Below are 495,151 nucleotides of genomic sequence, written 5' to 3' on the forward strand. Positions count from 1 at the left end.
GGGGATCTCAGATGATACGAAGGAGAGGTTGAACAGGCTGGTAATAGGGGGTGCGACAATGGCGGCGGACAGTTTCAGAAATAGGGGGTCCAGATTGTCAAGCCCAGCTGATTTGTATGGGTCCAGGTTTTCCAGCTCTTTCAGAACATCTGCTATCTGGATATGGGTAAAGGAGAAGCTGGGGAGGCTTGGGCGAGTAGCAGCGGGGGGGGCGGGGCTGTTGGCCAAGGTTGGAGTCGCCAGGAGGAAGGCATGGCCAGCCATTGAGAAATGTTTGTTGAAGTTTTCGATTATCACGGACTTATCAGTGGTGACCGTGTTACCTAGCCTCAGTGCAGTGGGCAGCTGGGAGGAGGTGCTCTTGTTTTCCATGGACTTTACAGTATCCCAGAACTTTTTGGAGTTAGAGCTACAGGATGCAAATTTCTGCTTGAAAAAGCTGGCCTTTGCTTTCCTGACTGACTGCGCGTATTGGTTCCTGACTTCCCTGAACAGTTGCATATCGCGGGGGCTCTTCGATGCTATTGCAGTTCGCCACAGGATGTTTTTGTGCTGGTCGAGGGCAGTCAGGTCTGGAGTGAACCAAGGGCTATATCTGTTCTTGGTTCTGCATTTTTTGAACGGAGCATGCTTGTCTAATATGGTGAGGAAGTAACTTTTAAAGAATGACCAGGCATCCTCAACTGACGGGATGAGGTCAATATCCTTCCAGGGTACCCGGGCCAGGTCGATTAGAAAGGCCTGCTCGCAGAAGTGTTTTAGGGAGCGTTTGACAGTGATGAGGGGTGGTCGTTTGACCGCGGACCCGTGGCGGATACAGGCAATGAGGCAGTGATCGCTGAGATCTTGATTGAAGACAGCAGAGGTGTATTTGGAGGGCAGGTTGGTCAGGATAATGTCTATTAGGGTGCCCATGTTTACGGATTTAGGGTTGTACCTGGTGGGTTCCTTGATGATTTGTGTGAGATTGAGGGCATCAAGCTTGGATTGTAGGACTGCCGGGGTGTTAAGCATATCCCAGTTTAGGTCACCTAACAGAACAAACTCTGAAGCTAGATGGGGAGCGATCAATTCACAGATGGTGTCCAGGGCACAGCTGGGAGCTGAGGGGGGTCGGTAGCAGGCGGCAACAGTGAGAGACTTATTTCTGGAGAGATTAATTTTTAAAATTAGAAGTTCGAACTGTTTGGGCATAGACCTGGAAAGTATGACAGAACTTTGCAGGCTATCTCTGCAGTAGATTGCAACTCCTCCCCCTTTGGCAGTTCTATCTTGACGGAAAGTGTTATAGTTGGGTATGGAAATCCCAGAATTTTTGGTGGCCTTCCTAAGCCAGGATTCGGACACGGCAAGGACATCAGGGTTGGCAGAGTGTGCTAAAGCGGTGAGTAAGGCAAACTTAGGGAGGAGGCTTCTGATGTTGACATGCATGAGGCCAAGGCTTTTTCGATCACAGAAGTCAACAAATGAGGGTGACTGGGGACATGCAGGGCCTGGGTTTACCTCCACATCACCCGAGGAACAGAGGAGTAGTAGGATGAGGGTGCGGCTAAAGGCTATCAAAACTGGTCGCCTAGAGCGTTGGGGACAAAGAATAAAAGGAGCAGATTTATGGGCGTGGTAGAATAGATTCTGGGCATAATGTGCAGACAGGGGTATGGTGGGGCACGGGTACAGCGGAGGCAAGCCCAGGCACTGGGTGATGATAAGAGAGGTTGTATCTCTGGACATGCTGGTCTCAATGGGTGAGGTCACCGCATGTGTGGGGGGTGGGACAAAGGAGGTATCAGAGGTACGGAGAGTGGAACTACGGGGTCCATTGCAAACCAAAACAATGATAATGATAACTAGCCTGAACAACAGTATGCAAGGCATATTGATATTTGAGAGAGACATACAATAAGGCATAAAGTGATTGCAGGTCTTGATTGGGAGAGCTAGCTAAAACAACAGGTAAGATAACAGCAGCTAGTCCACTAACACAGCAACAACAGGTAAAAATGGCGACGACTAGGCAGAGAGGGTCGGATTAACTACACACAGATCCTGAGTTAAAGCACAGAGCCGACAGATAAAACACAAATAAACAGAATGGAGTACCGTGAATTAATGGACAGTCAAGCAGGCATCAGCTATGTAGCCAAGTGATCATAGTGTCCAGGGGGCAGCCGTAGATGGAGCAGGGAGGCCTCCACTAAGCTAGAATTGTGTTTGCTAACTGGTGCTAGCTTCGTGGCAGTGGCGCTAGCTGCGCTAGCTGCAAGCTAGCTGTGAGGATCAGAAGTAGTGGCTCAGGGATTACGGCAGGAATCCGGCGTTGTTGTCGAGAGACAGTCCGATGCTGGTAAATTGGTGAGTAATATCCAGGCTAATAACAGGGCTGGTGTCTGTGCAGAAGGTAAAAGCTGCTAGCAGCGGCAAAACATGGCTAAATTAGCTTGTAGCTGATTAGCTGGTTAGCTACTGGGGGTTCTTGAAAGTGTTCCAAAGTTAAAAAATAATAGCGATTCCGTATCACATTGGGTGAGGTAGGTTACCGGAAGGTATAATCGAATTAAAAATCGAAAAGAGATATAATTTTTTTTTTTTTATATATACAAGAAATACGAAAAAATACGAACGTACACGAGAGGACTAAAGAAACACGTCTACACTGCTACGCCATCTTGGATTCAAGACGTGCCAGAGGGAAAATAACTCTGGACCACCTATACTGCACACACAGAGACGCATACAAAGCTCTCTCTCGCCCTCCATTTGGCAAATCTGACCATAATTCCATCCTTCTGATTCCTGCTTACAAGCAAAAAATTAAAGCAGGAAGCACCAGTGACTAGATCAATAAAAAAGTGGTCAGATGAAGCAGATGCTAAGCTACAGGACTGTTTTGCTAGCACAGACTGGAATATGTTCCATGACTCCATCACTGGCATTGAGGAGTACACCACATCTGTCATTGGCTTCATCAATAAGTGCATCGATGATGTCGTCCCCACAGTGACCGTACGTACATACCTCAACCAGAAGCCATGGATTACAGGCAGCATCGGCACTGAGCTAAAGGCTAGAGCTGCCGCTTTCAAGGAGCGGGACTCTAACCCGGAAGCTTCTAAGAAATCCCGCTATGCTCTCTGACGAACCATTAAACCTGCAAAGCGTCAATACAGGATTAAGATCGAGTCATACTACACCGGCTCTGACGCTCATCGGATGTGGCAGGGCTAGCAAGCCATTACGGACTACAAAGGGAAGCACAGCCGAGAGTTGCCCAGTGACACGAGTCTACCAGATGAGCGAAACTACCTTTATGCTCGCTTTGAGGCAAATAACACTGAAACATGCATGAGAGCACCAGCTGTACCGGAAGACTGTGTGATCACGTAAGACCTTTAGACAGGTCAACATTCACAAGGCCGCAGGGCCAGACGGATTACCAGAACGTGTACTGCGAGCATGTGCTGACCAACTAGCAAGTGTCTTCACTGACATTTTCAACCTCTCCCTGTCCTAGTCTGTAATACCAACATGTTTTAATCAGACCACCATAGTGCCTGTGCCCAAGAGCACTAAGGTAACCTGCCAAAATGATTACTGACCCATAGCACTCACGTCTGTAGCCATGAAGTGCTTTGAAAGGCTGGTCATGGCTCACATCAACACCATCATCCCAGAAACCCTAGACCCACTCCAATGTGCATACATCTCCAACAGGTCCACAGATGACGCAATCTTTATTGCACTCCACACTGTCCTTTCCCACCTGGACAAAAGGAACACCTACGTGAGAATGCTATTCATTGACTACAGCTCAGCGTTCAACACCATTGTGCCCTCAAAGCTCATTGCTAAGCTAAGGACCCTGGGACTAAACACCTCCCTCTGCAACTGGATCCTGGACTTCCTGACAGGCCGCCCCCAGGTGTTGAGTAACAACACATCCGCCAAGCTGATCCTCAACACAGGGGCCACTCAGGGGTGCGTGCTCGGCCCTCTCTTGTACTCCCTGTTCACTCATGACTGCATGGCCAGGTACGACTCCAACACCATCATTAAATTTGCCAATGACACAACAGCCTGATCACCGACAACAACGAGACAGCCTATAGGGAGGAGGTCAGAGACCTGGCCATGTGCTGCCAGGACAGCAACCTCTCCCTCAATGTGATCCTGACTGTGGACTACAGGAAAAAGAGGACCGAGCACGCCCCCATTCTCATCGATTGGGCTGCAGTGGAGCAGGTTGAGAGCTTCAAGTTTCTTGGTGTCCACATCACCAACAAACTAACATGGTCCAAGCACACCAAGACAATCGTGAAGAGGGCACGACAAAATGTATTCCCCCTCAGGAAACTGAAAAGATTTGCCATGGGTCCTCAAATTCTCAAAAGGTTCTACAGCTGCACCATCGAGAGCATCCTGACTGGTTGCATCACTTCCTGGTATGGCAACTGCTTAGCCTCCGACCGCAAGGCACTACAGAGGGTAGTGCGAACGGCCCAGTACATCACTGGGGCCACGCTTCCTGCCATCCAGGACCTCTATACCAGGCGGTGTCAGAGGAAGGCCCTAAAAATTGTCAAAGACTCCAGCCGTCCTGGAGTGCCAAGTCTTGGTCCAAGAGGCTTCTAAACAGCTTCTACCCCCAAACCATAAGACTCCTGAACATCTAGTCAAATGGCTACCCAGACTATTTGCATTGCCCCCCCCCCCCTCTCCCCTCCACACCACTGCCACTCTCTGTTGTCATCTATGCTTAGTCACTTTAATATGCATAGTCACTTTACCTACATGTTCATACTCCCTCAACTAACCGGTGCCCCCGCACATTGACTGTACATTTATCTCTTATCCTTATTTTTTTTTAACTCCACTGTTGGTTAGGGGCTCGTAAGTAAGCATTTCATTGTAAGGTCTACACCTGTTGTATTCGGCGCATGTGACTAATACGATTTGATTGATTAATAGTAAACTTACATTGTCAAACGTCTGACAGCCAACTTTCTAACTCCGCCCATTACTTTTATGACTTTATAGCACTCCCAGAAGTCATGAATTATTGATTTGTTTTACACTTAAGACCTGACTCTGCTGTTGTACTATAAAATGTGTGAATTTTGTCTCTTGTTATAATAAATTCTATACAAGAGTTTATACTGGATTAAGAGTAATTTCCCTCCATCTTGTGCCTATCAGTTGTTTTTTCTAAGAGATAGGCTATCTAATTGACAATCTGCAAGGCTTTGTATATCAAATAGGATTCAAGTCAAATAGGATTCCCTCAACATTGCTCTGATGTCCAAAAGCTTTCAGGTTGAAATTTTGTGATATTACACTTTTAAGTTGAATATATTTGAACATGTCTACATTGGTCAGTCCAAAATTGCTTTTTTTTGTTTTGGGAAATTGTTGCATTATGAGCTGAACTGAACAATTCCATGTTGACTTATAGTATGTCAGAAAAAGTATAGGAAACTGACAGACTGTCTTTTTATACAGATGGAAATGTTCCTGATGAATGCTGTTTCCAGTATTACCAAAGAAGGATCCCCCAAACAATTAATTGTGGCATATGAATGACCAGATCTGACTGCACTCATAAGGGGGTCATGTATGTCTAAAATAAGTTTCCTTGTCATACATATTTTACATACACACACACACCTACAGTAGTGATATTTATTTAGATATTGTCTCTTTTCCAGGTTGATCACGAAAAAACCTACCCCATTTGTGCCAATCCAGATGAGCCTTTGATTGACAGGATCATGAAGGCCATCGATGAGAGTAACCACTTCACTGGAAGAAGGCTCAAATCTGAGCGTCTATAAACTCCGGCTCCTACTTCATTGTCAGCTCTGCTTAGAATAACTGTTTTACTTTGACATGTATTGACAAAAAGTTTTAAATGATATGCTAGCAATCATGATACTCACTTAGATGTATAACACATGTAATGAACATGTTATGAACCTGAAATACGTTGTATAACTCAAAAGGGCTTACCAAGAGAAACTTCAAAAAGGACTAATTCGAGGCAGAAAATAGTTGCCGCTCTGAACAAAAAAGTCAGGATGAGTACATTGTTCAGGATGAGTACATTGTTCAGGATGAGTACAGGTGACTGACGTTTTGACATCAAGCTGACATCGTCCTCAAGGCAACCTCACAATTGCACTTAGCTCATATTTATAGCCTAGTGGCCTTCTGAGACACAACAATGTAAAAATACAAATATCATGACTCAAGGTAAATAAATTGCAATTTAGCACAGAATGAGAAGATGACATCAGGTGTCTAGTTGATTTAAAAATATATATATTTCACCTTTATTTAACCAGATAGGCTAGTTGAGAACAAGTTCTTATTTGCAACTGCGACCTGGCCAAGATAAAGCAAAGCAGTTCGACACATACAACCACACAGAGTTACACATGGAATAAACAAACATACAATCAATAATACAGTAGAAGAATCTATATACAGCATGTGCAAATGAGGTAGGAGAAGAGAGGTAAGGCAATAAATAGGCTATGGTGGCAATATATTACAATATATCAATTAAACACTGGAATGGTAGGATGTGCAGAAGATGAATGTGCAAGTTGAGATACTGGGGTGTAAAGGACCAAGATAAATAACTAAATACAGTATGGGGATGGGCTGTTTACAGATGAGCTATGTACAGGTGCAGTGATCTGTGAGCTGGTGCTTAAAGCTAGTGAGGGAGGTAAGAGTCTCCAGCTTCAGAGATTTTTGCAGTTCGTTCCAGTCATTGGCAGCAGAGAACTGGAAGGAGAGGCGGCCAAAGGAAGAATTGGCTTTGGGGGTGACCAGTGAGACATACCCGCTGGAGCGCGTGCTACGGATGGGTGCTGCTATGGTGACCAGTGAGCTGAGATAAGGTGGGGCTTTACCTAGCAACGACTTATAGATGACCTGGAGCCAGTGGGTTTGGCGACGAGTATGAAGCGAGGGCCAGCCAACGAGAGCATACAGGTCGCAGTGGTGGGTAGTATATGGGGCTTTGGTGACAAAACGGATGGCACTGTGATCGACTGTATCCAATTTGTTGAGTAGAGTGTTGGAGGCAATTTTATAGATGACATCAGCGATGTTGAGGATCGGTAGGATGGTCAGTTGTACGAGGGTATGTTTGGCAGCATGAGTGAAGGATGCTTTGTTGCGAAATAGGAAGCCAATTCTAGATTTAATTTTGGATTGGAGATGCTTAATGTGAGTCTGGAAGGAGAGTTTACAGTCTAACCAGACACCTAGGTATTTGTAGTTGTCCACATATTCTAAGTCAGAACCGTCCAGAGTAGTGATGCTGGACGGGCGGGCAGGTGCGGGCAGCGATCGGTTGAAGAGCATGCATTTAGTTTTACTTGCATTTAAGAGCAGTTGGAGGCCACGGAAGGAGAGTTGTATGGCATTGAAGCTCAGCTGGAGGTTAGTTAACACAGTGTCCAAAGAAGGGCCATAGGTATACAGAATGGTGTCGTCTGCGTAGAGGTGGATCAAAGAATCACCAGCAGCGAGAGCGACATCATTGATGTATACAGAGAAGAGAGTCGGCCCAAAACTTTAACCCTGTGGCACCCCCATAGAGGCTGCCAGAGGTCCGGACAACAGGCTCCCCCGATTTGACATACTGAACTCTATCGGAGAAGTAGTTGGTGAACCAAGCGAGGCAATCATTTGAGAAACCAAGGCTGTTGAGTCTGCCAATAAGAATGTTGTGATTGACAGAGTCGAAAGCCTTAGCCAGGTCGATGAATACGGCTGCACAGTAATGTCTCTTATCGATGGCGGTTATGATATTGTTTAGGACCTTGAGCGTGGAATGGGGAAATGGGGGAGGCTTGGGCGAGTTGCTGTGGGGGGTACAGGGTTGTTGGCCGGGGTAGGAGTAGCCAGGTGGAAAGCATGGCCAGCCATAGAAAAATGCTTAATGAAATTCTCAATTATAGTGGATTTATCGGTAGTGACAGTGTTTCCTAGCCTCAGTGCAGTGGGCAGCTGGGAGGAGGTGCTCTTATTCTCCATGGACTTTACAGTGTCCCAGAATTTTTTTGAGTTTGTACTACAGATTGCAAATTTCTGTTTGAAAGAGCTAGCCTTAGCTTTCCTAACTGCCTGTGTATATTGGTTCCTAACTTCCCTGAAAACTTGCATATCACGGGGGCTATTCGATGCTAATGCAGAACGCCAGGATGTTTTTGTGCTGGTCCAGGGTCGATTAGAAAGGCCTGTTCGCTGAAGTGTTTTAGGGAGCAGTGATGAGGGGTGACAGTGATTTGACAGTGATGAGGGGTGGTCGTTTGACATCAGACCCATTACGGATGCAGGCAATGAGGCAGTGATCGCTGAGATCTTGGTTGAAAACAGCAGAGGTGTATTTGGAGGGTGAGTTAGTTAGGATGATATCTATGAGGGTGCCCATGTTCACGGATTTGGGGTTGTACCTGATAGGTTCATCGATAATTTGTGTGAGATTGAGGGCATCAAGCTTAGATTGTAGGATGGCCGGGGTGTTAAGCATGTCCCAGTTTAGGTCACCTAGCAGCACGAGCTCAGAAGATAGATGGGGGGCAATCAATTCACATATGTTGTCCAGGGCACAGCTGGGGGCAGAGGGTGGTCTATAGCAAGCGGCAACGGTGAGAGACTTGTTTCTGGAAAGGTGAATTTTTAGAAGTAGAAGCTCGAATTGTTTTGGTACCGACCTGGATAGTTTGACAGAACTCTGCAGGCTATCTCTGCAGTAGATTGCAACACCGCCCCCTTTGGCAGTTCTATCCTTGTGGAAAACTTCTGAGTTTTTGGTGGTTTTCCTAAGCCAGGATTCAGACACGGCTAAGACATCCGGGTTGGCAGAATGTGCTAAAGCAGTGAATAAAGCAAACTTAGGGAGTAGGCTTCTAATGTTAACATGCATGAAACCAAGGCTTTCACGGTTACAGAAGTCAACAAATGAGAGCACCTGGGGAGTAGGAGTGGAGCTAGGCATTGCAGGTCCTGGATTAACCTCTACATTACCAGAGGAGAAGTAGGATAAGGGTACGGCTAAAGGCTATTAGAACTGGCCGTCTAGCACGTAAATGGAGCAGGTTTCTGGGCACGATAGCATAGATTCAAGGCATAATGTACAGACAAAGGTAATGTAGGATGTGAGTACATTGGAGGTAAACCTAGGCATGAGAGAGATATAGTCTCGAGAGACGTTTAAACCAGGTGATGTCATCGCATATGTGGGAGGTGGAACAACATGGTTGGTTAAGGCATATTGAGCAGGGCTAGAGGCTCTACAGTGAAATAAGACAGTAATCATTAACCAGGACACTAATGGACAAGGCATATTGATATTAGGGAGAGGCATGCGTAGCCAAGTGATCGTATGGGTCCAGTGAGTGGTTGGGTGGTTGAGTGGCTGACAGTTAGCAGGCTGGGGATAGCAAGCTAGCAGTTAGCAGGCCCGGGCTAGCAAGCTAGCATAAGGGCCTTAGAGGGACGTCGCGATGAGGGAAAGTCTGTTTTTGCCTCCTCGTGCGGTGACGTCGATAGACCAGTTATGGAATTAGTAGGGTTCCAAGTAGCAGAGGGGTCCAAGTCCAATTGTCAAAATGGGTATAGTGGTCCAAGAAACTGGCCGATGGATCAGCTAACAGTCCAGTTAGCAGGCCGCGGTTAGCAGAATGGGCCTGAGGGGCCTGTTGGGATCCTCGGGCAGATTGTCGGTATTCCAGTCGTGAAGGATCGGCAGGTTTCCGGATATTGTAGCCGAGGAGTGGGCTTCAGGAGTAGCCCTTTTGTTTGATTTTCATAATTGAACTCTTATCTATACATTGTATCACTTTTCTTTATAAGCTTTGACTTTTTCTTCTCTCACAAACATTTAGCATGTATGAACAATACTGAGCCAACAGGCCATCTCTTAATCAATCTTACCATTTGGCTTGTTGGCTTGTTTTTCAGACAGTACGTTGGGTGTTATTTTAGTTTATTATATTTTTCCATTTATATCCATCATAGTATGTAACCTCATATCTATGAAATCCTGCAATGTTTATTTAGGGTGAAGCCCACATTTGTGGGCACAGGGCTGACAATGGCATAGCCATATAAGCTGGTTTCTATTCTTATTAACTCAAATAGATCTTCGATCATCAGTGTCATTTTAGCTATAGAGTCAGAGAGACTAAACGATGGGTCTGTCTTTACTGGCCACAGGGACCCTGATAATATCTCTTGCCTCAGCCTTCAACAGGTCAAAGTAAGTCTACCTGATCTATCCTAAATAGTCTTGGTATTAGTTTGATTGCAGTTTCTTTCAATCACTTTGTTGCAATTTTCACCACTGTTGTGCTGCGCCATTATTTGCCTGTTTGTGGCCCGCCTGCTAGCTTGCACAATTCTTGTTGTTCTCCTTTCGACATCTCAACAACGAGCTGTTTTCCCCCACAAAACTGCCACTGACTGGATGTTTTTCTGTTTGTCGCACCATTCTCGGTAAATCCTACTGTTGTGCGTGAAAAGCTCAGAAGGTCGGCCGTTTCTGAGATAGGTCACTGGTTAAACCCATTCTAACATTCAATCGAACAGTAACTGAATGCCTCGATACCTGTCTGCCTGCCTTACTCACTCTGTAGGAGCTAACCATTTTTGTGAACAGGGTGGTGTATCTAATTAACTGGCCAAAGAGTGTATAGTTTGATAACTGCCACAATAAAACCTATATCTGATGATATTTTCTACGTACAGTATGCACTGTATAAGGATACTGAAATTGTAAGACATTTTTTCAACATGCTCCAAACTTTTTTTATTTTTTAAATATTATTTTACCTCCTTTTTTCTCCCCAATGTCGTGGTATCCAATTGGTAGTTACAGTCTTGTCTCATCGCTGCAACTCCCATACTGACTCGGGAGAGGCGAAGGTCGAGAGCCATGCGTCCTCCGAAACACAACCCAACCTAGCCGCACTGCTTCTTGACACAACGCACATCCAACCCGGAAGCCAGCCGCACCAACGTGTCGGAGGAAACACTGGCTACCTGGTCAGCGTGCACTGCGCCCGGCCCGCCACAGGAGTTGCTAGTGCGTGATGAGACAAGGATATCCCTGCCGGCCAAACCCTCCCTAACCCAGACGACACTGGGCCAATTGTGCGTCGCCCCATGGACCTCCCGGTCGCGGCCGGCTGCGACAGAGCCTGGTGGCACACTCAGAATCTCTGGTGGCACAGCTAGCACTGCGATGCTGTGCCTTAGACCACTGCGCCACCCGGGAGGCCCCATGCTCCAAACTATACATTGGATACAAAACATACAATTGGTTTACAGTAAACTTGAAAAAATGTGTTATTTTTCAAGTTTTTTAAATTACATTTATAGCAGTCAATACAAACTGAAAACCATTAGCATATAAAATATTCATGGATAAGAGTAACAAAATACAAAAAATAAGAGTACAAGTCTTTAAATCGATAATGTCCTGCTGTCCTAAAGGAACTCATGGGATTGGTGACCTAATGTACCGTTCAGTTCTAGACTTAGTCGAGTCATTTTGTTATGGCTGCGGGTGTTCCTGCCTGTCACTGTGAATTGGGCAGGGGGTAGCTAGTCTGAATTTAGATTTTAGTAGGGGCGAAGTCAGTGCAGAGTTGTGTCCGTCTTGCAGACGTGTTAGGGACAGGGTCTTAAGTGCCTCAGTATAACTGAAGTATCCTCCTAGGATGATTGGGGTAGATTTCCTGTGAAGGTCACTGATAGGACCTTGCACTTGTCTAGGTTCAGTGTCGTGCTGTGGTGTGCTGATGTTTGCTGTTGTACTAGTGTGGAACAGATTTAGTTCTTCAACATATTTCCACCTACTGTCAACATCCCGAGAGCGCCCAGAAGACTTCCTTGAGCCACACCCCCATCAGCTCCTGCCAGTCTGAGGAGCTGTCTTGGTAGAGTTCATACTGGTACATAGAGGGTAAATACCATTTTCATAGTATTTAGCTATTATTCCTTCTATCAGCACTTCAAAAAGATCAGTTTTGAGTAGTATATCATATATTTTTTTGCTATTGGATTAAGTGTTAGTTAAAGTTACTAAATGGTGAGCCTATCATAATCTGATGTATTGGTGACTAAATTAAATGTTCTCATTGTATTTTGCAAAACACTTTTGTATGAATGACGCAGGGGTTAAAGATGTGTTCTACCCCAATGAATGCTCAATCAAAGGTCCTAAACATAAGACAGAGGGCATTACAAGTGTTATCAGTTTAGACTTTGGTACTAAGTTTTAGAAAATACACCACTTACACCTGAAACGTGCCAAAGTGATATTTGGCAAACCGTAGTCTGGTATTTTTATGGCGGTTTTGGAGAAGTGGCTTCTTCCTTGCTGAGCTGCCTTTGGACTCGTTTTACTGTGGACATAGATACTTTTGTACCTGTTTCCTCCAGCATCTTCACAAGGTCCTTTGCGGGGATTGATTTGCAATTTTCACACCAAAGTACGTTCATCTCTAGGAGACAGAACGCGTCTCCTTCCTGAGCGGTATGACGGTTGCGTGGTCCCATGGTGTTTATACTTGCGTACTATTGTTTGTACAGATGAACATGGTACCTTCAGGTGTTTGGAAATTGCTCCCAAGGATGAACCAGATTTGTGGAGGTCTACGATTTTTTTCTCAGGTCTTGGCTAATTTCTTTTGATTTTCCCATGATGTCAAGCAAAGAGGCACTGAGTTTGAAGGTAGGCCTTGAAATACACTGCTCAAAGAAATAAAGGGAACACTTAAACAACACAATGTAACTCCAAGTCAATCACACTTCTGTGAAATCAAACTGTCCACTTAGGAAGCAACACTGATTGACAATAAATTTCACATGCTGTTGTGCAAATGGAATAGACAACAGGTGGAAATTAGAGGCAATTATCAAGACACCCCCAATAAAGGAGTGGTTCTGCAGGTGGTGACCACAGACCACTTCTCAGTTCCTATGCTTCCTGGCTGATGTTTTGGTCACTTTTGAATGCTGGCGGTGCTTTCACTCTAGTGGTAGCATGAGACGGAGTCTACAACCCACACAAGGGGCTCAGGTAGTTAGTGCAGCTTATCCAGGATGGCACATCAATGCAAGCTGTGGCAAGAAGGTTTGCTGTGTCTGTCAGCGTAGTGTCCAGAGCATGGAGGCGCTACCAGGAGACAGGCCAGTACATCAGGAGACGTGGAGGAGGCCGTAGGAGGGCAACAACCCAGCAGCAGGACCGCTACCTCCGCCTTTGAGCAGGAGGAGCACTGCCAGAGCCCTGCAAAATGACCTCCAGCAGGCCACAAATGTGCATGTGTCTGCTCAAACGGTCAGAAACAGACTCCATGAGGGTGGTATGAGGGCCCGACGTCCACAGGTGGGGGTTGTGCTTACAGCCCAACACCGTGCAGGACGTTTGGCATTTGCCAGAGAACACCAAGATTGGCAAATTCGCCACTGGCGCCCTGTGCTCCTCACAGATGAAAGCAGGTTCACACTGAGCACATGTGACGTGACAGAGTCTGGAGACGCTGTGGAGAACGTTCTGCTGCCTGCAACATCCTCCAGCATGACCGGTTTGGCGGTGGGTCAGTCATGGTGTGGGGTGGCATTTCTTTGTGGGGCCGCACAGCCCTCCATGTGCTCGCCAGAGGTAGCCTGACTGCCATTAGGTACCGAGATGAGATCCTCAGACCCCTTGTGAGACCATATGCTGGTGCGGCTGGCCCTGGGTTCCTCCTAATGCAAGACAATGCTAGACCTCATGTGGCTGGAGTGTGTCAGCAGTTCCTGCAAGAGGAAGGCATTGATGCTATGTACTGGCCCGCCCGTTCCCCAGACCTGAATCCAATTGAGCACATCTGGGACATCATGTCTCGCTCCATCCACCAACGCCACGTTGCACCACAGACTGTCCAGGAGTTGGCGGATGCTTTAGTCCAGGTCTGGGAGGAGATCCCTCAGGAGACCATCCGCCACCTCATCAGGAGCATGCCCAGGCGTTGTAGGGAGGTCATACAGGCACGTGGAGGCCACACACACTACTGAGCCTAATTTTGACTTGTTTTAAGGACATTACATCAAAGTTGGATCAGCCTGTAGTGTGGTTTTCCACTTTAATTTTGAGTGTGACTCCAAATCCAGACCTCCATGGGTTGATAAATTTGATTTCCATTGATAATTTTTGTGTGATTTTGTTGTCAGCACATTCAACTATGTAAAGAAAAAAGTATTTAAGAATATTTCATTCATTCAGATCTAGGATGTGTTATTTTAGTGTTCCCTTTATTTTTTTGAGCAGTGTACATCCACAGGTACACCTCTAATTGACTCAAATTATGTCAATTAGCCTATCAGAAGCTTCTAAATCCCTGACATCATTTTCTGGAATTTTCAGAGCTGTTTAAAGGCACAGTCAACGTAGTGTAAACTTCTGACCCACTGGAATTGTGATACAGTGAATTATAAGTGAAATAATCTGTCTGTAAACAATTGTTGGAAAAATGACTTGTGTCATGCACTAAGTAGATGTCCTAACCGACTTGCCAAAACTATAGTTTGTTAACAAGACATTTGTGGAGTGGTTGAAAAACAAGTTTCAATGACTCCAACCTAAGTGTATGTAAACTGTAGCTGTTACCCAAACAAGCCATTCTACACCTACCTACACTACTGATAACATGGACTAAACTAAATATTTATCCTTGTTTTCATGCTAGAATAGCTAAGTTACCTAATGCCAATCTAAATGTATAAATGGACATTTTATCAATTGTATCTCTTTGTTTCTGTCTCATGCAGGGATTGTCTGCGCTGCATGTGTGTCAAGAATGAGTAGGGAAGAATAGCTAAATTAATGTCTGTTGTTGTAGTGTACACATCTCCAACCTGCAGCTTCCTGGAGGTTATGTACGTTTCATTGATGTGCTTAATTACTGTATTGTTGTGAATAATTTACCCACCACGCACTTTGTTTTACAGCACCGTTACAGGAGTTTTGTTTTACACATTCTTCCTTTTGTGAATGTTTGACTTTAACATAACTGTTTCTTATTACTCTCCAATGTGGTCCTGTGCACAGCGCAACTCTGAAGACGACGGGTCAGACGATTTGTGCGGACCCCACCCAACCCTGGGCCAAAAGAACTAAAGAGATTGCAGTTATCGTCAGACTCCACTTGAGTAAACGTATGTTCAATGCATCCTCCTCAATGATGCTATGCTGAAAGAGTTGTACTTTATGACAGTATTTACACAGCAGACAGTTGTAAGTAAAGGGTGCTGCTTATCAAAGAGCTAAATGTGTCAGCCTTTTGACATTTCATGACTGATTCTTTCCACCCTAGATTTTTTTTTTTTGGTATCTGATTTCTGCTAACTGGCAACTAAACCACTGATTGAAATCAAAAATGTTCCATTTTGATGACAGCTTAAAATGATGCAAATAAACTGCTCAGTGCGCTCTCAACCACCAATCTTGAGTGTGGTAGTTTCCTTCATGACAACTGTAATATAACCTGGTGTTGTAAATACAACTAAAAACGCATGCCAGCAAAGAAAGTAACAGATTACTTATTATAATACATATGGTTTTCCTCTGTGGACAGTTAGTGATTTATGACTGATCAGAGACCTTTGCAGAATGCTCACTCATAGGATGAGAATAGTTTCCTTTACAATGTCGCCATCTACTGAACATCAGAGAGGATAGTTGATTCTCTTATAATAAAATAAAAAAGTTTCTCACAAGTGTAGCATAGGTTGTGAGTTTTGCAAAACACATGTCCAAGCCGACAATGAGAACAGTAAATAACTAATAATAATAATATTTTGAATGCATTCACCAAACAAACTCTGGTGTAACGTGTACGCTGGGAGTTGGGAATCAAGTACAGGACTGCAAATGAAATCAATAGAACAAAACAAGAAAAGCGTACAGACATGAAACAGAGTCAATAACACCTGAGGAAAGAAGCAAAGGGAGTGACAGATATAGGGGAGGTAAGAACCTGTCGAGCCAGCTGAGGCATCGCCGAGAGCTTAGGCAATGGAAGACTGACGAGCCGACTGAGGCTTGAGAACCTGTCGAGCCAGCTGAGGCATCCTCGGTTGCTTTGGCAGCCGCTCTTGGACCCCGACGTCACCAGTAAAAATAAATCCCTGTTGCTTCCCTTTGGTGAGGCATTATTCTGTAACATGTACACTGGGAGTCAGGAAGTACGGCGCCATGAACCACAAAACACATACAGACATGATACAGAAACTGAGTTATTAACACCTGGGGAAAGAACCAAAGGGAGTGACAGATATAAGGGAGGTGATGGAGTCCAGGTGAGTGTCATGAGGCGCAGGTGTGCGTAACGATGGTGGCAGCTGTGCGTAATGATGGTGGCAGGTGTGCGTAATGATGAGACAACTGGCGACAACGAGCACCAGAGAGGAGGAGCGGAAGTAGACATGACAATTGGAGATTAGAAATGATAGGAATTACAGACAAATGTAGGCTACTACTGGTGATATATGTAATGGGGAATTGATAGACACAGGAAAAAATACACACAATAAAGGGAAACAATGAATACCCACGAAATGGCGGGAGGGAACGCATTCTGGAGAGAAAAGTGCCTTGTGCATCTGAGCCACAATCCCCATATTCTTGGATCATGCCATGACAGTGGCCTCCTCAATGGATTAGTCCACTGAGACAGGTGCAAATCAGACAGGTGTCTCATGTGCCATTAATGTTTTTTAATCTATTTGCGACCGCTGAACTAAAAAAATCTCATGTTTTCAATACATACAGTGTTCCATATAAGGCACTCAGACCCTATACCCTTAATCTTGTAATAAATCAAATCTAGTGATATGTAACTTGACATTTCTGCTATCCATTGTGACATTGTGGGAAGATAACCAACGTTCCAATTAACGGCAACGCATTTATTAGCCGTTATGAATACTAGGTTACATAGTTTCTTCTGACAACATTCTCCAGTATCAACATTTCCAAGCAAAACAAAAACAGGGAAAAGGGAGAATCTGTAGACATGCTGAGATAAAAGAAGACACTGACAGAATTCAGCCCGCCTTCACAAGATCATAACATGCAAATATGTCCCCTTTCGTGTTTTACATGATATTCAGTTTCACTGGCATAATAGTATGCTCTATGGATGGTCTTAAACTGCAGTAATTTACGTCTGAGATTATATGAACATGACTGGGTCTTCAAACATATCTGTATCCATTCATCATCATCATCAATACTGTCTCCCAGGTCTTCCTCACATTTTTGTTTTGTGTCATTAGGAAAAGCCTATATCAACTTTTGATACAGTTTGGAAATCAACTTGAGGTTTGTCAAACTGCCTTAAAATAGTTTAAATATTTGAAGCTTCTGGCTTGTCCAGTGATTACTGCACAGAGAGAATAAGGTGTTGTATCTGCAAAAGTTCACCGCAGCAATGTCACAGACTTGACTTCCATGCTTGCCTGACCCTGCTGAGACCCCTGTCACAATCTGATCCTGCTCAGATGAGGCATGACAAAGACTTACCTTGGTGTACATTTACAGTGCATTCGGAAAGAATTCAGACCCCTTGACGTTTTCCATATTTTGTTACGTTACAGTCTTATTCTAAAATGTATTACATTTCTTTTTTCCCTCATCAATCTACACACAATACCCCATAACGACAAAGCAAACTTTAATTTTTAATGTATAAGAACAATAACAAAAAAAAATATTTACATAAGTATTCAGACCCTTTGCTATGACACTCAAAATTGAGCTCAGGTGTGTCCTGTTTAGGGTTGCACATTTTGGGGAATATTCAGAGGAGGAAACTTTCTGTGGGAATTAACAGGAATATATGATAATTAACAGGAGTATATGGGAATTAACGGAAATATATGCAAATTAATATTCATACCATTTAAATGTAGATGTTTTTTGCATTGGATATATTTACCATATCATATGGAGACAGAAACATAAACATTTTACCTTATCATAAGTAGACATAATTGCAAATGATTAAATCCTTCCAATAGAAATGTTTATTAACTAAACAATTTAGTTACGACTTGCATTTTAATTAAATTAGTTGACTCTTCACATGGGATGATTTCACTGAACAACAAAATAAAGGGAATATTGAATGATCCCCAATGATCTATCGCATCTCCCAAAAACATTTTCAACATATATCTGTAAACTGATAGTCTAGAAACTAAAGCTTTGGTTGTCTTCCTCTCAGGCTTCCATGTCTTCTCCCTGGATCCTCTGTGTCCACCTCTTGAACATCAGACTCTGAGGCCTCATCTTCACTGTCACTTTCCAGCCTTGTTGAGAATGGCTCATTGTCAGGCTCAAAATGCCTGAAATTTTCCCGGATGGCCACCAATTCTTCAACCCGTGTATTGGTTAGCCTGTTGTGTGCTTTGGTGTGTGTGTTTCAAAACAAGGACCAGTTGTGCTCTGAGGTGACTGATGTTGGTGAGATTTGGAGGATGATGGAGGCCACAGGGGAAAGAGCCTCAGATCCACAAAGTCCCTTCGAGCAGGTGGCTGATGAGATATGTTGGCACGACTGCCATATTGCATCTCCATCCCAGATCCCTTGCTTGGTAGTGTACTTTGCCAGACTGCCAAGAACCTTGCCCTCATCCAGGCCAAGGTGGCGAGACACGGTAGTGATGACACCATAGGCCTTGTTGATCTCTGCACCAGACAGGATGCTCTTGCCAGCATACTTGGGGTCCAACATGTACGCTGCGGCGTGTATGGGCTTCAGGCAGAAGTCTTCATGTTTTTTGATGTATTTCAAAACTGCAGTTTCCTCTGCTTGGAGCAACAGTGAAGTGGGCAGGGCAGTACGGATTTCTTCTCTTACATCTGCAAGCAGAGTCTGAACATCAGACAGGATGGCATTGTCTCAATCCGTGCAATGGCTACTGCTATAGGTTTCAGGCTGCTTACCACTCTCTCCCAAAATTCATAATCCAGGAGGATCCTCTTGATGGAGCTGTCCATATCGGCACACTGTGATATGGCCATTTCTTGGAGTGAATCCTTCTCCTCTAGGAGAATGTCAAACATGATGACAACACCACCCCAACGTGTGTTGCTGGGCAGCTTCAATGTGGTGCTCTTATTCTTCTCACTTTGCTTGGTGAGGTAGATTGCTGCTATAACTTCATGACCCTTCACATACATAACCATTTCTTTGGCTCTCTTGTAGAGTGTATCCATTGTTTTCAGTGCCATGATGTCCTTGAGGAGCAGATTTAATGCATGAGCAGCCCAGCCAAGGGGTGTGATGTGAGGGTAGGACTCCTCCACTTTAGACCAAGCAGCCTTCATGTTCGCAACATTGTCTGTCACAGTGCAAATACCTTCTGTGGTCCAAGGTCATTGATGACTGCCTTCAGCTCATCTGCAATGCGGTGTGCCTGTTGTCCCTTCTGTCTGTGCTCTTGTAGAATACTGGTTGAGGGGTGGAGAGGATGTAGTTAATTATTCTTTGCCCACGAACATTCGACCACCCACCAGAGATGATTGCAATACAGTCTGGTTTCTCTATGATCTGCTTGACCTTCACTTGAACACTGTTGAACTCTGCATCCAGCAAATTAGTAGATAAAGCATGTCTGGTTGGAGGGGTGTACGTTGGGCGAAGAACATTCAGAAATCTCTTCCAATACACATTGCCTGTGAGCATCAGAGGTGAACCAGTTGCATACACAACTCGAGCAAGACATTCATCAGCATTTCTCTGACTACGTTCCTCCATTGAGTCAATAAAACTTCTGATTCCAGGAGGACCAAGAGCTGTTTCTATCGATAAGGTGTCTGATTCATAATTTTCACCTCGAATAGAAGTAGAGGGACTTTTGAGAGAGGTTGCTTGTTGTCAGCGCTGAAGGAACTTTATGCACTTGGCCAGATGATTCTGTATCTTTGTTGCATTCTTTACATATGATTTGGCACAGTATTTGAAAATGTACACAGCTTTTCCTTCTACATTAGCTGCAGTGAAATGTCTCCACACATCAGATAGTGTCCATGGCATTGTCCTGTAAAGATTAGGATTTTTTTTTTTTAAACAACAAATACAATTCCATGTATAGATAAATAGTTAAGCAGTTAGCTTAAACAACTCCTTTGTAAGATAAATGTTTTAAAATGAAACATGTATGGAAACAGGTGAATTAACACTCCTCAGTTAGCAGGCACAAGCAAGCTAAAACCCACATGGTAGCAAAAACTAACTAGCAGAAATTGTTAACAAGTTAGAAATGATTTAAACACACTTTGCTGTAGGCTACTATTTACTAGTTAACAGAAAATCATGTATGTCCTATAAAAATATATTCACCCCACCCAGTATTGTATTCAAAACTTACCAGAAAGCATGTAGTCCTTGGCTCAGATAGTGTAGTAGTGTGGGCTCAATAGCATCTCATTAGTTTGCAAGATCTTGAGAATCAGCTGTACACATGATGGAAGGGTGCACTGCACATGTGATGGAAGAATGCACTGTGCATGCAGAGGGTTGCAATTCCATTGAATTGGGGATAGTTTAACCAAAATATGCCACAAGACCTAGAATTGCCTTATGTATATCCCACAAAAAAAGGTTCACTATTATAAGCTAACTTTTTTGATGAATTTAACCTCTCTGGGATATTCGGGACGCTAGCGTCCCACCTCAACAACAGCCAGTGAAATTGCAGGGCGCCAAATTCAAAACAGAAATCCCACAATTAAAATTCCTCAGACATACAAGTATTTTACACCATTTTAAAGATAAACTTGTTGTAAATCCAGCCACAGTGTCCGATTTCAAAAAGGCTTTACGACAAAAGCACACCAAACGATTATGTTAGGTCAGGATCTAGTCACAGAAAAACACAGCCATTTCTCCAGCCAAAGAAAGGAGTCACAAAAACAGAAAAAGAGATAAAATTAATCACTAACCTTTGATGATCTTCATCAGATGACACTCATAGGACTTCATGTTACACAATACATGTATGTTTTGTTTGATAAAGTTCATATTTATATCCAAAAATCTTAGTTTATATTGGCGCGTTATGTTCAGTAATGTTTTGCCTCCAAAACATCCGGTGATTTTGCAGAGAGCCACATCAATTTACAGAAATACTCATAATAAACATTGCTAAAATATACAATTGTTATGCATGGAATTATAGATAAACTTCTACTTAATGCAACCGCTGTGTCAGATTTCAAAAAAACTTTTCGTAAAAAGCACACCATGCAATAATCTGAGTACGGCGCTCAGACACAAAAACAAGCCATACAGATACCCGCCATGTTGTGGAGTCAACAGAAGTCAGAAATAGCATTATAAATACTCACTTACCTTTGATGATCTTCATCAGAATGCACTCCCAGGAATCCCAGTTCCACAATAAATGTTTGTTTTGTTCGATAAAGTCCATATTTTATGTCCAAATACCTCCTTTTTGTCCGTGCGTTTAGTACACAAATCCAAACTCAGGAGGCGCGGGCAAGTCCAGGCGAAAGTCAGACGAAAAGTCATTTTACAGTTCGTAGAAACATGTCAAACGAAGTATAGAATCAATCTTTAGGATGTTTTTATCATAAATCTTCAACAATGTTTCAACCGGAGAATTCCTTTGTCTGTAGAAATGCAATGGAACGCAGCTAACTCTCACGGGAGCGCGCGAGACTGAGCTCGTGGCACTCTGCCAGACCCCTGACTCAATCAGCTCTTATTCCCCCATCCTTCACAGTAGAAGCATCAAACAAGGTTCTAAAGACTGTTGACATCTAGTGGAAGCCTTAGGACGTGCAATATGACCCCATAGACACTGTATATTCAATAGGAAATGACTTGAAAAACTACAAACCTCAGATTTCCCACTTCCTGGTTGAATTTTTTCTCAGGTTTTTGCCTGCCATATGAGTTCTGTTATACTCACAGACATCATTCAAACAGTTTTAGAAACTTCAGAATGTTTTCTATCCAAATCCACAAATTATATGCATATTCTAGCTTTTAGGACTGAGTAGCAGGCAGTTTACTCTGGGCACCTTTTTATCCAAGCTACTCAATACTGCCCCCCAGTCGCAAAGAATTTAAGCAAAATTCCCAAAATTCCCGGGCTTAACTTCCCATGGAAGATTTCCAGAAAAATACCAGAAATATACCGGAAAGTTTCTGATCCTTTGCAACCCTAGTCCTGTTTCCATTGATAATCCTTGAGATGTTTCTACAACCTGATTGGAGTCCACCTGTGTTAAATTCAGTTGATTGGAGATGATTTGGAAAAACACACAGCTGCCTATATAAGGTCCCACAGTTGACAGTGCATGGCAGAGCAAAACCCAAGCCATGAGGTCAAAGGAATTGTCCGAGGAGCTCATAGACAGGATATTGTGGGACCTGGGGAAGGGTACCAAAATATTTATGCAGCATTGAAGGACCACAAGAACACATTGTCCTCCATCATTCTTAAATGGAAAAAGATTGGAACCACCAAGACTCTTCCTAGAGCTGGCCGCCTGGCCAAACTGAGCAATCGGGGGAAAAGGACCTTGGTCAGGGAGGTGACCAAGTACCTGATGGTCACTCTGAAAGAGCTCCATAGCTCCTCTGTTGAGATGGGAGGACACCAATCTCTGCAGCACTCCACCAATCAGGCCTTTATGGTAGAGTGGCCAGATGGAAACCACTCCTCAGTAAAAGGCAAATGACACCCCGCTTGGAGTTTGCCAGAAGTAACCTAAAGGACTCTCAGACCATGAGAAACAAGTTTCTCTGGTCTGAAGAAACCAAGATTGAACTCTTTGGCCTGAATGCCAAGCGTCACATCTGGAGGAAACCTGGCACTATCTTTACGGTGAAGCATAGTTGTGGCAGAATCATGCTGTGTGGATGTTTTTCAGTGCCAGGGATTGGGAGACTAGTCAGGGTTGAGGGAAAGATGAACAGAGCAAAGTACAGAGAGATCCTTGATGAAAACCTGCTCCAGAGTGCTCAGGACCTCAGACTGGGGCGAAGGTTCATCTTCCAACAGGTCAACGACCCTAAGCACACAGCCAAGACAATGCAGGAGTGGCTTTGGGACAAGTCTCTGAATGTCCTTGAGTGGCCCAGCCAGAGTCCGGACTTGAACACAAACAAACATCTTTTGAGAGACCTGAAAATAGCTGTGCAGCGACGCTCCCCATCCAACCTGACAGAGCTTGAGAGGATCTACAGAGAAGAATGGGAGAAACTCTCCAAATACAGGTGTGCCAAGCTTGTAGAATCATACCCAAGAAGGCTGTAATTGCTGCCAAATGTGCTTCAACAAAGTACTGAGTAAATAGGATATTTCCACTTTTTTTATTTTAATACAATTGCAAAAATGTATTAAAACCTGTTTTCCTTTGTCATTATGGGGCATTGTGTGAAGATTGATGAGCGGAAAAAACTATTTAATCAATTTTAGAATAAGGCTGTAACGTAACAAAATGGGGAAAAGTCAAGGGGTCTGAATACTTTCCGAATGCACTGTATACATTATATGATCCAATAATAGAATCAAAGGTTCAATAATTGAAATTACCATTATTTCCATATCCCAGACTGTAGCCTACCCATCAACTCAAGTTGGAACTTTGTATCCATTCACTGAATCTTATAATATAATTAAGAATTCACCTGAGCTCCTTACACTGGTCTTCCTTGTCTGTCTGACACAGCTGGGACACCTGTCACCATCTGATCCTGCTAAGACTTGATGAGCATAGTATTGTATACTGACTGTGCACCATGGCAGTGTAGACTGTAGAACTATTTATACCATGTACAGTGGGGAGAACAAGTATTTGATACACTGCCGATTTTGCAGGTTTTCCTACTTACAAAACATGTAAAGGTCTGTAATTTTTATCACAGGTACACTTCAACTGTGAGAGACGGAATCTAAAACAAAAATCCAGAAAATCACATTGTATGATTTTTAAGTAATTCATTTGCATTTTATTGCATGACATAAGTATTTGATACATCAGAAAAGCAGAACTTAATATTTGGTACAGAAACCTTTGTCTGCAATTACAGAGATCATACGTTTCCTGTAGCAGGGATTTTGGCCCACTCCTCCATACAGACCTTCTCCAGATCCTTCAGGTTTCGGGGCTGTCGCTGGGCAATACGGACTTTCAGCTCCCACCAAAGATTTTCTATTGGGTTCAGGTCTGGAGACTGGCTAGGGCTCTCCAGGACCTTGAGATGCTTCTTACGGAGCCACTCCTTAGTTGCCCTGGCTGTGTTTCGGGTCGTTGTCATGCTGGAAGACCCAGCCACGACCCATCTTCAATGCTCTTACTGAGGGAAGGGGAGGTTGTTGGCCAAGATCTCGCGATACATGGCCCCATCCATCCTCCCCTCAATACGGTGCAGTCGTCCTGTCCCCTTTGCAGGAAAGCATCCCCAAAGAATGATGTTTCCACCTCCAAGCTTCACAGTTGGGATGGTGTTCTTGGGGTTGTACTCATCCTCTTCTTCCTCTAAACATGGCGAGTGGAGTTTAGACCAAAAAGCTCTATTTTTGTCTCATCAGACCACACGACCTTCTCCCATTCCTCTTCTGTATCATCCAGATGGTCATTGGCAAACTTCAGACGGGCCTGGACATGCACTGGCTTGAGCAGGGGGACCTTGCGTGCGCTGCAGGATTTTAATCCATGACGGCGTAGTGTGTTACTAATGGTTTTCTTTGAGACTGTGGTCCCAGCTCTCTTCAGGTCATTGACCAGGTCCTGCCGTGTAGTTCTGGGCTGATCCCTCACCTTCCTCATGATCATTGATGCCCCACGAGGTGAGATCTTGCATGGAGCCCCAGACCGAGGGTGATTGACCGTCATCTTGAACTTCTTCCATTTTCTAATAATTGCGCCAACAGTTGTTGCCTTCTCACCAAGCTGCTTGCCTATTGTCCTGTAGCCCATCCCGGCCTTGTGCAGGTCTACAATTTTATCCCTGATGTCCTTACACAGCTCTCTGGTCTTGGCCATTGTGGAGAGGTTGGAGTCTGTTTGATTGAGTGTGTGGACAGGTGTCTTTTATACAGGTAACGAGTTCAAACAGGTGCAGTTAATACAGGTAATGAGTGGAGAACAGGAGGGCTTCTTAAAGAAAAACTAACAGGTCTGTGAGAGCCGGAATTCTTACTGGTTGGTAGCTGATCAAATACTTATGTCATGCAATAAAATGCAAATTAATTACTTAAAAATCATACAATGTGATTTTCTGGAAATTTGTTTTAGATTCCGTCTCTCACAGTTGAAGTGTACCTATGATAAAAATTACAGACCTCTACGTGCTTTGTAAGTAACAAAACCTGCAAAATAGATAGAGAGACTAAAGATGAACTGGCTGTGGTAGCTACTAGCTAGCTAGCTCATTCTCTTCAGACAGAACTTCAGTCGAGAGGGGATGAAACACAATGTCAGTTGCACTACTAGCTCAGCACTGGGAATAAATATGTTTTTTTCTGTGTAGTCAAACAGCAGTTACCTTGCCAGCTACATCAGTCAAATAAAGAGTAGATTGTTTCTGTCCAGCTTGCTTTTACAACTCAGAGAAAAAGCTCAACATACACAGAGACAGCAGCTGCAGACAGCAGCACTGTACCTTTCAGACTTCACACACCCTGTCCGCACGCTCTGTCGTGTCCAAGTGGTCCTAAATTCAGCCATCTGAAACCGCCAAACAGCCTACCTGAGGGCTCTGCATGGTCCTAAAGCTCACCCGCCCGCTTTTAGTATCACAGTGCAATAATAAAACTGGGGGGGGGGGACAAAAATGCCATTTTAGAATGTGGGGGTCCCCCCGTCCCCAATAAAAGTTCCGCCCCTGGATGCAATGGTGTCTTTCACTAATTAGGTGACTAAAAGCATTTCATATTCAGAATCATTAAGCTTCACTACTCACACTGTACATATCAAAGCTGAGGTTGTAGCCTATTATGGTCTTTTGAGAAATAATAGAATAAGGACATGTAGAATAAACTGAATATTTATTATAAATGTGAAAACATAACTCATAAATGTATTTATGCATTTATGAACATGTAAGTAATTTTGCATGACAATTATTCCCTTATCACAACAAATGTGTTTGATCACATTCTTTCAGTCCTGTGTGTGTCAGTGTGTGTGTGTGTGAGCTTATTCGTTAGCGTCTTCCCGTATATCCTCTCCTCTCCCTCACTGCGCCGTGGGTTTGGTGTGCTCCAGTTTCTCCTTAACTCCCCGGAACACTCTGCATGCCTCTCCTCCAGGCCGTCTGAGGCATTCACCTTCTCCTCAAAGTTCCTCAGGAGGGTATCGTTGCCCAGCAGGCCAGGTTGTCCATGCGGAGGCCGTCCCTGGCCTACTTGGTCTTGGTCAGCACGTCCTGGCCACCACCGCCTCCACCTCGGCCAGCTGGGCCTGCTTGGCCTGGTTCTCCATCTGCACAAACTGGAACTTCTCCTTCACGTGGGCCAGTACCTGGACAGTGCTGGTGATCTTCTTGCACAGTTTGAGGAACTCCTCGTTGCGCTCCTCTATCTTCTCGTTCTTGTATGCCTGGTTCTCGATCTTCATCTGCTTGAAGTCGATGAGGTGCAGGTCCTCGACAAACTCCTCCTTGCAATCCACCTTCTCCTGGCTCTGCTGCCGCAGCTCCTCGGCCTGCTCCTTGGCCGCCTCCAAGTCACGCCGGTGCTACCATTTCAGGTCCTCCATGATGGCTATTTACTTCTGGTAGCGCTGCTCCTGGTCAGACACGGCCTTCTACTTAGGACGTGCGTCGTAACCCGTCTTCTTGCGGACATACTCCACCAGCTTGATCTGGAGCTGACCTCTGACCTGTCTCTGTTTCTCCTTCTCCACCTGCAGCTCTATGAAGAAGTTAATGTAGTCTTCGTAGTCGATGCTGGGGCCTTACTCGTCTTCAACCTGCACAGGACTGTAGCACTCCCTCTCGGGGTCCCTGGGTCTAGTTTGGGCGGTCCGTCTTCATCATCGTCGTAAAACTCCACTCGCGGGAGAGAGGCTCCCCTATTAGAGGCTTCATCTCCGGGCCCTCTCCCTCTTCAAATGTCTAGCTCGTGGGTAGATTTGCTTATGTGGGCGACTCATCTCCAGCGCCTGGCTCAAATGCGGCCGAGTTCCCTCCCTCTGTCCCAGTGTACGCTAGTAACGTGTCAATCAGTGACGTTCAATTGGTGCCCTGCAAGGGCAGCGGCTTTTGTGGGGCGATAGGTAACGATGCTTTGCGAGTGACTGTTGTCGATGTGTGCAGAGGTTCCCTGGTTCAAGCCCAGGTTGGGGCGAGGAGAGCGATGGGAGCAACATCAGTTGAGGTGCAATCTGTTGCCTGTTCTGAGGCTTTTTCAGACTCCACTAACCCGCCCTCCTCATCCTCATCTGCAGGGGTATCAGCTTCATTCTTACTGTCATCAACATTAGGGGATTTGCCCTCCTCCGAGGGCTCTACAGCTTGTGTCTTCTGGAGATGTTCATTGTTCTTCAGCTCTGTGTTTTCAGGGCTATGATTGGACCCAGGGTCATTGTCTTGTTGCTCTGCCTCCGCATCCATGGGAATGTAGAATTCCTGACAAAAGAAAATTCTATAAAATCACATAAGTATGTCAATGAAGTCCCAATGTGTAAGGCAACATTCAAATATATCAACAGAAGTCAATGTTTGTCAATTAACCTATTGCTGTTTTGAGTTGTCCTGGAAACTGAGCATGTAAGCCAATCACAGGCGTTTGCGCCAAGCTTATTAATATTAATGAGACGCAGTTGTGAGACTCCAGTACGCATGCCCTCCCCCCGCGACACTGCTGCTTCCAACAACAAGCAAGAAGCCAGCAACATGGCCGACCTAGGAAAGAAGTACTGCGTGAACTGCCTTGCAGACGTTACAAATCTGAGACTTCGCTGTACTGACTGCCCAGATATCGAACTGTGTCCGGAATGCTTCTCCGCGGGTGCAGAAATCGGTAATCATCGGCGATGGCACGGTTATCAGCAAGTCGACGGCGGGCGCTTCACACTCTGGGGTCCCGAAGCGGAGGGAGGATGGACTAGCAGGGAAGAGCAGTCGCTACTCGATGCGATCGAGCAATATGGCTTTGGAAACTGGGTATTTCAATGTATAGCCTACTTGTCTCATAGCTATCTAGCTAGAATACAAACACGTGCATAAAATGTTACAGGTTAAATGTGAATGAGTAAACTTACACTGTATTATTTTTCATGAGTATCTCCGAATACATTGGACAACTTCAGACTGACAGCCATGTCCTGTCGAGAGTTGGCAATATCGATGCAACTCTGCAAGCCTTGAAATCCACCTGGTTTTAGTCCTGATTACAGCTAGCTGGCTAAATTGTTATAATGCATATTTTTGTTGATGCAAATGTACGTTGCAATCCAGGTTGCAAACCTGCACTGCATTTATGAAAACGTTTAGTTTAATGTAGGCTAGTCATCTGTTAAAATTGATCTGTTGTATGTATCGCCTATCAACGGATTTCAACACACGTATGGTAGTAGTGTATAGCAATGCATGCAGTGTCTGTCTGTCTAGATGCTTGCAGTGATGTATCCCTATATGTGTAACTATCTGCATTTTATGAGGAAAAAAACAACGCCCCCCCCCCCCAAGTAACACTCTGCCCTGTGTGTGTGTGTGTGTTGTCTTTCAGGAGGACATGGCCACTCACGTGGGGGCGTCTCGGACCCCCCAGGAAGTCATGGACCACTACGTCAGAATGTACATTCACGGCAACCTGGGCAAGGCCTGCGTCCCCGAAAGTATCCCCAACCGGGTAACGGACCACACCTGCCCCAGCGGTGCTCCCCTGTCCCCCAGCCTCACCACCCCCCTGCCCCCGCTGGACGTGACCCTGGGCGAGCAGCAGCAGCTGGGCTATATGCCCCTTCGCGACGACTACGAAATTGAGTATGACCAGGAGGCAGAGAAGCTCATCAGCGGCCTGTCGGTCAACTACGACGATGAAGACGTGGAGATTGAAATGAAGCGGGCGCACGTGGACATGTACGTGCGCAAGCTGCGGGAGCGTCAGCGCCGCAAGAATGTGGCCCGCGACTACAACCTGGTGCCCGTCTTCCTTGGGCGAGATAAGAAGGACAAGGAGAAGCCAGGCACGCTGGGAGTTGTAGGTGGCGGGGGTAGTGGTGGCGCCGTCGGAGTTGGAGGAGGAGTAGTGGGGACCCTTCTGATGCTGACCAATCCCATTGTGACGCCGGGAGCTGCAGCCGTTCCTACAGTGCCAAAGCGTAAGATCACCAAGGAGGAGAAGGAGCAGCGGGTCAAGTTACGGGGGATGTGCCAGTTCATGGCTCTGCGGGAGTTTGAGGACTTCTTTGACAACATGCACAAGGAGCGCATGCTGCGTGTCAAGGTACGAGAGCTGCAACGATACCGCCGCAACGGCATCGCACGACTGGACGAGTCGGCCGAGTACGAGTCGGCGCGGCACAAACGGGAGAAACGCAAGGAGAACAAGAGCGTGGCTACCTCCAAAACAGGCCGAGGCGGCGGGCTCGGCACCGGGGGAGGAGGGGGAGGGCTTGGAGGAGGGGCGGTAGGTGGAGGAGTGGGCGGTGGCGTCATCAAAGAGGAGGGCAAGGAAGGCGAGTTTACGGCCATTGAGAACCTGTCCGGCTTTGAACTGCTGTCGGACCGGGAGAAGGTGCTGTGTAACACGCTAAACCTCAGCCCCACGCGCTACCTGACCGCCAAGACCATCATCATCAAGGACCACCTTCAGAAGCGCCAGGGCATCGCCTCCAAGAGCCGCCTGCCAGGCTACCTGGACAAGGTGCTCAAGAAACGCATCCTCAGCTTCCTCACAGAGAGCGGCTGGATATCCCGAGACATATCCTAACAGTCCATCGGGTTTGTAGGAACTGGACTGGGAAGTGTCCTAACAATGTGTTTGTGGGGACTGAGGATCATAGAAGGATCATGACTCTGTTCTCCGTTGGATTGATGCGTCTCGGTGTGTCTTGTTAGATGTGAGATTTTGCACTCGTAAGCTCCACATAGACCAAACTATTGGATTTTACCACCTTTTATCTCATTTTGTCCAACGTCGTCGACCACAGGACTGTTTGTGAATATGTACATTGCAAAGAATAAGGATTTCCCCTTTCTTAAAAAAAAATTAAGTTTGGATACCATTTACAGGAGAGTGATGAACAGATATATATTTTTGCATTTGAATCCATATGAATGATAATGTATTCGTATGGGTAGATGATACAGGGTCTCTGTATTGAAACTCCAGTGAAGGATCGCCTAATGCTGCTGGGCAAACCAGACAACACTGTTTTCAAAGCTGTTCTCAAAGTATAAATTGTTACGTATAGTTTGCCTCCAGCTTCCTTTTAGCCTGGTCCCAAATTAGTTGGTGCTGTCTAGCCAACTCCTATGGTCATTGACCAGACAACACCAACAGATCTGGGACCAGGCTAGCTTCCTTTAGGTCAGGATGTCGTTTTGGAGAGCACAAGTTAGTGCCTATTCAAACAGCAATACAGTCACACTGTGCTGGAACGCAGGGGGCATATCATCCTATTCTTTCCATGAAGAGATGAAGGCCGGCAAAAGCATACAGGAGTCAGTATTTGGCAGCCAACGCTCTCGTAGAGTACTGCAGTAATCTCCATTTTGACTCTTGTAGCGGTCTACCTTAGGATGTCAGGCTCAGAATTTGGCACTATGAGAGGAATAGCCTAACCTCTCACTATTCTGTTCCATCCCCCTGCATGATTTCTGATTCTAGTAGGCTATTCACTAAGAAAGATATAAACGTTTAAATGTTTAAATATGGGCATTAACCAATGACATACGTACAATCCTTAAGCACAAATCAAAAATCTCTTGTTTGCCAAATGAGCATATAGGCTATCGCTAGTTTTTTTTACTACCCTGTTCCATCACAGGTAACGTTTGCCAGCCCCTTGGTTTGGATGTTGTGGTGTTAACTGTGTGATGGCCTGTCAGACTGAATATGTGGTGCATGATTATTGTCTTCTTTTTACCGGTTGCTTGCTGTTTTTGTTTGCCAGTGTTTCACTTATCCAAAGGGAGTAAAGTCAAATTTAAATGTTTTGAAGACCTGCTACATTTGCTCAATCTAACTTCCTGGTTCATATTTTTGTTTTGTTTTACAGTCACAGCATTCATATAGGCTACTGTACACATCACATGGCCTTGCAAGTACAATATCAAAGGGCAGGAATAATCTGGTAGAGTAAAGGGACGAAAGCTTGGTTGCTATTAGACATTGATGTTTTCCATTGACATCAAATGTGTCTGTTCCCAGCACAGGTACTTTGAAGTGTCCACTGGCACCTTATCTTTCTGACGTCCAGTTAGCCTGTTTAAAATGGAAAAGGTGAACTACTGCAGGGATATAGATGTGGTGTGGGTGTATAGAAACAGTGTTGAGGAGTATCAAGTTTGACGCTGGGAAGTAGATGTAATGATCGCATACCAATGGAGGCTGGTCGGAGGAGCCTGTCCTCCTATAGCTCCTCCCACCAGGCTCCTTTGTCACACGTATAGGCCTTGTGGGCGTCCCCATCATAGTATGTTTATCATACCACAGAAGTAATAAAAGCAATATATTTTATTTATGCTTCCCCATAAGCTTCAAAGTATCCATACACTGACAAGGCCCCTGGGTTCTCGCATCGCCTACCTGAAGATTTCTATTTGTCGCAACAACCGGCACGGTTTACAATCAAAGACTAGATATCTCCTTATCTGGTTTAAAGAGAAAACAACTGTTTTTGAACCATAACGGCATCATCTATGATTTCTTTTCAATTTCCTCTGCGGTGCCGAGGGCTTTTGTGCGTGTCGATCAGAGAGGTGGCAGGAGAGCGCCATTTAAATGTAAATTGAGTTTTGAATGGGCATCGGTTGACGGGGAGAGTTGGAATACAAAAGTGGGGCTGAGGCTGGGAGAGCGAGGGGTGGGCGTAAGAAGTAGTGGAGTGTTCAAGCTCGATCTCTGTCAAAGCATTACGATTTCGTTTTGTGCTGCTTCTTGTTCTATTTTCCTCCCTCCGCCTCTCCCTGTCCATGTACTGACTCTTGGATATTGGTGCTTTTTTACTGATAGGGATTTTGCCATAAAACTAAAGCCCCATTCCTCACTGCTGTTTCTGCTGCAGGGAGACAGTTGCCCTGCGTTCAGAGGTGGAGCTGGCTGGTCAGCCCAGTGTTATGTTTATTAGAGAACATCAAATAATAATTTCTTATTGGACAAGGCCAGGTGGTCCCTCCCTGTTTCACCCTATTGTCTTCCGTTTGGTGCCTACTGAATGAGACCCAGGCTGTGGTAAGAAGTCAGCATGAGAGGTCAGAGTTCAGTCTAGGCTAGAACCTCTAAAGTTGACCGTGCCTATTATCAGTCTCTCATTTCATTTCCTGTCAAAGCTAGTAGCGAACTACTTCAACCATTGTCATTGTAAAAAGTTCAAAGACATGAATACACACAGTCTGCTTCCCATAGCCTTGTTTAATAATCAGGGTGTGACATTGCTGTGCCAAACCATTTTACCTATGGCACAGATTTTATGACCAAGGGAAACACTCACAGTTAAGCTAAAGCTTCCCATCAGTAGATGGCATTCTGAATTGTTTCAGCCTCTTTTTCATGTTCAAAAGCTAACATTTTATAGGTGGTTGAAATTACACTTTTGTTGTTCTATGAAACATCATTACCATTTGATACGAGCATACGGGAGTGTTTTGCCTGTTTTTGCATGTGAAGCCAAGTGTTTTAAATGATGTAAACAGTACATTATGGTTAAATGGCTTGATTGAAAATTATTTCCATTTGAATTGTTTCTAAACATCAAGACTTTTCTATGAGGGCGGGGAGAAAGGTTTTATTTTGTTTCTGTGGAATTTTTTGCAAAAATATTTTACCAAATGTACATGATTTTTTTGTAAGAAATTGAAAATGAACATATTAATACTGACCTGTGAAATGTACAGTATTTTATTTCAGGAACTTTTTTATAACTTTAAAAAGATGAAAAAACAAATCTTAAACATGCGAGTGAGAACCATTCTAAGCCTTTTGCGTGTGTTGTCGTAGTATGCTGTTAAACTGTTCACGTGTATCAGTAGTATGCTTAGGAAGTCAAAGCGTTTGTTGACAACTCAGTGGTCGAAAATGTTGAGGGGGAATTTGATGGCCCATTCTTTGTGGTTGCACAGGATGTTTTGTATTAAAAGTGCAAATACTTTATACTTCTATGGCTTCCTTGGTTAATTTTTACAGCATCGGGTGAGTATGTGGTAATATCGCTGATAGTTTGAGTGTTCTACATTTAGGAAGCCTTCTACCTACAGGGTAATAGTCAAATCGAAAGCAATAAAATCAGGGGACTTCTGATTCAAAGTAAATCTGTTTATTTAAATGCTGCTGTGACACTCACTCACTATAATGTTCAGTTCAAATAGTTATTGGATAAACTCAATCAGTATTATGCTGTCGACATCTGCCAAAACAGTGAGGTCCGGAATTATTACATCAGAGGTTCAACATCATGTTGCTTATCTCAGGTGAATCTGTAATCAATTTGACCAGAGCATTTCTGTCTCGTTTTGACAACCATAGTCAGTGTCCTACTGTACCTGAACAATAATCAATTTGTCTAGACATCATTTATGAAAATGAAGTATACAGTACATGTAAAAGTGTTCTCCAATGATAGTGAAGACAACAGTTTGGTCTATAATCAATGAGATCCATTACATTCTCCCATCCATAACACAATAATTACAATGACTGGACAAAGAGAAGAATGGAATCTGACCCCGATGACTGAAAGAACTTGCATGAAACTGGTTCTGTGCTCTACATGCCATTACATGTGATATTTCTGTTAAAACATATTTGCTCCAGGCATATACATGGGTTCTGTCCCAATTATCTGCACTTGCACACTCCCTGTCATGGATTTAAAGACGACGTAAACTCCCTCCAGCCAATGCTTATACCAACAATGCTTTTCAATTCATGACGGGGAGTGAGCAAGTGCACACTTCCGGAGAAGGGTGGAGAATCGATATGCACAGTCAAAACAGGCTGTGTGATGATGTCGTCCATGGTAATGATATCAGTTCCAGTTGGATTCCTGCCTCTGAGGCAACGTTAGGTGGTTGGGGGAGGGGGCTCTGACCAGCCTGCTGTACCCAAGGCGATCCGTCGCCCAGGCAACAACATCACGGTCGCAATGAATCTCTTTTTTTTAAGGGGCTTTGGCCACGCCCACCAGCGCCGGCCGGAGGGTGCGCCCATGGAGCTTGTAGCCCACCTTGGTTACTATGGCGACCGTGCCGGGCTCTTTACCCTCCACGGGGGCGTGAAAAACAGCCTCGTGCTCATAGGGGTCAAACCTCTGCCCTCCGTCGGGGTTGAGCTTGAACAGGCCGTGCTTGGCGAAGACCTTCTGGACCTGCGTCTCCGTCATCACCAGGCCGTCGTACAGGTTCTTCAGGTGGGGGTTCTTCTGAGAGGTCACCTCCTCCTTGGGCACGCTCTCCGTCGCCTTCTCCAAGATGTCCGCCACCTCCAGCAGGTCTTTGCAGAAGCCTTGGATTCCTGATAGGTGTGGGAAGAAAAGAGAGATGCATTCTGTATTCTGAAAAACAGACTGAACACCACAACATCATGCAATATGCCTACATTTTAACTTTATACTGTGTTCCTTGCTGTCAATGAACCAAAATGATGGTTTTAAATACCACCTATAAGTATGTCTGTCTGCTCTGTCCAATGCACTGGCGAGACAAATAAATATGCAAACATTAAGTCACCATATTTCTTTGCGTCTTCCACCATCTTCTGACTCCTCGTCCTGAGGTTCTCCATGTCTGCCAGAGACCGCGTGTACTTGTCCTGTAGACCGAGACAACCACACTAATTCTGAGACCACACAGAGATCCCATGAGCAGATATTTTTCACAAAGCTCTTCTGACTTAAGAATTCAGCCAGGATGACATCACAGCAACAGTGTATATACACGAGTCTATGTATACCTTCCAAAGGCCATACTAGTATACAAGTAGGAATGTAAGCAGGCTTCATTCTAGGTAGCATTTTGTTTTTATTTTATTATTTAACTAGGCAAGTCAGTCATGAACTAATTCGTATTTACAATGACAGCCTACCCTGGCCAAACCCTAACCCAGATGACGCTGCGCCCATTGTGTGTGTGTGTGCCTTAGACCGCTGTACCACTCGGGAGCTAGCGTGGATGTTGGAACCGAGTCTATGTAGTGACCCAGGAGTAGGGTGAAGATCCCCCTCCTAGACACTGATCTTGGGTCAGTGTTGTGTTTCCCCCTAATGCTTAAGGTTGGATTGGAGGAGGGGAAGCTTATCCTAGATCTGTACCCAGGGAAACGTCACCCTGGAGCCAGACTCACCGTGACCTCTTTAAGCTGCTCCTCCAGCTGACCCTTCTCCTCTGCCAAGGCCTTCTCTGCAGGGCTCTGCTCAGCCTTCTGGTCCTCCTCCGACCCCTGGCCACTCTTCTGATGAGCTGCTGTGCATAGGAGCCGCGGGGATGCCCTAACAGAACAGAGGGAAATGGGTTAGATACACAACAGAACTTCAGCTGTTTATGCAGTGGTCACTTTAGTTCACTGGTATTCTTGTAAATAAATGTAAGTGTGTAGCAATGGTTGCAACTACTTTATGTGTATGCGTCATCAGGCAAATCGTTAATTGGTGGCACGTGCCTTAAATGTTTCCTCCCCATGGTCATGGCTTCTTTCAACTTGTCAATCTCCCATTTGGTGAATCTCTCTGATTGCATGTGCTCTACTTTGCCAATACATGGGCGAAGTATATTGTGGCGTTTTAGTAGGTAAGCCATCTGACTTGGCAGCATTGTGACTAGCTGAGCATAACGTTAAACCTGCTAACGTTAGTTCATGAAAGCAAGGTTGTTTAACTAGCTAACGTTAGCTAGCCAGCTACGTTAGTAGATTGAGTTAGCTATACTAGTTAATTCTTTTAACAGCCTCATAGGAATCAACTATTTTTTTATGTTCAACATTTCATTCAGTTTGCTTTCCTATAAGAAATGTGCTCCCATTATGAAAGCAGCATATGACATGTTGAAACGTTACTTAGCTAGCAAGCACCAAGGGTGATAGCAAATGGCACAAGCTAGCTAGTTACTTTACACACGACAACGTTACAATGATCTGAACAAACATATTATAAAGCACACAATGTATTACCTTATTAATGAAGGCGATGCCGCAACATAGTAACTCTGTCTTACAGCTCGTACACACCAACTCGCCATTTTTTGTGATAACACAAACTGAAGGAGCCGAGTAACCCAGCGGCAAGACCGTGAGGTTGAGCCAATCACAAATCAGAATGCGTTGCAATTAGTAGTCGCGTCCAATCAATGTTGGTATATAGAATGACGTTCTCCTGTAGTTTGGTTGAGGTGACGTTAAAGGTCGAACACTTTGCACGTGACCAAGGACAGAATTAGTTTGTTTTGTAAACTGAAGGTTATCCTTATTTTGTAACTTTTGGAAGCGATGTATCATCACCAAACCCATCAACATTACAATGTTGGATGGATAGGGCAATGATGATGATTACTGTGGTGATGCTGATGATGATCAATAAGTTGGCCTGATGCTATAATCACATATGCATATGAACATTGCTTTTAATTCCTAAGAAAAATATGACTCCACCCAGCGTTCCTCTTGAATTTAAATTTGGATGGCAAGTCTGTCCGTTTAACAATATTTTATATCCAAGGAGCCGTGAGAGTTTACATTAAACACGACTACAGTGCTGTGACAAAGTATTTGCCCCATTTGAGATTTTCTCTATTTTTGATAGTGAATGTTATCAGATCTTCAAACAACATCTAATATTACATAAAGGGAACCTGAGTTTACAAATATTTATTAAACAAAGTTATGAAACACCCCAATTGCCCTGTGTGAAAAAGTAATTTCCCCCTTACACTCAGTAACTGGTTGTGCCACCTTCAGCGGCAATGACTGCAACCAAATGCTTCCTGTAGTTGTTGATCAGTATCTCACATGGCTGTGGATGAATTTCGGCCCACTCTTGCATGCAGAACTGCTTTAACTCAGCGACATTTGTCAGTTTTCAAGCATTAAATGCTTGTTTCAAGTCTTAATTGGGATTAAGTCTGGACTTTGACTAGGCCATTCCAAAACTTGAAATATGTAGGTTTTTAGCCGTTTTCACGTAGACTTGATGGTGTGTTTTTGATAATTGTCTTGCTCCAGACATAATGGGACCCATCTTGTTCAAAAAGTGTGCTCAAGTTTGCCAAAAAGCACCTGGAAGCACCTGGATGATCATCAAAACTCTTGGAAGAATTTTCTATGGACAGATGAGTCAAAAGTATAACTTTTTTGACGACAAGGGTCCCATTATGTAAAAATAGAGAAAATCAGAAAGGGGTGAAATACTTTTTAACGGCACTGCATATGTCTCGTTACAGTTAACAAACCATGGAGACTTGCCATTACATATTTTATACAACTAGTCTGAAACTCCTCCAGGCAATGTTAATCTTAACTGGCAAACCTCAAAGCCCTTCCTTTGCTTCACAGGAGCAGCTCAGAATGAAAAAACAACAACAGAAGAATGGTTGTAAAAAAATCTCTGCAGCAGGTATTGTCTGTCGGATGCAAAACGTTAGCACAAAAAGCAGAGTCATTTTATGGTAATGACAAGTGGCCTTCAGAGTGCGTCTGACTGTCAAGATGGGGCATTGTATTGTACATCAGAAGTCAGCATGTGGGAGCTCTGGATGATAGACAAGTTTCCCACAGTTGGAGGGCTGATCAAGTGGATTTTTCCCAGTCGTATGTATAAATTCCCACTTCCCACTTGGTTACGAACACAGCATTATTGCAGTTTGTCGCCTTGTGTTCCCAGTTTATAACTGCCCCTGGAGGGTCAAACAGGCATGATGACTTTTATCCCACAGCTCAATAGGGATGGACCTGAAAGAAGAAGAAACATCACAGCATTTGTGCCACATTTGAGGGAACAGATCAGCCTCAGATCATGCACAGTAGTCTTTCTATCTGACCCTTTTGGGTCATATCTGAAGAGGCGGAGCCAATTGATTTCCAGCCCTCCTCGCTGTGCCACCTGTGCGGATGTTTTGATAATTGTTTGATAACCACCAAATTATTCATTTGCAGAAAGTGGAGCAGAAAGTGAAGCAGACAGAATCGGCGAGCGGCGGTGTGTGCCCCTTACGGATTCCTCATTATTTGACACAGGCCCTGTGAGATGGAGCTTGACTCTGTGTTGTCGTTTGATGATCCCAGGATGGTGTCCTGTCACAGGTCTTTGAACATAATTAAGATGTACTGTGTACCCAGCCAGTGGCGATTTTAGCATGTAGACTAAATCTTGTTGGGGCCCAACAATTTATTTTAGATACATGCCAGCAAGCCACTACACAACCCAACCCTAAACAATCCTTTTATTGCACTAAAACGGGAACAAACGGTGCCCACAAACTGTTAGGGCCTACATAAAGCTTTCCCAACAGCAGAGCTTTATTTTCAGCACTATAGAGTGAATACTTACCACTGCTACACCTGGCTATCAGTGGACCCTTGTCTGGCAGCAAAGAGTTCATTCAGCCTCATTTACTACTTTTAAACAAAACCATAGCTGATATGGCTGACTTGCTTAAACAAATGTGGTTTCCACTGACAATTGAGATGTACAAACTATGGCATAAGGGAATGATGAGCGGATATTCAGACATTAATGAGTGAGTCAATATAATTATTGGTTCAGCACTTTTGAAATGTACAGCAACAGAATTCAGAAAATGGGCCATTCTTACAGTATTCTCCCTGTACACCAAGCCAGAACCGTAGAATAAATAAAGGGGACATATAAGCAGACAATGAGATCTCTTACAATATTCGATGATGATATTTCTCTAAAACAGGCTATAGGCTACATGTGCACCACCAAGTCAGAACAGTTGGTTAAGTTATGAGGGGGAAAGAGACCAACATATTAGGTTGAGGCACATGGGCTACTAACAGCATACACTTAGTATTACTTTCTTATCTACAGTATACATATCTCCCTGGCATATTATATAATGTATGCAGCAGCATAGAATACATTTTTGGACTCACCTTGTTGTGCTCACTTGAATAGGGAAAGGGGGATACCTATTGAGTTGTACAACTGAATGCATCTTCACACTTAACCCAACCCCTCTGGATCAGAGAGGTGCAGGGGGCTGCCATAATCAACATCCACAGCACCCAGTGAGTTAACTGCCTTACTGAGGGGCAGAATGACAGATTTTTCCCTTGTCAGCTCAGGGATTTGATAAAGCAACCTTTCAGTTACTGTCCCAACGCTCTAACCACAAGGCTACCTTGCCAGTCGGTGGAGTTCCCTGTTGTCTTGAACTCACTGAAGTCTGAGATTTCCCAGTTCCGAGTTTCCAGTTGTTATGAACGCTGCAGAAGTCATGCTGGATTGACAGCACGGACAATGTATTCAACCTTTTCTTGCCCATGGTGTTGCATGTGAATGTTTATCCTTTAAAGCTTGGAAAAGAGATCCTTACACCCAGACTTGGACCACCTTCACTGAATAGCAGGCTAGATGATTGCTTTTCAATGGTTGCAGTTATGAACTGATTCTTTCCAAACCACGCATTGTTGAATTTCCAATTCCCAACTTGTTGTGTCCAATGGCCGATGAGCACCGATACGTTTTTATCTATAATTTCTCTTCATATGACAAGGATTGAAAAGGATTTGCCAGTAGATTGTCGACTTGATTCATGATGATGACTGCTTGTCTAGCTTGCTAAGTAAGATTTTGAAAGTATGATGTTGACATGATCAGTCCAATCAAAGCTACGGTAGATATAGTGCCCCACCTGCCCTAAATGACGGGTCGCAACTGTACCCAGCGAACATGCCCACATTGGCACGAAGTGGGCCTGTCATACCAAATAGTGTCCCCCTGCCAAAAAGTGTCCACCTCCCTGCGTCACAATGGGATTCGATGAGTTCTAGCTTTTGTTGATGGGGCTGTTGCTAGAGCTTGCAAAATTCTGACCGGCCTAAGTAATGAATCAAAGGGTCCGTTGCTATGCTGGTTGCTTGGCTCTATTTTACCTCGTTGCGGTCGCGGAGGACGCAGGCAGTTCTAGTTCCATTTCACCTCATGTTGATGGAATTTATATGTTTAAATGAATGACTAGAATATTCCACCCTGAAACTATATAATTGTATGTAATTGATTAGAATCATCAATGAAATACATTAGAATCATCAAATTATTATTAATGATGTGTGTAGTCTTAGTCAGTAAAATTATAATAAAGGATGTGTGTAGTTTTAGTCAGAATTAGGGTAAAACAATATATCTGTACAATATGTCTCTATAGTATCTTAAACACAGACTGTCTGAGCAAGATTCGGTGCCGACCTTGGCTAGGGGCCGCTGAGAGATTTGGGAAAGGACAGGGGGTGCTTCTCACGGTCCCTAATCTTTGTCGGCTGGGTATTGATACAGTATGTGCGTAGGATACCTACTGTTCGTGTGTATGTATGTGCGTATGATATCTACTGTTTGTGTGCAAAAGTATGTGCGTAAGGAGCTAGTATAAAATGAATGGTTTTGTACAACGAAGGAGCGTGCCCGTGAATAAACATTTTGACTATCATAGCTGGGCCTCCGTCTGTTTCATTCGACCAGTATCTTACAAATTCTGGGTTGCAGACTGAGTAGTATAATTGATTTGGGTTATGAACATTGAAAACATCATTCTCGTGACACCTCTCAAGCACTCGCTCAGTCCACACATAAGTATTACATCAGAATCACTCTCCAGGGACGGTGTTTTTGACGGTGACGACCAGCTGACTACCTACTGTTTCAGAAGACCGAAAAGACTGGAAATAGAACACTTTCTTTACTATATATTTGTCTTTATATAAGAAAATGTTGTTAAATAGGAATACATTATTGAAGCTGTTTTTAGATTGACATTGCTAGCTACTGTACTTATTTACCTCAGCCTGTTTTATTTAGCTTAATGCGGGCTAAAATATTGACCCCGTGTAGGCTGCCCACATCCATCCCTGTGACCATGATTCTGCCACCCACATTCCATGCTACCAAAAAAGATGCTTCAGCTTACATGCCGACTTCCTGACAATTGCTTCGGTAACCATTCTGGCTTCCTGATTTAGTTTTTGTTTACTTGTGTGTTCTCTATAAGTATGTGTAGGCCTATTGAATGAATATTTTGTATGCTCATGGATTTCAGTTTGTATTGACTGAATGTGATGCCTTGTCTATAAAGACAACCAAGTTGGTACTATCAAACATATATTTTTACAAGAGAAACTGTCTCATGTCACATGCACTTATTTGTCTTTTAAAAGTCTTCATCATTGGCAGTGTACAATATTTTTTTTACATTTGGGCATCACACAACAGAACACTAAACAGGAGCCCCCTCCTCAAGCTGGGTTTGGTGTGAGCTAGCCTGTGCTGGGCTTGGTGTGGGCTAGCCTGTGTCAATAGCGTGCAACTGCAGCCTGTAATTCAGGGCGTTCCTGCACCATTAGCCATGGTTTATTGGCCATATACCACAAACCCCTGCTTTTATAAACTCGTAATTTTTTGTCATATCCATGGTATATGGTCTGATATACCACGGCTTTCAGCCAATCAGCGTTCAGGGCTCGAACTCAGTTTATAATTAACAATAAGGCACGTGGGGATGTGGTATATGGCCAATATACCACGGCTAAGGGCTGTTCTTATGCACAACACATCGCGGAGTGCCTGGACACAGCCCTTAGCCGTGGTATATTGGCCATATACCACTAACCCCTGAGGTGCCTTATTGCTATTAGAAACTGGATACCAATGTAATAGAGCAGTAAAAATACATGTTTTGTCATACCCGTGGTATACGGTCTGATATACAACGGCTGTCAGCCAATCAGCATTCATTCTCGAACCACCCAGTTTATAATTGTAAATAAATCTCTTTTGTACATGTGCATAACTATATATACATCCAACAGGAGAGTTTGAGTGATGAAAGTTGGACAGAGGATCTCAATCTCTGAGCAAGAAACACTTGGGCAAACTTAAAAAACAAATGTCAGGCTATTTTCTGGCAATTGTGCCATTATTATGTGCCAGATGTTGACTACAAACAGTTACAGTGTAAATGGCACATTTGCAAGTTTGACTTGTCATTTCAATAGGCATAGGCTAAAGACTAAAATCTGGGTTTATTATTGTAATAAAATTTTGCCATAGTTTGCTTAGATGTGGGCAGCCTAAAGCCCCCGATAGTCTACAGTAGCCTAAGCAAAATTTAGGCAAGATGTAAACTGAACGATTTAGTATCTTGCTTAGTTCAACTTAACAGACTCATTTTGTATTGATGTGGTTCTGAGTGATGGTTTACGACACTCTTTTATGACACCTGTGGTACATGTGGCAATGCAGAATAACATTAAAACTAGTTAACTATGGTTGATGGTGCTGGTTGTCCCTGTTCCCTGTAACTAACAAAGTAATACATGGTACCAGGTGTGGAAATCGTGTTTTTTTCTGTGAATGTTGGAGTGTATGGAAGAGCAATGTATGTTATCAAGCCACCAGAGGCTTTGAGCCTGGATGGGAATATGGGCGCGAATTGGAAAACATTTCCATATAAGAGCGTCTGCTAAATGACTTAAATGTAATGTAAATGTTCACCTAAGAAGAATGATAACATTATCTGTTTCTCTGTCGTATACCACAGCGAGGTGAAAAGTATGACGTCTATCTTACAGATTTGAAATTAAAAGCACAGACGTGTATTCTTTGTAGACCTAACCTCATCTATGCGTCAAGATCAGATTGTGTTTGTTATAAATGACTCCAGAGTTAGAGAAAGATTGTGAGTTACATCTGGACAGTGCAGTAAAAATATGCCAGGCGAATGTGCTGGCACAATTGCATATTAAAACCTTTAGCTCCACACAAGCAAACACTGCTATGGATGTAGAAAGCGCAGCAGTGGATTTTGTAGATAAGTACACAAGGGGGCGCTATGAGCAAAGGATTCACAAGCAATATGATTGTAACAGGTGTGGCACCAGGCACCAGGCCAGGAAGTGTCCTGCCTTTGGAAAAATTTGCTAGGAATGCAAGGGAAAAAATCATTTTGGAATTATGTGTTTTGCAAAGTATGGGAGACCAAATGTTCACACCATTGAAAAGGAGGAGAATGAACAAAGTGATTTGTTTGTGGGCACTGTGGATTGGATGGAGGATGGGCAAGAACCATCACAGGTCCATACTGTAGCTAGTGACCACTGGGTTGTACCACTCGTGGTCAATGGTACAATTTTGACCTTAAAAGCTGGATACAGGAGCTAAAGCCAACCTAATCAATGAGGGATTTTTATGAGTTAAAGCACAAACCAGTCATCATGCATAAGGCTGTGGCTCGCTAAGCATACAATGGCCAAGCAATTGAGACTAAAGGTTCATGTCGGCTAACTGTAAAGGGGAGAACAAGAAACCACACACCTATGTGTGTGATTGTACCAGAAGGTCATGATTCTCTTTTGGGGGATACAGCATGTGAGTCGTTAGGACTTGTTATGCGAATGTACACAACTAATGGAGATCTGAGAGTCGGTATGGACCCCAAGGACCTTAATAAATGTATCAAAAGGGAGCATTTTTAGATTCCTAAGAGGGAGGAGATAGTGTGTGAACTGGCTGGCACACATTAGTTCTCCAAGTTGGATGCTTCAAATGGATTCTGGCAGGTGAGGTTGGATGCAGCCAGCACCTAGCTTTGTACTGTCAATACCCCCTTTGGAAGATATTCCTTTAAGTGGTTACCTTTTGGCATAAGATCTGCCCCTTTGCTCTTTCACAAGGCCATGGAAAGTGTTAGAGGGAGTTTGAGAGGTTAGACGGAGTTCGAGTGAATGTGGAGGATTTTGAGGTCTGGGGGTCCACTATTCAGGAACACAATGAGCAGCTGGAAAATACTCTGCAGAGGGTTCAGAAGCATGGTTTGAAGCTTACTCGAGCTAAATGTCAGTTCAGTGTGAAGGAAATCACATTTCTTGGGGATAAGCTGTCCTCGGAGGTTGTGCAGCCTGATCATGCTAAGGTCAAAGCGATGAGGGAGATGGCTAATCCCACAGATATGAAAGTTATTCAGCGTGTTTTGGATATGGACAATTTGTCTTGGTTCCACCGGTCACCAGAGGGCAGCAGACACCAACCTAGAGACAAATCAAATCAAAAATCAAATCAAATGTATTTATATAGCCCTTCTTACATCAGCTGATATCTCAAAGTGCTGTACAGAAACCCAGCCTAAAACCCCAAACAGCAAGCAATGCAGGTGTAGAAGCACAGTGGCTAGGAAAAACTCCCTATAAAGGCCAAAACCTAGGAAGAAACCTAGAGAGGAACCAGGCTATGAGGGGTGGCCAGTCCTCTTCTGGCTGTGCCGGGTGGAGATTATAACAGAACATGGCCAAGATGTTCAAATGTTCATAAATGACCAGCATGGTCAAATAATAATAATCACAGTAGTTGTCGAGGGTGCAGCAAGTCAGCACCTCAGGAGTAAATGTCAGTTGGCTTTTCATAGCCGATCATTAAGAATATCTCTACCGCTCCTGCTGTCTCTAGAGAGTTGAAAACAGCAGGTCTGGGACAGGTAGCACGTCCGGTGAACAGGTCAGGGTTCCATAACCGCAGGCAGAACAGTTGAAACTGGAGCAGCAGCACGGCCAGGTGGACTGGGGACAGCAAGGAATCATCATGCCAGGTAGTCCTGAGGCATGGGCCTAGGTCTCAGGTCCTCCGAGAGAGAGAAAGAAAGAGAGAATTAGAGAGAGCATACTTAAATTCACACAGGACACAGGATAAGACAGGAGAAGTACTCCAGATATAACAGACTGACCCTAGCGCCCCGACACATAAACTACTGCAGCATAAATACTGGAGGCTGAGACAGGAGGGGTCAGGAGACACTGTGGCCCCATCCGATGATACCCCCGGACAGGGCCAAACAGGAAGGATATAACCCCGCCCACTTTGCCAAAGCACAGCCCCCGCACCACTAGAGGGATATCTTCAACCACCAACTTACAATCCTGAGACAAGGCCGAGTATAGCCCACAAAGATCTCCACCACAGCACAAACCAAGGGGGGGCGCCAACCCAGACAGGAAGATCACGTCAGTAACTCAACCCACTCAAGTGACGCACCCCTCCTAGGGACAGCATGAAAGAGCACCAGTAAGCCAGTGACTCAGCCCCTGTAATAGGGTTAGAGGCAGAGAATCCCAGTGGAGAGAGGGGAACCGGCCAGGCAGAGACAGCAAGGGCGGTTCGTTGCTCCAGAGCCTTTCCGTTCACCTTCACACTCCTGGGCCAGACTACACTCAAACATATGACCCACTGAAGAGATGAGTCTTCAGTAAAGACTTAAAGGTTGAGACCGAGTCTGCGTCTCTCACATGGTCTATTACAACTATGATTTCCCCTTCAAAAGAGGTGTGTTTTCTGTCCTTGTTTGCAGAAACTTGATTTTGGTTGCCATGTGTGTTTGTCACCTGAGTAAGTTTAAAAAAAAAAATCTCAGTATTACAGTGATCCTTCTGTTACCTTATTTTTAGTAAAGTATTTACATTTATCCTAAATCATTGATTCCTCTTCTGGTCCATTCTCTGCACCTGGGACCAACCTCACCACGTCACAGCAAGCTTCTGCCCAAAATATGGACCCAGCAGAGATCACTCAGATCAGGAACATCATAACCCATCAAGGAGCACTGTTGGGACGGCAGCAAGAACAACTCTCCCAAATCTCAGAGACCCTCTGGGCACTTACCGATTCCTGTCAGCCACGGCACGCCCCCAACCCAGGAGGAGCCAATGCCCAAGTCTCATCGCCGAGTTCTACAGGTGTTGCCGTAGTTCCTCCAGGGAACCTGTACCGGGAACCCAAGATCCCAGCCCCCGAGCGGTATGACGGCCACCCGGGAGGATGTATGGGTTTTCTCACTCGGTGCTCGAGCTACAGTCCTCCTTGTTCCACACCAATCGGGCCATGATCGCCTACATCATCTCTCTACTCTCGGGCAAGGCCCTGGTGTGGGCAATGGCTGTGTTACACACACCTCTTGGAGGAGGGAACGCAACACCCTTCTACACTCAACTCCCCATGGAGTGAAAGAGGTATGTGACTGTATGTGCGGGTAAGGATGGCAGAGAATTTTACAGTTAACAGGGAATTTATTTCCTTCACACGGTAAAGTGGGGAAAAGGGTCTGGACAGAACCAAAGAAAGTAAAAGTTAAAGAGCCCCCTCTCCTACCTACCCACTACTTACTTATTCTTAACGCCACCTGGCACGCTAACCAGAATACAGGGGGTGGTCCATACTACGGGTATACAGTGGGGAGAACAAGTATTTGATACACTGCCGATTTTGCAGGTTTTCCTGCTTACAAAGCATGTAGAGGTCTGTAATTTTTTATCATAGGTACACTTCAACTGTGAGAGACGGAATCTAAAACAAAATTCCAGAAAATCACATTGTATGATCTTTAAGTAATTAATTTGCATTTTATTGCATGACATAAGTATTTGATCACCTACCAACCAGTAAGAATTCCGGCTCTCACAGACCTGTTAGTTTTTCTTTAAGAAGCCCTCCTGTTCTCCACTCATTACCTGTATTAACTGCACCTGTTTGAACTCGTTACCTGTATAAAAGACACCTGTCCACACACTCAATCAAACAGACTCCAACCTCTCCACAATGGCCAAGACCAGAGAGCTGTGTAAGGACATCAGGGCTAAAATTGTAGACCTGCACACGGCTGGGAGGGCTACAGGACAATAGGCAAGCAGCTTGGTGAGAAGGCAACAACTTTTGGCGCAATTATTAGAAAATGGAAGAAGTTCAAGATGACGGTCAATCACCCTCGGTCTGGGGCTCCATGCAAGATCTCACCTCGTGGGGCATCAATGATCATGAGGAAGGTGAGGGATCAGCCCAGAACTACACGGCAGGACCTGGTCAATGACCTGAAGAGAGCTGGGACCACAGTCTCAAAGAAAACCATTAGTAACACACTACGCCGTCATGGATTAAAATCCTGCAGCGCACGCAAGGTCCCCCTGCTCAAGCCAGCGCATGTCCAGGCCCGTCTGAAGTTTGCCAATGACCATCTGGATGATCCAGAGGAGGAATGGGAGAAGGTCATGTGGTCTGATGAGACAAAAATAGAGCTTTTTGGTCTAAACTCCACTCGCCGTGTTTGGAGGAAGAAAAAGGATGAGTACAACCCCAAGAACACCATCCCAACCGTGAAGCATGGAGGTGGAAACATCATTCTTTGGGGATGCTTTTCTGCAAAGGGGACAGGACGACTGCACCGTATTGAGGGGAGGATGGATGGAGCCATGTATCGCGAGATCTTGGCCAACAACCTCCTTCCCTCAGTAAGAGCATTGAAGATGGGCCGTGGCTGGGTCTTCCAGCATGACAACGACCGGAAACACACAGCCAGGGCAACTAAGGAGTGGCTCCGTAAGAAGCATCTCAAGGTCCTGGAGTGGCCTAGCCAGTCTCCAGACCTGAACCCAATAGAAAATCTTTGGAGGGAGCTGAAAGTCCGTATTGCCCAGCGACAGCCCTGAAACCTGAAGGATCTGGAGAAGGTCTGTATGGAGGAGTGGGCCAAAATCCCTGCTGCAGTGTGTGCAAACCTGGTCAAGAATTACAGGAAACGTATGATCTCTGTAATTGCAAACAAAGGTTTCTGTACCAAATATTAAGTTCTGCTTTTCTGACGTATCAAATACTTATGTCATACAATAAAATGCAAATTAATTACTTAAAAATCATACAATGTGATTTTCTGGATTTTTGTTTTAGATTCCGTCTCTCACAGTTGAAGTGTACCTATGATAAAAAATTACAGACCTCTACATGCTTTGTAAGTAGGAAAACCTGCAAAATCGGCAGTGTATCAAATACTTGTTCTCCCCACTGTATGTATGCCCGCAGGCTTCTTGCCTAAACACTCCCAAGGTGCCTTCCCCTTTCCCCCTGGGAACAAAAACAGAATGATTACTAACTTAAAACGAACAGTTTCAATAATCCAAAAAAGTCCTTTTGACATACACATACCTCTGCAGGACCGGCTACAAAATATTTTACAACAAATTATACAGACCCACAACGAACACAGCACATACATAGAATCTCTCCCTCCTAACAAAGGAATACCGGCTTTGATCCAGCTGGAGAAGGAGTTTGTAATTGCCGACAGCTGTATCCCCTAACGAGAGGGCGGGATCAGACCTCCAATCTGCAATGGGGCCAACCAATCAGCTGCTTGGAATCCAGGAAGCCATCCTGAAACATATACACATACAAACCAAAAACAACAAAGAAACTGGGGAACGTAACACCCCAACCCCAAAACCTGCAAACTTCCAAAACCAACACGCATCCCCAGTTACTAAACCTGTGATACAGCATTGGCAACCACATTTGCTGAACGCTTCACATAGTTAATCTGTATATTGTATCCCTGTACAATCAGAGCCCACCGCATAAGGCGGTGGTTCTGATTGTACATTTGCCTAAGAAACACTAAATGATTATGGTCCGTGAAGACCAGTACAGGCAAGGCACTGGAGCCCACATATACCTCAAACTTTAAAGCTAGCAATAAAGCCAGCATCTCTTGTTCAATGGTGGAGTACCTGGACTGACACGAGCTGAACTTACGGGAGAAGAAACTGACAGGCCGATCCATTCCCTCTTCATCTTCCTGCAAGAGAACCGTACCCACCCCCACTATACTAGCGTTTACCTTCAACTTAGAAGGTTTGTCAAAGTTGGGGGCTGCAAGCACTGGGGCATTATAAAGTAGTGCTTTGGCGGATTCAAAAGCATAGTTACAGTCCTGGGACCACTTAAATGGTACTTTGGGACTGAGCAGAGATGTAAGGGGAGCTACTACCATCAAAAAATTCTTACAGAAGGTACGATAGTACCCGAACATTCCCAGGAATCTGCGCAACTGGCGGCGAGTCGTGGGAGCAGGAAAAGCAACAATTGCTTCCACATTGCAGACAGCATCCTGCAGCTCCATATTAGCCTTCACTGCCAAGTTGCTTCGAGTCTTCGACCACCCAGTTGGCGGACGAGAAGCAGCCAGCCGACTGTTCAGACTTTGCCAGGGGGCCAGACCAGTGGTTGATTTCGCCATTGAGTTCCGCACCCTTGCCGCCGAGAGTGGGTGGAATACTGAGGCACTCGTAACTGGTTTCAACCAAGGACTGTCTAACTCCAAGGATGAACTGGCCGCTCAGAAACTGGGAGAGGACTTCGATTCCCTGATAACGCTAGCAATCAGGATTGACAACCGCATCCGGGATTGTGTGAGACAGCACCCTTTTGACACCACTCCAGCATCCTGGTTTCCTGAGCACCCCAAGCCACCCGAGCACAGCATGGAGGAGCCCATGCAGTTTTGATGCAAATGTCTGAGCCCACAGGAACCCAAACTATGTGCGAAAGCTGCTGCCTCTACTGCGGCAGTCTTGGCCAGTTCCGTGCTGCATGCCCAGAGCTGACGGGAAAACGCCAGGGCTTGCCAGGACAAGGGGAGACCCTGACGAGCTGGCTACCCAGTCACCATCTGTCACTATCTGCAACCCTCCACTGGGACAACCGTCAGCAACAGATTCAAGCCTTCATGGACTGCGGGGCCGCGGATAATTTCATTGATCAAGACGCCGCCAGAGAATTACAAATCCCTTGCGTGAAATGTCCCATCCCTCTGCAGATTCAAGCCCTTAATGGATGGCCCATCGGCTCCGGTCAGGTGGAATATCAGACCAAGCCCATTCTACTGCAGGTAGGGGTGAATCACTCAGACTCTTAGTTTTCTTTTGATCACTGCTCCCGAGAACCCCCTTATCCTAGGGTGCCCCTGGCTAGCGCTACATAACCCACTATTCTCCTGGTCAACGGGACACCTACTTGACAGGGGTAAGGACTGCCAGACTAAATGTCTAAGACCCCCACAAAGAGCCTCGCCACATCCTCCTGCATCCATTGAAGTCCAAGACTTCTCTGCTCTCCCTGCCGAATACTTCAACCTCTGGGAGGCCTTCAATAAGAGGCAAGCAGCCACCCTTTTCCCTCATTGTCCATACGACTGTGCCATAGAACCCCTACCTGGCTCTACACCTCCCCGGGGCCATCTGTACTCCTTCTCGACCCCTGAAGCAGTAGTCATGGACAATTACACTGGGAGTCGCTGGAGGCAGGTTTCATTCATTCTTCTACATCCCCAGCTGGTGCAGGCTTCTTCGTGGGTAAGAAGGATGGAGGCCTGTGTCCTTGCATCGATTACAGAGGGCTGAACCGAATTACAATCAAGAATCGTTACCCCCTACTCCTGATGTACGCTGCCTTGGAGTTGGCCCAAGGGGCCCAATTCTTCACCAAACTGGACCTCCACAACACTTACAATCTGGTGAGAATCAGGGAAGGAGATGAGTGGAAAACTACTTTAAACACCCCTAGTGGCCACTATGAGTATTTAGTCATGGATTATCAAACTCACCAGCAGTCTTTCAAACATTGGTCAATGACACTCTTCGGGTTATGTTGAATCGTTTCATCTTTGTTTACCTCGATGACATCTTGATCTTCTCCAAAACCCTTCTGGAACACATACTGCATGTCCGCCAAGTCCTGAGACGCCTCTTGCAGAGTCCACTATATGTCAAGATAGAGAAGTGTGTGTGTTCCATGTATCCCAAGTTTCCTTCCTGGGTCACATTATCTCTACCGCAGGCATCCAAATGGATCCCGTGAGGCTTAAAGCGGTCACCGGCTGGCCCTGTCCCACCTCACTCAAACCGGTCCAGGGGTTCCTCGGGTTTGCCAATATACACAGTGTTTTATACGCAACTTTGGTGCGGTGGCAGCGCTTCTCACGGTCCTAACCTGCAAGTCCCCAGACCCATTTTTGCTGGTCCGCAAGGCTGACAGGGCATTCATGGCGCTCAAGGGACATTTCACCTCCGGACACATCCTCGTTCATCCTGATCCTACTCGTCCCTTTGTGGTAGAGGTGGACGCACCGGGGCAGGGGCGGTCCTTTCACAATGGAACGAAGAGGACAAGAAACTGCAACTATGCGCCTTCCTCTCCAAGCTGTTCACACCTGCGGAAAGCAACTACGATGTAGGCAACCGGGAGCTCTTGGCAGTTAAGTGGGCCCTTGAGGGGTGGAGACACTGGTTGGAGGGGGTACCTCATCATTTCGTGATCTGAACAGACCATAAGAACTTGGTCTCCAAGAAGCCAAGATGTTAAACGCTCGCTAGGCTAGGTGGGCTCTGTTTTTTAACAGGTTCTACACTAGCCTATTGCCCAGGATCCAAGAAGCAGATGTCTCTAACTAGGAGAGGGACAGCGAGCCTATCACCCCCAGCTCCTGCATTGTGGCCCCTGTGATATGGAGTATTGAGACCACGGTCCGACAAGCCCAGACCCGAGAACCTGACCCTGGTGGGGGACCCACTAACAGACTTTACGTTCCGCAATCAGCCCGTTCCCAAGTACTACAATGGGGACACTCCTCTAAATTAACTGGGCATCCAGGGGTTAATCGGACACTGGTATTCCTGAGGCGGAAATTCCGGTGGCCCAACATGATTGAGGATGAGATCCTTTGTTGTGGCTTGTTCTACCTGTGCCCGAAACAAGTCTTCATGACAGCGACTGGCTGGATTGCTCCAACCTCTGCCCGTCCCCAGCCGGCCCTGGTCCCACCTGTCCGTAGACTATCACAGGGTTACCTCCATCCCAAGGGCTTACCACTATCCTTGTGGTCGTCGATCGGTTCTCCAAGGCAGCCCATTTCATTGCCTTACCCATGTTGCCCTCGGCGAAGGAGACAGATGATCACATGATTACCCATGTCTTTCGACTACACGGACTTCTCCAGGATATTGTCTTGGATCGTGGGCCCCAGTTTGTCACACAGTATTGGAAATCCTTCTGCTCCCTGTTGTCGGTGTCTCTCTCCTCGGGGTTCCACCCACAAGTTCCTCGTCTGGGCAGAGTATGCTCACAACACACTGCTGGACTATCGCCATTCGAGTGTCACTTCGGGCTCACCCCCCCTGGATCAGAGCGCAATCGTCTTTGCTCTGCTCCTCTGCCTGACACCAACACCAGGCAAAACGGCACCGAAGGCCTCTTCATCTCCTCCGACTGGGTCAACGGGTGTGGCTGTCCACCTGTGATCTTCCCTTAAAGTAGACTCGCGGAAGCTTGCTACATAGGACCATTCCAGATCCTGGGGGGGTCTGCACATCCTTCCATTTCTCCCGTCTCATCCACATTGCCTTGCATGTGGATATGGTCATGGAGTCACTTCCTGTTTCTGAGCAGCAACTAAGGAGAATAGCTGAAGAGACTCATTCTTTGCAAGGTGATCCATAATCTGGAAAATGACTGGCAAAAAGGCTCTTGTAAGCAGTACTTCCCACTAAGTGCAGAGCTGTCGGTGGTCAATGGTGTGCTGTTGAAGAACAGAATGGTTTACACCACTGCTACTCTCTGTCATCTATGCATAGTGACTTTAATAACTCTACGTAAATGTATATACTACCTCAAATAACCGGTGCCCCTGCACATTGACCCTGTATCGGTACCTCCCTGTATATAGTCTTGCTATTGTTATTTCACTGCTGCTTTAATGACTTGTTACTTTTATCTCTTATTCTTTTTAGAATTTTTTAAAACTACATTGTTGGTTAGGGGCTCGTAAGTAAGCATTTGTAAGGTCTACACTGTTGTATTCGACGCATGTGACTAATAGAATTTTATTTCATACCTACTTCAATGCGCCAGAAGATGCTACAGAGAGTGCATGAAGGACATCTGGGAGCTGAGAAATGTAAGAGAAGGGCCAGAGTCCCTTTATTGGCCAAATATAAATTCTGACATTGAGCAAATGGTGGGATATTGTGACACATCTCAATTTTCATTATAGAGAGCCCATGGTTATGGGAGAGGTACCCACCACAGCCTGGGAGAAGGTTGGAAATGACTTCACTGCAATGGTAAGAACTATTTGACTATCGACTACTTGTCAGATTACCCTGAAATTGCACTTTTGTACAGCACAATAGCAAAGACTGTCATTTTGCACTTTAATTTTTTTGGGGCTATGTATTGGATTCCTCTAGGGAGAATCCCATGATTCACAGGGAGAATGGAGAATCTGAAGACATGCTGGGATAAAAGTACATATTCTTTGCCAGAATTCAGCCAGCCTTCACAAGACCATAACATATGCAAATATGTCCCATTTTGTGTTTTACACCTCCACTTGAGGAATGACGTTTCTAAGTGTATGTAATTCAGTTTTACTGGCATACAGTACGTTCTATGGATGGTCTTAGACTGGAGTAATTTATGTCTGAGATAATATGAACATGACTGGGCATTCAAACATACCTGTATCCATTCATCATCATCAATAGCTTTTACCAGATCTTCCTCACATTTTTGATTTACATGCTTTGTGTCATTGGGAAAAACCTCTATCAACCATTGATACAGTTTGGAAATTGTCATGACTTTCCTGTGAGGATCACAATGGGTCAGATTAGCTTGGCAATGGTTGATAATAACCAGACCTTCTCTCACCCACTGGAGAGGGGAGGAGGGAACTGGGCCGGTTTGACAGCTCACACCCTGTCGTAAATTACAGGAGAAAAGGACTCTCTTTTCCCCTTCAGTATCAACCCAAGGGATGTGCATTGTTAACAGACTTTTTCCTGACGAAACTCTAACATGTTCAAAAGAAACTCTAACACGTTCAAAAGTGATTACTGGAACAATATTTCTAACATGAGAACGTGGGGAATGGTCGGAGATGATCTATAGAAAACTAGAGCGTGTCAGACTGACGGAACCGTCCCCTTCGGCCAGAGTGCATAAAAGGCTTGGTAACGAAATGAACATTAGACCAAGAAAACGTGAGGCGGTATCTACACGTTTGAAATGGTTGGAACGTTGAACCTCAACACAACGTGAAGGAAATCAACTGATCTCACAGACTAGACCAGAACATCGCCAGGCTACAGCTGTGCGTGTAAAGTGGTTAAAACTCTGACTATTAACACGAGGTGGAGAGAAGAGAACTCCCTTCTCGGACAATCACTGGTATGGCTGATTAGCGGTCTTAAGTCAAATATCTAGAAAAGCGAACTCTTCAAATCATCCTACTATACTACTCTTCTCAAATCACTGTATCTTACTACGCTCATCACCAATGGGAACCGTCGACACGGTTGGCTAGCTATCTTCCAGAGTGAACAACAGTAGAAGACGAGAAAAGGGAGACCCCTTTCGGACAATCAGAGCCATACAAGCTTACCGCTGAAAGGCCAACATCCTTCCTAAAGAGGGCTGGTTTCGACAGAGATAAACGGCGAACGGCACTCGCACATAAATACATTCATTATTTCTGATTCCAATCGGGCGGTGGTTCATGTGCAAAGCATATGATTACTGTGAGAATAGTTTCGAAAATGCATTGACGATAAGTGTATTTCTCTCTCTCTCTCTCCCTCTCCATGTCGTTGTGTAAAAAGCCACCATATTGTGTCAGTCCTCTAGGGACCTTTGTCTCATGTATTAAGGGTGTATGTTTATTCTGTTTTATTATATAGTTAGCTAGTAAATAAACAATTAAACCCATTTGTGTAGTACGGAATCATGAGTAAGGCTGGGGTTTTTGCAGATCCAAGAAGGTTACGACTGTTCAGAATGATGATATGATACGAGGTAATGATTAATAAGATGACTGTTTATCGATGTAATAGATATATACCTTCTAGAGTTTAATTCGGGAGATGGTAACTCTTTAAACAACCTCTTCGTGATTTCCCCAAATCCTAATGAGTTAATTGTTACATGATTCATTTAATTGGGTAACAATTGAACAGAGTTAGTTGATTAAATGAATAACAGTCATCAGATTAATGAAAGTAAAGTCACGACTAAATCAAGTTCGGAGGTTTGTCAGACTGCCTTAAAATAAGCATCTGTCTGGTCCGGTGTTTGCTCCACAGAGAATCAACTCAGCTCTGTCACATACTGGCCTTCCCTTCCTGCCTGACCCTGCTGAGACCTTTCGTGTTATTCACTGCTTCAACTTCAGTAGCCTACGTCTCCTAGTTGGGCGTGAGAGTTCAAGTGCGCCTAGTATTTTCTGACCCCTTGACTTTTTCCACATTTTGTTACGTTACAGCCTTATTCTAAAATTGATTAAATAAATTTAAAATCCTCTTGAATCTACACACAATACCCCATAATGACAAAGTGAAAACAGGTTGTAATTTATTTTGCAAATGTATTAAATATTAAATAACAGAAATAAATGTTAACATAATTATTTGATTGGAGTCTACCTGTGGTAAAATTAATTGATTGGACATGATTTGGAAAGGCACACACTTGTCTATATAAGGTCCCACAGTTGACAGTGCATGTCAGAGCAAAAACCAAGCCATGAGGTCGAAGGAATTGTCCGTAGAGCTCTGAAACAAGATTGTGTCGAGGCACAGATCTGGGGAAGGATATCCAAAAATGTCTGCAGCATTGAATGTCCCCAAGAACACAGTGGCCTCCATCATTCTTAAATGGTAGACGTTTGGAACCACCGAGACTCTTCCTAGAGCTGGCCACCCGGTCAAACTGAGCAATCGGGGGAGAAGGGCCTTGGTCTGGGAGGTGACCAAGAACCCAATGGTCACTCTGACAGAGCTCCATAGTTCCTCTGTGGAGATGGGAGTAACTTCCAAAAGGACACCCATCTCTGCAGCACTCCACCAATCAGGCATTTATGGTAGAGGGGCCAGATGGAAGACAATCCTCAGTAAAAGGCACATGGCAGCCCACTTGGAGTTTGCTAAATGGCACCTAAAGGACTCTCACACCATGAGAAACAAGATTATCTGGCCTGATGAAACCAAGATTTAACTCTTTGGCCTGGATGCCAAGTGTCACGTCTGGAGGAAACCTGGCATCATCCCTTCGGTGAAGCATGGTGGTGGCAGTATCATGCTGTGGGGCTGTTTTTCAAAGGCAAGGAACTGGGAGACCAGTCAGGATAGAGGGAAAGATGAGCGGAGCAAAGTACAGAGAGATCCTTGATAAAAACCTGCTCCTGAGCGCTCAGGCCCTCAGACTGGTGCGAAGGTTCACCTTTCAACAGGACAACGACCCTAAGCACACAGCCAAGACAACACAAGAGTGGCTTGCTTAAAATAACATTGTGGGACTGCGGATAGGTTTGATACCAGTTCTTGCGGTAGCGAGTCGGACAGAAAGCCAGTGGGTGCTGACCTGGTGTGGAATGAAGAAATTGGTCCCAGACATCCACTGTGCCCCATGATAGTGAAGCCTGTAAATTTAGAGCTGTTTATTACTGTGTCAGTGGGAAAAATAGGGAATTAGCTAGGGAAACTGACAGATCAATAACGTTACGTTGACATACTGACTAATAAAAACTCTGAAAAAACATCTTAAAATCGGTCTTCAATCTTTTGCCAGATGTTTGATTCAGGTCTAGTGTGATTGAGGCAACAAAAAAAACGTTAGACAACTTTTGGCCAGCTCTCTAACGGTACATCAACTGACAAAAGCTATCCAAGTTAATTTACTTGTCACGGCCGTCGTAAGGAGGAGACCAACGCTCAGCGTTGTAAGCGTACATTCTTCTTTATTAAAAGAACGAACACTGAACAAAACGAACAAAATAACAAAACGAACCGTGAAGCCAATATGTATAGTGCAGACAGGCAACTAAACATAGATCAAGAACCCACAAAACCAAAAGGGAAAATGGCAACCTAAATATGATCCCCAATCAGAGACAACAATAAACAGCTGCCTCTGATTGGGAACCAATTCAGGCCACCATAGACATACATATGCCTAGACTCACCAACACCCCTAGACATACAAAAAACCCGAGACAATACAAAACAAGCAAACCACCCTCGTCATACCCTGACCTAACCAAAATAATAAAGAAAACATAGATAACTAAGGTCAGGGCGTGACATTATATCTGTTGAAAGGGGACAAAACAAAGGCTACAAAACATTTCCATACAATCAACAGCTGTTAATAACAATAGCCACCTCATATTCTATCTATCTGACAGATAGCTAGCTAGAGGCTAGAGCTGACCTGGCTGTGGTAGCTACTAGCTAGTGTAGTTAATTCATTCACCTCAGTTGAGAGGGCATGAAACATTAGCTAACGTTACTGTACTTGTCAGTTACAATACTAGCTCAGCACTGCGAATAAACACTAGTTTAGTTTTTTTTCTGTTAAGTTAAGCAGCAGCTACCTTGCCAGCTACATGAGTAAACTAAAGAGTAGCCAGTTTCTGTTCTCCTGCTCTTTGCCTTCACACAGCCTGACAGCCCGCTCTGAGGCGTCTTGCATGGTCCTAAAGCACACTGATGCCGCTTTTTGAATCACATTGCAATGATAAAACAGGGGGGGGGGTGGAAATGCAATTTCAGAATGTGGGAGGACACCCCCCACCCCTTGCCCCTCTTTCCATGACATAGACTGACCAGGTGAATCCAGGTGAAAACTATGATTCCTTATTGATATCACCAGATAAATCTAGTTCAGTCAGTGTACATGAATGGGAGGAGATAGGTTAAAGAATGATTTTTAAGCCTTGAGACAATTGAGGCATGTATTTTGTATGTGTGCCATTCAGAGGGTGAATGGGCAAGAAAAATATGTATGTGCCTTTGAACTGGGTATGGTAGTATGTGCCAGGTGCACCGGTTTTAGTGTGTCAAGAACTGCAACACTGCTGGGTTTTTTATGCTCAACAGTTTTCCGTGTGTATCAAGAATAGTCCACCACCCAAAGGACATTCAGCCAACTTGACACAAGGGTTAGCCCATGCTGGGCTAGTGTAGGCTAGCCTTTGTTGGGCTGATGTGGGATTGTTGTGGGCTAGCCTGTGTTGGTCTTGTTGTGGGCTAGCCCATGTTGGGGTGGTGTGGGTTAGCCAATTCTGGGCTTGCACTGATGTAGGATTGCAACCTGGTCTCAGAGCATTTAGTATTATTCTGTATGTAAATCTGTGACACTCCATTTAGTATGATATGTTATGTTTGGTATGGTTACATAAGACAGATGGTTACTTAAAGATGTACTATGCAGAAATCGTTCCTCCATTTCCTGGTTGCTCAAATTCTATTAGTTTGCCTAATTTTATGTGACAAAACAAGCAAGTACAGTGTAGAGAATCATTGTACCATCTAAACTGCTGTGGAATATCTTTTCCATCACCAAAATACAGTATTTTCAGCTGGTGTACAAAACCGAAAGTTAAAGATACAAAAACGAGCACGAGAAGCTTAGAAATAGTGAACATAGAACAGATCTACTCCTTCTTAGACTTTCTTTGACAATGAAAGATCTGACAATGACAGATCTGTAACTCAAATTTCTATGTGAATTTGGTCTGGTTGCCCAAAAAGTTACATATTGCATCTTTAAAGCAAAAACAAAAAGGAGGGTGGTTGGTCGGGGTGGATGGGTATCCGTATAACGTGAACATCTAGCAACCCGAATGTTGCAAGAAAGAAATCTCCTTAAAAACAACTTTAGCATTTTAGCTAATTAGCAACTTTCCAACTACTTACTACTTTTTAATCTACTTTTTGCAACTACTTAGCGTGTTAGCTAACCCTTCACCTGCCCTAACCTTAACCCTTTAGCTAACCTTAATCTTAACCCTTTAACCTAACTCCTAAATTTAACCCTAACCTTAAACCCTAACCTCTATCCTATCCTACGTTAGCGAGCTAGCTAACGTTAGCCACTTAGCTAGAATTGGTAACATATCAAATGTTTGCAAATTCGTAACATATTGTACATTTTGCAAATTTTAAACACATAATATGATTTTTAATTCGTAACATTTCATACGGAATGGGTGATGGGACATCCTGAAATTAATACATACCTTAAACAATGTAATATATCATACTAAATGGAGTGTCTTCTATTTACGCACAGAATAATACAAAGTGCTCTGAGATCAGGTTGGGGATTGCTGTGGGCTAGTCCGTATTGGGCTGGTGTAGACTTTATGTAGGCTTGGTGTGGGCTTGCCCGTCCCCACCTTGCCCATCTAATACCCACATGGGGATAATGGGGTCATGTTTGCTGGGTAAGGGTTTGTGTAGAGCTGTTGGGTTTCTATACCAGTCTATGGCTTTAGAGTAGCATGTATTTTCAGTATCAATTAATTAGAATTAGAAGAGAAAGATGCAAACGGACATGCAGTGATCTGGTATTTTGCATAACTATGTATTAGCAATGAGTTAAAGGAGAATTCCAAATGCATTGACCAAGCTAATCACTAGATTATTTTTTAATTGCCTGAGAAGGTTATATGAATCATCACTAACCAGAGAGTGCAAACCTTAGTGGCTCATATAATTCAGGATCCATTTCTGCACTTTCTTTTTACTGGGACCAAGTAGAAAGATCATCTTTCTCCATAAGGCGTTGGCGCGAAACGGCTGGGTTTTGATGAATTAACAAGTTGCGGGTGCCTCGAAGCTTGGACCCTCACTGGCCAATCAGAAAGTGCTTCATGGCTAAATATGTGGTGGCTTCAAGTTGTGTATTTACGGTCTTTTACGTATTGCCTTGGAACCAACTCCAATCCAATTTTAGTCTATTATAAAGCGCATTAGGACTGAGCACGGACATGCCAAACTTAGTCAATAAGCAAGATTAAATTCATTATTGATAAGGCCTAAAAAGAGAATGAATAATTCTAATTAAATTCTAACCAAAATGAAACAACAATGTATTTTGAATAGAGGATGTCTAAATACAGTTAGAGGCACCATATTTGCTTTCCGTGGGCATATAATATTAAAACAACGCAGACTATGGAGGGTTTTACGCACATCCAAACTTTTCACAGTAGCAATCTGTTTGTTTTTTTCGACAACAGTAAATACATGTCAAATGTAATGATATCATAAAATCAGTATAAAAAAAACACGACGGATTGCTGTTGAACCAGCCTTCATTATAGTAGGCCTAGGGTAAGGGTAGCCTATGGAGGGCTTGGGTTTTACACAAGTAAATTGCCCAACCTGGCGTTAGGGCAGGACAAAGGCCAGTGCGCCGGTTTTTACGTGTGGATATTGCAAACGTGTAATGTGTGTTTGACTCTAGTGCCACCAGCCGAAAATAGATCCCGCCATCTGAAATAAATGGGGGCTTATTAAAACATTTATGCAGGATCAAAGACAGTTTTAGATCAGCACAGATCATTTTAATTGTTGCAATATATCACATTGTGTGACAGGGGACCCTAACTGGTGGGTAAAATGTGAAATGTATAAAAGCACCCTTTAACACCTGCTCAGATGTCCTTCAAGATCATGTGTAGTTTGTGCTGTGTTTTTGTCTATTTCTAAGGGCAACCGTTTTGTGACCATGCTGTTTTGAAGACCTAATGTAATGTATGCCATTTAGCAGACACTTTAATCCAAAGCAACTTGTGTGCGTACATTTTTTTTTACATATGGGTGGTCCCGGGAATTGAACTCTCCCACTATCAGTGACCTCATCCCTGCTTGTCTGTCTGTGTTCTCCCACCTCTGATACCTCCCTGACTTCATTACCCGTTACTCTATTTCCAGACAACTCTCCAAAGTTGATGTGGGTAGACAGACAAGTGTTTGTTTTTCTCCACTCTGGTGCTTTTCTAGGTTAAGGGCCTAGTCCTTATGAATAGTCATTGTGACTGTACCACCCCGGGGGCCTGCGGACGCTCTTTACTGCTGCTCCTATACTGTTAGTGAGGGTGACAGAAGAGATGCACCGAAATAGCAGACTGATGTCATGCAGAAAGAGGGGGAGGGGGAGAGTGAGAGAGGAGAGAGAGAGATAGCAAAGAGGCAGGTAGAGAGAGGAGAGCGGTATAGAGCAGACTGAAAGGGAGGGTAAGAGAGAGAGCGGGTTTGTTAAGTTAACTCTTCATCGAGATCTTAATGAATTCTAATGCAAACAGATAAAATGCGAGACAAGTTTCATATTGGTCTCGTTGTTTATTGGCAATTAACAGGAATCTTTCATAACCCCTCGTTCTCCTGACTAACAAGGTTGTCACAGCGCTGCACAGCAGCTGTCACTTGTCTTTATACATATCAAATCGCTACTGTTGCTTGGTGTGAGTCCTCTGTTTGATACAAAAAAACACATTTCTGTTGTGATTGACAGACAACTCCACACACTCTATCATGAATGGTCAATAGAGGGCACTGAAGCATAGTCTACCTGCCTGGCCTGGTCCCACAGAACGATAAAATGCGCAGGCTATAGTTCTACTGTAGTCCAGCATTGAAACACCCAAACCTCTTGTCAAGGGCCCAGAAGGAGAGAATATATTTTATACATTAGGAAGACAGAGCATATTTCCGTCAAGTCTGGATGAATGTTCATGACAGACAGAAAGACATTCATCCATCTCTACTTTTGTTGACTGAATTCTTTGCCACACAAAGCGAAAGAGAAAGAGAGCTGCTCCTTTGAGAGAGGCAGTGGCGACCCATCATTCATGGCAGGTGGGGCTTGCCTGTTTTCCATGTTATTTTGGCATTCATATGTGTCACATATCAGTTTGCAAACAATGTAAAAATATATATATATATCATTGAGTTAATAAAGTCGCATACAAACATGGTCTCTTTTTTGTTTTCTTGAGTAAGGCAGCTCCAAAATGCAGGTGTTTTCAGCCTCGCTCAGTGCTTTCTGTGGTGGTGGGGCAAGACAGCAGAAAATACGGGGCGTTGTGCCATGATTGGCTCAGTGTTCTGTCACTCATGGGGACACTACGTCACCGCCAAGTCTCCGCCAAGGGTAGAGCTTGAAAATTCTAGCCCCTTGGGTGCTGCCATAGAGTTACATTAGAAGTGCACATCCAAGAAGGTCATTGGCCACAGATAAAAGGATGTCAAATCACGTTATATGTACAGTGGCTTTGATTGGACTGATCATGTCAACATCATACTTTCAAAATCTTAGCTAGCAGTCATCATCCTGAATCAAGTTGACAATCTACTGGCAAATCATTTTTGATCCTTGTCATATGAAGAGAAATAATGAAGAGAAATTATAGATAAAACGTATTGGTGCTCATCGGCCGTTGGACATAAACATTACACAACAATTTGGAAATCGCTAATTCAACAATGAGTGGTTTGGAAGGAATCAGTGACAGTGGCTAACTGCAAGCATTGCAAAGCAATCATTAGCCTGCTATTCAGTGGAGTGGCTGTGTGGTCCCAAATCTGGGATTAAGGGGCTCTTTTCCAAGTTTAAAATGCCTCACTCAAAACAACTGTTAACTCAGATCTGCGAAAACTCGACTTCAGTGAGTTCAAGATGACTGGGAAGTCGGGAATAAACGAGCTCCGACTGGGGAAATACGTTTTGAACGGTCATCCAACTCGAAATTGTAAATCCGGCCTCTTTCTAGAGCTACGACCTGAAGATCAATGACGTCATCATGATTCGGCCTTGTTATTTTCCTGAGTTCCCAGTTGTTTTGAAAGCACCATAAATCCAAAGAATACCAGACTTTGATGACAAAATTGACTTTGATGACAAAACAAGGTGTATTGTATGCTGCTGCATAAATGATGTAATATGCCAGGGACTGTTGCTAAGAAAGTAATACCAAGTGTGTGTTATGTAGTAAGATGTTAGTAGCCCATGTGCCTCACCCTAATAATTTGGTATATTTACCCCTCTTAATTTCGCCTACTGTTCTGACTTGGTGGTACACATGTAGCCTATGACCTGTTTTAGAGAAATGTAATCATCGAATATTGTAAGAGCTTTCATTGTCTGCTTCTAGGCCCCCTTTATTTATCCTACGGTTCTGACTTGGTGTACAGGGAGAACACTGTAAGAACGGCCCATGTTCTGAATTCTGTCGCTGTATATTTCAAAGTGCTAAACAAACAGTTTACTACTTTCGTCCTAGCTCGCTCATTAATGTCTTATTAATCGAAATTACGGATTGCCTCTTATCCGCTTGTCGTCCCCTTATGCCATAGTTTGTACATCTCAATTGACATTAGAAACCACAGTTGTTTAAGCAAGTCAGCCATATCAGCTATGTTTTTTTAAAAGGCTGAATGAACTGTTTCGCTCGGCTCTGCTGACAGCCAGGTGTAGCAGTGGAAAGATGTTGGGACTGCTGTTGGGACAGCTTGATGTAGGCCCTAACAGTTTGTTGGCACCGTGCAATTCATGTATTGTTTAGTGTTTTTTGTGTGTGTGTTGCGGCTTTGCTGGCATGCATCCCAGTTTATTTATTTTTTGCCCCACCAAGATTTACATGGTAAAATCACCACTGGAGAGAGGCATCTGTCATCACTGCTGTCTTCAGAGCTCATCAATGTGTGTGTGCACGTGCATGTGCGCGTGAGCTGGGCGTATTGTCCCACTGCAGTGCATGTTTGTAAGGGGAAAGATGCCTTTTCCGTCTCCATTTGGGACCGTAAGAGTTTTGTTTTGCTTTCCGAGCTGCTGCACCATTAAATGTTAATCCGTCTCTGAATCTCCCCAGTGGTGTGGATAAAGATGGATTCCCTCTCATTAAATCCTTCATAAATGTTATATTATTTGGCTTTCATTCACATTTTGGGCCTCTCGGGCTCTCATAGGCACAGAACATTTTCACCTTGTGCATTGTGTTCACTGCAAAGTGCATTAATCAGTTTTAGACATTCTCAAAGTACCACATTTCCCCCCTATCAACCTCAACCACAACCACATCATCCCAATAATTTAGTCTCTGAGCAATTCACTTGAACTCGTTGGTAAGAAAACTCCCTTGGCATTTTTTTCCTCACAGGAGTTTTGGCTCTTATCAGGCGACCTACATCCAACCTTGTGTGTGGAATAACTTTGCGGCTTAATTCACTGGTAAATGTGTCAGTGTGATCGCGTCATTTCCTCCAGTCTCCCTAGGCACAGAGAAAAGCATGAAATCCACCCTCCCTCCCTCCTATCCCCCTCCCTCCCCCTTGATTATGATTAAGATGTTGTTTGCCTAGCTGGGTGTAAACAGATCTGTCACAATTAGTGGCGTTAGAGAAGGATGGCGTTCCTACTTCCCCTTGGCGTGGACCAATGGCACAGAACACCAGGGGTGTGATAGTGGGAGGGTCCTATAGCGAACAGGAGATTGGTAGTATCCTTAGGGAAGAGCTGGATTGAGTGGGAGTTCTGGATGGGAAGGTGTGGGAAATATCCCACTTGAGAATAGATGCATAGGAGTTGGCCCACCCTACTCCAGCTATAACTCTCTACATTTCCATAGCGTAATTACTACACATACGCTGTTTGCATTCCATTGCTCTAGATCAGTGGTTCCCAAACTTTTTATAGTCCCGTCCCCGTTCAAACATTCAACCTCCAGCTGCGTACCCCCTCTAGCACCAGGGTCAGCACACTCTTAAATGTTATTTTTTTTGCCATCATTGTAAGCCTGCCACACACACACTATATGATACATTTATTAAAAATAAGAATGAGTGTGAGTTTTTGTCACAACCCGGCTTGTGGGAAGTGAGAAAGAGCTCTTATAGGACCAGGGCACAAATAATAATCAATAATTTTACTCTTTATTTAACCATCTTACATATAAAACCTTATTTGTCCATCGAAAATTGTGAATAACTCACCACAGGTTAATGAGAAGGGTGTGCTTGAAAGGATGTAAATAACTCTGCAATGTTGGGTTGTATTGAAGAGTCTCAGACTTAAATCATTTTCCACACACAGTTTGTGCCTGTATTTCGTTTTCATGTTAGTGAGGGCTGAGAATCCACTCTCACATAGGTATGTGGTTGCAAAGGGCATCAGTGTCTTAACAGCGCGATTTGCCAAGGCAGGATACTCTGAGCACAGCCTAATCCAGAAATCTGGCAGTGGCTTCTGATTAACCTTTTCTCAATACAGGGGGTGCTGTTTCCACTTTGGAAAATATCGTCTCCAAATTAAACTGCCTCATACTCAATTCTTTCTCGTACAATATGCATATTATTATTACTATTGGATAGAAAACAATCTCTAGTTTCTAAAACCGTTTGAATTATGTCTGTGGGTGAACCAGAACTCTTTCTACAGCGAAAATCATGACAGGACATGCGAAGCTCTGAAAAATAGTCTCTGATCTCGGATCAGTTTTAAGCTCTGTGTGTGCCCTATGGATCGAAATGAACTGCACCCGCCTTCCCCTGGATGTCAGTAACCAATGAGAAGTGGAATGGCGTCTCTACGTGTTTCTCAGAGTTTATAAAAGGCAATGGAGTGAGATGTCCCTTCTTTTCGACGCTCGCCAGGACGCAAGGGAGGACATCAGAATGGCATGCTCAAAAGCTCTCGTTATTGACCAAAGATCTATCCGTCTGTGATTTAATTCGATATAGGTGTTAGAAACATCATAACGAAGTTATTTGAAACCGATTTATATCAGTTTATGCGAGTATATTGCTATTTTTCGGAATTTCCTTAGTATTGCGTTTGAGGATTTGGACATGTGTGTGCCGTGTAGCTATCGTTAGCTGCTAGTTCCGAAGTTGAAGAGGTCGTTTTACAACAAAGCAACGATTCTTTTGGACAAAGGACACATTGCCCAAGATACTGATGGAAGCTCGTCCAAAGGTAAGAGTTATTTATGATTTTATTCCGTATTTATGTGGAAAAATGTAAACGCAGTTGTCGGCCATTTTATGCGGCACTAGTCTGGCTGTAACTCACAATGTATGTCTTGTAACGTTAATTTTAAAAATCTAAATCAGCGGTTGCATTAATAACCAATGCATCTTTCATTAGCTGTCCAACCTGTATTTTTTTAGTCAATCTAATCGATAAATAATCGTAAACATAGGTGCCTTTCCAAGATGGCGCCGGCCAGAATGCATGCCATGTTTTGACAGATTACATTGCATAACCACGATTTGTGATGCTAAATATGCACATTTTCGAACAAACTCTATATGCATTGTGTAATATGATGTTACAGGACTGTCATCTGAAGAATTCTGAGAAGGTTAGTGAAAATATTTATATATTTTGGTGGCGATAACGTTATCGCCCCTTTTGCATTGATTCAATGCTGGGGTGATGTTAGCTCATGTGGTATGCTAATATAACGATATATTGTGTTTTCGCTGTAAAACACTTAGAAAATCTGAAATATTGTCTGGATTCACAAGATCTGTGTCTTTCGATTGCTGTATGCTGTGTATTTTTCAGAAATGTTTTAGGATGAGTATTTTGGTAATTGACGTCGGTCTCTGTAATTATTCCGGCTGCTTCCAACGCTATTTCAGATTGCAGCTGCAATGTAGAACTGTGATTTATACCTGAAATATGCACATTTTTCAAAAAAAACATATGCTATACCATAAATATGTTATCAGACTGTCATCTTATGATGTTGTTTCTTGGTTAGTGGCTATATATATCTTTATTTAGTCGAATTAGTGATAGCTACTGATGCAGGAAAAAAATTGTGGAAAAAAAAAGTTGTGTCTTTTGCTATCGTGGTTAGCTAATAGATTTACATATTGTGTCTTCCCTGTAAAACACTTAGAAAATCTGAAATATTGTCTGGATTCACAAGATCTGTGTCTTTCGATTGCTGTATGCTGTGTATTTTTTAGAAATGTTTTAGGATGAGTATTTTGGTAATTGACGTCGGTCTCTGTAATTATTCCGGCTGCTTCCAACGCTATTTCAGATTGCAGCTGCAATGTAGAACTGTGATTTATACCTGAAAAATGCACATTTTTCTAAAAAAACATATGCTATACCATAAATATGTTATCAGACTGTCATCTTATGAAGTTGTTTCTTGGTTAGTGGCTATATATATCTTTATTTAGTCGAATTAGTGATAGCTACTGATGGAGTAAAAAACTGGTGGAGTAAAAAAAGTGGTGTCTTTTGCTAACGTGGTTAGCTAATAGATTTACATATTGTGTCTTCCCTGTAAAACATTTAAAAAATCAGAAATGATGGCTGGATTCACAAGAAGTGTATCTTTCATCTGGTGTCTTGGACTTGTGATTTAATGATATTTAGATGCTAGTATTTACTTGTGACGCTATGCTAGGCTATGCTAGTCAGCTTTTTTACTGTGGGGGGTGCTCCCGGATCTGGGATGAGTACCAAGTAAAAGTTAAATTTTCACAGAAGCGCTTGTTGCAATTTCGATGAGGCTCTTTGTTCAGATATCAGTAAGTGGACTGGAGGCAGGGCATGAAAGAGATAACGAATCCAGTTGTTTGTGTCATCCGTTTCGGGAAAGTACCGGCATAATTGCGCACCCAACTGACTCAGGTGCTTCGCTATATCACATTTGACATTGTCCGTGAGCTTGAGTTCATTTGCACACAAAAAATAATACAATAATGTAAAGACCTGTGTGTTGTCCTTGTTAATGCAGGCAGAGAAGAGCTCCAACTTCTTAAAACTTCTTATGGATCAAATCCCGTTAGCGGGATCGATTTGACAACATCCGGTGAAATTGCAGAGCGTGAAATTCATTTTTTTTATTCGAAATATTTAACTTTCATACATTCACAAGTGCAATACACCAAATTAAAGCTTAACTTCCTGTTAATCTAGCCACCGTGTCAGATTTCAAAAAGGCTTTACGGCGAAAGCAAACCATGCGATTATCTGAGGACAGCACCCCATCAAACACACACATGACAATCATATTTCAACCCGCCAGGCGCGACACAAAACTCAGAAATAACTATATAATTCATGCCTTACCTTTGAAGAGCTTCTTCTGTTGGCACTCCAATATGTCCCATAAACATCACAAATGGTCCTTTTGTTAGATTAATTCCGTCATTATATCTCCAAAATGTCCATTTATTTGGCGCGTTTAATTCAGAAAAACACTAGTTCCAACCCGCGCAACACGACTACAAAATATCTAATAAGTTACCTGTAATCTTTGTCCAAACATTTCAAACAACTTTCCTAATCCAACTTTAGGTATTTTAAAACGTAAATAATCGATGCAATTTAAGACGGGATAAACTGCGTTCAATAGCGGATAAATTGAAAGTGGAGCGAGCTTCAGGTCACGCGCCCCAAACAAAACAGTCCACTTGGCTATACACCCAGAAAGGAAATGGCTACTTCCTCATTTCTCAAAAGAAAAACATCAACCAATTTCTAAAGACTGTTGACATCTAGTGGAAGCTATAGGAACTGCACGCATATTTCTATTAAAACGGGCTTGCCATAGAAAACCAATGGAAAACAGATTGACCTCAAAAGTTTTTTTACCTGGATGGATTGTGCTCGGGGTTTCACCTGCCAAATCAGTTCTGTTATACTCACAGGCATTATTCAAACAGTTGTAGAAACTTCAGAGTGTTTTCTATCCAAATCTACTAATAATATGCATATCCTAGCTTCTGGGCCTGAGTAGCAGGCAGTTTACTTTGGGCACGCTTTTCATCCAGACGTGAAAATACCGCCAACTATCCCAGAGAAGTTTTAATCATAGCCTCAATTTTGTTCCACACATTGAATATAGTTGCGGAGAGTCCCTGTAATCCTAGATTCAGATCATTCAGGCAAGATAAAACATCACCCAGATAGGCCAGTCATGTGAGAAACTCATCATCATGCAAGCGGTCAGACAAGTAAAAATTATGGTCAGTAAAGAAAACTTTAAGCTCGTCTCTCAATTTAAGAAAAACGTGTCAATACTTTGCCCCTTGATAACCAGCGCACTTCTGTATGTTGTAAAAGCGTCACATGGTCATTGTCCATATCATTGCAAAGTGCAGAAAATACACGAGAGTTCAGGGGCCTTGCTTTAACAAAGTTAACCATTTTCACTGTAGTGTCCAAAACGTTTTTCAAGCTGTCAGGCATTCCCTTGGCAGCAAGAGCCTCTCGGTGGATTCTGCAGTGTACCCAAGTGGCGTCGGGAGCATCTGCTTGCACGCACCTTACCACTCCACTATGTCTCCCTGTCATGGCTTTTGTGCCAACAGTACAGATACCAACGTGAGCATTAGATACGGCTACATATGGGCCGTTAGTGGAATTCCCATTTAAAATGTGAATCACATTTTTATTTGGCGTACCCCCGACGGCAGTATGCGTACCCCAGTTTGGAAATACCTACTCTAGATGATGCCCATACAGTGGTGAGACATTGTGAACGATCCATGTACTGAATGGTGTGGAAGGTCCTACCCTTTTCAAACATGGCTATGAGACGTATCCATCACATTGTGTCGTGTGGGGTTTCTTAGCTCCCGAGAAGGTTAATTAACATGCTATTGTAAATGACTGTTAGATAATGTTGTTGACTATATTCACATTCTTAGTTGCAGTTAAATGGTTGCTTTGTGTGAAGCGGAGGCTACTAACGCTTTCCAGTCAGTGCCTTTACAGCTACAGGGAACATGCCAAAGGTAGCTCAAGGACCTTAGGTGCACTTTTTCTTTATTCACTGTATGCTGCCATGTCTCTCAGGTCTTTTGTATGCCCAGGGTGAGCATAGCACTTACCAAGGTCCTTCACTCATTTGCACCTATTATTGTGTGTGTGTGTGTGTGTGTGTGTGTGTGTGTGTGTGTGTGTGTGTGTGTGTGTGTGTGTGTGTGTGTGTGTGTGTGTGTGTGTGTGTGTGTGTGTAGGAGAGAGTTTGATGTGTGTCAGAAAGAGTGTGTTTGTGTGTGTGACTGTTCGCATACCCAAGTTGTCACACCCTGAACTGTTTCACCTGTCTTTGTGCTTGTCTCCACCCACCCCCAGGTGTCGCCCATCTTCCCCATTATCCCCAGTGTATTTATACCTGTGTTCTCTGTTCATTTTGGACTCTGATCTGGATTACTGACCTATGCCTGCCCTAGACCTGTCGTTTTGTCTGCCCCCTGTTTGAGTAATACACGTTCATTACTTTGACACTGTCTGCATCTGGGTCTTTCCTAAAACGTGATACCAAGTACTTTATATCCACATCCAGCACATCTACATTACATCCACAGACGACACTAATCAGATACTCTGCGTCTTAAGCAGACATATTCATTCCTATGACTGGGTCTACGGGTGGTTGTGTGTGTGTGTGTGTGTGTGGGGGTTAGTTATCAGACTAGTGGTGTTTAATCTCAGACGACAGAGCGTGACAGTGGCGGTGTGGAGCCCCACTGAGGGAGGCCGGGGTAGAACGACCCACCACTTAATGGATGGTTATGGTCCTCACAGGGACACACACACACACACACACACACACACACACACACACACACACACACACACACACACACACACACACACACACACACACACACACACACACACACACACACACACACACACACACACACACACACACACACACACACACACACACACTGACTACCCACCACACAGAACGAGTGTGTGCTGCTTAATGGAAGATTGAGGCCCTTGATGAGACACTCGCCGCACGGCGTAGATGAGACCCAGTGAGCGTTGAGAAGGGGGGTGAGGGGGTGAGGGGGTGATTGGTTTTAGACTAGCCTACTGAGGTAATTACTCCTCAGGTTACACGGGGTCAATCGCTGGCGGCCTCACTACTTCACTGGAACATCCCATTAAAATGTGTTTGAAATACTATTAGCACCCGATAAAGGTGTATGGGTCATGCTAGGGAATGGGAATGTATGACTATGTTATGACTGAAGTATTATATGGTGACATTCCAGGATTGACGATATTGTCCTCTGTAGGTCAGTTGGTACAGCATGGCACTTGCAAAGGAAGGATAGTGGATTCAATTCCTGGGACCATCCATACGTAAAATGTATGCACGCATGACTGTAAGTGGCTTTGGATAAAAGCGTCTGCTAAATGTAATTATAATATGCCATCTTGAATATGCCATCAATGAAATACATACATTATACAGTTAAGTATCATACACACATAGGATCAGAAGAAACACAGATGTAGGATCCTAATTTGATCTAGTTTGCTACAGCAGGAAAATTATCCTGCAGCAACAGGAAATATGAATTATTACACTAGGTGGATTCTAATTAATGGACATTTTTGTAGGCGTTGATACACAAAATCGAGTCTGACACATCTAAGTGGAAATGATCAATTTAAACCTCAAATACAATACAAGTTTTAAATTACCTAACACTCAGAAAGCTTGCATCCAAACTGTTTGACATGGCAATGAAAAAGGAGTTGGTAAAATCTCAAACAGACTAGAAACCCAGACCAGCATTCCAATCTACAGTATTTATGCTGTATTCAATTGGGTAATTGTGTCAAGCGAAATGACTATCACCAATGGCGATAGTCAGTGACACTGTAGTACGTGCTCACAATCCAAGTTCAATAGCATAACCTTTTGTTGAAGTAAACTCTTTAAATATTTCAACACGCCATGGATGTGTGACGGTGTAGTGTGTGAGTCTATAGTCAGTGATGAGAGTTAGGGGTGAACGCCGAGGTCTTGTGTCACATTAACACACACTGCTGCCAACATTAAACCCTAGGCCTGTGATCAACAAGCATCTCAGAGTAGGACTGCTGATCTAGGATCAGGTCCCACCTGTCCATGTAATCTTATTCATTATGATCTGAAAGGTAAAACTGATTCTAAATCAGTACTCCTACTCTGCGGTGCTTTATGAATACAGGCCCTGGGCCCATCTCTCCACTGGGAAAAGCACCAAGCTAATGTGGCGCTACATACTGCGTTAAATGGGAGCATTTTCTCCATGAACTGTCTTGGTGAGCTGGATGTTATTTTGATTCATGTGAAAGAGGTAGGTAGGCCTATTCAGGCACTCTGGGAGTTCAATGAAGTGTTTATGAATAAAAACAACAACATATATTTCAGCATTAAAATCTTCACCAGGCAGGCAGCAGTAAGCAGTATACTTTTTTTCATTTTCATTTTAGAACGATAACGACAGCCCTATTGTAAGACCCACTGCATGCATCCCAGAATTTGTATTCATACCAGCCCAGTTGGTATTTTCCTCCCCCTGCTGCTCTTGTATGCAGTGAATTACAGCAGTATCAAATATTTACATTTTAGCCCCAGTTTAGGAGCAGCAATTTGAGGCAAGGATGCTGACAACAGAGGTCAACAGAGATATACACACACACACTCCCCACTGGGCGCACACTGGATGAATCAACGTTGTTTCCACGTCATTTCAATGAAATTACGTTGAGCCAACGTGGAATTTATGTTAAATTTAAGTTTGTGCCCAGTTGGTCATCATCATCTGTAATCTCCCACTGTGCTCCCAATGCCGTGTGTGTTGTGTGTGTTGTATTCTCTTGCATGAGCAAAACGCACAGAGATGGGGAGAGGGAAAGATAAGGGGTAGATGGGAAGTTAAAGGGGTAGTTAGGGACAAATATAGGTTAAAAAAAAATCTGAAAAGAACACTGAAGAGAGAATGCATGACAAAAATAGAGAAACATTGATAACACAAAAAATGGATACGGGGACTTTGGGTGTAAGGACTCCTCTCACACCTCTCCTCCTGTCCTCTCCTCTCCTCCATCCCTCCCCCTGCAGTAGGTCCAACACCATCAAATATTCAAACTCCTCCAGCTCCTCCTAGACCTCCCTTGACACCTAAAACAGCTGATCCATGAACGGTAAATAGCCTGTGGTTCGCCATTTATTCTAAACCAACAAAAATAAACTAGCCCACAGACAAATTGGAGGACAAGGGCTACCTGGCAGTCATTAATATTTTACAGAGATTACCTTTTCCATATCTACATGTACAGGGACTCTACAGTGTTGTTAGTTGTGAGTTTACAGCATTTTAACCAAGGATTAAGTACAGTGCTTTATAACGGGATCTATGTGGAACACAGGAGGTTGGTGGCACCTTAATTGGGGAGGATGGGCTTGTGGTAATAGCTGGAGCGGAATGGTGGAATTGTATCAAATACATCAAACACATGGTTTGATGCCCTTCCATTTGGTCCATTCCAGACATTATTATACCGGCCAGGCTAGCGACCAGGTGCTTACCAAAGAGGAAGAGGTGAAGCGAGAGGCTTTACTCAGTTCAAAAGCTGTCCACGAAAATAAACCCACGAAGTGAGGAATTTTTATATGGAGGTCAATGAGAGAGTGTCAAATTCGGTCAACAAAAAATGTAATTGCTAATTTGCTATGTGAGGTTTATTTGATCTGATAGAAGTTTCGTAACGGGTTATGTCGCTACAAGTGCGTTAATATAAGTGGACGCATGTGTCATTTTGGCAACTTTGAAAAAAAAAACAGCTTTATATCGGAGTTGTGCCTGTTGCCACTGAGATAGATAGAGGAATCATCATGGATATAACCCATTTTTAGCATGGACGTTGCCATTGAGGGCTTTCACCATTTTAAAGTAGTCACCTGGGTGGGGATTCCAATTAGTTGGGATGCAATGTTAACCAATGAAGAAGAAGAAAAGGTACTATTTTAAAACGGAGATAACCTCAATAGATCTGCCCATGCTAGCCCAGACGCTACAATAGAAAATGTTTGGCATTACTCAGGTGCATCGTTCTGAACCCTGCAGATAGAAATGTGATGTACAGAGTCTGTAATCCCAAAAGCACATATTCTACATGTTCTTCACACAATAGCCATGCAATGTTACGGAACCTCCAGATAGAAATGGCGATTTATTCACCCTGCTGTCCTTTTTTTGTTCTTATGTAAATGTTAAATATGCATTTGTAACATTTTGTCAAGCTTAGTTTTATATACAGCTGATCTTCAACCTGGTCTCAGAGCATTTCCTATTTTTCTGTACATAAATCCGAGACACTCAATTGAGTATGATATGTTACGTTTTGTATGGTATGTATTAATTTCTGTATGTCCATCACCCATTTTGTATGATATTTTACGAATTACAACTTGTATTATATGTTACGAATTTGCAAAACGTACAATACTCTACAAATTTGCAAAACATACTATATGTTACAAATGTGCTAAATGTGTGATATGTTACGATTTCTAGCTAGGTGGCTAGGTGGCTAACGTTAGCTAGACTAGGGGTTAGGGTTATCAAATCAAATGTTATTTGTCACATGCGCCGAATACAACTTACCGTGAAATGCTTACTTACAAGCCCTTAACGAAAAATGCAGTTTAAGAATAGAGTTCAAATATTGAATAAAAAGTAACACAATAAAATTGGTGAGTAGCAGCAGTGTAAAGACAAAGGGGGGGGGGGGGGGGGGTCAATGTGAATAGTCCAGGTGAACAGCTGATTAATTGTTCAGCAGTCTTATAGCTTGGGGTTAGAAGATGTTAAGGAGCCGTTTGGACCTAGACTTGGCAGTCCGGGAACCATTTGCCGTGCGGTGGCAGAGAGAACAGTCTATGATTTGGGTGACTGGAGTCTTTGACAATTCTTGGGGCCTTCTGGTTTGTATATAGATCCTGCATGGCAGGAAGCTTGGCCCCAGTGATGTATTGGGCCGTACGCATTACCCTCTGTAGCACCTTGCGGTCGGATGCTGAACAGGTCAGGATGCTCTCGATAGTGCAGCTGTTTGAGGATCTGGGAACCCATGTGTTTGGACCATGATCGTTTGTTGGTGATGTGGACACCAAGGAACTTGAATCTCTTGATCCGCTTCTCTACAGCCCCGTCGATGTAAATTGTGGCCTGTTCGGCCCTCCTTTTCCTGTAGTCCACGATCATCAACTTTGTCTTGCATACATTGAGAGAGAGGTTGTTGTCCTGGCACCACACTGCCAGGTCTCTGACCTCCTCCCTATAGGCTGTCTCATCGTTGTCGGTGATCAGGCCTACCATTGTTGTGTCATCGGTAAACTTAATGATGGTGTTGGAGTCGTGCTTGGCCATGAAGTTGTGAGTAAACAGGGAGTACAGGAGGGGACGCACCCCTAAGGGGTCCCAATGTTGAGGACCAGCATCGCAGATGTGTTGTTGCCTACCTTTACCACCTGGGGGCGGCCCATCATGAAGTCCAGTAGGAGCACCGCTTCTGTATGAGCATTTCCTTGTTTGCTTATGGCCTTATACAGCTCGTTGAGTGCGGTATTAGTGCCAGCATTGGTTTGTGGTGGTAAATAGACGGCTACAAATAATATAGATGAGAACTCTCTTTGTAGATAGTGTGGTCTACAGCTTATCATGAGGTACTCTACCTCAGACGAGCAATACCTTGAGACTTCTTTAATATTAAACTTCGCGCACCAGCAGTTATTGACAAATAGACTCGTCTTACCAGACGTAGTTGCTCTGTCCTGCCGATGCACGGAAAACCCAACCAGCTCTATTATCCATGTCGTCGTTCAGCCACGACTCGGTGAAACAGAAGGTATTACAGTTTTTAATGTCCCGTTGGTAGCATAGTCTCGACCATAGATCATCGAGTTTGTTTTCCAGTGATTGCACTTTGGCCAATAGAACCGATGGTAGTGGCCCTTTACTGCCTTGCTTCTGAATCCTCACAAGGCACCGCAACCTTCTCCCTCTGTATCTCCATCTTTTCTTCACGCGAATGACGGGGATTTGGGCCTGGTCTCCGGAAAGCAGTATATCCTTCGCGTCGGACTCATTAAAGAAAATATCTTTGTCCAGTTCGAGGTGAGTAATCGCTGTTCTGATGTCCAGAAGCTCTTTTCGGTCATAAGAGACGGCAGCAGCAACTTTATGTACAAACTAAGTTACAAACAAACAATTTTTAAAAATAAATAGCACAGTTGGTTAGGAGCCTGTAAAACGACAGCCATCCCCTCCGGCGCCATTATCTGAAAAGGGGTTAGGGGTTAGGGTTAGGCTTAACTTGAGGTGCTTAGGAGTTAGGTTAAAAGGTTAGATAGGTTCAAGGGTTAGATACTATTGCACTGTTGGAGCTAAGAACCCAAGCATTTTCGAATCACCCGCAATAACATCTGCTAAATATGTGTATGTGACCAATAACATTTGATTTGATTTAACTTTAGGAGAAGGGTTAGCTAAAATGGTTAAGGTTAGGGTTAGGGTAAGGGTTAGCTAACATGCTAAGTAGTTGCAAAGTAGCCTAAAAGTAGTACATAGTTGAAAAGTTGATAATTAGCTAAAATGCTGAAGTTCTCCTTGATGAGATTCAAACTTGCAATCTTTGGGATGCTAGACGTTCATGTTATATGCACACCAAACCAACCTACTTCAGTTTTGCCTTAAGTAACCATACAAAATATAACATAGGCCTACAGTATCATACTCATTTGAGTGTCCTGGATTTATGTTTACTATATTACATTTAGTCTTTGAGTCCAGACGGACAAATTGGAAACCCCTGGAACACTATAAACACCAAGCCATTGTCAGAGGTTAGCAAAACAACAATAATACAGCATGGCTGCTATTCAATGGATTGTTGCTCTCCAATATAACCTGCGCAGGCAGCTCAGTCTGCTGGTGTAGACTATATAATGTGCATTTTCTCACGGAGCCTGTTGCAGACTCACAAAATACAGGCTTTCCCGGGATACTCGGATTAAACAAACTATATGTGTGCAGTAGAGTACGGTCAGTTACTGTATAAAAGGAAACTGAGACCGATATATTGTGGCGCTGTGGAGGTAAGAAGACGCCGGGGGTTCAAATCTTGAAATTAATTAACGTTACATGACGAAAATGGTTCGTTTGTAGATTATGGTGTTATTTATTTTCATTCATAAAAACTATTCTGCGAAATGTATAGGCCTAGCTTACGTTTAACATTAAATGTGGGCTATTGGTCGATTTTGCTTATGATGCAAGTGGCATCGATTTCAGCACCTGGGAATTGGACAGCTCGCCCAACATGATCGTGTGAAAAACCGAACACGGCCCCAACGACGCTCTTGGCTGTGGCACTTGGAGTTTCATTCTACATGGTTGTTTGGAAAACACTGAATAAGTTGGCTCGTAAATTACGATGCATCTGCTATGATCATCTTAATGTTTAAGCTACATCGCAGTTGGGAAAGAGGACCAGACCCAACTGCTATCACACCAATGGGATAGCCACCCATTAAGCAGACCGGAACTTCAATGTGTTTTTAATGGTTAACGGCCTGAGTGAACTATCTTCATTTATCCACCATCTTTGAAGATAGTAGGCCTATATCATCTTGTGGGAAGTGATCAAGTCAAATAATTTAGTCTCGTAGAAACAGCAATGTTTTTGCAGTATGAGATGCGTCACCAGATGGCGCCCACGCTATGTGCACGGCGCGCGTCCTGGAGTTGGCACACATAGACGACCACGTTGTTACCAGTGTCTGCCCTCGCTCCAGTTCCACTCCCTCTCTCCCAGCCTCCCTCCCTCCCTCTCTCTCCGCTGACAGTATAGCTATCTATCTTCCACACATCGCAGTCTCTGTCAGTATCCGCGATATGAGCGCTATAGGCCTAATGGCGCGAAGCATGGTATCTCTGCGTCCGAAAGGAATCGTTTCAGCGCACCTGTGCTTGGCGGTGGTTATCGCCTGGATGTCATTGATGAGACCCGTGCTATGTGACAGCGGCGTTTTACACCGGAGCGACGGGGATCGTATGCTTGACAGCCGCGGCGCTGTAGGCATAGACGGGGTTGACGGAGTGTTCGGTCCGGGCTTGGGTGATAATGATGGGGACGCGGGCGACGTGGAATCCCCGCGCTTCAGGAGAGCACTATCCCAAGAGAAAGTGTCCCTGCTCAGCAGCTCGTTCGTGCTCAAGGGGGATGCTACTCACAACCAGGCGATGGTGCACTGGACTGGGGAGAACAGCAGCGTAAGTACCGGTCCCGTCCCGGTTCCACTCAGTCGCGATATGTCGGGTTCCCTGCTTGTAGCCTACACAACCCACCAGTCACCAAGACACCCCATGCCAATTGACACAAGTTATTGTCAATGCAGTAGCTATACATGCGTAAATAATTTCCCGTCATGGCATTGCGCATGGCATTGAATCTATGTAGAAGAAAATAATTATTCGAGTGCGCATCTAAAAGGATAGGCATATATGTTTACAACAGCTTATTTTCCTATTGTGTGTCCTGCTCGGACTGGTGAGAGAGAGGGCATGATTAGGTGCGGAGAAATGCGCCTGTCTTTTGTTTCGCTGCACATTATCATGACAGCCTGTTTGAACGGCGCGCACACCGGAGGCTGATTTTTCTGTCCCACTCGGTGCCACTAGGTTAGTGTCGTTGCCTGACATTGTCATATATGATACGAAAGTGTGTAAATAATATGTATTAGTATCCTATCAACCGTGAATGTTTCAGTCTATTCACGGCATTTGTTCCAACAACGAACGGCGCATAATTAGAGGTTTATAACCTAGTTTAATTGACATGTAATGAATTGACATGTGTAACTGTATATTTTGAGCTTCGCAAGGCCGAGGTCAAGTCAGAGCAGGCCAATGTAAACAACATAAAAGGGGGCTTTGTGACTGCGAGGCCTATTGTCAGCTATCCGGGACCTCGCAGTGTCTACCGGAGACATCACTTCAGTACGGTGCTATTGTCAAGACAGAAATGGCCCACTCCTGCAAACACAATCAAGACTGCTCTCTAACATGCCTTGAAATAGACGTCTACTAGGTAGCGGTTAGTGTAAAGCCACAAACAGCAACATGCTCGGCCTGTACGATTGAAATCACATTTTGACTTGGCATTGAATTTGATTGATATCTATAAAAATAAAAAAATAAACTGAGCGTGTAGACTAGAACACAGAGTTTTGTGTTCCTCCCGACGAACGTCTCGACTTCAATATGCAGTGATTCAATACTGAGCCAAGTGTGAATCTGTCAGTCAGTCAAACGTACACTGACAGCCCAGGAGGACGTGTTTGAGTTATCCTAAATTCACTTGGCAATGTCCTACTTCGGAAAGGTCGACTGTATAAGGAGGTCTCCCCGTATATAACGCAGGCTAATAAAAGAAGACAAATGCTGCCATTCAATATCACCAGGTCTGACATTTACGCCCCCCAGCACAGATTGATAGGTATTAAAAAATGAATTTCAACCCCCCCCCCCTCTAGTTGAGAAATGTGTATGGATGGATTTGAGGAAAGCTCCGAATTTGTGTGTATAAAGGGCTATTGTTAGTTACAGTTACAGATGCGTCATGATTTGGAATCCCTGAAGAATACAGCCACTTCTGAATCTATGCTTTCTTAAGGGGGAAATGATGGAGCAATCATGGGTAGAAGATGTTGTGTCTTTTGCTCCGAGCCAATATAAGATTGAAAAGTCCAAGGTGGGTGTTCTCTGTTAGTGTAGTAACCCATTTAAAAATCCACTCTACCTGTCTCTATGTCTCTAAAGTGATTATTATATGGCTTGATGAAAGCACTTATGCCCTCTGCTTTGTGTCTCCTCTGTGCTCTTATTACAATCACATGTGCTGTGCCCGGCTCACTCACTTATGACGGTGACGAGAAGAGGGCTGTTATTTCTCTGAGAAGCCTTGATTGATCAAGTGCCACTCAGAGGAGAGAAAATCTCTCTCTCTCTCTCTCTCTCTCGCTCTCGCTCTCGCTCTCGCTCTCTCTCTCTCTCTCTCTCTCTCTCTCTCTCTCTCTCTCTCTCTCTCTCTCTCTCTCTCTCTCTCTCTCTCTCTCTCTCTCTCTCTCTCTCTCTCTCTCTCTGTGTGTGTGTGTGTACATACGTTGTCGCTGTTGGAGATCGATGATGCCCGTGTTTGATAGGGAGGTGGTGGGAGGAGGATGTCCTGTTTAGAGAGAAAGAGAGTGGTGGGCGGCTTTCACTGATGGTGGAACATCATTTGAACAGAGAGAAATGGAAAAGGGCGGATTCGGGAGGTTGAACAAGATGGAAATGTGGAGCAAGACAGAGTGAGGCAGGGAAGAAAGGGAGAGGGGAGGGTTAGAGGGGAGGTTGAGAGAGTGCTGTCTTCTTTGAATTGGTTGCTGGAGATGCTGCTGGCACATGTGCATTTTATACACGCACGCACGCACACACACACACACACACACACACACACACACACACACACACACACACACACATGGGATGGGAAGTATTTGAGATTCGTATTTGAATTACTTCTGAGTATTTTGTCATTTATAGAAAATACTTTTCTATAAAACAAAATTAAGCGGTTCACATTTTGTGTCCCCCCTTTCACCCTGCAGAAGTCTGATAGCACAATGATAGCACTATGGTGTGATAAAAGTGTCTACTAAATGAACTAAATATAAATGTAAATGTAAAAATGAACAAATACACAGCATGCTGAGTATTATTCTAATGAGCTCCGCCCCAAAACAATACACAGTGTGCTTTGCAGTTCATTTTGTTGTGTTAATTTTTACATATACATAAACATTTTGGTCATTTAGCAGACATGCTCATTCAGAGTGACTTGCTCAACTAAGGTAGTTAAACAACAACATATCACAGTCATAGCAAGTAAAAAAAAAAATTGTAACCGTTACTGAGAATGTTGTTGCTGTTAGGGCCGGCTACTAATTAAATTGAGTATTTTAATTAAATACATTACAAAATACAAGTATTTTGTTGTTTATTTTGAAACATTTTGATACTTTGATTTTGTATCTACATTTTGTAATTGTATTTTGTCCATTTTGCCCATCTTAGCACACACACACACCCATCCACACCCATAGGATTCATTACATCTTTCCCTGCCTCTCAAGTTCTCTAACACCGCTCTGAAGGGCGAGTATCAGTCTCTTTCAGGAAGTGGCATTAGCTATGTACATAATGCATAGCCCAGCCAGCCAGTCTGGTTTGATACAGTCTATAGGGTTTTCAGAGGTGGCTGTGGCCAGACAAAGGATACAGACAATTGTCATTGTCAATAAATGTATCCCAAGATGCATCATGCCTGGTGTGCATCTGGAGGTCAGACTCTATGGGACTGCCCAATTACAATTTGACCTTTTAATTGTGTGTACACAAAGTCACATTGCCCTTTACCCCCTATTATTACATATTTATTACACATCTAGACAAACATTGCCAGTGTACTGAAGGGTCATGCACATTGTCATAATGGTAATGTAGACATTCACTTTTCTTCATAATGATGCTCAAGACACACGGACGCACACACACAAACTCACGCACACGCACGCACGCACACACACACACACGCACGCACACACATTTCCCTTGTCATTAAGTTAACGAGACAGGGTTCAGACACTCGGTTGAACCAACAAGTCTCTGTTCAGCAGGGAGTCCGGGTTGACATGTGGTGTAATGAGGGCTTGGTCGTGTTTGGACCGCACACAGTCCGACCGGAGCCGGAGGAACATTCCCTTACATGTCCCCAAGAACGGTAATTAATTCCAGAACCCCTTGTTGTCAGTTCCGGAAGACATTCTGGGAGCGGTCGCGCACCAAGCCCCATAACTTGATACCAGCATTCCGAACAGAGAGTTTGCTTCCACTGTTGAAAGAGCCTTCTTTGTGCTTCCCTATGCACTCTCTCACTCTCTCTCTCTCTCTTTCTCTCTCTCTCCCCTTTCTTCTGGGCTTTGTTGACTAGCTCCAGGGCTCTGAGAAGTCGGGTACTCTCTATTTCTGTATTCATCTTTCGATGGCGTTAAGCTCAGCATTTAGCAAGTGCTCTGTAGTATCCAGGGCCTCTACTCTGTGAAGGAGATAGACATGAGGGAGAGCGAGAAAGAGCAATAGAGCGATTGGATGATGGATGATGGATGATTGCAAAGTGAGAGTTTTAGAGAGAGAGAGAGAGAGAGAGAGAGAGAGAGAGAGAGAGAGAGAGAGAGAGAGAGAGAGAGAGAGAGAGAGAGAGAGAGAGAGAGAGAGAGAGAGAGAGAGAGAGAGAGAAACATCTATCATTAGCACACACTCTCCGCCCTGAAGAGTGAGTTTTTGACCCAGGTAAACACACGCGCACACATGTAAACTCACGCACACACCCCTGTGTGCTTCTTGTTTTTTTCTGATGACTGCACACACTTGCACTGTTGTGTTAAAAGAGTTTGTGTGTGGAAGGTAATGGTGATGATGAAAAGTTTCAAGATGATGAAGAAAGACCACAAGGAGGCACACCAGAGGAGGCTCATGGGAGGAGCTATAGGAGGACGGGCTCATTGTAATGGCTGCAATTGAATTAATGGAACACTATCAAACACATCAAACATATTGAAACCACATGTTTGACGCTGTTCCATTTGTTCCATTCCAGCCATTCCAATGAGCCCATCCTCCTAGCCTCCTTGTGCTCTTTCTTCATCATCTTGATACTTTTCATCACCATCGTCATCACCTTCCTCTTCCTCTTATCATTGTTTCTGTTGGAAGGCCTTTACGGACGGTGTGTACTAGTGTTGTTTACCACGGTGTCTGTGTTTATGACCCTGTGTCCGACTAAAGGACATTAAGGAGACATAAGATGACCTCACCTCCTTACCCCTTCGCCCCTGTCCTCCTCATCTAGTGTGTGTGTGTGTGTGTGTGTGTGTGTGTGTGTGTGCGTGCGTGTACAGTTGACATGAATCATGGGTCCCCCAGGAGACACGGAGACAAGGTCTTTGCCAGGGAGTTCAGAATGACTGGTTCTGCCACCAAAGATGCCTGCTGGCCCGTGGCTTAGAGTGCCCTCCCTCCCTCCCAATGTTTCTGTCACTGATTGTCTGACAATAACAATGACAGGGCAGCATAAGGCAATGGCTGCAATGTTTTATAATTATAACATACATTTAGACTTAATGCATGTATTAACTAGTAACTACTTACTGTTAAATTGATGCTGTCACCTATTGCTTGATCTGAATGATGCAACTTAGAAAGTCTGACGCAAAGTTATTGTCTCATTACTGTGGGTTGGTTCACAATTTGGCTTGGTACACTATTTTGCTTGGTACACTGTTTGAGTTGGTACACTATTTGAGTTGGTACACTATTTGGCACAGACCATCTATACATAACACCCAAGGCTACTTTACTTTAGCAGGGTGAGGCTTCCAGGTCAACCCCATGGCGAACCACCCAGGCAGGCTAGGCTAGGCGGGATGCTGCGCTAGCATTAGAGATGAGAGCTAATTAGGTTGTGTTTTAGATGTGTTTTCCTTCCAGATCGTTCTGATCGGGCTGGCAGCAGCAGCGGGCCGATAAGATAAGGGAGAGTCCTGGGGTGACGTGGTTGTTATCCAGGTTCTGTTGCTACTGATGAGGTGGATAAATTCCACTCTTTCGTGATTTCTTTCTTTCTCTCGCTCTCTCTCTGTCTCCTTCCTGTTATTCCCTTCCATCCTGGGCTCTGCCCTATCGTTCTAGCTCGAGGCAGTACCCCCCCCCCCTCTCTCTCTCTCTCTCTCGCTCTCCTCTCTCCCTTTTTCTTTCCTTTTTCTCTCTCTATTTGGCGGTCTCACAAATGAACACATGCCCATCTTGGGGAGCTGAAAACTATTCAGACTTAAATAAACTATTCTAGGGATGTGTGTGTGTCCCGGCAACGGGAAAAACAACCACTTGGCAGGCCTTGGCACGATGGACACTCACGCTTTCCTCCTCCTCCATACTTCCTGCCTTCTTGGATTGACGTTCTTTACAGTGAGTGCTCGCGTCTTAGACGTGGTTCGTTTCATCCTGGATATGGGGACTTGTTTAACTTCCTACTCATCAAGTTGTTGTTTGTGTCGCCTCTCTTGGAAACTGGAAAGCGAAAGTTCTTGGGGTTGCCTTGGCAACAGGGCTGAAATTCTGCAAGGGTCTTCCAGTGGATGTGAGATGTTCATGAGAAGCGTTCAGAGTGCGCTCGTGCCTCTTGCCGCTTTCTAGACCTGCATATTTCATTCTGACTCCAGCTAATAATACAGCTGCAAGAACTGCACTCTTTCACCGATGGAAAAGGCCTTCGGATTTGGAGTGTGTGTGTGTGTGTGTGTGTGCGTGCCACGTGCGTGTTTATTTGTCTGTCCGCGCATGTGTGCATACGTGCATGCATGTGGATGTGTGTGGATGCCCTACTGCTGCTTTAGTACAGTAGTGAGAAATGTAATATGAGGGGAAGGGATATGTAGCGGCAGTGTGAGATAGATCCCTTAGTGGCTCAGCGGGGTTCCCTCCCTCTCATCTGCTCCTCACTAACACCACAGATTGGAGATTGGATTCTGGCCAGGCACTCTATACTCTACCTGTCTGTCTCACCAGGTGTTACTGCATCGTTTTTCACACTCTTTCTCACTCCTGCACTTGACCAGATCGTTTGTCAGTATTGAAATCTCCATTTGATATAGGCCTATCTTCTCGCCTGTTATTGGTTTATTTCGATATTATACAGAAACTATTTCTACTGTTAGGCCTATCATCTCCTTCCTTTTACATTGGACTTGTCAGTCTCAATTGGTGGAACAGTCTGAGTTATCCAAATATTCTGTGCCCTGCCCTTGGGCCTAATGGGTTCTTTTGGCAGCAGTCGAACTAGGACCAGGAGCCCAGACCCTAACTCAGGAAAAACTCAAAAAAGTGGTTAAAACGCGGTTCTGCCTCCCAAGTTCTCCTACGGTGATGTACGTGCCCAGCTGCCTTGCCAAACCAGCACTCACACACCCAGATGGAAAGTATGCATGAGTTGACCAACGGCCGTTTGCCAGCAATCATTTTCCCCGGGAAAAGGTGAACCATTTGTGACTCACATTGATAGCAATTAGCGCACCCATGTACCGGAGGAAGGGGAGGCTGGAGAGAGAAGAATGAAAAAAAATGAGAGAGAGACGCAGCGGGCACTTTTTTTTATCTCAACTTCATGTTACTTGGGCGGTGTGACAAACACGCTTGTCAAAAATAGATCCCTGTTTTACATGAAAAAGACAAGGCCGATGATCTCACAACACGACAATGCCGCCACGTTCTTTGGTGGGCTTCCATAGTGTTAGTTATTACATTCATTTCTCTCCCCTTCCCGCTAACTGTTGCCTGCGTGATTAGATGAAGACATGGGAGACGACAAGAAAAATGGAGAGCGGCAACAAATTGAATTATTGCTTTGAACGCTGGCTTGTCAAAACATCGGCTGTAGCTAAATCCAGACGTTCTGCACAGCATCCAAGGAAATCCATGCCATGCTTTTAGTTATAACCAGACTGTCACTGTGAAATATTACATAGCCTACCGTAAGGTGAACCATGATAGGTTTCCATTATAGGGTTTTGCAGTGCATACATTGAAATGATAAATAATATCATGACCTTCACATCAGCAGCACCTATAGATTCCAATATGCATCATTTATGATTTTCAGTGAGCCCTATTTGAACTGCTCTGTCTTGCCTAGCAGTCATGAGGTCGAAATAGCCCATATCTACCTATAGCACCTCGTTTAGACTCTCCAATATCACTACATGACAGTCAGCGGCTTGTTATCTCAAATTCCCCCTACCATCCTGTCCAGGTTGTTTATGATCTTGTGGTCCGTCCATTTCCCAGGTGTTGCCGTGGTGCAACTTTAGCAATGCAAATCCATCAAAGTGTCCTGTCCGCGACGGCCCAGGGATGAGTAGAGAGTGATTTGATCCCTGAACCTCCTCTGGACTGTTTGCTATTGCAATTGAAACTTTGTTTTTCCAAGGGAGCGCGGGACGGGAGAGGAGGTGAGGGAGAGAAGTGGGTCTCTCCTCGGAATAATGCGGGGGTAAACAGAGAGGCAGAGCATCACACAGTTAATGAGATTCTCCACGTTCAATCCAAAGCTGTCAGCATCAGGGGAGAGACAAGCAAAAAAGCACACAGGAATACACAAGTGTACACACTCGCAGGAATGTACTATCTAGGCTAGCACGCGTTCGCACGCACACACGCACACACACACACACACACACACACACAACCCCAAACCTAACCCTAACCTGACCTGTACTCTTACACTTACCCTAACCATAACCCAAAAACCTAACCATAACCCAAAAACCTAACCTTAACCCTAACCCTAAACATTACCCTAGCTCCTAACCCTAAAACAAACCCTAGCTCCTAACCCTAACCCTTAACGTAGTTCTAACTCTAACACTAATTCTAACCTTAACCCTAAACCCCCTAGAAATAGCATTTGACCTCGTGGGGACGAACAAAATGTCCCCAGTTTGTCAAATTTTTGTTTGTTTACTATTCTTTGTGGGGACTCAAACACACCCTCCTCTCCCTGTCCATCTCTCCCTACCTTCCCCTGTGTATATTTGGGCAGGCTGTTTGTATGCAAATGCATTGTCCGGCGCGCGTTGGCTGCGCTGGGAAAACCCAATTGATTGTCACAGTGTGCTGGGACTGAGGTGAACCGCGCTAGGAGAGGCAGGCCTTGGGGAGTGTTTGCTCGATTTTCTATTTGTCTGTATCCAAGCAGGCCCAACTGGTTTTCCTTTGTGCACTCCCCTTTTTTCATGATCATTTATCTTTCCGCACGACATCGCCAAGCCGACAGACATAACCAACAAAGACTTTCAACGGTGGTTTCAGTCAAGGAAGCAAAAGCTGCTTTTGAATGATGTCCATTTTAATTCGCATGATCTGGGAATATGGTGGAGCCATTGTCACTCTTTCTTTGTTCATCTTAAGTCTAAGGCCTCTGTCATACATGGGAGTACAAGCATTATGGTAAATACACGCTAGACACTAGATTATCCAAACCGTATCCATCCAGTCATGGAATGTAACACCTTGGCCCTCTGTGACAGTTATATAAAAAGACAGCGAGAGCGTGTGTGTGTGTGTGTAAGTGTGTGTGTGTCAGCGTGTGTTTTTCCCATTCCATTGGCCCATGGAAAGAGGACATTCCATCTGGTGTGTTACAGGCCTGTAAAAGCATTCCCCCTTTTCCTTATAAACCTCCGCCCCCATCTGCCACACACACACATACACAGGCACACACATACGCTCACACACACTCCGCTGCTCTGGTCTGTATGTGAAGATTGCTGTTGTATGAATTAGAGTGTAGTGTGTACTTTTATATGACGGTTTGATAGCAGATGTCTATATGTTTGAGTATGGGGGCTGTGACAGTAGGGTTTTATAGTACTTTGAGTGAGTGTGTGTGAATACGAGTTTGTGTGTAATGTGTAGGTGTATTGCCTGTGTTTTGCCCATCCCCCCCCCCCCCTCCCCCTGTCACAGGCCCCAAGTAAATCCCCTTACAGGACCCGGTCTTCAACATGGCCGCCAACACGGTTGCCAAGGAGAATCCCCAGAAGCCCCCCGCATTCTGCAGCCAGCTGTTCTCCCTCTACCCCACTGCCTTGTGTTCTGTTTTGGCCACACGGGGGGGGGTGCTTCTTGTGTCTCCTCCAAACCCGTCACAATGGTCGTCCGAGTCCCTATGACCTCATTCTCATTAACACTCCTCACAGTGTAGTCGCTACAAAGCGGGGGAAGGGGACGAAACAAGGGAGAAGGGGAAGTAACATCCGTTTGAATGTCTGGTTGGTGGCGGGTGGAGGGTGGAGGAGAGAGGATGCCCACTGCATCTTTAGGTGGGGGGGCACGGGATGTGTGAGTGTGGAGAGAATGGAGAAAGTCCACTCTCGGGCATTTGGGCCAACTTTGGCACGCACTGAATGGAAGAGGGAGATCACACATACCAGTTAAAGCATGGACCGAGTTCGTTATGTCACTCGTCATGGTGATTGAACGCAGAGTCTCTGCATGTTTCTCTATTCACTTAACTATGGCATGTTTGTCTTGGTCGGACATTCTATTAGACTGCATCTTAAGTTAATCAAACATTTGGCTGCACTGTCACCACAGAATTGGTAACACAGGTGCAGTGAGTGCAGTTTTCTCAATTGTAACTAATCATAGCTGATTCCTGATGATGCAGACAGAGATAGTGGATAGTGGAGAGGATCCGTTTTTTACGGAAAGGCCATTAGCTATATATGAAATATTTTCACACATATCTTCACACATACAGAGGGATTATATCTGCCTGTTTCTCCTCTCTGTTTCTCTCCCCCCTCTGGAATCTCAGGATATCTCTACAGTCTTGTATCTAGGATCTCCCTCCCTTCAATCTTTTTTTCTTCTCTCTCTCTGGGAATTTTTCGATATCTTGGGGCCCTCCCCCCTCTCTCTCTGTTTCTCTTTTTTTCTCTCTCTGGGAAGCCATGGGTATCCCATCGGTCTTGTCTCATTTTACGCCCGTCATCAAAACCCGAACTGTAGCATACCTGGGGCAGAGCTTCCCCTCGGGGAGCAGAAAGACCCTCGTCTGAACTCCCACAAGGCTCTGTTCCCGGTGACCCCTGACCCTGCCTTGTTAGAGGAAAATCCTCCATAAAGAAAAAAACCTTAAACACCATGCATATGGCAGCACCACTTGGGGGAGAAATGGGGGGAGAAAAATGAGCTAAGCACTATGTGTTTTTTAAATTATATTATCTTATTATTATTATCTTCCGTCAGTGTGAGATGTTGAGTGGCTCCAACTAGTGCTCCGGCATCTGCACAAGGTGTCTCACGTTGCTTTATCCATTATTGTCATGACGATTACTTATCTGTCTGGCAGACGGTCTTATCTGAAGATGGGGTGGAAGGAGGGGCTGTGGCTTCCAATGACAGATGTGTGTGTGGGGGGGGGGGGGGGGGGGTAACCTCTCCTGGAAAATATATCTATTTCAAATGCCTGGGGAGGAGGAGAGGAAAAGGGGGATATTGCAAGGCGATTGCTGCACTACACTGTACTGTTGTCAGCATCTATAAGAATAGACAGTCAGAATGAGCTTCCTCTTACAATGGGCAAGTATATAACAAGTGGAATTGGCTTCCCCGAGACGCCATACTTTACTATTAGAAAATCTCATATTAACTATTTTTTTCCAGCTCCCCGACTATTTTCTTTCGCACTCTCGGCCCATTGTGTAAAATACTTTCTCTGTCGGCTTTTCCATTCGAGACACAATTTGCTGGATGAGATAGACCCCTGTGTCTGGCCAAATCATCCCAGCGCGGTGGTGGAAGAAATGGAATTTTCCTATGAATATGTGATTGGCTGGGATGTGGTCTCACTATTCACGGAGTTGTGCTAATCCACGGCGGGGAACACAAACATAGCCGTGACGCTATGGCGCTAACGCCGGCCAGCAGCTGCCGTCACACACACCCCAGGATGAAATGCACACACACAAACACACACACACACATTGTACATACATACACACGAGACGGGAGGCAGCAGCTGTGTTTGTCTGTGTGTGTATGTGTGTGTGTTTGTGTATGCCTGTCATTGTGTTGGCGTCGTGTGTGTGCGCACGTGTGTGTAAGTGCACATGGGTGGAGTATGTGTCTGCTATTTTATGCTAGACTTATGATTAATATAGTCGTTTGGGACTCTTGTTCAGACATGCTCGTGCTCTCTGTCCACTCATAGACCTTTCATAGACCACTTGTGAGCCCACAGTAATTCAATCCCATACCCAGCTAGCCCGTTTGGTTCCTTGGAAGTTGTGGGAATGTATGTTTTTGGTTTCACGTTCGTTGTAAGAATGAAGCCATACGTTTCCTGACCGGTATTTTTTTTTTTTTTTTAAACATTCTGAGAACAGAAGTGAAAATTTTGCCTGTTTTGGGAGCTTTTATTTTTAGGTTGCAGGGAGATTTTGAGAACGTTTTACTCTGGTTCCTTGAACGTTTTCCTTGGAGGTTTTATTAACTTTTTGCTGCAGTGGGCTAAATCAGGGTCACACAGAGTGTTTCTTGATAGTCATAAAAAAAATCTATTTTGAAACAAAAGTATCCACCTCACGCACATGGTTATGAAAAAAAAGAAGACACATGTACCATGTCAGATATAGAGTAGAAATGTATTACTTTTTGAGTTTTCATCCCAATATTACACTTTATATACATCACAGAAGACTGAAATATAACAAAAGCGTTTGACATAGAAACACCGGATTTTGTGCGTTTACAAAAGAATTATTATGAAAAACATTCCACCCATGAGGCCACTAGAAGACGATTTGGTTATTTGACTGCAGGAAAGGGCAACCGCACAGAGAATGAAAACGATAGGTTATTTTAAGGTTCTTGAATAACTCACTGAATGTTTCAATAAGACTTTTAATAACAGTGCTATCTTATTTTGGGGGCACCCTTTTTGAACTCCCAAGTACAGACAGAACACGTGGGAATTCCTTTCCTTAGGCATTGATAATATGCAAACACATTTATTGTGACATGGCATCAGTGAGATTTGAACCTATAAACGTCTGTTCTCTATCATGGAATTAGGCCACCAGGATGGAGCTAGTATGGCATGTACTTTTACGCATAATATGCCATTTAGCAGACACCTTTATACAGTCATACGTGCGGTCCCAGGAATCAAACCCACTACCCTGGCATTACAAGCACCATGCTCTACCAATTGAGCTACAAAGGTCTCATTTTAGAACACTGTTCATTTTAGTCTATTCAAACAGACCCCATTTCAAAGCAAACAAGCTCTCATTAAGACCAGGTGTGGCCAATTCACACACCTGAACACACTTAAAGGACAAATCCACCCAAAACCACTCATTTCCATAATTTACAGTGAGAATATGTGAGAACAGTATTTTGGTGAACAAATGGTTCATTTTGTCGTTATAATAAGATTGGTAGCAACATGTGAAAATTGTTGTGGAAATCTGTTGCAGCTCAAGTTGACTACAACACCCACAATGCAGTGCACTCTCTATGGCTAGCTAGCAAATGTAGCTACACGCAATGATGCCAAAGTCAATATCAGCACGTGAAGTAGCTAGTTAGCTGTAAAATCACCAAATTGCACTATCAATTTAGGAGTCTAGAATCTCACCATGTTTAACCTGCAGATTGATGTGCCTCACAGAGAGGAGTCTGACATTCGCAATGGCACCATGCAAAGCACCCTGGACTGAAGAGGCAGACAAATAGGAGAAATGTGTTTCTAAAGGTAGGAATATTGCAAAAATATGATGAATGGCTCATTCCAGAGAAGCCAACCTCTGGCGTTATGACATCGGCCAGTAGTGAAATCTGACATGTATGATAGACGTTTTAGCAATCTAAAAGTCTGTATTCCTATTAACTTATAGTGTAGTGAGAACGGCAATAGGCCAGATACTGTACACTTGAAAACATGAAATGACCCAGGGAATCGATAGAAGATCGCTCAGAGATGCACGGGAAAAAATATTACATTTTAAATGGGTGACTCTTTACTTTAACAAGATAGTTTTGTTGATGCTGAGTTACGGGATGGATATGTTTTTAAATAACGTCCTTAGTATGTTCTCTGAACGTTACAAACATTTTCTTGTGGTTTTTATGGAATGTTTTATTCATGTTCTCACAACAATTTGAGAACATGACTTTAGATAGAATCATGAGGGCGGCGCACAATTGGCCCAGTGTCGTCCGGGTTAGGGTTTGGCCGGGGTAGGCCGTCATTGTAAACAAGAATTTGTTCTTAACTGACTTGCCTAGTTAAATAAATAAAAAACCTGTAGGAAACCTTATGCTGAAGTACTGAAATTACCACAGAAGAACGTTGTTTCTTAACCTTCTTGGAACAATTTGAGAACATGACTTTAAAATAGAACCACGAGGAAACGAGGAGAGTGGGGTAAGTTGAGCCATTTTTTACATTCAGCGTCACTCCATCATGGAAAATATAGCATTCTATCTAACAAAGATATCTACATATATTTCAGGATGTTGTGTATCCCTGGAAATAATCAGAATGAATTTAAACATGACAATTTTGAAAACATAACTTGTCCAAAAAAAATGGTCTCTTGGCACAATTTACCCTGGGTATGGGGTAAGTTGAGCCACGGGACATGATAAATTAAGCTGCCTACTCATTTCTGTACTGAATGAAATATTACCATTATCTTTTTAAAAAACGTAACCAGGTTCGCATCCAACCTTTTTATGCGACTAAAGTACGTTGGATAAAAAAACGTCATTACAGGCCTGATAGAAACAGCAACTTTGTCGGTAAACTTTCCAAATGTTGACAAAAACGAAATACTCTGTGCAAAATAGGATATTTTTGTGTCTGCAAAATGTATTGTGCGATAAATTGTGGTGGAGACGCTTTTATGCGCAAGTATTGATAAGATAAAAACCATGTTGGAGTTAACTTGGAGTCACACAATGATATGTTGTGAACGTTGTGGGAAGGTTATATGCAAAATAACCATCGGACAACCACGCTCTCACCCAGCTCCAAGAAACATGTTGTTTTCAGAACATTATGTTTTAGCTGGGTTGTGTCTGCTTGGCTAATGCCTATCATATATTTATCTTTATGCTAAGTACCTCTTGAGTTTGCTCCTATGGTGGCATTGGCGTCTCCACTGAGCACTTCAACCCGCTTCCTTTCTAGCACCTGTGCTGCTGCAGAAAAATGATATCATTCTCAGATTTATTTTAGGGAAGCAGTAATGAGTGTACTGCAAGGCGAACTAATGCCTCTGGGCTTGTCTCCCATGTCAGACAATGCTACGGAGTATGAGTCTCTCTCTCTCGCTCTCTCGCCTGCTGCCATATCCTCCACGACACACACACACACACACACACACACCCACACACACACACACACACACACACACACACACACACACACACACACACACACACACACACACACACACACACACACACACACACACACACACACACACACACACACACACACACACACACACACACACACACAGTCACTGTGGAATAACACCTGTGAGTCAAACTCAATGGATCTCCCCCTCAGTACCAGCTTGGCTTTGTTCATAACTGAGTGGGTTTGTTATTTACAACCATATTTCTCTCTCACTCACTCACTCACTCACTCACTCACTCACTCACTCCTTCCAGCACTTCACAGCTTCTGTCCCTCAAGTCAAAACGGAGCCTTCAGGAGTTAGCCCGATTCCCCGCCCGCCCGAGTGACCTTTAAAACTCCTCTCGTAACAACGGAGAGGCATTCACTGTTTGCCAGACTGTGTGCCGCTCCACAGGGCAGTTCTGAAAGCCCTGTAATACCACGACTTCAGCGATTGTAATACGGAGCATCGGCTGTCATCAGCCGCGCCTTTCCACGTGACATTCATGTGCTACACATGAATAACCGGATCCGTTTCCTTGTAACAGATCTGTGTAATTTGATAAAACTGTGGATATTAGTCGAAGCAGAACCTTCCTGTCACTCTATATACCTAAGGGCAATGAATCTCTTCACTGGGCTGGAATCTTGTCTGTTGACTAGAATTTATTCCATGTGACCCCTCTGTAAGTTTTCCTATATCAGGTATCCGAATCAAACCCGGGTTCAAAACCTCTAGCTGTGTGTGATTGAGCTCACCTGGCGCAGTGGAACCAATGGAGTAGTCACAAAAGGGCAAACTCAAGCACACACTCTTGAACCTAGGTCTGGTCAGAATAGTGTTGGCCCGCTGTTGCGTGTGTTAAGTCTGACCATGCGTAAGATTGCAAAAAGTCCTTTTTGACATAGTCAAAAGTTTTACAACCCCCCCCCCCCCCCCCGACTGAGATAAAGCACGAGGAGTCTTTGGAAGAAAGTGAACTCCGATCCCGAATGTACTCGAATCATAATCCAAACGATTTGAGACATTACGAAGAAAAACTCAAAACAGCCGGATGACACCATATTTGATGGGCCTTTCAAGTGTAACTAACCACACGCCCTCTGAACTGGATCCAATACTGGGTTCCCCTTTTTTCATTCTCTCCCATCGCATCACAGATCTTCCCTCCTTTCCTCCCTCTATCCCTCCTTCCATCCTGACTTCCATTGTGTCCGCCCAGAGCCCCTATACCTACCCAGACAATACAATGTAACCTGGCACGTCTGAGAGGCAAATGCTCGGGGTAGAGAAAAGATTGCACCGATGCCCACACACACAAGAAAAGAAAGGCGGGGGGGGGGGGTAAATCTGATAATGGCTTCCTCTGCAGAATATAGGCTTCTTCCTGGGAGCATTGTGGCACAGCACCCTATTCATCTACCAGGCTTAGGCCCTGTCCTATAATTACATATTCTTCATGAGGTTATATCAGTGGAGCCTGGGTATACGAGAATGCTGGTCAACAGACATAGGCGTGGGATGATTAGAAACAAGCTCAAAAGGTGGGTTTTTGTACCCCCCCCCCCCCCCCCGCCCCCTGACCAGATAGGAGACATGAGGGAGCAGAGGAAGGGAGCAAGAGAGAGGGCTTCCTTGTTGTATGTCACAGAGATAAGAGTGAAAGAGACCATCAGAGGAGTGTACAGTATCATTGAACCAACAGCTATTGTTTGGCCAGTTTCTCACCCCACATTACATTGTTGCCCACTGTTCCTGAATCCTGGCACAGAGGACTGAATATCCATGCCTTTCTTCTCAGTCTTCTCATGATCCCCTTGGCTGAATGAAATAACATTTACCTATGAAATGTGATCACTTCCTGATCACGGTGGCTGTTTCTATATGGCACCCTATTCCGTATTGCACTACTTTTGACCAGGGCCCATAAGGCTAGCGAATAGGGTGCCATTTGGAAGAGTGAGAAGTGCAGACCGGCTACTAATTATTTTTCGCTAAGATCTCCCAATGCACGAGTTAGTAAACTCAAGTTAGGATTTGGCTGTGTGTATGTACCTCTGATGCTTGTATGAGTTTTTCTTTTCTATCTATTCTGAAGAGTGTAATTGAATAGGCAACACTTCGTAATCGCTGTTGCCTGAAGGTTATGGCAAATGTCTTAATTTGCCTTGGTGGTTGCATTGTCTACAGAAAGGTGAACTAAGGTGCTTTCACCCTCAGCTGGTTGACGGCCTCCTGTCACACTAGCCCAGGGGGCTGGATATCTGACTCCCCATTCACAGTGATCCACTCCCACGTCTCCTTGTGTTGGTGTGTGTATGTACGGAAAAATATATAAAAAATGTATGCACTCACTACTGTAAGTTGCTCTGGATAAGAGTGCCTGCTAAATGACTACATTTTTGAAAACAATATCTAAATGTGTGTGTGTGTGTGTGTGAACATTTTGAGGAGTTCAGTCTACAATCAATTGGCCTGAGAGAGGAAAGCACAAAGACTTTCTTTTCTCATGCTCCCTTTCTTTCTTTTTTCCCCCCCTGAATGGAGTAATTCTCTGAAGCTCTTTCCCAGTTGGGCAAATGGTTGTGGCAGCTCCCACAATCTCCTCTGTCTGTTCTTTTTTCGACACAGATATGAACGCAAGCACGAACACACACACACGTTTGTTTTACAATCCTTGTGGGGACCAAATAACTGATTCCCATTCAAAATCCTATTTTCCCTAACCCTAACCCTTAACCTTAACCCTAAATCAAATAAAAAAATGTTGGTCACATGCGCCAAATAAAACTGGTGTAGACTTTACCCTGAAATGCTTGCTTACGAGCCCTTTGCAACAACGCAGAGTTTAAAGATAAAATCAAAGAGTAACACGAGAGGATCCAAATAAAACACACAAGAATGGAGCTTCATACAGGGTGTAGCAGTACCAGATCAACATGCAGAAGTACGAGGTGTTGGAGGTAGATACATAAGAGTCAAACGAAGACCAAAGCAGCAGCAGCGAATGACGAGTGTAAAACGTGTGTGTGCATGTAATGTGTGTGTGTTTGTGTTGTGTCGGTCTGTGGGTGTGGGTATGTGGTGTATGTGAATGTGTGTGGGAGTGAGTGCGTATGTGGTTTGTATATATAGTCTAGTGCAGGGATAGGCAACCCTGTTCCTGGAGTGCCACAGGTACTGCAAGATTTTGTTCCAACTAGGCACCACACCTGATCAACTAAGCTAATTGATCAGTTCAGTGATTGCCTAAATTCAACACACCTGGTCTTCCAGGTCGATTAGAATCAGGGACCAGGGTTACTTAACCCCGGTCTAGTGAATGTGCGTAGGGTCAGTGCAAGATAGAGTCAGCGCTGTTAGTCTGAGTACCATTAATTTACTATTTAGCATTCTGGCTATTTAGCAGACTTCTGGCTTGGGGGTAAAAGCTGTCTCGGAGCCTGTTGGTCCGAGAGCCGATGCTCCGGTACCGCTTCCTGGACGGTTACAGAGTGAACAGTCTATGGCTTGGGTGGCTGGAGTCTTGGGCAATTTGTTGGGCCTTCCGCTGACACCGCCTGATAAAGAGGTCCTGGATGGCAGGGAGCTCGGCACCAGTGATGTACTGGGCTGTCCGCACCACCCTCTGCAGCGCTTTGCTGTCAAGGGTGGTGCATTTGCCATACCAAGCACTGATGCAGCCAGTCAAGATGCTCTCGATGGTGTAGCTGTAGAACGCTTTCAGGATCCGAGGTCCCATGCCAAATCTTTTCAGCCTCCTGAAGGGGAAGAGACGCTGCCGTGCCCTCTTCACTGCTGTGCAAGTGTGTGTGGGTGTGTGTTTATCTTGGCCAGGTCGCAATTGTAAATGAGAACTTGTTCTCAACTTGCCTACCTGGTTAAATAAAGGTGAAATAGAAAAATAAACAAAATATTAAGTCCTTCGTGATGTAGATGCCAAGGAACTTGAAGCTCTCGAATCGCTCCACAGCAGCCCGTTAGATGTGGATAGGTGCGTGCTCTTCCCTATTTCTCATATAGTCCACGACCAGCTCCTTGGTCTTACCGACGTTGAGGGAGAGGTTGTTGTCCTGGCACCACACTGCTAAGTCTCTGAACTCCTCCCCGTAGGCTGACTCATCGCCCAGGGTGATCAGGCCGACCACCTCCGTGTCGTCAGCAAACTTGAGGATCAAATCAAATCAAATTGTATTGGTCACATACACATGGTTAGCGAATGTTAATGCGAGTGTAGCGAAATGCTTGTGCTTCTAGTTCCGACAGTGCAGTAATATGTAACAAGTAATCGAACAATTCCACAACAGCTACCTAATACACACAAATCTAAAGGGATGGAATAAGAATATGTACATATAAATATATGGATGAGCGATGACCGAGCGGCATAGGCAAGATGCAATAGATGGTATAAAATACAGTATATACATACAGTATGAGGTGAGTAATGTAAGATATGTAAACATTATTACAGTGGCATTATTTAAAGTGACTAGTGATCCATTTATTAAAGTGGCCAATGATTCGAGTCTGTATGTAGGCAGCAGCCTCTCTGTGTTAGTGATGGCTGTTTAACAGTCTGATGGCCTTGAGATAGAAGCTCTTCTTCAGTCTCTCGGTCCCTGCTTTGATGCACCTGTACTGACCTCGCCTTCTGGATGGTAGCGGGGTGAACAGGCATTGGCTCGGGTGGTTGTTGTCCTTGATGATCATTTTGGCCTTCCTGTGACATTGGACGCTGTAGGTGTCCTGGAGGGCAGATAGTTTGCCCCCGGTGATGCATTGTCCCCCGGTGATGCCCCGGCCCCCGGTGATGCCCTCTGTTGGTTGCCGTACCAGGCAGTGATACAGCCCGACAGGATGCTCTCAATTGTGCATTTGTAAAAGTTTGTGAGGGTTTTAATTGACGAGCCAAATTTCTTCAGCCTCCTGAGGTTGAAGACACTGTCTGTGTGGGTGGACCATTTCAGTTTGTCCGTGATGTGTACGCCGAGGAACTTGAACGTTCCACCTTCTCCACTGCTGTCCCGTCAATGTGGATTGGGGGGTGCTACCTCTGCTGTTTCCTGAAGTCCATGATCATCTACTTTGTTTTGTTGACGTTGAGTGAGAGGTTGTTTTCCTGACACCACACTCCGAGTGCCCTCACCTCCTCCCTGTGTACTGTCTCGTTGTTTTTGCTAATCAAGCCTGCTACTGTTGTGTCGTCTTTGATGATTGAGTTGGAGGTGTGCATGGCCACGCAGTCATGGGTGAACAAGGAGTACAGGAGGGGGCTGAGCACACACCCTTGTGGGGCCCCAGTGTTGAGGATCAGCGAAGTGGAGATGTTGTTTCCTACCTTCACCACCTGGGGGCGGCTCGTCAGAAAGTCCAGAACCCAATTGCACAGGGCGGGGTTGAGACCAAGGGCCTCAAGCTTAATGATATGCTTGGAGAGTACTATGGTGTTGAATGCTGAGCTATAGTCAATGAACAGCATTCTTACATAGGTATTCCTCTTGTCCAGATGGGATAGGGCAGTGTGCAGTGTGATATAAATCAATGTTATTCTCTGAGGCTGCCCGGAACATTTCCCAGTCCTTGTGATCAAAACAAACTTGAAGCGTGGAATCCGATTGGTCAGACCAGCGTTGAATGGTTCTTGTCACGGGTACATCCTGTTTGAGTTTCTGCCTATAGGGAGGGCCTTGTATGCCTCACAGAAGTTAGAGTAGCAGTGATCCAGTGTATTGCCCGCTTGAGTGCTACAATCAATATGCTGATAGAATTTAGATAGCCTTGTTCTTAAATGCTCTTTGTTAAAATCCCCAGTTTCAATAAATGCAGCCTCAGGATTAGAGGTCAACCGATTATGATTTTTCAACGCTGAACAAATGCTCTTTGTTAAAATCCCCAGTTTCAATAAATGCAGCCTCAGGATAAGAGGTCAACCGATTATGATTTTTCAACGCTGAAACCGAAACCGATTATTGGAGGACCAAAAAAGCCGTTACCGATTAATCGGACGATTTTTATATATACATTTGTAATAAATGACAATTACAACAATACTGAATGAACAATGAACACTTTTATTTTAACTTAATATAATACATAAATAAAATCTATTTAGTCTCAAATAAATAATGAAAAATGTTCAATTTGGTTTAAATAATGCATAAACACAGTGTTGGAGAAGAAAGTAAAAGTGAAATATGTGCCATGTAAAAAAGCTAACGTTAAAGTTCCTTGCTCAGAACATGAGAACATATGAAAGCTGGTGGTTCCTTTTAACATGAGTCTTCAATATTCCCAGTTAAGAAGCTTTAGGTTGTAGTTATTATAGGAATTATATAACTATTTCTCTCTATACCATTTGTATTTCATATACCTTTGACTATTGGATGTTCTTATTGGCACTTTAGAATTGCCAGCCTAATCTCGGGAGTTGATAGGCTTGAAGTCATAAACAGCGCTGTGCTTCAAGCATTGCTAAGAGCTGTTGTTTGAATGAATGCTTACGAGCCTGCTGCTGCCTACCACCGCTCAGTCAGACTGCTCTATCAAATATCAAGTAATTACGGTCTTTGTTAGGAATAAATGGCCTTTCAACAGTTCGCAACGAGCCAGGTGGCCCAAACTGCTGCATATACCCTGACTCTGCTTGCACTGAACGCAAGAGTTGACACAATTTCCCTAGTTAATATTGCCTGCTAACATGAATTTATTTTAACTACATATGCAAGTTTAAAAAAATATACTTGTGTTTTGATTTTAAGAAAGGCATTGATGTTCATGGTTAGGTACATTATTGCAACAATTGTGCTTTTTTCGCGAATGCGCTTTTGTTAAATCATCACCCGTTTGGCGAAGATGAAGTAGGCTGTAATTCGATGATAAATTAACAGGCACAGCATTGATTATATGCAATGCAGAACAAGCTAGTTAACCTAGTAATATAATCAACCACGTGTAGTTAACTAGTGATTATGTGAAGATTGATTTTTTTTTTTATAAGATAAGTTTAATGCTAGCTAGCAACTTACCTTGGCTCCTTGAAGCCACAAGGTCCTTTTGATGCTGCACTTGCGTAACAGGTGGTTAGCCTGCCACGCAGTCTCCTCATGGATTGCAATGTAAGCGGCCATAATCGGCGTCCAAAAAGGCAGATTACCGATTGTTATTCGTCCCTAATTAATCTGCCATGCTGATTAATCGGTCAACCTCTACTCAGGATATATGGTTTCCAGTTTACATGGAGTCCAGTGAAGTTCCTTGAAGGCCATCGTGGTATCTGCTTGAGGGGGGATATACACGGCGGTGACAATAATCGACAATAATTATTTTGGGAGATAATATGGTCTGCATTTTATTGTAAGTAATTCTAGTTCAGGTGAACAAAAGGACTTGAGTTCCTGTATGTTGTTATGATTACCCTTTAAGTTGTTAATCATGACGCTTACACCCCTGTCCTTCTTCTTCCCAGAGAGATGTTTATTTCTGTCAGCGCGATGCATGAACAAACCCGGTGGCTGTACCGACTCTGAAAAACATATCCCGAGAGAGCCATGTTTCCGTAAAACAGAGAATGTTACAATCTCAGATGTCTCTCTGGAAGGCAACCCTTGCCCTAATTCCGTTTACCTTGTTGTCTAGAGACTGGACTTTGGCGAATAATATACTTGGAAGCGGTGGGTGGTGTGCAGCCTTCGAAGTCTGACTAGGGGGGGTTGGTGTTGGAGTCATGCGTGACCATGAATTTGTGGGTGAACAGGGAGTACAGGAGTGGACTAAGAACACACCCCTGATCCCTAACTTTAACCCCAAACCCCTTTAAAGCTAAACCTCACCCTATTTTTCTAGTTTAGTTTATTAACTCTACCATTTAAAAAAACAAGCACACATAAAGCTTTAAAAAGTCATACATGCACATGAGTAAAATCATCGAGGATAACACACAATAAAGTCTGGGACATATTTCCATTGTGGTCCTCTTGAGACAAGATGGCTAGACAAGATCGAACACAGTTAAACACAGTATGGCAGTGAAATAATAAAACAAAAACAGAGAAGAAGAACATCTATCTCATCATTGCAGTTACATCATAGGGGTTATTCATATGGGCACAGAAGACGTAAAACATATTTTTACTTTATTTTTAAAGCTGCCCAGAGAGGACATTGTTTTTATGGGCAGAGGCAACTCATTCCATTCTGAGGCTCCAGTATACAAGAAAGTACCTTTCCCAGCATTACTCCTGAACCTGTATAAGCACACATCAGCAACACCTGATCTGGTGCTGTGATTGTGTGCATCCCTAACACGAGGAAAGTAATCACTTAGATATCTGGGTGCAGGAGCATAAATACTCCTGTAAACCAAACCTAGTCTAATCTGGGACACCCTAGCCTCAACAGGCAGCCAGTTTAGTTCCTGAAAGCAGCTCCTGCCTATGTGTGCCTAGACTCACCTTCAATGCTACCCTGATCAGCTTATTCTGGGAAATCTGGAGCTCCCCCTTCGTAAATTTAGATAAGCCCCCAAACCAGGAAGTACTAGCGTAGGCAAAGTGGCTAGCACTTTCATGGAGTCCTTTTCAAGCAGCTTGGACTTTCTAGCCAAAAACTTAGTCCTGGCATTAACCTTCCCTAGCACTTTATTGGCCATGCTCACACCTCCCAAGCTTTCATCAAAGATACATCCCAGGTAGCTAACAGGTTTTAGTAGTCAGCACCTCACCCCCTAACTCCACTCTGATTTCAGAGGACCTACCCTAACTCCTAAGCCTAACTCCAATTGTAACCCTAACCCTAAACCTAACCCCTAAGCCTAAAATAGCCTTTTTACTTGTGGGGACCAGCGAAATGTCCCCACTTTTGCCTTGTTTGTGTAAAACCAAACACACACACACATCAGGTCCCATGAGCTCTGTGCGGTTCCAAATCAACGGCGATGCCAAAAAAACAAACATTGATTTCAAAGTTTAACGAACCATACAACTCTATGCACAAGGACAACTTTGAACAGTTTAAAAAGAAAATGTCACAAAAACACATTTACTGGAAGAACTGCAGATGCAAAGTTTGGTAACAGAATTACGGTAAAATCTCTCTGTTTTCCAAAAACGTTTTCCAAAAACGGTTCATTATCTGCTCCAAATTAAGATCCACAGATGTCCGCAGAAAGAATGGGGTGTCTGCTATGTCAGTTTGAAATTATTATTGAACTACAGTAGGTGAAGTGGATTTACATCCGGTAGCTGAATTACGGTAACGGAATTACATCATGGGTACCTGCTCTGTACTATACAGAAATGCAGAATTATGGATATGAATATGAAAATATTCATGAAAATATAAACAGAAATATTTACGACACAACAAACATAAGAGGATAAAAAAGTAAATAATAATAATAAAAACTGAAAGACTAAACACCCTAAGGAAAAGCTCAAATAAAAAGGTGTGTTTTAAGATCTCTTTTAAATATGCCCACAGTTTTGGCCCCCCTCAGGTGCTCGGGCAGACTATTCCAGAGGCACGGGGCATAGTAACTAAAGGCTGCCTATCCATGCCTCTTGGTCCTAGGCTTTTGGATAGTTAAAGGGCCATGCCAGAGGACCTGTTGGTACATAACTCAAAAGCATGTCTGATAGGTATTGGGGTGCACAATCATGGATTGATTTAAAAACCAATGGAAGAATCTTCAAATGTATTCTAAAACTCACAGGCAGCCAGTGCAGAGACTTTAAAACCGGTGTAATGTGTGCTCTCCGTCTGGTCTTGGTCATTACCCGTGCTGCAGAATTCTGTATGTTTTGCAGTTGACCAATGGCATTCTTGGGTAGACCAGACAGGAGAGCATTACAGTAGTCAAGCGGGATTTTAATAAAAGTATGGATGAGTCTCTCTGTATCAATCTGAGATAGAAACGTCCGTACCTTGGCAGTGTTCCTCAGGTGGTAAAAATATATTTTGGTCACATTCCTAATGTGTGATTCGAAATTGAGTTCAGAATCTAAAATTACACCTACGTTTTTTACCTGGTGTTTTATCTTTATTACCCGTGAATTAAAATGTGCTGCAAGATTCTCTCTCTGTGCTTTGGCTCCAATAATAAGTACCTCGGTCTTGTCTTGATTTAGCTGGGGGAAGTTGTGAGTCATCCAATTATTTAAATCACTAATAGAGTCGAATAATGTGTCTGTTAAACTAAAATCCTCCGCTGACACAGAAATGTAAAGTTGTGGATCGTTTGTGTAGCAGTGAAATCAATGCCTTGCTTTCTGATAATGCTGCAATGGGTAACAAATATAACCTGAACATTACCGGACCCAGAAACGAACCTTGTGGAATGCCACATGGCATGTAATCATGGAAGCCAAGGGAAGTCAAGATTCTTCCCAAAAAATACAACAACAAAAAATATATTTAGTCTCTCTGTGTTTCATACATTTCCTTTAATTCGTAAGGGGCTGAATGTATCTCACCGGAGAAAGCATTTGAGCGAATGAAACAGCGCCCCCTCTGTCTCAGTATGTTTAGCACTTCTATCTGATGCCGTCTGGTCAAAAATAGTATCACACTGTTGTCGCTCGTAGCATTGAATGCAGGGAAGCCAGCGAGCATTTGGCCTCCCTTGATGAAAAAAAAGTATAAAATAATAGCCAGTCAGCGTTGAGGTCAACTGAGTGAGCTCAGCTGTGAATGGTCCTGGCGCACCAAAAAAAAAAACAGTTTAGATTTGGCTTCACACCAATCACTTCACATGCCAAATATCATTGACAGAAAAAAAACTAGAATTGTTGCATCTCGTGGAGTTGTTGTCCTCTGGTGGCTAGCTAGCTGGATAAAATCGTTGATTTCCTAACTTAGCCATGGATTGAGATAGGGATTTGTATTTGTGGTTTTACTTAATTCTCTGTACTGGTAACACTATCTACCAAGAGAGTTCTCATCTATATTATTAGTAGCCGTCTATTTACCACCACAGACCAATGCTGGCACTAATATCACACTCAACCAACTTTATAAGGTCATCAGCAAACAAGAAAATGCTCATCCAGAAGTGGTGCTCCTAGTGGCCGGAGACTTTGTGCAACTAAAGGGAAAAAAACTAGACCACCTTTACTCCACCCACAGAGATGCATACAAAGCTCTCCCCCGCCCTCCATTTGGCAAAACTGACCATAATTATATCCTCCTGATTCCTACTTACAAGCAAAAACTAAAGCAGAAAGTACCAGTGACTTGCTCAAAACGAAAGTGGTCAGATGCTATGCTACAAGGCTGTTTTGCTAGCACAGACTGGAATATGTTCCGGGTTTCATCCAATGGCATTGAGGAGTACACCACCTCAGTCATCGGCTCCATCAATAAGTGCATGGACGAAGTCGTCCCCACAGCGACCGTGCGTACATATCCCAACCAGAAGCCATGGATTACAGGCAACATCCACATCAAGCTAATGGCTAGTGCTGCCGCTTTCAAGGAGCGGGACACTAATCCGGACGCTTATAAGAAATCCCGCTATGCCCTCAGACGAACCATCAAACAAGCAAAGCGTCAATACAGGATTAAGATTGAATCCTACTACACCGGCTCTGACGCTCGTCGGATATAGCAGGGCTTGAAAACTATTACGGACTACAAAAGGAAACCCAGATGTGAGCTGCCCAGTGACACAAGCCTACCAGATGAGCTAAATACCTTTTATGCTTGCTTCGAGGCAAGCAACACTGAAGCATGCACGAGAGCACCAGCTGTTCTGGACGACTGTGTGATAAGTATGCGGACCAACTGGCAAGTGTCTTCACTGACATTTTCAACCTCTCCCTGACTGAGTCTGTAATACCTACATGTTTCAAGCAGACCACCATAGTCCCTGTTCCAAAGGAAACGAAGGTAACCTGCCTAAATGATTACCGCCCCGCATCACTCACGTCGGTAGCCATGAAGTGCTTTGAAAGGCTGGCCATGGCTCACATCAACAACATTCTCCCGGATACCCTAGACCCACTCCAATTCGCATACCGCCCCAACAGATCCACAGATGACGAAGTCTCAATCGCACTTCACACTGCCCTGTCCCACCTGGACAAAAGGAACACCTATGTGAGAATGCTGTTCATTGACTACAACTCAGCATTCAACACCATAGTGCCCACAAAGCTCATCACTAAGCTAAGGACCCTGGGACTAAACGCCTCCCTCTGCAACTGGATCCTGGACTTCCTGACAGGCCTCGCCCAGGTTGTAAGGGGAGGCAACAACACGTCTGCCACGCTGGTCCTCAACAATGGGGCCCCTCAGGGGAGTGTACTTAGTCCCCTCCTGTACTCCCTGTTCACCCACGACTGCGTGGCCAAATATGACTCAAACACCATCATTACGTTTGCTGACCACACAACAGTGGTAGGCCTGATCACCGACAACGATGAGAGCCTATAGGGTGGAGGTCAGAGATCTGGCCGTGTGGTGCCAGAACAACAACCTCTCCCTCAATGTGAGCAAGACAAAGGAGCTGATCGTGGATTACTGGAAAAGGTGGGCCGAACAGGACCCCATGAACATCGACGGGGCTGTAGTGGAGCGGGTAGAGAGTTTCAAGTTCCTTGGTGTCCACATCACCAACGAACTATCATGGTCCAAACACACCAAGACAGTCGTGAAGAGGGCACGACAACACCTTTTCCGCCTTCAGAGACTGAATAGATTTGGCATGGGTCCCCAGATCCTCAAAAAGTTCTACAGCTGCACCATCGAGAGCATCCTGACCGGTTGCATCACCGCCTGGTATGGAAACTGCTCGGCATCTGATCGTAAGGCTCTACAGAGGGTAGTGTATACGGCCCAGTACATTCCTGGGGCCAAGCTTCCTGAGATCCAGGACCTATATATAATAGGCGGTGTCAGAGGAAAGCCCAAAAAATTTACTCCAGTCTCCAGTCACCCAAGTCATAGACTGTTTTCTCTGCTATCGCACGGCAAGCGGTACCGGAGCTCCAAGCGAGGACCAAAAGGCTCCTTAACAGCTTCTACCCCCAGCCCATAAGACTGCTGAACAATTAATCAAATGGCCACCGGACTATTTACATTGACACCCCCCCTCCATTTGTTTTCTACACTGCTGCTTTTTGCTGTTTAATATCTATGCATAGACACTTCACCCCTACCTATTTGTACAAATTATCTCGACTAACCTGTTCCCCCGCGCATTGACTCGGTACCGGTACCCTATAGCCTCGTTATTGTTATTTTATTGTGTTACTTTTTATAATTTTTTACTTTAGTTTATTTGTTAAATATTTTCTTAACTCTTCTTGAACTGCACTGTTGGTTAAGGGCTTGTAAGTAAGCATTTCACTGTAAGGTTTGCACTTGTTGTATTCGGCTCATGTGACAAATAAAGTTTGATTTGATTATAATAGCGGTTCTGATCCAACCAAAAATTCATACATTGTGCCCCTGGCCTGAGCGGATTGAAGTTGAACATGTAGCTAGATGTAGTAGGCTAATGTTACCTAGCCTGGCGCGTTATCTGGCACTATAGTCGTGCATCAGGTAACAACAACAAAAACTGTCAGTGGTCCTGGAGTTAAGAGTGAACTTGGGTAAATACAGTGGGGGAATTTCACTTGACATGTGGACTGACGATTTGAGAAAAATAGGCACGGTGGGCTTTTGGTTTATATCCCGCTAAAAACAGAAATAAATCATTCTATATAACAAACTGTCTTTATTTACAAATTACCCCATGTTCAAGAATGGCCTTTTTTCCTTTTTCCAGATTACAATCGCTCACTTCCGGTTATTTGAAACGAAATCATCTCCGAAATATCGTTATTTAAAAAAATAGAAAGTTGGTTGGTTGGAATCTCACTTTAAAAAAAAATGAACTTGTCTGTCAGCCCTGCATTTAAAGACCAAAATTGGTTCTAGAAAATGGTGATCAATAAAAATATTTACCAGTTTCATTTAAGGACCAGAAAATGTACAGCCGTATAGATTGCAAAATAGTTGGGAAGAGATCTTCGATGTACCGATTCCATGGCACATGGTTTATGAATTGACACGCAATTTTCAGTTTATTATAACCTACTATATTATAACCGTAAGTCCACGCAAGTTTCTTCCAGGGTTAGGACTGTAACCACCAAAGGACTTGAAAATGAGCCGGAACTGAGAGGATCACCAAAACTAAAGGTATTTTTGTTTCAGTGCATTTTCTTTAAAAACGTATATAGCCTATCAATGTGTAGGTATACTGTGTAATAACATCGATAATTGTGTACTAAAAACGTGAATGCGTTTTTGCAGAGCATACAACCATGCCGTGGAGATCAGTGGACAAAGGGCTGGACAATGGGCCGCACCAGAAAAACGCACGGTTCCCAAGAAAGCGGTTACTTTTGCACTATTCTTATAATGTGTTTCTATGCGAAGCATTGTGTGTTGGAGTCACTTTTAATTCTTCATTGATCTACCGTTTCTATCATAGGCCACTGTAATCAATGGGGGCTCAGGGCGGGACCATTCTGTTCATCTGATGAAGGTGCACATGGATCAGAATCAAACTTTGAAGACCGAGATCGAGTCATTGAAGGCAGACCAGTAGAAAGAGCAACATTCTCTGTGGGAAGAGATACTGGTGACAGCTGATGCATTGGTCCAGAGCCAGGCGGTACTGGCGGAGAGTCAGGCGACACTGGCGGAGAGTCAGGCGAAGAATGGCGCATTGAAGAGGGCAAGGAACAAGATGGAGTCACAACTCACGCCAGGCACGCCAGTGAGCTCTGACTGCCTCCGACAGGCAGTCAACATACTGTACGTGGCGGGTTCAATCGCTTTATTGTTTAATTATTTAAGGCTCCTTTCTCTTCACTGTGCTGGAGTTCTTTTAAGAATTAAGTAGGCTAATGAAGGCAACAAATGAATGCTTACTGGAACACCCAAAGTCATCCACTTGTTATAATCGGATTTGAAGCAATGGCCTACTCGCGTGTGGTCAACTATTTCAGCACTGTTTCGCACTGCTCTGAGACAAGGATGGGGAGTGGTCTTGATAAATCAATGAGATTTTTATTTTCACTGAATCTCCGTTTGGGTATTGGTTAGACTACAATTAGGGTGTGGAGAAGTTAGGATTATTTTTTGCTGTCGTCAATGATTCCCAACCAAATGTAAAGAGCTTGAGAAATTTTGACAAAAACTATGAATATGCATGTATATGTTGCCCTAAGAGGTGTGCACAATCTCACATTCAATTCGTGCATATATGTACATAATGTATATCTGCAGATGTTGTGAGTTTTTGTGTGGCTTTACCATGTTTACTATGCACTGTAGGCTATGTGTACTTGTTAGACTGCACAGTAGCCTAATAAACATCTGCATTTTGAAATCGTTTCTTTACCATGGTAGATGCTGTGTTTTTGGTTGATGGCCAATGTTAAAAACTGTCATATGCATTTGTGCATTCAATCACTTTATTGTTGAATTATTTAAGGCTTCTTTCTCTTCTCTGTGCTGGAGTTCTTTTAAGAATAAAGTAGGCTAATGAAAGCAACACATTGTTGCTTACTGGAACGCCCAAAGTCATCCACTTGTTATAATCGGATTTAAAGCAATAGCCTACTCGCGTGTGGTCAACTATTTGACCACAAGCATGAGACAAGCATGAAGACTCGTCTTGATAAATCAATGAGATTTTTATTTCACAGAATCTCCGTTTGGGTGACTCGCAGTCACCTAATAGCCTACTCCCGACCAGCCGCGTTGTACAGCGGCAACTTTTGAAAGCCAGTCACCGCTTCCCCCCCACGTTAACAATTTTTTTTCTCTCTTTCTTAATCTCCTATTTTCTTCTCGCTAAATAAAAGGTACTGTAGTTGCCCAGATACTTCCCACCTTTCCCTCAGCTATACATCCATGGCTCTTCCTATAGCATCTGCCACTATCTAATCCTTGTTTAGTGTTACTGAATCATGCGCTGTCTGTCAGATGTATAAGTTTTTAGTTTTTCTTGTAATAGAAACACCATTATATTAATAAAATTAATTAAGCTACATTTCTTAAAATCAATCCCATATACTATGTTCTTACAAAAAAAGGTTTTAAATTCTCTAGTACAGCCAATATTAAAAACAGTCAAATTCTTCTCAAAGATGCCCTCTGGTGGTCAAACTAGCACTAACTAGCATTAATGACAACAATGGCTGACACTTAAATAATGTGCCATAGAATTCTGCGGCAGCATGCAAGCTGTGCTGCAGTACGACCCAATTTTTTAAGAACCACTGTACACAGAATTCAGAAACATGGACAACCACATCATTTAGCTTACATTGATTGGACTAAATCGTTTTTGGTATATTTTAGTCGTCACTGTATTAGACTAAGCATAGTTGATGAGATGATGTTGACATTTTGAAGTTGAAATGGTGCTGGAATAGTGGAGGCAGTGACTTGCGACTTGCGGTAACTCTCCGTAAATCAATAGTAGTTTAGTAGTCTGAAAAAGTCCGAAACGTTAACTTGCTTGACCATGCTGTAGGTCATGTAACTGTTTGTTACATACAATATGTTTTGTGGACTTCACCGGACAGATGTTTCTCTCCGGTTTTGTGATGAAACAAATGTGTGGTTGAATATATTCTGCAACTGTCCTCTTATTGTCTTGGCCTTAGGCCTATATATCACGTTGTCAAGGTATATGAACTAACAGGTTATAGAGCAAACAATGCAAATATCACAACACATAGGTTGTTATATGAATTATTTTCCCTGGATTGGCTTCCCCGGTTATTTTACCCACGCACCGCTACTGCACATGTGATATCTATTTTCTTTGAAGACCAATTTTTCCAGAATTTTGCTTAAAAAATGGAAGTTTTGAGATTAGCCAAAAATAGCTAAGAGCTGAAGAATCTAGATGACTTTTCTTCAGAAGGGGTTTCACCATAGCAGTTTGTAGTGCGGTGGGGGAAGTGCCTGTGAACAATGAGTGATTAACAATAGCTTGCACTTCTTCAGATATGCAATTAAAAACTGCTCTGAAGAAGGGGGTGGAGATAGGATGGAGAAGGAAGGTAGAAGGCTTATTAAGTTGTGATATCACTTTCCTGAGCATGTCTGTGTCAACCAGGGAAAATAAATCCATAGTGCTTTTGCGTGGTAGGCTAGGGCAAATATCATCAAACTAATCATCAGGTCTTGCTTGACTGATACCCAGCCTAATGTTGGTTATCTTATCTCTGAAAGATGCCGCAAACTCATCACATTTAGATGTGGATGAAAGTTCACGTAGGTTTGCAGGGGTAGGATTTATCAGGCCATCAATGGTCGAAAAGAACACTCTTGAATAATTCTGATTATTGATCAAGTAGGAAAAATGATCCTGTCTGGCATTTCTAATTGCCTTGTTATACAGTTGGTATAGAAAGTCACCACCCCCTTTCAAAATGTTCACCTTTGTGGCCTTGCAGCCTGAAATGAAAACACAAAAATGGGTATTATTCCGGCATTATTTACACACAGTAACCCACAATATCGAAGTGGAAAAAAAGGTGGTTCCACAAAGGGTGGTGTTCACTTATCCAAATAGGGTATTTTACTGTTTTAATTGTAATTCATTTTCAGAGTTTTTTCGCAGAAAAAAAATCGCTTGGATATTGTGTGTGTAAATAAAGCCGGACAAAGTCTGATTTTATGTGTTTTCATTTCAGTCTGTAAGGCAACAAAAGGTGAACCTTTTAAAGGGGGTAGTGACTTTCTATACCTACTGTATATGCCAAGTTGCTCTCTCAGAATATCATAATGGACCTGCAACTTTGACTTCCTCCACTTCCACTCTGCCATTCTGCAATTTCTCTTTAATTGATTCGTTTCCTCACTCATCCAATGGGCTCTCTGTTTGGATGTGACTTTTTTCAACCTTACTAGAGCTATGGCATCAATGGTTGCCCTTCATTTCCTATTAAAGTTATGAACTAAATCATCACAAGAGGAGAGCAGAATAAGTGATGGTGTATTGTTCATACACTCCAAAAAATCTGTAGCAACTTCAGAGGTAAGATAGCATTTCTTAACAATGCGTTCAGTATTACCCTGTGCTATGGGCATCAAGGTATTAAAAAAGTAGTGATCAGATAAAGCAGCATCAACAATAGAGGATATGTCAATAGAGAGCCCCTTTGTAAAAACCAGGTCCAGAGTATGGCTGTGGCTATGGGTGGGCCCAGTAACATGTTGGATAAAGTACATAGAGCTCAAAAGATTCATAAATTCAATAGCAATCAACTTTGCACTCAGTAATGAGGCCAGTCACAAGAACGGTTTGACTAGTGTTTGCTCTAACATTTGAAAGCGCCATATTCAATGCGTGTGGGCCACTCTGCCCCTGGGGCATCTGCCTCGAGGTAACCAATGGAATAACAACCAAATTATTAACGTGACAACCACATTTTCTGACCGTCTCCAATCAGAATGGTAGGATGTGACCGTTTGTATAAACTCACTAGAAGGCGGAGTTAACGGAACATCAATTAGGTTACTTACAATAACCATAGTGCCATTTCCACGGGGGTTGATATGCTTTCCAAGTCCTCTGTTGATTATTCTGACAGGGAGGACCTGAGCACTACCAGACCCTGCCTTCAGTCTCTAAAACAGTTTGCGATGGAACCCCGGCGGTTAGGGTAAATCCTGCCTCTTTTGAAAAGTGCTAGTTGCTCCCACAGCAAATCAAAGTTGGCACAAACGGAGACATTCCTGTCACGGCAAAGTTTCTTCAGGCACGTGTTTAGGGCAACGAGTCGGCTGGCAAGTTCCGAACCCCTTCGATAGCACGAGAGGGGGCCAGAGATAATTATTCTCTTCCCTGTGCTAGCGAGGGTGTTTAAAAAAAAAGGTTTGTAGTTCTCCCTCAGATCCCCTAAAGCGAAGATTGTTAAAACCTACGTGAGTGACGATGGTGTCAGTATTGGAGTAGTTGGCCAGAACCGTGGGCAGGGAGGGAGTTGATGTCATGGACACCTGCTGCTGGTTGACAGTGGACCTTGGTCGGTCCACAGACCGTAGGCAGGCCAAAATCTCTCACCATCGAGCTGCCCACTATGATGGTGGTTGTGATGGAATCCGATGGGGGAGGAAGAGGGGGAGTGGAATGGGACTGCCTTGGACAGGGAGGATGGAGGCTTCGAGCCAGGCTAGCCTGACTCTTCGCACATGCAATAGCGGATGGCGTCGGAAACCCCAGGACGGTGGAGAATGGACCGAGACCCCTCTGTCTTAAGTCAGTGACCTGCTGAACTGTGGTGGCCGTGGTGGAGGGTGCCACCGGGCTACTGCTGGCTGGTGGTATACTCCCAGGATCCCTGCTGACTCCCAGGGCTGGTAGGTCCGTCTAAAGTGGGCCAAAGCTGTTTGATAGCTGGATCGGATCTTCTTGGATAGATGAAGTGTGGCCAGACTCCCTACCCGATTTCCTACGCCTTGGTGAGTGTCTAGTCTCCCATGGGCCGCTGAGTTGAGCTTAAAATCTGTCTGTTGGATTGGGATATATCAACGCCGCCCGGCTCATCGACAGCTTTGCTATAGGATGCATTTATAACCGAGATTCAGTTTGCCTGGGCTACAGCAAGGTCAGTGTGCTTAGAGAGCAGGCTATCCTTTTCTCCCAGCCGAGTGAGCAGCCGGAGGATCTCTTCCCTAAGCTGCTTGATTGTGGTGCATTTTTCAGTTCCACTTTATCGTCATCTAGTGGTTGTGTGGAAAGCATCTTGCACCTTGTGCCCAGCTGTGGATAAAAACACCGGTGATATAGCACTGCCGGCGTTAGCCTCCTCCGTTTTCATGACGGCTAGCAGCTAACTGCTACTTCACAGGAGTCCAGAACACAAACGTGCGGTCCCAGAGGTAAAGGCAAACCGCGTCGTTAGCAATAAAAACCTAAGCTACAGCACAGTACAGTAAAGTAGATATGTTCAGTACAGTAACGTACTCTACTCTGGTGTGTTCTACTGTACTGTACTATGTTGGCTGACCAAACTTGTGAAACAGACATCTACGATCGGTTCAGATTTGGTCCGGCCAGGACAGACTGACCAAATTTCAACTTCTTTTCAACGTCCACGGACGTCCGGTGTCGGTCGGTGCTCAGTGGATGAGGATGCTTGTTGCTGTAAGTGGAAAGAGGCTAGGTGGTAGGTGCCAATGGTAGGTGTCAGTAAGAGCTGGGAGAGGTGACATTAACTGGAGAGAGTGAGAAAAGTGAGAGGGAAAGTGAGGAGTTGTCCAGACTGCTTTCACAATCTTGCTTTGACCACTAGATGACAGAAGAGAAAGAGAGAGAAAAAAACTGTTTTGAGCTGAACATAACAGTAAGTCAGTGGAAGGGAGGACAGTAGCAGGTGACTTAACTGGTTTGTGACTACTATGATTTCCCATTGTAGTGAATTCAATGACATTAATTCCGTTACAGATGTTTTGGTAAATTCCGCTACCGATTTGGTAACAGAATTTCAAGTTTTAACAATTCATAAATACACATGACATCAGTAAAAACACTAACTAATTGGTAGGACTACATTTACATGTTACTTCTGTGAACGTTCACTATCCTCGCTCCACATGAGGGAGAGAAATGAGAAAACATGTTAAAGATACAGTATGTGGGTTTTTGGTAACAGAATTACAAGGCACATACAGAAGGCAAATTATTTCTCTAAAACGAAATATAAGTGTTGATATTAGTTGGCAGGGGTCTTTACTTCAGCTTTATTGTGTTATGATGTATTTCTAATATATTTTAAGACATTTTCTTTTATGTTTGACCAGAAATCAAGTACTTTGCTTTTTCTGAAATGTTTAGGATGGGAAAAAGGTTCAACTAATTATACATGCCTTAATATGTATCTTTCATTTGACACCCAATTTGACATGCTCCTATGAACTTCACATGTTGGTGCTCATGGGTCCTTTTACATGGAAATGCAGACTCTGTTCTTAACTCGCCCCTCCTTATCCTTCTATGGGCTCCACTGCTCAACCACTCAGGGCTCTGGGTTAGTGGAGGAGACCTTTTCCCAGATAGCAGTTCCTCTATGGAGCTTCAGATTGTTCTGACCTCCGAGTGACTGCAGCCTCTCCAGTGGAGTGATCCTCTCTGAAACTCTCTTTGTGTGGCTGTCTGAAGGGGTTGGAATGGGTGTGATTCTGGCTGAAAACGAAAGTGGAAGCTGCAGGCTAGTAGATGGGGAGGGGGGCTCCAGAATGTACTCCCTTTGAAGTCAGCCTGACCCTGGAAGTGGAGATGTGAAGGCCAGTGAGAGGTTCTGTGGTGATGTGAGGGGTTCTGAAGGGCTGGGTGGAATACAGACCAGACATCGGGCCTTTAGTGTAAGGTGCCGTCTTTCAGATGGGACGTTAAACGGGTGTCCTGACTCTCTGTGGTCACTAAAGATCCCATGGCACTTGTCGTAAGAGTAGGGTTGTTAACACCGGTATCCTGGCTAAATTCCCAAGCTGTCCCTCATACCTTCACAGTCACCTAATCATCACCAGCTTACAATTGGCTCATTCATCCTCCTCCTCTCCCCTGTAACTATTCCCCAGGTCGTTAAAAGAGTTAGATGCACTATTGTAAAGTGGTTGTTCCACTGGATATACTAAGGTGAATGCACCAATTTGTAAGTCGCTCTGGATAAGAGCGTCTGCTAAATTACTTAAATGTAAATGTAATGTAATGTCGTTGCTGTAAATGAGAATGTGTTCTCAGTCAACTTACCTGGTAATATAACGGTAAAAAATTAAAAATAAACAAATAAAATAGGGCTTTTAGTAATGACCCACTGGAACTCTGTTGATTTACAGGGGACTGGGTCAGCTGAACTTGGTGGAATTCGTTTTTCCTATTACGATTTTGGTGAATTTGGCCTAATTTGAGGAAAAAAAGAACATTTCTAACTATTACGTTCTCTTTCTCTGTGTGTGTGTATCCCACATCGGTTGCTATGGGGTAATGATGTTAGGAACAATATAGGATTAATCACAGTAATTGTTTGTCAAAATAAAAATTGCTTGACTAAAATGTCATTTTTGTAATGCCAATCCTGGTTATAGGTAAGAATCCTTTGAAAGAACTGGTTACATTATTACGTGTATTATTTGTTAATTGTGGAAATATATTAAGATATGCACAATTTATATATATATATATATATATAGTATATACAGTACCAGTCAAAGGTTTGGACACCTACTCATTCCAGAGTTTTTCTTTATTTTTACTTTATTTTTATTAGATGCATGATAATGGTCCATTCTAAATCAAAACAAATTTCACACATATATTATTTAGTACATGTAAAGACAAGATTAAATCAAGAATAGTCTGATGGGTGAATTATATATTGTCAACTGTGAATGATGCAGTAAGGTGTGAAACAGCTGCCTTTTTTTGGCGACTTTTTCAAATCATAGTCCCACACCTCATGCAGCCTAGCCCATAGGCCTATGTGTTTTGATAAGGCTTGTATCACAACTAAAGTGACCAAATAATGATTAACATTAAGCACATTAATCTGCTTTACAACCGGTGTAGAGCCTTACTTGCATACATAGTGTGTGTTTAAAGTTCGGGGAAGATCATTGTCACCATAAAAATGCACCTTTATAATAAAGCATTGAATGCATAATCCCATTTGTGTTTACATTTGAGAATGGTGTTTTCCTGCTAATTGATTGCATGTTGGAACATTCGAGCTTATAGCCTACTGCCATGTGTGCATTGCTGCGCTTATAATGTGAGGAAAAAGCCGAATGCTTTATTAACATTTTTATTTAAAAAATTGTTTTTATTTTACCCCCTTTTTCTCAATATCCAATTGCGATCTTGTCTCATCGCTGCAACTCCCCAACGGGCTCGGGAGAGGCAAAGGTCGAGTCATCCATCCTCCGAAACATGACCCCGCCCAACCACGCTTCTTAACTCCCACTCGCTTAACCCGGAGTCCAACCGCACCAATGTGTCGGAGGAAACGCTATTCAACTGACGACCAAGGTCAGCCTGCAGGCGCCCGGCCCGCCACAAGGAGTTGCTAGAGCGCGATCAGCCAAGTAAAGCCCCTACCGCCAAACCCTCCCCTAACCCAGACGACGCTGGACCAATTGTGCGTCGCCCTATTGGACTCCCGGTCACGGCCGGTAGTGACACAGCCTGGGATCGAACCTGGGTCTGTAGTGATGCCTCAAGCACTGCGATGCAATGCCTTAGACCGCTGCGCCACCTGGGAGGCCCCGTTTATCAACATTTTAAGCTAAACGTTCTGCTCTGTTGCATCAGCCTCATTGCTTAAAAATAAAACAATTGTACTATTGGGGATAGTAGATTGACATAGGCTAGTGCTTTTGCTGTTCGTTAGGCCTACTCATCTTGTTGGCTGACGAAAAGTAAATGTAGACAGTTCTAACATCTTCCATATGAGCCTTGGAATTCAATATGAAGGACGTATGCAGTTGCATCCCCGATGTGTCTGTCTTCACTTGTAGCCTACTTAGGAGCTGAGATAGATGCCTGTGAGAAGAACCGTATCATGTGACGTGCATTGACTAATAAGAATATAGATATCTGAGAGAGCCATGTAAGTGAGAGGTTCTTCAGAACACGCCACCGGGAGAAGGGGATTATAATTATTATATTCAGCCAGAGGGCACAATTGCCACTGGATTTTTTTAGGTGGCATTACGGCCACACTAGGGGGATGCTGCCGGGAAATTCGAGGCATTATCAAGTGCTTGTGAATGAGAGACTGATGAAGTGTGTGCAGCCTGTGCAAGAAACAAAGCAGAGCTCATGTCTTTCATTCAAGTTTTATCAAATAATCATTAGAATGTATTAAAAATCTAAAAATCTAAATAAAAATAATAGTCATTTACAACATTAACAATGTCTACATTATATTTCTGATCAATTTGATGTTATTTTAATGGACGATAAATGAGCTTTTCTTCCAAAAACAAGGACGTTTATAAGTGACACCAAACTTTTGAATGGTAGTGTATGTGTGTATATATATATATTTGATATATATATATATATCAAATATATATATATATGTATATTTATATATATATACAAAAAAAGATATATCGGGGATTGGAAATTATGCAGACAATTAGATTGACGTAAGCCTCAATCTATATATATACAGTATATAAAAAAAGTCTACTTTATCTTCAAGAAGATTATGAGACCCATTCATATTTTGACATCCTTCGAATTGAACGATGCTTCTGTTTTCTGGTACTGAAAAGTACCTTAAAAGGTATCTCAAAGGAGTCAACCAGCTGTATGTCTTTACTGGAAATACAGTGATGTTAAAGCTTTATGAGTGAAAATGGAAAAGGAGTTGTGTCAACGAAAGCAGACTGCGTTATCTTGCGGGGAAATCACAAAGGGCAAAATGGCCACGCAGAGAGAACAAATGTTCCAGCTGAATCACCTTCAAGAATAACCCCCAAAGGTGTTGAAGTTATTCCATATGTCTCTGTGCTTGGGATTGTCTGTGCTCTCTGGATTCTACAGTACAAATTGCAACGTTGGCAGAATGTTGGTGTAACGTTACCGAAGCTTGTGGGCTTTCTTCTGGCCAGCGTCTGGTAAATCAAAGCACTCAGCCTGTAACATGTAGTCTGTGGTAATTGGCTTTGATGAGTGGTTGTCTACATGCAGAAAGTAGCGTTCTATGTCAGAGGCTACAGCCTTCACCTTTTTAACTAGACAATCCAGCAGAGCTCTCACGATGCACAGATTGACTTCACCATGGTCCCGAGTGGCGCAGCGGTCTAAGGCCCTGCATCTCAGTGCAAGTGGTGTCACTACAGACCCTGGTTTGATCCCGGGCTGTATCACAACCGGTCGTGATCGGGAGTCCATAGGGTGGAGCATAATTGGCAGAGTGTCGTCCTGGTTAGGGGAGGGTTTGGCCCGAGGTAGGCCGTCTTTGTAAAATAAGAATGTGTTCTTAACCGACTTGCCTAGTTAAATAAGGCTGAGAAAAAAAACATGAAACTGATATTTGCTTCCCGTCTTCGGTATGTAGCAGGTACTTTATTTCAGTAAAATGAATCAGTACCTGACTATTGGATCAAGCAGGGATCAACTTACAGTGGTTGCTCCACTCAAAGTTGGGCGATTATGCTGCGCGACTTAGAGGTAATTTGTGGTTTAGTACGGTACCCTGCGTCACCACTTCATTGCTCCAGACCAGCGCAAGGGGGAGTTAGAGCGCTGATTATGCTTTTGGGTCCTACTGTGTCTCTAACTGACAATGACTGGGCGACATAAACCTAAATAGAAACGGATAATTGTGCACAACTTCAGTATTACCGTATTGCACTAAGCAACACTTTAAGGGGGGGCATTGCTTTAATAATGGCTCTGACTAATTACCGCTGTTCTTAGTGCCAGTCTGCACGTTGAAACTAAAATCTATGTAACTAATAATGGCATCATTATGCTTTCATTAATAAAATAATGATAAAAATACTCTTTCAAAATGCCAATGTTTATTTAGTTATGGATCCATAAGGAATTACTATGGGAAAAAATATAATTGAATTACAGAAATATTGGAACAAAGTTGTATTGTAGGGGGAGAATTCTATCGTCAAATGTATTTCTTAGTTAGGTTGGCTGTATCACAAATGGCCATGATTGGTTGCAATTTCAATTTAATCCACCAGAAAAGACAAAACAAATAATACAACAAAAAGTATTAATATTATTATTATTATGTATCACATCCAACCGTGATTGGGAGTACTGTAGGGCGGATCATAATTGGCCCAGCGGTTCTCTCCCTCTAACAACAGAAATACATGTCTCGGCCTTTACAAATATTATTTTGGCCTTTATTCAGATTACAATCGCTCACTTTTGTTTTTTTGAAAACAAAATAACCTCCAAAATATTGTTATATATTATCAAGTTGATGGCACAGTCATATGGCCCGGCATCTACATAAAGCTGAGCGACTTTGGATCAAAATAAATAAGTACCAACATTCTTTCTGATGGTCTATATTAAAGAAATATTTTGGTTATCCTGATCTGGACACCACGTACAGTATTATAATAGCCCATTATGGGCTATTAGCAAGACAATATACCTTTACCAACACCTTTCTGTATTTTGATACTTTGAATGGGGCCTCCCTAGTGGTGTAGTTGTCTAAGTCACAGCAACGTAATGCAAAATACGTTGCTACAAATACCCTTGCCGGCCGCCACCGGGAGACCCATGAGAGGAGGCTTTTGGTTTTAATTTCTAATCCTCTATATGTAATTATTGGCGGAGAGTCACGTCATATTTTTCGATATACTGTAGGCCTACCGTTGGCGACATGAGTCTCATTAGTGTTGAGTAATGTGCTGTTAAAAGTGGTGTAGGTCTTATTTTTTTAAAGAGCATTTTGAAGTTAGAAGAAATAGCCTACAACTATTTTAGCACCGTTTCACACTGCTCTGAGACAAGCATGGGGACTGGTCTTGATAAATCAATGAGATTTTTATTTTCACTGAATCTCCATTTGGGTATTGGTTAGACTACAATTAGGATGTAGAAATGTTATGCTCTTAGTGTGATCTTTATTTAAACTGGGCAAGTCAGTTAAGAATAAATTCTTATTTACAAGGACAGCCTACTTCTTCCTCCCCGTCGGGGAATTGAGCCCCGGTCTCCCGCATGCCCGCACGACATGGTGATTCTTTAGCTAAACTGCCAAGTACTGTACCTACTCCTGACCATCACGTTGTACAGCGCCACATTTTCCATTCCATCCTAACGGAAACCATAATATTAGTCAAATTAAGCAAAATGTAATAAAATCAGTCCTATATACTATGTTTTTATAAAAAAGGTTTTAAATTCTCTAGTACAGCCACTATTGAAGGCTATCAAATGCTTCTCAAAGATGCCCTCTGGTGGTCAAACTAGCACTAACTAGCATTAATGGTACTAGTGGTTGGCACTATTAACATGCCATAGAATTCTGCGGCACCATGCAAGCTGTGCCACAGTACGCTGCAACTTTTAAAGGACAAACCACTGTAATTGGTTTTATTGTGTTTTTACATTGTGCCAATGCTTCTGGAGCATTAATATATCTGGGAACATTGGCCCTAATTGACCCTCATTGGCTAAGAAGCAGTGGCTCCAAGCAGGTGACCAGCCATGACCCCTTCCCGTCCTTTCCCCCCAACGGGCCCAGATCAGCCAGTGATAGGGCTGTGGGGTCAGACTGAAGTTATTAAGGGAGATGTTTGGAGTCACAGAGTGGGGGCAGGGGCATGGAACAGTGGATTACTGGCTTAATGTTTTGACCGCAGCTGCCACCTCCAACAATACACACACACACACACACACACACACACACACACACACACACACACACACACACACACACACACACACACACACACACACACACACACACACACACACACACACACACACACACACACACACACACACTAATTTATCCCATCAGAAGGGATAGCAGGCAGGCGGCCCCTGTAAATTAACAGTACAAAGCTTCTTTGTGGATCGTTGACAACAGGTTTCTCTTTAAAGGGCCTACCTGTCCTATAACACCTGTAATTACTCTCTGTAACCCCAGGGTCAATACCGTGGGTGATTAGAGCCAGGCTGAGCTGTGATGATAGTACCTGGGGAGAGACCCTGAGGTATGGAATGCTGTTGCTATGTTCCCACAACATTCTATCAACTGTTAATAGATGGGTTGCCTCGGCAGACGGGTTAGCGCTAATGCTAAGGGAATAACACAGGAACTTCTGAAGCCAAAAGTATGCTGAAGTGGTTTTAGAGGAGTTGCGACCAGAGGATTGCCTGTTCATATGGTACATTGTGTGACTATAATAATTTATATCATATATGCCTTTTAGCAGATGGTTTTATCCAAAGTTACTTACAGCTATGCGTGTACACATTTTACGTACAGGTAGTCCCGGGAATCGAATGCACTATCCTGGCGTTGTAGAAATGTGAACACACAATAACAATAAGTCATTTTACACTGCCGAGAGCACCTACTTCATCACTGTGTGTGATGAAAAACATAACATTCTATTCTAAATGTTCACTGTCTCTATTTCTGGAGGTGTTAAGCCTAAATAGTAGGTGGGTAGAGCTTTTCCTGTTTCTTTCTAAGGCTGCTGGGTAATGCAACCCTTATGCACAGAGCAGTTTCTCTCAGGAACTCCATTGTCTCCCCCTGTTAACTGCCAACCTCAAGAGACTATCGGTTCGCTCATTCAGTGTGGAGCTACCAACCACTTACAAAAGCCTTTAGATCCTAATGATCATGTTACTGTAACACTGTATGACTTTGAGGTAGGAGGTAGGAGGGTCCAACTCCCACAAGTCATAGACATGTGGTGTTCTTGTATAAAACCAAGATAAAAGGAACCCGGATAACTTTCGTCATAGAACAACGCTTGCTTATTTAAAGCCGTATCACCATGGCAACGGATGAAGATACATACTGTAGGTATTCCAGTATAATGGCTGGGAGGAATTCACCGAACGACTCTGCTAATGAGGAGGAGGAGTAACCTGGACTCTTGAGTGCGAGTGGCACTATCCGTCACGGTTGGTTTCGACCGTGATTGGAAGTCATTGCGGGGAATTGTGGGGGAATGCCTCGAGTCAGGCGCGAGTGTTGAATTGAAGCGGGAGACATTTGCATCGTGAGCATGCATGTCCTCAGTGTGTGTGTGTGTGTGTGTGTGTGTGTGTGTGAGTGAATGAACGTCGCTCCATGCATGTAAATTGACAAACGGTTCAGTCGTCCAGTGTGTCTGCGCAAAGGGGAAACCTGGGAATATGAATATATCACCAGGAAACTGTGACAATTGTGGAACGAGAGAAGGATAGAAATGTCGAGTAGGAATTATCCACTGCTCGTGTAAAATACCCGGCTACACTTATTGACGTAGGTATTTGTGTCTAGACAGCCCTGTCAATGTAGAATAGACAACATATGAATATGGTAATATAAATTAAACTATGCATCCACCTGTCAGGTTGGATGATAAATGACATGTTGCACGTACAATAGACGCGGCTTATCATGGAAACCTTGTCAGGCACTGTCAAGGTAAATGAAGCAGGAGCAGCCAACTCAAACGAAAGAGGGACACTTTCTTGTACCAGGGATAAAGATATATGCATTACCATACATACACGTTGAAGGTATGGACAGGTGTTTAAACACAACGCTTAACTCTAAAGGAGTTCCCACTTCTCAGTGGTGTATGGCTATTTAAGGCTTAGTAAGGAACTTAAGGACTGTCACCCAGAGCTTAATTAAGCCCTTACCCTGCATGGCAGCCCGGGGCTTAGGTGTATCGTAGCTAATTAACACATGGTAATTAATTTGCAGAGTGTGAAGTGGATGGGATGTCGCTGAGCTGTAAGGAAGCCTCTCGAAGAGAGGCTCGACTCACTGAGTGTGTTAACTTGGAACAGATGGTTCAAGAGGATGGTCTATGGCTAGAAAATATTCTGACCCCAGAGCAGTGAAAGTAGGTTTCAAGTTCATCCAGACTTCAGCTAGGATTCAGTCCCACTAGAGAAACTCGCTTAACATAACCTGTACTCCATCTGAGACTGGGATTTTAACTAGACTTTGATTCAGGAATTGTTGATCTAGGCAGTTCAGCTGGGTATCTGAGGCGATTACAATCTGAGGCGATTACAATCATTGTCCAAGATGGTTCAGAAAAGGAGCAGGGCGAAGAGAAGGTGAATGTAACAGTTTCTCAATAACTTTGAGTCTCGCCTTGTTCCCGAGCTGTTTATCATGTTCATATTTGAGGCATTCTCATAATAGTTGGAGAAAACTGTCTCTACTTTCCTCAACTGTGCCTAGGACAAGAGTGCAGTGTGAACAACGGAAGTCTAAAGAGGTTTAGGAGGAACTCACAGCCAGGGAGGAGATCAGAGGGATGTTATCCGTGCTTGGTGTGTGTCCAGGTGCCAGTGGCTGTGTGCTCAAAGATTAGCCATGTCTGTGCGTTTGCGTGTTTGTGTGTGTGTGATAGGTTCTCACTGCAGTGAACTGGTGTGTGTTTCAGGGGGTCAGAGAATTAGGAAGGTAAGAAGGTAATCCAACGGGAATTGGAAGGGAAGGTGCATGATTCACCTGCAAACTCATTCCTAAGAAAACAGAAAACCCCAAGGCACAAAGGTTTAGTTCATTGCATAGTATTGTGTTCCTGTTGCAGACCATACAGTATCTCTCTCTCTCTCGCCTTCTCTCTCCTGTTATCTTTCTATTTCTCTGTCCCTTTCTCTATATCTCCCTCTCTCTTTGATCAGGGATTTACACAGATGCAAACGCACAAACACATGCACACATGGCATGGCGTCTGTGGTGGACAGATATGGCTGCAGTACAGATTAGTCCAGTGGATGTCATCCTTGACAGGCCACTTTGAAAGGGGGTCAACCTGAAACAATGGGACCAGACGCTCCACCACTGATAACCACCACGTATTGCTAACACGCTAAAAATCGCTAACAGACAGAATTTCACAGAGATGCTGTGATGTTTATGCACCGCACTGATAGCCACCATCGCTAACAAGCTAACAGGTGAAAACAGACAATGCCTCACAGGGATCCTATGATGTTTCCTGTCTCTTTTGGTCATGGCTACCTTCATGTAGGTTTATGTCATGTTTGGTGAAAGCAGCTTTAGTTTTAATTTAAATTTTATTTTTATGTGTACTTTTCAGCCCTTTTTCTCACCAATTTCGTGACATCCAATTGGTAGTTACAGTCTTTTCCCATCTCTACAACTCACGTACGGACTCGGGAGAGGCGAAGGTTGAGAGCCACGCGTCCTCCGAAACACGACTGCCAAGCCGCACTACTTCTTGACACACTGCTCGCTTAACCCGGAAGCCAGCCGCATCAATGTGTCAGAGGAAACACTGTACAGGACAAGGATATCCCAGCCAGCCAAACCCTCCTCTGACCCAAACGACACTGGGCCAATTGTGCGCCGCCTCATGGGTCTCCTGGTTGCGGGTGGCTGCGACACAGCCCGGGATCAAACCCAGATCTGTAGTGATGCCTCTAGCACTGCGACGCAGTGCCTTAGACCGCTGTGCCACTCGGGAGGCCAAGCACCTAGAAGTTAAGCGACTTGATCATGGGACGAAAAACCTCGATTTTAGGATGAATCAGGTGGTGCTCGCCAAATTGAGTGATTGACTGGTAAAATAGTCAATTAACTCTTATAAGTCCTCTAAATGTATTGGTTCATAGCGTGTGTAACCAATATTATCACAGTCCTCAAGACCGCAGTAGAAACGAATGTAAAAAACGCAATTCTTCAAGGGAAGCTGTGTGGTGGCACCGGTCCAGTCCTGCTGTATAGGAAGAAGAGAATCAAAGAGTGGAGGTGGTGGAACTACTAGCTAGCTACAGTGCTGTGTGATCTTGCTAGCTGCCTTTGTTGCTGCTCTGGGCCTCCCACTTTGATCACAACATACCCTGCTGTGTCAACTTCCTTCTGCAGTCTGCCCACAGCTAGAATCTCTCTCATCTCCAGTCCCTTGCTTACTATACTATCATGACAGCATTTGCCTATTACGTCTCGACATGAAGTGAATTTGGTACAGAGCCTAATGTAATGCTGACATGAAAAGTGTTTAGATTGAGTTAGTAGTCCAAGGTGCAAAGGTATCTGTGTGTAATAATATATTTACCCATCCCTTTTGAAGTGCAGGTTTTATCCCACAAGCGATGTAGAGAAAATGCCATCAAAGTAAGAGTCCCGGTCTGCTTTTGTGTGTGTGTGATGTCTGGTAATTCTCCGGCAGCCCCCTCTGCGGTTCTCCGACAATGGCAGTAGGAAAGCTAGGAAAGAGAGGGATCAAAGTGAACAGACATATTCAGCTGTCCCGTTTATTGCCGGTCCCCCTCTAGTCTTAAAAAAACAGATGTAGGTGCTTGCAACGCACTCCTGGATTACTGTGGCGACTCCAAACCGACACATTCCCATGGGAGGGTGGGTTCTGAGGAGTCTTAAACCCCAAAGCAGGCTGGGTATGTGGTGGTGGATGCTCTGAGAGGGTGTTGGACAGAGCAGCTGTCCTGTCTTTCTCAGAATGCTTCACCTGTAGCCAACCCTTAGCCCTTACTTCCTGGTGCCTGGCTGACTACTGACGATAGACACGGATCTGTGCATACGATAGACACAAATCTGTGCATGCAAAAACGAGTAGCCTACGCGAGCACACATTCCTGGTGAAATAGGTTTGCATGTGGTTGGTAACAGAAGAAGGAAGCTGTGTTATGTGACTGTGTGTGTGTGTGTGTGTGTGTGTGTGTGTGTGTGTGTGTGTGTGTGTGTGTGTGTGTGTGTGTGTGTGTGTGTGTGTGTGTGTGTGTGTGTGTGTGTGTGTGAGCATTTGTGTTAGACAGAGAGGAAAAGAGAGAGAGAGAGAGAGAGAGGGGGAAAGTGACAGAGAGAGATACACAGACAGAGAGGCAGAGCAACAATGAAAAAGAGGACAGAGAGAGAGAGAGAGGTCTGTGGGACCACAGTACATTCTGTGGTATGTTCATGCATTTGGGGTTGTAGTAGTTAGTGGGAGCTCTACAGTTAAATCATCATGCCTCCACATATTACATGTGGTAAGACAATTATACCTCTTCGTATTACAGTAGACATGTTCATGTCATATAAAACCCCTGTCCTCAGAGGTTCAGATATGAACATGATAAGATCGGGTCCATCCATCTAGGACCAGGGCTAAAGAGTTGACTGGACTGCAAGGCATGTACTGTATGTCTGAGCATCTGAGCATACACCCTCACCCCTCTACCCCTCCCTTTTCTCGCTCCCTTCATCATGTTTCCGTCTTTTAATAGCCCCTTGACCCTGCTTCCCCTTTCTACCCTTCCCTCTCACCTGTCTATCCCTGGCAACAGAGACAGGGAATGAGACGGTGTAGAACTATGACCAATCGGGGAAAGAGTGGATATTTAGGTTGGCCAATGGTGTAGGATGAAGTTTCCCCTATAGGGGCCAGAACTTGCTGCATTACCCTTAGGTAAGATTTCACCTGCGCTGTTGAGTCAAAAAATGACAGACTATTTCTTCACCTGTATGCACAACATTCTCTGTGGACCAGTGTGGTGTATAATAGTGTCATATTGAAATGGCAAAGGTGTGTAGGGTTCAGCTCGCTGTGTGCAGATCAGATGTGTGTGACAGCCAGCAGGTGAATCATATAGGAAATGACAGCCACACTTTCAGTGTGACTCACAGTTGTTCATACGTCACTGCTGGACATAAGTGTTGCAGGTGTATGTCATATGATTTGTGTCTGTGTGTCTGTGTGTGGTGTGTGTGTGTTCATGTGCGAGTATCTGACATGATGTATAGTGCATTCGGAAAGTATTCAGACCCCTTCCCTTTTTCCACATTTTGTTACGTTACAGCTTTATTCTAAAATTGATAAAATACTTTTTCTCCTCATCAATCTACACATAATACCCCATAATGACAAACCAAAAACAAGTTGTAGAAAATTTTAGAAAATGTATAAATGTTTTTAAACAGAAATACCTTATTTACATAAGTATTCAGACCCTTTGCTAAGAGACTCACAATTTAGCTCAGCTGCATCCTGTTTCCATTGATTGTCCTTGAGATTGAACTTGATTCGAGTCCACCTTCGGTAAATTAAATTGATTGGACATGATTTGGAAAGGCACACACCTGTCTATATAAGATCCCAGCACGTCCCCATTCTCATCGACGGGGCTGCAGTGGAGCAGGTTGAGAGCTTCAAGTTCCTTGGTGTCCACATCACCAACAAACTAACATGGTCCAAGCACACCATGACAGTTGTGAAGCGGGCACGACAAAACCTATTCCCCCTCAGGAGACTGAAAAGATTGGCCAAGGGTCCTCAGATCCTCAAAAGGTTCTACAGCTGCACCATCGAGAGCATCCTGACTGGTTGCATCACTGCCTGGTATGGCAACTGCTCGGCCTCCGACCACAATGCACTACAGAGGGTAGTGCGAACGGCCCAGTACATCACTGGGGGCAAGCTTCCTGCCATCCAGGACCTCTATACCAGGCGGTGTCAGAGGAAGGACCTAAAAATTGTCAAAGACTCCAGCCACCCTAGTCATAGACTGTTCTCTCTGCTACCACACGGCAAGCGGTACCGGAGCGCCAAGTCTATGTCCAAGAGGCTTCTAAACAGCTTCTACCCCCAAGCCATAAGACTCCTGAACATCTAGTCAAATGGCTACCCAGACTATTTGCATTGCCCCCCCCCCCCCTCCAGACCACTGCCACTCTCTGTTGTCATCTATGCATAGTCACTTTAATTAATTAACTCTACCTACATATTACCCTAATTAACCGGTGCCCCCGCACATTGACTCTGTACCGGCACCCCCCAGTATATATTGTTATTTTTTACTGCTCCTCTTTAATTACTTGTTACTTTTATCTCTTATTCTTATCCATATATTTTTTAACTGCACTGTCGGTTAGGGGCTCGTAAGTAAGTATTTCACTGTATTCGGCTCATATGACTAATACAATTTGATTTGATTTGATTGTGCATGTCAGAGCAAAAACCAAGCCATGAGGTCGAAGCAATTGTCCATCAAAATAAAATAAAATGTATTTATATATCCCTTCTTACATCAGTTGATATATCAAAGTGTTGTACAGAAACCCAGCCTAAAACCCCAAACAGCAAGCAATGCAGGTGTAGAAGCACGGTGGCTAGGACAAACTCCCTAGAGAGGCCAAAACCTAGGAAGAAACCTAGAGAGGAACAAGGCTATGAGGGGTGCCCAGTCCTCTTCTGGCTGTGCCGGGTGGAGATTATAACAGAACATGGCCAAGATGTTCAAATGTTCATAAATGACCAGCATGGTCAAACAATAGTAATCACAGTGAACAGGTCAGGGTTCCATAGCCGCAGGCAGAACAGTTGAAACTGGAGCAGCAGCACGGCCATGTGGACTGGGGACAACAAGGAGTCATCATGCCAGGTAGTCCTGAGGCATGGTCCTAGGGCTCAGGTCCTCCGAGAGAGAGAAAGAAAGAAAGAGAGAAACAAAGAAAGAAAGAAAGAAAGAGAGAATTAGAGAGAGCATACTTAAATTCACACAGGACACCGGATAAGACAGGAGAAATACTCCAGATATAACAAACTGACCCTAGCCCCCCAACACATAAGCTACTGCAGCATAAATACTGGAGGCTGAGACAGGAGGGGTCAAGAGACACTGTGGCCCCATCCGATGATACCCCCGGACAGGGCCAAACAGGCAGGATATAACCCCACCAACTTTGCCAAAGCACAGCCCCCACACCACTAGAGGGATTTCTTCAACCACCAACTTACCATCCTGAGGCCGAGTATAGCCCGCAAAGATCTCCGCCACGGCACAACCCAAGGGGGGGGCGCCAAACCAGACAGGAAGACCACGTCAGTGACTCAACCCACTCAAGTGACGCACCCCTCCTAGGGACGGCTTGGAAGAGCACCAGTAAGCCAGTGACTCAGCCCCTGTAATAGGGTTAGAGGCAGAGAATCCCAGTGGAGAGAGGGGAACCGGCCAGGCAGAGATAGCAAGGGCGGTTCTTTGCTCCAGTGCCTTTCCGTTCACCTTCACACTCCTGGGCCAGACTACACTCAATCATAGGACCTACTGAATAGAAGTCTTCAATAAACACTTAAAGGTTGAGACAGAGTCTGCGTCTCTCACATGGGTAGGCAGACCATTCCATAAAAATGGAGCTCTATAGGAGAAAGACTTGCCTCCAGCTGTTTGCTTAGAAATTCTAGGGACAATTAGGAGGCCTGCGTCTTGTGACCGTAGCGTACGTGTAGGTATGTACCGCAGGACCAAATCGGAAAGATACGTAGGAGCAGATAGGTAGAGCACCGAGACAGGATTGTGTCGATGCACAGATCTGGGGAAGGGTACCACAAAATTCTGCAGCATTGAAGGTCCCCAAGAATATAGTGGCCTCCATCATTCTTAAATGGAAGAAGTTTGGAACCACCAAGACTCTTCTTAGAGCTGGCTGCCCGGCCAAACTGAGCAATCGGGGGAGAAGGGCCTTGGACAGGGAGGTGACCAAGAAACCGATGGTCACTCTGACAGAGCTCCTGAGTTCCTCTGTGGAAATGGGAGAAACTTCCAGAAGGACAACCGTCTCTGCAGCACTCCACCAATCAGGCCTTTATGGTAGAGTGGCCAGACGGAAGCTACTCTTCAGTAAAAGGCACATGACAGCCCACTTGGAGTTTGCCAAAAGGCACCTAAAGGACTTAGACCACGAGGAACAAGATTCTCTGCTCTGTTGAAACCAAGATTTAACTCTTTGGCCTGAATGGCAAGCGTCATGTCTGGAGGAAACCTGGCACCATCCCTACGCTGAAGCATGGTGGTGGCAGCATCATGCTGTGGGGATGTTTTTCAGTGGCAGGGACTGGGAGACTAGTCAGGATCGAGGGAAGATGAACGGAGAATAGTAAAGTGAGATACTTGATTAAAACCTGCCTGTGGCTAAGGTTCACCTTCCGACAGGACAACGACCCTAAGCACACAGTCAAGACAACACAGGAGTGGCTTTGGGACAAGTCTCTCAGTGTCCTTGAGAGGCCCAGCCAGAGCCCGGACTTGAACCCGATCGAACATCTCTGGAGAGACCTGAAAGTAGCTGTGCAGCGATGCTCCCTATCCAACCTGACAGAGAAACTCCCCAAATCCAAGTGTGCCAAGCTTGTAGCGTCATACCCAAGAAGACTCTAGGCTGTAATCGCTGCCAAAGGTGCTTCAACAAAGTACTGAGTAAACGGTTTGAATACTAATGTATTTCAGTTTTAAAATTTGGAATAAATTTGGAATAATTATGAGAATTTTTTTTTTTTTGCTCTGTCATTATGGTATTATGGTAGATTATGATAGATTCTTGTCGGGGGAAACTATTTTATCAATTTTAGAATAAGACTAATGTAACAAAATGTGGAAAAAGTCAAGGGGCATGAATACTTTCAGAATGCACTGTACGTGAATGTGAGTGTGTTTGTCTGCCTGGTATGATGTGTGTGCGTCTGACATGATGTGTGTGTGTGTGTGCGCGCGTGTGTTTGATGTGATGTGTCAGATGTGTTTGATTGACAGTGGGCCAACAACAGCTAATCAAGTGGGGTTTAGGAGATGCTGCGTCTGGACTGAGCTGTCCGTCAATAAGGCCTCATTTTCATGTGTTAATGAACATGGTTGGTGTCTGAGATATGAGCCTATAGCTTCTCTCCCATTGGTCTGCCTGACCAGCAGAGCATGAGAAGGTTCAGTTAGCGTGCTTCTGACATTTTATTTAAAGGTTGGTTTGTGTGTGTGCATGTATGACTCTGACATACCCTCTAATTATGTGTGTGAGATAGGTGGTTGTCTGCGTCTTCGCGAAATGCAGTGTGTGTGGGGAATGTATGTGTGTGTGTGTATGTGTCTGTTTGTGTGTGTTCTTTGGTCCGGGTCTTTCAGCATGTATAACGTAGCCAGGTCACCCGTGATACAAGTCAGTATTCGACGTCCATCCATGTCTGAGGACGTCGGGAGATGAAGTGGAAACCGGCCATTTTAGTAGGTTTTTGTTTTGTCAGGGTGTTGTGGACGGGGATGGCATCTGCTTCTGATTCCAAAGGTTGCATGTTCAAATCCAGCGATAGAAAGTTGTTTTTGGTATTTTTGCTTTAAGCCTATCCCAAACCTTAACCTTTACCATTCAGAGTTAATGCCTAACCTTCGAAATGTGAAGTCAACGTCTAAACTTAACCTTTAAAACACTTTGAAAGTTGACGTTTGGAACAACTTCGAAATTGGACATTTGAGAAACATGGATGAACGTCTAATTCTGACGTGAGACTGTGAGAGCTAGTTGGTATAACGAGCAGCGCCCCAACACCTTCATTTCACCTTGTTGGAAACATGCAGTTGACAGATTCATCCATCTCCCTTTGAGAGCGTGTTACAAGTGCCCGGTGCGCTTCAAAACTGCAGACACAGATGCTTATAGCCATTCACGGACACACACAAGCACACAAACACGTGCACGAAGGCATGCATGCACACACCCTGACTTGGCGCATACTGTACAGCAGCCACAGACTCATTTATTACCCTAATCAATGCCTTACTACATGGGCTCTAACAAAGACTAAAATAGTCATTCTGGGGCCATAGAAAGAGACAGAAGGCTGTAAAAGGAGACATGAAACTAAATAGACTCCCTGCTGCCTTTCCCCATCTCCTCAGACGGCGTCTTTACATTTGAATCAATATGAGTTTAGCATCATAGCGCCACTGCTCTGCAGCGCCAACAAAATGAGGGGGCATAATTAGAGTTAGAGGAGCGACAGGGAACCCTGCACGCACACACACACACTGTTTACAGCTCCAGTCAAATGGCACCCAGTGGGCCTCTAATAGAACATTTATTTACTCTCTCTTTCTCTATAAGGAGTTATTACCCAAAGCAATGGGGCCCCTGTCACCTCTCACCCCTGAACCCTGGTGTTACGCTGTCTACGGTCCTCAGGGAAACACAGGCTAATGGTTCCCACGGGAGGTGTCCCGCATGCTGTGTGGACCATCGCTCATGAATAATTAATTTGGTGTGTGCTTCTATTTGTCCTATTTCACACATGTACAAGTTTGTATTAACACATGTGTGAATTGGGCATGTGTTCTTTGCATATCACAACTCTCCCTGAGGCACCCTCGAAGATTGTGGTCACAGCCAGGATCTGCAATTATAAACGGCGACCCTGGACCCAATTAGGCTTAAATGCCTTGCTCAAGAGCACATCGACATTATCGGCTCGGGGCTTCGAACTAGCAACCTTTCAGTTACTGGTTCTAATTGCAAGGCTACCTGCCGGAGTGTGTATGTGTGTGTGTGTTGCTATAGAGGCTGAGTAATTGAGAATGACCCCCTAGGTCAGAGCTGTGTTCACCTGTCAGTAAGTGAAGTGACAGTATCTATCACCCACATATACTTTCTTACCCTCAAACTCACACGTACATTCTCAAACACACACCCTCCCTCAGCTCACGAGAAATGCGCCATATACAACGCGCATGGCATGCATATCATCGGGCAGAATTAATGTGAAATGTCAGTTCGGGAGGACATTCTGTAAAACTGCCTTAAAGAATAATTAGAAAAAATATATTTTTTCCCATGTAAAACTGCCTTGATACAGCCAAGACAGGAGACAATCGGATGATTTATTCAGTTACAGTAGCTAGGTTTCCATCCAATTGGCAACAGATTTTCATGCGAATTTTCTAAAATCTGCATAAAGAAAATATGCTAATTTCCCCACCAGTGGTGTGTTTCCACCAAACTGACTTGAAAGCAGATACAAATCAGTGCATGATGACGTAATGCACACAAAATGTACTTTCCGCTTAAGTTAAGTACCGAATAAAAATTGAATGTTCAGTGTGTTTCCAACGCATTTTCAACTCTACCGATAGTTAAACAGCAAATGTGCCTACTCTGGTCTTGGCACGTGCACAGTCGGTGTAAAGTACTTACAGTTGAAGTCGGAAGATTACATACACTTAGGTTGGAGTCATTAAAACTCGTTTTTCAACTACTCCACAAATTTCTTGGTAACAAACTATAGTTTTGGCAAGTCGGTTAGGACATCTACTTTGTGCATGACACAAGTAATTTTTCCAACAATTGTTTACAGACAGATTATTTCACTTATAATTCACTGTATCACAACTCCAGTGGGTCAGAAGTTAACATACACTACGTTGACTGTGCCTTTAAACAGCTTGGAAAATTCCAGAAAATTATGTCATGGCTTTAGAAGCTCCTGATAGGCTAATTTACATAATTTGAGACAATTGGAGGTGTACCTGTGTATGCATTTCAAGGCCTACCTTCAAACTCAGTGACTCTTTGCTTGACATCATGGGAAAATCAAAAGAAATCACTTTGGTACTTTGGTACGAAAAGTGCAAATCAATCCCAGAACAATAGTAAAGGACCTTGTGAAGATGCTGGAGGAAACAGGTACAAAAGTATCTATATCCACAGTAAAACGAGTCCTATATCGACATAACCTGAAAGGCAGCTCAGCAAGGAAGAAGCCACTGTTCCAAAACCACCATAACACGCCAGACTACAGTTTGCAACTGCACATGGGGACAAAGATGGTACTTTTTGGAGAAATGTCCTCTGGTCTGATGAAACAAAAATACAACTGTTTGACCATAATGACCATCGTGATGTTTGGAGGAAAAAGTGGGATGCTTGCAAGCCGAAGAACACCATCCCAGCCTTGAAGCTTGAGGGTGGCAGCATCATGTTGTGGGGGTGCTTTTCTGCAGGAGGGACTGGTGCACTTCACAAAATAGATGGCATCATGAGGAAGGAAAAGTACGTGGATATATTGAAGCAACATCTCAAGACATCAGGCAGGAAGCTAAAACTTGATTGCAAATGGGTCTTCCAAATGAACAATGACCCAAGCATACTTCCAAAGTTGTGGCAAAATGGCTTAAGGGCAACAAAGTCAAGGTATTGGAGTGGCCATCACAAAGCCCTGACCTCAATCCTATAGAACATTTGTGGGCAGAACTGAAAAAGTGTGTGTGAGCAAGGAGGCCTACAAACCTGACTCAGTTATACCAGCTCTGTCAGGAGGAATGGGCCAGAATTCACCCAAATTATTGTGGGGAGGCTACTCGAAACGTTTGACCCAAGTTAAATAATTTAAAGGCAATGCTACCAAATACTAATTGAGTGTATGTAAACTTCTGACCCACTGGGAATGTGAATAAATAAATAATTATCTCTACTATTATTGTGACATTTCACATTCTTAAAATAAAGTGGTGATCCTAACTGACCTAAGGCAGGGAATTCTTACTCTGATTAAATTTCAGGAATTGTGAAAAACTGAGTTTACATGTATTTGGCTAAGGTGTATGTAAACTTCAGACTTCAACTGTAAGTGAAAATACTTTAAAGTACTACTTATGTAGTTTTTTGGGGTATCTGTACTTTACTATTAATATTTTGGACAACTTTTACTTCACTACATTACTAAAGAAAAATGTACTTTTTACTCCATACATTTTCCATGACACCCAAAAGTAATCATTACATTTTGAATGCTTAGCAGGACAGGAACATGTTCCAATTCACACACTTTTCAAGAGAACATCCTTGGTCACCCCTACTGCCTCTGATCTGGCAGATTTACTAAACACAAAAGCATATTTTAGAAATTATGTGTGAGTGTTGGAGTGTGCCCCTGGCTTTCCATACATTTTGAAAACAAGAAAATGGTGCCATCTGCTTTGCTTAATATAAGGAATTTGAAATGATTTATACTTTTACTTTTGATACTTAAATATATTTATAAACCAAATAATTTTTGCGTTTTACTCAAGTAACTTTAAATTAAGGTATATATACTTTTACTCAAGTATAACATTTGGGTACTTTTTCCACCACTACACGTGCGTTCTTGCCAACAGCGTGCAGAAACAGTGCGGGTAGATTAGACTACATGATGAGATTTTTATGGATAAGAGCGAAAACATATTTATTTGTCAAACGGCATTCAAGCATCGATCATCATGTCACCAGAATAAGACCCTCAACATTTATTGGAAAGCAGCATTAAGCTCATACCGTGCACTTTCACCACCCTGTGAAGTTTATCATAATTTATTTAATCTGTAGCCTAATAAACTGAACGGTTTCCCGAGTCTTACTAGGAGACACACCATGTCATCGCGTGACTCCATGTTTACTTCGATATGATGGTTATTATATTAATATTTGCGCATAAAGGCGTTTCCACCCCCAGTTCTCGCATAATACATTTTACAAACACAAAAAGATCCCACCATGTCGAACGAACAAATTATCTGTCTGCATTTATGAAATTGTAGCGAAACTTAATTTCCATCACAGCTGGGGTTTTTTAATACGTTATGACTTTACCTGCATAAAAACTGTGGATAGAGACATTTTTTGTTATTTATTTACTCTGATTTATCTATTTCTCTCTCTCTTTCCGGCCTCGGTCTCTGCCAAGTCTAATGTAATCAGGGTCGTAATGAAACGAGAGCAAATGGAATCACTCATGGGCCTTAACGAGACCATCACTCAGAGGAGACTAAAGCTGTGTTCGAATACTCATACTAACAGCACTAACTGTACCAATTTTGACATGAATTGAGTATATAGGATGCTTATTGGTCATAGTATGGATATAGTTAGTATGCCAAAAATTCACGGATGTCGTACCAAATTCGATATCGGGTAAAATATGAAGTATACACACAGAGGACACTATTACAGTACTTTAGGGCCCATAATGCAATTCTTCAGGAAATGGGCTTGGCTTCACATCAATGCGGTGGGTCCCCAGCGGGACAGTTTAGCTAACATAGGCTAATGCGATTAGCTTGAGGTTGTAAGTAACAAGAACATTTCCCAGGATACAAATTCATTGCTTTAACTAGTTATGACAAATGTTATAAAAATGTTGAGCAGTGTAATAAAGGAATTACTTTTCAAAAAAGTTACCTTACACGTTATGTTGGCTGACAATTTGTTAGCTACGCTGTCCTTACGAACCACATAGCATATTATTACAGCAGTATGTTAGCTAGCTACTTAACGTTAGTTGGCTACTTATACATCAAACTTGTCAGTATATTAACTATAGGCTATTTAACTAACTACCCAATGTTTATTGACTTGATTATTCTCGTCATTCTTAGCTTAGCTAAATGGTATAGTTGTGCGTTCTCAATGGACATTCGGGTGCTTTTGTCAATTCGCTCTGGCTATCTACACCGATTTCAGAGCCAGCAGCACATTTACAGTCACCATTTCTCTGGATAACATGAAAACTGCCTAACCACCTCTGCTAGGGCGAGTAAAATGGTCAGAGTGGTCTCATTTGTGTCTGGAAGTAGCTAGCAAACTAGCCAACGTTAGCTCGGGTGCTTGACTGCCGTTGTAAGGTCAGAACGCTCAAATCAACCCTACTCCTCTGCCCAAGCGTCCAGTGTGCTCTCTGAGAGCGAAATCTGACAAAACTCTGAGTTTACGAGCGCACTCTGGCACTCCAGATTGAATTTAAGAACATACCTGAAGTCGTAAAATGTCTAACTAGTAATTTGTTATGCTAACTAGCTAAAAGGAGGTTGCAGAGCAACAGCATCAACTTCCTGTAGACAGGCGAAGAGCTAGTACGCTCAACTGAAAGAATACCATTCGTTTACAGTATACTAAAATGAACTAATAGTATATAGTATGTAGTATATACTCATTAAGTATGCAGTATACAATATGTTAGTATGGGTATTCGAACACAGCTTATCTCCGCTTGAGGCTTGCTGCCAACAGTATACTAGGGCTGATGGGAAATAGAGTCCTCTAGAGTTACAGTTGGAGGCTCTAGGTTTTCCATTTGGCCTTCTAGTACAGCAGTAAGTACTACATTGTTTTGTGTTAGAGTTAGTTAAACATTTTTTTTGTGGCACTTTGATATTGACCTGGGGTGGTTAATATCCCTGACAGCAGAGAGACAACTACCCCTGGGTACTGGAACTTGCCCATGAACCATCAAGCTTGAGAGAAATTGGATAGAAGTTTGCTTCCTCTTGCTTTTGAGCCACATCCCTCTATGTCCTGCCACATTACCACATTACCACATGAAAGCACAGTGTTGGTGCTTGTCTAATTGGAAGTCAGTGCACGAAAACGATATTGATATTGTAATGTGTGTAAATGCAGTGGGCTTAATGTACTGTATATAGTCTCAGTGCAAATGAGAGATGAGCCGTGGACGCCCGGAGAGGCTGAGTGACAAGGACGTCACACACATTAAGACATAACAACAGAGCACAGAGCGATGATTGACGTGTGTGGGTGGATTAATCATGTCTGTATTCATCTGTGGGTGTATTGGTGCCACAACAGTGGATGAATGAAAATCGTGCATTTGTGTTTACGTCTGTCTAAGAATGTGAAGAAAATGCCAAAATAAAAAAAACTCTGGTTGATTGGATTTGTCCAGATACAGTGGGCAGAACAAGTATTTGATACACTGCCGATTTTGCAGGTTTTCCTACTTACAAAGCATGTAGAGGTCTGTAATTTTTATCATAGGTACACTTCAACTGTGAGAGGCGGAATCTAAAACAAAAATCCAGAAAATCACATTGTATGATTTTTAAGTAATTAATTTGCATTTTATTGCATGACATAAGTATTTGATCACCTACCAACCAGTAAGAATTCCGGCTCTCACAGACCTGTTAGTTTTACTTTAAGAAGCCCTCCTGTTCTCCACTCATTACCTGTATTAACTGCACCTGTTTGAACTCATTACCTGTATAAAAGACACCTGTCCACACACTCAATCAAACAGACTCCAACCTCTCCACAATGGCCAAGACCAGAAAGCTGTGTAAGGACATCAGGGATAAAATTGTAGACCTGCACAAGGCTGGGATGGGCTACAGGACAATAGGCAAGCAGCTTGGTGAGAAGGCAACAACTGTTGGCGCAATTATTAGAAAATGGAAGAAGTTCAAGATGACGGTCAATCACCCTCGGTCTGGGGCTCCATGCAAGATCTCACCTCGTGGGGCATCAATGATCATGAGGAAGGTGAGGGATCAGCCCAGAACTACACGGCAGGACCTGGTCAATGACCTGAAGAGAGCTGGGACCACAGTCTCAAAGAAAACCATTAGTAACACATTACGCCGTCATGGATTAAAATACTGCAGCGCACGCAAGGTCCCCCTGCTCAAGCCAGCGCATGTCCAGGCCCGTCTGAAGTTTGCCAATGACCATCTGGATGATCCAGAGGAGGAATGGGTGAAGGTCATGTGGTCTGATGAGACAAAAATAGAGCTTTTTGGTCTAAACTCCACTCGCCGTGTTTGGAGGAAGAAGAAGGATGAGTACAGCCCCAAGAACACCATCCCAATCGTGAAGCACGGAGGTGGAAACATCATTCTTTGGGGATGCTTTTCTGCAAAGGGGACAGGACGACTGCACCGTATTGAGGGGAGGATGGATGGGGCCATGTATCGCGAGATCTTGGCCAACAACCTCCTTCTCTCAGTAAGAGCATTGAAGATGGGTCGTGGCTGGGTCTTCCAGCATGACAACGACCCGCAACACACAGCCAGGGCAACTAAGGAGTGGCTCCGTAAGAAGCATCTCAAGGTCCCGGAGTGGCCTAGCCAGTCTCCAGACCTGAACCCAATAGAAAATCTTTGGAGGGAGCTGAAAGTCCGTATTGCCCAGCGACAGCCCCGAAACCTGAAGGATCTGGAGAAGGTCTGTATGGAGGAGTGGGCCAAAATCCCTGCTGCAGTGTGTGCAAACCTGGTCAAGAACTACAGGAAACGTATGATCTCTGTAATTGCAAACAAAGGTTTCTGTACTAAATATTAAGTTCTGCTTTTCTGATGTATCAAATATTTATGTCATGCAATAAAATGCTAATTAATTACTTAAAAATCATACAATGTGATTTTCTGGATTTTTGTTTTAGATTCCGTCTCTCACAGTTGAAGTGTACCTATGATAAAAATGACAGACCTCTACATGCTTTGTAAGTAGGAAAACCTGCAAAATCGGCAGTGTATCAAATACTTGTTCTCCCCACTGTATCTCACTGCTTGGTCATTAATAAACTAGTAATACGTTATTAACTTAGCGTGTCAGTTTTTCTTTTCAAAGTTCTCAAACCCATGATAAGCATCTCGGCTACGTTTTCCCCGGTTTCACCCAGTAACTATTGTAACCGTGGCCATCATTCCCATTCCCTGTGTGTGTCCCATCCTCATTACTGGTCCTCCAGGCCTTGATCCCAGATTCCCCTAGGAACATCACAGAGGGTTTGGGAGGGGAAGGCCCAGACCGCTGTGGGGTCATTGTGGCCCATCGATTTGCCCTATTAAGCCCATTCAGCATTCACAGCCCAGCGCGTTAAAACCCTCCCAAAACAGACACCAGGCGAACGAGACAGGACCAGCCATTGTGCTTTGTTTTGGCTTTTTTTTTTTTTTTTTTTGGATGATGGATAGAGGGAGGGAGATTGGCGGGAGGGAGGATGGAGGGGGAGGGAGGGAGTGTAACTTTGGACAATAACAATAACATCACAAACACACAGGGTGGGATGGAGGGAGTAGGGAGAAGAAAGGAGGGGAGTAAACAGTGAGGAAAGAGTGGAATATGGAATGAGAGAGCGAGAGAGCGAGAAAGGAAGAGATAGGGATAGAGGGACTCGGAATGAGGGAATGAGGGAGAGGGAGGGAGGGATAAAAACAGAGAGAGATTAGTGGTGATGCCATGCTTTATGGTGTCCCCAGGTGAACACATAGACTATTCTTGAGGGGAAGAAAACCAGTCAATACATCTCAATACGCCTCAGCAGCACAGTTTGACTGTTGGAGACATCGACTGTGACAGGGAAAAATATTTCCCCCAACACCCCTCCTCGTTCAAACCCCTTACCCCCTGCCAGCCAATCGCAATTACTTTGGTAAAAGCCTCCAGTGTGTGCCAACCAACATTCCCCTCTCACACCTGCAACAACACCCCCGCCCCCCTCCCATCCCCAAACAAATCCCTGCCCCACTGCACCCATCAGACGGGAATAATAACAAGGAGATCATTAATTTGCCCCAAACAAGGCTACGGGTGGAGGGGAGGGGGCTGTATTGCACGCCGTTGTGTCCGTGGAGTAATTAATTAACGAACTAGGCTAACACCATTTCTTAATTAGCACCACATGAAAGGAGATGGGTGGGGGGGTGTTGTGGCTTTGGCCACGGATAAAAAATGAGGATAGAGAACCAAGTTTACTAGAGCTTCTGGAAGACACGGGGGAGGTATGAAGGGGGAAGGGGGCTAATGGCCAGAGGCTGCAGCTCAACCAGTTTAACCTCATCACCTTACAGTCTCTTATACAGTACCATTGGTAGGCGCCATCCTGCACGTCAGCATAAATCTATGCTGTGCCCTGTAGTGCTGCACCGATGCATCTTCAAAGGGAATCCTTGCACCCATGAAGAGATACATGCACATACTGTAGGCCTAACAAGACACAGCTTCTTTAGAAGCTCGGTCAGTAAACCGATGCCTCAATCTCCCACAATTCTTTAAAGTGAGACTATGTTGAAAGTGCATTTGTTGGATGAGGTTGAAAAAGCGTATTATACTATGACTGGAATCCCTGGAATATTTTTTGTTTTACTCTAGAATCCATTCATAGAAAGAAAAGATACGTTTTACTAGGTTTATTAGGTTGGCGAAGGTGTTACACTGCATGCTATAACCCATTTATAGATGACAATGGCTGGCGGGCAGCGGCAGTAATCTGTGCTTGGCTAAAGCCGTGCACTCTGGTTTCCCTTTCACTGTTGTAATCCTATCTGTGCCCTCAATGTGTGTCAGAGGTCTACTGGTAGGAGTACGGGGGCATCGCGGTAATGTATTCACATCATTTAATCAGATTCATTGAAAATCTGTGTGTGTGTGTGTGTGTGTTGCCTCGCAGTCTTATCGGCACATACAGAGAGGACGTAAGGTTTGTTCAGACCATATAAATAGATAGAAAGATGAGCAGTACCGTCTCTCCACTTGATCTTTACTTAAGGGACCCACCTATTATGGAAACGCTGAGAATGGCTACGATTCAGTTCATGAATTCTTTCAACATAAGGTACATCAAGATAGAGCTCGGTGTAGTTCCAAGACGAGCCAGTAGTAATCCATGCCTGTCTGTGTGTCTAACCCCGCAGGGCGACACCCCCACGCTGGCCTCAGAGTTGTCGTCCTTTAAACCATCCCTCTCCTCTTCCACTGTCTTCTAACCCTCATCTGTTCCGTCAAACAGAGGCTTGCAAAGATAGAAAACTGAACCCGCTCAAGTGTGTGTGCGTGTGTGCGGGTGTGCGTGTGTTTTTTTTTTAATAGCTCCTAGTCTTCTTTATTAATTATGTACAGATACACAACTCTCATGCAAGTCTTATCTATATGAAGTCAATTAATAATGGAACGGCATTGTAATTACATAGAACTTATCACAGATCTTTCCATCGCTCCCCTCTCTCTCTCTCCGTCTATCTATGCCTCCATCTCTCATTTACTCTCCATCTCCGTCTGTCCCTATCTCTATCTCTTTGTCTCTGTCCTTTAGTTGAATCCAATCAGTTCTCTTCACTGTCAGCTTCTATATTTTGTCCTTCTGTGGGCAAGCCATTATTAAACAAAGAAAGGCATTGTACAGCTATATGGTACATTCTTCTACAAGTATTTATTTGTCTGACTGGTCACTTGAAGTGTCTCACCCTCAGGAAAATGACTCAGAACGGCCACATCCCCAGAGTGTGAAGGAATTTTTATTGTCATGTCATGGCCGCCAAGTTGGACTACGAGAAAATATGGCATGAGGCAGCCAGCCAGCCAGACAGCCAGCCAGCCAGACAGCATACAAGTACCCGACTCACGCTGTCTTGCTCCATGCACGTAGCCGTCTATAAAACAGTGGCAGCGGTGGTTATGTTAGCACTCTTCTCCGGTAGTCTCTTTGAAGTAAACCACCGGTTAATCATTGGCATGAAACAAACATCATCAACAACAACACCATTATCTCTGGTCTGTTCTTTTGTGAGACGCAGTGCAAAACATGCTCCCCCTGGTTCCTTTTTCATAACACAACAGAAACGTACAAGGAAGTGGAGGGCTTTGATGGATAGCAGCATCAATCAGTAGTCTCTGATTAAACCCAAATGCAAATTTGGCAGTGCAAGGTGTTTGTTGACTTTGTTCATTTGAAAATTATGTTCACAAAGCTCTTCTCTCTCTGTCTCTTTCTCTCAGTCTCTCTCTCTGTCTCTCTCGCTTTCTCTCTCTCTGAACTCTTATTTCATCAAGTAGAAATAGCACCCAGAGGGAGATGTGCTTTGTTGATGCTCCATACAGACAGTAGTTATTAACTGATCAGCGAGGGTTAGTTCCTGTTTTGAGCGACTTAGTGAGGGTTGTCATATGGAAGTGGCGTGGCAGAGGGTGACAGAGAGACGGGGTTGATGGGTACTGTGGGAGGAGAGGGGGCAGGCCCACACCCAGCAGGCTCAGGCGAACGCTTCTTAAAATAGCTCTGTGTACTGACAGGACAATGATGGGGCTGTGGGTGTGTGTGTGTGTGTGTGTGTGTGTGTGTGTGTGTGTGTGTGTGTGTGTGTGTGTGTGTGTGTGTGTGTGTGTGTGTGTGTGTGTGTGTTTGGTGTGTGTGCCTGTGAAATCTTAATAACAGCAGCTCTACCAGACCTACCCTATCATTAGCAATCTCCACAGTCACAAGGTCTTGCAAAATAACAACAGCAGAAAGAAAGAGGGGGAGGGAGAGAGAGAGAGGAAGACTTGAGAAAAATTGATGGCCTAAAATTCACAATGATTGATACAGAAAAGCTGAGACAGAAAGAGAGGGCAATCATTTTCAGACACACTGTCCAGGCGATCAAAATGTGCGCACACACACACCGGCACGTACACACACACACACACACCTGTCTGCGTCTCCTGTCTCTCACACCTTAGCAGAAAGGCGTCTGGGTCGATATACAAAACTCCTCTGTCTATGTGTGAGCTGCTGCGGTGCATATCGAGCACTCTATGATAGATTTTCTCACCTGTGTTACACAGAGAGAGAAGAGGAAGGGAGGAGCGAGAGGGAGGACAAGGGGAGAAGAGGAGAAGGAATAGAGGAGACAGAGAGAACGGGGGGGGGGGGGGGGCATGAGTAATAGAAGGACAGAAATAGACAGTAGGGGATATAGAAAGCTGAGGGCAGAAAGAGAGAAATGGAGGGGGGTAAAGTTGTGTAACCCTAAACATGCTCATCAGTTAATTCTAGGCCAAACAGATGACGGCCAAGCCAAACCTGGACCCTTTCCCAGAATGCTTTTGCCTGTGATAAAATCATGATTGGATACAGGCTAGCGTAAAACTACCTTGTTTGTATTCCAACGCAATTGACTAATTGACTGAGACTACTTTTGTGTGCCTGGGAGTGAATTGTCATCGTGTATCATTTGTTTTTCCCTGTTTGTATTGATACTTCACCCAGAGCTGGTGCTCCAGGAGAGAAAGTAGCAACCCATATTGATTTTGAATCGTGGCTATATACACATTATGATTCGTCGCCGATAAGTTGAAGTTATGCAAAGATCTGAGTACTTTGTTGCAGAATGCGGGAATTGAACTCTTAGCGTTAGTAGTACATCATAGTGGTGTACAGGTCAGCTGTTTGTTTACCCGCATCCACAATTGCTATTAACCCATCTGTAAGGGCCTGAACATATGTGTGTTAATGTGAAAATCTGAACCTCACACCCGACCCTAACCCGCAAAAATAGAAAACGTGCTATAGGCTATGTTCAAAGAGGTGGAAGGATTTTCTGACAGGCGGTGCAGGGTTTATTTCAGACGCCTGATTTCGATACGTTTTACTTACAATTTCCAACGTTTTGGTCGGCTACTTCTTAGTCAACTCGTCTATAACTGGATACATGCAGCTTCTCTTCTGTCATTTTATGCTGCCCTGGAAGACTACACAAACCCTTGCTCACCAGAATAAAGCCAACGATCGATAGAATGAACGCTTCGATCCAGTTGACGTCGGTGAAGTTCTCTCTGTCGCCTTCTTTCACGGAGCGAAGACGTTTAGGGAGGAAACGCAATAGCTAACGTTTCCAAATGACATCAGTTTAACCGGTTGTAAGGAAATAGAAAGCTGTGGTTGAACTGTGATAAAGTTAGCACCTCTACAGATGGTATCCAACTGAGCATTCGAATTCTCTCAAGATGCTGAAAGAAGGAAACCAGATTTCTCTACTCCTGTTCCAGAGTCATTTTACTGCAAGACACGCTTACTTCTGCAGGAGTTCATATCATATAAGGATATGTGAGAGGTTATAGACCTACAGTCAGTGTCCAGATTTCAGTTTCCATTTAACCCACCTGAACAATAGACTACAGTTCCCTTGATGTACCGTAGGCCTATTTGAAGTCCCCGTCTTGTGACTGTCGAATTTGTATTGTACCTCACAATCATCACACACATCTTAACTTATTTTCCAAACGTTGCTTTTCTCTTCATTTTCAACTCTCCTTTCGCAGCTTCTCTCTTATTTGAATTAAACAACATTGTCCTTTTTGCCTCCGTGGATTGACATGAACTTTTTCTGCCTGTTCCCAAAAGCATTCGGTGACTGGTGTGTAGGATACTTGGCACGCGTGAAGTTAGTTCCTAAAGCCTAAGCTTCTGCACTAATGCCAGATAGGCTAAAATAATGAATGAAAAACCTCAATGTAGCCCATAGATATAAATAGCACAATAATAAAACATTTAAGGTATTTTTTTCTCTTTATTTAACCTGCCGCCACCCACCCGCCCTTCACAATATTTAATGATCATTAACCCGTCTGCCCTGCCGATATAACCGCGGGGACTACGGGTTATGAGTCAACCTGCGCATCACTATTACATCAGTATTTGCTTGTTAATTAGAGAGAAAGACCTTGACTTTCATCAGCTAAATGTGTTTATTTTGGCAGCACTTAAAATGACTCTCTTTTACAAAGACTTACCATTCACTTACCTCACCATTCATTTTTGGAGAGGAGAAATGGAGGTTGGGCTCTCTGTTAAGCACTATCCGAAGCCTATAACCTTCCTATATAAATCAATAATGATAGCATTGTAGCTAGCTACTGTATCAGGTTAACACTGTGCACTTCCTTAGCATCATCGTTAGCTCTCACAGCTCGGCAGGTAGCCTAGAGGTTAACCTTTCACGAGCCTCTACCCCGGTTCCGGGATCACCCCCCACCCCCCCCACACACTGATTAGCATAGCTAGCATAGCTTCACAAGTAGATAGTAGCATCTAAATATCATTAAATCACAAGTCCAAGACACCAGATGAAAGATACAGATCTTGTGAATAAAGCCACCATTTCAGATTTTTTAAATGTTTTACAGGGAAGACAAAATATGTAAATCTATTAGCTAAACACGTTAGCAAAATACACAATTTCTTTGTCCACCATTTTTTCTCTCCACCAGTAGCTATCACCAATTCGGCTAAACTAAGATATTGATAGCCAATAACCTATAAAAAACCTCATCAGATGACAGTCTGATAACATATTTATGGTATAGGATAGGTTTTGTTAGAAAAAAGTGCATATTTCAGGTAGAAATCACAGTTTACAATTGCACCGACCATCACAACACGACTAGAATTACTATAGAGAGCAACGTGTATGACCATTTTACTCTTAATAAAACATTTCATAAGAATAGACAAAGCATAGCAATGGAAAGACCCAGATCTTGTGATTCCAGACAATATTTCAGATTTTCTAAGCGTTTTACAGCGAAAACACAATAAATCGATAAGTTAGCATACCACATGTGAAAACGTTACCAGAGCATCGATTCAAGCCAAAGAGAGCTATAACGTAATCATCGCCAAAATAGATTAATTTTTTCACTAACCTTCTCAGAATTCTTCCGATGACACTCCTGTAACATCATTTTACAACATACATATACAGTTTGTTCGAAAATGTGCATATTTAGCCATACAAAACCGTGGTTACACAATGAAAATACTAGGAAATCAAGCCTCAAAATGTCGGACGTCATCTTTCAGAGTGATCTAGTTTAATCGAAAGCTAATCATATACTTGACTAAAAAATACAGGGTTGACAGGAATCGAAAGACAAATTAGTTCTTAATGCAATCGCTGATTTACATTTCTAAAATTATCCTTACTTTCTTATACAGCGTTCGCCAAGAGAAGCTATAACAAACAAAATGGCGTAATATGCGTTTAAAATATTTCGACAGAACAACGATTTATCATATTAAATATTCCTTACTATGAGGTGATTTTCCATCAGATTCTTGGGCAATGTATCCTTTCTTGGGTCTAATCTTCTTTTGGTCGATAGATGTCCTCTGTCCTTCGAAATATCCACTAACGATCGAACGGGACCCCGAAACGTGCCCAAAGTTTCAGAGTGCACGACAAAGAAATTCCTCAAAATCGCACTAAACGGATATAAATTGCTATAAAACGGTTCAAATTAACTACATTATGATGTTTTTAACAACTATAACGACTAAAAACATGACCGGAGAAATATCACTGTCTAAACAACCATTTGGAAAGAGGCAAGTCCGATGTTCATCTTGCGTAAAACGCGCGAAGGGAAAGGACTGTACTTCCACGTCTTCTTGTTTTATAGTGGCTCTGATTGTGCAATCGACTCCATTCAAAGCGTGATGACGTACTGACACCCAGAGGAAGACGTAGGCAGTGTCGGTTTCTCCATAGCATCTACTGGCACCTTAAAACCGATCCCAGATCAGGGGTAAAAATTTCTGAAATCTGACTCCCTGTCAGGAAAAGACTGTAGAAGTAGTTCTGTACCACTCAGAGACAAAATTCCAACGGCTATAGAAACTAGAAAGTGTTTTCTATCCAATAATAACAATAATATGCATATTGTACGATCAAGAATTGAGCACGAGGCAGTTTAATTTGGAGACCAAAAAATGCTAATGCGGAACAGCACCCCCTATAGTTGCAAGAAGTTTTAAGAGAGTTGGGCCAGTAACCGAAAGGTCTCTGATTCTAATCCCCGAGCCGACTACGTGTGCCATTGAGCAAGGCACTTAACCGTAATTGCTCCTGTAAGTCGATCTGGATAAGAGTGTCTGCTAAATGACTAAATGTCAAATGTACTGTCCTATATATCGCTGAATGTACCTCAGCGCTAAGTCGCTAACACTTGGCTACAGTCCTGTTTAAGGGATTCGTAACGACACGCTCTAGCCATCCATTTTGACTTGTCGGTGCGCTCATGTGGAAGATAAAATGTCTGGGCTGCACATTAGTCTCCAGACACTCTGGGATTGTTTTATTTCCCTTCTCAGAGATGTGTAATCACTGGCTACTCTGGCTTTGTCTCTGTTAACCTGGTCTTCCCTTGGCCTTGAGATTGTCTGTCTTTCTTCTATCTGATATTTGTAAGATAGAAGGGGCTCAACGTTAGGGTTGGTTGTGAGATCACAAAGGGCTATTAGTATGTGTGGGAGTGGAGTGGAGTGGAGTGGAGTGGAGTGGAGTGGAGTGGGTGTGTGTGTGTGTGTGTGTGTGTGTGTGTGTGTGTGTGTGTGTGTGTGTGTGTGTGTGTGTGTGTGTGTGTGTGTGTGTGTGTGTGTGTGTGTGTGTGTGTGTGTGTGTGAGTGTGTGAGTGTGTGAGTGTGTGAGTGTGTGAGTGCGTGCGTGCGTGCGTGCGTGCGTGCGTGCGTGCGTGAATTTGTGTGTAACTGTCACTATGGTAGGCAAGATGTTTGTTGGTTAGATATAACCTTCAAGTGTTGTTCAGCCAATTGGAACAGTTTTGACGTGAGGCTGCTGGCATGTTTTTCTTAAAGTGGCTTGCTGTTAAGGCTGGAGAGAATGCTGCTTTTGTGGAACAGGTTTGAATGCACGCATGCACACACACACACACACACACACACGTTCATTGACACAGATGGCAGCACACAAAGTATCTCACACACACACACACACACACACACACACACACACACACACACACACACACACACACACACACACACACACACACACACACACACACAGCGTTCCAGGTCATGAATAAGCCCTAAGGTGATGTGGTCAGTGTGGGTAAATAAGTGATTGTTGTAGCATCGAGCAGGAAGTGAGTGTGTGGATTTCCTAATTGCTATGCTAATGTTGGTTGACCAAGTGTACCGCAGAATTTTTAGATTAGGGACTTTAACCTGGTTAAACCAGACCCTTTTAACTATGCATGACACGCTTGCTGAAAGTCTGAGAACAGTTCCTACTAATTAGAAAAGAGAGAGAAAGGGATTCGCTCAACCAATCACAATGGCCACAGCTCAGTTCGACACTTGTGAATTAATCATCATTAACATTTAAGAAAACAAACCAGTAATCAGACCAATACACCCTAAACTCACCACGTCCAAGACCATATCAAGGCACAACTGAATGTTCTCCTTAGTAATGAACTCAGTACATTCCGATACTCTGTCTACTCCACAATCCCATCACTAAATTAGATCTGTGGATTAAATTAGTCCAATTTGGATTTAATAGGTCCACTTAGGCTCCCTGTCAATACTGTAGGCACCTGTAATTTGAGTCAGGGCCGTTTGTAATAGATTACACTCCAGCCTGCTGAAGTCATCTGACACACATATCTCTGGGTGTAGTGCGTTCGTGTGTGTGTGTTCATGCCTCTTTTGTTTATTAGCTATTCATGTGGATTTAAATCTATTCTGTATCTGCTGCAGGGTCGGGTATGTTTATTTGGAAATGTAATCTGTTACAGTTTATAGTTTCCTGTCCAATATTTTTGTCAGTAACTTAATTTTGGATTACCCAAACTCAGTAAAGTAATCTGATTTGTAGAATGGCGTCGGAGAGGATGGCTGACGCTTTACGTGGCCCTAACCAACTGTGTTATTTTGTTTGCTTTTTTGTGTTGTGTGTAACTGATTTTTTAAACTTATTTTGTACATAATGTTGCTGCTACCGTCTCTTGTGATCGAAAACAACTTCTGGACATCAGAACAGCGATTACTCACCACGAATTGGAAGAAGCTTTTTCCTTTAACGAGTCCGACGAGTCCGACGTGAAGGATATACTGCTTTCCTGGGAACAGGCCCAAATCTCCGTCATTTGTGTGAAGAGAAGAAGGGGAAAAAGGGGGCGGAGGCCGGGCTGCCTTATGAGAATTCGTAGGTGAGCGAGTAAACCCCCACTGCCATACGTTCTATTGGCAAACGTGCAATCATTGGAAAATACAATTTATGACCTACGAGCAAGGTTGAACTACCAACGTGACATTCAAAACTGTAATATCTTATGTTTCACCGAGTCGTGGCTGAACGACGACATGAATAACATACAGCTGATGGGTTATACACTGTATCGGCAGGATAGAACAGCAGCCTCTGGTAAGACAAGGGGTTGGTGGTCTATGTATACAACTGGTGCACGATATCTAAGTAAGTCTCGAGGTTTTGCTAGCCTGAGGTAGAGTATCTCATGATAAACTATAGACCACACTATCTACCTAGAGAGTTTTCATCTGTATTTTTTGTAGCTGTCTACATACCACCACAGACCGATGCTGGCACTAAGACCACACTCAATGAGCTGTATACCGCCATAAGCAAACAGGAAAACACTCATCCAGAGGCTGTGGCAGGGCTTGCAAACTATTACAGACTACAAAAGGAAGCACAGCCGAGAGCTGCCCAGTGACACGAGCCTACCTGACGAGCTAAATTACTTCTATGCTCGCTTCGAGGAAAGTAACACGGAAACATGCATGAGAGCATCAGCTGTTCCGGACGACTGTGTGATCACGCTCTCCGCAGCCGATGTGAGTAAGACCTTTAAACAAGGCCGCAGGGCCAGACGGATTACCAGGACATGTACTCCAAGCATGCGCTGACCAACTGGCAAGTGTCTTCACTGACATTTTCAACCTCTCCCTGTCTGAGTCTGTAATACCAACATGTTTCAAGCAGACCACCATAGTCGCTGTGCCCAAGAACACTAAGGTAACCTGCTTAAATGACGAGCGACCTGTAGCACTCACGTCTGTAGCCATGAAGTGCTTTGAAAGGCTGGTCATGACTCACATCAACACCATTATCCCAGTCCCCTCCCGTACTCCCTGTTCACTCATGACTGCACGGCCAGGCATGACTCCAACACCATCATTAAGTTTGCAGATGACACAACACTGGTAGACCTGATCACCGACAACGATGAGACAGCCTATAGGGAGGAGGTCAGAGACCTGGCCTTGTGATGCCAGGACAACAACCTCTCCCTCAACGTGATCAAGACAAAGGAGATGATTGTGCACTACAGGAAAAGAAGGACCGAGCACGCCCCCATTCTCATCGACGGGGCTGTAGTGGAGCAGGTTGAGAGCTTCAAGTTCCTTAGTGTCCACATCACCAACAAACTGACATGATCCAAGCACACCAAGTCAGTCATGAAGAGGGGACGACAAAACCTATTCCGCCTCAGGAGACTGAAAAGATTTGGCATGGGTCCTCAGATCCTCAAATGGTTCTACAGCTGCACCCTCGAGAGCATCCTGACTGGTTGCATCACAGCTTGGTATGGCAACTGCTCGACCTCCGACCGCAAGGCACTACAGAGGGTAGTGCATACAGCCCAGTACATCACTGGGGCCAAGCTTCTTGCCATCCAGGACCTCTATACCAGGCTGTGTCAGAGGAAGGCCCTAAAAAGTGTCAAAGACTCCAGCCACCCTAGTCATAGACTGTTCTCTCTGCTACCTCACAGCAAGCGGTACTGGAGCATCAAGTCTAGGTCCAAGAGGCTTCTAAACAGCTTCTACCCCCAAGCCATAAGACTCCTGAAGTCTAATCAAATGGCTACCCAGACTATTTGCATTGCCTCCCCCCCTTTTTACAATGCTGCGACTCTCTGTTATTATCTATGCATAAACACTTTAACTCTAACTACATGTACATATTACCTCAATTACCTCGACTAACCGTTGCCCCTGCTCATTGACTCTGCACCGCTACCCCTTGTATATAGCCTCGCTATTGTTATTTTACAGCTGCTCTTTAATTATTTGTTACTTTTATTTCTTATTCTTTTTTTTTAGGCATTTGCATTTTATACAATTTGATTTGTGTTTACTTTTTGTTACTTTTGGATTACTTTCCCCTTAAGAGTCATCAGAAAAAGACAAAAAGGAACCATCAAATGCATTCGGTGTGTCATCATAGTGGTCTCTGACTTGTGGTCAAACTCGCTCAGGTGGAACTAAACTTAAACTTGTGCCTTTTTTTCAATGTTGAGTTGAATGTCATTGAGAAAACAGAAAGGTGTCATAATATATTTTTTCACAACATATTTTTTTTATGATTTCATTTTTATTTGATTTATTTCATTTTTACTCCAGAATCAAACGTATACATATGAATAACAACTTAGACGCACACAAACGTGGCAGGGGGCGTGGCAGGGGTGTGTGCTAATGGGCGAGGTCGGCCTGTCGGTGCGGCTGAGTTTATCTACTCCAATTATGGCGGTTGTAAGGGAACCCAACTAAAGTCTGGAAAACTGTCAAAACTCCAAACGGTTGCACTTCCTCCTCTCTGACCCAACAAATCAATTCAGACTCTGGTCTCATTACGGACAAAAATGCCATCATGCATTTAATCATCATTTTATGTCAGCAGGCTATCTTTTTGAAAGAGCGTCTAACCCTTCTATCTCTAAAAGTGGGCTAAATCAATCTGGGTTTAGGCCACAGCACTATCACAGCAACCACCTAAATTGTTACCTATATTGTAAATGCTTTACATGTAAAAATGTATTGTGCTGCCTTGTTTGTGGTTTAAAAAATTTAATTATTTGATACTGTTGATCATGCTTTTTATTGAACAAGTTGTCCTGGATTGGTCTGGGCTCTAAACCCTGCTCTTGGTTTCATGATTATCTTAGTGACAGAACTCAGGCCATCGTGATTGATAGGGTTTCTTGAAGTGTATGAAGGTGTTCCGCAGAGGTCGATACTAGGACCTATTCTTTTCACTATTTTTTTAAAAAGCAATTGGTCAATCTGTTAAAAATTGTACATGTCATCTATATGCGGATGATACTATTATGTGAGCAATTGCCTCGACTGCTGAACTGGCTGTGACAAGGCTACAGTCCGATTTTGCAGTTGTGCAGGAAGTCATTACTGATTTAAAACTTGTGCTTAATATTGGCAAAACTAATGCATGTTGTTTTCACGTTCTCATAAGATTGTCTCAGATGGACATCTTCACTCATCCGATGGTTCTATAATCCCTGCATACAAATACCTTGGTATTTGGATTGACAATGATTTAGTGTTAAAAAAAACATACGAATACTTCTTTAAGAAACTTAGATTTAAAGTAGGCTTTTTTTTACAGAAACAGATCTCTTTCTAGTCAGCAGGAATCAGATTGGGCAGTCAATCTTTCTACCTGTTCTTGATTATGGTGATACTATTTATCAAAGTGCAGCTGCCTCTACTCTTAAACCCGTGGATTCCGTTTTTCATAGCGCCCTTTTTTTTAATTTTTTTTTACAGGAGACAGTATTATCACTCATCACTGTATTCTTTACCAAAAGGTGGTCTGGACCTCTTTGAATTCACGTATATCACATCATTACGCTCTTTTTGTTCGCAAAGCCCTGCTCCACAAGCTTCTGACTTACCTAACTTCCACTATTAAGATTTAAAATGACAAGTTATCAAACCTGTTCAAAGAGTTGGTTAACTACGGAGACTCCTTTGGTGTCTACAGAGTTAGGTAAGTCAGCCATTCGTTTTCAAGTCTTCTTCTTTGGTGTCTACAGAGTTAGGTAAGTCAGCCTTTAGTTTTCAAGTCTTCTTCTTTGGTGTCTACAGAGTTAGGTAAGTCAGCCTTTAGTTTTCAAGTCTTCTTCTTTGGTGTCTACAGAGTTAGGTAAGTCAGCCTTTAGTTTTCAAGTCTTCTTATTTGGTGTCTACAGAGTTAGGTAAGTCAGCCTTTAGTTTTCAAGTCTTCTTATTTGGTGTCTACAGAGTTAGGTAAGTCAGCCTTTAGTTTTCAAGTCTTCTTTGATGTCTACAGAGTTAGGTAAGTCAGCCTTTAGTTTTCAAGTCTTCTTATTTGGTGTCTACAGAGTTAGGTAAGTCAGCCTTTAGTTTTCAAGTCTTCTTCTTTGGTGTCTACAGAGTTAGGTAAGTCAGCCTTTAGTTTTCAAGTCTTCTTTGATGTCTACAGAGTTAGGTAAGTCAGCCTTTAGTTTTCAAGTCTTCTTATTTGGTGTCTACAGAGTTAGGTAAGTCAGCCTTTAGTTTTCAAGTCTTCTTATTTGGTGTCTACAGAGTTAGGTAAGTCAGCCTTTAGTTTTCAAGTCTTCTTCTTTGGTGTCTACAGAGTTAGGTAAGTCAGCCTTTAGTTTTCTTGCTCCACATGTTTGGCATGATCTCCAAAATAGACTTAGAATAGATGCGTTAGTGTCCCTAGGGCAGTTCAGGCAGCGGACAAAGCATTTTTATAATGAAGAATGTGTTTGTTTTAGTTGAATGTGTATATTGCGTATATTTATGTTCGTCTGTGCAATATGTTTTGTGTCGTATTTTATTTTGGATGTATTTTAGGAAATTGTAAATGCAGGGCTTCCTCGTAAAAGGGGACTCCCTGATTAAATAAAGATAGTGTATATTTTCGAGTATATATGCTATAGAGAGAGAGATTTTTGTTGTTTTATTCAGAAAAAAAAATCATCCCTCGAATAAAAAGTTTGTTAATATACACTACCGTTCAAAAGTATGGGGCCACTTAAAAATGGCCCTGCTAGCTGATAACCTCAGCTATCTCCCTTCTACCTCTCTGGAACGATGAGTAATTGCAAGCAGGCCTGTGCTCAGTGGAAATATGAACAAATTCCCCTAGATGCTGATCATGTTATGTGAGTTTTGTGTTTTCACTCTTATTGTTATGGACAGGATTGGAAAGAGATAAGCTGATCCTAGATCAGTGCATAAAGGGGAACTCCATCTGTTCCTGTCGCAAACCAATGCCATTTCCCAGGAAATGTTCATTAGCAAACCTCCAAAATCCCCAAATGGCCGCCAATTCTACACCAACCACAAGCTTGATGAATGACATTAGAATCATATTTTCGATGAGAACAAAACCCTTGGTTTGGACGCGAGCCCACATCCCTTTAGATTTGCTTTCTCTTACATCTGCCAAGTGTTTTAAAGGCCGAACAGACTCAAAACTTCTACTTTAACCAACTTTGACGGATGAGGCAATTTGTAGAGACCCTTTCATGTCTCCAGTGCCCACATTACCACTAAGCTTCTCAAACACAAGTTTCTCTTCGCAGTGGGAGATCGATAGTTCATACAGGTTGATGCCCACTGCTCCTCACTTTATTTCAAACTGACCTTCAGACACACAGCTTCTGTTACATAGTGGAAAGGAATGGGGAGAAATCGGAAATGAATCATATCCGAGGAATTATATCCCTGCCAGTTTGAATGTCGGTTGGCACAAGTTGGCAAACCTCTTCACTCTTTTTCACAGCTTACTGTCTCTCGTGATGCTAAATACTGTTGCACGAGAGTTGAACTTTCAACTGAGTTTTCAGAATACTTCCATGGCTATCTATTCTCTTATTGTCTGTCTTTAAATGCTTTTAATTTAATAATGGGGATCTACAAGTGGTTCCTGTATGAATCAGTTGCGGTGGCCATATAATACTAAAAATAACACTTTTTTTTTTTTTTTTACCTATCAGGACATCTCGACCCTTGACATCATTGTTAAGTAGACATTAAAGAAGCCCTCTGGGCCAATGGAAAGTGACTACTTACCCAGTAGCTGTGATGGGTTGGTTTTCAAGTGATGAATGCTTAGTGTCCTCGATCTCAACTAGGACTAAACAACGCACTCACACACACGCGCATTCACACTCGAGGCACTCTACATCCTGTTGAAACCCATCAGGTCCTGCCGACTCCTCTCTCTTCCTGTTCTCTTCACCACTGATGTTCGGAGTGGTTGAGCTGTGTGTTTGTGCGTGTGTCTTGTGTATGTTCTCAGCTGATTGTCTTTGCCAGAGTCAGGCCGCTGTCTGCTCTGTTCGCTCTCAAACGATGTGAATTGGCCCTGCTTATGATAGCATGAGTTCAACCAACCTGGCTCTCTCTCTGTTGTGTGGCTGACAGGAACAGAGGGAAATACAGGAGAACAGGTGAAACAGTAACCTTTCATCCCTTATGGGATTAATTGACACATAAACAAACATTGCAATAATTCACTGTGATAATTCAGTGATAATATGTATTCCGGTGTTCTCTGCAGTGTGTGTACATTGTCTGTGGTTGGGATATGTGTGTGTGCCTGTGTATGTGTTGCCTTGTCTATGTGCTGCAGAGACAGCAGTCACAGTGTGCTGTGAATAGCCGCCAGCCCAGTATCCTCCATCCTCTCTCCTCCCCTTCCATGCCCGGCGATTGTATCTGTGGTGATAACAGAAGCTGCTTGTTGTCAGGGTGAATGGAGGGGGCTTGTGGGCACAGCTGTGGCAGGGCTCCGTTGGCAGAGGGGCACAGCCTGTGCCCGCCTGTCTGTCTGTCTGTATCTGGGAGAGACTGGGCACACACAGGCTGACATTGGACTAGGCAGGGCACAGGGCCACTGGTTTTGTTATTTTTAGAGTTGATACTTCCCCCCGGTATCTTTGAGCTCTTTCTGGAAAACAGCAGAGACTCTTTCTTGGAAACCCAAACTGATGGGTTCATGACTAGTGTATCGTTTTAGTATCGTTTTTGGGCCATGTCATGGAACCAGGTCAATAGTTGTTTTGGCCCAAAGTTTAGGGAGAGAGAGTTTGGCTCACCATCAACATAGAAGAGTTGAGCTTTGTACCATTTGAGATTGGGAAATGTATCAAGCAGGGTCTCCCCCCCATCTCTCACTTTCTTTATCAATCTCTTTTTTGTTCTCCCTTCCAGTCTGAGCTTCTGCCTGTGTCTCTTCTATGTGAGAACAAAGCACAGATCTCGATAAATAATACATCTCGATTAGGGCTTTACCCAACCCTTCCTTTTTCTTCCCCACTCAGTCTGTCTGCCACCACAACCTCAGCCTAGGCCCTGTTTATGGATGAGCCTACACGTCAGGGACGAGCACTGCCGGACAGACCCAGGAAAAACCCCTGGGTCTGCACCGGCTGACATTTCCAATTTTCCAATCTTCCACCTTACTATCCTGGTGTTGCAAGCGTCATGCTTCCAACTGAGCAACAAGACTGTACTGTAGGTTGTTCATAAAGGTTCATTCAGGGCACAAGCACAATATCTGATCTGTTTACAAAGTCTCTGACAGACCAAATCATAATCTGTTCACCGTTCAGTGGCAGAGCACAGAGGTGGGCTAAGAGACGGGCAGAGTGCGTTCTCACTGCAGTGGACGAGTAGTGCCCACTTGCCAACTTAAAAGGAACATAGCTGTGGTGATTTCCAGCACACCTTAGACAGGTTTCCTAGCCAACATAAACCTGGACTCTCTACTTCAGTCCTGGATGTCATGCATTTTAACACGTTTGCTTTTGACATAAATTTATTTGGCTCTGCTTTTAACGTTTACAAGATGTCTCATTGCGTTAGTTTATTGGTGCACCGTCTAGCTAGGTTTACGGGTTTGGGTGAGGAACAAGGCTTGTGAGGTATTTTTCTGTGTTTCACTCCTGCGGCTGAAGCGCCATGGGCTTTTAACCCTATCAGTCTCAAGACCCCAGCCCTTATATTCAGCCTCACAATGAAGTGTTTTACGATTTTCTTTTAAGGACAAATAGGGCAAGAGGTAGAACACGAAACAATTTGACATAAACAGTTACATTCATGAGTTTTATTGACAAATGCCAAAGCAAAAAACCTTATATGAATGGTGTAAGTACAGAAATTGTTTGCATACTGGGAAATGAATATCCAACTAGCCAGTGACAACTGTGTGGAGTTTGGAGTTTGTGACAGCAACTATGCGAGCTTATTACAGTATTATAGACACTATGTCTGGGATTTCCTATGATCTTCTATGTAGAAGACCCCTTACCCTTGAGTCTTGTGTGACACTTGTGTGGATTGTGAGCATCATAGAGCAAAACATTTTACATGTGCGTGTTCGTGAGTCTCATAGAGACAGGAGCTGTTTTTTTGTGTGTATTTTTTAGTTTTTTTACCCCTTTTTCTCCCCAATGTCATGATATCCAATTGGTAGTTACAGTCTTGTCCCATCGCTGCAACTCCCATACTGACTCGGGAGAGGCGAAGGTCGAGAGCCGTGCTTCCCCCGAAACATGACCCCGTCAAGCTGCACTGCTTCTTGACACAATGCTTGCTTACCCCAGAAGCCAGCCGCACCAATGTGTGGGAGGAAACACCGTACACCTGGCAACCGTGTCAGCGTGCATTGTGCCCAGCCCGCCACAGGAGTCGCTAGAGCGCGATGGGACAAGGACAATCCGGCCAGCCAAACTCTCCCCTAACCCGGATGATGCAGGGCAAATTGTGCGCCGCCTCATGGGTCTCTCGGTCGCGGCCGGCTGCAACACAGCCGGGGATCGAACCAGGACCTGTAGTGACATAGCTAGCACTGCAATGCAGTGCCTTAGACTGCTGCGCCACTCGGGAGGCCCGAGACAGTAGCTTTTATGAGTCGGGCCTCATTGGTATAATTCTAAAACTTTTTGTGACTTCATCTCGAGTTGGGCTGATCTTAACAGTAGAAAAGAGTGTCATAGAAAAGAGAGTGTCATAGAAAAGAGAGTGTCATAGAAAAGAGAGTGTCATAGAAAAGAGAGTGTCATAGAAAAGAGTGTCATAGAAAAGAGAGCGTCATAGAAAAGCTGAGAGCGTCACTTGGACACAAAACTAATTTAAATGTTTAATTACTCTGCCACTTTTTAAGTCATGCTCCCCCCCACGTCCTTGATTATTCCTTAATGAGTCTATATAATACACTGTCATTGTTAGAATCTTGATATCACAAACATAATTCGTTTTATACCAGTTTTAAGAGGACGTGATTTTCTTTCTTCCTGCCCCTCATTCACCAGCAGTCATTCACTGGAAGTCACACATATGATAATATAGTTAGCCTAAAGACAAGATTACATTGACAATAGTCTGATGGGTGACAATATTATCAATTGTTAAATTGTACATGAAGAATCTGATGAACATCAGCTTGGAATTGATACAGGGACAATGACACAGAGGGCCAAAAAGTGACTTTTTCAAACCCTCCTATGAGTCACAAGCAGGTAAGACATTTTAGTATCAGAAAGAACAGATTCTGCAGTTTCCAAATCACCTATCCCTGCCAAACAATTCTTTAAAATGACCCCTTGTGTTCTATTTCAAAATATTACTTTTTGGCGATTCCATGCCATTCTGTTCTTTTTAAATGCATTTTGACAAGTTTCATAATGTTCCGTAAATGCCCACACCAGTAGAAATATATTTTTTTCTAGCTGAAAGACGATGGCCAGAGCTTGCCCATGATGTTGCACAACAACGTAAATAAATAAGTCATCGTCTGAGACAAGGTATTATATATTTGGGTTTGAAGTGCCAAATCTGAATGTGTGACTTCAGATGTTTCCATGAGTCTTACATGTCTTTTCCTATGAGATGACATGCAAATTATTCTCAGCATACATTTCATTTCAGGGCTGGGTTGTATTTAAATGTTACCATCCACCAGCTTGGCAATGTTTATTTATCAGAAAAACTGCTGCAAAGTTCTTCATGAGTCGTCCTAGAGCCAATCAGCTTTTCTCTGTAGCCTACACTTGGGTTTCCACTAGATAAAACAGCTATGAAGTCAAAATTGGCTATATCATACAAACAAACATGCGTTTTGATCTTAATTTAAGTTTAGGGTTAGGATAAGGTTAGCAGTTTGGTTAAGGTTAGGGTTGAGGTAGGAGAAACCCGATTTTATAAAGCAAAAATATAGAAATTTACAGGGTTTATGACTTTGTGGCTTTGTTAACTAATAGGGGTTGCATACTAATGTTTTTACACCTCTTTATTTACCCACAAAACATCATAATCCATTGTTATTTTGTCAAGTGTCACTTATTTTTTTAGCTAGTCTGCATACAAAAAAATATAGAACCATTTTTATAAATCATAAAATTGCGTGATATGATTGCATTTTAGAACCCCGCTCCACCCTCACCCCAAGATGAATGGTTTTGATCACTAACGTTTTAGGCAAATTTGTTTTGCATGGCTGGTGCCCCAGGTGTGAAGGGTTTGCTCATTTTCGACCAGTCCATTGATCCGAAAGAGAAATCTCCATCTCTATGCAGGATTCGCACTCGCAATTTATATAATGCATTGATGTACAGTAGCGGTGCGTGGGTAAAATCACTGGGGAAGCCAAAGCACAAAAAACAAACATATTACAACCTATGTGTTGTGATAAGTTGCGTTATTTTCCCTATAACCTGATATATAGACCTAAGGCCTTGACAATAACGATACAGTGGTAAAATAAATTCCATCACAAAACCCGAGAGCAACAAAAAGTTACATAACCTACACCATGGACAAGCAAGTTAATGTTTCTGAGTTTTTCGGACTTTCGGGCTTTGCGAAAGTATTTACCCCCCTTGGCATTTTTCCTATTTAGTTTTCTTACAACCTGGAATTAAAATTGATTTTGTGGGGGTTTGTATCATTTGATTTACACAAATTTACCACTTTGAAGATGCAAAATATTTTTTATTGTAAAACCAACAAGAAATAAGACAAAAAAACATGAGCATAACTATTCACCCCCCCAAAGTCAATACTTTGTAGAGCCACCTTTTACAGCAATTACATCTGCAAGTCTCTTGGAGTATGTCTCTATAAGCTTGGCACATCTAGCCACTGGGATTTTTGCCCATTCTTCAAGGCAAAACTGCTCCAGCTCCTTCAAGTTGGATGGGTTCTGCTGGTGTACAGCAATACTTAAGTCATACCGCAGATTCTCAATTGGATTGAGTTCTGGGCATTGAGTAGGCCATTCCAAGACATTTAAATGTTTTCCCTTAAACCACTCAAGTGTTGTTTTAGCAGTATGCTTAGGGTCATTGTTCTGCTGGAAGGTGAACCTCCGTCCTAGTCTCAAATCTCTGGAAGACTGAAACAGGTTCCCCTCAAGAATTTCCCTGTATTTAGCACCATCCATCATTCCTTCAATTCTGACCAGTTTCCCAGACCCTGTCGATGAAAACATCACCACAGCATGATGCTGCCACCACCATGCTTCACTGTGGGATGGTGTTCTCAGGGTGATGAGAGGTGTTGGGTTTGCGCAATACATAGCGTTTTCCTTGATGGCCAAAAAACTAAATTTTAGTCTCATCTGACGAGAGTACCTTCTTCCATATGTTTGTGGAGTCTCCCACACGCCTTTTGGCGAACACCAAACGTGTTTGCTTATTTCTTTCTCTAAGCAATGTTTTTTTCTGGCCACTCTTCCATAAAGCCCAGCTCTGTGGAGTGTACAGCTTAAAGTGGTCCAATGGACAAATACTCCAATCTCCGCTGTGGAACTTTGCAGCTCCTTCAGGGTTATCTTTGGTCTCTTTGTTGCCTCTCTGATTAATGCCCTCCTTGCCTGGTCCGTGAGTTTTGGTGGGCGGCCCTCTCTTGGCAGGTTTTTTGTGGTGCCATATTCTTTCCATTTTTAATAATGATTTAATGGTGCTCCCTGGGATGTTAAAAGTTTCGTTCTTTTTTTTTATAACACAACCTGATCTGTACTTCTCCACAACTTTGTCCCTTACCTGTTTGTAGAGCTCCTTGGTCTTCTTGGTGCCGCTTGCTTGGTGGTGCCTCTTGCTTATTGGTGTTGCAGACCCTTGGGCCTTTCAGAACAGGTGTGCGTATATATATGCTGAGATCATGTGACAGATCATGTAACACTTAGATTGCACACAGGTGGACTTTATTTAACCAATTACATGACTTCTGAAGGTAATTGGTTGCACCAGATCTTCTTTAGGGGCTTCATAGCAAAGGGGGTGAATACACATGCATGCACCACTTTTCCATTTTTTTTTTTTTTTTTTTTAAATTAAACAAGTTATTTTTTTCATTTCACTTCACCAATTTTGACTCTTTTAATGTATGTCCATTACATGAAATCCAAATAAAAATCAATTTAAATTACAGGTTGTAATGCAACAAAATATTGCTCTGGGATTCGATCCTAGCAACCTTTCAGTTACTGGCCCAACGCTCTAACCATTGACACTTTGTTTTGGTGCTTCTGGACCATTTACAGTTGAGCTCCCTCAGTTTAACGCAACGCTGATTGGCTATTATTTAATACTTTTTTTTTATCAAGGGAGGCCAAATGCTCACTGGGTTCCCTTGCATTCAATGCTATGGGTGGCAACGATGTCATACTCTTTATGACCAGACTGCATCAGATAGATGGCCTATACATACAGAGACAGAGGGGTGCTGTTTCGCTCGCTCGGATGCTTTCTCCGGTGAGATACATTCAGACTCTTGCAAATTGAAGGAAAATTATGAAAACACAGCGAGACGAAAGATAAATAATTTAACATTTTTGGGGGAAGCCTGGCTTCCCTTGGCATCCATGAACAATCGCCACTGTTGATGTATAGCGGCACAATTTAGATAATGCATTGATATATAGCTAGCTAGCTCGCTGAAATGATAACAGAGAGAACAAAGAATATAGCTATTTGACAATGTCTGTGTGAATGTCTAAATACTAATGATGTCTGGAATCCGACACGATTTCAGTGCAATTATCAAACGTCAAGAGTCAAACAACCCTCAACACGTAAACAGCTAGTAGAGGCATGGTTTAGCTGAGACTCATCTCTTGACAGGTGGGCTGGTAGTCTTTTTCTGAAATAATTATTTTCACTTGACTTACATGCGCCTGTCTTAATTGACATGGTGCTCACATAACTTTCATTAGCTGGCTAAGGTTAGCATGCTAGCTAGTTACACTGAGAGCTGTCAGTCAGTGCCCTATTTGTTGTTATTTCTCTGATACACGTGGAAATCGACACAACGTTCCCACCATAAATTCCTGAATATGTATTAGCAGCCTGCGTCAGTCTTTGAGGTGGAACCTAAATGAGAATTTCTGCTCTAGGACAGGAATTACTTGAGAAATAGGTGCGGAAACATCCTCTGAGGTTGGCCATTAAGACCTGCACTTAAAGAGGCAATTAGCAGTTGAAACTAACAAAGCGTACTCCCAGCCTCTGTTTCAGTAAAAAGCTAAAGGGATGGGGCTGGAGAAATGTAACCACTCTCAAATTCATAGACTGAGATATGGAAGCACGGACATATCAAAATTACAGTTTTAACCATGTTTTGACGCTATATAGTGTTTGTTTACGTCTACTTTGGTAACCTTTAACGAGTCACAAACCCGGATCCGGGATCCCCCCCATCAAAAAAGCTGACTAGCATAGCCTAGCCTAAAGCCACAGGGATATCATATAATAAAATGTTCATGAAATCAAAAGTCCAAGACACCAAATGAAAGATACACATCTTGTGAATCCAGCCATCATTTCTGATTTTTAAAATGTTTTACAGGGAAGACACAATATGTATTTCTATTAGCTAACCACCATAGCAAAAGACAACTTTTTTTTCTCCACCATTTTTTTTCCTGCATAGGTAGCTATCACAAATTCGACCAAATAAAGATATAAATAGTCACTAACCAAGAAACAACTTCATCAGATGACAGTCTGATAACATATTTATTGTATAGCATATGTTTTGTTTGAAAAATGTGCATATTTCAGGTATAAATCATAGTTTTACATTGCAGCCACCATCACAACTCTCACCAAAGCAACTAGAATAACTACAGAGAGCAAACGTGAATTACCTAAATACTCATCATAAAACATTTATGAAAAATACACAGCGTACAGCAAATGAAAGACAAAGATCTTGTGAATCCAGGCAATATTTCAGATTCTTTAAGTGTTTTACAGCGAAAACACAATTTAGCATTATATTAGCTTACTACAATAGCCAACCACACAACAGCATTGATTCAAGCCAACAGTAGCGATAACGAATAAACCAGCAAAATATATAATTTTTTTCACTAACCTTCTCAAACTTCTTCAGATGACAGTCCTATAACATCATATTACGCAATACATATATTGTTTGTTCGAAAATGTGCATATTTAGCGGCACAAATCGTGGTTATACAATGAGAATAGTAGCCAAGCTGCCAACAAAATGTCGGGAGAAATCTTGGGAGAGGCACATAATCTAATCAATAACTAATCATAAACTTGACAAAAAAATACAGGTTGGACAGCAAATGAAAGATACATTAGTTCTTAATGCAACCGCTGTGTTAGATTTTTAAAATTAACGTTACTACGACATACAGCGTGCGCTAAAGCGAGACCGCACCGAAATTAATGGCCGAATAATAGTTTTACATTTTTCAACAGAACAACGAATTAACATCATAAATAGTTCTTACTTTTTGATGAGCTTCCATCAGAATCTTGTGCAAGTGGTCCTTTGTCCAGAATCATCGTTGCTCGGTTGTAGATTGCCGTCTTCAACTTAGGAATTAGCAGCAAACATTAGCCATGTGGCGAAGACGTGTCCAACTCACCATAACGCAGCACAAATAAAATACCGAAAATCGCAATATACTGATATAAACTGATATAACTCGGTTTAAAATAACTACATTATGATGTCTTTAACACCTATATCGAATAAAATCAGAGCCGGATATATCTAAGGCCTATAACGAGAGCTTTTCAGAATGCCATCCTGAGGTCCTCCTTTGCGCCATGACGAACGTTGAAAAGAGTGCACCCCCGGTTCCATGAGCCTTTATATGGCCTCAGATCTGCCTAGCAACACAATTCCAATTCTCACTGCTTACTGACATCTAGGGGAAATCGTATGCAGTGCATGTCGACTCATAGATCACATGCAATTTAATAAACTGACCCTGGAACAGAGCATCGATTTCAGATTTCTCACTTCCTGACAGGAAGTTAGCTGCAACTTGAGTTCTATTTTACTCACAGATATAATTCAAACGGTTTTAGAAACTAGAGAGTGTTTTCTATCCAATAGTAATAATAATATGCATATTGTACGAGCAAGAATTGAGTACGAGGCAGTTTAATTTGGGAACGAATTTTTACAAAGTCGAGATGGCGCCCCCCTATTGACAAGAAGTTTTAACACACATTGGCGTAAAACAAGCTTATATTTGGGGTAGCAACTGCAGATTGTCCCTTTAACGAATGAATAATGAATGACCTTTGTGATGGTGTTTATTTACTGGATTCTAACACTTAAATTGTGGCGCTTTAGTGGTTTTTCATTGGTACATATAGCCTACAGTTACATAAACTAATGAAAATGCATTTTCTTTCGTATTCTAATGTCACCTAAGCCCTTCATAAACACAACCAAATTATAATTTTTGCGATAACATACATGAATCATATTTATTAGACTGTTAGAATGTAGATGTCCAAAAGACGTGGCATTAGTTTTGAAGGGTCCCTCGAGGCCGGGTTTTTCTAGTTTTAAAGTCAGGGTGGCCTTCGACTGAAGAGGTCAGATTGGAGGTTGAGAATGAAGGGGGGAGGAAGAGAAAGCGAGAAGGAAAGAGAGAATGGCTGCCTGTCAGTGAATTTTGGATGACGTTTTCCTCTGGAGGCTTCGAGAAAGCTTACTTTGGAGTTTGTGTGTGTGCCTCTTCCTCCTCTTCCAAATAGAGTGTGAAAATGCATTAACGCAAGGCCAGGGCCCCAGTCGGGTGGAGAAGAGAGGAAATAGGTGAGAGAGAAGGGGACACAGGAAAGGAGAAGAGCGATAGGGCAGGGTTATCAGCCGAGAGGTGCTGATGGCTTTTGACAAGAGCCAGGTCTTTCTCTCAGACTAAATAGGGGCCTTTTAGGGCCCAGCTGGAAGGGAAACCATTGGGAAATGACCAGACACCGTAGGGCCTGTTAAGTCACAACACCCCCGGCCCTGACAGCACCTCTCATATGCTCTGGACAGATATGTGCTACGACAACAACTGTGCCCCCTGAAAGGGGAGCTGCTGCTGTGTTGTTGCTTTTAGTGGGGTTTAGCTTTATTGGAGGTGCTGGAGCAGAATGTTTGGAGTAGGCAGGCTGAGTGTGGAATGGATCAAGGTGAGAGGGAGCGAGAAAGAGGGAGGAGGTGAGGGTAAAGGAGGGAAGGAGGTAGAGTAAGAGGAGGCTCCTGAGTGGCACAGCGGTCTAAGGCACTGCATCTCAGTGCTAGAGTTGTCACTACAGACCCTGGATCGATTCCAGGATGTATCGCAACCAGCCGTGATCGGGAGTCCCATAGGGCGGCGCGCAATTGGCCCGGCGTCGTCCAGGTTAAGGTTTAGCCGGGGTAGGCCGTCATTGTAAATAAGAATGTGTTCTTTAACTGACTTGCCTAGTGAAATAAAGGTGAAATCAGAAGACGTGTGCTTGAGGAGAGAGAGTTAGTGAGCGAGAGCAAAAGAGGGAGAGAAAAGGGGGCGTCTGAGGGAAGAGGTGGTGGTTGCTGGGATTGTTTGCTCATTGTTGAGGAAGCGATGTGCTTCAGTTGACAGGTAATTGAGCGCCGCTCGACAATAACATGGAATTAACTCCAAATGCCCTCGTCAAGCACTCGCACTGCGCAGCGTCAGGATGGGTTCATCGCGACCTGACCTGGTCGCCCCCAAGTGGATTGCATTTGCCTCTTTTTAGTATATATTTTTTTACGACTCAATTACCAAAGTTCATATTCAAACTATGATGCAAAATGCTTGATCAACTGTTGTCGAACCCGGTTCGAGGGGAAGCAAAAACACACGCTCGCTCAATAATGTGTTGTCTTCCCGCAATTAGTCCACAGTTCTATGAACACATTCGGCTAAATTAAATCCGGAGAGGTAGCGCTTCACTGTGTGCAACATGTCATTGAGCCCCCCTTCACCACTGAGCCCTGTCTCTGTTCCACTTTTTGAGTTCCTCTCTAACTCTCTCATCCCACTGTAAATAGCTACTTTTGATGATAAGGGTTTTGGTAGTGCTGTGTTATCTAGAGCAGTAGGGCTGCTCCACGGAGAGAGGGAGATGTTTTTGCTCCACGGAGAGAGGGAGGAAAGGGAGACATAAAGAGAGGGATGAATGAGAAGGAGAGAGAGAGGGCCTGTGGAAAGTCAACCAGAGGTGCAGGGAGAGAGAAAGGACACAGAGAAGGTGAGCGAGAGAGCAAAAAAAGAGCTTGAGATGGAACAAAAAATGGAAAGAGAGAGGAGAGGTGTTAAGAGAGACAGAGGGGAAATGCAGAGAGAGATGTAAAAGCGATAGGAGGGGTGTTAAAGAGGCAAGAAGGGGAAAAAATGACAGACTGTGAAGCAGGGATCATGGTAATCCTATGGGGACAGCTGTTCAGCCTGGTGCTAGCAGCTGTATCCATTAAAGGGGATGCTGTCTGGGTTTGGGGTGGGACTCTGATTTCCTTTCCACTCACCATTGTGACCCACAGATGTTTATGCGCGTTCGTATAGGCAGTGTGTTACGTAGTGTCCTTTGTCATCTACCCAAGGTGCTATGATGTTGGGTGCACGCACACACAGGCAGAGAGACACAAACACACACGCACACACTTGATGCTTCCGCCCCCTTGCTTCTTCACAGGTGGGATCTCGGTCTGCCTTCGAAATCCCCACCCTTGCATTTTTCCTATCTGGAAAGATTTTATTGGAAATTTCAGAATAAAACTCATCGGAACGAGACCGTCTGGCTGGATGGACGGATGGAGTGGTCTTTGATCAGCCACAGAGGGAAGGACGAGAGAACGACAGAGCAAATCTTTTACTCCTGCCTCTGCTCCTTTGCTGTGTACTCTGTTGTCTTTCACATGGACTGACTGTGGCTGTCTGCTGGTAGAGAGGATCAAGGTAGGTTGAGTTTGAGGTGTGGCAGCGGAACTACAGTACTGTCCTGGAAGTGACGGCAACATCACAGATTGCGTGTGTTCAAAGAGATATTTTTGGGCATATCCACTTTTTGGCATGTTATGCGTTATGCTCTATTTTTGTCCCCATTTTGTCCTTGTTGCTCACACAACTGAAACAGTCAAATTATTATTTTTGTAGTTCATACAAAGCTTGCAAATGACATGGTTTCTCTCCAGAATGAAGGCAACAACAGTACACCACCAAGCTCTGAGCATCATACTGTATATTTGCAGAGTCATAGCTTCAATGTTCAAGCAAGGACTTGAACCACCCAATATCAAGACCCTGCAGGCTTGGTTCAATCGCCAGAGCGCTCCCCTCACCCCTCATTCCCAATGTATGTCCAAATAAGGACATCCAAGAACCCATCACCTCTGGGCTTGAACCTCCAGACCCAGGCTTGGATCCATCCTCAGCGGAGCTCACCCTCCACCCCCTGTCAGTAGTCCACTAAGCCCCCCTATGGAGGTCAAATCGATGGACAGATCTAAGGGCCAGGGGGCCAGCAGTAATCCCTGGGCCCTGGTTGAGCCATATCGATCACTCGGTCAATGAGATGAGACTACTTATCAGAGCTCCAGGGATTTCTCTTTTTTACCTCTCTCTCCATCTATCCTTCCTTTCATCTCTCTCTCTCTCTCTCTCTCTCTCTCTCTCTCTCTCTCTCTCTCTCTCTCTCTCTCTCTCTCTCGCTCTCTCGCTCTCTCGCTCTCTGTACCTCTGAGGTTTCAGTCTCAATCCTGCTGGCCCTATAAACCTTCTAAGACTGTCAGTCCATCTCCAGCCTCTATCAGCACTGCACTTCCATAGGAATACACCAGTGTTGTTTTACCTTAGTGTTGTTATACATCAGTTTTGGTCTACACTACCGCTCAAAAGTTTGGGGTCACTTAGAAATGTCCTTGTTTTTGAAAGAAAAGCTATTTTTTTGTCCATTAAAATAGCATAAAATTGATCAGAAATACAGGCCAGCATCCCGGAGTCGCCTCTTCACTGTTGATGTTGAGACTGGTGTTTTGCGTGTACTATTTAATGAATCTGCCAGTTGAGGACTTGTGTCTGTTTCTCAAACTATACACTCTAGTGTACTCTAATGTACCTCTTGCTTAGTTGTGCACCGGGGCCTCCCACTCTTTCTATTCTGGTTAGAGCCAGTTTATGCTGTTCTGTGAAGGGAGTAGTACACAGCGTTGTTCAAGATCTTCAGTTTAATTGGCAATTTCTCGCATGGAGTAGCCTTAATTTCTCAGAACAAGAATAGAGTAATAGTTTCAGAAGAAAGGTCTTTGTTTCAGGCCATTTTGAGCCTGTAATCGAACCCACAAATGATGATGCTCCAGATACTCAAATAGTCTAAAGGCCAGTTTTATTGCTTCTTTAATCAGGAGAACAGTTTTCAGCTGTGCTAACATAATTGCAAAAGCGTTTTCTAATGATCAAATAGCCTTTTAAAGTTATCAACTTGATTAGCCAACACAACGTGCCATTGGAACACAGGAGTGATGGTACGCCTATGTAGATATTCCATTAAAAATCAGCCGTTTCCAGCTACAATAGTCATTTACAACATTAACAATGTCTACACTGTATTCCTGATCAATTTGATGTTATTTTAATGGATCGAAAAATTTGCTTTTCTTTCAAAAACAAGGACATTTCTAAGTGACCCCAAACTTTTGAACGGTAGTTTGCGTCGGTGTTGTTATGAAGTGTGTGTTTCATGTGCACTAAAGTATCAGCTATGAACTGAGTTGTTTTGTTTTCTTAGAGCTTACTTCTACCTCACCCCTGTCGTTTGATAAGGTTTAATCCATGTGAGGGATTACAAATGGAAAAAGAAAACCACTGCTCTGCATGGGTGGATGGATGCGTGCGTCTGTGTGTATCTCCGCATGCCATGTTATGTTCAGGTTTGTTCTCGGTCGCCTCGACTACGTAAACAGACTAACGACTGGACGAGACCCTAATTACCGACATGAATCGGATACGTATCACGGAAAGCAGGAGGAAAGAGACGAGAAAAGAACGGGGGAGCGAGGAAGAGAGGCTTAAATAGCACGAACAGTAAGAGACAAAACAAAGAAACAAAGACCAGACACAACGAGGGAGAGGGAGAGACACAGACACAAAAGGAGGACAAAAAAACAGTAATATAGAAGTAATAGAAAAAGATAGCAGAAGAGAGTCAAATACAAGAATACTATACCATGACAGATACATAAATACTGTAGGAACCAGTGGGAACCAGCCAGTCGAGTGCTTAATACCTCGGTCTAACTGGGTGGAGTCTGCCGTGTGTGTAAGGGTCAGTATAGCAGAGGTTCCTTTGTATTCTTTGGAACAGCAGAACCCACAGGTCCATGTAATTGCCTTCTCCCTTTCTGCCGGAGCAGTTTAATGAGCGGTCGCCGTCTGAAACAACCGTTAAAATGCCAGCGTGTGTGGGTCACTGCCTGGTGCGAGGGAAGGGGAGGGAGGGAGGGTGGTTGAGGTCCGTGCAGAAACGTGTTCAACCAGACATGATCGCTCGGGGTCTGATTACTAATATTAATCAGACCCCGATTATTATGGGGTCTGATTATCAATGGTATTGAAGGAGAGGAATGGGGGTAATTGTGGCCAGAGAGAGAGAGAGAGAGAGAGAGAGAGAGAGAGAGAGAGAGAGAGAGAGAGAGAGAGAGAGAGAGAGAGAGAGAGAGAGAGAGAGAGAGAGAGAGAGAGAGAGAGAGAGAGAGAGAGAGAGAGAGAGAGAGAGAGAGAGAGAGAGAGAGAGAGAGAGACAGAGACAGAGACAGAGACAGAGACAGAGACAGAGACAGAGACAGAGACAGAGACAGAGAGAGAGCATGCGTGTTAAGAGGAGGCATAGTGAAGTCATTTCTCAAATTGAATTGGCTGGGAATGTTATTTTTGCACACTTTGTGCCTGGTGAAAATCAATTGGGGTTCAATTTTTTGAAAAATAGACCAAACTGTATTCCTCTTAATTTTTCCAGACTGTGATGAATTGCTCCTCTGTGTGTGGTCTGATTTCTGGAGAATGTGTTTGCCTCAAGGGGGGTCATACACTCTGATACAGTAATTGTATTTCACTGTTTTCGCTTTAAAAAAAATGAATGACCGCATTCTTTCTCTCAAACTCTAACGCTCCTCTCGTCTCTCTTTATCCCCACCCTCGTTCTTTTTCTTTTCTTTCGCCAAACTCTCCTCTCTCCTCAAAAGCTGATTGATAGCTTTTCATTGAGTCTCTCAGTGTAGCGGAATGTCACGAGGACAAATGACGAGATGGTGATGTGAAGCCAGAGTTCACGGTCGACTGTGTCGCGGCGTAAAGGCTCAATGGGGGCTTGTGTAATTTGTGTGTAGTTATTCATGAATCCTAACTGCTCAGTTGACTTTTCCCTAGTAAATGCCATCCACGGGCTGACAAACAACATTCCCACAGTGTGTCACCATCAGACCGCTGCAATGTTGCCGCAAGGTTGCATGGACGTTTTGGAAGAGAATTAAGCTCGTCATGCCAAATGCTTGGAGTTTCTAGTGCTTTCTACACTCTTAGAAAAGAAGGTGTTATCTAGAACCAAAAAGGGTTCTTCGGCTGTCCCCATAGGAGAATTCTTTGAATAACCATTTGGGTTCCAGGTAGAACAGTTTTTTGGTTCTGTGGAAAGGGTTCTACATGGAACCCGAAGGGGTGCTCCTATGGGGACAGCCCAACAAAAACTTTTGGAACCTTTTTTTCTGAGAGCGTACTGTTTATACCGATCTAACAAATAGAATAGTAGTAGTGAACAGGAGTTAGATTTGTGGAAATGAGCCAAGCCAGTCTTCCAGCCAAGCCAGTCTTGCATGGTCAATTAGTTCAATACAAACTCCCTTTCAGGTTGCAGTTTGAATCAATAAAATGCCCCACACAATGTTTTTCTGTCGTAGCTCATTCCAAAATGAGCCGTAAGACTTAATGTCACTCGTCTCAATATATTTGCAGATCTATGTAGGCTTCAAGTATATATATATATATATTTTTGTTGTTGTATGTAATTGTAATCAACTTGCCACATACTGCTGTTTTGAATAACAGGAAGATCATTTTTAAGATTAATGCTCTGCTACGACCTTTAGGGAGTGCCAAACTTTGCCTCTCAGTCAAATAAGCTGTAGTCGGGGCCTGCCAAGCTACAGTCTCGGGCTCCGGCCAGTGCCCGTTGGTGGCAGCGGTGGGATAACGCTTCTCCAGTAATCCAGCAATTTTGTCAGGGAGGGTAGGCGCACCACTGCCAACAGAACGCTCCCTCTGCCGCCTCCTCAGGGTGATTCCTTTTCCCATCGTGCAGAACTCAGTCTCAAACTCATTCTCAAACCCAGTGCAACAGAGAGGGCCACAGAACAGTGTGGTGCAGGGTTCGTCTGGAGCCACGGCGCTTTACGGGCTGGTCGGATACAAAACCACGGGAATGTTGACAAGCAGATGAAAGATGCATGCCCCAATCTCTGTCGGCCCAGTGGAGAGAAAGAGAGAGAAGCACTTGCGCTCTCCTTCTCTACTTTTTCATACTTCACAGGACGCGTCCGGGATGCTGTTTGATGCAATCTGTATTTTATCCAAGGCTGTCCATTGCAAACAGGGACACATATGTGGTTGTGGCAGGTCCGGTGGACACCAGCCGAGGCATGTTAAGATGCATTGCGCTCTCCTGAGAGGAGACCTTTACTAGCCAGCCCTGTTATACATGAGATAGTATAGGATACATGATTATTATTATTACTATTATACTGCTTTGGCAATATCTACAAATTGTACTTCATGCCATTAAATCCATTGTAATTTTGATTTAGTATCTCTTGTATAAGTGGTGCATGCTGACACCATGTATTACGTTGTCCTGTCTTCCTATCTTCCTATGCATCTTTTCATGTTAAATTGAGAGTTTTGCACAATGACTAACCAGATAAGCACAAAAAACTGACAATGACTAACCAGAAAAGCCACCAAATCAGCCACCTGTTCTCCCTAGACTCCTTCCTTCTCTCCTGTGCCAGTCCCCCACCTCTCCACTACTCTTCTCTCCGTCCATCCACGCCTAAACTTGTCAGTAAACTAAAATTGATCTCACCAGGGGCAGGCCAATTAAAACTTGAAAAAAAAACTATTGGTGCCAACACCAATAGTCCAGATGTTCAGCATAGCAGATAAAGTCAGCGTTGGTGTTTCATTCCGTTCCACCTCTGGCTGGATAAAGTGTCAGATATGCCTAGGTCTCACTCGGAGTGTCTCATTAGAGCTGTGCGGATAGAGAGGGACAGCTGTGCAGAGGCGGACAATCTGTTGCCATCTGGCACACGGCCAGACAAATGGGGGAGGGATATGCTCGCTCACTGTGTCGCAGGATGTCACACAAGACCCTGCCTGGTTTCACATACTTCAATGGCTTTGAGTAGAAGTTCAGATTATCTCTGATTTCCAATTCTTCATCTGTGGGGAGCAGTGGCGGTCGTTGCTGTTTAAGATGAAGGAGGATGATAAAAAAAAATGCATGAGCATGGCCTTATTTCTATCTCTCTCTCTCTCTCTCTGTCATTCATATTCCATTCACCCAGCTCAATGTAACATCGATAGGTTTAGGCTATTACATAATACTCACATTTTCCCTGTACCCATCATGAGGTTTCTACAACCTAGCCTTGAATGAAAGTTTACAACGTACAGTACCAGTCAAACGTTTGGACACACCTACTCATTCAAGGGTTTTTCTTTATTTTGACTATTTTCTACATTGTAGAATAATAGTGAAGACATCAAACTATGAAATAACACAGATGGAATCATGTAGTAACCAAAAAAGTGTATATATTTTATATTTGAGATTCTTCAAAGTAGCCATCCTTTGCCTTGATGACAGTTTTTGCACACTCTTGGCATTCTCTCAACCAGCTTCACCTGGAAACCAACAGTCTTTGAAGGAGTTCCCACATACGCTGAGCACTTGTCGGCTTCTTTTCCTTCACTCTGCGGTCCAACTCATCCCAAACCATCTCAATTGGGTTGAGGTCGGGTGATTATGGAGGCCAGGTCATCTTTTGCAGCACTCCATCACTCTCCTTCTTGGTCAAAAAGCCCTTACACAGCCTGGAGGTCATTGTCCTGTTGAAAAACAAATGATAGTCTCACTAAGCGCAAACCAGGTGGGATATTGCTGCAGAATGCTGTGGTAGCCATGCTGGTTGTGTGCCTTGAATTCTAAATAAATCACAGACAGTGTCACCAGCAAAGCACCCCCGCACCATCACACCTCCTCCTCCATGCTTCATGGTGGGAACCACACATGCGGAGATCATCCATTCACCTACTCTGCGTCTCTGAAAGACACGGCGGTTGAAACCAAAAATCTTACATTTGGACTCAAATCACAGATTTCCATCGGTCTGATGTCCATTTCCCGTGTTTCTTGGCCCAAGCATGTCTCTTCTTATTATTGGTGTCCTTTAGTAGTGGTTTCTTTGCAGCAATTTGACCATGAAGGACTGATTCCCAGAGTCTCCTCTGAACAGTTGATGCTGAGATGTGTTTGTTACTTGAACTCTGTGAAGCATTTATTTCGGCTGCAATTTCTGAGTCTGGTAACTCTAATGAACTTGTCCTCTGCAGCAGAGGTAATTGTGGGTCTTCCTTTCCTGTGGCGGTCCTCATGAGAGCCAGTTTTATCATAGCGCTTGATGGTTTTTGCGACTGCACTCAAAGTTCTTGAAATTTTCTGCATCAACTGACCTTAATTTCTTAAAGTAATGGATGGACTGTCGTTTCTCTTTGCTTATTTGAGCTGTTCTTGCCATAATATGGACTTGGTATTTTACAAAATAGGGCTATCTTCTGTATACCACCCATACCTTGTCACAACAGAACTGATCAAACGCTTTAAGAAGGAAAGAAAATCCACAAATGAACTTTAACAAGGCACACCTGTTAATTGAAATGCATTCCAGGTGACTTCCTCATGAAGATGGCTGAGAGAATGCCAAGAGTGTGCAAAGCTGTCATCAAGGCTACTTTGAAGAATCTCAAATATAAAATATATTTTGACGTGTCGAACACTTTTTTGGTTACTACATGATTCGATATGTGTTGTTTCATAGTGTTGATGTCTTCACTATTATTCTACAATGTAGAAAATAGTCAAAATAAAGAAAAACCCTTGAATGAGTAGGTGTCCAAACTTTTGACTGGTGCTGCATTTAATTATTTCTCGCAACTATCTGTGACCTCTCCTCCTCTCAACTTTTCCCTTCACTTGTGGAATTCAGTCCATAACACATCAGCTGTCTGTGACCAGGCGAAAAACCTTTCCAAGCCAAACCTTCATGTCATGACCTACACCCAGCCTACATCGTTGTCAAGTCAGTCAAAATACTAGAACTAATGCAATTTATGAATCCACTACAATCATGCAGTACAGTGTACAGTCAGAAAGCAGTTTAGCAGTTACACCTGCGGGCCACAATGTCAATAAAATAATAAAACCAAAAGCTTGCCTTGATTTGGAAGAGTTCCAGTGTTGAATGTTTGAGCCAAGTGTTTGAGTAGGCTAAACTAGATAGTGAAAGTGAAAAACAAACAAAAATATATATAGCTAGCTCTCTTTCTCTCTTGCCTCTCCTTAATTTTGGAAGAAATTAATTTGTTCAAAACGGTTTAATATTGTTTTTCTCTCTCTTTGAGTTAACTTTCACCACATTTAATGCGCTGCAGTGCTAGCTAGCTGTAGCTTATGCTTTCAGTACTGGATTACTTCTCTGATCCTTTGTTTTGGTGGACAACATGTCAGTTCATGCTGTAAAAGCTCTGATAGGTTGGAGGACGTCCTCCGGAAGTTGTCATAATTACTGTGTAAGTCTATGGAAGGGGGTGAGAACCATGAGCCTCCTAGGTTTTGTTTTGAAGTCAATGTACCCATCTGTCCTCCAGCTACACCAAGGTGCTACCCTACAGAGTGTTGCTGAGGCTACTGTAGACCTTCATTGCAAAACAGTGTGTTTTAATCAATTATTTGGTGAAATGTGAATATATTTAGTAGAGTTTTACCTAAAAAGGATAACTTTCTGAATGTTTCACAATTAAAACTGTCATGAAATCCACTGAGGAGGATGGTCCTCATCTTTTTTCCTTTCAGAGAAGCAGGTAGCCTAGTGGTTAGAGCATTGGGCCAGTAACCGAAAGGTCGCTGGTTCGAATACCTGAACCAAATAGGTGAAAAATCTGTCAATATGCCCTTGAGCAAGGCACTTCACCCTAATTTGCTCCAGATGCGTCGTACTGGTATGGCTGACCCTGAAACAACACATTTCACTGCACCTATCTGGTGTATGTGACAATAAAATATATAACTTTTAAAATTATTTTGCATTAACTGTGTAAAACTGTAGGAGCTTGTTTTCGCCACTGCATCTGCTAGGGCTGTAATCAAATCAAATCAAATTGTATTTGTCACATGCGCCGAATACAACAGGTGTAGACCTTACAGTGAAATGCTTACTTTACAAGCCCTTAAACAACAATGCAGTTCAAGAAATTAAAAATTAAAAATATATATTTAAGAATAAGAAATAAAAGTAACAAATAATAGAGGATAAAGGATGTTTGTGAAAAAATATATTATGACACCTTTCTGTTTTCTCAATGACATTCAACTCAACATTGAAAAAAGGCTCACGTTTAAGTTTAAGTTTTGTTCCACCTGAGCGAGTTTGACCAGTCTTTGACAATTTTTAGGGCCTTGCTCTGACACAGCCTGGTGTAGAGGTCCTGGATGGCAGGAAGCTTAGCCCCATTGATGTACTGGGCCATACGCACTACCCTCTGTAGTGCCTTGCGGTCGGAGACCGAGCAGTTGCCATACCAGGCAGTGATGCAACCAGTCAGGATGCTCTCGATGGTGGAGCTGAGGACCCATGCAATTCTTTTCAGTCTCCTGAGTGGGAATAGGTTTTGTCGTGCCCTCTTCGTGACTGTCTTGGTGTGCTTGGACCATGTTAGTTTGTTGGTGATGTGGACACCAAGGAACTTGAAGCTCTCAACCTGCTCCACTGCAGCCCCATTCATGAGAATGGGGGTGTGCTCGGTCCTCTTTTTCCTGTAGTCCACAATCATCTGCTTTGTCTTGATCACATTGAGGGAGAGGCCAGGTCTCTGACCTCCCTATAGGCGTGCTGCTGAGGCTACTGTAGACCTATATTGCAAAACAGTGTGTTTTAATCAAGTATTTGGTGACGTGGATATATTTAGTATTATAGTTATAGTATGATGGCTGTTATCGAGTTTGGCAGTTGACTGCTCGGGAGATTGTCATCGGTTCTGTTCCACTAGTCTCAAAGCATCTTCAGAAGCCCAAGCTACACCAGGGATAGAACTTTGAGCTTGAGTCGCTTTGAGAAAATGTGTCTTGAGACTCAAAATAGTGCTTTTGATAGAACTTGGCTAGGTTTTGTGGACAGGGGCTTGGAGCTACTCTGAAAGTACACTCAGTGTTCCACAGATGTGGAGCTCTGAATGACCAATTCTGTGCAGAATAATGTAACCCTCTCCCGAGTCCCACTGTGGGCTTTAAAGACTAGCTCAGCCTCCAGAGGGTTCAGCCTCCGTCAAGAGGACTGTTGTCCTCTTGGACTAAAATGCCCTTTGCTGCACTGCTCTTCCCTGGCATGAGGGGGCAACGCTTGTGCCTGAGGCCCTGCTAAAGGTTTGTGAGGGGCTAGGCCTAAATGTTCTCACTGGATTAAAACATATTTGTGGGAAATAGTTGGGCCTGCAGCCAAGTGTCTTATCAAAAGAAGTTAGGAGAACAACATCACCTTCATTTTATCTGACAAAGGAATCCATCAGAGGTTCACAACCTAAAGTAATTTGTGGCCCCTTGCCCACTTCTTTCTCAGAGACCACCCACACTTGTTTTCACCCAGTAGTCTTTGCCAGTTGTGTGGTGTAGCTGTATTCTAGGGTTTAAGTTGACCTCAAGGATTTGTTATAACTCTATTATGGTCAAACATGTTATAAAAGCTAAACAGACTACTGCCTCTGCTTCAGGCCAGGGCCCTTGGCCAATCAGCTTCGCCCAGCCCCAGGGCAGCTAGGCTCAGTGTCTTCTTCCCTGGCTCCTAACACCTCACTGAGTCAACCTTCCAATCAAACCTCCAGGACAAACTGCACTCCCTGACCCTCCTGCACCGACCTCTCCCCATTTCAACGCACTCCCATCAGGCCACACACTGCTGTCAAAACCCGGGGAGTCCTCAGAAAATATGAAAGATGAATGAAGTAGTGGGACACGCACACACATACACACAAACTCATAGTTGTTTTTTTAAACATTTGACCAAGATGCCCTGGTTCTATGAATAATAGATTTCAGAGGTTTCTGTTGAGTTGTATATTAAAGGTGGCTTTTCTTCCTCCCAAAACCTGATGTTCAGCACTTGTACTTGAATATAATAATAAGAGGGTTTCATATTTGAAGCATGTCCTGAAATTATATTTAGCATGAAACAAAACACATAATTTGGCTTGCGTGGGGGTAGTGGGAGGGTAGCACTCTGTAAACATTTCTTTCTAAAATTAAAGAGGCAAACAAGACAGCTATTTGTATAGGGTAATAGTCTCTCTGTGCTCCCTCAAACAAATCTTGGCATAATCAGTAGAAGGGCCAGGAAGCAGAATTCCCCAAAGACAAGGAAAATCAGTTTGAAATTGAAAAACACCTTTTTAATCGATTTGAATCAAACCAAATACTGTTTCTTTTGCAACACTTACCATGCCGTCGGTGAAACCGGTTCAAACTCTGTTGTACAGTTGTGACTCACCCTTCATCTCTCCTCTTCCTCAGGTCATCCTCATCCTGACCAAGTACTACCACGGTGACTCCAGCAAGGTTCTGGAGAGCTCCCTCTGGAGGTAGGATCAGAAGGCTGTGTGTCTGTTTGTTTATGTGTTCGTTTAGCCCCGTCCACCTATCAGGACAGTTACACACTGTTAGGTTAAAGGGTCGTGGGTTGATTTATCTCGTTGCTGTGCTTCTCAGAAGCCACCGTGGCACTGAGTACAGACAGAACAGGAGTGGGAGAAAGACGAAACTTCAGCGGGCGTGAGAGCGGGCATCTCTTTGGACAGATAACATGTCGTCGTGACACAGGACAGGCCAGTGTATTGCATGTAATCCGTTACATGTAACGGATTACAAAAAAATACTGTAACTTTAATCCATTACTTTACCAGCAAAAAATATTGTCATCGGATTACAGATACTTTTGAAAAAAACGAGATGATTACTTCTAGGATCACTTTTTAAATTCAGAAAGGATGTTTCCGGCAAAAAAAATGGACACCTTTCTCAATGACTTTCAAATCAGCATTGAAAAAAGGCTCAAGTTTAAAGGAAAACTCCACCCAAAAACTATTTTTTGATATTTGTTTCATTAGTCCGTTGTTGATATATTCCCAAAATGTTTATCAGCAATCAAGTTGTAACTTTCAAAAATGCATCACACGGGCCAGATTTCTGTATTTTGAAAGCTGCATATCTTGAAAACTTGATTGCTGACATGCAAAAAAAATTGGGACTATATCAACAATGGACTAATGAAACAAATACCAAAAGATAGTTTTTGGGTGGAATTCTCCTTTAAGTTTGTTTCGCCTTAGGGAGTCTGACCCCAAGTCAGAGATCACTATGACGACACAGCAGATGGATCGCGGGAAAAGAGCAGGAATAGGCTTTTGTAGGCTACAGTCCAAACTATGTCTTCCAATGGTGCGACTGCTGTCGGCATCCAAAGATGATCCAATTTGAATAAATGCTTGGAGGTAAGGACGACAGCAGTGGTGTAGCCTACGGGCGATACGGATATCACTTATTGTTGATATCTACATAGTGCATAGATTTCACACTGCTGCTCTCTCATTTAGCTATTTGTGCCATATGGATTGTGGTTGTTGTGGATGGCTGTTCACTAATGTATATATGTATTTTAACCCAGTAACGGTTGAACTGAACAAGTTTAAGCTGCTGTTTTTGCGACCAGTGGACAGCCAGTGAGAAAATGCGCTCTTGCAACAGCTGCATAGTGCGGATCCCAGCCTATGGAATAAAACGTTTGAGGGAGTTCCTCCCATAGAGTCAAAAATAATTTTACAGGATCTCTATGGTTCCTCCCTTCTAAACTCCTCTGTGGTATTGTGTTCCATACGACCAAAAACACGTTTCATTTAAGAAGATGGGGCTTTTATTGCTCTTTTTAATTTGTGCAGATAAAAAAAAATCAAATAATAGGCCTAATGGACACGTGATCAAACTTGCACACTTTTGATAGACTTAAACAGCTGCAAATGACCGTGATATCAAAGTGTCACCAACAAAAACATTAACAAAAGGCCTATAGCAAACGCAGCATGTGGCATACATTTGTAACATGCAAATAGCACTTGTTGGCAGTGCACAAAGCATGCCATTCCATGAGAGCAGCATTTATCTTTCAACCTGAAGCAATGAGCCCAATCAGTCCTCCACGATAACAAAATCATAAACAACAGAGTATGCTAATAAATCCTTTGTTTTTGGGTTATGCTGCTCAGGTAAAACAATTTGGCTATTCTATATTTCCATATTTCAGTCCTATTCTTGAAGATCAGGGGGTAAATTATTTGGAATGATTGGAAATATGACAGACTTTGGTGTTTAATGTAAAGCTATAGCCTAATCCTATTATTATCTGTAGTAGATAGCAATGGGTTAGAAGCCTACATAACCAACACATTAAGTAAAATGCAACATCCATTTATGACCAGCTATGTAAAAATCAAACAGATTAATCCTGCAATAGATGTCGTTCAATTGGTAATATAAATTTTTTGGCTTCTTCCAATGCCTATTACGGGGAAGGTAATCAAATAGTAAATGAAAGCAATCAGATTACAATATTGAGTTTTGGTAATCCAAAAGTGATGTTACTGATTAAAATGTTGGACTGTAATGGATTACATTTAGAAAGTAACCTACCCAACCATGGTCATGACTGGGCCTGACAGGCCTCTAATAGAACTGCCCAGTCGGCAATGACATCGCCACTTTCCTCAATGTTTCAAAACGAGAGCACTAGCTCAGAACCAGTCACTCCTCCACATACATTTAGGTATTCCAGATCATAAGCCGTCACGTCAGGGTCCTAGTTATACGGACACTGGGTAGAGAAAGAAAGCCGCCTAGAAATCAGTCACAAACATTGAACGTGTCTCACGGCAGTACTTAATTCATTCCCTTCGCCTCACTCTGGGTTCCCTACACTTCAAAGTGCTGGCCTCTCATTAGGTGTGACTGCCTGTCTCTCTCTAGAAGCCAAATGAATAATGTACATATTTCCACCCTGCTCCATTTTGATGTTTTAATGTTGTTACTCATGAATGATTCATTTATTTTCACCATGACAAACCAGTCTGGTGGGAAAAAGAGATGTAGGAAGGTGAACAATCTGGCAGATACACTGGACGTCCTTTGCCTCTCTTTTTCATGGGCAGTAGCGTGAAGAGAATTTGCATGTTTTTGTAAGGAGCTAAAATGGCCGCCATGGTGGTGTTGCGCTATTATGAAGATTTGGTTCGATTCCAGGCTGTATCACAACCGGCCGTGATTGGGAGTCCCATAGGGCGGCGCACAATTGGCCCAGCGTCGTCTGAGTTAAGGGTAGGCCGTCATTGTAAATAATAATTTGTTCTTAACTGACTTGCCTAGTTAAATAAATGTAAAATAAAAATTCTAATAAATACATGTGTGGGGGCATTGGTTTCCTGTCAGCTCCATAAAGGCTGTGCAGTCACAGCAGTAGATCAGCTTAAATATTACAGATAGATTGTGGCTTCCATCAATGTAACTGTCTGCATCATTTCCAATCCCCCAAATATATATATATATATTTTTAAATATATACAGTGCATTCTGAAAGTATTCAGACCCGTCACTATTTCCAAATGTTGTGACGTTACAGCCTTATTATAAAATGGATTAAATAAAAGAACCTTCCTCATCAATCTACACACAGTACCCCATAATGACAAAGTGAAAACATTTAGACATTTTTGCAAGTGTATTCAAAATAAAAAAACTGAAATACCTTATTTACATAAGTATTCAGACCCTTTGCTATGAGACTCGAAATTGAGCTCAGGTGCATCCTGTTTCCATTGATCATCCTTGAGATGTTTCCTCAACTTGATTGGAGTCCACCTGTGGTAAATTCAATTGATTGGGCATGATTTGGAAAGGCACACGCCTGTCGAGATAAGGTCCCGCAGTTATTTTCCAATATCCTCCCCACGTGGAAATTCTTTAAGATTAATAGATATTGCAATTATTTGATGGGGTGACCACATTCTGTCTCCCTATCAACACTTTTTAAACTTTTGCTGCCAGAGAGAATGACATAAGAAAGTAGTCAAGACGACTAGCTTGATTGAGCCTCCGCCATGAATACCTCACTAGGTCAGGATATTTAAGTCTCCATATCCACAAGTTCCAATATATCCATGATATGTGTGATTTTCTTATGTGCATGAGTGTGATAGTTTGTACTGTAATTTCCTTTAAGGTTCATTGAGATATTTAAAACCGTATTAGAATCTCCCACCATAATAATAGAGTATTGTATTGCTTGTAGACTTGATAAATGATTATATATCTATATTTTCAAAGAAACGTGGATCATCATTATTTGGACCGTATAAATTAATGAGCCAAATCTGTTTATGGTCCAATAACATTTAAAATAATCCATAATCCTTGCAGATCTGTTTGGATAATTTGCACATTCGGATCAAAATTATTGTTAATTAATTAAACCCCTTTTGAGTTTCTTTGCCCATGGGAGAAGTATATTTCACCCCCCCCCCCCAGTCCTTTTTCCACACAACTCCATCTAAAATTCTTGAATGAGTTTCCTGTAAACAATAGATATTATCTTCCTTCTCTTTTAGCCAGGTAAATACTGATTGTCTTTTCTTATTATCGGCTAAGCCATTACAATTATAACTGGCTGTACTTATTTCACCATTTACCATAATGAGATATACGTTTAAATTCTATTTATCATAATATACAGTGATTCGGAAAGTATTCAGACCTCTTGACTTCTTCCACATTTTGTTACGTTACAGCCTTATTCTAAAATGGATTAAATTGTTTTTTCAATCTACACATAATACCCCATAATGACAAAGAAAAAGGTATTTCTCTTCTTTTTTTTTTTATACATTTGCAAAATTTCTAAAAAACGGTTTTTGCTTTATCATTATGGAGTATTGTATGTAGATTGATGAGGAATTTTATTTATTTAAGACATTTTAGAAAAAGGCTGTAACGTAACAAAATGTGGAAAAAGCCAAGGGGTCTGAGAACTTTCTGAAAGCACTGTATGTTTGTAAACTTATCATTAAAAAGTACCATAATGAATAAGTGTCCAAATAGCTTTACCGTGATATTTGCACTGCTACTGAGTAAACCTTCAGTTGCTCTCCACTATTCCACTTGCTAAAACTTCCCTTCATCCCAAGTTGGGTTGTCGTCCCAGTGACTGGCAGACCACCCCTGTCCATCTGGATTCTAGGGCCTTTGAGAGATTGGGCCCCATCCTTTAAAAAGAGCACACAGTACCACCCACAGAACAGATGTAGATTAACTGCCAAAAGCATTTACAACACCCTCACCTCGATTGTATACAATTATTTTCCTTTTGTTAATATATATTAAAAAGTCGTGCATATCTTAATTTATTTCCACAATACACATAATATGTGTAACAATGTAGGCAGTTCATACGATGGATTGTTACCTATAACCAGGATTGGCATTACAAAAATTACTTTTTTGGCAAACAATTATTGTGATCCATCCTATGTTGTTCCTAACGTCATTACCGCATAGCAACAGTTGTGGGACACACACACACACACACACACACACACACACACACACACACACACACACACACACACACACACACACACACACACACACACACACACACACACACACACACACACACACACACACACACACACACACACACACCCCACCCTTCCCCCACAACCAACCACAAGCCCAGATGTTCAACAGTTGTTCCATCCCCGAGCCCAACTCAAGAAAGGACTTGACGTTCAAAGGCATATACAGTTGTAGCTGTTTGAGAAGGCATGCAAGAATGGGGAGATTTGATTAACCAATGTCAAGTCTTAGCTGATAGAGCTTAGATACACCCCTTTCCCCTGAAACACCCACACGCTGGTCCCCCGTTGTGAGCATTTCCCCAAGCATCTCTGTGCAGTCAGACCTTTGATTATTTTGTGCTTCCAGGGCCACAATAATTTCCCCCCTCTCTGATTGTCCAAGTGTGACCCCATGGGTTACTGAAGCTAGTGTTGCCAGCGCTGCCACTACCTGGGTGGTGGCACCCCACTGGAATCCCCACCGGCTAGGTACAAGGTCGTCAAGGTTCTCATTAGCAGCTTTGAGAAATTCCTTGTATATTATGCTCACCCATCTGGGGGCTTTGGCTCTGTTGGACCAACCCTGCCAGCCAGGCTCAGACTCTTGAGGGGGCGGTGCTGTTCTAGTATGTCTCTGACCGTGTTTATCTTTCTGTCTTGGCAGCGTATAGGCGACTTGCAGTAGGCCTATAAAACAGATAAGGACTTCTCCTTAGTGTATGAGTCGCTCAGGTGGGTGTCTAGTATATAGGGTTGGGGAACCGTTCCATCATGATAGAACAATTAATAATTAAACTATATTTATAATGTATTTTTTAAATGTATATCCCATATCTGCACAAAATTGAAAGCTCTCTCTGTCACAACTCCTGCTCGCAAGCACACATGGGCTCTGGCATTTGTAACCATTTTCCCTGAGTCTGGACGTTGTTGTCATTTAAGCTCGGGATCAAACAGAGAAGAAGATGCGGATGATGAATGGGGCTCGGCGCCTCACCCTGTCAAGTGGTGTCAATCAAGACCCAAGGCGGTTGCTCGGCGTTGCTCCGGAGGAAAGTTAGCTGAGAAGACAAGAGAGAGAGAGACTTCTGTAATGCTTCTGGGTCAGTGAGTTTAAACCCGTGTCACGGGCTTGCCTTTTGGAGTTCTGTGGACTTGCTTGAATGTGATTTTGTTTGGTGTGGGCTACATCAACCACTACACGGTGAAAGGAGATAGATCTGGTTGGCGTCTGTCTGTCTGTTTAACCCCTCCCTTACTCACTCTGTATTTCTTGTCCATTCTCCTAAATTGAAGGGGTTCTGGTTAAGGTTGAAATGTTCCGTGAGGAACCCAAGCACGTCGGCCACAAACTGTCCCTTTCACTTCCCCTGTGACTCAGCTGAAAGATTAAGTATCTGTAGCAGCATTTCCTGTCTCAGTCATTCCTGGATTCTGGAGGGGGAGAAGCGATCCCATGTTTTTTCAATCAGGATTAAACCAGAACAGATAATGGGTTTGTGGTGTGGGACAATGCTATGTGAACTGGGCTCTGGAGAGATGGGAGTCTGCGGTTGCTCACAGTTTCATTGCCTTAATTTGGTTAGTTCTTAGAGAACATCAAATGAGATTGATCTATTACAGATAGTCTCGCTTAGGCACAGCGGATGAGAAACGAAATATTGATCATTATAAGTGCGGCACTTCTTGCTGGTCAATTATAAGCTTCCCGAAAAATGTGTCTGTGCCTTAGCCACATTTCCCTACTGAAACAACTCTGTGTAAAACCAGTCTGTTTCTGGTTATGCTCAAATAGGGACAAACAAAGTGTGTACTGCTTCACAGTAGCTTATGGGATTTAGTGAAACTGTCCCTTTTTGCGCTTGTGTCTGTGGAGCGTTGGCTTTCGTTAGCCATGTGGGTTTAATGTCTCTGACTCCAATAACCTGGGCCTTGAATCTGTTATAGCTGTCCCGGGATCACCAGCTCTAACATAGAACGTCTCTCTTTGTCATCCGAATGGGGAAAACACTGAACGTTTACTATGATATTGAGGCAATGTCAACCAACCTGGGATGTTTATTTCCAAAACGTATTTCACAGTTTGTATTTTGAATTAAATAAGACAGAGTATGTGCTTTACCTTGTATAGGAACATTTTACAATTGCTCCATATGGGCCTAGAAACCGACCAAGTGGAGGATTATAGCTTACCAATTTTTTATTTATTTAACCTTTATTTAACTAGGCAAGTCAATTCTTATTTACAATGATGGCCTACCCCCCGCCAAACCCTAACCCAGACGACGCTGGGCCAATTGTGCACCGCCCTATGGGACTCCCAATCACAGCCGGTTGTGATACAGCCTGGAATCAAACCAGGGTTTGTAGTGACACCTCTAGCACTGAGATGCAGTGCCTTAGATCGCTGCGCCACTCGGGAGCCCTATCAATCACATCTATATTGAGATGGCAACATGAACAACAGGCCTGCTATTCCCCTACCGCACACACTTATTTCGCAATCTCTCGCTCTCTTCCCTCGCTTTATTGATTCTGACAGAGACAGGGACCGAAGAAAGAGAGGGAAAATGGATTGAGATTAAGGAAAGAGAGAAACAAAGGGGAGAAGACAGAGATGGAGAGAGGAGGAGAGGGATTGCAGAGTAGAGGAAGTGTGCATGGGAGGAACGTGACAAATGTCTGTAGTGGGCCCCGTACTGTTGTGCCTGAGGGGACCCTGGGGGTATGCTCTCTCTCTCGCCCTTCCTCCCTCTCTCTATGTGACCCCTGCCACTAGTGGAGGGTAAAAGGAGACGCAGCAGGCTGGCACTGGTCAATAATTGATGTGATCGCCGTGGCGATGATGAGGCTGTTGTTGTTCCTCTGTATTCTGCTTTAACTCAAGTGGCTGTGCACGGTCAGGGGCCCAGACCTCACGGTGAGAGGGGGAACGCCGAACGTTAACACACCACACGCCCTCACCGTGTGTGTATGTGTGTGCGTGTATGTGCACATGTTCGTGTGTTTGGACAAGCTAGCTTGCTTGTGTGTGTGTGTGTGTGTGTGTGCCGTTGAGGGAGCATTCACCTTACCGTGAACCTCAGAGCACTTTTTCTCCCCTTTTCGAGTGCATTATCTCACACTCCTTCCCCTCAGTTTACCCCCAGAACTTCTGGTGTGCTTTTAGTTTCTGGCACCAGTTCTTACTCCTCAGAAGTCCTTAGCGAGAGACCTCACTACGCACTCTTGCAGCTGTTCTAGAAACGGTGTGAATCCCTATATTCCCTATTTAAGTCGTGCACTTCATAGGGAATAGGGAGCCGTTTGGGATTCCCCCCCATGTCTATAACAGCTGCAGGGGCCCCCATATCCAGAGATCCAGACTTCAGCTGTGGTCTCTCACTGTCCCTATTATCTCCAATGATGAATTAGCATGTCAGAGTCTCAGCGCTATCGCCGCTATCAATCATCATATGGTCGAGGCATGTCAACATTTGTCTTCATTTGCCCAGACTCTTCAGTTGGAGAAACAGGAAATAGCAATAGCCTGAGTCGCTCTACTGTACTGTACAATAATGTACCGCCACACCAGATGGTAAACCCCTTAGCCTTACTGTATGTACATAAAGGGAGTCATATTAAATGTTGGTCATTCAAATGGATATAGCACCGTTGTGCCATTGTAGCCTGGGTGTTGTTTCTATCCCATGGAGGAATAACCTGTTTAAATACAGGTCCAGTGTTTCAAGATTTCTATGAAATATGACCTATAATGAATTACGATATGTTGAAATTAAGTTAAAATGCAGCTTTTCTGTGTTGGAATGGCGTGGGCATACCCCAACAACAGAATGGTGTGGGTATATACCGGTCATAAAAATTATGAATGCGATTTAGACCGCTGATTGGCCAGCTCAGACAAAGAGCCAACATGACATCATGTTCTATGAGGAAATAGCAAGTATTTTTGAAACGGTCTGTTGGAGATACAAGTTTAAGATGTTTTTTTAAAAGTGTTTTTTCCCCAATTCATGCTTTGGCCATAAATATGAGTATACACCATTTGAAAGAAAGATGCTATCTAGAACCTAAAGTTTTTTTGGGGCTGTCCCCACAGGAGAACCCTTTTTGGTTCCTGCGAGAACCATTTTGGTACCCTTTTTTTAGTGTAGGACGAGTCAACAACATTATGAACTTTAAAAAGTGAGATTTTCACCGAACAGTTACTTTAAAGGAAGAATTTTTTACAAAACAGTACTCGAATAGCTGTGACTGGTTGGCGTGAGTAAGGAGCTAGGGTGTGGATCATGTGTTTGGGGATGGGAGATTTGTTTCTGCATTAGTAAGAGGGGATGTTAAACCTGAGTGTGTGTTGACAGAGCCAATCTGAAGACTTTGAGGTGAGCCACATGCAGTACTCTCTGGGACGTAAGCCTGGCACACAAGAGCGGAGGCAGGCAAGGATTAGGAAACACAGATTCTCTCTATCTCTCTCTTACTCCCTCTCTCCTTGTCTCTCTCCGTATCTCTCTCCTTGTCTCTCTCGCTTGCTCTCTCTGTCTCTCCCTCTGTTTCTCTTTATCTCTGTGACAACACACACACATTGACTCACATTCAACGAGTCTTTCTGTGCCGTACATTTGTATTCATACATACATATTCACCAACCTGTGTCACGCACGCATGAACAGACACACTTTGTTTAAAGGAGGCGGTACACTCTAAAAATAAAAGGTTCCTGAAAGATCGTGTAGGGGTTCTTCAGATTGAAACTGTGGGGGAACCTCTATATTATTATCAGTATTATTATTAATAATCAGCACAGCAATAATGACAAGAACACAATTTTTTTGCTGTCAGTGTTTATTCTGATTTTAGTGGCAAAGCCGAATTCAAAAATCTAAATATGAGGTCAACTCCCAGCAGAGCTCCAAGTTCAATCAGTATGTCCTCTGGCATGTGTTAATGTGTGTGTTGATATCCTTCGTATCTATAGCCAGAAGGATTTTGCAGTGCATGATGGTCTAACAGATATCCAGTTACAGTATATTCATCAGCGGTGTCGGGAGGGTGAAGTCTGCTAGTACCAAAATAATTATTACACAAATGATTAACAAAAAGTGCACATGACAGTGTTCATACCTTGGTTTTTGTGGTAAATGTGAATGGGGGGGGGAAACGGTTCACTTTTGACAACGGTTTTCATACCCATACCTTGTCCATAATGTAGGGACCTCTGGGATCTTCATTGAAGAGGTCAGGGAGGAGGAAGAGGCTGCTGTGACTGAGTCCTATACGGTTTTAGAGAAACCAATGATAGAAATCAGCTAGCTTACATGTGATCTGTGTAACACTATGTGACAAACCAATACCACTTGTACATACCACAGACACACAAATAAGTGGGCCGTTCAGGAACCTGCGCCCAATGCGGCTATAGCCTTCAACATATTCTTACCTCTTTGTTGATTAACATCCACTGAACTGTGTCCATTTTCTGCTTCAGATTTTTTTTTTTTAAGGGAGAAAGTGCCAAACAACACAGCCATTTGCACAAATTTGAAAAGATAGATGGTATCACCATGAAACAATATCAATTTAGATCATACAAGGGAGAAACCTTACCTGCTGTTTTCTCAGTTTTCTAATTTTTCAGTTGGGCAGTTAGGTTCCTGCAAGAACCCCCTTGAGAACTAAGGAGGTTCCTCGATCAACCCCACCTCCTATGGGGTTCTTGGAAGTACCTTTTGGGGGCATTATTCAGTGCCAAGAACCGTAAGGTTCTTCAAACAACTTTGAGGATCTTAGAACAACCCTTGTTGAACCACTAATTTTTAAGAGTGTAGAGCTGCATATCCACGTACGCACTCAAGTCACACACACACGCGCGCCTCACACATGTCCTGTTAGTGCGAAAGACCAGCTGGGATGTATAATTCATGTGTTCGTCACACTTCTTTTGAACTGACGACAGGCTGCTAGAGAGAGAGAGAGAACTCACCCCTCCACCCCCTCCCCCCTCCCCCCTCCCCTTTCATCAACCTCTTACCCCCCCCCAAACCCCATCCTCTCCCTCCAGGGGGCTTGATAATGTAGGAGAAGATCCTTTGACGGACCCTCATCACACCTACACACTGACACCTTGCACATACATGCACACGTAAGCACGCACACGTAAGCACGCGCACACACACACACACACACACACATACATGCATAGACACATGCAAACATGCACACACACACACACACACACACACACACACACACACACACACACACACACACACACACACACACACACACACACACACACACACACACACACACAGGTCCACAAAGTGCAAGCATGGGACTTGACACATAGAGAGAGGGAAAGAGCAAGAAAGAGAGAGATGCCCGAGGCCTCCATCAGGCACACAGCAGTAGGGGGTACACTTCAAACTTGTCACAATCGCATCTCCTCCTCTCATACTCTCTTCCTCTCCCCATCACTGTCTTCCACTCTCTTTGTCTCTCTCCTCCCTTCCTCTGCATTCCATTCCCCCTGTGTCTGTCATAATCGATATGATAGTAAGGTCTTTGCTCTCGAGTCACGACCCATTTTTCTCTGTCTGATCTTGGTCCTTCAAAGTTACCCTCGAGAGGCACACACCTGTATCCATCCCACATTTGAAATGTGTTGAATGTTAGCCATTTCAATGGCTCCGATCGAGTTTTCATAATCACAAAGACGCTTTTTCTTTAATAGTTCAAGCACTTCATCCTTCACTCTCTCTTTCACCCCTCCCTCCTCCCCTTGTTCCTCCCATCTCCCACCGCTGCCGGGCGGACCTCTGCCACAACTCTGCCCTCATGTTATTCCGCTTACTCGTTCTCTCTCTGTCTCTCTCTTCCTCCCTATGTCTCCTTCTTCCTTTCTCTATAATCTTCCTTTCCCCTCTCTGGCCAGACGGTCTCTTTGCTGTAAATAGTTAATCGAGGCGAGCGGCATCGTCTTCCACATTACACTCAAGTCCTCCATGCATATTTCATGGCCCAGGGAGAGGTGGAGAGAGAGAGAGAGTGGGAGAGAAAGAGAGGGAGAGACAGACAGACAGACAGACAGACAGACAGACAGACAGACAGACAGACAGGGAGGGAGGGAGGGAGGGAGGGAGGGAGGGAGGGAGGGAGGGAGGGAGGGAGGGAGGGAGGGAGGGAGGGAGGGAGGGAGGGAGGGAGGGAGGGAGGGAGGGAGGGAGAGGGATGGATAGAGACAGATGGAGGGAGGCCGCACTGCTCGGCCTGACAAAGAAATTGATGTGGAATTAATAAATCATTGTGGATCCTCAATGCTGGGGATAATTGAGTGTGTTTGGGGTAGCAAGCAGCAGGAAAGGCCCACCACAGCAGCTCTCTGAGACACAGAGAGAACCGGAACACACAATCACTAATAAGGAGAGGAGATGGAGGAAAGGGAGCGAGGGATATAAATAGATAAAGAAGAGATTTGTGGATGCTTCAGACTTGTTGCAGGTGAAGCGAGTATTGGATTTTAAATGTTAAACTGGTTGTGCATCTGATACTTGGGTTTTGCTGTAGCTTAAATCATGCCAGGAACTTGCTGCACAGTTATGTGGCAACAATGGGCACTCTCTTACCGTTTGACGTTTTCTTAGTTACCTCAAATAATTCAACGCAGTTGGTAACTACTGTAGCTGGTACCAAATGAAATGGCCACTAAGTACCAGTAAGACATGGAGGTGGAGGAAGAGGAAGAGGAGGAAGATACGTTTAACACAACACCCACTCTTGGCAGTGTTGGACGGTGACAGTAAGTGACTGATGGCCTCGGAGCCTAATGGCAAGCTGAGGGTGATAATGATGAGGGTGATGATGATGGTGGTGGTGATGAAGATGGTGGTATATTAGCGCTGAGTGATTTAGCAGGCTGAGGTGCTAATGAGGACAAGGGTGTCACCACAGGGAGGAAGGGAGGGAGAGTGGGAGAGAGAGAGAGAGGGAGGTGGAGAGGGAGGGAGGGAGGGAGATGGAAGAGCGAAAGAGAATATAGAAATAGCATTGACAGGGGACCCTATTTATTTATCTGTGCAGCAGGCCTTACCGTTATGATCCCCCGCAGTCCCTGTAGTATTATTGTCACTCTATTATCCTTCAGCTACTTTCACTTGGTGAATAAGATAACGTGATATCTATGATAACAATGAATAGTAGACATCCCCATATCCATTATTTGACAGAAAATCTGTAATTTCCCTCAGCGTTGCTATTTAAAAAGAAAGATATGCAGTATTGCATGCAGTGATTCTGCCCAGTTGTAACTGTCCCCCTATCCCAGTGGTACTGTATGCAGTCACACAGTTGGCCAGAAACCCGAATCGTAAATCATTTTACAGTTTTGCGGGCCAATGAAAATAGCAATAACATGCAGGAAATGGAGAGTTTGCACAGTATCGTATGTGGTATAGATGTTTGCCAAGTGATTACGTCATTAGAGAACATGAACAAAGCCGAAGTCTTAAGTGACTGAGCGCCCTGGAGCGGGAGAGGAGTACAGTACGGGGGTAGCAGGCATTCACTCACTAACTATCTGATGTTGTCTGAAACCAACTGGAAAATAAGACGACTGTTAAAGCATTTGTGGGTGTGTATGTGCGTGTGTGTGAACACAGTACACCGTCTTTATGTGTGTGTGTGTATATGTGGGCATGTGCGTGTGTGTGTATGTAACCGTGCGTGCGTCTATGTGCGCGTCCATTCACGTGTGTGCCTGTGCTCGCATAGGTGTACTGTATGTGTGTGTGTGTGTGTGTTCTCTCAGATCCAGCACTACAGTGCTGACCTGCAGATGGTTTTCACACTGACTCAATGGGCTAGAGCACCAAGCCATCTGGAAGGAGTTTCACATGTTCTTGGACATTGTTCTTCCTGGAACCAGAAGCAGGCCTCCAAACTACAGACAGCTGCCTGGAGTGAGAGAGGTATAGGGGGAGAGAGAGAGGGAAGAAGAGAGAGAGAGAGAGACAGAGGGGGAGGGAGGGGGAGAAAGGGGGGGGGGCAGTACTTGGCAAAGTCTCTCTCTTTCTCCCTTTGTATCATTCTCATGCTCATTCACTCCCGCCATCCTCTCGTTCATACTCACTTTCCTCTCTTTCTTCCTGTAGCTTACTTACTTTCTCTCCCGTCCCCTCCTCTCATTTATCAACTCTGTCCTTTCATGTCTATAAAAAAAAATCTAATAATCCATAAGGAACCTCTGAGTTCCAGACCTCGCACTCTATAGGCACAACAGTGCTGACAGTCCAGGATTGATGGGGTTAGCTTACATCTGGGACGATTTGTAGTCTTTTGGCACGCAGCACCTTGCTGCATGTGGGTTATATCTACAGTGATATGCACGGGGTTTGGGTTGGCACTATAACTTACATTCATTAGAGGATCTTAGACTTTCTTTGAGGTAGATTCTATTTGGGTTGGTGAGTGGGATACGGAGACAGGGATTAGGCTTGGGCGGGATCCTGATTGTCATACCTTTATACCAACCTTGTGCCATAGCTGTTTGCAAACCCCACTGATACTCTGTAATCTGAAGGTTATCAACGCTAACAAGTACATGTCAAATCCAAAAGAGAATGCTAACTAAATGCTGGCGAGCGCATTGCGAACATTTTGTGCAGTTTCTGACCTAAAGTATACAAGTAAAATGCTACTCACAATTGCACACACACACAAAAAATATTAGCGAGCAAGGCTCTTGATCCAGCAGGGGATTCTCAGCTGTTACCAAGCCAATGCTTGATTTGGAAGATCCGAACATCTTAGCTAGAGAGCTAACTACAGTGGCTTGCGAAAGTATTCAGCACCTTATTTTTTCTATTTTGTTGCGTTATAACCTGGAATTAAAATCGATTTTTGGGGGATTTTTTTGTATAATTTGATTTACACCACATGCCTACCACGTATTTTTTTATTGTGAGACAAACAAGAAATAAGACAAAAAAACAGACAACTTGAGCGTGTATAACTATTCACCCCCCCCCAAAGTCAATACTTTGTAGAGCCACCTTTTGCAGCAATTACAGCTGCACGTCTTTTGGGGTATGTCTCTATAAGCTTGGCACATCTAGCCACTGGGATTTTTGCCCATTCTTCAAGGCAACCCTGCTCCAGCTCCTTCAAGTTGGAGGGGTTCTGCTGACATACAGCAATTTTAAATCATACCACAGATTCTCAATTGGATTGAGGTCTGGGCTTTGACCTGGCCATTCCAAGACATTTAAATGTTTCACCTTAAACCACTTGTGTGTTGCTTTAGTAGTATGCTTAGGGTCATTGTCCTGCTGGAAGGTGAACCTCCGTCCCAGTCTCAAATCTCTGGAAGACTGAAACAGGTTTCCCTCAAGAATGTCCCTGTAAAGCCCAGCTCTGTGGAGTGTATGGCTTAAAGTGGTCCCATGGACAGATACTCCAATCTCCGCTGTGGAGCTTTGCAGCTCCTTCAGGGTTATCTTTGGTCTCTTTGTTGCCTCTCTGATTAATGCCCTCCTTACCTGGTCCGTGAGTTTTGGTGGACGGCCCTCTCTTGGCAGGTTAATTGTGGTGCCATATTTTTCCATTTTTTAATAATGGATTTAATGGTGCTCTGTGGGATGTTCAAAGTTTCTGATATTTTTTTATAACCCAACCCTGATCTGTACTTCTCCACAACTTTGTCCCTGAACTGTTTGGAGAGCTCCTTGGTCTTCATGGTGTCACTTGCTTGGTGGTGCCCCTTGCTTAGTGGTGTTGCAGACTCTGGGGCCTTTCAGAACAGGTGTATATGTACTGATATCATGTGACAGATCATGTGACACTTAGATTGCACACAGGTGGACTTTATTTAAGTAATTATGTGACTTCTGAAGGTAATTGGTTGCACCAGATCTTTTTAGGGGCTTCATAGCAAAGGGAGTGAATACATATGCACGCACCACTTTTCCGCTTTTTATTTTTTGAAATAAACTTCATCAATTTTGACTATTTTGTGTATGTCCGTTACATGAAATCCAAATAAAAATCTATTTAAATTACAGGTTGTAATGCAACAAAATAGGAAAAACACAGAGGGTGAATACTTTTGCAAGATACTGTAGTTACTAAATGAGCAAACCAAATGCACAACTAGCCAGTTAACTTAATAGTTGCAAAATATCTAGCTGGCAAACACTTAGTTGTGAATTCCAGACTGTAATTAGATTACCTGGCGCGTACTGCACAACAGTGAGTGACTCACAAGGCTCCGGTTTCTTGACATTGTGTGCTTGGGAAACAAACACCGCCTGACATGTGACTGGGGACTACCAAAAGCTTCATAATAATGTGACAGATGAAATGAAGAACGCGGTGTTCTTTATCTCCTAATGTAATGACAAGTTGACCGCGGATACAGTATTTGCTTAAAAAGTAGCTACAAATATACACATTTGAAAAAAGTATTGACGGTATTGAAAATCATCCCGTGGCTTTTTCCAAATACCCCGGTATACGGTACGGTATACCGCCCAAGCCTAACAGTGATGTAGGGAATGTGGGATGTGGTGACTGGAATGGGAATTGTCTTTACTGCCCGCTCTGGATACTGTCTATGGAAGGCTAATATTTGTGGGTGACTGTTATGGAACTTTGAAGTATAATGAAAAGGGATTATGGTTTTCATTGGTTCACTTTTATGATCATTAGTTACACGGCTGAGCATGTACGCAGGTAGCCGCATGCATGCACTCACGTAGACGGGCGTACGCACACACACACACACACACAAACACACAAAACTGAGAGGAGTAGTGAGTTTTCATTAACTATCATTAATTCATGTTTGAACCTTGTGCGGACACCCGTCACAATGCAGCCCTGCCATTTTAGAGAACGGGAAGGAGGAGAGAGAGAGAGAGAGAGAGAGAGAGAGAGATAAGGAAGGCACAGAGTCTTCATTATTTCTTCGGAAGGGACCGGGTCCCATTCTCTCAGGGTAGAACGGAGAGAAGAGGATACACACAACAAACTCATAACACACTCTTATGAACACACATTGTATTCAGGCCACAGTGAGTGCTTCCGCTTTGCACAAAAATTGTCCCGAGTTCATTTTATTCGTGCTCCACTCCTACTGTTGCTAAAAGTGTTGCTCTTTAGTGAGGACCTGTGTTTCTCCTGTTCATAAAGTTAAATGAGAGCCAGCGGCTAGATGTCTACATGGTTTCAGCAGTACGTGTTAAACTGTGTGTGTGTGTGTGTGTGACGCCCCAGATAAGAGAACACTGCCAAGCTAACACTAAGCTAATGGAAGGTTTCCTGGAACAGGGTCAATTGAAAAAGTATGATGTTAGCGGGTACGCTCTATGCAACAGCTAGCTGTGGTGGCCACACACGCGGTGCTGGGCTCTAACTTTGCCTTTCCTCTCAGTGCTAGAGGGAGAAGACAAACAGACCTAATCCACTGGTTTGTATCTGTGGCACGTTTCCTCGTTCTCTCACAATGTGTCAGAAAGAAAGAGAGAGAGAGAGAGAGGGAAGGAAGGAAGGAGAAAGGGAGAGAGAGAGCTAGCCAGTGCTCGGGACAGCATGCGCACACAGCTGGGAAGGTGTTGGCCACACATTCCTGCTCATATTCACCCTGACAGAAAGCATGTAATGCACGCACGCACACACACACACACACAGAGCCCACCGGCCTGACATCTCCCTGTGAATAGACTTGGCATCACCTGGCACAATCAACAATACTTTAATGGTCAAGGAATACTCTCCATAAAGTCTTGTTGCTCTTATATTTATGGACTGCCACTTTTTATAACTGCTCGGATAATTGCCGTAAAACAATAGTCATTATCACATTAACGACCTCGTTAAGTTTCACGTTTTGGAACTGTTCTGCAAGCGAGAACATTTGGGGTAGTCAGTTTGTTATTGGGGTATGTCTTGAGCGATGAGAGAGAGAGACAGAGACAGAGAGAGAAATATACAGTGGTAGAGATTAAGAGGTACAGTAGCACACACTGTTCAAAGTTCAAAGGAATCTGCTAAACCATATCTTAAACCTTATTGTCATGTTTCTGTGAAGCCCCATTTCCTCAAAGATATTTTAGACATTTTAGATGGGTGATAGTCGATAGGACTGAGGGGTGAAGGTTGAAGGGAGACTGACAAGGAGTGAGTTTTTTTTTAGGTTGAGGTGAAGCGGCGAAGGGTGAGGAGCGTCGGGGTGAGATCCAACGTTTGAACCCTCTTCAGCATCAGAGGGAGCAGCTCGCCCATTTGCCAGCATGCACCACAGAGCTGGCAGCCTACCCACAATCCTCCTCACCAGTGTGAAGGGGCCAGCGCAGGACCCGCCAAGCAAGACCACTGACCTGCACCTGCATGGCGGGAGAGAGAGTGGGACAGAGAGGGAGGGATTGTGGGGGGTAAAGAGAGATAAGGGATGGACGGGGGAGGGGGTGTTAAAGGAATCAGCGTATTGGTTTATTCTAATCCCTATTAGCTTTTGCCAAGCATCAGCCATTCTTCCTGAGGTTTACACAAAAATATAAAACACTACAAGTAGCAAAACACTGATACATTGCTAGACAAGAACAGTCACACAAATACTAAATACAACGCTATACAAACAATACAACGAAAGATTAGTGTGTGTGTAGATTGGGTGTTAGAGTGTGATGGTGTGTCTATGTGTTTGTGTGTGTGTGTGTCATTTCACAGTCCCTATTGTGCAATGAGATCCTGTTTTATCCTTTTTTTTAAAGGTCATTTTGCTGTTTGCTTGAGTTTATTGGACATGGGAGTCCCGTGTGATCATGGCACTTTATAATACCGTGCTTTGCCGTGAATTTGTTTCTGGACTTGTGGACTGTGAAGAGACCCCTGGTGGCATGTCTTGTGGGGTATGTGTGGGTGTCTGGGCTGCATGTTATTACATTATGTAGACAATCTGGAATTGTAGGTATTCTCATAAAAACTAGAAGAGAAGCAGTTAATGTCTCGTCAACCCTCAGCATGTATGTTGTTGATGTTAGTTCTGCATGTGCAGAAGGTGTGCTGTGCTGGTCGGTTTTGAGCCAGCTGCCCAGGTCTGTGCTGTATGGTCTGGGCAGAGAACATATAGAGCAGGGCCAGGCTGGAGGAGCCAGCACTGACACAGGCCAGGGACTATCCCTGAAGACCCAGCTACAGCCACTGCCCACTCATATGCCAAGAAACTAGCTAGCTGGTCCTGCCGTCACCACGGCAACCCATAATATTAGCTGATGTACGAAGGGCTATATAAAATAAACTTGATTGATAACAACAACACAGCATAGCTGGAGCTGTCCTGGGATAAGTCTCCTTTGTAAAATGAATTATTGCTGTTATAAAATGGTTGCCAAAATATTTATTAAAATATGAATTACATTTTTTCATGAAATATATTATTTTAACAAATACATTTGTACAATATGAGGATGAAATGATAGTCCTAAAAAACAGTGGTGTGAAGTACTTAAGTAAAAATACTTTAAAGTACTACTGTACTTTACTTTACTATTTATATTTTTTGACAACTTTTACTTCACTACATTCCTAAAGAGAGCAAGAAAGTATCCCTGGTCATCCACTACTGACTCTCTATACACATGCTTTGTTTGTAAATGATGTCTGAGTGTTGGAGTGTGCCCCTGGCTATCCGTAAAGAAAAATAAAATAAAAAAATGGTGCCATCTGGTTTGATTAATATAAGGAATTTGAAATGATTTATACTTTTACTTTTGATACTTAAGTATATTTAAAACCAAGTACTTTTAGACTTTTACTCAAGTAGTATTTTCCTGGGTGATACACTTTTACTTGAGTCATTTTCTATTAAGGTATATTTTCTTTTAATCAAGTATGACAATTGGGTACTTTTTCCACCACTGCTAAGAAGATTTCCAGTTTCACTGACTCACCCAATGACGTGCAGCTCACTCACCGCCGGTGCGCTCGTGCCAAAAGCTTATCTATTTCAGGTTTTACATTCTATAACAATGCTCTTCGCTCAATAGGCCTATTTGGAAGTTCATAACACATTTGGTAGTCTACAGACAGATTCGTCTTCTCTTTTCAGCAGGAGCCATTTGCTTTCCAACCTGTTTTCCCGAGATTGGATTTGAAATATTGCGAAAGGCCTGTTTTGGCTGCATGCTGTTCAATTAAAGATTTGCCTCATGTTCCAACTGTAGGCATAGAGGAGGCAACTTGAAATAACTCTGATCGCTTTTATTAGACTTGTTATGTTTTGTTTGTTATTGTTAGGTTGCAAACAGAGACAATAATTTTTTCATGCCACAAGAGGTACCGGATTCTGGCAAATGGATTCCGGAATGAAACTGTTCCAGCAGGATCTGGCTCAAATTAAGCACTGTACAACCCCGAACTGTTGCCAAACAGATAGTAGCATGGAAAAATAATGTGTAGATGTTTCTTTCCCGAGGGAGATGAAGTTGATCAATTTCCTGCCTGGGCTGCAGGACAGTGGAATTATGACATTAACTTATCATGGTATTTAGCGGGAGTTGTTGTCCCATAACTCCTGCATATCAATCAATCAGGATCCAGGATCCAACCAACCCGTTTTATAATTAAGCAATAAAGCCTGGAGGGGGGTGTGGTATATGGCCAATATACCACAGCTAAGGATACAGCCCTAGCCATAGTATATTGGCAATACACCACAAACACCTGAGATGCCTTATTGCTTTTATAAACTGGTTACCAACGTAAATAGAGCACTTAAAATAAATGTTTTGTCATAGCCATGGTATACGATATACCACGGCGTTCAGCCAATCAGCATGCAGGGCCCGGACCACACCGTTTATAATGGAGTTTAAAGTATATTGCCAGAATCACACGTCTTCGTTCAGGATTTCAAAAGTTCCAGACCTTCTCCCTTCTTCCCATTCGCTTAGCTGGTCCAAATGGTCCCTCTGTGGTCGTTTGATGTCAAATAACGTCATAACAACCTGATTTAGTCAGGGTTTGGTCCTTAAGTAAGCAGGACCTTCTCAGCAGATTTTCCCAGCGCCTCCCAAAATGAGTTATAACGGTGTTTTAATTAAAGCAGCATTTGGTCGTGCTCAGAGATGTCCTATTTCCTACTCCTTTCCTCCCTCTCATGCGCTCTTACTCTCATCTCCAAATATGAATTCTTTAGCCGCTGAGGAGAAACCTGTGGGGAAATGTATCATGTGGGCTGGGAGTCTTCGGGGAGAGCAAGGATGCAATCGCAGACTTGAAGACTATTGGATGGTTGGAAGGAATTAGGATAATTATCTGCAGTGGGTCGATGTGGTTCACATTTCTCTGATGAGAGGGGGATGGGGAGTGGTGCGTGTGCATTCATGTGTGTGTGTGTACGTGTGTGTCCGTGTGTGTGTTAAAAGTGTTCAGGGCCAGGCTATGGGTAGGTGTGATAACTAAAAGATAGGGGTCAGTGAAGGACAGCTCACACAATGCCTCTTCGTCCCCTCAACCACCACCACCGCTGTGGCTGCTGCTGCTAGGTGATAAAAAAACACCTCCCAGCCACGATCGATACACTGCCTCTGAGTGAGCCCTGCTGACTGCTGAGTGTGTTTCAGAGGGAGAGAAAGAGAAAAAATAAAGATTGAGATACACACTGAAATAGTTTGCACATGTATCTATTTAGCCGTCACTATTTCATGGGACATCTTCTCAAATAACATATTTCAAGCCATCAACAACCGTTATTCTATATTTATAACATGGTTTCTTTATGACCATATTATTCATGGGATGCATGATTCGTTACTGTCACGTGTGCTCCCTCTCCGGCCTCTAGGTCACCGGGCTGTTTGTTATGGCGCACACCTGTCACCATCGTTATGCGCACCTGCGCGTCGTCAGACTCACCTGGACTCCAACACTTCCCCTGATTACCTTGGCTATATACGTCACTCCCTTTGGTTCCTTCCCCAAGCGTTATTGTTTCAGACTCTGTTTCATGTCGGTGGATTGTTTGTGTTTCGTTTTTATTGTTTTGTACATTTATTAAAACGCTCACTCCCTGTACTTGCTTCCCGACTCTCAGCGCACTCGTTGGAGTTACGATGTCGTTTTGAACATTCGTTTTGTACTGAATTCCAACTGAGCATTCTACTCAATGCATTGTCAATTAGGGCTGATGAACGTTTGAAACAAAGTGCTTTACAGTGGCTTGTAAATACAATACCATTCAAAAGAAGGCAAATAGTTTGTAGGAAAACCTTTTGTCATCATTTTCATGTCGCGCCAGATTGACTTTAGATGCAGTATAACGTTAGCTAGTTAGCTAAGATTGAGGGGAGGTCACCTGATTTTAGCTAGCTAACGTTAGCATTTTGCTAACTATTTTTGGTTCACTTTGCTACCTAATGACAACATTGCCATCTGTCTGAAGTCAATTTTACGACATGACAATGCTGGTAAAGTTGTTTCCTACTAAACATTTATCGTATTTCATCGTATGTCATCGTATTTCCAGGCACTATAGTGTAATTCACACTAAACAGTCATTAGCCTTAGTCCAGAATGACTAGGCTTATCATGACTTTAGGGCACCACTATTGCGCCGCTGGTAGAGGGAGGCTTGAGAAAGTTCATAGCAATGACATTACGCAACAGAGTGAAGGAGATTCAACCTATGTATGTTTTACAATGTAGACTGTCGCACCAATCTCCCGAGGGCAGTGGAAGGTGTCCGTAGAGTCAACGTACAAGAATGTGCAGTGGTGGAAAAAGTACTCAATTGTCATACTTGACTAAAAGTACAAATACAAAAAAGTGAAAGTCACCCAGTAAAATACTGAGTAAAAGTATCTGGTTTTAAATGTATTTAAGTACAGTGGTGAAAAAAGTATGACAAGAAGTAAATGCTACAAATAAAATTCCTTATATTGAGAAAACCAGATGCCACTTTTTGTTATTATGTATAGACAGACAAGGGCACACTCCAACACTGAGTAATTGTGTTTAGTGAGCCCGCCAGATCAGAGGCAGTAGGGAATGTGCGTGAATTGGACCATATTGCTGTCCTGTCTCAGGCAGAGCATTCGAAATGTAATGAAAACTTTTGGGTGTCAGGGAGTAAAAAGTACATATTTTCTTTAAGTAGTAATTTAAAGTATTTTTACATCACTGAGAATGTTTTAAGCGTCCACATGCTTCCTAGCCGAAACAGTTTGGTAGTTTGTGCATACATTATGACAACATTTTGTGAGGTTTATGTTAATTTTGGACTCCGGTGAGGTTTTTTTCGGCTGTTTTGGCACACAAACTTTTTTCTGGAGGCAAGCCGAAGTTCGGAGCTGGAGTCTACGCCCCTTCGTTGGTGATTGATCAACAGTGGAGATTCTTCAATAAAGTATGTGCTGTCATACAACGAGAGGCGACTTGTTTTCATGCACATTGTTTCATTGAAAAATACTGCCCCAAACATCTTAGTTAGATGTAAAATTGCGCTACTAAGATCTCTTCAGCGAAAACGTCAAAATGAACGACAGTTCTCTTGAGTTATCTTAGATGAATTCAGACTCTTTTGAGGAAGTGTATACTGGCTTACGCCGTCTCAAAATGGACAAGCAATACTATTGCTGCTTTTTTTCTGGTTTTTCAAGCGAAGGTCTTTTAAGGAAACTGAAGCATGCTGACGCCTTTAGCCATCCTGTCAGGCCTGTGTGTGTGTTTGTGTTTATGCGTGGGTGTACGGGTGTGCGTGTTTGTGTGCGTGTGCACAGATTGTGCACAGATTGTCTTCAGGGCCCTGGCATACAAATGAAAATGTGGAAAAGATACGTGTGTGTGTTTGTCAGTCTGTTCCTCAGGCATGGAGTGTGTAAAACCTTCCGTACTGACACACACATCTCACCACTGATCCATTTGGCTACTATCCACCTTTACAAAAAGTGTTATATTGATTTGTGTATGTGTGTGTTTATATATGTGTGTGTGTGTGTGTGTACTTGTGAAGTTAGAAAGCAAAGCAATATGAACCATAGTTACTGTATATTGAGGTGCCCTATCCCATCTGGACAAGAGGAATACCTGTGTACAGTAAGAATGCTGTTCATTGACTACAGCTCAGCATTCAACACCATAGTACCCTCCAAGCTCATCATCAAGCTGGAGGCTCTGGGTCTCAAACCCGCCCTGTGCAATTGGGTCCTGGACTTCCTGACGGACTGCCCCATGGTGGTGAAGGTAGGAAACAACATCTCCACTTCGCTGATCCTCAACACTGGGGCCCCACAAGGGTGCGTGCTCAGCCCCCTCCTGTACTCCCTATTGGCCATGCACGCCTCCAACTCAATCATCAAGTTTGAAGACGACACAACATTAATAGGCTTGATTACCAACAACGACGAGACAGCATATAGGGGGGAGGTGAGGGCACTCGGGAGTGTGGTGTCAGGAAAATAACCTCTCACTCAATGTCAACAAAACAAAGGAGATGATCGTGGACTTCAGGAAACAGCAACGGTAGCATCCCCCTATCCACATCGATGGGACAGCAGTGGAAAAGGTGGAACATTTTAAGTTACTCGGCGTACACATCACGGACAAACCGAAATGGTCCACCCACACCGACAGTGTGGTGAAGAAGGCGCAACAGAGCCTCTTCAACCTCAGGAGGCTGAAGAAATTTGTCTCGTCACCTAAAACCCTCACACACTTTTACAGATGCACAATTGAGAGCATCCTCTTGGGCTGTATCACCGCCTGGTACGGCAACTGCACTGCCCACAACCGCAGGGCTCTCCAGAGGGTGGTGCCGTCTGCACAACGCATCACCGGGGGCGAACTACCTGCCCTCCAGGACACCTACACCACCCGATGTCACAGGAAGGCCAAAAATATCATCAAGGACAACAACCACCCGAGCCACTGCCTGTTCACCCTGCTATCATCCAGAAGGCGAGGTCAGTACAGGTCCATCAAAGCGGGTACCGAGAGACTAAAAAATGGCTTCTATCTCAAGGCCATCAGACTCTTACACAGCCATCACTAACACAGTGAGGCTGCTGCCTACATACAGACTTGAAATCATTGACCACTTTAATAAATGGATCCCTAGTCACTTTCATAATGCCACTTTAATAATGTTTACATATCTTACAGTGCTCATCTCATACTGTATGTATATACTGTATTTTGTAACATCTATTGCATCTTGCCTATGGCGCTCAGTCATCGCTCATCCATATATGTGTATGTATATATTCTTATTCCATTCCTTTACTTAGATTTGTGTGTATTAGGTATTTGTTGTGGAATTGTTAGATCACTTGTTAGATATTGCAGCACTGTCGGAACTAAAAGCACAAGCGTTTCGCGACACTCGCATTAACATCTGCTAACCATGTGTATGTGACCAATAACACTTGATTTGACTTGACAGCTTTCACAGATTGTCTTCAGGGCCCTGGCATACAAATGAAAATGTGGAAAAGATACACTTCAGGAGAACATCCACTGCCTGAGGTTGCCAACGTAGGATGTCATCAACATGGGACCTGTATAAGCGACATTTTAATCCCCTGCCCTTCATTTGTTCACTACATCTTAGCATACGACTCCTAAGCACTCGGTAGTGCACTCCTAAACCACTATTGAAAGTGAACAGAAAGAGACTGTAGTAGAGGGAGTCTTGAGTGTCGTTTTCCCACTTTAGACCAAACAGAAATACCCAAATGTCTTTTAAATAAAGGATGCAGTGAAGTCAGTCAGGAGTCAAGATAGTGGTTGTTAACCGCCGGGTGTTTAGGCTCCTGAAGTTAAAGAGTTAAAAAACCACATCGTTCCTCTGGAGTTGTACTATCTAGTCTCCCATGAAAGCCACTCGACCTTCCTGTCTCTGCCTATTACCTCTGCCATGTTGCACCACACAGCCCTCACCCTCACCCCTACCCTCACCCCCACCTTCACCCTCAGTGCCAGTCTACTTGTAATGTGCCCTCCACATTATTTCTACTCTGCAGTCGGCATGCACGGTGCACGGAAGAGAATTTGACTGTAACATCACTTGAAAGTTTCTCTTAAAATGTTAATGTTACCTGTTTGCAAGTATTTCCAAAAATGAAAAGAGACGGTCTCATTTGAGGTATTCAAAAATATGCCTAATCAGTTCCGAATAACTTATTTTTCCCCCCAATGGTTTTGAACTAAGCCTTTCTTCTCTTGTCTTCTTTTTTTCCATGTTCTGTTCTCTTTCCCCAAGTCCTCTGTTTCTAATTCTCCATCCTCAGATGGCCTGGTGCCATGTTGAGAACCACCACAGGCATTCTGATACATCAAGGCTAATGCCTGCTTCCCCTGGCTTCAACTCTCTTAATGTTTTATAGAGGGCTGGAAAGACAAGAGAGTGCCGCAGAGCACTGTCAACAGAACTGTTTATTTCCATGTAGAATTAAGGGAATCGTCTCTAATGGAGTTAGCTGGGGTTGGAATGCCATCTAGGCTTTTCTTTTTAGCCCGAGACGACAACCATAATGTGGAAATGTATAACAAAGAAACATTCATGAATAGTATGTCGTTCCGAGGACAAAACTCGCAAAACTCGCGGTTGATCTGGATAGAAATGATCAACCTTAACCACGGATTACGATTAAAACCTTCGCATAAATGCCATGTGACTTTGCCCTTTCATTTGATTATCATTGAAATAAGAAAGCTTTGATGAAATTAATGACCAGAAAAAGAAACAATCACGTAGCGATTATGTAATGCTCGTAATGCTCTTTTTGCAGTTGGCGGTTGGTTCGGACTGAGTCGGGGGGGGGCTTTTTAACCCCCAAAAATTAATCAGGGAGGATTTTGCCAGTGTGTGTGCGTGCATGTGTGTGGATTTTTGCCTCTAATGATAGGAAGATGGAAGTGTACTCATTCATGACGTTGTTGTTGGAGAAATCCCTGTCTTGTGGAGCCTCGGTCGGTCGCTGCATATGTTTATTGTGAAATTGATACCCGCCGCCTTGGCCTGGCTGTCAGCGAGACAGTTTTCCCATCAGCGCTGACGTGTGATTTATCACCTAGACTTCCCATATAGGCCAGCCAATCACTGGATGGGATACTGCCTGGCTCTGGTTCAAGACCACTCACGTTCTCTCTTTTTATGTCTCTCTCACTTTTCCTCTCTCCATCTCTCTTCCTTTCTCTTCCTCTCTCACCATCTCACTCTACCTCTGCCTCTCCCTCTGCCCCCTCTCTCCCTGCTCTCTCTCTCTCTCTCTCTCTCTCTCTCTCTCTCTATCGCTCTCTCTCGCCCTCCGGTTTCTCATTCTCTGCTAATCCATTTCACGGCACTGTCTGAGATGTGCACTTTTCAGTATGGCCGCTGTCCCCATGACTCATTCTCACTTTGAGATTCTATAACTTCTACTCTAATGGAACTTTGGGTGTGAGAGACTAGGCGTGTGAGTGACAAAGGGAGATTGAGTGAGCGAGAGTGAGAGAGATGGAGAAGAAGAATGAGGGAAGATAACTCGATTTTGTTTGTCACACGGTGATAATCCTTACAGTCGATTTCAAAGGTCCCTGCATGATGTCGGGCACATTGAGGGATAGGCTCTGTATTGGCCATTCCCTCCTTTTCTAATGACACACTGGAGACCCCTCGCACACCCCTGCCCTCGCCGTGACAGCAGCTCACCAGCCCAGGAAATCGCTTCCCCAAACGTTCCCCTCAGGAAGCGCCACACTGAAAACGAATGACAGCGTGTCAACTCAAATGGTTCCCGCTGTTATGAGAGAGAAATGTAATCATGACAAATCCTCTCTATTTCAGGTAGTTATTGCCATCTGCTGAAGCCCTAGCTAGCCTATGGCGCTAACGGTCCCTTCTTTTTAGCTGTCGCTGTTGTTATCTCCTCTAAACGTTAGTAGTCATATTAAACTTCCCACTTGGTGCTCTCGCCGGGGAAAAGTTGCTGACGCTGCTGCAGCTGCATACTGTATGTCTCTCTCTCTCTCTCTCTCTCTCTTTCCCACTCTCTCTCTCACGTTCTCTCTCTCTCGCGTTCTCTCTCTCTCTCGCGTTCTCTTTCTCTCGCGCGTTCTCTCTCTCTCTCTCGCGCGTTCTCTCTCTCGCGCGTTCTCTCTCTCTCGCGCGTTCTCTCTCTCGCGCGTTCTCTCTCTCTCTCGCGTTCTCTCTCTCTCGCGTTCTCTCTCTCTCTCGCGTTCTCTCTCTCTCTCGTTCTCTCTCTCTCTCTCTCTCTCTCTCTCTCTCTCTCTCTCTCTCTCTCTCTCTTCAATTCAATTCAATTCAATTCAATTCAATTTGCTTTATTGGCATGACGTAACAATGTACATATTGCCAAAGCTTGTTTACAATGTAAAAATGAGAATCAAAATTGTCAACGGGACAACAGTAACAACAATAACCAAGGGTCAAAATAACCATACATTCAACAATAACAATAAACATACAGTAAAGGACATGTGCAGGTTGATTGGTCTGTCAGACACTGTCCCTCAACTTATGGCAGGCAGCAATGTAGTGCGCTGCCAACCCACAGCTCTCTGCGTCCTCCCCCAACAGGACGGGTAGCCTATCCTCATCAGAGAGGTCTTTGAAACCTTGAATAAGAGTTTCAAATTTGGGGAAATGACACTCTCTAATTGTTTTATATTTTTGACATTTTGTCAGGAAATGCAGCTCCGTCTCAGGTTCTGCTATTGTGCAGTGGTTGCACAGCCTTTCCTCTACAGGGAGCCAGGTTTTCCTGTGTCTACCCTTCTCAATGGCAAGGCTGTGCTCACTGAGCCTGTACTTTGTCAAGGTTTTTCAAAAGTTTTGATCAGTAACCATGGTCAAATATTTAGCCACGGTGTACTGTCGATTTAGGGCCAGATAGCACTGCATTTTGCTCTGTGCTTGTGCTTGTGTTTCCCAATAAGCAATATAGTTTTGTTTTGACTGTGTTGTAATTTGGTTTATCCTGATTGATTGGATGTTCTGGTCCTGAGGCTTCAGTGTGTTAGTAGAACAGGTTTGTGAATTCAGCCCCAGGACCAGCTGGATGAGGGGACTCTTTTCTTTGTTCAGCTCTTGGTATTGCAGGGCTTGGTAATGATATGAGAGGGGGTCACTGTATTTTAGATGTTTCCAAAACTTAATTGCTCTTTTTTGAGTTTTTATTATTAGTGGATATTTGCCTAATTCTGCCCTGCATGCATTGTTTGTAGTTTTCCTCTGGACATGTAGGAGAATCTTACAGAACTCTGCATGCAGGGTTTCAATGGGATGTTTGTCCCATTTGATGAAATCTTGTTTTGCAAGTGGACCCCACACCTCGCTGCCATAAAGTGCAATTGGTTCAATGACATATTCAATTAGTTTTAGCCAAATTTTAATAGGTATTTCAATTTGAATTTGCTTTTTAATTGCGTAGAATGCCCTGCGTGCTTTCTCTCTCAGTTCATTCACTGCTTCATTAAGGTGTCCAGTTGAGCTTATTTTTAAACCTAAGTAATTGTAGTGTGTGCAGTGCTCTATATATTTTGTACCAATTGAGAACTTTGGTCTAATTCCCTGAGATCTGGATCTTCTCTGGAAAATCATTATTTTAGTCTTTTTGGGGTTTACTGCCAGGGCCCAGGTCTGGCAGTACTGCTCTAGCAGGTCCAGGCTCTGCTGTAGGCCATGTGCTGTGGGTGACAGCAGGCATAGGTCATCGGCGAAGAGTAGGCATTTAACCTCTGAATTATGGAGACTAACACCAGGGGCTGAGGATTTTTCTAGAATAGTGGCCAATTCGTTGATGTAAATATTGAAGAGTGCTGGGCTCAGATTACAACCCTGATGAAGGCCCCGCCCCTGGTTAAAGAATTCTGTTCTTTTCTTGCCAATTTTAATGCTGCACGTATTGCCAGTATACATTGATTTAATTATGTCATATGTTTTACCCCCTACACCACTTTCAATAACTTTGTAGAACAGTCCTGTGTGCCAAATAGAATCAAATGCTTTTTGGAAGTCGATAAAGCAAGCGTATATTTTGGTATTATTTTGGTGGACATGTTTATCTATCAGGGTGTGTAGGGTGTAAATATGATCGGTCGTGCGATGTTTTGGTATAAATCCAATTTGGCTTTTACTCAAGACATTGTGCTTATTAAGGAAGTTTAGAACTCTTACATTTATAATACTACAGAAAACCTTCCCCAGGTTACTGTTCACACAAATGCCTCTGTAATTGTTAGGGTCAAATTTGTCTCCGTTTTTAAAGATTGGGGTTATGAGTCCTTGATTCCAGATGTCAGGGAAATAACCTACACTCAGGATCAAATTAAACAGTTTTAATATAGCCAATTGAAATTTTGCACTAGTGAGTTTGAGCATCTCATTTAGGATGCCATCAGGTCCGCATGCCTTTTTAAATTTGAGAGCCTGAAGTTTCTTATAGAGCTCCTGGTCAGTAATTGGGGAGTCCAGTGGATTTTGATTGTCCTTTATAGCTCTTTCTAATCCATCCAACTTCTCATGAATTTGGCATTGTTCTGCGTTTGTGTCAATTTGAACGGTGTTGTAGAGTGTTTTAAAATGGGTTGTCCAAATGTCACCATTTTGTATCGCTAATTCCTCTTGTTTCGATTTTTTAATTTTTTTCCAATTTTGCCAGAAGTTGTTTGTGTTTATGGACTCCTCAATTAGCGTCAGCTGCTTTCTGTTGTACTGTGCTTTTTTGGTTCTGAGTGTACGTTTATAGAGTTTTAAAGTCTCACAGTAATGAAGGCGTAATTCACCATTATTTGGGTCTCTGTGCTTTTGGTTGGATAGTGTTCTAAGTTTTTTCCTTATAATTTTACAATCTGCATCAAACCAGTTGTCATCTGTGATCTTTTTTGTTTTGTTTTTTATCAATTTCAATTGTGCTTCTTTTGCCGTTTGCCTGAATATATAGTTGATGTTTTGTACTGCTAGATTGATGCCTTCTTTACTGTGAGTGAATGTGGTATCCAGAAAGTTATCTAAGAGTGTTTGGATATTTTGGTTCCAGGTTGCTTTCTGGTATTCTTCTGTGCTGTTTTGGGCCCATCTGTATGAATGTCTGATGTTGTACAGCTTACTGGGCTGTGAATGTGTGGTTGTTTCCATGTCTGTTCTTTTGAGGAACAATGTAATTTGGCTGTGATCAGACAGAGGTGTTAGTGGCTTGACAGTGAATGAGCTGAGAGAGAAGGGGTCAATGTCTGTGATCATATAGTCTACTGTACTGTGGCCAAGAGGTGAGCAGTAGGTGAATCTCCCCAAAGAGTCCCCCCGTAACCTACCATTGACAAAGTACAGACCCAGGCTTCTACAGAGCTGCAACAGATCCCTTCCGTTTTTGTTGACGGTGCTGTCACTGTTGTTTCTATTGGGGAGATTAAGACAGTTAGAAACATTATGGCCTGTAATAAAGCTGTGCCCTCGTGTGCTCGTTAGATCAGGTAGTGTTCCTGTGTGCTCGTTAGATCGGGTAGTGTTCCTGTGTGCTCGTTAGATCAGGTAGTGTTCCTGTGTGCTCGTTAGATCAGGTAGTGTTCCTGTGTGGTCGTTAGATCAGGTGGTGTTCCTGTGAGCGCATTTGTGTCCCCACAGATGAGCACATTTCTCTGGGCCTGGAAATGGCACGTCTCTTCCTCAAGGGTGGGGAAGATCTCCTCTGAGTAATATGGGGATTCTGAGGGGGGGATATAAATTGCGCAAAGGAACACATCTTTTTCTGTCAGTACAAGTTATTTTTTCAGTTTTAACCAAATGTGATATTTGCCAATTTTGAGGGGATCAATTAGATGTTGTAGGTCGGATTTGTACCAAATGATCAGTCCTCCAGAGTCTCTGCCTCTATTGACAGAGCTGTGTTTTTGTGACGGCACAATTACCTCTCTGTAACCTGTGGGACAGTGAGTGACAATGTCAGCCTTACACCATGTCTCCTGCAGAATGATGACGTCAACATCTTTAAGATTTTTGTTGAACTCCAGTGCTAAACTCTTCAGTCCAAAGGTTGATGAGTTTAGGCCCTGAATGTTCCACATGCTAACTGACAGTGATTTCATGTTCCAAAAGAAAGAATAGCAGTCAGAAATACAGTAACTAACTATTAAGTTGTTAAGAGCGAGATAAACAGGATAACAGCTAACATTTTTTCTGTTATATATATAAACATTCCTATTCATTGAACAAGTACATTTTAGTACAATAGGTGTGTGTGTGTGTGTGTGTGTGTGTGTGTGTGTGTGTGTGTGTGTGTGTGTGTGTGTGTGTGTGTGTGTGTGTGTGTGTGTGTGTGTGTGTGTGTGTGTGTGTGTGTGTGTGTACATGCGTCCGTGTGTGTTTAGTGCAGATGTATTGGAGGAGCTGTTTAATTTCACTCAATCTCTCTCTCTCTCTCTCTCTCTCTCTCTCTCTCTCTCTCTCTCTCTCTCTCTCTCTCTCTCTCTCTCTCTCTCTCTCTCTCTCTCTCTCTCTCTCTCTCTCTCTCTCTCTCTCTCTCTCTCTCTCTCTCTCTCTCTCTCTCTCTCTCTCATGGCAGATCTCGCAACTCATGGCCTAGGCAAAGGAATTTAATTGAACTGATTTAAGGCGCCCAAATGCCAATAAAATCTAATGCAGTTAAGCATAAATAAAGTGGCTAGTTTGGGGCCAGTGGTTGTTGGCAGACCTGTCGACAGGGAGCTGACGAGGGCCCGGTTAGTTCCTAAGATGTAGAGGCGGTGTAGAATAGCTTTATTGATTAAAGAGGCATCACATTAGGATGAGAAATATGGCGGCGGGCACCGCTACTGCCCTGGAGTCAACCATGTCGTGAGTCCTGCCCTCAATGTAATATTTAGCACAGAGGAGAGGAGGTAGGGGAAGTATAGGCCTATAGATGGGGCGCCAGTGGTTAGAGTGTTGGACCAGTAACCGAAAGGTTGCTAGATCGAATCCCCGAGCTGACAAGGTAAAAATCTGTCGTTCTGCAGTTAACCCACTGTTCCTAGGCCGTCATTGTAAATAAGAATTTGTTCTTAACCGACTTGCCTAGTTAAATATCTTTTTTACTAAACTTTCTCAATCAGGGTGGGCTAGATATGAAGAATGTTCATATGTGGTCATGATGATTAAAATGATTAATTACTGCACATGTTGATGTATGGTTCCCAAGGGAGTTGTGGTTTAGAGGAAATTAATAGATGACTTTTGACTTGACCAACTAGGCTACCGTGTTACTGAATAGATCATAATCTTAGAATTAGAGTCTGTAAGCAGTGAAAAAGTACAGCCCTTTCAAGTCACTACACACACAGAGTCAATAGTTCAGGTCATGTAGTGTGTGACAGTAAGTCACTGGTTCAGTGTGTGTGTGTGTGTGTGTGTGTGTGTGTGTGTGTGTGTGTGTGTGTGTGTGTGTGTGTGTGTGTGTGTGTGTGTGTGTGTGTGTGTGTGTGTGTGTGTGTGTGTGTGTGTGTGTGTGTGTGTGTGTGTGTGTGTGTGTGTGTGTGACTGTAAGGACAGACCTCTCTCTACCCTCCAGCTGTGGACTATTAAACCTTCACCGCATCCTCTTGGCCAATAAATCTCTGCCTTTAAATATTCACTTGTTTGTTTTGGTCTCTGCAGGAGAAGTGCACTGTTCCCTCTGTGACCATTACAGAAACCTGACCTGTCCCTATTCTTTACCTCCTGGCTGGGAGGGAGGGAGGGAGGGAGTGTGAGAGGGAGAGAGGGAGAGAGAGAGAGAGAGGGATAGAGAGAGAGAGGGAGAGAGAGAGAGAGAGAGAGAGATGTTAGCCAGAGACATAAAGAAGAAGAGATGAGGAATAGACTCGTTACATCTGCACCTCACAGAAACAGACAGGCCCTGTCCCGTCTGCTCTCGGCCCTGTTCCATCAACCTTTTAGCTGTGCAAGCAGCAATGGCAGTGGCTGCGATAAGAGCCCTGAGGCTGGTCTGCTAACCTCACTGTGACCTGGGCCCCGCCACCCGCTGAGCCTTATCCGAGCAGACATCCTCCTGGTGGCCCCTACCGCAGACACCGGCTGTACACCGGTCTGTACAGGAGGTTCACAGCACCTACCACAGGAGGTTCATGGCACCTTCATTTGGGAGGACGGGCTCATGCTAATGGCTGGAACGGATTCAGTGGAATGGTATCAAATACATGGAACACGTGGTTTCCATGTATTTGATGCCACTCCATTTGCTCCGTCCCAGCCATTATTATGAGCCGTCCTCCCCTCAGCAGCCTCCATTGGCCCTCACCTCTGTCCACAACACGCCACTCTAAGTCAGGGGTAGAGAGGGGAGAGGGGTGTGTGTGTGTGTGTGTGTGTGTGTGTGTGTGTGTGTGTGTGTGTGTGTGTGTGTGTGTGTGTGTGTGTGTGTGTGTGTGTGTGTGTGTGTGTGTGTGTGTGTGTGTGTGTGTGTGTGTGTGTGTGTGTGTGTGTGTGTGTGTGTGTGTGTGTGTGTGTGTGTGTGTGAGGGAAGGGAAGGGAAGGGAAGGGATACGTACTGTATGCCAGTAGCGGGGTTACATCAGTGCATTCAAGTGAAAAAGAGCGGCTTTCCGTTTTGGATGATCTGTAACCCGCTAGCACCTCCCTGGGTGAGAGGGGAATGAGGCGACCTCAGAGTTACACACAAGGATACTTTATTGACACACACAGGATTGAAGTGAACATGGAAAGGTAGTGGTTTCTATACGGTCACACCACGCCGCATGTTCAGAGATATGATTGAGTCCAGTTGTTGATGGGCAGAGACAGAGATATTGCTCTCTGTCACTACTTGAGGGACACTAAGAAGCAGAGGCAGGAGTTGGGGATCTGGGACCCAAGCTGACTGCCTGTGATTGGCTGACACCACGGTGCGATAAGGACCCTGGCGTCCATGACCCCAAGCGACTAATTGGTGGCCAGGGCCCTAGGTGAGAAGGGTCAGTTTAAGACCTCCCTGGCCTGCTTGGCTCCAGTGGGAGAGAGGAGCCTACTGCAGGAGTTAGAAAGTTACAGAGTTTGTCTCTGAGAGAGGGGATGTGAGATGGCGTGCTAAAAGGACATTTGTAACAAAAAGGATTTAAAAAGTAGTTCACAATGAGCGAAAGGCTGAGCTATAGTACATTAGAGGCATAGTTGGGAGTAACTGATTACATGTAATCAATTACATGCAATCTGATTACCAAAAAAACTCTAACTGTAAGTAGTTACCAGCAAAAATATTGTAATCAGATATTCAGATATTTTTGGAAAACTAGATCATTACTTCTTGGATTACTTTAAATTCAGAAATTCTAAAAAATTACATTCTCAATAACATTCAATTCAGCATTGAAAAAATTCACGAGTTTAAATTTGTTCCACCTGAGCAATTCTGACCTTATGTCAGAGACCACTATGATAACACACCGAATGCATTTGATGGTTCCGTTTTGTCTTCTTCTAATGCCTCTTAAGGGGAAAGTGACAAAGTAATCCGATTACGTTACTGAGTTTGGGTATTCCAAAAGTACATTCCCGATTACAATTTTGGATGGGTAACTAGTAACTAACAGATTACATTGAGAAAGTAAGATACCCAAACCTGATTAGAGGTAGTGAGAGTAGAGCAGAGGATGACGCATGGTGGTCCTGGAATGGAGAATCAGAGTGGAATTTACAGAGATTTTGTGTATGTGTGCTTGTGTGTATGCGTACGTGCCTACCTGCGTGTATGTGTGTGTGTGTGTATACCTGTGTTTGTATGTGTGTTTAGTTGTCGTTTTATCCACTTGTGTGTATTTCTATGTTTAACTCCTGCCAGCCACCAGGGTTATGTACAGAACAGTATTACAATGCTCTCAACAGATTATAGCCTATTCATTTTGCTGGCTTCTCTTTTCAATTTGAACAGCATCTCTCTGCAGCGCGGCTGTAGTGAATTATCACACGTTTCTATTCAAAGGCTTCCTGCGGCGACAACAAAGACAGGTGGCTTCTAATCTTCTCAGGCTAGAGGCAGCATGGCAAGGTTTACACCTTTGGGGCAGAGCTGCCTCCAGAACGTGAATTGTCCCAAAAAACGTCAACCTGCATTTCCTATGTGTGCCTCCAACCTGCTCTGATACAGTACACAGAAGATTTGACTTTGTATAGGAGTTGAATACAATGAGAAAATGAAGTCTAGGTAACTTGATGCCGAAGAGGTAGTACGTTTGTGAGCTAAGCATACACTGTAAAAAGATCTGCTAACAATTGTTTGGGGTGGAAACCTGTTGCCTAGAACCGTTTGAGTTCAAATCAAATCACATCAAATTTGATTTGTCACATACACATGGTTAGCCGATGTTAATGCGAGTGTAGCGAAATGCTTGTGCTTCTAGTTCCGACCGTGCAGTAATATCTAACAAGTAATCTAACCTAACAATTTCACAACAACTACCTTATACACACAAGTGTAAAGGAATGAATGAGAATATGTACATAAAAATATATGGAAGAGCGATGGCCGAACGGCATAGGCAAGATGCAGTAGATGGTATAGAGTACAGTATATACATATGAGATTTACATTACATACCCTAATGTAGGGTATGTAAACATTATATAAAGTGGCATTGTTTAAAGTGGTTAGTGATACATTTATTACATACATTTTTCCATTATTGAAGTGGCTAGAGTTGAGTCAGTATGTTGGCAGCAGTCACTCAATGTTAGTAATGGCTGTTTAACAGTCTGATGGCCTTGAGATAGAAGCTGTTTTTCGGTCTCTCGGTCCCCGCTTTGATGCACCTGTACTGACCTCGCCTTCTGAATGATAGCGGGGTGAACAGGCAGTGGCTCGGGTGGTTGTTGTCCTTGATGATCTTTTTGGCCTTCCTGTGACATCGGGTGGTGTAGGTGATCAGGAGGGCAGGTAGTTTGCCCCCGGTGATGCGTTGTGCAGACCTCACTACCCTCTGGAGAGCCTTACGGTTGTGGGCAGAGCAGTTGCATTTTCCAGGCGGTGATGCAGCCTGACAGGATGCTCTCGATTGTGCATCTGTAAAAGTGTGTGAGTGTTTTTGGTGACAAGCCAAAATTCTTCAGCCTCTTGAGTTTGAAGAGGCGCTACTGCGCCTTCTTCACCACGCTGTCTGTGTGGGTGGACCATTTCAGTTTGTCCGTGATGTGTACGCCGAGGAACTTAATTAAACTTTCCACCTTCTCCACTTCTGTCCCGTCGATGTGGATAGGTGGCTCCTCCCTCTGCTGTTTCCTGAAGTCCACGATCATCTCCTTTGTTTTGTTGACATTGAGTGTGAGGTTATTTTCCTGACACCACACTCCGGGGGCCCTCACCTCCTCCCTGTGGGCCGTCTCGTCGTTGTTGGTAATCAAGCCTACTACTGTAGTGTCGTCTGCAAACTTGATGATTGAGTTGGAGGCGTGCATGGCCACGCAGTCATGGGTGAACAGGGAGTACAGGAGAGGGCTGAGAACGCACCCTTGTGGGGCCCCAGTGTTGAGGCTCAGCGGGGTGGAGATGTTGTTACCTACCCTCACCACCTGGGAGCGGCCCATCAGGAAGTCCAGGACCCAGTTGCACAGGGCGGGGTCGAGACCCAGGGTCTCGAGCTTAATGACGAGTTTGGAGGGTACTATGGTGTTAAATGCTGAGCTGTAGTCGATGAACAGCATTCTCACATAGGTATTCCCCTTGTCCAGATGGGTTAGGGCAGTGTGCAGTGTGATTGCGATTGCGTCGTCTGTGGACCTATTGGGGCGGTAAGCAAATTGGAGTGGGTCTAGGGTGTCAGGTAGGGTGGAGTTGATATGGTCCTTGTCTAGTCTCTCAAAGCACTTCATGATGACGGAAGTGAGTGCTATGGGGCGATAGTCATTTAGCTCAGTTACCTTAGCTTTCTTGGGAACAGGAACAATGGTGGCCCTCTTGAAGCATGTGGGAACAGCAAACTGGGATAAGGATTGATTGAATATGTCCATAAACACTCCAGCCAGCTGGTCTGCGCATGCTCTGAGGATGCGGCTGGGGATGTCGTCTGGTCCTGCAGCCTTGCGAGGGTTAACACATTTAAATGCTTTACTCACGTTGGCTCCATTGAAGGAGAGCCCGCAGGTTTTGGTAGCGGGCCGTGTCAGTGGAACTGTATTGTCCTCAAAGCGAGCAAAGAAGTTGTTTAGTTTGTCTGGGAGCAAGACATCGTGGTCCGCGACGGGGCTGGTTTTCCTTTTGTAGTCCGTGATTGACTGTAGAGCCTGCCACATACCTCTCGTGTCTGAGCCGTTGAATTGCGACTCTACTTTGTCTCTATACTGACGCTTAGCTTGTTTGATTGCCTTGCGGAGGGAATAGCTACACTGTTTGAATTCGGTCATGTTTCCAGTCACCTTGCCCTGATTAAAAGCAGTGGTTCGCGCTTTCAGTTTTGCACGAATGCTGCCATCAATCCACGGTTTCTGGTTGGGGAATGTTTTAATAGACGCTATGGGTACAACATCACCGATACACTTGCTAATAAACTCGCTCACCGAATCAGCGTATTCATCAATGTTGTTGTTCGACGCTATGCGGAACATATCCCAGTCCACGTGATCGAAGCAATCTTGAAGCGTGGAATCAGATTGGTCGGACCAGCGTTGAACAGATCTGAGCACGGGTGCTTCCTGTTTTAATTTCTGTCTATAGGCTGGGAGCATCAAAATGGAGTCGTGGTCAGCTTTTCCGAAAGGAGGGCGGGGGAGGGCCTTATATGCATCGCGGAAGTTAGAATAACAATGATCCAGGGTTTTGCCAGCCCGGGTCACGCAATCGATATGCTGATAAAATTTAGGGAGCCTTGTTTTCAGATTAGCCTTGTTAAAATCCCAGCTACAATAAATGCAGCCTCAGGATATGTGGTTTCCAGTTTACATAGAGTCAAATTAAGTTATTTCAGGGCCGTCGATGTGTCTGCTTGGGGGGAATATACACGACTGTGATTATGATCGAAGAGAATTCTCTTGGTAGATAATGCGGTCGGCAGTTGATTGTGAGGAATTCTAAGTCAGGTGAACAAAAGGACTTGAGTTCCTGTATGCTGTTATGATCACACCACGTCTCGTTAATCATAAGGCATACACCCCCGCCCTTCTTCTTACCAGAGAGATGCTTGTTTCTTTCGGCGCGGTGCGTGAAGAAACCAGGTGGCTGTACCGACTCCGATAGCGTGTCTTGAGTGAGCTATGTTTGGCGAGTAGTATGCTCGGGAGCGGTGCGCGATGTGCCCGTCTACGGAGCCTGACCAGAAGACCGCTGCCCCTTCTGCGGCGCCGTTGTTTTGGATCGCCGGCTGGGATCCGATCCATTGTCCTGGGTGGTGGGCAAAACAGAGGATCCGCTTCGGGAAAGTCGTATTCCTGGTCGTAATGTTGGTGAGTTGACGTTGCTCTTATATCCAATAGTTCCTCCCGACTGTATGTAATAAAACCTAAGATTTCCTGGGGTAACAATGTAACAATTTCCTAGGAACGCGAAGCGAGGCGGCCAACTCTCAGTGTTCAATACCTAAAGTAATAAAGTGACCACACATATGGTTCTTTTGAAGTTGTGAAAACTTTTATGAACTTTTTGACACTGGATTCTGAACTATGACAATTGAAGTTACTTCAACACTCACACATAACAATGTTGGGTGCCTTCTACTTAAATGATTAACCTTCATTATCATTTTTTCCCCAAGTGTAAGTGTTATGTAATTCTGTTTAGTACATTTCGGTGGTCGTGTCTTAATGTTTAATATTATTTTATATTTTTGACAAATTGTAATTTTAGCCCACCTTAACAGGCATTGTTGAGCACTGTGCTCATTCCTCTTCTAGTACCTGGAGGTAGAGCTGCGGTGAGAGTTACAGAATGCTGAATTAGCCTCCGTTATTAAAGAGAGGTACACATGATGTTGTTGATGGTAGGAATGGCTTGTCTCATTATTGAACGTCAATTGCAATCCGTTCATCAGGATCAATTACAACTCATAGCACAATAAACGGCTTAATACTATTTTGGAAATATACTTTTCTTTCTTCAGACATGCAAACAATATCGTGTAAAAGTATCATATATTCTAAAATGTTGAATTACTCACAATTCTCAGATTGGTATTATTAAGTATTCATAACTTGCAAAAACATAATAATATATCCGTATATATATATATATATATATATATGTATATGTATATGTATATATATTTACTCAAATATCAATGTGTCTGACTACTGCTTTATTATTTGAAGTAAAGATGTAAAACAAAATAGAATCAATCATAACTATATTTACTCAATAACCAAATATTTGTTAACAGTACTCAAAACAATAAGTGCTAAGAAATCTTATTGACGTATGAGTACGAGTATGAGTACCACGCTTACAATTTGAGTTCTGCTGACCATTGGAGATGTTTGAGTAGCCACTACTTCATTTCTTTAATGAGTTAGGCAGTTACTTTCTACTGCGCAGGTTTAGACGGGGACATTTTTTTGTACCGTTTGAAAAGTGACGGAGCCTAAAGTTTGAAGCAACCCAGTCAAGTTGCCCATTTTGATTCCACACCACAACACGATGGGTCTGATTGAAGTGTTCTTCATCACTAAGCCTCATTTGATTTGTCTCTTTGATTAAGAAAACACAAAATCATGAAGTTATTGATGTGAAAGTGCCTCCGTACATCCTGAGGAACAATGCACTTCGATTTTAAGAAGCTTGCCGATTTGATTATCTGCCCTTCGGTCTAATTCAGTCTTGTAAGAGGGGCTTTGGGCTATGGTTGTCAGTTTAATAAGAAAGATGCAGGAGGGAAAGAAATATATATATATATATATATATATATATATATATATATATATATATAGAGAGAGAGAGAGAGAGACACAAAGCAAGAAAAAGAGAGAGGGGGAAGGAGGAGAGAGTGAGAGGAAGAGAGAGAAAGGAAGAGAAAAGAGAGAAGAGAAAGAAGAGAGAGAAAGAGATAAAGTTGCTGAGGCGGTATAAGTGCGTCTCTTAAATCCCCTTTCCTGGCTGTTGGTGACAGTGGGAAATGTCAAGTGTCTCAACACCTTTCTCCATTTCTAAGCACCGTTGCTCACACCTCACACACTCTTACACACCCTGACACAGTCTGGCCCCAAACGGCTGTGTACTCATTGGGGGGGGGGGGGGGCGAGGGGCTGCATGTTAGCCCTATCATTAAGGAGTAGTGCACGCAAAGGTAAAGAGTGTGAGCACACACTATGAGTTGATGTACACTCACGTTCAGGTGCAATCGCAAACGCACACACACACGTGCACGCACACATACAAACGCAGGACAAAACGACACAGACACACACAGATACAAGCAGGCTTGTCCAAATACATACATACACACACACACACACACACACACACACACACACACACACACACACACACACACACACACACACACACACACACACACACACACACACACAATACCTGCATATTTTCTAGACAGATGCCATAGATTACATCTAAAATACCTCAGGTTATTTAAAGACCACAGACGCAACAATAAAACAACAGAACAATGGGAGTATGTCACATGATGTCAGAGCTGTTTTTCTATCCTTTTGACTACAACAGCCTTTCCAACCATAACCTTTCCCGTCAGTGTGTGTGTGTGTGTGTGTGTGTGTGAGAGACGCGAGCCCCTGTGGGGATGAACAGATGTACTTGTCTGTGAAGTGAAAAGCTTCCACACACACATCCAGTATGCACACACGCGTGTGCGCTGTCAGGGCACACAGTTACACAGGTGGATTCCGACGGGCCGCTTCCCCATCCATTGCATTCTTAATTGGTTTATTTACAGACTGTTGTGCAAGGAGCAGAGGTGTGTGTATGTGTTCTGTGGTGATAGTGTTACCATTGAGTATGGAGTACCATAAGGGGGCCTTGTATTTAGGAGAGATACGGGGTGGTGGTGGTAGGGGGGAGGAATATAGAGATCCTAATTGGATGTCCGGCAGAGTGGCGTGTCTTCAGTCTCTAGAGCTGCATCCCAAATGGCACCTCCCTATGTGCCTCATATTATCCAATAGTAAGTCTGTGTATGTGTCTTTGTGTCTGTGTCTGTATGTAAAGTAAGCCTTGGACAATTAAGCTTTGTCCGAGCCAGTACGAGTCTTTCTTCTGTTTCTGTAGCCTGAGGCAGCTGAATGTACAAGTACACCCCACTGGAAAGGACACTAGTCTTTTGCAGGGCAGTAGCACCCAATCCATCTCCTTTTGAAGTAACTGTCCAGTGTTTCCGGATTTCTATTAAATATAACCTCTAATTAATTACAATATGAGGGAAATAGTTTTCCTTCCAATTTTTTATTTGATTAAGTTCTGTATGTTAAAAAGCAGCTTTAATGTGTTGTAATGGTGGGCATACCCCAACAACAGAATGGTGTGGACGCATACCGGTAATTAAAAACATGAATATGTGTAGACTGATTGGCACTGATTGGCCAGCTCATCCAGCTCAGGAGGATGCCATCATCCTGTTGGAGGAAATAGCAAGCATTTTTGAAACGGTCTGTTTGAGATAGGTTTTTTTTCTCCAATTTATGCTTTGGCCACAAATATAGGATGAGTCATCAACAATATTTGGGTATGAGTTAACAGAATCTGATTTTCACTGGACAGTTAATTTAATGCTGAAAAGCATTAGGTTCCGTCTTTAGATTCTTTGGTTTGACTCGACTAAGGATCGAACCCCCAAATTTCTAATCACTGGGCGGACACTCTTACCACAAGGCCACTGAGTTGGTGTCTGCCTGAGTCTCTGCATGGGTGTTTTGTGTGCAAGAGGTTAAGTTACTGCATGTTCCTAGAGTGCTTTTGACCAGGATGTTTGATTGATGAAGATCAGGGCATCATGTTAAGGCATAATCTCCATCTTCATGTGGCCATCTGGCTTTTACGACCACTAGGCCTAATGCACAGCATCGTGAGCTAATAACAAATTGTATCACTTTTGATTGCTGGCCAAGAAGTATTTTATCTTATTACTTTTCCACTATGGTATCAAAAAGCCCGCTGTCTGCAAATTTTGACATTATAATTCAGAAAGCCGACGAGGAGGCAAGTGTGCTTTTAATGCAATTACACAAATAAGGCTGAATGCTTTTAACATCCAATGTTTTTAGCATTCATTGAAGGACCGGCACGGTGTGGCCCTTTTAATCTAAACGGGCTTTCCACGAGCGTTTCCTTTTTAACAATGAGGCACAAGGTGATGAAGTGGTTGTTGGCTCACACCTGGGAAATAATGCATCTGCAGTGAATGGAGCCAAGATGGTGGTATGTGGGTTGAGCCGGAATGGAGGCAATGCTGTTTCAGCACCATGGACAGCAGCACAGAGGGGTTTTGCTGAACTTCAGTTTGGACTGAGAGGAGAAATCCAGTACCCACTCTATCGTAGTCTCACTAAGTAAAAGGGAGAATAATTTAAAGTCATAAACAACAAAATTGTCTAACGTCATTAACCGCATCCGAACTGGATTTAATAGGTGTTCACTGTCACTTACACTACATGACAAAAAGTATGTGGACAGCTGCTTGTAGAACATCTCATTCCGAACTCATGGGCATTAATATGGAGTTGGTCCCCCCCCCCTTTGCTGCTATAACAGCCTCCACTCTTCTGGGAAGGCTTTCCACTAGATGTTTGAACATTTCTGCGGGGACTGGCTTCCATTCAGCCACAAGAGCATTAGTGAGGTCAGGCACTGATGTTGGGCAATCATCCCAAAGGTGTTCGATAGGTTTGATGTCAGGGCTCTGTGCAGGCCAGTCAAGTTCTTCCACACCGATCTCGACAAGCCACTTCTGTATGGACTTTGCTTTGTGCGCTAGGGCATTGTCATGCTGAAACAGGAAAGGGCCTTCCCCAAACTGTTGCCACAAAGTTGGAAGCACAGAATCGTCTAGAATATCATTGTACGCTGTAGCGTTACGATTTGCCTTCACTGAAACTGAGGGGCCTACCCGAAATATGAAAAACAGCCCCAGACAATTCTCCTGGCATCCGCCAAACTCAGATTTGTCCGTCTGACTGCCAGATGGTGAAGCGCGATTCATCACTCCAGAGAACGCGTTTCCACCGCTCCAGAGTCCAATGGCGGCGAGCATTACACCACTCCAGCCGACGCCTGGCATTGCGCATGGTGATCGTAGGCTTGTATGCGGCTGCCAGGGCATGGAAAACCATTTCATGAAGCTCCTGACGAAAAGTTATTGTACTGACGTTGCTTCCAGAGGCAGTTTGGAATTCGGTAGTGTGTGTTGCAACCGAGGACAGATGATTTTTACGCACTACCCGCTTCAGAACTCGGCGTGCCGTTATGTGAGCTTTTGTGGCTTACCACTTCGCTGCTGAGCTGTTGTTGCTCCTAGATGTTTCCACTTCACAATAACACCATTACATTAGACCGGGGCAGCTCTAGCAGGGCAGAATTTTGACAAACTGACTTGTTAGAAAGGTGACATCCTATGACGGTGCCACGTTGAAAGTCACTGAGCTCTTCAGTAAGGCCATTCTACTGCCAATGTCTGTCTATGAAGATTGCATGGCTGTGTGCTTGATTTATACACCTGTTAGAAACGGGTGTGGCTCATCCACTCATTTGAAGGGGTGTATCTTTCAAAGCTGTCAGTTATTTTGTCCTTATTTCATCAGTATTTTAAAGACTTGTACTGGAACATTCAATGTCTGAGTGAGTTAAGTTGGTATGTGTGCGCAGCATGAGTGAGTGAGTGTGTGTTTGTCTGTGTGTGTGGCGTGTCTTTGTGTGCGCCCAGCGGGGGTGTGTCCCGCTCCTCTCGGAGACGTGGCAGATGCTGATGAGAGCTGAGGGCGTCCCGTGGAGGACGCCGTGGCGTTTCCATATTGGGCTTCCCGCCACCTGCACGCTCGACACCCCGGGATACGGATCACTATGTTATTATGAGTCATCAACACTCTGACAACCACTCATGTGGTAGATGAGACCACCCCCCCCCCACACTCACCCCCCAACACCCCATCCTCACAGCAATTTCATTGATCATGAAAATGAATGTAAATGTGACACTATACAGCACATTCCTTCTATTAACATCACTTCACACGAGGCAATTCTCCATGGTATTATCCAACATCTCCTAAATGGCTAAATAAATCGACCTATCTCACCATCACATGCACCATAATACCCACCATGGTGAACACTAATAGAAGTGCATAGGGTCTGATTCATTTCAGCGACGAGGAAGAGTAAAACAGTTGTCAGATTTCTCTGACAGATTGGTTTGTCTTTGGTTAGTCAGACGTCAGCATGGGCCTTTTACCCAGGAGGCCTCCCCTCTGACATCTGGAAGGGGCAGGGCATCTGACATCTGTCAGTCCAGTCCGTGTCAGGTCAAAGTTCAAATTGATGAGATTAAAGGGTGAAAAGATAGAGAAGGTAAGAGGGCGATAAAGACACGCAGATCAGGATTAGCTCGAGGTTAACAGTCTGTCAGACAACGTTCAACTTGTCATGACATCACACGGTGGCTTACTCGGTCCAATCTGCTGGTTCTTATGTTGAAATTCCTTAATCGTCTTTGATCTAATCTCAGTCATTCCTCTCCATATCCACATGTATATCTGTGGAGATTTGCACAGTCAGAAGTTCGTTATACATACACTACTACACCCATCAGCTGGTTCAAAGGCAGTAAGACACCTTTCATGTTGCAGGCTTGGCTCTTTCACGTTGTAGTCCCCTTTACATTGGCTGTTTGATCACAGTCAGTAGATATCTCTGGGGGGGTTGGGTTTATGCTGGGTTCTTTTGGAACGCCTTGGGCGAATGGCATGCTTTCATACAGCAGGGTTGGAGTGGGTGGATGCCCATCTGACCCTCAAGGCTTGCCGTGGTGAGCAGTTGGAAGGGTTGGGTTGGGGGGATGTGATGGATATCATGATATCCACTGCTTAGGTGAGCAAAAGTTCCCTGTAGACCTGAGGACTGAAGTTAGCTCCCAAGGCTAATGTTGAAGCTTTAGCTCAGATGACTTACAGGGTGTGCGCCTAGTTTTTCATCCTTCTACTGTAGTACTCACTAGCACTGACCTATAGTGGACTGGAAACTATTTCTCAGCTTTAAATTGAAACGCTGAACCGTGTCTTCCAAAAAGTTCACTTTTTGTTTGGAGAACTCCAACTTTGCACGAAGGCCAAAGGTTAGAAATCCGTAACTCGAAACTGAAGACAGCTTGCCATCGAAACGTCGGTTAATAAATTGTTGTAGCTACTACACTTAAAAAGGTGCTATCTAAAACCTAAAATGGTTATTTGGCTGTCCCCATAGAAGAAGCATATTAATTCCAGGTAGAAACCTTATTGGCTCCATTCTACATGGAACCCAGAAGTGTTCTACCTGAGACCAAAAAGGGTTCTCCTATGTGGACAGCCAAAGAAACCTTTTGGAATCCTTTTTTCTAAGAGTGTTGATGTGTGCAGCCTTTCATTTTCTTAAAAAAATAAATATATTTTTAATGTTACCCTTATTTTCCAGGTAAGTTGACTGAGAACACATTCTGATTTACAGCAACTGACCTGGGGAACAGTTTCAGGGGAAAAGAGGGGGGATGAATGCAACTCTAACAAGGTTTGGTCTGTATACCTTTATTAGGGAATAAATACCTTCAGTCAGAATATAGTCTCTATTGGAGACTGGAAAGGGTAGGACTTCAAGAGAACACACGACATGACCAAAGGTATGTGGACACCTGCTCGTCGAACAACGCGTTCCAAAATCATGAACTTTAATAGGGAGTTGGTCCTCCTTTGCTAGATGTTGGAACATTGCTGCTGGGACTTGCTTCCATTCAGCCACAAGAGCATTATTGAGGTCGGGCACTGATGTTGGGCAATTAGGCCTGGCTCGTAGTTGGTGTTCCAATTCATCCCAAAGGTGTTCGGACTCTTCCACACAAATCTCAGGACTCAGGACTCTTCCACACAAATCTCGACAAACCATTTCTGTATGGACCTCGCTTAGCGCATGGGGGCATTGTCATGCTGAAACAGGAAAGGGCCTGGAAGCACAGAATTGTGTAGAATGTCATTGTATGCTGTAGCATTAAGATTTCCCTTCAATGGAACTAAGGGGCCTAGCACAAACCATGAACAGCCCCAGACCATTATTCCTCCTCCACCAAATTTGACAGTTGGCAGTATGCATTGAGGCAGGTAGCGTTCTCCTGGCATCTTCCAAACCCAGATTTGTCCATCGGACTGCCAGATGGTGAAGTATGATTCATCACTCCAGAGAACGCGTTTCCACTGCTCCTGACTCCAATGGCTACAAGCTTTACACCACTCCAGCTGACACTTGGTATTGCGCATGGTGATTTTAGGCTTGTGTGCGGCTCCTCTGCCATGGAAAACCATCTCACGAAGCTCCCGATGAACAGTTATTGTGCTGACGTTGCTTCCAGAGCCATTTTGGAACTCGGTAGTGAGTGTTGCAACCGGTGTCCACATACTCCTGTATATATAGTTTAACTTTAATAAATTTCTCACAAAGACCAGACTCCTGTGAATCACTTTGCTGTCCTGTTCTCAATGGCAGCTCTGCTGATCTCTAAACTACTGATACTGATGCACTGAATGACTTAAGCCCGTTAATTTATTTAAAGCTCTGTGGCTCTTCAGTAATGGAGTCAGTTTTAAGTGTTCCTAAACTCTCCCTGCAGTGCGTGAATATAAGTCTTACTGACTAATGCCAGTAATATTAATAGTTGTGTCTTTCCTTAAGTCTCTTGATAAGACATTCATTTTTTGGGGGGGGGGGATTAGCGTTGTTAAAAGCCTGAGGAAAAACCTCACGTCGTTATCGATTTTCAAGGATGGCAATTAGTTATTTTTGCCTTTGTAATTTCGCTCTTATGCCGACATGCCTGGGAGTGGTTACTGCGATCCAGAGAAAATTAGATAAGACAAGTTACAATGTTCTGTAATTTGCTGCAAGATTAGAAAGCTGAAAGACACTAAATGGGTAAAGTGGTGTTTTATCTTCATAACTCCCGCTGAGCACAAACAAACACAGTCTTTCCATTATATACAGTTGAAGTTGGAAGTTTACATACACCTTAGCCAAATAAATTTAAACTCAGTTTTCACAATTCCTGACATTTAATCCAAGTAAAAATTCCCTGTTTTAGGTCAGTTAGGATCACCACTTTATTTTTAAGAATGTGAAATGTCAGAATAATAGTAGAGAGACTGATTTATTTCAGCTTTTATTTCTTTCATCACATTCCCAGTGGGTCAGAAGTTTACATACACTCAATTAGTATTTGGTAGCATTGCCTTTAAATTGTTTAACTTGGGTCAAACGTTTCGGGTAGCCGTCCACAAGCGTCCCACAATAAGTTAAGTACCTTGACTTTGTTGTCCTTAAGCCATTTTGCAACAACTTTGGAAGTATGCTTGGGATCATACACCATTTGGAAGACCCACTTGCGACGAAGCTTTAACTTCCTGACTGATGTCTTGAGATGTTGCTTCAATATATCCACATAATTTCATTCAGAATGAGGCCATCTATTTTGTGAAGTGCACCAGTCACTCCTGCAGCAAACCACCCCCACAACATGATGCTGCCACCCCCATGCTTCACGGTTGGGATGGTGTTCTTCGGCTTGCAAGCCTCCCCCTTTTTCCTCCAAACATAACGATGGTCATTATGGCCAAACAGTTGTATTTTTGTTTCATCAGACCAGAGGACATTTCTCCAAAAAGTACGATCTTTGTCCCCATGTGCAGTTGCAGACCGTAGTCTGGCATTTTAATGGCGGTTTTGGAGCAGTGGCTTCTTCCTTCCTGAGCAGCCTTTTAGGTTATGTCGATATAGGACTTGTTTAACTGTGGATATAGATATGTTTGTACCTGTTTGTACACTTTTCGCATCAAAGTACGTTCACCTCTAGGAGACACATTGCGTCTCCATCCTGAGCGGTATGACGGCTGCGTGGTCCCATGGTGTTTATACTTGCGTACTATTGTTTGTACAGATGAACGTGGTACCTTCAGGCATTTGGACATTTCTCCCAAGGATGAACTAGACTTGTGGAGGTCTACAATTTTTTTCTGAGGTCTTGGCTGATTTCTTTAGATTTCGAGAGGCGAGAGGTACTAATAGCACTGTCAGCTCCTCCAGTGAGCTGGATCCAATTGGTGGAGGCTGGTGGCGGTGGAGTCATCTTAACCACATTAGGATGAGGAAGTGGTCGTGAGGGATATCAACACATACACATGCTCACATACTCGCATGAAAGACATACCGTACACACACATGCAGAGACAAACATACGCACACACGCTCACACACGCTCACACACGCTCACACACACACACACACACACACACACACACACACACACACACACACACACACACACACACACACACACACACACACACACACACACACACACACACACACACACACACACACACACACACACACATTACTGTGTAGGTGGACAGTCACTGCTTCGATAGATCAAGATAGCTTCACACACTTTCAATTTCCCCTATACGTTATGATGGCACTTCACAGAAGGGTTCATACTGAAAAGCTATCATTGAGATAATAAGTTAGCTTCAACAGCCTTTTTCTCTTCAGCATGAGGCACAATTTATTCTGTGTCACAGAGTGGACGGGGATACCTAAGCTAATCAAAAGCTGACGCAGGTAGAATGACTCACGGGTGACTCTTCTCACCTCTCGACGCTATTTCAACTACCTGTACACTCACTTCTCCATATTCCTCCCTCCTTCTCTCTTTCCCACCACCTCTCTTTCCGCCTCTCATTCCAAATTACCTGAGACCCCCATGGCTGTCAGGTGGGCGAGCGATACTTGTCATGGCGGAAGTGCCGTCACCGCCACCCTACCCCGATTCCACCGCCCCCGCTAGACAGCATCCATTTATGCTAAAGCTAATACGCTTTAGCCAACAGGCAGGGATGATAACGAGCTAACATGGAGTCACAGTAACTTTTCTTCGGCTTCTCTTCAGCTTAAAGAGCTTCAGAGTGGAACTAAAGTCACTGGAAAAGTACCCAGCTGGGCCTTAACGCGAGGTGTATTTTCATCGCAATGTGGATTACCTTAAAAGTTGACAATGATAATTGTGATGTATGCAAATGGTTTCTCTTTCTACTCCTGCATATGTTAGAGGGTGGTTGAGTGAGTACTCTACCACATTCTGGTGTTCAAATGGAGCTTGTTGGTGATGTTTTAAGAAACAATTTTATTAGTAAATTGAATATGCAATGTTGGATTCCGATTCATTTAATTATGCGCACTAGGAGAACTAGGTGCATGGGAAAAATACAAAATGTGATTATTTGCAATTGGTGGGAGAATTATATCCACATGTATCATATCCCTTTTTAAATGGATTTCATTTTTTCAATTCGTTTCCATGTTCCTCTTTAAAGGCCCAATGCAGCCGTTTTTATATCAATTTGAAATCCTTTCTGGGTAACAATTAAGTATCTTACTAACCACGTTTCCATCCACAGTTTTTATGCGAGTAAAGCCATGATGTATAAAAAAATAACGACAGCTGTGATGGAAACAGGAAGTTTCGGAACACTTTTAGAAATACCGACGGATCATTTGTTCGTTCGACATGATTGGATCTTTTTGTGTCTGTAAAATTGATTATGCGAGAAATGGCAGTGGACATGTCTTTATCCGCAAATATTGATATAATAACCATCATATCGAAGTAAACTTGGAGTCACGCGATGATATGGTGTGTGGTCCTCCCACTACGACTCGGGAAAACATTCCGTTTATTAGGCTACAGATGAAACAAGCTATGATGAACTTCACAGGGTGGTGAAAGTGCAGGGATGAGCTTGATGCTCCTTTCCAACAAACATTTTTATTCTGGTGACATGATGATCGTTGCTTGACTGCCGTTTGACCCCCCAAAATATTCTCATTCTTATACACGATAATCTCATCATGTAGACTCACTTTACCACAGAGCCTACCCACACTGTATCTGTGAGATGTCGCATAGAGGACATGTGCCAAGACCAGAGTAGGCACATTTGCTATGTAATGCAAAATAGCACATTTTCTATTTTGTTACAAAACTATCGGTAGAATTGAAAATGCGATGGAAACACATTGAGCATTAGATTTTTATTTGGTACATGGAAACGTAAGCAAAAAAGTTGTTTATTTAATGTAGTTTCTTAAAGATTTGCATGCAGTGCCGACTCAACCTGAAAAGGAGGCATTTAGAGGTAAAGAGAGAACATTATGGTTGTAGTTTCTGAAGATCATAAGATCGGCGTCCCGTCAACGGGACAGGTGTAAATCATGCAGCGCCTTATGTCAAGATCGCAGATTTTAGAGAAATAACAAATGTCAGTACATATAAGTGTCTTATATCGGCTGAAAGCTTAAATTCTTGTTACTGTAACTGCACTGTCCAATTTACAGTAGCTATTACTGCAAAAAAATGCCATGCAATTGAGAGCTCCTGACAACAAAACACTTTTTTCACCGCGATAGGTTTGGTAAATTTCCCTCTGAAGATGAAATTTGTACTTACATTCTGAAATCTTGCTCTGATTTTTCATCAAATGGGTCCCAGAGAGAACATGAAGTGTCGTTTTGTTAGATAAAATCCTTTTTCATATCCTAAAAAGGTCCATATAACATGCACGATCGATTTTGTATTTCCACTCGTTCAATTTGCAAAGAAAGGAATCTGTGAAAATCTAACCCTAAACGTTGTTTCAACCAGTCAAATCACGTCCGTGTGTATTCATCAGAGATCCTAGAACATAACCAGACTTCACTATATCATTAGGGGTGTAGTATATCCTATAGGACACCAAATTTGGTCAGAGAGTGACGCCTTCATGGCACGCCAATGACGAGGGTGGTCTTCACCCTCGTGGTGAATGGTCTTCACCATTCGGGTCAAACAAAGCTAGCTAGATAGCCAATGAGCTGGGCTTTACGGGAGTATCCAAAAACCCTGTATATGTCGCAAAATGTAGTTGCAAACTTGAGCGACAGCATGCCTTTTCCTTTTGGACAAAAATTATAAGAATATTCAAAGTTATGAAGTTATGAAAACTGGCTGTTTTGCAAATGTTGGACTTATAATATGGCTACTAATACTGGAAAAGCTAAATCAAAGTCCAAGTATACAGATTTGACGATATTCTTGCAGAAAAATTTAATATGAATGCAAATGTCTCCATCAAGATTTGCCCAAATGTACCTGGGTGACTTCGCACTAAATGTCATGTAGTTCGCTCATACTTCAAGATATCTGTCTGAACATACACTTTGCACATACACTGCTACCATCTTGTGGACACCATCGGAATAACAACCAGAGTGGTGGCTAGAACTGGGACCTTTCTGTTGCATTTCAAAGATGGTGGTAAAAAACAAAAAGGTTGCTTTTTTCTTTGTATTTTCTTCTACCAGATCTATTGTGTTATATTCTCCTATATTCAATTCACATTTCCACAAACTTCAAAGTTTCCTTTCAAATGGTACCAAGCATATGCATTTCCTTGCTTTAGGGCCTGAGCTACAGGCAGTTAGATTTGGGAATGTCATTTTAGGATATTTTTTTTAAAAGGGGGCTGATTTGGCTAAACAGTTCAGCAAGTTCAGCTTCTGGCCAAACTTAAGAGAAATAGTTAAACGTTCACGGCAGGAGGCAATGTTGGAGTTCACACTGTAGCCACATACCCATCAGGGCCCATATGACAGTTCGGATCCCATATCAGACTGACAACAGAAGGACTTGTCAGATAGTGTCTGGTTAGAGCCCTGTGGGCCCCTGAAGGCATCCATATGGGCCTGTGTACCAGCCTCTGATTCAGGGGTCACTGTGGGGCCGTGTCAGAAACTTCCAAAACATGGCTGTCAAAACTGACAATGATTCATGCTACCAGGCTACTGTATGTCTCCTGTCTTGTTGCTCTGAGAGACCACTGAAAAGGTTGATGGTACAGTACTGAAAGGTGCCTCTTCTCTGGAGCCAATTTCAGATGTTGGATATAACCAATTTGTCCAACACTTTGCTCATCCCTGCCTTTGTCCACAATGATGGGAGAGTCACATGGGTGACATCATTTCTATTCTTCGCTTGTAGTTCCCAGTGAGTGACGTTAGCCTCTTGGCAATATGATGTAGTCACATAAATACTGCATGTCCAGAAAAAGGGACAGAGGTTTCAAGGGCCTGAGGGAGCTCTCATGAGCAGTGTGTGTTTTGACAGTGGCCCTCATCCACCCATTACTGTGTTCTAGTGGCTCTGTAGCACACTTCCGAGTGCCCCTCCACCACTCCTGAGTGCACTTACTTGGCCTGACTCTCTCTCTCTGTTGGCTAGCTGCCCGGATGGTTCAGATGGCATGCTGTGTTGGTGGCATACTCGCTGCGTGAGTGACAATGACTAAGCATAGCATATCTATGCTCTTCCTACAGTGCAATATTGTTTAATTATTTATGAATGTAAAAATATTTGGGTCATAGTTGTTATATTTAGATTATATTGTGTCATTTCGAAAGAGGGGTAAATGGAACTCTTTATATCCTCTCATGTGTATCCATTTGCATGCGTGTGGGGGTATGCGTCTTTCTAGCTTCCAGTAATGCTACTGAATTCTCCCAATGACATCATCCCAAACTCTACTTATGTTCTACTCTTGTCTTCTGGCTCTTCTGTTCTGACACTATCTAAATGTGAAACCCCACTCCTGGCCCCGACTCCCTGGCCTTTCTACTGCACTGTGCATCACTGTCGTCCCCTCTCCCTGGCTCGGGTCCCACAGGGGCCACCAACTCCTCAGGGAGTCTGGAGTCATAGTTTGATGAAGCTGTGCCCGAGCGAGATGGCACAACTCCAAATCAGACCGCCTCTCGATCATCGTTCGGGAAATGAAGGATAAGAGAGGAAGGGAGAGCTAGGAAGGCAGAGAGGCATCAAATCAATGCCCGTTGATGAAGGCATGAGATCAGTTGAAAGCTCTGGTTCTCCCATTTCTTTGGTGTCCAGATACTTCAGTGTCGATTGACGTAGTTGTATATAGAACAGTTTTCCTTAGTCTAAATGGGTCCATGGGTCTACCTGTGGGGGTGCGTGGGTGTTACTGCATTAGTGTTGTTCAGTTCAGTGGTTTCTACTGTTACTGTTCAATATTTTTTTATTGGAGTACATGTATGTCACCACCATAACTCCTCTCCAGGCATCTCAGCAGGGCACCATTTTATGAGGTGTGAGTCATTCAGGTGGCATTACACGTCAGTACTGTCACCCCGGGGCCATGGCAAGTTCACACAGTCAGGGACCGACCGCTATCAACATGGCTTCACACGTTTTACATACATGTAAATGGCCTCAGGATATCGCAGTTCGTAGACTTTCGCAGGTTTTCACAGCCTCACAGATTCAGTGTTCACGGGTCATAACAAGGTCACGGGGATCTTCAAAACAAATCTCAGTCAAAACAAATATCCTGAAAGAAAAACATTGCTGTTTTTTTTTCGTCTGGCTTATTTGTTTTGTCTGGCTTTTTTGTAGACGATTGTTCTACCACAGAGTTTCTAAACCCAGAGGCGCAACATCGCGAGACTTACGGGAGCGCTTGTGAAGCAGACCAAACTGGGGTTTGGGAAGTCGATGAGAGAAGTGAGAAATTCTTCCTTCGTTGAAATTTTCTCGAAATCTAAAGGCACATCCTAGATTCGAGCCAATGTCTTAAGTAGTTGAACATGCTATTACTCCAACTTTGTGAAAGTGACGAACTGACACGTTTATATTTTTGTCAAAAACAACTTTATATCGAAGGATTGCCTTTGATTTGCCTGCCTGATTTGACGACAGTTAGACCCGATGACCTGCTTCTGTGCATGAGCTTAGCTAGCCAACGTCGCCGTGACATCGCCTACAAGTGTGATCGGGGGAGAAGCAGTTTCTGCCTATCTTCACACTGTACCGTCTTTGGTTTTACTTTCCCACTGTCCTTCACACGTTGACCTGAGTGTACACATCATCAACACGTGACAGGTCTTTGAAAGGGGCCCCCCTCTCGATCCATCCTCCAATGTTGCAACAGACGATACAGCGTTGACACAATCAGGTCGCTGCCCAAAACCATAAAGCATTTTACTGGATACACCTCAGCCTGTCCTCAATTTATCAACTGTAACCATTGTACCTCTGTAAAAAATAAAAAATAAAAGAGGGGGTTAAGACACATAATATAAACAGATGGATGGATGCCGAGGCCCTGTCTGTCTTGTAAAACCTAAACGCAGTAAAGAACAGATGCCAGTCAGACAGAGGACTTTGATAGCTGTTTATTTGTGATAGGATAGTAGCCATAACTAACAGTGGAGATGGGTGGATGAAGACCAGTGGGCGTCTTATTCCAGTGGCCGCCACATTGTCATACAGTGGCAAACTTTGACTAGACAGAACAGTCTAATCTAGGGGGACCTTGTGTATCAGGTATGACCCAAGTGCAGACTGTGTAGAAGTAACCATTTTTATTGTAACAACAGGGGCAGGCAAACGACACGTCAAGGCAGGCAGGGGTCGATAATTCAGAGTAGTGGGGCCAAGGTACAGGACGGCAGGCAGGCCCAGGGTCAGGTCAGGCAGAGGTCGGTAATCCAGAGTATGGGCTAAAGTACAGGACGGCAGGCTCAGGCAGAGTGGTCAGGCAGGCGGGCTCAGAGTCAGGACAGGCAAGGGTCAAAACCAGGAGGACGAGATAAGAGAGACCGGGGGGGGGGGGGACAGGAGCTGAGAAAACGCTGGTTGACTTGAACAAACAGGACGAACTGGCACAGACAGACAGAAAACACAGGTATAAATACCCAGGGGATAAGTGGGGAAGATGGGTGGCACCTGGAGGAGGGTGGAGACAAGCACAAGGACAGGTGAAACAGATCAGGGCGTGACATTGTGAAGATCAAAATAGGTTTTAACCTCAAGGGAGTTAACATTTTATAAAATAGTATAATTATAAAAAAGTAAAGGTTGTCATAATAAACACACTCACAGGGTGTGGAGTCTGTCTTTTTTGACTGATAGACTGCATGAGGACAGTGTCATAAAGATAGGGCTATATAAAATAGAGCTATATCCCAAATTAGCCCAATCATCATCTCCTCTGCAGAGTCAAGATATATACGACTATACTTTTGGATGGGGCTGATCTGTCGGATAGTATTTCTGCCGTGTTGTTCTGATGACTCTGCAAATCAGTTTGAACGGTAATGCCAACCCTTGGTTGTATTTTAATGGCAGCGATACAATTATACGATCCATCTATATATGAAAAGCTCCTCTCAGTCTTCGTCGCTAAATGATGAAAGGAGAGTGATAGAGATCATTAAGATCTCTTATATCGTACACAATAGCAAACATGTCTTGCACAAATTACGCAAATTTCTTCTGAAAATACACTAATTAATCAATAATACCAGGCACTAATAATGTCTTAAAAGAGGAAGCATTTTTCACTTTTTACCCAAGTTTCAGTTGAGAGGTTTTTCAGTCTGCTGCAGTTTTTGCGGCTCTGTGTTTTGGGTTGGGCTAGGATGACAGATTTGTTGTGGGTTTTAGTTTGGATGACAGAAGAAGAAAAAAACGAGTTTGGATGAGAGAACGGCCTGACAGATTTTCCACCGCCAGATATGGCTCAATCCTCTTCGGTCTCAGTCTGTGATGTTGGCCCCCGCCCAGGCCCGATGAGCCAGACAGGGGTCCCCTGGGAGATCTCTGTGTGGCCCAATCACCGAACGGCATGGCCAGTCCAACGAGACCGTCTGGTGGCCTGGACCTGATTCAGACTGACAGCGTCTGTCTGTGCCTCTGTGTGTGTTTGCAATACTGAGCTAGAGTCATGCTCTCAACTCAAATTCAACCTTCTCCAAATCTAGGCTATCCACTGATCTCTCAAGCCATAATCAAAGTCTTGAGAGAGAGACTAGCTATCCCCTGCCTCTTTCATGTGTAAATCTAATCTCTGTTCTGCCATTAGGGTTCATTTGAACCCCAGTCAGAGCATGAGCTGGGCTCCTCCACTCACACATTCCAGACATCCCCTAGACATCCAAGGGCATTAGATATTACAGACAGAGTGTGCACATGCACAAAGAGCGAGACGTGTGAAACCTGACTTCAAATCCGTCTTCTGTCAGAGCTAGATCTTCAGCTCTGCTTTTAATCTCTGACATGTCTCAATCAGCATGGTTCTCTTGGTCTTGAGTTCAGTAATGCATCAAAGCCATATAGATCATTATAAACCGGCTAGTTTGGATTCTGGATTGGCTAAATTCTACATTCTAGCCGTGTGCATGAGACCAGAGGTATGACACAACCATACTTGATAAAAATACTAGTTCTTATATTACTGAAGCTATGGGTATGATATTATAATATGGGCCGTTTGGGGTACATTTCAATTTAGTCTATTACACAGAAAGGCTTTCTGGTACACTGAAAACTGTATTCCCCTTCATTCTGAAGTTGCCTTTTCTGACACCAACCATTTTAACCATTGCATCTTTAGCACTACTCTTCTAATGCATTCTCTGGCCTTGCTGAAAGTGTCCCCTCCTCTTCGATCACTGCTTCTCTGCCAACACCTCTCTTAGCTCGGGTGTCTGCTCACTGCGTCTGCCCGATGCTCTCCATTTGTCTTCCTGGGGAAGGGAGCCGCTGGGAGCGACCTTGACATATTAGGACATTAAATCTGAATCAGCGCCTAACACCATCCCAAAGTGTTTTCGCTCGCGCTCTGTTTTCTCAAGCGCATCGACAAAAACACAATTTCTACCCGGAGTGTCTGTCTCTGACTCTCTCGCACACATCTCTCTCTCTTTCTCTCTCTCACTCTCTCTCTGAGACACACAAGCATGCACCCACACACACACATACACACCTACAATCTTTCTGCATTTTCCCTGTCTCACAATATATTCTAATTTATAGTTAGATTTTTTCTTCCGCTGTTTGTATGACCTCTTTCATTGTTTTCTTTATGACTCTCCATGCGTCATTCTCTGATACACAAATGATTGTTTGGAATGGAAATGGCACTGTACCCTGGGGCATCATCAGTGTCTTTCATCAGTTGATGTCAACATGAATATGTATGTATAAACCTCAAGAGTATTTCTCTGCTATTGAAACTCTGTGCAGTGCAGATAGATTTTGACTGGCAGTTAGGCTGCGTTTACACAGGCAGCCCAATTCTGATCTTTTTCCATTTATTGGTCTTTTGACCAAAGGAGGTTGGTGGCACCTTAATTGGGGAGAACAGAATCGTGGTAATGACTGGAGCGGAATCAGCCATTCTCAACTCATCTTGAACACTGAATAGTCGGTGTGAAAAAGCCTGCAGGCTATGTTGTATTTATTTATTTCTTTTCATTAATATTGTAGTAGTATAGCCTTGGATTTCATCTATTCAATATGGCATGCTGCAAGGAATAATATGACATAAAATGCTTCAGAGAGAAGCATCACTCACTATTTCTCCATTTTAGAAAGTGGCTTTGGCAGGAGTGAGAAGAACAATGTATTTTTGCACAAAAGATGTCCGGTAACACTCCTTCCCGTCTTCCCATTACACTCTTTCCCTGTTCCCCTTCCTCCTCCTCTTTTCTCTATCTCACATTCCCTCTCTCCAGTGCACTGTTTCAAAGTAATTATTTCTCACTCATCTACTGTAGCTCATCTCATCCATCCAGTCTATTAATCTGGGTAGCTGAATGGCAAGTACTAAATTAACTCTCCTATTAAATTAACGTCATTACTCTTTTACACGTTAGCCATGCGAACACCGGGCTCCAAACACAATCCCCCAAATTAGCCTCATTAGTTACATAATGTCTCATTGATGACCCTTTGACTTCAATCCCGTGGGAGATTTAACGAGCATTTTTTTGTCTCTCAAGCTTTTAAATCCAAATGATCACAAAAGCGTTCTCTCTTACCCGGTGGCAATGAGGCTGTTTACACTGGGTGAGGAATCATTGCTCAATTAGGATTTGTTGTGTTTTCCGCTACTGTCCCTTTAAATCTAGTTAGCTTTTGGCTCCTTTAAATGATTAAATGCACTAACATTTTCAAGCAGCAGGTAGCCTAGGGGTTAGAGTGTTGGGCCAGTTACCGAAAGGTTGTTCGTTCGATTCTTCAAGCCGATAAGGTGACAAATCTGCCTATGTGCCCTTGAGCAAGACACGTATCCCTAATTGCTCAAGGGTCCCTCTGATAAAAGTAGACCCTGGTCTCAGGGGGAGTTGGGATATGCAAAAAAACTAATTTCCATATGTGGATAAATCGGACAAATATAAGCACCAACCTAATTATGAATTCCATCCCAATGCCAATAACCTGTCCTCATCAATAGATCCTAAAATGCCCTGCTCCGTTAAACTCTCAGGCCTTAATTAGGGCCAGTGTAGTGTAGTGGTGGGGAGAGATCCATCCCAGCATCTGGAACCACTGACCCCCCTCACCACCTCGGGAAAGGGACTTTTAGCAGGGGCCCTGGTGGTGCTAGCACTTAGCAAAATCCAACTGGTGTCGACTTTACCGTGAAATGCTTGCCTACGAGCCCTTCCCAACGATGCCGAGTTAAGAAATAATCATACAAATTAAAACAGTAACACAAGATGGATTAAAATACACATATATCGTGAAACCAGTGGAGGTTGGTGACTTGACAAATGGAGGAGGATGGGATACCCACGGTATAGGCTTGGGACCCACGGAGACGAGTGTGTTTCAAAAATCGTCAAAGACAAATGATTCTAACCTAAAGCATTTAATAAAGACATTTATAGCACAATGTTTTTGGGGAATGGGAAGGAGAGGGTGACTTACACTGTTCTGGGAAGGAATCACAGCGATAATTGAATGAGGGTGTGAGGCATGAGTTGAGGTGTTCAGAGGCTTGACTTCAGTGCAGGACAGGATTTGACTGGGAAGACAACAAACAATAACACAACACACTACACAGTTAGACAAAAGAGCTAAGAATGAGTTAGTCCAAGCGAGGAGTAAAATCATTGATGTGTAATAATGTGATTGTGTATGTGATTGACTCCACATACAGTAATGACAGAAAATTGATAGTGGTACTCACAGTGCTTGGAGACTGGAGAGGAAACATTCAATGTGCCAGTGGATGAGCGGGCACATGAGACACTGCTTCAGTTCATATCAGGAGAGAGTTTACAATAGTCGTGGATTGGAGTGGGTCATCACCTCTTAAATCAGGGAACAGGAGGGGACTTAGCTGTAAATACAAATGGCAGATACATTCCATTACAGCTGCGCCATCGTAGGTTTGGACAACGAGCTTCTCTATGAAAAACTCAAGACATCTCAAAATTCATAAAGTTAAACAGACTGCACATCCCGCCCACTTGACACATCAAAGTAGCCCAAGAAACGTTCCTGAGTAAAGCCCTGATCATCCACTTCACTGACGGTAACTGACAACTGCAAGCAGACTGGTGGCACCATACATAACGTCACCAATTAGTTTACCCTGACCAGATGGACTGGGCGCATAGGCTGTATACAGCTGCTCTTAAGTGGCCTACAGTTCATCAGACTGAAAAACAGTCTCGTTTTCATCCCATACAGCATGTCAGATTTCTAATGTGTAGGTGTAGCCTAGGCTTCTGCGACTTTTATGTCATGATTTTTTGCTTGTGTCTGTCCAGAGTGATTATGTGTTATCATCTTTGCTAAATAAATACAGGTGGAAAGTGGAAAGCCTAGTTGAGCGCACGCAACAACAACAAAAATGTGCTGCGTCAACCTCTCTCTTTTAATCTAAATTTTAACGGATGATGCGATGGAAGTTATCAAATCAATTCAGAATGATCCCAGACAAGACAGTCGAAAGTTCGACATGTTCCGCAAGTAATGCATCGTAACGTGCAATTACCTCAGCAAGCTCCGGCGAGAGGAGGAACTTTCCCCTCTCGTCGGGTCCCATATCGAGGCAACTTTTCCCCAGAAGCTTGAATCTGATGTGGGCATTTATACTGTAATTTTGTAACGATCCCGCGGATATCGACTACGCCGCTTGAGCATGCTTTTGGGGCACAGCCGATAGCGCGCTGGACTTCGGGCTAGAAGGTTGAGGGTTCGAGGCCTGCTCCCTGCCCGTTTCATTACAATATGCTCCCTGTTTTGTTTTGCCGTTTAGCTGAACGATCGATGTTCTTCAGGTCACTGTACCCCTCTTTCGACACACGGTTTTAATTCACACCTTTTCCGTGTACCCCAGGGAATGAAAGGGGTTCTTCAACAAAAGTCCACAACATTTTCGTCAGTATTGGCCATTCTAGCATACCATTCTGGCGGAGAAAACCGCACACTCGCGCTGGTGGTTATCTAGCTACTGAAGTTAGCCTTGCTAACTTTGACATTTTTTTAAATAAATTGCACTAACTGGACAGAATTTTGAGTTGAATAATATCCCAAAAATGCTCAACTATCACTCTTCACTCTTAATCTCTATCCAACAATGTCACCAAGCGTCTCAACACATAGAACCCCTATAATACTCTGTGGCACAATCCCAATACAACACACTAGGTTCAGTTCTATGATTGGATGGACAACATGTCAATTCATACTGCAAAAGCTTTGATTGATTGGAGGACGTCCTCCGGAAGTGGTCATAATTACCATGAATGTCTATGGAAGGGGATAGCCTACAAGCCTCCTAGGTTTTGTATTGAAATCAATGTATCCAGAGGAGAATGGAAGCAAGCTGTCCTCCGGCTATACCACGGTGCTAATCCAGACAGTGCTGTTGAGGCTACTGTAGACCTTCATTGCATAACAGTGTATTTTAATCAATTATTTGGTGACATATCATCCCTTTTTTTTTTTCTAATGTTTTTATTTTTATGAAATTTCACTGAGGAAGATGGTCCTCCCCTTCCTCCTAAGTGAAACTATATACAGTGAGTACCAGTGCCAGATCAATGTGCAGAGGTACGAGGTATTTGAGGTAGATATGCACCTAAATACAAGGTAAAGCAACGAGGCATCAGGATGAGTAAGAGTAAGAGTAAAGAACAGAGCAGCAGCAGCATATGAGTGTGTGTGTGTGTGTGTGTTGTGTCGGTATGCATTTGTGTGTTATGTGTGCATATGTAGTGTATGTGAATGTGTGTGGGTTTTGGGTAAGTGTCAGTGTATTGTGTGTATGTGTATATATATATAGTGTACAAAACATTAGGAACAACTTCCTAATATTGAGTTGCACCCCCTTTTGCCCTCAGAACAGCTTCCATTCATTGGGGCATGGACTAGAATGCGTGGAAAGCATTCCACAGGGATGCCGGCCCATGTTGACTCCAATGCTTCCCACAGTTGTGTCAAGTTGGCTGGATCTCCTTTGTGTGGTGGACCATTCTTTATACACACGGGAAACTGTTGAGAGGGTGAAAAAACCAGAAGTGTTGCAGGTGTTGACACACTCAAACCGGTGCGCCTGGCACCTACTACCATACCCCGATCAAAGGCACTTAGATTTGTTGTCTTGCCCATTCACCCTCTGGATGGACACGTACCCCAATCCATGTCTCAATTGTCTCTGGTTAATTAACAGGGAGCCTTTTATGCCTCCTCCCCTTCATCTACACTAATTGAAGTCAATTTAACAAATTACGTCAAAAAGGGACCATAGCTTTCACCTGGATTCATCTGATCTCTCTATGTCATGGAAAGAGCAGGCGTTCCTAATGTTTTGTACACTCAGTGTATCGTCTTGTGAGTAGGCATAGAGTCCGTGCAAGAGAGACATTCATTTGAGAAGCTTTGAGGGTCCTGTGTGGCTCAGTTGGTAGAGCATGGCACTTGCGATGCTAGGTTTTGCGGGTTTGTTTCCCACGGGGGGGGGAAATGACAAAATAATGTATGCACTCACTATTGTACGTTGCTCTTGATAGGAGTGTCTGCTAAAATGTGGCAGTGAACTAGCCCTTTAAAGAAAGCTATAAAAATGCATGTGTGCTTAGGTTTAAAAGGTACTGACTGACAGCCTATGGACTTCATCTCCCCTCCCGCTCCCTGTAGGCCTCAGTAACAGCAGCAAAGTCAGCACACAGCTTTGAGTTAAGCAGTGAGCTCTGGCTCCGAACACACTCAGCCATCAGCAGGATCTGTCTGTCGTCTCCAGAGTTATCCAGGTTAAACAACCCCCACGGTGCACTGGGGAAGATTAAAACACTACTTGCTGACCGCGGGGACGTGAAGAAATAGCTCAACCCCTACTGGGCCACTCCATTTTGTGCAGCTCTGTCAGAGCACTCGGCTAGAGCTTTGCCGAATGGATCGAGGATTGGGACGACTTGGTGTGTGTGTGTGGGGGTTAGGGTTAGGCATTAGGTTTAGCGGTGTGTTTAAGTTTAGAATTAAGTTTAAAATCATATTTTATGACTTTGTGGCTGTTCCAGCTACTGGCCACTGCAGAGCTACCTCCAGAACAAGAACAAAAAGCGCTAACCTGCGTGTGCGACTGTGTGTATTTCCTCTTGTTATACCCATGTGTATGTGTGTGTGCCCACCACTGTTGTTGCTGCCCTGCTGAGTGTAAGACGGTAACGCTGTAAAGTAAATCCACTTGTCTGGTTCAGAGTGGGGCTGGGTGGACTTGATCTCTGATCACTCCCCTTCATCAAGGCCTCCCCTGCCAGCCCCCTCTCCCATCCCCTCTTTCCTTTCCTCTCTTCAACACTGAATGCTCTGTGCTCTCTCTCCACTTACCTCTCTCATTCAGCACAGCAGCACTTCCATTCCAATCTGGTTCAGGAGGTTGGACTGACTATCTCTTTATAAAAACGTACCACTTCAGGGGTATCCTTACTGGCAATAGTGCAATACTGGAATAGAAATCATGCCAATTGAATATATTTGAATATAGAGTTCCTCTGTGTCCGCTATACCTGTTGGTTGGCCTGTGTTTACAGTTATTTCTGAGTCTCCTTTATACTTTGGTTTGATTCACACCTAACATGTAGAATATGCAGTCTCGCAAAAGTGAATGCAATTGACTCCGAATAAAATACGCCTGTCAATTTCCCACGGACTGCCATACCTTTTCACCGTTGGCGAGCAAAACTGCACCATTCAACAGAAAATGTCACAAATAATGACTTTCCCGGCACTAGCGGCGCCATCGCTAGGTGTTTGATTTGGCTAGGCTGGAGAAATATCCTCAAGGAGCTGACCATCAATCTCAGAATCTCAGGGTCCTTGCTCCATAGCTGTCACCTAACCATCACCTGCTCATGAAACTGTCAGATTTTGAGATTTTGGTGATTTGCCAGTGTGTTTCGCTGCTTCGCCCCTAGCCCACGGTTATTCGTCAGTGGAGAATGGTCATTTTAAAAAATGTCTCAAGTGTGCTGTAGTTTAAAAAAATAATGACTGCTTCTTATGTGTGAGAAAGGGTTTTAAGATTGTATTTTGACTCCGTTTATGTTGATGCAAAGATTTTGTAAAACCTGTAATTCGATCAGACGCCACGATATTGACCTCTCTCTTTCGCTCTCTGTTTCTCCTCAGGTCTAGTGACTATGGCACCACCTACAGCAAGCTCAACCTGATGCCTGGGACAACTATCGTGGTCTCTAACTTCTATATCTGCCCCATCAACAAGAAAAAGGTAGGACGTCTTCAGCCTGCTTTGTCTATATTCTCCCCTCCCCCCCCCTCAATGACATTATAGCTGCAATTAGTTATTGGCAACTTCCTCTTAGTCCACTGACCTTGTGGACAATTATTGTCGAGAAACAACACTCAGCTGCTTTAGGAAAGCTTGGTGACATGGTTTTAGATGGTTTTAGAAAGGGATTTTGTTTATTGGTTTTCCGTTAAAAAGATACGAAAATTGTGTACAATTCCTTGTGAATTCCTCGACTCCTTGCACGTCGACTCCAGGTGTCGATTCCCATTTCTGAGTGTCAAGAATCGATTCCCGCCAGGAATTGACTCCCAAGATTTCGTATTTTTGGAACGGAGGAGACTGATTAGTTGCCGTACTTCCGTGAACACAAACACTTGCATCTTTCATAGCGAGCCAGTGAGGAACGGAGAGAGAGGGGAACCGTATAGGCAGGGCTGCCACCAGGCAGACAGAGTCAGGACTGTGCACTAGCCCTATCTACCGGCAATCAAAAGGAGTATTTCGCAATGGAATGCTGAAACTTGCAATTTCTTAGCTTGCATTGTCTCGCAACTTCAGTAAAGCTGGGCCTGTCATCAAAGAATAGGCTAGGACATTCCACACGCAACAGACTGAAGACAGACTGAAGACTGAACACACGCATCATTAGCAAAGAGTAAGAGCAGGCGAGCCAGCGTGAGGAAGAAGGTAGAGGGGGCAGGCAGAAAGAATGTCTTGGTAATCTGTATCTTGCAATATCTTGTCTTGCATGCCTCACAAGTTCATCAAAGTAGCCTAAAGATTGTCTCTTCCTGTCTGGCATTATTTATATTACACAACTTTCCCCAGGCCTTTATAGCCTACCATCTAGTTAGGCTATAACATTATTTTTCTTCTGTTAGGGATTTATCTTAACGTTAACGATCCCAACTTCGTTTAAACATTTGAACGTTTAAATGTTCACATCCCTAGTTTTAGACAGAGTTGTAGAGTTCATGAAACACAAAGTTTCGGAGAAAGTGAGGGCACTCACTCTCACAGATGACTTCAGGTTCAGTAATCTGATTGGACCTGCTCCTTATTTTCCCCTTCCGCCTCCCGTTGCAGCTTGTCCATTCAACTGATGTTATCCCCTGGGCTTAGTGCGCTAATCAATAAGAGATTGAGGAGATTAGACAAAGTAACTCATCCATCCTCTCCATTCCACCAATTCCCAAATTCACCTGGGACTCTCTGACTCACCCTCCAGGGTCACACACACACACACTTTTGCAATGGTTGGAGACAAGACACTGGTACTGTAGCGGTTAATTGCCTGGGAATAGACACCGTTGCCTTAGAGCACACAAAGAGCTATACATACCTCAGCCTAAACATCAACACCACAGGTAACTTCCACAAGGCTGTGAATGATCTAAGAGACAAGGCAAGAAGGGCCTTCTACGCCATCAAAAGGAACATAGAACTCCAATTAGGATACGGTTAAAAATACTTCAATCAGTTATAGAACCCATTGCCCTTTATGGTTGTGGGGTTTGGAGTCCATTCACCAACCAAGAATTCACAAAATGTGACAAACACCCAATTGAGACTCTGTATGCAGAATTCTGTAAAAACTATACTTTGTGTGCAACACAAAACCCCAAACGATGCATGCAGAGCAGAATTAGGACTATACCCGCTGGTTATCAAAGTGCAGAAAAGAGCTTTATAATTCTACAACCACATAAAAGGAAGCATTGCCCACACATTCCACCACAAAGCCTTCCCCTACAGAGAGATTAACCTAGAGAAGAGTCCCCTCACCAACAGGGAGGGAGGGAGAGAGCATCTAAGTGAGAGACTGGCGGTGAGTGAATGAGGGAGAGAGAATCTAAGAGAGAGACTGACAGCGAAGGAAGAGGGCGAGAGACTGAAAGAGAGAATCCGAGAGAGAATCTAAGAGGGAGTGAGTCGACAGGGGGAGATTGGTGTCTCGGGGGTCCTGGCTGTGAACTGTGAGTGTCTGCGTTCTGACAGTCGGAAGTCTGGTAATAGGAACTATGGATCAGCTTGGTATTTAATCACACCCCAGGGCTAGCAGGAGGGAATTCCTATCAGTGGGAGCCCAACCACTGCTCTCTGTATATGTGTATATGTGTGTGTGTGTGTGTGTGTGTGTGTGTGTGTGTGTGTGTGTGTGTGTGTGTGTGTGTGTGTGTGTGTGTGTGTGTGTGTGTGTGTGTGTGTGTGTGTGTGTGTGTGTGTGTGTGTGTGTGTGTGTGTGTGTGTGTGTGTGTACATACAGTGCCTTGCAAAAGTATTCAGACCCCTTAGATTTATTTCCCGTTTTCTTGTGTTACAAAGTGGGATTAAAATCGATTTAATTGGTGAAGGTGGTACTAAATGATCAGATCTTCAACCAAAACGGAATATTACATAAAGGCAGCCTGAATGAACAAATAATTCAACAAGTACATACTTCTTTCATTTGCGTCATTAACAAAGTTAATCCCAATTGAGATGTTGTGGCAGGACTTGAAACGAGCATGTTCATGCTTGAAAACCCACACATGTCGCTGAGTTAAAGCAGTTCTGCATGGAAGAGTGGGTCAAAACTCCTCCACAGTGACATGAGAGACAGATCAACAACTACAGGAAGCATTTGGTTGCTGTCATTGCAGTTAAAGGTGGCACAACCAGTTATTGAGTGTAATTTTTCAAACAGGGGAATTGGGTGTTGCATAACTCTGTTAATTAAATAAGTATCCTTTGTTTTTGTTATTCGTAAACTCAGGTTCCCTTTATCTAATAATTAGGTTTTGGTTGAAGTTCTGATAACATTCAGTGTCAAAAATATGCAAAAAAAGAGAAAATCAGAAAGGGGAGCAAATACTTTTTCACGGCACTGTATACTGTAGACAGTCCATTCGGAAAGTATTCTGACCCCTTGACTTTTTCCACATTTGGTTACGTTACAGCCTTATTATAAAATGGATGGAATTGTTTTTTTCCTTCATGAATCTACACACAATATACCATAATGACAAAGCAAAAACAGTTTTTTATAAATTTTTCCAAATAAAAAACGGAAATATCACATTTACATAAGTATTCAGACCCTTTACTCAGTACTTTGTTGAAGCACCTTTGGCAGCAATTATAGCCTCGAGTCTTCTTGCTACAAGCTTGGCACACCTGTATTTGGGAAGTTTGTCCGATTCTCCCCTGCAAATCCTCTCAAGCTCTGTCAGGTTGCACAGCTATTTTCAGGTCTCTCCAGAGATGTTAGATTGGGTTCAAGTCCGGGCTCTGGCTGGGCAACTCAAGGACATTCAGAGACTTGTCCTGAAGCCACTCCTGCGTTGTTTTGACTGTGTGCTTAGGGTCGTTGTACTGTTGGAAGGTGAACCTTCGCCCCAGTCTGAGCTCTGGAGCAGGTTTTCATCAAGGATCTCTTTGTGCTTTGCTCCGTCTCTCTGTACTTTGCTCCGTTTTTTTCCCCGTCTGGCCTGATTGGTGGAGTGCTGCAGAGACGGTTGTCCTTTTGGAAGGTTCTCCCATCTCCACAGAGGAACTCTGGAGTTCTGTCAGAGTGACCATTGTGTTCTTCGTCACCTCCCTGACCAAGGCCCTTCTCCCCCAATTGCTCAGTTTGACCGGGCAGCCAGCTCTACGAAGAGTTTGGTAGTCCCAAACTTATTCGGTTTAAGAATGATGGAGGCCATTGTGTTCTTGGGGAACTTGAATGCTGCAGAATTGTTTTGGTACCCTCCAACACAGTCATGTTTCGGAGCTCTACGGACAATTCTTTTGACCTCATGGCTTGTTTTTTGCTCTGACGTGCACTGTCAACTGTGGGACCTTATAAAGACAGGTGTGTGTCTTTCCAAAACATGAACAAAGTAATTGAATATACCACAGGTGGACTCCAATCAAGTTGTAGAAACATCTCAAGGATGATCAATGGAAACAGGGTGCACCTGAGCTCAATTTCGAGTCTTCATAGCAAAGGGTTTTAATACTTATGCAAATAAGGCATTTCTGTTTTTTATTCCAACAACCTGTTTTCGCTTTGTCATTCTGAGGTATTGTGTGTAGATTGATGAGGATAGAAATGTATTTAATCCATTTTAGAATAAGGCTGTAATGTAACAAAATGTTGAAAAAGTCAAGGGGTCTGAATACTTACTGAATGCACTGTATACTGTATCACAAAAACACTGTATAGTCGTTGCATAACTTTTCAACCTCTTTGTTTAGGCAAGCCTAAATTAGTTCACGAGTCAAATGTGGCTTAACAAATCACATAAATCACTGTGTGAAACAATAGTGGCTGACCTGATTTCCTTTTATGACTAACCCTTTCTCTTTTCCCCATACATACTACACATGTAAGGTCTCTCAGTCAATACTGAATTTCAAGCACAGATTCAACTACAAAGATCAGGGAGATTTTCGAAAGCCTCATAAAGAAGGGCAGTGATTGGTGGATGGGTAACAATAACAAATCAGACATGGAATATCTCTTTAAGCATGGTTAATAAATATGCTTTAAACCACCCAGACACATTAGAGATACAGTCGTCCTTCTGAACTGAGCTGCATGACAGGAATAAAACTGCCCAGGGATGTTACAGGATGGAGCTCTGCACAGGCAAAATCCTAGAGGAAAACCTGCTTTAGTCTGCTTTACACCAGAGACTGGGAGAGGAATGCACCATTCAGCAGGCCAATAACCTACAGCACAAGGACAAATCTACAAGGACTTCAAAATTGCTTGTTAGCCGTGATCCCCAACATCTTGCCACAGCTTGAAGAAATTTAAAAATAATAATGGGCAAATATTGCACAATCCAGGTGTGCAAAGGTCTTAAAGAGAGATGCCAAAGGTGTTTCTAACGTGTATTAACTCAGGGAGCTGAATACTAATGCAACAACTATATTTTAGTGATTCCTTTTCCATTAATCTTTATAAAATATTAGAATTGTTCTTCCACTTTGACATTACAGAGTATTTTGTGTAAATTGTTGTTCAAAAAATGACAATTAAATCAATTTTAATCCCACTTTGTAATACAATAAAATGTGAAGAAATCCAAGGGGTCTGAATACTTTTGCAAGTTTTCTTTTTTAACCTTTATTTAACCAGGTAGGCCAGTTGAGAACAAGTTCTCATACAACTGCGACCTGGCCGAGATAAAGCAAAGCAGTGCGACAAATATTGTCCAAATTGTCCAAATGGACAATGACCCCAGGCATACTTAAGGACAACAAAGTCAAGGTATTGGAGTGGCCATCACAAAGCCCTGACCTCAATCCTATAAAACAATTTGCAGGCAGACCTGAAAAAGCGTGTGCGAGCAAGGAGGCCTACAAACCTGACTCAGTTACACCAGCTCTGTCAGGAGGAATGGGACAAAATTCACAACTTATTGTGGGAAGCTTGTGGAAGGCTACCCGAAACGCTTGACCCAAGTTAAACAATTTAAAGGCAATGCTACCAAATACTAATTGAGTGTATGTAAACTTCTGACCCACTGTGATAGTGATAAAAGAAATAAAAGCTGAAATAAATCATTCTCTCTACTATTATTCTGACATTTCACATTCTTAAAATAAAGTGGTGATCCTAACTGACCTAAGACAGGGAATTTTTACTTGGACTAAATGTCAGGAATTGTGAAACTGAGTTTAAATGTATTTGGCTTAGGTGTATGTAAACTTCCGACTACAGAGGGTCAAAGGTCATACCCCCAAGACATGCTAACCTCTCACCATTACCAATAACAGGGGAGGTTAGCATGTCTTGGGGGTATGATCTTTGACCCTCTATACGATCTTTGACGATCTTTCTTACTCATCATTAAATTTGACCCCTACCTTTGTAAAACAAAATCTCTTTCTCTGAGCAATTGTATTAATAAAATCATTAGTATAATCATAGTCATTATTGCTCTTCTTTATCAATGGTGTCAATAATTACGGGCCCCATTGTAAATGTACTTATGTGTGTACGTGTGCGGGCATCTGCAAGTGCGTGCATGACATGTTTTTGTTGCAACGGTGTACATTACATGTGTTTGTCAATGTGTGTGTGTGTGTGTGTGTGTGTGTGTGTGTGTGTGTGTGTGTGTGTGTGTGTGTGTGTGTGTGTGTGTGTGTGTGTGTGTGTGTGTGTGTGTGTGTGTGTGTGTGTGTGTGTGTGTGTGTGTGTGTGTGTTTGTGTACAGTGTGTTATGACTACCAAGAGTTCATACAAAACGTACAGTCTAGGGCAGAGATGGGCAACTGGTGGCCCGCAGGCTCCCCCTTTTTGTAAGCCTGTGGACAAATTCAAAAATATATTTAAAAAATATATACATGTATCTTTTTTTGGGCGGGGGCTGACTCAACATAATGTTGAGAGTTAGAATAATAAAGTACACAAGGTGCAATTTCGTTTGTGCATCAGCAGTCACTCAATTAACCCATGTCATCTAAACATTTTTAGATTGGTAAGTTAGTCCAGCGGCCTGACTGACGGTCGGGGGGGGGGTGTATGGACCCACGAGCCACTGCGGCTCCACGTGATGAGTTACGTTTTTTTGTGGGCCCCACCCCCATCAAGTTGCCCATCCATGGTCCAGGGTGACCTCATGTCCCAGGTTGTTTTGTCCCATATTTCTGTCAGACATTCCAACCTGTCTCTTGCAGTTAAATTGAAAATATAGTAGGTATCATAAGGATGTGGTACTGATGATGTTTAACACTTCTCCAGTCATTGTTTAGATTGCTGCAATGTGGTCTCAGAGCATTTTGTATTATTCTGTACATAAATCTGAGATTCACCATTTTGAATGATATGTTACGAATAACAATTTGGATTATATGTTACGAATTTTCAAAGTGTACAATATATTAGGAATTTGCAAAACGTATGATATGTTACGAATTCTAGCTAAGTGGCTAGATGGCTAACGTTAGCTAGCTACTGTAGCTAATGTTAGCTAGGTTAGGGGTTAGGATTAAGTTCAGGAGTTAGGTTAAAGGGTTAATGTTAGGGTTAGGGGAAGGGTTAGCTAAAAGGGTTAAGGTTAGGGGAAGGTTTAGCTTACATCGTAAGTAGCTTCAAAGTAGCTAAAAAGTAGTAAGTAGATGAAAAGTTCCTAATTAGCTAAAGTTAACTCGCAACCTTTGGGTTGCTAGACGCTTGCGTTACACATCTACCCTTCCAACCAAGGCCAACCACCTTACTTTCGTTTTGCCTTAAGTAACCATCTGTCTTATGTAACCAAACGTAACATATCATACTAATTTGAGTGTCCCGGATGTACGTTTACTTTGTTACGCCTAGTTCATGAGACTAGGATGTGAGATTTGATATTCTGCACAAGACGAGAAGTGAGCCAATGACCAATCACATTTCTCAAATGCTTTGGGGCAGAATTCTAGCTAAACCTGGAGAGGACAGTTAGGACTAACTACTTACAAAAAAGCATGCTTCTGACGAAGCACTACAGTACATGAGTAAGTAAATAGCCATATTAGACTGAAAGATACAGTATAAGGTAATTTCGTCAAACTTGTGAGGCTCTCCATGCTCATTTGTGGCTCCTTCAACATATTTGCTGCAACTTCACTCAATCCCATTTTAAAAAGTCTCCCTTCCTAACTGTTTAACATTCCCTGCCCCAAAAATGTTTTTCATGTCGGCTACACTGTCCCACGAATGTCCCGGAAAATCACACTGTTGTCCCACATTTATGGTATTTTAAACGTGGTCACCCTAAACGCACCGTCTCTCCCCGAGATCAATAATCCTAATTACATGAGACACACAGAGAGAAAGCGGTTGGTAAGACCCTATGACGGGATTACATGGGGAAAAGGTGTAAGGTGCTCCAGGTAATCAATAATAAATCCAGAGGCAATTAGAGGAAAAAGTGAAGGGTACAGACAGATCTCGTAAACCCTTCTTTCTAGTACCTCAAGGACGGGTCCCTTGATACACTTCAACACAAATAGCCTTTATGTTGATTTTTATATGTAACACTAATCTATAGCTGATAGATCTGTATTTGAATCAGACCTGGGTTCAAATTGTATTTGCAATCCTTCAAATATTTTGAGCGTTTGCTTGAGCCTGCCTTAAGTGCCAGATTGGTGGGATTTTGCACTTTTGGGGCCATCCTCCCAGCCTAATTTCGCCAGGCATGCTAGTCAAGCACAGCAAAGTATTTGAAATAAAACAAATAATATTTGAGTCCACGTCGGATTTGGGTTCCCCTCAGGCTAGGTTGAAATTTACATTGCCCTTCAATTCTGTGGAGTTAAACAGGGTTTGTTAACATGGGGACCGGCTAGATGAAAGGTCATTGATCCAGGACAGGAGCATCTGTCAGATGGCGTGGTGAATTTGTGACTGGCCCAGCCACGTGTGAATGACTCACAGATCAGACAGAGAAGAAGAGGGAGTTCTACTGCCCAAAGATAACCTTGTCGTACAGAGAGATTTTTATTCACACAAGGAGTGACGTGTGCGCGGTGGTGAGATAGGAAGAGAGAAGGAGAGATGGACAGAGAGAGAGAGAGAGAGAGAGGGTAGAGTGTGTGCCTGTGAGAGAGAGTGTAATGGAGAAGGGAGAGACAAAAGTAGTCAGAGACAGAGAAACAGAGAAACAGAGACTGGCCTTGTAAGAGAGAGAGAGGGAACAGTTTGTTATTTATCTCCTTTCATTTGAACATACAGTACCATATACTTATCTATGAATGACATTCAAATAGCAGGCTAATTATACCTGGACAGATCACTGTATGACTCTCTCCTTGATAACTCCTCCACTCTCAATAGAAAAATTTAATGGAAGCAAGACCATTTTTGAAAATGTGTTAATTCCCTCCCCCCAAAAATTCTCCTTTGTCCAGCGTTATCTCGGGGTAGAGGAGCCGCGCAGGCAATTACGAGGGAAATTATGGCCGGAATCTTTTCAATAGCATTGATAGGAGCTGCATTCTAGTGGAAGTTGACCTTCTAGGCAGATAGAGAAAATTCACTGAGAGAAAAGTGTTTAGCCAGTGCTTGTTGGGAGTAGCTAGCTTACTTGATATTTCCTTCATTTCCACTGCCAAAACCCTTGTTGAAATGTATAATCCATAACTACTAGACTATACATTCACTTTGAAGGGAAGCCCTACTTTGTAAGAGAGCTATACGCTTCAAACATAGCCTCGATCGTTGTAGCAGAGAAATGTACAATATGGTAGTTATCAATCAATCAAACGCATTTTATAAAGCCCTTTTTACATCAGCAGTTGTCACAAAGTGCTTATACAGATACCCAGCCTAAAACCCCTAAGAGCAAGCAATGCAGATGTAGAAGCACAGTGGCTAGTAAAAACTCCCTAGAAAGGCAGGAATTAGGAAGAAACCTAAAGAGGAACCATGCTCTGAGGGCTGGCCAGCCCTCTTCTGGCTGTGCCTTGTGGCAATTCTAAGATTACATGGCCATTAAGGCCAGATCATTATTCAAGATGTTCAAACATTCATAGATGACCAGCAGGGTCAAATAATAATCACAGTGGTTATAGAAGGTTCTACAGGTAAGCACCTCAGGAGTAAATGTCAGTTGGCTTTTAATAGCTGAGCATTCAGAGGTCGAGACAGCAGGTGTGGTAGAGAGAGATCGAGAGAGAGAGAGAGAGAGAGAGCGCGGCACAACCAGGTGGACTGGACCATGTCCTGAGACATGGTCCTAGGGCTCAGGTCCTCCAGGAGGGGAGAGAGGGAGAGAGAGAGAGAGACAGAGGATAATTCGAGAGAGCATACCTAAGATCAGATAGGACACCAAATAAGAAGGGAGAATTAAACCAGATAGGACAGACTGACCCTAGCCCCCCGGCACATAGAATATTGCAGCATAAGCTAGCACCGAAGAGGATGGCTGACGTTTTACATGCTCCTAACCAACTGTGCTATTTTGTTAGTTTTTTTTTGCGTTGTTTGTAACTTAATCTTTTACTTATTTTGTTCATAATGTTGCTGCTACCATCTCTTATGACCGAAAATCATTTCTTGACATCAGAACAGCGATTACTCACCACGAACTGGAAGAAGCTTTTTCCTTTAACGAGTCCAACGAGAAGGATATACTGTACTGCTTTCCCGGGAACAGGGAACAATCCCTGTCATTTGCGTGAAGAAAAGACAGAGGAAAAGAGGGCGCAGATCGGGCTCCCTTTGTCACAATCGTCGTAATGAGCGGACCAAGGCGCAGCGTGTGTAGAGTTCCACATCTTTATTTCGGTGAAACTTCAAAACAAAATAATAAACCAACAACGAAATGTGAAAGTAGTGGTGCACGCACATGCACAAACACAAAACAATATCCCACAAACACAGGTGGGAAAAATGGCTACCTAAATATTATCCCCAATTAGAGGCATGGATTACCAGCTGCCTCTAATTGGGAACCATACAAAACACTAACATACAAATATTGAGCTAGAACACCCCCTAGTCGCGCCCTGACCTACTACACCATAGAGAGCCCTTGGTCTCTATGGTGTAGTAGGTCAGCTATCGGCGCAGAGGAAGGCTCCTGCCCTGGAGCGGGACTGGACACCGTGCCTGGACTGGGCATCGGCGCAGAGGAAGACTCTGGCCTTGGAGCTGACACCGGAAGTACCGGGCTGGGGAGACGCACTGGAGGGCTGGTGCGTGGAGCTGGCACAGGTGGCACCGGACTGGTGACACGCACTTCAGGGCGAGTGCGGGGAGCTGGCACAGGACGATTGGGTTCAAGTCCGGGCTCTGGCTGGGCAACTCAAGGACATTCAGAGACTTGTCCCGAAGCCATTCCTGCATTGTCTTGGCTGTGTGCTTAGGGTCGTTGTCCTGTTGGAAGGTGAACCTTCGCCCCAGTCTAAGACCCTGAGCGCTCTGGAGCAGGTTTTCATCACGGATCTCTGTACTTTGCTCCATTCATCTTTGCCTTGGTCCTGACTAGTCTCCCAGTCCCTGCCACTGAAAAACATTTCACAGCATGATGCTGCCACCACCATGCTTCACCGTAAGGATGGTGTCAGGTTTCCTCCATACATGACGCTTGGCATTCAGGCCAAAGAGTTCAATCTTGGTTTCATCAGACCAAAGCATCTTGTTTCCCATGGTCTGAGAGTCTTTTGGTGCCTTTTGGCAAACTCCAAGCGGGCTGTCATGTGCCTTTTACTGAGGAGTGGCTTCCTTCTGGCAACTCTACCATAAAGGCCTGATTTTTTCGAGTTCTGCAGAGATAGTTGTCCTTCTGGAAGGTTCTCCCATCTCCACAGAGGAACTCCGGAGCTCTGTCAGAGTGACCTTCGGGTTCTTGCTCACATCCCTGACCAAGGCCCTTCTCCCGCGATTGCTCAGTTTGGCCGAGCGGCCAGCTCTAGGAAGAGTCTTGGTGGTTCCAAACATCTTCCATTTAAGAATGATGGAGGACACTGTGTTCTTGGGGACCTTCAATGCTGCAGAAATGTGTTGGTACCCTTCCCCAGATCTGTGCCTCGACCCAGATCTGTGCGACGATCTGTGCCTCCACGGACATTTCCTTCGACCTCATGGCTTGGTTTTTGCTCTGACATGCACTGTCAACTGTGGCACCTTTATATAGACAGTGTATTCCAAATCATGTCCAATAAATTGAATTTACCACAGGTGGACTCCAATTAAGTTGTAGAAACAACTGAAGGATGATCAATGGAAACAGGATACACTTGAGCTCAATTTCAAGTCTCATCGCAAAGGGCCTGAATACTATATAAATAAGGTCTTTCGTTTTTTATTTTTAAGACATTTACAAAAATCTGTTTTCACTTTGTCATTATGGAGTATTGTGTGTAGATTTCGGAGGATTTCTATTTCTTTAATCCATTTTAGAATAAGGCTGTAATGGAACAAAACATGGAAAAAGTCAAGGTTTTCTGAATACTTTCCGAAGACACTGTATGTGTAGCATGAGCTTATGCAGTCGTGTTTCATTATCATATAATGACACACTGCCGGGGTACCCTCGATGAGGCAAGATCTTGGTACATGGGAAATGTTCTAACTAGGCAACCGTAAGTAGTATGAACCCGCCTGCCATTAACCTAGCAAACCGCCTGCAACATAGATGCAACGTCGGTTGGATTCGCTGAGGCAGGATGAGCTGGTATATGAGAATATTCTACCTATTTAACATAGCTACTGGACCACTGGGCTGACACAATCATGGTCATATAACAATACTGCAGGAACGCATGTAAACTCCACGATCTCTCAAGCAATCAAATGTAACATCGTAGCAGCAGAGGATCATGGGCCCAGATTGAAAAGCAGTAACAGCACCGGTGCAGAATTGGGCAGCCCATAGCTCAGAGCCGTGATGAGTGCCAGTAACTTGCCATTGGTTGCCAGCATCAATGTTGAACAGAGGTTCGCCAGGTTCCGCCCGTGCTCAATTTACAGGCAGCATAACATGAAAGAGAGAACAAAGCAGTGTTAGTTCTGGTGATGTCGACTGATGTTCCATGATAATTATTTCATCCAGGAGTGTGTGAAAGTACGGTCGACGTGTGAGTGTCCGTAATGCAACCAGAACTTAAGAAAATAAATGAAAGGGAAGGAGCATTTAGTGTATTTCATACTGAAGAACCCATAAAAAGCCATCATGCAGACCACCTCTGGAAAAGCATAATGTAACACAACTCTGTTGCCTTAACTTGGACTCAAACTTGTGGTACTGAGAGAGGAGTGATACGTTGACATGCATGTTGGTCGCTGCTCCATAGCAATGAGAGTAGCGGACAGATGGATCCTGAGTAGATTACGCACCGAAGGATCCTGTCAACTGAAATGAACTGAATCCCTGCAATCGGACCATGATAACAAAAGGCTGCGTTTGCTTGACTGACATTTGGAATAGAAAAGGCATACATGGTTATATAACACAAGACGTACAGAGGGAAAACTAGGCAGTAGAATGCTTCAGCATCACAGCTCGATGTTAATTGTCACATGCATAAATAACAGGTGTAGACTAACAATGAAAGGCTTACTTATAGTAACATACACCCCAAAACGCAACTTCAAAAAATATAGATGAAAACTCTCTTGGTAAATAGTGTGGTTTACAGCTTATCATGAGATACTCTACCTTAGGCAAGCAAAACCTTGAGACTTCCTTAATATTTGATTTTGTGCACCAGCTGTTATTTACAAATAGACACAGACCGCCACACCTTGTCTTACCGGAGGCAGCTCTTCTATCTTGCCAATGGACTGAAAACCCTGCCAGCTGTATGTTATCCATGTCATCTTTCAGCCACGACTCGGTGAAACATAAGATATTACAGTTTTGAATGTCCCGTTGGTAGGATAGTCTTGATCGGAGCTCATCCATTTTGTTATCCCAATGATTTTACGTTTGCTAATAGGACTGATGGTAGAGGGGGATTACTCACTCGCCTTCATATCCTAGAAGCCTCATAGCTTGGGTTAAAAGATCTGTGGAAACATTTTGTATTCACTTGGATAAAATTAATCTGTCTGCCATCATTCTGCAATGGAAGGGGTGGCTAGTGTTGCCTATATGTCACCATGACCTCTCCGTGTACTCTTGCCAATAGCAATAGTAGCAACCATGCCAACAATTATGTGCAGATGATACGGTTACATAACATCAAATGCATGAATAGCACGGCATTTGCCTCGTAAGGTGATGGATGCGAAGCCTAAACATGCACATGCTCCCACGAATGCAATATCAGCAGCCATGCCATAATGAAAGACTGTGTGCAGATAATGAAGCAAGAATATTACTTAACACCTGAGTGTGCGAGCATTACCACAGCAATAAGAGTTGCAGCATAACACATGATAGAACCAGTATGTAAGACATGATAATAAAATGCAACAAAAGATAAATGAATAATTTCATTATTCTAGAATGAAGGGACCACTGTAATCAGCATACAATACAATAGCATAAGGTAGAATAGTGGTCACTATAGTGCTGTCCCTGAAAACTACTATGAGATGACCGACAGGGTGGGACTATCTATGTAAAATGCATGACATGATTAAACATGGCTAATAAATACAGAGCCTAAACCTACTGCTGAAGATAAGATTACTAACTTGACTGAAAGATGCCATTGATGTATGCTAATAGCGGCCTGTTTGCTGTTTGCCTATACTCTCAGCGAGAGAGTCTACCAGTCTAGTGTCATTGCCTGTAAAGTCAAGGAAAACTTAAACTACAGTGAGGATTTTCTTTTCATCGTTTTTGACCTCGCCATTGATGTAAGCTGGCTTTCCCTTGGGGATACTGGAGAGGAGCGATCAAAGTCCATTTCATTAAAACCATGCCTATATTTCCGTATTTTTTAACAAGAAGATTCGAAGACACATAACCATGAACCATGATAACCAATCACATGAATATATTACACAGTTTCCCCTCTGCTTCCAAAGCTGTAAGCTGAACCAGCTAAACCCATGAGGCGACCAAAGAAGACCCAACAAATCCCTTGTTTCGTCTCTCTCTCCAATCCCTTTCCATCCCTCCGTCTCTATGAAGTCCCTCAGCTCTGTAATGGCTGTGGCCTATGGCCATAGAGAATCAGCCTAGCTTTCATCTCAGCCCCACAGCCACTGTTCCGGGAACTGCTCTGGGAGAGATAAAGAGCCAGTGGAGCATGGAGAGCATGGGGAATGGTGAACTGGGATCAGTCAGGCGCTACGGTATAACACATGGTGCCTAACGCTCACTGGAGGATAACTGGTTCAGGGATCCTGTAGTGAAGGCTATGGTGATTCTCCATACGTGTCTGGATGTATCAGAAGCAATGTAAAATCCCTGTGTGCCTAGGCCTGTATGTCATACATATATTATATACTATATTATAGTGTAAAACTAGGATGATCTTAGTCCTTTTACTACGGATGTACAATTAAGGATCTTAAGTTGATCACTCTTTTGCTACTGAGAATGTTCCTGGAAGGCAGGAAATGCAAACTTGCAGTGCATTCAAGGTTTAAAAAGGTTTGTAAAGTTTGTCATTTCCACTTTAAAATGTCAGACTTCATTTGCACTAATGAAAAAAATGTATCAACCCATACATAAGAATTCCATTAATTATAATCCAAATAATATTTTCCTGCTGGAGCAAACTGGCTCAAATTAAGATCCTACATCTGTACTGGGCATCTCAGGGGCTGGCAACCCCAATCCGTAGGCTCTGAAATTATTCTGTAATACAGTATCCTATTATACCCAGGTCTTAATGCTAACCTTAAGAAGCACCGCCAAATATGGCCACTCATATGATACCACAGCCACAACTCGGTATAGATTTGCTTGCTAGCTAATACAGTGAATTCAGATTATGATGCAGCATGAATGCCTTTATAAGGTTTGTCCATGGCAGGGTTGTCATTAGGAAAATGTGGAGCCGGACAATATGACCGGGAAGATTTATTTTAATGGCCATTTGAAAAATTTACAGGACCCATATGCATTGGGTGCATAACTCATTAGGGTGTCAAACCACGGTGCTCAGAATGACAGAAATCACATTGAGATGATGGTAATGCCTTTTAACAGAACTTGCAACTCATGTAATGATGCAGCCAATAAAACGTCATTTCAAACATTTTTCAAAATGCAATTGGCGGGAAACACCATTCTAAACAGCACACCTGGGAAAACGTCATTCTAAACAGCACACCTGGGAAAACATCATTCTAAACAGCACACCTGATAGTGTTTCCATATGTGACAGAGATGAAAATCCCAGTTAGAAACGTAGAAAGAGCGGGAATATAAAGATGCAACAACTAGGATGAGTTGCTAATATGACAAGTATTTTGCCTTTGACTTCTGGGCAACGAAGGAAAGTTGATATAAAAAAGTGTATATAAAACCAACAGAACAGGAGAGAAATGGAATTGGGGAGTAAATGAAAATACATATATATATATTTTTTGGGGGGGCCAAAATTATATCATTACTCATGTCTATACAGAAATAAATAAAATCATTCAAAATACTTCACTAGAAAGCATGACTTAGCCACAAATGAATCGAGGATCCAATAGCTGTAGATTGTTTCAAATCACAAGCTCGGTAGGCCTATGCCTATTTTAGAAGCCTGCAATTTGGGCAGCACCCGTGGAAATAGGCCTAGCTGATTGGTAAGTTGCGGCTGTCAGTGAAAACCATCTAAAATGTGTGAAGATAATGTGTCTTGAGTATAATTTAAAATGTTGAGACAAGAAGAAGGGGGGGATGGGTGATATAGGTGAGTTTCCAGAATGGCTCAGCTGTCTCTCGCCAATTCTTGAGCAATCATTGTTTAATTATGTGAATTGTTTTCCCTTTGATAATTTTTTGAGCAATTCTCCCTTACATATGCGATCAGTAGTTAATGTACCATTAATCCCTGTCATTTAGTTGCATTCATTTCTGTTAATGCATGTAATAATTACAGTAATTTACTGTTCTCATTTTCGGAGTGGAAACGTTGTTTGCAGATTTCACAACATGCTACACTTGTGAGGAACAAGTTTTGGTTTAGTTGATAATCATAATTTTTTTCATTGTCTTTTATTTGGAGTGCTCCATGTGAGCGATGAGCATGTGTCCGGTTTCCCTGTCCTGATAATGTTGACGGAGCGCGCTCACCTGACCACGCATAGAAGTAACTGGCCTGCTGCGCGGAAATGTAGGAAAGTGTTCGGTTTTTTAACATTCATTGCAAATGATAATAAGGTAAAACTATAGTTCCTCACAGTAAACTATTTGAACAATCTTTTCCCCCTTGATAATCACCAATCCTTGGTGTGAAAGAGCAAAGGAAGTTAAAGACCTACTGCCGCATTGGCCTATATGCTGTGAGTTCCACGCGCTCATTTCTGTAGCCGCCAACGGATCACGGTGAATCAATATGTTCGTATGGCGGAGGCTGGTGATCTCACATTGAGTTGACTTTTAACTTTGAGATTGTTATCGTTTTTAATTCGGATTTTTTTTATGATGAAGCAAATGATTTTGGGAAACAAAAACGTTATTATTGAAATGAAACTGTTCCACGAAAATGCGCATATGAAAGCGGTAGAAATGGTAGGATAGATTGTACACTTCCTCAAACTTGAAACTCCCTCGCCGCCTGCGAAGTCTTTTTAAAATAATGCCGTCCATGGTCGGATTTTGCCTATAGTCTACTTTGAAGCAAGACAAGCCATCCCTCATAATATGAAGTAAAACATTCAGGTTTCAGACAATTAAGTATGTTTTCAAAAAGCATACTGCCTCAATCTCACATTGTAAAGTGGTGGGTGATGCGCTCATAGTCTGTTGCCTGCACTTGAATGGTGAATGGGAGGCGCGCTTCAATTACCTGTTGATAAATACAAATAGTTGCTATTTTTAATCATGCACCAAAACAGTTATTAACACACGATTGCATTTAGAATTGTTGCACAATGGATGAGCTTATGAAAGCACATGCTTTACGCCAGCAGCAACCAGCTGAGGATCTGCAGGAGAAATCCCGCTCAAAGTAGGCTCTGTATACTGTGCAAGTGTGATAGTTGTTTAGGGAAAAATAAGATACATGATGACTAACGACAACACACACAGGACAATTTAAGTCCACAAAATGATGCAAATTAACATATAGAACGATAAGCATGACGGTTAAATGTATTTCCATCGACTGGTATTTTGCAATGGGATTTTTTTTCTCTGGTAATTTGGGCAACAGTTTTATTTATCGGTTTTCATTTTTGGGGGACGGGGGACGGGGCAAAAGCCAGCTATTGCCTGCGAACGGAAAACCCTGGTCCATGGTATGACATATAGGCTTGCTATGATATTGATCTATTTAACTTGTGTCAGAAACGGGGGATAGTGTCGCCCCCGCAGTTTGTTTTTAGACTCTGTGGTCAACACTGTCCACACGCAGCCCCAGATAAGAATACATGGATTGACCTGACCTGGATTCTCTCATAGATCAATACAGTGGAATATACCATTGGCCAATCGACAGGTGATAGACTCACAGTGCTATCTGGTGGTAGATAGGGAGAAAGTGCTGATCACTGCAGCTACATTTGCCATTGCGTGCCTTATGACAATACGAGCTCCATTTAGCTCAAATGATTTTTTGATCAAGTGTTATTTGAAGTGCTGTTTGATTCATTCCTTCAGTTGTGTGTCTCTGAAAAGCTGTTGTCGTCGCTATCTACTTGCAACATTTAAGTTTGCCATAACACAGTTGTCAAGTTGTCCAATATTAGCATTAGAATCTAAAAATAACCATCTGCTAATCACTTTATAGCAAGCCCAAGTAGATTAAAGTGAGTGGGCCAAGTTTAGCCACAGTCATTCAATTTTGTTGCACTGGCTGCTTTGATTCCAACTGACTGTAGCACACTGGTAAAGGTAATGACATTACAACCAGTACTGTGAGATCTTTAATGGGATGTAGATGGCTTTGTTAGGACAGGAGATACAGACACATTACACTCACTATTAGTAGACGAATAACAGGAATGATTTAGGCTTGCAAAATTCCCGTAACTTTCCATCAAGTTTGCAGGTTTTTCAGAATTTTTGTTTGGAGGATTCCCGGAATCAGGAAATCTGGAATCCTCCAATCAGGATTCGGGGAATTTTGGGAAAGTTACCAGAATCGTTTAACCCTAGGAATGATACAGTACACATGTAAGTGTAATAGTAATGATAGTGGTTTTATTTAAAGCCTAATTTCACTACAAAAGCTTGACATGTGTATAAAATATATAGGCTATATGTATAAAACCCAGTATAGAGTGATGTACATGGCTAGGGATTAGAAGGCCACAAATCCCAACCAGTGTTGATTGATATTGCATGTTAAGTTGTACATGCTAAAAGTTCACAAAGGACACCACTGTCCATTTTACCCTTGCCTCTTTTCCAGTATCCATCTTTCTTGCCTTTTACCATCCTGTCCCTTTCATCCTCCCTGTTTCATCCTTCCACATCATCCCCCTCTCCCACCCCGATGCCCATCCATTCCTTGTAAATGCAGCAGAGTGAAGGCTATTCCCCTCTCCTCCTCCCCTCCCTTTCTCCTGCCATCTCTCCCTGTGTCGCGCTGCAGCCTCCTGATCTGGAGGGCCTTCCGTCCTGCACTAACACTGCCATAAATATTAACACCACAATAGAGGCTATCTATATTATCCTCTCTTTCTCTCCCTCCCTCCCTCCTTCCTTCTCTCCTCTCCTCTCCCTCCTCCTCTTCCTCGCTTACTGCAGCGGCGCAACCCTGAGCCAGACACAGCGGATTGATTGATCGTGACGGGGGGGGGGGGGGGGGGTTGTGTGTGTGTGTGTGCATGCGTGCATGCAAGCATGAGTACGTGCATGTATGTGACTGGAGAGGGAGATGGCACTACCATCAGACAACCCCAAACCACCAAGTTACTAATCCGATACAGGGGGGAAAGAGGCGTGAGGGGGGAGACCATCTTGTTGTGTAGCTGAAACAGCAAATTCTCCAGCGGAAGAGGGTGAAAAGGGTAAGAGGGAGGGCATATAATAATAAATACCTAAACATTATAAACACAAATAGTAAAAGTGCTTTGGCTGCAGTCATTTCATGCAGAACCCAGTGCATATTATACTGCAGTAAAGCTGTATATTCATATCTCGCTCATACAATGTGTGGTCCAATGGCTGTAACGTAACAATGTTGTTCTGAGGGTCGGATGGGGGATCCTCAGTTTGTTGTGTTTCCAGGCACGACGGGCAAACAGGCAGACAGACAGACAATGTTTGTGGCTGAATAGATTGATAGAGATTCTCCCCCAAATTCACTCCTATTCACTCTTCTCTTTTCGCTTATCTCTCTCTCTCTCTCTCTCTGTTTGTCTGTTTCTCCCTCCGCTCTGTCTGTCTTTCTCTCTGACTGTGTTTCTCTCGCTCTGTGTCTGATAGGCTAGGATGAATTTGACCATATTGCTTACACTTATCCGATGGTTGCAGATCTAGAGGCTGGCTGCTATAGGGGATAGGTGTTGATTTGAAAAGGGGCAGTCAGATAAAGAAGAGAGTCAGAGTCATACAAAGTCATACTTCACCAAAATATACCTCGACCGCATCTTACATGAGCATCCTTAGAGTTCGCTGAGTCTCGAAAATTGGCAATTTTCTTCACAGTGTGACACCCAGTGACACTTCATATTCCCTAGAGATGAGCCTTGTCAATTTATCTCCCGACAGCTCCCCTAAAAGGTTTCCGGGGAATCTCATTGGCTGATGTTGCGCTGCAGGATGACAAAGTGTATTATTAAGGTTAGCCTGGTGTTCAAATAGAAGATTCATGTTATTTTTCTGTCCCCGTCGCTGTCACTTAACCAGTCGAAATGCATGTGACACAGTCGGATGAACGATCGGAGAGAGAGAGAGAGAGAGAGAGAGACATTGCATTGCTGCCTGCCATAAGTTGAGGGACAGTGTCTGACAGACCAATCAACCTGCACATGTCCTTTACTGTATATTTATTGTTATTGTTGAATGTATGGTTATTTTTACCCTTGGTTATTGTTGTTACTGTTGTCCCGTTGACAATTTTGATTCTCATTTTTACATACAAGCTTTGGCAATATGTACATTGTTACGTCATGCCAATAAAGCGAATTGAATTGAGAGAGAGAGAGAGAGAGAGAGAGAGAGAGAGAGAGAGAGAGAGAGAGAGAGAGAGAGAGAGAGAGAGAGAGAGAGAGAGAGAGAGAGAGAGAGAGAGAGAGAGAGAGAGAGAGAGAGAGAGAGAGAGAGAGAGAGAGAGAGAGAGAGAGAGAGAGAGAGAGAGAGAGAGAGAGAGAGAGAGAGAGAGAGAGAGAGAGAGAGAGAGAGATAGAGAGATCATCCCTAATGGGAGCTATATGTTCATTCACAATACAGACTATACACAGTCTCTCTCGTGTTTGCGTTGATCCCCAGTCCTCATGCCCCCCGTATTAGTCTCACTCAAGCGTCTGCCACAGGGGATATGAGCATTTATTATCTCACTACCGCTTCTGTTTCTGCGTGCGTCCGTGTGTGTGGCGAGGTCTTGAAATGATCTGTTTGCCGCACGGCATACAGTTTACTGGAGATAATTGGGTCCAGGCATGCAAACGAGACACACATACACGACAACACATGCGCCCGTCGCACACGCAAACACACAAATCGCCCTCCTCCTCCCACACAGCGAGGGTCCACATCATTCTGTGTTGTGGGGTACTCATTACTGTTTCCCTGTAGACCTGGAGGCAGCAGTGTGGGTGTCAGGGGAATTTTAATAGGGCTGATCTGGGACCCTTTCTGTCTCCGTCTCAGACCCAGCTTTGGTGTCAGGCTATGGGAATAGGTTTGAGGGACCTGGGTTAGCCCTGAGAATGGATGTCAAAAGCCCATTCACCTTCATCCCTCACAGGGGAATACTGCGCGTAGAGCCTGTATATTTCACGTCCATCGTGTGTGTGTGTGTGTGCGGTAGGGGGGGGGGGGGATTGGGGGTAGGGACTGTGTGGGTGTAGGCGCTAATCTGTCTCTGCAGCTTTGTCTGGCGTTGACATATGACGGCAGATCCTGCCACAGCGATCGGTAAATAGACCCAGACTGCAGTGATTGCTTCTAGGTGGGGTTACTATAAACTGGACGCACGCACGCACACAAGCGCGCAAACACATACAGTACATGGACTTGTCAACACAGCACTGGAAGCGGGTAAAAAATTACTGAGTTGATACAGGCAGCTCAATTATGATATTTTGCACAATTATTGGGAAAAGAGCTTATCTGATTGGTCAAAGGACCAATCAATGGAAAAAGATCAGAATTGGGCTGCCTGTGTAAATGCAGCCAATGAATCGCCTTCATCAATGTTTACTGTTCATTGTTTTATTGTTTATTTCACTTTTGTTAATTTTTTTTACAAGGTTGTTATTTTTTTCCTGCAACCAGGTTTCAAAGGTCTTTGGTTTCAAAGGTCTGTAACAGCATACATTGGCCTTGTTTTGAAGACACAAGGATAAATCACCCTGGGATCAGCTCTACACTGTCTGATGCTAGAGGCTTGTATCGTGTAACTATGGGAAAGAGGCTTGATGTTCTATGAAAGAGTACACACACACACACACACACACACACACACACACACACACACACACACACACACACACACACACACACACACACACACACACACACACACACACACACACACACACACACACACACACACACACAAGATAGAGGGGATGTTCACCTTGTCCTCTCCTTTCTCTTATGTCTCTTCTTTCCTTAGGGAGCTCTTTGGAAAGGACCAACGCCCATGACATGTTGTCTTTTGGCTCGTTTCTGCGAGTTCCACTGGATCCCTGGGCCTTAACCAGACACACACACACACACACACCCTAGAGTGCACACACACACACACACATTACAGTTTGAGGACACACATCACCACTTCCCCGAGGCGAGCAGAAACATAACTTCAAAACTCATCCTTCTGTCTCTCAAAGTCACACCCCACTGTCCTATCTGGTGTGTCTTCCTTGCATTGCCATTTGTATGAATATAGCCCTAGAGATAGACAAACTGACAGGCAGGGTCCTCGAGGCACCCCGTCCCGGACGTTTTTAAGGAGGCGATTCTTCTAGAGTAGCAGTGTTTCCCACAAGTTCATAGAGTAACCAGCCAAATAGAAAGAGTAGCCAGCCCTCCCCGGGGTTCGACATTTTTTTGCAGAAGGATCTCTTTTTTTGGTGGCCTCTGGTACATTCGGATGCCTTGATTCCATCTGAGATACACGGCAAAATGATGAAATACTTTACGGAGCTTACCACCCAGATGGAAATATGTGTTGTGGTACTGTGTCGAAAGACTTCACAATTGAAATGACTGAAAATTGTATTAATTCAGTGTACTGTTTGTTGTTTTGGACATTGTTTAGGTCTAAGAACATTAGTTCTTTTAACGCTTCACCTGTCTTCTTTTGAGATTTAAAGTCTTATTTACTGCAGGATGTGAATTGCCACAATGAAGTTTTCTCTTCAAATTATGTATTTTATTCAAACAGAAAAATAAAGGATGTAACTAGCCCACATTAGCTTGGAAAATATATGAAAGGTTTTGTTAAATGTTGACAAACCACAACATTGGATATTCTATGTCCACAACGATGCTTAAACCATTATCAAGAGACCGCTTTTGAGGTCTGGGGGAAAATCTGAGAAATGTAGATTGTTGGGTGTAGTAAGTGTGCAACTACCAAGAGGCTGTTGTTTAGCAGTTTTTTGTAGGGGACGTGTGATGGTAGAGTTTGCAAAACAAACACCCTCTGGATTGATGAAAACATATATCATTCTGACAGGTCAGCTACATAAGCTACTTTGTAGTTAACATTTAATTGAGAAGGTTTTCTGGGAAAACCTTTCCATCTGCCGTAAGACTTTTTTTCATTAGCATCATCGCTAATGGCTACACAAAATGATAGACGTGCCCACTGCACACACAGAGGTGCGTTCTCGTTGCCTCTTCAGAAAGTTGCAGGAAAATACGAATCACTGATGAATTCTATTCGTCTTTTTGATAAACTTCGGCTAATTAATACATTTTGTAGTAGATTTCCTACTAAGGTCAATATTTTTTTTTAAATATTGTTTCATTCCGTTTTAATGCCTGGATTACTTGAGGGCCCTAATTATCATGTTTGTACCAAAATGATGCTCTCCACTACCTCTTGTTCCTGCAGTGATGATTCACTATCTTCATCGAATGTTTTCATAATTTATCTGTAGATAATCGACCGAAAAGCCTGGGCCTACCAGTAGCCTATGCAAATTCGGTAGGCTACACTCACTGACTGACGAGATGAGTCACTCACTTTAGCGTCACTGTCTGGCAAGCCCCAACATTTAAGGAAGGGAAATCTAGGAAATCCTTTTGTTTACTTATCCCGATACCATGGACATATAACCACGTTGCATGATATATGAATGGCAAAGGGATATAGGAGAACGACCTTATTCAGTCAGTTTGACACCTTTTTATTAACTAGTCAACACTTGTTATTCAGTTGTCAATCAACCAACAGTAAATAGCCTACTTGCTCCACATGGCTGGTTATGTGAAACACGTGACAGGAAATAAATGAATGTGTCAGAAAACAATAATTAGGCTATTGGATTTCGACTCATCGTTACATGGGACGTGCAAATTCACGAGCAGCGTGCTTTCTCTCCCTCCTCCGTGTAAAGAAATTCTACCGCAACCAGAATTCTGCCTACAATGAGGAGATACTCATGTCTCCACCCTAACAACGGGAGTCGTTGTCCCGGACGCGGGAAGGCAGGTGACAAGATTAGGTGCAAAATAAGCCAATGGAAATGCATTGGGCTTATTTTAATCGTTCGACTTGTGACTGACAGGCGCCTATCCTATCAATAGATCGCTGGGCGATTCATTCAAGCGGGAGAGGGCTCGAAGGACTATCGAATTGAAACTTTTAAATGGAAAGTAGCCTAGTTAATATGAAGTGGAAAATGTAGCCGTCTAAAATGTTGTGTATAAGCTGATTAGCCGACATCTGGCGCTAATGATTTAGGATGTAAACAAGTGGAAGGTTCACCCTGGACACAACAGCTACCATTTGTCATCTTGTTCGTAGAAATGTGAACTGATGTTGTCTAAACTAAGTTGTATAGAGAAGAGAGCTACTGTAGCTGTTCGTATCAAATCCTCTGTAGGATCCTCATGTCTCTGTGTGTCTTTGTTAATGTTCCCTCGGATTTCTACAGTATTTCAAATAGAATCCTGAAGTTTACACTAGCTTTGCCTTTATAGATTGCAGTCGGCAAGTTTCAAAAGGCGCCATCCACTGAAATCCCTTGCGCGGATTAAATATGAATGCTATCAACTCTGTGGGGTTATGTTTGAAACAACATTTTTTAGTTTGAAAGTGTAAAGAAAGAGAGTCATGTCTACATTTGGCGTTATTGGAGTGTTTGATTACTTTGAGAGTGAAGTTTGATAAGCGGAGCAGCAAGGTGCATACATCATTTCAGGCCATGACACAATATGTTAACCAGATTATTTTTCGAGCTATTTCAACAGGCCTATTGAGCATCACTGTAAATGTGTTCTTGGGATGGCACGACGTGAATTCACTCTGATAGATTGAGGAGGGGGAGGGGGGTGCGTGTGTGCATGTGTGTGCGTGTGAAATGCATGCATATACACTGAGTATACCAAACATTGTGTGTGTGTGTGTGTGTGTGTGTGTGTGTGTGTGTGTGTGTGTGTGTGTGTGTGTGTGTGTGTGTGTGTGTGTGTGTGTGTGTGTGTGTGTGTGTGTGTGTGTGTGTGTGTGTGTGTGTGGGTGTGTCATCCTATAGCCCCCTTCACCCCACACACACACATCCATTCTTCTATCGTGTCAATTGTTCCCAGATCGGACGCACGGTGGGCCACGCTGCAGGATGAGAGAATAAATAAAGGCCAAGTGCATGAGGCCATTTCGAGGCCCGAATGAAAAATGGCCCTATTTGTTTTTGAGCTGAAATCAATGGCAGAGCGCTGTGGTCTGCTGGTGCGTAGCTGGGCCGCTCCACCACGTCTCCCTGGGCTCCCGGTCCACCCTCTCTCTTCAAACACAGAAGACAAAGGGATGTGGTGATGGCTCCCCTTTGTCTCTCTCTGTGTCTCTCTCTGTGTCTCTCTCTCTGTGTCTCTCTCTCTCTGTGTCTCTCTCTGTCTGTCTGTCTGTCTGTCTGTCTGTCTGTCTGTCTGTCTGTCTGTCTGTCTGTCTGTCTGTCTGTCTGTCTGTCTGTCTGTCTGTCTGTCTGTCTGTCTGTCTGTCTGTCTGTCTGTCTGTCTGTCTGTCTGTCTGTCTGTCTGTCTGTCTGTCTGTCTGTCTGTCTGTGTTCCACTCAGGATCTTAACCAAGGGGCTACACTCAAGGTGTGATTGGGGCTGCTTTTACATAGACGTGCCCCCTAAAAGGGGGAAGCAGCGGTGAGGTAGAGGAGGATGCTGTTAGTAGTGAGTTAACTGAGCATTTGGCTGTAACTAGAAAGAAGCGTTTGTCCCAATTACCCAGAACCACTGGAGCAGAGGGGGCTGGCGCCGACATCGCAGGGTGCATCTTCTGAGTGAGTGATCTGCATTACTGCATCACTTATTTATCTGTCCCTCTCTCTCCTTCTCTATTTCTGTGTGTGTGTGTGTGTGTGTGTTTGCCTGTGTGTGTTTGTGTGTATGTTCATCTGCATGTGTGTGTATCCAGTGCAGTCAGTATGTATTAGACAGACAGAGTGAGGCTTGGCTAATTGGTTCCCATGATGCATCAGCAGTCAGTTGTTAGCGCTCATGCTAATGTGGGCTCAGGATGGGGGCGAGGTGATTGGCCACTGAGAAAACATGCCGGTAACCTTTTGACCTCCATTCTGTGGTCTGCTCATACCACCCACCATGGGTTATATGTTGCCCTTAGCAACAGATCTAGGATCATCATACCCTCCTAGATCCCTGACCTTCACCAGTAAGAGGTAAAATGCAAATCTATCCTCAGATCAATGTCTAGGGGCAACTCCCTAATACTCTGTCATACCGCTTTGGCCCATTCAACACTTTCTATGAGATGTCGTAGCTCATGGAGTGGAACGGAGAAAATGTGTTCTAATTAGGTTAAACAAAGGTTTGTCCGGGGATAAGAGGAGGCATGGTCTTTTATAGACCAGATGGAATTAACTAAAGCTTCCAAAAGGTTCTGCCCCACAGTTAGTGTTTTTTCTTGCCTGGAAAAAAACCTAAAACCATTGAATCACCTCGTATCGTTGTCTGCTGGCTAGCAACCATAGCAAAGTCTATGAACTAAGCTCTGAGAAATGTGCGTCTGGATTTAAAGAGGATACGTTTTATTGGGCTCGACTTTGGCATGTTTCAAAATGGCGTCACCTCCAAAACCTGTGTTTTCCAAGTCCAACAAGTGGCTAGCTAAATAGGCACATATGATTCATTGTGGGTTTGGGGACAAGGGTTCTCCAGAGTCGTGTCGTGCATCATGTTTAAGTTCCAGTTCCCAGGGCATTGTCTGAGATCTGGAAAACAGTGGAGTGGAGTGCTACGTCGCCATGACATGCCCAGGTGATGAACGACCTTGCTGTGAAATGAAAGTAAACATTATGGCAGAATGAAGGAAGGAAGAAGACTTTACCCAGTGCAACCTTTATATATCTGAATTAGAGCAGAGGTGAGGCAGAGAATTAGGAGGGGAGAGTGGATGAAGGAGACGGTCAGAAAGATGGCAAGAGAGACATGCAGCGAGAGAAGGCTTTGAGACAGCGAGAGCAAAGGAGAGCGGTGGAGGGGAGAGAGGGATGAGGGAAAGGTTGGAAGAGGGGAACAGATGACAAGCAGGCTCATTATTCTCAGTTAAATGTCAGTCGCTGAACTTCAGCTTGTTTGTTTCTGGCCGTTTAAATGCCTTCCTCGGGGCTCTGATCCCTGCGCCTCCCCTACTCTAATTGAAGCCCATGATAAACAACGGAAGAGTGTGCGTGTGTGTGTGTGTTCCCCAGACTGGCAGAAGGTATGCCTGCAGGGCATAGACCAGAGCGGCGGGCATGTTTACCGGGTAATGGGTAATGCCAGCCTGGCAGAGTCCATGGAGAACTATTATAGGGCATGCTATTTCCGTTATCAACTAGAGTTATGGGTTTATCTTGAAAAGGCCACCTAATGTAAAAGTACATCCCAGAGCTCTTTGAAACCAATTTTGTTCCTTGTTTGAGTCGATAACGGCCCATCATTCGAGTGACTCCCTGCATTATTGATGCAATGAATAAATAAACAAATTAACAATGAAACAAATATGTTTTTGTCACGGTGCTGCCATGGGCTGTGTCCATGTGTTTGTGTGTGTGTGTGTTTGTGTGTTCTTGTGCATGCACATGTCTGTAATGAGCTCAAGGAAGTTCTGTGTGAACAGGGAACAGACTGGTAACAGCACACTGAATGGATATGAATGCCAGCCTGGAGTTCGACTGGCAGTCCTAACAATGGGACTGCTCTGATTCCTCACCGCCATGCATCTCAAATGCTACAGGAGAGATGAGACAGCCTTGACATGAACCCCAGATCAATAATTCAGTGATTGACTGGGATATACTACAGTTTCAGTTTCGTCTAATTGCTTTACAAGGTGCTCTTGTTGAAGTCAGTGATACTGATACAAGTGCAGGATCTTAATTTGACCAGTATTGTCATAGCAAGGTTATCATGCGGCAGCAGGATTTGAACATTTAGTACATAAGGTCACTTGATCGGTGGTTAGGTTGGACAAAAGTAGGTTACATGGAAAGTGCAATACTGTTAATATAACCGTGTGTTAGTGCCGGTTTTCAGTGAATTTATGTAAATCACAAAACTCATCTGCATTTGCTGCGGCGCAGGACAATTCTCAGATCATACGATCGGTACACATCTTTAAATTCAATGTTGTAAACCCCTTTGCTACTTTTGTTGGTGCTTAAAGGTGGAACATCACCTCAAAACTACTTTGGAGATGGTTATGCTAGTTTGCAGGTCATTGCTCATTCAGATCGTATTTGATAGCATTTGTTATCATTAGCCGCGTTGTTGCTGTCAGATTTACCGTAGTCCTAAACACAGACCTTGTTTCAGGGTCACCTGAGGTAAATGTAGCGTTGTTGAGTGTGTCTGAAGCACAGGAATTTGAAAGATGTTTTCCAGAGACTTCACTGCATAATGAATGGCCTGTTCCTGTCTGGTGTTCTGTAGAATTGAGCCCCCCTGTGATTTTTCTCAATGCCTGTGCAACGCTTTGGCCTGGTTTGCTAACTACCTCTCTCAAAGAGTGCAGTGTGTAAAGTCAGAACATCTGCTGTGTCAGCCACTGCCTGTCACAAAGGGAATACCCCAAGGCTTGATCCTAGGCCCCACACTCTTCTTAATTTACATCAACAACATCGCTCAAGCAGTAGGAAGCTCTCTCATCCATTTATATGCAGATGATACAGTCTTATACTCAGCTGGCCCGTCCCCGGATTTTGTGTTAAATGCTCTACAGCAAGCTTTCTCTGCCCTTAACCTTGTTCTGAACAACTCCAAATCAAAGGTCATATGGTTCGGTAAGAAGAATGCCTTTCTCCGCACCGGTGTGATTACTAGCTCTGAGGGTTTAGAGCTTGAGGTAGTCACCTCATACAAGTACTTCGGAGTATGGCTAGATGGTACACTGTCCTTCTCTCAGCACATATCAAAGCTGCAGGCTAAGATTAAATCTAGTCTTGGTTTCCTCTATAGCAGTGGTTCCCAAACTTTTTATAGTCCCGTACCCCTTAAAACATTCAACCTCCAGCTGCGTACCAGGGTACTCCAGCTGCGTACCAAAGCACCAGGGTCAGCGCACTCTCAAATGTTGTTTTTTGCCATCATTGTAAGCCTGACACACACACACTATACGATGCATTTATTAAGCATAAGAATGAGGGTGAGTTTTTGTCACAACCCGGCTCATGAGAAGTGGCAAAGAGCTCTTGTAGGACCAGGGCACAGATAATAATATGATAAAAATCCATAATTTTTCCCATTATTTAGCCATCTTACATATAAAACCTTATTTGTTCAACTCACCACAGGGTGTGCTTGAATGGATCCACATAACTCTGCAATGTTGGGTTGTATTGGAAAGGGTTTCAGTCTTAAATCATTTTCCACACACAGTCTGTGATTGTATTTAGTTTTCATGCGAGTGAGGGCCGAGAATCCAGTTGTTTGTGTCGTCCGTTTCGGGGAAGTACCTGCGTAATTGCGCACCTAGCTCACTCGGGTGCTTCGATATATCACATTTGACATTGTCCGTAAGCTTGAGTTCATTTGCACACAAAAAATCATACAATGATGGACACACCTGTGTATTGTCCTTGTTAATGCAGACAGAAAAGAGCTCCAACTTCTTAATCATAGCCTCAATTTTGTCCCGCACATTGAATATAGTTGCGGAGAGTCCCTGTAATCCTAGATTAAAATCATTCAGAGGAGAAAAAACATCACCCAGATAGGCCAGTCGTGTGAGAAACTCATCATCATGCAAGCGGTCAGACAAGTGAAAATTATGGTCAGTAAAGAAAACTTTAAGCTCGTCTCTCAATTTAAAAAAACATGTCAATACTTTGCCCCTTGATAACCAGTGCACTTCTGTATGTTCTAAAAGCATTACATGGTCACTGCCCATATAATTTCATAATGCAGAAAATACACAAGAGTTCAGGGGCCTTGCTTTAACCATTTTCACTGTAGTGTCCAAAACGTCTTTCAAGCTATCAGGCATTCCCTTGGCAGCAAGAGCCTCTTGGTGGATGCTGCAGTGTACCCAAGTGCCATCGGGAGCAACTGCTTGCATGCTCGTTACCACTCCACTATGTCTCCCTGTCATGGCTTTTGCGCCATCAGTACAGATACCAACACATCTTGACCACCAAAGTCCATTTGATGTCACAAAGCTGTCCAGTACTTTAAAAATATCCTCTCATGTCCTAGTTTCCAGTGGTTTGCAGAAGAGGATGTCTTCCTTAATTCACACCCCATAAACGTAACGGACATATACCAGGAGCTGTGCCAGGCCCGCCACGTCTGTTGAGTCATCCAGCTATAATGCATAGAATTCACTGGCTTGTATGCGAAGCAGTAATTGTTTCAAAACATCTTCATGCCATGTCACTGATGCATCGTGAAACAGTGTTGTTTGAGGAAGACATTGTCTGTATAGTTTTTTGGGCCTTTTCCCCCAGCATTGTCCCAGCCATATCCACAGCAGGAGGAATAATTAAGTCCTCCACAATAGTATGGGGCTTGCTTGACCTAGCCACTCGGTAGCTCACCCTATAAGACACTTCTAGCCCCTTCTTATTAATGGTATCTGTTGCTTTTATTCATGTCTTACTACTCAAGTCGTCTTTAAGACTCACTCATGGACACTCTCACTGGCAGTTGTGGCTGCTTCGCGTGATGTTGTGTTGCCTCTACCTTCTTGCCCTTTGTGCTGTCGTCTGTGCCCAATAATCTGATAACCTGAATAAAGGACCGGAGTCTACACAGGCAGAGCTACAGTAGGCCTTTATATGAACACGCCATTTGCCACATGGGCCTGCGATCAGTCATTTTGAACTGGACTGTGTGTTTACAGGCAGTTGCAACAGCGTTACTTTAGATCATTAGAACACATTCGCCAAAAGTCACAAAATAAACCTGAATGGATTTCTGCAAATATATAAACACCGCGGGAGTCCTCTTACATTTGGGGACTTTAGAGTCTTATTGATCATGCAACCATGAAAAGGCAGGCTCTCTCTCCCTCAGTTATGCACATCAAACAACAAGATCAACAACTAATGCTAGCCAGAGCAAGATGAGCTTAAATCTAACGAAGGGAAATTAAATAAACCCTCTCAAACTTTCTCAGATAGTTGGCCGTCAAAATTGCACTGATAAACGATGGGGAATTGTAGCCTCCTCGTCCTTCTGCAGCTTGCCTGCCAATCCATGCTTGTCCCACCCAAGCTAACTGGCTAAAGTTGGCTAGCTTGCTAGCTAGATACTTCCAGACACAAATGAGAACATCTCAATCTGACCATTTTACTTGCCGTAGCAGAGCTGGTTAGGCTGGTTGCATGTTGTCTAGAGAGTTCGTGATGAATTGTCACTGTTTACTGACACCGGTCATATTCATTGGGTGATGCGCGTTTGTAAATTCATCAGTTGTTCTGCGCACTGGCACATTCAGACGAGAGTGCTCTGAAATCGGAGTAGGATAGCCAGAGTGAATTTGCAAATGCAAGAGATATGCTAACTGGATGACTGTCGTTCAAGCCTCTTCCTTGCCAACCAAATGACACCTGCATCTCTAGCTGTGTGTAGCCACCAAAAAACAACATGAAGGGAAAAAGTCACTCACTCACCCACTCCTCCAGTGGCACGAGATGACATTCTACTAGCAGCTAGCTAGCGTTAGGCTCAATGTTTTTAACTTTTAACTTTCCTATTAGCCACTGTCATGACGTTGGCCTGGGGGTAGGTTTATGACAGTCATAAATACCTCTTTCCCCCCTCCCCCGTTCCTCTTCCCTACTCTACTGATGTGACATAAGAAAACCCTTTGGTTAACATAGAGATTCTGAGAACATCAGAAGTTGGGATGAAATGAACTATATTCTGGTAATCCGACCAACTGAACATATGCGGTGGTACTTAAGGTATATCATGTCAGTTCGGTTGTCATCTGAGACATTCTCATCAATGATAGGATGACATAAACTCTACTGTGGAAAGTCTAAACATCAGAGGTATCGGATTCACATGGAATTGTTGTTTAATTCAAATGTTTGAATATGAAATTATTTGTGAAGAGATTAAATGTAATTTTAGCTTCCAAATTAGAGATTTGGGTTTTCATAAGTTTGGGCCTCTGCTCTACCAGTGGCCCGCCCCTGTGAAGAGACATGGGTAATAAACTTTTCAGACACACCCCTCTCCCTCCACCTATATAAGCCATTGACAAAAATATAACTTCCTGTTCCGAGGATATGAGGGTGACGATCCCATGTCAGAATGGTTCAGGTAATAACTACAGAACTAAGCCAACATCAGCATGAGCTTTGGTTGTGAATGGTATGAACGTTGAACTCGTATTCACTACAGAAGTGATACCTCCTAGCCGTTGAGTTAGCAACAGCTGCTACAAACACAGGTTAGGAAGGACAGTCAGAGTATCCCGTCTACTACACAACAACGTTACTACAACGTATCCAGTGACCATCAGAGACATTCTTCAAAGGACAGAGAACTCGGTTTGGCAACACGGTCTTCCATCTACCACCAACCTACTGAAGCGCAGCTCAGAGTAAATATTTATTGCATTTTCCTTTTCCAAATGGGCGGTAATTTAGAATGCATAAGATACTGTATTTACGATAGCACAGCTTCGCCTCTGTTCCAGTCTCCCGCTCTTTCACTAAAACCCAGCCCCCTTTCCTTTGTGTAACAAGCTGTCATATCTGTTCCGCCCGCTAGGGACGTTTTCCTTTATGACGGCAATTTGTAATCAAGTTATGATTTAATTGTGTATGTGTGATTCTGTGTGATTAGTTAGGTATTTAGTAAATAAATAATTAAACCCAATTTTGTATTGCTGATTCAACTTGTTAGCCAGGATCCTTGCAGATCCACCAAGAATTTACAACTTTCAGAATATGAGACTGAAGTAAGATGACGATTGATGTTGACTGCTATTGATGTAAAATATTGCTAAATCTTTAAGAGTTTATTCGGAAGATAACAGCTCTATAAATATTATTTTGTGGTGCCCGACTCTCTAGTTAATTACATTTACCCGATTAGCTCAATCAGGTGATATTAATTACGGAGAAAGTATTTTATAGAATAGCATGTCATAGCAATTAATCCGGCATAGCCAAAGACACGACACCACATTATGACTGATTTGTGACCATTGTGATCATTGTCATACTATCCAGGTACAACCCTAAATCCGTAACCATGGGCACCCTCTTAAATATCATCCTGACCAACTTGCCCTCTAAATACACCTCTGCTGTCTTCAACCAGGATCTCAGCGATCACTGCCTCATTGCCTGCGTGCGTAATGGGTCCACGGTCAAACGACCACCCATCATCACTGTCAAACGCTCCCTAAAACACTTCAGCGAACAGGCCTTTCTAATCGACCTGGCCCGGGTATCCTGGAAGGATATTGAGGATGCCTAGTTGCTCTTCAAAAGTGCTTTCCTCACCATCTTAACTAAGCATGCCCCATTCAAAAAATGTAGAACTAAGAACAGATATAGCCCTTGGTTCACCCCAGACTTGACTGCCCTTGACCAGCAAAAAAACATCCTGTGGCATTCTGCATTAGCATCGAATAGCCACCGCGATATGCAACTTTTCAGGGAAGTCAGGAAACAATATACTCAGTCAGTTAGGAAAGCTAAGGCTAGCTTTTTTAAACAGTAATTTGCGTCCTGTAGCACTAATTCCAAAACATTGTGGGACACGGACTCCATGGAGAATAAGAGCACCTCCTCCCAGCTGCCGACTGCACTGAGGATAGGAAACACAATCACCACCGATAAATCTACGATAATCGATAATTTTAATAAGTATTTTTCTATGGCTGGCCATGCTTTCCACCTGGCTACCCCTACCCCGGCCAACATCTAAGCCCTCCCTGCAGCAACTTGCCCAAGCCCCACCTTCTCCACTATGCAATCTGGTTTCCGAGCTGGTCATGGGTGCATCTCAGCCACACTCAAGGTCCTAAACGATATCATAACTGCCATCAATAAAAGACAGTGCAGCCGTCTTCATCGACCTGGCCAAGGCTTTCGACTCTGTCAATCCCCGCATTCTCATCGGCAGACTCAATAGCCTTGGTTTCTCAAATTACTGCCTTGCCTGGTTCACCAACTACTTCTCAGATAGAGTTCAGTGTGTCAAATCGGAGGGCCTGTTGTCCGGACCTCTGGCAGTCTCTATCGGGGTGCCACAAGGTTCAATTCTCGGGCCGACTCTTTTCTCTGTATAATTCAATGATATCGCTCTTGCTGCTGGTGATTCTCTGATCCACCTCTACGCAGACGACACCATTCCCAAAAATTGGAAAGCTGCTGCGGTCATCCCCATCTTCAAAGGGGGAGACGCTCTAGACCCAAACTGTTATAGACCTATATCCATCCTGATCCACCTCTATGCAGATGACACCATTCTGTATACATCTGGCCCTTCTTTGGACACTGTGCTAACAAACCTCCAAACGAGCTTCAACGCCATACAACACTCCGTCCAAGGCCTCCAACTGCTTTTAAATGCTAGTAAAACTAAGTGCATGCTCTTCAACCGATTGCTGCCCTCACCCTCCCGCCCAACTAGCATCACTACTCTGGACGGTTCTGACCTAGAGTATGTGGACAACTACAAATACCTAGGTGTCTGGTTAGACTGTAAACTCTCCTTCCAGACTCACATTAAGCATCTCCAATCCAAAATTTAATTTTGCAACAATATTTTGCAACAAAGCCTCCTTCACTCATGCTGCCAAACATACCTTCGTAAAACTGACTATCCTACCCATCCTTGACTTCGGAGATGTCATTTACAAAATAGCCTCCAACACTCTACTCAGCAAACTGGATGCAGTCTATCACAGTGCCATCCGTTTTGTCACCAAAGCCCCATATACTACCCACCACTGTGACCTGTATGCTCTCGTTGGCTGGCCCTCACTACATATTCGTCGCTAAACCCACTGGCTCCAGGTCATCTATACGTCTTTGCTAGGTAAAGCCACGCTTTATCTTAGCTCACTGGTCACCATAGCAACATCCACCCGTAGCAGGCGCTCCAGCAGGTATGTTTCACTGGTCATTCCCAAAGCCAACACTTCCTTTGGCCCCCTTTCCTTCCAGTTCTCTGCTGCCAATGACTGGAACGAAATTGCAAAAATCACTGAAGCTAGAGTCGTATATCTCCCTCACTAACTTTAAGCATCAGCTGTCAGAGCAGCTTAACGATCACTGTACCTGTACACAGCCAATCTGTAAATAGCACACCTAACTACCTCATCCCCATATTATTACTTACCCTCTTGCTCATTTGCACCCCAGTGTCTCTACTTGCACATCATCATCTGCACATGTATCACTCAAGTGTTAATGCTAAATTGTAATTATTTCACCTCTATGGCCTATTTGTTGTCTACCTCCCTACTCTTCTACATTTGCACACACTGTACATAGATGTTTCTATTGTGTTATTGACTGTACGTTTGTTTATTTGTAACTCTGTGTTGTTGTTTTTGTCTCACTGCTTTGCTTTATCTTGGTCAGGTCACATTTGTAAATGAGAACTTGTTCTCAACTGGCCTACCTGGTTAAATAAAGGTGAAATACAAAAATTATAAAATTGCTTGTTTGATTGTATTGACATTCCCAGCCTTTACTACATCCGTCCTTTTTTGTCCAGAGTATAAAGTTATTGAAAATTAAACAGTGCATCCCAAATGAAGGCAGCAAACAATGTACCAGGCCAGCTGTGAGTTACAAACTGTTAGCAAGATAATAAACAGCTAGTAGCAACAGTGTAAAAACGGTCAATGTAAATAGTCCAAATAGCCATTTGATTAATTGTTCAGCAGTCTTATGGCTTGGGGTTACAACAGGCCTACAAGCCCTCAGTCCAGCCTCTTTCAGCCTATTGCGTACAGTCTGAGCACTGGTGGAGGGATTGTGCGTTCCTGGTGTAACTCGGGCAGTTGTTGTTGCCATCCTGTACCTGTCCCGCAGGTGTGATGTTCGGATGTACCGATCCTGTGCAGGTGTTGTTACGCGTGATCTGCCACTGCGAGGACGATCAGCTTTCCGTCCATCTCACAGTATGGACATTGCAATTTATTGCCCTGGCCACATCTGCAGTCCTCATGCCTCCTTGAAGCATGCCTAAGGCACGTTCATGCAGATGAGCAGGGACCCTGGGCATCTTTCTTTTGGTGTTTTTCAGAGTCAGTAGAAAGGCCTCTTTAGTGTCCTAAGTTGTCATAACTGTGACCTTAATTGCCTACCATCTGTAAGCTGTTAGTGTCTTAACGACCGTTCCACAGGTGCATGTTCATTAATTGTTTATGGTTCATTGAACAAGCATGTGTTTAAACCCTTTACAATGAAGATCTGTGAAGTAATTTGGATTTTTACGAATTATCTTTGAAAGACAGGGTCCTGAAAAAGGGACGTTTATTTTTTTGCTGAGTTAATGTATTCACCCCCTTTGCCTTGAAGCCCCTAAATAAGATCTGGTGCAACCAATTACCTTCAGAAGTCACATAATTAGTTAGATTGCACACAGGTGGACTTTATTTAAGTGTCACATGATCTGTCACATAATCTCAGTATATAAACGCCTGTTCTGAAAGGCCCCAGAGTCTGCAACACCGCTAAGCAAGGGGCACCACCAAGCAAGCGGCACCATGAAGACCAAGGAGCTCTCCAAACAGGTCAGGGACAAAGTTGTGGAGAAGTACAGATCAAGGTTGGGTAATAAAAAAATATCTGAAACTTTGACCATCCCACGGAGTACCATTAAATCCATTATTAAAAAATGGAAAGAATATGGCATCACAAAAAACCTGCCAAGAGAGGGCCGCCCACCAAAACTCATGGACAGGGCAAGGAGGGCATTAATCAGAGAGGCAACAAAGAGACCAAAGACAACCCTGAAGGAGCTGCAAAGCTCCACAGCGGAGATTGGAGTATCTGTCCATAGGACCACTTTAAGCCATACACTCCACAGAGCTGGGCTTTATGGAAGTGTGGACAGAAAAAAGCCATTGCTAAAAGAAAAACATAATCAAACACGTTTGGTGTTTGCCAAAGGCATGTGGGAGCCTCCCCAAACATATGGAAGAAGGTACTCTAGTCAGATGAGACTAAAATTGGGCTTTTGGGCCATCAATGAAAACGCTATGTCTGGCGCAAACCCAACACTTCTCATCACCCCGAGAACACCATCTCCACAGTGAAGCATGGTGGTGGCAGCAGCATCATGCTGTGGGCATGTTTTTCATCGGCAGGAACTGGGAAACTGGTCAGAATTGAAGGAATGATGGATGGCGCTAAATACAGGGGAATTCTTGAGGGAAACCTGTTTCAGTCTTCCAGAGATTTGAGACTGGGACGGAGGTTCACCTTCCATCAGGACAATGGCCCTAAGCATACTGCTAAAGCAACACGTGAGTGGTTTAAGGGGAAACATTTAAATGTCTTGGAATGGCCAAGTCAAAGCCTAGACCTCATTCCAATTGAGAATCTGTGGTATGACTTAAAATTGCTGTACATTAGCAGAACCCATCCAACTTGAAGGAGCTGGAGCAGTTTTGCCTTGAAGAATGGGCTAGATGTGCCAAGCTTATAGAGACATACCCCAAGAGACTTGTAGCTGTAATTTCTGCAAAAGGTGGCTCTACAAAGTATTGACTTTGGGGGGGTGAATAGTTATGCACATTTAAGTTTTCAGTTTTTTTGTCTTATTTCTTGTTTGTTTCACAATAAAAAATATGTTGCATCTTCAAAGTGGTAGGCATGTTGTGTAAATCAAATGATACAACCCCCCAAAAAATCTATTTTAATTCCAGGTTGTAAGGCAACAAAATAGGAAAAATGCCAAGGGGGTGAATACTTTCGCAAGCCACTGTACCAATGGACATCGAAATTCATGGGTATATTTACACCGAAATTACATTGAAGAGATGTTCTTCCTACGTGAGAAACACACAGAACTTCTAATCTGCTCCTTTCATTGCCGAGAAGTCTCCAGACGCCACTGTCTCACCATTAGAGTTGTAGCTAATTAGTGGTGTTACTGTTGTGATCAGTTCGAGCAGTAAAGTGGAGAAACACAAAGAGACAACACTGTGTTAATCTGGGTTTAATGGCTCGTAATAGACTACCAGAGTTTCCAGATGCCTCGCTTACCAAGAAACACAATGCAAAACACACCTGTTAAAGACTCGTATAGACCCATCTCTCTTTCTATTAGATCCTTAGATAAATGAGTCTCTGTTCAATAGACAACCTGTTGTTTGGGGCTGATCTTTGATTATTCATCTTTCTCATAAGAGATAACAGGGACTGGTTGTGTTGACCTTTAAATGACAGCTGCCGCCATGTCCAAACTTTGTATCTTCATGCTGTTCTTTACGAAAATGACGAGATTGTATTCCGGGTCTTTCTGCCTCAGTCAATGCTTCACATGCAGTACTACAGTGCTTGAAAAAGTATTTGCCCTCTTTCTGATTTTCTCTACTTTGGAACATTTTTATACTGAATGTTATCAGATCCTCAACCAAAACCTAATTTTAGATAAAGGGAAACTGAGTACAAATAACAAAAAAACGGATACTTATTTTATATATGTAATTAACAGTTATGCAACACCCAATTCCCTTGTGTGAAAGAGTAATTGCCCCCTTATACTCAATAAGTGGGGCGGCAGCGTAGCTTAGTGGTTAGAGTGTTGGACTAGTAATCGAAAGGTAGCAAGATCAAATCCCCGAGCTAAAAAGGTACAAATCTGTCATTCTGCCCCTGAACAAGGCCTAACAACAGTACCGCCATGTCTGATCTTTGTATCTTCATGTTCTTTACAAAATGACGAGATTGTTCCTCGGCCATCATTGAAAAGAAGAATTTGTTCTCAACTGACTTGCCTAGTTAAATAAAGGTAAAATAAATATATAACTGGTTGTACCACCTTTAGCTGCAATGACTGCAACCAAATGCTTCCTGAAGTTTTGGATCAGTCTCTCATGTCACTGTGGAGAATTTTTAGCCCATTCTTCCATGCAAAACTGCTTTAACTCAGCGACATTTGTGGGTTTTCAAGCATGAACTGCTTGTTTCAAGTCCTTCCACAACATCTCAATTGGGATTAGGTCTGGACTTTGACTAGGCCATTCCAATGCTTTAAATTTGTTGCTTTTTAGCCATTTTCATGTAGACTTGATTGTGTATTTTCAGCTTCAGCTCACAGACGGATGCCCTGACATTCTCCTGTAGAATGCTCTGATACAAAGCAGAGTCGATGGTTCCTTCTATTAAGACAAGTTGTCCAGGTCCTGAGGCAGCAAAGCATCCCCAAACCATCACACTACCACCACCATGCTGGACCGTTGGTATGAGGTTCTTACTGTGGAATGTAGTGTTTGGTTTTTCGCCAGGCATCATGGGACCGATGTCATCCAAAAAGTTTGACTTTTGACTCATCTGTCCATAGAACATTCCTCCAAGAATCTTTATGATCTTCCAGGTGCTTCCAAGTGCTTTTTGGCAAACTTCAGTCAACTTTCTGGAAGAGATGGGTACCATTATGTCTGCCGAAAACCAAACACGATATTCCAAAGTAAGTACTACAACACTGCTTAGAACTGTCATTCCTCATATTATTGTCATTATAACCCTCAGGCTTGGCATGGTACACTAAAATACTCCAAATAATATATCAATGGACACCGAAATCCATGGGAATGTGTATGCAGAAATGACAGTAAAGAGATTTTCTTCCTATGTGAGAAACAAACAGAATTTATTTACTGCTCATTTCATGGTCTAGAAGTCTCCAGGCGCCACAGTCTCACCATTAGAGTTGAAGCTAATTAGTGGTGTTACTGTTGTGATCAGTTCGAGCAGTAAAGTGGAGAAACACAAAGAGACAACACTGTGTTAATCTGGGTTTAATGGCTCGTAAAAGACTTCAAGAGTTTCCAGATGCCTCGCTTACCAAGAAACACAATGCAAAACACACCTGTTAAAGGCTCTTATAGACCCATTGTATTCCGGGTCTTTCTGCCTCAGTCAGTGCTTCTCATGCAGTACATGCTTCTGAAATACAGTGCTTGAAAAAGTATTTGCCCCCTTTCAGATGTTCTAAATGTTTGCATCTGTCTTATACCGAATGTTATCAGGTAGCCATCTTGTCCAAAAAGTTGACTGGAGTTTGCCAAAAAGCAAGATTCTTGGAAGAACGTTCTATGGACAGATGAGCCAAAACTTTTTGGACGACATAGGTCTCATTATGCCTGGCAAAAAAACAAACACTGCATTCCACAGTAAGAACCTCATACCAACGGTCAAGCATGGTGGTGGTAGTGTGATGCTTTGGCGATGCTTTGCTGCCTCAGGGTCTGGACGACTTGCCTTAATAGAAGGAACCATGAATTCTGCTCTGTATCGGAGAATTCTACAGGAGAATGTCAGGCCATCCGTCTGTGAGCTGAAGCTCAAGCACAGCTGGGTCATGCAGCAAGACAATGATCTAAAACACACAATCAAGTCGACATGAAAATGCCTAAAAACAACAAATTTGAAGCATTAGAATGGCTTAGTCAAAGTCCAGACCTAATCCCAATTGATATGCAAATATGCAAAAATAGAGAAAATCATAAAAGGGGCAAACATATGTTTTCACGACACTGTGGGAACACACTATGCTTTGAATAGTGATGTTTAGCATGCTAAACATCACACTTTCTCCCCTTTGATGGTGAACATACTGTACTCTGCCTCGTCGTAGACTATACTAACTAATGAGGTGCTTTAACATTCCCTGCTATGGGACTTCCCTCAGCAACCAAGACTGATGGGGGGTCCTTTTAATGATGTAGAGGTGTCCCTGAGCAGCAATGTACACCGCAGAAGGTCAAGCCCATGCTGTAACATGTTTAAATGTGGATCTCTCATGCCCATTGGCCCGAGGTCCGACTTGCCCTATATGTCCCCGTAGGGCCACCGTACGGGGGTGGTTGATGATGATGGCGCTGACTTGTATTTATCTCACCTTTTCTGTAATGAGTTTTTGACTCACTGTTAACGGGCTCTTCAAATGGTGTTTAACCTTTCGTGTAGAATCCCTATGAACCATACTCTGTAGCTCCCGTTTGAATGTCTTTGTCCAATGAGAATAGGAGTTTGGCATTTATTGTGTGTCAGTTGCCAATAACAAGTCACTGCATTACCTGTTAGACTCTTTTGGGCTGTATTTTCAGGTGTGGATAATGAGAAAGCAGACAGTGTCACTACTGTATGTATGCCTACTTTCACATCTCTCTCTTTCTCTTTCTCTTTCTCTCCCTCTCATCACTGCGGCTCTTGCTCTGGCTCTGTTTTGTTTTGTTGGTGCCTTCTCAACAGCGACTGATGGATTCATACACATGCTTCACAACTCTTATCATGCCAGATGCCACCTCTCCACCACCATCATTTGCTACTTCCCTCTGTAAAGCCACAGAGAAGAGATCGGGAACAGAGAGAGAGAGAGCGGGAACAGAGAGAGCGGGAACAGAGAGAGAGCGGGAACAGAGAGAGAGCGGGAACAGAGAGAGAGAGCGGGAACAGAGAGAGAGAGCGAGAATAGAGAGAGAGCGGGAACAGAGCGAGAGCGGGAACAGAGAGAGAGCGAGCGAGAGAGAGAGAGAGCTGCGAGTCTAATGAGGCATCATTAACTACTGCTAATTGGTGTTTTAACCTCTGACACAGGTTGTCATGATTCTTCTCCATGCTAGCTGGGAAAGCCGGGCTTCTCAGGAGCCAGACACTCTCCTCACAATAGTTAGTTCTGCTTTTGACATGTCCTTAAAAATGTTTACACTGGGTTTCGGCCTGTCGACGGCTGTCGTCAGTCAGTCATACTGGTTAAGTTGCTGTCAGAGAAGAAAATAAACTGAAGTTAGAGAGACATTTGAAACGTCTTTATTCTAATGGAACTTTTGTGAGTGTAATGTTTACTGTACATCTTTTGTTCATTTAGCTTTTGTTTATTATATATTTGAAATTGAAATTGAATTGAGAGAGCTGGTGGGGAAAAGAGGGGTAAAGATGAGGTGAGATAGAGACTAAGAGAAGATAAAGAGAAGATAATAGAGAAATAGAGAAAGGGAGAGAGACTGTTAAAAGGAACAGAACAGTGAGTTGTGAGTTTGCATGGCTTGTAGCCTTTTTTCCCTGCAGCATCCACTTAATCAAAGGCGATTGGGATCCCGACACCAAATGTATTTTCAGTCTCCTTAGCACAGTGGCTAGCCAATCATCACGGCCCAACAGTTTGATGGATGGGCCTTGAAACCAATGAATGATCTGCCAAGATATACATCTCCCAGGCATACATCTTCTCAAGGATGAAAAAGTTATTGGAATTGGTTGTACTCCAACTTTCCTCTTCAATATCTCTCCACCTCATCTCTCTGTTTATGCCAACGCGTCTCTCTCCCTACCCCTCATATCTCTCTTCACTCTCTCTTCAAGTTTTCTGAAGGAGTAAAGTATGCCCCTGAACAAGGCAGTTTAACCCGCTGTTCCTAGGCCATCATTGAAAATAAGAATTTGTTCTTAACTGACTTGCCTGGTTAAATAAATCAATCAATAACAGAATGTGCTTTGTCTCTGCCTCCCGGTTAATAGTTGACTAACCAAACGGACAAGGCAGTCCCCTTGCATCTAACTCCTATCTTTTTGAAATTGCATTACAATATGGCCACATTAGCCTCATTCAAATCCGCCGCACTTAAGCTGTAATGGTCCCCCTACGTCATAAACACCAATGGGGGGGGGGGGGGGGGACACACAATACTTAAATACAAAAAACTGTATATTCATATCACTTCTCTGTATTAGTAAGGTGAATTGTCAGCTAAGTGCTTGTAATGACTGGTTAGAAAAGGGAATTACAAATGACAGGAGGGTTTTTATTCTAGATTGATGTGGCAAGCCCAGGATCACGTTTTCATATATGTGAAGACTTGAATTTGCAATTTGTTCTCACCGGCTATAACAAGTCCATTTAGCAAGAGAAATGTATACGGGCCAAGGAGTAGCAGGGAAGACTGTGAGTCGAGGTGTGTTTTTCAGATAACCCTGACCGAATCAATCCTAGGTTTGACTTGCCTCTGTCAAGCATCTCATAAATAGGGCAAATATGACCATAGAGAGAGGGAGAAAGATGGAGAGTGAGAAATAGAGGAAAGAGAGGGGGAATAGACAGAGAAAGAGCAAGGAGGGGTGGGGGGTGAGAGACACCAATGAGAGGGATATTTGCTTGTTAATGTTAAACATGAATCCACTACAAACAGATATCTGCTCCTTATTTCGTTTTTTAATTGACTTAATTAAATAGTCTGTTCACTGTGAATGGAATAACTCATTGCAACTCACTGTGGTAGCTCCACTCCAGGACTACTGTAACTGTACTGTTTTATAGACAATGTTTTCTCTCTGTGAAAAGGTCAGTGGTTCCCAATTACCCTAGTCCTGCATGGGCGGCCGTCCATCACAATGCTAGCCTTGGCCATGACCCCATCCCTGACCCCTTTCCCCCAGCTCCAGACCCAGCCATGAGGGTGAGGACTGAGTCATTCCCCTCCCAAAACAACATCCACCCCCCCTCTGAATGTTTCAGCAGGCCCGAGGCCAAACGTGTGGAGACTGGAGAGCAAGAACCACTCACACACTTGCTATATCCAAGCACACACACACACACACACACACACACACACACACACACACACACACACACACACACACACACACACACACACACACACACACACACACACACACACACCAATATCTATTGCGTGTTCAGTGAAGCTCTTTTCCCCTCCCTACCTTACCCCATCTAACCCCAGCTCACCAGGGAGCTGCACGAAGGACCTTGGACACCCACCAAACTCGCATGCATGCAAGACCGCAGACACACACACACACACACACACACACTTACACACATGAACTCACACACACACAATTCTTCCATCCCTATACAGACAGCCACCAAGCCTGGCACAGCAAGGCACTGCATGGCAGCAAGAGTTGAATAATACATGTAAGCCTTCAGAAAGGGCCAACCAGGCCACACAGACACCCCCCTTTCTGTCCCCAAAAACCTCAACCTGACCCACCCTGGGTCCCTCTAATACACACTGACAGGGACAGCACTACATGTTTTTACACTACACCACCAGGGGCCCGAGATAGGTCAGGGCAGAGATATGTACACAGCACTGGCAGGGGACACTTCAGAGAGAGGGTGGGGAGGGGTGTGAACACATGGGTGTTCTCAGACACAACCCGACCGTCTACGGTCTGTTTGCATGTTGTGGTGTTACACTACATAGAGTTTGAATAGGAATGCTTGGAATTAAACGTTACTAACACGGAAGGGATGCTTTGTTGGCCCTTTACAACACGGTTCATTTGTGTCATCTAAAAAAGAGAAGGGAGCCTGAAGAGTGTGTGTGTGCGTGCGTGCGTGTGTGCGTGTGTGCGTGTGCGTGTGCGTGTGTGCGCGCGCGTGTGTGTGTGTGCGTGTGTGTGTGTTTGCTCTAGGAGCAAATGTTAATTAGACAGGCGCCGTGTGTGTTTCGCCACTCAGTGGTTGTCAGTGACTGTGAAGAGGCTGTCGCTCACACACATGGGGGCGGAGAGGGGGAACAGGCCTTTGTAAATATTTGTACTGTGTGTGTGTGTGTGTGTTTTTGCGGGCGTGCATACTTGCGTCTTTGCTTGCATGCGTGTGTGTGTTGCCAGTTAAGCTGGGATGTGAGTATCACAACAAGCAAAGAGGAGACAAAGAGCGTTTGCCTCTGAACAAGGGAGGGGTGGAGTGATGCAGAGAAGGGTGGAGGGAGGGAGGGAGGGAGGGAGGGAGGGAGGGAGGGAGGGAGTGAGTGAGGGAGGTCTTTCCCACTATTGCTGACTGTGTGAATGTTTGTGTGTGCGTGCGTACGTGTTAAAACTCAGTTATTACTTTGGAATGCAGGTGCATGTTGGTGTGAATGTGTCTCTAACTGATTACCTCACCAGTATTAGTAATCATCAGTTGATTTTACACATTTATCTCCCGGACTGCCTGTCTACAAGTCAGTCTCACTGCCAGTTTGTCTCTCAATTTATAACGGGATCCCAACCAGTATGTTTCTTCAGACTATGTTGGTTGACTGTTTTTACCTGTGAGCGCCAGAGTTTGAGTCAATGAAATTAGCTGAAATGCAGCTCGTTCAGTTTAAGAAGACAGACAGATGTAGTCCTACCGTGGCAGTGCTGAGCTAAGTCTTCAACACCCGGTGTGTGTTATCTCACACTCAAATATTCACTTATGACATCATAATGATGATTACAGCCGTTCGCTGACAACTCCCTCCATCTCATTTCCACAACCTGCATCAATATAATGCAGGTTGTGGGGAAGAATGAACGCACGGACAAAGGTATTTTATTAGTGGTGAGAAAACATATACCCCATTGGCTTTTATTTTTGCCTTCCAAATCCTCTTTAAACTTCCCGGCTTCCCTCGTATAACAAATTACAAGTGGAATTAAAAATGTGTGTTTTTCGCGGCTGTAATTCTATGAAGATGGGGCTATCAGTCAACAGGCTCTAACAAGCTCCATAAGGCCTGTCTCATTTTGGCTTTTGGTCGTGAAACTGGCATTATTTGATCCGATATGGAGGAAGACGGGGGCTCGTTACTCATTCTCTCTCTCTCGCTCTCTCTCTCGCCCTCTCTCTCTCTCTCTCGTTATGGAGAGTACGTCCCCAACTTTTGAAGTAGTTATAGGGAACTTTGAACTAACTTACTGTGCGAACAACAGGACACTCTCTCGGCATGAGCTTTCTCACCCTTTCCTTTCATCCACAAACTCCATTCTTTCTCACCCTCTTGTTTAACCTGAAGGAAAGAAAGGTAACCGCTGAGCATGATTTAATTGTAGAGGCACTTTCACTTTCAGAAGTGACTTTCAGAAGTCTCTGCACACAATAGTCACCTATTGTGACTTTGTTACCTTGCCATAGGTGCCTCAAGGCCCATAATCAGAACCTGAGGTTTCTCTCAATGTGTGTGTGTGTCTCTCTCTCTCTGTGTGTGTTAGTGCATGCACACGCGTGCATGTTTTTTCACTCTCAATTAAGAAGCCTTCTACCTTTCTCATTTGTTCGACCGTTGTGCAATGCATCCTTGGTTACCATGGCGCCGACGTGTTACTGAGATGCCAATAGCCAAGCCAAACTGCGTTTAATAGCAACAACAAGAAACACACCTGATGTGTTCAGCAATAATGCCAACAATACAATACAATGCCAACAATATTCAACTCTTGAATATATTGATGGTTAGATATTGATGGTTAGAGAACGACAAGCCCAAGCATGGAACAGTTATAACAGGGATTAAGCAGATCACGAGGAGAAAACAAGTTGGGGCTGAATCGTCAGCCATTAGCCATAGTATGCCTACACACTCCTATTAATCAGATACAGAGACAGGTCACTGAAATTAAGCCACGGCTCTTAAATCAACAGTGTTTCAGTGAAAGCATTAGCAGCGTGATTCATTCACTTTGTGGTTGTTGTTTTGTTTTGAGCAAGATAATGTTCTTTGTGGTCTAATTATAGCCTCAATTAGATAAGCATATTAAACGATTTTCATATTCAATGTGTATGCCTTGAAAACAAATCGTCTAATTTGGCCTCCATAGTGAACATGAAAGCAAAATGCCACAATCATCCCAACCATGCTACCCTAACCATTACACAACATTGCTGTCCATCCTCTTCTCCTCGCAGTAGGCTTGACCATTGGCTCAACCTGAGCAGGTTGCTATAACAACCGCATCACCACACATTGGTCCTCAGTTGGTAGATCATAGAGCTTGCAACGCCAGGATAGGAGGTTCGATTCCCAGGCCCACCCCTATGTAAAATGTGTGCACGCATGACTGTAAGTCTAATTCTGTGTGAGCCAAATCAACGTCTTACTAGATTCTCATTTGTCAACTCAAATTACAATATGAACCTAAGAGATTACTTGTCAATTTGAGCCCACCATGCTTACAGTATACAGCCTTTGGGTTTTAGTCTTGACAGAGACGGGGATTATTTCCACCACTATCACCATGACGATTCATCCCACCATCGCCATGACGATCCATCCCAGCGTGTGATCAAAGCAACAGTGGTTATGTTGCATGTCAAGAGGTGCTGAGTTCGGGATGCTGCCAGAAAAGCTGAGTCAATCGTCACTGAACGGATTTTAATTTAGCTTCGCAGCTTTCGGCGACACATGTATTAAAAGATTTATTCACCACAAGAAAAATGTATTTGTTCATCCATTTTATATATAGAGATTTCAAGGGGTCACTTTGGAAAGGGGTATTTGCATATTTTTCGCGTGTGGGAAGACAGCTTTTTCAGACACTATCAAACGCTTATCCCAGTCCCAATTTCCGTCTCATTAGAGTTCCTGATTAATGATGAACTGAACAGAAATTATAAATTACGAAAATATTCTAATCTTTGGACACAGATCAAATTGAATGCTTATCAAATCGAAATGTTTTGTGAGTATCATATATGAGTCCCACTGATTTCTAATACTTTCTGCTTTCTTAGTTTTATTTTATATTATTTTCCACGATCTTTATAGCATCAGACACACATTTACCTTTTGAAGGGTATTTTAGACACTAATGGTCACTGGCCAGTTGATGGTCCGTGCCTAGGATCAGTACCTCTCATCACTTCTCTTTACAGTGTGATAACCAGACTTTAAACAACTGTATTGTTTGATTGGCCTGCATGGCGTTTTCTCTCTAATTGGAGACAGAGAGATGAGCTTGCTGTAAAGGAATGCCCTTTTGTTGTTTTTCTGTCTGTCTCTCTCTCTCCCTGTCTCCCTCTCCCTCCCTCTCCATCAATCTGGTCCCCATTTCCACCCTTCAAAGACGGGAGTACCGAAAAAGCGTCACCTCTGGCTACTGTGAACGTTTTTCACAACAAACACAGACAGACACACACACACACACTCTAGGTTAGTGCCTGTTTACAAGTTAGAGAGTTGACCGTTCAAATCGGTTGGCGTCGCTTGAACGTACCCCATATAAGAGCAATTTATAGGCTCCCATGCCTGCCAGGTTGAAGATGAATGGCTTATTTGTTGTGTACACACATTCTTCATGCCTGTGTGCTCCCCGACCACATGTTGCGGTGGGGTGTAATGTGGTTCTCACACATTTTAGAAGAGCCTCTGTAACCATGGCATCGGGGTAAAGTGGTTGAAGCCGTACCTTCTCATTTTCCTTCGGCTCGGGAAAGGAGTCGTCTTACTTATCTCTGTGGTTCTACTTTTCTTTACTTCCCAGTGAGAGGCCCACTTCTTAGTGCTGTCTAAAAGGTCATCTAGAGAGTATTGGAAGGGTTAGAGAACACGGTTTGTCAGTAGAAGGTCTATGCCATTCCAGTTCCTGATGTAGCTCTACACAAATCAAAAGATTCTGCAATTAAATTCCTCACAACCTGTACAGCATTTGACAAGTTGAAAACGGGATAAACAACAACAAATAACCCTCACCATACCCCTCCATTACAGAAAAGCACCAGTGCGTGATAGATATTGAACGTGTTGAGAGGGAGGGAGGGAGGGAGGGAGGGAGGGAGGGAGGGAGGGAGGGGACAAAAGAGCACAAGGCTCCGTGTTACAGGATTTTTGAGGGCAAGTGTCTGATATGTTTTGTTGAATATTTCAGTACATTACATTACTTGTTGGGGAGAGATGGAGGGAGACAGAGGGAGGGCGGCAGCTGGCGGTGAACCCTGCGTGAACCGTTCCGGTGAGAGTTACACCCGGGCCAAACGCTGTTTAATCTGCTTCCATGTGGCCCAGCCAATCCTCTTTGTCTAGATCAGCCAGCCCAGTGGTGATGGCATTTTTCTGTGAATACCGTAAATAATGATGTCAACAACAAAAAAGCGTCGGTGTTATCTAACGTTGTTGTGCTCAGGTGAGGGTGAGGTCGACAAAGGAAGGTGTTAGGAAAAGCCTTTCTGATTTGAATGTGGTTGTGTGTTTGGGGGGGGGAATGTGCACGTGTACAGAACATATCTATGTGCCTGTGTGTGTGACAGATGTAATGAGAGGGGGTTTAACCCTAACCCTTTTAGTTGTATGAACTCAAGGTCACTGCAAAATGCTAACTATTTCCTTTCCATAGATCTGTCTTAATGTTTCCCTTCTGAGGGATATATTTTTTTTAGACGTCATTTATTCTCTCAATCTTTGTGTTGTCTCAAGTTTTCTTTGGAGGACATAAAAGCCTGTCTTCACTGTCTAATTGTAAACAGAGAGAAATAACCAGAATTTCAACCTCTGAGAAAGTGCTGCATTCTTTGGCCTAAGAATGTAAAACATGGATCCAAAGAGACACGCCTGCACCTCAGTCCCATAAGGATGATCTCAGCCACTGATGCATCATGGGAATTGTAGTTCATATTCACATTCATCGATCGCCTGTAGTCCTATCCATGTCGTAGCTTTAATTCGTTGTCATTAGTTGTATAAGAGATGGCAGTAAATCCCATTTCTCCATTCCCCTGCAGTCTGAGACCCTTCTCTGAAAACATGTCTTTCTCTGCCTGCCCTCCTTTCTGTTTCTCATTTGACACACTCCTCCTCTTCAGGGATTTATTCCGTCATCTCATCTCCCTATTTCACAAACACGCCCGAGCAACGAGATGTCAGAAAAACAGCCAAAGCTTAACAGAAAACAGTCAAAAAAATAAATAGATCCATCTCACTGAGTGTGCGTGTGCGTGTGTGCGTGTGCGTGTGTGTGTGTGCAAGCGAGAGCTAGATGGAGAAGGCAAGAGAGAGAGAGAAGCGAGAGATATAGAGAGAGAGAGGTAGCATCATCTAGATGATTCATGTGCCTTGTGTCTACATTCGTTGTTATCTACACAAGACACTTACAGTGATAAATACCCGCCAGGTGAATGATACTCTCTCCTTATGGTCTCACATCGCATGGCTCTGTGACTGGCCTGAGCAGCCCCTATCTGTCAATGTAGGAGGATCCTGCTAAATATAAAGGCTTTCTTCACCTATGGTAATAACAATAAAGAATTCGACGTACAGTTGAAGTCGGATGTTTACATACACCTTAGCCAAATACATTTAAACTCAGTTTTTCACAATTCCTGACATTTAATCCTAGGTAAAAATTCCCTGTCTTAGGTCAGTTAGGATCACCACTTTATTTTAAGAATGTGAAATGTCAGAATAATAGCTTTTATTTATTTGATTTCCAGGTTTGTAGGCCTCCTTGCCTCGCACACGCTTTTTCAGTTCTGCCCACAAATGTTCTATAGGATTGAGGTCAGGGCTTTGTGATGGCCACTCCAATACCTTGACTTTGTTGTCCTGAAGCCATTTTGCCACAACTGGAAGTATGCTTGGGGTCATTGTCCATTTGGAAGACCCGTTTGCGACCAAGCTTTAACTTCCTGACTGATGTCTTGAGATGTTGCTTCAATATATCCACATAATTTCCCTCCCTCATGATGCCATCTATTTTGTGAAGTGCACCAGTCCCTCCTGCAGCAAAGCACCCCCACAACATGATGCTGCCACCCCCGTGCTTCACGGTTGGGATGGTGTTCTTTGGCTTGCAAGCCTCCCCCTTTTTCCTCCAAACATAACGATGGTCATTATGGCCAAACAGTTATATTTTTGTTTCATCTGACCAGAGGACATTTCTCCAAAAAGTACGATCTTTGTCCCCATGTGCAGTGTAGTCTGTCTTTTTTATGGCGGTTTTGGAGCAGTGGCTTCTTCATTGCTGAGTGGACTTTCAGGTTATGTCGATATAGGACTTGTTTTACTGTGGATATAGATACTTTTGTACCTACTTCCTTCCTACATGGTCCTTTGCTGTTGTTCTGGGATTGATTTGCACTTTTCGCACGAGAGTACGTTCGTCTCTAGGAGACAGAACGCGTCTCCTTCCTGAGAGGTATGACGGCTGCGTGGTCCCATGGTGTTTATACTTGCGTACTATTGTTTGTACAGATGAACGTGGTACATTCAGGCGTTTGGAAATTGCTCCCAAGGATGAACCAGACTTGTGGAAGTCAAAAAAGAAATTCAGAGGTCTTGGCTGATTTCTTTTGATTTTGCCATGATGTCAAGCAAAGAGGTACAGCGTTTGAAGGTAGGACTTGAAATACATCCACAGGTACACCTCCAATTGACTCAAATTATGACAATTAGCCTATCAGAAGCATCTAAAGCCATGACATAATTTTCTGGAATTTCCCAAGCTGTTTAAAGGCACAGTCAACTTAGTGTATGTAAACTTCTGAGCCACTGGAATTGTGATACAGTGAATTATAAGTGAAATGATCTGTCTGTAAACAATTGTTGGAAAAATTACTTGTGTCATGCACAAAGTAGATATCCTAACCGACTTGCTAAAACTATAGTTTTTTAACAATACATTTGTGGAGTGGTTGAAAAACGAGTTTCAATGACTCCAACCTAAAGTGTATGTCAACTTCTGACTTCAACTGTATATAGCTAATGATATGATGAACACTGAGGCTTTATGGTAATAATAATAATGAATGTATCACTTTTCTGAAAGCACTTTACTGTAGATTGTAAGCAGAGGACAGGGAGGAGGAGAGGCGGAGGGGGAGGGGGGAAATCACCTCATCTGATACATAACCCCCTTGCCACCCTGCTGCCCACCTCATTTACAGTGCCTTCAGATCTATTCACACTCTTTTACTTTTTCCACAATTTTTTGTGCTACAGCCTCAATTTAAAATGGATTAAATTGAGATTGTGTGTCACTGGCCTACACACAATAACCCATAATGTGGAATCTTTACAAATTAATTACAAATGAAAAGCTGAAATGTCTTGAATCAATAAGTATTCAACCCCTTTGTTATGGCAAGACTAAATAAGTTCAGGAGAAAATAAATTGCTTAACAAGTCACATAATAAGTTGCATGGACTCACTCTGTGGCAATAATAATGTTTAACATGATTTTTGAATGACAACCTCATCTCTGTACCCCACACATACAATTATCTGTAAGGTCCCTCCGTCGAGCAGTGAATTTCAAACATAGATTCAACCACAAAGACCAGGGAGATTTTTCAATGCCACACAAAGAATGTCACGCCTGCTCCCGCTCCCCCTCTGTCATTACCTCCACTGTATTTGTCTGGTTCCCAGCTCTGTTCCCTGCTTCAGCATTAAAATGTAGTTTGTCATTGTTTACCCGTGTGCTGACGCTGTCCCTGTTTTGTTACATGTCTGTTCCTGAATAAATGTTGACTCCCCGTACCTGCTTCTCATCTCCAGCGTCGGTCATTACAGAATGCTGAAGCCATCATACGAAGCATTGGGGAGTGCTAGCGTTCCGGTTAGTGGTGACGTCCGGGGTCCACCACCGATGGAACCGGGGGTGCCTAAGCCAGCTCATCGGGCTGTCACTCCCTAGCTGGCTCGAGAGGATCTTGTCCTGGTTGGCTCGGAAGGCGCCCATCCCACGTCGGGCCTCAGCCGGATTGTCAGGTTTTACACCCAGCTGGCTCGTCAGGCTGCTACGCCTCCTCTGGATCATCGGGCTCCCACGCCTCAGCGGGATCGACAGGCTTTCATGCCCCAGCCGGATCGTCGGGCTCCTATGCCTCAGCCGGCTCGCCAGGCTCCCATGCCTCTGCCGGTTCGTCGGGAGTTTACTCCCAGCCGGCTTGTCCAGCGCCCGTGCCTCGGCCGGCCCATCAGGCTCGCCCAGGTGGGATGCCAGGTGGCGCCCCTAGAGGGGGGGGGGGGGGTACTGTCACGCCTGCTCCTGCTCCCACACTGGTGCTCGAAGGCGCCACGCTCCCCAGCATTACGCACACGCCTGCCTTTCCCCCGTCACACGCATCAGCGATTATTGGACGCACCTGGACTCAATCACCTCTGTCATTACCTCCTCTATATCTGTCTGGTTCCCCGCTCTGTTCCCTGCTTCAGCATTAATTGTTGTTTGTCGTTGTTTACCCGTGTGCTGACGCTGTTCCTGTTTTTTATCTGTCTGTTCCTGAATAAATGTTGACTCCCCGTACCTGCTTTTCATCACCAGCATTGGTCATTACAGGCACCTATTATTCATCCTAAACAGACAGGTTTTTTACATGGACGATACATTGGATATAATATAAGACAAGTACTGGAAACATTAGAACACTAAATGCCTGGAATATTTCAATTATGGAGAATCTCTTATACAGTGGGTTAAAGTTATGTATAGTAACCCTAGCTGTAAAATAGTAAATACTGGCTACTTCCCAGAAAGTTTTAAACTGTCAAGAGGAGTAGAACAAGGTTGTCCACTACCGGCATATCTATTTATTATGGCCATCGAAATGTTAGCTATTAAAATCAGATCCAACTATATCAAGGGCCTAGAAATCCAGGGTTTAAAAACAAAGGTGTCATTGTAAACTGATGATTCATGTTTTCTTTTAAATCCACAGTTTGGATCCCTCCACAGCCTCATAGATGATCTAGATACTTGTTCTAACCTCTCTGGATTACAACCAAATTATGATAAGAGCTCTATATTATGTACAGTAGCTTGCGAAAGTATTCACCCCCTTGGCATTTGGTTTGAATCATTTTGATTTACACAACATGCCTACCACTTTGAAGATGCTAAAAAAAATAATTGCGAAACAAACAAGAAATAAGACAAAAAAACAGAACTTGAGCGTGCATAACTATTCACCCCTCCAAAAGTCAATACTTTGTAGATGCACCTTTTGCAGCAATTACAGCTGCAAGTCCCTTGGGGTATGTCTCTATAAGTGTAGCACATCTAGCCACTGGGATTTTTGCCCGTTCTTCAATGCAAAACTGCTCCAGCTCCTTCAAGTTGGATGGGTTCCGCTGGTGTACAGCAATCTTTAAGTCATACCACAGATTCTCAATTGGATTGAGGTCTGGGCTTTGACTCGGCCATTCCAAGACATTTAAATGTTTCCCCTTAAACCACTCGAGTGTTGCTTTAGCAGTATGCTTAGAGTCATTGTCCTGATGGAAGGTGAACCTCTGTCCCAGTCTCAAATCTCTGGAAGACTGAAACAGGTTTCCCTCAAGAATTCCCCTGTATTTAGCGTCATCCATTATTCCTTCAATTGTGACCAGTTTCCCAGTCCCTGCCGATGGAAAACATCCCCACAGCATGATGCTGCCACCACCATGCTTCACTGTGGAGATGGTGTTCTTGAGGTGATGAGAGGTGTTGGGATTGCGCCAGACAAAGCATTTTCCTTGATGGCCAAAAAGCTCAATTTTAGTCTCATCTGACTAGAGTACCTTCTTCCATATGTTTGGGGAGGCTCCCACATGCCTTTTGGTGAACACCAAACGTGTTTGCTTATTATTTTCTTTAAGCAATGGCTTTTTTCTGTCCACTCTTCCATAAAGCCCAGCTCTGTGGAGTGTATGGCTTAAAGTGGTCCTATGGACAGATACTCCAATCTCCGCTGTGGAGCTTTGCAGCTCCTTCAGGGTTATCTTTGGTCTCTTTGTTGCCGCTCTGATTGATGCCCTCCTTGCCTGGTCCGTGAGCTTTGGTGGGCGGCCCTCTCTTGGCAGGTTTTTTGTGGTGCCATATTCTTTCCATTTTTTAATCATGGATTTAATGGTGCTGCGTGGGATGTTCAAAGTTTTTGATATTTTTTTATAACCCAACCCTGATCTGTACTTCTCCACTACTTCGTCCCTGACCTGTTTGGAGAGCTCCTTGGTCTTCATGGTGGTGTTGCAGACCCTGGGGCCTTTCAGAACTGGCGTATATATACTAAGATCATGTGACAGATCATGTGACACTTAGATTGCACACAGGTGGACTTTATTTAACTAATTATGTGACTTCTGAAGGTAATTGGTTGCACCAGATCTTATTTAGGGGCTTCATAGCAAAGGGGGTGAATACACATGCACGCACCACTTTTCCATTTAAAAAAATTAAAAGTAATTTTTTTCATTTCACTTCACCAATTTGGACTATTTTGTGTATGTCCATTTCATGAAATCCAAAGAAAAATCTATCAAAATTACAGGTTGTAATGCAACAAAATAGGAAAACTGCGAACGTGGGTGTAACAGCCGTTGGTGGAAGAAGGTGAAGACCAAAGCGCAGTCTGGTACGTGTTCGTCATGTTTATTCGAAACTGAACACTAAAATGCAAAAACAACAAAGAGACAACCGAAACAGCTCCATCAGGTGCAACACACACTAAACAGAAATTAACTACACACACCACACAGGTGGGAAAAGGCTACCTAAGTATGGTTCTCAATCAGAGACAACGATAGACAGCTGCCTCTGATTGGGAACCATACCAGGCCAAACACATAGAAATGGAAAACATAGAAAAACAACATAGAATGCCCACCCCAACTCACGCCCTGACCAAACCAAAATAAAGACATAAAAAAGGTACTAAGGTCAGAACGTGACAGTGGGTGAATACTTTTGCAAGGCACTGTATTGGAACACTAAAAAAGACAACTTTTACATTACCACGTAGTTTACCAATAAACTGGTCTGACGGTGAAGTGGACATACTCTGTATTCATATCCTGATATAAATAAATGATATCACTACAATACATTTTAATAGAAAGCTAGCAAAAATAGTTAAGATCTTGCTACGGTGGAAAGGACAATATTTGTAGAAAAATCTATTCTACTTTTTAGTCATATCCCAGTTTACCTATTTGCTTAATGCCATGCCTACACCTAGCAACTTGTTTATTCAATTATATGAGGAGAAGAAAAAGAATCCACTTTATTTGGAATTGCAAGCCAGACAAAATTAGACGGGTCTATTTATATCATGAATATTAATTCGGAGGGCAGGAATGTTTAAATATTAAAGCATTAGACCTCTCACTAAAGGCTTCATTCGTCAAAAGTTATACTTAAATCCGAACTGGTTCTCTAGCAGATTGGTATGGAAGAGGCAAGTGGAAGGGGGAGAAAGTAAGGAACTTGTCTGTCGGCCCTGCATTAAAGACTAAAATTGGCTAAAGAAAATTGTGATAATTAAAAAAGTATACCAGTTTCATTAAAGGACCAAAAAATGGACAGCTGTGCCGTATAGATTGCAAAATAGTTGGGAAGCAGTTTTTGATGTACGCCATCCCATCTGGTTTGTGCTTAGTGGGACAATCATTTGTTTTTAAACAGGACAGTGACCCAACACACCTCCAGGCTGTTTAAAGGCTATTTGACCAAGAAGGAGAGTGATGAAGTGCTGCATCAGATGACCTGGCCTCCACAGTCACCCGACCTCAACCTATTTGAGATGGTTTGGGATGAGTTGGACTGCAGAGTGAAGTAAAAGCAACCAACAAGTGCTCAGCATATGTGGGAACTCCTTCAAGTCGGTTGGGAAAGCATTCCAGGTTAAACTGGTTGAGAGAATTCCAAGAGTGTGCAAAGTTGTCATCAAGGTGGCTACTTTGAAGAATCTCAAATATAAAATATATTTGGATTTGTTTAACACTTTTTTGGTTACTACATGATTCCATATGCGTTATTTCATAGTTTTGATGTCTTCACCATTATTCTACAACGTATAAACTAGTAAAAATAAAGAAATATCCTTGAATGGGTAGGTGTGTGCAAACTTTTCACTGGTACTATATATATTTACAAAAACATTTATGGAGGATTGGAAATGATGCAGTCAATTATATTGATGGAAGCCACAATCTATCTGCAATATTAAAGCTGATCTACCCCCTAATAAAAACGTATTTTTATTATGGCACTTATTGGTAGAAGGGTAAAAATAAAAAAGCAGACATTGAATATCCCTTTGAGCATGGTGAAGTTATTAATTACACTTTGGATGGTGTATCAATACACCCAGTCACTACAAATATACAGGTGTCCTTCCTAACTCAGTTGCCGGAGAAGAAGGAAACCGCTCAGCGTTTAATGGCTGTGATAGGAGAAAACTGAGGACTTATCAACAACATTGTAGTTACTCCACAATAATAATCTAAATGACAGATTGAAAAGAATGAAGCCTGAACAGAATAGAAATATTCCAAAACAAGCATCCTGTTTGCAATAAGGCACTAATGAAAAACTGCTAAAATTGTGGCAAAGAAATTAACTTTATGTCCTGAATACAAAGCGTTATGTTTTTGGCAAATCCAACACAACACAACACATCACTGAGTACCACTCTTCATATTTTCAAGCATGGTGGTGACTGCATCATGTTATAGGTATGTTTGTCATCTTCAAGGACTAAGGAGTTTTTTAGGATAAAAAGAAATGGAATAGAGCTAAGCACACCCAAAATCCTAGAGAAAAACCTGGTTCCGTTTGCTTTCCAATATACACTAGGAGACATTCACCTTTCAGCAGGACAATAGCCTAAAATACATTGCTAAATATATACTGGAGTTGCTTACCAAGATGACATTGAATGTTCCTTAGTGGCCTAATTACAGTTTTGACTTAAATTGGCTTGAAAATCTATGGCAAAACTTGAAAATTGCTGTCTTTTAATTACGTTTGCCAAAATGTCCAAATGTTTTCACTTTGTTATTGGGTATTGTGTGTAGATGGGTGAGAGAAAAAAATAAAAAAATAAAAATCTGTTTTGAATTCAGGCTGTAACACAGCAAATGTGTAATAAGTCCAGGGGTATGAATACTTTCTGAAGGCACTGTAGGATATTGAAACAACAAGCTCATCAAGGCCGTTGGGTTCCTCAATTCTCATTGCTCTGAAGGACATTGGGTACTTTGTATTAATGCAGCCCTATGTAACGAAGTGTGATGCCTTGCGTGGCGCTCCATTGCCCGTTTCCTAAATGGTCATCATTTCCTTTTGACATCAGACATAAGATGTAGGGCTCATTGAGCTAAGCGAAGGTTTCCGGATCAAGGATTTGAGGGTGTTCATTTATGCTAATCTGCAGAGTTGCAGTGTTAATTCACCCTTTTAACTGGCCTTATGTTCTTCGCTTTCCCTCTGAATTGAACATATGGTTCATTTCCTATACGGCTGATTTGTTAACTTATCATTTTGGCTTTCTTTTTTCCATGTCTTGCCCACCCTGCTCCTGTGCTGCCCCACAATATCAGGTAAGACAATTATCTTCTTACAGTCCAAAGCTGAAATATAACAAACGCACATCTTTCCGCGTCATTTACATTTACATTTAAGTCATTTAGCAGACGCTCTTATCCAGAGCGACTTACAAATTGGAAAGTTCATACATATTCATCCTGGTCCCCCCGTGGGGAATGAACCCACAACCCTGGCGTTGCAAGCGCCATGCTCTACCAACTGAGCCACACGGGACTCAGCGTCATGCAGTCTTTGTAATCAGCATTTTATACGGTAAAACATCTTGTACAGTATACCATCTCTGCTCTGAGCCATAATGATCCAAGTCAGAAAAACCTACAACATGTTAAAACACTGAACTGTGAGTGTGTTTTACCGTGTGCTATCTGTCTTATTACCGTGCGCTATCTGTCTCATGCACCTACTGGAAGGACTTCAACATAATCCATCAAGATCATTCCCTCACATTTTCATAATACACAAATGGGACAATGGAGGAGAGGGGGAATATGGGCTATAGTTACTCTGGTAGTGGCATGGGAGGGGGGTTGGATTGTGTAAAATCATCATCCCCCTCTTGTTGACTTATAAGGCCTGGGGGTTGGGGTTAGTTGTTCAAGAGCAGTCCAACAGTCCACCATTCTGTAGACCTAAAGAGTTCCATACAAGTTTTATCATGTCCTCTTTTATCATGTCCTCAGGGTACATGGGTAATGTAGTGCAACCAATGGTCCACTAACCAGGAAATATGTTCCTGTACTGTACTGTAGCTAGAGAGGGATTCAGTACATGCTTACGCTGGTGTTTGTCCTGTGCAGTACATTACAACAGACTTGCCCGTGTGTGTAGTGTATGTTGTCCTTATGTACTGTATGTTGGTTTGACATGAAAAGAGAAGGACAAAAGCTTCTCAGCGTCCTTGAGAGAAAGGATGAATTTCATCAGCGTTTACAGAGGCGCTAATCACAGCCTACAGAAGCATGTGCCTTAGTCATTGCTAATTCGCTAATAAATTACCTCACAGATGAAACATGGCGTTCGACCAGCACCATCAAACACACTTTGTTTGTTAACCAAACACGCTAAGTAAATGTTCGGTTAGCGCTTTATCGCGTTTGAAAATGTTCCCGTGAGGAAAGCACAACAACAACAAAAAAATGTGTCTCTTTTTATCATTGATTAATTTAATGCGACGGAGAGCGAGGCAGATTTGGAGATAAACTAGCGGTGTGTTAAATTTAGGTGACAATTAATGCAGCATATCACTTTGCTCAACACCGCAGCACATTAGGCTAATCCTCAGAGTCACAGCAGTTCCTGTAATGTTTGTTTAGCAAACCAAATCCCCCGGGGAGGCTAAACCAAAGAGTTTCTGACGGGGGGATTGGCATTCTGTTGTGAATTTTTAATGGGACATTTAGCGAGAAGGAATATTATAGTACATTGAGGGACTTTGCTTGTTTTGGACAGTGTGACATGGTGTGTGTGTGGGGGGTGGGGGGGGGGGGTTGTTGACATCCGTATTCGTATGGATCAATCTGAGAGGAAAGTGACTGAGGGGACAAAGTCTGTGTGTTTAGTGTGTGTGATGAGTGTTTTTACTGAGTGACTCACACCGCTCTTTGTGTGTCAATCTTAAGCGGCCCATCAACACAATCTCTCTCTCTATCCCTCTACCTCTCTCTTTTTTTCCATATTCCCTCCATCTTTCTAGAGTGCATTTCTATCCCCCTTCCTTTTCTTTCATCTCTCCCTCTGACTTTTCCTCCATTTTGACTCTCTCTCTCTCTCTCTCCCTTGCTCCACTTTCTCGCTCTCTCTCTCCCTCTCTCTTTCCCATTCCCGCTCTCCCCAAGCACACGACCACAGCCACACATCTGTTCAAATTGTCTGTGACACACAACAATTACAGTTGAAGTCGGAAGTTTGCATACACTTAGGTTGGAGTCATTAAAACTTGTTTTGTAACCACTCCACACATTTCTTGTTAACAAACTATAGTTTTGGCAAGTTGGTTAAGACATCTACTTTGTGCATGACACAAGTAATTTTTCCAACAGTTGTTTACAGACATATTCTTTCACAATTCCAGTGGGTCAGAAGTTTACATACACTAAGTTGACTGTGCCTTTAAACAGCTTGGGAAATTCCAGAAAATTATGTCATGGCTTTAGAAGCTTCTGATAGGCTAATTGACATCATTTGAGTCAATTGGAGGTGTACCTGTGGATGTATTTCAAGGCCTACCTTAAAACTCAGAGCCCCTTTTTTCCTGAAATCATGGGAAAATCTAAAAAAATCAGCCAAGACCTCAGAAAAAGTCTGGTTTATCCTTGGAATTTCCAAATGCCTGAAGGTACCACATTCATCGGTACAAACAATAGCACACAAGTATAAACACCATGGGACCACGCAGCTGTCATACCGCTCAGGAAGGAGATGCGCTCTGTCCCCTAGAGATGAACGTACTTTGGTGCGAAAAGTGAGAATCAATCCCAGGACAACAGCAAAGGACCTTGTGAAGATGCTGGAGGAAACAGGTACAACAGTATCTATATCCACAGTAAAACGAGTCCTATATCGACATAACCTGAAAGGCCGCTCAGCAAGGAAGAAGCCACTGCTCCAAAACCGCCATAAAAAAGGCAGACTACGGTTTGCAACTGCACATGGGGACAAAGATTGTACTTTTTGGAGAAATGTCCTCTGGTCTGATGAAACAAAACTGTTGGCCATAATGACCATCATTATGTTTGGAGGAAAAAGGGGGACGCTTGCAAGCCGAAGAACACCATGCCAACCGTGAAGCACGGGGGTGGCAGCATCATGTTGTGGGTGTGCTTTGCTGCAGGAGGGACTGTTGTACTTCACAAAATAGATGGCATCATGAGGGAGGGAAATTATGTGGATAGTCAGGAAGTTAAAGCTTAGTCGCAAATGGGTCTTCCAAATGGACAGTAACCCCAAGCATACTTACAAAGTTGTGGCAAAATGGCTTAAGGACAACGAAGTCAAGGTATTGGAGTGGCCATCACAAAGCCCTGACCTCAATCATATAGAAAATGTGTGGGCAGACCTGAAAAAGCATGTGTGAGCAAGGAGGCCTTGCAAGAAGGCCTTGACTTACACCAGCTCTGTCAGGAGGAGTGGGCCAAAATTCACACAACTTATTGTGGGAAGCTGGTGGAAGGCTACCTGAAACGTTTGACACAAGTTAAACAATTTAAAGGCAATGCTACCAAATACTAATTGAGTGTGTGTAAACATCTGACCCACTGGGAATGTGATGAAAGAAATAAAAGCTGAAATAAATCATTCTCTCTACTATTATTCTGACATTTCCCATTCTTAAAATAAAGTGGTGATCCTAACTGACCTAAGACAGGGATTTTTTACAAGGATTAAATGTCAGGAATTGTGAAAAAACGGAGTTGAAATGTATTTGGCTAAGGTGTATGTAAACTTCCGACGTCAACTGTATGTCGCCCATGTAAGGTGGAAAACAACACAATAACGACAACAGCACCTGCAAAAACCTGCAGGCTTCCCATTACGGCTAATGGCTATGAGTTTCTGTGGTGATCCGTGCTTCAAATGAACACATTGATAAATGTTTCTGGAGGCACTCAAAGGGACAGTTACATTCTGCCACATTAACAGGCACATTCAGTGAGAGACTGGTGGCGCCTGGAGAAGTGTCTCTCGTTTCTCCCTGCATCTCAATGTACACATACTAGCGGAGCATTTAGTATGCTCAAAATAAACGGTCTGTAATGTTGTGCTTGCTGTCATGACAGCTGCGGGATGTGTAGAAAGAGGCTGAATATCTACATATGAGTGGACAAAACATTAGGAACACCTTCCTACTATTGTGTTGCACGCCCTGGACCTCAAGGTGTTAAAAGCGTTCCACAGGGATGCTGGCCTATGTTGACTCTTATACTTCCCACATTTGTGTCAAGTTGGCTAGATCAAATCAAATCAACCTGCTCCACTACAGGCCCGTCGATGAGAATGGGGGTGTGCTCGGTCCTCCTTGTCCTGTTGTCCACAATCATCTCCTTTGTCTTGATCACGTTGAGGGAGAGGTTGTTGTCTTTGCACCACACGGTCAGGTCTCTGACCTCCTCCCTATAGGCTGTCTCATCGTTGTCGGTGATCAGGCCTACCATTGTTGTGTCATCTGCAAACTTAATGATGGTGTTGGAATCTTGCCTGGCCGTGCAGTCATGCGTGAACAGGGAGTACAGGAGGGGTCTGAGCATGCACCCATGAGGTGCCCCTGTGTTGAGGATCAGAGTGGCAGATGTGTTGTTACCTACCCTTACCACCTGGGGGCGGCCCGTCAGGAAGTCCAGGATCCAGTTCCAGAGCGAGGTGTTTAGTCCCTGTCCTTAGCTTAGTGATGAGCTTTGAGGGCACTATGATGTTGAACGCTGAGCTGTAGTCAATGAGTAGCATTCTCACATTGGTGCTCCTTTTGTCCAGGTGTGAAAGGGCAGTGTGGAGTGTAATAGAGATTGCATCATCTGTGGATCTGTTGGTGCGGTATGCAAATTGGAGTGGGTCTAGGGTTTCTGGGATAATGGTGTTGATGTGAGCCATGACCAACTTTTCAAAGCATTTCATGGCTACAGATGTGAGTGCTACGGGTCGTTCGTCATTTAGGCTGGTTACTTTAGTGTTCTTTGGCAAAGAGACTATGGTGGTCTGCTTGAAACATGTTGGTATTACAGACTAAGACAGGGAGAGGTTGAAAATGTCAGTGAAGTCACTTGCCAGTTGGTCAGCGCATGCTCGGAGTACACGTCCTGATAATCAGTCTTGCCCTGCGGCCTTGTGAATGTTGACCTGTTTAAAGGTCTTACTCACATCGGCTGCGGAGAGCCTGATCACAGCCGTCCAGGACAGCTGATGCTCTCATGCATGTTTCAATGTTACTTGCCTCGAAGCAAGCATAGATGTCATTTAGCTCATCTGGTAGGCTCGTGTCACTGGGCAGCTCTCAGCTGTGCTTCCCTTTGTAGTCTGTAATGGTTTGCAAGCCCTGCCACATCCGATGAGCGTCAACGCCGGTGTAGTACGATTTGATCTTAGTCCTGTATTGAAGCTTTCCTGTTTGATAGTTCGTCAGGGGGAATAGCAGGATTTCTTGTAAGCTTCCGGGTTAGAGTCCTGCTCCTTGAAAGCGGCAGCTCTTACCTTATAGCTCAGTGCGAATGTTGCCTGTAATCCATGGCTTCTGGTTGGGGAATGTACGTACAGTCACTGTGGGGACGACGTCCTCAATACACTTATTAATAAAGCCAGTGACTGATGTGGTGTGCTCCTCAATGCTATCTGAAAAATCCCGGAATATATTCCAGTCTCTGCTAGCAAAACAGTCCTGTAGTTTAGCATCTGCTTCATCTGACGACTTTTATATAGATCGAGTCACTGGTGCTTAGTGCTTTAATTTTTGCTTGTAAGCAGGAATCAGGAGGATATAATTATGGTCAGATTTGCGAAATGGAGGGCGAAGGAGAGCTTTGTACGCGTGTGGAGTAAAGGTGGTCTAGAGTTTTTTTTTCTCTGGTTGCATATTTAACATGCTGATAGAAATTAGGTAAAACTGATTTTAGTTTCCCTGCATTAAAGTCCCCGGCAACTAGGAGCGGCACCTTTGGATGAGCATTTTCCTGTTTGCTTATGGCGGTATACAGCTCATTGAGTGCGGTTTTTGTGCCAGCATCGGTCTGTGGTGGTATGTAGACAGCTACGAAAAATACAGATGAAAACTCTCTAGGCTTATAGTGTGGTCTACAGCTTATCATGAGATACTCTACCTCAGGCGAGCAAAACCTTGAGACTTCCTTAGATATCGTGCACCAGCTTTTGTTTACATATATGCATAGGCCCCTGCCCCATGTCTTACCAAAGGCTGCTGTTCTATCTTGCCGATAGAGTGTATAACCCGCCAGCTGTATGTTATTAATGTCGTCGTTCAGCCATGACTTGGTGAAACATAATGTCTTGTTGGTAGGATATACGTGCTTTCAGTTCGTCCCATTTATTTTTCCAGTGATTGAACGTTACCTAGCAGGACGGATGGCAAAGGCAGATTAGCCACTCGTCGCCTGGTCCTCACAAAGCACCCTTGATCTCTTTCCACTAAATCTTTGTTTCCTTCTCGAGGGAATGACGGGGATGAGGGCCTGTTCATGTGTTTGTAGTATATCCTTCCCGTCCCACTCATTAAAGAAAAACTCTTCGTCCAATTCGAGGTGAGTTATGCTGTTCTGATGTCCAGAAGCGCTCTTCGGTCATAAGAGACAGTAGCAGCAACGTTATGTACAAAACAAGTTATGAACAATGCGAAAAAACAAACAAAATGGTTGGGTAAGAACCAATAAGATGGAAGCCATCCCCTCCAGTGCCATCAATGGTATACTACCCAAAGAACGTCCTTTGGGTAGTGCACCATTCTTGATACACACAGGAAACTGTTGAGCGTGAAAAACCCAGCAGCGTTGCAGTTCTTGACACTCTCAAAACGGTGCACCTGGCACCTACTACCATACCCCATTCAAAGCCACTTAAATATTTTATCTTGCCCATTCACCTTCTATATGGCACACATATCCAATAAATGTCTCAAGGCTTAAAAATCCTTCTTTAACCTGTCTCCTCCCCTTCATCTACTCTGATTGAAGTGGATTTAAGTTACATGAATAAGGGATCACCTGGATTCTCTATGCAAAGTCAGTACCTACATGTACATATTACCTCAATTACCCCGACTAAACGGTTCCTCTGCACATTGACTCTGTCCCGGTACCCCCTGTATATAGCCTCGCTATTGTTATTTTACTGCTGCTCTTTAATTATTTGTTACTTTTATTTCTTATTTTTTAATAATCAATTTTTTACATAACACGTGTTTTTCTTATTAAGGTCTTGTAGGCATTGTAAGCATTTCACTGTCAGGTCTACCTGTTGTATTCGGTGCATGTGACAAATAACATTTGATTTGATTCACCTGGTCAGTCTATGTCATGGAAAGAGCATGTTTTGTACACTCAGTGTACATACTTAAACAAATGTGTACTTTATATAGAGTACATTGTCCTTTTCATTGGCTTCTCACTGTGTAGACATGTACACTAAACAACCAGTGGCGATTTTAGCATGTACATTTTGGTGAGGCAAACAAAAACTATTTGGGGGGTTGCATGCCAGCAAAGCCACAACACAGAACAAAACTAAACAATACATGAATTGCACTATAACGGTGACAAATGGTGCCCACAAACAGTTAGGGTCTACATAAAGCTGTCCCAACAGCAGAGTCCCAACAGCAGTCCCAACACCTTACCACACCTGGCTATCAGCGGAGCCTTGTCTGGCAGCGAAACAGTTCATTCAGACTCATTTACTGCCTTTTAAAAAAACATAGCTGATATGGCTGACTTGCTTAAACAAATGTGGTTTCTACTGACAATTGAGATGTACAAACTATTGCATGAGGGGATGACAAGCGGATAAGAGGCAATCCGTAATTTCGATTAAGACATTAATGAGCGAGCTAGGACGGATGTAGTCAATATAATTATTTGTTCAGCACTTTTGAAATGTACAGCGACAGAATTCAGGACATGGGCCATTCTTACAGTGTTCTCCCTGTACACCAAGGCAGAAATGTAGGATAAATAAAGTGGGCATATAAGCAGACAATGAAAGCTGTTACAATATTCAATGATTACATTTCTCTAAAACAGGTTATAGGCTACATGTGCACCACCAAGTCAGAACAGTAGGTGAAATTAAGAGGGGATAATAGACCAAATTATTAGGGTGAGGCATATTTTGTCATCAAACTTTGTTATCAATGTCTGGAATTCTCTGGATTTATGTTGCTTTCAAGACAACTGGGAACTCGGTAAAAAAAAGGTTGAATCATGATGACATCAGTGATGTTCAGGACGTAGCTCTAGAAAGAGGCCCGAGTTCCCGATTTACAATTCCAAGTTGGATGACCGTTCAAAACGTATTTTCCCAGTCAGAGCTCATTTTCCCCAATTGTCTTGAAATCACTGAAGTCAGATTTAACAGTTATTTTGAGCGCAGCAGAAATCATGCTGGATTGACAGCAGGGCCCATGTTAAATGTTTATAATTTAAACTTGGAAAAGAGACGCTTAAACCCAGACTTGGGACCACACAGCCACTCCACTGAATAGCAGGCTAATGATTGCTTTGCAATTATTGCAGTTAGCCACTGATTCCTTCCAAACCACTCATTGTTGAATTTGCGATTTTCAACTTGTTGTGTAAAGTTTATGCCCAATGGCTGATGAGCACCGATACGTTTTATCTATAATTTATTTTCATTATTTCTCTTCGTATGACAAGGATTTAAAAGGATTTGCCAGTAGATTGTCGACTTGATTCATGAGGATGACTGCTAGCTAAGATTGGGCACTTCTAATGTAACTCTATGGCAGCACCTAAGGGGCTTGAATTATAATTGTTTTTGCAAAGAATGTGGGGCTCACTGTAAACAACCCAGTGAAGTGGGTGAAGAGAGAGAGGGAGAGAGAGTGGAGGACCCATCATAGCTGACAGGAGAGTAACAGCGTTTTCTCTCCGATACCAATTACACTCCCAGCAGGTGATGATCACTAGGCCAATAATCCCTTTCCCTCCCTCCTCCTTCCATCCGTCTTCTCCCCAATCTTTAATTATGCGCCCCCCACTGGCCAGAAGTGGTACAGTGTCCCCTCTCTAAGCACAAGAAGGCACCAGCAATGTGTGTGTGTGTGTGTGTTTGTTTTAGGTCAGGGATATGACTGTTTGTTAACCCTTGTAAAAAAAAAACATGAACAAATTTTCAGACACATGTGAACACATCATTTCACGTGAATGTATTTATGAAATTTTACGTCAGACACGTGGTTTTCGGACACTTGTGAAGTTTCACATGTGTTTATCCTAGTGAAAAAAAAATTCCCCAAGTGACATATTTTTCACATGGTTATTTGCACCACTCCAAGCTACATCTGGTCTCCCATCCAGGGACTGACAAGGACTAACCCTGCTTAGCTTCAGAGGCAAATGTTGCTGGAATGAATGTGCTAAAGTTCACAACTAGAAAGAAGGCAGTGAAAGCAAAGGCCAGGGTAACATAAGCAAAGATAGGGAAATTGAATTAAAGAGGGAGTTTTTTTGTTTACTTGCGTTATCATAAAAAATGTTTCACTGAAATTTTTATATTTTTTGCCATTTACAATTGATTTGCTTTTGCATTTAAAAATAATTTCCTTGCAATATTTTGTTTTGCTATCAATACCTTTAGGGTTTTTTTTTGCTTTCAATATCATTATTTTTGCTTGCAATACTAAGAATTTTGTTCTAAACTTCAGAAGTTTTGCTTGATATTGATGGCACAAAAGTAACTCACTAGAGGATTGCACCATTTAATGAAACTATTAAAGTTGCTTAAATCAGAAATCCTTAATTAAAACATTAACAAGGTGTACCCCCCACAACAGTTTTGGTAAAAACCTGAGGGATGGGGCTGGAGAAATGCAACCACTGTAACGAAGACACAGGGAGTCAGGAAGCAGGTGCAGTCGGTAAATTTAATATCAACAAACATACAATACAAGAACAAGAGTAGCGTCTGAACATGAACACAGAAACAATACTGCCTGATGGGTGATACAGTGGAGTGCTAGATAAAGGGGAAGTAATCAGGAGAGTGATGAGGCGCAGGTGTGCGTAATGATGATTGCCAGGACCAGTGGTTAGCAGACTGGAAACGTCGAGTAGACGTGACAGTACCCCCTCCCTGGAGGGGGAGGAGGACGGCCCCGAGGGCGAGGAGCGGGGTGGTCCGGTTTGGCAAAGGTGGAAATTTCGGATGATGTTGAGATTGAGAATGTCGACCACCGGAACCCAACACCGCTCCTCTGGACCATACCCCTCCAAGTCTACCAGGTACTGGAGCCGACCCCCACTACATCGGGGTCTGACGTAATAGGTGGGGCTTCCCTCGATGTCTAGGGAGGTGGAGTGGTGTCTTGGGGGACGGCATCAGCCAGGGAATCAGGAACCACCGGCCTGAGGAGGGAAACGTGAAAAGAGGGTGAGATCCGGTAGTTAGTGGGGAGCTGTAATCGGTATGTTACCTCATTGATCCTCCGGAGGACTTTGAATGACCCAACAAACCGAGGGGTCAGCTTCTGGCAGGGCAGGCGGAGCGGGAGATTCCTGGTGGAGAGCCAGACGCGAACACCAGGATGGAACACCCCTCGTCCACCACAGGAGCGTCTGTCTGGCTTGAGTCCACTGAGCCAGGGCCAGCTGTTACCTCAGTACGCACTGGAAGAGAGACATCCTGGTGGAGGAGTGACGAAGTGAGATCTGGACACACTCCCCCTGTCGGTCCTCCCTCTCCAGAGCCTGGTTGATGTCCACGTCTCAAAGCATGGGGGCAACAATTCGGGAAGGCGGAATGGTCTTCGATAGCCAAGTTAACAAACAGATTACCGACCATTTCGAATCCCACCGTACCTTCTCCGCTATGCAATCTGGTTTCAGAGCTGGTCATAGGTGCACCTCAGCCACGCTCAAGGTCCTGAACGACATCATAACCGCCATCGATAAGAGACATTACTGTGCAGCCGTATTCATCGACCTGGCCAAGGCTTTCGACTCTGTCAATCACCACATTCTTATTGGCAGACTCAACAGCCTTGGTTTCTCAAATGATTGCCTCGCCTGGTTTACCAACTACTTCTCTGATAGAATTCAGTGTGTCAAATCGGAGGGCCTGTTGTCCGGACCTCTGGCAGTCTCTATGGGGGTGCAACAGGGTTCAATTCTCGGGCCGACTCTCTTCTCTGTATACATCAATGATGTCACTCTTGCTGCTGGTGATTCTCTGATCCACCTCTACGCAGACGACACCATTCTGTATACTTCTGGCCGTTCTTTGGACACTGTGTTAACTAACCTCCAGACGAGCTTCAATGCCATACAACTCTCCTTCCGTGGCCTCCAACTGCTCTTAAATGCAAGTAAAAGTAAGTGCATGCTATTCAATCGATCACTGCCCGCACCTGCCCGCCCGTCCAGCATCACTACTCTGGACGGCTCTGACTTAGAATACGTGGACAACTACAAATACCTAGGTGTCTGGTTAGACTGTAAACTCTCTTTCCAGACTCACATTAAGCATCTCCAATCCAAAATTAAATCTAGAATCGGCTTCCTATATCGCAACAAAGAATCCTTCACTCATGCTGCCAAACAAACCCTCGTAAAACTGACCATCCTACCGATCCTCGACTTCAGCGATGTCATCTATAAAGTAGCCTCCAACACTCTACTCAACAAATTGGATGCAGTCTATCACAGTGCCATCCGTTTTGTCACCAAAGCCCCATACACTACCCACCACTGCGACCTGTACACTCTCGATGGTTGGCCCTCGCTTCATACTCGTTGCCAAACCCACTGGCTACAGGTTATCTACAAGTCTCTGCTATGTAAAGCCCCGCCTTATCTCAGCTCACTGGTCACCATAGCAGCACCCACTCGTAGTACGCGCTCCAGCAGGTATATCTCACTGGTCACCCCCAAAGCCAATTCCTACTTTGGTCGCCTTTCCTTCCAGTTCTCTGCTGCCAATGACTGAAACGAACTGCAAAAATCACTGAAGCTGGAGACTCATATCTCCCTTACTAGCTTTAAGCACCAGCTGTCAGAGCAGCTCACAGATCACTGCACCTGTACATAGCCCATCTGTAAACAGCCCATCTATCTACCTCATCCCCATACTGTATTTATTTATTTTTCTTGCTCCTTTGCACCCCAGTATCTCTACTTGCACATTCATCTTCTGCACATCTACCATTCCAGTGTTTTACTTGCTATAGTGTAATTACTTCGCCACCATTAACTATTTATTGCCTTAACTCCCTTATCTTAACTCATTTCCACTCACTGTATATAGACTTTTTGTTTTATTTTTTTCTACTGTATTACTGACTATGTTTTGTTTATTCCATGTGTAACTCTGTGTTGTTGTATGTGTCGAATTGCTATGCTTTATCTTGGCCAGGTCGCAGTTGCAAATGAGAACTTGTTCTCAACTAGCCTACCTGGTAAATAAAGGTGATTTTTTTTATTTTTATTAAATGATGGGTGCACTCAGGACAGTGACCTCTCCTGAATCGTGGATATGGGACAGGGCATCGGCTTTGATGTTCTTTGGACCTGGGCGGTATGACAGAGTGAAGTTGAATCTAATATCGAAAAGGGCCCACTTTCCTTGGCGCGGGTTCAGCCGCCTCGCTGTCCGTATGTACTCCATGTTCCGATAGTCGGTGAGGATGAGAAATGGGTCCTTGGCACCCTCCAGCCAGTGTCCCCACTCCTCTAGTGCCAACTTCACCACCAGGAGCTCCCGGACGCCAACGTCATAGTTCCTCTCTGCAGAAGAGTAATATGGATAAGTAGGAGAGTAATATTATAGTAATATGCACATGGATAATATTTTTATGGGTTACCTTGACGTTGTGACAGGACAGCCCCCAGGACAGCCCCCATGCCCACCTACACCACGAAGGGCAGCGTAGGATCTGGGTGTTTCAGCATCGGGCGGCAGTGAAACGGCCCTTCAGTAGGCGGAAGGCCTCATCGGCTCCACACCAACTTACAGGGGCCACTCGTGAGGAGAGGCGATGGAGCTGAAGTTCTTATTAAAGTGGCGGTAGAAGTTGGCAAACACCAAAAACCATTGTAGTCTCTTTATGGTGGTTGGGACTGGCCATGACCTGACTGCCTCGACCTTCCTTTCATCCATAACCACTCCCTGTGGGCTGATCCGGTATCCTAGGAAAGAGACAGCGGCCTGGTGGAACTGGCACTTCTCTGCGTTTAGGTACAGGTGGTTCTCCAGGAGGCATTCTAGGACTACCCGGACGATTTGATCCTCCAAGGTGGCCGAGTAGGTCAGGATGTCATTGATATACACCACCACCTGATGCCCAAGCATGTCCCGGAACACTTCATTCACGGATGCATGGAACACCGACGCAGCATTGGCTAATCCATAGGGCATCACCAAGTACTCGTAGTGCCCAGACATCTTGCTGAAGGCCGTCTTCCAGTCATCTCCCTCCCGGATGCGGATCAGATTGTAGGCGTTCGGTACTTGGTGGTGATGAAATTGAGACCTCTGTAGTCGATGCAAGAACGTAGACCACCCTCCTTCTTGGCCACGAAGTACAAGCCTGCCGACGCAGGGGAGGTGGATGTGCGGATGAAACGCTGTTGGAGAGCCTCCTAGATGTACTCCTCCGTAGCCTTGGTTTCAGCCACCAACAGGGGGTAAACGCGGCGGCGTAGAGTCTGTAAGCAGGCCGATGGCACAGTCCCAGGGGCAATGAGGAGGGAGACAGGTAGCGCGGGTCCTGGAGGAAACCTCCCGGAGATCCTGGTAAACCTCAGAGATGTCGGCCTGGAGGGACTCTCAACAACAGGACTCTCAAACAACGTGGAACCACAGGGTAAGGGAAAGCAGGTCTTCCGACATCCGGGTGTCCAGGCAGTAATCTCCATCCTCAACCAGGAGATGGTGGGGTCGTAGCGTTTGCGCCTCAGGAGGCTGAGGATGAATGTGTGTACGGGTGCCTTGATGAGGAAGGCAAGGCTTTCTTGGTGCAGGGATCCCACGGTGATGGTGAGTGGTGCTGTGATGTATGTGATTGTCCCAGATCCTAGTGTTCGATGATCCAGCGCTTGAACCGGAAACAGAGAGGAGAGCGGGTATGAGGTTAAGGGATGAAGCAAGGGCCTGGTCATTAAAATTCCCTGCGGCACCAGAATCCACTATAGCTGTAGAAACAAGTTAGTGAAATCTGTACTAAAATGGAATACTCACGCCTACCCCAGGAGACGGATGATCACGGGGCCGTCTCAGCCTCGGGGAGGCGTGTGGCCCCGGCCTCCATAGTTCAGGTTTTGAATCAGAATGGTCAACGAGTGGTGCAGCGGTCTAAGGCACTGCATCTCAGTACTAGACGTGTCACTACAGACACCCTGGTTCGAATCCAGGCTGTATCACAACTGGCTGTGATTGGCAGTCCTATAGGGCGATGCACAATTGGCCCAGTGTGGTCCAGCTTTGGCCGGTGTAGACCGTCATTGTAAATAAGAATTTGTTCTTAACTGACTTGCCTAGTTAAATAAAGGTTCAATTAAAACGAAGAAGGGTGATGGGGTACCGACACTCCTGAAGAAGGTCATCTGGACGGATGGCCATCGCAATGAGGGTGTCGTCTCGGCATGCCAACCCTGTCTGGACCTCTTCGCGCAATCCTCTTCTGAGTAAGTACAGAAGATGAGGGCATACTCCGCAGCGGGCTGGCCATCCTGTCGTAGTTGGAGTAGGCGCTCACCCCCCTCTCTGCCCTCCGGTTGATGATCGAAGACTCCTCTGAACAGGGCCATGAACCTCTCATAGGAACCCAGCTCCTCCTCTCCTCTCCCCCAGACGGCTTTGTCCCACTCCAACGCCCGCCCGGTCAGCAGGGAAATAACCGTAGTAACCTTGGACCTCTCGTGGTGGGGGCTCCTATCTGATAATTGAAATGGAGGGAGGACTGGACATGGCATTTGGATGGAGTCCAGTCATATTTGTCCGGGAGGGACAAACGGGCATTGCTAACCTGGGCGGACTGCTGAATGGACTGAAATGCTGGCTCGCTGAGTCGACTCATGGTAGAGGATCCTCCGCTCATGGTTGCCAGGTGTGTGTAATGATGGGTTGCCAGGTGTGTGTAATGATGGGTTGCCAGGATCAGTGGTTAATAGACCGGTGATGTCGAGCACCGGAGTGGGGAAGCGGAAGTAGTCGCGACAACTATGCCATGGATGCAAGGACTGACCAGCCATGATATCAAAATTATAGTTTTACCCATGTTTTTAGGTTACAGTGTTTGTTTACATTTACTTTATTTACAAAAAAATGTCTTACATGTGAAACGGCAAATTAGATTTTCACGTGATTGATTTCAGATGTGAAATTGCAATTCACATGTGAGGTGAATTTTCTTATTCTCCTCACATGTGAGCAGATGGTGTTAACATGTGAATTCTAAATTGAGTATGTGAAAATATGGTTGAAACTACAAATGTGACATTTTTGTAAGGGTGTGTGTGTGTGTGTGTGTGTGTGTGTGTGTGTGTGTGTGTGTGTGTGTGTGTGTGTGTGTGTGTGTGTGTGTGTGTGTGTGTGTGTGTGTGTGTGTGTGTGTGTGTGTGTGTGTGTAATTTGTCTTGCATGTAATAGAAATGACTGTGTGTGGTAGTCTCACATCCGCATTGTATTTTCTTTACTGTATTAAAGGCCACAAAGAAGTACAGAATGTGAATGTAACTTGTAGGCCTAAAAATCACTTTCCAATGAATGTAATTGATTCTGAATTAGACCGCTTTACCCAGCATTCCATGTGTTTACCCACCATTCCATCCTTTACCCAGCATTCCTTTCTTCCGTTGTGGTGGTGGTTGGCCGGCACCGGTGCCAGGAAACCTTGTAGACTCCCCTTGACTGGGCCAGGATGTAGTGCCAAGGCCCTAGTCTACAGTAGCTATCGACTGACTACACCCAGCTCTCATGTTTAAAGACCTGGCTCTACTCTCTCACCCTCTGTGTCTCTGTCTCTCTTAGGGACACACGCACACACACACAGAGACATACAGTATGCTTTCTCAGACTCTGTATCAAACACTTTTCTTTCTGTGTTCGCTTTCAACACATTCACTCACAAGTGCACGCACAGAGATGCACGGACGCATACTTAATTTTGTTCTCTCTCTCGCTCTCGCTCTCGCTCTCTCTCTCTCTCTCTCTCTCTCTCTCTCTCTCTATCTCTATCTCTGTATCCCCTCTCCCTCTCTCCCATCTCTCTGGTGTAGTTGTGTATAATGTAGTTTGGAGTGGTTGTGCGTGGGAGAGACAGCAGCAGTGAGAGTGGCAAGCAGCAAGTTAGAGAGTTGGCTGGTGTTCTTATGAGCTGGTTTGATTCTTGGCCCAGTCCTGTTCTAACATGGGGGATCTGGTCAGTCAAGGAGAAACATTGCTCAACTCTGTACTCCATACTCTGCCCAGAACTAGAGCAGCATAGGATAGTGAATTAGTACACTAGTAATCCTCAGCAAGTAATTTTTTTGTATATATATTAGTTTTACATATTTAAAATGTACAATTGCAGCATTGTTTTTTAATTTTTATAATTATATTTATTCTACAAAGCACAGCTCCAAACCCCCTCCCCACCTACCCCAATCCCACTCTCCTTTCCATGCCATGGATTTTTGAAATAAAAAATACTATTAATATACAGTAGGGTGCATACAATTGTATCATGGTTAAGAATACAGTGAATGTCTTTATGTCATAAATGAGACAGTGAATATACTATGTTTATGGCCTATAAGTAGAAAATACACATCTGCACACATTTTGTTATTTTTATAAAACAGACTAATAGTATTTTAAATAAGAAATAGCAATAAATAATAGCAATAATAATAATCATTGAAAAAAAATTAATAATAATAATAAAGAAACAGAAAAGCAAGAAGAGAGTAGATACGAGTGAGAAGAAATTGTTCAGGTAATCGTACTTGTCATGTCAGAAAGAATAGTATAGTATCAACTTCCAGACGCAGTCTAAGGTCAACATCTTTAAAGTGAATGGGAGAAATCATAAAGGTTACATTTGACATATTAAAGTGTGGTAATTGTTCAATCAGCAGGAAGGGTAGAGAGATCTTCATAGAACCTGTATGTTGATCCTTAGTAAAATGTTTTTTTTTTTACGTCACATCTAATAAAGGGATACACGAAACAAGTACGGAACAAGTGTGTAGGCATGTAGTGTGTGTGTGTGTGTGTGTGTGTGTGTGTGTGTGTGTGTGTGTGTGTGTGTGTGTGTGTGTGTGTGTGTGTGTGTGTGTGTGTGTGTGTGTGTGTGTGTGTGTGTGTGTGTGTGTGTGTGTGTGTGTGTGTGTGTGTGTGTGTAAGTGTGTAAGTGTGTGTAAGTGTAAGTGTGTGTAAGTGTGTGCGTGAGTAAGTGATTGATTGACTTTATTAAAAAATGTTTTAAATACATACATAAGGGCGTTCCAGCCGGTGACGCCTCCACATACAATTTAAGAAAATCATCAAGGATAACACAATACAGCTTGAAAGCTTATTTCCATTGTGGTCCTTTTGAAGAGGGAAGAAGGAAGGGGGAATGCAACAAGGTTAAGCGGCAATAGTAGTGGCAACAGACTATGACAGACACAATTGTTGTTTGATTCATGAGACAATTAGTACAATTCCCTTTCCTAATAAACAACTATGGACAGGTACGGCTCCCTTGTCTCACATACCCATAATATCGAAAACAATCAATCCTTAATATATAGAAGACAAGTGTGTGTGTGTGTGTGTGTGTGTGTCTTTGTGTGTGTCTTTGTGACATAGGCCTACCTAGTTTGACGACATAAAAGCGTTGAAACATCATAGACACACACGGTCTTTGTTGAGTTCAGAAGTCCAACGGTGCTGGTTGAATGAGACCCTTTCTGAACCCTTTCTTTAATGGCTTCTCTCTGTCAAGTCCCACTCTGTGACCATTGTCAATCAGGAGTGGTAAGATGTGTAGGCAACAGGGACGCTAGGTTAGGCTAGGTGAGGGGGTCACAGGGCCTAAAATCGCGCCATACCCCTGGAGAGATGGGAGACAATGGAGTATTATAGGCGATGTAGTACAGACAGGGACGAGACAAACAAAGGAAAGTTATCATGGTTACTGACCCGCGGTTAGCATCTCACTCTGGCTCTGAAGCGAACCTTGTTCTCCTCAGTACTCGTCTCTGGTTGAAGTCACTCCTTTGAATCAGCAAAGACATTACTGGGACTTGGACCACACTGGGACAGCTCCATGTCCCAAACTGCTCTACTGGAAATCTCTTCATGCCCCACGTTGACAATGTCTTGAAACAGAAAGAGAGTGAAACCACATCTACTTAAATAGAGAAAATAGACATGAGAGTTCAACGCTAAATTGAGATATTACAATGAAATTCCCGCTTTTATGGATATCTTACTTTGAATGTGTGATTTGTTTGTTTGTTGACAGTGGAATCCATAAGGATTATATTTGTTGTTAGAGCTACGGTAGATACCACACAGTACTCACGAGCAGGGCTGGTATCGTAGTGTAGCCAGGCCTTGTTTGCTGTTCCTAACAACCCTCTCCCATGACAATGCAGCTTTTTCTCGTCTGTTCTTTTTCCCCTCCAATCACGTCGGCTCCCCGCACCCGCTCGGCAACGGTCCCGTTAGCGCTGTAATCAATAACCGACAAAGTGGCCGACCATCCAGAAGGGTTCAGCCCTGAATGAAGATAATTATTGAAGGAAGGGGGAGAACAGAACGGAACAGAATCTGTAAAAGGAGTGTTGTTCCTGGTTGAACAGTAGTCAGGGCTGAGTCACTGCAACCCTTGACCTCCTTTGTCACGGTCAACCTCAGGGTCAGTGTCATAATCAAAGAGGCTATTCATGTTCATATAGACTAAACATATGGGTTTATAAGGGCTACAGTGATATCCGCTCTGTGGTCAGTTGTATAAAGTTAGAGGGCCTTGGTTTGTCCCTGGTTGAGTAAATGAACGCCTTATTGTGAGTTCATATTCTCAAATTGATATCATAAGCATATATCAAGAACTTCATACAACTATTCCATGCTAATCCATCCAAAACAGCAGCGATATTGTTCATCCCAGTAACTAGGATGTGTACACATAAGAAATAGCTGCCGTTTTAACTTCTATGTGCATCGTCTCTTAATATCAGTCTATAACACGAGACACTATCACTGATCTAAAGGGCCAACGTTATTCCCGAGCATCTTCCTGATGTAGGCTTACAAATGTAAAGCCGCAAAGACAGTGTTCTATTTATCATCATCCTCCCCCAAAACAATCGGACTCAACTTTCTTAACAAGATTTGCATGGATTACAGAAAAAAACGACAGAAAAAAAGAGAAGAGTGGAGCATGTTTATATTGTTTATAGGCACATGGGATGCCTGAATTGCACGCCTGATTGGGGACCGATGCAAATTGCAATGATCCCCGGCTTGCCTCCGTTGCGCGTTGGAAGAAATACAATCAGATTTGATACGCATACGAATGATTTAGAGAATCACAGAAGGTGTACCAAGGTGGGTTAACATTGTGAGAAAACAAGCTGTGTGTGTTAGTTTGTGTGGTGATCCATGTCATGTTGCTTCATAGCTGAAATAATCGTTTCACTAATACCTGTATGCAAAAACTGATGCATAGCAATGATACCATGTTGATGCATCAAAATAATGGTTATTTCTTGAACCATTTGATATTGTATCGTTCTTTTGTAATAGGCGGTATGTGTCTCTGTTAGATAAGGATATTTTTACCATTTCAATCTGCTGGCCTGCATGCTGCTGATCCTATATACTGTATGAAGATGACAAGATGGGGATGGTCGCCCTGTTGCTAGCTCCCAACCAACTATTTTAGTGTTATTTTTTACTTTATTTGATCAGAAAGTTTCTAGTAGTATTTCCTATGACCGAAAAGCACTTTTGTAAATCAGATCGGAGATTACTCACCACAAATTTGACTTTCCGGAGCTGGATCCTTTGTCTGGGTTACCCGAAGCAGTTCCATTCATCACGTGAGCCCTTTTTCCAAAAAGATGCCACTGGAGAAGGGAAAGACGAGCTGGGGTACCAGTCCAGTGAAGGAAACGGGTAAACCACTCTCTGCTTCATAGTATATTACTTGCTAATGTACAGTCTCTGGACAATAAACTTTCTGTGCTCAGAGCGCGGATTTCCTACCAGAGAGATAGGAGAGGCTGTAACGTAATCTGCCTTACAGAGACATGGATGTCAGGGGAGGTGCCTGATCAGGCTATTCAGCCTGCAGGATTTTCCGCACATCAGGGACAATTTACTTTGCGTAAAATACAAAGGCGATGGAGTATGTTTCATGATCAACAACTTATGGTGTGGTTTTAGGAATGTACAAACCCATAAGAGTTTCTGACCCTGGAATTCCTCACGATCAAATGCCTACCCCATTATCTCCGGAGAGAATTCACAGATGTTTGAATCACGGCTGTCTACATCCCCCACAAGCCGACACCACACTGGTACTCTAAAGAATTACACAGGACCTTGAACAAACTGGAAACAGCATATCCCGAGGCCGCATTTGTTGAAGCTGGGGACTTTCACAATGGGCATTTAAGGAGAATTCTCCTGAAATTCCATCAACACATCTCTTGGCCCAGAATTACATTGGACCATTGTTATTCTCCATTCCAAGACGGATACAAAGCCCCCCCTTTGGCAAATCAGACCACACCTCCATTATGCTCCTCCCCGCCTATAGGCAGAAATTAAAACAGGAGGCACCCGTGGTAAGGCCTGTTCAATGCTTCTTTGACCAATCGGAATCCATGCTACAGGACTGTTAGGATTTGTTCTGGGCCGCCGGCTGCCTCTGGGAATAATATCGCCGAATACACCGACTGTCTTTGGGTTAATCAGGAAGTGCATGGAGAATGTTTTTCCTACAGTGACAATTAGAACATACCCAAACCAAAAACCGTGGATGGCAACAAAGTGTATACCACCTCATTTGTGACCCGATTCAAGAAGCTAGGCATACAGTATGTCGCACATCACTATTTCAGAGGAGAGGCATTTGAACGTTTTTTATTTATCAAAATGTCTACTGGAACATGTGAACTTTCATGTGCCTTAATAACAAATGTGTATGCCAATTGTTAAATTACGAGCCTAGTTGGTTTAGAGACGGAAAAAAGACAGGACCTTCTCGCTAGCCAGGATTGGCTGAGATAATGGCGAGAAATTAGTTTGGATTGATCTGCCATGTATCACGCTTCTGTCTATAACATGAGCTGCTCAGTATGTGTAGATAACCCATGCTACCGTGGCTTTTTAAAATATATAACAATTCAGGCATAGAGATCTACAAAAGTGTTGCTATAGCTCTCAACAACATTGCTGCCCAAAATTGATCAGGCGCTATTGCCAAAGATCACTGGGAAAAAGTTGCGATGGGCTACTTTTCTGCAGGTCAGTGTGAACCGTAGTGACTTGAAACAACAACGGACCAAACAATCTGTAGCTAGCTACAAACCAAACAGAAAAGACATGCTGCCGTGAAGCATTCATCCATGTTTACGGGTAAGAGTCTAGCTACATTTTCAGATATTATACGTTTCTAATTTTGGCAGAAAGTTGTTTTCATTGCAAGTTAAAGCGTACTGTTTGCTAGCTAGCGAACATTAGTTTTCTGACTTGCTAGCTAACGTTACATGTATGATCTGTGTAGTAATATTATTTGTATCTCAGGAATCCATTTGCATTGCTAGTTATAGCCTAGTTGGTTAGCTTTAGCTACCTGCAGATTCATACTCCAGCATTTCATCCATAGTGGCTAGCTAAGACAATACGTCTGTACTGTAGCTATTGCTTGTGATTATGGTTCGTTGTTTAGCTAGTTAGCTACATGTCTAAACAAAAGACTCCACTTTTCGCAAGAGAATGATTACATGACCCATCAAGTTAGCCAGGTGTGTCTGGGGATGATTACGGCCATCTATTCTATTTCATGAACATGTCTATAACATGTCGAGACAATAGTGACCCATCCACTTAGCTAGATGTGACTGGGAGGGGGTTATAGCATTTCCTTCACATGACCCATCAATTTAGACAATTGTCTGGGTAAGCATCATCTAATAATAATAAAGTATTTATATAAAGTATTTTTATCTGGACACTTTCAAAGTCAGATTAGGATATAGGCCAAGGACTAGATCAAGTGTATTTTTACCTGGAGTTTTTCCTTATTGTAAAGAGATGGGTGGGGCTAAGGCTTAAGAGGGTGTGAACGATGCTGAATAGGTGTAGACAAAGAATAGCTCTCCAAAGCATTCAAGGGCTATTTTCTCAAAAGTGGGGTTACAAGTTTATCAACATCCAAAGCCAAATTATTTTCCCATTGTTTCTCAACGGCAGTGTATGATATAAACGTTTATTTGATTTGGTTTGATATCCTTGTCTCTGTCTCCTTGTGTACTGTGTGCGTCCCTATGGCTAACCTGGAACATTCAGTCCCCCGACCACAATCAGTGCCAAATGTCACCTTTTCATTCAGAGCCGAAATCTAAACCTCTATTTTGTATGATCAGCGTTTTGAGTAAATTTGGTCGAAATTGCCTTAGCTTGGTCAGATAAAGCACAATTTGGCCTGTGACTAAACATTTTCTCCATCACTTCTTGGATTAGATTATGAAACACTTATGACACATGTACACCAGTGGAGACTGCTGAGGGGAGAAACCATGTGTTGGATGTATTTGTATTTGATACCATTCCACTGATTCCGGTCCAGTCATTACCACAAGCCTGTTCTCCCCAATTAAGGTGCCACCAACCTCCTGTGACGTACACATTGAGCCATTTTCACCCAGCCTGAGGAGAGGATATATGCCACTTGGTGGGTGTGCTGCACTTACCAGCCTCTTAGGAGAGAAAACTGTTCATTTTTTGCTACTCCTTAACAGCCTAAAGTGGTCTGACTTTGTTGGGGCTCGCTGCTCAAGGACTGCGTGTGGGTCGGTGTGTCTACAAGTGCAGTATGAGCAAGATCAGTATTTTTAGAGCCTTACCTAGGTGCCTTGTTCTGTACACATATGTAGGATCTTAATTTGATCACCCTGTTACAGGAGAACCTTCCTGCAATGTAGTACATGTAAAATGTGTCTTGTTTTTGAGGTTTATAGGCTTTTGACATTTGTAATTTTCACTTTCAGACTTCATTTTCCCTTACAAAAAAACCGCACCGACCCCGACAAAAATGTCTATGAATTACAATCCACATACTAATTCACATTTCCTGTTGCTGCAGGACTGCTTTCCTGCTGTAGCCAACTGGCCCAAATTAAGATCCCACATCTGTCTCTCGCCCTCCCATCTTTCTCACTCCTGCTCTCTCTTTCACACTTGTTTCCCATCGTGTTCCATCCTCCATCTCTCCCTACCTTTTTCATCCCGTTCCGCTCCACCCTCTCTCCCTTAAATAAATGCTTGCATGTCCCCACCACCCCCATTTTGTCAAAATCTCATCAGTCTTAAGATGTACTGCATGTGTTTTCCCCCTGCCCTCCTAGAGTGTTTCCATTATTCAAAGCACTCCCTAAATATGACAACAGGGCCATTGGCAGACCAGGCAGATGAACCCGTGGCCTTCTCACTCTCCCCCTGCCTGCCATGTGGCACTATTTCAGGCACATTTGGCCTAAATCTTTAATGGACCAGCTATCATTTTCCAGGGGAACAGGAGAGGATTTTTGGGAATGGGAATCATTTGGGAATGGGAATGAAAGAGTGTGATTAAGGAGAGAGAGAGAGAGAGATTCCATCCCTCTTTAGAATGGGGTTTGGTGGAAGGAATGGTGAACGAAGGGGCTTGTTGCTATAGCTATCTTGACTTCCGTTAGCAAACTCCCCGGGTGCTCTCCTCTGATCACTATCATTTGCGCTTTGTGTGTGTGTGTGTGTGTGTGTGTGTGTGTGTGTGTGTGTGTGTGTGTGTGTGTGTGTGTGTGTGTGTGTGTGTGTGTGTGTGTGTGTGTGTGTGTGTGTGTGTGTGTGTGTGTGTGTGTGTGTGTGTGTGTGTGTGTGTGTGTGTGTGTGTGTGTGTGTGTGGCAGTAAGGGAATGTGTACAGGCTTGCTGGTGAAACCTTTTTTGTGTACACAAAAAAAATCTGTTTACTTTTTTCAACATACACATCTCTGGCATCGCCTGTTGTACAGTTGTTATTTTTCACACACTCTGCATAGAGGGGGCCGTGGGGGTACTAGCAGACTTTGTCTAATGACAAGCTTCTTGTGCCTTGACTGTCTGATCAGTGTGTAGTGCAGATGTGAATCTATTTACAGACAAGGAATTCATGGGCTCTGAAAAAGAGGAGGAGGAGGAGAAGGAGGACAGAAGATGAGGGCGATGCTCTGTCCTTGTCAGCAACGAGTGAGAGAGGGAAGAATTAAGGAATAAGAGAGAGATCGGAGGATCAGAAGGACAGATCCACTATAAAACATGGAATGGGTCCATCTGTATGTTGGCTATAGTCAAAGAAGAATGAAAGGAGAGCCTCACACTCTAGGAGCTCAGATGCAATAATTGAATAACCAACGTTTCGACAGACAAGCTGTCTTCATCAGAGTACAGGCAAAGCAAATATTTTAGCTAGAACTATAACAAGAGGATAGTTTGAGATAGAGATGTCAACCCGGAGGCATGTGTGATCACCAGTCAGCACAGACTGTGTAGATACTGTGTCCACCTCCTGCATAATATGCTCAATCCATGTGTCTGAATTGTCATCTGATTCTTTGGCATCGCAGAACTGGTCCTGGGGACTCCCTCCCCTCCCTGTCCAAGCAGTGGAACGCTAAGTAATAAGTTCTGACCCTTACATAGCAGCCTTCCTGGCATCTCTCTCTCCTTCTCTCTCTCTCTCTCTCTCTCTCTCTCTCTCTCTCTCTCTCTCTCTCTCTCTCTCTCTCTCTCTCTCTCTCTCTCTCTCTCTCTCTCTCTCTCTCTCTCTCTCTCTCTCTCTCTCTCTCTCTCTTTGTGTATCATAAATGAAGAGGGGTAGCTTATGCAGCTGTCAGTGGAGGCTTTCCTCGGGGCGACAACTCCCGTCTCACATCTCAGCTCCTTTAATAAGCATCAGGGCCAGGAGGTCGATGTGGACTTTATTAATCTGCTGCTGCCCAAATCACACACAGACAGGAGGAGAGGAGAGAAGAGAGAGAGTAAATTAGAGAGAACTACAGAGAGAGAACAAGAGAAAGAGAGAGCGAGATCAGAGTGGTAGAGACAGGACTTTCCATCTGTCTTTGTGGTGGCCATTTTGAATGAGGGCAGACAGGCCAATCAGGGTCAGTAATTGTTTGATGACGGTTATCTTTCATTGGCCTGGTCTTTATCAGTTATCACAAATCCTAAACCCTTTTATAGATGCCAGCAGATGAAGACTGGGCTGGTGATTTACTGCAGATAGAGGCAGAGAAACGACACCCTGCACAGCCATTAGGCAAATGAAAACAGGGCCATTGTCCAACTGCTGCTCACTCTCAACCACCACCATCATCATCACCTTCATCGTATTCTTCTACTAAATTATCTCTGGTTTATGACATGCCCAGAAGGGTAAACAAAATATTAATACCAGCCCTTCTCTGCCGACACACACACAGGCAATATTCAAACATAAGTATACACACACACACACACAAACACACACTCAAACACACACACGCACACACACTAAAGAAAACCCACTTAACCTTCAAGTCATCTGTGCATCCCAACGGCCCCTGCAGCCACTAATGTGCTAATGATGTTTCAGAGTGTTGGGAGGGCTAACATCTGCTAGCTAGCGCTACTGCAATCACACAAAACACACAGATACACACGCACGCACACACGCACGTACACGTCCACACACACACAGACACACACTCAGACACACACACACACACACACACTGCTACTGTAATCTCTCACCAAGGATGACATGGGGGAGAAGGAGATGACACCTCACAGTTAAAGTACTTCACCCCAGGCCAAGCTAATGTATATCTCCATACACTATCCGGTATTAACACGGACCGGGAGGTTTGAATCCGCTCTCATGGAGTTCACTTTTAATGCGATTTTAAAGTGAAGAAAATAAAGAGTTCTGGGCACATACTATAAATAAAACATAGACTTGAGATAGTTTCCCCTCAGTCTTTGACTGTTTCAAAGCATCTCCCGCTCTCCTTGGGAGAGACACAAACCTGCACCAAACGTAGTGTGCTAACCACAGTTTACAGTCGTAACACAAGGGAAGTCAGAACAAAGTATTGACCGTTGGGATACTCGGTATACCGAAAACAGAGAGGGGAAAAAAACATTTGACTTCATGACTTACTAGGGACCGGGACCATTTCCTTTTTAATGATCTTCATGGCCAGACGCCATACACACGTATGTCTCCTGTCCATCAGGCCTGGTAAGTTGTGTTGATGACGGCTGAGGCTGGCTATAGAGCTGGGGCTTGCGCTGGGGCTGGCTATAGGGCTAGCGCTGGGATGGGGCTGGCTATGAGGCTGGCTATGGGCTGGGGCTATCTATGGGGCTGGAGATGGAGCTGGGGCTGGCTATGGTGCTAGGGCTATCTATGGGTCTGGGGCTGGCTATGGGCTGGGGCTGGCTATGGGGTGTGGCTATCTATGGGGCTAGGGCTATCTATGGGTCTGGGGCTGGCTATGGGCTGGGGCTATCTATGGGGCTAGGGCTATCTATGGGTCTGGGGCTGGTTATGGGCTGGGCCTATCTATGGGTCTGTGGCTGGCTATGGGCTGGGGCTATCTATGGGTCTGGGGCTAGCTATGGGCTGGGGATATCTATGGGGCTAGGGCTATCTATGGGGCTAGGGATATCTATGGGGCTAGGGCTATCTATGGGTCTGGGGCTGGCTATGGGCTGGGGCTGGCTATGGGGCTAGGGATATCTATGGATCTGGGGCTGGCTATGGGCTGGGGCTATCTATGGGGCTAGGGATATCTATGGGGCTAGGGCTGGCTATGGAGCTAGGACTATCTATGGGTCTGGGGCTGGCTGTGTGGCTATCTATGGGGCTAGGGCTATCTATGGGTCTGGGGCTGGCTATGGGCTGGGGCTATCTATGGGGCTATGGCTATCTATGGGGCTAGGGATATCTATGGGGCTGGAGATGGAGCTGGGGCTGGCACTATCCATAGTCTTGCTCTCCCGTGATGTTAGGCTGTAAATCAGGATCTGGCCCAACGCAGACTTGGGTAATGGTAATATCTGGTTGGTAATGTGTGTAAGTGAGGGCAGAGACTTTCACAGCCATTGTGTTGGTGGATCGTAATAGAAGTCAGTGATACTGAGGCATGGGTACCCAGTATCTGCCACGTAGTGCGTGGCGTACGTGGTGTGCGTGCACTTGTGTATGTTCGCACAGATGTGTTTTTGCCCACATGCATACCTTGTATGTGAGCTTTTCTTTTCAGATCTAAAGTTTTCAGGGGAATTGGAACTGCTACTAGTTTACCTCTGGTACATACTGTATGAACCTGGGTTTTTGTGCCCAATCAGTCCCATTGACTGACAGTAATCTACTAACAACTATTTACTATAGCAGTGGCCGTGGCTGCCCACGCCTCTCTGGATTCTCAAAGAACGGCATTTTTCTAGTTACAGTATCTGAACCGATCGAGATTCATCTATAGTGTCGTTGTCTGTGTGTCACGGTCAGTGGGGACCGCCTGAGGAAACCTTGCCATCACTATGGTAACTCAGTCATGATCATACAGTAGGATCAGGTATCTGATGAAACCAGGTTTGGAGTCCAGCCCCTCTCTTCCTTTCTCCCCCTTTTCCCCTCCTCCCGCTTCCTCTCTTCATCCACAGCTGTGGGGAAATAGGTCTTACGTAATGACTAGGAACATTAACAACAACACACCACTGCAACTTGATCCCCCTGTGGAAAAGTCAATGAGATATACACATTGATTTTCCTTCCTCCATGGGCTGTTGAACCAGTTCTTAGCCCAGACCTGGGCTCTCATCCTGGGGTACAGTGGCCAGCCCTTGTCCTCTTCCAACTTCCATCCCATCCTTCTAATATTATGTCTTATTTGTTTTTTGCATTGGTGGGGGATCTTACTGTGTACAAGTAAGATGTTGTATTGTAACTATATACAAACTTCAATTTGGACACTGATAACAGAAAAATAAGAACTTTGACCCTTTGCCTTCTGATCACCGGGTTGTGGGGGACAGTTTAGCCTGGGGGTTGTAGAGGTAAAGGATGCTGCTGTGGGTGAGTGGAAAGGGGAAACAGGGTTGTAGGTAGGTAGGTAGGGAGGGAGGGAGGGAGGGAGGGAGGGAGGGAGGGAGGGAGGGAGGGAGGGAGGGAGGGAGGGAGGGAGGGAGGGAGGGAGGGAGGGAGGGAGGGAGGGAGTTTAGAATGTACTGGCTCGGGGTTGAGTTGTGTTGGCTGTGGTGGACTAGAATTGAAGTGGAACTGGGTTAGTTCAGGGTGAGGGGTTGAGAGTGGAAGTAATAGTCTCGTGTTCCAGGATGAGGTTGGGGAGGAACGGGAGAATCGAGGGGCTGTAGTATCCGGGCCTGGCATTGGTTTTGTTATCCCTAACTTCCAGTCAGACCACGGGAGACTGACGGAAAGCAAAAACATCCGTAAGATCTACGTAGGATCTACATCCGAGAGCTAGAAGATCCCAGTCCCCCTCTCCCTATTGCCCTAGAGCCCTACTGCTAGAAAGAGCATCTGCATTCAACTGAGCGACATAGAAAAAACCCATATACAAACAAATAAAGATGAAAAACTATTCTGAAAATATAAACGCAACATGCAACAATTTCAATGATTTTACTGAGTTACAGTTCATATGAGGAAATCAGTCAACTGAAATACATTCATTAGGCCCTAATCTATGGATTTCACATGACTTGGCAAGAGCAGGCCCAGCCAATCAGAAGGAATTTTTCCCCACAAAAGGGCTTTATTACAGACAGAATACTCAGTTTCTTCAGCTGTCTGGGTGGCAGGGCTCAGACGATACCGCAGGTGAAGAAGCCAGATGTGGAGTTCCTGGGCTGGCGTGGTTACATGTAGTCTGCGGTTGTGAGACCGGTTGGACGTATTGTGAGGCCGGTTGGCCAAATTCTTTAAAACGACGTCGGCGGCGGCGTATGGTAAAGAAATTAACATTCAATTCTCTGGCAACAGTTCTGGTGGACATTCCTGCAGTCAGCATGCCAATTTCACGCTCGCTCAAAACTTGAAACGTCTGTGGCATTGTGTTGTGTGACAAAAAATGTACATTTAAGAGTGGCCTTTTGTTTTCCCCAGCACAAGGTGCACCTGTGTAATTATCATGCTGTTTAATCAGCTTTTTGACATGCCACCCCTGTCAGGTTGATGGATTATCTTGACAAAGGAGACATGTTCACTAACAGCTTTTTGAGCGTATGGAACATTTCTGAGATATTTTATTTTATTTCATGAACATGGGACCAACACTTTACATGTTGCGTTTATATTTGTGTTCAGTATACTTCAAAACACAAGTGATTGCATCATTTCTGATTGGGATGTGGATTTTTGTTCCCCTCCTAAAGAGCTAAGTAAGCTCTAGTGAGGATTTTCCTGGAAATAAGAGGATTTGTATTGGTCAATGCAGTACAGTGCAGTACAGTGCAGTACAGTGCAGTACAGTGCAGTTTGGGTTAGTTGATGTAAAACATGGCCTCTGTCTCTGTACTGTAATTAAACCAGGATAGAACAGAGACAGTTAGTGTGCTGAATGTCCCTGGGTAGTCATTAGCGATGCTTCTGGTTTCATGTTTTCTTTCTGCAGGTAATGAAATGGCAACAAATTACCGTTTGTAGAGTTAACATGCAACTGTGCAGCGAAACGGATGGGACCCCCCCCCCTCTCTTAGAAAGAAACTTCTGGGGAAGAGAATTAGCGTTGCGCAGAGAATTACCCTTTACTCACAGCATGGGCTGGTCTGTGCTCGGTAATGCCGCCCGTTGATGCAACATGCTTTCAGTTCCAGATATCTCATTATTTTTTCTGTGGGGGAGAAATAGGTTGAAGAGATCTTTGGTATTATCAGGCTCTAAGATGAAGGGTCAATATCAACAACAAAAAAAATGAAAAGCATTTTTATTTTTGCAGGGGCACAGATAAGCCACGCAAACAATCCATTTCAGAGAAAAAAAGGGTCAGATAGGTTTTTGTTTCCTCCCTCCCTCCCTCCCTCCCTCCCTCCCTCCCTCCCTCCCTCCCCATCATTCTCCCTCTCTCCTTCTCCGTTTCCATCCAAAACCAGAGAAGCGTAGTCTGCTTAACATGACCCAAAAAGACTAATTGAAGTGACTGGACAAAATTATAGCATTATTTGTCTGTAAATCAGTCTAACGATAACAACATTTCCATCAAATCACTATAATAGCTGTTGTTTAGTCAGGCATGACCCTTTATCAAGCTAGCGTCCCCTTTCTACTAACCTCTGCAAAAGGTCTGGGTCAGTCTGTCTGTCTGTCGTACAAACAGGCACTCAAACAATGAATCATACTGAAGTTCTGTCTATCAGCAAGGGATGATGAAGTTTACTCAGTTGGAAATACAGTATATATACAAAAGTATGTGGACATCCCTTCAAATTAGTGGATTTGGCTATTTCAGCCCCACACATTGCTGACAGGTGTAAAAAATCAAGCACACAGCCATGCAATCTCCATAGGAAACATTAGCAGTAGAATGGCCTTACTGAAGAGCTCAGTGACTTTCAACGTGGCACCGTCATAGGATGCCACCTTTCCAACAAGTCAGGTCGTCAAATTTCTGCCCTGCTAGAGCTGTCCCGGTGCTGTTATTGTGAAGTGGAAACGTCTAGGAACAGCAACGGCTCAGACGTGAAGTGGTGTGCCACACGAGCTCACAGAACGGGACCGCCGAGTGCTGAAGCGTCTGTCCCCAGTTGCTACACTGCCTTTGGAAGCAACGTCAGCACAATAACTGTTCGTTGGGAGCTTCATGCAATGTGTTTCCATGGCCGCCGCAGCCACACAGAAGCCTAAGATCACCATGTGTAATGCCAAGCCTCTGCTGGAGTGGTGTAAAGCTCGCCGCCATGGACTGTGGAGCAGTGGAAACACATTCTCTGGAGTGATGAATCACGCTTCACCATCTGGCAGTCCGACGGATGAATCTGGGTTTGGCGGATGCTAGGAGAACGCGACCTGCTCCAATGCATAGTGCCAACTGTAAAGTTTGGTGGAGGAGGAATAATGGTTTGGGCTAGGCCCCTTAGTTCTAGTGAAGGGAAATCTTAACGCTACAGCATACAATGACATTCTAGACGATTCTGTGCTTCCAAATTTGTGACAACAGTTTGAGGAAGGCCCTTTCCTGTTCAGCATGACAATGCCCCCGTGCACAAAGCGAGGTCCATACAGAAATGGTTTGTCGAGATCGGTGTGGATCGGTGTGGAAGAGCCCTTAACTCAACCCCGAACACCTTTGGGATGAATTGGAACAAATCAAATCTAATTTTATTGGACACATGCAGATGTTAATGGGAGTGAAGCGAAATGCCTGTGCTTCTAGTTCCGACAGTGCAGTAATATCTAACAAGCAATCTAACAAATTCACAACAACTACCTTATACACACAAATGTAAACGGATGAATAAGAATATGTACATATAAATATATGAATGAGCGATGGCCGTGCGGCATAGGCAAGATACAGTAGATGGTATAGAATACAGTATATACATATGAGATGAGAAATGTTGGATATGGACATTATTAACGTGCCATTATTTAAAGTGACTAGTGATACCTTTATTAAATCCATTTATTAAATGTATTGAAGTGGCCAGAGATTTTAGTCTGTACGTTGACAGCAGCCACTCAATGTTAGTGATGGCTGTTTAACAATCTGATGGCCTTGCGATAGAAGCTGTTTTTCAGTCTCTCGGTACCCAGCTTTGATGCACCTGTACTGACCTCGCCTTCTGGATAGCGGGGTGAACAGGCAGTGGCTCGGGTGGTTGTTATCCTTGATGATCTTTTTGGCCTTCCTGTGACATTGGGTGCTTTAGGTGTCCTGGAGGGCAGGTAGTTTGCCCCCGGTGATGCGTTGTGCAGACCTCACTACCCTCTGGAGAGCCTTTCGGTTGTGGGCGGAGCAGTTGCCGTACCAGGCGGCGATACAGCCCGACAGGATGCTCTCGATTGTGCATCTGTAAAAGTTTCTGAGTGTTTTAGTTACATGCCAAATTTCTTCAGCCTCCTGAGGTTGACGAGGCACTGTTGCGCCTGCTTCACCACGCTGTCTGTGTGGGTGGACCATTTCAGTTTGTCCGTGATGTGTACGCTGTGGAACTTAAAACTTTCCACCTTCTCCACTACTGTCCCGTCGATGTGGATAGGGGGGGCTGCTCCCTCTGCTGTTTCCTGAAGTCCACGATCATCTCCTTTGTTTTGTTGACGTTGAGCGAGAGGTTCTTTCCCTGACACCACACCGACCGCAAGTGTGTGCGTGAGTGTTTTTTGAGTGTGTGTGGATCGTGCGTATGCATCGTGTGTGTGTGCGTGGTCTCGCGTGTGCATATGCATGTGTGCGCATCACATGCCCTCTCTCTTTGTGTTTGCTTGTGCGTGTGTGTCCATTTCAAATGAGTCGGTGGAACATCAGAGACTATGTATTAGGATTAGGGTACCATTTCGTTTTTTAGTTGAGCTAAATCCCCAAAGTCTACTCCTCGCCTACACTTCAAAGGTAATCAATTCAGCATACTAAACTGTCAGACAACTTGCAAAGTGTTCCAAAGGATGAATATTAACATGGATTTCTTGCCAACAACCACACTTTGTCGCCAGTTACAACAGAGTGCCAATAAGGCCTCTACTGAATTCATCAAATCAGTTTATGGTAGATCAGATTCCACTGTTATAGTGGGTGGGTGGTGGTTGTTATCATTTGAACGAATGGCTCTTAACTGTCATGGATGGACAGCTTCTTAGACAAGTGGGTGGGTATTACCAATTTGGTTAGCATCGACTGGCTACTGTCGTCGGCCAGGGATTGGCTAGTACCATATTGGAGATGAATGATTGCTTGATCTGGGGCTGGGGATTTGTATTCAATTAGCCGAGTGTAATTAGCATCTTTTTCGGGGGGTCCTCTCCTTCGTTACCATTGATATTAGTGCTTTCTTTTTTCTGACCCTGCCTCTACAGCTCCCCCCGGTGGCCTGTCTGTCCCATTACCCTTCTGTTAATTATCATTATAAGTGAAGGTAGTCTAACTACTGAGTGAAACCTCTGCTGTAAAACGGCCTTGTAGTGAGATTACATTTCAAATACAAAAGAAATCACCCGCAAATCTGCGTTATCTCGTTGCGGGTGCGTTGGAAAAATGCTTTAACTTCAAAGAGAAGACAAACCCGCACACTGCTCTTGCTCATATCACTTTTTTAAAATCGGGGGTGTGGTTTGAGTGGGTGTGTCCTTGCCACCACCAAGACACACCCATCCGTCAGAACCTTTCCCGCAGCTCTTTCCCCGCACTCAATCACAGTCCATCTGTAGAAATAAGCAGAGTTGCATCCAAAGTCAATCTGGCGACATCACCAATCATGACATTTTGAAATGTTGTCATGCTTCCGAGCCAAATCACAGTTTTATTGAGGTAGGCAAACGTTAGCCAGCTAGTGAGGTAGCCAGCTAGTGAGGTAGCCAGCTAGTGAGGTAGCCAGCTAGTGAGGTAGCCAGCTAGTGAGGTAGCCAGCTAGTGAGGTAGCTAGCAAAGATAATGATAATCAAAATATACATAACCAGATGTATAACCAGCAGTCTATGATCTAGCTTCCTGTACATTCAGTACATTGGTCCCCACCACCACTGGGGACAAACAAACTCTGACCACCTATTCCGCATGATAGGGCCCTTCAGCAGGGCATGCAAACCATAATTTGTCAATCCATATAGGGCTTTTCAGTCTCAAACGGCTGTGATCCTTTGAACATGTTGGGGGCGATGAAACAATGGAGTTCCTGAGGGGATTTGTTTATCTGGCCCAGGTTACCCCGGTGGGAGGAGCTTGGACCGGGTGAAAAGCGATTGCGTTCGTTTTGGAACCAGGCTGCCTCCCGGGCGGGAGCCAGGCGCCACTCTCTGGCCGATGGCGAAGTCGGCTCAAACAAAAGGGCGTATTCAAGCACGTGGAGTAATGAGAAGGTGTGTTTTCACATGCAGAAGTGATTGCTTTTGATAGGAACACTTTATCTGCCTTCCCAATGAAAACTAGTTTGAAAAGTAAAACATTTATTTTATGGATGATGCACCTAGCTGCCTTGTTGACAACATAACCGAGCGGCACAGATTGATTTGAGAAGGGCACTCCTCCCTCCCCGCTTTCCCTCGATGACATGATGGGCCATTGCCTGGTTCAACCCGGGCCAGTGTAATAGAACTCCCTCAATGGAGGGAAGCAAAGTGGGCGGAGGGGCGATGTGCACATGGAGCTTGACAAAAGGGGGTATGATTTGTTTACATAATTGTAATCCAAACCCAACCTTCATTTACTTGTTGTGACGCACTGAGGTTCCAAACTTTATGACCGAAATGGTCCTATTTAAACAGCCACATAGGCTGTTTTCAATGGGATTAGTTGGTTTTTCTGGGCAGTCGCTCTTTAAAGCCTTTCGGCCCTCATCAGAGCTTTTAAAAAGTTTATATTTTCGTTGATGAGATTCAATTTAAAAGTGAAGCAGGGATGAAGTGATGCGGTAAAGTGCCAAGGCATAAAATAAAAGGCAGAAAATACAAGTCGCAACCATGATTAAGTGATGAAATGGACAAGGCCTCTTTTAATGTGGAATCTCTGTCTGAGAACGTTGTTGTCAAGGAGGCACCATGGACAGTTCAATACCTCTCTCTCTCTCTCGGTGTGTTTTTTAATATCTTCTCCTTGCTGGATGTCCCAGTCTGGCCAAAGCCTATCCAAGGCAAACAGGCAAACACACTCACCACTCAATGCCACTTCATCGATTCCCTTTCTTCTCTTTGTGTGCATATCCTCATGTTGGAGCAGCAGCTGTGTACTAGCTGGTTGGAGATCTTTTGTCTGCAGTCTGATTCCACAGACTAGAAAAACCCCATGTTGGGTAAGAGAATGGCCTAGTCGAAACACTACGGCTATAGAATGGAGATGCTTATTATTGTGTATGTGTGTGTGGGTGTGTGTTTGTGTGTCCTCCACCGATCCCATTGCACTGATGGGCTAAGTCTTCTTCTGGGAGAACATGGGGAGTCATATTAGGCTCTCAGACTGACTTTCCCATCAGACCCATACTGTACACAAACAAACAAGCACACACAGTACATACACACTGCTACATCACACGCTAAATGATAGAATTCAGACCGTTATCCACTACTATTTTATCTTGGCATGTACCCATGGTCTTTTAGTTTTACTATAATTCCTTGATTGCATGTCTATTAAGTACATAGGTCGGTGAAAGCAGGGCACGATATGCTTGGGCATCAGAGATTATTATGGTAATATATACAGTTAGGTTCAAAATGGGCTCCCGAGTGGCGCAGTGGTCTAAGGCACTGCATCTCAGTGTGGGAGGTGACACTGCAGTCCATGGTTTGAATCCAGACTGAATCACATGATTGGGAGTCCCATAGGGCGGCGCACAATTGGCCCAGCGTCGTCCGGGTTTGGCCGGGGTAGGCCGTCATTGTGAATAAGAATTTGTTCTTAACTGGTTATAAAATGTACCAACTGAGCTGCAGAGGACCATGCTGACTACTGTATCTGTGATCATTTAGGACGTTGAGATTTCGTCAAATACTATGATGACTATGATGTGTTTGACTATGGTGCTTAACTCAGAGAGGTCACTCACACTAAATCTCTTGAACATTCTCATCAGTCAGAGATTTTCATATTGTACAGTACTGTGAAGTATGCTATTATTAAAGTCACAGTTAGAAATGCTTGGCCAGTTTTAGCTAATTTCCCTAGTGACTTTCCGCCCTTCTCCTCACAATGGTCCAATTCGTGGGGACCTCCTCTCTCTATCCCCTCCACTACCCTCATCACGCACACACTCACTCACACACACACACAAACACACACACAACACAAAAGACTCACCCCGTTAATTAACTGCTCACAACGGAAATTAAATATCCTCTCTCTCCACCGACGCCCGGATATCCCCCTAATTATTCCAGTTGTATAATTCAGTGGTTTTTAAAGTGCCACTAATTTTTCACCGGTGCAGATAAAGTCGCAACTCTCCATATGGCTGGAAATAATCTTTCGGTTTTAAGATCCTTCCTGTTCCGCCGTAATTATCTACACCGGGGGGGTCCCTGAGTTATCAGTTTGATTGGCAGGCGAGGAGAGAGCAGAGAGGAGCAGCATGACTTTAATCCGCGCTAATGTAGACGAGAGGTATCAGAGTGACGAGAAAATGTTCATTACAGACTAGATAGTGTTTGAATGTGGGATGTAATTGATTACTTTGATTTGGTGGCACACTAGGTTGATTTGGTGTACTTCAGGGCATGCACAGCTAACCAAACCAGTTTATAATTTACTGTTTATTAGGATCTATTGTAGCCCGCCAAGGGTCAGTATTACAATAGTCCTTTAAAACAAACAGTTACAGTAATTAAACAGTTAATTAACTGTTTAATACAGATGAATTAACACAATTAAAGCATCTCATTTCACCATTTCAGATGGCTATCTTGTAGATCCCAGATGCATTGACTTGCAGTGCTACCTGGCCTCCACCCTCTGTGGACCCTCTTCTTCCTCAAGAATCTGCACACCATTCATCCCTGGTTATTGTCCACATCCAATATATGATTTGTATTCCACTTTTTCAGTCCTATTTTCAGTTATATTCACTTTTGCCGTTCAATCACTCTCATTCAAATTCCATTCCGAACTTTCACAATCTGACTTTTAAGAGGGCACAGAGTATGAGGTGAATTGGAATGATTAAACTTACTATGGAATATTTGAGAGGAATGAATGGGAGATTTTTCTTAAATACATCAGAGCTTTTACTAGTCAGAAAACCAAACCACTGAGGCCATTTAAAATGTTACACTCCGTCTCTCTTTTTCACTATGCTCTTAGTGGAAGAAAAAAATAAGAGAGTCTCCTTAATTGAATTTTTTTCCATTAAAGTTGAAAAGCACAGTAAATTGTCAGTCTGACTATGCAACTCAATGTGCCACTGGTTCATTGATCCAGCAACAGTTTTCATCTCTCATTTATTAGGCCTTGAGCCTGGGCTAGAAACAATCACTGTCTCCTCAGCGGCATCTCCTCCCACCAAACACTCTCATTTCCTCTCCGTCTGCCCCCACCATGATGAACTCCCCCTGTCATGCATGACAATCACTTTCTCTCGATTTGACTATCTCTTAATTACTCTCACTCTTTCTCCCATTCTGTCAATCTATTTCATACATTTTATCTCCCCCTTTATCCCTCTATTTCACTCATTCTCTCTGTCTGTTTCTCACACTATTATCGCTATTTCATCCACTCGCTTTCTCTATTTCTACGTTCTTTTCTTTATTTCTCTCTTTCTCTGTTTCACTTTTTCTCCCTTTTTCTCCTCTCTCTCTCTCTGTGTCTCTATCTGTCTTTTTATCTTTCTTTTTCACTTTCACTCATTATCTGAAGGAGAGATGACTCATAATGAGTTTTAGAGTTAGCAAGATGGCTACCCGGACTATTTGCGTTGTGTCCCGCCATTTATTTTGTATTTCTTTACTTATCTATTGTTTACCTAATACCTATTTTTTACTTAAAAATTTCACTGTTGGTTATGGGTTTGTAAGTAAGCATTTCACTGTTGTATTCGGTGCACATGACAAATAAAGTTTGATTTGATTTGAAGATCAGAGAAGAGAGGTCAATCATATGATCATGTCACCCACAACCGTAAATCAAAACACCAGAGTCTGTTTGCTCCACTTTCTCCACTGTCTCCTGTACCCTTGGGCACTAGGAAGGAGACACACATCACATAGGCTAGCTAGGCTACCGCCCAGAAGCAGAGAGGTAAAATCAAAACACTGCTTCAGTGGCTAACAGCTCGGTGTGTTCAGAGGCAGAGAAACAGTTGATTTGATCTGGGGGTTTTTGGACACTATTTTCCCCTGTATCCTGAGAATTAGCTTGGCTTCAACTTAATATTTATATTTGGTACTTCTTCCGCTTAATAACAATTATCTCGAATTGAGCGCCTAAAAACACGTCAGTGAAATGATTGAGCTAATGTGTTTTGTTCCCAACCTGACAGTGTCACATCTCTTATTTGCAATTACTGATTGTTTTTATTTTTTTATTTAACCTTTATTTAACTAGGCAGGTCAGTTAAGAACAAATTCTTATTTTCAATGACGGCCTACCAAAAGGCAAAAGGCCTCCTGCGGGGACGGGCCTGGGATAAATATATATGTATATATATATAGGACAAAACACACATCACGACAAGAGAGACAGCACAACACTACATGAAGACAATACGATAGCATGGCAGCAACACATGACAACACAGCATGGTAGCAACGCCACATGACAACAGCATGTGACTGGCAGAACAGGTGCTGTATGTGGAGGATGAGGGCTGCAGTGGGTATCTCATAGGGGAAGTGAGTCCTAAGAGGGTTTTATAAATAAGCATCAACCAGTGGGTCTTGTGACAGGTATACAGAGATGACCAGTTTACAGAAGAGTATAGAGTACAGTGATGCGTCCTATAAGGAGCATTGGTGGCAAATCTGATGGCCGAATGGTAAAGAACATCTAGCCGCTCGAGAGCACCCTTACCTGCCGATCTATAAATTATGTCTCCTTAATCTAGCATGGGTAGGATGGTCCTCCGATCAGGGTTAGTTTAGCAGCTGAGCTGAAAGAGGAGTGATTACGATAGAGGAGACCAAGTCTAGATTTAACCTTAGCTGAGAGAAGGACAGTGCTCCGTCTAGCCATACTCCCAAGTGCTTGTATGAGATATCTGCTCATTTGTTAAATCACATTTCAGGTCCGTTCGCTAACTTTCAGTTGATTATGCCATTTTAACCTTTTTTTTTACATGTTATGGCTGGCAAATGCAATGTGTACGTTCAACTTTTCAAACTGGGATAAAGTGAGAACAATTAGCCCTTCATTTTGTACCAGCTATTCCACAAGTTCACTACAATAGAGAACTGGGCCATACAACATGCTTTGGTTTTTGTTTCGCAATCGTAGTTTTTACTGTTTACTTTCACAATATAGCACTGCAATTGAATTACATTTGACCAAAATATATATCATTTCACAATCATGAATAGATATACTGTACCCGGAAATAGAAAAGGAAACATACTTTTCGTTTTTTGCAACGTGCTTTGATCGAATGCTATTAGTGACACTTACCGTATATTTTTTTAATGAACGGCTATGACTGTTTAGAAATGGTTGTTCTGACCAACTTGTAGTCTTTTGAAACACTTGTGAAAAAGTCAGATGTCACATTCATCATAACAAAATTAGACCCAAGTTTGAAATTGCCCAAAAACACACAGGAATTTGTATATAAACATCAAGTCATGACCTTGCAAAATTGTTCAAGGTAATATTATATGCCAATAAAAACACTGTACACCTGTTTCTTGCTTGTTTTACTGCCGCTCTGTGAGGGAACGATTGTTTACCCACAAAACACGGCCCTGCGACGTCAATTGCGGTTTACAAGCCGTAGCCTCGTGTGTGTGTGAGGAATTCGCAATCTCCCTCCTTGATTTAGCCTATTCAGGATTAGGGATAATGAAAATACAATGCAAATGTGGATAAATCATTTTGCTGCCTCTCTGCTGCGTTTCCACACACACTAATTTGGTCTCAGCGGGGAATATTTGCTTTTGTGTGTGTGCCTTACTATTGAATGCCCTTTCTGCAAATAAATACATATTCGTAAAGGCAGGAAGTAAAATAGATGGTCAAGTTTACCAGACCTCCCGCTCGACCTAAGGGTTCATTGGCAGCCCGGATACAAATTGCCTGGAAAAGGTCTGGTTTTATCGAGTCTGGGGGAAGGCATTGGGGGGGGGGGGGGGTGACACACGGGGGGGGCACACAGGGTGACCACACAGGGTGACCCATGTCAAAAATGCTGCCAGCGACCCACCTGGCACTTATTGACTGACCCCTGTGTTCATGGAGCCGTCTGGAACTCTAGCCGCACGCACACACACACACACACACACACACACACACACACACACACACACACACACACACACACACACACTAAAATATGGGCACACACACTAAAATATGGACACACACACTAAAATATGGACACACGTACAGAGGCACACACACTAAAGCAAATCTCTCTCTGTATCTCCCCCACTCTCTCTCTCTCTAACTATCTATATATGTCTGTCTCTCTCATGCTGCTATTTCTCTCGATAGAAAGTCTACACCCATTGAACTTTTTTCACATTTTGTAGCGTTACAAAGTGGGATTGAAATAGATTTAATCGTGTTTTTTTTCTTCATTGATCTACGCAAAACACTCCATAATGTCAAAGTGAATTGTGAGTTTTATTTATTTATTATTATTAATACAAATGTAATAACTCAAATAAAGGCATTGCATAAGTGTTCACCAACTTTGTTTAGGCAAGCCTAAATGAGTTCAATATTAAAAATTGACTTAACAAATCCCATAATAAGTTATATGGACTCACTCTGTGTGAAGTATTAGGGTTTGAAATGATTTTTTTAATGACTACCCCTTCGTCTGTCCCCCAACATCTGTAAGGTCACTCAGTCAATACTGAATTTCAAGCACAAATTCAACTACGAAGACCAGGGAGCTTTTTCAAAAGCCTCATAAAGGAAAGCAGTGATTGGTCGATGGGTAACACTAACATATCAGACGTTGAATATATCTTTAAGCACTGTCAAGTTAATAATTATGCTGTGGATGATGCATTCAATCCCCCAGACACATCAAAGATACAGTCGTCCATCTGAATGAGCTGCAGGACAGGAAGGAAACTGCTCAGACACCTTACCATGAGGCCATTGGTGATTTTAAAACAGCTACGGAGTTCAATGGCTGTGATGGGAGAAAACTGAGGATGGATCAACAACATTGTAGTGACTCCACAATAATGACCTAAATGACAGAGTGGAAAGAAGAATACACATATACAGAATGTAAATATTCTAAAACATGCATGTGTATGCAATAAGGCACTAAAATAAAACAGCATAAAAAAAACACGGCAAAGGAATACACTTTTTGGCCTAAATGCAAAGCCTTATGTTTGGGGCAAATCCAACGCAACACATCACTGAGCAACTGCCTCCTTTTTTTCAAGCATGGTGGCGCCTGCATCATGGTCTGCATCCACCACCGTGACATCAACAAAGACTGTTTTTCTTTTTCAGGATTAAAAGAAATGAGATTGAGCTAAGCACAAACAAAATCCTAGAGGAAAACCTGCTTCATTCTGCTTGACACCAGACACTGGGAGAGGAATTCACCTTTCAGTAGGACAATAACCTACAACGCAAAGCCAAATCTACAGTGGAGCTACTTACCAAGAAGACAGTGAATGTTCCTGAGTGGCAAAGTTAACGTTTAGACTTAAATCTGTTTAAACATTGCTGTCTAGCCATGATCCCCAACAATTTGACAGAGCTCGAAGAATTCTGAAGAGAATAAATGGGCAAATATTGGACAATACAGGCGTGCAAAGCTCATTTGAGACTTACCCAAGAAGACTCACACCTGTAATCGCTGCTAAGGTGTTTATAACATGTATTGAGGGAGGGTGAATACTTATATAATCGAGCTATATAGTGTTTTTCTTTTTCATTAATCCCCCCCCAAAATGATCTTCCACTTTGACATTATAGAGTATTTTGTGTAGATCAATCCCACTTTGTAACACTATAAAATGTGAAGAAATCCAAGAGAAGTATAGACCTGTAGGCACTGTAAAATATGTCTGTTTCCCTCCCTCTCTCTCATCTATATCTCTCCTTCCCCGTTTAGCTATGCAGGTATTCTGTTTCCCTTTTTGCAAGGTCACCGGCTGGGCTTACCTCTGTTCCTTCTCATCTCTCTCCCTCTCTCTTTTTAGGCAGGAACCTATTTGATTTCTCCTCCTGCAAGGTCAGAATGTGGGTTCTCTCTTTCACTCGCTCTCTTTCACTCTCTTTCTCTCTATCCCTCCCTCCCTCCTTCTCTCTCTTTCTCTCTCAGTAGTTCCTCCACCCCTGTCCTGCTAGCTGACTTCAGTGTAAGTGCTTGTGACAGGGGTAGGTTATGATGGCGCTGATTGCGCACTTTGGCTTGACCCGGACAAATTGCCTGTGTGAGTGTCAGGTTCTGTGGCTGGAGGGCAGGAGAGCGCACCCAAGTCCTGCTCTGCTCTCTCAACCCCACCCTCCTCACTTGCTTCTCCTGTTCCTGTCCACTCCTTCACACTGTGTGGGTGATCCAGTGCACTCTATTCTCCGTCGTAGAGATGTAACTAATCGCCATTCGGCAGTCATCGATATCTTAAATACATTTGGCATTCTTATTGCAGCAATGCCTATTCTAAGTAAGTTTATTCTCTCTGTCTGTGTTTTAAGTGTGTTATGGTTGAGAGAACCTGCTAAAGAGACATCATTTAGGGGTTTATGAGGACATTAGTCAGGTGGATCAATGCACGCAGTATGGACACACACACACACGTAAACACACAGAGACACATGCACACGCAAACACACACAAACTCCTGCATGCACTAGCTCTGCAGCGAGGGATCCGCACAGATGAACACACTCTTAACTCGCTGTGATTACATCGGAAATAATTCCTCAGTGGTCTCTCTCTCTCTCTCTCTCTCTCTCTCTCTCTCTCTCTCTCTCTCTCTCTCTCTCTCTCTCTCTCTCTCTCTCTCTCTCTCTCTCTCTCTCTCTCTCTCTCTCTCTCTCTCTCTCTCTCTCTCTCTCCTCTCTCTCTTACTCTTTTCTCTCCCTCCCTCTCTCGCTCTCTCTTTCTCTTTTCTCTCCCTTCCTCCCTCCCTGTCTCTCTCTCTCTCCCTCTACCTCTCCCTTTCTCTCTCCCTGTCTCTCTTTCTCTCTCTATCTATCCACCTCTCCCTTTCTCTCTGCCTGTCTCTCTCTCTATCTATCCACCTCTCCCTTTCTCTCTGTCTGTCTCTCTCTCTCTCTGCATCATGCACAACGTGAAGGTAACAGAAAAAGGAGAGGGGCGTGCCAGAGCGTGTTTGAAAAACTCCTTCATCTCCTAATGGGAGAGGGGGTAGAGGGAGAGATTGAGAGACAGAGAAAGAGAGGGGAAGAGAGAGAGAAAGGGGGGGGGGGGGGGGTTGTGGAATGAGAGAGAGGCAGAGTGAGGAATCTCAGAGACAGATAGCGCTGGGGATGGAGTTAGGATCAGAAGGACAGAGAGAAAATCTGAGACTGACAGAACCTCAAATAGCCACAGGATAGTTAGATATGTCAAAGAGAGAGGGAAAGGCAGAGCATAAGAGAGAGAGAGTTAGAGGAGAGTGAGAGAGGAAGTCAGACAGAAATGGAAAGAGGTAGTTGGAGGAGGAGACACACAGTAACAGACAGAATGATAGGGAGTTGGAGGAGACATATGAGCGAGTGGGAGTTAAAGTGCACATCGTTGTCAATCTGATGTTGGGCACGATAAGCACTGTTCTTGGCACCAGCAGGCATTGAGGCGGAATCTAGGGCACAAGCCGTTACCATAGAGTGGGCCCCACTCACCACTCCTCCTCATCCCTCTACTTGGCAAGACAGAATCCGGAAACACTCTCTCTCTCTCTCTCTCTCTCTCTCTCTCTCTCTCTCTCTCTCTCTCTCTCTCTCTCTCTCTCTCTCTCTCTCTCTCGTTCTCTTTCTCTTTCTCTTTCTCTCTTTCTCTCTTTCTTGTAATGACAATGGTAAAGATTAGTTCTTCAGTAGCCATGGAGCAGAGCCAAGATGGAGCCCCAGAGCCGCCGAGCCGTGTCCTGCCAGTCGCCACCGGTGTAGTACAAATGCACCTGCCTCTTTGGAAACTAATATCCATAATGTACGGAGCCATGGTTAATGCATTAGGAATGTAGCTGTGGGTAGTAGATGCTCTCAGGACCCTTTTCTCTCTCGCTTCCTGACACCTCTAACACCTCTAGTACTACTCTGTATTGGGGCTCTCACACCTTTACCTGGTCTAACGTGTGTCGTTTATCACCTAGCCTGCTCCCTGGACAGCTAACACACTTTTGAGTGGTGTGCGGTGTGTGCGCTTGGGCGGGGTCTGTTGGTGCGTGACGTGCGGACATAGCTGCGTGTGTGCATGACATGATTTGAGTGTTTATGGGTCTAGAATCCAGACTCTGGATATACAGAGTTCCTCCTGGAGACATTCCTTTTTTGGGGGGGGGGGAGCAGAAAATGGGTCTCAACTGTATTAATTTGTTTTGTGTACTTTCGCAGAATGTTGTGTACTTTCTCATAATGTCGTGTACGTTCTCATAAGGTCACGAACGTTCGCATAATGCCGTGTACTTTCGCATAATGTTGTGTACTTTCTCATAGTGCCGTGTACTTTCTCATAGTGTTGTGTACTTTCTCATGGTGTCGTGTACTTTCTCGTAGTGCCGTGTACTTTCGCATAATGCTGTGTACTTTCGCATAATGCCGTACACTTTCTCATAGTGTTGTGTACTTTCTCATAGTGTTGTGTACTTTCTCATAGTGCCGTGTACTGTCCCATAGTGTCGTGTACTTTCTCATAGTGCCGTGTACTTTCTCATAGCACTGTGTACTTTCTCATAGTGCCGTGTACTTTCTCATAGTGTTGTGTACTTTCTCGAAGTGCCGTGTACTTTCTCATAGTGTCGTGTACTTTCTCATAGTGTCGTGTACTTTCTTATAGTGCCGTGTACTTTCTCATAGCGTTGTGTACTTTCTCATAGTGTCGTGTACTTTCTCAGAGTGTCGTGTAATTTCTCAGTGTCATGTACTTTCTCATAGTGCCGTGTACTTTCTCATAGCGCCGTGTACTTTCTCATAGTGTCGTGTACTTTCTCAGAGTGTCGTGTACTTTCTCAGAGTGTCGTGTACTTTCTCATATTGTTGTGTACTTTCTCATAGTGCTGTGTACTTTCTCATAGTGTTGTGTACTTTCTCAGAGTGTCGTGTACTTTCTCATAGTGTCGTGTACTTTCTCATAGTGCCGTGTACTTTCTCATAGTGCCGTGTACTTTCTCATAGTGCCGTGTACTTTCTCATAGTGCCGTGTACTTTCTCATAGTGCCGTGCACTTTCTCATAGTGCCGTGTACTTTCTCATAGCGCCGTGTACTTTCTCATAGCGCCGTGTACTTTCTCATAGCACTGTGTACTTTCTCATAGTGCCGTGTACTTTCTCATAGCGCCGTGTATTTTCTCATAGCACTGTGTACTTTCTCATAGCGCCGTGTACTTTCTCATAGCGCCGTGTACTTTCTCATAGCACTGTGTACTTTCTCATAGTGCCGTGTACTTTCTCATAGTGCCGTGTACTTTCTCATAGCGCCGTGTACTTTCTCATAGCACCGTGTACTTTCTCATCGTGTCGTGTACTTTCTCAGAGTGTCGTGTACTTTCTCATAGTGCCGTGTACTTTCACATAATGCTGTGTACTTTCGCATAATGCCGTATACTTTCTCATAGTGTTGTGTACTTTCTCATAGTGTCGTGTACTTTCTCATAGTGCCGTGTACTTTCTCATAGTGCCGTGTACTTTCTCATAGTGCCGTGCACTTTCTCATAGTGCCGTGTACTTTCTCATAGCGCCGTGTACTTTCTCATAGCGCCGTGTACTTTCTCATAGTGCCGTGTACTTTCTCATAGCGCCGTGTACTTTCTCATAGCTAGTCCTGGGGAGATATTAATAATGTCATGTCAATATACTCCTTTTCCCCCAGGCGATCCTTACAACAGCCACTATTCTCCAGTTTGTTCACAGCATAACACGGCTCACCACTCACCTATTGCACAGGCCCTGCTCTCACTGAAAATCAACACTGCCAATTTGCATATGTAATTGGGTGGAAAGCAATTGGGCTGGAGCTACGTTTATAGAATGGCAAAGGAGAATCACTAACCGAAGGATTCTGTGTTTTTCCTCGGCTCAGGCAGATGGGAGACGTTTACAGATTCGACTAAAAAACTGCACTCACGTGACTCCAAAGGGATGACTGTTATTGTGGTGCATCGGCATCAGTCTGCAGCCTGGTAGAGATGTTGTGTGTGTGTGTGTGTGTGTGTGTGTGTGTGTGTGTGTGTGTGTGTGTGTGTGTGTGTGTGTGTGTGTGTGTGTGTGTGTGTGTGTGTGTGTGTGTGTGTGTGTGTGTGTGTGTGTGTGTGTGTGTGTGTGTGTGCGCGTGCCCCCCCCATGGTGCCTTACCGTGGTGGCACTGTGTGGGGGACTTTTGTTTACCCAGTAAAGTATACCCAAGGCATTAGCATCTCTTAATCCCTCCAAATGGCAGTGTTATGTCCTCGAGCCACTGAGATCTGTCCCACAACCGTCTATCAAACCATTTCCCGTCCCCTTACACACAACATGTATCTTTATAGATAGATAAAACGTGCCGTACTCGTATATACCTGAGCAGATGCGTTTTATAAGTGATTATATGACCTAATACACATCGATCCGGGCGGAAGTGACTTTCAATGTTGTTGTTTACTTCTTTAAGTCCACAGGGCAGATTAAGCGTGATCACTGATGGCAACTCAAAGTCGAACAGAAGCTGGTAATAGTGAACGAGGATTGGTTTGTCTCTTTTTCTTACCCACAAGAGAGTGACTGTTGTTTGAGGCCTATGGACACAGAGTACTAACAGTACTGCCATTTCTATGGTATTCCTATTAACATAACTCCGCCAGTGTATCATACACCCACTATGCCGTCTCAAGTGTAGACACAGGAAGTTTTGGGAGCGCTTTTATCTGCGGCACACAATAGGAGCTCTGTACTGAGTGAGCGCGAGTTATGAATTGGAAGAAACCGTTTTGAGCGACGGTTGTGGTGAAAAGCTTCTGAGCCGGAGAGTCTGAACTCTCAGTACAGGAGCACTATTGTAGTTCCTCTGTCCCAGTACTGACTTCTCGAAGTTCGTGGCTTAGTCGCTGTTGTCGTGAGTGAGAAGGAGCGAGTTTTTGAGGTTTAACTTCGCTTCCTCTTGTTTGGTTGCTTTTCCAAGAGGTTGGGTGTTCTGTTGGCTTGACAACAGCACCATTCATAGTGTGTCAGCGTCACCGCATCACCAGTAGGTTATGAATGGGATAGAAGGCAGCCAGGGGTAGCCTATACTGTTCTTTGATGCCACTTCCTAATCCAATAATACTAGCTTGGGCGAAGCTATTTCTGGCAGTCTATTTGGTCACACGGTTGTTTATCTGATCCAAACTGCGGATGTTGTGGCGTTCAGTTTCTACTTTTGCTACTTTTAGTACGCTTTGTTGCTTATCTAACTAAAATGTCAAATCCGTAAGCTGTTGTTATAAAGGGGAGATCAGAGAGGGTCAGAACCCGGCTTTGGTTAAGGTGTGTGACGTCAGAACGGTCCTCTCATAGTGGCCATCGGGTCAAGCTGGGTGAGTTCTGTTTAACCAAGAGGTCTTGGAATAGGCGGACATTTTTGATGGATGCGTCCCCCAGGGAAAGCAGGGCAAGGTGGGAACACACACACACAACAAAGTACGTCTCTTGGCCTTTGAGATTCCTAGATACTTCTCCTCCACTCCATTTTTTCTGCTGTCTATCCCCTCCATCTCTCCGTCCTTCCTCAGTTCCTTCCATCTCTGTGAACGAAAGAGAAGTGTCTCTTCTCTCCGTGGGCAGTGTGGCAGCTGTCTGCAGGCGGAACAAACAGCCAGGCGAGGAGTTGCTAATTGACCGTGGCGATCCACAGAAGGCTGCTTAGACCCGGCTCGCTCAACCCTTACACGCGTGCATGCGCACCCCCACACAGCACACAAACACACAGCCCAGATTGGGGAGCCAGTGCGATGCAGAACGGAGCGCCCTAAGGAATGTTATTATAATTTTGGGGGTATTTTACCCCCTTTTTCTCACGAAATGTCATGATATCCAATAGCAATCTTGTCTCATCGCTGCAACTCCCCAACGGGCTCGGGAAAGGCGAAGGTTGAGTCATGCGTCCTCCGAAACATGACCCGCCAAACCGTGCTTCTTAACACCCGCCCGCTTAACCCAGAAGCCAGCTGCACCAATGTGTTGGAGGAAACACTGTTCAACCGACAACCGAAGTCAGCCTACAGGCGCCCGGCCGACCACAAGAGCACTATGAGCCAAGTAAAGCCCACCCGGCCAAACCTTCCCCTAACCCGGAAGACGCTGGGCCAATTGTGACACAGCCTGGGATCAAACCCAGGTCTGTAGTGATGCCTCAAGCCTTAGACTGCTGCACCACTCGGGAGGCACTAAGTAATGCTTAATTGCAGGCATGAGGGGCATAGCAATAGTGAGAGGAAGAGAGAGGAAGTAGGCTAGCTTGTGCAATTAAATGGCCCAAATTCAGTGTATATGCTAAATGTAGATTTTGAACATTTTTCCCATCTTGCCCCGCATTGGACTGTTCCCCCATGTCTGATTATTGCAGATGACAGAATCTTGAGCGATCTGATTGGATAAAATGTTTGTGGTTTACCTCTGTGTGTCCAACACTTAATGATGATTGGTGAGACGGTAAGCTCGGAGTTCCCCCATTTAATGTGTCCCTGTTATGAGCTATAAAAGGGAATATTAGATCATCAATATGGTGTCGCCACGGAGTAAGCCTTGAGAATGGCCCTGTTTGGAAACATGGCGTGCGTGGGTGCATGTGTCTCTCTACACGTACCACACGTACCATAAAAATGCTGGCAGGGCTTCCGTCGCATTTCAACCCCATAAACCCAATTCAAACATTACCACTCTAACATTACCCTATACAGTATAACCTTATCCGTGTCTCCCTTCTAACCTCAGACCTCTGACCCCTCTCTGTCAGGTGATCCTGGTGAGCTCGTCCATTAACGAGCGTGACCAGATGCTGTTCATTAGTACAGACGAGGGCTCCTCGTTCCAGCGACAGCCCCTCTCCTTCACCGCGGAGACCCTCCTCTTCCACCCCAAGGAGGAGGACAAGGTGCTGGCTTACTGCAAGGAGGGAAAGGTGGGTCAATGTCATAATCAGAGATAATTGTGCTTATTTGGGGATATCTATTTCATGTTCATAGCATTTCTATCAGTTCACAATGAACAGAAATATATGTTGTAAATATGCTAAAATACCAAAAATCGCTTTGAGCAGGGAACTTGTTTTGGACAGATATACTTTAACTTTACAGTGCTACTTAATTCACAGCTAGGATAGCCTTGCCCTAGCAAACGTAGTGTGTAGTGTGTGGTGTTGTGTGGTGTAGGTAGCCTAGCGGAAAGAGCATTGGGCCAGTAACTGAAAGGATGCTAGTTCGAATCCCCGAGCCGACAAAGTGAAAAAACTGCCAATGTCCCCTTGAGCAAGGCACTTCACCCTAATTGCTCCAGGGTCGCTGTTGTTAATGGCTTGCCGGGACCTTAGTCTCCAAGGGTGTCTCAGGGGCAGTTGGGGTATGCAAAATACACATTTCCATTTCACCCATGCTGTATAAAAATGTGTGAAACATGACAAAAATCTACTTCATGCTGTTTTATTCAGCATGGTTGTAATGACATAGCCTACAGTGTAGCGAATACTGAGTAGAAGTGTGTTGATTTGACCAACCATATGTACAGTCAAAAAAATGCCCTTAGACACAGATCTCTGTAGGATCAGCTTACCTTCCCCAGATCCCAATCATTTTTAAATCCAGAACCATTAGGGTAGTAAAACACAATACTGACCGTAGATCAGTGTCGAGGGACAGTTCTGCATCACGTTCTGCATCTACGATCTCTTCTCAGATAACTCACAGTCACAGTAGCAACAGCATATGGAGGGACCTCCACTTTAATCATTTACAGTTAATTAAACAGGAAATTCAATTAGGTTTTAATCTGTTCCATATGGCCAGGCTACAGATGGAGAGTAAAAAGTCATTTAACAGTACAAAAAATCATTTAGCGGAAGAAAGAGATGGGAGGCCTATGGTGGCCCCCCTCTCCTCCAACCGCCTGTTAGAATTCATATATTTGTATGGAAAAGATGATTGGTGAGATAGTGCCTCTTGCGATTGGTTATTCTTTGGAGATGTTGCTGTGGTCAGGTTAGATTTACCTTGGTTCAGCCAATCCGGTTTTATTACGTGTGATCTTATCGATTAAATTGGCCTTTCTGGATTTCAGTGAGAGATTCAGGGTTTGTTAAGGTTTGTTGTCTTCTGCTAAAGTGTGTATGCACTTACAATACCCTATGTGCGTGTCAGTGGAGGCTGATGAGGGGAGAACGGATCATAATATTGGCTGGAACGGAGGCAATGGAATGGTATCAAACCATGTGTTTGATGTATTTGATGCCATTCCATCTTTTCCACTCCAGCCAGTAGTGTGTGTGTGTGTGTGTGTGTGTGTGTGTGTGTGTGTGTGTGTGTGTGTGTGTGTGTGTGTGTGTGTGTGTGTGTGTGTGTGTGTGTGTGTGTGTGTGTGTGTGTGTGTGTGTGTGTGTGTGTGTGTGTGTGTGTGTGTGTGTGTGTGTGTGGCAGTAAGGGAATGTGTACAGGCTTGCTGGTGAAACCTTTTTTGTGCTGTTTATGTCTGCTGGGATACCTGGTGAGAAAATCAATACATATTCATTATTAAGCCGATCAATGGTACACATGCACACACAACCAAACTCACACACTGACGCACACACACACACACACACACACACACACACACGGAATAACCAACTAAGATTAATAGAGGTTAGCCTGAGGTAGGTGAACCGTGAAATTCTCTTGCTTGACTAACTGGACCGGATGTTCTTCAACACAATTGACTACACACTGAGGGATGTTCTTCAACACAATTGACTACACACTGAGGGATGTTCTTCAACACAATTGACTACACACTGAGGGATGTTCTTCAACACAATTGACTACACACTGAGGGATGTTCTTCAACACAATTGACTACACACTGAGGGATGTTCTTCAGCACAATTGATTACACACTGAGGGATGTTCTTCAACACAATTGACTACACACTGAGGGATGTTCTTCAACACAATTGACTACACACTGAGGGATGTTCTTCAACACAATTGACTACACACTGAGGGATGTTCTTCAACACAATTGACTACACACTGAGGGATGTTCTTCAACACAATTGACTACACACTGAGGGATGTTCTTCAACACAATTGACTACACACTGAGGGATGTTCTTCAACACAATTGACTACACACTGAGGGATGTTCTTCAACACAATTGATTACACACTGAGGGATGTTCTTCAACACAATTGATTACACACTGAGGGATGTTCTTCAACACAATTGACTACACACTGAGGGATGTTCTTCAACACAATTGACTACACACTGAGGGATGTTCTTCAGCACAATTGATTACACACTGAGGGATGTTCTTCAACACAATTGACTACACACTGAGGGATGTTCTTCAACACAATTGACTACACACTGAGGGATGTTCTTCAACACAATTGACTACACACTGAGGGATGTTCTTCAACACAATTGACTACACACTGAGGGATGTTCTTCAACACAATTGACTACACACTGAGGGATGTTCTTCAACACAATTGACTACACACTGAGGGATGTTCTTCAACACAATTGACTACACACTGAGGGATGTTCTTCAACACAATTGACTACACACTGAGGGATGTTCTTCAACACAATTGACTACACACTGAGGGATGTTCTTCAACACAATTGATTACACACTGAGGGATGTTCTTCAACACAATTGACTACACACTGAGGGATGTTCTTCAACACAATTGACTACACACTGAGGGATGTTCTTCAACACAATTGACTACACACTGAGGGATGTTCTTCAACACAATTGATTACACACTGAGGGATGTTCTTCAACACAATTGATTACACACTGAGGGATGTTCTTCAACACAATTGATTACACACTGAGGGATGTTCTTCAACACAATTGATTACACACTGAGGGATGTTCTTCAACACAATTGACTACACACTGAGGGATGTTCTTCAACACAATTGACTACACACTGAGGGATGTTCTTCAACACAATTGATTACACACTGAGGGATGTTCTTCAACACAATTGACTACACACTGAGGGATGTTCTTCAACACAATTGACTACACACTGAGGGATGTTCTTCAACACAATTGACTACACACTGAGGGATGTTCTTCAACACAATTGATTACACACTGAGGGATGTTCTTCAACACAATTGATTACACACTGAGGGATGTTCTTCAACACAATTGATTACACACTGAGGGATGTTCTTCAACACAATTGACTACACACTGAGGGATGTTCTTCAACACAATTGACTACACACTGAGGGATGTTCTTCAACACAATTGATTACACACTGAGGGATGTTCTTCAACACAATTGATTACACACTGAGGGATGTTCTTCAACACAATTGACTACACACTGAGGGATGTTCTTCAACACAATTGACTACACACTGAGGGATGTTCTTCAACGCAATTGACTACACACTGAGGGATGTTCTTCAACACAATTGACTACACACTGAGGGATGTTCTTCAACACAATTGACTACACACTGAGGGATGTTCTTCAACACAATTGACTACACACTGAGGGATGTTCTTCAACACAATTGACTACACACTGAGGGATGTTCTTCAACACAATTGACTACACACTGAGGGTTGTTCTTCAACACAATTGACCACACACTGAGGGATGTTCTTCAACACAATTGACTACACACTGAGGGATGTTCTTCAACACAATTTATTACACACTGAGGGATGTTCTTCAACACAATTGACTACACACTGAGGGATGTTCTTCAACACAATTGACTACACACTGAGGGATGTTCTTCAACACAATTGATTACACACTGAGGGATGTTCTTCAACACAATTGACTACACACTGAGGGATGTTCTTCAACACAATTGACTACACACTGAGGGATGTTCTTCAACACAATTGACTACACACTGAGGGATGTTCTTCAACACAATTGATTACACACTGAGGGATGTTCTTCAACACAATTGATTACACACTGAGGGATGTTCTTCAACACAATTGATTACACACTGAGGGATGTTCTTCAACACAATTGACTACACACTGAGGGATGTTCTTCAACACAATTGACTACACACTGAGGGATGTTCTTCAACACAATTGATTACACACTGAGGGATGTTCTTCAACACAATTGATTACACACTGAGGGATGTTCTTCAACACAATTGACTACACACTGAGGGATGTTCTTCAACACAATTGACTACACACTGAGGGATGTTCTTCAACGCAATTGACTACACACTGAGGGATGTTCTTCAACACAATTGACTACACACTGAGGGATGTTCTTCAACACAATTGACTACACACTGAGGGATGTTCTTCAACACAATTGACTACACACTGAGGGATGTTCTTCAACACAATTGACTACACACTGAGGGATGTTCTTCAACACAATTGACTACACACTGAGGGTTGTTCTTCAACACAATTGACCACACACTGAGGGATGTTCTTCAACACAATTGACTACACACTGAGGGATGTTCTTCAACACAATTTATTACACACTGAGGGATGTTCTTCAACACAATTGACTACACACTGAGGGATGTTCTTCAACACAATTGACTACACACTGAGGAATGTTCTTCAACACAATTTATTACACACTGAGGGATGTTCTTCAACACAATTGACTACACACTGAGGGATGTTCTTCAACACAATTGACTACACACTGAGGGATGTTCTTCAACACAATTTATTACACACTGAGGGATGTTCTTCAACACAATTGACTACACACTGAGGGATGTTCTTCAACACAATTGACTACACACTGAGGGATGTTCTTCAACACAATTGACTACACACTGAGGGATGTTCTTCAACACAATTGACTACACACTGAGGGTTGTTCTTCAACACTATTGACTACACACTGAGGGATGTTCTTCAACACAATTGACTACACACTGAGGGATGTTCTTCAACACAATTGATTACACACTGAGGGATGTTCTTCAGCACAATTGACTACACACTGAGGGATGTTCTTCAACACAATTGACTACACACTGAGGGATGTTCTTCAACACAATTGACTACACACTGAGGGATGTTCTGACACCATAAAATCACCAATACTGACATGAAAAGCTATGACTGACAATCATCCATTTCACCTCTTTATACTGTTTTGTCGGGCATTTACGGTTTTCTTTTCACATCAATTTATGACATAAGCCACGACTTTGTAGTAAAGAACCTTGGTGTAAAATCATTGTTTGATTGTTTTCTATTCAAAGCTCTATGTGTCCACGGATTTGGGCCGGAAGTGGACTCTAATGCAGGAACGAGTGACCAAGGACAGGATATATTGGTCAGTGATTTTCTATTCCTGTTACAGTATGTCTCCCCCTTGCTTTACAGTACTGTAACTCTGGCCTTTACTCACAAAATGTAGCTTACACCCTCACTCACAAAATGTAGCTGTGATCAACTCACGGGTTAGAGAGAGTTTTTCACTTTGAGGTTTATCTCCTCACTCCTTCTGTATCCTCCCTCTCTCTCTCTCTCTATCCCTCCCTCGCTCCTGTTCTGAGTGTACCCAGAAGGTCATAGAGACAGTTCCTGCCTGCTTGCTGCTCTCGCCTCTCAGAAATGATATTTGTTCCCGTTGGTTCCAGATCAGTGGTTGTAAAGCCAGTAGTGTTGAGACCTGGACAGGCCTGAGTTATCAGCTGGTTCCAGATCAGTGGTTGTAAAGCCATTAGTGTTCAGACCTGGACATTTGTCCATCCCTAACACCAAATCATCCCCAGCACATCTTACTGTATGAGGATAGATAGGGTAGTTCTCAAGTCTGTTTTGCTTCAAGCAGATGTTGTGGCTAATGTCTGATCTAGGATCAGATTACCCAACACAAATCGGACCTTAGCCCACTATCAGTTGAGATGTAAAACTGATCCCAGATCTGGGTATAGAGGCAATTTCCTTACACTTTACAATGCATTGCATTTCACATATGGATACCATTACAAAGGCATTATTAAACCTTTTTTATGATGTATGTATTGGCACTAGCTGTAGGAAATGAGAGATCAAAAGATTACGTACCATATACGTAATCCAAGCACCACATTTGTATCCCTAACCACTGACTACTAATAAAATATCACCACATATACTTTGCTTTGGCCAGTGACTCCCCAAACAGTATAATAGCGAGTATGTAATGAGACGTAAAATACTAACAGAGACACAGAAGTGATATGCCTCGGGAGTTTTTCCTAGTCAAGTCATATGGTCAAGCAAAACATTTCTCTCTTACTAGAACACATTAAGACCAGGAGTTTTTTTCTGACCACATGACCTGACCAAGAAAAACTCTTGGCCCTGAAAAATCCCCTCAAAGCATCCATGCTTTCCGAATTGCAAGAATTAGCTAATTGTTGGGGCTGGAATAGCTTTATCCTCACTGCGTGGCCTACTGCTCCTAAAAGAGCGGAAGAGAAGAGTGGTCTGGGATCCTTATAAATCAGGAACACTTTAAAGAGCTAGTCAGCTTCTATCTGGCAGGGTGGTCCGTCCGACAAGATGGACGCCAGACACTAGTGCTTTGTACCACTCTGTTTCTCTAAGACATTCAGAGTTGGGTTTAGAGGTATTTCAACTATTTATCTTGTGTAAAGCATTGCTGGCTAGTGGCTATCCCATGACATAGAACAGATGTGAATTGGTTATGGGTGGTGAAATGGTGGCTCGTATGCTGCTCGAGGCCAAGAGCAGACAGGAAACACTACTCAGAGAATGACACAGTGTGTGAGTAGAATACGGACGTGAGGAAAAAGTGAAATAGAATGCGACCTTTTTCAGAAGGAGTTTTGTTCACTCTATTTCTCCCTTCCTCCTTTCCTCTTTCCCTACCCCCTTCATTCTCTCCCTCTTCCCCAGCTTGCTAATTGCCCATAAAGCCTCTTTATAGGGAGCGTAATGGAGGTTTTATATCTCACCTATATCTTTATAGAGCTGGGGAGATTTCACAGACTTCCCTGCCGACTTCTAATCAGATTCACTTTACTGGAGGACAGAAAGAAAGTGACGAAATGAAGAGGGAGGGAGCAGAGAGAGAGAGGGAGAGAGAGGAAGCAAAGGAGGTTAAGTGCACGACAAGTTTGGTTATGTTTTTCCCAAATGCCAACTTTAATACTAACCTCCTCTGTTTCAGGTCTGTGGCTGGCGTAGATGTGGACCCTGACTTGGTGCATATGGAGATGCAGGACACAAGTGGAGGTATGATGCTCTTCTTTCAGTGTGCATGCATGCATGTATGGATTCTGTGAGCTACATCTTTGCCCTCTTTCTCACCCACGAAATGAGATTCTACTAGAATCCCCTAAACACACATTGCTACCCTCAACTACCCGTCTCTCACGCTATTCCTCTCCCTTGAAGGCAAGTCTGTCTGTTCAACGTTCAACTCGTCATTCAACTCCCACAGGCACCAGGATTATCATATCATTATAGGATATTATCATTATATTATATTACCATGGATTATCATATCATCAGCCAGCCAGGTTAGCTCTGCATGACCCACCAAGGGGAATAGGTGTGTGTAGTGTGGGGGGTGGGGATGGTTGTGTGTGTGTGTGTGTGTGTGTGTGTGTGTGTGTGTGTGTGTGTGTGTGTGTGTGTGTGTGTGTGTGTGTGTGTGTGTGTGTGTGTGTGTGTGTGTGTGTGTGTGTGTGTGTGTGTGTGTGTGTGTGTGTGTGTGTGTGTGTGGGCGCTCGCACGTGTGAATGCGTGTGCTTGTGTTTGTGCCCGTGTGTACACATTTGTGTGTGTCTGCATGCCTATGTCAGAATGTACAGTACCAGTCAAAATTTGGGACATAGGTACATTCTTTCTTTTTACTATTTTCTACGTTGTATAATAATAGTGAAGACATGAAAACTATGAAATAACACATATGGAATCATGTAGTAACCAAAAAAGTGTCAAATGAATAAAGATATGTTTTATATTTGAGATTCTTCAATGTAGCCACGCTTTGGCTTGATGACAGCTTTGCACACTCATGGCATTCTCTCAACCAGCTTCACCTGGAATGCTTTTCCAACAGTCTTGATGGAGTTCCCACATATGCTGAGCACTTGTTGGCTGCTTTTCCTTCACTCTGGGTCCAACTCCTGACAACTACCTACTGATCCTCGACTTCGGTGATGTCATCTATAAAATAGCCTCCAACACTCTACTCAACAAACTGGATGCAGTCTATCACAGTGCCATCAGTTTTGTCACCAAAGCCCCATACACTACCCACCACTGCGACCTGCACACTCTCGTTGGTTGGCCCTCGCTTCGTACTCGTCGCCAAACCCACTGGCTACAGGTTATCTACAAGTCTCTGCTAGGTAAAGCCCCGCCTTATCTCAGCTCACTGGTGACCATAGCAGCACCCACTCGTAGCACACGCTCCAGCAGATATATCTCACTGGTCACCCCCAAAGCCAATTCCTCCTTTGGCCGCCTTTCCTTCCAGTTCTCTGCTGCCAATGACTGGAACGAACTGCAAAAATCACTGAAGCTGGAGACTCATCTCCCTCACTAGCTTTAAGCACCAGCTGTCAGAGCAGCTCACAGATCACTGCACCTGTACATAGCCCATCTGTAAACAGCCTATCTATCTACCTCATCCCCATACTGTGTTTATTTATTTTTCTTGCTCCTTTGCACCCCAGTATCTCTAGTTGCACATTCATCTTCTGCACATCTACCATTCCAGTGTATAATTGCTATATTGTAATTACTTCGCCACCATAGACTATTTATTGCCTTAACTCCCTTATCTTACCTCATTTCCACTCACTGTATATAGACTTTTTGTTTTATTTTTTCTACTGTATTATTGACTGTATGTTTGTTTCTTCCATGTGTAACTCTGTGTTGTTGTATGTGTCGAATTGCTATGCTTTATCTTGGCCAGGTCGCAGTTGCAAATGAGAACTTGTTCTCAACTAGCCTACCTGGTTAAATAAAGGTTAAATAAATGTAAAAAATTAACTCATCCCATGATTGTGGAGGCCAGGTCATCTGATGCATCACTCTCCTTCTTGGTCAAATAACCCTTTCAAAGCCTGGAGGTGTGTTGAGTCATTGTCCTGTTGAAAACAAATGATAGTCCCACTAAGCACAAACCAGATGGGATGGTGTATCGCTGCAGAATGCTGTGCTAGCCATGTTGGTTAAGTGTGCCTTGAATTCTAAATAAATCACAGACAGTGTCACCAGCAAAGCACCCCCACAACCATCACACCTCCTCCTCCATGCTTCACGGTGGGAACCACACATGTGGAGATCATCCGTTCACCTACTCTGCATCTCACAAAGACACGGCGGTTGGAACCAAAAATCTCAAATTTGGACTCATCAGACCAAAGGACAGATTTCCACCGGTCTAATGTCCATTGCTCGTGTTTCTTGGCCCTAGCAAGTCTCTTCTTCTTATTGGTGTCCTTTAGTTATTGTTTATTTGCAGCAATTTGACCATGAAGGTCTGAGTCACGTAGTCTCCTCTGAAAAGTTGATGTTGAGATGTGTCTGTTACTTGAACTCTGTGAAGCATTTATTTGGGCTGCAATCTGAGGTGCAGTTAACTCCAGTGAATTTATCCTCTGCAGCAGAGGTAACTCTGGGTCTTCCTTTCCTGTGACGGTCCTCATGAGAGCCAGTTTCATCATAGCGCTTGATGGTTTTTGCGACTGCCCTTGAAGAAACTTTAAAAGTTCTTGAAATGTTCCGGATTGACTGACCTTCATGTCATAAAGTAATGATGGACTGTCGTTTAAGCTGTTGTTGCCATAATATGGACTTGGTCTTTTACCAAATAGAGCTATCTTCTGTATACCACCACTACCTTGTCACAACACAACTGATTGGCTCAAACGCATTAAGAAGGAAAGATATTCCACAAATGAACTTTTAACAAGGCACACCTGTTAATTGAAATGCATTCCAGGTGACTACCTCATGAAGCTGGTTGTGAAAATGCCAAGAGTGTGCAAACCTGTCACCAAGGCAAAGGGTGGCTACTTTGAAGAATCTAATATAAAAAATATATGTTGATTTGTTTAACACTTTTTTGGTTACTACGTGATTCCATATGTGTTATTTCATAGTTTTGATGTCTTCACTATTATTCAACAATGTAGAAAATGTAAAAAATTAAGAAAAACCCTTGAATGAGTAGGTGTGTTCAAACTTTTGACTGGTACTGTACGTGTGTATGCGTTAGAATGTGTCCGGTACACTTTCACAACCCACATTCCCACAGTGTAGACCATGAGAAGTATAGAGTCTGAGACTCGAAGGCGCAAAAAGGAGGAGAGGAAGGACAAATGAAGGAGAGGACATGTTAATAATACCTTGTTTACTTAACACAGTTTTCCTGATGGAAATTAAGTCACCAAAGTGTCATACGTAAAATATTGTCATCATCCACCCCCAGAAAGTGAGAAACAACTCCCAAATCCCATATGTGTGTCTATACTTTCTGATTGGGTACCGGACATGCAGCTTAGAGTGTGAAACCTGTCATCCTGAACAAGCCCGGCCGTGTTTTTTCAGAGAACCAGAGAGTCTGTCTGTCTGGGCCAGCTGCCCAGGCAGGAGAGCTCTTTCCTGGGCTAGGCAGGGCCACATGGTTCCCATCTCCCCCACCTTCCCCCGCCTCTCTATCGTATGGCAGCTCATACATCCAGACGGATGGGTTAGAGGGGCCCATGTGACCAGGCATGCCAGGCCAAGCTGTTCCCCATGCGCCACCCTATCACCCTGGGTCCTGTCAAGGTTAAACGATGGCAGGTAGCAGGGGGGATGGAGGGTGGCCTGGTCACATAGTGGAGCTGAACCCCAGGGAGAGGCCTAGTTCTAACACAAATCCAGGGACTTGCATAGGGTCTGTGCCCAGGGATGGTGGGTGATGAGGGGGGTAGATGGGTGGAGGGTGTGCAGGTGATGGGTTGATGGATGAAGCAGGCTCGCTGGGAGACTGGCTGGGTCTGTGTGTGTCATTAGGGAGATTGATGTGGGGAGCGTTGCGTTGCTAATGGGAACACATGGACATCCTTTTGTCTCGTCACACACCCAGATACATACAGCAGCACACTGAACAAGTGCACATAGACTCACATAGGCCCGTTGAAATAAAACTCGACGTAACATCCTCTGCTCTCGCTATCACGTAATCTTTCACATCGTCTTTGAAACTATACACATGATTCATGTTGGAAACCGTGGTGGTCTTGGATGTTTTGAAGAGACGCCAAAATACGTCTGCTCTTTTCCTGCGTTCTTCCCTTGAGTCTTTTCTTTCCTGAAGTTTTACTATCCAACTGCTACGTTGTTTCATGATACGTGGTTTTCAGTTGTTTAGCGTTACTTCCTTATTATTTCCTCCTCCGTCGGTCAGGCAGCGAGAGTGTAGCAGATCCGTGAGCGGTATGAATAAGTGTACGTGTCACAAGCTGGAATTGAATGCTTAACCAATCTAATTGCCTTTTAATGAGTTCTCCCCGTATGCTGTTCTGATTAAACGTCTGAGAATTTCGGTACATTTTCGGCCGGCCAGACTAGAAAAGTTAAGCAATAACAAACAACAAAAGAAAGAAAGAGAGAGAACTTGAAAACGTAGAACTTAAGACCCCCCCCCCTAAGATAGAAGTTTGATTTTGTGATGTTTTGGACTGTTTGCATTTTCTTCCAACGCTTGTCACTTCCATCTGGCTTGTGAGGCGGAAAGCTGATGGATTTTCGTCAGTCTTGCCACTACTGACTGTTGTTGCTGATGCAGTTGCTGCTGTGTGAAATTCAATACGGTTTAGCGTAGCGACAGAAGCTAACCCAACCCTCTCTGCCTTTCTGTCGGAGGCCGGGCCTAATCCCCCTGCCATTTTGACTGGAGAAGAGTAAGGCGCCTCGTGAAGATCTGCCGTATCTAATACAGCTCAGCACTCAAAACACTCCCTGTCTACCTGATAACTTTCAATATATCTGTCTCTCCTTTTCTTACAGTCTGACTGGTCTCTCTCACTGTCCCTCACTCTCGCACGCATACACGCACGTACGCACACGTGAACACTAAGTCTGACCACACTAAAACTTTATCAGCACTTTTTCTTATTTTTCTCTCCCCAGGGTACCTGTACGTAACCTGCCTGATCCAGAACTGCTCAGACAAGATGGTGACGGCTCAGTTCCTGGGGAAGATCGACCACAACTCTCTCTCAGTCCAAGACGACTACATCTTTGTCAAGGTAAAGAGACATTTACAAAACCCTTTGTCGTTGTGATATGTCTTCATAATTGTTTGGTTATAATGTGCCACAATGGTATCGCTTTGTTAATCTACTCTCTTTGGCATTCAGATAGGAAGGAACAGTTGCTTGTTAGGACATTGTACATCATATGATGGAGATCCCATAGTACGGTAGCTATAGCCACCAGCTTATTCTGTGATGAGAGAGAAAGAGGGAGGGAGGGAGGGAGGGAGGGAGGGAGGGAGGGAGGGAGGGAGGGAGGGAGGGAGGGCACTTTTACAAATAAGGTTTAAAGAAATGTTACTCAAGAGTATTGTGTGTGAGAGAAAAGGAGAGAGGTAGAGAGAGACAGACAGAGGGAGAGGGAGAGAGATTGAGACAGGGAGGGAGGGAAGGAGCATTTAAAAAATCTCATTACGTGTGGAGGCCCGTGCAGGGTCAGTAGCAACAAAAGATTGGACTATTATCCCCAGGGATTATCCCTGGAGCATTACTAACTACTACTACTAGGGGGACAGTCATTCCTCAAAACACACACACACACACACACACACACACACACACACACACACACACACACACACACACACACACACACACACACACACACACACACACACACACACACACACTCAAACAGACAGACAGACACACACACACACACACACACACACACACACACACACACTGAGACACATACTTAAGGAGACACACTGAAACACACAGAAACACACCGAGAGACACACACTAGTGTGTGTGCCCAAAGAGCTCTGTTTTCATGTCATCCAACAAATGTAAAAGCCTGCAGTTTGCTAAATGCCATTTGCTCTTGGATTGGAACCTGCGCTATGATCAGATAACATGAAAAGACAGCTCTTTGGCCACGCACATCGGTATTGGCTTTGTCGCCGAAATAAGGATGCATAAGCAAAAAATAACCCCGTTCCTACCGGGGCCCTTGTAAAGGTCAAGGGCATCAGGAACTTGACCCAGTACCAGGACATTTTAGCCAAAAAACCTCTGCTAGGAAGCTGAAACTTGGCCGAAAAGTGGATCTTCCAGCATGACAATAACCTTATAAGCACACATCAAAATCCACAAGGAAATGGTTAATTAAGCACAAAATCTAAGTTTCGCAATGGCCTCCGGACTTGAACCCCTCATTGGATATGTGGTTTGAATAGAAAAGGGCTGTCCAGCGCAGGTGAAGGATATTAAGGATCTGGAAAGACTCTGTATGGAGGAATGGTCGAAGATCCCTCCCAATGTGGTCTCCAAACTCATTAAAAAAAAAAATTCAAAGGCTCAGTGCTGTTATCCTTGCAAGTTGAGGTATTGAAATGTATTGAAATAGGGGGCCAATCATTTTGACCCTTGTCTTTTTGAGAGAAAAAAAAGCTTACTTGTTGAACCAAATCTCTTTCTCCGAGCAATTGTATTCGTATCAAATAATACCATTTTCAAAATGTTTGGAGAAAACAATATAGCTGAGTATTTGTATTGTTTATTTTATACAGTCTGTTTTGTTCATCTTCATTACATTTTAGTCATTTAGCAGACGCTCTTATCCAGAGCGACTTACAGGAGCAATTTGGGTTAAGTGCCTTGCCCAAGGGTACCAATCATTTTGGACCTGACTATATACTGTACACATGCAAATAAGCACACGCAGACACTGTTCAAATGCCCAGAAGCACACACACTGAGACACACACGTGTAGTAACCAGCTTAGAAGCGCCCACACATACACTAGTGAAATGACAGATGCTCATGCCAGTGGTATGCTTGTGCCCGTGGGGTGGGTGGGTATCAGATACTGAGCTGTACGGAAATGCAGACTCAGACAAACAGTGAGAGAGAGAGCGCCAGTGTTAACATTGGCACATACACCTACTAGCTTAACATCCACAGAAAAACATTCCAGCTTAACTTCCACATCGCCGGCCTGAATAAGCTGGTCTTCAGCTTAGCTCGGCAGATATTGTTCGAAGTTTGGTCATCTTGCATCTACTTTCCACCAGTGAGATCAGGGCCCCGTATTCACAAAGCGCCTCAAGGTAAGAGTGCTGTTCTAGGATCTGGCCACCCCTGTCTGATTCATTATTATCTAAAAGGAAAAACTGATCCTAAATCACTACTTCCGACTTACCACAAACAGCCAAGCAGACGGTATTGAGCTGACACCACTGATCTCTCACAGTGCTAACAAACGTTCACATTTCCCCCATACTGTAAAATATGATGTCGATGGGCTTTTTTAACCGGGTCAGCACTCATCTTCTCTGATTGGATGATTCCACCTCAGCATGAGACAGCACAACTTCATCATTACCCAGAAGCCTGCTGGGATTTGCATACTCTCTGTCTCTCGTACTCGCTCGCTCCTTCTCTCTCTCTCGCTCCTTCTCTCTCTCTCTCTCTCTCTCTCTCTCTCTCTCTCTCTCTCTCTCTCTCTCTCTCTCTCTCCCTCTCTCTCTCTCTCTCTCTCTCTCTCTCTCTCTCTCTCTCTCTCTCTCTCTCTCTCTCTCTCTCTCCCTCTCTCTCTCTCTCTCTCTCTCTCTCTCTCTCTCTCGCTCTCTCTCTCTCTCTCTCTCTCTCTCTCTCTCTCTCTCTCTCTCTCTCTCTCTCTCTCTCTCTCTCTCTCTCTCTCTCTCTCTCTCTCTCTCTCTCTCTCTCGCTCTCTCTCTCGCTCTCTCGCTCGCTCTCTCTCTCTCTCTCTCTCTCTCTCTCTCTCTCTCTCTCTCTCTCTCTCTCTCTCTCTCTCTCTCTCTCTCTCTCTCTCTCTCTCTCTCTCTCTCTCTCTCTCTCTCTCTCTCTCTCTCTCTCTCTCTCTCTCTCTCTCTCTCTCCCTCTCTGCTGAGGTACTGTATTTCTGCTGAGCTCATCTCTCTCTTCAGGGAATAACAGATGGTGCACCTCCCGTTCACCTGTGGCGGTTCGGTTACTGGTGTGCACCTTTCCTCTCACCTTGTTTCTATTTCTTTCTCTCCATCTGTCGCTCTCTGCTTCTCTCTGTCTCCTATTGTCTCTTTCACAGGTGAGCTGTAGTCATAAGGATCGTGGTGCGAGAGACATGGAGATAGTCATTGACAGGGTGTGTGTGTGTTTCTCTCTCCCTCTCTGCCTGTTACCTAGGTGACCACGGGAAACCGCACCAAGCACTACGTGTCATACCGACGGAATGAGTTTGTCCAGATGAGGTTCCCGAAATACGCCCTACCAAAGGTACAGTACATGAAATGGAACTGACCCCAACCGTACACAATAGAAATGACATACTGTTCCCTTCATGGCAAGGTACAGTACCTTGAAATGGAACAGACCCCAACCGTACACAATACAAGTGAAATATTCCCAATACGGTGCAATACAGACCGAGGGGCATACTGCTTCTTCAAAGCAGAGAGGAACCTCTGCTGTCAGTGTCTGTGGCTCAGTAGACGGTGTTAGTGTGGCACTGGCTGAGTGTTATTGAACAGCATCGATTGGAGGGCAGACTCTTCTGCTTTCTAGCTCGCTAGAGAGAAAAAGCAACGGTCAACGTCATTTACACTCACACTCACACTCATGCACACAAGATACAAGATACCACACACGCTCCAGGGACACACACACACGCACACACAACACAACACGCAGACACACACACTAGGGATAGAGTGTGTCGATGGAATTACTTAGATTCTACCTACATACCACTTTGAGGGTCTTGTGTTTGATTGCTCAGGCCCTTTGCGCTCTTTAAGGAAGGGGGAAGTGATTGAGTTACACACACACACACACACACACACACACACACACACACACACACACACACACACACACACACACACACACACACACACACACACACACACACACACACACACACACACACACACACACACACACCACTCCTTCCTGCTTACCACAGCGTTTGACCGATCATAGAAGCAGGGCTTGTCTTAATAAGCACTGTATCATCCTGAGGGGATCAGAGAGAGCATGGGGAAGCGGATCACTTTGATTAGGTGTCGGGGAGGCCATGGAGAGGTCTGCTGAGTCAAGTCATGATTTTCTACCGCCTCGGTTTTCCTTTCTCACTACATCTTTCCTCTTAGCAGCTGATTGAGCAGACAGGCCACTCGTTCAAGTATGGAGCTTTTAGGTAAGAGAGTGCAGGACGAAGAGGATAGAGAGACGGGGAGGTGAAAGAGATGACGTAAGCAAGTGTGTGTGTGTGTGTGTGTGTGTGTGTGTGTGTGTGTGTGTGTGTGTGTGTGTGTGTGGGCTTGTGTACATGTGTGGAGAGAGAGAGAGAGAGAGAGAGAGAGAGAGAGAGAGAGAGAGAGAGAGAGAGAGAGAGAGAGAGAGAGAGAGAGAGAGAGAGAGAGAGAGAGAGAGAGAGAGAGAGAGAGAGAGAGAGAGAGAGAGAGAGAGAGAGAGAGAGAGAGAGAGAGAGAGAAGGAGTAACTAGCTGTGGTTGCTGAGCTTCTTGTTTTCCACTGTGAATTATTGAGAAGCTTTTGAAAAATGCAAAGCCAATCTGAGAGTGAAGTTGGGCCTCCTGAATTTATGGAGTTGTTAACAGCCTCTGTTTGTTTGTTAGTCTGAAGAGCTGCTAGACTGTGAAATCATCGGCGATAGTCATCGCTTTCTCTTCCAGCCTCTGTTTCTCTTTCTTTCTCTCTCACTTCCTCTGTCTCTCTTGCGCACTTCATCTCTTCTCCCTCTCTTTTCTCCTTCTCCATCAACACCATCTCCAGCTCTGTATCTCTCTCACTTCTTACTCTCTCAATATATTCCCCTCCTTTTTACTCTTCTTGTCTCTATGGTGACAAGCTTTGTGGTGAGCCTTTTTCTCTCCCAGTCTCTGTTTCTCTCTTTCCCTCACTTCCTCTCTCGTGTCTTTCTCTCTCTTCACACTCAATGATGTTCTCCTCCTTTCTTGTCTCTTCGTCCGTCTCCATACTGACACGCTTTGTGGCGACCCCACAGGAAGCCTCTGTGAATGTGTCTTAAAGCTTGTCTCTACGGGAGTGAATGGGACGACACTGTCGGTTGTCTCTCTCTTTCGAAAGTCTGCTATGTTATACTGTGTCGGGTGCCTCGCGAAGCCACGTAGTGACAGGTGCCGCAGAGTCATATTCTCCCACGGAGACATCAGCCCGCGCGCTAACCGCTTGAGAGCGTTTCTCCGTTCAGTTATGGCCTGTCGCAAGTTGCGTAAGTCCAAAAGTAAGTGAAGATGACATCCTTTTCACTCGGCAAATCGGTGTCCTCCGCTTCCCTTTGTGTGGAGGACGCTAGCTCTTCCGACAAATGGCAATCTACAGGAAATATAGCACAGTAGGTTTCTGCAAAGTAATCCTTTGCTTTGGCGTAGGATTGCACACCTGAGCACATGTACCTGCTACTTTCAGCTGTCTGACTTGAGCTGCTCATCCACAGCAGATCCACATAACTCCGTAGAGGATTATTCACTGGCCTCGGAGCGGTGTAAAACAAGTGGGCGGGTAGCTGCTGTGAATGTAGAAGGCTTCGGGGACTTGGAAGTTTACAGACTCCTCAATGCCAACTCCTCGGGCGAAATACTCTGCAGGAGAGATCTGTCAACACTGAAGAGGTGGTTTGCATCGACGTAATCAGTGCAGGAGAAGAGTGAGCACACACACACACGCACACACACCTACTCACAGGTAGTCACGTAAACAAACACACATGTGAGTACTTTATCTAGATCCATATGGAGGTACAGAGGGCATATGGTTGGACAGTCACGCACACACACACACACACACACACACACACACACACACACACACACACACACACACACACACACACACACACACACACACACACACACACACACACACACACACACACACACACACACACACACACACACACACACACACACACACACACACACACACACACACACACACAGTATACAGAGTGTGAGAGAAACAGACATCTCAATACTGTATACAGAGAGAATCATCAAGGGGGAATGGTTTGTTGTTGTGAGTCTCTCATTAGGTCTCTTTCTTGTTCTCTCTCTTTGTGTCTCTCTGTCTCTCTGTCTCTCTCTTCCCCCTAACACTGTAAGAGCATTTTGAAATAATACATTAATCTCAGTGTTAATCCTTTGCTGCAGTCTAACGCACGCACGCACGCACACACACACACACACACACACACACACGCACACCATTATTCAGGTTTGATGACCACACTAACTATTCTGAGCCAGCTACAGGTTGAGCTACCTTCGCGTAGCACAAAGCGTGACAGAGCACGACCAATACTGTGCGCTCTCTCCCTCTCTCCCACTCCCACCCTCTGTCTGTATCCCTCCATCCCTCCGTCTCTCTTTCCCTCCTCTACTTTACTATTGATGAATGGAATTCTGCCCGGTAGGCATCTTATGTGGTGGCTGAGTTTTCGCCTAATTTCACCTTGACCCAGATATGTTTTACCTCAAAGAAAAGCGCACCGCTATCGTTACCAGTGCTTCCACTTACAGTGCTAGAGGAACAAAACCAGCCAGGCGTCCGCAGTCAAGGACTGTGTAGGGAAGTTGCGCACTAGTTCTACGCAGTAGCTTGCAGATTCATTGAACCAGAGTACGTTTGACTATTGTGGTGCAGACCCATAAATCAGCATTTAAGACATACTGGGCCGGTTTCCCGACCTAGGCCCGAATTTTAAAGCCTGCTCAATGGAGAGTCCCAGTTGAAAGTGCTTTTTAGTCCACAGCTAGGCTAAAGATGTGTCTCGAGTGTCAATGTGTGGAGGCTCTGGAGCGCTCTTCACCGCTCACTTCTCCTGACGTGTGACGTCTGCATCGCCTCTCCATCTCTAATGCCATGTTAATGTAATCAGAGTGTCTCACAGGGAATGCTGACTCGGGCTCCGGAGTCTGTACCTCGGCCACTCTGTTTCTAACATCTGCAGAAGAGTAGGAGCCCCTCGCAAGTTATGAGTGGAAAACCTGGGTTTTTGTGAACAGCCCGAAAGGGTTCTTGTACTCCTGTTTGTTCTCCTGTCACCGTTGATACAATATGCAGAACGAGAAGAATCACAACTTTCTTGTTCTCTCTCTCTCTCTCTCTCTCTCTCTCTCTCTCTCTCTCTCTCTCTCTCTCTCTCTCTCTCTCTCTCTCTCTCTCTCTCGCTCTGTCTCTCTCTATCTGGTCTCTGGCTCTCACTCTCTCCTTCCCTTTAGTTTATGAAAAGACTGACGCCAAATCGAAGTTGTTGACGGAACTCCTATTCTCCTTCCCTCTCCCACCCTCTTCATGCCACCTCCTCTCCCTCCCCCATCAACCCCTCTCCCCAGGACGTCCACATAGTGAGTACGGATGAGAGCCAGGTGTTCCTGGCTCTGCAGGAGTGGTACCAGACGGACACCTACAACCTGTACCAGTCGGACCCGCAAGGCGTCTACTACTCCATCGTGCTGGAGAACGTCCGCAGCACCAAGCAGCCTGAGGAGAGCGTCCTTATAGACATACTGGAGGTGGGTCATGTGGCGCTCCTCTGTGGCTCTGTTGGTAAGAGTGATTGCAATGCCAAAAATTAGCAATGCCAAGGTCGTGGGTTCGATTCCTGCTGCAAGGTCACATGATATACTCAAATGTATGTACTCACTACTGCAAGTCATTTCGGGTAGAAGTGTCTGCTAAATGGTATTGAGAGCAGAGCACCCGGCCCCCTAGCTATAGGACAGTGTTATTACACCTTGACCAATGAGTGTGGTATGTTTCCCTCAAAACCTTAAGCTTAGGTGTGAGTTGTCACACACCTGCTTTAAGGCATTATAATTGTATTGACTCATCTTTCTGCAAAACAAATGTGTATGGCTCATTTCCATAGCGTTGTTCCCACTCACTCAACTTCCATCGTTGCTAGTCTTTGCCAAGGTAACAGTGGGTAGGCGGTCTCACCTTCCATGTCAGCGGAGAGCGGTGTCTGGAACGCCTGTGGCCTCGAGTGAGTCTTAAAATGCCACTGGATCCTGCGTGCCTTCTAGACAGACAGCGTGCGTTGAAACACACAACATGAATGTATTAGAATGCCGTTCAATAAGGAGGGTTCCACTATTTTTCCTGCCTCCCCAATTGGGTTTTGAAGCCGTTTTCCATTGTGCGATTGTTAGCAGTATACACACTCCTTTTGATGTAAAAAAAAAACACACGGGTGAGATACGTGTTTTCACTTTCCATATTTTATTAGTTTTTTTGGGGGTTAAGCCATCATTCATTGGGTTTGTTTTGACAAGGTCTCCCGGCGGAGGGAAGTCAAACAGAGCGAGGGAAGAGTAAAGGAAGAGAGGAGGCAGTGTTAGAGGAGGAGAGGCAGTGGCCCGTGGAGTTGAGGGCCAGCACTGCAGAACTCATTTCCTCTCCTCCTTTCCTCTCCTCTCGCACCTCTAGCCCCGGGCTACACTGTCATCACAGAGAGAGAGATGGAGAAAGAGAGGTAACAGAGACGGGGGGGGAAGCTAGAGGAAGACAGAGAGAAAGTTAGAGCGAGGGACGTAGGAGACAGAGGGGGGGAGAGAGAGACAGAGAGAGAGAGAGAGAGAGGGAGAGAGAGAGAGGTAAAAGAGACAGGGGGAAAGCTAGAGGAAGACAGATAGAAAGTTAGAGCGAGGGACGTAGGAGACAGAGAGGAGGAGAGAGAGAGAGAGACAGAGAGAGAGAAAGAGAGAGAGAGCTAGAGGAAGACAGAGAGAGAGAGAGAGAGAGCTAGAGGAAGACAGAGAGAAAGTTAGAACGAGGGACGTAGGAGACAGAGGGGGAGAGAGAGAGAGAGAGAGTAAAAAAGGAGTAGAGAGTGTGTGGTGCTGGTACAGATAGAGACAGAGAAAGACAAGTCAGAGAGGTACACAGACAGATAAGCGTTTCACAGAGAGAATTGCAGAGAGAGAAAGAGAAAGTTCAAAAGAGATATGTTGTTTCATTCCCTCTTCCCCTTACGTAGACTCTCTTGACAGGCCGCCGACTGACCCAGAATCAGCAGCAGTTACATTATAGATAGGTGTGTCTGGAGACACCTGCTCTTTTGGAGTGTCTCTGTGTGGTTCTGTCTCTAACTCTCTGATCTCTGAACAGTCTTCTGTAACAAGCCTGTGCTTTTAATAAATAGCTAGGACCCATACAAACAGATCCCACATCAGTATTAAACCTTCCCATAATATCATAACTGAGACGTTTGTTGTAATTTGTTTCCAGGTCCGCGGGGTCAAAGGCGTCTTCCTGGCCAATCAGAAGGTGGATGGCAAAGTGATGACTCTCATTACCTATAACAAAGGCCGAGACTGGGAACCCCTTGCCCCGCCTACCACTGACATGAACGGCAAGCCGGTCACCTGCCAATCAGTAAGGAACCCATGCACTACCTACATACATTATACCAGACCTGCACTATCTACATACATTATACCAGACCTGCACTATCTACATACATTATACCAGACCTGCACTATATACATACATTATACCAGACCTGCACTATGTAAATACATTATACCAGACCTGCACTACCTACATACATTATACCAGACCTGCACTATCTACATACATTATACCAGACCTGCACTACCTACATACATTATACCAGACCTGCACTACCTACATACATTATACCAGACCTGCACTATCTACATACATTATACCAGACCTGCACTATCTACATACATTATACCAGACCTGCACTACCTACATACATTATACCAGACCTGCACTCCCTACATACATTATACCAGACCTGCACTACCTACATACATTATACCAGACCTGCACTATCTACATACATTATACCAGACCTGCACTACCTACATACATTATACCAGACCTGCACTACCTACATACATTATACCAGACCTGCACTATGTACATACATTATACCAGACCTGCACTACCTACATACATTATACCAGACCTGCACTATATACATACATTATACCAGACCTGCACTACCTACATACATTATACCAGACCTGCACTACCTACATACATTATACCAGACCTGCACTATCTACATACATTATACCAGACCTGCACTATATACATACATTATACCAGACCTGCACTATATACAATCAATCAATCAATTTTATTTTTATTTTTTATTTATATAGCCCTTCGTACATCAGCTAATATCTCGAAGTGCTGTACAGACACCCAGCCTAAAACCCCAAACAGCTAGTAATGCAGGTGTAGAAGCACGGTGGCTAGGAAAAACTCCCTAGAAAGGCCAAAACCTAGGAAGAAACCTAGAGAGGAACCAGGCTATGAGGGGTGGCCAGTCCTCTTCTGGCTGTGCCGGGTGGAGATTATAACAGAACTATGCCAAGATGTTCAAAAATGTTCATAAGTGACAAGCATGGTCAAATAATAATCATGAATAATTTTCAGTTGGCTTTTCATAGCCGATCATCAAGAGTTGAAAAACAACAGGTCTGGGACAGGTGGCGGTTCCATAACCGCAGGCAGAACAGCTGAAACTGGAATAGCAGCAAGGCCAGGCGGACTGGGGACAGCAAGGAGTCACCACGGGCGGCAGTCCCGACGCATGGTCCTAGGGCCCAGGTCCTCCGAGAGAAAGAAAGAGAGAAGGAGAAAATTAGAGAGAGCCAAGATTTTCAAAATGTCCATAAATGACAAGCATGGTCAAATAATAATCAGGAATAAATCTCAGTTGGCTTTTCATAGCCGATCATTAAGAGTTGAAAACAGCAGGTCTGGGACAGGTAGGGGTTCCATGACCGCAGGCAGAACAGTTGAAACTGGAATAGCAGCAAGGCCAGGCGGACTGGGGACAGCAAGGAGTCACCACGGCCGGTAGTCCCGACGTATGGTCCTAGGGCTCAGGTCCTCCGAGAGAAAGAAAGAGAGAAGGAGAAAATTAGAGAGAGCCAAGATTTTCAAAATGTTCATAAATGACAAGCATGGTCAAATAATAATCAGGAATAAATCTCAGTTGGCTTTTCATAGCCGATCATTAAGAGTTGAAAACAGCAGGTCTGGGACAGGTAGGGGTTCCGTAACCACAGGCAGAACAGTTGAAACTGGAATAGCAGCAAGGCCAGGCGGACTGGGGACAGCAAGGTGTCATCATGCCCGGTAGTCCTGACGTATGGTCCTAGGGCTCAGGTTCTCAGAGAGAAAGAGAGAACGAGAGAATTAGAGAGAGCATACTTAAATTCACACAGGACACTGGATAAGACAGGAGAAGTACTCCAGGTAACCAACTGACCCTAGCCCCCCGACACAAACTACTGCAGCATAAATACTGGAGGCTGAGACAGGAGCGGTCAGGAGACACTGTGGCCCCATCCGAAGAAACCCCCGGACAGGGCCAAATAGGAAGGATATAACCCCACCCACTTTGCCAAAGCACAGCCCCCGCACCACTAGAGGGAAATCCTCAACCACCAACTTACAATCCTGAGACAAGGCCGAGTATAGCCCACAAAGGTCTCCACCACAGCACAAACCAAGGGGGGGCGCCAACCCAGACAGGAAGATCACGTCATTAACTCAACCCACTCAAGTGACGCACCCCTCCTAGGGACGGCATGAAAGAGCACCAGCAAGCCAGTGACATATACATACATTATACCAGACCTGCACTATGTACATACATTATACCAGACCTGCACTATATACATACATTATACCAGACCTGCACTATGTACATACATTATACCAGACCTGCACTATATACATACATTATACCAGACCTGCACTATATACATACATTATACCAGACCTGCACTATGTACATACATTATACCAGACCTGCACTATGTACATACATTATACCAGACCTGCACTATATACATACATTATACCAGACCTGCACTATGTACATACATTATACCAGACCTGCACTATCTACATACATTATACCAGACCTGCACTATGTACATACATTATACCAGACCTGCACTATCTACATACATTATACCAGACCTGCACTATCTACATACATTATACCAGACCTGCACTACCTACATACATTATACCAGACCTGCACTACCTACATACATTATACCAGACCTGCACTACCTACATACATTATACCAGACCTGCACTATATACATACATTATACCAGACCTGCACTATATACATACATTATACCAGACCTGCACTACCTACATACATTATACCAGACCTGCACTATATACATACATTATACCAGACCTGCACTACCTACATACATTATACCAGACCTGCACTATCTACATACATTATACCAGACCTGCACTATCTACATACATTATACCAGACCTGCACTATGTACATACATTATACCAGACCTGCACTATGTACATACATTATACCAGACCTGCACTATCTACATACATTATACCAGACCTGTACTACCTACATACATTATACCAGACCTGCACTACCTACATACATTATACCAGACCTGCACTATGTACATACATTATACCAGACCTGCACTATCTACATACATTATACCAGACCTGCACTACCTACATACATTATACCAGACCTGCACTACCTACATACATTATACCAGACCTGCACTATATACATACATTATACCAGACCTGCACTATCTACATACATTATACCAGACCTGCACTATCTACATACATTATACCAGACCTGCACTACCTACATACATTATACCAGACCTGCACTACCTACATACATTATACCAGACCTGCACTATGTACATACATTATACCAGACCTGCACTATGTACATACATTATACCAGACCTGCACTATCTACATACATTATACCAGACCTGCACTCTCTACATACATTATACCAGACCTGCACTACCTACATACATTATACCAGACCTGCACTATCTACATACATTATACCAGACCTGCACTATCTACATACATTATACCAGACCTGCACTATCTACGTACATTATACCAGACCTGCACTATATACATACATTATACCAGACCTGCACTATATACATACATTATACCAGACCTGCACTACCTACATACATTATACCAGACCTGCACTATGTACATACATTATACCAGACCTGCACTACCTACATACATTATACCAGACCTGCACTATATACATACATTATACCAAACCTGCACTACCTACATACATTATACCAGACCTGCACTACGTACATACATTATACCAGACCTGCACTACCTACATACATTATACCAGACCTGCACTATATACATACATTATACCAGACCTGCACTACCTACATACATTATAACACACCTGCACTATATATATACATTATACCAGACCTGCACTATCTACATACATTATACCAGACCTGCACTACGTACATACATTATACCAGACCTGCACTACCTACATACATTATACCAGACCTGCACTACCTACATACATTATACCAGACCTGCACTATGTACATACATTATACCAGACCTGCACTACCTACATACATTATACCAGACCTGCACTACCTACATACATTATACCAGACCTGCACTATATACATACATTATACCAGACCTGCACTATCTACATACATTATACCAGACCTGCACTATATACATACATTATACCAGACCTGCACTATATACATACATTATACCAGACCTGCACTACCTACATACATTATAACACACCTGCACTATATATATATATACATTATACCAGACCTGCACTATCTACATACATTATACCAGACCTGCACTATCTACATACATTATACCAGACCTGCACTATCTACATACATTATACCAGACCTGCACTATCTACATACATTATACCAGACCTGCACTATCTACATACATTATACCAGACCTGCACTATATACATACATTATACCAGACCTGCACTATGTACATACATTATACCAGACCTGCACTATCTACATACATTATACCAGACCTGCACTATCTACATACATTATACCAGACCTGCACTATCTACATACATTATACCAGACCTGCACTATCTACATACATTATACCAGACCTGCACTATCTACATACATTATACCAGACCTGCACTACCTACATACATTATACCAGACCTGCACTATCTACATACATTATACCAGACCTGCACTATATACATACATTATACCAGACCTGCACTACCTACATACATTATACCAGACCTGCACTACCTACATACATTATACCAGACCTGCACTACCTACATACATTATACCAGACCTGCACTACCTACATACATTATAACACACCTGCACTACGTACATACATTATTCCAGACCTGCACTACCTACATACATTTTATCCAGAGTGATTTACAGGAGCAATTACCATGTCGGCTCGGAGATTCAAAGCAGCGACCTTTCGGTTACTGGTCCAGCGCTCTGAACTGCTAGACCACCTGCCACCCGCACATACAGCAACCTTCACCAATCCAGTCCATAGGCCTACATATAAGGGATTACTTCCAGGATGGAAGGAAAGAAGGATGCTGTTTTGAAGCATTGGAACAGGCCATGGTCTTTTCGGGGCTCATACGACGTCATAGGAAGTACTTCTATAGCCATATAACACAGGCAGAGAGAGAGCCCACTTGTCATATTGAACCATCAGTCAATCTGTGACAGAGATCCACACAGACAGAGATATCACCTTCATGCGATCAGTCAGTTTGTGACAGAGATCCACACAGACAGAGATATCACCTTCATGCGATCAGTCAGTCTGTGACAGAGATCCACACAGACAGAGATATCACCTTCATGCGATCAGTCAGTCTGTGACAGAGATCCACACAGACAGAGATATCACCTTCATGCGTTGGGAACAGGGAGTCATAAAGATGAGCAAAAAGCCAGGGAATGAGACACTGACAGACTGACACACACACACAGAGATGTCTGTTCCCCCATATCTCACCATAACGACCGCCTATAACACAAATCGGCCATTTTAGAACACCCGTGTCTCAGGGCGACTACGACCCCTGTAACACCGTCCTTGTTTATCCAGGCCCCACCCGGTGAAACCAGGTTACAGGTCCGACGGACAGCTTTATGTCCCCTAACAACAACACTGTCACCCCACGGTGTCGCCAAGATGACACAAGTGGTGTAACGCGAACAATGCTACGACTATACATTCATGACCTGTCTCAAAGCACACCAGAAGAGTAATGGCCATTGAATAGAAGGATGGCGGTTTGTAAATGACTGTTAAAAGAATCCATGTACCTTAGATTAATGTGCGTAATCTTTGTTTAATCTACTGCCTAATAGCGCAGCAAAGTCCTTTTAAATTGCTTCTTTTTTTTCCATAAGTGATTTACTGTTTAGCGTTGCAAGGGCCAGATACAAGCGATTTGACTCAGTGCAGGTGCAATGGGATACCATCTGTACTGGGGCTAGGCTAGCCAGGGCAGCTAATGCTTTACTGTCATGGGAAGAGTGTAGGCTTAATGAAAGAGAGAGAGAGAGAGACCCGCCTTTAAAATGGGCAGTCTTAGTCTTTGTTAGTTTAACTTTAAAAACTGCCCTGACGCCATTATCGTGAGACTGCCATGAGAGTTTTAAAATTCCTTGACGGCTCGTGAAGGAAGAATGAAAGGTGGCTTTGAAAGATGGTTCTTGTTGATGGGCCCGCATGGTCCTTTAGGGAGACACGTAACCCTGTGTGTACAGCCGGAGTCATAGCAACGGGGTTACCGAGGAGAGACAGCATCACGCTGACATACAGGGCCATCTAATGTAGAGTCATGATTAAATAACAACACTGAGAGGCGAGGAAGACGGGAGGAAGAGGGGAAAGTGGAGAGAAAGGTTATGCTTAGGATTGACATACAAAGAGTGGTGTGAGTCACTCAGTGAAAGCACTCAACGCATACACTTTGTCCCCTCGGTCACTCTCCACTCAGATGGATGTCAACACACACACTCGCATGTCACGAACACACACACAATTAACGTACACCCCCACCCGCACACACCACGTAACACAGTCCTTGACCAAAATACAGTACCAGTCAAAAGTTTGAACACAACTACTCATTCAAGGGTTTTTCTTTATTTTTACTATTTTCTACATTTTAGAATAATAGTGAAGACATCAGAACTATGAAATAACACATATGGAATCATGTAGTAACCCCAAAATATATTTAAGTAGCCACCCTTTGCCTTAATTTATTTTCTTTTACCTTTATTTAACTAGGCAAGTCAGTTAAGAACAAATTCTTATTTTCAATGACGGCCTAGGAACAGTGGGTTAACTGCCTTGTTCAGTTAAGACACGAAGGTCAGTCAATCCAGTAAATGCTAGGAACTTTGAAAGTTTCTTCAAAGGCAGTTGCAAAAACCATCAAGCGCTATGATGAAACTGGCTCTCATGAGGACCGCCACAGGAAAGGAAGACCCAGAGTTACCTCTGCTGCAGAGGATAAGTTCATTAGAGTTAACTGCACCTCAGATTGCAGCCCAAATAAATGCTTCCCAGAGTTCAAGTAACAGACACATCTCAACATCAACTGTTCAAAGGAGACTGCGTGAATCATGCCTTCATGGTCGAATTGCTGCAAAGAAATCACTACTAAAGGACACCAATAAGAAGAAGAGACTTGCTTGGGCCAAGAAACACGAGCAATGGACATTAGACCGGTGGAAATCTGTCCTTTGGTCTGATAAATCCAAATTTGAGATTTTTGGTTCCAACCAACGTGTTTTTGTGAGATGCAGAGTAGGTGAACGGATGATCTCCGCATGTGTGGTTTCCACCATGAAGCATGGAGGAGGACAGGTGATGATTTGGGGGTGCTTTGCTGGTGACACTGTCTGTGATTTATTTAGAATTCAAGGCACACTTAACCAGCATGGCTACCACAGCATTCTGCAGCGATACGCCATCCCATCTGGTTTGGGCTTAGTGGGACTATCATTTCTTTTTCAACAGCACAATGACCAAAAACACACCTCCAGGCTGTGTTAGGACTATTTGACCAAGGAGAGTGATGGACTGCTGCATCAGATGACCTGGCCTCCACAATCACCTGACCTCAAACCAATTGAGATGGTTTGGGAGGAGTTGGACCGCAGAGTGAAGTAAAAGCAGCCAACAGGTGCTCAGCATATGTGGGAACTCCTTCAAGACAGATGGAAAAGCATTCCTCATGAAGCTGGTTGAGCGAATGCCAAGAGTGTGCAAAGTACTATAATGTTCCTACTCCCTAAATGTCCCAATACAAATTCACCCAGCCCAACAGAATGTCACTCCACCCGTCAGAAACTCTTTGGTTTAGCCTCCCTTGGGGATTTGGTTTGCTTAACAAACATTACAGGAACTGCTGCGACTCTGGGGATTAGCCTAATGTGCTGCGGTGTTGAGCAAAGTGATATGGGAGGGAGAGAGGGAGAGGGAGAGCGAGGGAGCGGGAGAGCGCGAGAGGGAGAGATCTGGGATGATATAGCTGGGTTACACATATGGCCACCTAAACAGTAATAAACTCCAACAGACATACATGACTCACAGTTCCCAAAACATACTATCCTTTCATTTCCCATAAACTCTCTCTGTCCCGTCTTCTAGCCTGACTGTCACCTCCACCTCCACCTGCGCTGGGCTGACAACCCTTACGTATCAGGGACCGTTCACACCAAAGACTCCGCCCCAGGACTCATCATGGGTGCAGGTGAGTAACCATGACAACCGCATCCCAGTTACATCACTACTGAAGTGGCCATGGCTACTACTATACATTAGTATGACCAGTCATCCTGGTTGTTTAGCTTGACTTATTATTGTATGTATGTGACACTGTAATAGCTTCTGTCTAGGGTCACTAACACTAGGACCCCCCCCACAGTTTGCTAGTGAACAGGCTTTGGTTCGGCCTTTTAGCCTAAGTAAGGTTTAGCCTACTTGTTCTAGTGAGGGATTACAACCCCATTATAGGAAGGCAGCTCTGAGCCTGTTGTTTTGCTAGCTCTGTGTGCTGTAGTACAATGGAGCCCTCAGGCAGACAGTGGGGCCGCTAAACAAGGCTGGACATAGTGCATGCTTACGTCAGGCAGACGCGGTGAGGGAGAGCTAGTCGTGGAGCTATGTGTGTGTTCCCGCAGTTCATCAAGCGCACTATCCACCAAAACCTTCCCGGAGTGCTCTATTTTTGACAAAGCCACAGTATCTGGATTTAAAACAGGTAAAACCTGGATTTACCCCAGAAAGGCAGTGGGTTAGAGGAATGGAAGATACAGTGCCAAAGTACTTAAACCCCAGAGAAGAGTTCACTCAGTCATTGCTGCTTTTATTTATTGAATATTTGGCATTTCTGTGCTGGCACCCCTGGAGGAGAGCTAAAATAGGGGTCCGTAGTGAAGGGGATAAGTGGGCTGCCTCATCTCCTGAGTGAGTACGAGCTGCCTCGCCATTCTTTGCATCCCCCCTCCTCTCTTCCCTTATTCCCACTGTTAATCTGAAATGATTTGTCGGTGCAGGAGGCTTTGTTCCAACAGATCACCCCCTCCTCCCTAATTTCCACTCCTTCACTCTCTTTTTTTAACAAAATGAGACAGTTGGAAGAGCATTTTTGTTCTCGACGCTGTGTTCAAAGGGAGAGCATTAATAGCCTGGAGATCCCTGTACTCTTACAAAAAAGGGTCCCAAAAGAGTTATTTGGCTGACCCCATAAGATAACCCTTTTTTGGTTCCAGGTAGAAAAGGGTTTAACCTGGAACCAAAAGGGTTCTACCTGGAACCAATAAGGTTTCTTCAAAGACTTCTCCTATGGGGACAGCCAATGAATCCTTTTAGGTTTTAGAAATCACCTTTTTTTATAAGTTTGTAGTGCTGTGACTAGGGCTGTTACGTGACCGTATTACCGCCACACCGGCGGTCACGAGTCATGATGGCAGTCAAATTCCATGTGACCGCTTAGTCATGGTTATTGGGCCTACCTGGTACTCCGCACTCTATTTGTCCCTCTAATCACTCTGACATCAACACTTCATGAGAGCCCATGAGCTCATGTTGCGCAACATTTCTATAGGCTATGCAATCGTGTGAGAAAACAGAGTGATGGCCTCTATTAAAAAGAGGAGGATCCCATCAGCTTTCTATAGACTAGGCCTACTATATTTATTTCTCAACCTTCCTAATACTTAGCACATTGCTTCTCTTTAAAACAGGAGTATAGCCTACCTGGCTGGCATGAAAATGAACCACGGGAAAAGCGTCCTCCATTCGCTATTTAAGTCCATAGATTACATTTTTTCCCGCTGCTCCTGTCAAAAATACATTTCACACATATATTATCTTTTATTTTTAAAGGCAAGATTAGATCAATAATAGTGTGATGGGTGAGAATATTAGCCTATCACTTGTGAATGATATATTATCACTTGTGAATGATGACCAGCTTAAGGCAAACAGCGCATGCTTTTGTTTGCGACTTTTTCAAATCATAGTCGCACATACAGGTTTATATCACAACTAAAGAGGCCAAATAGCTTCTTAAAATGAAGCTGATTTTTCCGCTTTACAACGGGTGTAGAACCTAACTGGCATACATACGCAGCAATTTTCACCACAAAAATGCACCTTTATTATAAAAGCATTACATGCATAATCGCATTTTGTGGTCACGTTTGAGAATGGTGTTTCCTGCTAATGGAAGATGTGTGCTTATAGCCTACTGCCATAGTAGTTTATCTACATTTTAAGCTGTCGCATCCCACAACTGTCCCGGACTATGTTTGGGATATTTATTTCAGTCAACTGTTGTACTATGGGGGATAGTAGATTGACTGATGGTTCAGTAGATTGACATAGGCTAGTGCTTTTGCTGTTCATTAGGCCTACTCATCTTGTTGGCTGACGAAAAGTAAATGTGGACAGTTCTTCCAATATCTTCAATATGTGCCTCGGAATTGGATAAGGACGCGTGCTGTTGCATCCCCGATGTGTCTGTCTTCACTTGTAGCCTGTGAGAAAGACCCGATCACGTGACTGAGAGCCATGTGAGTGAGAGGTGCTTCGGCACGCAGCGGGGAGAAGGGAATTATATGTATTATATTCAGCCCAAGGGCACAACGGCCACTGGCTGCAAAAGGCATGGATTCTTTTAGGGGGATTATGTCCACGCAAAGGAAATGCAGCCGGGAAATTCGAGGCATTATCAAGTGCGTCAGCCAACAAGATCTCTTGTTTATTTTTGTAGGTATTTTCTTAAAACTGCATTGTTGGTGTCACGGATCCCTCTGGAACTTTTCATTGCGCACACCTGTGTCCTATTCCCACTGATTAGTATTTGTATATATGTGCCCTTTGTTTCCATTGAGCGGTCGATTATTGTTACAATGTCCATTGGTGCGTGTGAGTACCTGTGCTGTGTGTTTTGGCTTTCGTGCCATTGTGGATTGCGCAGATGATCACGGGTCTCGTCCCGTGTGTTAATCATTGTGCCCGTGTGTTATTTATTCAAGGTACTCCTCGCTCTTTTGTTTTGGGTTTCTACCCTCTGTTTTGTTACGTGTTTGTTTGGTCTTCGTCCCCATGCCTTTACACGGCACTTCATAATTTGGGCTTAATAAAAACCCATATTACGCGTTCCTGCGGCTGTCTCCCGAATCATTCATACCTACATGGCAGTTGGTTAAGGGCTTGTAAGTAAGCATTTCACTGTAAGGTCTACACCTGTTGTATTCGGCGCATGTGACAAATACAATTTGATTTGATTTGTCAACTTGTGAATGAGAGACAAAGCAGAGCTCATGCCTTTCATGCAACTTTTTTCAAATCATCGTTAGAGTCGCATCATGCAGCCTTAGAATGTATTAAAAATCAAAACAGATAGCCCAGCATTTTTATCATAAATAAAGTTACATAAATAACTCTAAATTAAACATATAGTTTCTTTGTTAAGCGCTCAACACAAAATAGCCGAATGTGCGCACTCCCTCAAATCGTTTGGAGAAAATATAATTTCCATTCTATTCAGTTTTGTTCATTTGTATTCTTCAAACTTTAAAATAATATAAAATAATGTCATGGAATTCTAAGCAAATCTTGTCTGCTAAATGAACTAGTGTAGCCCACCGCCATATAACATAGCCAGATCAGGGCCTAACATAAGGACAACTAAGAGGATGCTATTCTGTTCTTTTGAAATAGACTACATTTTATTCATATCATGTTTCTTTAGACCTGTCTAAAATAAATAATGGATTTATTGTGATGGTGTAGGCTACATTACATGGATTTATTAGACTTTTTAAAATGTAGATGTTCCAAAGGTCTGCATCAGAGTCTTGTAGTCTATGTGTGGAAGCCAGGAGATGCTAAATGTGTTTATGTTAATTAACGGTCAATTACCGTGCGACCAGCAGTTATTTGCTTGACAGTCACCGGCTGACAAAATTTCATGACCACCACAGCTCTAGCTGTGACATCCATGGCTGCTGCCTGCTCATTCAATTAACTATCAATTCAATTCAATTCAATTCAAGGGGCTTTATTGGCATGGGAAACATGTGTTAACATTGCCAAAGCAAGTGAGGTAGATAATACACAAAAGTGAAGTAAACAATACAAATTAACAGTAAACATTACACATACAGAAGTTTCAAAACAAGAAAGACATTACAAATGTCATATTATATATATACAGTGTTGTAACAATGTACAAATGGTTAAAGCACACAAGTTAAAATAAATAAGCATAAATATGGGTTGTATTTACAATGGTGTTTGTTCTTCACTGGTTGCCCTTTTCTTGTGGCAACAGGTCACAAATCTTGCTGCTGTGATGGCACACTGTGGAATTTCACCCAGTAGATATGGGAGTTTATCAAAATTGGATTTGTTTTCAAATTCTTTGTGGATCTGTGTAATCTGAGGGAAATATGTCTCTCTAATATGGTCATACATTGGGCAGGAGGTTAGGAAGTGCAGCTCAGTTTCCACCTCAACTATCTCTCTCTCTCTCTCTCTCTCTCTCTCTGTCTCTCTGTCTCTCTGTCTCTCTGTCTCTCTCGCTCTGTTTGTCAGGTAACCTGGGTTCCCAGCTGGTGGAGTATAAAGAAGAGATGTACATCACCTCTGACTGTGGGAAGACTTGGAGACAGGTGAGTCTCTCCTCACCTCCCTCTATACCTCCCTCCACACCTCTCTCACCACCGCGCTCCCCACCTCCCTCACCACTTCTCTCCCCACCTCCCTCCATACTTCGCTCCCCACCTCCCTCACCACTTCTCTCCCCACCTCCCTCCCCACTTCTCTCCCCACCTCTCTCCATACTTCCCTCCCCACCTCCCTCACCACCTCCCTCCCCCACCTCTCTCCTCACGTCCCTCCATACTTCCCTCCCTCCCCACCTCCCTCCTCACCTCCCTCCCCACCTCCCTCCCCGCCTCTCTCACCACCTCCCTCCGCACCTCCCACCCCACCTCTTTACGTACCTCCCTCCATACCTCCCTCACCATCTCCATCCCCACCTCTCTCTCCACCTAAAAAAGGAGAAGATTCAAGGAGGAAATTCAATTCAAGGTGGAGATTAACTTCCAATCTCCTGACAAAAGCTATTATACAGTGTTCAGCTTTTTGAAGAAGTTTTATGACAACCTCTAATTCTCATGCTCTTCTTTTATGCGATGTATTAATGTACTGTAATCTAATTTATTTCTAGCACTTATCGTCCTACTAACTTTTCACTTCCTGGTCTTTTCGACACTTCCTGTGATTGCCCTTCCTGTTTTGCAGGTGTTTGAAGAAGAGCATCACATCCTGTACCTGGACCACGGAGGGGTCATTGTTGCCATCAAAGACACCTCCATCCCCCTCAAAATACTCAAGTAGGCTCATTTTACTGTCAACAAAATACTCTGTAACTCTAATACTCACAACACTCAATATACCAATATAGGAGCCACCAATGTGTCCATACATGTCCTATGACCGTCCATCTATGACGGTTGAGAGAGAGAGAGAGAGAGAGAGAGAGAGAGAGAGAGAGAGAGAGAATCTGTGTTAGTCATGAGCCCTCCAACAGCCCCAAAAGACCCTTCAACCAAAAAGAGAACCCTCTTCAAACCCAGTCACTGACACGAGTCCAAAATCCATATCCTCAAAGGAGATGTTTTTCTCCTCCTCTCAGAAGGGCACTTGCATTTGAGAGTTCAAGAAGCAGGCCCTCTGGGTTTCCAACACCGCTACATATGTACTGTAGATCACAGGGATTCACTTTCTGTTAGGGGCCCCTTGGAAAGCAAACGGCCCCAACTCAAGGATGCCCCTTGCCAATATTCTGACTTCACTGCACACACTTGTTCAAATAATGTTAGATAATGCCTGGCTTTGAATAACATCAATAGCAGCAGGGTTATTTGGGGTGATGTACTATCCCACCACTGCCATGTCGCTTTCAATCATATAAAAACATGATAACGGAGATGAGATGGCAAACAAAAAAAAAATCTCATACATAATAAGGTTGTGTGAATTTACAAGTAAATCTACACTTATTTTCATGCAGTCACATTTTGTTTGTACAGTGTGTGTATGAGGTATGGATTAACTGCAGATTGGTGCTAGGAAAGGCTGTAGTGTACATTAATTCATCACAAATACACAGCTATTCATGTTATTAATGCATTAGACCGCACCAAAGGTTTATGAACATGTGCACTTAGGATACGTTATTCTTTCAACATGCTCTTAGCGTTAGAGAGGAAGAGAGAGATGGAGTGATTGAGGGGGGGGGGGGGGGGGAGAGTGAGAAAGAGAAAGCAACACTGAGACACACAACAACAAACCATTCCCCCTAGCTAATTCTCTCTGTATACAGTATTGGGATGTCTTTCTGGCTCTGACTCTCTCTGTATATATTGTCTAATCTCTGTCTCTCTAGAGTCTCTCTAGTTTTTACTCCTAGCTTGTTAGCACATCAATCTGCATACCCCGCAGACGTAGGTCTGCTACTCAATCCCACAGTGATTCCTTTCCAATACATAACCCTATTTATGTAAGTAAGCCTGTTGATTCCGGGAGCCATAGCCAGCCACCGGGGGTTAAGTTGAGATAGAAGTTAGCTATCCGTACCCCTATCCTCTAATTTTAAAGTCCTTCCTGAAAGTAAACAGTAGCCTGTGGGTCTGGCGGCGTGTTTGAAGACCGACCCACGCAGAAACATCTCGGCGATGACACGCGGTCTAGATGTTGACTCGGCGGGTCCTTAAAGCAGGTCGCGGTTCAGTCACAGTTGGAGATGATCCGATCTCTCATGACATGTATGTAATGGCAGCATTACACCCTCCTAGACAGAAGCCTTACTAATGTGAAGGGTCTTTTTTTCCCCCTGCCTCTTTCCAAGATGGCCATTCTAGGAAAGTCGGTCGAACCCTGTAGTTTATGAATGACAGCTTCCACCCTCGTCATGGGCGCAGACTACACCTCCTACTCAGATGCGTGCACCAATCTGGACCTACCGTCACTTCACACTCGCAGGGAAAGTCTCTCAAGATCACTTCTAAAATCTGATCCCTGGCTACTGGCATATGCTCCCTCCCCAACGATCGTCTGTGAGCCGACACCAGACCCGCTCCTCAGCTAAACTGGAACTGATCCACTGCAGGACTGAGCATTTCCACTACAGTGCCATCCCAGCCATGGTTCGCCGACTGAACAGTTCGCGATGATCATGATTTTTTTGGGGGGGGCCTATATCTGTTGTTTATTGTGTTTTAGTTTGCGTTGACGTTATCCTGAAAAGTAACTCGTATACACAATTCAGCATATTGCTGCCATTTGTACAATGTTCTGCTGAAAAAAACGGTTAAAAAAAAAACATGATCTCTCTCGTCTCTTCCAAGATGTCCGCCTGTTGAAAATGACCTATAGACTTCCGTAGAGTTGTTGTAATTGTGTCGATGTTTTTCTCTCTCCTTAGGTTCAGTATCGATGAGGGAAGGACCTGGATCATCCACAACTTCACCAGCACCTCGGTTTTCGTTGATGGACTTCTGAGCGAACCGGGAGATGAGACACTGGTCATGACGTAAGTGTACCGTGGAATCTTCCAGAAATCCTCAGTGAAGCTGTACATTTTGGGAAGGGAATGATGAGCTTTTTTAGTATGGTAATAGGTCCTATTTCAAGGGAACCTCTTCTCCAAAGCTCTGCCATTGGTTCATTGGAACTCTCTCAACTTGTAACAAGTCATTGATTGGTTTCTTAACACTATTACTTCAACACTAAGGGGTCTGATTGGCTTGAGCCTATTATTCAGATGAGATGGCCAGGCAATGATTCACCCAGGAGAGTGAGAATTGGTCCTGCAGTCTCAGTGACACCTCATGCTGCTTACCTCACAGTTCTACCCTGCTCTCCTGGCTCCTCTGCTCTCCAATAAGGGGCTTAGGAAGGAATATGGAGCAGCTGCCTCTCCAGCAGGGTTTTCTCATCTCCCCAATGCACTCTCCATTAGTTAAGGACACGGCCATTTCCCCTGTGATTTTCTGCTGCACTTCCTCTTAAGGGATTGATTAGCCTAGTGTTTTCTTCTGTACTTCTCACCTTTTATGTTGCTCTCTAGCTCGCGCTCTCTCTCTCTCTCTCTCTCTCTCTCTCTCTCTCTCTCTCTCTCTCTCTCTCTCTCTCACTCTCTCTCTCACTCTCACTCTCACTCACTCACTCTCTCTCTCCCACTCTCTCTCCATTTCTCTCCCTTAATCTAATCATCTTCAGTGATTTAGATGGAGTAAATGTAGAAGCACATCAAGTCAGAGTTTTGGCCCCAGTGGGGAGATAAGACCTGGGTTTCATTTTGGCAGAAATGCGGGTAGTGGAGGGGGGTGTCGTGAGAGGACAGAATCATGAGCTGACAGGACAACAATTCTCTCCTGCGCCGAGTTGCGGCCATGGGTCTGATTTGGGTCGTCACGGAAGACCGACACACCACAGACACACACATGCACACACACGCACACACACCCCACACACATAGGCAGACACACACACACGCCATCTGCCTCCTGTGAGATACGGCGAGGAGTGAGACGAGTAGAGGACACCTGATGGCCAACCACGATTGCCCTGGTGTATTTTCCAGCCCTGACTTCGATTTTATGATGGTGGAGGACTCTCGTCTCGTCTTTGAACAGTGACTTACTGTAGCACCAAGGACAGGCTGGAAGGGGGAGAGGCCTTTCCACATACTAATGACAAGAGCCTTGGGAGGTCACAACTGTGACTGGACACATTATTTTAAAGGACTTGCAACATATGTGATTCACATGTTTGAGAGAGAGAGGGAGAGAAAGAGAGAGAGGGGGGGCAAAGGGAGAGAGAGAAAGAAAGAAAGAAAGAAAGAAAGAAAGAAAGAAAGAAAGAAAGAAAGAAAGAAAGAAAGAAAGAAAGAAAGAAAGAAAGAAAGAAAGAAAGAAAGAAAGAAAGAAAGAAAGAAAGAAAAAGAAAGAGAGAAAAATATCAAGTTGGAGCAGAACGTGACATATCAAATCAAATCGAGCTTTATTTATTCAGCACATTTTAGACATGGAATGCAATACAATTTGCTTTACAGCAAGAAAAAAAACGAATGAAAAGCAATGAAAATAAAAACCGAAATATTTACAACACAACAAACATAAGATAAAAAACAAAAGAATGACACACTGAACAACTAAAAAGCACCCGAAGGAAAAGCAAAGCTAAAAAGATGTGCTTTAAGATCTCTTTTAAATATGTCCACAGTTTCGGGCCCCCCTCAGGTTCTCCGGCAGGTTATTCCAGAGGCTGGGTGCATAATAACTAAAGGCTGCCTCTCCATGCCTCTTGGCCCTGGGCTTTGGGATAGTTAAAAGGCCAGAGGACCTGAGGGACCTACTGGGTACATAACTTAAAAGCAGGTCTGACATGTATTGGGGTGCAAAACCGTGGATTGATTTAAAAACCAACGGAATAATCTAAAACTCACAGGCAGCCAGTGCAGAGACCTTTAAACCGGTGTAATGTGTGCTCTTCATCTGGTCTTGGTCAGTACCCGTGCTGCAGAATTCTGTATGTTTTGCAGTTGACCGACCAATGGGTTTCTTGGCTAGACCAGACAGGAGAGCATTACAGTAGTCAAGTCTGCTTGTAATAAAAGCATGGATGAGTCTCTCTGTATCAGCCTGAGAGAGAAACGTCAGCATCTTGGCAATGTTCCTCAGGTGGTACAAAGCTATTTTGGTCACATTCCTAATGTGCGATACGAAATACGAATACGAAATTAGAATTTGTTCAGAATCTAAAGTAACACCTAGGTTTTTTACTTGGTGTTTTATCTTTATTGCCCGTGAATTAAAATTTGCGGCCAGATTCTCTCTCTGTGCTTTGGTTCCAACAATAAGTACCTCGGTCTTGATTTAGCCGGAGGAAGAATCTAGATGACTTTTCTTCAAAAGGGGTTTCACCATAGCAGTTTTTAGTGCAATGGGAAAAGTGAGTGATTTACGAATAGCTTGTAATTCTTCAGATATGCAATTAAAAACTGTTTTGAAGAAGCGTGTCTGTGTCAACCAGGGAAAATAAATCCATAGTGCTTTTGCGTGGTAGGCTAGGGCACATATCATCAAACTTCTCATCAGGCCTTGCTTGACTGATACCCAGCATAATGTTGGTTATCTTATCTCTGAAAGATGCCGCAAACTCATCACATTTAGATGTGGATGAAAGTTCACGTAGGTTTGCAGGGGTAGGATTTATCAGGCCATCAATGGTCGAGAAGAGCACTCTCTAATGATTCCGATGAATAGTGATCAAGATCAAATGAGCTCATCTGACATTTCTAATTGCCTTGTTATATATGCCAAGTTGCTCTCTCAGAATATCATAATGGACCTGCAACTTTGACTTCCTCCACTTCCACTCTGCCATTCTGCAATTTCTCTTTAATTGATTCGTTTCCTCACTCATCCAATGGGCTCTCTGTTTGGATGTGGCCTTTTTTCAACCTTACTAGAGCTATGGCATCAATGGTTGCCCTTCATTTCCTATTAAAGTTATGAACTAAATCATCACACGAGTTAGGCAGAATAGGTGGTGGAGGATTGTTCATACACTCAATAAAATCTGTAGCAACTTCAGAGGTAAAATACCGTTTCTTAATCATGTGTTCAGTATTACATTTACATTACATTTAAGTCATTTAGCAGACGCTCTTATCCAGAGCGACTTACAAATTGGTGCATTCACCTTATGATATCCAGTGGAACAACCACTTTACAATAGTGCATCTAACTCTTTTAAGGGGGGGGGGGTTAGAAGGATTACTTTATCCTATCCTAGGTATTCCTTAAAGAGGTGGGGTTTCAGGTGTCTCCGGAAGGTGGTGATTGACTCCGCTGACCTGGCGTCGTGAGGGAGTTTGTTCCACCATTGGGGTGCCAGAGCAGCGAACAGTTTTGACTCGGCTGAGCGGGAACTGTACTTCCTCAGAGGTAGGGAGGCGAGCAGGCCAGAGGTGGATGAACGCAGTGCCCTTGTTTGGGTGTAGGGCCTGATCAGAGCCTGAAGGTACGGAGGTGCCGTTCCCCTCACAGCTCCGTAGGCAAGCACCATGGTCTTGTAGCGGATGCGAGCTTCAACTGGAAGCCAGTGGAGAGAGCGGAGGAGCGGGGTGACGTGAGAGAACTTGGGAAAGTTGAACACCAGACGGGCTGCGGCGTTCTGGATGAGTTGTAGGGGTTTAATGGCACAGGCAGGGAGCCCAGCCAACAGCGAGTTGCAGTAATCCAGACGGGAGATGACAAGTGCCTGGATTAGGACCTGCGCCGCTTCCTGCGTGAGGCAGGGTCGTACTCTGCGAATGTTGTAGAGCATGAACCTACAGGAACGGGTCACCGCCTTGATGTTAGTTGAGAACGACAGGGTGTTGTCCAGGATCACGCCAAGGTTCTTAGCACTCTGGGAGGAGGACACAATGGAGTTGTCAACCGTGATGGCGAGATCATGGAACGGGCAGTCCTTCCCCGGGAGGAAGAGCAGCTCCGTCTTGCCGAGGTTCAGCTTGAGGTGGTGATCCGTCATCCACACTGATATGTCTGCCAGACATGCAGAGATGCGATTCACCACCTGGTTATCAGAGGGGGGAAAGGAGAAGATTAATTGTGTGTCGTCTGCATAGCAATGATAGGAGAGACCATGTGAGGATATGACAGAGCCAAGTGACTTGGTGTATAGCGAGAATAGGAGAGGGCCTAGAACAGAGCCCTGGGGGACACCAGTGGTGAGAGCACGTGGTGCGGAGACAGATTCTCGCCACGCCACCTGGTAGGAGCGACCTGTCAGGTAGGACGCAATCCAAGCGTGGGCCGCGCCGGAGATGCCCAGCTCGGAGAGGGTGGAGAGGAGGATCTGATGGTTCACAGTATCAAAGGCAGCCGATAGGTCTAGAAGGATGAGAGCAGAGGAGAGAGAGTTAGCTTTAGCAGTGCGGAGCGCCTCCGTGACACAGAGAAGAGCAGTCTCAGTTGAATGACTAGTCTTGAAACCTGACTGATTTGGATCAAGAAGGTCATTCTGAGAGAGATAGCAGGAGAGCTGGCCAAGGACGGCACGTTCAAGAGTTTTGGAGAGAAAAGAAAGAAGGGATACTGGTCTGTAGTTGTTGACATCGGAGGGATCGAGTGTAGGTTTTTTCAGAAGGGGTGCAACTCTCGCTCTCTTGAAGACGGAAGGGACGTAGCCAGCGGTCAAGGATGAGTTGATGAGCGAGGTGAGGTAAGGGAGAAGGTCTCCGGAAATGGTCTGGAGAAGAGAGGAGGGGATAGGGTCAAGCGGGCAGGTTGTTGTGCGGCCGGCCGTCACAAGACGCGAGATTTCATCTGGAGAGAGAGGGGAGAAAGAGGACAAAGCACAGGGTAGGGCAGTGTGAGCAGAACCAGCGGTGTCGTTTGACTTAGCAAACGAGGATCGGATGTCGTCGACCTTCTTTTCAAAATGGTTGACGAAGTCATCAGCAGAGAGGGAGGAGGGGGGGAGGGGGAGGATTCAGGAGGGAGGAGAAGGTGGCAAAGAGCTTCCTAGGGTTAGAGGCAGATGCTTGGAATTTAGAGTGGTAGAAATTGGCTTTAGCAGCAGAGACAGAAGAGGAGAATGTAGAGAGGAGGGAGTGAAAGGATGCCAGGTCCGCAGGGAGGCGAGTTTTCCTCCATTTCCGCTTGGCTGCCCGGAGCCCTGTTCTGTGAGCTCGCAATGAGTCGTCGAGCCACGGAGCAGGAGGGGAGGACCGAGCCGGCCTGGAGGATAGGGGACATAGAGAGTCAAAGGATGCAGAAAGGGAGGAGAGGAGGGTTGAGGAGGCAGAATCAGGAGATAGGTTGGAGAAGGTTTGAGCAGAGGGAAGAGATGATAGGATGGAAGAGGAGAGAGTAGCGGGGGAGAGAGAGCGAAGGTTGGGACGGCGCGATACCATCCGAGTAGGGGCAGTGTGGGAAGTGTTGGATGAGAGCGAGAGGGAAAAGGATACAAGGTAGTGGTCGGAGACTTGGAGGGGAGTTGCAATGAGATTAGTGGAAGAACAGCATCTAGTAAAGATGAGGTCAAGCGTATTGCCTGCCTTGTGAGTAGGGGGGGAAGGTGAGAGGGTGAGGTCAAAAGAGGAGAGGAGTGGAAAGAAGGAGGCAGAGAGGAATGAGTCAAAGGTAGACGTGGGGAGGTTAAAGTCACCCAGAACTGTGAGAGGTGAGCCATCCTCAGGAAAGGAACTTATCAGGGCGTCAAGCTCATTGATGAACTCTCCAAGGGAACCTGGAGGGCGATAAATGATTACCCTGTGCTATGGGCAACAAGGTAGTATAAATCCCCAGTGGTGATCAGATAAAGCAGCCTTAACAATAGAGGATATGTCAATAGAAAACCCCTTGGTAATAACCAGGTCCAGAGTATGGGTGGGCCCAGTAACCTGTTGGATAAAGTCCATAGATCTCAAAAGATTCCTAAATATTCAATGGCCTTGTAGTCAGTCTCTTTGTCAACATGAATATTAAAATCACCCAACACAATGATTTTATCATAGTTCTCAAGGACAATAGACAATAGTTCAGATGATACAGTAAAGAAAATGGGGCAGTGCTTTGGTGGCCTGTACAGGGTTATGGCCAGCACTGGTGGGTAACATTTAAACAGTATAGCATGATGCTCAAAAGACCCAAAGTCGCCAAACAAAATGTCCTTACATCTGAAAGCTTTAGTAAAAATAGAGGCTGTCCCCCCACCCTTTTTCCCTTTTCCGATAGAGGATGAAAACTTGTAATCTGGGAGTGTCTTCAATAAGAGCAGCAGTACAGTCTGACGACAGCCAGGTTTCAGCGAGAAACATGCAATCAACTTTGGGCTCAGTAATGAGGTCATTCACGAGAAAGGTTTTACTTGTGATTGCTCTAACATTTAAAAGCGCCATATTCAATAGAGATATAGTCATGGATAAAGAGAGATTGGGAGTGAGAGAGGGGGATAAAACAACAGCATCCGTGATCAAGATGCGAGTTCACAGTTGCAGCCTATTAGAATGAGGTGAATTGTTGCATACGTAACGGAACAGATTTCAGGGCTGCTGACAAGTTTTCCCATCAATCTGTGTCCAAAAGAGCATGCTCTCACAGACGGTCTAAGAAAAATAAGTGCTCAAATTGGTACATTTTAATACATAAGTAAAAAAATGTTACTTCCTCATTTTTTTTATAATGATATATTGCCACCTAGTGGACATATACAATAACGCATATCATACAATGCTCTTATGAATGCTTTTGAGTCCCTTAAAGAGACCATTTAAGACAATATTTTGGCTTTTTAGGCCATCATAATAAAAGGGACATATGTGTCTTTGATGTACAAAGTATAGACTATAGAAAGGTCCAGGAGCACTCAAGTGGATCCCTGTTGATAAGTAGAGAGCACAGACATGTCAAGACACTACTGTCAGACTGCTCTGTTCCCAAAAGAGGGGATTGGTTCAACCATGTCACATGACCAGGGACCAGAGGATATGGTTCAGGAGTCACACCTCATGGAATAGGAGTTGGAGCTCTATGGCTGCGTTTAGACATGCATCCAAATTCTGCTTATTTTTTTTTTAACGAATTTGTCTTTTGACCAATCAGATCAGTTCTGAAAAAGATCTGATGTGAAAATGTCTGATGTGATTGGTCAAAATACTTACATGAGTGGAAAAAATATTAGAATTGGGTTGCCTGTCTAAACTCAGCCTATGAGGGTGGAAATGGTTGGATGTACGGGTGGGTGGAAGGATGAGTGCAGAGCAGATAGGGCAGACAGTCAGACCGACAGAGGGTGGTGCGGACGGCCCAGCGAATCACTGGGGGTGAGCTCCCAGCCATCCAGGACGTACATGTTAGGAGTGTCTGAGAAAAATTGCCAAGGACTCCAACCACCCGAGACATGGAGAACCGCTGCTCTCTATGCTCCCATCAGGCAGACGGTACCGGTGCATCAAGGCTCAGACCAACAGACTCCTGAACAGCTTCAACCCCCTGGCCATAAGACTGTTAAATGGCTAACAACTACTTCTCCCCTCACACCTACGCTGCTGCTAAAATGATTATTGATTCGATTTATTACTACCACTACGCTGCTGTTCATTGATTATTGATTAGCATTACAATTAGTACCTATCTATTTTATCCTGCTACTAGTCACTAATTCTCCATGTATACAGTATATTATCACTAGTATATAACGATAAGTATGTATATGTTCCTGCTTCCACTCACATACCAGCCCTGTTTACATGTAAACTCAGCAAAAAAAAGAAACAGCCCTTTTTCAGGACCCTGTTTTTCAAAGATAATTTGTAAAAATCCAAATAACTTCACAGATCTTCATTGTAAAGGGTTTAAACACCGTTTCCCATGCTTGTTCAATGACCCATAAACAATTAATGAACATGCACCTGTGGAACGGTCATTAAGACACTAACACCTTACAAGACGGTAGGCAATTAAGGTCACAGTTATGAAAACTTAGGACACTAAAGAGGCATTTCGACTGACTCTGGAAAAATACCAAAAGAAAGATGCCCAGGGTCCCTGCTCATCTGCGTGAATGTGCCTTAGGCATGCTGCAAGGAGGCATGACGACTGCAGATGTGGCCATGGCAATAAATTGCAATGTCCGTACTGTGAGCCTAAGGCCTGTTACACCGAGGCCTGTGCCCTTTAGTAGTGGTTTCTTTGTGTAACGATGTATGCTGAGAGTCGGGAAGCAAGTTCAGGGAGTGAGTACATTTAATAAATAAATGAACAAAACAAGAAACACAAACAGCGCACTGACATGAAACAGCAACAATAATGACTTGGGAAGAAACCAAAGGGAGTGACATATAAAGGGCAGTAATCAAGGAGGTGATGGTATGCGCCCTAACGAGCAGCCTGGTGACCTAGAGGCCCGGAGAGGGAGCACACGTGACACTTTGCAGCAATTGAAGGCCTGATTCACGTAGTCTCCTCTGAACAGTTGATGTTGAGATGTGTCTGTTACTTGAACTCTGTGAAGCATTTATTTGGGCTGCAATTTCTGAGGCTGGTAACTCTAATGAACTTGTCCTCTGCAGCAGAGGTAATTCTGGGTCTTCCATTCCTGTGGCGGTCCTCATGAGAGCCAGTTTCATCATAGCGCTTGATGGTTTTTGCGACTGCACTTGAAGAAACTTTCAAAGTTCTTGAAATGTTCCGTATTGACGGACCTTTATGTCTTAAAGTAATGATGGACTGTTGTTGCTCTTTGCTTATTATTGTGCAAAGCTGTCATCAAGGCAAAGGGTGGCTATTTGAAGAATCTCAAATATAACATATATTTAGATTTGTTTAACACTTTTTTGGTTACTACATGATTCCATGTGTTATTTCATAGTTTTGATGTCTTCACTATTATTCTACAATGTAGAAAATAGTAAAAATAAAGAAAAACCCTTGAATGAGTAGGTGTTCTAAAACTTTTGACCGGTAGTGTATATATATTTATATTTATTTATATATCATTATTATTTATATTTTTTTGTTATACTACTTTGATATTGATTACTGTGCATGTGACATTATAAATGTATCTCTCTCCCCCTTATATCTCTCTGCAGGGTGTTTGGTCACATCAGTTACCGGTCAGACTGGGAGCTTGTCAAGGTGGACTTCAGACAGTCATTCCCCAGACAGTGTACCGAGGCCGACTACGACTCCTGGAAACTCACTGACCTGAAGGTACCCAACACACACACATTCCCATGTCATTGTAATTATCCTACACTTTTACAATCAGCTAATGTATACTTTTGGCCCGCAATCAGGGAGAGAAGTGCATCATGGGTCAGGAGAGGAGTTTCAGGAAGAGGAAGGACACCGCATTCTGCATCAAGGGGAAGAGCTACACCTCCGCCCTCACTACCAAGACCTGCCAGTGCTCCGAGAAAGACTTCAACTGGTGAGACACCACAGCAAAGCCAGAACACTCTAATGCAATAGAATTTGATTCCTTTTGTATTCAGGAGATGAATTGAAAATCCAATACAAGCATTTTCAATGAGGATCCTCTTTAATTTACAACACCGTTCTTGATAAGATGATAAGAATGACATTGACCCTACGCTTTTTTGTAGACTCTAGGCGATTGATATTGATCCTATTATGTGAAGCCTGTTGGCGTCTTTGTTGTTGGTGTCTATCGCTCGTTGAGGTCATGAACTGTATTTGCTCTTTGACCTTGCCCTTTGTCTGCACCCTAGATGGAACTTACCCTTAGGCACTGTTCTAGGATATGTTTTCCCCTCTTCCAATCCTAACCTTAACCATTAGTGGGAGAAACACAAAAAATGATCGTAGATCAGTGCCTAGGGGGTAACATTCTCCTCTTCCTCTGTGTGTTTAGTGACTATGGGTTTGAGCGTGCCCAGAGCCTGAAGACCGAGGGAGATAGATGCTTTGCTGACTTCTGGCACGACCCAGACTCGCCACCTGACGACTGCCATCTGGGACACGACTTCGAGTCCAGCACAGGGTGAGGGATAATAGAATGCACAAACACACATATACACACACCCAAACATGCTGCCTCTCACCACTCTCCCATCTCATTAAAAGATGATTCTGTTAGTTCTCCAGTCTCTATGCCTTCCCCAAACTACACCTGACCCATCACAAGTCCCCCTGTTTTCTGACATTGGTACGGTCCTGTGCTGTGTTGCAGGTACAGGAAGGTTGTGTCCAACATGTGTGAGGGGGGAGTGAACAAGCAGCAGAGCGCCAAGCAGCACACCTGTCCTCTGCTGCCTCCCAGAGGCCTCCAGCTGGGTATAAAGGGGCAGATGCTGGCTATGGCGCCTGGTGATGACATCACCTTCATCGTCCACCAGGAACAGGTACGGATTACTTAAATCAAAATTTAGAGCAGTGTAGGGAGTCTCAAAAAACCATGGGGGTGCGGTAGTTGTGTGTGGCTGTTCAGAGTAAATGTGTGCGTTTCTGTGTCTTTGTCTGTGTGATTGTGATAATAGCTAGCTATGAAATAACCCCTGTTTTCCGAATGCAAGTTCAAGACGACTCACATTAGACAGAAGTTATAACCACAACCTACCAAATACACTTGTTGAAATAGAGCAGTGTCAAACTCATTCCATGGAGGGCCTAATGTCTGCAGAGGGGTATACTACCAAAGCAAGCTAGTTCTACTCAGGTTTTTCTAAAGCTCGCCAGCTTCAGGTAGCTTCACATTCCGGCTCAGGCTTCATCCAAACTACAATGGTGAATAGTGCTTGTCCGCCTACCTCTAACTCTAGCAGGCTTGTAACTGCGTTTGCATGTCGCACGAGGGTAGTCAATCGCCGAACTCTTCATTGAGACAATGCTGAAACATCAGTCCATGTGCAAGTCAATGCCATTTCAAAAAAAAATTGTGCTGGAATCAAAATGAAAGAAAAGTTACCTTGGAAATTCATCAGGATGTCGTGTGAAATAGACTTTTAGTGCCATCTTTATTTTATTACTTTGGTGTGGATATATCAATGCACGAGTACCTTTTTTCCCACACCTATTGATAAAATTATTTGATTAAGTCATAAAAAAGTTTTCCTGTGCGTGAGGTTTGAAATGCATTTAACATGACTAAATGTGTAATGTGATAGGTATTACTATTGTTTTACCTCTTAGGGCTAGGCCCCTTTTTTCTCCACTTCCTGTCTGAATGACGTGCCCAAAGTAAACTGCCTGTAGCTCAGGCCCTGAAGCCAGGGTATGCATATAATTGGTACCATTGGAAAAAAAACACGTTCAAGTTTGTAGAAATGTTAAAATAATGTAGGATAATTTAACACAATAGATATGGTAGGAGAAAATCCAAAGAAAAACCAACTGGAATATTTTGGAGAGAGAGACCCTCCTCTTAGAAATGCAAGAGTAAGGTCATATTGAGAATTAGCTCCCTGGGTGCAATTCCTATGGCTTCCACAGGGTGTCATCAGTCTATGTTCAAGGTTTCAGGTTTGTAACTTCAAAAAAGAATACGAAATATCAGTTTTAGCAGAAGGACACAGTCTTGGAAATTCCTGTTTGCGCACGCTATGAAGACATTACGCACCTGCTAAAATTGGTTTCCTATTGAACATACTTCTTTCCGTTAGAAATATTATAGTTTGATTACATTTTAGGGTATCTGAGGAGTAAATAGAAATGTATTTTGACTTGTTGAAACAAAGTTTAGGGGTAGATTTTCGGATTCCTTTCTCTGCATGTTGAATGAGTGGATTACTCATATCGATGGCGCCAACTAAAAATACTTTTAGGGATATAAAGAAGGATTTTATCTAGCAAAACGATACTACATGTTATAGCTGGGACCGTTTGGTTGACAAATCAGAGGAAGATTTTCAAAAAGTAAGTGAATATTTCATCGTTATTTGTGAATGTATGAAACCTGTGCCGGTGGAAAAATATTTTGATGTAGGGTGCCGTCCTCAGACAATTGCATGGCATGTTTGCGCTGTAATAGATACTGTAAATCAGGACAGTGCAATTAGATTAACAAGAATTTAAGCTTTCAGCCGATATAAGACACTTATATGTACATAAATGTTTAAAATCCATAATATTAATAAAATGTTTATGCAGCTGTCTTCCTCAAATGAAGTGGATGATGAAGCAATCTTTTTGCGAGAGGGAGGGAATCTGATTTCATTGGTCCTCAACTCGCAGCTCAGACACTTAATTCAGGTTAACTCTGAGTTGGCCTGTACCGGAGCAGGTTAAATCTGAAGGGTTCGTTGCCATAGAAATGTACCTGGCTAAACGGTGAGGCACTCTCGTGGTACCGGTTATCTCAACTTGAACTCAGAGTTGACCAAAGTTACTTCGCTATTGCCTCGAACTACATTCGTAGTATATAGGGCTGTGGTTTTGGGTTTTTCCTTTCAATTAAGGCCTCGACAACCAGGTGACGGGAGTCCCTTACTAATCAGTGACCTTAATTCATCAATCAAGTCCAGCAAAAACATGCAGACACTCGGCCCACCGTGGAAGGAGTTTGACTTGTAATATAGAGTATTCGTTTATCCCATTTATCAGCCCAATTCAGTGACGTTCTCCTCCTGTACCTCCTCCCTCACCCAGGGTGACACCAGCAACACTAAGTACCAGGTGGACCTGGGTGACGGGGTGAGGGCCATCTACCAGAACCTGACGGTGACAGACGAGCCCATCCAGCACCGCTACGAACAGCTGGGGGTCTACCGTGTCACCGTCAAGGCCGAGAACATGGCCGGACACGACCAGGCCACCATGTACATCCAGGTCACAGCCCCTCTACAGGAAGTTCACCTGGAAGTAGTTCCCATTGCCGGGGTTAACCAGGAAGTCAACCTGACAGCTGTGGTGCTTCCTTCAGAGGCCAACCTGACTGTCTTCTACTGGTGGATAGGAGACAACCTACAGGTAATGTATACTGACCAGAGGAAGCTGGTGGGATGAGCTTAAGGAGGATGGGCTCATTGTAATGACTGGAATGGAACGGAGTCAAACAAATCAAACATATGGAAACCACATGTTTGACTCCGTTCCATCAATCCAATCCAGCCATTACAGTGAGCCCTTCCTCCTATAGCTCCTCCCACCAGCTTCCTCTGACACTGACACACACACAACCCACAGGTAATACACTTTAAATGCAGATTTATGGAAACTAATGTTCAAAAGGTGATCTGAGCCATATGCAACCCACTGTCTTTGTGTGATGCTAACAGTGCTAAAGCTAATGCTGAGAGTTTCTAAATGATTTGGTGAATTGATGAATGAATACATTCACTGTGTGTCTCCATGTAGCCCAAGCTGTCCCTGGAGAATAGTCTGATAACGCGGTTCCCTGAGGAAGGAGAGGTGTCTGTCACTGTCCAGGCCTCTAATGGACGCTCCATGGTGCAGGACACCAAGACAGTCCGCATCTACGGTAAGAGAGAGGGGGCATGAATACTTATATATGACGTTATTTGTGTGCTGTACATCAACTATTTCTGATGTTATCGTATGAGGCAATAGTTTTATTATAGATGATATAGCTATAGTTGTTTGGTTGTGTCCCTGGTGTTTTCCATGACCTCATGCGTTGCTGTTGTGTAACTGTGTCCCTGGTGTTCTCCATGACCTCATGCGTTGCTGTTGTGTAACTCTGTCCCTGGTGTTCTACATGACCTCATGCGTTGCTGTTGTGTAACTGTGTCCCTGGTGTTCTCCATGACCTCATGTGTTGCTATTGTGTAACTGTGTCACGGATAATGATGTCATCTTAACAAATCTAGATGAGTTTAATTTATTCATGAGAGAATGCTAACTGAGCAGAACTGTGCTGTAATATCTTACCCCTAGAGAACTGATGATACAGAATAAACATACTGCAGAATGTAGGATTGTGAGAAACTGTTGACTTATTCTAAATCATCTTAATGATAGAAATGGATAGGGTATAATTAAAATTGAGATTTTTGTTCACCTGAATGCCGTAACCCAAAATGCTGCCAACTTCCCGTGTGTTCTGTCCAATCCCAGACCTTTTCCAGGTCATCCCTCTGGCCTTCAGCAGTAACCTGGACCTCCTCAACCCCAACATCCCAGAGTGGAGGGAGGACGTGGGTCAGGTGGTCACCAGGATTCTGGCCAAAGTGGGTCTACTGTACTCACCCCATACATGACCTGATGCTATAACATAACAGGACCAGTCTATTCCTTAGGATACATAATGATAGCATCTGCATTGGCCTCAATATGTTTGGTTAAATTATGATATAGACATGACAGGCACGTTCAGTATAGTTATGAAACGGGAGAAAACATTTGGCGATGGAGGGACTACCTGAATTTTTTAAATGCTCATGTCGTAGAAACATGGTCGTAAAAATATGGGATACATGTCCCATAAGTTGAAGATGTCGTTTCGGACCATGACCTTTGACCCCCAGATCACAGGTATCCCCCAGGAGTCCCTGGTAACCATGGTGAAGCCGGGCCTGCCCACCACAGCCGAGCTGTACATTCTCCCACCAGAGAGCAAGCCTGCTAAGAGGAGTGTATTTGTGGATAAGGTACACCATCAAACACACACACTACCTAACTAATTGGCATTGTTGGACTCATTCATATTGGTAGAAATTGAATTGTGTGAATTTTATGGTTGTGTTTCATATTTTTTTCCACAGCGTATTCCTGCCATTAAGCAGGCCTTCAATGAGAACAACGTTAGCTTCATCGTACGAGGAGGTCTACAGGTGTTGGTGACCTTAGCTGACCCTAACGCAGGTAACCATTCCCATTACTGTAATCATGTCCTTGTGATGTTGTAAATAGGATTTTATAATAGATATGTTCTCCAATAATTATTTGGTGTAATGTTGACTTTGAATCGATAATTTAGTTTTTATCAATCTATTTCCAAGGACTAGTAGCTAATGACTCGTCCACGAGAGCGACGGAGATCGGTGCGTTAGTCGCCCCACACAATCTTTTATTAGCTTTTCTTCCTGCTTTCTCAAAAGGAGTCTATTTCCTTTTGATCTCCTCAAATCTGATTGGGCTTCTGTTTTTGTTACCTTCTCTCTGCTCTGCTTTCAGTGTTAATTCCCTCATTTCTTACCTACTAAATTGCTAAACTGTTAGATACACTACATGACCAAAAGTATGTGGACACCTGCTCATCTCATTCCAAAATCATGGGCTTTAATATGGAGTTGGTCCCCCCTTTGTTGCTATAACAGTCTCCACTCTTATGGGAAGGCTTTCTACTCCACTGACCAACAATACAAACGCAACATGTAAAGTGTTGGTCCCATGTTTCATGAACTGAAATAAAAGATCCCGGAAATTTTTCATAAGTACATAAATCTTATTTCTCTCAAATTCTGTGCACAAATTTGTTTACCTCCCTGTTAGTGAGCATTTCTCCTTTGTCATCCACCTGACAGGTGTGGCATATCAGGAAGTTGATGATCATTACACAGGTGCACCTTGTGCTGGGGGACAATAAAAGCCCACTCTAAAATATGCAGTTTTGTCACACAACACAATGCCACAAATGTCTCAAATGTTGAGGGAGTGTGCAATTGGCATGCAGACTGCAGGAATGTCCACCAGAGCTGTTGCCAGATAATTGAATGCTCATTTCTCTACCATAAGCCGCCTCCAACGTCATTTTAGAGAATTTGGCAGTACGTCAACCGGCCTCACAACTGCAGACCGCGTGTGTGGCATCGTATGGGCGAGCGGTTTGCTGATGCCAACGTTGTGAACAGAGTGCCCCGTGATGGCGGTGGGGTTATGGTATGGACATGCATAAGCTACTCACAACGAACACAATTGCATTTTATCAATGGCACTTTGAATGCACAGAGATACCGTGACGAGATCCTGAGACCAATTGTTATCAAGGCTCAGGCTAAGACCCAGATGCAGACACAGGAGGCGGATAGCACGAGTCTCAGTGTTCATTATAGAACAAGGGTCAGGCAAAAAGTAAGTTAAGGCAGGCCAAGAGTCATAATCTAAATCAGAGTCAGGCAGGTACAGGAAGGCAGGCAGCATCAAGGTCAGGACAGGCAGAAAGGTCAGAAATGGGAAGACTAAGAAAAACAAAAACTAGAGCACAGGAAACACGGGAACACGCTGTTAGGACTTGACGGGACAAGACGAACTGGCAACAGACAAACAGAATAAGCAGGTCTAAATACACGAGATAATGAGGGGAGATCGGAGAGCACCAGCCGTTCCGGACGACTGTGTGATCACGCTCTCGGTAGCCGATGTCAGCAAGACGTTATCGTGGAAATTCTTACACAGGGACACTCAAAGTCAATCTTGAATTAATCATTGTTTATTTGTCGGCGCGCTGGAGAGGTTCCAACAGACCTAATGCACCATAGTGAATGTCTGTCAGAAGCTCCGTCTGGGCAGTCCCAGCAGTTGTCTTTATATATGGCTATACACAGACAAGGTACTGTATATTTGCATGATTTAGCATAATTAATTCATCATTACAGTTTTGTTTCATTCATGTGACTGACCAATACTGGCTCATAACATGTGACGGACCAATACCTCATGAGGCGTCTTCGCTCCAAGCTGAGACCTTGAAACTGAGATATCTTTAGTTCGTTCTCAAAAGAAGGTCTGGGCATACTGCCAAATTGCAGCTACTCGGGGTTCTCTATGGTCAGGGCGTGACAACAGGGAGGAAAAAAACAGACACTTCTTAATTTCCAACCCTTCATTCTGGGTTGTACAATCCACTTAGTATGGTAATACTATAATCATATTAAAGGTTATACTTTATTAATGGAAGTTATTACTGGCACTTAGATTGGGGGTGAAAACCAGAAGACAGGCTGGCCGACGGCCCAATGAGGGTGAAGAACACCTTCCAGAACTGGGACAAGAACTGAGGACCACGTTCGGAGACCATGTCAACCGGAAGTCCATGGATCCGGAAGACGTGCTGCTCCATGATCTGAGCTTGATCCTTGGCTGAGGGTAACTTAGGAAGGGGAATGAAATGGGCGCCTTTAGAACACGATCCAGACAGTGGTGGATAGGTTGTGTTGCTATCTGACAGAGGAAGACCAGGAACAAAGTTCATGGATATATGGGACCAGGGCGGTGAGGAACAGGGAGTCGTTGAAGGCCAGCCTGAGCTTGCACACACAGAGCAGGCGGCGACGGATGAGGAGACATCAGGAACCATGGAAGGCCACCAAAAGTGTCGTTGGATGAAAGCCAGGGTCTGACTGGAACCTGGATGGCAGGTCAGTCTTGAGGAATGTGCCCATTCCAGGAACGGGGAACGGGCAGAGTCCGGGACAAACATCCAGTTAGCCGGACAGTTGGGAACGTTGAGCCTTAAGGACCAGGCTCTCAAAACCCCTTGACGAGGGCAGCCACTAGACAGGAAGTAGGGAGGATGGTCTCAGGGTCAGACTGAGTAGCAGCGGGGGCTATACAAATCTGAGAGTGTGTCAGGCTTCACATTCTTGGACCCCGGGCGGTAGGAGAGAGTGAAATTGAAACGGGTGAATAACAGGGCCCAACGAGCCTGCCTAGAGTTGAGGCGCTTGGCAGTGCGAAGATATTCCAGGTTCTTATGGTCAGTCCACACTAAGAATGGGTGTTCCGCCCCCTCTGACCAGTGTCTCCACTCCTCCAACGCCATCTTGACGGTGATTAGTTCTCGATTTCCCACATCATAGTTCCTCTCAACATGGGTAAGATGATAAGAGAGAAAAGCGCAGGGGTGCAGCTTTTGGTCCTGGGCAGAACGCTGGGTCAGGACGGCCCCCACTCCGACATCCAAGGCATCGATGGGACGGTTCCGAATGGATTAACTTCTTTCGGCTCATCGGGACGCTAGCGTCCCACCTCGACAACATCCGGTGAAATTGCAGAGAGCCAAATTCAAATTACAAAAATAGTAATAATAAACATTCATGAAAATACAAGTGTTATACATCGGTTAAAAGATTAACTTCTTGTTAATCCAGCCGCTTTGTCAGATTTCAAAAAGGCTTTACGGCGAAAGCATGCCAAGCGATTATCTGAGGACAGCGCCCCGCTTACAAAAGCGTCACGAAAGTCAGAAATAGCGATAAAATAAATCACTTACCTTAGAAGATCTTCCTCTGTTGGCAATCCAAAGGGTCCCAGCTACACAATAAATGGACGTTTTGTTCGATAAAGTCCCTCTTTATATCCCAAAAACTCAGTTTTGTTGGCGCTTTTTGTTCAGTAATCTACTGGCTCAAAGGCAGTCAAAACATGCAGACGAATACATCCTAATTGTACCAGTAGTGTTCGCCGAAACATGTCAAACGATGTTTATAATTAATCGTCAGGCTGTCAATTATCTAAATATTCGATAACATTTCAACCGGACAATAGCGTATTCAAAAGAAAGGAAAAAGAACGAAAAGCGTGCACACAGTCACGCGTGCAAACCAGTACTGCATAGTACTGAATATTCCATATTCCGTCGTTTAAAAAGAAAACAAGCCTGAAACCATGTCTAAAGACTGTTGACATCTAGTGGAAGGCATAGGAACTGCAATCTGGGCACTAAACCCCTATATAGTCAATAGGCTTTCAATGGAAAACCACTCACATCAAAAAAATTGAATTTCCAGGCTGGATTTTCCTTGGGGTTTCGCCTGCCATATCAGTTCTGTTATACACAGACATTATTTTTAACAGTTTTACTTCAGAGTGTTTTCTATCCAATGCTTCCAATTATATGCATATCCTAGCTTCTGGGCCTGAGTAACAGGCAGATTACTTTGGGCACGTCAGTCATCCGAAATTCCAAATACTGCCCCCTAGCCAAAAAGGTTAAAGGCTGTCTTTCACTTGTCTCCTTCCCGTATCCAGATGGTAGGCATTCCGAAGGTACAACTTAGAGAAGATGGTCGCTCCCTTAAGAGGTTCGAAAGCCGAGGAGATGAGTGGTAGAGGGTAACGTTTTTTAACCGGTAGTCGATACACAGGCGCAGGGTTTTGTCCTTCTCCACAAAGAAGAACCCTGCGCTGGCGGGAGAGGCAGATGGACGAACATTCCCTGCAGCGAGAGAGTTCTCAATATACTCCTCCATAGCCTTGGTTTCCGGACACGACAGGGAGTAAGCCGCTCCCGAGGTGGTATAGTGCCCGGGAGAAGGTCAATGGCGCAGTCGTAGGGTCGATGCGGAGGGAGAGACGTAGTGCTGGCCTTGTTGAAGACCTCTTGGAGGTCCAGGTACTCCGCGGGAATGGCAGAGAGATCTGAGGCTTCTCCCAAGCCTGCAGGAAGATGTCCCGGGGCAGGCTGTGCTGACTTAAGACACTGCACATGGCAGATCGGGGTCCAACCCACGATAGAACCAGCAGCCCAGTCAATCATGGGATGCTGCTTCTGGAACCATGAATACCCCAAAACCACGGGTACATGGGGAAATTCTATGAGCAGGAACTACATACACTCACTGTGATTTCCTGATACTTGTAGGTTGATAGGAAACGTATTACCAATAGAGAGCCCATCCAGCACTCTGACGTACATGGGAATGGAGAGGGGTTGAGTGGAGATTCCCAGTTCCGACACCAAGATAGCGTCGATAAAGCTCTCGTCAGCCATAGAGTCAATGAGCACCCGAAAAGATTTGGCCTGGTCAACCCACAACAGAGTGGCATGGAAAGGGATACGAGTAATGGGAGATTGGAAAATCCCTGTACGGCTCATCAGAGTACCCATACCTACTGGGGAGCCTGGTCTTTTTAATGGACAGGTGGAAATATAATGTCCTGTAGTCCCTCAATACAGACAAATCCTGGTGCTAAACCTGAGTAAATGTTCATCCGGAGAAAATGTAGCCCTTCCCAGTAGCTTGGTCTCTGGAGGAGGTGAGTCAACCGCCCTCAGTGATTCGGGCACTCGGGGACGTCGGGAAGGTGTACGTCGGGAACTTCTGGGATTCCGCGGAGGCGAGGTGTGAGCAGTGGATGAGCGAGTGTGACCGGGAACAAATCTCCTCTCCCTCCTACATTCCTGTAGCCGCCCATTGATCCGTAAGGTCAAGGCGATGAGGGAGTCGAGGTCCATGGGAAGCTCCCGGGCTGCGAGCTCGCTCTAACCTCCTCCGATAATACGTGAAGCAATGTGTCGAAAAGGGCTTCCGGGCACTCTCAGCTACCAACGTGTGAAAATCCACCACACTACGGGAGTCTTGACGTAGTTGGAGCAGCTTATGAGCAGCCTCTCTCCCGGACAACGGAAAATCAAACACTTTTCGTACCTCCGCCACAAACTCCTCAAGACTGAGGCAAACGGTGGACTGTTGCTCCCACACCGCCGTAGCCCAGGCAAGTGCCCTCCCGGACATCAGCGTTATGAGGTATGCTATCTTCGAGTGGTCCGAGGGGAAAGAAGAAGGCTGCAGCTCGAATATGAGGGAGCACTGGGAGAGAAAAGCCCGGCAGGTTCCAGAATCTCCAGGGTAGCACTCCGGAGGAGGTAAGCGAGGTTCTCGGGACACCGGGGTAGGCTGGGAAGAAGCGTCGCTGCTGGCGGGGTTGCTGAGAGTCTGGGGAATTACTGTTGTGGCTTGCTGCCTAGTAGGGAATCTGCGGAATATATTGAATGCATGGTCATGGCGTTCTGCCAGGGTATGGAGTCCCTCCATAAGGCTTTGCAGTAACTCCTTGTGTCTTCCAATGGTGGCTCCTTGGGAGGAGACAAAGAGTTGTAATCCAAATCAGAGTCAGGCAGGTACAGGACGGCAGGCAGGATCAAGGTCAGGACAGGCAGCAAGGTCAGAACTGGGAAGACGGAAACACAGGAACACAGGACTTGACAGGACAAGACAAACTAGCAAAAGACAAAAGACAATACGCCGGTATAAATAAGCAGGGGATAATGAGGGGAGATGGGAGACACCTGGTTGGGGGTGGAGACAAGCACAAAGACAGGTGAAACAGATCAGGGTGTGACAATTGTCGTGCCATTCGTCCGCCGCCATCACCTCATGTTTCAGCATGATAATGCATGATAATGCACAAGGATCTGTACACAATTCCTGGAAGCTGAAAATTTCCTAAATGTTCCACGGCCTGCATACTCACTTTATATTTTTCTTCAGTATAGACGTTGGAACATTGCTGTGTGGACTTGCTTCCATTCAGCCACAAGAGCATTAGTGAGGTCGGGCACTGATGTTAAGCAATTAGGCCTGGTTCATAGTCGGCGTTCCAATTCATCCCAAAGGTGTTCGATAGGGTTGAGGTCAGGGCTCTGTGCAGGCCAGTCAAGATGTTCCACACCGATGTCGACAAACCATTTCTGTATGTACCTTGTTTTGTGAATGGGGGCATTGTCATGCTGTAACAAGGAAAGGGCCTTCCCCAAACTGTTGCCACAAAGTTGGAAGCACAGAATCATATAGAACGTCATTGTATGCTGTAGCGTTAAGATTTCCCTTCACTGGAAGTAAGGGGCCATGTCCAAACCATGAAAACAGCCCCAGACCATTATTCCTCCTCCACCAAACTTTACAGTTGGCACTATGCATTCGGGCAGGTAGCGTTCTCCTGGAATCCGCCAAACCCAGATTCGTCCGTTGGACTGCCAGATGGTAAAGCGTGATTCATCATTCCAGAGAATGCGTTTCCACTGTTCCAGAGTCCAATGGCTGCTTGGCCATGGAAACCCATTTCATGAAGCAGGGCAGAAATTTGACGAACTGACTTGTTGGAAAGGTAGCATCCTATGACGGTGTCATGTTGAAAGTCACTGAGCTCTTCAGTAAGTCCTTTCTACTGCCAATGTTTGCATATGGAGGTTGCGTGGCTTTTATACACCTGTCAGCAACAGGTGTGGCTGAAATAGCCGAATCCACTAATTTGAAGGGGTGTCCACATACTTTTGTATATATCGTGTATTTTCGCAATATCTGCATAGGTAAACAATATGTCCGAATTATGTCTAATCTATTCCATTTGCTTTTAAACTTACTCTATATTTTCTTGCACAGTTTGCGTGTGTGTGTGTGTGTTAAACACTGTGTGTGGTGTTTATGGAAGCGGCGTGGAATGGACTGTTTGCAGTGAGATGTGTATATATTCTGTTGGGTTTATTGTGACGTGCCAGCTATACTCTTGTTTCAGTGTCTTAGTTGGCCACATCCATAGCAGGTGTGTGTGTGTACTGTTTATTTCCCATCTGATGTGTGTTGTCTATCCTTGTGTGCAGTGTGTGTATGTGCCATATCATAATGTGTGTGTATTGTTCCCCCTGCAGGTTCTCAGGGTGGAGTGGCAGGACCAGGTGTCTGGGCTCTGGTTGTCATCTTCCTCATCAGCGTCATCGCTACTGGATCCTTCATCCTCTACAAGTTCAAGAGGTGGGTATGATAGACTTCACATATATCCGATATTCACTGGGCACTAGACACACATAGTTAAGATTCTGCAGTGTACAAATGATTTGTAATTATGTTCCCGCCCCCCTGATCATCCGCTCAAGAAAAATCGCCCCCCCCCCCTCCCCCCCGGCTGAATCTAGTTCATGATCCCTGGCCTAGAGCATGTGTTCAGGAAAAACTCCTGGAGCTAAAACAATAATGTCCGTTGGTATACGCTTTTACCTATCGTGACGTAGTCAATATACTGCATGTTGCCCATGTGGGAATCAAACCCTCAATGCTGGTGTTGCATGGACCATGCTCCAACCATCAGAATCAGCCATCCTCTGAAGCATTGCATGACCACAGATGAAAACACAACTGCACGTATGAAGATACAGTAGGTGAATACATTACTGAATCAATATAGATATACTAGAATACATAAATGCACGTACTCGATGAATCTAGAATGTAGATGAATGAAATATGTTGCGCATGACTTGTCGTCTTTTCACGAGTCACACCAATGGCACTTCCTTTGCATCCTACGCACAAAGTCCTCAACCTGTCACTCATTAACATGAACTACAACCACAGCCTCTCATCAAAACTACAAATCCCACAGTCCTTGGCTTAGGACTGAGGATGCCTATCCTCCACTATTTTTCAGAAAGCTGCCTGGCCGGAATGTGTACGCCCAGATGCACAATGAGAAGGAGCAGGAGATGACCAGCCCTGTCAATCACAGCGAGGACACGCAGCACATCATCCAGGGGGAGGAGTTTATCGACGACGATCTGGACTCGCAGACTCTAGGTAACGCAGGAGGTAGCCCCGCCTTCCGTTCCCTTATAAGGACTAATCCCTACTACTAACAGAACAGCCTGCCACTACTCACAAGCCCATGCAGCTAACGCAAGGTATTAGTTATTTGCAAAAGTATAATTTTTTTTTAAAATCTAATGCTACTAACTCCAGAACAATATTGTGAATTAAAGGTTAATTTAGGCATTGTAATACTTATATAAATTGGAAATATTAATAAAATAGTTACTTTTTAAAAGATGACCCTTGAAACGATCAAGGATATTGTGCTTTAATGTTGCAAGATAAAGAAGCATGTGGGATTTTCCCTTTTAAAACCAACTGACCCTCTGCACGAGTCTCACCCACTTATTCTCTCTCCTTGTTGCTAGGTAACCACTCGGGCGTGGTGCTGAGCATCAACTCCAGAGAGCTGCACAGCTACCTGACCAGCTGATGGCTGAACACGGACACACTAACCAGCTAGCCATGCTAAAGAGCTAGCCATGCTAACGAGCACAGGGAACTCTACTCTGCCTTCCTTCTCTGTCTCTCTGTCTGACCAACCAATCCACCACTCCCCTTACAGAGGAAGAGAAACCACCATAGTACTACAGTCTAGCAGTACTCTCTCTCTCCTCTTCCTCTCCATGGGCCCTCGCTCCCTTGTTACGGCTCTCGCTCTTCCCACTGGAACAGAGGGACACTTACTGTATCCTCCGTTCTGCTTCTCCCTCAATCCCTCTATCCCTCCCTCCACTGCGTTACTGTAACATCAGGGGTGTGGGCCAACTCTGCTTTTTACCCAGTGTTCTTTGCACCCAGTGTCCTTTGCACCCTGTGTCGTGTTTGCTCGGTGTGTTCTCATTGGTTAAACCCCGCAGAGACTGATTGGACGCCACCCAGTGAGGATGGACAGTTCCGGTGACATCACAGAGAGGACGCCCCACCCACTGGCCTGCAATTTAAAACGCTCTGTACTGTAAGACCCATCTTTTCACTGACTGTTTTTACACACTAGGTAGTTCCCAGATATCATAGTACACTAGTAGAAGAAGGATAGCGGGGTACACAATATGACCAAAACAGAGCCATGCAATGACCAGGCCATAGCCGTGAAAAGTACTCTCACACACAGTTTGGGTACTGTGGTTTAGTAGTGGAGAAAAGAGCGGTAAATATGTTAATAGCTTTGTTACAACTCTGGGGGATCCTACAAAATGAAGAGAAGGTTTTTAGGATAATCTTTTATTTTTTATTTTTTTTTAACTATCCCATAATTTATAATTGACGCCATCTCTGTTTTTCTCTCTCACTTAAATGCAATAATACTCTTTCTCAGGAAAGAATTAGATGAAATGCCCCCTTTAAATCTGCAGGGTTGTTATATGAAGGATAGGGTGTTGAAAGGGAGCAGTCTGCACCAATAATGTACATAAACCCTGGATTGCTGGTGCAATGTATTGGCCATTGAGAGGCTTTGACGCCACCGGTCGGCCATATTGGCACTCCCCCAGTAGGAGCAGTCCTCCATAGGAATTAATGCAATTCTACAGTATCTCAATTAAATGTTTCAAGGACAAAATTACATGTATTTAAGTATTTTTTTTGTTGTAGAGGGGAAAGTAACATTTAGTAACAAAAAAAGATATATACTTTAAAGGAAATGTTTATATATTTATATATATTTGAATGTTTAGCTCACATAATATAATTTAAAAGTATGCTTTAAGGTGTCTGGAATAGAATACGTCTGGCAAAAACTAATGTAGACATTAATAAATGGATTTCTATAGCTTCCAAAATATTTTTGACACCGGTGGGGGAGTGCCAAGATGGAGGCACAGTGGCGTCAACACAGCGCCCCCGAAATAGTCATCTAGTGTATATATAAATCATTGGTCTGAACTGAGGCAGGGTTGCGTTCGTGAAAAGAATGCAATTACCCAAATAGACACTAGGGGGTGGTGTTGCACTGTTTATAAATCCCAGATACAGGTATTAAAGAGTCGAGCTAACGTGAAGCATGTGGGAAAATCCTCATTCATTCACCATTATTTACATACAATCCCTTGTTTAAACGGTCTTCTTTCATCATACAGCAATGTATAACATGCTCTCTAATAATGAAATATTTGTATTTTTTATGTTTTACGGTACTTGATCACTAGGTGAGGTTAAAGGAGTGAGTATGGTGTTTGATATTTTAGCAAAACTACAGCATGTCACGTCCCTGGTTAAAAAAAAAGTCATTGTTTGTCCCACCGTGCCTAAAAAGACGCAGACTCCTCTGCTCTATGACATTTCCTGTGCATTTCCTCCATTTATTTATTTACTAATAACAATTTGACCGCGCCACCAAGATACCCCCGGGTCAGAGGTCAACGTGAGTTCATTTCCCCAGAGACTAAGGTCGTCGTCATGGAGATAAAGGTGTGGCTGTCATTATATGAGCCTATATTAGGCAGTTAGCAGTGGTATGGTGGTAGGTCTCCTATATAATTTGGTTTGTGTACATAGATGTTTATATGAAAAACCTCCCACTGTATATAGTCACTTGAGTGTGAGTATTTTACACTAATATGAAAACACACACACGCAAGTCGTCTTTTGGATGCCCCCTTCACTGAATCCCCGATCACAGTAAAATGACACAGGGAGCTTTCTCATTACCATTGCTTGCTTCTCATGTATCAGCATTATTTCTGTGTATAGCAAAGTTTCATAGACTTTTATAGGTAGGCTACTTTCTGTTGTATCCATTGTTTAACTGGAAAGGATATCTCATGATCAAATCGACACCCTTCACTTCTGCACTCATGCTATTGTATCTACGGAGACGTTGCATTTTGCATACATTTGTTTAATTCCTGTAAAAACGTTAAGTCAACCTTAGTGAGTAGCTTTCCTTCACATTGCAAATTTCCCCAAGACGTTTCATTTACACTAACGATGTAGTCTTGAGGAGTGCAGTCTAGAGAGACGTGTACCATCTTGCCATATGATGGAGTTGTCTTGATTGAGGCAGAGCACACGTCTTAGTGACAAACGCTGAGAGTCAACCTCAAGCTCCTCAGTGAGTCAGTTACATTCATGATAATGTAGGCCTATCTGATACGGACAGTACACCACACTGGATTATTCTATTCGGTTCTCTGTTCTTCATCTTTTGTACATATATATGCTCATATTTGGCTTGTTCTTAGTTTTCTAGTGACGTCGTCTGTTATTATTCCCCCCCCCCCCCTTTGCGGGGATCAAGAGAATCCAACATATTTCTGAAGGAGATTCACTGTTGTTGACACAAACTATGTGAAATTGACCGCAGTTGTATTCATATTTTTGGGTTGGTTTGATTTTTTTGGGTCAATTAAAAATGTGCTGAAGTCCTCAACAGAAAGTGTATCGCACTTCAGCTGCATTCTGGAATAAATCACTCCCCTAACTGTACTTGTTTATTGTCGTCATTTGATCTGTTCAATAAAGATTTGACTTCAAATTCTTGATGATTAGTTGACTCAGCTATGCTAGCTCTGGAATGGAGAAAGTACATGGAATGGCTGTGGGTTTGAGAAAGAGGAGAGGTTTGAGAAATTCGGTTTTAATTAAACCTAATCCAACTTGCAGTAAATATCCACTTAGTCATGACACACATGGAAATTAAACTAACAATCCTGCTGTTCCCAATATCTTGCGCATTCCCGACGGATCGATTGGAATGTTCAAATCAAACTTTACTGAAGGGGTTTCATCAAGTGAATGACAAACACGTCATCACCAACGAGCAGATTTGATGGGTTAATGGGGTTGAGCCACATCTCTTGTACTTCAATGAGCCTTTGCAGACCTGTCGATGTGAAGCACGCGAAGACAAGCATTTCAAGTATGAAGGAGTTGGTGGCACAGGGTTGTGGGTTAGAACCAAGGTATTGCACTTGGATGTCATGGCAGTTGGTGGAATGTGACCAACTGATGATTGGTTAAAAGCTTGAACCTACAACCCTGTGCTTACTGGGGAGAAAACTTCAAGGTAAGAACTTTACACCAGACTCCTTCACTTCTCATTGTATTTATTTAACGAGGCAAGTCGGTTAAGATCAAATTCTGAGGTACAATGCCGGCCGGCCTACCCCGGCGATGCTGGGCCAATTGTGTACCACCCTACGGGACTCCCAATCACAGCGTGATGTGATTCAGCCTGGATTTGAACCAGAGGCTGTAGTGACGCCTCTTGCACTGAGATGCAGTGCCTTAGACCTCTGGAGCGCATCAGCAGTTGTGGAACATGTCAGAAATGTACACTAAAGGTCAAGACCCCACAACTTTATGGTTACAAGGCAGGAATTTAACCTCAGAGCCATTGCCTCCTGTCAGCCCCCCATTGCTTCAGACCCATCCAGAGGAATCCGAACAAACGAGCCAATCAACAGGAGAGAAAGAGTTAGCAGATCTAGTTCTAACATTTTACAGATCGAAAACAAGTGACAAGAGAATTCGGATCGAATGCAATCATCACTATGATTACTCAGTTTATTATCAGATTCTTGGGTTTATCCCTGCATTGATGTGACTAGTATGGTTTCACCTGCTAGCAGGTATTAAGCTAGATCATGTTTGGAACGACTGTTTTCTCATATACTGTATCTTGGGTAATTTCTTTCAATGCTTTGCTCAGAATATACAGAATAACATTTTATGGAGTTTTTAAGATTCATTTGGTCTGACTACACAGCTAACCCAACACCAATAAACAAGGAAAGAGGACATTTGGAAAGAAGTTTATTGCTTTTATTTACAGCCGTTCGTCACCGAGTTGGCAACTGTCAAAAGAAGTACAATGGAGTAGAAAAGTCTAAGGTGCAAAACAAACAATGTTGCTGTTTCTCCCCTACTCCCTCTGCCCACACCCAAATACACCCCCCCCTCCCCAATCTCCCCTCCCGCAATGTGGGTTCACATTTTCTCACTGACATATCTCTTGTCCCATTTCAGTTTTGAAGGTGTTTATACAGAGAAGATAGGCTTTCAAAATGGACTAGACGCTTAACTTGTCCTCCTCTCCCTCATCTCGTGGTGACTATGACTAGCTCTAGCTTGCCGTCTAGTGGGACTTTGGCCGCGATTCAATCCCATCGCAGGTTATAGACATTGTGGCTTTTAAAAGGGGTAGTTTACCCAAATTACAAAATGACACATTGGTTTCTTTACCCGGTAAGCAGTCTATGTACAACGTATGACAGCAATCCAAGCTTTGGGTTTAGTTTCCCTGGCAGTGGCTGGTACCGTTTCCAAATGCTAACGTTTTAGCATTTGTTGGACAAATCCCATTCAAGTCATGCGACCGATATCAGAATTTTTCGCATCATGTTCAAATCATCTATAGCTGACGTTTGGTGAGCTTCACAATAACATTTTGATACTTTTGGATGATTTGGACTTGATGCACGAAAAATGCTAATATTGGTCCCATGGCTTCAATGGGATTTGTGCCACAAATGCTAAAACGTTAGCATGTGGAAACGGTGCCAGGGAAACTAATCCAAAGCCTGGATTGCTGTCATACCTTGTCCATAGACTGCCTACACGGTAAGGAATATGTCAATATGTACTTTTGTGTTTTGGGTAAACCGTTTCTCAGGTTTGCGGAGATCCCATTCATGGTAAGCGCTGCTTATATATGCGATCGGATTAGAAACCTCCATTGGTGGCCATTTCTGTTATACACAGCCTCGTATTCCAACCAGGCCAGTAAATACACCACAAACCAGCCGTTTTAAAAGGTAAATGTGCCTTTGAGTAAATGGTAAAAACGTAGCTTGTTTGCAGTAGTACATCAACATGCTACTTCTCACGCCTACAAAGCACAGTGGTTAGGTTACACTGAGCTGTGTGGATATGGCAGTATTTGCAGTGTACTGTAGATGTGGTAAAAGAATCACCGAAAGGACCATGAGAAATAAATTACATAAAATGTGTGCGTTTGTGTGTTCGCGTGCGCGTGCGCGTGCCTATGTGGTGTGCATGAGCTGAAACGTGTTGCTACAGTAGAAGTTGGAAGTTCAAGAATCCACAACAAGGTCACAGTCTCTGGTTGAAGCGGAGAACACACAGTATTTCTGACCATACAGGCCTCTATTTCTAACAGTGTATTGGTGATGGGGTTGGAATGTGCCTTGGAGACGTTTCAACACGCGCGCGCACACACACACACACACAGTCGTGCGCACTAACACACAAGCCACAAACACGCTCACTCACACACACACAAGCCACACGCACTAACACACAAGCCATGCACACACAAGCCACACACACACACACACACACACACACACACACACACACACACACACACACACACACACACACACACACACACACACACACACACACACACACACACACACACACACACACACACACACACACACACACACACACGATCAGATCACAGGGCTACAGTACACCAGTGGCATGATTAAAAGAGCTGGGCCGAGGCTCCTGGTTGTCAAGCTTAAATAGAAGAGGCCACGTTACTTGAGGTTTTAGGAGTTTTCCAACTCGCCGGGACAGGACCACGCCTTAGCCTGACCTGCACTTCACTGAGTGGAGCGTTCCAACGGCCCACTCACAAGCATCAACCAGTAGGGAGTAGGTGCGTTGCTGGTTCGATGATCTGCAAATCATCCGGATTGCCTAACAGTGAGACTGATGATTCGATTAACCCATTTAGATGACGTGCACATTAGTGGCGCAGTGCAGTTACCACTCGAAAACATATGCTCGTGAACTAGAGAGCCTCCAACTGAGTAGGAAAGACAACCTGGGCGCCTACGGAGAGCCAGCTACACTATAAAACAAGCATTAAATATTATCAACATAAATAATCACAGGGATGTTTACTTAATAAACATTTACAAATAAATACTTGGTTTTGCACTTGATTTTTGAAGCCCAAGAGTTGTAGAAACCAGATTTGTATGTGATGGAGAAACAGATCACAGAAGACCGTCTATGATTGGATGTCTGCTTGAAAAGAAAGAAAATGATTGGACGAATACCAAACCGCACGACAGAGTGGTTCAAACATGCCAGATATAATACACGGTATTATACAATAGTAAGCTAGAAAAAGAGTGCTATTTCTTTATGTTTTGGAAATAAAGTATACTCAAATCAGCATTGTCCTTATTGTCTTTCTGGTTGGCTATGCTACGATTGTAGTGTCCTCCTCTTCAACCTTCTTCCCCACGTGAAAAGTTAATAAATATATACACACACACACACAAAAAATAAGCTAGTACAATAGGATCGTTGTGAAGAGAGTTTCTGCTTATGTGCCTGTCTTCATCTCCCATTCCTGCAACAAAAGGGAACAGTGACTGTGCCTGGGTGTCAGGATATCAATGCAAATGCATGCAAACAATACAGCACATACAAACGCATGTACTTACAGTTACATGCAACTAAATGCAAATTCAGTAGAGTCATTGGACTGGGCTGGGATGTGTGGCAATGGATGTGTGTGTGTGTGTGTGTCAGTTGTGTGGCAATGCAGTTGACTGAGTGCTGACTGTGTTCCGAGCGTGTGTGTGTGTGTTCTCTGTAACTCTGTCTCACCTTGGCCTTCCTGAGGACGTGGCCGCGGACGGTCGAGGGTTTCTGATTGGCCGTTCTGCGGAGGAGGGAGGCGCTGTTGACGGGCAGGGTAGAACAGCTCTCTGTGTCGCTGGTGTCACAGCTGGAGATGGGAGAGTTCTCTAGGGTACGCCTCAGCAACACGGGGGACTGGACACACACATACACACCATTCAGAGTCAGCAGCAACATTTTCAACACTTTATCAAAAGCCTGTTGACTGTTTGTCATCGGTATGTTGGGCATATTGCTTGCACCAGACAAGTTTTTGAAATGCAGACGGAGAAATGCACACAAGGTAAAAAGAAAAGTCCCTTCAGACTATCTAGAAGACTAATTTACATGGACAAAATGCTTTTGTCTGTTCATTATTCAAGAGAAGGACACCTTTTTACAGTATTGAGACTCAGCCATAGGTCATGGTCGGTGTAGCCAGAAGAGGGCTGGGTCCTCTAGGTTTCTTCCTAGGTTCCCGCCGTTCTAGGGAGTTTTTACTAGCCACCGTGCTTCTACATCTGCATTGCTTGCTCTTAGGGGTTTTAGGCTGGGTTTCTGTAAAGCACTTTGTGACAACTGCTGATGTTAAAAGTCTTTATAAAATAAATGTGATTGATTGAGGTCTAACCTGCGGGCTGGAGGTGCCAGACTTGGGCTCAATGGTGAGTCCCAGGGTGACTCCTCCACTCAGGGCCTTCTTCAGACTCTCCTTGACCTCCGTCAGCTCCAGCTCCAGGCTCACCCTCTCGTCCTCCTTCAGCTTGCATTCGTCCTCCACCTTCTTCAGCCGCTCCACCAGAGACGCAGCGGAACGCTTACCTGGGGGAGGGAGGAACGAAGAGGGAGGAGGTTTACTCCCGGTTCCCGTCTTACCGTTATTGTAGATTATTGACAAGTCTCTCAGGATAAGAACGTCTGATACACGACTCCCATCTCTCCCCCTCCAAACCAGTCTTCCATCCCGCACCACTCGCTCCTAACCCTAATCCTCACATCCATGCCTCCATCATAACCCACTAACTCCCACATCTCCACTCTTCCTTCCAACACTCATTCCATCTCCCCACCACTCTAAACCGCTCGTCCTCTTCTCCTCCAATCATTTCTCCATCTCCCCATACTTTCACTCCCACCTCTCCCCCGTCTAATCCTTCGTCTCTCACCACTTACTCTTTACCTCTCCCCCTTCTCTCTGTCTTGGTAAAAGCAGTGTGTGTGTGTGCGTGCGTGAATGTGTCGGTCTGTCTGTCTGTCTAAGTGTGCGTGTGTGTGTGTCTCTTTGTCATACCGGTGCTAGCCTCCATGGCGGTGCGCAGGTCTTTCCTGTCCTTCTTCAGCTGGGTCAGACGGTTCCTGATGTCCTGCTTCCTCTTCATCAGCTCCTCCTCTTTAGCCTGCAGCCGCTTTGCGTCCGCCTCCACGCGGTTCTTACCGTACTTATACTGCTCTGCACCTACAGGGGAGAGAGGGGATTTATCCTCTATATCCCTGCGCACCGTTAAAACCAAACGCTCATTAGGTGCTGGGAAACGGGTAATGGAAGGGGAGGGGAGAAGGAGGGATTAGGGGGAGGGAGAAGGAGAGAATGAGATCCAAAAGGAGGTAAGGAAATATGTGAAGAAGGGTGGATTGCTATGAGAGGGAAGGAGGGAGTGGTGAAAGAACAAGACCATGCTCATCAGAGTTCTACACAAGGCATAAACTGACCAGAAACCCATTGAACCCAAACATCAGCCCATAAGCACTCCTTAATCAAACAGAGCAGAGTAGGGACTAGGAACCGACCCTGCGGAAAAAAATACACCAAACAAGAAGCCTTAAGCTACAGAGGCCACTAGAACCTCTCCACACCACTGAAGTATGACTGTGTGTGTGTGTGCGCACGTATGTGCCTCACTAGCACATTAGCCTCTACGAAGGACCAAATAATCAATCAAACCGCCACTTGACATCTCCAACCATCAATACATCAATATGGGCCTATTTTAGCTTGACATTAAACAAGTATTGTGTAACATGCACTAAATCCAAAATGACACATAGTTGGTATCCCCTGAGAACACGATGCTTACAAAAGCGACCAAATATGAGAAAATGGGTTCAAAAACTGTCGCGGTTCACACATTACTGAAAACACACAGACCTTCACCACAAAGATTAGCCTCACCAGTAACCACGGGTCACCCTGGCCAAATATTCACGCTGCTATTTGAACATCGACTCAACGTTGAATGATCGTTTGGGTCTGGGTATGTCATGGTAATCCTCCATAAGGTTGGGATTTACAACGGATGGTTTCGAGGAAGCCGTCTTCGCACCGTCCAACGATATTTACTCCCGCTGCTCCACCAACTGTAATCTGTGAATTCCGGATTTTTTTGTGTGGCTCCAGTTTTCCTAGAAAGCGATCAGTGGTGGGTTTGACTGGGACTGAGGAGTGGGGAGGCCAGACTTCGTGTCTGCTAAGACCAGGCTACTGTTAAATATCACAGCTAGCAGACTGTATAAGGGCTGACTAGAAGTGACAGGCTAGCAGTAGCTTATGAATTATCACACTGGTATGTACTGTGTGTCATGATTTATAGAAAGACTCATGGGAATGGGTGTGTGTGTCTCTCTCACTCGCTCTCATTCTATCTAGCTCTCAAACTCCCAAATACACACACACACATTGATTAGACTCTTACTGGAGTTGTTGCGTTTCACAGATGCTCCACCAGTTGTTCCATTGGTCTTCTTGGCCTGGTTCTTGTCCACCTTCTGTTTAGACGCTGTCCCATTGGTCACCGGGGCCTTCTTTCCCTTCAGCTGATTGGTCGAGAAGGAGGAAGAGAGAGAGCAGGCATTCACAATCTGGTTGAAATGCACAGTCCTAAAACTGTTAACGACAGTTTGCAGCTATAATGAAAACCACTACACTGCAGTTCAAACATACAGTTCAAAATGGCCACAACTCACTTCCAATAAAAATCAACATTGCCCATCTAAATCCCCAGGTGGGTAAGATCATGTGAAGTACTCTGTGCACACAGCTGTAGAAATGAATTGCGCGTTAAACACATGACACTAAAAGTATGAATCCCCCTTTGAAATGAATCCCACAGTAATCCCAGCATTAGGCTAAACCAGCCCTATTGAACTGTATTCCCCTGGAGTGTGTGTGTGTGTGTGTGTGTGTGTGTGTGTGTGTGTGTGTGTGTGTGTGTGTGTGTGTGTGTGTGTGTGTGTGTGTGTGTGTGTGTGTGTGTGTGTGTGTGTGTGTGTGTGTGTGTGTGTGTGTGTGTGTGTGTGTGTGTGTGTGTACTACTATATAACCATGGGTTTTGGATGTGGTGCTCTACCATTCAGCTTCAATGAGCTTTACTGAAAGCATTAGGGCCATTGAGCCGGAGTTGTACACCTAGCAGGATGACGTTAAACACTGGCGCAGGCTTTGTGGTGCAGGGATCCATGTTAACACCCCTTGCCATAAACACACACGCACACGGACCGATGCATGCAAGCACACGCACACACACATCAAAGCTCAACTCTACAAAGCCAAGTGGTGACTTATGCGAGTAACGGTGCTAGGTGGCGTTTCCAACTCGCACCCATGTAGGCTATAAAAATATAATTACATACATACAGTGGGGAGAACAAGTATTTGATACACTGCCGATTTTGCAGGTTTCCCTACTTACAAAGCATGTAGAGGTCTGTAATTTTTATCATAGGTACACTTCAACTGTGAGAGACAGAATCTAAAACAAATATCCAGAAAATCACATTGTATGATTTTTAAGTAATTAATTTGCATTTTATTGCATGAAATAAGTATTTGATACATCAGAAAAGCAGAACTTAATATTTGGTACAGAAACCTTTGTTTGCAATTACAGAGATCATACATTTCCTGTAGTTCTTGACCAGGTTTGCACACACTGCAGCAGGGATTTTGGCCCACTCCTCCATACAGACCTTCTCCAGATCCTTCAGGTTTGGGGGCTGTCGCTGGGCAATACGGACTTTCAGCTCCCTCCAAAGATTTTCTATTGGGTTCAGGTCTGGAGACTGGCTAGGCCACTCCAGGACCTTGAGATGCTTCTTACGGAGCCACTCCTTAGTTGCCCTGGCTGTGTGTTTCGGGTCGTTGTCATGCTGGAAGACCCAGCCACGACCCATCTTCAATGCTCTTACTGAGGGAAGGAGGTTGTTGGCCAAGATCTCGCGATACATGGCCCCATCCATCCTCCCCTCAATACGGTGCATTCGCCCTGTCCCCTTTGCAGAAAAGCATCCCCAAAGAATGATGTTTCCACCTCCATGCTTCACGGTTGAGATGGTGTTCTTGGGGTTGTACTCATCCTTCTTCTTCCTCCAAACACGGCGAGTGGAGTTTAGACCAAAAAGCTATATTTTTGTCTCATCAGACCACATGACCTTCTCCCATTCCTCCTCTGGATCATCCAGATGGTCATTGGCAAACTTCAGAAGGGCCTGGACATGCGCTGGCTTGAGCAGGGGGACCTTGCGTGCGCTGCAGGATTTTAATCCATGACGGAGTAGTGTGTTACTAATGGTTTTCTTTGAGACTGTGGTCCCAGCTCTCTTCAGGTCATTGACCAGGTCCTGCCGTGTAGTTCTGGGCTGATCCCTCACCTTCCTCATGATCATTGATGCCCCACGAGGTGAGATCTTGCATGGAGCCCCAGACCAAGGGTGATTGACCATCATCTTGAACTTCTTCCATTTTCTAATAATTGCGCCAACAGTTGTTGCCTTCTCACCAAGCTGCTTCCCTATTGTCCTGTAGTCCATCCTAGCCTTGTGCAGGTCTACAATTTTATCCCTGATGTCCTTACACAGCTCTCTGGTCTTGGCCATTGTGGAGAGGTTGGAGTCTGTTTGATTGAGTGTGTGGACAGGTGTCTTTTATATAGGTATCGAGTTCAAACAGGTGCAGTTAATACAGGTAATGAGTGGAGAACAGGAGGGCTTCTTAAAGAAAAACGAACAGGTCTGTGAGAGCCGGAATTCTTACTGGTTGGTAGGTGATCAAATACTTATGTCATGCAATAAAATGCAAATTAATTACTTAAAAATCATACAATGTGATTTTCTGGATTTTTGTTTTAGATTCCGTCTCTCACAGTTGAAGTGTAACTATGATAACAATTACAGACCTCTACATGCTTTGTAAGTAGGAAAACCTGCAAAATCGGCAGTGTATCAAATACTTGTTCTCCCCACTGTACATACATACATGCAGGCGATGGTCGTTGTACAGGCAAGGAGCAGTATAAACACACAGAGGACACACACACACACACACACACACACACACACACACACACACACACACACACACACACACACACACACACACACACACACACACACACACACACACACACACACACACACACACACACACACACACACACACACACACACACACACACACACACACACAGATCAAAGGAGGAAAAGCCTCTATCATCTGGGTGATCTGAGGTGCTCCCACAGAAACGCTGCCTAACACACTGCAGATATTCGATCCCCCCCCTTACTCCTCTCAATCCAACATCAGGCCTCTAGCTAAAGTGTTGCATGGTCAACGTCTCAGACCCTAACTAACTCTAACCAGATACTCAATCCTGGACAGAGTATTTTAACAAGGGGCTAAGAGCTGCACTACAGCAGGACTAAGCTAGCGGGGATTTTGAGGATAATGTCTCAAAAACCTGGATTCTGGGTGGCCAGTATCAACACAATTTTATTAAATCAAATGTTTCTGTAGGAATAATAAACGTAATAAGAATTGAGACTCAAATCCCATTATTTAATCCCTCCCCCTGCCCATTGTTGGGCATACCGCTTACCTCTCCCTCAGCAAAGACACACTATTACACAGAGTGTACAAAACATTACAAAGGCCTTACTAATACTGAGTTGCACCCCTACCCCCCAGAACAGCCTCAATTTGTCGCTGCATGTACTCTACAAGGTGTCGAAAGCAATCCACAGGGAAGCTGGCCCATGTTGACTCAGTTGTGTCAAGTTGTCTGGAATGCCGTTTGGGTGGTGGGCCATTCGTGATACACACGGGAAACTGTTGAGTGTGAGAAACCCAGCAGCGTTGCAGTTCCTGACACACTCAAACCAGTGTGCCTGGCACCTACTACCGTACCACATTCAAATCCGCTTAAATCTTTTGTCTTAACCATTCACACTCTAAGTGGCACACATACACAATCCATGTCTCAATTGTCTCCAGGCTTAAAAATCCTAACATGTCTCCTCCCCTTCATCTAAACTGATTGAATTGGATTTAACAAGAAACAGCAATAAAAGGGATCATAGTTTTCTCCTGGATTCACCTGGTCAGTCTATGTCATGGAAAGAGCAGGTGTACACTGCACATACTACACGTTAAAGGGAGAGCTAACTCCAAAATCAAAGTTATTAGATGAAATTTAGATGCTGTCAATCTCTCCAAATAATTTGGGTTTAAGGCCTTGAGATTTTGATTCATGCATATAGCGACTCGACTTTAGACAATTTTTGAAGTATGACACATCTCAAACTTTGAATTTGAGGTGAAGTATCCCGTTAAGATGACAGAAAAGTATACAGTGTTAATTAAGGTTGCGTTAAGGTTAAGACAGCAGAGCGTTAGTCACCTGAGTACCGGCTTTAGTGTTAGTGTTAGCTGAGGAAGAGGAGGAGAGGAATTTGGATTTAACAGGGCCAGGGGTTTTGTGGTGGCTGGAGGAAGAGGCTAGGCGGCTGGGCTTGGGGGAGTAGCGGGCGGCCAGCTTGGGCGAAGGCATGTTCTCATAGAGGTCAGCGTTCTCATACAACACCTCCTCTCTCAGACGTCGCCCTCCGGTGGCAGGGCTGGAGTATAACGCCTCTGGGTCCTTATGTTAGAGGTAGGCATGCAGAGAGGAGAGGAAAAGAGGGAACGGAGGAGGACATAAAAGGAGATATAAAGAGAAAGAAAAGAGACGAGGACATGAAAAGGGAATAAAGAGAGGGAGTACATTTGAAAAACAGCAAAAAACACAAGTCAGCAAAGGGGGAAAAAGAGGAGAAAAGAAGAGAGGAAGCCAAAGGGTTGTTATTGTTACAGGAACGTGAGCTAGAGCAGAGGAAAGCACTTGCACAATTATTAATCAGAGTCGGATTAGCGTGAGAAAGAGGGAACGAGAGAGGAAGAGAAACAGAAAGACACCCGATGCAAGCCATCACAAGCAACACAGCATCCAGATATAAGAGTTGCTGAGATATTGCAGAAATATGTGCACTGATTTGTTTGTTTTCTCAGCGTGTGTGTGTGTGTGTGTGGTGTGTGGTGTGTGTGTGTGTGTGTGTGTGTGTGTGTCCTTACCGTTCCATTGATGGGCACATCATCATAATGCAGTGCCATTCCAGAGGGGCAGGCATAACCGTTCACAGGGTTGTCCAGATAGGGGTTGGGAGATACAACACGTTTACTAGTGAAGCTGAGGAGAAAATGCACATATCCATGAGTAAGTGATAATACATCAGGGATTCGCAGTATAAAAGTTGTAGTTATAGTCCAAAAGTAAAGCACGACATAACATGTGGAGTCATGTGGGGAATATGGAGAGATTTGTCCATTAAGGACCTTTATAGGAGGACACTTAGTGTACAACACATTAAGGACACCTTCCTAATAATGACTTGCACCCTCCACTTTTGCCCTCTGAACTGCCTCAATTACTCGAGGCATGGAATTCACAAGGTGTCGAACGCGTTCCCACAGGGATGCTGGCCCCATATTGACTCTAATTGCTTCCCTCAGTTGTGTCAAGTTGGCTGGATGTGCTTTGGATGGTGGACCATTCTTGATACCCACGGGAAACTGTTGAGCGTGAAAAACACAGCAGCGTTGCAGTTCTTGACACAAACTGGTGCGCCTGGCGCCTACTACCATACCCCGTTCAAAGGCACTTCAATATTTTGTCTTGCCCACCCTCAATGGCCCACATACACAATCCATGTCTCAATTGTACCGAAGCTTAAAAATCATTTTTTGACATATCTCCTCCCCTTCATCTACACTGACTGAAGTGGATTTAGGAAGTGACATCAATAAGGGATCATAGCTTTCACCTGGATTAACCTGGTCAGCCTATTTTTTGGAAAGAGCAGGTGTCCTTGATGTTTTGTACACTCAGTGTATAGCTGTCTCATATATTGCCTGCATCATACAACTAACAGTTCAGGGATTTAGTACTCCCTTGGGTATGCAAACGCTTTGTCCAGCCCTTGCAAAGTGTATTGTGTTATTGTGTGGGCAGGGCTGGCCTGCACACAGTGCTCTTGTAAAAACCCTGTTGGTCAGAGTGACACATCAATTGGCCTGAGAGCGGGAAAAACATTGGTCCAGAGATGTCCATTCCTAACTGAATGAGGTCAAGGCCGGCTGAGGGAACTACACACATACTTTTTGGGATTCAAAAAACGCACGCATACCTTATCTGCCACACAAATGATTTGCTTTTTCTGAGACCCCCAATAGAGTGATAAAGTACAGTGCATTCAGAAAGTGTGCAGACCCTTTCTCCACATTTTGTTACGTTACAGCCTTACTCTAAAATGTATGAAATACATCTAGACACAATACCCCATAATGACAAAGTAAAAAAATAAATTTAACACATTTATTTCAAATAAAAAACAGAAATATCTTATTACATAAGTATTCAGACCCTTTGCTATGAGACTCGAAATTGAGCTCAGGTGCATCCTGTTTCCATTGATCATCCTTGAGATGTTTCTACAACTTGATTGGAGTCCGCCTTGGTCATGATTTGGAAAGGCACCTGAACGACACACCTGAACGTCCATGTCAGAGCAAAAACCAGGCCATGAGGTCGAAGGAATTGTCCGTAGAGCGCCGAGACAAGATTGTGTCGAGGCACAGATCTGGAGAAGGGTACCAAAAAAATGGCTGCAGCATTGAAGGTCCCCAAGAACACAGTGGCCTCCATCATTCTTAAATGGAAGTTTGGAACAAATAAGACTCTTCCTCGAGCTGGCCGCCCGGCCAAACTGAGTAATCAGGGGAGAAGGTCCTTGGTCAGGGAGGTGACCAAGAACCCGATGGTCACTCTGACAGAGCTCCTCTGTGGAGATGGGAGAACCTTCCAGAAGGACAACCATCTCGTCAGCACTCCACCAATCAGGCCTTTATGGTAGAGTGGCCAGACTGAAGCCACTCCTCAGTAAAAAGCACATGACAGCCCGCTTGGAGTTTACCAAAAGGCACCTCAGACCATGAGAAACAAGATTCTCTGGTCTGATGAAATCAAGATTGAACGCTTTGGCCTGAATGCCAAGTGTCATGTCTGGATGAAACCTGGCACCATCCCTACGGAGAAGCATGGTGGTGGCAGCATCATGCTGTGGGGATGTTTTTCAGAGGCAGGGACTGGGAGACTAGTCAGGATCGAGGGAAAGATGAACGGAGCAACCTAGAGAAAGATCCTTGATGAAAACCTGCCCCAGAGTGCTCAGGACCTCAGACTGGGGCAAAGGTTCACCTTCCAACAGGGCAACGACCCTAGGCACACAGCCAAGACAACGCAAGAGTGGCTTCGGGACAAGTCTCTGAATGTCCTTGAGTGGCCCAGCCAGAGCCCGGACTTGAACCCGATCTAACATCTCTGGAGAGAACTGAAAATAGCTGTGCAGCAACGCTCCCCATCCAACTTGACATAGCTTGAGAGGATCTGCAGAGAAGAACGGGAGAAACTCCCCAAATACAGGTTGCCAAGCTTGTAGCGTCATAACCCAAAAGACTCGAGGCTGTAATTGCTGCCGAAGGTGCTTCAACAAAGTACGTAAACGTAATATTTCTAAAAACCTGTTTTTGCTTTGTCATTATGTGGTATTGTGTGTAAATTGATGAGGGGAAAAAAATATCTAATCCGTTTTAGAATAAGGATGTAACGCAACAAAATGTCGAAAAAGTCAAGGGAATGCACTGTAGCCCCTATCACAATGGGAGGCAGTGTGTGTGTGTGTGTGTCTAACCAGAAGGACTGCTTGGCCAGCTGGATGACGTTAGCGGTAGTGTCTACGTCTATGTAGTCGTAGTGCAGGGCAGCAGGGTCTGTGGTGGAGCCAGTCGCAGCGAGCAGCACCCCCAACCACCGACCCATACTCTCTGAGGAGGACGCCTGGAGAGAAGAGGAGAGGTGGGTTTGAGATTATTAAGCTAATTTAAAGAAGCTAGTATCTATTTATTTATGTTAATACTATTCATTGGTTTAGAAAAGAGGTGTACCTATGTATAAACTTCGACAACAAAAAATTACAAAAGAAGAGATAACTTTCCATCCAATCCATACTATCACTACAACATTAGTACAAAATTGCCCTACGACACTGATCTAAGGTCAGACCTGACGACTTCCCCCTGACCGTGAAGGTTCAGATTTGGCGAGGGTAAGCTGATCCTAGATCTGAACCTAAGACTAACCTCCACCCCGGGCCAATTGACCAACCAACCTACCTCCAGTACAGCCACCTCCTGTCCATTGCGGAGCAGGCGGAAGGCAAAGGGGTGTTTGGAGTCCAGTCCGGGGCTGACCTCGCAGCCTCTGAGGGGAAGGCTGGCCATATGGGTCTTCAGGTCAGCGCGGTCCTTATGGAGCAACAGCTGGTTGTCCTTCAGGCGACACCAACGCTCACGCCAGCGGTTATTGGACATCACGTTCAGGTAGCCTGTCAATCAGACAAGACGGACCAGTTAGGATGAAAGGGTGGGGTAAAATGGCCAATAGCGAAGCGGCAGGCCAGAAAATGAGTCTATAGCTGCAGTTCTGGCTGTTCTAATTCAAGACATTTCCCCATACATTCTTTAATATAACAACACCTATACGACCAAATCCACCCTTGATGTACAGTTGCAAGAAAAAGTATGTGAACCCTTTGGAATTACCTGGATTTCTGCATAAATTGATCATCAAATTTGATCTGATCTTCATCTAAGTCACAACAATAGACAAACAAAGTGCGCTTAAACTAATAACACACAAATTATTGTATTTTTCTTGTCTATATTGAATACATCATTTAAACATTCACAGTGTAGGTTGGAAAAAGTATGAGCCCCTAGGCTAATGACTTCTCCAACAGCTAATTGGAGTCAGGAGTCGGCTAACCTCGAGTCCAATCAATGAGACGAGATTGGAGGTTGGTTAAAGATGCCTTGCCCTATAAAAACACTCAAATTTGAGTTTGCTATTCACAAGAAGCATTGCCTGATGCGAACCATGCCTCGAACAAAAGAGATCTCAGATCTCAGACTTGCATAAAGCTTGAAAGGGTTACAAAAGTATCTCTAAAAGCCTTGATGTTCATCAGTCTACGGTAAGACAAATTGTCTATAAATGGAGAAAGTTCAGCACTGTTGCTACTCTCCCTGGGAGTGGCCGTCTTGCAAAGATGACTGCAAGAGCACAGCGCAGAACGCTCAATGAGGTTAAGAAGATTCCTAGAGTGTCAGTTAAAGACTTACAGAAATCATCTGGAACATGCTAACATCTCTGTTGACGAGTCTACGATACGTAAAACACTAAACAATAATGGTGTTCATGGGAGGACACCACGGAAGAAGCCACTGCTGTCCAAAGTTTGCAAAAGTGCACCTGGATGTTCCACAGCGCAAATGGCAAAATATTCTGTGGACAGATGAAACTACAGTTGAGTTGTTTGGAAGGAACATGCAACACTATGTGTGGAGGAAAAAAAGGCACAGCACACCAACATCAAAACCTCATCCCAACTGTTAAGTATAGTGGATGGAGCATCATGGTTTGGGGCTGCTTTGCTGCCTCAGGGCCTGGACATTTATCATCACATTTTGAAGCTCAACAGAAGTTGGGTGATGCAACAGGACAACGACCCAAAACACAGAAGTAAATCAACTACAGAATGGCTTCAACAGAAGAAAATACGCCTTCTGGAGTGGCCCAGTCAGAGTCCTGACCTCAACCCGATTGAGATGCTGGGGCATGACCTCAAGAGAGCAGTTCACACCAGACATCCCAATAATATTGCCAAACTGAAACAGTTTGGTAAAGAGGAATGGTCAAAAATTCCTACTGACTGTTGTATATATCTGATCCACAACTACAGAAAACATTTGGTTGAGGTTATTGCTGCCAAAGGAGGAGGGCCAACCAGTTATTAAATCCAAGGGTTCACATACTTTTCCCAACCTGCACTGAGAATGTTTACACGATGTGTTCAATAAAGACATGAAAACGTATACTTTTTTGTGTGTTATTAGTTTAAGCAGACTGTGTTTGTCTATTGTTGTGACCTAGATGAAGAGCAGATCAAATTGTATGACCAATTCATGCAGAAATCCAGGTATTCCAAAGGGTTCACATACTTTTTCTTGCCACTGTAGGTTGACCTCTAAACCTCAGATATGACCTCTAACCCCTAAGAGGTGTCTTACCACAGGTGGGTATGTCCTCCTCGGCTGAAGATGTCTGTTCGTCAGTGGACGGCTTCTTCTTGCCCAGGCCAATGATCTTAGTTATCTTCTTTCCCGCCCCTTTTCCCAGCGTGCCTCTCTTCTGAGAGTCCTTCTTTCCTTTACCTGAGAGAGAGAGAGTGGTAGAGAGAGAGCGATAAAGAGAGAGTGAGAGAGAGGGAGAGAGGAGGAAGAGAGAGAGAGAGGGAGTGAAAGAGCAAAGAGAGACATGCTATGTCAGAGAGCTAGACCTTCAAGGTAATTTCACCTTTAAGAATGAAAAAAATATTACACAAGCCATTTGACCAGATTGTCATATCATTTGAAGATTTAGGTCAGTAATTAGGCCTCAATTCTACTAACCGAAGAGGCCCACAGACACAATGACGGTGCACATTCTCCTGCAAATACCGCTAAACTGGCCTAAACCCGGTCATAAAGCCTGTCTCTCTGTGTGTCTGAGTAGAAAATCTGCTGGTTGTCTGAGGGTTGTTTGGATTGTGTGGTCTGCGGCGAGCAGGGTTTGGTAGAATAGATCCACTCGGGAGACTGCCAGAAGGGTAAACGAGAGATGAGCCACAGACAGAATGACAAGAATAGATGTCACATAGTTGAGAAGAGATGATGGAAATGGTCATTATATTATTTGTATGTGTAGTGTGTGACAGACTGACTATAAAGTAGTGTATATTCCTATAAGCTTTTGTCTTAAGAAAACTGCAATAGTTAAATTCTCCCAACATCTGCAGAGTTTGATCATCTGCATCATACCCATGTACATTATTACCTGTTAATATCCATTAATTACTACAGAATATGGTATAACTCCCCCTTCACAAAGTTGTGGAGGTCTCATTTTCCTCTGTGGAGTCGGACACAATAGTGAGACAGAAAGAAGAGAGGGGTTTCTGAGGCAGAGGTGCAAAATTCCCCGTGAATGATGTCATCGTAGTGAAGCAGCTGACGCTCGGAGTCTGGAGTGCTTCTGCAGACAGACGCTTACGCTGACACACACACACAGAGAGACGCAGACAGACATAAGACACACACACACCTCTGCTGCCCTGCAGGAATCAACTCAGATCCTGTTACTCTGATAATGATATCTACCATGGCGACAAATCTTATTAAATATGTGGCCATTTCTGCCCAACCCCTGACAGTGTTTATCTCTCACGCACACGCACACGCACACACACACACACACACACGCGCGTTAGACCCCGGACCTAAGGTAGGAAACCAGACACACATGTGTGAAAGAGCTTCACTTTGGATGATTATAATTATTTTTCTCTTTTCTTTTGCCGTGAAAGACAGGGGGGGAAACTCTGATCAGGCTCATTTGATTCCACTGAGTCAAGTTCGCTTCTTACCAGCCGTGGAAGGAATGTGGCTGATTAAGCTGAAAAAGGGGTTTGGAGACTCGTTTCTCTCCCCTCAGAAAGTGGGCAGCTGGGGTGAAATGGTGTGAGAAGGGTGGGTCTGTGGTAGTTGTTTGGCATGGAGATGCAGTGGTACTGTAGAGATATGAGGTGATATCAACCACTGGCTCGCCACTGGTGACATAGTGCATGGACTCAAGCCACCATCCACCCCTACTCCGTGGGAACTAGATATGAGGATCAGAGCAGTGTAAGCAATATGGAAAATATTCAACCTAGCCTCTCAGAGGGCGTTGTGGAGCTATATCATACTCTTAGTTCTACATGAAGTGCATATAGGGGTAGGGGGTATGGGTCAATTTGGGATTGGGCATCAAATAATAATAAGGGAATGAAAGTTAGGGAATAAAAGTGGTAGCCAAACAGCATTAGCCCTCCAATCCTCCAGAGGGCAGTATCATAATGGGGCGGCAGGTAGCCTAGTGGTGAGAGCGTTTGACTTGTAACCGAAAGGTTGCAAGATCAAATCCCCGAGCTGACAAGGTCAAATCTGTCGTTCTGCCCCTGAACAAGGCAGTTAGTACGAATTTGTTCTTAACTGACTTGCCTAGTTAAATAAAGGTAAAAAAATAAATAATAATAATAACACTCACAGTCCACTCATAATTGGTCTCACCAGAGGGAACACAACAAGTGCATAGACTTACAGCACTGTGCGTGCGTGCATGGGTTTGTGTGTAATGAAACCAAACACGAACAGCTCTAAATTCCAGAGAATCCAAACAAGAGGTCTTGACAAGTTAAATGAAAATTGTAAACCCCGCGGAATTGAGCTTGTCGAGCAAGCAGACGTTGAATAATCTCATCCTGCTATTTAGATAGCATCTCGGCTGTCGCGGTACTAGGTGCAGGAGAAAAAGGTTCAATATCAAATAAACGTTGAATAAATCCAAATGCTCAAGTCCATTGTTTCTGTAGCTAATCTCAAATCATACTCCCCCTGAACACACAAGCTGCTCTGACCCTCAAGAAAATACACCCCATCTCCAATCAACAGAGTATAGAGGGATTTACAGTCGGGTCAACACTGAAGAAACACAATGCTTCATTAGCATTAAAGCTGCTGTGTGTAACTGTGTGTAACTTTTTTGGGCGACCTGACCAAATTCACATAGAAATGTGTGTTGTAGATCCGTCATTCTCGTTGAACGAAAGTCTAAAAAGTGGTAGATCTGTTCTGTGTGCTCTATTTCTATGCTTCCCGGTTTCGTTTTTGCTCTATTACTTTCGGCTTTGAACACCAGCTTCAAACATCTGAAAATACACAATTTTTGGCTACGAAAAATATATTTCACAGCGGTTTAGATGGTACAATGATTCTCTACACAATACTTGCTTGTCACTGAAATGACTGGAAAACGACTCAAATTTTAGCAACTAGGAAATGGCAGAGCAATTTCTGCACAGTGCATCTTTAAGACTAAAGAACAAAAGAAGATGAATCTAGAGCTAAAACATGGCTTACATGCCATTACTCATTTAACTTCCAAAAAGGGACAGTATTGAACCAAGGGAAAGCCCAATTGAGAAGAGATTCTTTCACACCAATATCAAGAGTTTGTGTTCAAAACCAGAATGCCATTAACCCAGTATGATGTGCCGTACTTAGTGTAACTATCAAAGTATTCCAGACCCTTCCCTGGTCTCACCTTGGTCCTTACAGTCGGTGACGGTGTGTCCGTTCTCATGGGGCGGCTCGCCATCTGAGCTCGGCCTATCACATGACACCTTCTGCAATGGAGGAGTTAGAACTGTTAGACAGATATTTACATTTTTTTAAATATATTTAACCCTTATTTTACAGGTAAGTTGACCAAGAACACATTCTCATTTACAGCAACGACCTGGGGGATAGTTACAGGGGAGGGGGGGGGTGAATGAGCCCATTGGAAACTGGGGATGATTAGGTGGCGATGATGGTATGAGGGCCAGATTGGGAATTTAGCCAGGACACCGGGGTTAACAATAAGTGCCATGTGATCTTCAGTGACCACAGAGTGTCAGGACACCCGTTTAACATCCCATCCAAAAGACGAAACCCTACACAGGGCAATGCTCCCAATCACTGCCCTGGGGCATTAAAAAAAAAAGATAATTAGACCAGAGGAAAGAGTGCCTCCTACTGGCCCTCCAAAACCAATTCTAGCAGCATCTGGTCTCCCATCGAGGGACCGACCAGGACCAACCCTGCTTAGCTTCAGAGGCAAGCCAGCAGTGGGATGCAGGGTGGTATACATGCAGGCAGAAATATAAAAACAGACAAAACACACATGCAGACACAAAGAGAGAGAGAGAAATACAGAGACGCACACACACACACACACACACACAACCATATACATAAAACACACACTGTACCCACAGAGAATCTCGGAGAGCATCTGCAACATGTTATGGTTGAAATAATTAGGCTAGGCTTCTGTGTACTGTGCGCCAGCTAGGGAGCGCGGTTTGCCATTAAACTCCTTCTGATCTGCCTAATTTTCCACCACTGTACACACAGACACACATGAGCTCTGTACAATAAGGCTCCAACAGATCCAGTAAGTGTACCTGTTTTCTCCAGGCTATTGAAATCCAATAACACACTCTTCCCTTCACCTCCCTACACACACTGTGCCACAGCTGTAATTAAGTGCTATTTGGCACAACAATTACAGCTTTTACTGCAATGTGCTGCCCTGGCATCCTGCTTGCTATTAGGGCACACAGAGAGAGGCGAGGGGCCCTATGGCAGCATACAGGGATGTGTATATATATATATATACACACACACACCTAAAGTCGGAAGTTTACATACACCTTGGCCAAATACATTTCAACTCAGTTTTTCTCAATTCCTGACATTTAATCCTAGTAAAAATTCCCTGTCTTAGGTGAGTTAGGATCACCACTTTATTTTAAGAATGTGAAATGTCAGAATAATAGCAGAGAGAATGATTTAGTTCAGCTTTTATTTCTTTCATCACATTCCCAGTAGGTCAGAAGTTTACATACACTCAATTCGTATTTGGTAGTATTGCCTTTAAATTGTTGAACTTGGGTCAAACGTTTCGGGCATCCTTCCACAAGCTTCCCACAATAAGTTGGGGTAGTTTTGGCCCATTCCTCCTGACAGAGCTGGTGTAACTGAGTCAGGTTTGTAGGCCTCCTTGCTCGCACACACTTTTTCAGTTCTGCCCACAAATTTTCTATAGGTCTTTGTGATGGCCACTCCAATACCTTGACTTTGTTGTCCTGAAGCCATTAAAGATTGATTCAATAAATCGTTTGACATGTTTCTACTGACTGTTACGGAACTTTTTGACATTTCGTCTGCTTTTAGTGAACACGCTTCCTGACGTTGGATTTGTTTACCAAACACGCTAACAAAAATAGCTATTTGGACATAAATGATGGACATCATCGAACAAAACTAACATTTCTTGTGGAAGTGGGAGTCCTGGGAGTGCATTCCGACGAAGATCAGCAAAGGTAAGTGAAGATTTATAATGCTTTTTATGAGTTTTGTTGACTGCACAACTTGGTGGGTACCTGTATGGCTTGCTTTTGCTGTTTTCAGATTATTGAATATTGTGTTTTGCCGTAAAGCTTTTTGAAATCTGACACAGCGGTTGCATTAAGAACAAGTGTATCTTTAATCAAAGTTTATGATGAGTATTTATGTTATTTGACGTGGCTCTCCGCAATTTCTCTGGATATTTTGGAGGCATTTCTGAACATGGCGCCAATGTAAACTGAGGTTTTTGGATATAAATATGAACTTAATCGAACAAAACATATATGTATTGTGTAACATGAAGTCCTATGAGTGTCATCTGATGAAGATCATCAAAGGTTAGTGATTCATTTTATCTCTATTTCTGCCTTTTGTGACTCCTGTCTTTGGCTGGAAAAACGACTGTGTTTGTCTGTGATTTTGCGGTGACCTAACATAATCGTTTGTGGTGCTTTCGCTGAAAAGCCTATTTGAAATCGGACACTTTGGTGGGATTAACAACAAGATATCCTTTAAAATGTATAAGATACATGTATGTTTGAGGAATTTTAATTATGAGATTTCTGTTGTTTGAATTTGGCGCCCTGCACTTTCACTGGCTGTTGTCATATCATCCCGGGATTGCAGCCATAAGAATTAAGCAAAGATGCACTGAGTTTTTAGGTAGGCCTTGAAATACATCCACAGGTACACCTCCAATTGACTCAAATGATGTCAATTAGCCTATCAGAAGCATCTAAAGCCATGACATTATTTTCTGGAATTTTCCAAGCTGTTTAGAGGCACAGTCAACTTAGTGTATGTAAACTTCTGACCCACTGGAATTGTGAAACACTGAATTACAAGTGAAATAATCTGTCTGTAAACAATTATTGGAAAAATTACTTGTGTCATGCACAAAGTAGATGCCCTAACCGACTTGCCAAAACTATAGTTTGTTAACGAGAAATTTGTGGAGTGGTTGAAAAACAAGTTTTAATCACTCCAACCTAAGTGTATGTAAATTTCCGACTTCAACTGTATGTATGTATGTATGTATGTATGTATGTATGTATGTATGTATGTATGTATGTATGTATGTATGTATGTATGTGTATATGTGTGTGTGTATGTATGTATGTATGTATGTATGTATGTATGTATGTATGTATGTATGTATGTATGTATGTATGTATGTATGTATGTATGTGTATGTATGTATGTATGTGTGTGTGTCCTTACCTTCACGTTGATGTGTTTGTGTACACGTGTGCATGCACATGTTCGTTTGGATTCTTTCTGAGTTTCGCGTCTCGCCGTTGTGCGCAAGTGTGTCTTTACGTGCCTGAGCTGGCGTTCTGCTCCTTACCTTCTCCAGGTCGGGCTTGTGTACAGGAGACCCGGCGCCTGTTCCATCCGAGTCCCCTCCGTTGCTGCACACCTCCCTCATCACCTACAGGAAGAGGAAGACCAAACACACAAAGACCGCACTATTTAGTGACAACAATGCACCAGTTACATTCTGCTCATTTCAAGCACGGGAGCAAGATTGCCATTGATGTGACTCTGCACTGTGTTCAATGCATTTCATTTCAGAAACGTGTTACACTGTGTTACATTAGCAGACGGATCACAGTGCAGTATGCAACACGCGCAACAAACTGACGGAAAAGTCGCGGTGGGGGGGGGGTGAAAGGCAACGGCTCGGTACACAGATCGCTGTACAGTACTTGACTACAGCCATTGGAAGATTGCCATTGTCGCATCCATTGTGCGACGCGTCCATTGTGTTATATCACACGCCCATTCAGAGTGAATGGCATATCCAAGGACTGCGACGGGGCGCCAGTTTGGATCGACATGACCTCGCAGAACCTCCAACCTGGCAACCCATCAACAGCACAACCACCACCATATTGAGTCTCGTGAGCAGTGAGTGAATGAATGATAACGCTACCCTAGGTTAACCTGCGAGGGGTGACTTGGGGACTACTGTGGAGACAGGCAATCAGGCACCACGTACACGAGCGCACGCACACACACACACACACACACACACAACCCTTCAAAACCATCCGCGTCTGTCCCCGCGGTGGGGAGTTCTTCTCAGCGTCTTTGCTCGCCACATTTCATTGGCTTTGGCCGGGAGCGAACATAATTGGCGCTGCAGGGAAATTACAGGCTGTGGCTGGGCTCCACGGTTTTGGCCCTAGCCAGAGCGGTGCTGGAACGATTGGGACAGACGTGAACTAAATGTCTCCCTATCTGCCATCAGGGAGAGGCAAATCACACAGTTTATATGATATTATACAGATAAAATCAAATCAAATGTTATTGGTTCACACACATATTTAGCAGATGTTATTGCGGGTGTGGCGAAATGCTTGGGTTTTGGGTGGGTTTGGAGGGCTTAGGGACCTTCTTCTTCTGCCAATAGAGGGGTGTTTTGTTAAATCTGGGAGAATAATCTTCATATATGCTTCACATCAAACTAGTGCCATAAACATTTGTGGCGTATAACTGGAAAAGATGGTTCTTTGCTGGATCTGTGAATGGCAATGTTCTTATTGTGAGTGACAACCCATACTTTAACACCAGGCATACTATACTGCATGTACATGGATAAAGACCCATGGTGTAAAGGAACATCTATGTGAGAATGCTGTTCACTGATTACAGCTCAGCGTTCAACACCATAGTGCCCACGAAGCTCATCACTAAGCTAAGGACCATGGGACTAAACACCTCCCTCTGCAACTGGATCCTGGACTTCCTGACGGGCCGCCCCCAGGTGTTAAGGGTGGGCAACAACACGTCTGCCACGCTGATCGACAACACTGGGGCCCCTCAGAGGTGTGTACTTAGTCCCCTACTGTACACCCTGTTCACCCACGACTACGTGGCCAAACACGACAACAACACCATCATTAAGTTTGCTGACGACACAACAGTGATAGGCCTGATCACCGACAATGAAGAGACAGCCTATAGGGAGGTCAAAGACCTGGCAGTGTGGTGCCAGGACAACAACCTCTCCCTCAATGTGAGCAAGACAAAAGAGCTGATCGTGGCCTACAGGAAAAGATGGACCGAACAGGCCCCCATTAACATCGACGGGGCTGTAGTGGAGCGGGTCGAGAGCTTCAAGTTGCTTGGTGTCCACATCGCCAACGAACTATTATGGTCCAAACACAAGAAGACAGTTGTGAAGAGGGCATGATAACACCTTTTCCTCCTCAGGAGACTGAAAAGATTTGGCATGGGTCCCCAGACCCTCAAAAAGTTCTACAGCTGCACCATCGAGAGCATCCTGACCGGTTGCATCACCGCCTGGTATGGCAACTGCTCGGCATCTGACCGTAAGGCGCTACAGAGGGATGTACGTACGGTCCAGTACATCACTGGGGCCAAGCTTCCTGCCATCCAGGACCTATATAATAGGCGGTGTCAGAGGAAAGCCCAAAAAATTGTCAGACTCTCCAGTCACCCAAGTTATAGACTGCACGGGAAGCGGTACCAGAGCGCCAAGTCTAGGACCAAAAGGCTCCTCAACAGCTTCTACCCCCAAGCCATAAGACTGCTGATCAATTAATCAAATAGCCGCCAGACTTTTTACATTGACCCCCCCCCCCCATTTGTTTTGTACACTGCTGCTACTCGCTGTTTATTATCTATGCATAGTAACTTCACCCCTACCTCCATGTACAAATTACCTCGATTAACCTGTACCCCCACACATTGACTCGGTACAAGTACCCCCTGTATATAGCCTTGTTATTGTTATTTTTTTGTGTTACTTTTTTATTATTTGTTACTTTAATTTATTTGGTATATATTTTCTTAACTCTTCTTGAACTGCACTGTTGGTTAAGGGCTTGTAAGTAAGCATTTCACGGTAAGGTCTACATTTGTTGTATTCGGCGCACGTGACAAATAATTGAGTTGATGTGTACACATACAGGCATCCACACTCTAGTGCAGGACATGGGTGTCGCCAAACATTGAGTGCCCAATATGCAAAATGATGCAGGGGAAGAATTGCAGGCAACATGGCGGCAATGGTCAATCATAAGAGCAAGACTGGGAAAGGACTTGAACAGTGATTATAGAGTGGGACTGAGTGTAAACAGGCGACACACAGTGTGAGAAGCCAAGCAGCCACTGCAGACCAGTAACCCTATGAAATGCAACATTATATCTCACCAGGCCTGCTTGAAGAAACAGAGGGATAATTATCACTAGACGAAAAGAGAGGGAGGAGAGGAGGGAGAAGAAGAGGAGGAAGAGAAAGATATCTAGCATTAGCCGGTAGAGAAGAGGAAGAAAAAGTGGGCCGCGTCGAAGACGAGTGCTACAGAGACAAAGGGGAGATGAGGTAAGGGTATAAGGAGAAAAATATAACATTCACGAGACCATAAGCACTGAAAAGGATGAAGTAACAACACAATATGGACATTTAGATTCCATAAACAGCTCATTAGCCACACAATATCTGGATTTCACATTAGTAAACTGTTTAGGTGCGCCTCAAGGCTCCGTTCTAGTCCCGTCTCCATTTACTAATGTAGTCTTACACGACTCCGTTCATTACAGGGATATGGTATTGGATCACAATCCTCCGACTAGAGTGGGATTTATCGGAGATCTTTCATATCCATTATTCCATCTTGAATGTGAAGCGCAAGAGTGATAATTATCAAAGCTCTGCGTCTCTGGATGGAGAAACGGAGTAGGGGAGACGGAGAGAGAGAGGCAAAGAGAGAGAACGGGGAAGAGAGAGAGAAAGACAGAGCAAGCGAGAAAGAAAAAGCGAAAGACAAAAAAATAAGGAAAGACAAAGAAACAGAGAAACAGATCACTTTTATTCTGCGGTCCTAGGCAACGTCAAGCCCTAACATCCAAACACATGCTCCACATTCTAATCTTTTTGGCTCTGTGAGGCGCTCAAACACCCCCAGGCGTAACTGTATGCAGAGCAGGCCAAGAGAATATCTCCTCCCTCACTGTACAGTTAATCATGCGAAGGTAAAATATGTGACTTCAATCCAATCCATCCACTCTTGGCACCTGTTTTGGGGTACGTCGATCCACGGCCAGCCGGGCCTCATAATTGGGCGCACTGATTGCAAGAGTCATTGGGTATGAAAAAGTATGCATATGTCAATTAAGTAAACTAAAACAGAGATTGTATGGGGTGAGGGTGAAAGGCATGTGTTTATGCCGTGTTCACATCTATCGGTTCAATGTAGTTTTAAAGTGCATTTTAACAACAGACCTGACCAAATATGCAACAATGTCCTGTCTCGAGCGATAATTATGGATGTTGTGGTTCGGGTTTGTATATTTGCGCAGTCCAGGGCGGCTGCTCACAGGTACCTCGGCACTACCCGAGCATGCTGCTTCGCTGCGGCAAATCAATAAACAGCCATAATTACCATATGGAAGGAGTAATCGAATCAGGACAAAAATATCAGACTTATTCCCTTTTTTTCACTGCGGACATAAATCTCTATAGTGGCCCACCATAGGTGCAGGTTGACTTTTATTGGGACGATTCTTGTCCTGGAGGCAGTACTGAGCGATTTCCGCTAGATGGACCAGCTGCAAAGTCTTTTTCTAATTCTGAAAAACGAAAATTCGGGATAACGGCGGGGTTCAAATCAAACCACACTTTTATTCATCCCACGCTTCGTAAACAACGGGTGTAGACGAACAGTGAAATGCGTACTCACTGACCCTTCTCAACGATGCCGAGAGAAAGAAATGCATCGGAGGTTAAGTTCGGGGTTTAACATCAGATTGTGTGACTTTGTGGATGTGCCAGCAAGTGACGACCGCAGAACTGCCTCCAGAACAAGATCCATGCTGGAAAAACGCTTTTCTAAAACGAGGCCCTCTTCGACAAAGTTTTTCACAGACTGGTGTGCTGTATGAAAAGGTTTCAAAAAAAGGGCCCGGTCGGTAAACTACAGAGCAGGAAATGTAATTGGCAGAGAGCAGCATTCAGCAACTAGAGGAATGAAAAAAACAACGGGGGAAAAGGGGTCTTAAAATAGCTGCACAATGGGTTTTCAACGATAAACAACGGTTTCCAAGGGGAATCTCAGGAAAGCAAGAGGTGAGGGGGGGTTGTAGCGTATGTGTGTAGTGCATGTGTGTTTCCTTCAATTTGAACCCCCATGGCCTCATCCATACTGCGATTGAAATGGAATAGCTCAAAGGCTTTGGAATAACATACGGGGCGCAGAGGGGAAACTAAAAAGGACAGGTCTTTATTTGATGTCAGCGGGATGGTTTGCTTTGCGGGCTTGTCGGAGTCCCCGGGAGAGACAGGGCTGAGCGGGAGATCTGAGAGAGACGGCTCTACAAATACAAAGCAAACATCCTGACATTAAGAGTCCAGACATCAGAAACACCTGTTCAAAACAACCATCTGGGCCCTAACACAATATCAGAAAGAAACCTCCATCCGCTAAGACAAAAAAAAAGGGTTATTCTCATAATATGATTATGTTATAAGTAATCTCTCCCCTTAAAAGGAGAGAGGATTGATGGGAAATATACTCTATCCTGTTCTCACTCCAAACGAGTGCACTGGACAGGGGGACCCCCTCTCCATAGAACCAGTCTGTTTCTGATTTACCCAACTTGTCATTGTATCCAATGCATACATTAGTCTGGCACTCCATCTACAATAGTGTTGCTTGGGACCATTGTCTGACAGCAAACCTCTGTAGCATCCTAATTGGTGTCTCGGGTCATCCTGTTACCCCGGACCACTCGGTCTACAATAGTGCGCCGCTGTAATGTCATAATCTGTGTCTCGGGTCATGGTGTTACCTTGAGCCACTCCTCAGCCTGCTCTTTGCTCTGCACGGCCAGAACCAGGGCATCTGCCCCCTGGTGGACTATCTTCAGCTCGTCTTTCTTCTTCTTGCCGTCCTTGGGGACATGTGTGATGCTGCAGCCCGATAACACTAGCTCCATCTGGGGCGTCTGGTCTTTAGATGACTTGTAGCACTGCAGGAGGGAGGAGAGAGGGTGGAGAGAGGGAGGTCAATGAACCAGTGGATCAAGTTTTTCAAGTACACATGTGGCTATTACGGTGTGTGCGTGGTTATATGTGAAGGTGACAGTGTGTCTCTCTGTATCTGTGCATGCGTCCGTACCAGCAGCTTGTTGTCCTTGATGACACAGAGCAGCTTGGTCCACTGGCCGAAGCGTTTCTTGCGCAGCAGGAAGGCACAGATGCGCGCGTCCTTGACCAGGTCCATGGAGGCCTCCTCGCTAGGCCACTGGTGTCGCATCTTCTTCCCTCTGCCCTTCCCGTCCTCCTCCTCCTCGTCGTACGACTCATACGAACTGCTCATCTGGTCCGAATCGTAGTCTGAGAGATCGTTGAGGGATAATAAAATGGAAGATATTGACTTGCAGGGGCGGGTGTACGTGCATTGTGAGTGAACGTGTGTTTTCAGTCCTCACTTTAGCTTTTCAAGTGTGTTTTCGTTGTGTGTGCGCGTTTGCGTTTATTCACATGGATGTGTGTTTGTGTTTCGTACACTTACTGGAGGTGATGTATTCTGGGGCTTTTCCAGGACTGAGGGGGACGGCCTCTTCGTAGTAGCCCTCTGGGAGAGAGGAGCTGGGGAGAGGAGGAGGCCCGTTGTCTGGAGGCTGGAGGAAACACAGGGAGAGAGAGGGATTGGTTAGAGAGGCATTGGTTACGATGCACTGTAGCCTATGGGAAAGCGCCACAGCGAGGGCAATACGTGTGTTAGAGCGTGACGGGCCGGGCGCGTACACAGGAAGTAGCTACTTCGGATGTGAGGTCCCTTTAGTGGAACGTCAAAGATTAAGTGTGACCCCCGTCTATATGGTGGCCATCTTATCTCTAGGTTATCAATGAGACAAGTGATTCGTTTAGTAATCAGCTGAGTTGACTCATGATTGGCTTTGAGGTGTTACAGCACCATGGAGGCAATCAACAGGTAAATCATTTTCACTAAGATGTGATGCATTCCCACTTAGGCAATAACACTGGGGAGGTGGTGTGGGGGGGAAGAGAGAGAGAGAGAGAGAGAGAGAGAGAGAGAGAGAGAGAGAGAGAGAGAGAGAGAGAGAGAGAGAGAGAGAGAGAGAGAGAGAGAGAGAGAGAGAGAGAGAGAGAGAGAGAGAGAGAGAGAGAGAGAGAGAGAGAGAGAGAGAGAGAGAGAGAGAGAGAGAGAGAGAGAGAGAGACAGAGACAGAGACAGAGACAGAGACAGAGACACAGGGGGACAAACACCTGCCTGCAGGTGACAGCATTCCCTCCCCCATATGCCCCCCTAGGCACAACTATGACAACATAACCAACAAAAACGGGTCACAACTCCTGCAGCTCTGTCGCACGCTGGGTATGTACATAGTCAATGGTAGGCTTCGAGGGGACTCCTATGGTAGGTTCACCTATAGCTCATCTCTTGGCAGTAGCACTGTAGACTACTTTATCACTGACCTCAACCCAGAGTCTCTCAGAGCGTTCACAGTCAGCCCACTGACACCCCTATCAGACCACAGCAAAATCACAGTCTACTTGAACAGAGCAATACTCAATCATGAGGCATCAAAGCCAAAGGAACTGAGTAACATTAAGAAATGCTATAGATGGAAGGAATGCAGTTTGGAAACCTACCAAAACACAATTAGACAACAGCAAATTCAATCCCTTTTAGACAACTTCCTGGGTAAAACGTTCCACTGCAATAGTGAAGGTGTAAACTTGGCAGTAGAAAATCTTAACAGTATATTTGACCTCTCAGCTTCCCTGTCAAATCTAAAAATCTCAAATAGAAAACCAAAGAAAATGAACAACAATGACAAATGGTTTGATGAAGAATGCAAAAATCTAAGAAATAAATTGAGAAACCTGTCCAACCAAAAACATAGAGACCCGGAAAACCTGAGTCTACGCCTTCACTATGGTGAATCACTAAAACAATACAGAAATACACTACGGAAAAAGAAGGAACAGCACGTCAGAAATCAGCTCAATGTAATTGAAGAATCCATAGACTCTAACCACTTCTGGGAAAATTGGAAAACACTAAACAAACAACAACACGAAGAATTATCTATCCAAAATGGAGATGTATGGGTAAACCACTTCTCCAATCTTTTTGGCTCTATAACAAAGAATAAAGAACAAAAACATATACATGATCAAATACAAATCCTAGAATCAACTATTAAAGACTACCAGAACCCACTGGATTCTCCAATTACCTTGAACGAGTTACAGGACAAAATAAAAACCCTCCAACCCAAAAAGGCCTGTGGTGTTGATGGTATCCTTAATGAAATGATCAAATATACAGACAACAAATTCCAATTGGCTATACTAAAACTCTTTAACATCGTCCTTAGCTCTGGCATCTTCCCCAATATTTGGAACCAAGGACTGATCACCCCAATCCACAAAAGTGGAGACAAATTTGACCCCAATAACTACCGTGGAATATGCGTCAACAGTAACCTTGGGAAAATACTCTGCATTATCATTAACAGCAGACTCGTACATTTCCTCAATGAAAACAATGTACTGAGCAAATGTCAAATTGGCTTTTTACCAAATTACCGTACAACAGACCATGTATTCACCCTACACACCCTAATTGACAACCAAACAAACCAAAACAAAGGCAAAGTCTTCTCATGCTTTGTTGACTTCAAAAAAGCCTTCGACTCAATTTGGCATGAGGGTCTGCTATACAAATTGATGGAAAGTGGTGTTGGGGGTAAAACATACGACATTATAAAATCCATGTACACAAACAACAAGTGTGCGGTTAAAATTGGCAAAAAACACACACATTTCTTCACACAGGGTCGTGGGGTGAGACAGGGATGCAGCTTAAGCCCCACCCTCTTCAACATATATATCAACGAATTGGCGCGGGCACTAGAACAGTCTGCAGCACCCGGCCTCACCCTACTAGACTCTGAAGTCAAATGTCTACTGTTTGCTGATGATCTGGTGATTCTGTCACCAACCAAGGAGGGCCTACAGCAGCACCTAGATCTTCTGCACAGATTCCGTCAGACCTGGGCCCTGACAGTAAATCTCAGTAAGACCAAAATAATGGTGTTCCAAAAAAGGTCCAGTCGCCAGGACCACAAATTCCATCTAGACACTGTTGCCCTAGAGCACACAAAAAACTATACATACCTCGGCCTAAACATCAGCGCCACAGGTAACTTCCACAAAGCTGTGAACGATCTGAGAGACAAGGCAAGAAGGGCATTCTATGCCATCAAAAGGAACATAAATTTCAACATACCAATTAGGATCTGGCTAAAAATACTTGAATCAGTCATAGAGCCCATTGCCCTTTATGGTTGTGAGGTCTGGGGTCCGCTCACCAACCAAGATTTCACAAAATGGGACAAACACCAAATTGAGACTCTGCATGCAGAATTCTGCAAAAATATCCTCCGTGTACAACGTAGAACACCAAATAATGCATGCAGAGCAGAATTAGGCCGATACCCACTAATTATCAAAATCCAGAAAAGAGCCGTTAAATTCTACAACCACCTAAAAGGAAGCGATTCCCAAACCTTCCATAACAAAGCCATCACCTACAGAGAGATGAACCTGGAGAAGAGTCCCCTAAGCAAGCTGGTCCTAGGGCTCTGTTCACAAACACAAACACACCCCACAGAGCCCCAGGACAACAGCACAATTAGACCCAACCAAATCATGAGAAAACAAAAAGATAATTACTTGACACATTGGAAAGAATTAACAAAAAAACAGAGCAAACTAGAATGCTATTTGGCCCTAAACAGAGAGTACACAGTGGCAGAATACCTGACCACTGTGACTGACCCAAACTTAAGGAAAGCTTTGACTATGTACAGACTCAGTGAGCATAGCCTTGCTATTGAGAAAGGCCGCCGTAGGCAGACATGGCTCTCAAGAGAAGACAGGCTATGTGCTCACTGCCCACAAAATGAGGTGGAAACTGAGCTGCACTTCCTAACCTCCTGCCCAATGTATGACCATATTAGAGAGACATATTTCCCACAGATTACACAGATCCACAAAGAATTTGAAAACAAATCCAATTTTGATAAACTCCCATATCTACTGGGAGAAATTCCACAGTGTGCCATCACAGCAGCAAGATTTGTGACCTGTTGCCACAAGAAAAGGGCAACCAGTGAAGAACAAACACCATTGTAAATACAACCCATATTTATGCTTATTTATTCTAACTTGTGTGCTTTAACCATTTGTACATTGTTACAACACTGTATATATATAATATAACATTTGTAATGTCTTTATTGTTTTGAAACTTCTGTATGTGTAATGTTTACTGTTAATTTGTATTGTTTATTTCACTTTTGTATAATATCTACCTCACTTGCTTTGGCAATGTTAACACATGTTTCCCATGCCAATAAAGCCCCTTGAATTGAATTGAATTGAATTGACAGAGACAGAGACAGAGACAGAGACAGAGACAGAGACAGAGACAGAGACAGAGACAGAGACTGAGACTGAGAGTGAGAGTGAGAGTGAGAGTGAGAAAGGAAATTAAACAGAGAGAAAAAAGGAGGGGAGTCGGATGGAAAATAACACTTCTTTGTTGTCTTCCCCACTTAGTTAGCTAGGGCGCGAGGAGAAACTAACTCGCGCGCTGGGGTCTTTGCCTCCGGCTCTTAAAATAACATAATTGCGGCAATAAAAATCTAATCTCTCCAAGCGCATGGAAATAAATGTCTTCATTGACATTTAATGCGGGGATTTGAGCATTCCCAGAGTTGGTATTCACCCATAGTGAGAGAGAGAGAGTACAGAGAGAGAGAACAGAGAGAGAGAGAACAGAGAGAGAGCGAGAACAGAGAGAGAGAGAACAGAGAGAGAGAGAGAGAGAGAGAGAGAACAGAGATCGAGAGAGAACAGAGAGAGAGAGAGAGAGAGAGAGAGAGCGAGAGAGAGAACAGAGATCGAGAGAACAGAGATCGAGAGAGAACAGAGATCGAGAGAGAGAGAGAGAGAGAGAGAGAGAGAGAGAGAGAGAGAGAGAGAGAGAGAGAGAGAGAGAGAGAGAGAGAGAGAGAGAGAACAGAGATCGAGAGAACAGAGATCGAGAGAGAACAGAGAGCGAGAGAGAACAGAGAGCGGGAGAGAACAGAGAGCGGGAGAGAACAGAGAGCGGGAGAGAACAGAGAGAGAGAGCGAGAGAGAACAGAGAGCGAGAGAGCGAGAGAGAACAGAGAGCGAGAGAGAACAGAGAGCGAGAGAGCGAGAGAGAACAGAGAGAGAGCGAGAGAGAACAGAGAGAGAGCGAGAGAGAGAGCGAGAACAGAGAGAGAGAGAGTTTGATAATGTCTTCTTTGCTGGTCTTTTGGGTGTTGTAAACACTCACTGAAGTTCTCCTTGTGTGTTCAGTTTGCTTTCTAACGTTCATTATCTGTACTCCTGGTTTACTCCATTCCCAACTGCTCTTCACTAGACTCTATATTTAGGGCCATGAGTTTTACCTGAAAAACTCAGGGCCTATTATCGGCATCAATGTCGCCTGGGAGACCGTTCTATAAAAAAGGTACACATAACAACCTACTGTAACCATGAAAACAACCTGTTGCTCCACCTAATGTCGCCACAAACTGTCATGAATAAACAATTATGGCTGGTGACTCCAATAAAGTACCAGCAACGCCCCCCCCCCCACCACTTTTTTTCTCATGGGAAAGGTCCGCTCTAATTTCATTTTGTTGGTGGCAGCTGCCGTTTTTTCCCGCCGGTCTAGGGTTTTAAGGGGAAAAATCACCCAGCGTTGCACTATGGGCCGTTGATCGACGCCGTCGTCACATCGATGTCCCCGTCGCCATGGCAACGTGTTAGGATGTGGGGCAATCCTTCCAACAGGTCTAAGTTTACCATATTTATACAGATAGATAGGGGAAACTTCCTTCTTCTCACTCCATCTACCCTCACTCCATCTACCCTCACTCCATCTACCTTCTCTCTCTGCCTCCATCTACCCTCTCTCTCTGCCTCCATCTACCCTCTCTCTCTGCCTCCATCTACCCTCTCTCTCTGCCTCCATCTACCCTCTCCCTCTGCCTCCATCTACCCTCTCCCTCTGCCTCCATCTACCCTCTCCCTATGCCTCCATCTACCCTCTCCCTATGCCTCCATCTACCCTCTCCCTCTGCCTCCATCTACCCTCTCCCTCTGCCTCCATCTACCCTCTGCCTCCATCTACCCTCTCCCTCTGCCTCCATCTACCCTCTCCCTCTGCCTCCATCTACCCTCTCCCTCTGCCTCCATCTACCCTCTCCCTCTGCCTCCATCTACCCTCTCCCTCTGCCTCCATCTACCCTCTCCCTCTGCCTCCATCTACCCTCTCTCTCTGCCTCCATCTACCCTCTCTCTCTGCCTCCATCTACCCTCTCTCTCTGCCTCCATCTACCCTCTCTCTCTGCCTCCATCTACTCCCTCTCTCTGCCTCCATCTACTCCCTCTCTCTGCCTCCATCTACTCCCTCTCTCTGCCTCCATCTACTCCCTCTCTCTGCCTCCATCTACTCCCTCTCTCTGCCTCCATCTACGTATACTCCCTCTCTCTCACTCGATCTACCCTCCCTATCGCCCCTCTCTCTGTCCATCTACCCTCCCTGTCTCCCTTTGTCTATATATTCCCTTTCCATCTAGAACTTTAACTCCAAGCAATGGCCCGACCCCAAAACCTCATCATATTTCCTCTGGGAAACAGTGCTTTGTGGTGAACTCATTTTCTGGCAAGGTCACTGGCCCACTAAACTCCACAGATGCTCCCCCACCCCTCCTGACCCTCCCAGAAACTTCCCCACGGCACCAAAAGGAGGAAGAGAGAAAGAAAGAAAGTTGAGTGAGTGAGTGGAAGACTTCAAAATCAAGAAATATTTTTTTTTTTCCAGGCCTTGACATTTGAACAATAAGCTCTGGTAAAATACATCCACTTGGCGTTTTACCTCGAAACACAAAAGCTGGAGGTTGTGTTTGTGTTCGTGTGGTGGACTGCTTGGGCTGTTGATGTTGGAAGGCCGTAACCTCTCAGCAGTATCCGAATGTGCTCATTTCCTTCTTCGAGCATGTTAGCAACAATAGCAGCATTAATAACTCTCGAGACTTGAATGTTTTAGATTTGCGATTTTCAAAACGCAATTGAAGTTACTTGAGAGGGAGTTGTGACCCCATCACTCTACTATGAGAGGTATTCAGGGTCTGGTCAAGTGCATTAGACACACACACACACACACACACACAGATCCACACACAAGCATCCGCGCCATCACGCACACACACACCTACTTTTCAGTTGTTTTCACTACCTCAAACAACAGCCTGTTCGTATCCCAGAAATAAATCTGGCTTGACGAATCACACGATCCGACTAACAGAGTGCACTGTGGTCCAAGTGCATTCCAGCCTCTGATTGACCGTAAACAAACACCATCCGTAAAAACCCCAAAGAGGTGTCGGATCCAAATGGCTGTCTACATGCTAATTAGCCCTAATCATTAGCATCTTGTTAAGCTGATCCGTACGCTATACGCATGCAGTTCCAAACAAACCCTGAAAGTATTTTAAAAAGTTTTCAAATACTATTGAACTAAGTTCTGCTGTAGATGCACATGGCCTTGAACCCACCAATTCATGTTCCACATCCCAATGCTATCTGCATAATACCCTCCTATTGTGAATTCCCACCCATGTATCTTTTAGATGAACAGATGTGTGCATTTGATGCCCTTTAAACCCAGCAATTCCCCCAATTCCAGGGAGCAGCCCATGTGTAATTAGGGAGCAGCAGTGAGGGAGGCCTGACTGTCCTTGGTTTTGGAGACACTGTGGGGGAGATTTTTGTCTTTCTAGCCTGGGCTTAGCTCTACATACCGCCATCCATTCTCTGTCTGTCTGCGTAGGAGGGGTAGTCGGTGTTGTGTCAATGTTTTTTCTGTCGTGGGAGTTGTGGGAACACAGAGGGGACAGAAGCAGGCTGACTCGCAGTTCGTCTAAGAAAGAAAGACTACATTTCCCAAGATGCTTTGGGGGGGGGGGGGGTTCTATCCATTTAGGTTGAGGGACTATAGCGGTTGCTTCTACATACTACATACACTATACAAACAAAAGTACGTAGACACCCCTTCAAATTAGTGGTTTTGACTATTTCAGCCACACCTGTTGCTGACAGGTGTATAAAATCGAGCACACAGCCATGCAATCTCCAAAGACAAACATTGGCAGTAGAACGGCCTTACTGAAGAGCTGTGACTTTCAACGTGGCACCGTCATAGGAATCCACCTTTTCAATAAGTCAGTTCGTAAAATTCTTGCCCTGCTAGAGCTGCCCCGGTCAACTGTAAGTGCTGTTAGTCTAGGAGCAACAATGGCTCAGCCATGAAGTGGTAGGCCACACAAGCTCACAGAATGGGACCGCCGAGTGCTGAAGCATGTAACGCGTAAAAATCTTCTATCCTCGGTTGTAACAGTCACTACGAGTTCCAAACTGCCTCTGGAAGCTGACGTGTTCGTCGGGAGCTTCATGAAATAGATTTCCATGGCCGAGCAGCCACACACAAGCCTAAGATCACCATGCGCAATGCCAAGCGTCGGCTAGAGCGGTGTAAAGCTTGCCGCCATTGGACTCTGGAGTAGTTGAAACGCATTCCCCGGAAGTGACGAATCACGCCATCTGGCAGTCCGACAGACTGCCTGGGTTTGGCAGATGCCAGAACGCTACCTGCCCGAATGCATAGTGCCAACTGTAAAGTTTGGTGGTGGATGAATAATGGTCTGGGGCCTTGTTTCATGGTTCAGACTAGGCCATTTAATTCCAGTGAAGGGAAATCTTAACACTACAGCATACAATGACATTCTAGACGATTCTTTACTTCCAGCATTGTGTCAACAGTTTGGGCAAGGCCCTTTCCCGTTTCAGCATGACAATGCCCCCGTGCACAAAGCCAGGTCCATACAGAAATGGTTAATCGAGATAGGTGTGGAAGAACTTGACTGGCCTGCACAGAGCTCTGACCTCAACGCCATCGAACACCTTGGGATGAATTGGAACACCGACTGCGAGCCAGGCCTAATCGCTCAACATCAGGGTCCGACCTCAATAATGCTGAATAAAATCAAGTCCCCGCAGCAATGTTCCAACATCTAGTGGAAAGCCTTCCCAGAAGAGTGGAGGCTGTTATGGCAGCAAAGGGGGGGGACCAACTCAATATTAATGCCCATGATTTTGGAATGAGATGTTTGACGAGCAGGTGTCCACATACTTTTGGTCATGAAGTGAAGTGAACGTTACAAAAAAAGGGGCAAATTGCAGTTTCTACATCCATTTTGGGAGTTAGAAATGACATATACCAATTGATTCTTGAAGAATATAACTTATACATTTTAAAGAGACACGTGTCTATAATTCTCTTTTTTTCTTGGTTTTAATTTAGTTATAGTGTCAAAATCTGGCCAACATACTTTGTATTGTCCAACAACACATGTTTTCTTCCATCTCATTCTCCATGACCCTGCCATTCCTATTCTGATATGGGTCCAGGCAAGTGCAGCCAACTTTAATCTGAGATTTTCTGCTTACTAAATATGGAGGCCCCTGCAGCAGTTGGGGTCATCAGTGCATCTAAACCAAACAGGGAGGGGGAAGAATTACTGATACACATGCGTGCGCATTCACACACACACACACACACACGGACCACGGAGCCGTGCTAAGGCAGCACTTCACGGCGTATCAAACTGTCTCGACTTCTGGGCCTCTGAGCCTTTTTTGCCTGGCCTTAGCGAACTCGCATGCACTGTAGGAACAAAAACAGTCTCTAGCACGCCTACCCGCTCTCCATATGAAACTGCCCCTGGCCGTTGAAGGATGGTGAATAGGCCATTGTGTCTGAGAGAAACTCAAACCGGACTTGGACAGATTAGTCACTAGCGCACTCATACCAGTCCAAGAGTTTCCTGAACACGCACACTCATGAAGACGCACACATCCAGCCACTCTCACTCGCGCACACACATACCAGTGGTTGGTGTGAAAAAGCACCCTCTGCTGGATCCTAAAACCCAGCACTCCGCCCTTTCAGAATAAGCATGGCCACTGAGCCCTGTTCACCGATGCTAATCTAAGTGTTACACCAAACTGTTTTTACACGACCTGCCCATATTAGTGGAACCTCAGCAAACCCTTGAACCAGTTCCCATTCTGAATTCTATTCTCTCCCTCCTTCCCTCCCTCTTTTCCTGGGAGTGGGAGTGGGGGATAAGTCTGTGTTTCTAGGCAGGTGTGCTCGTGCAGGCGGCCGGAGCGGATGTGCCCGTCTGAATGCCGAGTAGGGGAAAACCAGCACGAGAGAAACAAGCATTGAGGGAGTGTGGAACAGAGGAGCGATAGGAAACTTCCAGACCTCCACACCTCTTCCCCTCTTTCTGCCACCTCACAATGAGGTGTCAATATGGGCCAGAGGGAGGGGAGGGGTCCGGTGCAATGCACCCCAAAACATTTTGGGGGCACTGAGCAAATTTCAAGTCTGCCCAGCGCAAACGTTGTGAAAATGATGTGCAACTTCCAGCGAGCGTTTACTGTGAACACCGAGGCTGTACCTGCTTTAAAGTTGAAATTTTAACAGTGGCCAGTAGGCTACTATGGCTAATTGATCATAATGTGAGCCTACCAGAGTGGCCTACCATCAAAAACAATGGAGAAAATGCATCCAATAACATCTTAACATGGAAATAGCAGTTTAATCATTCAGCCTACAGTAGCAGCCAATGTGTGGTGTTCAATGTAGCCATACTTTGAACGAGACTTTGGAAGAAACATGCAGGGCTTGACATTAACCTGTTGATCCACTTGTCCTTCAGACAAGGAGGTGACTGAAAATGTTGTTGTGTTGTTAGATGCAAGAAACCACCTTACAAAATAAAATGCATTATTATTCCCATACCATTATTACAGCGAATCAGACAAATTCTGATACCCTCTGCCTATTGGCTACTTATAGGTCTTATTCAAGACTGTCTCAAAATACAACACTGCCCCTTTAAGAAAAAAACTTTTCAAAGATGTCTAGAAATATACGTTTTGTGCTCTTGTAGGAAGCAATCACTCCCCTATTGCTGACTACAAATTATTTATTATGGGGCTAATAACTCATTAACTAGCAAAGGATATTGTCACGCCCTGGCCATAGAGAGGCTTTTATTCTCTATTTTGGTTAGGCCAGGGTGTGACTAGGGTGGGCATTCTAGTTTCTTTATTTCTATGTTTTGTATTTCTATGTTTTGGCCAGGTATGGTTCTCAATCAGGTACAGCTGTCTATCGTTGTCTCTCATTGGGAATCATACTTAGGCAGCCTTTTTTCCTTTGGTGTTTGTGGGTAGTTGACTTTGTTAGTGGCACTATAGCCCTAGTAAGCTTCACGGTCATTTCTTTGTTTCTTGTTTTGTTGGCGACATTCTACATAAAAAGAAAATGCACCTTGGTCCGGTCATTTCCACCTAGACGACGGCCGTGACAGATATGAACAAAATGTGCACACGTGGCTACATGCAGCTCTTGCTTGAACTCAAAACAATTGCATCTACTCACAACCGCTCATGCTGTAAACACAGTCCAGTTCAAAGTAAAATGGCAAGGATCCATATGGCAATGGCCTATTTGCAAATAGGCCTACTGCTGCTCTGATTGGTTATGCTGCACCGGTTTGTCATGCATGTCAATGCAATAGAATCCTACTCCGATGCGTTCTGCCTAAAACAAAATCTCTTGTATAGTTAATTTTGTTTCGGTATGTTAATTTGATCACAATTGCCACAGTGAAGGGAAACGTTGATGGTGTTAACAGAGAAATCTCTAGAACAGTGGTCACCAACCTTTTGAGTTAACATCACTTCCTGAGTCAAAATACCGAAATCTACCACTCAGATTTTTTTTAACATGACTTAAATGTAAGCCTATGCAACATTAACTAATTAAAAACAGTACTGTAGCAATGAGGTTTGTGCAGTAAGCTATAGGCCCAAAACATTATCACTGCATATAGGCTTTGCTTGAATTGCCCTGCCATTGCATTGTTGTTTGGGATTTTTTTCTTTTTTATTACATTTCAAACTTTGAGGTAGGCTATATGATCACACCGATAATAGATCCGTTGTTGTATTACTTGTGAGGCACAGCTAAGTGAGCATACACTTCACGGGAGGTTGGTGGCACCTTAATTGGGGAGAATGGACTTGTGGTAATGGCTGGAGAGGTTTCCATGTGTTTGATGCCATTTGTTCTGTTCCGGCCATTATTATGAGCTGTTCTCCTCTCAGCAGCCAGCTGCGATTAATTTACTTTTTATTTTACTGGGTTGATGGTGCCTACATCTGATGGTCAGTCTCAGCGTAGGGAGAGAGCAGAAGACCGAGGGACCGCCTCTCTACATCCGTCCGCTCTCCCTTTCCTCCACTGACACTGACCAAAAAGGGACACAGTCTTCCAGCTGATGGCAAAACTTGAGGCGCACCGCATTATTTCTGCCTCGTGCACAAATTCATGTTGTTACTCCTATGAACAGAGAAAGTGAAATATTCCTCGATAATAAAAAAAGACCCAAGCCGCTATCAATAACAACAACGCAAGCCTATAGATACACTTTCCTACTCATTCATTACTGCTGCAGTGTTTGTTGTAGCGCTGAGTGGAAATAGGAAGAACGTGTATTTTATGGCTTATAAAAGTGTTGAATACTAAGTGCTGAGTAAGACCTTAAACATGAACTCACTCATAAAACCAGCAGCCCTTTGCTGTATTCGTTGACCGTCTCTCTCTAGTCATGGTTTTAAACGTTTAGAAATCTCACAGTATTAACTCTGATGTAGCTTTCTTTTACGCCTGCTACGTTACTGCAGACACGATAATCGGAGCCTCCGATTGGCCAACGGTAGACCTATAGTGCACTTGATTTGCTCTCCGGGCCTTCCAGGAAGGCAGAGTTTGTACCTTCAGACACATGAAATGGTTCTAAATGGCAACAGTTGAATCAGGTGTACCTACCGCCAACAGCCCAAGACAATTTATTTTTTTAAAGAAACACGGCGTTTTATCATTGGGTTTTTTACAGAAATATTTGGCGATCGACTAGGGATTGCCTTAGAGATTGACCAATCGATCGCGATCGACCTGTTGGTGACCACTGCTCTACAAAATTGAGACGTTTAATCTTGTGCTTCTCTCCGTGGGCTGATATTTCTTCTGTGCGGCAGTCTCGGGGCTACTGCGCACCCACACACGGACACAGCTTACAGGGAACATTGGTCGGGGGTAGAGCCTGGGATAGAGGGGCCGAGAAGGCCCCTGCTTTTGTTGGACAGCCCCCTGAGTGTCTGTTTGGGCTGGAATAGACTTTGCCTATTGTACTGGGAGTGAGCTGGCATAGCGAAACAGGAACACACACTCACACACTCACATACTCATTCACCCCCCGAAAACACATCCACACTCACATACCGAACAGACCCTCACTTACTTAGTCACACAGGAAGCTTGATCTTTGCCAACTACCTACAGTCAGTCGTCATTCAGTTAGTTTAAGAGAGCGGTCTCATTCACTGTGTCAAATACGTATTCATCTGGATGCTTTGTTTTACTCCGTTTTAGAGGCAGTGTGAGTTTTCACTTAGTTTCTTTATATAGTCAGTTAGATCACATCATCGATGGGAATAGAGAGAGACTTGGCCCTATAAAAACAGTCTTTGAAAACGTTTTTTTGGGGGGGAAAAGGAGCAAAATTGGTTTTCCATTTGTGCTCCAGTTTTCAGGGAAACTTTTCCCAAAAGAGTTTAGGCCCGCGGAGTTGGTGACTCTTCACGCCATGGTCCCATCACGTGATCTTTTTAAAAGTGTCACTGCTCGTCATGAGATGTCCTTACTGTAATAAAAAAAAACGGGATTAAACGGAGATTTACCGATTGTTGCCACGTTCCCACAGAGATGTGGGAGCTGTTTCATCATGGATTTTGTTGTTGTGTGTCAACCGTAAATCCTATTTAATTGCCTTTGTCCATGACACAATACAATGGTGAGGTGACTGCATTTAACTGCGGTTAGACCAACCACCAAGTATGGGAAGTCCACTGAGAAACTCATGCCCAAGCAAGTGATGGCAGGGCCAATTTGGCCAAAATTTGCCATCGATACCAGAGTATATTGAAAGGAACACCACAAACAAAATCACAAGCAACTAACTAAATGGGTGAATTGATTAATTGGGAAGTGATTGATTCAGCTCCAGGCTCATACTGTGTACGCACATCATGGCTTAATTTAGAATGGCGACATTGTTACATGCCAGCACTAAAAGCGTTTCTCTTTTGGGTTAGAATTGGATTGACCAAATACAGAAGAATCGGGCTTATCCAACCACAACACAGCAATGGCCATTGTGACAGACTATTGGCTTTCAGTGGTTGTAGTTAGCAATTCTTTACAGTTATTTTCTTTCTTTTCAACCCCCACAAGGTTTTCAACATTTCAGACACTTGCAAAAAGAGAACCCTTTAAGAAGTACTGAAGACCAACTAAGTACACGGTGGGGATAGGAATGTGTGTGTGTGTGTGTGTGTATAGAGTTCCACGTGTGGAAACGTTCTACAGTAGACTGACATGAAGGAAAGCACACAGAGAAAAAAAATCAAGGAACTCACACAAACACAGTGGGAGAGTGATTCCACTGTGTGAGTATTTTTGTGTGTGCATGTGTGTGTCTACACTAACTCGGACATAAAGCCCTCGGACCGAGACACATATTTATCTTAACGAGCACTTGGGGAGGAAATGAGGAGGAGGAGCGAATTGTCTCAGTCAGGAGTTGAGAGAGAGAGAGAGAGAGAGAGAGACAGAGATAAAGAGAGACAGAGATACAGAAATAAAGAGAAAGAGAGACAGAGAGAAAGAGAGAGACAGAGTGAGAGAGACAGAGAGAGACAGAGAGAGACAGAGAGAGACAGAGAGAGACAGAGAGACAGAGAGTGTGAGTGAGTGAGTGAGTGAGTGAGTGAGTGAGTGAGTGAGTGAGTGAGTGAGTGAGTGAGTGAGTGAGTGAGTGAGTGAGTGAGTGAGTGAGTGAGTGAGTGAGTGAGTGAGTGAGTGAGTGAATGAGTGAATGAGTGAATGAGTGAGAGAAAGGAAATTAAAGACAAATGGAGCTTGTGTGCCTCAGAGAGACGAGCACAGCCAGGCAGAGTGGACTGGAGAACGGAGTGGAGTGGAGAACGGAGTCTGTGGGTGTGCGTAAGAGGAAGATAGTGTATATGCTCTGACTGTATACACAAAAGTATGACGTCACCCCTTCAAATTTGTGGATTCGGCTATTTCAGACCCACCAATTGCTGACGGGTGTATAAAATCGAGTACACAGTCATGCAATCTCCATAGACAAACATTGGCAGTAGAATGGCCTTACTGAAGAGCTCAGTGACTTTCAACGTGGCACCGTCATTGGATGCCACCTTTCCAACAAGTCAGTTCGTCAAATTTCTGCCCTGCTAGAGCTGCCCCGGTCAACTGTAAGTGCTGTTATTATTGTGAAGTGGAAACATCTAGGAGCAACAACGGCTCAGTCGCGAAGTGGAGTGCTGAATCACGCTTCACCATCCAGCAGTTCGACGGACGGATCTGAGTTTAGTGGATGTCAGGAGAACGCTACCTGCCCGAATGCATAATGCCAACTGTAAAGTTTGTTGGAGGAGGAATAATGGCATTCTAGACGACTCTGTGCTTCCAACTTTGTGGCAACAGTTTGGGGAAGGCCCTTTCCTGTTTCAGCATGACAATGCCACTATGCACAAAGCGAGGTCCATACAGAAATGGTTTGTCGGGGTCATTGTGGAAGAACTTGACTGGCCTGTACAGAGCCCTGACCTCAACTCCATTGAATACCGTTGGGATGAATTGGAACGCCGACTGCGAGCCAGGCTTCATCGCCCCACATCAGTGCCCGACCTCACTAATGCTATTGTGGCTGAATGGAAGTCCCCGCAGCAATGTTCCAACATCTAGTTGAAAGCCTTCCCAGAAAAGTGGAGGCTGTTATAGCAGCAAAGGGGGGGGACCAACTCCATATTAAATGCCCATGATTTTGGAATGAGATGTTGGACGAGCAGGTGTCCACATGCTTTTGGTCGTGTATCTCTGTATGTCCACGTACAAATATGTGTATATTGGACGTGTGTATGCGAACAAGAAAGAGAAAATGTGTGTGTATGAGTGGCTCTCTATGAAAATGTGTGTAGGGGGTGGCTGGGTTGTTTTGGGGAGAGGAGGAGGTGAGGTGTGTGGGGTGGGGGGGCACTCGCCAACATCAACACAGATGGAATTCATTTGTGTCTCAGCAGCAGGCCTGGCTAGGCTTGCCCCATATTCTCCTACATCGAGCAGCACCACTCTCAAACCCACACTCCATGCAATGTATCTGAGAGCAACTGGGGCTGGGCCATTCATCCGGCTCAAAGTAATGACATCAAATAGACGCACATGTACATGCCTAACCCCCTGTGTGATGGCTATCGGTAAGGGTCAAGGTGTAGACTGAAACCCTGCCGTTGAAACACCACAGGGAGCGTAGCCGAGAGAAAAAAGGGAGAGCGAGAGATAGAGAGACAGAGAGAGATAGGATGGACTCTTCCCATGAGGTTTCAGTCAGTCTGTGTCAATCTGAACACCTGGTGGCAATTATGACTGCCTAATCACGGCCAGCTGTGTGTGTGTGTGTGTGTGTGTGTGTGTGTGTGTGTGTGTGTGTGTGTGTGTGTGTGTGTGTGTGTGTGTGTGTGTGTGTGTGTGTGTGTGTGTGTGTGTGTGTGTGTGTGTGTGTGTGTGTGTGTGTGTGTGAGAAACATGGAGTACAAGAGTAAAGAAACTCCCCCTTTCATCCTCTTTGTCTGATACACAGATTTATGAGGTGAGGGTTGGAAAGTGTTGCACTGTGTACCAAAACTGCTATACTTTTCCAATACAAGAACATTAAACATTTTGTTACTTGTAGTACTTCTGTCAAACGTGCCTGGAGTCACATAGGCACTGTGAGGATCGAGTCTGTTTAGTCATTTGACTGAATCTTCTCAGGGGGGGCTGTAGCTAGCCAGGCTGTGCTCGCGCATGCAGCTGACACAGTGCGAGACATTTTTGAGCAGCAGGCAAAAAGGAGAGAAGATGCAGACAAGCATGGCTCCTTCGAAGGGAAACATCAGACCTAATGTTAACTATGGGAATACTTTGATTACAGAGCAGCCCACGAAACAACGAAGCAAAAGGTGTTACAAAGCAGTGCAGTGCAAAGGGAGGGTTAGTTCCAAAACATTTAAAAAAAAAATAATAATTTACACATGACATTTGCATTGTAGCCTTGTCGTTCTATGAAAATGTGAATTATTTTTGAGTGACAATGACATGAAAATATATTCAGCATGACATTTATGTGAGCATTATAATATGATTACATAACTCAAAGGCCAGTAGCCACTGGCCAGTAGCCACAACATCTCACAGCAAGAACTGGCAAATCTGGTGCAGTCCATGAGGAGGAGATGCACTGCAGCACTTAATGCAGCTGGTGGCCACACCAGATACTGACTGTTACTTTGGATTTTGACCCCCCCTTTGTTCAGGGACACATTATTCAATTTCTGTTAGTCACATGTCTGTGGAACTTGTTCAGTTTATGTCTCAGTTGTTGAATCTTGTTATGTTCATACAAATATTTACACATGTTAAGTTTGCTGAAAATAAACGCAGTTGACAGTGAGAGGACGTTTCTTTTTTTTGCTGAGTTCATTTTATGCTTCCACTAACAAAACTAAGAGATGTAAGTATCCAGATCCCTCTCTACACATGGAACAGTTTCCATCCTCACCCCTCAAGGGTCCTGTCAATCAACGAGCATACCTTGTTTGTCAGTAGCCTCAAGGAACTCACTCTGTCTACAACCGACATTAACCCTTGACAAACTTTTCCTCAAGACGTTCATTTCCTGGAAGTAGGGCTCTGAGTTTTACCTGACACCCTGACCATGTGACCTGATCAGGAAAAATCCTGTCCTGGAGTTAAGAGCCCATAGCCTGGTTAAACCAGACTGGGTCCTGTACTCGCCAAGTGAACCACTGGTTTAACCAGGCTACAGGGCCGTACCCTTGTTTACTAATCTATCTACTCTCGAGGTAAAGACGAGCACTAAGCACCCTCTATTCTACAGTCTGTGTGTTAACAGGAGTGTGACAGGGTCGTGACACTGTGTTGACGAACAACCATTTCATTGACCCCTGCATTCCTGTCTGGCCCTGACTGAGGACAGTGTCAGACTGGAATCACACAAGACTGGGGCTACTGTGTGGGAATGAGCAAGAGAAGGGAACTCTTAAATGGGGCTGAGCTCATTCAAGGCCTCGGGTTTCAAAAATGTTTGCAGTGGTGAAGAAATGGTCACATGAACACCTCCAATATGCTGTCTCTCTCTTGAGCATACACACACAGTACTCCTTCATACATTTTCCCTAACACACACATGAACACACACAGGAGGGGAAGCCCACTGGGTGGTTCAAAGTGAGGTTGATTTGGCTGGTTGGGATAAAATGACCCAATCTTTGTCTGATTAACAGATATCCTGTAAGGGTCTCCTGACCCCTAATGATATTAGGGCCTCTGTGTGTGTGTGTGTGTGTGTGTGTGTGTGTGTGTGTGTGTGTGTGTGTGTGTGTGTGTGTGTGTGTGTGTGTGTGTGTGTGTGTGTGTGTGTCTGTGGTGTGTGTGTCTGTGTCTGTGGTGTGTGTGTGTGTGTGTGTGTGTGCGTGCGCGCTGTGGGGAAAGGGTCAATAAAATGTCAACTGCTCTGGCACAAATGACAATTCTTAGCGACAGCGGTCCTTGCCTCTATCAACAGTCTCTTTCTCTGCTAATCGCTAAGTGAACCTAACTAAATGCCACCCATGTGACCATCGTAGCTCTTCTGTAGTGACTGAGAGGGTCTGTGTTAGCATGTTAGATGACTTTGCTGAAGGATGTTACTATGCTTATTCGAGACATTTCAGGACTGCTGACCCAACACAATGCTATGCACTGAGTGTACAAAACATTAGGAACACTTGCTCTTCCCATGACATACTAGACTGACCAGGTAAATCCAGGTGAAAGCCACAATATGATCCCTCATTGATGTCACCTACTCATAAGCTTTGAGACAATTGAGACATGGATTGTTTACGTGTGCCATTCAGAGGGTGAATGGACAAGACAAAATATGTGCATGCCCTTGAACGGGGTAAGGTAGTAGGTGCCAGGCACCCCGGTTTGAGTGTGTCAAGAACTGCAAAGCTGCTGGTTTTTTCACGCTCAACAGTTTCCCGTGTGTGTCAAGAATGGTCCACCGCCCAAAGAACATCCAGCCAACTTGAGACAACTGTGGGAAGCATTGGAGTCAACATGGGCCAGTATCCTTGTGGAACGCTTTCGACATGCCGCGACAAATTGAGGCTGTTCTGAGGGGGAGGGGTGCAATAATGGGATTTGAGTCTCAATTCTTATTACATTTATTATTCCTTCCTCTCTCCCTCCCTCGCTAACATACACTATTACCTACAGGAATGGAGGAGACAGAGTTACCAAGGGAGAGAGAGAGTGAGAGAACATTGGAGGGGGAGATTCAATGTTTGTGAACTGAAACCAAAGACGGTTGGAGAAAAAAAAACACACAGCTACTTGGACAGTTTTCCAGAGGTCAGCATTGCAATATAATGAATGGTAATTTCAAAGGGAGAGGAAGAGAGAGAAAGAGACTGTACGACCCCGTAACCCCTCCCTCACCCCCTCTCCTCCTCCTCCTCCTCCTCCTCCCTCAAAGTATTCCGGGAAGTGCAGCCAGGAGTTCCAGAGTCCAGACACACACTAGGGTCAGGAGAGGAGGACAGAGGTAGGATGGTTCTAATTACAAACTGTACTGTAAGGAAGAGTGTGTGTGTGTGTGTGTGTGTGTGTGTGTGTGTGTGTGTACTCGTTTTCCTACCTTATCATCAGGACCCCAAGGTCCTAACAATTCACTGAATGTCCTGAATTTGTTCAAATGCTATTTTGAGTTCTAGTGTTGGGTTAAGGTTTTGAGGGTTAAGGGTTAGGGAGAATATGATTTTTTTAATGGTCAAACATTTGTACTCCCCAAAAAGTCCCGAAATGTCAAGAAAATAAAGCTGTGTGGATGTGTGTGCGTGTCTCACACGCTCCTCGCCACAGCTTTGTCGAACACGGTGTGTGTTATTGTGATGGTGAAGGGGGTTTATGGGATAGCACGGCACACCTGGATACGATCAGACACATCCGCTCGGAGACAAATGACACACACATTCTGTTGCCACAGCACACACACACACATCCACATGTATTAAACTCTGCTTATGTGTTATTGATGAGTGCCAGGGGTTGTGGAGGCGGTGAGCGAGCAGAAACATATCGATCTCAGAACTACCCTTCCTTCTGATTTATACGAGACCGTTAAAAACGCCCTGAAACACTTCACATGGTTACAACATCCTCCAACGTGATTGGATGTGACACTCATGGGACAGAGTACTGCGTGCGATCTGGCTTGAGCTCATGCAACATGTCTCGATGTGTCAAGTTGCTTGTGGTTGAAGAATGTGGAAGGAATTTCCTCTTGAATGACAATAAACATCGTCAAGCGATCAATCGCGTTTATAGGCTGTGTTACGATCTGATCCAGTACAAATAACTACCATGCCCAGTCAGTCGACCACCATGCCCAGTCAGTCGACCACCATGCCCAGTCAGTCGACCACCATGCCCAGTCAGTCGACCACCATGCCCAGTCAGTCGACCACCATGCCCAGTCAGTCGACCACCATGCCCAGTCAGTCGACCACCATGCCCAGTCAGTCGACCACCATGCCCAGTCAGTCGACCACCATGCCCAGTCAGTCGACCACCATGCCCAGTCAGTCGACCACCATGCCCAGTCAGTCGACCACCATGCCCAGTCAGTCGACCACCATGCCCAGTCAGTCGACCACCATGCCCAGTCAGTCGACCACCATGCCTTGTCAGTTGACCACCATGCCCAGTCAGTTGACCACCATGCCCAGTCAGTTGACCACCATGCCCAGTCAGTCAACCACCATGCCCAGTCAGTTGACCACCATGCCCAGTCAGTTGACCACCATGCCCAGTCAGAGAAGGGTAAAGTGATGTAAAGGTGGTGATGTCAGAGGTTAGGGGTCAGAGGTGATGTGAGGTTGTCTTACCAGCCAGGGTTGTGGGATCTCTGGGAGGGGCATCTGAGGGGGGGCCGGGAGGCTGCCGTGGATCTCTGACTTGAACGAGGGCTCTGAGAGAGAAAGAGATAGAAAAGAGATTTTAGAGACAGTGGAAGACTGCAAAGTAAACACAAGAAGGGACAATAAATGGAATTTGGCTTCATCCAAGTTATGTTTCTAAACAATAAGATGGACCAGATTTACATATAATAGGGATTGAGGTGAACTGAATGGACTAAAGTTGTGTAATAGTTGATGTGCGGTGGTTGGGAGTCTGACCTTAACTGAACTGAGGTTGTGTAATGAGTATGTGGTTGAAATGGACAAAGGGTGTGTGAAGGTTGTGGTTCTGGCCTTTAGCGTTGGGTACCCTATGCAGAACGTTGGAAAAGAGCGGACTGAGGTCGTGTGTAAAGGTTATGTGATGGTTGTAGGTCTGACAGTGAGGTTGTGTTTAGGTTCTGACCATTAGCGTTGAGGACCCTGTGGAGGATGTCGGAGATGAGTGGGGTTGTGCAAAGGTTATGCGATGGTTGTAGGTCTGACCGTGAGGTTGTGTAAAGGTTGTGTTCAAGTTCTGACCATTAGCGGTGAGGACCCTGTGGAGGATGTTGGAGATAAGCATCTTCTTCTCCCTGGCCCCAGAACTCAGATACTCCCTGTCCAGCAGGTCCAGGAACAGACGCAGCTCACACACCAACTCCTCCATGGCTGCAGAAAGACACAGGACGCAAACGATAGAATGTTAGACAGCACACACACACACACTCGCAAACACACAGGCTATTACGCACCGTACTCACGGCCAGCGAAGGCGTAACGTAATAACGTGGTTATGACCAAGTCGATGTCAACACACAGGCTATACCGTTTCAACAGCATTCAAAGACTCTTGGGAAACAAACGCAGCCTAACTGACGTATTCAAAGCTGTGTGTAAATTAAGAGTTGCCCAACCGAGGCTGGCACTGGCATTAGACCTGAGGAATCTGCCCTGGCATCAAAGTTGATTTGCAGCTCTGGGAACATATACATTCACGAACCTTATTTGTAGACAAACACTAGGTACAGCCCATATAAAGGCATCGCTGGATGTTGAGGTGTGTGTGTGTCTCTCACTGGGAGCGAGAAAAGGGTATGGGTCGCGTCACGTCGAGTTATGGCGGTGATACGCGTGTTCGGCTCTGCGCATCAATACACAACTCCTCTGTCGATGAAGAACACACACCTCTATCTTTCATGGCTCGGCCCTTTCAGTTGCAGCGGAACGCGTAATAAACATGTTTTTATTGCTGACGACGTCGTATGAACTCTAAATAGTGGACGTTCACGGACAGGCCCCTAGAAGTTATGGTTGGTTAGCTAAGCATATAATCAGAGGTCCTATATGTGGTTTGTTCTGTAGAGAATTCCCCAGGCCTCCCGCTATGACAGAAAAACACACACACACTCGCGATGAAACTATCTGAATCATTTAACCCCTGCAAAAGGCATAATTCCTCACAGACCATGCTTGTGCGTTTTGAATGATTCCATTAAAATCAGTTCAGTTGAACTCGGTGAGAAGCAATGCAATTTCTAGGGTGATACACCTATTGAGTAATGCATTATGTCATAGCAAATGGTAATGCAATTATCCGCATCCCCCCCACATGTGAAATCTGACTGACAGCTAACGAAACGGTTTGGAATGTTCAACACACAGCAGTAGAGAGTGATTTGGGCATAGTCTCAATAGACGTACAGCACGTATTGTTTTTGCAAGACACCTGCGATGATATAACATCTAGTAGGCCCTATAAAAGCCTGAAGGACCCCCTTGACAGCTCTATTAATGATAGTGATGTACAGTTTGGGAAGTGGTGGCCTAAACCTTTGATCAGTGCGTCTGGCATTGAGATTGGTGCGTACCGTTGTCTGCCAGAGACATTTACGAGGTTAGAACACACATCCATATTTTACTCTCACAGCTATGGAGAAGACTGGGAGTCCTTCTCTATAGCTGTACAAACAGCAGTTTCACACATTCCTGTTGTAATCTTATTATCTTTTGAGAGAGGAGGGGGGAGAGAGGGAGAGGGAGAGAGACAGATACCGATTTCAGACAAAAAGTTCTGGTATATTTCCTGTAAAAAAAATACAAGGCAATGTTTATATGAACCCCTTTCAAACAGAGCCTTACTTACCACTTTCTTGCTGGTACACTGCAACAACAACATTTAAGTTGCTTCAAATTATTATTAAGTAACTGGTTCCACATAAAAATATATATTTGGCCCAAACCTACCTCTAACTTGACAAAACTTCTCATATGCTCATTCAACTATACATTATATTTGGGTAAAAAAAGTGCTGGGCAACTGGTTACCAGTAGTGAAAAAGTACCCAATTGTCATACTTGAGTAAAAGTAAAGATAACTTAATAGAAAATGACTCAAGTAAAAGTCACCCGGTAAAATAATACATTAATTTCATTAGAAATGTAGTGGAGTAAAAGTAAAAGTTTAAAAAAATGTAAAATAGTAATGTAAAGTACAGATACTAAAACGACTTAAGCAGTACTTTAAAGTACACACACAGACACAAACCGTGCTTTGAACATACAATGTTTTCAACTTAAATATTTTACACACGTTGACATACATGGTCACATTGTGCATGTCCATTTATACAGTCATTATTATTCAACATGACCTCACTTGAGATTTGAACTCAAAACCTCTAGGTTCAATTATCATTTAATCGAACTATTCTCTCATCATTGACTTGGTTGACTTATTTCAGTAATTTTGGTGTTTTCTGTATAGTTATCTAATGTTGGCGTGTCCTATTAGTCTGTTTTTAATGTTACTCCTTAATCACTATAATAAATAAAATAGATTTTCTAGAGAGAGAGCGAGAGCGAGGATTTTAGGCTGGGTTTCAATCCTGGTTATATGTCATTCTGTTCCATTTTATTGTTTAGAAAGATAACACGGATGAAACCAAATTCCATATATTGTCCCGTCTTGTGTTCACATGTATAAGCACTTGGTGACAACTGCTGATGTGAAAATAGCTTTTTAAAATTAAATTCTAGAGAGAGGTGGGGCATAGCCAAGGACTAAACAAGTACAGTTGAAGTGGGAAGTTTACATACACTTATGTTGGCGTCATTAAAACTAGCTTTTCAACCACTCCACAAATTTCTTGGTAACAAACAAAGTTTTGGCAAGTCAGTTAGGACATCTACTTTGTGCATGACACAAGTAATTTTTACAACAATTGTTTACAGACAGATTATTTAACTTATTATTCACTGTATCACAATTCCAGTGGGTCAGAAGTTTACATACACTAAGTTGACTGTGCTTTTAAACAGCTTGGGAAATTCCAGAAAATTATGTCATGGCTTTAGAAGCTTCTGATAGGCTAATTGACATCATTTGAGTCAATTGGAGGTGTACCTGTGGATGTATTTCAAGGTCTACCTTCAAACTCAGTGCCTCTTTGCTTGACATCATGGGAAAATCAAAAGGAATCAGCCAAGACCTCAGAAAAAAATGGTGAACCTCCAAGAGTCTGGTTCATTCTTGGGAGCAATTTCCAAACGCCTGTACACGTTCATCTGTACAAACAATAGTATGCAAGTATAAACACCATGGGACCACGCAGCCGTCATACCTCTCAGGAAGGAGACACGTTCTGTCTCCTAGAGATGAACGTACTTTGGTGCTAAAAATGCAAATCAATCCCAGAACAACAGCAAAGGACCTTGTGAAGATGCTGGAGGAAACACGTACAAAAGTATCTAAATACACAGTAAAACGAGTCCTATATCGACATAACCTGAAAGGCCACTCAGCAAGGGAGAAGCCACTGCTCTAAAACCACCATAAAAATGCCAGACTGCGGTTTGCAACTGCACATGGGGACAAAGATCGTACTTTTTGAAGAAATGTCCTCTGGTCTGATGAAAAACTAAATAGAACTGTTTGGCCATAATGACCATCGTTATGTTTGGAGGAAAAAGGGGGATGCTTGCAAGCCGAAGAACACCATCCCAACCGTGAAGCACGGGGGTGGCAGCATCATGTTGTGGGGCTGCTTTACTGCAAGAGGGACTGGTGCACTTCACAAAATAGATGGCGTCATGAAGCAGGAAAATTATGTGGATATATTGAAGCAACATCTCAATACATCAGTCAGGAAGTTGAAGCTTGGTCGCAAATGGGTCTTCAAAATGGACAATTACCCCAAGCATACTTCCAAAGTTGTGGAAAAATGGCTTCAGGACAACAAAGTCAAGGTATTGGAGTGGCCATCACAAAGCCCTGACCTCAATCCTATAGAAAATTTGTGGGCAGAACTGAAAAAGCGTGTGCGAGCAAGGAGGCCTACAAACCTGACTCAGTTACACCAGCTCTGTCAGGAGGAATGGGCCAAAATTCACCCAACTTATTGTGGGAAGCTTGTGGAAGGATGCCCGAAACGTCTGACCCAAGTTAAACAATTTAAAGACAATGCTACCAAATACTAATTGGGTGTATGTAAAAGCTGAAATAAATCACTCTACTATTATTCTGACATTTCACATTCTTAAAATAAAGTGGTGATCCTAACTGACCTAAGACAGGGGATTTTTTCTAGGATTAAATGTCAGGAATTGTGAAAAACTGAGTTTAAGTGTATTTGGCTAAGGTGTATGTAAACTTCCGACTTCAACTGAACCCTTCTTATTTTTGTTGTTTTGTGTGTGTGTGTGTGTGTGTGTGTGTGTGTGTGTGTGTGTGTGTGTGTGTGTGTGTGTGTGTGTGCATGCGTGTGTCTTGATGTCTGACAGGTCCTTGAACACTACTCTGCCATCTCCTGTCACTCCGATGATAGAGGCCCTAGGCAGTGTGTGTGTGTGTGGCGCTGGTCCTGAGTTGAAAGGCTGTCACGTCCCCAGACTAAACACAGCAGAAGGGGTGGGTGTGCTACAGACACCATTTGTAAATGAGAGACAGACAGACACTGTCAAATACACACAGCTACAAACAAAGGACACGGCTACAAAGGACCAGAACATAAACCAGATGTTTTTCCCTCTCACCTTAAATAGCATTTTCCATAACAAAATGTGTTACTACTCTATTAAGACACACTTAAAATGTCATACAGGAACTAAATATAGCAATACATACACCTTCTCTTTCCATGACAGACTGACCAGGTGAATCCAGGTGAAAGCTATGATCCCTCATTGATGTCACTTGTTAAATCCACTCCAAATCAGTGTAGATGAACGGGAGGAGACAGCTTAAATCATTTTTAAGCTTTGAGACAATTGAGACATGGTGTATGTGTGCCATTCAGAGGGTGAATGGTCAAGAAAATATGTACGTGCCTTCGAACCAGGTATGGTAGTAGGTGCCAGGAGCACTAGTTTGTGTCAAGAATTGCAACGCTGCTGGGCTTTTCACTCTCAACAGTTTCCCGCGTGAATCAAGAACGGCCCACCACCCAAAGGACCTCCAGTCAACTTGACACAACTGTGGGAAACATTGGTGTCAACATGGGACAGCATCCCTGTGGAACGCTTTCGAAACCTTGTAGACTCCATTCCCTGACGAATTGAGGCTGTGCTGTGGGCAAAATGAGTGCCACAACCCAATACTAGGAAGGTGTTCTTAATGTCTTTGTACACTCATTGTTTATTTTCCCCATTGTGTAGCCTACAAACACAACCCAAACTCACCCTTAGAATACAGGAAAACCAGTGGGTGTATTTACACAAATTAGAGAGCGCATTGTCATTATCCATCCTGTAACCAGTCTGTATTGAGCTATCGTATGACGCCCACATGTGTCCTACAACTAGTCGTCTAGACCATAGATCATAAAGGCTAGATCATAAAGCCTATGTAATCTGACATCGTGTCTGTTTGAGAAACTCGAGCCAGGCTTCTGGGGGAGCTCTGGTGTTCTTCGGATCAAGGCGGCAGCCTGCTCCACTTTGACGTCTGATGACTCCGTGTGTTGACTGAGCCAATGGGCATAAGATACTGTAGACCTGGACCAATGACAGGCTGGTTAGTGTATGCACTGCGGACATGGACCACCAAACATAGTTTGCTTGCAGCGCAGGTATGGTTGAGTTTACTAGTCCGCAGAATGTCAATGGTAAATCAGCAAATGCAATATATCCAGTGTCATTGTGGGATATAGGGAACAGCCACATAATCTGTTGCGCTGTGGGCAGAATGTTGCAGTTGGACGTTTGTGACGTTAATTTGGGGTGGTTTATGGTCTGGCATCGCCATGGTTACCCCCCTCGCTTCAGTCGCCGCCACACAACAGGGCATCGCTCAACACTGGTTGCACACAGCTCCTTATATCAACCCCCAACACACACACACACACACACACACACACACACACACGCTACAGCTGGCTCTTCCAGCTGACCCTCCTACTGTGCCCCTCCTCCTTCGTCTGCCCTCGTCTCTGGATTGGAACTTTTCCCCCTTCTCTCCTTCCCTCCTTCCCTCCGTTGGGGTGAACTGAGTGCCTTACTCCAGGGTCTGAGTCAGCACATTTTCCTCCAGTCGGCCTACGCCCACACTCAGAGAGAGGAAGCCCAGTGCGGGGGGAAACACGCTACCTCCCCTGGGCCCCTGGAACTCTCTCCCTGGAGCCCCTGTTTGACCCAGAAAAGCTCACCTGGGACTCTTTTCGTAGATTACACAGCAAGTCAGACAGAAATGTGGTGTGTAGAACATACATGATTCCCTGTCATTTAGAGTAGGGAATCGTGCCAGTTCTATACATCCTATTTCTACCTTAACAATCCTCTAAACTCCGTGGAGACAAGAGTCGGGCCTGCAGGCCACGATCACCCCGATCAAAAGGGTGAACATCACATCAAATCACGGTCATAGAGACGCAACGGACCTTTAATAAACCTTCAATAAAAACACTCGCGCTTCCGGGTCCTTTCCCCCCGGAGAACCCAACCCATGTACTGTAAGATGATGAGATCGGTGGCTGCATTAGCTCACGATGAGAGACAAGCAATCGCTATCCTGGCCTGTAATTACCAGGGCTCTGTGTTCCATGGAGAACGCCAAGGGAACATCGCAGTGGGACTACATCATCTCTATCAGGCACACAGGTGGTTTCACAAGCAGATGTGCCAAACCACAAACATCTGAGTCGGACTGATCTGGACCTCAAAACCTACCCGTCATCTGAGAGAAGGGAACCAGAGTCTGTAGTTCATAGAGAGAGAGAGAGGCAGTGGAGAGGGAGAGAGAGAGGGTAGGAAGGAATGGAGAGAGAGAGAGAGAGGGCAGGAAGGAATGGAGAAAGAGGGCAGGAAGGAATGGAGAGAGAGAGAAGGAAGGAATGGAGAGAGAGAGATGGAGGGAGAGGGCAGGCGTGAGAGAAAGAGAGAGTGAAGCTCCTCCAGTATCTGTGTAAGGGGATAATTACAGAGCACTCGACGTGAAAGCACACCACCGACAGGGGATGGAGGGAAGAAAAGAACACAGGAGAGGATGGTGGTTAGAGGCTCTGGATTTCAGGGTTGGACTCATCTTTCTTGGAGGAATGGAGTGGCCTGAGGAGATTTGGTGGTGCCAGGGGAGGGCATCCCATCCCAACCTGGACTTTAGTTATGTCACCAGCCATTTGCATTCAACCAATAAAGAAAGAAGGAAAGTCAAAAGAGGACAGCGTGGCTGATGTAGTCTATCAGAGTCAGAAGGAGGTGGATGAGCTGAGCATGTAGGCTCCCGTGCCATACTTCACGTTTGTGGTAAAGCTAGAGAGCCATCCATGTATTGGCCTAATGCCAAGTTATCTGCTGTGACGCTCAAAGGGAAACCGCTCCGCTTTGATTGACAGCTCCTAACCAGACAGTATTTAAAAGCATCTATTCCCATTAGACTCCACCCAGCACCGACCGCAACCCCCTTTCCACCCCAGTCATGTTGTTGATGGCGTGTTTCTCAAGAGCTACTCTTGCGCCCCTCCCAATCGGACCCACCCTCCCCCCCATTTGGCAATGCCAGACCCCAACAAAACCCTCTCGCGATGGTGTTGGTTCTATCCGGACCAAATGTACATCTTCACCCCAGGCAGATAATCAAACTCGCTAACCAGCTCATCCTCTTACAGATGCTAAGCCTTTTATAATCAGGCTAAGGGCTAATCAGGAGTTATCAACAGCATCAGTTATTGCCCTGAGGATATTACCAAGGAAAGCAGGAGTAGTTATTTATGATTGCTAATACTGCATGCATTCGGAAATTAAATCAGATGTCCCTGTGAAACCAATGCTACATCAAGCCTAATCTTGGTTCACGATTTACGTTTTCGTAGTGTGTCCACATGCAATTATATCAAGTCAAAAGGCTTTGGATTTGTGTTGGACAAAAAGGCACAGTTAAACTATATGATGGCCACACCATATGACAGTCGCAATGCATGACAGTTACACTGTATGACACAACTCTTATATAAGTCTACATATGGCTCTTCATCACAATGGTTTTCCAATGTGCATAAGGCTATTGACAGGAATGGAGAGGCGGCTAGGGGTCTCCAATTTGGGTTGGAATTCAACTCTGTGCCTGCATGCCAGTTCACTGACAGATTGACTTTGATGAGGGGGGATTATGAACTCATTTTTCTTCCTCTCTCTTCTCCTCCTCTGTGGATCGGGTTTTCCTGCCATTGAAAGGGGGTCCCGTTTATTTTTTGACACAAGAAAGCCTTTACAAATCCATCATCATTGGAGTGCTGAGTGGGGTTCTAAAAGAGAGGGGGACCCCCTTTTCGCTAAAACAGAACCAAATGGGCCAACGAACGAAGGGAGCCAAATTGCTGACACCATGGCCACATCACAGGCACCCAACGCGGTGCCAATTAAAGCCATATCGTCTGAGGGTTTCCGACCGAGGGGAAACTACGATAATAAACACATTAACACTCCATTCATATTGCCCCCAAAATGGCACCACGTAAGAGTTTTAGAAACAGGGACAGAAAGGGATTTCTTTCCAACTGCCAAGTTTGCCTGCTGCTAGTACCCCCACTTGTGGATAGGCTGATCACAAGGCAAAACTTTAAAAAACACCCTCTCCATGTCCCAGCCCTTGAGCCAAAACACACTTCCCACATTCTCATGTGGCGTGGAGATGAGATTACAGCATTACTACACAATGGATGTCTGTCGGTGACCCTACCAAATGTTAAGCTGCGATAAATTGCCAAGCTACCTGATACCACGCAGCTGCCAACCCGAGGATAGAGGAGGGTAACAGTGGAGCCAGGTTTTGTTATTGTAGGGATACGGTCTCCTGCAGAGAAACAAGAGATATGGAGCCACTTGGTGTTGTCATACCACGACTATGTTGTTGACCTCAGGGAAAAGCTTACATTACCTCTAGGTTGACCTTAGCTATGTGGGCCTATGTAACGGATGAGTTGAGTGACACCACCACAATCATTTGTGTAAGTAATATCATAGAAAAATCGCTTAATTTGTATAGAATAAACCTAATCGGAGAAACAAAATCTGATTTCGAATAACATTGGAAAATAAACAAAAGCGTTCCATAACTGTTATGATATATTATAAACTATGATGCCCTGGTTGAATTGGTGGTACAGCAACAAAAGTAATCCACCCAAATCAATGAGCGCGTAAAACTCATGCACACCATACTGTAGGAGCTCCAAGTGCGCTCCCCTGGAACGAAGCGGTCACTGGTCACTTCGTCCCGAGCCAGCGGGCGGCAGCTGCGCCCAGCGACAGCACAATCCAGTGATTATCATGAGGGACTGCCTGGACGCTGAGAGGGCTGCTATTCATCAGTGTTGCCCGGGGTCAGAAAGGGGAGAGGGCGGGGAGGGCTCAGGTTGCAACTAGCTACGCTCTAGTCGCGACGCATAATTCCATGGACAACAAAACCACGACCCTAATGACACTGTCAGGAGCCAGCGGTGGCCAGCAATCTTTCCAGGCTCCAGCAACCTCTCGCTCTCTCTGTTATGAGAGGAACTATTATTATAACTGCACACAGAATAATTCATTTAATGAGTTTTCATTATAGCAAAGCTGCAATGGCAATGTACAATGCGGGGTGATAATGATTAGCAACAATGCATTGTTTATTATTAGGATATAACGTTACATTATTATACAATAATAGGCCTAGTCTAATGCATCATCAAGGAATTATATGTAATTATATGTTCACTTCCAGTAAGTGTGTTGGCTATTGAACTCGTTTCGTTTTAAAACCAGCAGCTCTCAAGGGGAGATTGTAAATAGATGTGTCAGACACATATCAATATTTACAGTGGCCAGCTGTTGAAGCCCTGAACCAAAAACGCATGCTGACGTTTGAATACACTCACCCCTGGAAGCGAACAAAATGGGATCGCTCTGCATGGTGGCTTCCCAACGCATCTAAATCCCAGCAAACAGAAGCAGGCGAGTGCCCGGCAGCTGTCGAATATCAATAAAATCCCCCTCTCCACGGGTCAGCAGCCAATGACGGACCCTTGTATGTTTCTTTGATAGATTTGTCCCGCGATACCAGCTCTGAACAGGCTTTAACCGTGCGCTTTACGACCAACCGGTAACGTCTCCGTCACGAGTCTCCTAACAAACTTTTCTCCGGCTCTTTTCCCTCTTTACTTCCTTCCTTCCGTCCTCCCTCTTTCAAAACCTACTCAAACTGCCTGTGCCTGCATGGTCTGCTCAGCTCAGAAACGGAGCGGATCTTGTTTGAATGCTTGCATCTGCAGTCTGTTACGGTGCTGACAGGCGGCCAATAATGAGAGGGCTAGTCGTGCCTTGCAAGCAAGCGCGCCGAGGGCAGACTGAACTTTTCGAACATCTCCCCCTCTCTATCTTAGCTGAAAGGTGAGACGCGACCCCTTTTCTCTCCACCCAGCTCTCGGGCTCGTATTCCAGTGTGCAGTTAACGAAGTGAAGAAAATGTAAAAACATCAGGCAGGCAGGCAGGGCTGGCCCAGTTCGGAGTTCTCCCCCTTTTCCCCAGCGGCAGATGGGTTATTGAACTCAGGCTGGCTCGCCCCTAGGGATGGGGGAAAATCGGCAGTTTATGGTAATAGTAGGTCATTAAGGACCGTCCGCGTCCCTCACTGCACCCGTCACACGGTTTTGTGTCCAGAGGGGAGAACAACAGCCAGCCAATGACAGATATGAGAGTGGGGCTCAAGTTGAAATACAAGGATACTGTATAATACCTCACCCAACTCAGACTCAACAAAACAAGGTCTGTTGTATTGCATAGGCTGTAGCCTAGAAACGCTGGTTCAGAACTGAAAAGTTTTACCATGTGTAAATTGACACATTGAAACTAAATCATATGTAATTAAGGCTTTTCTGGACTATAAACTAAACACTTGAGGGTGTGTGCCTAGCTATGCAAAAACAAACCAACCTAACCTTCACGTCTACTGTATGTTAGTAGATTAGAGGTTTGGGTTTGGTAAAAAATTGTCAGAAAAGGACCACACACATTTTGGGGTAGGAGCTGATTTCTTTGGGCAGGGCTATCACAACAAGGTGGTACAATCCTCAAAACAGAAGAACGGTGGATTTTCATCTCACTCGCATCTCACTTTTCTTTTGCCAACAGTCAGGCGAAAACAAAAATGCAGCAAGACACAGGTTGTCAATGACGTAGAGTATTTTCAAGGCCTTAGTAGAACCCGAGATGGCATTCCTTAGAGCTAGTGTTCATTACGGTAGGCAGGGTATTATGGGGTGCAGTCCAGATGCACCTACCATGGGTTCATTGCAAATAGTGGGAGGAGTGCTTCTTGAGCTGAGAGCAGACTTTGGGTAGTGTGAAATAAAACCACAAATGTTGCTTCAGGGGAAGAAGCTGAGCTTTAGGGTGGCGAAGGAGTGATTGCACTGATTATAGTGTTAAAGATGTGGTGCAACGAATGGGCCAATTGGAGAGGTGTGTGTGTGTGTGTGTGTGTGTGTGTGTGTGTGTGTGTGTGTGTGTGTGTGTGTGTGTGTGTGTGTGTGTGTGTGTGTGTGTGTTAGAAAGGATATGAGCTACAGTGCGACCATGCAAGGTGTGAACCTTCAACCCTTGTTTGACTGCACACACGGTACCGGTCAAAAGTTTGGACGCACCTTCTCATTCAAGGGTTTTTCTTTATTTTTTTACTATTTTCTACATTGTGGAATAGTAGTGAAGACATCAGAACTATGAAATAACACATATGGAATCATGTAAACTTCAGCAAAAAAAAGAAACGTCCTCTTAACTTAACATGTGTAAATATTTGTATGAACATAACAAGATTCAACAACGGAGACATAAACTGAACAAGTTCCACAGACATGTGACTAACAGAATTGGAATAATGAATCCCTGAACAAAGGGGGGGGGGGGGGGGGGGTCAAAATCCAAAGTAACAGTCAGTATCTGTTGTGGCCACCAGCTGCTTTAAGTACCGCAGTGCATCTCATCCTCATGGACTGCACCAGATTTGCCAGTTCTTGCTGTGATATGTTACCCCACACTTCCACCAAGGCACCTGCAAGTTCCCGGACATTTCTGGGGGGGAATGGCCCTAGCCCTCACCCTGCGATCCAACAGGTCCCAGACGTGCTCAATGGGTTTGAGATCCGGGCTCTTTGCTGGCCATGGCAGAACACTGACATTCCGGTCTTGCAGGAAATCATGCACAGAACGAGCAGTATGGCTGGTGGCATTGTCATGCTGGAGGGTCATGTCAGGAGGAGTCTGCAGGAAGGGTACCACATGAGGGAGGAGGATGTCTTCCCTGTAACGCACAGCGTTGAGATTGCCTGCAATGACAACAAGCTCTATCCGATGATGCAGTGACACACCGCCCCAGACAATGACGGACCCTCCACCAAATCGATCCCGTTCCAGAGTACAGGCCTCGGTGTAACGCTCATTCCTTCGACAATAAACGCAAATCCGACCATCACCCTACAAACTATATTTTAAACAGAAATGGGAGAAGGAACTTAACATTGAAATAACTGATGAAACATGGTTGAACATATTAGAGACTCAACATAGCTCCACCTACTCAAGGTCATGGAGAGAATTCTGTTGGAAGAAAGTTATACGCTTCTTCATAACATCTAAACTGAAATCAAAACAGACTGGCTCACTACACCCTTGTTGGAGAGAACACCCTTGTTGGGTTATCAAGGGTGGATCACTCTCATATCTCTTGGTCCTGCCCCGCAATCGAACCTTACTGGGAAAAAATACAATCTAACATTGGAAAAATAATGGAATTTGACACAGAACAAACATTGGAAAAATAATGGAATTTGACACAGAACAAACATACATTTATTTGTATTTGGGTGAAATACCTGATACTTTTCTCTATCGTGTAAATTAACTGTTGACGGTCCTACTTGTAGCCAGTACAAAGGCTGTCACTAGGAAATGGCTACAAAAATACCCCCCCCCCCTCCCCTCTCACCTCCCAGGAGTAACATTGGATAGTCAGTTATCATGGTCAAGTCATGTTGACAAAGTATTTGTGAAGATAGGGAGAGGTATGTCTGTTATTTAAAATAAAAAAAATGTAATCTGCGTTTTTGACACAAAGATCAACTCTACTAGTTGGGACAAGATCAGAACGTCTTGATTACTGCCCGGTAATACGATCAGGTGCAGCACAGAAAGACCTAGTAACGCTACAGCAGACTCACAACAACGCAGCACGCCTGGCCCTTAACTTCACACACACAACTATACATTTAAAAGAAACAAGTTTTTAATGTAATGTCCTTGTCTAAAACTGTTCTGTACTTTGTCATGTATTTGTATCTTTTATGTGGACCCCAGGAAGAGTAGCTGCTGCATGTGCAGTAGCTAAATGGGCATCCTAATAAACTAAACTAAACATGTATGTACACACATGCTGAGATTCTATCTCTTGCGTCAACTCTTTCTTGGCTGATCTGGGCTTTTGTGAAAGTCAGTGTTGACGTCAGTGCTTGGCCGCATGACTGAGATCTAATCTAATAGAGATACACACACACACACCACCGCTGCATGCACTGTAGCCATGAAACTGTCATGTCACTGACATTCAAATATATTAGTCCCCTGTCTCATAACACAGGGTGCTGCTCCATCTCTTTATATCACACTATATCATCCTCTCCATAGAATCAAGATGATCGACTTAAACCTTAATTCATGAAAACAATTCCTCTTTGGCTTGCCCCATGGAAAATGATGTGTCTGTTTGTGCGTGCGTGTGTTGGTGGGTTCGAGTTGTATGGGCTACGTAGCCAATCGGGCCAGAGTCACATGTCTCAAAACACATGCTAGGCTCTACGCAAAACAGTCGTGACACAAGTAACCTTCTCTCCCCCCCCCCCCGATTGCCTTATTGAATTAAGCACACAGAGCTTGGGGTTGTAGCACAACGCTGGCCTTGTCCCGAGTCAGTAGCACTGTTGAGAGACTGGACGTCAATGGTCTACAGAGTGGTAGGAAACCAGATATTCTGGGTCACACTAACCCTCACAAAACAGTCTGTCATCCTGCAATACGATGCCATGACACTTTGGGGGGGAAAAGGGGGAAAGAAGAGAGATTAAGAGAAATAGAGTGAAGGAGAGAAAATGAGTGATGGGAGAGAGAAAAATAGAGGGAAAGTAGGAGAAAGAGTGTGAACGAGAGAGAGGGAGAGAAAGAGAATGTGAAAGTGAGTAAAGATAGAATGTGGGGGGAGAGAACAAGTGTGGATGAGAGCGACAGGAGGAGAGAAATACAAAACTTAAGAGCGAGAGAGAGGGTGTTTGTCTCAGAGGTGGTTCAGCCTGCGGTGATGAAACTGGGCCGTGGGCCCGGTTGATAGGAGGTCAGGACAGGCGTGCCGGCAGCCCCAGCAGTGCGCTCTGGGATAGCCAACTCCCCCAAAGCTGAGCCTCTCCAGCTGTGTCAATGGGCTAACGGGTCAGAGATGTGGACAAAGACCTGACGCCCTGACAGGAGGTGTCAAGTGAAGCAAATGCACTAAGGACGACAGTGTGTGTGTATGTGTGTGTGAGATTGGAGGAGGAGAAACGATATAGAGTGTGTGCGTGCCTGCTTGCTCTCGCGTGTGATTGCATGTGTGTGTGTGTGGAAAGAGCAGTCAGGACCCAGCCCATGTTGACTTTGTGTGTTAACCCCTAGCCTTAGAAAGGGACCGCTCCTACGGTATTCCAGGCACGCCTGTCAAAACAGCAGTCGACCTGCCGACCTCACGGTGCACGACCCACCCTCTCGCTCCCTGAACCTCCGGTCACAAGAGGTTGGAGACCAGGGCCTCAGAAGGGAGTCAGGAAGGAGGGGGTTTACAGGCTGAGGAGTGGTGGCTAAGGGGGGGGATGGGGGTTTAGGCCTCTTGGTAGGGGCGGCGTTAAACAAACACTCCTCTAATGAAGCGTTTAGGCCCCCTGGAGGTGCTGGAGTGATTGCTTCCCTACACCGGCTCCAGTTACACACAGGGGGGCCATCTGAGAGCAGTAAAGGTTGGCCACTGTGCTAGGAGGTCGTATCCACCCAACATGGCGGCCCACATTGACTTTATAACGTCAGATTCAGAGTCAGCGCGGAACGTTCTATCGCCTCGAACAGGCGTTATGAAAGAGAGTCCCGGGGGATCCCTTTGAAGTTGTTGGCTTTGATTGTGTGGAATTTGTTTCATCAGAGGAAGAGTGGTATCTCTAGTCCACAGCAGTGGTGGGAAAAGTACTCAATTGTCATACTTGAGTAAAAGTAAAAGATACCTTAATAGAAAATGACAAGTAAAAGTGAAAGTCACCCAGTTAAATACTACTTGAGTAAAAGTCTAAAAGCATTTGGTTTTAAATATACTTAAGTATCAAAAAGTAAACCAAATGGCACAATTTTCTTTTTTTTCTTTTTATTGACGGATAGCCAGGGGCACACTCAGACATAATTTACAAACAAAGCATTTGTGTTTTGTGATTTCATTTGTTTCGCGAGTCCACCAGATCAGAGGCAGTAGGGAGGACCTCTTGATAAGTGTGTGAATTCGACCATTTTCCCGTCAAAATGTAACGAGTACTTTTGGGTGTCAGGGAAACTGTATGGCGTAAAAAGTACATTATTTTCTTTAGCAATGCAGTGAAGTAAAAGTTGGCAAAAAATAGAAATACCCCCAAAAAACGACTTAAGTACTACTTTAAAGTAGTTTTACTTAAGTACTTTACACCACTGGTCCACAGGGAGTGCAAAACTCTAAAAACAGTCATCTCTCTTTCCTGGGTCAAACTCAAGGCCACAGATGATCAAATACACAGGACAAGAACTCAATTTCATTAACTTCCTTTTTGGACCAACTAATCTTATGTAATCTGGAGGGCACTACAGTAGTAGTAAAACATATGTTGGCAAAGGTTTAGGGGAGATGGTGTTCTCACAACAAATACTATACAGTACCAAGGTGTTCTTTTTCACATCCAACATAGTAATCTTTTCAACAATACAACCCGTAAATGTGGGATAAGGATTTGTAGGAATTCCTCCGGATTCCAAACCATCTGCTAGTTGGCTGCATCACAATAGCTGGCACTGTAATACTAGTCAGGATCAAAGCAGGAGTTTTTCCCCCCCAGACTAAATCCTGGAGCAGAGCAGGCCAGGAGAGGAATCAGTCTGTGTTCATCTGGGGGTCTGGGCCTATGCTTGTTCCCCATATGGGCCTGACTGACTAATTGACTGAGAGGGGGGTGGCTTGGGGGTAGACAGGATTAGAAATTAGGAGAGAACCTCAATCTACATAACGTACCACCACGTGCTGCAACGGATCCGTTGTGATGTCAGGAAACCCATCCAATCAAGATAGTGATGCCCGTGTGCCCATATTGAAATGTTGTTGTTCAGCAATAACCAGAGTAATGTTTGATCCATCATTTCCGTGTGGCATTTTGCATATAGGCTGGGGGGACAGGGGCTGGATTGAGATGCGTGTGTGTGTGTTTGTGCGTATGTGTGCGGGCCTGAGTGTGTATGTGTCTGTGTGTGTGTGTGTGTGCACGCATGTGTGTGTTTGTGGGCATGCATTGTTTTGTGTGTGCGTGTGTGCAATCCAATGATATGTACCCCCATCCCTGTTTGTCTGTCCATACGGCCGGCCACACTGTACAGACGATTCACATCGAGTTAATACAGTATGACCAACAGGCTCCAATTAAACCCTTTTTACGGTTGTAACCGCTCAGAAATGCATGGAAAGAAAATATATATATATCCTCAAAAGCCCCTTGGAATCAGGTCATGCTGATTGTGTCAGGTTAGTAGGTCTGTTCATTTACGAGAAGTGATTCTCGGTCCCTATGTCACACACACACACACACACACCGTGCAGACGAGCCCGTAGCGTCACATTCCATGCCAGGAAGTGTGTGACATCAAGCCAATATAAACGTATTGGCATAGTGCGTCAGCAGCTAGACTACAGCAAACCATAATGTGGCTTCAGGTCTGGAAGAAGCATCATCACCGCAGGCAATAGCCCCTTTAAGGCCTGTCTCTATTACCGGAGTGGAGGTATAATATAATTCCTTTGATTGAAAAGGGGGTGGTGTTGCGTCATTTGATACCGCCAGATCTGCTGTGCCTGAGTAAAACAACATACAGCGCCTTCGGAAAGTTTTCAGACCCCTTGACTTTTCCCACGTTTTGTTATGTCACAGCTTTATTCTAAAACGGATGAAATAAAAACAACTCCATCAATCTATACACAACACACCATAATGACAAATCAAAAACAGGTTCAGATTTATTTATTTTTTACAAAATACCTTATTTAAATAAGTATTCAGACCATCAATGGCATGCTGTTTCCATTGATCATCCTTGAGATGTTTCTACAACTTGATTGGAGTCCACCTGTGGTAAATTCAATTGATTGGACATGATTTAGAAAGGCACACACCTGTGTATATAAAAGGTCCCACAGTTGACAGTGCATGTCAGAGCAAAAACCAAGCCATGAGGTCGAAGGAATTGTCCGTAGAGCTTGTGTCGAGGCACAGATCTGGGGAAGGGTACCAACACATTTCTGCAGCATTGAAGGTCCACAAGAACACAGTGGCCTCCATCATTCTTAAATAGAAGTTTGGAACCACCAAGACTCTTCCTAGAGCTGGCAGGCCGGCCAAACTGACCAATCTGGGGAGAAGGGTCTTGGTCCTCTGTGGCGATGGGAGATCCTTCCAGAATGACAACCATCTCTGCAGCACTCCACCAATCAGGCCTTTATGATAGAGTGGCCAAACGGAAGCCACTCCTCAGTAAAAGGCACATGACAGCCCGCTTGGAGTTTTCCAAAAGGCACCTAAAGACTCTCAGACCATGAGAAACAAGATTCTCTGGTATGATGAAACCAAGATTGAACTCTTTACCCTGAATGCCAAGCGTTATATCTGGAGGAAACCTGGCATCATCCCTACCGTGAAGCATGGTGGTGGCAGCATCATGCTGTGGGGATGTTTTTCAGCGGCAGGGACTGGGAGACTAGTCAGGATCGAGGGAAAGATGAACGGAGCAAAGTACAGAGAGATCCTTGATGAAAACCTGCTCCAGAGTGCTCAGGACCTCAGACTGGGGTGAAGGTTCGCCTTCCAACAGGACAACGACACTAAGCACACAGCAAAGACAACACAGGAGTGGCTTTGGGACAAGTCTCTGAATGTCCTTGAGGGGCCCAGCCAAAGCCCGGACTTGAACCCGATCGAACATCTCTGGAGAGACCTGAAAATAGCTGTGCAGCGACGCTCCCCATCCAACCTGACAGAGCTTGAGAGGAACTGCAGAGAAAAATGGGAGAAACTCCCCAAATACAGGTGTGCCAAGCTTGCAGCGTCAGACCCAAGAAGACTTGCCGGGGTAGGCATTCATTGCCGGGGTAGGCATTCATTGTAAATAAGAATGTTCTTAACTGACTTGCCTAGTTTAAATAAAAGTAAATAAAACATTGATGAGGGGAAAAAACTATTTAATCTATTTTAGAATAAGGCTGTAACATACCAAAATGTGGAAAAAGTCAAAGAGTCTGAATAGTTTCCGAAAGCCCTGTATCTACACTGACTCTGTATAGGAGCCTTTACTGAAAAAGGCCTCAATGCCTTTACAGAGACCAAAAAAATTAGGGAAAACTAGGTCAAGAATGAGAGTCGGTGCGGTTCGTTTCAGCCCAACTTGCTGTGGTGTAATAGCAGCAACAAAAGAGAGCATTTCTGTTTGGCTGTAGAGTTTTGATGACACAAGACTATGGGGACTTTCTGACTTCTCACTGACAAAGATACATCTAGGCGTGAGTGCATGTCTTCCCTTGAGAGATAGATAGATAGAGAGAGAGAGAGAGAGAGAGAGAGAGAGAGAGAGAGAGAGAGAGAGAGAGAGAGAGAGAGTGTGTATATGAACCCCCTATACATCTTCGACAATAACCAGCCTCAACGTTCCAAACTAGTCAAATCCATGATCTCTCTCTCTCTCTCTCTCTCTCTCTCTCTCTCTCTCTCTCTCTCTCTCTCTCTCTCTCTCTCTCTCTCTCTCTCTCTCTCTCTCTCTCTCTCTCTCTCTCTCTCTCTCTCTCTCTCTCTCTCTCTCTCTCTCTCTCTCTCTCTCTCTCTCTCTCTCTCTCTCTCTCTCTCTCTCTCTCTCTCTCCCTCTCTCTCTCTCCCTCTCTCCCGTCTCTCTCTCTCCCGTCCCTCTCTCTCTCTCTCCCGTCTCTCTCTCTCTCTCCCGTCCCTCTCTCTCTCTCTCTCTCCCGTCCCTCTCTCTCTCTCTCCCGTCCCTCTCTCTCTCTCTCCCGTCCCTCTCTCTCTCTCTCCCGTCCCTCTCTCTCTCTCCCGTCCCTCTCTCTCTCTCTCAATTCAATTCAATTCAAGGGGCTTTATTGGCATGGGAAACATGTGTTAACATTGCCAAAGCAAGTGAGGTAGATAATACACAAAAGTGAAATAAACAATACAAATTAACAGTAAACATTACACATACAGAAGTTTCAAAACAAGAAAGACATTACAAATGTCATATTATATATATACAGTGTTGTAACAATGTACAAATGGTTAAAGCACACAAGTTAAAATAAATAAGCATAAATATGGGTTGTATTTACAATGGTGTTTGTTCTTCACTGGTTGCCCTTTTCTTGTGGCAACAGGTCACAAATCTTGCTGCTGTGATGGCACACTGTGGAATTTCACCCAGTAGATATGGGAGTTTATCAAAATTGGATTTGTTTTCAAATTCTTTGTGGATCTGTGTAATCTGAGGGAAATATGTCTCTCTAATATGGTCATACATTGGGCAGGAGGTTAGGAAGTGCAGCTCAGTTTCCACCTCATTTTGTGGGCAGTGAGCACATAGCCTGTCTTCTCTTGAGAGCCATGTCTGCCTACGGCGGCCTTTCTCAATAGCAAGGCTATGCTCACTGAGTCTGTACATAGTCAAAGCTTTCCTTAAGTTTGGGTCAGTCACAGTGGTCAGGTATTCTGCCACTGTGTACTCTCTGTTTAGGGCCAAATAGCATTCTAGTTTGCTCTGTTTTTTTGTTAATTCTTTCCAATGTGTCAAGTAATTATCTTTTTGTTTTCTCATGATTTGGTTGGGTCTAATTGTGCTGTTGTCCTGGGGCTCTGTGGGGTGTGTTTGTGTTTGTGAACAGAGCCCTAGGACCAGCTTGCTTAGGGGACTCTTCTCCAGGTTCATCTCTCTGTAGGTGATGGCTTTGTTATGGAAGGTTTGGGAATCGCTTCCTTTTAGGTGGTTGTAGAATTTAACGGCTCTTTTCTGGATTTTGATAATTAGTGGGTATCGGCCTAATTCTGCTCTGCATGCATTATTTGGTGTTCTACGTTGTACACGGAGGATATTTTTGCAGAATTCTGCATGCAGAGTCTCAATTTGGTGTTTGTCCCATTTTGTGAAATCTTGGTTGGTGAGCGGACCCCAGACCTCACAACCATAAAGGGCAATGGGCTCTATGACTGATTCAAGTATTTTTAGCCAGATCCTAATTGGTATGTTGAAATTTATGTTCCTTTTGATGGCATAGAATGCCCTTCTTGCCTTGTCTCTCAGATCGTTCACAGCTCTGTGGAAGCTACCTGTGGTGCTGATGTTTAGGCCGAGGTATGTATAGTTTTTTGTGTGCTCTAGGGCAACGGTGTCTAGATGGAATTTGTGGTCCTGGCGACTGGACCTTTTTTGGAACACCATTATTTTGGTCTTACTGAGATTTACTGTCAGGGCCCAGGTCTGACAGAATCTGTGCAGAAGATCTAGGTGCTGTTGTAGGCCCTCCTTGGTTGGTGACAGAAGCACCAGATCATCAGCAAACAGTAGACATTTGACTTCGGATTCTAGTAGGGTGAGACCGGGTGCTGCAGACTGTTCTAATGCTCGTGCCAATTCATTGATATATATGTTGAAGAGGGTGGGGCTTAAGCTGCATCCCTGTCTCACCCCACGACCCTGTGAGAAGAAATGTGTGTGTCTTTTGCCAATTTTAACCGCACACTTGTTGTTTGTGTACATGGATTTTATAATGTCGTATGTTTTACCCCCAACACCACTTTCCATCAATTTGTATAGCAGACCCTCATGCCAAATTGAGTCGAAGGCTTTTTTGAAATCAACAAAGCATGAGAAGACTTTGCCTTTGTTTTGGTTTGTTTGGTTGTCAATTAGGGTGTGTAGGGTGAATACATGGTCTGTTGTACGGTAATTTGGTAAAAAGCCAATTTGACATTTGCTCAGTACATTGTTTTCATTGAGGAAATGTACGAGTCTGCTGTTAATGATAATGCAGAGTATTTTCCCAAGGTTACTGTTGACGCATATTCCACGGTAGTTATTGGGGTCAAATTTGTCTCCACTTTTGTGGATTGGGGTGATCAGTCCTTGGTTCCAAATATTGGGGAAGATGCCAGAGCTAAGGACGATGTTAAAGAGTTTTAATATAGCCAATTGGAATTTGTTGTCTGTATATTTGATCATTTCATTAAGGATACCATCAACACCACAGGCCTTTTTGGGTTGGAGGGTTTTTATTTTGTCCTGTAACTCATTCAAGGTAATTGGAGAATCCAGTGGGTTCTGGTAGTCTTTAATAGTTGATTCTAGGATTTGTATTTGATCATGTATATGTTTTTGCTCTTTATTCTTTGTTATAGAGCCAAAAAGATTGGAGAAGTGGTTTACCCATACATCTCCATTTTGGATAGATAATTCTTCGTGTTGTTGTTTGTTTAGTGTTTTCCAATTTTCCCAGAATTGGTTAGAGTCTATGGATTCTTCAATTACATTGAGCTGATTTCTGACGTGCTGTTCCTTCTTTTTCCGTAGTGTATTTCTGTATTGTTTTAGTGATTCACCATAGTGAAGGCGTAGACTCAGGTTTTCCGGGTCTCTATGTTTTTGGTTGGACAGGTTTCTCAATTTATTTCTTAGATTTTTGCATTCTTTATCAAACCATTTGTCATTGTTGTTCATTTTCTTCGGTTTTCTATTTGAGATTTTTAGATTTGATAGGGAAGCTGAGAGGTCAAAAATACTGTTAAGATTTTCTACTGCCAAGTTTACACCTTCACTATTGCAGTGGAACGTTTTACCCAGGAAGTTGTCTAAAAGGGATTGAATTTGCTGTTGCCTAATTGTTTTTTGGTAGGTTTCCAAACTGCATTCCTTCCATCTATAGCATTTCTTAATGTTACTCAGTTCCTTTGGCTTTGATGCCTCATGATTGAGTATTGCTCTGTTCAAGTAGACTGTGATTTTGCTGTGGTCTGATAGGGGTGTCAGTGGGCTGACTGTGAACGCTCTGAGAGACTCTGGGTTGAGGTCAGTGATAAAGTAGTCTACAGTGCTACTGCCAAGAGATGAGCTATAGGTGTACCTACCATAGGAGTCCCCTCGAAGCCTACCATTGACTATGTACATACCCAGCGTGCGACAGAGCTGCAGGAGTTGTGACCCGTTTTTGTTGGTTATGTTGTCATAGTTGTGCCTAGGTGGGCATATGGGGGAGGGAATGCTGTCACCTCCAGGTAGGTGTTTGTCCCCCTGTGTGCTGAGGGTGTCAGGTTCCTGTCCAGTTCTGGCATTTAGGTCGCCACAGACTAATACATGTCCCTGGGCCTGGAAATGATTGATTTCCCCCTCCAGGATGGAGAAGCTGTCTTCATTAAAGTATGGGGATTCTAGTGGGGGGATATAGGTAGCACACTCTCTCTCTCTCTCTCTCTCTCTCCCGTCCCTCTCTCTCTCTCTCCCGTCCCTCTCTCTCTCTCTCCCGTCCCTCTCTCTCTCTCTCTCTCTCTCCCGTCCCTCTCTCTCTCTCTCCCTCTCCCTCTCCCTCTCTCTCTCTCTCGTCCCTCTCTCTCTCTCTCTCTCTCCCGTCTCTCTCTCTCTCTCTCTCTCTCTCTCTCTCTCTCTCTCTCTCTCTCTCTCTCTCTCTCTCTCTCTCTCTCTCTCTCTCTCTCTCTCTCTCTCTCTCTCTCTCTCTCTCTCTCTCTCTCCCTCTCTCTCTCTCCCTCTCTCTCTCTCTCTCCCTCTCTCTCTCTCCCTCTCCCTCTCTCTCTCTCCCTCTCGTCCCGTCCCTCTCCCTCTCTCTCTCTCCCTCTCGTCCCGTCTCTCTCCCTCTCGTCTCTCTCTCTCTCTCTCTCTCTCTCTCTCTCTCTCTCTCTCTCTCTCTCGTCCCGTCCCTCTCCCTCTCTCTCTCTCTCTCCCTCTCGTCCCGTCCCTCTCTCTCTCTCTCTCTCTCTCCCTCTCGTCCCGTCCCTCTCCCTCTCTCTCTCTCTCTCCCTCTCGTCCCGTCCCTCTCCCTCTCTCCCTCTCGTCCCGTCCCTCTCCCTCTCTCTCTCTCCCTCTCGTCCCGTCCCTCTCCCTCTCTCTCCCTCTCGTCCCGTGTCTCTCTCTCTCTCTCTCTCTCTCTCTCTCTCTCTCTCTCTCTCTCTCTCTCTCTCTCTCTCTCTCTCTCTCTCTCTCTCTCTCTCTCTCTCTCGTCCGTCTCTCTCTCTCTCTCTCTCTCTTCCGTCTCTCTCTCTCTCTCTCTCTCTCTCTCTCTCTCTCCGTCCGTCCCTCTCTCTCTCTCTCTCTCTTCCGTCCGTCTCTCTCTCTCTCTCTCTCCGTCCGTCCCTCTCTCTCTCTCTCTCTCTCTCTCTCTCTCTCTCCGTCCGTCCCTCTCTCTCTCTCTCTCTCTCTCTCTCTCTCTCTCTCTCCGTCCGTCTCTCTCTCTCTCTCTCTCTCTCTCTCTCTCTCTCTCTCTCTCTCTCTCTCTCTCTCTCTCTCTCTCTCTCTCTCTCTCTCTCTCTCTCTCTCTCTCTCTCTCTCTCTCTCTCTCTCTCTCTCTCTCTCTCTCTCCCCCCCCCCTCTCCCTCTCCCTCTCCCTCTCCCTCTCCCTCTCTCTCTCTCTCTCTCTCTCTCTCTCTCTCTCTCTCTCTCTCTCTCTCTCTCTCTCTCTCTCTCTCTCTCTCTCTCTCTCTCTCTCTCTCTCTCTCTCTCTCTCTCTCTCTCTCTCTCTCTCTCTCTCTCTCTCTCTCTCTCTCTCTCTCTCTCTCTCTCTCGTCCGTCTCTCTCTCTCTCTCTCTCGTCCGTCTCTCTCTCTCTCTCTCTCTCTCTCTCTCTCAAATTCAAATTCAAATTCAAGCTGCTTTATTGGCATGAAAAACATTGTGTCAATATTGCCAAAGCAACAATGTATACAATATACATTGTAATACAATTAAAACAATGACAAATAATAATATAGAATGGCAGTAAATAATAATACAAAATTAAATATAAAAATAGTAACAATAAAATGGTAACAGTCAATAGTCGAATGTTATGTATGGTGTAATGCACCACTACCACCACCACCATCATTAAACTGCTATCATTACCATTACCACCCATACCATTACTATTTGGAATGATAAACAACAATAATAATACTAATAACAATAACAGTAAAAACAATAACAGTCATAATAAGTAAGTTACTGCTTACTATGCAGATGTTATTATTCAGTGTCCCTCATGCTATGGCAGGCAAATACATATTTGGCTGCAAGAGGAGCCATTGCTCCTTCGCCCATGAGTATTTTTAGTTTTTCCTCTGGGTTTAATAAGTTAAAATTTGGAATAAATGTAGTCATTTCTGTGAATAATGAATCTCTTGGTGAGGAATATTTATCACAGTAAAGGAGAAAGTGCATCTCTGTTTCTACCTCCCCTGTCGTGCAGTGACCACATACACGCTCCTCTTTGGGTAGCCATTTCTTTTTATGTCTGCCGGTTTCTATTGCCAATCGGTGGTCACTCAGCCTGTACTTGGTAAGGATCTGTCTCTGCTTCGAATCTCTGACAGAGTAGAGATATTCAGCCAATTCATATTCTCTGTTTAGGGTCAGATAGCAATTTAGTCGGCTTTGGGATTTTGTTTCGTTTTTCCAATGTTGTAAATATGAGTCCTTTGATTGGTTCATGATTTCGTTTATTGGAATTCTTTGTTTTGAAGCAGTGCTGGTGTCAGCTTGGTTGGTTAGGTCCAACACCAGCTGACTGAGAGGGCTCGTTTCTGGGCTCAGCTCTTGGGTTTGAAGTGCTTTAAATTGCAGACTCGAATTTGGACTTGAATTTAGATGTAGCCAAAATTTTAATGATCTTTTCTGTATTTTCATTATTACTGGAAAGCGGCCCAATTCTGCCCTACATGCATTAGTTGGTGTATTTCTCTGGACTTGTAGGATTTTCCGACAGAATTCTGCATGTAGGGTTTCAATTGGATGTTTGTCCCACATTTTAAAGTCCAGTTTATTGAGTGGCCCCCAAACCTCACTTCCGTAAAGAGCTATTGGTAGGATTACACTGTCAAATATTTTGGTCCAAATTCTAATTGGGATGTTGATTTTGAATAATTTCATTTTTATTGCATACAATGCTCTGCGGGCTTTTTCTTTGAGTGCATTCACTGCCATATTAAAGTTTCCCGATGCAGATATGGTCAGACCAAGGTAGGTGTAATTTTTTGTGTGTTCAATGATGGTGTTGTTCAGGGTGAATTTATATTTGTGTTTCTGACATCTGTTTTGTTTTTGGAAAATCATGATTTTAGTTTTTGGGAAATTTACTGCCAGGGCCCAATTATGGCAATATTGCTCTAGAATATTAATGTTCTGTTGAAGACCTTCTTTGGTTGGTGATAGAAGTACCAAGTCATCAGCATATAGCAGGTATTTCACCTCTGTGTCAAATAGTGTGAGTCCTGGGGCTGGAGAATGGTCCAACATGTCTGCTAATTCATTGATATAAATGTTGAAAAGATTTGGACTCAAACTACAGCCTTGTCTCACACCTCGACATTGTGAAAAGAATTCTGTTCTTTGGTTTTTGATTTTTATTGCACACTTGTTTTCTGTGTACATACATTTTATTAAGTCATACACCTTACCACCAAGCCCACTTTGTAGAATTTTGTAGAATAGCCCTTCGTGCCAAATAGAATCAAATGCTTTTTTAAAGTCAATAAAGCAAGCAAAGATTTTGCCCTCTTTTTTTTGGTGGACGTGTTTATTAATTAGTGTGTGTAAGGTGTATATATGGTCAGTAGTGCGATGGTTAGGGAGAAAGCCAATTTGACATTTAGTTATTACATTTTTTTCTTGAAGAAAGGTTTGGATTCTTGAATTCAAAATGCTACAGAAAACCTTTCCCAAGTTACTGTTTACACAAATTCCCCTGTAATTATTGGGGTCTGATTTGTCTCCACTTTTGTGGATAGGGGAGATGAGCCCCTGGTTCCAGACATCAGGGAAGCAGCCAGAAGTTAAAACCATGTTGAACAATTTAAGCACAGCATTTTGCAACTCAGGTGTGCTGTTTTTCAGCATTTCATTTCTGATGTTGTCTAGACCACAAGCCTTCTTTGATTTAATAGATTTGAGCTTTTCATTTAGTTCTTGTTGGGTTATTGGGTAATCTAATGGATTTTGGTTATTTTTAATGACTGATTCAAGGATGTTCAATTTTTCTTTAATTTCTAATTGGTTCTGTTTTAAGTCTTTTTGTGGGATGTTTTTGTATAGATTATCAAAATAAGTTTTCCAAATTCCTACATCTTGTATGGCTAATTCTTGTGGCTTTGTTGTGCTTAAATTGTTCCACATGTCCCAGAACTGATTTTGGTCAATTGCGTTTTCAATTTCATCAAGTGTCTTGTTGGTATAATTCAGTTTCTTGCATTTCAGTGTATGTTTATACTGTTTCAGAGTTTCAAAGTATTCATATCGTAGCTCTGGGTTGTTTTGCTGCTTATGTTTTTTGTTTGACATTTGTCTTAGGTGTTTTCTAATTGTTTTACATTCATTATCAAACCATTTGTCAGAAACATTTTGTTTTTTGTTTCTGATGTTGCATTTCTTTGGTTTTCTCAAATTTGCTTTCGATGCTGCTTTTTGGAATATGCAGTTGATGTTTAGAGTAGCCGAATTGACACCATCTTTATTGTTTTGGTATTGTGAGTTATTGAAAAACTGTATAGAGTTCATCATTTCTTTTGAGTTCAATGTTTCAATGAATCTCTCTGCACTGTTTGGAGCCCATCTGTATGATTGGTTTATGTTGAATAGTTTATTGGGCAGTTTTTTTGAATGAATATTGCCGGTTAATTTCTTCAAGAACACGTTGATCTGACTGTGATCTGACAATGGTGTCTGTGGTCTGACAGTGAATGCACTAATGGAGGAGGGGTCAATGTCCGTGATGGCATAATCGACTACACTTGTCCCAAGAGCTGAGCAGTAAGTAAACTGACCTAAAGAGTCCCCTCTGATTCTACCATTAAGCATGTACAGGCCTAAGGCTCGACAGAGATGCACTAACTCCTTCCCATTTTTGTTCAGTATTTGGTCAGGACTGTTTCTATTATTTATAATAGGGCTGCTGTACAAGGAGGGGTGACCAAATATGTGGTGGTTACCTCCCGCATCAGTGTAGTCAGGCTCAGAACCTGTTCTTGCATTGAAATCTCCACAAAGAAGCACTTTACCCTCTGCCTGAAATGTAATGATTTCTGTATGGAGATTGTCAAAAAACTGATCATCATAATATGGTGAATCTGAAGGAGGAGCATAAGCTGCACATATGTACACATCATTGTCACAATAGATTGTACCTTTGTTAAGTTTTAGCCAAATGTGACTGGTACCTTTTTTCATTTCATTCAGTGCCAAGTCCTGCTTATGCCAAATGATGATTCCACCTGAGTCTCGGCCCCGTTTAACATTTTTATGTTTGATTGATGGTAGTAAGCTTTCTCTATACCCTGAGGGACACTGAGTATCTATGTCTCCACGACACCATGTTTCCAGTAGGATTATGATGTCCTGTCCCTGGATGTTTTTAATAAATTCTGGATTTGTTGTTTTATAACCAAAATGTGAAGAGTAAAGTCCCTGGATATTCCAAGAGCTGATAGTTAATGATCTCATTTATAATAAGTGATATTCACTGGTTTGAGTAAAGTACATTGAAAACAATACAAAATAATATATATATATATATATACATATACATACACATATATATACATACATACATACATACATACATACATACATACATACATACATACATACATACATACACACACACACCATTATATATAAATATTATTATTATACCGGTGCCAATAAAAAATTAAGAATAGTTGTAAACAAATGAATAAGAATGGAATAAGACTGCATAAAAAATAAGTACAATGCAATCTGCAACCCTGTGTGTGTGTGTGTGTGCGCGTGCGTGTGTGTGCGTGCCCGTCTAGCCCAGTAGTCTGCATATTAGTTGCAGTAGTTGGCGCACCTCTCCTATCTCTGATTGTTCTAGGTGTCTTTTGCCAGAGGTTACCTCAGCATATGTAGGCTGATGATCTGAATGATACATGGTGTGGACTGCATCATGTGGTGTACTTCTCTGAAGGACAGTGTTCTGTCCGACCCTGGAGTAGTGGTCAGAGCTGTGTTGTGATGGGCCAGGTCCAGTAGAGATGTGTTGTGACGGGCCAGGTCCAGTAGAGCTGTGTTGTGATGGGCCAGGTCTAGTAGAGATGTGTTGTGATGGGCCAGGTCTAGTAGAGATGTGTTGTGATGGGCCTGGTCCAGTAGAGCTGTGTTCTGATGGGCCTGGTCCAGTAGAGCTGTGTTGTGATGGGCCTGGTCCAGTAGAGCTGTGTTGTGATGGGCCTGGTCTAGTAGAGCTGTGTTGTGATGGGCCTGGTCTAGTAGAGCTGTGTTGTGTTGGGCCTGGTCTAGTCGTGTTGTCCTGATGCGGGTCTGGTCTCGTAAATCTGTGTTGTGATGGGCCTGGTCTAGTAGAGCTGTGTTGTGATGGGCCTGGTCCAGTAGAGCTGTGTTGTGATGGGCCTGGTCTAGTAGAGCTGTGTTGTGATGGGCCTGGTCTAGTAGAGCTGTGTTGTGTTGGGCCTGGTCTAGTCGTGTTGTCCTGATGCGGGTCTGGTCTCGTAAATCTGTGTTGTGATGGGCCTGGTCTAGTAGAGCTGTGTTGTGAAGGCCCTGGTCTCGTAAATCTGTGTTGTGTTGGGCCTGGTCTAGTAGAGCTGTGCTGTAATAAGCCGTGTCTGGCTCTTTTCTCCTGGGGATGGTGGAGGTACTGTTGTTTCAGAAGGTGGGGCGGGGGACCTCTGTTGCTGGGGTGATGGGTGTGTGGGTCCCTGCCAAGTGTTGCATCTTTTAGGTCCTTGGCAAAGGTTCTGACACTGTCCTGATCAAGATGTACATTATCGTATAAGTGTTGACATGTCAGAGTGGGGTGGTGAGCCGTTCTGACGTTGAGTAGTGAGGCACAGTCCACAGTGATCTGTTGATTTATTTTGTCGATCAACTGTCCTGGGAAGTCTTTTCTTGGTAGGAGGGTGGACACAACTATATTGGTTGTTGGGAACACAGCCTGTGCCCGTTCTGCCACTCTTCTCACTGCCCCAGATACATCTTCACCTTTGGCATGAAGGTCGTTTGTGCCAGTGTGGATGATGATGTTGTCGAGGGTGTCAATCCTGGTCTGACTGAGTAGCTGCATTGCACTGTCAGTTGTAGGACACCAGAACTTATACACCTGGTGTCTAGGGAATAATCTTTCCTGGACTAAGAACTTCCCATTTGAATCAATAAGGATTGCAGTTGTGGGTGACTGTCTGGCTGGAGCAGACTGGGAGGATGGTATTCTGACCTTGGCTGGAGCACACTGTGTTGGAGCAGACTGAGAGGCTGGTTGGCTGACCTGGGCTGGAGCAGACTGGGAGACTGGTATTCTGACCTGTGCTGGAGCAGACTGGGAGACTGGTATTCTGACCTGTGCTGGAGCAGACTGAGAGGCTGGTTGGCTGACCTGGGCTGGAGCAGACTGGTAGGCTGGTGCAGTGTCATCAGGCTGTGTGGTGGAGGCCATGCTGGTCTCGGGTTCTGCTTGTGTTGTGCCAAGCTGGTGGACATGTTCTCCAGATGCAGAGGACATAATGACTCGCTGCTGGTTGAGGAGGTCAATGTACCTCTCTCTCTGCTCTAGCTGCTTTCTTGTTGTGCTCAGATGGTCTCTGAGGTCATCATTTGTCTGACTCAGTTTGTCCATTCTGCTTTCTAGTTTAGCAATAGATGCTCTGCTCTCCTCCTTGAACTGTTTCATCTCTTCTTTAAGTTTCTGGACAGTGTCCTCCTCTTGAAGCATGTTCTCTCGGAGTTCTATGACCTCTGCTTCAACTAGAGAGAGGGTGTTGTGGAAACGTTGCATAGCAGGTGTTCTTGGTGTTGTAGGCATGTCCTTGGCTCTGTCTGCTGCAGGTGAGGTAG

General features: G+C 44.0%; 4 protein-coding genes, 1 long non-coding RNA gene and 1 pseudogene across 12 annotated transcripts in view; 2 read left to right on the forward strand and 4 right to left on the reverse strand.

The window, feature by feature from the left end:
* Window positions 1–25,959: 25,959 nt before the first annotated feature.
* Window positions 25,960–27,662, reverse strand: LOC139561018 (cilia- and flagella-associated protein 184-like; annotated as a pseudogene).
* A 245-nt stretch (window positions 27,663–27,907) lies between these two features.
* On the forward strand, window positions 27,908–33,375 carry LOC139561860 (transcriptional adapter 2-beta-like). The gene is made up of 2 exons (XM_071379190.1): window positions 27,908–28,214; window positions 28,780–33,375. Exons 1-2 carry the CDS (start codon window positions 27,945–27,947, stop codon window positions 29,983–29,985), a joined length of 1,476 nt encoding a protein of 491 aa, XP_071235291.1. The 5' UTR covers window positions 27,908–27,944; the 3' UTR covers window positions 29,986–33,375.
* A 141-nt stretch (window positions 33,376–33,516) lies between these two features.
* Window positions 33,517–36,573, reverse strand: LOC139561861 (grpE protein homolog 1, mitochondrial-like). Its single transcript, XM_071379192.1, has 4 exons — window positions 36,379–36,573; window positions 35,557–35,701; window positions 34,944–35,025; window positions 33,517–34,728 (listed from the first exon to the last, which is right to left on the reverse strand). The coding sequence occupies exons 1-4, from the start codon at window positions 36,444–36,446 to the stop codon at window positions 34,376–34,378; spliced, it is 648 nt and encodes a 215-aa protein (XP_071235293.1). The 5' UTR covers window positions 36,447–36,573; the 3' UTR covers window positions 33,517–34,375.
* Window positions 36,574–77,752: 41,179 nt separating this feature from the next.
* On the forward strand, window positions 77,753–414,290 carry LOC139561876 (VPS10 domain-containing receptor SorCS2-like). Of its 6 annotated transcripts, none has more exons than XM_071379250.1 (27): window positions 77,753–78,189; window positions 177,767–177,834; window positions 242,587–242,686; window positions 350,160–350,324; window positions 355,646–355,719; window positions 357,568–357,632; window positions 362,538–362,656; window positions 365,796–365,885; window positions 369,988–370,167; window positions 371,885–372,031; window positions 380,192–380,294; window positions 384,650–384,726; window positions 385,361–385,452; window positions 387,546–387,653; window positions 396,732–396,852; window positions 396,939–397,072; window positions 397,517–397,645; window positions 397,835–398,006; window positions 400,249–400,569; window positions 400,957–401,080; window positions 401,677–401,789; window positions 402,087–402,209; window positions 402,324–402,423; window positions 402,561–402,602; window positions 409,931–410,033; window positions 410,662–410,956; window positions 411,233–414,290. In XM_071379250.1, the coding sequence occupies exons 1-26, from the start codon at window positions 77,812–77,814 to the stop codon at window positions 410,909–410,911; spliced, it is 3,498 nt and encodes a 1,165-aa protein (XP_071235351.1). In that variant the 5' UTR covers window positions 77,753–77,811; the 3' UTR covers window positions 410,912–410,956; window positions 411,233–414,290. The 6 variants fall into 6 exon arrangements, with proteins under 6 accessions (XP_071235351.1, XP_071235349.1, XP_071235350.1 ...); XM_071379248.1 differs by having other exon boundaries at window positions 77,754–78,189; window positions 410,662–410,864; XM_071379249.1 differs by having other exon boundaries at window positions 77,754–78,189; window positions 410,662–410,852.
* On the reverse strand, window positions 318,374–321,235 carry LOC139561877 (uncharacterized). Its single transcript, XR_011672235.1, has 4 exons — window positions 320,983–321,235; window positions 319,526–319,722; window positions 319,141–319,319; window positions 318,374–319,051 (listed from the first exon to the last, which is right to left on the reverse strand). It is a non-coding gene; the product is annotated as an uncharacterized lncRNA (long non-coding RNA).
* Window positions 414,291–415,602: 1,312 nt separating the features above from the next.
* The window catches only part of LOC139561160 (actin filament-associated protein 1-like), a 129,394-nt gene continuing 49,845 nt past the window's right edge, over window positions 415,603–495,151 (reverse strand). The window contains exons 1-18 of one of the 3 annotated variants that reach the window (XM_071378071.1): window positions 474,649–475,276; window positions 464,843–464,971; window positions 464,249–464,331; window positions 443,469–443,577; window positions 443,073–443,290; window positions 442,744–442,923; window positions 437,273–437,356; window positions 434,075–434,156; window positions 430,963–431,106; window positions 429,007–429,218; window positions 428,526–428,671; window positions 425,851–425,965; window positions 425,141–425,380; window positions 421,163–421,283; window positions 419,764–419,928; window positions 419,104–419,294; window positions 418,461–418,628; window positions 415,603–418,200 (exon numbers count right to left, since the gene is read on the reverse strand). In XM_071378071.1, the coding sequence (XP_071234172.1) occupies window positions 418,174–418,200; window positions 418,461–418,628; window positions 419,104–419,294; window positions 419,764–419,928; window positions 421,163–421,283; window positions 425,141–425,380; window positions 425,851–425,965; window positions 428,526–428,671; window positions 429,007–429,218; window positions 430,963–431,106; window positions 434,075–434,156; window positions 437,273–437,356; window positions 442,744–442,923; window positions 443,073–443,290; window positions 443,469–443,577; window positions 464,249–464,331; window positions 464,843–464,971; window positions 474,649–474,700 (2,466 nt within the window). In that variant the 5' untranslated portion in view covers window positions 474,701–475,276 and the 3' untranslated portion in view covers window positions 415,603–418,173. Of the gene's footprint in view, window positions 418,201–418,460; window positions 418,629–419,103; window positions 419,295–419,763; window positions 419,929–421,162; window positions 421,284–425,140; window positions 425,381–425,850; window positions 425,966–428,525; window positions 428,672–429,006; window positions 429,219–430,962; window positions 431,107–434,074; window positions 434,157–437,272; window positions 437,357–442,743; window positions 442,924–443,072; window positions 443,291–443,468; window positions 443,578–464,248; window positions 464,332–464,842; window positions 464,972–474,648; window positions 475,277–495,151 lie in introns of those variants that run through there. The other 2 variants (XM_071378072.1, XM_071378073.1) reach the window with 2 other exon arrangements.

The sequence above is a fragment of the Salvelinus alpinus genome, chromosome 31 (assembly GCF_045679555.1).
Source record: "Salvelinus alpinus chromosome 31, SLU_Salpinus.1, whole genome shotgun sequence".
Taxonomy (NCBI): domain Eukaryota; kingdom Metazoa; phylum Chordata; class Actinopteri; order Salmoniformes; family Salmonidae; genus Salvelinus; species Salvelinus alpinus.

Coding starts and splice junctions, on each gene's coding strand:
- LOC139561860 (XM_071379190.1), top strand. CDS start 27,945: ATGGCCGACCTAGGAAAGAAGTACTGCGTGAACTGCCTTGCAGACGTT. Junction 28,215..28,779: donor AATATGGCTTTGGAAACTGG/GTATTTCAATGT, acceptor GTTGTCTTTCAG/GAGGACATGGCCACTCACGT.
- LOC139561861 (XM_071379192.1), bottom strand. CDS start 36,446: ATGGCGAGTTGGTGTGTACGAGCTGTAAGACAGAGTTACTATGTTGCG. Junction 35,702..36,378: donor GCATCGCCTTCATTAATAAG/GTAATACATTGT, acceptor CTGTTCTGTTAG/GGCATCCCCGCGGCTCCTAT. Junction 35,026..35,556: donor AGCAGCTTAAAGAGGTCACG/GTGAGTCTGGCT, acceptor CTCGGTCTACAG/GACAAGTACACGCGGTCTCT.
- LOC139561876 (XM_071379248.1), top strand. CDS start 77,812: ATGAGCGCTATAGGCCTAATGGCGCGAAGCATGGTATCTCTGCGTCCG. Junction 372,032..380,191: donor AGCCGGTCACCTGCCAATCA/GTAAGGAACCCA, acceptor CCCGTCTTCTAG/CCTGACTGTCACCTCCACCT. Junction 400,570..400,956: donor GGATAGGAGACAACCTACAG/GTAATGTATACT, acceptor GTCTCCATGTAG/CCCAAGCTGTCCCTGGAGAA.